Source organism: Geotrypetes seraphini, chromosome 8 (assembly GCF_902459505.1).
Source record: "Geotrypetes seraphini chromosome 8, aGeoSer1.1, whole genome shotgun sequence".
Lineage (NCBI taxonomy): Eukaryota > Metazoa > Chordata > Amphibia > Gymnophiona > Dermophiidae > Geotrypetes > Geotrypetes seraphini.
This window is the reverse complement of record NC_047091.1, coordinates 51,208,077-51,782,535: the sequence shown is the minus strand read 5'-3', so window position 1 is coordinate 51,782,535 and position 574,459 is coordinate 51,208,077. Positions and strand designations below refer to the sequence as shown.

Below are 574,459 nucleotides of genomic sequence, written 5' to 3'. Positions count from 1 at the left end.
CTTGCAATTTTTCCCAATCCTCTTACAATTTAACAACTTTGAACAATTTTGTGTCATCGGCAAATTTAATTATCTCACTAGTTATTCCCATCTCTAGATCACTGATAAATATGTTAAAAAGCAGCTGTCCCAGCATAGACCCCCCCACACACTCGTTACCCTTCTCCATTGAGAATACTGACCATGTAAACCTTCTCTCTATTTCTGTCTTTCAGCCAGTTCTTAATCCATAATAGGACATTACCTCCTATCCTATGACTTTCTAATTTCCTCAGAACTCTCATGAGGTACTTTATCAAATGCCTTTTGAAAATTCAAATAAACAATATCAACCAGCTCATCTTTATCCATGTTCATTCACCCCTTCAAAGAAATATAGCAGATTGGTGAGGCAAGATTTCTCTTGACTAAATCCATGTTGGCTTTTTCTCATTAATCCATGCTTATGCATATGTTCCTTAAAAGTCACAATACGAAATGGAAGGGCTTGCCAGGGGAAATGTATACCATATGGGAAAACAGTCACCAAAGTTCACGCAATAGGTAAATCTTGAAATAGTGAATGAGAGCCCTCAGTTGTGGGGTTGTAAGCTCTGAAGAGCTGTTCAACTGAGCCATTCTAATGCTCTTAAGCCAACAGAGCCGGCACCACTACACGCCGTAAATTAATTTAGTGAGAAATATTCATATTAAAAATAGTGACAAGAGGAGGAAGTGATGTCACCGATGTGGCAGGTCGGAAGAGGCTGAAGCTCTGTCGGGGCCGAGGCGAAATCGCATGATTGAGCAGTGATTTAAGCTTCAATTTTTCCTCCCTCACACTCCCGGTGTAGTGTGTAATGGCGACTGCTACTCGCAGCAAATTAGATCCCTCCAGAGCAGCGGCTGGCAAGTCGGGTCCGGGACAAAATAAATCACCGTTTTCCCCGAGTGGATCCAAGATGGCGGCGGACCCGCCTGCAGTGCAGATATCTGACATGGAGACTGCCAAAGGAGCGCTTGGACTCTCTGAGCAGGGAGGGTTTGCTGAACTGCTGGTGAGCCTTCGGGAGGGTATCCTTTCTATTCGCACGGATATAAAACAGGCGGTGGTGGATATAAAACAAGATCTGCACGATATCACCCATCGGCAGGAGGATTTGGAGAAGCGAGTGGATGCGCTGGCGGAGGATGTAATAGACACTCAAGGTGCGGTGGCGGCCCTTCAGAAAGACGGGGCGGACTTGTGTGAGAAGATGGAGGATTTAGAAAATCGTACACGGCAGTGTAATTTGAGGTTGCGAGGAGTGCCTGAGACAGATTCATATAAGGATGTGCATAACGTCGCTCAAGATATTTGTGACGATCTGTTGAACCTGGCGCAATGGGATGCTTCTGGAGGCCCTGCATTGCACATTGAAAGAGCACATCGTGCCTTGGGTTGGGCACAGGGGAATTTTCCCAGAGACATTGTGATCTGTTTGTCCTCCTATGGTGTTAAAGAGACCATTCTGCAGACCGCCAGGCGACGTAGTGATTATTAATGGAATGGGCTGTCGATTACTATCTTTCAAGACCTTGCTGCGGTTACCCTGAGGAAATGGAGAGATTTTCAGAGGGTGACCCGCTATTTGAGACAGGCTGTCTATAAATACAGGTGGCAGTTCCCCTTTGCGATGGTAATGACAGTCGGGACGGTACATAAGAGGTGAAAATATCAGAAGAGGCGTGGACTGCCCTGAAAGAGCTGTTGGGTGATAAGCTGCCTGCGGAGCTGTCTGGTGCGGCCGTTGGGAGAGCAGATGGGGATCGCCCTGCACGGTGGCAGTGAGTGAGACAGCAGGGTTCCAGGAGAGGAGAGCTGGAAACAGCCAGGAGGCGTCCGCCCTGAAGAAGATGAGTGGACTTTTGTTGGACTACTTGTTGGCTTCCAGTTTCTGGGTCTTAGTTTGGGAGAGCGTTTCGGGATCTCTCGGGGGGGGGGGGGGGGTTGCAGTTTAAAGGTAGTGGTGAGTGGTAAATGTGGTTGGGCGGCTGTTTGCATGGATGTGATGGGTTGTGTTGTTTGAGTGAGGGGGTTTGGGGGAGTGTGCGGGAGGTTGGAGCTGTATGAGTGGGGCTTGTCAGATTGAGCAATTGGTTGCGGCCCTGCCATTGGTGGGTCTTCCTTGTTTAGTTGGCTTCGGCCATCTATAGGGTTGGATAGGGAGGGGGTGGAGGGCAGGGTGGGTGGTTGGGGTTTGGGAAGGTTCTTTCTCATCCTGTGGGCTACACAAATGATTAGGGAGTGACTGCAGTTGGGGGCTGGGCCGGCTGCAGCCCAGATTGAAGTGATGGGGTTTTGGGAAGGGGGGTAGTGGTAATGTCATGATTAAGGTAGTCACAAAAAATTGCACCCTCCAAAATACAGGACAAAAAAGTCACTTTTCTTTACAAAAAGGGAGAAAAGACCTCAGTGTCTAATAGGGGCTCTTTAAGCTTCCCATATAGACAGGCTAGTTTTAAACAAAATTTAATCCTAGCAGACACATCCTTGGTCAGAAAAACTCCCAATTAGTAAGTGAACCTCTATTCTAATTTTCTAATAGTTTTATATATTTTCTTATAATTTTATATATTTTTTTAGACTTTTCTTCAAACAACAATTGTCAAAAATAGAAGTCACTTATCTGAGCACTTCGATATTCAGGTGTAGTCCTGGAGTAAAGCAAGCAGGAAAAACTGCTCTATGGAAAAAAGCTATCAGTCAAAACATTCTTCCAAAATATCCAACAGGGGCCCCTGTTTCGCAACAAAATGCTTTGTCAAGGATTTGAGCGATCACACACCCGCTTCCACTCCTGTCCAAGTTTTTCTGACCAAGGATGTGTCTGCTAGGATTAAATTTTGTTTAAAACTAGCCTGTCTATATGGGAAGCTTAAAGAGCCCCTATTAGACACTGAGGTCTTTTCTCCCTTTTTGTAAAGAAAGGTGACTTTTTTGTCCTATATTTTGGAGGGTGCAATTTTTTGTGATTTATTTTGGGCATCCTTTTCTTGATTTTTTGGATATTTATGATTAAGGTAGTGACATGGAATGTGGGGGGTATTAACTCACCTATCAAGCGCTCCAAGATTTTGCAACATCTCCAAAGACATAAGGTTGATGTGGCCCTGTTGCAGGAAACTTAGATGCGCAGGAACACAGTAAGTTGAAACGATGGTGGGTGGGGGATTATGTGGCGGCGGATGGGGTTGACAAGAAAAAAGGGGTACCGTATTTTCACGCAGATAACGCGCACCCGTGTAAAACGCGCACACGGGTATAGCGCGCAGAAACCACGATTTTATGTACAAAAACTTTTGTATACCGCGCTCACGGGTATATCGCGCATGCAGCCCGACTCTCCTTTCGCCCTCCCCGACTCTCCGTGCGCTGTCCCTACTATCCGTTCACCCTCCCTGACTTTCCGTGCACTGCCCCGACTCTCCGTGCGCGGCCTGAGGCACATGGTCGGGTTGGGCCCATGTGCCTCAGGCCGCGCCCCCAGGTGGGACCTAAGGCTCCAGGGCCTATTCTGATTGGCCCACGCGCCTTAGGCCCCACCAGTAGGCGGAGCTTTGGGACGGATGGGCCAATCCGGCCTCATTCCGTCGTTGGCTGCCTGCCGGACAGGCGGGTTTGGCTCCCGTCTGTCCGGCCAACTACCAAAGGTACGGGGAAGGGGGGTGGGGGTGTCGTGGGGGTCGGCCAGGGGGGTCGCGGGTCGGCTGGGGGGGGCGGTCGGAGGTTCTTGGGGGGGCGGTCGTTGGAGGGAGGGGGGTTTGCGTCGAGGGCAGGAGGGCCTGGGATCCCTCCTGCCCGTAATGTAGTGGGGGTAGGGGGTCGCCGTGGCCAAGAGGGTTTGGGCTCCCTCCTGGCCCAATATTGTCGGGGAGTTGGGGAGTCGGCCGGGCAAGAGGGCTTGGGCTCCCTCTTGCTCCGATCGTGGATGCGGGTGCGGGTGGGAGCGCGTGCGAGCGGTCGTTCGGGGTGGGGGTGCGAGCGGTCCTGCTGGGGGGGGTGAATCGGGTGTCGGGCGGGGTGGGAACTATGTAAAAAAAAATTTGTATACCACGCTCACGCGTATAACGCGCAAGGGGTATGCGCGGTAGGTAAAAACGCATATAACGCGCGCGTTATATGCGTGAAAATACGGTAATCATATTATTTTGAAAGGGGGTGGTGTCTAATTTGGAAGTGTTGGAAATTGACCCGGGAGGGCGCTATGTTCTTTGTAGAGAGGAGATTGCTAAAAAGAAATTAATCCATGGATGTTTGTATGCTCCCAACATATATGATCCCATGTTTCAGAAACGGGTGCTGGCTGCCTTAATGCCCTATCAGGGGGAACAGTTGCTCCTCTGGGGGGATTTTAATGTGGTTTCGGATTGTTTAGGGGAGGCCGGTAGGGGCCGGAACCCTGGGGCACAGGGGTTGAAGAGTTTGGGTCAACTGTTTGATCTGGTTGATGTATGGCAGGTGTTACACCCTGCTGAGAGGGATTTTACCCACTTATCGAGAGCGCCCAACACACAGTCCCGAATTGATTATCTCTTAGTGTCCGGGTCACTGTTTGGTAGGGCGCGTCAGGCTGAACTTGGGGTACCCGTTCTTTCTGTTCATGCTTGGGTGTGGTTGTAGTTGGAAGTGGACAGTGGCCGGGACCGACGGCGGTGTTGGGTGCTTCCTCTTTATCTTTATAAGGATGTTCGGTTTCAGGAGTTGTTGAACGAGCACTGGCGGAGTTATACCCAAAATAATGTGAAACATAAGGATCACCCGGTGCTCTATTGGGAGGCAGCAAAAGCGGTGTTACATGGGGCAATCATTAGTTATACTAGTCATGTGCGAAAGATGCGAGACGGGAGATTCTGTGTTTGGAAAAGGACTTACGTCAGGCGCGTAAGCTTTTCGGTAGCACCCATCGGGATGTGGACAGGGCCCGATATTTGAAAATACAAGCGACTCTTAATGAGTTGTTACATCAACGGACGTGTAAAACTCTGGAGTAGTACAGATATCAGCTGTACCAACACGGCCAGAAAGGTGGGAAATTGTTGGCGCGTTTGGTAGCGCTGGACCGGGGTTCGAAACCAACAGTAACGTTAAAAGATTCCAGGGGGAAGAAGGTCCATACTGATCAGGGCATCTGTGACATCTTTCAATAATATATGCATTTATATGGTGCCCCGGATGGAGGGGGTTTGAGAGGCTCCCTGTATCTTAAGAATATAACTCATCCGCGGATAAACTCACAGGAGCGAGCAACCTTGGAGGCTTTGGTTACGCCTGAGGAGGTATATGCAGTGATTGTACAGAGCCCTCTTATGAAGGCTTCAGGGGAATATGGGTTTCGGAATGAGTTGTATAAGATATTGGGAGTGGGTATAGTACAGCCATTAGCTCAAGCATTTAATGTTATGATACAGGCGGAGACATTACCCGAGCATTTGAATATAGCCTGTAATTTGGTTCTTTCTAAGCCAGGGAGGGACCCTACGGTGCCGGAGGCTTATCGACCTATCTCCTTGTTAAATGCGGAGGTTAAATTATTAGCAAAAATCATGGCCAATAGATTGGCAAGGGTCTTAGCCCACATTTTGCATGAGGCACAAGTTGGATTTGTGAAAGGACAGTCGATCACTTGGAGTATGCGTAAATTATTGCTATTTTTGGAAATGCGAGCTCACCGACAACAACGGTCGATATTGGTGAATTTTGATGTGGAAAAGGCTTTCGAACGGGTCCGATGGGATTTTTTGTTTGATACATTGGAAGTGTATAGGTTTGGCGGGTTTTTTTATTTCGGCAATGTGTGCACTTTATGCGTTGCCGCAGGCTCGTATTTTGGTAAACGGTTTGGAGTCTGGTCTTTTTCCCATTCTTTGTGGGACACGACAGGAATGTCCTATGTAGCCGCTCCTTTTTGCCTTGACTCTTGACCCCTTGATTAGGGATGTATGTGTGATGCCTACGGTGGGAGGGTTTCAGGTGGGGACCCATCAGTTTACGCTGGCGGCTTATGCTGATGACTTATTGGCGCATATAGTGGACCCTGAACATTCTTATTGGACCATTTGACAGAATATGGTGATTATGCCGGCCTGAGACTTAATTTGTCCAAGTCGGAAGTGCTGGCTTCCTCAGTGGATATTCAGGAGGGGTGGGGGCCTCAGTTTCCTTTATGGTGGGCTAAGGGGGTTTTTCGTTATCTTGGGGTGTGGATTAGAGGTCTGCATGGGGATCACTGGAATCCCATGGGTCCCGCGGGGGTCCCGCAGGAATCCCCCCTAACCCACGGGACTCCCACGGGGACACCCCTCTGGCCCACGGGACTCCCATGGGGACCCCCCTCTAGCCAACGGGACTCCCACAGGGATGGAAGGCTTTGGAAGCAGGGTTCGTCCATATAATATAATGGACACATCAGCCTTAGTAAAATAGGGGGTTTATAAGTTAATTACCTGAACAGAAAACAAAAAAAGGGTTCCACCAAAGAGATTCCACAAGGAAAACAGCAGCGCAAACACAAAAGAAACTGTGGAATTGATTATCCTGTCAGAAGTAATTGCTGCTTTTTATGGGGACTGGCGGGGATGGAGGTATTTCCTTGCGGGGACGGGTGGGGACGGAGAGGATCCTGATGGGGATGGGCGGGGATGGAGGTAATTCCTTACGGGGATGGGTGGGGACGGAGAGGATCCTGACGGGAACGGGTTGGGACGGAGAGGATCCTGGCAGGGACGGATGGGGATGGGTGGGATTTCTGTTCCCGCGCAACTCTCTAGTGTGGATAGCCATGGATGTCAAGGGCTTGTATAAATTGAATATCCCGCGTTCGATGCAGACTACGCGTAATTGGTTGGAGAGTTGGCACTCATTGCCCCTCTCGTTTTCAAGGAGGATTCAATTGATTCGGATGATAATTTTGCCGAGATGGCTTTTGTCAAGTGGCCCCCACAATATTAGGTGGTAGGGGTTAAGTGAAAGGCGTACTGACAAACGCCAGGTCCCAGGTTCAGTTCCCTCACAGATGACTCACCAGGAAGTAGAATAATAGACACAACCAGAGGTGATTGCATAAAGAATATATTATAGAAATAGGCTTACAGAAAAGTAATATTCATAAGCATTACAATTAAGCATTACAATTAAATAGAGAGCAGAGCAGTTTCCCTGCCATACAGTGTCCAGAAGGAAGCGTGAAGTTTCAGGGAAAGGCAGAGAGGGAGAGACAAGGGGGATGGTCTAAGCTTCGTTGTTCCATAGATAAAGAGAAGGATAGAAAAAGAGAGCGATATTGATAGCTGCATAGAAAAAGAGAGAGATAGCTGTGTGTTGCAGAGAGCAGGCTTTTATACCTTGGAATCTTATTCTGAATAGAGAAAATATTGTATCTCCCAGTATCTTTCTGTTTAGAACTTGCAAACTGTTTGAGACAATGGTTAATTTAATTAACAAAGGAGGGTGAGAAACCTGATGGGATTAAGTCTCTGGCTTGATCTGTGCACCATTGTCCTAAGCACCCTCTTAATCAGGCATTAACACCTTTTAGCTAGCCATGATTCACTCAGGGCTACTTGAAACTTCAAATATATCAATCAGGGCTACTTAAAACAGTTTCCCTGCACTAAGGGTCTATCTGCCTTCCCATGCCAGGGTCAGATTGATATAATCTCCCAGAGGCCTCTAGGCTGACATCTTTATTTGTTTCAGACTTTCCCACTGCGTCTTCTTAGGAGGGATTTGCAGAAAGTGCAAGGATTATGTTCTAAGTTTATATGTGCATGCAAGAAAGCTAAGTTGTCGTTGGTGTGCTTGCAGGGAGGGGGGGGCGGGGGGGGGTTAGGATTGCCCGACATGCAACGCTATAATTATGCTTGCCTATTACGGCATTTAGGGGATTGGCTGTTGGGGTCTTCTAAGTTTACCCCGGTGCAGATGGAGCGGGCTTATTATGCGTCAGCTCACCTATTTTCGTCGTTGCATTTTTCGTGTGGACAGCTACCGGTGCATTTGCGTTCCAGTTTGTTGGTGAAATCTTTGCAGGAGGCTTGGATCTGGCTGGTGCATCCCTTGGATGGTGATCCGGTGGTCACTGACCAGATCCCGCTGAGAGGCCATGCTCCTTTTTCTCCAGGGAATGATAATGTGGCTTTTGCTAATTGGGAACAGGAGGGGGTTTGGAAGTTGGAGCATGTGATGACACCAGAGGGTGATTTGATAGGGTATGATACGTTGCGGGGTCGGGTGGGGGATATATGGGGCAATAGATTTGCCTACTGTCAGTTGAAACATTTTTGGGCTACTTTAGATCACGACCACTTGGACACCCATATGGGCACTAGATTGCGGGATTTTTTCAATATGTAATCTGGGGAAGAACTTTCGGTTTCCACGATTTCCAAATGATTGGAGCAGGTGGAACCCTGTAAAGAGTTGGATAGTTATAGGAGGGGTTGGGAGACTGACTTACAGGTGTCTTTACGGGCTTGGGATATTTTGGCTCACCTTAAGGGAGTTCCCTCCTTGATACGAAGTGCGGTTTTGCGGGAGTGCTATTATAGGGTGCTCTATCGTGCATATTTAACGCCTAAACAATATTTTTACTGTGGGGGGGCTCTCACTATGATGTCTCCTAAATGTGGGGTGGGAGAAGGAACTTTTGGTCATATGTCCTGGGGGTGTAGTTTGGTTCAGTTGTATTGGCAGGAGGTCCTGCATTATATGCGTGAGGTGCTCCATCTTGCTCTGGATGGCTCCCCTGAGCAATTGGTATTGGATCTCCCCAGGGCCTTGGGGACGTTGGGAGGAGCGAGCAGACTTTTGTGTCGGAAGCTCAGTCTGGTGGCCAAGAAAGGCATTTTGAAATGTTGGACTTCTGACGCTCCTCCTGGGTTTTGACTTTGGAGAGCAGACGTGCATCAACTGGCCTGTTGGGAAGCCAGAGACGTGAAAGGGTCTCGGAAAAGGGGGCAGCACTTTCTGAAAGTCTGGGATCCGTATATTCGGCAGTTGCATCCTAAGGGTCGCAGTCTTCTTCTGAATGATTTGGGAGAGATGTGAGGAGGGAAGCAATGATTGGAGGTGGGGGGGTGGAGGCTGTGATGTTTTGGGGGCATGGTGGGATAGTGAGTGTTGCGGTAGGGGTGGGTTTGGTTCTTCTCCCAGTTCTGAGGGGTAGTCTGTAGATTGGGAGTTGTATATGGTTGAATGAATGATGGGAAGTTGGGGGGGTGGGCAGTCATTGAGGAAGGGGGAGCAGGGTGATGTTGGGGATGGGGGGGGGTTGGTTCTGGGACCTGTTCTTCTAGTGAGTGGGAATTCTCAATGTCCAGATTCCCAGTTTTCTTGGGTTTTGAGGGTCATGTGGGTCCAGGGCTAATCCTTCCAGATTGACTGCTGTGGAGGGTCCGGGGGGATAGGTTGGGGGGGATCTGGGGACATTGTTAGTGTTGTTCTTTCTGAATATATTTTTGCCTTGTGACTTTTCAATAAAAACCGTTTCAACATTAAAAATAGTGACAAGAAAATAATACCATATGGCATACAAGACCCCACTAGAGCCAAATCTGCAGACCCACAGGCAGTCAGATTACAAAAAGTTCAAGTACTTAGCTAGATTTAAAGCTGGTAACACCAAAATGGATTTAAATATTCACAGATGTTCAACCGAGCTGGATTTCAGGGCAGACAGCCCCTTCATCAGGAACCGGATAAGAAAAGCAGTGACGCAGTGGAGTCTGGGTGTGAGCGGGTCGGCAAGATCGCCTGTGGGTCTGCGAGTTTGACTCTAGTAGGGTCTTGTATGGTATTATTTTCTTGTCACTATTTTTGATATGAATGTTTCTCACTGAATTAATTTACGACGCTAATTGCACACTTGGAGTGGCCCAATGATGGTATGCGGCTGGCCCATGTAGTGGTGCCAGCTCTGTTGGCTTAAGAGTATTAGAATGGCTCAGTTGAGCAGTTTTTCAGAGCTTACAACCCACTGTGAAGGCTCTCCTTCACTATTTAAATATTTACCTATTGCTTGAACGTTGGTGACTGTTTTCCCATATGGCATACAATTCCCCAAGCAAGCCCTTCCATTTTGTATTGTGACTTTTAAGTATCTAGTTTTTCCTCTGGGGCTTATTGTTGTATGTATATGTTCTGTCATTTTGGGGTCCTTAGTTCTTTATAATAGTCACTACCATTTTGCCCGACACCAACATCAGACTCACAGGTCTATAATTTCCCAGATCATCCCTGGAACCCTTTTTAAAAATCGGCGTCGCATTGGCCACACTCCAGTCTTCTGGTACTATGCTATTGTAAAAAATTGGACATTTTCAGAAATTTTATAGTAGAAAAATTTCACCATCCTAGTGAGAAACAGAATTGTCTTGCCCTCCAAAGTTTTTTGGCAGTACTCGCATAAGAAGTAATGTGCCCAAGGTTTATGTTGATCCCCAACAGGCATACTGAAATATGCCTTGGAGGCATCACACACCTTAGCATAGGGGTCCCCAAAGTCCCTCCTTGAGGGCCAAATCCAGTCGGGTTTTCAGGATTTCCGCAATGAATATGCATGAGATCTATGTGCATGCACTGCTTTCAATGCATATTCATTGGGGAAATCCTGAAAACCCTACTGGATGAGGGACTTTGGGGACCCCTGCCTTAGCAGATGCTTCTATGGAGTACTTTTTCCCTCTTGTCTTGATAAATTGGCAGCATACATAGCAAAATGCATTTGTCAGATGTTTGCACCTTAGTAAAAGGTTCTCCACGATTACTCAGCTTGGAATCAGTCTGGAATGTTCTGCAAAAAAAAAAAGCTACATTTCAAAATATCAATGTCCTGGTTACAAAAGCAAGGTTTGAGAGGAATAATAGCCATTTTCTAAACTGTTGTGGCATAGACAATTGAAAAAGAACACATTACTCAGGAACAACAACAAAAAATGAGACAGCTGCCCTCTAAAACTAATACCATCCCTAAAAGATACAAATCCCATATAGTATATCATAATGAAACAATACCTGCGCCTCTATTTATTTGTTTGGGTAAAAAAAAAAAAAAAGGCAAATTTAATCACTACACTGAACTAGTTTTTCAGACAATAGCTGATTGTGTAACTATAATTGCACATACTGTACAGCAGTTTTATCCAGGGCAGCCTTATGGAGTTTCACCCAATCAGTGACTGTAGGGGCGGGGCGCCATGCTCCTTTTATGGGAGGTGGCTAAAACGGAAGCCGGCTTTTATCACACGGGGAGTTAGTTAAGTTGCAATAAATACGTTTACAGTACTTTGCATTGGGGGATTAGCCACACAACTCGGTCATTTTAGCGGCCAAACCAATTAAAACTGCATTTAAGTAAAAGGAGCGCTTGCCGAAAATGTTCCCCCCCCCCCATAATATTTTTTTTTTTCTTTCTGATCCTACTCTGGTAGTGTTCTTGATGGCAGACCAGGATAGTGTGACCATATGGCTCCAGAAAAAAGGGGACGGATGGAGACATCCGGGTTTTACTTCCATTGAAAGCAAGATGTCTCAATCTGTTCTTCTTACTTCCATTGCTTTCAATGGAAGTAAAACCCGGATGTCTCCATCCGTCCCCTTTTTTCTGGAGCCATATGGTCATACATGGGAGAGAACTGGGTAGGACAAAGAGAGAAAAATACAAAGTGAAAAATAAGAATGAAGAAAGGAGAACTAGGAAGAGGACCTAACGAGACAGCGGCGGGCTCAAATGATTTCTCGCTGAACTGGGGCGGGGGCGGGTATGGAAAGTGTGAGTGGGCGATTCTGCACACTCAAGTAAATAAACCCTTTTAAAATGGTGCAGCGACGGGCAGCATCCTCCTTTCCCCCTCTGCCCTGAAACCTGAGCTCAGGACTAGGGCTGTTTGTTTTTATGCGGTAGCACCCAATGACTCATATGCCTCCTCTTACCCCCCCCTCCGCCATCCTGTTATTGAGCCGTAGTCGGTGTACAGGAGATCAGCTTTGACATAAAGAAAGGAGACTTACTATTCCCTTTGCCCCTAATCAATAGTGGCTGAAGTCTATGAGTTGTGTAAGAGAGACCTGCCTTTCTCTGCCTGTGATCTATAATGAAGACCTGTCTTTCCCTCTGACAGACATTTAGCCTATCAGGAAGTAAAAGAAATTTAAAAAAAAGATAGGGGAATTATATCTTTCTTCTATCTGGGTTTGCTATGAAGTTTCCTTTTTTTTTTGTAAAAGTTTTGTTCTTGATCTAGGCCTGATGCAATTTTTATCTCTTGTTTCTGATATATTGGTTATGATACTGTTTCTTGACTTTTTTTTTTCATAGGTGTTGAATGTAGTTAATTTATTTGAAAAGCAACAAAAAAAAGGACAAGAAAATGTTTATTGATTTTATTTAAAAGCATAAATGTGCAAATTACTTAGGGCTCCTTTTACTAAACCATGGAAGAGCTTCTTACCGCAGGAGCATTTACCTTGCTGGCCCGGTTTATTAAAACCCAGCATAAATATGTTGTCAGGCTTTTAATTAATCCCCTTTTTGCTGCGCGACAAAAGCCCTAAAACTCTTTAAATCCCCATGGGCTTCGGGGCAGTTACCACAGTGGCAGCCACTTTGAATTGTTTTGGTGTGTAAATTTAATTTGTGGTCTAGTTGTTTGAAATGTTTTGCTTTCAATGTATTATTAATGTAATTTTGTAAATTGCCTAAGACCAAGGATAGTGGTATATAAATCCAAGCTTTTTCCAAGTTTTATTAGAATTTACTGTTCCACTCATTGTACAATAAAGTAACACCATAGAATGGTTCATAGTCATTTGCGCGCAAAACAAACGCACACAAGTCTTTATAGCGCAAGAAATTGTCTTGCGCTGAATTGTCATGTGTGCAATTGTCAGCGCGCATTTGACTTGCCACCCCACAGAATACATAGTAAAGGGCTTTTAACATGTAACCTGGGGGCTGACCGGAAACATTTTTGATCCAAGACATACATCAGAATCCATATTCTCGTGCATAAATATTCAAACGCATGCAGAACCGGCTTACCCATTGGACCAGATGAGGCTCTGGCACAGGACACAAAAATACTGAGCCTCTGACCTTACTAAGCCCCAATGCTCTAAGCCTAGCATTCCTTTATCATCACTAAACCTGATCTAACTGGTTTAGCATCAAAGTATTTCAGCTACCGATGCACAAAAATGGCTAATCTCAGTCTTCTCCATGGTTTATAGCAGCCTCTGATAATCATATGGAAATGTATTATAATGAGCTCATCGATATTAAAATGAGCACTCCGGGCAATGCCCAGACATTGCCTGATGATGCACAAAATAAAACGTCGGTCTTTAATGCTCCAAATTTAACTGCAGGTCTGGAGGTACTGTTAACGTTGATATGAAGAAACATAGAAACAGAAAGATGACGGCAGAAAAGGGCCATAGCCCATCAAGTCTACCCACTCCATTAACCCTCCCCAAACTACCCCCTAATGGGTCGGTCACAGGTGGCATCATGTATTAGAAGCACGCCTCATGCATGTGTGTCAAAGGCACGTCTCACGAGCATCCATTAGAGCAGGTCTGAGCTGCAGATTGTATGTGGATTAAAAAAATACCTTTATCATCATACCTGAGGACCATATAATATACGGGGTATGTGTGTCTCGTGCGCATTTTTTTAAAGTTTAAAACAAAACATGAGTCAAGGGTTCCATATATGACTTGCCGAAGCAATGAGAAAGAAAGCATATATATCTTGCATTCTGACAGTTGTAGGTAGGTAGTTCTCCACCCCTTCCTTTCCCTCTCCCCCCCCCAATGGGATTGACAAACGCACTACAATAAGTCACGCCTATGGATGACACTAATGCTTGCCTACGATGTAGCTTTTCCTGACATGCTCACATTTATGCCTCTTTCTGTGGACTATTCTGTGCAAGTGTCATTCGCTTTCTCAAATGACTGATCGGATGGGATTTATGCGGACCTCTGCAACCCTCATTTGCATGCATCACTTGTCATTTTGAAATTGGACATTTAACCAGAACTACAACAGTGCACAGGATTTAAATGTGGATCTTAGGTTAAGCCTTTTCTTCTTCCTTCCCCCCCCCCGGTCTCTCCATTTCACTCTTCCTCCTCCCCCCCCTCAGTCTGGTCTCTCCCCTTCTGTCTTCCCCATCCCCGGAGTCCGGCACTGTTCCCTTGCCTCTTTCACTCTTTTGTAACAGGAGCATGAGAGGCTGCCTTCAGCCAGCTCACCAAAGGGAGAGATGCTAAACCCTGGGGGGGGGGGGGGAGGAGAAGGAGGGAGTAGGCATCAGAAGCAATGCTATGAAGATAGGAGGTGCCGCAAAGCAAGTTAGCTTAGGGTACCACTATCCCATGAGCTGGCCCTGAAAACACAGAAATCAGGAACAATTTTATATTTTAATATACATATATGTACAGTTCCAGAGTTGGCTCAACCTATGGACCAGGTGAGGACCTGGTCCAGGGCGCCACTGATGAAGGGTGCCAAAATTCAAGTCTGGCATCTATATTTCTAGAAGTTTGAAGATAGACTGAAACATAGACTGAACTGGAATTTTGACACCCTGAACCAGTGTCTCTCCTGGTCCAGCAGAATGGGGGAGGGGGGAAGATTGTGAGAGAGAGGGAGATACCGGATCACAGGTATGTGTGGGGAAAGAGATACCAGATGGTGAGGGTGGGGGCACCAATGCAAAAGTTGTCTCAGGGCACTACAGTCCCTTCAGCCGGTGCTATGCTATTCTATTTATTGTTTCTGTATTGCACAGCTTTTGAAACATAGAAACATCATGGCAGATAAAGGCCAAATGGCCCATCTACCGTATTTTCACGCATATAACGCGCACGTTATACACAATTTTACAAACCGTGCATAACCATGCGCGTTATACGTGTGAGCGCGTTGTACAAATTTTTTTTTTCATTCTGATCCGGCATTCCCCCTGCAAACCGGCATCCTCCCCCCCCTCGCATCACCCCCCTCCCCCGCGATCCTACATCCCCCCCAGCACCGCAAAGACAACTCTTACCCGATTGGGCACCGGCACCAGCACCAGCACCAATGCACAGGATGTGCCAGTGCCCGAAGATTCTCCCTCGTTGGGTTGGGCTGGGCTGGGCGGTGCGAGAGAGATCCTCCTTCTTCCTGTGCTGGGTTGGACTAGGCTTTAAGCATTTGCGCATGCTCAAAGCCTTCTGGTCTCGCTCTCTCTGAGATAATCTCGGAGATAGCGAGACCAGAAGGCTTTGAGCATGCGCAAATGCTCAAAGCCTAGTCCAGCCCAGCACAGGAAGAAGGAGGATCTCTCTCACACCGCCCAGCCCAGCCCAGCCCAACGAGGGAGGATCTTCGGGCACTGGCACTGGCACATCCTGTGCATTGGTGCTGGTGCCAGTGCCGGTGCCCAATCGGGTAAGAGTTGTCTTTGCGGTGCTGGGGAGGATGTAGGATCGCGGGGGAAGGGGGGGTGACACGAGCGGGGGGAGGATGCCGGTTCGGAGTAGGCGGGAGGAGGTTTTAGCTTGCGCAGTGTACGCATGTGCGCGCTATATTAAAATTTTATTACATAAATGTCTGTTCCCCGCGCGCTATACCCGTGTGCGTGTTTTACACGGGTGCGCGGTATATGAGTGAAAATAAGGTAGTCTGCCCATCCGCAGTAACCATTATCTCTATTTCTCTCTCTAAGAGATCCCATGTGACTATCCCAGGCCCTTTTGAATTCAGACACATTCTCTGTCTCTACCACCTCTTCTTGGAGACTGTTTTACGCATCTACCACCCTTTCTGTAAAAAATTATTTCCTTAAGAACATAAGAATTGCTACTGCTGAGTCAGACCAGTGGTCCATCATGCCCAGCAGTCCGCTCACGCGGCGGCCCTCTGGTCCAAGACCAGCACCCTAACTGAGACTAGCCCCACCAGCGCACTTCAGCAGAAACTTCAGCAGAAACTTGTCTAACTTTTTCTTGAATCCTTGGAGGGTGTTTTCCCCTATAACAGCCTCTGGAAGAGCGTTCCAGCTTTCTACCACTCTCTGGGTGAAGAAGAACTTCCTTACGTTTGTACGGAATCTATCCCCTTTCAACTTTAGAGAGTGCCCTCTTGTTCTCCCTACCTTGGAGAGGGTGAACAACCTGTCCTTATCTACTAAGTCTATCCCCTTCAGTACCTTGAATGTTTCGATCATGTCCCCTCTCAATCTCCTCTGTTTGAGGGAGAAAAGGCCCAGTTTCTCTAATCTTTCGCTGTACGGCAGCTCCTCCAGCCCCTTAACCATCTTAGTCGCTCTTCTCTGGACCCTTTCGATTAGTACCGTGTCCTTCTTCATGTGCTGGAGTGGACGCAGTACTCCAGGTGAGGGCGTACCATGGCCCGGTACAGCGGCATGATAACTTTCTCCGATCTGTTCGTGATCCCCTTCTTTATCATTCCTAGCATTCTGTTTGCCCTTTTTGCTGCCGCTGCACATTGTGTGGATGGCTTCATCAACTTGTCGATCAGAACTCCCAAGTCCCTTTCCTGGGAGGTCTCTCCAAGTTCCGCCCCGGACATCCTGTATTCGTGTATGAGATTTTTGTTACCGACATGTATCACTTTACACTTATCCACGTTGAACCTCATCTGCCATGTCGATGCCCATTCCTCGAGCTTGATTATGTCACGTTGCAGATCTTCGCGTTTTTACTACTCTGAATAACTTCATATCATCTGCAAATTTAATCACCTCGCTCGTCGTACCTATGTGCAGATCATTTATAAAGATGTTAAAGAGCCTATCACCTCTTAACTTCATCCTATGCCCTCTCATTACAAAGTTTCCTTTCAAATGAAAGAGACTTTTTGACTCATGTGCATTTACATTACATAGGTATTTAAACGTCTCTATTATATCTCCGCTCTCCTGCCTTTCCTCCAAAGTATACAGATGGAGATCCTTAAGTCCATCCCCACATGCCTTATGATGAAGCCCACGCACCGTTTTAGTAGCCTTCCTCTGGACTGACTTCATCCTTTTTTTTTTTTTAAAATACAATTTTTCATTAAGCCTTGAGTCTTCCTGGATGGCAACTTAATCCAAGTCACAAAAGGAACAGCAAAATTACTAATTTTATTTTCCTGTCTTAAGAAACAATTTGTTTCCCAGAAATTTACAACGGTAACTATAGTTCCTAGAAAAATGCTGATAAAGTTGATTATCTTCCATCTCCAGAAAACATGCATATGCAAATATATATATTCCATTTTAGTTTTCTCCCCTCCCCACTTTTAAGGTGCTTGCTGAAACCAGGTGAACCGGTCATATGGCACAGTAGGCCACAGATCAGAAAAAGAGGGCCAGCTTTGCTGCTCCTTATGGTTCCAAGCTAGTCAGTTGCCTTATATAGCAACCATGAGAACCTTACACCCCCCTCGATTAACTTTCAGGCTTCTAGTATATAGCTTCCCCCCCTTCCATACTTGGGTGTGATTGTATATGATGATCTTAAGGTGGCCAAACAGGTTAAAAAGGTGACGGCGAAAGCTAGAAGGATTCTAGGTTGCATAGGGAAGAGGTATGGCTAGTAGGAAAAAGGAGATATTGATGCCCCTGTATAAGACTTTGGTGAGAACTCATTTAAAATATTGTGCACAATTCTGGAGACCATACCTTCAAAAAGATATAAAAAGGATGGAGTCGGTCCAGAGGAAGGCTAATAAAATGGTGTGTGGTCTTTGTGATAAGGCATATAGGGACAGATTTATAGAGGAAAGGCGGGAGAGGGTAGATATGATAGATGTTTAAATACCTATGTAATGTAAATGCGCATGAGTCGAGTTTCTTTAATTTGAAAGGAAACTCTGCAATGAGAGGGCATAGGATGAAGCTAAGAGGTGATAGGCTCCGGAGTAATCTAAGGAAATACTTTTTTTACAGAAAGGGTGGTAGATGCATGGAACAGTCTCCCAGAAGAGGTGGTGGAAACAGAGACTGTGTCTGAATTCAAAAGGGCCTGGGATAGGCACGTGGGATATCTCAGAGAGAGAAAAAGATAATGGTTACTGCGGATGGGCAGACTAGATGGGCCATTTGGCCTTTATCTGCCATCATATTTCTATGTTTCTATAGTTCTTTTACAATTAAACCATTCAAAAAGGTGATAAATAAATCCTAATAAATTCAGTTTTAAAAAAAGCAGGTTAAAATAGGTGCTGATGGTTCTTTGAATTACTGTACTGTGGCTGCCAGGATTCTGTATTTTTATTTGACTGTAGCTGCTCCAATAAGGTAAGTCATGGTTGGGCTGGTCCCTGAGCACCATAGGCAGTATACTGGAGGAGATTAAAATAATTATATTGCAAAATCCGTTCCCTCTAAAGCCTTTCATCTTAAACTGACGTGCAGAGAGAGGTTAAAGAAACTTTCCCTAGTGGATGAAGTGCATTCTCTGCCTTTCACAGCTCTGAGAGTTCCTAGAAATTAATATAATGACAAACACTTCTTGAAAATAGATCTTTACATAAACTAATCTAATCTGTCATTTGTGAATCACACTGTGCCTGTATAGGTTCTAGGTGATTTAGAGTTAAGAACCCACACAATACCTTTCTTTGTATGTATGTGAGATCTTTGTGCTTCTGAAAATATATTTCAGAGAGAAAATGTATTGGGGTTCTTGTCTGTGCACAGATGTTGGTATGCATGAGAACACTCTTGAGACACTGTGGAAAGAACTAAGGTAGGTGTGAGAGACAGGCTGGTCTTGGGCCACCCTGGGCCCTTACAATACATGGGGGGGCTTACAGTGAACAGACATCAACTGCAGAAAGTGAAATGTACTCCTAAGGGTGTTGACATTCTGGTGCTAACAATTACATACTATGTAGTGTAGAACAAATTATATATCAGTGTCTCAAACTTTTTTAGCTCTGGCACACTAAATGGAGTAAATGGGTTTTTTGCGACACATTATAAGAACATAAGAAGTTGCCTCCGCTGGGTCAGACCAAAAGGTCCATCGCGCCCAACAGTCCGCTCCCGCGGCGGCCCATCAGGTCCATGACCTGTAAGGTGATTCTTGTCTAAACCCTTCACTCCCCTTTCATAACCTATCTCTACCTCTATCTGTATCCCTCAATCCTCGTATCTTTCAGGAATTTGTCCAATCCTACTTTGAAACCCCGTATTGTACTCTGTCCTATCACATCCTCTGGAAGCGCATTCCAGGTGTCCACCACCCTCTGAGTGAAAAAGAATTTCCTAGCATTGGTTCTAAACCTGTCCCCTTTCAATTTCTCCGAGTGTCCCCTCGTTCTTGTGGTTTCCAGTAGGCTGAAGAATCTGTCCCTTTCTACCTTCTCTATGCCCTTCATGATCTTGAAAGTCTCTATCATGTCTCCTCTGTCTCCGCTTTTCCAGGGAGAATAGCCCTAGCCTTTCTAGCCTGTCACTGTATGAAAGGTTTTCCATACCTTTTACCAGTTTCGTCGCTCTTCTCTGAACCCTCTCAAGTATCGCCATGTCCTTTCTAAGGTACGGTGACCAATATTGGACACAGTACTCCAGGTGCGGGCGCACCATCGCACGATACAGCGGCATGATCACTTCCTTCATCCTTGTTGTAATATCCTTCTTAATAATACCCAACATTCTATTCGCTTTCTTTGAGGATGCTGCACATTGTGCCGCTGGTTTCATTGTTGTATCCACCAGCACACCCAAGTCTTTTTCAAGGCTACTTTCCCCTAGTACTGTTCCCCCCATTTGGTAACTGAACTTCGGGTTCTTTTTCCCTATATGCATGACCTTGCATTTCTCTGTGTTAAAGTTCATTTGCCATTTATTTGCCCACTCCTCCAGTTTCTTTAGGTCCCTTTGTAGGTCTTCACATTCTTCCACTGTTCTGACCCTGCTACAGAGTTTAGTGTCATCAGCAAATTTTATAATTTCACACTCTGTCCCCGTTTCTAGGTCGTTTATAAATACATTGAACAACAGCGGTCTGAGCACCGACCCCTGCAGAACACCGCTCGTGACCCTCCTCCAGTCTGAGTAGTGGCCCTTCACTCCAACCCTCTGCTTTCTGCCCGCCAACCAGTGTTTTATCCACCTGTGCATGTCCCCTTCCACCCCGTGGTTCCACAGCTTCCTAAGTAGCCGCTCATGGGGTACTTTGTCAAAGGCTTTTTGGAAGTCGAGATAGATGATGTCTAGGGGTTCCCATTTGTCAATGGTCTCCCCTTTGTCCATCTGGCTGTTAATACCTACAAAAAAGTGCAGTAAGTTCGTTTGACACGATCTTCCCTTGCAGAAGCCATGCTGGCTTGCCTTCAATTGTCCATTTTTTTCTATGTGTAATGTAATTTATTTCTTATATACCGCTACATCCGTTAGGTTCTAAGCGCTCACTAATGCTGTCTTTTATCAGCGCTTCTACTATCTTGCCTGGAACTGAAGTCAAGCTTACCGGCCTGTAGTTCCCCGGGTCGCCCCTCGATCCCTTTTTAAAGATAGGTGTGACATTTGCTATTTTCCAGTCCTCCGGGATCACCCCAGTTCTCAAAGATAGGTTGCAAACTTGGAGTGTTTCCGCTATTTCGTTTCTTAGTTTCTTTAGTACCCTTGGGTGGAATCCGTCCGGGCCTGGTGATTTGTCACTTTTTAGTCTATCTATCTGTTTGAGGACATCTTCCTGGCTTACCTCTATTTACGACAGTTTTTCTTCTTGGTTTCCATTTATGATCTCTTCGGGTTCTGATACATTTGATGTGTCCTCTCTTGTGAAGACTTACGAGAAGAACTTGTTTAACCTGTCAGCTACCTCTCTTTCCTCCTTTACCACACCCTTTCTGTCGCCATCATCTAACGGTCCTACTTCTTCTCTTGCCGGTTGTTTTCCTTTAACGTATCTGAAGAACGTTTTGAAGTTTCTTGCTTCCCCAGCCAGCCTCTCTTTGTATTCCCTTTTTGCTTTCCTAACCACTTGGTGACATTCCTTTTGGTGTTTTTTGTGTTCCTTCCAGTTCTCCCCAGTTTGGTCCTTTTTCCACTTTCGGAACGATTTTTTCTTGTTACTTATTGCTTTCTTCACTTCATTTGTTATCCATACTGGGTCTTTTGTTCGATTTTTTTTGCACCCTTTCCTAAACCTGGGGATGTACAGATTTTGTGCTTCTTGCACCGTGTTCTTGAATAGGGACCAGGCTTTCTCTACTGTCTCCATCCTTTTCAAGCTGTTTCTGAGTTTCTTTCTCACCATTGCTCTCATAGCATCGTAGTTCCCTTTCTTGAAGTTGAGCGTTGTTGCTGTGGTTCTGTTCACTTTTGATGTTCCTACTTCTAATTTGTACTGGATCATGTTGTGGTCACTGCTCCCTAGTGGTCCTACTACTTCTACTTCCTTCGCAGGTCCCCCTAGCCCTTTGAGGATTAGGTCGAGAGTGGCATCCCCTCTTGTTGATTCCTTGACAAGCTGTTCCATGAAGCAGTCTTCACAGCCTCTAGGAACTCTCCTTCCCTCGCACAGTTGAAGTTTCCAATACTCCAGTCTATCCCGGGGTAGTTAAAATCCCCCATTACCATCACACTTCCGTTTCTACATTCCCGCCTCAGTTCTGCTCCCAATTCTTTGTCGTCTGCTTCTGTTTGTCCAGGTTGGCGGTAGTATAGTCCCAATTTTATGTCAGCTCCATTTCTTCCTGGTAGTTTAACCAATAAGGATTCCAATCCTTCTGCCTTTGCTGCCGGGTCCACTCTGGTTGAGTGAATAGTGTCCCTTATATATAGTGCTATTCCTCCACCCTTCTTGTGAATCCTGTCTCTCCTATAGAGTTTGTACCCTGGCAGTACTACGTCCCATTTGTTTTCCTCTGTCCACCACGTTTCCGTGATTCCAATGATGTCTAGGTCCTCTTTTTTGGCCGTGATTTCCAGCTCTCCCATTTTGGTCCTTAGGCTCCTTGCATTTGCGTACAAGCAGTTTAAGTCCTGGTTATTTCGTTTCCCTGCTGTTTCTCCTTGTGATTTGCTCCTCTTGCCTTCCCCCTCTTGGTCTGTGAGTCCCTGATTTCCGTTTCGTTCTATCTCTTCCTGTGGTATGTCATTTTCGCCCTCAACCTGTTTCCTCATGTCCACCTGGTCTTCTAGTTCCTGCTGTTTGCTCTTCTTTTTGTTCTCTAGTTCCTCTTTATCCTTTGATCCCTGTAGTTTGTCTTTTGTTTCTTCCCAGCATTTTTCCCACTCAGTATCTACATTGGATACTCTTGATCGAACCATCAACATCAGGTCGACTGTCGGCTTTCCCTTTCTTCTCAGTTTAAAGTCTTCTCTATTTTCCCTTGACATTGTTCGCCAGCAGTCTCGTTCCTTCTGTGCTCAGATGTAGTCTGTCCCTCCTGAAGAGCTTGTTCTTTCCCAAAAAAGTTGTCCAGTTCCTCACAAAGTGAAAACCTTCTTCTTCGCACCATCTCCTCAGCCATGCGTTTATTGCTTGTAGTTCGGTCTGCCTCTTCACATCTGCCCTCAGTACTGGCAGGATCTCTGAGAATGTTATCTTTTGTGTCTTCAGCTTCAGCTTCCTTCCCAGGATCTTGAACTGCTCAGTTAGTGTAGTCCTGCTGTAATTTCTTCCGCTGACATCATTTGTTCCAACGTGGATTATCACTGCTGTCTCCTGTCTCTGCTCCTTCCAGGATCCTCTCTATTCTGTCAATGATGTCCTTCGTTCTTGCCCCTGGGAGACATGTCACTAGCCGATCTTCTCTCCCTCCTGCTACATGACTGTCCACTCCTCTCAGGATTGAGTCTCCCACTATGACTGCAGATTTCCCCTTCTTCAGCTTCCTCATTGGTCTCAAGTCTGTGTCCTCGTTGTGATTCAGTACTTCTCCGCCAGGGTTCTGGTGAGTCTTCGCCTCCTCTGTTTGTTCGATTCTTCCATAAGGTCCTTCATCCTTGGTGTCTGATGGTTCCCGTCTCCCGTCTTGTGTGGGCGTGGCTTCTTCATTCCAGCATTGCTGATGATCATGTTCCTCCACCCTCCTGTAGGCCTCCTTGATAAATCGCTCGAGCTCCCTTACTTGCTCCTCAATGTGGCTCTCTCTTGCGGGGTCCTCAGTTTTCCTGAACGGTTCTTCTGAGATGTGGAGTCCCTCCAGCTCCTGAACCCTGTCCTGTAGTCTACCGACTTCCTTCCTCAGGCTTTCCAGTTCCTGACACCGACCGCATATGTACGTCTGCCTTCCCGAGGGAAGGTAGTCGTACATATGACATTCTGTGCAGTACACTGGGAAGCTCCTCTGGGTTCCTGCTGCTTCCATTTCTCTTTCTAGAGTCTTGGTGTGTGGTGTGCGAAAGTGGTCCCTGCTGTGTAGCTAGCTGAAAGAAGAGAGAAGGAAAAAGGAAAGAAAGAATGAGAGAAGAAGGAAGTACCAGTGGATTATGTTTTAGGTTAATCTGCTGGGCGGCCTGGTCTCCTGGTTCCTTCTTAAAGGCTCCTTCGCAAAGGCAGCTCTCGCTAAGGTGAGCGCCTTTGCTGCTCGCCGAACGGCTGCGCGCTGTTAGCTCCACCCCTTTTAAGGGGAAGTTCAGGCTCTGACCTCGCTGATACGGTGGGGGTGGGCGGAGCTAACTCTCGCTGCCCCTAGCTCCAGTTCCCTCTTGCCTTCTGCCTCGCTGCCTGCCTCACTCCTGTAAGGCTTCCCCTTTGCATTCCGCTGCTCCTCACTCTCTGCTTGCTTTTACTGCCGGTGCTCCGATCAGCGTGTGCCTCGTGGCCGTTGGCTCCGCCCCTTTTAAGGGGGAGTTCGGGCTCTGACCTCGCTGATGCGGTGGGGGTGGGCGGAGCTAACTCTCGCTGCCCCTAGCTCCAGTTCCCTCTTGCCTTCTGCCTCGCTGCCTGCCTCGCTCCTGTAAGGCTTCCCCTTTGCCTTCCGCTGCTCCTCACCCTCTGCTTGCTCTTACTGCCGGTGCTCCGATCAGCGTGTGCATGCAAATCATAGTAACATAGTAAATGACGGCAAATAAAGACCCAAATGATCTATCCCAGGGGTGTACAAATCAACTGAATAAGGAAACTTAAAGAAATGTCCAATAAATATAAATACCAGATAATGAGGACAAAACTACATTAAGTGGATTTCTTGCTAGACCTCAAACACTCAAGGCACTACTTCTAATTTTATTTGTGCCCTTACTGGGGTGGTGTTTTCATCATTGATCTTAGAAAATGGCATGTGCAATAAATACTTTTATTAATTTTCAACAGGCTCTGCATAAATTATAAAGATGAGTGCCTTTCCTTTACAGCACTATATAGCACTTTACAGCACTCCATGCACCTTATAATGTATGCAGAGCCTGTTGAAAATTAATAAAAGTATTTATTGCACATGCCATTTGCTAAGACCAGTGATGAAAACACCACCCCAGTAAAGGCACGAATAAAATTAGAAGTAGTGCGTTAGGTGTTTGAGATCTAGTAAGAAATCCACTTAATGTAGTTTTGTCCTCATTATCTGCTATCCCAGGGGTGCCCACACTTTTTGGGCTTGCGAGCTACTTTTAAAATGACCAAGGTGATACGCTGGCCTCCAGCAACCATAACATGGTATGGCTTAACCTCAGGAAAGGTTTCTCTAGATCAAACACAGTAACGAAGGTCCTCAACTTTCGAGGCACTGACTTCGAACGCATGGGAGATTTCGTCCGTCAGGCGCTACAAAACCAAGCTGTAACCGATAATGTGGAGGCTATGTGGTCAACTCTGAAATCTACCCTACACGAAGCAACTAACCACTATATAAAAACAGTAAGCAAACAACGGAGAAACAACAGACCCCAGTGGTTCACTGCAGAGATTTCGGACCTCGTTAAAGAAAAGAAAATAGCATTTATTTCCTACAAACAATCAGGAAAAAGGAAGGCAAAAGAAGACTATCTGACCAGGTCTAAAGTTGTCAAAAGGGCAGTCAGAGAGGCCAAGCTACAAATAGAGGAGAATCTAGCGAAGAAAATTAAGAAGGGGGATAAATCCTTCTTCAGGTATATTAGTGACAGGAAAAGAAACACAGATGGGATAGTACGCCTTAGGCAACCGGACGGGAATTATGTAGAATCAGATTCCGATAAGGCTGAACTACTAAATGAATACTTCTGCTCAGTCTTCACCTGCGAGGCGCCGAGATCCGGTCCGCAGTTGCAGACAAGGGAAAGCGCGAAAGACCCGTTTCAAAATTTCAAGTTTACACCCATTAGCGTCTACTGCGAACTATCAAGACTCAAAGTAAACAAAGCCATGGGACCGGACAACCTACACCCCAGGGTGCTTAGAGAGTTAGGTGATGTCCTGGCGGAACCATTATCCGTGCTCTTCAATCTTTCCCTGCACACGGGAAGAGTCCCCTTGGACTGGAAAACAGTTAATGTTATTCCACTCCACAAAAAGGGCTGCAGGACAGAGACTGCGAATTACAGACCGGTGAGTCTCACATCCATAGTGAGCAAGCTCATGGAAACACTAATCAAACAGAAATTAGATACAATCCTGGACGAGGAGAATCTACGGGATCCCCACCAACACGGATTTACCAAGGGTAGGTCCTGCCAATCAAATCTGATTAGCTTCTTTGACTGGGTAACAAGAAAGCTGGATGCGGGGGAGTCCCTGGACATCGTGTACTTGGACTTCAGTAAAGCTTTTGATAGCGTCCCATACCGCAGGCTATTGAACAAGCTGAAATCGATGGGATTAGGGGAAACACTAACCGAATGGGTTAAGGATTGGCTAAGCGGTAAACTTCAGAGGGTGGTGGTAAACTAAACTAAACTAAATCTTGGGTTTATATACCGCATCATCTCCACAAGTGGAGCTCGACACGGTTTACATGGTTTGGGAAAGAACGGAACTCCAATGGAATTATATAAGTAAGTAAGAAGAGAAGTTAGGTCTAAGAGTACCAGGGGGGGGAAGGGGTTACATTTTGGAGAAGAGCCAGGTCTTCAGATGCTTACGGAATAGTAGAAGGGAGCTCAAGTTGCGGAGAGGGGAAGAGAGACTATTCCAGAGCTGAGCGATTCTGAAGGGGAGGGAGGACCCAAGTTTACCAACGAGGGAGATGCCTTTTAAGGAGGGGTAGGATAATTTTAGTTTTTGTGTGGATCTAGTGGAAATTGGATTTGAAGAATTCCAGGATAGAGGAATAAGAGGAGGAAGGATGCCGTGGAGGATCTTGAAGGTTAGGCAGGCACATTTAAAGTGGACCCTGGAGATAACAGGAAGCCAGTGGAGCTTGGACAGGAGCGGTGAGACATGGTCAAATTTACTTTTTGAGAAGATAAGCTTAGCCGCGGTGTTCTGGATTAGTTGGAGTCTATGGTGGTAAACGGTATTCCCTCCATAACGTCGGAGGTGACCAGTGGAGTACTGCAGGGCTCGGTCTTGGACCCGATCCTCTTCAACATATTCGTAGGAGACCTAACCCAAAGGCTTAAGGGTAAAATATTATTGTTCGCCGATGACGCCCTACTGTGTAACATGGTAGGTAAAAGCACTTTGCCAGACAGTATGACACGGGACCTACTTCTGTTGGAGCACTGGTCATCGACTTGGCAGTTAAGCTTCAATTCTAAAAAATGTAAAGTCATGCACTTGGGCAGCAGAAATCCGTGCAGAACTTGCACACTAAATGGTGAGACTTTAGCTAGGACTAAGGCAGAACATGATTTAGGAGTGATCATTAGCGACGACATGAAAACTGCCTATCAAGTGGAAAAGGCTTCATCCAAGGCAAGACAAATTATGGGTTGTATCCGTAGAGGTTTTGTCAGCAGGAAGCCCGAAGTCATAATGCCATTGTACAGATCCATGGTGAGACCTCATCTGGAATATTGTGTACAGTTCTGGAGACCACATTACCAGAAAGATGTGCTGAGAATTGAGTCGGTTCAACGAATGGCCACCAGGATGGTCTCGGGGCTCAAGGATCTCCCGTATGAAGAAAGGCTAAATAAATTGCAGCTGTACTCACTTGAGGAACGAAGAGAGAAAGGAGATATGATTGAGGCGTTTAAATATATCACAGGCCGTATCTAGGTGGAAGATGATATCTTCTTTCTTAAAGGACCCTCAGCCACAAGAGGGCATCCGCTGAAAATCAAGGGAGGGAAATTTCATGGCGACTCCAGAAAATATTTCTTCACCGAAAGGGTGGTTGATCGTTGGAATAAACTTCCACTGCAGGTGATTGAGGCCAGCAGCGTACCAGATTTTAAGAGTAAATGGGATTTACATGTGGGATCTCTAGGGGGGTAAAGTCAGGAGGGTGGGTCATTAGAGTGGGCAGACTTGATGGGCTTTGGCCCTTTTCTGCCGTCATTTTCTATGTTTCTATGTAACATAAAATAAAATAAAAAACCACAAAGCACACTGTCACAGAGAAAATGTTAATTATCATTTATATTCTAGGAGCTTTTCAAAGAGGTCAAGGCCAGTGGCATACCAAGGGGGGGGGGAGGGCGGGGGGTTGGCTGGCCCGGAACATTCTCTCCGAGGTCAGAATTGACGTCGGAAAGACTTCTTGTCGGCAGGGGGAGGTAGGATTGTAGCGGCGCCACCGGGGGAAAGGAAGGGGAGAGGTGCTTTTTTTTTTTCCGTGGCAGGGAGGGCAGGATGTAGGCAGGCAAGCTGGCTGGCTTTAGCATGGTAGGGAGGGAGGAAGATAGATAAGACAGGCAAGCTGGCTATGGGGGGTGGCCAAAATCTGGAAGGTAGTGGGGGTCATAAGAAGGAGGCACTGGGGGCACCATGGACACAGGACGGAGGCACTGGGGGCACCATGGACACAGGATGAAGGCACTGGGGGCACCATGGACACGGGAAGGAGGCACTTGGGGCACTAAGGACACAGGACAGGGCACTGGGGGAGCACTATGGACACAAGACAGAGGCACTGGGGGCACTATGGACAAAAGACAGAGGCACTGGGGGCACTATGGACACAGGATGGAGGCACTAAGGACATGAGAAAGAGGCACTGGGGGCACTAAGGACACAGGAAGGGGACACTGGGGGCATTATGGACACGGGAAGGAGGCACTGGGGGCACTAAGGACATGGTAAGGAAGGAGGGAATAGAAAGGGACAATTGTTGGGCCTGAAAGAAAGAAAAAGGATACACAGACAGAAGGAAACGCAACCAGAGACTCATGAAATCACCAGACAGCAAAGGTAGGAAAAATGATTTTATTTTCAATTTAGTGATCAAAACGTGTCAGTTTTGAGAATTTATATCTGCTGTCTATATTTTGCACTATATTTGTCTATTTTTCTATAGTTACTGAGGTGACCGAGCTCGCGGAGATGGGGCAGAAACAGGGTTTTTAAATTTTAGTCCTAGTAGTTTGCCGTTCCACAAAATAATTATTTTATTTCTGCCGGTCCACGGGTGTAAAAAGGTTGAAAAACACTGATTTAAATCATCCCAGCCATCGAAACCCTCCCCAGCCCATCCTCAACTGAATAGCCATATATGGGACATAGACCGTGCAAGTCTGCCTAGTACTTGCCTTAGTTCTTCAATATATACCATTATTTTCTGATTACAGATCCTCTGTGTTCATCCCATGCTTTTTTGAACTTGGTCACTGTTTTCCTCTCCCCCACCTGCCTCGGAAGCTCATTCCAGGCATCAACTACCCTCTTTGTAAAGAATTGAAATTATAAAATTGTAAAACCAACAAAATATTAAAATGTGAGAGTTATCTATTTAGAGTTATTTAAGCCAAGACTGGATAATTGTAACAAAGGTGAAACCAAAATAGATAGAATTGCTAATCAATGCAATGGGTGTGCTTGTTTTTTTAGTGCAAATTAACTCAAAACTGTCTCAAGCAAGCACACATCATCCACCATCTTATAGTCGTTTTCTTATGTTCAATTTTTAATTTCTTTTAGAGCTGAAAATCCAACTTTGCAAAGCCAAGAAGATTCAAGAGGTAACAAAGCTTTGTAACTACTGCGTAAAAAATAAAAATAAACTTACTTTGCCATTAGTTTTCAAGTACCAATCACATCAAGGAATGATGCTTATCATTACTCCTACTTGGATGTGCTCAATTTTAGGGGTTCTACGCATCCTCCCCAGCCACAGAGCTGCACTTATAGCCATAAGAGTCAACTTTTTTTAAATGACAGGGGGGTGCTACACCCAGTGGAAGAGAAGGGGTAAAACACGGACCTCGCGGATCTAAACCCGCACGTCCTTAAAAATCTGAGGTTAGTCTCTGGCTCTGACAGACCTCGATGACACTTTAGCGCTGACAGATCCGTCTCAGCATAGGGAGGGAAAAGTATTAGGATCCGTCAGCGCTAAAATGTCATCGAGGTCTGTCAGAGCTAGTGGAATTTGCTCCTTCCTGGATACAGTCGAGGAAACTGCTCATTAGTGGGGGGTGCTCAAATACCTAAACACCGGTGTAGGGGATTTGCTGGGGAGGGCGGTAGAAGCCCTGGCGCTGAGCCAAGGCCAGGGAGGTGAAGGTAACACCCCCCTTCCCCGCCCTTTCTCGGAAAACCCGCGCTACCTGGGAGCCGCCCAGACCTTCCACGCCACGCCCTCTCCCTGACGTCACTGGCGCCCCAGTTAAAGAGCTTCCTGGAGCGGCTCGCGGCCGCCAGAGATGTCGGATCCGCTGCACCTGTTGAACGTGAACAGCCTGCGGGAGCCCCTGTTGAAGCGGGTGGGCGAGCTGCTGGATCAGCCGAGCCAGAAGGGATGGCGGCGGCTGGCGGAGGTGGTGGCGACGACGGGCGGCCGCTTCAAGCTCAGCGCCCTGGAGCTGCAGCAGTGCTCGCTGAAGGCGATGGAGGCGGAGGGGAGCCCGAGCCGCACGCTGCTGAGGTTCCTGGGCGAGCGGGGCTGCACGGCCAAGGAGCTGCTGGACTTCCTGCAGGCCATGGGCCACGCCGAAGCCGCGCACTGCCTCAAGCCGCCGGCGCTCAAGATCGTGGCGCAGCCCGAGTCGGTGGCCGCCGGGGCCGGGCAGCTGCTCAAGCTCCGCTGCCTGGCCTCGGGCCACCCCGCCGTCCAGTACCAGTGGTTCAAAGTGAAGACCGAGGTGCCGCACGGGAACGCGCCCGAGCTGCTCTTCAACCCCCTGCGCGCCGCCGACGCCGGCTTTTACATCTGCCGCGTGAACAACGACTCGTCCTTCGAGTTCAGCCGCTGGGCGCAGCTGGACGTCTGCGAAGTGGACGCCACGTGCGGCCGCCTGGCCGCGGTGCCCGAGCGCGGCCTGCGGATCTGCAAGCACCCCCGGCCCCAGAGGCTGGACGTCGGGGCCACGCTGGTGCTCGAGTGCGGCGCCGTCGGCAAGCCGCCTCCTCGGTACCAGTGGTACAAAGATGGGGCCCTGTTGAAGGGGTGCACCAAGAAGCTCTGCGCCATCTCTGACGTGGCGCCGGAGCACCAGGGGATCTACTGGTGTCGGGTGTTTCACGACCAAGACTCGCAAATCAGCGAGGAGGCGAGCGTCGTTATAGGGCGCAGGAGCAACTTAGGGGCGGCGTTGGAGTTCACGGAGGAGGAGCTCAGTGGCTTCACGGATGCTGAACCTGACGGCCCGCGCCTCTTTGCCACCGATAAGGTGGCCCTGCTAATAGGGAACATGACCTACCGGCATCATTCTCAGCTTAAGGCCCCCATGGTGGACGTCTACGAGCTGACAAACTTGCTGAGGCAACTGGACTTCAAGGTGGTCTCCCTGCTGGACCTGGCGGAACCCGATATGAGGAACGCAGTGGAAGAATTTTTGCTTCTGCTGGACAAAGGAGTGTATGGCCTGCTCTATTACGCGGGCCACGGCTATGAAAACTACGGGAACAGCTTTATGGTCCCCATCAATGCCCCAAACCCATATCGGTCTGCAAATTGCCTCTGCGTACAGAGCATCTTAAAGCTAATGCAAGAAAAAGAAACCGGGCTCAATGTGTTTCTCTTGGATATGTGCCGGAAACGAAATGAATACGACGACACCATCCTGATCCCCGAAGCCCTAAGGGTCACTGCTAACATTGTGTTTGGTTACGCGACGTGCCAAGGTGCAGAAGCTTTTGAAATTCACCATTCGGGATTATCCAATGGGATTTTCGTGAAATTCCTGAAGGAACGCTTGCTTGAGGATAAAAAAATCACAGTGCTCCTGGACGGGGTGGCGGAAGACATGGGCAAATGTCATCTCACCAAAGGGAAGCAGGCACTTGAGATCCGCAGTAGTTTGTCTGAGAAAAGGGCACTGACTGACCCCATCCAGCAAGCCGCCTGCTCTGCTGAGTCCCTGGCACGGAACCTGCAATGGGCCAAAGCTCATGAACTCCCAGAGAGCATGTGTCTCGAGTTTGACTGCGGCGTTCAAATTAAGCTGGGCTTTGCGGCAGAATTCTCCAATGTCCTGATCATCTACACACGGATAGTACAAAAGCCCCCAGACATCATCGTGTGTGAGGCTTTTGTTACAGATTTCCCTCTGGACCTAGACATAGATCCCAAAGAGACGAACAAAGGAACCCCTGAGGAAACTGGCAGCTACTTAGTGTCCAAGCATCTTCCTAAGCACTGTCTGTACACTCGCCTGAGTGCGCTACAGAAATTAAAAGAACGCTTGACCTTCACCGTGTGCCTGCACTACCGGTACCAAGGAATGGACGACACGGTGGAGGAAAGGAAAAATGTGGATGCTGGGAAGCCTCTCATTGCCAAACTGGACATCTATCATGGATTTAGAAGAAACGGCTGCCTACAGACTTGTTCCATACCCCACAGCCCCTCGTATAGTCTCTGTGTAAGCCCAGGCCCCAACCGAGTAGTAGATGAACAATATCTGTCCCCGCAGAGCCACCACTGTTCAAATTCCCACATTGGTCTCTGTCATCCAGATCAACATTCTTCCGGCGGTGGCATGCAGCCAACCTCTTGCAAATATAGTTTGTATTCTAATGTCTTAACTTCAAGCCAAAGAACTCAATCTAATTTGATGCTTGCAAGTACACTTAATATCCCGGTAGAAACTACAGATGACACCAGTGAAGTGTTGTCCACAATGACAGATGAGCTTAGTGTGTCTAACAAATAATCGCCTCCTACGTGGAGGATATAGCGCTGCTTTTGCACCCAATAATAGCTGCAGGGTTAAAGATCCCCCCCTAATCTGTACCAGCTACAGATCATGTAGATAACATGGCCCCAGAAAGCTTCCAGGCCAAGTCTGAAACCCCAGCTGTGGTGTGGTTTCCTTAATCTTAAGTGCAGAGAGGGGCACTGCACTTACTGCTAAGAGAAACTCCCAGAAGCCTGCAGCTGACGTGATAAGTTTGAATCCACCACAGGTAACTCAATCATCATCTCTCGAATAAGCTTCAGTTAGAAAGACACATTTCCAGCTGAAGCGTAGTCCCTTAGGGGCTACCTGCAGACTTCTCTGTATTACAAAGGGCCATTGAAAAGTTCTCAGCCCAAGAAGAGAATGACGTGGAACTATAAAACTTACAAGTTATTCCATACCTTTGTCGACACTGTTATTTTCACTTCATATCACTGAAACAAAAAATATCAAGAAAAGTGTGGAATAACTTGTAAGTTTCATGGCTTTCAAACTCAAGCTCTTTGCAGGGCCACATTTTGGATTTGTAGGTACTTGGAGGGCTGCAGAAAAATAGTTAATGTCTTATTAAAGAAATTGCTTGAGGTAAAACTCATTATAGTTTATAAATCTTTCCTTAATTGCTTCTGATAATTTCAGCTATACACAGCTGAAAGCAGTGCAACATGCAGAAAGTGAAAAACTATCTAAACTTCACTTTCTGCATGTTGCACTGCTTTCAGCTGTGTATAGCTGAAATTATCAGAAGTAATTAAGGAAAGATTTATAAACTATAAAGAGTTTTACCTCATGCAAAATTGTGATTTAGATTCAGTATCAACTGCAAGAGACAAGATTTTGGAGTAGTCCTTTAGGCTTTTTTTGTAGAGGGGAGAATTAATATCTGACTTGTGCCTGGAAAACTTGTGCCTTAAGTGTCCAGTGGTCGCGTCCGCAACCACCTTCAGCTCTCACCTCTTCCAGCATTGGGACACAACCGCCATCTTACATCAAGCCCTTTGACCTTGATGGATAAGGCAGTATATCAAATTAAATATGCTGAAAAGTTCTCAGCCCAGATAAGAAGAGAATGACAATTAGAGTACCTGACAAAGAAAATGTGTGAACCCCTTTGACCTTGATTGATAAATTCGCGGGGGTTCCTTTCCAGGGGAGGGCAGCTGGAGCACCAGTGGGTGAAGAAAATCACTCGTAGTCTGCTCTGCCTCTTCCATGCAGCTCCTGATTGGTGTAGCCCGACTTTACTACAGGAAGAGGCGGTCGGAACGGACCGCAAATGAGCGAGTTCATGAATTCACAGGGGAATATTATATATCAAATGAAATAGGGGGTGCTGAAAAGTTCTTTGCCCAGCTAAGAAGAGAATGACATGGATATGGTTCAATCTGAAACAAAGTCAAAACAAGAGAATTTCATTTCTGAAAATTGGCACTTAATAAAATAAGTACTGTACACACTTTTCAGCTACAGTGGCAAAATAACACTCAGAATTTCCTTTTCAGCACCTCCTCATAAAACTATAAGAATGATCTTGTAACGCCTCAGATGAACACGTGTGTTCTTGTACCTTGTTAAAGAAGTGATAAAACTGGTTATATTGCATTGTCACACCTGGTTTGCTTAAGTTTTTTGGAAAGATCTTTATTGATAAAACTTTGCTGAATGTAAACAAACTTAATTTGGGACAATTAAAATTTTATAAAAAAATTGCACATGAAGCATTACATGATTTAAGATTTCTACCTCCATCCCAGAACAAAAGCACTAGGCACTTTTTAAGTGAACTGTGACACTCAAAGGGAGGGGAAGAGAGAGAGAGAGAAAAGAACACACATTCATGTCCCGCCAAATTACAAATTTAGAGTAAACAAATAACAACATAAAATTTGTCTATGAATTCAGTTTTGTAATCACACATTATACTTAATACTGCTCATACTAAAAAAAAAACCCAACAGTTTTTAATATAACACTATCTCGAGAGATGTCCACTTAATCATCCTATTTTAATGACCAAGTCCATTTTATTTCAATATGATTTGCCACAGTGCTTGAAGGGTTAAATTGGACGTGGAAGAGGTTTCTATCGCAGCCCGTGGCACTAAACGCTCAAAGGAATTCTATGATCGTTGGAGCATTTAGTGCTCTGGGCCACGATAGAAACCTCTATCAGGGCTTAGTAAAAGAGGGCTTAATTCTCTTTTATGGGCATAAGATAGGATATCCATGTTAAATTTAAATTAGACTGTGCTCACTGCTCTATGGGCCTAAACAGATTAAACTACTATCATGATCTGTGGGCCTCAGCAGGCCCTGATAGTAGCTCAAAGTACATATGGGACCCAAGTCTATATATATATATATATATATATATATATATATAGCACCCAAAAAACATGCTTAGTGCAATTCTATAAACCACATCTCAGGCACAGTTTATAGAATACACATAGCCCCCAATCCCCATTGACTAAAATTTACACCACTAAAATGCCCCATTACTTAAAGGTATTCCCACAAACTGCACCCCCCCGGCCACACCCCCTTTTGAAAGCCATGCGGTAAATTTACACACCAAAACAGGAAGAAGAAACTCACTCTGCACCAAATCACAAGCTTAATGAAGACAGCAGAGAAGACCACACCATCAAGCTGGACAATGTACTTTAATTGTGTAAACACAGAGTGGAACCAGAAACAGGACCCGCTGGTTCCACTCTGTTCGTTTACATGATTAAAGTACACTGTCCAGCTTGACAGCATCTCTGCTGTCTACCTTATCCTTGTACATTTACACGCACAATTTTATAGAATATGCTTAGCAAGTTGTAAATTCTAATTAGTGCTGATAATTGCTTATTAAATGGCAATTATCGGCGCTGATTGGCACAAGTCAGGCATGTGCACAGATTTGTACATAATTTTTTTTGGGGGGAGAGGGAGGGAATGTGCTTGGAGAAAGCATCTCGAACAGGCTGTTTAAAACTGTTGGCTATTAAATTATGCTTCTGTCATCAAGCAACCTGGAAAAAAGGTATAGCTATCATATACAAACCAACAATAGTTTTAACATATGGAAATTACAAGGCCACAAACTCAAGTTAGCAGTTCACAGAAATTTAAGTGTGGCATCCCTGCAACTTCTAAGAACTGATGCTATAGGTTAGGGGTAGGCAATTCTGGTCCTCGAGAGCTGGAGCCAGGTCAGGTTTTCTTGATATCCACAATGAATACGTACGAGATGGATTTGAATGCACTGCCTCCTTGAGATGCAAATCTATTTCATGCATATTTATTGTGGATATCCTGAAAACCTGACCTGGCTCCGGCTCTCGAGGACCGGAATTGCCTACCCCTGCTATAGGTGATCAAACAGGCAGAACTGTGGCAAACTTAGTGAGCACATCTAAGAGAGGGAAGAACAGAACAAAAGAGCTGGAAAAGACAAGAACCCAAAACTTTAAGCCTATTACCTGAGCTAAGAAGTGATAAGAAGATCATTTCCTACCCCTCCCTTTCCTGTTATTTAGCTAATGCAGGTTCAAATTGTGTTTCAGACTTCTTAAATAAAGTTCATTCATACTCTTGGTATGCTCACACACTATTTCTACTATAATTTCAGGTTTAATTATTTAATACATAACTCATTATCAACTAGAGTAATCCTAAATACCCGATATTAAATCTTTCACAGTTTATTTAACTGACCCCAGAGCTCATCATTCTTGGAGGGGAAAAAGCCCAGCCAACAGTCATTCATTAGGGAGAGTTAATGATAATGGGAACACAAGCTAAAACAATCACCCAAATCAAAATAAAAAGCACCATAAAATCCTTAAATTAGTATTATTATGTTTACAGAAATAAATTATATATCAAAATGTTAAATACTCTGACTGCTTCACCCAGTGTGACCTGTCCCAGCTGACTTTCAGCAGCAGTAAACAACATTGATAATTTAATGCAAGAAACAATATGTTCTTCAAAGCTTTGTGCTGCTGACAAGCCAACCCCAGCTTAATTTATTTGTTATTGGGATTTATTAATTGCCTTTTCCCCAGTATCCATTTGATTTATGCTTACTAGCAAGGTTGCAACTGCCAGTGCTGGTTCACCTGCTACATATATGAATGTTAATTCTTGCTTTTCTTAATGAAGCAACTATATTAGATGCACTGAATGTTGGGCCTTGCAGTCCCCCCCCCCCCTTTGGTTAAACAAAGTCCTATTTTACAAAGTCACAGTAGCGATTCTCCTGTGGCTAATTCACTAAAGTCCATAGAGGTTGAAAGGGCTCTGGTGCATTTGCTGCAGGGGAAGCTATGGTTTGTAAAAGGGGCCCCAAATGATGCATCCTTGCATGCAGAAGGAATAAAACCAGGACTGGCTTAGTAGGTGATTCAGTTCAGAGGAGACAGGCAGGATGTTCATAACCAGTTTGTCCCCTGGAGAAGGGAACAACCTTAGGCTGAAATGGTGAAAAGACTTCCACTGTAAACAGGCTGCCCTTAACACAGTAAAAACAATTTAAGTTTAGGGCAATCTCCACACAAGTGAGGTAGAATTTGCAACTTAAAACAGCTGTACACCTTGAGCCCATGCTGTTAGCCAGGGGATGTCCATCCTTAACCAATGCAAAAACTGCCAGGCAGAAGCAGCTATGATCCCACTCTGGAAATTATACATTTCTGCATGATGGTGACAGAGCTAAACAAACACCTTCTACACTCCTGTTGTTTCCTAGAAGCTGAAGACCACCAGCAGTGTGGCATAACCAAAAAGTTCACACTCAAAAGATGGTGTTGCGGAGGAGATCAGTACTAAAGGGGGAATTATTTAACACAATTTGAACTAACCCAACAGATGAGGTAATTTCTTAGCACAAAGTTCCTGCATGATTGTAAGAGCACTTTGTTCTAAGCACTGATGTTCCATTTCCTTTTTCATCAAATGAGGGCAAACTTTTGGAGAGGCACGATGATTTGCGAAGGGATGACGATATAATTTGAGGATCTAAGGGAGGCATTGGATAGATTCTTCTATACAAAGTATGGTAAATATCAATTACTGATATTCAATTCATTAAAATGCTATACCAAGAATAGCAAAACATAAAATTAAATGTTTAATTTATTAATTTCTTTAATTCAATTTATATCCTAAAAACTAACAAAATTTATTTCATCTACATTTAAAATCTACAATAAGTTTCCCAGCAGGAACGCTCAGCCGGAGATCTGTATCGGAAATAATTTCAGTACTTATATCTTTAACTTCCCTGAGGATGGCCTCAACTGAAACTCAGTTGGAATTGAAGGCTTATGCTGATTGAACAATATAAGTAACTAAAACTGGAAAACAATAAGGATTAAGAAGAGAGAACCTCAGAACTGATTAAACATTTCATATTAGATCATGAATATAAGGAACAAACTGGCTTGATCAAGTCTACGGATTACAACTCAAGGAGATATTGGGACTTTAATTGACTCATCATCAAGTTAAGTGAGCTTTATTGGGTCTGAATAGCTTCAATACTTAACATCATTAAGAGCCTTGAAGATTGATTGATGGACTCTATTTAAAAGCTTTAGACAGTACCTGTAGCTTTTCCTAGCCTATGATTTTGTCATTAGTAGCATTCTGCACTTTGTATTACTTGTTATTGTAGATTTAAATGTAGATGAAATACATTTTGTTAGTTTTTAGGATATGAATTGAATTAAAGAAATTAATAAATTAAACATTTAATTAATTTTATGTTTTGGTATTCTTGTATAGCATTGGATAGATTCTTAACGTGTAGAAAGCCATTCTTTTAATGGTTAAGAGTACCTCATCAGAAGTAAACATGTTTCTGCAAAGTAGCTTATTTCAATCAGGAAGGAGGCATCCATATTGCCATTCTGTCCAAAAGGACAATAAGTATTGGACACCCCAAGGGAAAATTGCACAGAAGCTCATAACTTTTCTAAAATCATTAATACTGTCTGGAACAACTGTGGGAAACTTTTTCCTTTCTATGTATCAACATAACATATTAAAACAGATATATGTCTTCATAGAAGATTGAATGAATGCAGGAACAGCCCCCTTCTGTCATTAATGCTAAAACTCACACCATGAAGCAATTTGATCTAGTCTGACTTAGTTTGAGCTTAAAACAGCTCAGTGGCCGAGCAGGAATGAAATCAAGCTCGGTGAATAGCCAGATTGATGAACTGCAACGGAATGGGAGCTTAAAAAGCTTCATTAGAACCATATTCTGATGCATAGGTCACCTTGGAGTCCACCACTGAAACAAGTGGTCGCATGATCCAATTCTGTGTAAACATTAGTCACTCAGTATTGCTGAAATCCTTAATGGAAGTTGGTTTTTTGATTCTGTAAAGCAGAAGATATTAAAGTCTGCCAAAATAAGTTATCAAGTCCCAACCAGAATCTCCATGATATTGTCTAATTCATTCAGATCCCTTCCACTTTGGTTGGATGCAAATGGCATCCAGTTGCATGAAGATTGGTAAGCCTAGGGGCCATCAGCTGTACAGGACAATGGCCAGCTGCTGGTCGCTGTTCCCGGCATGGAGGACTCTCGTTCAAAAACTGATGTATCAATGTCCAAGAAAAGGTCATCCACTGACAAGTCTCCGAGGTAATTAGAGCTCAAGAATTCAAAACTGCCCAGGAAGGGGGTTGTTGGCATCTCTTTCTCCAATGTCTGCTGTGCTACAACAGCTTCCTGCTGGGGTTCCTTATTTTCTGTGTCACTACTAAGGCCTTGGGAATCATTTACATCAATGAAAAACTGGTTGATCAGATCTATAACCTCAGATTCTACAATGCTGGTGGGGTCTTCTATAGCATTCTGGGAAAAGCCTGCCTGAAGAGAGGGCTCCTGCTCTGGCAAGCATCCAAGGCTATCAGATGAATCTGGCAATGATTTCTGTGAATTACAATCATCAAAGGCCAACTCTGTGTCTCTGTTTTCATTCTGGTGCGATGAAGCTGCAGGAGTATTTGGAGAAGACACTCCATCTAGGACCACATCCAGCTCTTTAATGATAGAAGATATCGCGGTCGACAAAGAAAAATCTTCTTCCGGAGAGAAGAGAATATTGTCCAGGTCATCAGTAGAGGTAGTAGACTGGTTCTCTAGTGCCAGACCAGTAGCTTGGGCTGGTGAGATGGCAACAGGAAGACTGTCATCCACCAGCAGCAAATCTGAAGTGGGAGAAGGGTTGCTGGTTCGCTGGATGTCTTCCTGGATCATACGCAGGGTGTTTTTGACAAGGACGTGCCGTCGCAGGCAACGCTTTACTAGACGACGACGACCCTGGTTAAATTTATCCACCGAGAGGTCCAGCAGAGACTGACGTAGGTGGAAATGATCATCTGTCTCAGAGGATGCCAGGACATCCTCTCCAACAAAAAGTTTGCGCTTCGTTCCACGTGGCTGCATCACTACCTGGAAAAAAAACCAACAGCACATAAAAATGTGAATGCTACCATCCTTATCTATTAGAAATCATGTTTCATATAAAGAGTGTGGCAGTGACGCTTGGGCTGAGCCAGAGTGACCCACCCAGGCCCCTGCCACAAGGAATAGATGTTTGTGACCTGTAACCTGCCAGTGGCTCCCATGCCCACTGGTGTGCTCAGGCTATGCTTTCTTAGCTGAGAGCACAAATAAAGTTCACCACACAAAGTTTTCAAAGCAACAATCAGTTCTCAGTTAAATTCAGGTGCGTTCATTAAACTTAGTTCAGGTCAGATGGCAAAATACACAATAAGCAACAAAAATCATTCTTGTGTAAGGTGACCATTTACTTTTTTCATCAAAAGGGGACATCTATTGTCAGTCACGCCCCCAATCCCACCCTAGCCCCGCCCCTAATTTCTTCCATTCATTTCTCATGTACACATATCTTCATATTAATTCATAATGGTAACCTTAAAATTAAAAAAAAACTACAAAGCACACTATACGCAGAGAAAAAGTTAATTATCATTTATATTTGGGGGGGTTTCAAAGATGTCAAGGCAAATGACTTTAAAATATGCAATGTCACCTCAGTAACTATAGAAAAATAGATAAATATAGTGCAAAATATAAACAGCAGATATAAATTCTCAAAACTGACACATTTTGATCACTAAATTAAAAATAAAATCATTTTTCCTACCTTTGCTATCTGGTGATTTCATGAGTCTCTGGTTGTGTTTCCTTCTGACTGTGTATCCTTTCTTTCTGCACTCAGGCCCAACAATTGTCCCTTTCTATTCCCTCCTTCCTTCCTATGTCCTTAGTGCCCCCCAGTGTCTCTGTTCTGTGTCCTTAGTGCCCCCAGTGCCTCCTTCCCATGTCCATAGTGCCCCCAATGCCTCTGTCCCTAGTGCCCCCAGTGCCTCCTTCCCATGTCCATAGTGCTCCCAGTGCCGCCTTCCTATGTCTTCCCTTGCCCTTCCCTCCCTCGAAGCCAGCCTGCTTGCCTACCTCCCTCCAGTGCCTGATTCAACCCCCCCACCCTCCGCGGATTCAAACCGCCCGCCCGTGTACCGCTGCTACCTGACAGTCTGCCTCCCTACTGTGCCGATTCAAACCCTGGGCCGGCGCGGCTGCTTCTTCCCGACAGTTCGGGCCAGCCAGGCAGCGATTGGCTGGCCCAGAACGTCCTCTCCGACGTCAAAATTGACATTGGGAAGAAGGCAAGAAGCAGTGGCGGCGGCCCAAGGTTTAAATCGATGCGGTAGGGAGGGAAAGTGATCGCCCGTCGGGACGCTATCCCTGAAAACGGGACATTTCGGTGTCCCAAAGCGGTGGGTCGGGACAACGGGACGGCTGGTCCGAAAACAGGACGTATGGTCACCTTATACTTGTGCCTTAATGCTCTCAATTGCTCAGATTCAAACATATTTTTCCAGGCTCTGGCCACATTACAAGCTTTGCCTCAAACAAACAAAAAAAACCCAAATCTGTGTGTGTGGGGGGGGAGGGGGAGTTCCCACTTCTAAAGCAGCAGCCCCGCCCTGGGCTTACAGGCTTGCCCTGCTCTCCAGGAGAAAAAAATAACATAGTACCAAAACAAAAATATTACTTCCCCTCTGCAAGGCTGCAATGGAGCAATTCTAAACCCCAGGAAAAAAAAAACAAAAAACCCCCAAACAAACTTTTCATCTTTCCTAGAACCCTCCCCTGAGTTCCAGTCTCAGCAGCATTTCACTTTGAAAGTCCAGTGCTGATTTTGTAGTCCCTTCCCTGGGTCACACAATTCCCAGGCAGTAAAACATCCAAAACAGAAGGCAAAAAAACCCCCCAAATCAGGCTTTCCTTTTCTTCCTGTTTCTCAGATGCTAGCACAGCACACTCACAAAACAAACTGTAATACTTTAAAAAGATAGGAAGCTTCCCACCTGCCTGCTATGGTTACAACTCCATGCTGTCCTCACCCTCCAGCTCCAAGGGTGAGCTGCTTTCCCACTGCAAGGTGGTGTCTGGAGAAGTTTCCTCTGCAGGACTCCCCAGCTCTGGGCTGAGGTCCTCCATTTCCCAGTCAGCCAGCTGGTGTGAGAGAGCCGTTAAGGGCTCCCTGCTGCTTCCTTCCTGCTTTCCCTGCTTCTGGCTGCTATCGGATTTGTCTTAACACGCCCCACCCCCTTAGCTATATCAGGAGAATTCTTAAAAGGAGCCCCCCCCCTGTATCAAGGGTTCCACACTGCTCTTTCTTACTGGCATAGGGATAAACCTAGAGGCTCTAGGGACTTGTAGTTTCTTGTACTGAAGTGTGTCTGGCTTAAACCTAGGTTCTGTGGAGGGAATAGGGACTGGCTGGGCACTTGGTACTGGGTTCCTATTGCGCTGCACGAGGTCACTGCCACAACAGCCTCCCTCAAAAGTAAGAGTTTTTAAGAAACAAGGAAAGAGAAAAATAAACATAGTAACATAGTAGATGACGGCAGATAAAGACCCGAATGGTCCATCCAGTCTGCCCAATCTGATTCAATTTAAATTATTATTATTATTTTTTTTTCTTCTTAGCTATTTCTGGGCGAGAATCCAAAGCTTTACCCGGTACTGTGCTTGGGTTCCAACTGCCAAAATATCTGTTAAGACTTACTCCAGCCCATCTACACCCTCCCAGCCATTGAAGCCCTCCCCTGCCCATCCTCCTCCAAACGGCCATGCACAGACACAGACCGTACAAGTCTGCCCAGTAACTGGTCTAGTTCAATCTTTAATATTATTTTCTGATTCTAAATCTTCTGTGTTCATCCCACGCTTCTTTGAACTCAGTCACAGTTTTACTCTCCACCACCTCTCTTGGGAGCGCATTCCAGGCATCCACCACCCTCTCCGTAAAGTACAATTTCCTAACATTGCCCCTGAATCTACCACCCCTCAACCTCAAATTATGTCCTCTGGTTTTACCATTTTCCTTTCTCTGGAAAAGATTTTGTTCTACGTTAATACCCTTTAAGTATTTGAACGTCTGAATCATATCTCCCCTGTCTCTCCTTTCCTCTAGGGTATACATATTCAGGGCTTCCAGTCTCTCCTCATATGTCTTCTGGCGCAAGCCTCCTATCATTTTCGTCGCCCTCCTCTGGACCGCCTCAAGTCTTCTTACGTCTTTCGCCAGATACGGTCTCCAAAACTGAACACAATACTCCAAGTGGGGCCTCACCAATGACCTGTACAGGGGCATCAACACCTTCTTCCTTCTACTGACTACGCCTCTCTTTATACAGCCCAGAATCCTTCTGGCAGCAGCCACTGCCTTGTCACACTGTTTTTTCGCCTTTAGATCATCGGACACTATCACCCCAAGGTCCCTCTCCCCGTCCGTGCATATCAGCTTCTCTCCTCCCAGCATATACGGTTCCTTCCTATTATTAATCCCCAAATGCATTACTCTGCATTTCTTTGCATTGAATTTTAGTTGCCAGGCATTAGACCATTCCTCTTACTTTTGCAGATCCTTTTTCATATTTTCCACTCCCTCTTCGGTGTCTACTCTGTTACAAATCTTGGTATCATCTGCAAAAAGGCACACTTTTCCTTCTAACCCTTCAACAATGTCACTTACATACATATTGAACAGGATTGGCCCCAGCACCGAACCCTGAGGGACTCCACTAGTCACCTTTCCTTCCTTCGAGCGACTTCCATTAACCACCACCCTCTGGCGTCTGTCCGACAGCCAGTTTCTGACCCAGTTCACCACTTTGGGTCCTAACTTCAGCCCTTCAAGTTTGTTCAACAGCCTCCTATGAGGAACTGTATCAAAGGCTTTGCTGAAATCCAAGTAAATTACATCTAGCATATGTCCTTGATCCAGCTCTCTGGTTACCCAATCAAAAAATTCAATCAGGTTCGTTTGGCACGATTTACCTTTTGTAAAGCCATGTTGCCTCAGATCCTGTAACCCATTAGATTCAAGGAAATACACTATCCTTTCTTTCAGCAAAACTTCCATTATTTTTCCAACAACTGAAGTGAGGCTCACCGGCCTGTAGTTTCTTGCTTCATCCCTGTGACCACTTTTATGAATAGGGACCACATCCTTTCTCCTCCAATCCCCAGGAATCACTCCCGTCTCCAGAGATTTGTTGAACATTGATTAAAACCTTCTTTCCTGTTAGGCCACTGCCCCCTGTGACTATCCCTGAAAGATATGCTTTCTGATTACAGAACATAGATGCTAACAATATTACCCCACCCTGGTCCCAATGAAGGAGAAGAGGGGGTATAGCACAGACCCTGCGGATCTCTACCACACACCCTTATAAATCTGCTTACTTCGGGGGTAAGTGGGATCCGTGAGGTTTAGAACAAGGATCCTTGCAGAGCTCACTCCATGGCCACTTTTCTTTTAAGGCTGTGCGCTTTAGCTCCACGGGGTCTATGGGGCCCCCAGGTAAAAGGCATTTGGGACATTGGGGTGCAGAAAAGCTGGGTTCAACAAAAGGAAGAGCTAGGAAGAGACAGCAGGAAACTCATGCAGTATTCAGCACCAGCAGTCTCAACCACAGAAACCAGCAAGGGTAGAAGATAAACCCAACAGAACCAAAAGCACATGGCCTTAAGAAAGCAGCCCTGGCAGGGTGTCACCAGGGATCTTCATGTTTTAACTCCCGCAGACTTAATGGACCTCACTCTATAGATCCTTGTTTTAACTTTTGCGGACTTCACGAATCCCGCTGGAAGGGATAACATGAGGATGCATGAGGTGAGGGGGATCCGTGAGGTCCACAGGAGTTAAAACAAGGATCCCTGTAGACCCCCATGGTAAAGCCGCTTTCTTTTTAAGGAAGTGTGGCCGACATCCACACGATCCGTGGGATCCTTGTTTAGAGGTCCGTCAGAGTTAAACTGAAATCATAAGATTTTTAAGGATGTGTTATTGAGATCCATGGGAGTCCATGTTTTACCCCCTCCCATGAAGGAGCTTAGTTAATTTTTTGTTGTTGTTGTTGGGTGGGGGGGAACCACAGTGGCTCAAGATCCACTGAGCTGGCTCTTATGTTATAGAGAAACCATAACTGACAGCTAGCTACCCTAGATCTATCAACTACATGGGGTAGGATTAAATATGAGAAAATCCAGGTTTTGGTGGGTTTTTTTTTGGGGGGGGGGGGTTAGTTAGCATATATTAGTTCTACATGCAGCCAAATCAGGTGTTGTGCTTCCTTGTTTGTCACATGCTCCTGTGTGCCTGTGGCATTGTGGATGCTCCGGGATCTCCTGGTTTGGGGGAAGCCTGGATCTCAGATAATATGGCTGTTACTTGCTATTCTGGTTTAAGTTTGTTTACAATTTTGTGTTTTTTCCTGTTCTAGTTCAGAAATTGATATACTGTATATTTGAGCTCATCCTAACGTTCATTTGGTCTGCAGACTGCTCTTATGACTATTGTATTTACTGTATGGGAACTTGGGGCCCAGAGTGGCATTGTTTTGTGATCTTTCACACCTTTGGGACCGCCTAGGGCGAACCTGAGGCTGTGACCACAACCATGCAATTGGGGAGAAGGTGGGGGGGGATGGGGTTCCAGGGGGAGGGGAGTCCTTGGCCTATGTGGTTGCTGCTGGTATTCTTTCGATTATTGGGAAGGGTGGGATCAGACCCTGCTGCGAGACTCCTGCACCTGACATTTACCATGGTACTGGTGCTGCTCGGGCAGGTCCTGAGCGTCATGTGGCTGCCCTGGGTATGGCTGGGAACCCGGGGTGGATTTTTTCCGCACTTAGCATTTTATATGTTTGTACTAGCCCCTTTTGTACCTGCTGGCTAACACTTTGAGAATAGTGTCCTGGAATGTTTCGGGCATTACCTCTCCCATAAAACGAACAAAAATTTTAATACAGCTCAAACGACATAAGATCGACATAGCCTGTCTGCAAGAAACCCGACTTACAGACTTGGAACATCAGAAATTGAGGAGGTCCTGGGTAGCCGCAGTGCATGCAGCATCTTCAACTCATAAGCGGGCAGGGGTGGCGATACTGATTAGTAAGACATTGCCTTACACTGCGAAAGTAGTAGCCTCGGACCCACAGGGCCGCTACCTCTTGCTGCAGTTGTCAGTAGGCACATATTCCTTTTACATGATGAATGTATATGCACCTAATACCTATGAACATTCCTTCTTTGAGGGTCTCACTGCCATGCTTCTTGGGCGGGTTACTGATCCGGTATACATTGCAGGGGATTTCAATCAGGTGTTTGACCCGACTTGTGATCGTTCTCAGCCGGGACCTGGTGCGAGTATATCTCATAACAGAGGCCTGCCCTATCTTTGCGCCACTTTAGATCTGGAGAATTCTCCATACCACTGAACGGGATTACACACACCGCTCCAGAGCACATAACCCACAATCTAGGATAGATTACATCCTTACCACGCGCAGAGCATTTCTAAATGTGGATGCAGCGGTAATAGGCCCGGCAGTGATTTCAGATCACGCGATGATCTGGCTAGATGTGAATGTGGGCTTCGGTTTACGCGGACCTGTACGTTGGCACTTCCCTAGTTATCTATTTTCTGATGACCATTTCAAAACATACCTAACGACTAAATGGGGTGAATTCCTAGACTTTAATGGTCAGCATAGCAATGATCCGACACTGTTTTGGAGCACGGCTAAGGTGGTGCTCAGAGGAGATTGTATAGCTTATGTAATAGCGCGTAATTGCCGTTTGTCCCGGGGAATACTGCGGTTGGAAAAAGAACTAGCAAGCACTAAGCGTCATTATACCCTGTTCCCGACCCGCCACACTAGGGAACATTTAGCTTCCGTGGAAACGACCCTCAACTCCTATATACATGAGCACACGGTGAAAATGCTCTTGTATCAAAAATTTCGCTACCATCGCTATGGAAATCGGGTAGGGAAGTTATTAGCCCGCTTGACTTCCCAGATGTGGGGTCACCGTTATGTTCTGGGATTGAGGGATAGTACGGGCCAATTTCAACACACTACTGAACACATTGCACAACTTTTTCAGTCCCACTTCGGGAAGATATATGGGCGCCGGGACTCAGGAGCTGAACCCCTTATTAAGGACTATTTCACGGATTCCGGTTTACAGCTGCTCTCTGACTCGGATGTTAGGTTTCTTAATGTACCCATCACCCCTAAAGAACTACTTAAAGCTAGCCGTAATCAACGAAATTTTTCGGCTCCAGGGCCGGATGGCTTTACGGCAGAATTTTATAAACTGCTCTCAGGGCAGCTTAGTCCTTTTTTGAGGGACTATTACTCCCAGGTAATCCAGGATGAACATTTCCCTGGAGAAGCGAATGAGACTTTAATCACGTTGATATTGAAGCCTGGCAAAGACAGTTCTGCTCCTGAGTCCTATCGCCCAATTTCTTTGCTGAATGTAGACATCAAAATTCTGTCCAAAATCTTAGCTGATAGATTAGCGACCCTTCTCCCCGATGTGATTGCATTCACACAAGTCGGCTTTGTACAGGGTAGACAAGCAGTACATAACTTACGTAAAGCATTGATAGCCTTAGTGCACACACAACTCCATCACACTCCTATGCTTCTACTCAGTTTGGATGCGGCACAGGCGTTCGACCAGGTCAATTGGACGTACCTCTTTGAAGTGTTAAATTGTATGGGGATATCTGGCTGGTTCGCCTCGGCATTACGCACTTTATATTCCACTCCAACAGCAAGACTACTTATCAATGACATTATTACTGACCCAATACCTATTGAGAGGGGAACTCGACAGGGCTGTCCCCTGTCACCCTTCCTATTTCTATTGTACCTCAAACCCTTTCTTCGCACAGTGTCTCAGGACCCTGACATAGTGGGTGTGGACTTCGGGATTCATTCACTCAAAGTGTTGGCCTTTGCAGATGATCTATTATTTTTGCTAACTGACCCCGCTCACTCTGTTCGATATTTATTGCAAGCGCTTAACGAATTCAAATTTTATTCGGGATTTACGTTGAACTACCAGAAATCTATGGCCCTAGGTAGCCCCATGACACAAAAACAGACATGGAGCGGTCACTTCCCATTTACGTGGGCTCAGACTTCAATTCGCTATTTGGGGGTACAGATCCCCCGAGACCTTACGACCCTGTACACCAGCAATATCACCCCATTGCTTCAAGACACCTCACAACATCTACAGAATTGGTCCACTTTTCCCTTATCGGTGGCGGGCCGGGTAGCCCTTTTTAATATGGTGCTCTTTCCCAAATGGTTATATCGCTTTCAGGTTTTACCTCTGCTGCTGTCCCGTGCCCATAACATTCGTTTAACGAAAGAGCTACAGTGTTTTCTATGGGGTGGTAAGCGACCACGTATGCCCTTGCTACGGATGTGTCTGCCCAGGGATAGGGGGGGCTATGGTTTATTAAATGTACATTGGTATGCTTTGGCTTGTCAGATGAGACATATTAATGATTGGTTTAGAGGAACATCTGATTTTTCTGCTACACCACTGGAGTTATCTTTGCTGGCTCCGTCCCATGTGAGCTATTTTCTACATGTGGTGGATCCGAGGATGCATCCTTTGGTGTCTCACTACCCCATTTTTACGGGATTGCCAACCAAGTATGAATCTGGATATGTTAGCGACAGCGTGGGCTGAGGACTTGCATTGCCAGTTGACTGCTCAACAGTTACAACGGGTCCTGAAGAACATTCAGGTGTCACCCAATATTACTCACTGGGAAATTACATTACATTAGTGATTTTTATTTCGCTTGTACCTTGCGGTTCAAAGCGGATTACATAAGAAGAGAACTGGACATTTCCAGGAGGGTACATGACATTGGAGAATACAGATTGAGGGTATAGACTTAATAACAGAATGAGTGTATAGACATAATAACATTGGAAGATAAATCAGGTTACATTACATTACATAGCAAATTGTCTGTTTCCATACGTTGGTAGGTAATCGGTTTCGGTAGGATGATTTAGGTTCCAGATAGCTTTGTTGGCTTTCTTTTTTTTCATTTTTTTATTGGTCAATTGAGGGTATGGTGCCAGGGAGTGCGCATAACCTGGTCGGTGTAAGTGGAAGAGGAGAGGGAGATTAGGAAGAAATGCAATTGAAAATTGTTCTTAGACTTTACATTCCACCGGAACGTGCAGCCCGGATGGGGATTACTGCGTCACATTCTTGCCCGAAATGCAATCAGGCTCACGCATCTTTGAGTCACATGATTTGGGCCTGCCCCGCAATCCAACAGTTTTGGAGACATCTTGGCCTATATACCACATCGCTTTGGGGAAGGCGATGGCTTCCGCAACCGAGGGCATTATTTGGATTTTATAATATAGCCTCGCCCAAACCCAGGGGAATGTCAGCATTTATCTCCAGAGTCCTTTTGATGGGAAAAAAAGCCATCCTCACCAACTGGCTCTCCCATGATCCCCCGTCATATGCACAATGGAGATCCCTAATGATAATGCACGCAACACTGGAGAGACACATGGTGGGAGACTTGACTCTTGGCCCGGGTCGCAAATTTTGTCAGGGTGGGAGCACTTCTGGCAGGACCTCACACCGCGTGCTCGCAGTAGACTTTTGAATCTTTATGATTTTATTCCCACTCTCAGTAGAGAGCTGCACGGGAACGGGGACGACGGGAATCCCGCGGGCATCCCGCAGGTTCCCCCTTCAGGTCACGGGGATCCCGTGGGGACGCCCCTAGGGTCGCGGGGATCCCGTGGGGACACCCCCTAGGGTCACGGGGATCCCATGGGGACGCCTCCGAGGGTCGCGGGGCTCCTGCGGGGCTGGATGTACTCAGTCGCGCGGCTCTTCTTCTCCCTACCTTCTCTGCTTGCAGCACAGAGCCGAACGGAAGTCTTCCCGACGTCAGCGCTGACGTTGGGAAGACTTCCGTTCGGCTCTGTGCTGCAGGCAGGGCAGGTAAGGAGAAGGAGAGTAGCCTCGCGGTTCGAGTGGCTACCAAGGGAGGGGGACGGTCCGCCCCGCCCCGGTTGCAGCACAGCCGGCCAGGTCCCTTTACTTTTGTGGCACTTCCCCGACCGACCGACAACAGCCCGGGTCCGACAATCCTCCCTGCCCTGTAGCCGCGAATCTAAATTACCTTCTTACAGCAGCTGTAAGAAGGTAATTTAGATTCGCGGTTAAGGGCAGGGAGGTTTGTCGGACCGGGGCTGTTGTCGATCGGTCGGGGAAGTGCCACAAAAGTAAGGGGACCTGGCTGGCTGTGCTGCAACCGGGGCGGTAGAGAAGGAGGGGGGAGAAGGACGCTGAAAGGCCATGGTGAAGACAGGAGGGGGGGGAAGGACTCTGAAAGCACTTGAAGACAGAGGAGGGAGAAGGACGCTGAAAGCACATGGGGGAATACAAAGGGGTGGAGAAGGACGCTGAAAGGCCATGGGAAGGGCGGGGGGGAAGGACTCTGAAAGCACTTGTGGAAGACAGAGGGGGAGAAGGATGCTGAAAGCACATGGGGAAGACAAAGGGGTGGAGAAAGACGCTGAAAGGCCATGGGGAAGACAGAGAGGGAGAAGGACACTGAAAGGACATGGGGAAGATGGGGGGGAGGACACTGAAAGGAAATGAGGAAGAGAGAGTAGGGAGAAGACGCTGGCAGGGAAGAAGACAGATGCCAGACTATGGGGGGAGCGGAGAGAAGAAGATGGGTGCCACACCAATTTGGAAGGGGGAAGAAAGGGAGAGGCACAGTAACAGAGCAAATGGAAGATGCAGAAGGAAGAGAGACAGTGGATGGAAGGAATTGAATGAGAACATGAGGAAAGCAGAAACCAGGCAACAAAGGTAGGAAAAGAATTCTATTTCTTTTTTTTTTTTTTTTTGCTTCAGAATAAAGTAGTATATTAGTTGTGTTGATAAAAATTTATAAACATTAGAGGCTCTGGTAGAAACCCGTTTACAAAGTATGTATTCTTCCCAATTAATATTTTCAAATTAATAAAGTCTTTTTGCTTATTTGTAAATGGGTTTCTACCAGAGCCTTTAATTCAGTAGCATAATTAAATGAAATAACTATTTCTGAAGTTTATAGGGACGGGCGGGGACGGAGGGGATTCCTCGCGGGGACGGGTGGGGACGGAGGGGATTCCTCACGGGGACGGGTGGGGACGGAGGGATTCCTCACGGGGACGGGTGGGATTCCTCGCGGGGACGGGTGGGACTTTGGCGGGGACGGGTGGGATTTCTGTCCCCGCGCAACTCTCTAACTCTCAGCTGTTGGACTGGCCATGGATTCTTGGGGAGGGGGGGGATGGGAGGGGAACTGATTATATTGTTGAAAATGTTATTTCCTGAATGGTACTACTGTTTGTATTTGCTTCTTACTGCTGGAATAATAAAAATCATTTAAACAAAAAGCTCTGCAGGGGACTCTTATCATATAATCTCTTGATCTGAGATGTGGACAGGGAAGGGCGGGGAAGAAGAGATTATTCTGACAATCAACAGGCAGCTTGAACCCTTCATCTCTTCACCAATGGAAAAGGTGGGGGAAGGGAAAAAAAAGATGGAGATTTCCTGCCGTAAAACTAGAGATATAAACTGCTGACAACCTTCTAGATATTTTTCTCTCCAAAATGTCCAAGTGCTGATATTTGAAGCTGACTTTCTGGACTTCTTGCTAGGCTTCTGTATGTCCAAAGTTCGGGGGGGGGGGGGGAGGCATTTATGGGCAGGCTCACAAGACAGAACTTAGACATCTGGAGTTATATGTTTTAAAAATGTCTAAGTGCCAAAAAAGGTAACCACTGGAGGGATTAAGTAATGACCCCTCACTTCCCCAGTAGTCACTAACCCACCTTGCAAAGATCTGAATTAAACAGTACATACCTGTTTCTGGAACAGCAGCACCTGGTATGGAAAGCCTAGTAGTGCTGCACACAGGTGTCTTAAGTAGCCTGGTGGGTGGGCTAGCCTACCGCCATTTCAAACACCCACCTCCAGTCCGCCGCCGCTCCCAATCGCTGCAAATAAAGCAAAGTAAGGGTCCAGGCGAGGGCCCACAAACCTTCTTCCCGATGTAAATTCTGATGTTGGACAGGAAGTTCTGGGCCGGCGCCTGGACCTTACTTTGCTTTAGTTGCAGTGGTCGGCAGACCGGGGGGGGGGGGGTGTTTGAAGTGGCGGTAGACAGCAGCAGTAACCAGCACGGGGGGCAAGCTTTGGCGCTGGAGGGAGGGAGGCAGGCTGGCTTTAGCACAGCAGTGAGGCAGTGGCGTACCTAGCATATGTAACACCCGGGGCCCATCATTTTTTGGCACCCCCCATCTGTACGAAAAACATGATTTTTAGTAATAAGCCACACGTCACATATGAGTACCTAGGAAAAGGCAGCATCTTACATATGCAGTGAGCAGTACAACATCAATACACCCATTGTAAAACTAAACAAGCCAGACTAGTACAGATCAATCCTACACCGTCAATCCTAACAGAAAACCATATCTTTCGAACACACAGAACACAGAAAACACCTTCACCTAGTATGGAATATGTCATCACAAACTAACCCTTCCCTCATTTACAAAACTGTAGTGTGGATTTTAGCCACGGTGGTAACAGCTCTGACGCTCATAGAATTCTGAGCATCAGAGCTGCTACCACACCGGCTGGCGCTAAAAACGCTCCACAGTTTTGTAAAAGGGGGGATAAAATAGAAATACATAGACAAAGGTTAAATCGAACCAGCAAGAAGCTGGACTTTGCATACAGTGCAACACGACAGAAACAGTGACACGTCTCCTAAAGCAATAAATAAATAGAAAATTTTTTCTACCTTTGTCTTCTCTGGTTTCTTTCATCTTCTTGTTACTCTCTTCCTTCCATCCACTGTCTGCCATCTCTCTGCCCCTATATGGCAACTTCTCTCCTTCGATACCCCTTCCAGAAACTGTATGCCTCCCCCTTCCATCTCTCCTTTCACCCCCATTGGTCTGGCATCTCTCTCTTCTCCTTCCCTCTCCCACACCTCTCTTCTGCAATCCCTTTCTTCCCTCATTTTCCTTTTTCAATTTATTTTCTGCATCCATTTAGATTATGTTCTTACTACCCTCTCATCAATTTTCTTTTTTACTGTCTACCTACAGCTCCCCATCTCTTTCCCTCACCCCCTCCAGTATTTCCCTAACTCAATCCTTTTCCCCCATCATGTGCCCTCCTTTTATTTATCCCCTCCTTCCATCATCTGCCCTTTCTCTCTCTTTCCCCCACTTCCATCATCTGCCCCTTCTCTCTCCCCGCTTCCATCATCTGCCCCTTCTCTCTCTTTCCCACCACTTCCATCAGCATCTGTCCCCTTTCTCTCCCTTCAACCCCAATTCCATGCAGTATCGTTCCCCCTTATTTCTCTTTCCCTGCAATTCCATCAGCATCTGCACCTTTCTCTCCCTTCACCATGCTTCCATACCACCCCCATACCATACCCTGACCCCCTTTCCCACCCTTCACCATGCTTCCATACAACCCTGACCCGCCTTTGTCGCCCTTCAGCATGATTCCCTACCACCCTGACCCCCCTTTGACACCCTTCAGCATGATTCCCTACCACCCTGACCCCCCTTTGACACCCTTCACCATGTTTCCATACCACCCTGACTCCCCTTTGACACGCTTCAGCATGATTCCATAGCACTCTGACCCCCCTTTGTCACCCTTCAGCATGATTCCATAGCACCCTGACCCCCCCTTTTGTCACTCTCCATACCCTTTCATGCCACCCTGACCTCCTTTCTGTCTCCATCCCAAAGATCCTGCGATGACTGCTTCTGCTCCCATGGAAGAGGTAAGTGACGTCGGAGGGGGCTGGACCGGCAGACACAGTTAGTTGCGGCAAGATCCCCCCCCCCCCCGACACTTACCTCTTCCGAAACAGGAGGGAAACGGTGCAGTCATCGCGGGACCTTCTTCACTTCAGCGCGGCTGCCAACTCTAAGTACAGCAGCCGCGCTGAAATGCCGGTTGAAGCAGCGCGGGAGGTACACCCCTTTGGAGCGTGCACCCGGGGCAGACCGCCCCCTCTCCCCCGCAGTATGCCACTGCAGGATGCACAGTCAGAAGGAAACTCAACCAGACTCATGAATTCACCAGACAGCAACGATAGGAAAAATGATTTTATTTTCAATTTAGTGATCAAAATGTGTCAGTTTTGAGAATTTATATCTGCTGTCTATATTTTGCATTATATTTGTCTATTTTTCTATAGTTACTGAGGTGACATGGCATATTTTAAAGTCATCTGCCTTGACATCTTTGAAAACCCCCCAAATATAAATGCATAGTGTGCTTTGTATTTTTTTTTTATTTTATGGTTACCATTATGAATTAATAAGATATGTGTACATGAAATGAATGGAAGAAATTGGGGGGGTGGGGCTAGGGCAGGATTGGGGCAGGGCTAGGGCGGGATTGACAATTAATAGATGTCCCATTTTGATTAAAAAAAAAAATAAATGGTCACGTTATATATGCTGCCTTTTTCTTATTTGGAAAGACCAACTCATATTTCAACCACAAAATTCCCATGCTCAAATTAAAACACTAGTTTCCACTCTGCACACAATCATAGTCATATCTCAGTAAGCTGATCAATATACCCCACCCCATGCTCCTTCCTTAGCTGAGATTCAACTTTCCTCTTTGCAGCTTTCTGCTTTCCTGATATGCAGGGTCTAAACTCTGGAATGACCTCCCTTTATACATCAAAAACCTTCCTATCCTTTCAGAATTCAATAAAAACATTAAAAACCCATCTGCTTATTCAGTCATTTGGCAGTTAGTCTGCATACTGGCACTTTGTTTTATGCTGACTTGATACAAGATATTCAAACTACATTACCAAGGATATTAGAACCTTTTTAATAAATTCATGGATTTAAAAGTAAATCCAATAAGAACTGCCATCACCAGATCAGACTTATAATCCATCAAGTTTGGCAATCCGCACACGCAGAAGCCCTGCCAGGTATGCACCCATATCCCTATATGCCTCTCGTAAGGAGATGTGCATCTAGTTTGCTTTTAAATCCTCCATGTTGGAAGAAACATTAAGTTCAGAGAAAATATGACAGGAGGAATTTCCTTTGTAACAGGCCTCAGAATGTTTTAATATATTTAGATATAACCAAAGCAGATAAATTGTACCCCTTAAATACAATACCTTTTATGGAAGAAATGGATATTGTTGAAGAACTGAAGAAAAACTTCTATCAAGCTGGAGCTGGAACTGCTGCTGCTGCTTCTTCTTCTTTTTCTTCAAAAAGAGTCTCTGCAACTACCTTCAATTCACTGTAGTTGCTGTCTCTGCAACTAGTTTCTCTTCATTCTAGTTGCTCTCAGGCTTACCAAGGGTTAGGCCAAAGACCAGCATTCCTCCCCTTGATGGTCACCTGTAGAAACTAGAACTCTAAGAAAATACTCAGAGAACAGTCTCAGAATAAAAAGGACCACACCAGCCAAAGGTCCTTCCTCAGGAGTCCTTTTCCTATCAGGGTGAGGGAATTTCCAAAACCCCAAAATGGAATCTATTTGTTCTCCTTATCAAGTCCAAAGGTTACTCCAACATTCACCAACATCCCAAGTCCCAAAAATTCCCAAACGGCACAAAAGATATCCTTTCAAATAGCAGTTCTCTCCATATGCAAATTACTATGCAAAGTAGCTCTTCTTCATTTAGAAGTAGAAATCACTCAGGTACATTAGATAGATTGTGAGCTCACTGGGACAGAGAAAAATGAATCAGCAGTAAAAGTCCTTCTCCCCTCTTACCATGTAGCCGGCCATTCTAAAGCAAGGGAAAATGTTAGCACGTTGTGACAGAATGCTGAGGCATTCCCCCCTCCCTTGTCACAAGACCCCAGTCACATATAAACCCTTACCTTAAGCTGTCCTTATTTGGAAAGAACATCAGCTGACAGGCATTGCATTGCATACTGCAAAGATTCAGGTTCTGTCCACGTGTTAATCAAGCCCTTGCCTAAGTGCAGAGTTGGAGGGTAATCACAAGGTAAAGCACGAGGCAAAGGGCAGGTGATCACGATGTAAAAGCATGTACCTGTGTTTCCACCAATGTAAAAGCATGTACCTCTGTATCCACCAATCATTAGATGTGTAAACGAGGGAGTTATTATGATGTCATGTGCATAGAAGCATAATAAAAGGGACTCGGAGCTAGCCATTTGCAGCACCTCTATCCTGACTCTTATCCTGTGTGTGTTTGTTTGCTGTGTTACATTCCTACAAGTTTGCTATGTTACATTCCTACAAGGCTTTTTAAGGTTTGCACTGGACATTTCTTCTTCATCTTAATGCATTTAATTCTAGGTTACTATGCCCGGCACTTCTGGGTATAGGGAAAGTAATCTTGAGGTTCTCTTATTTTAGGGACATTTAGGGATTTTTTGATATGCCTCACATATCTACTAGGGAACGCTAATTAATGGCAGACCTCTCAGCCTGGCTTAGGAAGATCTAGGGACTCACATTTTTTATTATAATATATGCACCTTATTAGTAATTATTGAATATGTGATGGATATGCGTGTGACATGTTTGGGGCCCCAGACTGTGTGTGAGAATGTGTTTGATTAGGTGCGTGAATTGTGGGTGTGTCGTTATATTTGAAATGCCTGACTTTGACTACCTCTTAATCGCCCTCACATGTATTGTTAATCATCTATTCTAGACCCTCAGAAATGCCACCAGAATACTCAAGTGAATTTCATAATATCTGGCTTTATGCATTAGATCTTCACTGGGTCTCTCAATTCAATTTTCCATGTTGTAAGTTGAATGTGATAAATATCTTTAAATTCATAAATACTTTATAAACATTTAATAAATAGTTTATAATTATTACTTAACTTAGGTGGTCAAATTCTAAGGGATAAATACACCAACATGTTTCACCCTGGGGGGTTTCTTCAGGGCTACAATCCCTAAAACGATAAAACCCACTTTATTAATAAAGTTAATTTAGCGTTATAAATCACCATATCCAAACACATTCAAATTTATATCAATAACGTTCTGATAGGTTCTCACCTTGTGTGAAACTAGTCACCCACAACACGACCACCAAATTCCTGTTACCAAGATGGCCGCGGCGTGCTCATTTTCATGTTACATACCTCCCGGTCAGCTGTTAGTGACATCACAAGGGCGGCACCAACCACTGACCAGGGGCCTTCAGCCGACTATTCAATATTGGAATTATAATTCAATGTTCAAACACTCCCCATTGTTACTAAATTAATCTCTTAATGAGTGCAGATGGGAAAATCCCCCCCCCAAAAGGAAACCTCATATTAAGGACAACCATTCTAGTTCTAAGTTGAGCCCAAAAGGAATAACTTTTTTGAGGCAGTAGATCCACCTCTGTTCTAAAAAGTTTAATTTTTCCTCCATATTGCCCTCCACCCCCTGGGTTGTCAATCCATCAGTAACTCTCCATTTAATCTGGTCCACTGAATGTTTCTCTGAAATCCAATGTTGGACAAGTGGGGCTGAAAGGGCTCCTGTGGTGATACGAGATTTATGCTCGTTCAATCTTAGCTGAACAGATCGCTTAGTACGGCCTATGTATACAAGGGGGCAGGGACACACTATAATGTATATCACCCAATCCGTCTTGCAGTTTGTGTTTTCACGGGCATGGAAAATTAAACTGGTCTGGGGGTCCTGCCACCGCCCCCCTTCAATGGTTTTGTCACACCATTGACAGTGTGAACATTTAGTGTGGGAGCCGTATTTCTGAGTTTGATCCCCCCTCCCCGTTTTTCTAACAACTGACCTATCGTCCTGCCTTTAGTATAGGCAATCATGGGGACTTCATCCAAGCCTCTTAAGGTGTTCAAAATGGGCCAATGCTGTCTAATATATCCCACCATAGCTCTTACTGCATCTGAATAGGGTAAGACACACACTAATCTCGATTCCTCAACATCTAGTTGGTTGACCCTACACTTATCTTGTAGTAATAAGTCCCATTGGGCATACTGTGCTCTTAAGTATGCCTGATGTATAGATTTCTCTGGATAGCCCCTCGTACGGAACCGTTGTCTAATGTCTCCTGCGACCCTCTTGAATTCTGCCAAATCAGAGCATGTTCTCCTAGCCCTTAAAAATTGATGCACAGGGAGGCTGTATTTAAGCTTATAAGGATGGAAACTCGAAAAATGCAACAGTATTCCGAGCTCCTGGTTTTCTATATAAAGTGGTGCTTAATTGGTTGCCCTCTCTGACGACTAGAACATACAAAAATTATATTTTGATGGTATTATATGTTGCTGTAAACTGTAGATTTTCATTTTTTTGTGTTGATCCAGGAGATGAACCCTTGTAGGTCTGCTACTGTTCCACTACAGAGGAAGAATATGTCGTCCAAGAATCGTTTCCACATTAAAATGTGTGTTCGATATTGTATAGAAGGATATATCACTTCTTCAAATTTGCCAACATACAGCGTAGCTAACGAGGGGGCCAACGTGGCCCCCATGGCTACCCCTTGAACCTGTTTGTAAAAAACTCCTTCATATATAAAATCATTTTCTTCAATAAGTCATTTGGCTAGGGTGAGGAGGAAGTCAGTGGTAATCCTCTGTTGGCCCTGCCTAGCCACTAGGGTGTCCCTGATAATGTCCAAAGCATTTTTCTGTGGAATCTTTGTGTACAAAGACACAACATCCAAGGTGACCATCAAATATTGTGTGGGTAAATTAGAAATTTGCATAAGTGTCCTTAAAAAGTGAGAGAAGTCTTTCAAATAAGATCAAACTAATTATTAAATATTTATAAAGTATTTATGAATTTAAAGATATTTATCACATTCAACTTACAACATGGAAAATTGAATTGAGAGACCCGGTGAAGATCTAATGCATAAAGCCAGATACTATGAAATTCACTTGAGTATTCTGGTGGCAATTCTGAGGGTTTAGATTAGAGAATGACACGGTGGCGGTTTACCCGCGGCTACTGCGTTTAGCCGCGGGTAACCCGCCAAAAACGGGGATTGAAAATTAGCAGCCTCTGCGGGGACGGGGACAAGGCCATCACCGCCCCGTGGAGCGGTGAATGGTCTTGTCACCGCAGTGAGGCATAAAGGATCGTGGTCCCCGCACCCCCATCCGCCCACCCGCACGCCAGCTCGATCGTTTAACCAGCTTCCTCTCTCCACCTCACCTTAGTTTGCCGGCTTTCTTTTTCGGCGACCGGAACGCTTTCAAAAGAGCCGCTCACGCGCGGCTGCTCAGTATTCAATCTTCTGCTCTGACCCAACCGGAAACAGGAAGTTGCAGCAGAGCAGAAGATTGAACTTTGAGCTGCCGCGCGTGCGCGGCTCTTTGAAAGCGTGCCGGTCGCCGAAAAAGAAAACCGGCAAACTAAGGAGAGCTGGAGAGCAGTAGCGTACCAAGGGGGGGCGGGAGGGGCGAAAAAGGTAATGGCGCCAGGACTTGGAGCACCGAGGCAGACCGCTTCTCCCCCCTCCCAGCCGAACCCCCGCTGACTCTCTTATCTCCCCCCCCAAGTGAACCTTTCCGACCCTCCCAGCGAAAGCAGCAAACCTCCCTCCAGTAGCGTCGACTTTCTCCTCCCTCTGCCGCATCACTGATGACGTCATCAGTGACGCGGCAGAGGGAGGAGAAAGCCGCGAAGGAGGTTTGCTGCTCTCGCTGGGAGGGTCGGAAAGGTTCACGGGGGGGGGGGGGGAGATAGGAGGGTCAGCGGGGATTCGGCTGGGAGGGGGGAGAAGCGGTCTGCCTCGGTGCTCCATTACCTTCTTCGGGCAGCAGCAGCGTTTACAATTCGCTGCTGTTGCCGGCTTCAGGCCTTGTTCTCTGCCGGGTCCTGCCTACTTCCTGTTTTCATGAAGACAGGACCCGACAGAGAGGAAGGCCTGAAGCGGGCAACATCAGTGAATTGTGAATGCTGCTGCTGCCCGATGAAGTTCAGGACATCGAGGAAGGAGCAGGGTGAAATCGGCTGCTGGCTTGGGGTGAGGGTAGGGAAAGAATCGTGGAAGTGGAGAAATTGGCACGATGGCTTTGTGGGGGCTAGGGGGAAAGAGAAAGAAAGGAAAAAATAAAGAGGGGGGGCAGGGGGAGAGAGAAAGAAAGGCAGAAAGAAAGAGGGGTCAGGGGGAGAGAGAAAGAAAGGCAGAAAGAAAGAGGGGGACCAAGGGGAGAGAGAAAGAAAGGCAGAAAGAAAGAGGGGGTCAAGAGGGAGAGAAAGAAAGGCAGAAAGAAAGAGGGGAGCCAGGGGGAGAGAGAAAGAAAGAGGGGGGGGCAGGAGAAGAAAGAAGAAGGATCAGAAGAAGGACCAGAGACTCATGAAATCACCAGACAAAAAGGTAGGAAAAATGATTTTATTTTCAACTTAGTGATCAAAATGTGTCCGTTTTGAGAATTTATATCTGCTGTCTATATTTTGCACTATGGCCCCCTTTTACTAAAACGCAATAGCGGTTTTTAGCGCAGGGAGCCTATGAGCGTCGAGAGCAGCGTGGGGCATTCAGCGCAGCTCCCTGCGCTAAAAACCGCTATCGCAGTTTAGTAAAAGGGAGGGGGAATATTTGTCTATTTTTGTATAGTTGTTACTGAGGTGACATTGCATAAAGTCATCTGCCTTGACTTCTTTGAAAACCCGCGGAATATAAATGATAATTAACATTTTCTCTGCGTACAGCGTGCTTTGTGTTTTTAAAATTTTATTGTTGGTAGATCATTTTGACTTGGCCACGAAGGTAAGGGGGAGGGAGGGAGGGGAGCTGCTGAAAGACATATAGTAATCCTTGCAGGCTTGACTGTGCAGGGAATTATTTTTGTAAAATCATGTTTTGTTATGTTACTGGCATTATCTAGACTTTAATTTCTATGAATGAATAGAATGAAAATGATATAAAATTACTTGCTTGCGGGGACCGCGTGTTCCGGCTCACACAAGGAAGGAGGGGGTGAAAGGGAAAAAGTTTCTCTTCCTTGGAAATAGATTCTGAAGTGACCTCATCAAAGAAGACCAGCACTAAATGTACAAGAAATCCCTTAAACAATGTCAAAAGAGCCCAAAATAGAAAACTGCTACTGCCTTGAGACTCCATTATTGAAGGAATCAACTTGAAATCACAGAAGAGACAGGAAAAGGTTAAATGCCTCATGGAATCCTCAGGTACAAAACACAAACCAAATTGTGAATGAAATCAGAGCAGACAGTAAGAATTATAAAATTGATGTCATTATCCATCAGGAAAAAAAGGCGTACTAGAAATAATGCCTCAGCAATACAATTTTCAGAAGTTCTATTTGCTCATGGTAAGGGAGAAGAGAGACTGCTAGTGATGGTGGGGGGACTGATAGAAGATATGAAAGAAGGGTGGTAGAAAGGAACAGATGGTAAAGGAGGGAGGGAAGGGTGGTGGTGGAAAGGAATAGAACAGACATTGAAAGAGGGTAGAGAGGAACAGACCCTGAAAGGAAATGTGGAAGGCAGAGTGGGGAGAAGACGCTGGAAGGGAAGAAGACAGATGCCAGACTATGGGGGAGCGGAGGGAAGAAAATGGGTGCTAGACGGGGACGGTGACGGGGCGGTGAATGGGATGGCAGTGACGGGGCGGTGAAAGGGATGGCGGTGACGGTGACGGGGCGGTGAAAGGAACGGCGGTGACGGGGCGGTGCAGAGGATGGTGGGCCGGGGACGGTGCAGTGACGGGGACAGATTTTTTCCCCGTGTCATTCTCTAGTTTAGATGATTAACAATACATGTGAGGGCGATTAAGAGGTAGTCAAAGTCAGACTATTCTCGAAACACTGGTGGATATATATTCTCTCACAAGCATTTTGAAACGCTGATTATCAAGTTATATTTAAAATGTGCATACAAAATCAAAAACATTACTACCAACACTTTAGATTTTGAAATTTCCAGAGGCACTATATGGAAATAGTTAAGTTAGCGCCAAGGGGAATAGGAAAGATTTCCCAACTTACAAATTTTATGACTGAAGATGAAGTATCATATACCATGTTTACATCATGGTGAAAAGTAGCCAGAAAATTACCCTGGGATGTCATGACCATTTATACCCCCAAAGTAGCAAATCATAAAAATCTGTCATGTTCTAGGGTACAAAATTGTACTAGAAATTGCATTAACAGTGGACTAGCTTTGTGGAACTGTTCACATTTTACAAATATTTCATATATGCTCCCCTTGTCCTGCCTACAGGATGTTCCTGCTAATTTAACACACAATACCCAATGCTGCCTAAGTAGATTAGTGCCAGCATTAGTAAATAACAATTGATTAATCCCAGGATTACTAAAGAAAGACGCTCTGTCTCTATAACCTCTGATACTTATGCCTTAACTGACCAGTGTTATAGTAATGTTAACTTGCTCTGAAAAGCTGAAATTATCTCTTTGCCTGTCTCCTTACCTGGGTTAGCATTATATAATCATTAGCTTGTGCATTGGCAAAAAACATTAATCATACCTCACACGCACTTAGCTTGCTAAATCAAGAACAACATGAAATACAGACAGCTGTGTTCGACAACTGAGCAGCCATAGATTACATGAATTGGCTTTTAATATGCATCAAGATAACTTACCAGAGTGGTGGAATGCTCTATGGTCTGGCCAATGGTTCCAGTCATTTTTCAGTCTACTCATTGGAATAGGTCTTTTGATTACTCTCTGTTGTCTTATTGAATGCCTGCCTTCCTTGTTTGCTTTATGCATCAGTCCATATCACAAATTATCCCGAGCAGATTTGCCTCACCTCTATACCCTTAAAAATAGTTAAGGGGAAATGTAGGGACGCCATTCTGCCATTCTGAAACAGAGCGAGATTGGCACACTGATTTCACCGCCCCTGTGTAAGAATTATGAATTACTCCCATTCCCTCTCCCCTCTTGCCATGTAGCCGGCCATTCTAAAGTAAGGGAAAATGTTAGCACCTTGTGACAGAATGCTGAGGCATTCCCTCCTCCCTTCTTGTCACAAGACCTCTGTCACATATTAACCCTTATCTTAAGCTGTCCTTATTGGAAAGGACATCAGCTCAGAGGCATTGCATTGCATACTGCAAAGACTCAGGTTCTGTCCACGTGTTAATCAGGCCCTTGTCTAATTGCTGAGTTGGAGGGTGATCACGAGGCAAAGGGCAGGTGATCACAATGTAAAAGCATGTACCTGTGTTTCCACCAATGTAAAAGCATGCACCTTTGTATCCACCAATCATTAGATGTGTAAACGAGGGAGTTACTATGATATCATGTGCATAGAAGCATAATAAAAGGGACTCAGAGCTAGCCATTGGCAGTGCCTCCATCCTGACTCTTATCCTGTGTGTATGTGTTTGCTGTGTTACATTCCTACAGAGGGGGACCAGCATGACTTTTTTTAATGGGTTCAGATATTTGTTTGAGGGTAACACATACATCTGTGTGCATTTAAAAAAAAAAAAAGGTTTCCTGCCCCGAACAGCTGAGTGGCAGGAGACTGCTTTGAGGCTTTCCCTGCCTCTCAGCTGTTCAGTCTTCATCTGCCGGCTCTGCACATATTACATTACATTATATTAGTGACTTTTATTCCGCCATTACCTTGCAGTTCAAGGTGGATATGTGAGAGATGCTCTCACAGCAACTCTTTGATGCGATCAGACGGTGATTACGACCTACCTCTGCTAAAATTATTTGTATGCAAACATGTTTGAGCATCAGTCACTTTTTTGGAATTGGCCAAAAATCGGACCGCAGCAGACCTACTCAGTCTTACTGACCCTGTTTAGTGCATCTAGGTCTTAGTTCTGCAGCATCAGGGGACAAATACATATAGGTTAGGACTACGAAACATGCTTAAGCCCCTCCTGCTGGGGGGGGGGGGGTTGCTTTATGGAAGTGGCGGGAGGGAATGGGCTTTCTTCCAGCTGCCTTGGGGGGTGTCTTGGGGGTTGCTGTATGCCAGCGGCAGAAGGAGTGGGAATCCCTTCCACTGCCGGGGGAGGAGGATTGCTTGATGTATTATGTATGGATTATTTTTGTATACTGTATTGTTATTTTATTATGTTTTAGATTGTAAGCCGCCCTGAGGGTTATCTCTAGGGCAGGATAGAAAATTTTAAATAAACTTGGAAATTTGGAAAACCTGGCATCCTTCCTGCCCATCTTCAGTTTGGGTTCTTTTTATTATTTGTGCATTTATTCTGCGCATGTGCTGATTGCTATCACCAACGATCGGCCCATGCAAATTTAGTGACCCTCCGCAATTCTCCATCAACTTCATTTGCACGCATGGTTTTTTAAAGAATGACTTGTCTTTATGAAATTGTTACAATAGCAGCCGCGACAGCTGCCCATTGGATTTTACTGCGAACATTGTCCCCTCAGTCCTCCGTTGCCCTGGGTACATTAAATAGATTTTGACAGATAGAGAAAATGCTTCAGTGCCTGATTGTAAACCACTTAGATAACCTTGATTGACAATATATAAATACCAAAAATAAATAAAAAATGAGAGGTTTAGGGAGGGGCAAAGGTGTATGGCAGATTATGAATATACTTATAGACATTAGATTTTGTATTGATAACTATTTTATTTTCATCTGATGCAAGATAATAGTATATACATTATATTATTTTGTTTCTCTACTTTATACAGAGCTTTGTGCATATTGAGAGAGGGGAAGGGAGTAAATTCTGTAGACGTTTGTTGGGTATTCGTATTTATGGTCATATTTGTTCTTATTGTATGTATTGGTTACTTCAGTGTTTCTCAACAGATGCTACGTACGTGAGCCACTTGTTGGGGGAACGCAGCACTGCACGGGTCTCCCACCCCCTTAATGGCTGCTGCCACTGCTGAGCATCCCATGCCCTCCTTATTGCCTGCCCACCCACCCCCATCTGCTGAAGCCTGTACCGCTGGTGGGGATCCCATGCCCTCCTTCCAGCCCGGCCCCCCCCCCCCCAGAAGGCTTCTTTCCGATGTCAGAGCTGATGTTGGAGGAAAGTCTTCCGGGTCAGTAGGGGATCCCAGTTACCCCCTTCCAAGTGGGCTGTTCTTCCCTGCCATTAACGGCACTTGTTGCAGGGACGCGTCGGAGGCTCTTTCACGCTGCACGTGGCTGACCCGGAAACCTTCTCTGACATCAGAGCTGATGTCAGAGGGAAGGCTTGTGGGTCAGCCATGTTCAGCATGTGAGCCACTGCCCGTGCATCCCTGCAACAAGTGCCACTGAAGGCAGAAGGAGCAGACCAGCTGGACGGCCCTGAAGGAAGTAAGTGCGGCCCTGGAGGAGCAAGTAAGGGAAAGAGGGGGACATGATCTGGGACAAAGGGAGAAAAGAGGGTGGGAAGGAGTGTTTGGGACATAGGAGGGGCACAATTTTGGGAAAAAAGCTGGAAGGCAGGGAGGGAGGCACGAACCTGAGACACACAAGGAAGGGAGGCACTAACTTAGGACATATGAGGGAGGGAATAGAAAGGGAGAATTGGGCATGAGTGTGTGAATGAGAGGGAAAGAGATGGTGCACATGGGGTGTAGGGATGAAACACAACACACACAGGATTCGGGTTGGGCGGAGACGTTCTCTTGTGGATAGCTCCGAGCCCTTTTATTGAGCTTCTATGCTAATTACATCAAGGTAACTCCCTTGTTCACATATCTAATGATTGGTGGATAAAAGTCACATGCATTTACATCATAACACCCTCAAGCTCTGCATGTAGTCAATGCCTGTTTCTGCACGTAGTCAATGCCTGTTTGCTGAAGTATCTTTCCGTATAAGGACTACTTAAATAAGATAAGGGTTAATTTGTGACAAGGAGGAGGGGAGAGGGAATGATTCAGCGTTCTGTCACAGGGGCTAGGAAGTCAGTGTGCCGACCTCGCCCTGTTTCAGAGCAGCATATAGGGAAAAAGAACCGGATGTTCAGCTACCAAATGGGGGGATTAGTATTAGAGGGAAGTAGCCTTGAAAGAGACTTGGGCATACTGGTGGACACAACAATGAAGTCAACGGCACAATGCGCAGCAGCCTCAAAGAAGGCAAACAGAATGTTGGGTATTATAAAGAAGGGTATTACAACCAGAACGAAAGAATTCATCCTGCCGTTGTATCAGGCAATGGTGCACCCGCACCTGGAGTACTGTGTCCAGTATTGGTCACCGTATCTTAAGAAGGATATGGCAATACTTGAGAGGGTTCAGAGGAGAGCGACACGAATGATTAAGGGCATGGATAACCTTTCATACACTGAAAGATTGGAGAGGCTGGGGCTCTTCTCCCTGGAAAAGCGGAGACTTAGAGGGGACATGATAGAAATCTACAAGATCATGAAGGGCATAGAGAGAGTAGAGAGGGACAGATTCTTCAAACTTTCAGAACATAGAAGAACAAGAGGGCATTCGGAAAAGCTGAAAGGGGACAGATTCAAAATGAATGCTAGGAAGTTTTTCTTTACCCAGCGTATTGTGGACATCTAGAATGCGCTTCCAGAGGGTGTAATAGGGCAGAGCACGGTATTGGAGTTTCAAGAAAGGATTGGACAATTTCCTACTGGAAAAAGGGATAGAGGGGTATAGATAGAGGGCTACTGCACAGGTCCTGGACCTGTTGGGCCACTGCGTGGGCGGACTGCTGGGCACGATGGACCTCTGGTCTGACCCAGTGGAGGCATTTCTTATGTTCTTATATTACTATTTTTAAGAGCCTTATAGAGGTAAGGCAAATCTGATTGGGATAATTTGTGATATTAACCATGACATGGACTTATGCATAAGGTAAACAGAGAAGGCAGGCATTGAACAAAACAACAGAAAATAATCAAGAGACCAATTCCAATGAGTAGATACTGCAAAATGACTCGGAACCATTGGCAGATGGTAGCAAGGACCATAAAGCATTCCACTACTCTGGTAAGATATCTTGAACATTAGAGGCCAGATCATGTAGTTAAGAACATAAGAACATAAGAAGTTGCCTCTGCCGGGTCAGACCAAAGGTCCATCGTGCCCAGCAGTCCGCACCTACTGCGACCCGTCAGGTCCATGACCTGTAAGGTGGTCCTTGTCTAAGCCCTTTAATCCCTCTCAATTTTTTATTTTTATTTTTTCTATCGATACTCTTTCTATAACCTGCCTCTACCTCTACCTGTATCCCGTCCATGACCTGTAAGGTGGTTCTTGTCTAAGCCCTTTAATCCCTCTCATTTTTATTTTTTTTTCTGTCGATACTCTTTCTATAACCTGCCTCTACCTCTATCTGTATCCCTCAATCCCCCTATCTATCTGTACCCTTTCTATAGCCTATCTCTACCTCTATCTGTATCCCTCAATCCCCTTATCCTTCAGGAATTTATCCAATCCTTCCTTGAAACCCCATAGTGTACTCTGTCCTATCATAACCTCCGGAAGCGCATTGCAGGTGTCCACCACCTTCTGAGTGAAAAAGAACTTCCTAGCATTGGTTTTAAACCTGTCCCCTTTCAGTTTCTCTGAGTGCCCCCTTGTACTTGTGGTTCCCAATAGTCTGAAGAATCTGTCCCTTTCTACCTTCTCTATGCCTTTCATGATCTTGAAGGTCTCTATCATGTCTCCTCTGAGTCTCCGCTTTTCCAGGGAGAAGAGCCCCAACCTCTCTAACCTGTCAGCGTATGAAAGGTTTTCCATACCTTTTATCATTTTCGTCGCTCTTCTCTGGACCCTCTCAAGCATTGCTATGTCCTTCTTGAGGTGTGGCGACCAATACTGGACACAGTACTCCAGATGCGAGCGCACCATCGCACGATACAGCGGCATGATAACTTCCCTCATCCTGGTTGCAATACCCCTCTTAATAATGCCCAGCATTCTGTTTGCCTTCTTGGAGGCTGCTGCACACTGTGCCGTTGATTTCATTGTTGTATCCACCAGCACACCCAAGTCTTTTTTGAGGTTACTCTCCCCTAGTACTAATCCCCCCATTTTGTAACTTAACATGGGGTTCTTTTTCCCTATATGCATGACCTTGCATTTCTCTACATTAAAGCGCATTTGCCATTTATTTGCCCACTCTTCCAGTTTAGTTAGGTCCCTTTGTAGGTCCTTACATTCTTCCGCAGTTTTGACCCTGCTGCAGAGTTTTATAACTTCGCACTTCGCCCCTGTTTCTAGGTCATTTATAAATACATTGAACAGCAGTGGTCCGAGCACCGACCGCTAGGGAACACCGCTCGTGACCTCCCTCCAGTTCGAGTAGTGGCCCTTCACCCCAACCCTTTGCTTCCTGCCTGCCAGCCAGTGCTTAATCCATCTGTGTACGTCCCCTTCCACTCCGTGGTTCCACAGCTTCCTTAGTAGCCGCTCATGGGATACCTTGTCAAAGGCCTTTTGGAAGTCAAGATAGATGATGTCTGTGGGTTCCCCTTTGTCCATATGGCTGTTTATCCCTTCAAAGAAGTGCAGTAAGTTTGATTGGCACGATCTTCCCTTGCAGAAGCCATGCTGGCTCGCTTTCAGTTGTCCATTTTTTTCTATGTGCTCACAGATGCTGTCCTTTTTCAGTGTTTCCATCATCTTACTCGGAACTGAAGTCAAGCTTACCGGCCTGTAGTTCCCCGGGTCACCCCTCGATCCCTTTTTAAAGATAGGTGTGACATTTGCTATCTTCCAGTCCTCCGGGATCTCCCCAGTTTTCAAGGAGAGGTTACAAATATGTCGGAGGGTTCCCACTATTTCATTTCTTAGTTCCCTTAGTACCCTTGGGTTGATTCCATCCAGGCCCGATGATTTGTCGCATTTCAACTATCTATCTGTTGGAGGACATCCTCATGGCTTACCTCTATTTGCGCCAGTTTTTCTTCTTGATCTCCACTTTTGATCTCCTCGAGTTCTGGTACATTGAATGTGTCCTCGCTCGTGAAGACCGACGAGAAGAACTTGTTTAACCTATCAGCTACTTCTTTATCCTCCTTTACCACACCCTTTCTGTGTCCATCATCCAACGGTCCTACTTCCTCCCTCGCCGGTTGCCTCCCCTTAACATATCTGAAGAACGCTTTGAAATTTTTCGCTTCTCCAGCTAGCCTCTCCTCGTACTCTCTTTTTGCTTTCCTAACCACTCGGTGACACTCTTTTTGGTGTTTTTTGTGTTCCTTCCGGTTTTCCTTGTTTTGGTCCTTTTTCCATTTTCGGAATGATTTTTTCTTGTCACCTATCGCCTTCTTCACTTCATTTGTTATCCATACCGGGTCTCTTTTTTGGTTGGTTTTTTTTTTGCACCCTTTCCTAAACCTGGGGATGTACAGGTTTTGTGCTTCTTGTACCATGTCTCTGAATAAGGACCAGGCTTTATCTACGGTCTCCATCCTTGAGCTGTTTTTGAGTTTCTTTCTTACCATTGCTCTCATAGCATCGTAGTTCCCTTTCTTGAACTTAAGCATTGTCGTTGTGGTTCTCTTTACTCTGGATGTTTCTACTTCCAATTTGTACCAGATCATGTTGTGATCGCTGTTTCCTAGTGGTCCTACTACTTCCACCTCCTTTGCAGGTCCCCCTAGCCCGTTGAGGATTAGGTCGAGTGGCATCCCCTCGGGTTGCTTCCTTGACAAGCTGTTCAATGAAGCAGTCCCTTGTAGTCTCTAGGAATTCTGCTTCCCTCACACAGTTGGAGTTTCCAATGCTCCAGTCTATCCCGGGGTAGTTAAAATCCCCCATCACCATCACACTACCACTTTTGCATTCCTGCCTCAATTCTGCTTCCAGTTCTTTGTCGTTTGCTTCTGTTTCTCCAGGTGGGCGATAGTACAGTCCCAATTTTATGTCAGCTCCATTTCTTCCTGGTAATTTTACCCATAATGATTCCAATCCTTCTGCCCCCGATGCCATATCCATTCTGGTCGAGTGAATGGTGTCCTTTATATACATTGCTATTCCTCCACCCTTCTTGTAAGTACTGTCTCTCCTATAGAGTTTGTATCCTGGCAGTACCATGTCCCATTTGTTGTCCTCAGTCCACCATGTTTCTGTGATTCCAATAATGTCTAGATCCTCTCTGATGGCCATGACTTCCAGTTCTCCCATTTTGGTCCTTAGGCTCCTTGCATTTGCGTATAAGCAGGTTAAGTCCTGTTTTTTTCTTTTCCCTGTAGTTGGTTCTTGTGATCTGTTCCTTATGCCGTCCCCCTCGCGGGCTGCCCGCCGCTGAATTCCGTTATGTTCTTCCTCTTCTTGTGGTGCGTCTTCTTTGTCCCTAGCATGCTTCCCCCTTTGCACCTGTTCCTCCAACTCCTGCTGTTTGCTCCTCTTGTTGTTTTCCAGTTCCACTTGATCCTTGGACCCCTGATTCTTGGACCCCTGTAGTTTGTACTTTGAATCTGTTGAATTTGTTTTTTTATACTGTTGCTGCTATCGGTTAGATTGAAGCAGCACATATTTTTAATGGTTTTGCAACCATGATGATGTAATAATAACAGATAATCTATGGCTGCTCTGTTGTCCAACACAGATGTACGTATTTTATCTTATTCTTGATTTAACAAGCTAAGTGCGTGTGAGGTATGACTGATGTTTTTTGCCAATGCATAAGCCAATCGAGCTAAAGTTTTATGATTATATAATGCTAACCCTGGTACTCCAACTAAAGAAACTGCCAAGGAGACATATTCAGCTTTTGATAGCAAGTCAACATTACTATCACACTGGTCATTTAAGATGTAACTATCAGAGGTTAAAGAAACAGAGCGTTTTTGTTTAGTAATCCTGGGATTAATCAATTGCTTTTTATTTACCAAGGCTGCTACTAATCTACTAAGGCAGCATTGTGTGTTGTGTAATAAATTAGCAGGAATATAATTCCATGTTCGCTTTCCACATGTCCAAAACCATCCCGAAGGAAGGACAAGATGAGCATTTATATATGTAACTAGTGTTTCAGCAGTTACATTAACGAGTGCTAGAATAGATTAGTCTGATCCAGTATGGCTATTCTTCTTATGCCTTACCCCCATATTCAGGCTCCAATTTCTCCTTTAACCTTCCCTATTTCCACCTTTTTTCCCAAATTTGTCCCCTTTCTCTGTCCTTCACCTCCATAGAACTCCCTCTCCATTCCCCCTTCACTTATTCTTCCAGCTCCTATCTTCAGCCCCTTTCTCTCACATGCCCCCTTTTTAGCCCCTAGCTTCAGTCTCAGTCCTTTTCTCTCAAATTCCCCCTTTTGTAGTCCCCTTCTCCCCCTTTTTTCATCCCCAGCTCCCTTCTTTCACACATTCCTTTATAATAATAATAATAATAATAACTTTATTTTTCTATACCGCCATAGTCAGACGACTTCTAGGCGGTTCACATCGAAAGAAGGCTGGACATTCAGCGAATTACAAATGCATGAGGGTGAATGTTACAGAAGAAAAGGGTAGAGTGGGAGGAAAAGTAAGAGGGGGGTAAGGGGAGGGAAGTGAGAGGGGTTGCCTGAGAGATTGCTTCGGGTTTGTAGGGGGAAAAGCGTGGTGAGCGAAGGTCGGTCTGTTTAGGTGATGAATTTGTCAAACAGAGTGGTTTTGATTGATTTTTGGAATGCGTTGTAGGTCTTGTCTGGTTTTATTTATGTAGTTTCCCAGCCAGGATTGTTGTTTGTTAGCTTGGAACATGAAGGTTCTGTTAAGGAAGGATTTGAATTTGCAGCCAGTGATTTTAGGCTAGGCGAAGATGTTTTTGTTTCTGGTTGTTCATGTGGGGTTGTGTAGAGTGAAGTGTGTTTGCAGGTAGGAAGGTACTAGGCCCCAGATTTGTTTGAAGCAGATGCATGCAAATTTGAACTGTATTCGCACTTCTTTTGGTAGCCAGTGCAGTTTTTTGCAGTATGGGCTAATGTGGTCTTTTTTTCTCAGTTCGAAGATTAAGCGAACTGAAGTGTTTTGCACTAATCTCAGTTTCTTTATTGTTTTTTTGTGGGATACCCAGGAAGATGATGTTGCAGTAGTCCAGGGTGGATAGGATCAGCGATTGTACCAGTAACCTGAAGGATGTTATGTCAAGTATTTTTTAATAGTCCTTAGCTTCCATAGTGTATAAAAACATTTCCTCACTGTTAAGTTTGTGTGGTCAGCCATGGTCAAGTGCGTGTCTAGTGTTTTTATGGTTTTAGAAATCGGATATTCATGGTCGTTTATTTTTAGTGATGTTCTCGTTATTTTGTCATTGGGGCTTGCCAAGAAGACTTTTGTTTTCTCTGTGTTTAGTTTCAGTTTGAAGTTGGTGGTCCATTTTCGATTTCTATCATAATGTGTGAGAGGTTGTCTATAATTTCAGTTGAGATGTCATTTAAGGGGATTAAGAGGGATATATCGTCTGCGTATATGTAGTGCTTTAAGTTTAAGTTTTGTAGTCGGTGACCTAAGGATGCTATGTAGATGTTGAATAATTTAGGTGATAGAGGGGAGCCTTGGGGTACCCCTGACGGGTTTTTCCATTGGTTGGAGTGATTTCCGTTGCTGGCTACTCGGTAGGATCTGTTTGTTAGGAATTATAGCCCCCAAACCTAACCCCCTTCTCATACTTTCTCTTCCAGCCCTCAGTTCTAGGCCCAGTCTCCTTATCACACCTGTCTTCCTTTTCAGCCCCTTCTCTCACAACTCACCTTTTGCAGTCCCAAGCTCCAGCCCTCTTCTCTGAACTGTCTTCTTTTAACAGCCTCCTATACCAGGTCTCTTTTCCCAAGAACCCCCCCTTTAAAGCCTCCTTCCCTCACATGTCCACTTTTTTCAGCCCCAGCTCCAAACCCATTTTTAGCCCCCCCAACCCCCAACCCCCTTCTCCCATATTTTCCCTTTCAGCTTCCAACCCCAGCCCCCTTTTCTCACATGTCCCTTTTGCAGCCTCCTTCTCAGACATGTCCCCTTTTCTGCCCCAGCCCCCTTCTCTTACACTTCCCCATTGTCAGCTTCCAGCAGGTCCGGCAAGTGGCACTGCTTCCCCCTCTGCTGCCTCCTCCTCCTCCCACCACCTGCCGCTATTAGTTTCTCCCGCCCTTGCAGCGAAGGGAAATGGGTCAAAACTCCCCAAAAGCAGCAGCACGTGCAGTAGCTTCCCTCATAATCTGGGAGAAAAAAAAGAAAATTTGTCGCCACGGGCTCCCTGCAGTCTAGTGCATCGACTTGTGCTTCTGACCCGGCATGCAGCTCTTGCTCTCCCTCCTCACGCAGTGGTTCTAACAGCTTAGGCGGCTCTGCGAGCCTCGGTCTGGCAGGTGGCACTTGGAGTGAGGAAGGAGCACGCCTACCCAACCCCCTTCTTCGATATCTGCTTGCTCTGCTCTGATTGGCTGGGTGGTTACACTTGCCCTGGTTGTCCCTTCCCTTCTCTTCTTCTATCCCTTTCTGATCTTTATTTTTTTTCTCTTACTCTTAAGTTTAAAGTTGCCGAGGCAGCTCCTCTCACGATCCCTGCCTGCGACGTGAGAGGAGCCGCTGCCGTGGCTTTTAAACTTTAAAATAAACTTCAGGCGGGTGAAAGGGAGCCGGCAAGACCACACATCACATTGGGGTCTGTGAGAGAGGGACCATTGTATGCGCGCATGTACACTCCTGCCGGCCACGGACCTACAGATCACGGATCACGCAGGTAACAGTGTGCATGCGCGCTTAGCGTTTTATTATAGTAGATATTTACAAAATGTGAACAGTTCCACAAAGCTAGTCCACTGTTAATGCAATTTCTAGTACAATTTTTTACCCTAACACATGACAGATTTTTATGATTTGCTACAATGGGGTATAAATGGTCATGGCATCCCAGGGTAATTTTCGGGCTACTTTTCCCCATGACGTAAAAATGGTATATGATACTTCATTGGTTAGTTGGGAAATATTTCCTATTCCCCCTGGCGCTTTACATACTGGAATTAAACAAGAACCTAACAAAGTGTTTTGTAAGTGTTCTGTTGTAAGCAGAAATTGTCGTTTCCTGAGATATCTGCTATTTTTTCCCAAATGTTATATTGCATTTTTTGCTCCCATGATTCCCCAGCAGAAGAAGGAGGAAGACTAAGAAAGGTTAACAAGCAGATAACAATCACACCTTAGGGTTAGTGGAGATGGGCGGACCCGCTATGCCTAAGGCCTGATTGGTCCAGGCTTCTAAAGCCTGGGCCAATCAGGCCTTAGACTTAGCGGGGATGGGCCGGGAAGGGGCGGGCCTGTCTCAACGAGGTGGGCCTCTCGGCTGGACGGCAGCAAGACCCATCCAGCCGACCCACATTTAAAGGTTAGTTAGGGGGAGATTAGTTGGGGGGAGGTTAGGGGAGTCATGGGGGTTAGGTCGCTAGCATGGAGGGTCCAGAGGGGTCCGGCTTTCCGGCAGGAGGGGTTGGGCACCCTCCTGCCGTTGATTATGAGTTTAGGGGGGCGGCGTTCCGGCAGGAGGGGTTGGGCACCCTCCAGCCGGCGATTGGGAGTTTGGGGAGGGCGGCGTTCCTGCAGGAGGGGTTCGGCACCCTCCTGCCGGTGATCGGATAGGCGGCTGCGGCCGCTATACTTATTGCGGCAGGGAGATCCCTTGCCACGATAAGTATAGCAGCTGCGTCTACTTACAATATAGGTCAGCATTTCTTCCTCTACTAGGGAGACGCGTAGGGCCGTCTAGGTTCGCTTAAGGCCCTTAGGCGAGCTTAGGCATCTTGTGGGCCTCCCTAGGCTCCCGGAGGCGCCTTCAATATAGGCGGCCTGCCTGGGGAGCATTTGGTTGATTAGACAGCTGTAGGACACCTACACCTACAGCTGCCTAAAATCGGGACGGCACTTTTCAGAATCAGGGCCTATATGTTTAGTATCCAATTGTTCTCGAACTAATTGATGTAAAGCTTCTAACTTTGGTTGTGTTAATGGCCATTGTTCCACCCATAGCGGAGTTTCAGTAAGCCACTTTAAGGGCAAGACCGTTTGATTCATTATTGTATGTGCAATACCGTATTGAATTGTGATAACAAATCCCTCCCCCAGAGATTTAGATGGACTGGTAATATATATGGTCTGACAGTTGCTGTCTGCTCTGTTCCTTCTACTGTAGCTATTAGCCAATACTTGCTTTGTTTAGCCTCTTGCTTTCCTCCAATTCCCCACACTTGCATTACTTGATCAATGGGCCATTCTGACGGCCATTGGCTCAGAGCTATTACAGTGACATCAGCTCCAGTATCTAATAACCCTTGAAATAAAATGTTATTGAAATATACATTCACCAAAGGACGACTATTACCTATTATTTGTGTAAGAGAATATATCTGCGTTGTAGTAGAACCAAATCCTTGATTCCCATAAACCACCTCTTTTCCTCCTGCAGGTGAGATGAATGGCAACAGAATTGTGCAAATGATTCTCCTAAACAAACAATTTGGGGAATGTTAGTCCAAATTTGTATCTTTATATTTCCTGTGTAATCAGCATCTATCACTCCAGGAATGATAAATATACCCTTAAGGGCAGCAGAAGATCTGGGTAATACCAACCCTACAGAGTTAGGAGGTAAAGGTCCCGAAAGCTGAGATTCCAATCGATATATTTCTCCTGCTATCTTCAATTCCTGTTCTGCTTGAATATATAAGTCTATGCCAGCACTTTGAGTTGTTTCAGATTTTGAATTTAACACAACTGGCTTTGTGCTTGAAATTTCAAGGAGCATGTTATTGTAGTCTCTGTACCGAGGTAAGAGACCTGCCCGATGGGAAGTTTCCTGAAGGGTTGTTTCCCGCTGTTCCTGAGCGACATTGGTTAGCCCAATGATATCCCTTCTTACATTTTGGACAAATACTAGGGGGTCACCCTCTGTTCAATACGGGCGGTTTATTAATATTTGCCTTGCAGTTTCGTTTGAAATGTCCTGGTTTCCCACAACCATAACAATTACCTTTTGGAGTGAAACTTTTTGCACTGCAGTGGCTAAAAGACCCATTTGATATGTCTGAGTGCCAATATCAGTGCAGGCTCGCAGCATATTACATTACATTACATTAGTGATTTTTATTCCGCTTGTGCCTTGCGGTTCAAAGCGGATTACATAAGAAGAGAGCTGGACATTTCCAGGAGGGTACATGACATTGGAGAATACAGATTGAGGGTATAGACTTAATGACAGAGTGAGGGTGTAGACATAATAACAATGGAAGATAAATCAGGTTACATTACTATACATATCAAATATTCTGTTTCCATACTTTGGTAGGTAATCGGTTTCGGTAGGGTGAATTAGGTTCCAGGTATTTTTTTTAATTTATTTATTTATTATTTTTTTATATGTATTTTTTGTCGATTGATGGTATGGTGCCAGGGAGTGAGCAAACCTGGTTGGTGGAAGAGGAGAGGGAGATTAGGTAGATTGTAAATACTTTTTGAAGAGCAGCGTTTTGATTTCTTTACGGAATGCTTTGAAGTCAGATGTTGAGGTTAACAATCTAGTGATGGAGGGTTCGAGTTTTGCTGCATGCGTTGCTATGAGGTTATCATAAAGCTTTTTACGATGAGTGCCATTGAGTGGTGGATATGAGAATGGTGTCAGTGTTCTTCTTATTCTGGGTGGAAGGTTACGGTTTAGGCGATCGTTTAGATAGGCAGGTGCAGTACCGTTGAAAACTTTGAAGATTAGACAGTACAGTTTGAATTGAATTCTGGCTTTAATCGGTAGCCAATGTGAGTCTAGGTAGGCGTTGGTGATGTGGTCATATTTTCCGAGGGAGTAGATTAGTCTGAGAGCTGTGTTCTGAACGGTCTGTAGTTTTTTGATCATGTTTGTAGGGCATGGTAGATATAGGATATTGCAGTAGTCCACAAGACCTAGTACCAGGGATTGTACAATGATCCTGTAGTGTTCTTTGTCAAAGAATTTCCTTATTTTTCTTAGGTTGCGCATTGTGAAGAATGCTTTTTGGGTAGTTTTGTTGATTTGAGTCTGCATAGTGCAGCATCTGTCTATCAGCACTCCCAGGATTTTGAGGGAGGTTTGGATTGGGTATTTGATTGCTTTAATTTCCAGGTCTGTTATGGATGGGTTTTTGTCTGTTTCGAGCATTAAGAATTTGGTTTTGTCCGAGTTTAGTTTTAATTTGTGGTTTGTCATCCATTTTTCTACTTCGTTCAGTATTGTTTCCAGGTGTCCTGTTGAGGTGTGGTCTTGGGTTTCGAAGGGGAGGAGAATAGTTATGTCGTCTGCGTAGCTGAATGATGTTACTTTTAGGTTGTCAAGAGTGGTACCAAGGGAGGAGATGTAGAGATTGAATAGAATGGGTGAAAGTGGAGATCCCTGCGGGACTCCGCATGGATTCGACCATGGGTTAGATTTCATATCATTTATCTTAACTCTGTAGGTTCTTGTTTTAAGGAATCCTTGGAACCAGTTGTAAACCACCCCTGAGATCCCTATTGCATCAAGTATCTGGAGTAGTATGGTATGATCAACTAGATCGAAGGCGGCGGAAAGATCTAGTTGGATAATTAGGATCCTGTGTCCTTTACTGAGGTGTTGTCGGGCTATGTCCAGTAGTGTTGCTAGTAGTGTTTCCGTGCTGTGGTGAGATCTAAATCCTGATTGAGATGAGTGAAGTATATTGTGGTCAGCTAGGTAGTTGGTGAGGTATTGAGCCACAAGTCCTTCAATCAGCTTGACATATAATGGGATCGAAGCGATAGGTCTATAGTTGGTAGGTGTGTCTACTGGACCTTTTTGGTCTTTCAGTAAGGGTGTGATTATGATCTCTCCAAGATCTTGTGGAAATTGGCCTTCTATGAGAGTGCTTTGTATCCACTGCGTGAGGCTGGTTTTGAATTTATGGGAGGCATTTGTGAATAGATACGATGGGCAGTAGTTCAAGTCGCATGAGGTGTGGCTGTATTTTTTATATAGTCGGTTCAAATCAGGCCATTGTAGAGTTGGGAAGGTGGTCCATGTTCTGTCTGCAGTTATGGCTTCTTCCATTGTGGGGGTTGTTATTAACTCGTCGAGTGTGGTAGTTAAGTTGTTGAAGGTTGTTCTGATTTTGATGATCTTGAGTTTGAAATGGTCTGCTAATTGGTGAGCTGTTGGTGTTTTATTGCCTTGAGTGGCAAGGAATGGGTTTGTGTCCGTAAGTTTTTTTACTAAGTTGAAGAGTGTTTTTGTGTCGGAGTTGTTTGTGCCAATTAGTTTAGTGTAGTATGTTTTGCGCTTTTCCTTAAGTTTGATGTTATATAGTTTGATTTGGGTTCTCCATGCGGATTTGGTTTGGTCATTTCTCTTTTTTCTCCAAGATCTTTCAAGTTGCCTGCAATGCCTTTTTAGTAGGTGGAGTTCGGAGTCGAACCACTTGTCTGAGGGTCTGCAGGTTCTGTGTTTGGTTTTTTCTGGGGCTAGCTCGTTCAAGGTTGCTTCACTTAGGGTGCGCCAGTGGTTTATGAAGTCCGTAGGGTCAGTGGGGTCGATTGCAGGGTCCACTTTTTCCCAGAATGTGGCTGGTTCAATTTTCTGTCTAGATTTGAAGGTTGTTTTTTGGGGCATAGGTTTTATGTTATTTTGAGGCCAGTTGATTGTGAAGGTGTATTTGTGGTGGTCTGACCAAAGAGAGGGATGCCAGGTACCATTGGTGATGTGAATATTTGGTGTGTGGAGGTTATGCGGCGTGAATGCTGCTATATCCAGTTGGTGGCCTTTTTCATGCGTGGGTTCCGGATTGAGGATCTGGTAGGATAAGGCGTCGAGGTATGAGAGTATTTCGTTTGCTTGTTTGGATGTGTGGTCTTCGAGGTGGAGATTGATGTCTCCTAGGAGCAAGTTGTATGTGGAGGATAGAGAGTTCTGGAATAAGAATTCTTCGAGATCAAGTCTTGAGGTGTTCCATTTTCCTGGAGTGATGTAGCATAGCAGACAGTTCAAGGTGCCTGTAAGTGTGTTGTCGGAGAGTTGGCATGCAAGAAGGTCTAAGTGAGGGGTTGATTGTTTGTGTAGCACTTTTAGGTTGAGATTGTTTTTTACTAGAATCGCTAGTCCTCCCCCTCGTTTGTTTTCTCGACATACCATCTCTAGTTTGTAACCTTTGGGGCAGAATTCGGTTATGCATGGGTCTGAGTTGGATGTTAGCCAGGTTTCGGCTAGGAAGAGACAGCTTAGTTGTTCTTTGATTATCCAGTCTTTGATTAGATTTGCTTTTGGGCCTATTGATCTTATATTCATGTAGGCACAGGCTAATGAGGTGTGTTTTGTGTTGGAGTTAAGGTTGCAATTGAGGTAGAGGATATTTTTTGCTGGTGTTTGTTGTTGTTGTGTGGTGGTCTTGTGCTTTGGTGGAGGTCGTTTTCCCCAGACGGTGGGAATGTGTTCTTGGCTGGTCAGTGGGCAGGATGTTAGGGTTCTGGTGGTGTGGATTTTTCTGGGTGGGTGTGGTTGTCTGAAGGTTGTTGTCAGAATTGGGATGGGTGATAGGTGATATCCTGTGGTTTGCCAGTTTGAAATGAGTAGTGAGAGTATTAGGAGGGCAAGTATGATTTTGTATGCGTGATTTTCCATTTTGTTTGTGGGGTGGAAGATTCTTTGGATCTGGTATCTCTTTGGTTAGAGTTGTGGCAATGGTGTTGGTGGTTTTGAGTGTATTTTTTTTTTTTTTGTAATAGTAATCAGGCACGGAAGAGGATGGAGAGAGATTCTAATCGCTCTCCTCTCTGGTGAGGTGATCGCCTATGTGTTTAGACTCTGGCTTGTGGTGGCGTAAGAGGAGTCTGGTCCCTCGCAGGTCGGGAGAGGGGCGGAGCAGGGCTCCCACGCTGCCTCTCCTCTGCTGGGCTCTGGGCTCTGTGGCAAAAGGCTGCGCTGCTGGGAAGAGGAGTCGGGTCCCTCGCAGGTCGGGGAGAGGGGCGGAGCAGGGCTCCCACGCTGCCTCTCCTCTGCTGGGCTGTGAGAAAAAAGATGTCCGCGCTGCTGGGAGTGGAGTCGGGTCCCTCGCAGGTCGGGGAGAGGGGCGGAGCAGGGCTCCCACGCTGCCTCTCCTCTGCTGGGCTCTGGGCTCTGTGGCAAAAGGCTGCGCTGCTGGGAAGAGGAGTCGGGTCCCTCGCAGGTCGGGGAGAGGGGCGGAGCAGGGCTCCCACGCTGCCTCTCCTCTGCTGGGCTGTGAGAAAAAAGATGTCCGCGCTGCTGGGAGTGGAGTCGGGTCCCTCGCAGGTCGGGGAGAGGGGCGGAGCAGGGCTCCCACGCTGCCTCTCCTCTGCTGGGCTCTGGGCTCTGTGGCAAAAGGCTGCGCTGCTGGGAAGAGGAGTCGGGTCCCTCGCAGGTCGGGGAGAGGGGCGGAGCAGGGCTCCCACGCTGCCTCTCCTCTGCTGGGCTGTGAGAAAAAAGATGTCCGCGCTGCTGGGAGTGGAGTCGGGTCCCTCGCAGGTCGGGGAGAGGGGCGGAGCAGGGCTCCCACGCTGCCTCTCCTCTGCTGGGCTCTGGGCTCTGCTAATGTAATATCTGCCTTGTTTTCTAAACCTTGTAATGCTTTACAACAATCTAAATTAGCATTGTCTTTTGCTAATTTCATCATTAAATCACTTTGAGCCTCATTATTATCTACTTGTCTTTGTATTGCTTCCTTTAACCTGTTTATGAAATCTATATAAGGCTCGGTGGCTCCCTGTTTGATGCTAGCATAACTTTTAACTGGTTTTCCTAATGCTGGTACTTTATGATATGCTCTGAATGCACACTGACTTCCTATCGTCAGTGTTTCTGTTGGAAGTACACTTTGTTGGGGAATAGTGGAGAAATTTCCTGTTCCATATAACTGATCTGGTGTATAAAGCTCTCCAGACCGAAAAGCTCTCCGTTGAGCTTCCCTTTGATATTCACTATCCCACATAACATATTGACCTGTAGTCAATACCATGCGCATAATATCTTTCCAATCTTGTGGTATTAAAGTATGTGCCCCAGCCAGGGTTTCAAATAAACTGGCTATGAAATAGATTTACGAATTTCTTGCAACATTGCAAAGGATAACGGTTGATACTGAGCTATTTGCCCTGGACCATTAGGATCTTGAGCATATGTGACTGGGTAGGCTTGAATTAAATCTTTCATATCCTCTGCTTCCAATTGCCCTTCCTCTCTGGCCTTTTTTTATCATTGCTTGAAATGCACTTAAAGGGTGTGCTAATGTTTCTTCTTTTTTTGAACTTAAAGGAACTGGAGGTAACTGCAGGAGGTATGATTTTTGGATATATATACCGGTAGTTAGGGGGGAACGGTTAATGAGACCGTTGACACCTTAAATGACGCCTCAATTCCTACCTTCTCCAAGGCACATTTACACTTCTGCCATAACATTAATATGGCTGCCGACGCCCTAGGCTTAACATACAAAATGTTCCCAACTCTTATCCAATCTTCTAATTTTAGGGATCCCTTTTCTGGATACCAGGGGCAATGCTCTCCTATTTCTTGTACTAAACAGTATAACTGTGAATCAGATACTTCTTTATCTGTATGTCTCAGAATATACTTCAATTCTTTTGCATGAGCACGCTGTAAATCGGACAGGGAATTTCCCATACTTACTCGATAGAATCCTGTAGGATGAGGTGCACCAAGTCTTATCGTCAGACAGAACAAGCAAGGTGAGGGTTCCTGTTTGAAGCTCCACTTGTAGGGATGAAACATAGCACACACAGGATTCGGGTTGGGCGGAGACGTTCTCTTGTGGATATTTCCGAGCCCTTTTATTGAGCTTCTATGCTAATTACATCAAGGTAACTCCCTTGTTCACATATCTAATGATAGTTGGATACAAAGTCACATGCATTTACATCATAACACCCTCAAACTCTGCACGTAGTGAATGCCTGTTTCTCAGCACATAGTGAATACCTGTTTGCTGAAGTATCTTTCCATATAAGGACTACTTAAATAAGATAAGGGTTAATTTGTGACAAGGAGGGGGGAGAGGGAATGAATCAGCATTCTATCACAGGGGCTAGGAAGTCAGTGTGCTGACCTCGCCCTGTTTCAGAACAGCGTTACTACAATGGGAAAAGGAAAAAAGAGGAAAATTGGGCATAGAGAGAGAGGAGTGAGGTAAAGATGAATGGTGAATAGAAAGATGAGAGGGATAAATGTTGGATATGGTGGTGGAGAGGGAACAGAGGGACAGATTGAAGGGGAGGAATGTTGGACATAGTGATGAAGGGAGAGATGTGGCATGGTGCTGCAGAGGGGTGATAGAAGGAGAAATGGGCATGGGGCTGGTGGGCAGTGGTGAAAAATGCTGCACATGATCTGGAGGATGAGAGAGGGAGAAATGTTGGATGTGGCAGTAGAGGAGTGGGAAATATGCACCCTGGAACTTTCTCGCTCTCCCTTTCTCTCTTTTTCTCTTTCCCCATTCCCTTTGCAGCAAGGAAGGGAATGAGAGAAAGACAGATGGACAGTGAGAGAGAAAGGGAAACATGTTGCCAATAGAGGTGGAGGAGAGAGGAAGAAAAGTTGGACTCATGGAGCAACAGAGGAGAGGAAGCATGCAGGAGGCAGAAAGAAAGAAATGTTGGATGCACATTCAGAAGGAAGTCCAACCAGAGACTAATAAAAGCACCAGACAACAAAGGTAGGGAAAATGATTTTATTTTCAATTTAGTGATCGAAATGTGTCAGTTTTGAGAATTTATATCTGCTATCTATATTTTGCACTATATTTGTCTATTTTTCTATAGTTGTTACTGAGGTGACATGGCATTTTTTAAAGTCATCTGCCTTGACCTCTTTGAAACCCATCCCCAAATATAAATTATAATTAACATTTTCTCTGTGTACAGTGTGCTTTGTGGGTTTTTTAAAAATTTTGTGGCTACTATTATGAATTAATAAGATTATATTGTGTGTATATGAAAAATTAATGGAAGAAATTGTATTACAATTAGTACTTTTATTATGGTGGTGGGATCGGGGTGGACCTTGGGAAGGTCTTGGGTGGAGCTTGGGTGGGTCTGGGGTGGAGCTTGGGCATGGGTACTCGGTTGATATTTGTTAGAGTAGAGGAGCAGTGAGGAGAAAGGCAGCGTTTCACTGCTCAGTGGGGAGGAAGACAGCGTCGGTGCCGAGCACCGAAGAAAGGAGGCAGTAGCAGGAACCAGGCTCGGGGAAGCGGCGAGAGTTCGCTCCGCCCCCCCCCCCCGCGTCAGAGGCAGCGCCGGACTAACCCTTAAAGGGGGAGGAGCCAGCGCGGCACACGCGGTGCCGAAGAGAGGAGTAGAGGAGCAGTGAGGAGAAAGGCAGCGTTTCACTGCTCAGTGGGGAGGAAGACAGCGTCGGTGCCAAGCGCCGAAGAAAGGAGGCAGTAGCAGGAACCAGGCTCGGGGAAGCAGCGAGAGTTCGCTCCGCCCCCCCCCCCCGCGTCAGAGGCAGCGCCGGACTAACCCTTAAAGGGGGAGGAGCCAACGGCGCGCCTTTGCGAAGGGCCTCAAGAAGGGCCAAGTTACTACACCCAGGAACACCAGGGAAAGACTGAAAGTTACGGAAGAAGCAGGTGCAGAAGGAACGACACACACAAACAACGGTAAGGTAAGGTAGAGCAAAGGCAGTACACACAAGAAGAAGGCAAGAAGCAGGCACAAAAAGAACAAACACAAACAAAGTATAGTAAGGTAGAGCGAAGGCAGCACACACAAGAAGAAAGCGCTGAAGAAAGCAGGCACACAAGGAGCACGTAATCTTAAGTGTTATCTTAAAGTAATCTTAAGTGTTATCTTAAAGTAGGAACGACTATGGAAGCAGAGGGAAACCAGAAGATGAGCTTTCCAGTGTTCTGCACCGGCTGTCATATGTATGACTACCTCCCCTCGGGGAGACAGTCATCTGTATGCGGTCGGTGTCAGGAACTGGAAAGTTTGAAGAAGGAAGTCAAGCGACTAGAGGACAAGATACAGGAACTAGAAGGACTTTACACCACGGAAGACCCAGTCAGGACAGCTGAAGATTTCACGAGCAAGAGACACATCGAGGAGGAAGTCAGGGAACTTGAGAAATTCATTGAAGAAGCATACAAGAGAAGGGTGGAAGAGAACGAGCTTCAGATGATAGAAGAAGCTACACCTACATCGAAGGGAGAACAAGAAGCAGAAGACCTCAAAGAAGACACCCACAAAGAGAAATTGACCAGTCGATGCCCAGAAGAAGAGAGAGCGAAGCACACCGAGGACATTGACCTGAGACCGAAGCGAACATTGAAGAAGGGAAAATCAGCGATCCTAGTGGGGGACTCGATCCTGAGGCATGTGGACAGCCACATAGCAGGAGGGAGGGAGGACCGACTGGTAACCTGCCTCCCAGGAGCGAGAACCAAGGACATCGTGGACAAAATTGGAAAGATCCTGGAAGGTGCGGAGACGGAAGAGACCGCAGTAATGATCCACATTGGGACGAATGATGTCAGCAGGAGAGAATACAAAAGAAGTTCGCTGATAGAACAGTTCAAGATTCTGGGAAGGAAGCTGAAGATGAGGACCCAGAAGATAGCATTCTCAGAGATCCTACCGGTACCGAGGGCAGATGTGAAAAGGCAGGATGAACTACAATCAATAAATGCGTGGATGAGGAGATGGTGTGAGGAAGAAGGATTCCACTTCGTGAGGAACTGGACGACGTTCTGGGGCAAGAGCAAGCTCTACAGGAGAGATGGATTGCACCTGAGCACAGCGGGAACTAGACTTCTAGCAAACAATGTCAAGAGAGGAATAGAACAGGCTTTAAACTAAGAAGAAAGGGAAAGCCGACAGTCGACCAAGCGTCGATGTTTCGGAAAAAGGTATCCCGTGAAGATACTGAGGGGAAAAAAGGCTGGGAAGAAACAATGGACAAATTACATGAGTCGACTAACCAAGAAGAGAAGGTTAGAAAGATTGTAGCCAAAGAGAAGTATCTAAAGACCGAAGCACAGGGAAAGGAATTAAAGGCAGCAAAATTCCAGGAGCTAAATTGCATATATACTAATGCAAGGAGCCTAAGAAACAAAATGGGGGAATTAGAAGCCATGATCATTGCGGAGGACATAGACATCATTGGAATCTCTGAAACATGGTGGAATGAGGAAAGCAAATGGGATACAGCACTGCCGGGGTACAAGCTCTATCGCCAGGACAGGTCAGGACAGAAAGGCGGTGGAATAGCACTATACATAAAAGAAAGCATACAATCGACAAGAATGGACACAGCGGAGACTGCCAACAAGCTAGAATCACTATGGGTTAAAATACCAGGAAGGAAAGGGCCTGAAATAAAGATAGGCCTATACTATCGTCCACCCGGACAAACCGGAGACATCGATGAAGAAATGGAAGCCGAGATGAAGCGAGAATGCAAAGGCGGTAACACGGTTATTATGGGAGACTTCAACTACCCTGGGATAGACTGGAGTCTCGGAAGCTCAAGATGCGCTAGGGAGACAGAATTTCTGAAGGCTGTACAAGATTGCTTCATGGAACAGCTTGTTAGAGAACCGACAAGAGGAAATGCCACTCTGGATCTAATCCTAAATGGGCTAAGGGGACCTGCAAAAGAAGTGGAAGTAGTGGGACCGTTGGGAAACAGCAATCATAATATGATCAAGTTCAAGATGGAAGTAGGAATACTGAAAGGAAAGAGAACCATAGCGACAACTTTTAACTTCAGGAAGGGTAACTACGAAGCAATGAGGGGAATGGTAAAGAAGAAACTTAGGAACACTTCCCAAAAATGGCAGACGGTAGAACATGCCTGGTCCTTTTTCAAGGACACGGTGAGCGAGGCACAAAATCTATATATCCCCAGATTCAGAAAAGGGTGCAACAAGAGTCGAATAAAAGACCCGGCGTGGATAACTAAAATAGTGAAGGAAGCGATAAGCAATAAGAAAAATTCATTCAGAAAATGGAAAAGGGACAAAACTGAGGTAAACTGGAGAGAGCACAGGAAGTATCAAAAAGAATGTCACCGTGTGGTTCGAAAAGCCAAAAGAGAGTATGAAGAGAGACTAGCCAGGGAAGCACGAAATTTCAAACCGTTCTTTAGATATGTTAAAGGGAAACAGCCGGCTAGGGAGGAGGTGGGACCACTGGATGATGGAGACAGGAAGGGAGCAGTGAAGGAAGAGAAAGAGGTCGCAGAAAGACTTAACATGTTCTTTTCATCTGTATTCACAAACGAAGACACAACCAACATACCGGAACCTGAGCAATTCTTCAATGGAAATCAAGCACAAAAGTTAACATCCATAGAAGTGAGCCTTGATGATGTGCGCAGACAGATAGAAAAACTAAAAACTGACAAATCCCCGGGTCCGGATGGAATCCATCCAAGGGTGCTGAAGGAACTAAAGGAGGAAATAGCGGAACTACTACAGCAAATTTGCAACCTATCTCTGAAAACAGGTGTGATTCCGGAGGATTGGAAGATAGCCAACGTTACGCCCATCTTTAAAAAGGGATCAAGAGGAGACCCGGGAAACTACAGACCGGTGAGTTTGACCTCTGTTCCGGGGAAAATGGCGGAAGCACTAATAAAATAAAAAATTGATGAACATTTTGAAAAACACGAACTTCTGATAACCAGCCAACATGGTTTCTGCAGGGGGAGATCGTGTCTGACCAACTTATTGCACTTCTTCGAGGGAATTAACAAACAGATGGACAAAGGAGACTCCATAGACATCATATACCTAGATTTCCAGAAAGCCTTTGACAAGGTGCCTCATGAACGTCTACTCCGGAAACTGAAGAACCATGGGGTGGACGGAGACGTGCATAGATGGATCAGAAACTGGTTAGCGGGTAGGAAACAGAGGGTAGGGGTGAAGGGACACTACTCAGACTGGAGGAAGGTCACGAGTGGTGTTCCGCAGGGCTCAGTGCTCGGGCCGCTGCTATTTAATATATTCATAAATGATCTAGAAACAGGAACAAAGAGTGAGATAATAAAATTTGCGGACGACACCAAACTATTTAGTGGAGCTCGGACAAAGGAGGACTGTGAAAAATTGCAAAGGGACTTGGACAAATTGGGAGAATGGGCAGAGAGATGGCAGATGAAGTTCAATGTTGAGAAATGTAAAGTACTGCATGTGGGAATCAGAAACCCGAGGCACGGCTATACGATGGGAGGGATGTTATTGAATGAGAGTACCCAAGAAAGGGACTTGGGGGTAATGGTGGACATGACAATGAAGCCGACGGCACAGTGCGCAGCGGCCGCCAAGAGAGCGAATAAAATGCTGGGGATAATCAAGAAAGGTATTACAACAAGAACGAAAGAAGTTATCCTGCCGCTGTACCGGGCAATGGTGCGTCCGCATCTTGAGTACTGCGTCCAATATTGGTCACCATACCTTAAGAAGGATATGGTGTTACTCGAGAGAGTTCAGAGGAGAGCGACACGACTGATAAAGGGGATGGAAAGCCTTTCATATGCTGAGAGATTGGAGAAACTGGGTCTCTTTTCCCTGGAGAAGAGAAGACTTAGAGGGGATATGATAGAGACTTACAAGATCATGAAGGGCATAGAGAGAGTAGAGAGGGACAGATTCTTCAAACTTTCAGAACATAAAAAAACAAGAGGGCATTCGGAAAAGTTGAAAGGGGACAGATTCAAAACGAATGCTAGGAAGTTCTTCTTTACCCAACGTGTGGTGGACACCTGGAATGCGCTTCCAGAGGACGTTATAGGGCAGCGAACGGTACTGGGGTTTAAAAAAGGATTGGACAATTTCCTGCCGGAAAAGGGGATAGAGGGGTATAGATAAAAGATTACTGCACAGGTCCTGGACCTGATGGGCCGCCGCGTGAGCGGACTGCTGGGCGCGATGGACCTCAGGTCTGACCCAGCGGAGGCATTTCTTATGTTCTTATGTTAGACTTAGGGGGTACTTGGCTTGAAAAAGTTGAGAAACACTGAGTTACTTGATTTCTTGTTTTATACTGGTTCCAAAAAAAAAAGATTTAAATATAAATTTCTCTGGAGGAGGAAAATTCATTTGCCAAAAGAAAGAGATATGGGCCTGCCAGATATTAGGAGATATAATATAGCCTATCTATTGAGGCAGGCACAAGACTGAGTAGGGGAGATGAGTAGTATTTGCACTGGGGATCGTGGGGTACTGAGGGAGGTGCTGGGGTGTTGCATAAGTATAGACAGCTCACCAGGTCGTGCAGGTGCAAGGCCGGAGGGTTAGGACATTGATGGGAAGATAGGACTTCGATGAGAAACCTAGGGGGCAAGGGGGCCCCTTCTGGTGATTAAGGCAGGTCATGACCTGTTGGGCCGCCGCGGGGGCGGACTGCTGGGCGGGATGGACCTCTGGTCTGACCCGGCAGAGGCACTGCTTATGTTCTTATGCAGTTTAGAGCGCCGGCAGTATTTCATGTCAATGGGGAAAACTTGCTGTCAGAGATGAGAGATAATCAGCTGGATTCAGTAAATGATGCTTAACATTTGGAGTCAAAGAAAATGATTGCTAAGCATGATTCTATAAAGAGCACGTGCCCTTTATAGAATCGTGCTTAGAGCAGATTCCCGCACCTAACTTTAGGTGCCAAACTCATGGCTTCTTAGGGTTACCAGATTTTCTAACGTAGAAACCCAGACACATGGCCCCATCCCATTCTGCTCCACACCCGCTTTGTTTTGCCTCCATCCCCACCCCCTGCCCCTACAAAGCTTCATCTTTCTTCTCCGACCTCTGGGCTATGTCTGGAAGGCCTTGTGAGTTATGTGCAATCATCTGACGTCATTCACGTATGCTCAGAGGCCTTTCAGACGCGACCGGAAGTTGGGGTTTTCCAAAACCCAGACAAACTACCGGGTTTTAGAAAGTCTGTTCAGGCACCCAGACAGTCCTCTACAAAGAGGACGTGTCCGGGTTTTCCTGGACATCTGGTAACCCTATGACTTCTGAAACCTGGTGTAAATGCTGGCACACAAATAAGGCACGTTGAGGCTGTATTCTATAATTCTGCACACAACTTCTTGGAATGCCACTGATGCACACGTGGCCACACCCCCTTTTAAGTTATGTGCTAGTAGAGTTGGGCGCCAAGCCTAATAGTGTTCCACCAGATGCATGTGGAAATTTTAATGAAGGCCAGTTAACATCAATAATTGGTTGTTAGCAATTCTGTTCTGTGTTCACAGAAGAAAATCCTGGAGAAGGACCGAGATTGTCTGGCAAAGTTACACGAGAAAATGGAGTAGATTCTGCGCCGTTAACGGAGGAGGGTGTTTATGAGCAACTTGAAAAACTGAAGGTGGACAAAGCGATGGGCCCAGACGGGATCCATCCCAGGATACTAAGGGAGCTCAGAGAAGTTCTGGCGAGTCCTATTAAAGACTTGTTCAACAAATCTCTGGAGGAGAGCGGATGTGGTCCCTATTCATAAAAGTGGTCACAGGGATGAAGCAGGAAACTACAGGCCGGTGAGCCTCACTTCAGTTGTTGGAAAAATAATGGAAGTGTTGCTGAAAGAAAGGATAGTGTACTTCCTTGAATCTAATGGGTTACAGGATCCGAGGCAACATGGCTTTACAAAAGGTAAATCATGCCAAATGAACCTGATTGAAATTTTGATTGGGTGACCAGAGAGCTGGATCGAGGACATATGCTAGATGTAATTTACTTGGATTTCAGCAAAGCCTTTGATACAGTTCCTCATAGGAGGCTGTTGAACAAACTTGAAGGGCTGAAGTTAGGACCCAAAGTGGTGAACTGAGTCAGAAGCTGGCTGTCGGACAGACGCCAGAGGGTGGTGGTTAATGGAAGTCACTCGAAGGAAGGAAAGGTGACTAGTGGAGTCTCTCAGGGTTTGGTGCTGGGGCCAATCGTGTTCAATATGTTTGTGAGTGACATTGCTGAAGGATTAGAAGGAAAAGTGTGCCTTTTTGCAGAAGATACCAAGATTTGTAACAGAGTAGACACCGAAGAGGGAGTGGAAAATATGAAAAAGGATCTGCAAAAGTTAGAGGAATGGTCTAATGCTTGGCAACTAAAATTCAATGCAAAGAAATGCAGAGTAATGCATTTGGGGATTAATAATAGGAAGGAACCGTATATGCTGGGAGGAGAGAAGCTGATATGCATGGACGGGGAGAGGGACCTTGGGGTTATAGTGTCCGAAGATCTAAAGGTGAAAAAACAGTGTGACAAGGCAGTGGCTGCTGCCAGAAGGATGCTGGGCTGTATAAAGAGAGGCGTAGTCAGTAGAAGGAAGAAGGTGTTGATGCCCCTGTACAGGTCATTGGTGAGGCCCCACTTGGAGTATTGTGTTCAGTTTTGGAGACCGTATCTGGCGAAAGACGTAAGAAGACTTGAGGCGGTCCAGAGGAGGGAGACAAAAATGATAGGAGGCTTGCGCCAGAAGACGTATGAGGAGAGACTGGAAACCCTGAATATGTATACCCTAGAGGAAAGGAGAGACAGGGGAGATATGATTCAGACGTTCAAATACTTGAAGGGTATTAACGTAGAACAAAATCTTTTCCAGAGAAAGGAAAATGGTAAAACCAGAGGACATAATTTGAGGTTGAGGGGTGGTAGATTCAGGGGCAATGTTAGAAAATTCTACTTTACGGAGAGGGTAGTTGATGCCTGGAATGTGCTCCCGAGAGAGGTGGTGGAGAGTAAAACTGTGACTGAGTTCAAAGAAGCATGGGATGAACACAGAAGATTTAGAATCAGAAAATAATATTAAATATTGAACTAGGCCAGTTACTGGGCAGACTTGCACGGTCTGTGTCTGTGTATGGCCGTTTGGTGGAGGATGGGCAGGGGAGGGCTTCAATGGCTGGGAGGGTGTAGATGGGCTGGAGTAAGTCTTAACAGAGATTTTGGCAGTTTGAACCCAAGCACAGTACCGGGTAAAGCTTTGGATTCTTGCCCAGAAATAGCTAAGAAGAAAAAAAAAAAAAAAAATTTAAATTGAATCAGGTTGGGCAGACTGGATGGACCATTCGGGTCGTTATCTGCCGTCATCTACTATGTTACTATGTAATTGGTTTTCTCTCAATTAATATGTGCATGCATCTTGGGAGTACAATTCTGTACACAATATATTGAATCTGGGAGAATTTTAAGTATTTTTTAAAAAAAATTTTGTTCTTTTTTCTTCCTTTCCTTATCTATTTTTGAATGGAGTTCTTTTCTAAATTGTTTTGAATTATAAACTGTAAACCGCTTGGATCCTATTTTGGCTATTATACGGTATATAAAGTTTTTAATAAACATACTCTCACAGCAATCAATGTGCACAAAGTCTCAAGATAAATCTCTTAATAGTACTTTAGTTCCCACCTTGGATATGTCTAGAGATTACCAACACCATGTTCCTCAGAAGCCACACCGAGTATATTTCATTCTTAATTACTTAGTGTGGTAGCCATCGTCATGGGAACCAATATACGGTGAAGGTTCACACTTGGACCTTATTATATTTATATAGATTAATTTATAATAAACTGCTAGTGCTTAATAAATATATCAATCGTCATAACTTAATAGTGTTCATATTAGTTTGCCACTTAACTTAGAACTGTCTAAATCCCCACTGACGCGTTTCAAACTTCTTCTTCAGGGTCGGGGGATGGAGATTACAGAACGATTCAAATTCTTAGGATATAACTAAATCCATAGCATTCACGCCGAAGTTATGATGATTGATATATTTATTAAGCACTGGCACTTTATTACAAATTAATCTATAATAATAAAATGTTAGTCGCGCATGCGCACTCTAAAGCCGTGTTCCCTGATCCGTTGCGGCCATGAGAGTGCGCATGCGCGCTTACACGCATCGGTCTTACCACTGCTGCAGCCAGCCGAGGTCTGCGCATCGGGCTTATGCTCAAGCCGCCGGCACGGCTCCTCTCTCGAACCGCACCAGGCGGGGATCGAGAGAGGAGCTGCGGCTTTGAACTTAAAAAATGAAGTTGTTAGAAGGGGAAGCCACGAGGCTGGGGGGAAGCCGCAAGGCTGCGGCGGCCTTCCTCACCCGGCTCTCACGGTGCGGCTGAGCGCTGGCGGCTGGCAAAACCCTAATGCTGACACTGAATCCAGGGTTGATGTTGGTTCCCCCACCTCAGATGCATCGCAGCCATGGGGCTGGGGGAGGAAGAGGCTGCTGCCGCCGAGCAAACAAGATGAAGCGGCCGCGCTTTCTTTGACTGCGCTCTGTGCATGGCCACCGGTCGTGCCTGCGGGCGGACCCCCGGGCAGGCGGGTTGAGCCTACCATCCAACCTTCCTACCGCGAGATGAACACAAACCTCCGGCCTGCAGCAGCTCCACAGCACTCTAAACATTCTGCTTCTCAGCCTTCTACTATCTTGATTTTCACTGCCGAGGAAATCAGGACAGTAGAAGGCCGCGAAGCAGAATGTTTAGAGTGCTGTGGAGCTGCTGCAGGCCGGAGGTTTGTGTTCGTCTCACGATGGGAGGGTCAGTGGGGTTGGTTGCATGGCAGCGGTAGTGGCGTGGGGGAGCATGGGGGGGTACATAGGAAACATGCTGCAAATGCCGAATTCTACTGTAAGGGAGAATGGGGGGGGGGTAGAAATTAAAGGTTCTACTGCACAGGGGGATGGGAGGCAGGCAGGCTGGCTTCGGGGGGAGGGTGTGGGTGGAACAAAGTCTAAAAGGCATTGAGGGGGGCATTGGAAGGAGGCCTGGGGAAGCAGGGAAGAGGAACCGGGGGAGCAGGGAAGAGGTGCTGCTGACCGGGGAAGCAGGGAAGAGGAACCGGGGGAGCAGGAAAGAGGTGCTGCTGACCGGAGAAGCAGGGAAGAGGAACCGGGGGAGCAGGGAAGGGGTGCTATTGGACCATGGTGGGAGGGAGGGGCGTAAAAATGGGAAAATGCTGCACAGGGAAGTGTGGAGGGGGAAATGCTGCTGCACAGGCAAATGGAGGGGGAGGGAATGCTGATATGGCTACTGTACAGGAAAGTGGAAAGGGGGAGATAAATGCTACATAGGGGGCAGGAAGAGAGACAGATAGAAAGAAAAACAAATAGTAGGAGGGAGGGAGACAGAAAGAAAGAAAAGAAGAAAGACACAAGAACAGGGAGAGAAACAGAAAGAAAGACAGACATATATATATTTTAGCACCCGTTAATATAACGGGCTTAAAGACTAGTATATATATATAAATATAATAAGGTCCAAGTGTGAACCTTCACCGTATATTGGTTCCCATGAGGATGGCTACTAGAGAATGACACAGTGACAAAATTTATCACCGTTCCCGTCCCCACGGATAACCGCGGGAAATAATCCCATGTCATTTTTTAGTGTCTATTTTAACCTCAGTCCTTCTATACCAGCATTCTTCAAAGCAAAGCTTGAGGGTCAGTGGTTGTGGCCATTCATATTCTCATTCTTCCCTCGCTCCTTAAAGAATGATATGAAGATGGTTTCCCATGGTTATCCGCGGGAACGGTGATGAATTTAGTCACCGTGTCATTCTCTAATGGCTACCACACAAAGTAATGTAAGAATGAAATATACTCGGTGTGGCTTCTGAGGAACATGGTGTTGGTAATCTCCGGACATATCCAAGGTGGGAACTAAAGTACTATTAAGAGATTTAATAAACATAAACATGAAATATGCTCATCAATTCAGTGAGGTGGGTGTGGAAAATGGGATACAAATGATACAGGGTAATGGATAGATGCTCCTCTTACTTGCTTCTAGTGGCTAATAGCAAAATTGCCTCCACAGTGCATGGCATGAAATTTAGAGTCTAGCAGAACAGAGGGATTCATTGGATGAAGCAACTGAAGGGAGAGGGACAACTTAAGTGGTGGCTTTGAGATTTTGAAAGCAACCTATGATCTGGATGAACATGATGACTATTAATAACTTCAGGTACGACATAATGTAACAAGTCTTACAACTCATAATCCTGACGCTTTAAAAATGCAGGTTTTGGTCATCTGGCCCAAGAAGGAAAGGGAAAAGGTCTAATAGGAAGATATTATAAGGAATATAAGCGAGGTCACGTGATGCCATGAGCGTGTGAGGACGTCTCCTTGCTCGCTCCGGGGCTGCCCTGCTTACTTTGCGAACAAGTGACGGTTATCCCAGCTAATTGTGGGGCCACGGAACGCCGGATTCTTTATCGTGCATGGAAAGATATCTTACCAGAGCGAGAGAGCATATGCCAGCGAAACCAGCGCGTAAAGACCGGGAGAGAGGACGGCCTAGTGATCCCAAGATGGCGGCGAGCCCCGCGTGCCCCGCGACGGCGGTCTCCAATCTAATGGAGGCAGCACTGAACGACATCAAGGAGGCACTCACACAGGTACTGGGGCCCAAATTGGAGTCACTCACGGCGCAAATCTCCAATATTGAAACCCTGCTTGCGGCGGCGGCGGCTCGCACTACTGAGTTGGAGCAGCGGGTCTCCACGTTGGAGGACACCTCTACGGCCCGGGGAGCTGATATTGGCGTGCTGCAGGCGCAGGTTCGAGCACAAGCTGAAAAGTTGGACGACTTGGAAAATCGTTCCAGACGCTCGAACCTGCGCCTGCTGGGGATCCCGGAGACAATCCCGGACCGCTGTTTGATAGAGACGCTGGAGAATTGGCTACGAGAGGAACTACCCTTATCCCCGGCCTTGGGGCCCCTACGCATTGAACGGGCTCACCGCCTGGGCCCTCGCCCTGGTATGGAAATGCGCCCAAGGGTGGTTATCCTAAAACTTCTAAATTACAGACACAAAGCGGAACTCTTGCAGGTTTACCGCACCAAGCGAGATACCTTGAAATACGATGGAGCCATGGTCCGCATCAGCCAAGATTTTTCTATGGCGCTGCAAGAACGGAGGCGGCCCTTTTACCCGCTTTGTGCTCTACTCTCGGCCAGTAAACAAAGATTTCAATTTAATTATCCAGCACAGCTGTGGATTCTCTCCAATGGAGTATGGAAGTCCTTTCAGTCCTCTGAGGCGGCTGCTGACTACATTAAACATCTTGAAAAACCCAGCGCGGGGGAGGATTGACGTGATGGAGTGGATCTCTTTGCTTAATCCTACTCAGAGGATTTGATGGTTGACATGGATTGATATTAGGGGATGATGTCATACTGGCTCTGTTGAGCTTTTCATGTCTGCGGGCCGGGGTAGCCCTGGAGAAGGTGTCTTTTGTGACCTGTTCCTATATGATGGGGGTTGTGAAGATTGTTGGGGGGTATGGGGGGGTGGGGTATTTCTGGGTGGCAGCGGCACTACTACAGGGGCTTTTTATGTTCCTTTTTTCTGGTTGTCTGGGATTTCTTTTCTCAGGGTTCTCTGCACTGTTTGGGGGGAATGTATCTGCGGAGTGTTGGGGCGAGGCTGGGCGCCCTGAGACTCCTTTCATTGGCTGGTTTCTTTGCTTTGCATGGATTGGCGGGGGACAATATGGGTGATAGGACACTGCACATACTTTCCTGGAATGTTTCAGGAATCACATCCCCTGCTAAACGTACAAAAATTCTATCCCAATTGAAACATCACTCAGCTGACATAGCCTGCCTACAGGAGACTAGGCTTACTGATGCAGAGCATCAAAAACTTCGGAGAGGGTGGGTGGGGGACTTACACTATGCATCCTCGACTGGGAGGAGGGCGGGGGTAGCCATATTGATTCGGAAGGGCTTACCCTGCACAGTCAATGTCCTCAGGCGTGATCCTCGGGGCCGTTATCTGTTGGTGAAGGTGATTGGACCGGGTGGGCCCTTTAGATTATTAGTGGGATATGGCCCCAATGGCTATCAACACTCCTTTTTCCAGAACTTGGTTAATATTTGCTTACAGGACTCTGCTTGCCCATTAATTTTGGTGGGAGACCTGAATCAGGTATTAAACTCTGGGATGGATCGTTCTGGGGGAGCGGGAACACAACCAGTGAGACAAACAAGGGGTGTTCCATACCTGTGTCGAGCCTTGGGGTTGGTGGACCCCTGGAGGTTGCTCCACCCCAATGAGCGGGACTATACACATCAGTCTAGAGCCCACGGTTCCTTTTCTAGAATCGACTACACCTTGCTCTCTGAAACCTTATTTGCGAGAGTCTCTGAGGCAACGATTGGCCCGCTGGAGGTATCTGATCACCATATGATTTGGCTAGATGTGGCAGTGGGTGGTCCTATGGGGCATGGGTCTGGATGGAGATTCCCTTCGTATCTACATGAGGACGCCCATTTTCGGGAGTTCTTAACTGGAAAATGGGAGGACTATTGTTTCTTTAATTCACAACACATAGAGCAACCAACATTATTCTGGGAAACTGCAAAAGCAGTGTTACGGGGGGAAGTCATTGCTTATGTGGCCTCTCGGACACGACGCATAGCAGGCCGTATAGTACACTTAGAGAAACAGTCAACCCAATTGAAACGTGAATTGCTAACCACTCCCTCTGTAGCTAATAATGAAGCGTACAAAACAGTTGTAGCTGAGCTAAATTCGCTTATACATGAACGTACTAAGAAATTGCTGTTTTATCGTAAATTCCAATTTTATAAATATGGTAACAAGGCCGGGAAGTTGCTGGCGTCGGTAGCCAAGAGCTGGTCGGGATCTAGATATATTGCTATGATACGAGGGGATTCAGGGAGGATGTTGACCTCTGTGGAAGATATATCGGCTAGCTTTAAGAATTATTTTGAGACTTTTTATGCCTCACCGGGGTTATATTCGGGCCCGGATATCAATGATTATTTGGAGGACGCGGGAATGCCTAGATTGACGACGGCTCAGGTCTCTCGGTTGGATAGACCCTTACAACTTCAGGAGGTGTTGCAGGCGATTAAGAAATTGAAGTCTTGCACAGCCCCGGGACCAGACGGGTACTCCCCGGAATTTTTTAAGATCTTATCTGCGTCTATAGGGAGTTCTCTTCTGAATTATTATACAGCGATTCAGGCACATGGATCATTTCCGAAATATGCAAATGATGCCTTGATTACTTTAATTCCAAAACCGGCTAAACAGCCTACGGAAATTGAATCTTATCGCCCAATATCTTTGTTAAATGTTGATGTGAAGATCATGGCTCGTGTGTTGGCGGATCGGCTAGCTCCGTTACTACCCACCATTATTGTGCCTGAGCAGGTGGGGTTTGTTCAGACACGCCATTCTGTATTAAATGTTCGCCGAGTGTTACTGGCCCTCTCTCGTGCTCAACTGAATAACACTCCTGGCTTAATAGTTGGGCTGGACGCGGCTAAAGCTTTTGATAAGGTCCATTGGCATTATTTGTTTCAGGTCTTACATTACATAGGGCTCCCGGATAGCTTCATGTCCCTGATCCACACACTATACTCTGGACCCACTGCATCAATATTGGTCAATGGGGTGAGATCCCTTGGGTTTTCAGTGGGTAGGGGGACCCGACAGGGTTGCCCATTGTCCCCCTTGCTTTTTCTGTTGTATCTGGACCCCTTGTTGCGCACACTTCAAAAAGATGATGAACTAGTGGGGTTGCCCGAGGGTTCCTCTCAGTTGCGGGTGTTGGCATTTGCGGATGATCTCCTACTGACCTTGGGCAATCCGCAACGTTCACTGTCTCGAGCTCTAGAAATTTTGGATGAATTTCATCTCTACTCTGGTCTAGTCCTTAATAGACAAAAGTCCTTGGCGATGCCAACTTCGCCTGAGGTGCGCCAGAATTGGGAGGGGGAGTTCCCATTGCAGTGGGCCTCTTCCCGGTTAACGTACTTGGGAGTGGTTATCCCTCAAAATTTGAATAGACTTTACTCCGACAACGTCTTACCCCTACTCTGTCGTACAGTGACCACATTTTCCAATTGGGGAAAACTTCCCTTGTCCCTCTCGGGCCGTATAGCCATCTACAATATGATGATCTTGCCTCAGTGGACCTATTTGTTGCAAATGTTGCCGATTATGATTACTACATCACACTTATCACAACATAACTCTCACCTCTCAACATTCCTGTGGCAGGGAAAACGAGCTAGGATAGCATTATCTAAGTTGATGTTAACTAGACGACAAGGGGGGTTGGGTCTGCTGAGTGTTTCTAGATTTAACCTGGCATGTCAACTACGCCATATACATGATTGGTTTTGTAATACTACTTGGTTTTCTTTGCCTGAGATTGAATGTTTTTCTTTTCGACCATATCATTTCAGTTATTTGTTACATGCTCGTCAATTACCGGACTTACCATCATTACAATCTAACCCCTTTTTACCTGCACTGCGTAAAGCTTGGAAGTTGTTATGTAAGTTGTTGAACATTTCTCCATATAACACCCCTTATATCCCAATTGCTGGAAATGGGGACTTCTTGCCTGGCCTGGACTCTGCAGCTTTCAGGCGCTGGGCTTCAATGGGCCTTCACTACATGTCTCAGGTGGTCCTTGATACGGGTCTTCCAGCCACTTTTGTGGATCTACAATCGCAGTTCCCTCTTTCTTCCATGGATTGGTTTGCTTACAGACAGCTTAAACATTACTTACTAACCTTACCTTCTGCAACATTGAACATAGATGTTCAACACGGATTACAGGAAGCTCTAAGCCTCACGGCCCAAGATCTAATACCATTGAGCTTTTATCGCAAGCATCTTCAAGAACTTTCTGGGGAACTGGACTTTCTTACCATTGCCTTGAAATGGACTTCTGATCTTCAAGTGCCGATCTCTGCTGATATGATCCGTAGAGGCATTCGCTTGGGGAACGATCCTACAATGTCTTCCGGGGAGAAGGAGCGGAACTACAAGTTTCTCATGCGAGCTTTTTATACACCCAAGAGAGCTCAGATAATGGGGCTTAGTCCGGGACATTGTTGTGGAAAGTGTGCGCAGCCTATGGCATCTTTTGGACACATGTTTTGGACTTGTCCATTGGTGTCTCAATTTTGGTTAAGTTTGGTGTCCAATGTGGCTCAAATTTGGGGGTGTTCCTGGAGGCTGCATCCCAGTTTTCTTTTTACACTACAACTACGCCTCCATCCACCAAAACCGGGATGTGCAAATTTCATTAGGAAAACTGTGCTTATGGGCCGGAAATGTATTCTTACTCGGTGGCTTTCACCTCAACCGCCGACTTTCCAGCAGTGGAGACTATTAATGATACAACAGATGCTATTGGAACGAAAGGCCATTACGGATCTGACCGCAAAAAAGGGTCGGTTGTTTCGTCTTTGCTGGTATCCTTTTAGCCTGACCCTAACTCCTTTTGTTCAACAACACCTTTGGATAGACTGATTTGAATATCATTCCCATACCACAGTGCTATCGTTGATTGTGTTTCTTGTGCTGCTGCTGCCCAGAAGGGGTGGGGGGGAGGGGGATGGGGGGGATATGGGTTTTGGAGTTGTGTTGTGATATACCCAACCTTACTTGATTGCTATATTATTGTGTTTATTATTGGTTGAATAAAAATTAATTTCCATAAGGAATATAAGCAAAAGTATAGGACTTCCCCATTCTAACACATAATACAAAAGTGGGCTAATCTAGACTGAAACTGAAGAATATATTGAAGCTGAGTTGGGTTGTTTTTTGTTTTCTTTAACGTGGAGGGACATTTGTAGATGTGCACAGTTGTAGAAGATACATTTTAAAATACTGCACAGAATGAATGTACACCCCAGATGGGTTAGTAAAGTATGTGTGGGACTTTCAAACCATTGTGCCGATTATGATAGGAGATAATTAGGCATAGTCTTGCCTGGAGATTAAAAGAAATATTGGAAGAACTTTGGGAACATTTGGAAAGGTTATTGGGACAATCACTTCCCAAAATAATGGTGTCTCCTGGATTTGAATGATGATCTGGAGTTAGAATCAGATAAGCAGAATTTATGTGTCCAGAAGGCCTGCTTGATAGCTAAATAATGCATATGGATACAACCAGACTCCCTACCACAATTCCCTCTAAGATGAGCAGGAATCCTCCAACTGTATTGCTGCCAGTGGGAGGTGGTGATTTAATATTGTGTTTTCAATCACAAGGGACAGACAGGTACCCTGGAGTCCCGCAGAGCTTATATGTCCCTCTCTATTGAACATATGGTACTGAAACAGCACCGCCCACTGGCAGGACTGTAGGTGGAGGACTCTCGCTCAGCTTAGAGGGAACAGTGCTCCCCAAGCTCACACTCTGGAGAAACCACATGCATGTTTAAATGTGGAATGGTTGTATTGCAAGCTAGGGAAAAATTATAACTCTATATATATGTACATAGGAGCGCTTCTTAGGCCCACTAACATCAAAATTGTGCAGCATACTGTTTAAAACACTCAAAGTTCATAAAATGGAATGAGGATGTCTGATTGTTCAAAGGGTGGCATGAAAGAGGAAGTTGCAATAAAGTTTATAGTTATAGAAGATAGAAAAGTTGTAGGATTATAGGGTGGTACTGGACCTGGGGAGGAGAGGAGGGAAAAAAAATATGAACTCTGAATGTGTTAAATCAATTCAAGAATGGAGATTGTTTGATTTTCTGCATGTTGAATTGAGAAAGTGTTAATGTGTCTCAATAAAGATGAGTTTTTCAATAAAACAACATGCCCAGCTTCCCTGGTTCTTAAACACTGCTCCAAAGCTTCCAAGTTAACCAGGTCTACTTTTGAATTTATATCTCAATTCATATAAGTGGTCAGTGACTGAGGGCTAGATTCTCAAAACTTCGCATTAAAAACCAAAGGGCCGCCGTCACAGCCGTTATTGTAGCAATTTAAAAAAGGCAAGTCATTCTCCAAAAAGTGCGCACACAAATGAGGTTGGTGGAAAGTAGCGAAGGTTTGCTAGATTTGCACGTGCCCATTGCTCATGATAGTGATGGGCAGATACACAGAATAAATGCACAAAAAACCCAAACCCAAATCAAAGATCAGTAGGAGGGATGTCCATTCCCTCCCACCACCAAAGTCAAGCAACCTCTCCCCCACCCCCACAGCAGTGGGAGAGATGCCCATTTCCTCCCACCACCAAGCAACGCCCCCCCCCCCCCCCAACAACCCCAGGTACTGTTAGGGATGCAACTCCCTTCTTCAGACACATCAACTCTGATTTCTTTTTTTTCTCCCTTGTGTAGATTTTCAGTCTGATACCAAGCCCACCCCATCTAGACAGACCTCCAATCCAAATTTTCATCCCCTTGTCCCAAGTGCGTGTAAGGTTTGGAACGCCAGGTCCCCCACAAGGTGAGGTGGTAGGGGGTTATGTTAGAGGCACCCTTACAAACGCCAGGTCCCAGGTTCAATTCCCTCACCAAAGATTCACCAGGAGTAGAATCAAATGAGAAGCACAGCCAGAGGTTGTTACAATTACAATTACAGAGACTGCTTCTGTGTTCTTGTGAATGAAAGAAAGAGTACACAAAGAAAGAGAGAGAGAAAAGGGGGGTGGGGAGGATGATGTCCCAAGCTTCAGGTAGAGAGCAGGACGAACAAGAAGAAGAAAGACCAGAGCCAAGAGAGAGGGGGGTGATGTTGCAAGGGGGCTTTTATAGTTTGGAAACTTATTCTAAAGTACAAACATAGTAAACTTGTGCTAGACAGCAAAAGAATAGGCTGCAGTCAAATGTAATTTCCAGTATGCCTCTGACAATAGTTTCTGATTAACCTTAATTATCTGTGCACCTGGACCCATTGTATATCCTAAGCATCAGACATTAACACCTTTTCGCACCTTATAGCTACAAGTTGGTTTGTAATCATGATTTAATCAGGGCTATTTGAAACCCATCTTTTAGGGCTATATGAAACCGTCTTCCTAGATGCTTTCTGTGAATAAGCACTCAGGATCTATCTGCAACACATGCCAGAGTCAGATTGATATAATTTCCCATAGGCCTTTGCTGACATTAGTTATGCCAACTGAAAATGTTGATTGCTAGCAATAGCTATGCTGACAGTGTGAATCTCCAATCTGATTCTTCCTCTTCGCCCCACCCAAAGGGCTTTTCAATTTTTTTCCTGAAATCCCTCACTTCATGGATCTCGGCACTCCAGCGGAGCAATCATCTTGAGCCAATGAACAGGAATGAAGTCAGCATTATAGAAACTTTGGAAGGGGGGGGGGGGACACTATAATGCCTGTGAACGAGGGGTCACAGGCTGCCTTTCTGCTCATGCTCACTGCCTTCTGGTGACAAAATCTTCCACCCTGGAGCCCCAGCCCTATGGTGGGAGGGAAGGAGACAGAAAATCAATGGGAAACTGAGTGTAGTGGGAGGGAAATAGGGGTCTGTGACAGAGGAGATCAGGAACTTTGCCACACTTAGAATTTTGCTAACTTAAGTTCAGGCTTTAGATAAATCTAGGCCTGTTTACTATTCAGACTGGAAAAATCAGTTCCGATTCTTGTGGCATCCTCCCTCCCCTCCAACCTTACCCAAATACTTTTCTGTTATTGAAATTTGATAGTTAAAAGATTTAGTTTGGGGATTTGGAGTGCCTCTAAGACCATTTTATTCAAGTAGCCTTCACTTTTCATTCAGCCATGAGTTTGCTTTTGGAAAAAAAGGCCTAATATTGCTATTTACACTAATACAAACATCAAAGACCAGCAGGCAAAATAAGTATCATCCTTGTTGCAATTCACTATGGTTTTTTTGTTACTATGTATTTTATTCATAAAGTTAAAAAATACTGTATAGTTCTAATTGTTACAGGTTTAACATAATGGATCATCTTATACTAGCTTCTTTTAAATTCTCTACACCGTGGCTATCCTCCTTCAGAAGTTTGTAGGAATTACTGTACACTTTGGAACATGGAGAAAATTAAAACAAACATTATTAATTGAGAGGCAGGGAGCTGTGCGTGAACATTTTGATATCACAAGCTGCAGGTTCCTGCGTTACGCTTTGGAGTATTTTCGGGAGATGGCAACACTCTTGTAGTCATAGTCTGACATGGTTAGGCATCGGAGGAAAAAAATGTGCCAGGTCATGGACAGAGATCACATCGCCACAATCAAATTCGGATAGCTTGTAGTCTTTGGTCAGTGGCTGAGCAGCTAAAGTGAGGGAGGCAGAGGAAGAGAAGGACCAGAGGTTAATGGGTTTAGTTTTATTATATTGTTAAACTTGCTATTTCATATATACAAACCTATATATGTTGTGCTTCCTATTCTTTATATGACTTGCCTTATTTTTGCAATAGAAAGGGGGCTTTGGAGGACTGAGTCCTCCCACTTCGAGCTCAGGCCATCCTCCAAACCAGCAGAACTTGTTAAATGACTGGTAGGGATGCCAAAGAGATTTTCTCCCTTCTTCCTCTTGATGCTGCAGTAAAGGAGGCCAGTGGTGTGCAAGGAGTCCTCTTTACTGCAGCAGCAGAAGGAGGCGGGGAGTGTCTGGCTGGCAGGGCTTCAGCATTTCTGCCAGTAAAGGTAAGATTTTTAACATGTCAGTGGAGGGGAGGAAGTGCATTGTCCTTCCAGTTCACACATGGGCCTCCCCCAAAATGGAGGTCTGGCTACACCCCTGATACATACTATCATATTAATATTGTTTCCTCAAATTTGATCACTCTGAACACCTTGCTACCTTGCACACAATAGTAGTACATATGACAATCAAAACCTTCTTTTGAAATGACTCCCTACCCAAATGTACTTCCCTTTTCCATTTTCCTCCTTTTATTTTTATTTTCTACCTTTATATATTTAATAATTTCCCTCTCCCCATTTTTTCCCTTTCGTATCAATGCGTAAGTGCTTCCCCCCTTTTAGCTAATATATGATTTTAGTTTTTTAATTTTTATATTCTATTTTATTGTTAACTATTTAGATACCCGTATGATAAACGGTATATCAAAAATAAAGAAACTTGAAACTTTATGTAAATCCCTCTGATGTTTATTCATTATGAACATCTTGAGAACTTGATCTACTGGCAGCTCTTGGGGAATGGGAGTGAATACTATGGACCTACCAGCCAGTCAGGTTTTCAGATGTCCATAATCAGTATGCGTGAGAGAGATTTTCATGCATTACCCACTTGGTATGCAAATTTCTCTCATGAATATTCATTGTGGGTATCCCAAAAATCTGACTGGCTGAGTGTGCCCCGAGGATTGAGTTGAGAGCTACCATACTAGACAGTTTATCTGGCCCCTGAACTTTCTCACTTTCATTAGTAAGTACTGAGCTCAGTGGCAGGGATAATGCTTTGAAAACAGAGCAGTGGTCTTCAGCAGTATAGCGAGGGAAGGAGGTGCCTGGGGTGGTGGCACCCAGCATCGCCAAGCCATGCGTTCTCCACACTCTTCCACACTGTGTGCCTCTCCACCCCGGTACCTCTTCAGAATCTTAAGAACATAAGAATTTGCCTCCGCTGGGTCAGACCAGAGGTCCATCCCGCCCAGCGGTCCGCTCCCGTGGCGGCCCCTCAGGCCTATCACCTGTGTAATGGTCCCTGACTATTCCTATAACCTAGCTCAACTCCTATCTATACCCCTCAATCCCCTTATCCTCTAGGAACCTATCCAAACCTTCTTTGAAGCTCTGTAACGTGCTTTGGCCTATCACGGCCTCCGGAAGCGCGTTCCATGTGTCCACCACCCTCTGGGTAAAAAAGAACTTCCTAGCGTTTGTTCTAAACCTGCCCCCTTTTAATTTCTCCGAGTGCCCCCTTGTACTTGTGGTTCCCCCACATTGTGAAGAATCTGTCCCTGTCTACCTTCTCTATGCCCTTCAGGATTTTGAAGGTTTCTATCATGTCTCCTCTAAGTCTCTGCTTTTCCAGGGAGAATAGCCCCAGCTTTTTCAATCTATCAGCATATGAGAAGTTTTCCATACCCTTTATCAGTTTAGTCGCTCTTCTCTGGACTCCCTCAAGTACTGCCATGTCCTTCTTGAGGTATGGCGACCAGTACTGGACACAGTACTCCAGATGCGGGTGCACCATTGCACGATACAGTGGCATGATGACTTCCTTCGTCCTGGCAGTGATACCCTTCTTAATGATACTCAACATTCGCTTTGCTTTCCTTGAGGCCGTCGCGCATTGTGCTGACGCCTTCATTGTTGTGTCTACCATCACCCCCAGGTCTCTTTCAAGGTTACTTACCCCTAGCAGCGATTCCCCCCATTTTGTAGCTGAACATCGGGTTCTTTTTCCCTACATGTATGACCTTGCATTTCTCTATGTTAAAGCTCATTTGCCACTTTTTTGCCCACTCTTCCAGTATCGTTAGGTCCCTTTGCAGGTCCTCGCAGTCTTCCGCGGTTCTAACCTTGCTGCAGAGTTTGGTGTCATCCGCAAATTTTATAACCTCACCTTTTGTTCCCGCCTCCAGGTCGTTAATAAATATATTGAACAGGAGCGTTCCCAGCACCGACCCCTGCGGAACTCCGCTCGTGACCCTTAGCCAGTCTGAGTCGTGGCCCTTTACTCCAACCCTCTGTTTCCTGCCTGCCAGCCAGTTTTTGATCCATCGGTGGACATCCCCTTGCACCCCATGGTTCCACAGCTTCTTAAGCAGCCGATCGTGGGGTACCTTGTCGAAGGCTTTTTGGAAGTCGAGGTAAATGATGTCCATGGATTCCCCTTTATCCATCTGGCTGTTTATTCCCTCAAAGAAGTACAGTAAGTTTGTGAGGCACAACCTTCCCTTGCAGAAGCCGTGCTGACTCGCCTTCAGCTGTCCATTGTTGTCTATGTGTTCACAGATGCTGTCCTTAACCAGTGCTTCCATCATCTTTCCCGGAACCGAGGTAAGCTCACCGGCCTGTAGTTTCCCGGTTCACCCCTTGAACCCTTTTTAAAGATGGGCGTAACATTTGCTATTTTCCAGTCCTCCGGTATCTCCCCAGTTTTTAAGGATAGGTTACAAATTTGGCAAAGTGGTTCCGCTATTTCGTTCCTAAGCTCTTTGAGAACCCTTGGGTGGATGCCGTCCGGCATCTTCTCCAGCAACAAGCAGCATCTCCATAGCTGCTGCTCATGCTGGCCTCAGCTCTCCCTCTGATGTCACTTCCTGGTCCCGTGGTCAGGAAGTGACATCAGAAGGAGGGCTGAGACTGGTGTGAGCAGCAGCTAGGAAATTCTGCTCACTGCCCTCAAAGATTTTGAAGAGGTACTAGTGGAGGTACCCTGTTCCCCCTCACTCCTGCCCCGAAAACCCGCTAGACCACCAGCTTTTCCACGTTTCTATCACCATAGGACATTCAGGGACCCCTGAGGAAGATTTTCTGTCGAAACGCGGATCGTGTTGGGTCCTGTGCCCCTAGCGGACTAGGTCCTTTTGGCTTTTTAAATGTGGCTTATCCTGTTCTAATGTGGATGATTTTATTTTATGCGGATGATTTTACTGTCCTTTTGGAACTTTGACATTCTTAATAAAGTCCATTTTAGGAACATCGTCACTCCACAGTTGTTTTTTTTTTTTTGTTTTTTCTGGATCTTCTTCTCTGTGGATATTTTGGGGTCAATTTGCTTTGGTTTTGGCCCCCTCACTATACTACAGGTAGCCTTGACTCCCAGCCCTTGAAGGCCACTAACAATTCAGATTTATAGGATATCCCCAATGCTGTGGTTCTCATCTCAACCTAGTTCTCAGGACACACTAATCAGTCAGATTTTCAGGATTTCCACCATGAATATGCATGAGATATATTTGCATGCAATGCCTCTATTGTATGCAGATCCATTTCATGCATATTCGTTGTGGAGATCCTGAAAACTTGATTGGCTGGGTATGTCCTGAGGACTGGCATAAGAACTAGAGAATGACAGGGTGACAAAATTCATCACCGTTCCCGTCCCCGCGGGAAACCATCTTCATGTCATTCTTTAAGGAGAGAAGAAAGAATCAGAGTATAATTGGGCACAACCACTGACCCGCAAGCTTTGCTTTGAAGAATGCTAGTGTAGAAGGATTGAGGTTGAAACAGACACTACAGAATGACAGTCTCTGGTATCCAGAGCAGATAGTGTGATGTCATAATGCCTCATTCCACCAGTGCCTAAGAGCCAATCACATCAGTGATGTCACAATGGCTTCATTATCCTTGGCTCACATAAGAATCAGAGTGTGAATGGCCACAGCCACTGACCCGCAAGCTTTTCTTTGAAGAATGCTGGTGTAGAAGGATTGAGGTTGAGATAGACACTACAGAATGACAGTCTCTGGTATCCAGAGCAGTTATTGTGATGTCATAATGCCTCATTCCACAAGTGCCTAAGAGCCAATCACATCAGTGATGTCACAATGGCTTCATTATCCTTGGCTCCCATAAGAATCAGAGTATGAATGGCCACAACCACTGACCCTCAAGCTTTGCTTTGAAGAATGCTGATGTAGAAGGACTGAGGCTGAAATAGACACTAAAAAATGACATGGGATTATTTCCCGCGGTTCCCGCGGTTAAATCCAAACTTAAGACTAGAGAATGACACGGGGAGCGATCCCCGCAGGGAGCTGTGGCATGGCTGCGGTTTGGCTGCGGGTTATGGAGACTCCAAAGCCAAATCGCCGCAGACACGGGGACAAAAGTTTTCACCGCCCGCAAAAACGGTGAAAAGATTTGTCCCCGCAGGCCAATGTACCCCCTTCTAGGAACCGCTATTTACCTGTGTTTCACCATGCTCCTCATTTGTCAGATCAACCCTTCCTGCCAATAGAACCCGCCCCCCCCCCGACGATCGCCGGCAGGAAGGTGCTTAGCCCTTCATGCCGACAGAACCAGCCCTCCCCAACGATCGCGGCAGGAGGGTACCCATCCCCTCCTGCCTACCCCAACAGCCCCCCCGACGATCGCAGCAGGAGGATATCCAACCCCTCCTGCCAGCTCCCCAACGGCCCCCCTATGATCACTGGTAGGAGGGTGCCCAACCCCTCCTGCCGGACCCTCCCCCAACAAACCCCGCCATCCCGAAACACCACCCTTAGTCTTACTTTCCAAGTTGGACCGGACAGCTCCTCGCTCGTCTGGCCAGCAGGCCTGCCTCCGTCCAAATGAGGCGGGCCCGCCCCTCCCCTCCCCTGCCTAACCCACAGGATCCTAGGGCCTGATTGGCCTAAGCACCTAAGGCCCCTCCTATAGCGGGAGTGGCTTTAGGTGCCTAGACCAATCAGGCCCTAGGATCCTGTGGGTTGGGCAGGGTAGGGGCGGGCCCGCCTCATTTGGACTGAGGCAAGCCTGCTGGCCATACGTGTGAGGAGCCGTCCGGTCCAACTTGGAAAGTAAGACTAAGGGGGTTCCGGGGTGGGAGGGTTCGTTGGGGGGGGGGGGTCCAGCAGGAGGGGTTGGGTACCCTCCTGCCGGCGATCTTAGGGGAGGCCATTGGGAGGACTGGCAGGAGGGGTTGGGTACCCTTCTGCTGCGATTGTCGGGAGGGCCGTTGGGGGGGTCTACAGGAGGGGTTGGGTGCCCTCCTGTCGTGATCGCTGGGGGGAGGGGAGACTTGCAGCCGTAGCCGCGGTCACTATGCTAATCACGGCAGGGAGATCTTTGCCGCGATTAGGTACAGCGGCCGCGTCTACTTACCATTTAGGCTAACATTGTAAGCATTTAAAGTACATGTCGTGTTTGTTTTTGTATAGTTATTAACTAATATTTAACTAAGTTTTAAAGTTTTAAAGAATGTTTCCTTTATACGTAAATAAAGAAAAGTATATAAAATCGTACCCATTTGAGGCTTTTATGTATGCAGCGGTGACGGTGAAGGGGCGGTGAATGGGGTTGCAGTGGCGGTGACGGGGCGGTGAATGGGGTGGCAGTGGCGGTGACGGGGCGGTGAAGGGAATGGCGGTGACGGGGCGGTGTAGAGGATGGTGAGACGGGGACGGGGCGGTGACGGGGACCAATTTTTTCACCGTGTCATTCTCTACTTAAGACCTTTCTTTTCAAAGATGCCTATAATCTCTGACCTAAACTCCTTCAAACAGATGCCATGTAGCTCCTCCATGGACTTCTCCAAAAACACTTCTCTTGAAGCGAGACATTCCTCATTGTATTTCCCCCTTCTACCACTTTCCTCCTTTTTATTTTCGATCTCGATGTATTTATTAATTTACCTCATCCCACCTCCCTTTTTTTCTAGTTTATCAGATTGTCATGTATTCAATTCCTCTTTTATTTATTTTTTTTTACTATTATTTTTATTAATATATTTTAATTTTAAAGTTTTTAGATTTATTCCATTGTAAACCATTTAGGTACTTGTTTGATAAAAGGTATATCAAAGAATAAAGAAACTTGCCTGGCCCCAATATGCCACAAACACATGGCCATATGTACTAAAGAGTGTGGCCCAGGGGTTCTCAAGCCAGTCCTTGGGCCCCACCCAGCCACTCAGTTTTCCAGGATATCCACAGTGAATATATGTGCTTGCAAATCTCTCATGTATATTCATTTTGGAGTGGCAGAGAGGGGAGAGAAGAGAAATGTAGAGCTTTGGTCTTCACTTCCAGTCCGAGGACTGCCAGCAGGTTATGTTTTCAGGACATCCCTAATGAATATGCTTGAGAGAGATATGCATAACCGATACTTCAATTGTACACAAATCTCACCCTTATTCATTAGGAATATTTTCAAAACCTGATCCCTTGGTGGCCTTCAAGGCCTGGGAGTGAAGACAAAGGACTTGAAGCATCCTTCACACTTGTTCTTTCAGATATTTGGTTCTAAAGGGAGACCTATCTTTTTTCTACTCAGATCTAACAGACCTGTGATGTATGGTGGCAATACAGCGATGTAATCAAGTCCAGATTCTTTCAGGACCTCGCGCATTCAAATGTGATCCTCAGTCACTGGGACAAACAGGGGAGGAACTTTGGAAATGTGCTTGAGCAGGCAGCCTGAAAGAGAAGTAGTATGTTAAAGGGACCAAGCTAACAGTCCTCTGGATCAGCTTTCAGAATTTGGAAAAATTATAAAATCTCTGGAGATTCAAGGCTTGTAAATTCTCAGCTGTGCTTAAGAAAGAAGGCGGCCAGGAAAGATCAAAATTATTTATTGAAAATTTTCAGACACTAGTGAAGATTCACCTAGGGCAGGGGTAGGCAATTCCGGACCTCAAGAGCCGGAGCCAGGTCAGGTTTTCAGGATCTCCACCATGAATATGTATGAGATGGATTTGCATGCATTGCCTCTTTGAGATGCAAATCTATCTCGTGCATATTTATTGTGGATATCCTGAAAACCTGACCTGGCTCCGGCTCTCAAGGACCGGAACTGCCTACCCCTGACCTAGGGGTCTAGAAGTTTATTTTTTAGCAGATAGATGCACCACTGCTGCCTAAGTGCATTTTATTTATAGAGGATGAAATAAACCTTTCCATTTCTTCCCATTTTCCAGACTTTTACACCACATTTACCACACTAGTTATAACTTCCCTGTAGTCATGATCACTGCTGAATGGGAACCTGCTTTCTGACTTCCAGACTGCCTCTGCCTACACATTATATCATGAGGTATCATTGATTTACCAGGCCAGTACAGCACTGACATTAAAAACAAAACAGTTTTCCTCATCACTGATGCTAGTTAAACAAGAGATGCAAGTCAAAGTGCAGTAGCTGGCAAATTGAAAACAAAAAGTTTTACCCAGAAAATAGACCTCTGTTTCTCCATTCTGGCCTGGAGAACTTTTTTTTTTAAGGGAAATGTGTCAGAGGTACTGTGAGTCCCCAGAAGGTAAGGGGGCAGTGTGGGCTTAAGAATTCAAGATAGTTTTCTTTCCTGCCTGGGCTGCTCCTGAGGGCAGTGATCTTATGTTTGCAGTGGAGGTGGGTCAGCCTATCTTGCTACACTGTAGGATTTGCTAACATCACTGAGTCCTGCTGCCAAATGACTGCTAGCAGTAGCAGTGCAGAGCCCTGTTTTAGGTCTGTTGGCAAAGAGACCATGGCTTGAGTCTTAAGGGGATGATATTCAGTGGGAGATAACCAGTTAGAAACATCATCTACTCAGTTATCTCCTGCTGACTGGGCGATTCCCAGATTTTCAGTGGCATATAACTGGACAATGTTGCTGAAAATCTGGGAAGTAGAGCTTGTTTGGACCTAGAGTGCCCCCCAGAGGACTAAAATGTTCTAGAGATGTTTTATAGCCCAAACACCTATCTCATATATATCCGGCACCAAAGAAACTTGCTCACCACTTTGCCCAGTCAGAACTTCCCCTTATTCTGGTTAGAGTACGCACTCACTCACAGAGTAAAAAATGTTATACAAAATATAGAGATAGTTATAATACAGTCCAGCCTAAAACATACAAGAATCTTATATAATAAAACCCTAAGCGCGCATGCGCACTCCTACCTGCGTGATCCATGACTGTAGGTCCATGGCAGGTAGGAGTGCGCATGCGTGCTTAGGGTTCTAACTAGGATAATATAACATACACACTTCTATATGAGGAGACAGAGCAGAACAGAGACTTACACACACAAAGAGAAGTTGGAAGTTTGTTCTGGGGAGAGAGGAAAAAAGATCTCTGACCTCCAGATTGGAGAAAAGTCTGTGTGCTGGATTTAGAGCTAGAATTTTTATAGGTTATTCTGAAACCTTGGCTGAATAGGAAAATGCATATTCATTAGCTCTGATAATTACCTTAGGTCAATATCTAATCAAAATATATAATTCTACCAGTGAGCTATACTGTCCCTTATTGCTTTACTTCAAAGCAAATCTAACAGAATTTAGTTAAGTTTTAATTTAATTTAGGGCTCCTTTTAGTTAAGTTTTAATTTAGTTAAGTTAGTTAAGTTTTAATTTAGTTAAGTTTTAATTTAATTTAATTTAGGGCTCCTTTTATTAAGCCGCGCTAGCGGGGTTAGCGTGCGTGACTTTTAATCACGTGCTAACCCCTGCGCTGGCCAAAAAACTACCGCCTGCTCAAGGCAGGTGTTAGCGGCTAGCACAGCCGGCGGTTTAACACGTGCTATTATGCATGTTAAACCGCTAGCGCGGCTTGATAAAAAGAGCCCTTAATCTAATCTAAAGGGACAAAGCTTCAGAATACAGAGCCTCCTGCGCAGTTGATCCGTGTCACATAATTCAGCAAAAATGCCAATTTTGGCTCATACATACAGTCATTGGCAAAAACCCCTTTTATTTATTTATTCATTTCGGAACTACTTAGTAGTCTCTTTAACTTACTTAAATTCCTTTAAAAATCTTTTCTTTTTTTAACATTTTTATTATTTTATTAAATTACAATAGTGTAATACATTTAATTTAAAATAACAAATTATTACAGAGAACACACTATTTCAAACAAATAATATATAGCAGAGGTAGGGAACTCTGGTCCTCGAGAGCCATATTCCAGTCGGGTTTTCAGGATTTCCCCAATGAATATGCATGAGATCTATTTGCATGCACTGCTTTCAATGCATATTCATTGGGGAAATCCTGAAAACCCAACTGGAATATGGCTCTCGAGGACCGGAGTTCCCTACCCCTGATATATAGAATCATAACTATACCCAACCCCCTTACATCAATTATTAATAATACTAAACATCTTTATTACTTTAATATGAAGATTTAATATCCATTTTCCAGTACCTTTCCCTACCTTACACCCCATCCCATATTTAGTTTTTGGAAGTCAATTTGAGGACAAATAAATATAGTCTTAGAATCGGATATTCCATTAACATACGAAGCAATAATTTGTGGTACTATTTTACATATTAAACCTCCCCTTGATAAATTTAAAAGCCGTCTTTTCTTGATTTTAACTGGAATTGCGGTTCAAATGATCACAAAAAAACTGGAAAAGCCATGACAGATTAAATTATACATTTTGATGGACAAATGTATGTAATACATATAGATATGAGAGAGTGAACGCAGAACTTTTAGGGTTCTTTTAAGGCATCGATAAAATAGAGCAGGAAAATAAATTATTTACATTGTCCAACACGACACGGACAAGAGGACATGGTTTGAAGCTAAGGGGGGACAAGTCCAGGACAAATGTCAGGAAGTTCTGTTTTACGCAGCGAGTGGTAGACGCCTGGAATGCTCTCCCAAAGGAGGTTATCAAGGAATCCACTGTGCTGGGATTCAAAGGCAAATTAGATGCACATCTCCTTATGAGAGGCATAGAGGGATATGGGTGACTAAAACTACATCAGGTGTATACCTGACTGGGCCTCCGCGTGTGCGGATCGCCGGACTTGATGGACCATGGGTCTGATCCGGAGATGGCAGTTCTTATGTTCTTAGTGTTTTATTTAACAAAATATGGAGTCCATTGGCTTTATTTGCTGCTTCACGTTAAAAGATAATGTATTACCTTCTGAGTTTTTTCATTATACATCTGGGATTTTAAAATAATTTTATTCTTATTTCTCCAAACTAAGGGCTCCTTTTACTAAGCTGCGCTAGTGGTTTAAGCGCATGCCAACCCCACGCTACACAAAAAATACTACCGCCAGCTCTATGGAGGCATTAGCATGTAGCGCGCAGGGCAATGTAGCGCACTAAAACCACTAGTGCAGCTTAGTAAAACTAAACTAAACCTTAAGTTTATATACCGCATCCTCTCCACGGAAGTGGAGCTCGGCACAGTTTACAAGAACTTAAAATATAAGAAGAGAAAGGAAAAGGTTTACATGAGCTTATATATAGAATGGAAGAGTAAGGGGGAAAATAGAATTACATGTTAGAGAAGAGCCAAGTTTTCAATTGCTTGCGGAATAGTTGGAGAGAGTCCAGGTTCCGCAATGGGATAGTAAGGTCGTTCCAGAGACCTGTGATTTTGAAGAGAAGAGATTTTCCCAGTTTACCTGCATAGAGAATACCGCGTAGAGAGGAGGATAGTAAAAGGAGCCCTAAGGTCAGCACTACTCATTTTACCAGCTACAATGTAACAATTCATGCAACAGTTCATCTGACAATTGCAATAAAGCAACTTATCTTATTGTTTGATGCTCCGGTCACTCCGTTTGAACACAGAAGTTTCACACTCATGCACATTTATAATATGTAGGCATTTAAACAACTCTATCATATCTCCCCTCTCCCGCCTTTCCTCCAAAGTATACAGATTGAGATCTTTAAGTCTTTCTCCATATGCCTTATCACGAAGACCACACACCATTTTGGTAGCCTTACTTTGGACCGACTCCATCCTTTTTATATCTTTTTGAAGGTGCGGCTTCCAGAATTATACACAATATTCTAAATGAGGCCTCACCAAAATCTTATACAGAGGCATCAATACCTCCTTTATCTTACTGGCCATACCTCTCCCTATGCAACCTAGCATCCTTCTAGCTTTTGCTGTCACCTTTTCAATCTGTTTGACCACCTTAAGATCATCACTTACAATCACACCCAAGTCCCACTCTTCCGTTGTGCACATAAGTTCTTCACCCCCTAAACTGTACTGTTCCCTCAGGTTTTTGCAGCCCAAATGCATGACCTTGCATTTCTTAGCATTAAATTTTAGCTGCCAAATTTCAGACCATTTTTTAAGCTTCGCCAGGTCTTTCTTCATGTTATTCACACCATCCGGTGTGTCTACTCTATTGCAGATTTTGGTATCATCCGCAAAGAGGCAAATCTTATCTGACAACCCTTCAGCGATATCATTTATAAAAATGTTAAAAAGAACAGGCCCAAGAACAAAACCTTGAGGCACCTCACTGGTAACATCCCTTTCCTCAGAGCGATCTCCATTGATCACTACCCTCTGTCGCCTTCCACTCAACCAGTTCCTGACTCAGCCCGTCACTTTGGGACCCATCCCTAGGTCACTCAGTTTATTTGTCAGACGTCTGTGTGGAACACTGTCAAAGGCTTTGCTAAAATCTAAATACACCACATCTAGCGCACATTCTCTATCCAATTCTCTGGTCACTTAGTCAAAGAAATGGATCAGATTTGTCTGACAAATCCTACCTCTAGTAAATCCATGTTGCCTCCAGTCCTGTAATCCACAGGATTCCAGAAACTTGACCATTCTTTGTTTTAAAAGTGTTTCCATGAATTTGCTTACCACAGAAGTCAATTTATCGGCCTGTAATTCCCTACTTCTTCTTTACTTCCACTTTTGTGGAGCGGGACCACATCCGCACTTCTCCAGTCCCACTCCCAACTCTAGAGATTCATTTAAAAGGTCAGTGAGCGGAGCTACCAGAACTTCCCTAAATTCCTTCAGCACCCTTGGAAGTACACCATCTGGCCCCATCGCTTTGTCTACCTCATGAACACAACTCTCTGAAAATCGATTAGGGTCTATTACTCCTCCATCCCTATTCATGTTTGTCTTCTGTGGTCCCGCTCCCGGCGCTTCAGCCTTGAACACAGAACAGAAATATTTGTTAAGCAATTTGGCCTTTTCTTTATCAGCTTCTACATATTCCTCCCCTTCACCTTTGAGTCTCACAATGCCACTTTTACACTTCTTCCTATCACTAATATATCTAAAAAATGTCTTGTCTCCCCGTTGTACTGTGTCAGCTATTTTTTCTTCCATTTGCATCTTTGCTTTCCTGACTACACGACCAGCCTCTCTTAACTTTTCCAGACATTTTTGCCTGTCTTCCTCTTTCTGCGAACTTTTGTAGTTTATAAAAGTTAACGTCTTATTCCTTACCTTCTCAGCTACTACTTTTGAGAACCAAAGCAGCCTTCTTTTCCTCTTGCTTTTACTTTCCTCACAAAAAGTTTTCTTGCCTTTACAATTACTCCTTTCAGTTTTGCCCACCGCATTTCCACTCCTTCCAGACGGTCCCACCAAGACAACAATTTCTTGACGTAAGCCCCCATCCAAAGTTAGTTTTTTTAAAATTCTAGAACCTTTGCTTTTGAATGAGCCCATCTTAATATTAAACTCTACCATGCAGTGATCTCTAGATGCCAGATGATCACCCACTGTAACATCAGAAACACTTTCCCCGTTTGTAAGCACTAAGTCCAGTATGACCCCATCCCTCATGGGCTCCATTACCAACTGCTAGAACAGTTCTCCTTGTAGAGAATCCAGGATCTCCCTACTTCTAGAAGACCCCGCAATAGGGATACCCAAATCAACATCCGGCATGTTAAAATCACCTATTAGCAAGACTTCCCCTTTTTTTAGATATATTCTGAATGTCTACTATTAAATCTCTATCTACTTCTTCCATCTGTGAAGGAGGCCTGTATATCACACCAATATAAATATATTCACCATTCCCTCTTTCCAAAATAATCCACAGTGCCTCTTCCTTGCCCTGCAGATCCTGCAATTGTGTGGCTTTAATATTATCTTTAACATATAACACTACTCCCCCTCCTTTTCTTCCTACCCTATCTTTCCTGAACAGCTTATAGCCCGGTATAACTACATCCCAGTCATTGTTCTCCGTGAACCATGTCTCCATGATCACCACTATATCCAACCCCTCTTCTTCCATCACAGCTTCTAGATCCAGAATCTTGTTTCCCATACTTCAAGCATTAGTATATACTGCTTTCCAGACATTGCCCCCTTTTCCCATCTGTGTAGAGGTATTCAGTTATTTACTTATCTGAGGGCTTATACTCACCCGGGAGCTTTGATCACCCTGCCCCATTGCTTCTAGTTTAAAGCCCTCTTCAGTAGATTAGCCAGCCTGCCGGCAAAGACACTTCTTCCCTTCTTTGATAGATGCACACCATCCCTGCTCAGCAGCCCTTGGAAAATCATCCCATGGTCCAGGAAGCCAAAACGCTCTCGAAGACACCATCCACGTAGCCACGCATTCATCTCCAGGATGCGAGCTTCTCTGTCTTGGCTTTTACCCTCGACAGGGAGGATGGATGAGAATCCCACCTTCGCACCTGACTGATTCACCTTCTCTCCCAGAGCCACAAAGTCACTTTTGACATGTTCGCAGGGGGTACCTGGCTGTATCATTAGTGCCAATGTGGATGAGCAGCATTGGATAGTAGTCATCAGGCTTGATGAGTCTCCATAACATCTTGGATTTTGGCACCAGGTAGACAGCATACATCTTGTGACAGAATGTCTGGTCTGCAGATGGACGCTTCTGTACCCCTCAGAAGGGAATCGCCAACTACCACTACCTTACGCCTCCTAGAGGTCATGGATCCAGTAATTTTGGGGATCTCAAGCCTTGGTCCATCTCCTTGGGATGCTCTCTAGATAGAGTTTGAGCCCGCTGGGACAGATGGGGAAGTATGATAAAGTACCGAAATATAAAAAAAATCCACTTAGGATATAAGTGGTATATAAATTAAATAAATAAATATCTTAAATCTTCTCCTCTTCCAGGACAGCATACCGGTTCTTCAGTTCAAGGGTGGGGAGAGTCACAGTACCGATCTTGCAGTGTTCCGTAATCCGAGTCCAGCTGCCTTCCCTGTTAGATTGTGAAAGGGAAAGATCACAGAAACACCGAAAGAAAATTAAATTTAAAGTAATAGAAAATAAATAAGATGCCTGGTTCATTATACCATTCTCTGAAGTCCATGCTGGTAGCCTGTATCTCACAGCAGGAACACACAGTCAGCCTCCCTTAAGTGGTCCAGTTTAATCACATTGGTTCTTCTTGTGTGCTGGAGATACATTTTCAGAAAAAGAAATTGTATGTCTTGAAATGCAGCTCAGCAAAAACCACTGTTTTCATAGTATTCACATCTCCATTCTTGTCAAGCTGCAGAAATAGCTTTTATAACTTGTCTGGATAGATATCCAGTACTGGCACCGAATATTGGAATAACTTCTGGTGTCCAGGCAAGACCCATATATTCAGTGAGAAATATTACATTACATTAGTGTCTTCTATCCTGCTAATACCTTTCAGTTCTAGGCGGTTCGCTGATCAAATTCTGCCTGTTGCTGTCAGTGCCTTTACAAATCGCTAACCATTCTGGGCTGAATACCAGACCCTAAATTGTAACTTATCTAGGCAAGTGCTTTCACCAGATAGGACAAAATTCCACCAGCAGTTACTGGTAGAGTTGTTTCCCCTTGCAACTAACTGGCAGGTTTTTAAAATCACTGCTCTTGAAATTGGCATTGCTATTTTCTCTAAACTCAAGGTTGCCAGATTTTTCAACCCCAGGACCGCCCAGTTCCACCCATCCCTGTCCAGTTCTGCCCTAAACCCGCCTCCAGTCCCACCCTAACCCTGCTCCCCATTGCCTGCTCTTATTCTTTTCTTTCCTCAAGCCCACTTATTGGGTAGAGAAGGGCGTGACTTGCACATTTCTTTATAAATGATGCTATAGTTCAACAGATGTTATCTGATATTGAGAGTTAATCAGTTGGTAACACTTACAACATCCTTGGTATCTAGAAGATAGACTCTTATGGCTCTGCAGTGAAGATCTTATCAAATTAGGCACCTAGATTGGCGCACCTAGCTGACCTAGCCGCCACTCCAAAATAGTGGGCCTTTCCCTTCTCGGTGCATCCTGGGATGCATGGGGAGGGGCCTAAGGTCCTGATTGACTCAGACATCTAAGGCCCCTCCCAGGGAAGAGACTGTAGGCATCTGAGCCAATCAGGGTCTTAGGCTCCTCTCTCTGTATCCCAGGATACACAAGGAAGATTCTAAGGCCCTGCCGATCTTCGATTTGGGGGTCTCTCTCTCTTTTTTTTTTTTTTTAATTAGTGCCTGCTCTTATAGGGCAGGGAGAAAGTCCACGTATGCATAGACTTCCTCTCTGCCTGACGTGATTTGAGGAGGCTTATCAAAACCCGGACAAAGCCAGGAAAATCCAGACATTTGGTAACCCCATTTAAACTCCCAATATGGCTTATGAAGTAGTGACCATTCCAGCTTACCTCAGATTCACATGACATGCAGGCAACCACCTTCTTCATGCTGTAGGCCTTCATCACTTCTACAATGTGTTTTGTGCCACTGACCATTTTGAATAGCACCTCCTTTTCTAGTGAATTTACCCTCATCACATGTCTAAAATAGGTCAGTTTCTGTCTGGTATTCTTACCTTCCAGGGACAATTCTGGACTTATATGATCAAGAACATCTTTGATGGTGATCCTAGCTGTCCATGGGATAGTTTTCTCCAGCACTACAGCTTGATTTTTCTTTTATCTGCTTTCATGAGTGTCCATGTCTCACAGCTATATGTCACGATTGGGAACACAATGGCTTGATGGTGACTGAGACGACCTTGCACTTCCATATTTGGTCCATGCTCAACATGGTCTATTTTTGAACTTACATCCCAATTCATATAGGCAGTCAGTGACACTGTTGTTTGGAGAGGCTAAAGTGGGGTAGGGCTAGGATGGGGTGTGTCAAAACAAGCTGCAATCCTTGGGGTGGTGGGATGACACTTATATCAGCAGTAAATGGACAGAGGGAGCACTTTTGAACACAGTAGAGAATAACCTCTTCATTGCATTGCTCTGGAAGATGTTGTCACCAGAAGGCAGTCTGAATAGTGAGCAGGCCTGGATACTTGGGGTGGGATAGCTGGTACTCACCCCCCAGTATCTCTGTGACTGATGGTAATGTGTGGGGAGGGGCTCACTGTCAGTGATAGATTTTGGCTTTTGCTGCTCCCAGGCATTGTTGCTGTCCCTGAAAAGGAGAGTTTCAGCCCCAACTCTGATTTCTTCTCCGTTGTGCAGATTTTCAATCTGATTCCCAGCCTACCCCATATGGGCAGACCTCAGATCCCAAGTATGACCCTCCAATGTGATTCTTCCTCTTTGCCCCCCCTCAAGAGGCTTTTTAATACCTTCCTGAAATCCCTCCCCTCCTGGATCTCAGCATTCTAGTAGTGCAGTCATCATGAATGAACGTCATGAAATCAGCTGCATAGAAACTTTGGAAGGGGGTGGGACCACTATGCCTATAAGCAAGGGGACACAGCCTGCCTTTCTGTTCATGCTTACTTCCTTCTGGTGACAGCATCTTCCAAGCTGGAGCCTGAGCCCTGTGGTGGGAGGAAAGAAAACAGAACCTCAGCGGGAAACTGGAATGCAGTGGGAGGGAAATAAAGGTCTGAGAGAGAGGTGATCAGACACTTTGTCACACCTAGAATATTGCTGACTTGGGTTCAGGCTTTGGGTAAATCTAGGCCTGTTCACCTCATCATTCAGGCAGGAAAATTTGTTCCAGTTCTTATAGCATCTTCTCTCCTTTTCCACTCTTGCTTCAGCCATGAGTTTACAATTGGAACAAAGGCCTAAGACTGACATTTGTATTATTATAAATAGCCAAAGACCAACAGGTAGAATAAGTTTCCTCCTTGTTTTTTGTTACTGTTTTATTCTCAAAGTTAAAAAATGTAGTTCTAATTGTTACAAGTCTAATATAAAGGATCATCTTATACTAAATAAAATGTTTGACGATGCTTCTCTTATTTCCCTATGCTGTGGCTATCTTCTTTCAGAAGGTTGTATGAATTACACAAAGGAATATAACTAAGGAGACAGGGGTTGTGTATGAACATTTTGACAGCAGCGGCTGTTATGTTCCTGTGCTAAACTTTGGAGTAGTCTCGAGAGAGGGTGACGCTCCTGCGGTTGTACTCTGATGTGGTCAGGCAGTGAAGGAAAAAATGTGCCAGGTCATGGACGGAAATCACGTTGCCACCACGAGCTTCGGACACCTTGTAATCTTTGGTCAGCGGCTGATCAGCTAAAGTAAGGGAGGCAGAGAAAGAGAGGGACCAGAGATAAGGAGGTCAGCAGGTGTAACTTTATTAAAGTTATACTTCCTATGTCATGTCTACAAATCTATATATGTTTGGATTTCCTATTCTTTATATGATTTATTTTACTTTTGCAACATGTACAAACTATACTAATAATTTTTCCTGAAATTTGATCTGTGCAAACACCTTGCCACATTGCACAAAACAGAAGTACTGTGTATGCAAACTGCTCTCATGTATATTCACTAGGGAACATCCTGAAAACCTGACCATTGAGGAATAGATGTGAACACCAAGGACCTACCAGCTAGTCAGGTTTTCAGACATCCATTGACTCCTTGATTTGCAAATCTCTCTCATACATATTCATTGGGCATATCCTGAAAACCTGACAGATGGGCGTGCCTCAAGGATTGAGTTGAGAACAACTGTATTCGAAAGTTTATTGGACCCCTGAATTTTCTGGTTATCCTCACTTTCACCAGCAACTAGAGCGCAGTGGCAGGGCTAAGGTTTAGAAGACAAAGCAATGGTCTTCCCTCCCAGTAGTGCCTGAAAATGTACCTCATGCATATTCATTTGGATATCCTGAAAACCTGACTGGTTGAGATTGAGGATTTGGTTAAGCATAGAGGTGTGGATGGGGACAATGGAGAATCTGTGATGTTGGTAATAAAACAGTTACTAATACTGCAGGGATGGAAGGGGGTGTATCGGAAGATGGGGGTCAAATTATGTCCCCGTGCACACTTAAAAAAACCTGAAACATCAACACCTGGGATCAAATTTAAAAAAAAAATTGAAAGAGGAATTAATGTTATTGTCTTTCTTACATATTTAACAAAGTAACGCCTATTGTTTCATGTTCAATTTTAACAAGTTATGAAATGCATTTTATATTTTGTTTGAATCTACAAATCTTTGAAATAAGGGTTGGGTACGGGCATGGGAAAGAAAATGGCGGGAATGGTGAGGGGACAGTAGCAATATGATGGGGATGTGATAGGAGGGGGGGAAGAGAAAGAATTGTCTGTGGACAGGTAGGGATGCCGATCAGATTATGTCCTATACATAGCTCTAGTTAAGAACTCCTGCCCTAGTGGATGTGCATGAGAGAATTTGCATACAATGGAGGAAGTATTTCTAGAAATACATATTTCACACATCTTTATTATGGGTATCCTAAAAACCTAACCTGTTGGTGGCCCTCAAGGATTGTGAATAGTGAGGAATTGGAGCAACAGTGTCTGCTTTGGTTTCCTAGTGCTCACTTGTAAAGGATGTGAAGATGAAACATTCTGAACCCAGATTCAAAGTACTTCCAGTCACTGGATACCTTGCTTGGCCTCAATATGCCACAAACACAGGGGCATATGTCCTAAAGAGTTTGGCCCAGGGTATCTCAACCCAGCCTTGGGTCACAGTTAGTCAGGTTTCTAGGATATCCAAAATGAATATATTTGCATGAATTATCTCCACTGTATGCATCTCTCTCATGCATATTCATTTTGGGTATCCTGAAAACCTGACTGGCTAGATGGGTCCTGAGAACTGTGTCATGGAACCACTGCTTCAGTCTATTTCACTTTGGGGTGGGGGAGAGCAAAAGATGGGAGAAGAGAGGAATGTAGAGCTTTGGCCTTCACTCCCAGTCCTTGAGGGCTACCAGAATGTCATGTTTTCAGGACATCCCTAATGAATACGCATGAGAGAGATATGCATGACTGATACTTCCATTGTACACAAATCTCACCCATATTCATTAGAGATTCCCTGAAAACTTGTTCCCTTGGTGGTGTTCAAGGACTGGGAGTGAAGACCAAGGACTTCAGGTATCCTTTCCATAGTGCATTATCACTTTATCAGAAACAATTCTTTCAGACCATGGATTTCAATGAGAGGCCTACCCCTCCTGTCTCCTCTTTTTCCCCCACCTATCCTGGCCAGATCTAACAGACCTGCAATGTGTGGTGGCAATACAGCGACGTAATCCAGTCCAGATTCTTTCAGGACCTGATGCATCCGGATGTGATCCTCAGTCACGGGGAGAAGACGGGGAGGAATTTTGGCAATGTCCCAGAGCAGGAAGGCTGAAAGAGAAGCAGGAGGTTAAAGGGAGTGAGCTAACAGTCATCTGGATCAGCTTTCAGAATCTGTAAAAATGATAACATCTCTAGAGATTCAAGAGCTAGAAAGTCTCAGCTTCTTTCTTAAGCAGGGGTCAAAAGCGATCAAAGAAAGTTATTGAAAAATTGCAAACACTGGTGCAGATTCCCCTTGAGCAGGGGGTTCTCAAACCAGTCCTTAGAAAGGGGGATTGGGACTTGTATACCGCCTTTTTGTAGTTTTACAACCACACTCAAAGCAGTTTACATACAGATACTTCAAGCATTTTCCCTATCTGTCCCGGTGGGCTCACAATCTAATGTACAGTTTGGGTCAGTAGAGGATTAAGTGACTTGCGCAGGGACACAGGGAGCAGCGCTGTAGCTCTAACCACTACGCCACACTCTCCTTCACCCAGCCAGTCAGGTTTTCAGGATAGCCACAATGAAAATGCATGAGATAAATTTGCATTCACTACCTCCTTCCTTTGCAAATATCTCTCATGTGTATTCATTGTGGGTATCCTGAAAATCTGACTGGCTGGGTGAAGGAGAGTGTGGCGTAGTGGTTAGAGCTACAGCGCTGCTCCCTGTGTCCCTGCGCAAGTCACTTAATCCTCTACTGACCCAGGTACATTAGATTGTGAGCCCACCGGGACAGATAGGGAAAATGCTTGAAGTATCTGTGTGTAAACTGCTTTGAGTGTCCTGAAGCTGGGCAGAAAACTTCTGCCCTAGGGGCACAGAAGCTCCGCTAAGCTCCAGGGCTGTGGAGTCGGTAGATAAATATTCCGACTCCGACTCCTCAGTTTTTTGTACTTCAGACTCCGACTCCAGGTACCCGAAATTTCCTCCGACTCCTCGACTCCGACTCAAACTCCACAGCACTGGTTAATTTTCAGATCGTTAAAATGGAATGTCAAGTTGAGAGAAATGAGCATCTTCTTTTTGCTTTTAATCAAGGTTCTAAGGCCGCAGAAGCTGCTCGCAACATTTGTGCTGTGTATATAGTGGGTGCTATAGCTGAAAGAATCGCTCGTGATTGGTATGCCAAGTTCAAAAATGGAGTCGGTAGATAAATGTTCCGACTCAGACTCCTCAGTTTTTTGTACTTCTGACTCCAACTCCAGGTACCCGAAATTTCCTCCAACTCCGACTCCTCGACTCCGACTCCACATCCCTGCTAAGCTCAACACCAGCATCTTGTCTAAAGGGAGCATTTTGTTACGAGATGTGTATCTGTGTGCACCTCGTTCTCACCTGTTAGCAAACAGATGCACCACTGCTGGATAAGTGCATTTAATTTATAGATGATGAAATAAGCCCTCCTAATTTCTTCCCATTTTCCAGACTTTCACACCACGTTTACCACACTAGTTCTAACTTTTTACTTCCCTTTTAGTTATGATTACTGCTGAGTGCGAAATTGTCTTCTGAAGCACAGAATATCTCTGCCGATACATATCATCAAGCATCAATGGTTTACCAGGCCAAGTACAGCACTGACATTTTTAAAAGTGTTTTTTTTCCCCATCATTGCTGCTAATTAAACAAGTTTAGGAGCAATAGCAGGTGGGCTGAAAATGCAGAACTTTATCCAGATAAAAAAAAAACCCTTTTCTCCATTCTGGTCTGTGGAAAACAATATTTATCGGTTCTATAATTAAAGCGCATGGGTCAATGGCATGCCGACCCAACATCTGTGCGCAGGATGATTGCGTGCCACCGTTTCCAGCACTTTTATGGCTTACCAGGAGCATTTTGAGGGAGGTGGAACCCCCCCAGTGCACTTGTAAGTGGTCGCGTTCCCGTTGGTGGGGAGGTTGGGAAGGGGAACCCCCCTAATTCACTGAAATCTTCCGTTCTCTTGCTGTTCAAGAGTTTTCAGTGTATTGGGGGTTCTCCCCCCCAAGTGGGAGCGCAAGCATTTATAAGTATAGTGGGGGGTTCCCCCCACTCCCCCCTCAAAACGCTCCCGGTAAGCCGTAAAAGTGCTTGAAACGATGGTGCGCAATTGTCCTGCACGCAGGTGTCGGCGTGCCACCTATTTATCAAATAAGACAGCACATAATCGGACAGTGCTGCTGAAAATTTGGGGAGGCCCCCACAGTACTATCCGATTAGTGTCAAACAGAGGTGGGTGGATCCTAAAGTTATCTAAGCACAAATGGTATTCAGCACTAGTGCCTGGATAATTATTTGGGCAAATAGAGCTGTGGAAACAGATGTCTTAACTTACCCAGATAGTATCCTGGTGCTGGCCAAATCAGCACCAGTACCAGATAACTTTCAGTGGCCAGGCAGGACCTGGATATTCAGTGACAGTGCCACGATTAGGCCCGACACATATCCAATCAAATTCTGCCTGCTGTGGTCAGTGCCTTTATAATCACTGACCATTGTGGGCTGAGTACTAGGCCCTAAATTGTAACTTATCTAGGCAGGTGCTTTTATTGGCCAGGAAAAGATTCCATCAGAAGTTACTGGCATCAGAGTTGTACCCTCTTGCAACTAACTGGAAGTTTTTTCAGCATTGTTCTTGAAAGTGGTTTTACCATTTTAACTAAGGGGTCCCTTTACTAAGGTGGGTTAGCCGTTTTAGCACACACTAAACGCTAATGCGTGCGAACGCGCCCATTATATCCTATAGATGCGTTAGTATTTAGCGCGTGCTAAAAACGGTTACCGCACCTTAGTAAAAGAACTACTAAATTTCCAACATGGCTTATGAAGTGTCTATTCCAGCTCATCTCAGGGACTTACATGACATGCAGGCAGCCACCTTCTTCACGCCGTGGGCCTTCATTGCTTCTACAATGTTTTTTGTGCCTTCTGACATCATGGTGGTGGCACCTGGAGAAGGGGCGAGAATTGGAGCAACTTTGTGAGGAGCAGAGTTTTCCAGAATATTCCAAGCTACTCAATTAAATCAAATTGAAGCATCATGCATAATTTACTACATTTGTAAGTTGGTCACGTTTCAGTCACCTGCAATATTTGCACTGTATTTTCAAAAACTTAGGGGCAGTGCTGGATTTAGATTTGGCAAGGCCCTAAGCTATAAAAAGCTTGGAGGCCCCTTGTTAATAAGTTACACCATATCGTATACCCTAGAAACAATACGTAAATGGAATTTTAGACAGTTTGGGGGGGGGGGGAATGCTATTGACTGAATATTAACCTGTGTTATTTAAATATGTACTTTGTTGTAAATGTATAATTCTCTTATGTGAACCGCATAGAACTGTAAGGGAATCAGTCCCTGAATTAGCTGCCCCCGAGAGATTACCTATACCCGTGCCAATTGCCTTATTAGATTTGCAATCTGGGGCTTCAGCTAAAGCGATGGATTCCGATATATCTTTAAAAGAAATTTGGTCTATTGTTTGTAGAACAGAAACCATGCTAAAGGACAATGTATCCCAATTATGTTCCTTTACCAAGGTAGCAGTTGAACTTTACTGAGTTAGACCTTAAATCAAAGAAATTAGAGGAACATCTTGTGGTTTAGAAATACAGATTAGGAATTTGAAAGCCACCAGTCAATCAGTTTTAAAAGATAGTTTATTAGTTCATAGGAAGCTTGAAATGATGGAAAATCAAATTAGAGTGAAATTTTATATATATAAATAATGGAACGCATTGCCAGAGGATGTGGTAAGAGTGGATAGCTTAGCTGGTTTTAAGGAAGGCTTGGACAAGTTCCTGGAGGAAAAATCCATAGTCTGTTATTGAGAAAGACACAGAGGAAGCTGCTGCTTGCCCTGGATCGGTAGCATGGGCTATTGCCACTCCTTGGGCTTTGGTCAAGTACTAGTGTCCTGGATTGGCCACCGTGAGAACGGGCTACTGGGCTTGATGGACCATTGGTCTGACCCAGTAAAACTAATCTTATGTTCTTATTTTACTGTAACCTGCCTAGTTAATAGGTGGGCTATAAATGAAAAATAAATAAAATATTTTTAAAAATATGATAATAAATGAATGATAAAGAATATTTGGCTTTTTGACCTTAGCTTACTTTTGGGCCCTTTAGCCAAACTGTGGTAAAAAAAAAAAGTGGCCTTATGGCCTCTTTTACAAAGCCGAGCTAACAGCTGCCGTGCGGCAACAGCCCCAAAGCCCTTTAAATCTCTATGGGCTTCGGGGTCATTAGCACAGTGCAGCCACTAGCGCGGCTTTGTAAAAGAGGCCGTTAGTGTGTTCTTACATAGGTCATTCCTACATGTTAAGGCCATTTTTGGAGCATAGGCAAAATGGCCACTTTGTCTGTTCTTTGAATTAAAGACCATGCACCAATTTTCCCATTAGTTTGTGGTCATTAGTGTATACAGTGGCATAGCAAGTGTGTGTGTGTGTGTGTGGGGGGGGGGGGGGGGCGGCCCGCCCCAGGCGCCATCTTGCTAGGGGCGCAGGCACCCCTCCTCTTCTCCACCCCCCTTCCCATTCCTCCTCCTGCCGCGTGCACACCCTTTCCATTCTCCCATACCTTTTAAAGTTTGGCGCGAGCAGCCACCAACTTGCTGCCCGCGTCAGCTTCAGCGCTCTCTACGACATCATGTCTGGGACCCAAAGCCGATGTGGGCAGTAAGTTGGTAGCTGCTCGCGCTTAAGTTAAAAAGGTACTGGGAAGGGGGTGGGGAAGAAAACAGGGGAGGGGCGCCACTCACTCTCGCTACGCCACTGAGTGTATAAACCCCTACCACCACCTATTTTGCAGACAGTAAGGAGTCACGTGCTAATTAGTTAATACACAATAATGTGGCGCTAACCAGACCCCCCCTCCCCCATGCTAAAAAATAAAATGGTAATTTTGTGCCATTCACAAAATTACCACAGATGCCTGAGCACTCCCCTTTTTTTTATTGCGCAACGTAGTGAAAGGGCCCCTAATGTAACACTTGCTACAACTTACCCAAATCATTCCTGGTTCCCAGGACAACAACGACCGCGTCCTGACCCTGCACAGCCTGGTTGACATCTGCCTTGTTCAAGACGTCACCCACAATTACTTTAGCTGGTTTGCTGTCAGGAGGGAGGCCGGCGGGATTACGCACCAGCACTGTCACATGATGACCTGTCAAAATCAGCAGGAATTCAAAGAGTGAAAGAAAGCTAATAGCCAAAGGAGAGGGGGGGATACTGAAAGCTAATGATCATCTAGGTCAGGGATCTCAAAGTCCCTCCTCGAGGGCTGCAATCCAGTCGGGTTTTCAGGATTTCCCCAATGAATATGCATTGAAAGCAGTGCATGCACATAGATCTCATGCATATTCATTGGGGAAACCCTGAAAACCCGACTGGATTGTGGCCCAGGACACGTGGCCCTGACCCATTCGGCCCCCAGCCCCACCCCCACACAAACCTCGTCTCTTCTTTCCTGAGCCAAGGTCAGGTCTGGAGGGCTTCCATACAAGCGTGGATGTAACACGATGATGTCACACGCATGCATGTGATGTCATCGCGTCACATCCACACATGCTCGGAAGCCCTCCAGATGCGGACCTTGTCTCCGGGAAGAAGAGACGAGGTTTGTGTGGGGGTGGGGCTGGGAGCCGAATGGGTCGGGGCCACGTGTCCTGGGCTGAAATCCAGTCAGGTTTTCAGGATTTCCCTAATGAATATGCATTGAAAGCAGTGCATGCACATAGATCTCGTGCATATTCATTGGGGAAATCCTGAAAACCCGACTGGATTGCGCCCCTCAAGGAGGGACTTTGAGACCCCTGATCTAGGTGATATTAGGACTTGGTCATCCTTCATTTGCAGCCATGTTGAAGCAGCATCAGCAGCAAAAAGGCAGTAGACCGATGCACTTTATATTTTATTTATTCTAATTTATAAACCACCTTTATCCAGAGACCCCAAACAGTGAACACATAGATAAATATAATAATTCCAAAAAATCAGTTCCCCTTCCCACACAAAAGCCCTATAACTTTCTTAAACCTGGGCTTAGGGATCCCCAGATAGTAACGCATGAGGCAGATTCGCAGGCTTGTCCCATCTATTATACGCAAATTTGCCTCTTACATATTCATATCAAATCATTCAACTGACCTACATTGATAACAAGATTCATGGAGAGTGATCAAAATAAAGTTTATAAAATTACTCAGAGATATGGAACTCTGTAAGGAAGGCTTGAAAACCTCCCTTGGGTGAAGAGTTCACCTTCCAGTCGTTGTTTTATAAAAAGTTTGATCACTGACTCCACAGAATATTGCTTAACTCTATTTCAAAAAACTTTTATACTTAAGAATTTGAATGTATTTGAGAGTCACTGTATGTTGTAGTATATACTAAAGTAGCACTTAGCTTAAGCAGGACTTGGGGGTCCCAACGTGGCCCCGTTTCGTTCCCTGCCTCAGGGGACCCGAGTGGTGTGATTCAAACAGGTTCCACTGCTGAACGAACGGTTGGTTTCTTCTTGAAGATTCAAAAACTCTTCATGAATCTTGTTATCAATGTAGGTCAGTTGAATGATTTGATATTATAGCCTGTTTCTGACCTCAGGTCTATAATCATTATCCCTGAACATCATAGTAATCTTACATATTCATATGACAGATATCTTGAAAACTTGACTAGCTATGGATCCCCCAGGACAGGTTTAGGAACCATTACTCAAAAGGAGATCGGGAGATTACAACTTATCCAAAAGACTGCAATAAAAATGATCTTTAATGCAAAAAAATTTGACCATGTTACGCCACTCTTGTAAAAAAAGCCCATTGGTTACCTATCACCCATAGAGTTACATTTAAAATTTTTCTCCTTGCTTTCAAAGTTCAATTTAATCACACCCCTTTGTTTTATTGACAGGCTTTTGATCCCGTATGAATCTTCGCGCTCACAACATCATCTTCTAACAGTCCCTTCTGTTCGACGGTTATCTTATGATACAACACGCAAGACTATCTATTCAGTAGTTGCACCCACACTATGGAATGCCCTCCCTCAGACAGGAAACTAACTCCAATAACTTCAAATCCAGCCTCAAAACCTCTCTTTAAAGATGCCTACAAGATTTAAACCTAGGATTAAATGCACATGAGATTCAGACAAAGGCCACATATCGGACATTCCCCTTCTCCCTTTTGTTTTTGCCATTCCCCTTTCTTTTTATATAATGTATCCCACCCATTTCACCTTTTGTAGCATGTCTCGTCAGTATGAGGAAAGTCTAAAATGGTTAGGGCTCTTCAGCTTGGAAAAGAGACGGCTGAGGGGGAGATATGAGTGAACGGGTACAAGTGGATCGATTATCACTCCGTCAAAAATGACAAAGACTAGGGGACATAAGAAACGCCCTCACCGGATCAGACCGACGTCCATCTAGTCCGGCGATCCGCACACGCGGCGGCCCATTTAGGTACTCCTTTTTGGAGACCCGGATTTACCGTATCCCTCAATATGATATGCAAGAAGGTGTGCATCCAACTTGCGTTTGAATCCCAGAACAGTAGTCTCCTCGACAACCTCCTCCGGGAGTGCATTCCAAGCACCCACCACGCGCTGTGTGAAACAGAATTTCCTGACATTTGTCCTAAACCTGCTGCCACTCAGTTTCAGTCTATGTCCTCTTGTCCATGTCACATCAGAATATTTCAGTAATGCTTCTTCTTGGTCTATTTTATCAAATCCTTTTAATATTTTAAAAGTCTCTATCAAATCCCCTCTCAGTCTTCTCTTCTCAAGGGTAAACAGCCCTAGCTTCCTCGATGAAGTTACAGGGAAATACTTTTAAAACCAATTGGAGGAAATTTTTTTTCACTTAGAGAATAGTTAAGCTCTGGAACACTTTGCCAGAGGATGTGGTAAGAGCGGATAGCGTAGCTGGTTTTAAGAAAGGTTTGGACAAGTTCCTGGAGGAAAAGTCCATAGTCTGTTATTGAGAAAGATACGAGGGAAGCCACCGCTTGCCCTGTATCGGTAGCATAGAATATTGCTGCACCTTGGGTTTTTGCCAGGTACTGGCGACCTGGATTGGCCACTGTGAGAACGGGCTACTGGGCTTGATGGACCATTGGTCTGACCCAGTAAGGCTATTCTTATGTTGTGCTTTTATTTCCCCATTTTTACTTATATTTTGTACAATGTAAACCGTTTTGGTAATTAAAGCGGTATATCAAGACTAAATAAGGCTTGACACTTGAAAATTAACCAATTTTGCAATCACTGTCCTCCTATTGGTCCAAAAAAAGCTGCATCTTCAACTTCTGACAAATGCCACAAAACACTGCAGTTATGAAGGTTTTCAGGCAACTCATTCCACTCCTAATGTGCATTCACAGACACAGCCTGCTGCCTAGTCACTACCAGGCAGGCTTCTTGGGGTTCCAACACCACCAAACCTCTCCAATTTTAGGGTAGCAAAGCTCCCATAGAGCATACTCACACACCCTCTCTTGCAAAATAGATTGGACTCAGGGCCAGATTTTCAAAACTTTACTGTAGCAATTTCAAAAAGGTGAATCATTCTAAAAAAACAAAACAAAAAAAAAAACCATGCATGCAAATGAGGTTGGCGGAGAGTAGTGAAGGTTCGCTAAATTTACACGAGTTGCTGGTGATAGTAATCAGCACATGTACAGAATACACCATGTACAGAATACACATGCATGCGTGTGCTAGGAAAAGCAACGCCGTAAGCGGTGTGTCAATCATAGGCGTGCCAGAGTTACTGGATGAAGGGAAGAAAGGACGATGCAACTTCGGCTTTCAACAAGCGCGCATAATACATGCCTTTTCTCCTCCCAAAACTGCAATAATTCATATAAATCTTATTTGTTTTTAATGTCAAGTTTTATCATGAACCACAGCCAGAAACACATAAGACACGGCTATAATACACGTGCTCAAGAGGCATGTTTTTATTTACACCCCCCTAAAAAGAATATAATTTATGCGAATCATGTAGTGTTTTTTTTCATGAGCGACAGTCAAAACACACGCCAGAGACACACTTTTCACAGTACCAGCACCCCTGGACCACCCACTGATTTTAGATCACCAAAAGCCAACGCCGCACCTCAAGAATCACTCGGTGATGTTGAAGAAACCACTGGAGTGTTCATTTAAATATTGATAAGCCCATTTGCATGGCAGAATCGCAGACGGCTAGGAAGCTTGGAAAAGACCACAGCACTAGAGAGTTGCACGGGGACAGAAATCCCACCTATCCCCGCCAGGATCCTCTCCATCCCCACCCGTTCCCGTCAGGATCCTCTCCATCCCCACCCGTCCCCGCAAGGATTTACCTCCATCCCCACCCGTCCCCCATAAAAAGCAGCAATTACTTCCGACAGTTTCATCAATTCCACAGTTTCTTTTGTGTTTGCGCTGCTGTTTTCCTTGTGGAATCTCTTTGGTGGAACCCTTTTTTTGTTTTCTGTTCAGGTAATTAACTTATAAACCCCCTCTTTTACTAAGGCTGACGTGTCCATTATATTATATGGATGAACCCTGCTTCCAAAGCCTTCCATCCCCATGGGAGTCCCGTTGGCCAGAGGAGGGTTCCCGTGGGAGTCCCGTGGGTTAGGAGGGGATTCCTGCGGGACCTCCGCGGGATTCCCGCGATCCCTGTTCCCGTGCAGACATCTACACAGTACTACTACTTATCACTTATATAGCGCTGAAAGGCGTACGCAGTGCTGTACATTTTGACATTTATAGACAGCTCGGAAGAGCTTACAATCCAACTTGAACAGGCATGACATATAGGATTGGGGACGCAGAACCTAAGCTGAGAGGAGTTAGGTGTTGAAAGCCATTTTGATAATCCGCCCCTAAAATACATGCATGCTAAACCGGCTGGAACCAGTTTAGCAACTGCATTAAAGGCAACCTTAAGCTTTGAGAATCTGGCTCTCAGTCCCTTTAAGGTTTTAAAATCCAATAATACAGTAGTAAGTTAAATCTGATTCTAAACACAACCGATACAGGCTGCTAATGCAATGAGAAAAAGGTGGTGGTGGTGGGGTAATGCTACCAAAACTAATCATGCAGCTGTATTCTGGACTAACTTTTAACTGGGGCAACCTCAAATACATCAGGTTGGTAAAAATAAGTGGAAAATGCACTGTTAGCATTAGGCTAACAAAATTACATTTGAGAGGTTTAATTTCAAATTCTTGTTTTACAGACTTTTGACAGTGTTCTTTAAATGTATAGTTCCCAAAAAATAAATAAACTTCAACACATTTGTTTTTAATTAATGCATAGAATTTTAGCAGTGAAGGTACACCGAGTAGTTTTACATTTCCAGTTTTGTACCGAGGCCCCAAACTCTTTATCTCAGCTAGCAGAAGCTGGGCAAAAGCTTTTTTACACTAGACTCTGGTGTTATCAGCAGTCAGTTGTATTCGGTTTCTCCTCGGTCAGAATACTGCAGTTTATCATACTTCGCACAGAAAACACGTGACATGCCATAAGTCAGCAAATTTGCTTCCACATGCATGACTCAGCAGAAACAGCAGCTCCCCGTAGATGCGCTGGCTTGCTGAAAGCGCCACCACTAAAGGTTAGGTTGCAGGTTCTAGTTCAAGCTCCCTTCCCTTGATCGAGTCAACCCTCTCACTGGACTTTATAAATATTACTTGGCATATACACTGAACGGCAGGCTTCTTCTGTTTGGAGGTATTGTAGAATAAACGTCACAAGCCTTCATGATCTCTTTGGCTTTTACACAAGTTTGCCCTGTTTTTTTTTTTGTAACAATGCACCCAAATAAAAATAGAGACAGCTTAAGGCTAGAAAGCGCACAGGAACAAGAGAACTAAGAAACGAGCCAATTGCTATTCAGAGCGCTGACTCTAGACACCGAGGCATCTCTCTGGATCCGGGCAATGTTGCTGTTGGCAGTTTCTGTTCCTATTCTTGCCTCTGCATCGCTGCGTCTCTCTCTCTCATGCCTCCGAGTACAACACTTTGCTGCCACTTCTATGGCAGGACTGCAGAGATGTGCAGCCCCTTTCCCTTTGCTCTTACGCCCGCACAAACAAAAGCCCTCCCTAAGATCAAAACCTACATAACCTCTCCTCACACCCCCCCCCCCCCCACCTCAGGGTTCTCAGCCTTCAGGGCTGCTCTTCTCCTCCTTACCTGCCTTGATGGCCTGTGCTAGAGCCACCAATCCTGTCATTCCCGTGGCCCCAAAGATAACAATGTTTTGGGGCGCTGACATGTTGAGCTGGAAGTTTGAAAGCCTGTCCAGGGAAGAATTAGACGCCTGTCTGGCTTCCTACATGCTGCCAGCTTCAGCTTTTGTTACCCACGTGTGTGGTCACTTCCGTACAGAGCTCCTCCCACAAAAGGGGCCGAGTCAGAAGGAAAGGCTGGGAGCCGAGTGCTTCTTCCATTACCTGCATTAACTTGCTCTTATTTTGCTTATGGCGTTATTGGTTAGCATCGTTGTTAACTGTGTTGTTTTGCCCGTTCATATTATTTGTGCTCAAGTTTCAAGTTTATTAACATTTATTTACCCGCTTATCAAATTTCTAAGCGGCATACATAAGAATACAAATTAAAATCTAGGTAATGTATGCCGTTTAATTCCAGCAGATAGGAAACAACTGACCCATTCTGCCTCACTGGCTTCCTCTTTTTTTTTTTTTTTAGTTTGGCTCTTTATCACTTTAGGTCAGTGGTTCCCAAACTTGTCCTGGGGGACCCCCAGCCAGTCAGGTTTTCAAGATATCCCTAATGAATATGCATGAGAAAGATTTGCATATAATGGAAGTGACAGGTATGCAAATCTCTCTCATTGGATGTATCTTCGTTGTATACTTCAATACCACAACAAGATGCGATTCAAGTTATCAAGGATGTGTTAGAAAGTCAACCTAAATCTCAAATAATTCCAACAAAATTTATTATTGCTCTTGCAACTTTAGCCATGTGTGAAAATTTCTTCAGTTTTGATGGCAACCTCTTCAAACAAATACAAGGGGTCGCCATGGGGGCTACATTTGCCCCCTCGATAGCAAATCTTTTTATGATTGCATTTGAAAAGACATGGGTAGAGCAATCCCCTTTTGTACATCTTATACATATTTGGTGGAGATACATTGACGATGTTTTCATGCTATGGAAGGGGTCAGATGAACAACTAAATTCTTCAATATACAGTTTACCTTCTCTCATTCAGCAACACGCATCCACTATCTAGACATTGAAATTACCACTGAACAACAATGTTTCACTACACGTACTTTTGAGAAACCCTTGGCAAAAAATACGTTTCTCGAATATTTAAGTTGTCATCCCAGGCATTTGAAGAATAGTTTGCCTTTCTCACAAATGTTGAGGTTACGACGGAACTGCTCCCTTCAGTCAGAATTCAAAGTTCAGGCCAAACACTTGAGTGGCAAGTTAAAAGCAAGAGGGTATCCGGCATATATTATAAAAAATGCTTACAGGAGAGCTAAATATATAATAACAGGGATCTTTTATTAAATGAATCAAAACAGCGGGATTCTTCTGTTAATGACCCTTGCTCAACCTGTGTCTTAAAACATTCGACATCTAGTTCACAATTGAAGAAAATTATCAGAAAACATTGGGCTATTATACAATCTTTACCTGAATTTGAAAAACATAGACTATGTTTTGCTTTCTCAAGGGGGAAAAACCTGAAAGAATTTCTAAGTACCAACCAAACTCAAGAGAGTGGTATTACATCTACATGTGTAGGGCATTTTAAATGTGGTCACTGCACTTATTGTGATTTTTCGATACAAACTAAGGATTTCGTCAATCCTATTAACAAAAATATATATAAATTCAATCATTTTAGTACATGCCAAACAGATCATGTTGTTTACATCATAATGTGTCCCTGTGCCAAGATTTATGTCGGTATGACCACCAGACCGTTTAAAACTCGTCTCGCTGAACATAAATCCAATATTAAAAGAGAACAAGTGAAAGAACCTATGGTTCAACATTGTATTCAAGCCTCCCACACATTTGACAACCTCAGAGGATGTGTTATTGATGTCATCAAGAAACGCAACATGGGAGGTGATAGAACTCTAGCTTTGAAAAGACGCGAAACCTTTTGGATCTTTACATTACAAACTCTTCATCCAACAGGGCTCAACGACAAGATTGATGGTCAAGTTACTATTAGACATTTCTGTTTTTGTTTATATATTTTTGATATAGTTTTGGCCGGTTTACAGGCTGAAGATAAAAATTTTTTTTTTGGCATGTCCCACGTTTACGTTCACCTTTCAATAGGTATCAAGTTACCCACGTTTGTCACGTGTGGAACGTAAGCATCAGCTGGTTTGCAGCAGGTAATTTAAATGGCTTGGCGTTCTTAATGTCCGTCGCCATTTTGGAGAAACATATGCCTAGGAGCTGGTCTTTCCCTGTTCCGTAAGTTGCTTTGTTAAACATCTAAGTTTAAATGCAATGTTTTATTGAATTTTGACTTTAATTTTAGTCACTATATTACAAAATGTAACACAGTATTTCTGTTACAGGCACTGTCTACGTTTTCCCCTGATGAAGCCATACCAGGTGAAACGGTGGCCCCGTTGGGTTTAAACAGTGCTGACAACTCACTCAGATAAGTGCTTTTTTTGAATGGATGCACTATCTTATTAAAGATTTTTGATATTTAAAAAATTTTATAAGAACAAATTTACAAAAGAAGTTTAAAAAGTTTAAAAATATAAAAAGTTCAAAATAAAAATTATGTATTGCAGTTAGCACATGCCAGTTGCCAATGATCGAGACTCTGACCGAAGAATGGCTCTAGTAAATTTTGCTGGATGACTCGGTCTCTGAGGCACGGCATAACATACAGTTTGTATGCTCAATATAGCGGTGTGTGCTTACTTTAGTGTAATATTGGAAGTAAGTTTGTGCTTTCACGGTTCAACAAGGTTCCACATAAACGACCACTTCAGAAAATTGCGAGCCATGGAATAGAGGGTGAAATACTTACATAGATTAAAAACTGGCTGGAGCATAGGAAACAGAGAGTGGGGGTAAATGGACAATACTCAGACTGGAAGAGCGTCACCAGCGGGGTTCCGCAGGGCTCGGTGCTTGGACCCATGCTCTTCAACATCTTCATAAACGATCTGGACATAGGTACGACGAGCGAGATGATAAAATTTGCAGACGATACGAAGTTATTCAGAGTAGTGAAGACGCAAGGGGATTGCAAAGATCTACAACGTGACATAATCAGGCTCGAAGAATGAGCTGCGACATGGCAGATGAGGTTCAATGTGGACAAGTATAAAGTGATGCATGTTTGTAACAAAAATCTCATGCATAAATACAGGATGTCCAGGGCGGTACTTGGAGAGACCTCCCAGGAAAGGTACTTGGGAGTTCTGATCGACAAGTCGATGAATCCATCTGCACAATTTGCGGCAGTGGCGAAAAGGGCGCACAGAATGCTAGGAATAATAAAGAAGGGGATCACAAACAGATCGGAGAGGTTATCATTCCACTGTACTGGGCCATGGTGTGCCCTCACCTGGAGTACTGCGTACAGCACTGGTCGCCATACATGAAGAAGGACAAGGTACTACTCGAAAGAGTCCAGAGAAGAGCAACTAAGATGCTTAAGAGGTTGGAGGAGCTGCCGTACAGCGAACGATTAGAGAAACTGGGCCTCTTCTCCCTCGAACAGAGGAGATTGAGAAGGGACATGATTGAAACATTCAAGGTACTGAAGGGGATAGACTTAGTAGATAAGGACAGGTTGTTCATCCTCTCCAAGGTAGGGAGAACGAGAGGGAACTATCAAAAAGTTGAAAGGGGACAGATTCCATACGAACATAAGGAAGTTCTTTTTCACCCAGAGAGTGGTGGTAAACTGGAATGCTCTTCTGGAGTCTGTCATAGGGGAAAACATCCTCCAGGGTTCAAGACAATGTTAGACAAGTTCCTGCTGAACCAGAACATACGTAGGTAGGGCTAGTCTGTCAGGGTGCTGGTCTTTGACCAGAGGGCCGCCGCATGAGCGGACTGCTGGGCAGGATGGACCACTGGTCTGACCCAGCAGCGGCAATTCTTATGTTCTTATGTTACACCTGAAGATGCAGTGGTTGGAAAGCACAGCATAGAAGAAAAAAATTAAGCTGGTGATAACTTTATACAGTTTTGCAAAATGAACCGTCAATCATGAATATGCATTTCCAATACCATAAACATCGCCATTACACATGCACCGGATGCAGGTGCCGCATTCAAAGCTGTCTCCTTCTCCTGTCTGCAAAACTGTTCAATAAGTACGTGTGTGGATATTAAGACATTATGTAGTGCATTTAAAATGCATAAGCATAATGAATGCAGTCATGTAACCTACGTTTGAAAAAATGTTATATATACATAATAAATTTGCAATCAGAATAATAGATAAAATCATATATTCATTATGTATGATTAATGCGTGTGCCATGTGTAAGGTAAGATACAGAGGGCAGGATGCACAAAGCTCCAATACTACGGTAAAAAATACCGTAGTGGGAGCAATTTTACAGGAACGGGTGATGCTCAGCACGAATAGCATGCAAATTATATGCACGCTATTCATGTGGAAACAGCATGGATAAAATGGGATGGAACTGTACCTGGTGTTTGCTCAGAGCAGGGCCTTAGCTGTCTGAGCCAATCAGAGCCTTAGGCCATTCCTGATGCATCCCAGGATATACTAGAAAGAGGTAAGCCCACCATTTTGAAGAGGTGGGTTTGCCTGCAGGAGGGAGTGAGCATTCCTTCTGCCAAACTAAAGGATACAGGGGTGAAGGGGAGGGGTGCTTGAGGGGGGACAGCCCACTAGACAAGTGTTTTTCAACTTCTTCAAGATAAGTACCCCCTAAGCCTAACAAATAGCAACCGAGAACCCCCACCCCAGACTCCATCCACATAATTGTAATGCAATTTCTTCCATCCATTTTTCATATACACACAATATAATCTTCTCGTAATACATAATGGTAACCACAAAATTTAAAAAAACACAAAGCACACTGTATGTAGAGAAAATGTTAATTATCATTTATATTCGGGTTTTTTCCCTAGAGTTCCAGACAGATGACTTTAAAATATTCAATGTCACCTCAGCAACAACTATAAAAAAACAGACAAATATACTGTAAAATATAGACAGCAGATATAAATTCTCTGACACATTTTGATCACTAAATTAAAAATAAAATCATTTTTCCTACCTTTGTTGTCTGGTTATTTCATGAGACTCTGGTTGCACTTCCTTCTGACTGTGCATCCAATATTTCTTTCTTTCTTCCTCCTGCACGCTTTCTCTCCTCTGGACCTCATTCCCTTCCCCAACCAACATCTCTCTCTGTCCCTCCAATGAGTCCAACTTTTCTTCCTCTCTCCTCCACCCTATTGGCAACAAATCTCCCTCTCTCACTGTCCATCTGTCTTGAGAGATCCAGGCATCTCTCCCACCCTCTCTACTGTCACATCCAACATTTCTCCCTCTCTCATCCCCTGGATCATGTGCAGCATTTTTCACCACTGCCCACCAGCCCTATGCCCATTTCTCCATCACCCCTCTGCAGCACCAAGCCACATCACTATGTCCAACATTTCTCCTCTCATCTTTCTCTCCCCATGCATCTCTACCTCTCTTCTCTTTCTATGCCCAATTTTCCTCTTTCTTTCCCTCTCACTCACACAAATGCCCAATAATTCTCCCTTTCTATTCCCTCCCTCCTGTCCCAAGTTAGTGCTCTCTTTCTGCCTTCTGTGTTCCATGTTCATGCACCCCCCCTTTCCTTCTGTGTCAAGTTCGTGCCCCCTCCCTGCCATCCAGCAGTTGTTCAAGAATTGTCTACAACGTGCTCCTTTCTCCCTTTGTCCTCTTACTTGTTCGAACCGCAATGCTCCTTCTGCTGTCAGCGGCTTGTTCGGGGGATGCATAGCAGGCAGCGATTTACATGCTACAAGTGCCTGACCCATAAGCCTTACCTCTGACGTCAGCCCTGATGTCGGAGAGGTTTCTGGGTCAGCTACGTGCAGCGTGTGAACAACTGCCTGCTGCACATCCCCCCCAAGAAGCCACTGAAGGCAGAATGAGTGAAAAGGTAATTGGGAACCCCCCTCCCCCGCTGACCCGGAAGGCTTTCCTGAAGTCAGCTGACATCAGAGGGAAGCCCTGTGGGTCGGTTTCAGGAGGGAGGAGCAGGGAACTCTGGCAGCGGCTGGAGCCGGAAGCAAGGAAGGATCGGCTTCGATGGACAGGTGGGCAGGGAGGGAGGGCGGATAGTGATCTCTGGCAACAGCTTCAGCAGGGCTGCAAGGAGGGATCCCCGGCAGTGGCTGCGGCTTCAACGGGCGGGCAAGGAATATCCTCTGCGACGGCCAGGCCATTGTACCCTAAATGGTATGCGTACCGCGTATTGAGAAACACTGCACTAGACTACTAGTTGTTTTTTTTCAGTGTCAAGGGATATTTGGGCATGGGGGAGGTATTGTATGACGAGCTCGATGAAAGGGGATTGGTCAAAGGGAGGAAATGGGGAGGCATCAGTGGATCATAGGGAGTTTTATCCCTGTGGCAGGAGGGAGTGGGCAAATTTGTTATTTTCTGATAGGCACAGCTGCTGTGTGTGTGTGGAAAATTTTGGTTGGTGCTGCGGAGGAGGGCTCCATTTAGTAAAGGGGTGCCCAAAACATTGATCGCGATCTACCGGTCGATTGCAAAGGCAACGCCGGTAGATCACAGAGCCAGTGTTCTCCCTAGCGTCGAGCGCCCGGCTGTTTTGCTCAAATGACACACTTCCCCCTCCGCGACCTCCGGATTCCCCTATGGTCACTGTCTCACCTTTAAAGTTAATTACGGCAGCCTGCAGAGTGAACCTAACAGGCTGCCATCAGCCCCCGGCAGCATGTTCCCTTTGCCACAGTCCCGCCCCTGATGTCAGAGGAGGTGCGAGACTGCGGCAGAGGGAATTTGCTTCAGAGGCTGACGGCAGCCTGCTAGGTTTGCTCTGCAGGCTGCCGCAATTAACTTTCATCTGTGGTGATTAGGCCCAGTGGGAAGAATGAAGGCGAGGATAGTTGCAATCAAGAGGTCTGAGGTCCTGACAGTCACTGTGTGCGGGAAGCAAGGCCCTGCATGTTTGGGTAAGGCTGTGCCCGTCACGAGAGCCCCAGCGGGATGGGGGTTGTCTTAGACACTGGATTTGGATGGGGGGAGACAAAAGGACCTTGAGGAGGGGCGGGAAAGCAGACTTGAATCAAAAGGGAGGGGTAAGACAGGGCAGATGCTGGACTACTAGAGGGTTTAGAGAGGGGAAACACCCTAAATCGAGGAGAGATGCCAGGCCCTGGGGAGGGGGAAGACAAAGAGAGTGAGAGAGACAGAAAGACCTGGATCAAAGGTGGGAGGACTCAAAAATGTTAGCAGAAGGGAGAAACCTGAAACAAAGGGGAGGCAGAAGAGAGGGGGGCCGATGCTGGACTTGGGGGTCTATAGAGGGAAGACAGAGAGAGAGAATGCAGAAAGGTGGAAAGATTCTGAACCAGGGAGGGAGGGAGGGAGGGAGGGAGAAAGGAAGGAGAGAGAGGCAGAGAAAGACCTGGAAGAAAGGAGAACACAAATACTGGACATTGGGTGGGGGAGAGGGAAGCAGAAGAAAGACAGAGAGAGAGAGAGAGGTCTGAACCAAAGGGGAAAGACAGGAGGCAGATGCTGGACTATGGGAGGTAGAGACAGAGGGGGGAGAGACCCTGGGGAAGAACAGAGAGATGCAAGATCATAACAGAAGAGGGAGACGTTGCCAATAGGGGTGGAGGAGAGAAGAAAAGTTGACTCCTGGAGGGACAGAGAGAGAGAGAAATGTTGGTTGGGGAATGAAACGAGGTCTGGAGGGCAGAAGAAGTGCACGCATTATATATATATATATATATAAATATGGGGGGTCTTTTACTAAGACACGCTAAATGCTAACATGTCCATAAAATATAATGGGTGCATTAGCACTTAACAGGCGCTAGGTTGGCTAGCGTGCCCTAGTAAAAGAGGGGGGTATATGTTTAGTATTTTTATTATTGGTAGATTATTTTGACCTAGTCATTTTAAAAGTAGCTCGCAAGCCAAAAAAGTGTGGGTACCCCTGCTTGTAATACATTCGCACCGGGTTCTTGGTGGCTGCTATGACGATCAGTAGCATAGGCAGGAGAATTTCGGAAACCTTTTGTGCATCGGGGCCCGAGAATCTCGCGACTCTTCGCGCGCTACCTGTCGCCACATAGGGCCCAAGCTACAGCGAAATGCAGACATCGTGGGAACGGAGCTCTGCGCAAGCACCCTAGTGTGCTCGGGTACCGCTAGATGTGGAGAAGTGTGGAGGAAGGAGTGTTTCAGCCCCCGTCTCACGTTACTCGGCATCGGCTGCTGGGAGGAGGAGGAAGCAGCAGCGGTGGCAGTTCCGTACAGGGACTGTTGGCTTTAGGTGAGAGAGAAGGGAAGGGGTTTCCGGGGGGGGGGGGGGGAGGGATGCAGAGCCCGGAGATTGGAAGGAGGGACTCTGAGGGTGGGGAGAGGATGCAGGTGCCGCAGCCAAAGCTGCCTCCCTGTCCTGTCTACAAAACCTGTACAATGAGCATTGTGGGTGGCTATTAGACATGATGCAGTGCATTTAAAATGGATAGGCACAACGAATGCAGTAGCCCCACGTTTGAAAAAAAATAAAAAATGTTATGGATAAATAATGTATTTATTTGCAATGGGGATAATAGATAAAATCATATACAGTATTCATTATGCATGGTGATACTCAGCACAAAAAGAGCAACGTTAAAAGGAGGAGCCTGCTCAGAAGAGCGGGCAATCATCGCTAGGCACAGCTCCTCTCCCCCTCCCAATCCTACTATCAAATTTTCTTCTGCCCTGCTGCTGTTCTCTCTGCAGGTTCAGCTGATCGGCCCCGATTACTTCCTCCCCGCGAACGATCCTCTCCCACCGACACCTAACCCCCCCCCCCCCCCCTGACGTCCACCTTCAACACCCTACGCACGCCCAAACATCGTGAAAAGCATCTGGTTGTCTAGCGGACCATACCTCCTCCCGTACCCTTCAGTAGAAGTTCGGCAGACGGCATGCCCACGCCCTCCTACCGGCAGTGGGAGAGGGCCGTAGGTCCTGATTGGCTCAGGCGTCTTCCCTGGGTGGGGACTTAGGCATCTGGGCCAATCAGGGCCTTAGGCTCCTCCCAGTGCATCCCAGGATGCACCTGGAAGGGGAAGGCCCGACATTTTGAAGAGGCGGGCCTGCCGGCAGGAGGGAGTGAGCATCACTCCTGCCAAACTAAAAGGTACGGGGGTGGGAGAGCGTTGGGCGGGGGGGACAGTCCATTAGACCAGCAGGTGTTTTTTTGGGTGGCGTGGGGATTGTCGGGATCGGCTCGGCCGGCGAGAGGGAAGAGGGGAGGGGGGCCACGGTCATTCCTCAGCTGCTTTCTTTTCTTTATATTTTTATTTTCTAATGGGTGCAGCTGCTGTGGTAAGAAACGCTAATTCACGCTTACCACAACTTAAAATGGCTTATGGTAGGATGCATTCAGGCATCCTGCAGTAAGTTCCAAAGCTGTGCTTGCTAACTGGGGCACTCGTAACATTTTATTCTTTTTGTTGGAGGGAGGCGTGTGCTAATCAGTGCGTCCACATGACTGTGCACTAACTAGTTAGCACAGGATTACTACATGAGCCCTTACTACCTACCAAATGGGTGGTATGTGCTCACGTGATGATTTTTTTTTTTTTTTTTTATAATGGCTGCATGAGCACATAACCAAAGAAGCTCGTTTGTGAGAGTCTCCTTATACGATATAACTTTGAACACTTAAATTCCAAAAGTGTTGCTCATGGTTATTAAAGAGAATTTCAGTAGTGGGAACTTACTGGGAGGTAAAGTATCTTTGCAGGACCACGTATCGGACACCTTGTGGCTAAATTTATATGGGTCCACACACACACACTAGTGTTTAAGCCCGTTACATTAACGGGTGTTAGTATAGATGTCTGCCTTTCTTTTTGTGTCTCTCTCTCTCTTTGGCCTCTGTCTGTCTTTTTTTCTTTCTGTCTTTCCTTGACCACTGTCTGTGTCTCTGTCTTTCTGTCTCTCTCCTTGGCCACCCTCTTTATGTCTCTCTCTCTCTCCTTGGCCACCCTCTTTATGTGTCTCTCTCTCTCTCCTTGGCCACCCTCTTGTCTCTCTCTCTCTCTCCTTTGCCGCTGTCTTTCTTTCTTTCTATCTCTCTCTCCTTGGCTGTTTGTGTGTCTGTCTTTCTGTCTCTTTCTCTTTCTCTCTCTCTCTCTCCTTGGCCGCCCTCTTTCTGTCTCTCTCTCCTTTGCCGCTGTCTTTCTTTCTTTCTTTCTTTCTATCTCTCTCTCCTTGGCTGTTTGTGTGTCTGTCTGTCTTTCTGTCTCTTTCTCTTTCTCTCTCTCTCTCCTTGGTCGCTATCTGTGTATCTTTCTGTCTCTCTCTCTCTCTCTCCTTGGTCGCTGTCTGTGTATCTTTCTGTCTATCTCTCTCTCTCTCTCTCCTTGGCCACTGTCTGTCTCTCTTTCGTTCTCTCCTTGGCCACTGTCTGTGAGTCTGTCTGTCTTTCTGTCTCTTTCTCTCCCTCTTGTTCTCCGCCTGCGCCCCACTCCCCTTCCTTTGCCCTCCCCTCAGCCCAGCCCACCCCCTCTCTGCGGCAGCGCCACTAACCTCCAGCGCCATGGCAGCGAATAAACAGATCCTCGACCTGCCTAATGAATTCAAATCCAGAGGTAAGGCGTGGTAGGTTTGTCGCTGGGCGGGCAGAGAGCGCAGCTCTTGTGAGCTGCAACGGTGCTCTGACCCAGAGGAGAGAGTGAAGACAGAGGAGAAGACCGGATGTGTATGACCAGGGAACGGCAGTGGTTGTGGCCTTCCCTCCTCTGGCTCTGTAGCTTGGTCGTCGCCGCCTCCTTCTCTCCCCGGTGTCAGCTGGCGGTGGTGGGCTTCAGGTCTCCTGGCCTCCGCTACGCCATTTTGAGAGTTCCGTGCCCCTTAGCTGCTGGAGCTGGTTCTCTACTGGTGCTCTGCAGCTGTCCTGTCTGTCTGGCATCAAACCATCATGCGTGCACGCGCCGAGCGTGCAGATACTGAGTGCGCCGAACTTTAACAGTCCTCTGCTGGCCATGGAGTTACGGATCACGGAGGCAGCGATTACGCAGGTAGGAGTGCGCATGCGCGCTTAGGGTTTTATTATTAGTGATATACACACAAAATGAAGAAATTAGGTATCAACTAATAAGTATTAACAATATCCATGGGAGAGTCACTTAGCTGTTTTGTTTCTAGTTTTTAAAAAAAAAATACGGCGTGGCTTGAAACTACCAGATAGAGTTTTCCATTTCGTCTCTTCATCAGAGATAGACGCCTTTTATTCTGTTAAAAGCCACTGACGTATTTCAAAATCAAAAACTCATCTCACCAACACATCTGAAATAGTTGCATGGGGACAGAAATCCCGCCCGTCCCCACCAGGATCCTCTCCATCCCCACCCATCCCCGCAAGGAATTACCTCCATCCCCGCCCATCCCCATAAAAAGCAGCAATTACTTCTGACAGGATCATCAATTCCACAGTTTCTTTTGTGTTTCCGCTGCTGTTTTCCTTGTGGAATCTCTTTGGTGGAACCCTTTTTTTGTTTTCTTTTCAGGTAATTAACTTATAAACCCCCTCTTTTACTAAGGCTGACGTGTCCATTATATTATATGGATGAACCCTGCTTCCAAAGCCTTCCATCCCCGTGGGAGTCCCATTGGCTAGAGGGGGGTCCCCGTGGGAGTCCTGTGGGTTGGGGGGATTCCCGCAATCCCCGTTCCCGTGCAGACCTCTAATCTGAAATTGAGCGATTGAACTGATAACAAAAAATTCTCAGAGAAAATACGATGTAGTGGTAGCCCTGTATAAATTTCACCTCAAGGCATTGGATACTTTACCTCGTGGTAAGTTCCTACTACTGAAATTTTCTTTGATAACCAAGAGGAACTCTTTGGCATTTAAGTGTTTAAAGTTATGTTGTATAAGGAGAGTCTCCCAAATGTTTAAGAGCTTTTGATAATCAACATTAGCACATAGCCATTAATTAAAAAAAAAAAAAAAATGACCTTAGCCAGTGGCTTAGCAAGACGGGGAGGGGGCAGCACCTCTTCTCTCCTCACCCCATCCCACCCACCTCCTCAAATCTTCACCAGCAGCGAACAGGTTTGCCTACCTGTGGCTCACGCTGGTTTCAGCTCTCACTTTATCACTTCCTGTTCACAGGACCAGGGCAGGCTCATCTGGTGCAAACAGCAGGTAGGAGGTTCTGCTCACTGCCAGTGAAGATTTGAAGAGGTAGAGGGTGCAAGGTGCAGTACACAAGGCTGGCTCCACAGGTTATGGCGCCCTGGACTAACTTTTTTTTTTCTCACACTCCCATCTCCCTCTTCTCACATTCTGCCCCACCTCCAACCTTGAGCTGCTCAATTAAACTATATATAAATCAGAAATAAAATGGGAATGTTTCACTAAGTTTGAAAAAAATATATAAAAGGAACCCTTGGCAATCTGGTTTTCTTGATATCCATCACAAAGGCACATGGGAGGTTTGCATATAACAAAGACAGTGCTTAAGCATGCAAACCGCTCATGTTTATTGTGGATATTCAGAAAACTGGATTGTTCAGTGTCCCAAGGAGTAGATGAGGAAACAAATCAAATACAAGAAGCAAATTCAAATGTTTCAAAATAGAAGCCAAGTCAATAAAATAAAATGTTTCAAAACAAAAGCCAAGCTAAATGCAATCCAATAACCATGTGGGAGGTTTGCATATATTGTATAGTAGAATCCCAATTATACAGGACTTAAGCAACAGGCACTCACGTATCCAAAGCATCAGCAGTCCTGACCTGCCAACCCCCCCCCCCCCACCTTACCAGAAGCAGCAATGTTTTCCTGCCAACTCCCCCCCCTCTCCCTCATTTTCCTGAAGGAGCAGTGGCAGCCAGTTAGCAGAGACAGCGCTGTAAATAGGGCAGAATAAAGACCCTACCAGGGCTGGCTGCAAGAAGCCTGTTTACAGTGCTGCTTCAAGTAGATGAAGTTGGAGGAGGGGGGGACGGTGGCGGGTCAGGACTGCAGGTAAATGAGGGGGGTCCAGGAGGCCAGACCCATGTGGAGGGAGGGCAGACCCAAGAGGGCAGGTTCTCCAGAAGTATGTGTGAAGGGAGGATCCAACAGGTTGAAGGGTAGATGGATGGATGTTGGATTCATAAGTAGGGGGGAGTAGAGAAAGTGACCCAGACAAGAAAGGAGGGTAGGACAGGAGGAACAGATGCTAGACCTACAAATGGAGGTGGGGGGATAATAGAGGAAGAGAGTGAGGTGGGAAGGAAGACAAAACTATTTTAGAGTAACCCTCAAGCAACCAGAAATTACAGTTGCCTGGCATCTGCCAATCCCCATAGGTATCGGATAACAAAGTTTACTGTAATAAGGGCAATGCATGCAAGCCAGCCTCTCATACTCACCACAGATATCCAGAAAACTGGAATTAGGTGAGGAAATATCAGAGTGGAATCATTGCTCCCACCACTAGACATAGCAGCATACATTCCTCTGACCTGTAAAAATCTCCCTACGTGATACAGGATCTTCTTCTACTTTAATGCCTGCCTAAAAAAATTCATTCTCTTTTCATAGCAACATTCTTTGTCTTGCCACCTTCCCTCTATTCAGCCCCTGCCCCAGAATATTTTCTTCTTTTTCAAGCTTTCCTTCCCCTTCTTACTCTGAAAAATTCCTCCTCTTAACCAGCTTTCCTTCTCCTCCTGACCCCTGACCCTGAATATTTTCTCCTGTCTGCCAGCTTTCCTCTTCCTCCTGCCCCCGAATATCTTCTCCTCCCTGCTAGCTTTCCTCCTTTTCTTGACCTTGAATATTTTCTCTATCCCCTCCTCCCAAAACATCAGCTTTCACTATCTCCCCCTTCCCCTCAAACAGCAATTTCCATTATCCTTCTCCCCAAACAGCAGTTTCCTCTACCCCCTTCCTGGGGCTTGGACCAAGAGACCAGGTCCGGCCCTCTTACCTAAAATTTGTAGAAGCAGTGGTCCCAGACCCGGGCAGCACGACATGGCAGACTTGAGCACCTTGTGGAGGCAGGGGCAGGAGCACCTCTGAGACCATGGTAGATGCTGAAGCACTTTAGGATTGGATCCGGGTAGAAGGCACGTTAGGATTGGATGTTGAGTGTCCAATTCCAACATGCCTTGCATTGCACCATCTGGCCAATCAGAGGGCTGCTTCAGGAAGGGGACAGGCCTAAGTGCTCTCATAGGCATGCTTCCTTGAAGGGGTAAGGCCTTGAAGACTGGAGGGAGAAGCTGTGAGTCACACCTGTTGGGAGCAGGGGATCACCGCTCTCAACAATAGTGCCGCGATGCCGCTGGGCAGCCAGCATCAGTTGGGTAAGAGGGTGGGTGTTTGGAGAGAGAGAAAGAGAGGGCGGACAGGAGGCAACAGCCACTGCCAGCCTATTGGCCAGGCGATGTTATGGTCCAGGAATCTGGCAAACTTTAGTGTTGCTGCTCTATACCAGAGCCTCACCTGGTCCATAGGTTGAGCTGGCCCCTGGAGGTGTGGTGATGCCGGGGGCATGTGGTGCACGGTGTGGTAATGCAGGGTACCTCCTCGGATGCAAACTTCCCTCACTATGCCACTAGCTTTAGCACATGGGCCAAACCCATATAAGGGCACATTAATGCCACTCTGTACCGCAGTTTAGTAAAAGGACCGCTTATTGCCTAAACGTAAGCGCCATTTGTGTGGTAAAATTATAGAGTACCAGAACTTATGCATGTGAATAAGTGCTATGTGCATGCACAGTGGTATTCTATCATGTGAGTGTACAAGTCGCGAATGGCCTAATTTTATAAATGATGCTAAAAATTGCATGTTGAAATCTGTGTGTGTTCCCAATTTCTGTAATCAACTTAATTGAATAAGCCCATTTGAGCAGATAATTGGCTGCTCTCAATCAATTATTGGTGCTAAAATCAAATGAAATTTATATGTGCATTTTTAGACACCAGGATCTATGTGTAAATTTTACACATGGTTCCAAAAAGGGGGCATTGCCATGGAGTGTCATGGGCAGATCAGGAGTGTTCCTGCAATTTATGCAAGCTGTTGTAGAATAAGGGGGGATTTGTGAACCAGGTACAGATCCTAGTGCTAAGTAGAGAATGACACGGTGGCGGTTTACCCGCGGCCACCGCATTTTAGCCGCGGGTCACCGCCGAAAACGGGGAAGAAAACTAGCAGTTGCTGCGGCGACGGGGACAAGGCCATTCACCGCCCGCGGGGCGGTGAATGGGTCTTGTCCCCGCAGTGAGGCATGAAGGATCGCACGGTCCCCGCAGCTCACACCCGCCTGCCCAATCGATTCTAGTGTTTAGCCAGCTCTCTCCCTTCTCCTCACCTTAGTTTGTAGATTTTCTTTTTCGGCGACCTGCACGCTATCAGAGAGCCGCGCACCCGCTGCTGCTCAGTTTCGATCTTCTGCTCTGACGCAACCGGAAACAGGAAGTTGCAGCAGAGCAGAAGATTGAACACTGAGCAGCCGCGCGTGTGCGGCTCTTTGGGAAAGCGTGCAGGTCGCTGAAAAAGAAAGCCTGCAAATTAAGGTGAGGAGAAGGGAGAGAGCTGGCTAAACACTAGGATCGATTGGGCAGGCGGGTGGGGGCTGCGAGGACCGTGCGATCGCTAGTGTTCCCGGCTCAGACTGTAAGGAGGGAGTGAAAGGGAAAAGGATTCTGGGCCAAGGTGATGAAAACGGAAAGAAAAACCCACAGCAGGAAAGAAAGGGAAGGACAGGCAGGTGAGCCAGATGCTAGAAGCAGGGGGGGGGGGGAAGAAAGAGGGAAAAAAGCTAGATGGGGTTGAAAAGAAGAGACACACTGGTATGGAAGAGGAAGATAGGGGAAATCTGGACACAGGAAGGTAACAGAAAGAGGGGAAATTATGTGCATTGGGGCATAGGGACAGAGACAAAAAGGGGACATGCCATGTGGATGGAATATGGACACAGGGGGGGGCAATGGCAGATACATAGGGGAGATATTAGAAAAGTATATAAAATCGTACCCGTTTGAGGCTTTTATGTATGCAGCAGTGACGGTGACGGGGCGGTGAATGGGATGGCAGTGGCGGTGAAGAGGATGGTGAGACGGGGACGGGGCGGTGACGGGGATGGTGAGACGGGGACGGGGCGGTGACGGGGACCAATTTTTTCACCGTGTCATTCTCTAGTGCTAAGCACTGTTCTATAAACAGTACCTAACTTGAGCACATTTATAGAATAGGGCTTTATTGTGGGGGTTTTTTTGTTGGTGCTAATTTTTTGGTGTCATTTTATAGAATTGAGACCTTGGTGCATAACTGCTAGGGGAGTATACAGGAGGAAGTTTATGAGTGGGGCATGGGTATGCCAAAGAATTACACATTTACTGGTAGGTTATAGAATACTGTCATTTATGTGCTAAAGTCCTGCATTTAGGCCTGCTCAATTACACCTGTCATAGACATGACATGAGTGGGCGTGGCCTAAATGTAGATGACAAATTACACTAGCATTCTGTAATGCCCAGATGCCACCATAGAATTTGCACTCAGTGCATGGGTGGGGATGGAGGTGGCAACCTGCCCAGGTGCGGGAAGTTGGAGGGTGCATGGAGCAGTCTTGGGACTGGTCCACATGTGCATGGCCTTAGCTCTGCTGGCACCTGCCTCCTCTGATGTCAACTTTCTGTTCTGAGGCAGGGAACTGGCAGAGCCGACTGCGGTCCATCGATTCCTCTGTGCACCTCCTCACTGCCTGGAGGAGGGGGCGCTCCATCTCGGGTGGTCACCAAGCCAGGTATGCCACTGGCTCAACATGTTGCATTTTGCCACCTAAGTTTTAGTGCATTTTATAAAATTGCTCTCATGGTCCTGAATTTTTAAAAAAAATATATTTTCACCTTATATTTTAGATATGACATAATATTTCCAAATTTGTGTAATAATGTTTAGATTTTAGTCCACTTTTCTAAAATGATGTTCAAGGAAGCTTATAGCATTGTTAGCATTCAGGGTATATTCATTTATGTTTCAAAATTTAGGGGCAGAGGTTTTGCCATCAGGGGGAGCAGACTTTTGTAAAATAGGGGTCAGTGCAAGGCTGAAGGGCTAGGAAAGCGGGGTGGTTCACAATCCACATAAGTATATGCGGTTAGTGATGCAGCTGTTTGGGGAGGCTAAGATGGGGTGGATTTGGGGCAGGGCTACTTAAAATCCTTAGGGTGGAGGCAACACTCAAGTTAGCAGTAAAGGGATAGTAGGGGCACTTTTGAACACAGCAGTAAAAGACCTCTTTACTGTGACTCTGGTACATATGCACCACTATTTCCCCCTAGTATCTCTATGACTGACAGTATTATGCACTCTAAACACTCCAGGGAATTATGTGCCAAAAACATCCAAGTAATGTACCACAATAATGCAAATTATTAAACTGAATAGTATTTGCAGTATTTGGAAATATATGCAAGTATTTTAACACTTAGCTTCCAATCAGCTCTAGCTCCCCAGTCCAGCATCTTCCTGTTGGCTACATGAACAGAAATGTTCAGCAGCACTGCAACAAAAACCATGTGATTTACCTATCAATTTTTGGGGGTAAGTTTCCAAATGGCTACTAGGCTTTAGATCTGCTGGTCTTTAGTTTACTGTAGAGTTATCAAACATGTTGGAAAAATTACTAGCTGTGTCTGATGATTAGAGAAGTGGGCTGAGAACTAATTAAGCCAGATATCAAATTCCACGACTTCTTGAGAGCTTGGGCGAGTCTTCTCCATTGCCTAAGGTACAGACTTAGACGGAAGCCTCCAGGGACAGGAAACGCAACTCACTTTCAGTTACTACTATGAGAGCTATCCAACATCCAGTACTAGGCATATTGTGGAGTACCCTATATACTCGAATATAAGTCGAGACCCCTATTTTCCCCTCAAAAGGCGGAAAATGGTTGACTGGAATATAAGTCGGGCGGCTTAATATTCAAGTGCCCTGCCCTGTCAGGCTCTGCACCCACCCCAGCTTTCGGCGCTCCTGCCCCGCTGCTAACCCAGTTGGTTGGTGGGTGGCTGCTGCGAATTCTGGTTTTCTTCAGCCGTTGAGTGGCACCGAGAAGAAGCGTGCTCTGGTGCTGTTGCTCGGCGGCGGTGCTGAGCGGCTTTCTGACTGGCTCCTGCAAATTCTTGTAGGTAGCGCAAACTTCTACAAATCGCACAAGAAGAGCCTACCTAGAAAAAGGCAGCACCATAAATATTGTAGTGGGTACTAGATCATCAATATACCTATTGAAAAAACTAAACAAGCCAGATTAGTACAAATTGATTCTACACGGAGTGGAGGAGTTGCCTAGTGGTTAGTGCAGTGGTCTGAGAACCTGGGGAACTGGGTTTGATTCCCACTGCAGCTCTGGCCAAGTCACTTAACCTTCCATTGCCTCAGGTACAAAGTAAGTACCTGTGTATAATATGTAAAACTACTTTGATTGTAGCTATAGAAAGTGATATATCAAATCCTATCACCTTTTCCTTTCAATGCTTAACATAATACCTGGCCTCTTTCACATACTCAGAACACACAGACCCTCATCAAGTACAGAATAAGTAACCGTAACCTAAAAATAGAAATATACAGTATAGACAAAAATTAATCTGAACCCCCAAGAAGCCAGGCTTGCTCAGGATCACAAGGAGCAGCGCTCGGCTTGACCTGCAACCTCGGGATGCTGAGGCTGCAACCTTAACCACTAGGCCACTCTGCTAAATATGTAATATTTATTTTTTGGAAGGAATGTGTCAGGGGTAGAGAATAGGCATGGATACACTATCCAGCATGTTATGTTCTGATTATTTTACGCTAACTGGCTAGCACATCCATTAATGTGTGAGCTGTTAGCACCTCCTAAATAGGATGCGGTAAGTGCTCCCCTGCCAGTTTTTTTTTCAGGTTACATGTGCTTATATGAACATTAGGCACTTATTTTAGTTTGCATTCTTTTAAAGTTAACAAATCATATGTAGATCGTGATGAATTAAACAAAAAATTATGTGAAGATATCTTTTTTGTAAATAAGTCTACAATAGTACATTAACTTTGTTTTGATATATCTTAAGTGTTACATTCCTTGTCATCAACAGCAGATGAATCCAGAGACTAGTGGGATTACGTCCATCAACCAGCAAGTGGAGATAGAGAGCACTGAGTTGTCCTCAAGTATATCTTGAATGCACAGCCTCATGGCCAACCAGTATACTCTTATCTCCAGCAGGTTGGTGGATGTTTCTCACAGCTCCTGGATTCTACAGGTGGATTTTGAGCCAGGAGTGGCTATTTGGAATGGAGGGGTGTTCTGGCACATGGTGCCAGCTTTGGAGATACACCTGGGCACCCCTCCTCAGTGTCCCTACCTCACCCTCTTTAGGGTAACACCTGGGTCCCCCCCAGGTCCCTTATCCGAACCGACATGATGCCTTCTGTAATAGTATCCTTTCCCACGAGGGAAGCAAGAGGAAGATTGAAGGTAAAGGAGTACTGGTTTTCACCAGCCGGTCACTCCATAACAGGCTGGATATTCTTAACTCATGGAGGTATGTTGTCTGGCTCCTTTTGTTGGCCGTCCCTACTCAGCTTGCGGGTGAGAATTTTTTATTTGCCTATTCTTCTTGTCGAGGGTTCCGGGTGAAAAATCATGGAGGGACACTGTAACTGTGAATTCCATAGCGTGGTGCTTTCAGGCGAGGATTGTTCCTGCTCACAAGTGCTATGGGGGTTACCTCTATGATTGTGGGATTCATACTCTCTGGAATTTCACGTTCACTTGTTTATTTCCCTCCCTACATTTGGACTGCTTTGGAACATCCCACTAGTCTCTGGATTCATCTGCTATTGATGACAAGGAAGGTAAAATTATGTCCTTACCTGATAATTTTCTTTCCTTCAGTAACAGCAGATGAATCCAGAGTTCCACACTGTTGCGGGGCATGCTTTTCGGCTGAAATTGCATTCTCGAGTTTTAAGCATCAGTTGTTCCGGTAGCGAGGGAAAGGAGTTGCGTATGTTTTTGGTTTTTTTTTTAATGTCTCATGCCCTTTATGTGCTTTATTTTAACTGCTTTGAGAAGACCTATATTGGTTGGCCAGGAGACTGTGCATCCAAGATATACCTGAGGACAACTCAGTGCTCTCTGTATCCACCTGCTGGTTGATGGTCGTAATCCCACTAGTCTCTGGAGTCATCTGCTGTTACTAAAGGAAAGAAAATTATCAAGTAAGGACATAATTTTACCTTTGTTATATAATTGCTATTTAAAAATATGGGTATGCCTATTTTCCAGATTGAAGATAGATCTCTGTATAGTATCTGGGTTTGTATTCTTAATCTTAAAATAACTTTTTTTTGGTGATTGGCACATTGCTTTTCAATATATTTTTTCACACTTCTTTTAAATTTATTAATTAATTTTCCTTGCGTTCTCATTTGCATAGATAAGATCCCTGATGCAGGCTTCAGTAGCTAAAATCCCATGTCGAGATTTTTTGTGTTTGTTCTATGGAATCTTCACTAAAACGATTTGAGATTTCACTTGTGGCTTTATTCTGGACATGAATACGAGTTCATCACCTTACTCCACTTGCTTGCTGGTCTGCTTGTTTCTTTAGTGGTTCCCAACCAGTTCTTTGGTTCATCAACAATAGTGTACAACCTGAAGGAGAAATTCTGGAAATTGCCCTATTTCTTGGGTGCACTAGAAATGGGCTTAGTGTGTGCTAATGCAGGACCTTCCCATGCACTAAGCCTATATTCTAATGCACTTTAGTAGACATATCTCTTAGTTAAATACTTTATTCAACGTGCCAGGTAACAAATATTTTTTTAGGGCCAGAGAACTTTGTACAGTATGAGGTTCATAATTGAAACGGAAATACGTCTAAAAACCCACCTAAATTGGTACTTGGATAGCCTAAAAGAAAGGTCGTCCAAGTGCCAATAATCAAAATGGGTTTTAGACATATCTAAAAGCAGCTTAGGCCTTTTGACTGCTGCTGTGCGCTCAGAGTGAAAAGGGGTGTTTTTCGAAGAGTGGTTAGGGCAGGAGGTAGGTGGGATGTGGGATGACCTAGACCAGGGGTAGGCAATTCCGGTCCTCGAGAGCCAGAGCCAGGTCAGGTTTTCAGGATATCCACAATGAATATGTACGAGATGGATTTGCATGCACTACCTCCTTGAGATGCAGATCTATCTCATGCATATTTATTGTGGATATCCTGAAAACTGACCTGGCTCCAGCTCTCGAGGACCAGAATTGCCTACCCCTGACCTAGACTTAGTCGTCTTGCAGCAATAATCTAAAGTTTAATGAGATTACCTAGACAGAACTTATACATTGTGACTTAGGTGATCTAAAAACAGGTCTAAGTGCCCAGAAGGTATGCAAAGTGACCAGATAACAACTGCAGGGACAAAGTACAGACCCCCACACACTCCCCCAGTGATCATTGACCCCCCCCATAAAAATTGGAATAAAAATGTGCATACCTGCCTCCAGAACATCAGCACCTAGCATTGGAAAGCTTAGTAGAGCTGCACAGAGGTGGCTTACGTAGTCTGGGGGGTGGGCTAGTAAATCATAGGGAGGAGGACCCAGGCTCATAAGCCACTCTTAACCATTGCATTTATGGTGAAAAATGTGAGGCCACCAAAACCTCCCCAAACCCAATTGTACTGCCATATAGATGCCACCTGCAGCCATAAGGGGTAATGGGGTAGTAAACAGGTGAGTATAGTAGGTTGTTTTTTTTTTTTGGGGGGGGGGGCTCACCATGACCTATAAGGGAGTTGTGGTGAGATGTTTGAAGTGGCACCCTTTTTGTGGAGTTCACAGCAGTGCCCTGTAAGGTGCCCCACTACTCCTGTTGCCATTTCTGGGTGGCCAGTCCATCACTTTGCTGGCCCCTCCTACATCCAAAAGGTCTTTTTCTAGGTGTTTGGGATGATTTTTTTGGACGAGAATGCGGTATAAAGATAGACAACTTAGACTTGGACAATCAAATGGCTGGATATAGGACATTTTTTCGAGAATGGGTTTTAGACGCTGCCAACTTTGGACGACTAGCACCCTAGGCCCAAAAAGGGCTTAAATGTTTTTGGGTTTTTTTATTATGCCGCTTCACGTTTTCTTTGCATATTTTGAATTTCTGAAGTTTACTGGAGAGCTGCTGCAATTTTTTTTCAGACTCATTAATACTAGATGAATTCTGCGGTGCTGAAAAAGCAGAATACGCTGGCTACAGTGCTGAAGACTTGGAGACTATTGATCATATCATTTTACATATTCCAGTACAATTTGTCTGATGTAATTCTGAATCAAGGGAGTCTCTTTTAATGATGCACACGCCTCTCTTCTGTAAAAGTCCTGGGTCATGCATTTGGGCAGCTGCCTGGAGATAATAAACCCAGTGTTTGTCCTTGTGCTACGGAAACGGAGACACTTGTCCAGAAGATTCACTCCAAGATGGGCAACAAAACAGCAGATTCATAAGAAAAGTCCAAAATAAAAATTTATTGATCATAGCAAAGCATAATACTAATAAATAACTGAAAGCCCAACACAATCATGTTTCACCCTTTCAAGGACTGTGTCAGAGGCTATTAAGAATTGTTAATAAATACATAAAAATATTAGTATTAAACAAAAATAATTTAAAACAAATAAACCACAGACTGAAAAATTATAAGCTTAGAGTGAGCATCAAAGAGACATTGGTGCATGCATAAAATCTTAATTTCTAGTGCAATAGGTATGTCATTCTGGATAATAGGGTATTCTCTCTATGCCTGCGGGCTGTGCAAAAGGAATCTACTACAGATTTTCAATTCCTCCTCCACCATAGGTCTCTGTTGCCTCCTTCAGTTTTTCCTTTTGCACACGAGTCAGAAGAAGTCTTTCTGACCTGCTCTGTATACTTTTTTAAAAATTATTTTCAGTGTTATTTTTGGTGCTCCAGAGCTCCCCAGGTTGAAGAGAAAGCTCTGCCTGTGTGGAGAAGAAGCAGATTGGAGATCTGCAACTGAAAGGTCAGTACCTGTTGGCCAGCCTGCAGACACTGTTGTGGAGGTCCAGATCCCTAGAAACTTTGCTCGTCTACTGGGTCACAGGGGCTTGAGTGCATGCTGTTAGGCACTCAAAGGGGGCTCTCAGGGCTCTTCAGGAATGATCTAATCTAATCTAAACCTTAAGTTTATATACCGCATCATCTCCATGAGAATGGAGCTCGACACGGTTTATAAGAACTTAAAATGATGCCAGCTGCATTTAATTTAATTTTTTTATTTCTTATATACCGCTATACCGTGAGGTTCAAAGCGGTTTACAATAAAGATGCATTAAAGATACAATAAAATGAAAATAAATAAAGATAGGTACTTGGAAGTTCTCTAACTGTCCCGAAGGCTCACAATCTAACTAAAGTACCCGAGAAAACAATTATTAAAAAAAATAAAATAAAATGGTAAAGATAGAAAAGATAAAAAGCAGAGATAGAGACAAGATATGAACATCCCAACAAGTATTCAGTGAATAAATTAAATTAGGATTAAAAAAAACAAAAAAAACAACAACAAATAAAATGTATAAAATTAAAGTAAATTCCAGTCAGACAATAGGATCTGATATTAGCCCTTCAGAAGCAGCTGCCCTAAGTGACTTCCTTTGTTTGCCTAATGGTTGGGCTAGCCTTGGATAGACAGATTTTTGCATTTCATCTCCCCCTTTTGCATGCTCGGGTTTGCAGGGGTCGAGGATCAGTCACACTTCGGACTGACTGGCAACCTAAAGATTTCAGCATTGGAGGACAGTTCCAGCGAGGCAGTGAATTTTTTCTCCAGGTCCAACTACTTTTAAAGAGAGCTGAGGCAAGCTGCAGTACATCCACAGCACAGGTCACAGCCTATGGGCAAAATGGGGGAGGGTGGGTCTGCAAATCCCGTTTTTGCAGGTTTCTGCCATTTCCTATAAAATCCTGTTGTGTTTTTATTTTCTGCTTTGCCGTTTTAGGACCATTTTATGGTGCTAAAACGCTGCTGCAGCAACTAGCTTGGATTTCCCAATATTTTTTCTCCCAAAGTTCTCCAGAACCTTCAAATCACCTTGTTTTGCCTCAAAAGCTCGTAGCGAAGGAGTACCTAGGCTCTTTTACCCCTAATTCATACCAAATTTGCACTGGATGTACACTGAAGGAGTGTTCTTGCACCACATGCTGCGTGGCATGTGAAGGGGGGGGGCAAAAGCTTCAGGCATAGACTCCCCTCAGTCTCTAGGGCTGAGGAAATATTGGAGGGCCTGTCTACCGGGAGAACATAAGAACATAAGAAATGCCTTCACCAGATCAGACCGAGGTCCATCAAGTCCGGCGATCCGCTCACGCGGTGGCCCAACTAGGTTCTCCATTGTGGAGACCTGAAATTACCGTATCCCCCAATATGATTTGCAAGAAGGTGTATATCCAACTTGCGCTTGAAACCCAGAAGAGTAGTCTCCGCCACAACATCTTCCGGAAGTGAATTCCAAGCGTCCACTACGCGTTGTGTGAAACAAAACTTCCTGACATTTATCCTGAACCTGCTGCCACACAGTTTCAGGCTGTGACCTCTTGTCCATGTCACACCAGAAAATGTTAGTAGTGCTGCTTCGTGGTCTATCTTATCAAATCCTTTTAATATTCTAAAAGTTTCTATCAAATCAGAGCCCCGGAACACTGGCTTACCTAAATGTAGGCGCGTGGAAGCCAAGGAGCCCAAGAGATACAAGATGGAGTCACCTAGAGAGTACTCAGCCCTGTCTAGTACAGCATTCTCTCCTGAATTTGTCAATATGATATGGAGGAGAGCTTATTTGGATGGCTGGGATTCCCATGAGAGTCTGGCAGTAAACCAGGTGGCACGCGAGGGGACTTGGGCTACCATGATGCACCTGTCTCTGTATCAGTGGCTGTCCAGGATCAAGTTGGACCTCTTGGACAGAGACTTGGAGGACAAAGGGTCTATCTCTATGCCTTTGCTGTCACAATGCGAGCCCTCCATGCAGGCGGAAACGGGGTTACAAGAAAGAGCGCAAGATATGGTGGTTGCTTTCGACCAAGGGGTTGACCCCCCACTGTACACCGGCTGTTCAAGCCCGCAGCTCTTGTGAAGCTTATTACTGACTCCCTGCGGGAGTTACAACTGGACTCCCAATAGTGAAGGCATATGCCAAGTAAGATGTGCGTGCTCATTGCTGGTAAAAGTACACAGTGATAGTTCTTTGAGTTCCTGTGGCTCTTAGGATCTATTGTTTTGCTGTGACTGCTGCTGTTCTTTGCCGCCCTTCAGAAGCAGCTGCCCTAAGTGACTTCCTTTGTTTGCCTAATGGTTGCGCCAGCCTTGGATAGACAGATTTTTGCAGATGGTAGTGGCTTTGACCTGCTAACATTCTTCTATTCTTACCAGGCAAAAATCTGCCAGCATGCCTGTTGGAAACTGCTGAATAAATCATTCAATACATGGTAAATAAATTATCGCAGTCTCTGAGTATTGGGAAACTGCTGAAAAAGCACATTTGACAGGCCTCCCCCTAAACATTTGGGGTTAATTCTATAAAGTGTTGCCTAGAGGCAGGCACCATAGGTGCATCAAGTACAACTGAACTGTTTCATGTAGTTAATATTTGTACATTTTGTTTATTTTGTAAAACTGTATTTTGAGATAATTCTAGTAGAATAATGGGGACTGTGTAAACAAGTCTGGTTTTATTATTATTTTGAAATGGGCTGTCTACAATTTTTCTTTTCATTTTCTTCTCCATTAAAACCTTGCAAAATGTTCCCCCAGTGTTCCCTTTGCACTGAAGGAAATGGTGAAAATGCTGAGAGGTATCCTAAGAGAGCATAAGCTGGCATCAGCTGCAGGCAGAGATGGGACACAAAACCATTTTTAAGTGGCCCCATCTCCCTAACACAATTAAGTTTTTGTTTACTTAGGAATTTACTACTCCTCATTTGTACACAGACATCAAGGTGGTTTACAGATTAATTATAATAGGTAGACAAAAACCAAGATAAGATAACTTTAACCAAACATATTATGGAGATGGCCAACTGCAAATACCCCCCTTAGGCAAGTGTGTGTACTATCAGTTCAGGTGTTTTATAGGCAAAAGGAGCTTTTGCCTCATTCAGTAGGGCAGTGGTTCCCAACCCTGTCCTGGAGGAACACCAGGCCAATTGGGTTTTCAGGCTAGCCCTAATGAATATGCATGAGAGAGATTTGCATATGATGGAAGTGATAGGCATGCAAATTTGCTTCATGCATATTCATTAGGGCTAGCCTGAAAACCTGATTGGCCTGGTGTTCCTCCAGGACAGGGTTGGGAATCACTGCAGTAGGGGTATGGCAGAGATCCGTACGATGTCTCCTTAAATCGTTTCCCTGCCTGTCCACCCACCTCCTTTTTCCAAGCCCTGCAAGACCTTGTTCCAGCTGCAGCTGGGGCAGCCAGCCAAGAGATTTATGCTGGATCTCTCATTGCACCCTGGGAAAGTATCCTTTGTAGGCATCATTCCTGAATTTCCTGCTGAGGATTTCCTGTGTCTTGGCTCTACCTGGGCAAATATAATTCAGCCCACCATCCCCTGGTTGGCCATTTCATCTCCTTGTCCTATAAGGTACTTTTCTCTTGTGAGACTGGCTCATTGTCCGGAATGCTCTCTGTATGCTAAGTCCAGAGGGGATTATTCAGGCTCTGATCAGTGTGTATTATTTAGTGTGTAATTGCTGTGTAAAAGGAGAGCCGTCTGTTCATAAGGTTGTGATCAATATGCAGCGTTAAAGGAGACCTGCCTGTTCTTTAGACTCTGATCAGTGCGTATTGTTTAGTGTGTAATTGCTGTATTAAAGGAGACACACCAGTTCTTCAGGCTTTGATCAATGTGTAGTTTAAAGGAGATCTGCCTTTTGTATATAATGTAGAGAAAACTCACCATTTGTTTAGTGTGTAGCTGTAGCATTAAAGGAGACCTGCCTATTCTTTAGACTCTAATGAGTGTGTATTGTTTAGTGTGTTGTTACCATGCTAAAGGAGACCTGCTATTTATATACAATGTAGACCCACCTTTTATGAAGTGTGTAGTTGCATATTAAAGGAGACCTGCCCATTCTTCATGCTTTGAGTGTGTAGTGTTGAAACGTCACTTGGGCAGCCACAAAAACCAGAGACGTGAAGAAAGTACAAAAGTACAGTGGAACCTTGGTTTACGAGCATAATTCGTTCCAGAAGCATGCTTGTAAACCAAATTACTTGTATATCAAAGCGAGTTTCCCCATAGGAAGTAAGGGAAACTCGCTTGATTCGTTCCACCTCCCTTCCCCCCAGTGACTGATGCTGCTCCACGCTGCCCCCCCCTCCCCAGAGAACCGGCATCACCCCCCCTCACGAACCAGCATCCCTTGCCTGCCCAAACTGAAGGCTCACCATCAACCCACAGGAGGTGCCAGTGCCCAAAGATCCTGCCTTTTCCCGGACTGGGCCTTGAGCATCTGCGCATGCTCAACGCCTTCTGGCTCCCATCTCTCTCCAAGATTCTCATAGAGAACAAGAGCCAGAAGGCCTTGAGCATGCGCAGATACTCAAGGCCCAGTCTGGGAAGAGGCAATATCTTCGGGCACCGGCACCTCCTGTGGGTTGGTGTTGTGTGCTGGTGCCACATTGGAGATAAGCCTTCATTTTGGGCGGGCGGGGGATGCCGGCGTTCGCGAGAGGGAGGTGATAACCGGTTCATGGGAGGGGGGACTTGCAAATCGAGTTATTGCTCATTTTGCGAGTCACGATTTGCAAAAATGTTTTGCTCATCTTGCAAAACACTTGCAAACCGCGTTACTCCCAAACTGAGGTTTGACTGTATCTTTATTCAGCATATGCGGGACTCCTGTGCAGTAAAGGTTTTGCCTCAGAAGTGTCCAAATGAAGAAAAGCAAGTTCTTTTATACCATTCTCATATACATGTCAGGATACTACAGGGGGCTTTCTATAGGTTAGTTACAGACAGTTTTACAACTCATGATTGGTCCTAATACAAAGCATACTATTGGTCATCTGGGTGTCCTTATGAGCCTATAGTAAATACACAACTTATCTAAGCATTGCAGTTTTGATACATGTCCAGAAGGGCGAAGTACATTATCACTTTCTTACAGCAGAAACAGAAATGTAACACGTGATTTTCCAGAAAAGGCACCAAACTAAGGAAATGAAACTTATCCTAAAATAATGAGCAAGGCCCACATTCCTTCAGACAAAATAATAATAGAGGTTGCTGACCCCTTCAGTGTTAAAGGAAACCTACTGTTTGTATATAGAGTAGAAGAGATCTACCTTTAGTGCGTAGTTAAGTTAAAGGAGACCTGCCTATTCTTCATGTTCTGAGTGTTAATAGAAGAGACCCACCTTTTGCTTAGTTTGTAATTACAGCACTGAAGGAGACCTGCTTTTTCCTCAGGCTGGAACTTTTCTATATAATGTGCAGGAGACCTGTCTGTTTAGTGTGTAGTGAGTGTAAACATAGAAATACAGAAAATAATGACCAATAAAGACAATATGGCCAACAAGTCTGCCTGTCTCTACAATCCCATAAAGGTTCTCTGTGCTTGTCCTATGCTTTCTTAAATTCAGATATAGTGCAGACCTGCCTTTTGCTCTTATGTTGTGACTGATCTTCTCCCCACATGAGTAACATTTTCTGCCTGTAGCTCTGAGACTCCCTCTGTCCTTTCAAGGGACTCACAGGCTGATGCCTAAAACACTGGCGCTGTATGAAACAGCATGGAAAAAAAAACTCCTCCCAAATCGCAACGTTAATAGTATGCAAAGCATATGTAAGCTATTAGCATTGAGAATTGGGACATTAAGGGGGAGGAACGTACATAGTGCATGCACATGAGATTTTTGCACTAAGTGTAGCACTTGTGCGCATGCTTAGGGGAAGAAATAATGTAGTTGACCTCCACCTGCTGCTGCCTCTTCGCTCTCTACCATAGTCATGCCGCTGTGTGCAAATTGAATTTTTCCAAGCAGAGGGGGTATTCTGTATTCTAGTGCAATAGTGTGTTATTCTGAACAGTAATGTATTCTCCCCATGCTCATGAGCTGTGCAGAAAGAATCCACTCCAGGTTTTCAACTCCTACTGAGGGCTCTGCTTCTCCCTTCATTTTTCCTTCTGCACACAAGCTAGAAGGTATCTTTCTGATCTGCTCTGCATATTTCTTTATTATTTCCAGTATTTTCACAGTTTTTGTGGCTTTAGGCGTACCAAAGTTTCCCAGTTTGGGGGAGAACTCTGCCTGCGTGAAGAAGAATCAGACTTGGGTCTGCAGCTGACAGGTTAATTCCTTTGGGGCCTGTTTGACCAGTCTGCAGAGCTCAGGGTCTTTACCCCAAGTACCTTAGCTCGCCCACTGAATCACAGGGGCTTGAGTGCAGGCTGTTAGGCATCCGCAGGGGGTTCAGTGGGGTTCTTCAGGGTGCTGGCTGTGATTTCACCTCTCCCCTTCACGTGCATGGTTCTGCGGGAGTTGAGGATCAGTCCAACCTTAGTCCGACTGGCAGCCCAATGATTTCAGCATTGGAGGAATGGCTTGAATGAGGCAGAGTTTCATCTCCCATATCCAGCTACTTCTTAGAGCTGAAGCAGGCTGCATGTGAGTAATGCAATTACAGCCTATAGGAAAATTGGGGAGGGGGGTGCTGAAAATCCTGTTTTTAAGGATTTCTGCCACTTTCTATAGTGTCCCCCACCTTTAAAATCCTGTTTTCTGGGAGAGGAAGTGGCATCATCTGGAAGAATGGCAGCTTAGTTTTTGAGCTCTGTTGGGGCACGCGCTTTGTAATAATAAAAATTCCTTCAGTAGCAGTTGGAACAGCTTACAAGGGGCTGTACAGTAGCAGAGTGCATGACGAGTAAGAAGAAACTGGAAAAGTTCCAGTTTCCAGGCACTGCGAGTGTTAAGACCCAATTGCAAGTGAGCAGTTCTCCGGTGGGCCCTCCTAAAATGGCGCAGCAGCCCTCGACAGTGTGGGCTGGAACTTCTTCACCTCCTCCATCCGAAGATGCGTTGCTGGCAGCGGGGAACGTGGAGCAATGGTTTCACGATTTAAAAGCTGAAATAGTAGGAGTGCGAGCGGATCTAAAGGTGGTTCTCGCTGAGATTGGAGCGGAGGTGGGCAAGTTAGGGGGGTCGAGTGGCGGCCTCTGAAGATCACATCAAGCACGTGGCGACGGCAATGCAGGAGACTAAGACGATGGTTGACTTGGCAGTGACGCAACCTGAGGACTTGCAGCGTCAAGTGGAGGACTTAGAGAACAGATCCAGACGCAATAACTTACGTTTCAAGGGTATTCCTGAAATTGACCGATATAAAGATGCCAGACAAGTAGTGCAAGAGAGGAGAGGAGGAACGGGTGGAGAGTTCCCACATACTACTACATCGGGCGCATAGAAGCTTGGGACCAGCTTGAGGAGCCGGTCATCGAGATATCATAGCCTGCTTTGGAGACTTTTTGTTGAAAGAAATGATTTTACAGGTGGCGAGACGCAACACATCATTCGTTTGGCAGGGGATTTCGGTTGGAGTTTACCAGAACTTGGCTTCTGTTACACTCCAAAAACGGAGAGCGTTCAGAGAAGGTACCCAAGTGCTTCGTTCTGAAGGTCACAGATACCGGTGGCTTTTCCCTTTCGGGCTTCTATTTACTCTTAATGGGAAACATCGTAAGGTGGAATCGGTGGCAGATGCATGGATGGCGCTGAAGGACATTGGATTGTCACCTTCCACCGGAACAAAATGTGTGACATTCGCCCAGCAAGAGTGCGGCGGTCGGAGGACAGTGGCAGTGAGTTCCTGGAAGGCCACCTCGCAACCGGCACCGGCTATCTAAACTGTTTTGCTTTCTTCATCTACTCTGTTGACTATATTGCTGTTTAGTTGTACTGGCGCTTTGGTGGAACGGGAGGGGGGGGCATGTGTGCTCTTCTTGTTTTTTCTATTTTCCGAGAGAGAGGGGTTGAGGGATGTGTGTGTTGCCTGATTATGAGAGTGGGGAGTTGGTGGGGGAATGGCTGGAGGAAGGCTTTGCTTAATGGGAACTGGCTTGTTCAGTATTGTGGAGTTCGTATTATGTTTCTGCATTTTACACTTTCTGTTTTCTCATTTCTTGGGTTTGATACGGTTTGGTCAGCAGGGCTGTTATGGGTGGGAGTAACAGTGCTGAATGTTGTGTGAGTGTGGGGCATGGTGAGTGTATGGAAACCCCTAAGTTAGGGGGTATAGGGTTGATAAATGACTGTGAAGAAGGAGACTATGGGGTTTGAGTCTCTTCGATTTGACATCATTTTCTTGACCTGGCTGATCCGAGCACGTCTGGATCAGCTTCTTGGAGGGGGGGGGGGGGGGAGGGGAAGACAGAGTTCTAGGAGACAGCAGAGGAGGGGGTTGGGGGGAACCAGAGGTAATCATTGGATCTTGGAATGTTAATGTGTTAAATAGTCCGGGCAAGCGGAGTATGGTTTTTCGAGATTTACAGTGTATGAAATGGGACATTTGTCTACTACAAGAGACACATTTGAGACTGTGGGATGTGGCTTTGCTACAAAAGCTGTAATTTGATCTGATTTGGACACATCAGGAGGAGGGGGCCACTAGAAGAGCCGGGGGGGTTGGCTATTCTGTTTTGTAAGGGATTGGGCTTACAGGTTGATCAGATCGGGATAAATTGGGAAGATGTTTAGCGCTAAGGGGTACCTTGCAGGGTCTCTCCCTTACTAGTGTAAAATGGCACAAGCAGCTTTTTTTCGGGGCCTCCAGGAGGAATTGGGAACCTTCGTGCAGGGTGCAGTATATTTGGGTTGGGATTTTAATGTTTCACCTGATCCCTCTTTGGATCATTCTGGGGGAGGGAGGAGTGCACACAAGAGCCATAGTAAGACTTTTAGGGCCCTGATGCTTTCATTGGGCTTGATTGATAGTTGGAGGTTGTTACATGGCTCCCAGTGGAATTACACCTTCTACTCTCATGCTCAGCAAATGTATACTCGATTGGATGGAATATGGATCCACAGGAACCAGGTGGGAGGGTTGAAAAGAGCAGAAATCGAGCCAATGCAAATATCCCAGTGTGGGTGGCGTGTCAGGGTTTGCTTGAGCAGGGAGTAGACGGTATTGGAGACTCAATGGGTTTTGAGTGCTCCGCCAATGGTTGAAGCTGTAGGAAAAGCTAAACAGGACTATTTAGACTTGAATGATAATGGGGAAGTTTCTGATGCTGTCTTGTAGGATGCTTTGAAAGTGGTCGTTCGGGGGGAACTTATTAAGTGGAGGGCTAGATTTAAGCGACAGAGAGTCAAAGCTTTCTTCAGTTATGTGAACGCTTGGTTCAATTGGAAACTGCCCACAAATCTTGGGTTCTGGTTCAATTGCAAAGAGTGCGGGATGAGTTGTACCAGCTTCAGGTGGAGAAGCAGACCGTATTAGGGACCGGTTTAAGTTGCATGTTGAGCACAGTAATAAAGCTAGTGCTTTTTTGGATAGATATATACGGATCAAACAATCCTGGGCCACTATTGCTCGGGTCTGAGATGATAGCGGTGGGGGGGAGGGGGAGGGGAGGGGTTGCAGGTTACAGACTTGGCTATTCAACAGGTTTTCCGAGTTTCTATACACGGTTAAATGGAGCATTGGATCCAGTAGATCCAGTGCTACAAACTAGGTTTTTAGATGTACTCCCTATTCCAGTCTTGTCAGACCAAGATAGAGAGTATTTACAGGAACCTTACCGGCAGTCTTAGGAGTGATTAAGTTGTTAAAGAACGGAAAATCCCCGGGTTTGGATGGTTATACCAGTCACTATTATAAACAATTTTCCAACAAATTGGGGCCCTTATTGGTAAGGGTAGCTAATGGAGAGGCTCAGGTTAGGTTCTTTGCCAAGCACCATGGGAGAAGCTGGGGTAGCGATTCTTTTGAAACCAGGGAGAGATCCCCTGCGATGTGGCTCCTATCGCCCCCATCTTGTTGTTGAACTTAGATGCTAAGATCCTGGCTAATGTTTTAGCCCTCGGTTGGGGAAGGTGCTCCCCACTTTGATCCACTTAGATTAGTGAGGGTTTATCCAGCGCAGGCAAGTGAGCGATAATATCAAGCGTACGTTACACCTATTATGGACTGCTCAGTCTCGCTCTGATAAGGCAGTCCTGATGGCTATTGACACAGAGAAAGCCTTCAACCAAGTCTTGTGGGGTTTTGGGGGGATATTATGGGGCATATGGGACTGGGGGGTACATTTAGTGGGTGGGTGCAAGCTCTGTATGAAAGGCCACGGGCCTGTCTTCGGGTGAATCAGCCCTATACAGACTTTTTTTCCATCTATTGGGAGATGCGTCAGGGGTGCCCGCTCTCCCCACTTTTGTTTGCTCTATCAGTTGAGCCGCTAGCTTTGTGTATACGTAAGTGGAGGGCTAGATTTAAGCAACAGAGAATCCAAAGCTTTTTTCAGTTACGTGAACGCTTGCTTCAATTGGAAACCGCCCACAAATCTAGACCGGACTCTTGGGTTGAATCCCTGAACTGGTTGGGATTTCGCAGCAAGGGGTAGACCATTGCATTATGCTATTTGCGGATGACATCTTATATGTGGGAGAGCTGGAGGTTTCCATTCCGCGGCTGTTACAGCTTTTCGAGGACTATGGGAGGGTGTCGGGGTTTAAAATAAATTAGGATAAGATGGAAATTATGAACCTGCAATTGAATGACTTGGAGGTTGCTGGGCTTCAGGGGCACTTTCCTTTTCGATGGTCCTCGCAGAGGATTAAATATTTGGCCATTCATATTCCTAAAGATCTTTTCAGCTATATACGGTGAATTACCCCCCCCCCCCTCCAATATATTAACGTATTCACGGGGACTTACAGCGGTGGCTTTCCTGGTGGGGGCAGATAGCTATAGTTAAGATAAACATGCTTCCCAGATTGCTATTTCTTTTCCAAACGCTGCTGGTACCAGTGCCTCCCGCAGACTTGGCTGGTTTGGGCGCGGAGTTGAGGAGATTTATTTGCTAGCGGAAGCCTCCCAGATTACCTCAAAAACTGATGTGGGCAGCTAGAGAGGTGGGAGGTAGAGGGATGCCTAATTTGTGGTGGCATTTCCAGTCTGCACAGCTTAGAATGCTCTTGGAATTGGGAGATAGGGGATTTAAAAAGTGGGGTGCAGTTGGAGCAAATGAGTGGAGGCCCCTCCTGGGTTGCTGAAAGATAAGCTTTGGGTCTCTGGTACGCTGTGCCCCTGGCTCCAGCGCATTGATAATAAGAACATAAGAATTGCCATCTCTGGATCAGACCCTGGGTCCATCAAGTCCAGTGATGCGCACACGTGGAGGCCCCGCCAGGTGTACCCTGGCATAGTTTTAGTCCTCATATCACTGTATGCTTCTCAAGGGAGATATGCATCTAATTTACCCTTACCCATATCACTTTATGCCACTGTTAAGGAGATGTACATCTAGTTTACCCTTAAATCCTAGAACAGTGGATTCTGCAATTACTTCCTCTGGGAGAGCATTCCAGGTGTCCACCACTTGCTGCGTGAAACAGAACTTCTTGATATTTGTCCTGGACCTGTCCCCCCTCAGCTTCAGTCTATGTCCTCTTGTCCGTGTCACATTGGACATTGTAAATAACTGCTTTCCCTGCTCCATTTTGTCGAATCCTTTCAGTATTTTGAAAGTCTCGATCAGATCCCCTTGCAGTCTCCTCTTCTCAAGGGAGAACAACCCCAGTCTCCTAAATCGTTCCTCATAGTCCAGGTTCTCCATATCTTTCACTAGCTTCATTGCTCGTCTCTGCACCCTCTCTAGCAGTTTTATATCCTTCTTTAGGTATGCCTTAGGCATCTTGTGTTGCTGTGGAACCGGGTATGGGCTAAATTGGGGAATGGGGTGTCAGTGTCCTCTCTGGCAGTTATAAAAGCTGAGCCTCAATTTCCAGCGGGACGAGATAATAGATTATTCCATCATTGGGCTCAGAAAGGTCTGCTCAAATTTCAAGACTTACTGGGACCTACCGGGGTACTATCTTTTGAACTGCTCCAGCAGAAGTATGGGTTGCCTGATGGGGACTATTTGGCTTATTATCAGATTCAACAATTTATGCATGCCCAAGGCTGGGGATCTAGATCACCTCTGGGGCAGGAACATTTTGAGAATTTGTGGTTGGTCTTGCAGAGGATCCCTCGACCTATCTCTGCGTTGTATCAGTATTGGAAGGTGCATACTATCACACATTTCTCCTACATGACACATTGGGAAGGGGATTTGGGACAGTTGCTTGCTTCTAAAGAATGGGGGGTTATATGTGGGGAGGTCTATAGGGTGTCTTCTTGTGCCTTAGTTCAGGAGAATGCCTATAAGGTGCTGACCTGTTGGTATTACACACCAGAGTGCTTGCATAGAATGTACCCTGAAGTGCTTGGTCAATGTTGGAGATGTGGCACTGCTGTGGGATCCTTTTTACATATTTGATGGGATTGTTTGGTTCTATGACCATTCTGGAGGAGAGTGGTTCATACTCTGACTGATCTTATTGGCGGGCCAGTGAGAGCTACACTTCAAGGCTGTTTGCTAGGCCTGAACAACCATAGGGAACATACATGGCAAACTAAGCTTCTTTGCTTAGGCCTGGCGGCAGCAAAATGTTTAATAGCAAATCATTGGAAGAATGAATTAGCTCCAACATATGATGAATGGCTTAATCATTTGCTGTCCTTGGGGAAGATGGAGATGGCCGTGGCTAAGTGCCGCTCTACTTATGTGTCTCAAGGTTATACCTGGAGGGGGAACGGGATAGGACATTTTCCATGCTCTTTAATTCTGCTCTATTGCACAGATGGATCTGGCGGACAAGAAACAGAGGGTAGGAGTAAAGGGACACTACTCTGACTGGAAAGGGGTCACAAGTGGTGTCCCACAGGGGTCAGTGTTGGGACTGCTGCTGTTCAATATATTCATAAATGACCTGGAAACAGGGACGAAGTGCGAAGTTATAAAATTTGCGTACGACACAAAACTCTCCAGTAGGGTCAGAACTGTTGAGGAATGCAAAAAGCTACAAAGAGACCTGAACAAACTGAACGAGTGGGCAGAAAGATGGCAGATGAACTTCAATGTAGAGAAATGTAAAGTCTTGCACATAGGGAAAGGGAACCCGATGTACAGCTATACGATGGGAGGGAGGGTACTGGGGAAGGCAACCTAGAAAAAGACTTGGGGGTATTGGTGGATAAAACAATGAAGCCAGCGGCGCAATGTGCAGCGGCCTCAAAGAAAGTGAACAGAATGTTGGGCATTATCAAAAAGGGTATCACTACCAGAACAAAGGAAGTTATCCTACCACTGTACCGAGCGATGGTGCACCTGCATCTGGAGTACTGCGTCCAATACTGGTCGCCGTACCTTAAGAAGGATATGGCGATCCTCAATAAGAGCGACTAGGATGATAAAGGGCATGGAAAACCTTTCGTATGCTGAAAGGCTGGAGAAGCTGGGACTCTTTACCCTGGAAAAGCGGAGACTTAGAGGGGACATGATAGAGACTTATAAAATCATGAAAGGCATAGAGAAGGTGGAGAGGGACAGATTCTTCAGACTAGTGGGCACAACAAAAACAAGAGGACATTCAGAAAAATTGAAAGGAGACAGTTTCAAAATGAATGCTAGGAAGTTCTTCACTCAGAGGGTGGTGGACACCTAGAATGCGCTCCCAGAAGAGGTGATAGGACAGAGTACAATTTTGGGTTTCAAAAAGGGATTGGATGACTTCCTGAAGGTGAAGGGGATTGAAGGATACAGATAGAGGGTAACTATACAGGACACAAAATGAATAAGGGAATACGTGATTTAGGTAAAGGATCACTTACCTGGGGTCCTGGGGGGCCACCGCGGGAGCAGACTGCTGGGCACGATGGACCTCTGGTCTGACCCGGCAGAGGCAATGCTTATGTTCTTAAATTCAAGTTTTCTGGAGTTTTTACTTTTAGATAAGTTATTTTTGAGCTGTTTTTTGGTGCTAAAATGCTGCCATGATGGCCATCTTGGATTCCCAATTTTTTTTTTCCCCCCAAAGTTTTCCAGAGCCTTCAAATCGCATTGTTTTGCCTCAAAACTGGCAGGGATGGAGTCCTCAGGCTCTTTTACCCCTAATTCATGGCAGAGTTGCACTGGATGGTTGCTTGAAGAGCACCCTTGTGCCATGTGCTGCACAGCATATGAAGGGGGGGGGGGGGACAGGAGCATCCAGCTTAGCCTCCCCTTTGATCTCTAGGGCTAAGGACCTTTGGGAGGCCTGTCTGTTGGGAGAAAATCCCTTCCAGATCTACGGAACAGTGGTGTACCTAAGTGTAAGTGCATGGAAGCTGCGGAGCCCAAGAGATAGAAGTAAGGCGGAGTTACCTAGAAGGGACTCACTGCCTTTTCTCTTGAATTCGTTAATTTGAAGGGAAGAGCTTTTATCCCAGGACAAGCAGGCAGCATATTCTTAACGCATGGGTGACGTCACCGACGGAGCCCCGGTACGGACCTTTTTAACTAGAAAGTTCTAGTTGGCCGCACCGCGCATGCGCGAGTGCCTTCCCGCCCGACGGAGGAGAGCATGGTCCCCAGTTTCTTCGTTTCCGCGGAGCGAAGAAGACGCATGTGTTTTCAACGGCCGTTGAAAAACTAATTTTTGCCTTCCCGCTCGCGTATTTTTTCACTTTTTTTCCTTTTTTCTTATCGGATTCCCTTTATTTTTGTTTTCAAAAAAAAAAAAAAACTCGTCGAGTTTTCCTTATTTTTTCAGGCCGGCCCCGGCGGGGCCTGTTGCCACCATACACGCCTCCGGGTTCAATTTTGCGGAGGCCGTGTTTCCATTCATGCCCCCTCAACCGGGTTTTAAGAAGTGCCAGCGGTGTGCACGCCCGATCTCCCTCACCGACCCACACAATTTGTGCCTCCAGTGCTTGGGTCCAGAGCATTGGGCTGACACCTGCACCCGCTGTGCTACGCTTAAAAAGCGTACTTTGAAAAATCGGCAGATCCAGCAAAATATTTTGTTTGGTACCGGATCTGCCATGGAACCGGCTGCGACATCGACGGCACCACAAAAGTCGGCACCGACGACATCAACACCACCGGACCCTTCCTCGGGGTCGTTTGGCCCAGGTAAGCCGGCTAAGAAGCCTCCCACTTCCCTTGAGCGCCCTCCCGGCACCGCACCGGCCCCGCAAACGCTCCGCTCCGATCTCGGTGAGTGCCTCATCATCGGCCTCCTCATCGCCGGAGCGTAGAGCGGCACCTATGGTACCGAAGAAGAAAAAAGCGGTACCGGTGCCTCCCCTGGACGACCGCATCGCGGCCATACTCCAAACACAGTTACAGGAGCAGCTGCAACAACAGCTCCAACAACTGTTGCCGGCGTTGCTGGCACCGCACCTTCCGGTACGGGACCGGTCCGAGCCTCACACTGTCCCATCGGTGTCGACCCCCTCGGTACCGATTAATACTTCCATGCCGGTGCTCTTGGCAGAAACACCTACAGTACATACCCGTGATGCTGCCGACCCTGTCCGGTCCCAGGAACGACATCGGTCTTCCTCACCCGGTACTGCCTCGGTGCGCTCAGGCAAATCTCTTTCAAAGACCCGCCATGCCGATCCCTCCACACCGATGTCCAAACGTACGCACCCCGACGTTAGGGACCCAGATTTGTGGGAAGACTCCCCTCACGGTACCGAGGAGGACGCTTCGTCAACCGACGAAGAACCCTCCATGACCGACACCGTCTCCAAACCAGAGCAATCCTCTTTCTCCAAATTCCTTAGGAAGATGTCAGCAGCTCTTTCCATTCCCTTAGAGTCCGACTCTAAAAAGTCTCAGGCTTTCCTCGATGCCCTAGACTTTGAGCAACCTCCCAAAGAATTTCTGAAGTTGCCCGTCCACGACATCTTACGGGAAACTTTCTATAAAAACTGGGAAGCTCCCCTCACGGTTCCTGGAGCCCCTCGTAAATTGGATAGCTTGTACCGGGTTATTCCAATCCCAGGGTTTGATAAACCTCAATTGCCCCACGAGTCCCTCCTGGTGGAATCTACTTTGAAAAAATCTCAGGGTTCCAGTGTATATGCCTCCACCCCTCCTGGCAGAAAGGGAAAGACCATGGATAAATTTGGTAAGCGCCTTTTCCAAAATGCCATGTTAGCCAATAGAGCCAACAACTACACCTTCCACTTCTCCTTCTACATGAAGCATCTGGTGCAACAGCTCTCCTCCTTACAGAAATACCTTCCTGAACGTAAGGTCCCTCTTTTCCAGCAACATATTTCCAGCCTCCTCCAACTCAGGAAATTCATGGTTCGCTCCATCTACGACTCATTTGAGCTGACCTCTCGCGCATCTGCCATGGCGGTGGCCATGCGACGTTTGGCATGGCTGAGAGTCTCTGACCTGGACATTAACCACCAGGACCGCCTGGCTAACGTACCTTGTCTTGGTGATGAACTCTTCGGAGAGTCCCTGGACTCAACAACCCAGAAACTCTCAGCACATGAGACCAGGTGGGACACTCTGATTAAACCTAAAAAGAAGACTCCACCTGCTCGCACCTACAGACAGCAGTCTTCATACCAGCGCAGGTTCTCGGCCAGACTCTCAACCCGCCTCAACAGCAGCCTCGCCGACCTCGTCAACAGCATCAATCTCAAGCTCGCTCACAGTCTCACCAACCTGCTAAGCCTCTCCCTCCGTCAAAACCATCTCAGCCCTTTTGACTTTTTCCTCCAGGGCATAGCCAGTCTCCCATCATCATTGCCTCTTCCTCAGCCTATCGGAGGTCGCCTCCAAATCTTCCTCAGCCGTTGGGACCAATGGGTCCTCAACATCATTCGCCACGGCTACTCTCTCAACTTCCAGACTCTTCCACCAGACAATCCTCCCGTAGAGTCTGCTTCTCACTCCTCCCAAACCCCCCTCCTCCTGAGGGAGGTCCAATCCCTCCTTCTTCTCAATGCCATCGAAGAGGTGCCTCCGGACCAAAGGGGTCAGGGATTCTACTCCCGCTACTTCCTGGTTCCCAAGAAGACAGGAGACCTTCGTCCCATCCTCGATCTCAGGGACCTCAACAAGTGTCTGGTCAAGGAGAAGTTCAGAATGCTCTCCCTTGCCACGCTTTACCCTCTTCTCTCTCAACACGACTGGCTATGTTCCCTGGACCTCAAAGAGGCCTACACTCACATCCCAATCAATCCGACTTCACGTTGCTACCTACGGTTTCAGATACAGCACCGTCACTATCAGTACAAAGTGCTACCTTTTGGCCTCGCTTCATCGCCCAGGGTGTTCACCAAGTGCCTTATTGTGGTTGCGGCCTTCCTCAGATCTCACAACCTCCAGGTGTTCCCCTACTTGGACGATTGGTTGGTGAAAGCACCTACGTCTCCACTTGTGCTACAAGCCACTCATCACACCATCTCTTTCCTCCATCTCCTGGGGTTCGAGATCAACTACCCCAAGTCGCATCTGCTTCCCACACAGCGACTTCAGTTCATTGGAGCAGTTCTCGACACCACACTAATGAGGGCGTTTCTCCCCTCCGACCGTCAACGGACCCTGCTCCACCTCTGTCGTCAGGTGCTCCTTCATCACTCCATTCCTGCCCGACAGATGATGGTTCTCCTGGGCCACATGGCCTCGATGGTCCATGTGCTTCCTCTGGCGCGACTCCACCTCAGGACACCTCAATGGACTCTTGCCAACCAATGGTCACAGACCACGGATCTTCTTTCTCATCCCATCTCTGTGACATCGTCTCTTCAGCAATCTCTTCAATGGTGGTTGAACTCCTCAAATCTTTCCAGGGGTCTACTCTTTCATCTACTCCCTCACTCCATGATCATAACCACGGATGCCTCCCCCTATGCGTGGGGAGCTCACCTGGGAGATCTACGCACCCAGGGACTCTGGACCCCTCAGGAGCGTCAACATCACATCAATTTCCTGGAACTCAGAGCCATGTTCTATGCTCTCAAGGCCTTCCAGCACCTTCTCTGCCCTCAGGTTCTTCTCCTTTGCACAGACAATCAAGTCGCCATGTACTACATAAACAAGCAAGGCGGCACCGGATCTCGCCTCCTTTGTCAGCTCTCAGCATCTGGACCTGGGCCACGGCCCGCAATCTCTTCCTCAAGGCTGTCTATATCCAGGGCGAACAGAACTCCCTGGCCGACAATCTCAGCCGCATCCTTCAACCTCACGAGTGGATTCTGGACCCTTCAACACTCCACTCCATCTTTGCTCGCTGGGGCACTCCGCAGGTGGACCTCTTTGCAGCGCCTCACAACCATCAGCTGCCCCAGTTCTGTTCCAGACTCTTCTCTCCTCATCGTCTGACCCCAGATGCATTCCTGCTCAACTGGACGGATCGGTTCCTCTATGCCTTTCCTCCACTACCTCTGATGTTACGGACGTTATCCAAACTCCGCAGGGACAGGGCCACCATGATTCTCATCGCTCCTCGGTGGCCTCGCCAACACTGGTTCTCCCTCCTGCTTCAGCTCAGCTCCAGGGAGCCCATTCCTCTTCCTGTGTTTCCTACTCTACTTACGCAGCAACGTCAGTCTCTACTGCATCCCAATCTGTCTTCACTCCACCTGACAGCTTTCTCTCGGGCTGACCTCTCCAGAGAATCTGTCTCAGCCTGTCCGTCGCATTTTGGCTGCCTCCAGGAAACCGGCCACCCTCCAATGTTACCATCAGAAGTGGACCAGGTTCTCCTCTTGGTGTCTACTGCATCATCACGATCCCACCTCATTAGCGGTGGAAACTGTACTGGACTATTTGCTCTCTGACCGATGCTGGCCTCAAGTCTACCTCAATCAGAGTCCATCTCAGTGCCATCACTGCGTTTCATGAGCCTATCCTCGGAAAACCTCTCACGGCTCATCCACTGGTTTCCCGGTTCATGAGAGGCCTCTTCAATGTCAAACCACCTCTGAAGCCTCCTCCTGTTGTCTGGGACCTGAATGTGGTTTTATCAGCCCTCATGAAACCCCCTTTTGAGCCTCTTGCCACAACTTCGCTCAAACTTCTAACATGGAAGGTGCTTTTCCTCATTGCCATCACCTCTGCCAGGAGGGTTAGTGAGATGCATGAACTGGTCGCCGATCCACCGTTCACTGTTTTTCACCATGACAAGGTGGTTCTGCGTACCCATCCTAAATTCCTTCCCAAGGTGGTCTCGGCTTTTCACCTCAACCAGTCCATTGTGTTGCCTGTCTTTTTCCCTAAACCCCATTCTCATCCTGGGGAACAGGCGTTGCACACGCTGGATTGTAAGCGTGCCCTTGCATACTACCTTGACCGTACCAGGGCTCACCGCTTGTCCCCTCAGCTCTTTCTGACCTTCGATCCTAACCGTCTAGGTCGTCCTGTCTTTAAACGGACGCTTTCCAACTGGCTTGCTGCCTGTATTGCGTTCTGTTATGCTCGGGCCGGTCTCTCACTGGAAGGTGCTGTCACGGCCCACAGGGTCAGAGCTATGGCTGCTTCTGTGGCTTTCCTCCGTTCCACGCCCATCGAGGAAATCTGCAAGGCTGCCACTTGGTCCTCAGTTCACACGTTCACTACTCACTACTTTCTGGATGCCTTCTCCAGACGGGATGGACACTTCGGCCAATCTGTGTTACAAAATTTATTTTCCTAATGGCCAACCATCCCTCCTCCCTTTCTGTTAGCTTGGAGGTCACCCATGCGTTAAGAATATGCTGCCTGCTTGTCCTGGGTTAAAGCACAGTTACTTACCGTAACAGGTGTTATCCAGGGACAGCAGGCAGATATTCTTACGTCCCACCCTCCTCCCCGGGTTGGCTTCTTAGCTGGCTTATCTTAACTGGGGACCACGCTCTCCTCCGTTGGGCGGGAAGGCACTCGCGCATGCGCGGTGCGGCCAACTAGAACTTTCTAGTTAAAAAGGTCCGTACCGGGGCTCCGTCGGTGACGTCACCCATGCGTTAAGAATATGCTGCCTGCTTGTCCTGGGATAACGGTTTACATGAGTTTATTTGGATAGCCAGGATACTCTTATGATGTCTGGCAATGAGCTAGTGGTCGCGTAGAGGGTCTCGGGCTCCTAGGGCACATCAGTGGCATTGTCAGAAGCTGCCAGAAAGAGAACAAGTGGGGAATGGGATGGAATATGTCAACCTTGAGACAATCTTTTATCTATAAACTTAAAATAAAATACATGTAGAAACACATGAATAAAAAAAAATCCTATAAACGTAATATCCTTATTGTGAAAGGATCCAGTTGATAACCCGACACGGTCTGTGTTTTGGCCTCCAGGTGAAGGCCTGCCTCAGGGGTGTGTTTAGGTCCACTAGGTGTCGCTCCAGTGCTGGGAATACGAACTTTAAAAATAAAGCTTGTAAACGCATGTAGGACTCGTAAAACAGCTCAAAGCTCAAAAAAGCCCCTAGCAATCCATGACTTGAGTAGGTTAGCTTCTGTAGAATCATTTGACAGTGCTTTTCTGCCTTGAAAGTGAAGGTTAAGAAAGCTTGGAGAAGGAAAATATTCCTGTGAAGCCTTTGCTTGGAGGCACAGATGTGGAACTCATACAGGAGGATCCAATGGTTAAGTGGCAGACAGACAAAGCCCTACACCTTCAGTAGCTCTAGGAATTGAAGTCCAGGAGAACAGACCAAAAAAATGATTGGACTAAAGGAAAACAAGGTCTTTCAGTTGGTGTTCCATTTCTTCAACATTTCTTTTGTTTCAGTTTGTAATCCACTGTCATAAGAACATAAGAACATAAGTCGTGCCTCTGCTGGTTCAGACCTGAGGTCCATCATGCCCAGCAGTCCGCTCACGCGACGGCCCATCAGGTCCATGACCTGTACTAGCCCTCTATCCATATCCTTCTATCCCCTCCAATCCCTTCTTGAAATCCAATACCATCCGCTCATGCAGCGGCCCATCAGGTCCAGGACCTGTATACTAGCCCTCTATCTATACCCTTCTATCCCCTTTTCCTTCAGAAAATTGTCCAATCCCTTCTTGAATTCCAATACCTTACCCTGTCCTATCACTCCCTCTGGAAGCGCGTTCCAGGTGTCCACCACCCGTTGGGTGAAGAAGAACTTCCTAGCATTGGTTCTGAATCTGTCCCTTTTAATTTTTCAGAATGCCCTCTCATTCTTGTAGTTGTCGAAAGTTTGAAGAATCTGTCTCTCTCCACTTTCTCTATGCCCTTTGTTATCTTATAAGTCTCTATCATATCCCCTCTGTCTTAGATCATTTGGTGGGACAGGTGGTATAAGTTGAATGAATAATATTAAAAAGGGCTTCGGTGAGATCTAGCGCTCATTGAAACCGTATGTATGGAAAACAAAGGCCAGTGCTTATTGCCACTGTCAGCACTGAAGGTGAAGGCCAGCACTTATCACTGCTGTTGATGCTGAAAACAAAGTCCTGTATCCACTGATGTTGGCTATGCTGATTTGAACAGTGATTATTGGGGAAGGTTTTGCAGGCTACAGAAAAGTGCTTGTCGGTGGTTAGTGGCAGTGCTGTTCAATGGCAACATTTGGGGTATATTTCTAGTCAAAGGAGAGCCTAGATAAGTGAGTAAGTTAAATAAATAAATAAATGCTTCTGAGCCATAACTGGTAGTCAGTCTCCTTTTGTGACCTTGCCATAGGACCATGAAATAGCTTTACAGATTTCTTAGACTCTACTTATTGTAGGGACAGTATTGGTTGCCTCTTCCTCATTTACACTTGCACTCACCATAGGAATATCCGCATTCTGTCACCTAGAGATCTGGCCCCTAGCATCTCTCAGCTCTGGCATAATTCTAGACCAGGGGTGGGCAACTGTGGTCCTTAAGGGCCACAAACCTGTCGGGTTTTCAGAATTTCTATAATGAATGTGCATGAGATCTATTTGCATACATTGAAAGAAGTACAGCAGACCCTCAATATTCACGGGAGTTAAGGGCAGAGCCGGTCCACGAATAATTTTTTGACCTGCTCTGACTCACCTCCGCCTCCCTCCTGCAACCCTGACCTTGCCTGGTGATCTAGCAGCGACGCGGGGCAGGAGTGATATTCCTATGCTCCTACCCCTGTGTGTTCCCGTTGTCTTGCGAGACTACAACGGAAACTCTCGTTACAGTCTTGAGACCATGGGAACACACAGCACGGTTCTGCACAGGGCAGGAGCGTAGGAAGATTGCTCTTGCCCTTCGTCGCCGCTAGACCACCAGGTAAGGTCTGGGGGATGTCCAGGGTAGCATTTCTCAATTAAAAATCAAGGCTAAAAGAAAAATTGCGAATAACCAAATTCGCGATTGGAGAAACCGCAAATCTGGATGGGGGACTGTACATGCATTTTCATTGTGGAAATCTTGAAAACCTCAGTGGATTGTGGTCCTCAAGGATCTTGGTTGCCCACCCTGCCCTAAACTCAGGAAAATAGGGGTCCTTAGAGATTCTGTAAACTTGGAGTGGGCTCCAGGAATTTGTACCTCTCTACTTTGGTAGGGGACAAGTAGTTTTAGCTGACCTCTGCTTCCTGGGCTAGGGCAGAAAGGAGAGAATCTTGCAGCTAGGGGGTCATCTTTCCAAATAAGGAATATTGCTTTCAGGGTCAGGCATTTTCTTGGGAGGTAGGGCTGCCAATCTGCAGGGGGTCTCAGTATTTGCAGGAGGGGATCCTGCCTACAGGGGTTATTAGAAACTCTTTGTGTGGGGGAGGAGGGAGGGAGAGATGGCATCGTAAACTGCAGGAAGGACATCAGAAGCTGTGGGGGAGGGGGTGGATCATGAACCTGTTGTATTACTACAGCCAGCAGCTCTCAGTTTCATAGTGCCAGGGCTACATTACATGCCTGGACTGATAGCATGGCCCTGCCATGCAATGCAGTGCCCCTATGTTAGCTTTCTGCTCAGTTCTATAAATGCAGAACAGACTCAAAGCATGCCCCCTGCATTAACTACACAACCTTTGCACTTAACACAGTATAATTTGGGTGTTAACCTTGTGGTAAGTGCTAAATTTACCATGGCTTAGTAAAATAGCCCCTAAATAATTTAAAACAACAAAATTAAAATAATCAATGAATACACTGCAAAAAGTTTGAATCTGGTGGACTCATGTCTGGACTGTAGGGAGCATGAGGTAATACCTCCCAGCCATATTTGTATAGTTTTTCAATGACGAGTGGAGAGCTCTTCCCCATGGCTAAAAGATTTTGACGAGCTCAATCAAAAGTCAAGCAAATTATGATTTTTGCTTATGATCATGAAGGCATCATCATTACAGACAAAGTTCCATGTGGAACAAGTGTCACAGCAGTGTATTATTGTGATTTTTTGCAAAAAAAATGCGTAGAAAAATGCACAAAACCCGACCTCAGTTGCTCTTGGCTGGGCTACTCATTGTTCACAACAATGCTCGCCCACATATAGGGAATGTCGTCATTGAAAAACTATGCAAGTACGGCTGGGATGTGTTACCTCATGCTCCCTACAGTCTAGACATGAGTCCACCAGACTTCGACCTTTTTCCAAAGTTGAAACAACCTATGTGTGGACATTGTTTTACTTCTCTGGAAGAGCTTTTTTCCGCTGGTACCAGAGCCATTCGGCAACTGAACAAAAACGGTGTTGGGACTCAGTCATTGCAAAGCAGGTAGACTATATTGAAGGATTGTAAAGAAATACTTGAAAAAAAAAAAGAAAATGTGTAAATTAAAAAAATAGTGTTTTTTGGGGGGGGGGTTCTGGTGGTGGTGGTGGTGGGGGTTGGTTTCTGTGGGTCTTCGTGAAGGAATAACACGAACGACCTGACTGTTACTGCTATTTCCTCTTGTTTGTATTGTTTGTTGATTGTATTGAAAAAAAACAACCAAAAACTTAATAAAAATGATGTTTATTAAAAAAAAAAAAAAAAAAGTGTGCATTATTTATGAATTACCCTGGTATATCGCTAAGGCTACCTCACAATGCCAGGAGCTGCTGGATACTGAAACCTTCATCCTCTAGCTTTCCAGCTGTCTACTGTACTACAGCTTTTCTCTATATCCACTTGTACTATAGTACTGTAGTCTTGTCAGACAAAGCAGAGCTAAGGCTTGTCAATAACCTGCCCTTCTCCCCTAAAAGCTACAAATACAGGCTTTCTCTCTCTTCGCCTCCTACTTCCCTCCAGCTAGTAACAGATTGGGATGCTTATCAGGGTAGAAAGAGGCTACAGATATATAAAATTTCCTTCTGGTGTTTGTAAATTATAATTATCCAAACAGGTTCAAGCTAAACTTCCGTGATATTATTATACTGGTTCCCAAATCTTTCTGTTTGTTTAATTAAGATCATTTGGGATATCACTGTTCACGGGTGATCATAACCGTTTCAAATATTATGTCAATGACAAATCACCCTTTACTGAATGATGAACTTAAGGGATGTATTCTTTCCTTCTTATATGTTTTTGTTTTTTCACTTTTTGAATCTTTAATACTTTAGAACTAGTCTTGTCGTACCAACCTCCCGCGGACATTCATTAGTCTCCTTTTTTTTCCCCCCGTATATCAATATTTTATTTATATTTAACAATCTTCATTTATGAAATTTTCAAGTTTTTAATTTTTCAAACATTTAAAATTTCATTTATATTGATAGTCATGTTGATGGTAAACTCATTTGTTCCAATCACAATGAAGCCTTGCTTATACTTAGCTTTGTTCCGAATGCACTGCCAGTACTTTCAATTCTCTGCTTCTGTGACTGGATCGGTTGTCAAATGATTTTGTTAAGATGATACTATTGCTCAACGGAGCTTCCCCATTTCACTCAATTAAGAGCTTTCTCAGGAGATATTCAAAACCATGTGTGATTCTACCCATCGGCACTATCTGGAAGAAAAACCTCTCATTAAGGAAAGAACCTTGGTTTATTCTGCTAGAATTTACTTTTTTACATTCTTAAAACCTTTATTTATAATTATATACAGTGTGTATATATATGTGTGTGTGTATATATATATATATATATATATATATATATATATATATATATATATATATATATATATATATATATATATATATATATATATATATATATATATACATACATATATATACACACACACATATATATACACAGTGGTGCCTCACACAACGAACTTAATTCGTTCCAGGAGCAAGTTTGTTATGCGAAAAGTTCGTTGTGTGAAACGCGTTTTCCCATAAGAATACATGTAAAACAAAATAATTCGTTCTGCAGCCCTGTTTTCCCATAAGAATACATGTAAAACAAAATAATTCGTTCTGCAGCCCTACATTTCCCTCCCTCCACCTCACCTTATATGCAGAGTTTGCCAGCTTTCTTTTTCACCCAGCCGCACGCTTTCAAAAAGCTGTGCACGCGCAGCTGCTGGAGTTGATCAATGTTCTCCTCTCCTGCAACTTCCGGTTTCCGGTTGCGTCAGAGGAGAAGATTGAACAACAGAGCATGCGCGCATGTGCTGCTCTTTGAAAGTGTGTGGCTGGCCGAAAAAGAAAGCCGGAAAACTCGGCATCTAAGGTAAGGTGGAGGGAGATGATGGAACACTGCATTCAGACAGGAGGGTGCTGCTGTTCCCGGCTCACATTAGGAAGCGGCGAGAGTAGTTCCGCCCCCCTCGGGCGACTTCGTTGTGTGAAACGAAGTTCGTTATAGGGAGCAAGACAAAAAGTTCGTTATGCGCAGCATTCGCTGTGCGAGGCGTCCGTTATGCGAGGCACCACTGTATATATATATATATATATATATATATATATATATATATATATATATATATATATCATACTGTTATTGATGAGTTGCTAATAAATTATCCTCTCTTGTATTCATTGACTGTTACTTTTGTGTCTGTGTTTTACAACATTTCTTCCATAGACTAAACTAATGTTACTAAAACACAAAAGGGGAGAGGAACGCCCTGGTGCCCTATCTAGCCAGCCATAATTAATAAGTCTGGGTAAAAACCCAGGTTTTCAGAGCAGCTCTAAATTTCTTCTCAGAGGGTTTCTGATGAAGCTATAGGAAGTGAGTTCCAAAGAATGCAGTGCATTAGGGCATAGACGGGTGGGTAAGCAGAGTGGGCAGACTTGATGGGCTGTAGCCCTTTTCTGCCGTCATCTTCTATGTTTCTATGTTTAACCGTAATTTATACGAGGATTGATTCATAAGTCATGACAACTATTTTTTTCTCATGAAAAGGTTCCAAGACTGGAAATCTAATATATACATTGGAAAGTGTGCAACATGTACTTCTTAATGTTGCTGTCGTATATGAGATGAGTGCAGTGGTCTGGAATTGATCACACCCCCAATGTCAATCTTTTGGTGACAGCGGTGCATAATGGAAGTAACTAAAGTCAAACAACGCTCTTACTTTAAATGCAGCTGATGGTATTCACCATCTTTCCCATTGATGGCATTGAACCGTTGTCAACCTGGGAGACTAATTTGAAGGATGTTAACAGTTGAACAGTTTGTTTATGCTGTATGCCATAATAAAATGATGATTTAAAATGTCATGTTTTATGCTTCTTCCGTACCATAGACCGCTGCACTCATCTCATCTGGTGGCAACATTAAGAAGTGCATGTTACATGCTTTAAAACATATTAAATTTCCAATGTTGGCAAATATTCAAGAGAAAAAAACTAGTTGCCATGACTTACGAATCAACCCATGTATTAATGATGGAATGACCAGCAAGTTAGTATATACTGAATGCAGAATGCAGGAAGGGGTTATGAAAAGGGCATAGATAAGATGTGGGCTGTTTGCCCTGTGTAAAAAGCTGTAAGAGTAAGAAGAATTTTAAATGGCTCAGGGCCTATTTCTGTGTTGTGAAAAGACAGCCCCTATAACCTTTGTACTTCTGTCATTAAAGCTGATCTGCTGCTGATTATAGAAATTTCTGTACTAGGTTCATGTCGCTTCAATGGCCAGTGTTGCAGTGGAGCTGGACAACATGGAGGTCCACCAGCCGCAGGTCAACAACAACAACCGCTGGGAGAATGTTGACCGTGCCTGGGACGAGGCCACAGCTACCGCCAAACTCTTTGAATGCTCCCGGATCAAAGCTCTTGCAGGTATCATCTCTTCTGAGTGCCTGAGATATCTTTTGTGTTGTATAATACTGTTCTTGTATTATGTTGTTTTCTGTTCTCATATTAAAGTTATTTTCTATTGTGTTTTATTTTGTTTTGCTATTCCATTGTACTCTTAAATAAGCATGCAAACTCTCTTTCAAACGCACTAAGCCTTCTTTTAAAAACAAGTGAGAAAGCATGTAGAATGTGGCGTATGAAGATCTTAATTAAACATGCATTAATATAGTAGCATCAGACATCTATAACAGAAAGAACCCCACACATACAGAGCTATACCATCCCAAAAAAGTGGAGCAAAGAGACCTCAGAAATTATCGCTCCTTATTTTCAGTGCATTAAAGTCCTGTAATAGAGCTAGCACAGTCATTGGTCTCTGAAAAAACTCCATCAAGTACTATTTAAATCTTTTTAATTTCACAGTTATAAATCCATTTGTGCAACAGGTTACTTATCTTCATAGTTGTCAGGACAGTTAAACCACTGGCATACATACACGCTCTGCTACTGAAATCCAATCTGCAAACGCTTCCAAAGGCTAAAGGAATGTAATTTTGTCTGTATGTCTAAACCAGACCCTGCTCTGCCTGCCAGAAACTATCTCTAGCAGAAGGTTCAAGCTTACAAAACTGTAGAACTTTAAAAGGCTATTATTCTATGGAGTATGGCTAAGTAAAGTTTACTCTTTTAGCTGTCTATAGAAGGGAACCTACAATTTAGCTTTCCTTCCCAAACCTATTAAAGCTCAGAGTAAAATAATGTATAGTACTTACCCAAAGATAAATCTTCTACTCTTCTCCTCTCAGAAAGAGAATGTCATCTTCCCTCTTTCTCTCCTCTCAGAAACAACTGTCACAATTGCAACCTATTGCATGCTTCAAAGAGAGCTGAAATCCACTATCTGCTCTAAAAGAAGAGGAACACTGTCAAAGGGCATTGTATTGTTGCACAACAATGCATTCCCTCACACTGCAGCCCACACATTGGAAACACTTAGAAAACTGAAGTGGGTAGTCATGGAACATCCAGCATACAGTCCAGATTTAGCCCCATCTGATTTCCACTGTCTTAGATCACTCAAAGAAGCTTTAAGAGGCAGATGATTTTCCTGCGACGTCGATGTGAAAGCGGCAGTGCTCCATGAGACAATCCGTCCCATACAGATGAACAAATATCTTTATATTGTTTCCACAACCTAGGTTAACCTCGTTTAGCATCCAAATAGACCATTTTCAACAATATAAACATTTTGTTTCTCCTTAAGGTGAGAGTGGGAGTTTCAGAATGTCTCCAATGCAAAAGAATACATTTTCTTGCTAATAAAGAAGCCTTATGCAGCAATTCATTTTCCCCATCTAGACAAGCCTAAAGATCGTGCTTGAGAAAATAGGATATCTGCAGGACTTGGGTGTGATTGTATGTGATGATCTTAAGGTGGCCAAACAGATTGAAAAGTGACAGTGAAAGCTAGAAGGATGCTGGGTTGCATAGGGAGAGGTATTGCCAGTAGGGAAAAAGAGACCTCATTTAGAATATTGTGTACAATTCTGGAGGCCGCACCTTCAAAAAGATATAAAAGTGATGGAGTCGGTCCAGAGGAAGGCTACTAAAATGGTATGTGGTCTTCATCATAAGGTGCATGGGTACAGACTTAAGATCTCAATCTGTATACCTTGGAGGAAAGGCGGGAGAGGGGAGATATGATAGAGACGTTTAAAACCTACGTAATGTAAAGGACCAGAAAGTTTGTAACCTCTCACAGAACCAGAACATATGGAGCAGACACTTTGCATGAGGATAAATACCAGAAATATATGCATGATAGGGTGACACATATAGATGAAGGAGAAACTTATACTGCATTTCCTGTGAAATAACTAATCGAGTCAAGTTCTTGAGATATTTCATAAGGAGATGCAGGCCATCCCCCGTAATCTGCTCCACGGGAGGAAGACTTCTGTTCCAGACCTCTGCTAAAGCAGCATAGTCCCACGGAGTACTGAAACTGCCCAGGCTATCCTGGTAGAAGGATAAACTGGCTTTAGTTTGTCAAGACAAAGTGAGGGTTTCTCGAACCATGTCAATCATATCTTTATTCAAAATATTAGGATCCAAGGATTAAATATAATGTGATATCTGTCGATAAAAGTGCCAGTCTTGCACCTGTAAGTGTCCTGCAAGTTGCAGATCCTGAAACGATATCACAGTACTATGGTCAGACTCCAGGTATCTCTCACTATTTGTAATTCCACCTACTTCCTTCTTCCATGCCCAGCCTTCATATCATTTTGCATACCCCTTCTCCCATCCCTGCTCCTCAGCATTTGCTTCCTTATCTTATCACCACCACCAGCACCTGCCTCTTTCTCCCATTCCCATTCCCCTTCCTCCATCCCCATATTTTAGCACCTGACCCTTCCACCATCCTCTGCTTCCTTCTTCTAGCTGACTGGCATTTCTATATCCCTTGCAGAGGTTGTATCAGATGATAGCCGGTCAACCTCAAATTATTTCCTATTGATGTTCATATCTTTCTTAAACTTCCAAGTATATACTTGATTTAATGCATAATCCTTTTGTCCCTTTTAAATTTCTTTATTTTTGTTTGCTTGACTGTTTCCCTATAGGCATCCAAATTTGTCTGAACATCTACTAACTGTTTTTCAAATTCCTCATTTTCACAAGATTATTTGAGTGTTGCCTCTAGGGATTTAATATTCTCCTTCAATTCTAATTCCACTTTTGTAATTTGTTCAGTGATTGATAGCATAAGATATATGCTACATTTATTCAAAATGCATTCCACTTCTCTCTAAAGTGAACATCATAATTGAATAACATAGAGCCCTTCTATATCTGAAGACCCCCTTGGTATCATCTTAAGGGAAATATATTGTGCTAATGTGTTTGCATGCAATTCCAGCTGTATAAGTGACTTACTTTGATTCTCCCAATCAGTCCTTGAATTCAAATCCCCGTTATTTTCAGCTACATAATTCAGCAAGGTTGGACGTTTTATTAAAATATTCCGTTGTTCACCAGAAAAACTAAGTTTTCTTGTTTGCTAGTGCTTGTGCCAAAAAATCTTTGTGTCAACCAAAACTTTGATAAGGCTCAACTACGACTGGTATTCATAATGCATACCAATATTAATTTAAACTACCAATTCCTTCATATATTCTAATTTTTTTATGGATCTTCAGACAGCTTTTCCATAAGGTTCCTCCAGGAATCAGCCTTTATCCTCCTTAATCCATGTCTATTTTTTATCGTGTTTCTTTTTAATTTATCATAAGCAATGTATAAACATAGCACTTATCTTTTGTGAATTTGGCTCCAGATCTCTTATAATTTTCTGTTGTTAATATATCTGAGTCACCTCTCCCGACATGAAATCTTGTTTCAAAATGTTCCTCAGGGTCGACGTACTGCATAGATGATTTCACTCAGAAAAATATTTTTACATATATAAATCTGAGTCCAAACTGTCCTTTAAACTGAATAAAGGCAGAGGAGAGGGATATGGAAGATAGATAGATAGAGAGAGAGACTGGTTGAAGGATGGGGAGATATATAAGAGAGAGAGAGAGCAAAAGACGGGGTAAAGTTTGGGGGAAGGGCTTATGTGAGAGAGACTGGGTGAAGGCTGGGGGGGGGGGGGTACATGAGAGAGAGAGAGACTGGGTGCAGGCTGGGGGCTACATGAAAGCGAGAGATTGGGTGAAGGCTGGGGGGTACATGAGAGAGAGAGATTGGGTGAAAGCTGGGGTGGGGTGCATGAGACAGAGAGAAAGAGACTGGGTAAAGTCTGGAAGGTACAAGAGAGAGCATGAGTATGTGTTTGCACCCGTGTGTGCACATGCATGTCTTGATCCTTCGAATGTTACAAAATATAAATTGTAGCCCTGATGGAAAAAGGTTAGATAAGTCTGCTATAAGGGGACATGTAAATACTATAGTATGCAGGGGCATACTTGTACATAAGGGAGGAGCACAGGTAGGGCTCCCTGTTTTGTGTGTAATTTACAGAATATTGTACGTTGTTTGGGTGTCTACTGTTGGTCTATGGCTGGTTTAACTGTGAATGCCTAAAATTTAGGTACTGCCAGGTTATGCTAGTATTCTATAATGAGAGAGAGCTAGAGAGACTGGGTGAAGGCTGGGGGTACATGAAAGAGAAAGAGATTGGGTGAAGGCTGGAGGGTATGTGCGAGAGACTGGTTGAAGGATAGGGGGTACATATATAGAGAGATTGGGTGGAGGCTGTACCCCCCAGCCTTCACCCAGTCTCTCTCTCTCTTGTATCTCCAGCCTTCACTCAGTCTGGACACCTCCTTCCTTCTCCCTCTCAGGGGCATGAGTGTTGCGTCCAAAGTATCCACCACCTCTACTGAATCTGAAATTAGAAGACTTGACTTGGGAATTGTATCCAGTCTTACAATGAACCATTTCTTAGAAAAATTTATCTTCATTTTTCCTTTAAATGTGCTGGATACATTTCCTTTCACAGCTGGACTTCTTCATACACAACTCTGTGTAATTTTACCGAATTATTGAACACTTACAACCACATGTAACTGACCAAGAGGTCTTTCTCTATCTCTGCCAGATGAACGAGATGCAGTGCAGAAGAAAACCTTTTCCAAATGGGTGAACTCCCACCTGGCTCGAGTGTCCTGCCGCATCGGTGACCTTTACAGTGACCTCCGAGATGGCTACATGCTGACCAAACTACTTGAGGTGCTATCAGGGGAACAGCTGGTAAGAACGCATAACAGTAACTTGTGTAAATACATGCGTCTGTATGATGTCAGAATTTATTTCTTTTAAACTATTTATTTATAAGTGTTTATACCTTTTTCATTGTGTAGGCCATTCAAAATGCAATATACATTCATGAAAAGAAGAAAAATAGAAAGAATGTTCCAGATCAATCGTACCATAACATAATACACTTACATAAAATATATGATGTGAGATATAAATCAGTCGGTGGCGATTAGCTGATTTCAACAGCTGTCTGGCTAAGGCTAATGGCTAAAGATAGACCAGTTTTTAAGGTGGGTCTATCTGGCTATGTGCCTTAGCTGACCAGCTGATAAAAATTGGTGATGACTCATCCTCCCCCCTTGGGGATACTGGACGGCAATCCGAAGAAACAAGCTGGTTTTCCTTTGTCAGGATTGTCTGAGGTAGAAACCTTCTCATATTTCTGACTGGAGGTTCTCTGTTACCAGCTCTCAGCATTGCACAGTGAGTAAGGCTGTTACAAACTGTGGGGAAAATCAGGTGGGGTCCTTAAAAGTTAATTTTAAAGGTTTATGAAGCTAGGGACAGGGATCCCTACTTCCAGGGACCCCTTCCCTGAATTTTTGGTGTTTAATTTTTGCCTTTATGGGCCATCTTAGACGCTAAATTCATTATCATGGGACGATCTTGGATTTCCCAATTTGGTTTTAAAAGTCTCTGCTTCAAAACCCCTTGTTTTTTATTAAAAAGGGCATAGATAGAAGAAGCCAAGATGGAGCCATGAGCACCGCTTTGCTCAAAGTTGCCTTAGTAAGCAATAGGGAAGCAAAAGGCAAAGCTTAATCCTTGCCTTCCAGCAGCAGCTGACCCTCCCCGGCTGAAACAGATTACTTTGAAGGATTGCAGTGTTCGGCGTCCTTCGATTGATACTGTGACATTGGGCGCTCCTGGAGGTTTGACATGAAGAAGCTTGGAAGTTTTGCAATTGATCCCCATACTGCCATCCCCTTCCCCGCGACCCGGAGGTGATTTGGGGTGACCTTCCTATGTGGATGAGGAGCATGGAAGAGTCGTCTACGAAGGGGATACCAATGGCAATGTCTCCGGCTCCACTAATAAGTGGAGCAGTAAGGACAAGTGAAAATCTTATGCTGTTTTTGTAGATGGCTAAAGTATATATGATATTGAGATTTCCCATTCTCCTTTTGGGATTTGCTTTCTGTACAAGCTCTTTATGTAATTCCTTATACTTGAATGGGCTTATTCTGATTTGGACTCCTGTGGAAGGCTTGGTAGCTGAAACACAGCTTGTGTTGAGTCCTATGGGAGAATTTTACCAATAAAGAGCTTTTTTGTTTGATAATTACATCGCTTCTCCATTGTGCTCTTTTTACTCTCACTCGTCTTGGACCTTTCAACAGCAAGGGGCACTAGAAGTGCTCACTTGCATTGGGAGGCCGGATGCTATTCCGGTTGGTGGAAGTGCACCTTCAGGCTCTCTCCATGGTGCATGTGGCTGGAGTGGAAAATGTGCAAGCTGACTTTTTCTCCGTCACCTAGCCCTGACCTGGAAGAGTGGTCTCTCTCGTAACGGGCATTCCGACTCATTGTGCTTCGTTGGGGCAGAGCAGCGATGGACTTGATGGCTTCAACCAAGAACTCGAAAGTCCAGCGCTTCGTAGTGGAAAAACAGAGCTAGGAAGCTTAGGCCTAGACACGTTGGTTCGGCCATTGCCAACTCAGGAACTCCTTTATGTCTTCCCACCTTGGCCCATGGTGGGTCAAATCAGCCGCAGGATCACAGCTCATCTGAGCTTGATGATTCTAGTGGCCCCGGACTGGCCTCACAGTCCATGGTATGCGAATCTTGTCCATTTTCAGTGTGATCACAACCTTCTCATTCACTGACCAGTTCCTATGGAAAACCCCCAGTGCTTTGGTCCTGAGGTATAGCTCTTGAGTGCAAAGCCTTGATTCGAAGGGACTTCTTTGAGGTAGTCATTGCCACTTTTGTGAGGTCCATAAAGCCCTGTACTATAGCAGCTTATGTCAAAGCTTGGCCTTCCTGCAAGACAGTCTATAAAATGGCCTAGTGGTGGCTTCCTTCAAAGTACAGGTGGCAGGCCTCTCCTGTTTTGGGGTGCACAATGGTTCCAGTTCACTTATGGCTCATCCAGTTGTGACCAGATTTCTAGGGGGGGGGGGCCTTGCAACATTCTTGCAACATTTGAGGCCTTGCAACATTCTTTTCCTATGTGGAGCCTTAATATTGTACTGAAGGGGCTTGCTGAAACTCCTTTTGAACCGCTTAAGGATGCATCCCTTCTGATCTGCCTTCTTTTCGTTTCCCAGGGTTGGAGAAGAAGGATGATATTGCTGAAACTGGACATGCAAAGTGTCTTCCTTCACAACTTAGAAAGAACCAATAAATTCTGTCTTGCTGACCATCTGTTTGTCCTGACTAGTCAATCCATGTGTTGCAGGCCAGTGTCCAGGGCCTCTATTGCTAGATGGATCCATATGGTCATTTTGTCGATTTATATTGTCTGTGGTAAGCAGCTGCCAGTTTTCTCTCTAGGCTCACTTGACCAGAAGTGTCGCAGCTTCATGGGTGGAGTCTTTAGTAGTTCCTCCAGCTCATATCTGTAGAGCAGTTACTTGGACATACCTTCACGAGAATTTACAGAGTGGATATGACAGCTCAAACTGATGCCACCTTTGGGGCCTCGGTATTACGGGCAGGCTCTTCTGTCCCACCTTAGACGCTGCCATTGCTTTGGTACGTCACCTGTCGTACAGACTCCAGAGTGGATGTAACAGAATGGAAGATTAGGTTCTTACCTTTGATGATCTTCTTTCTGTTAATTCACAGAGGAGTCTGTATGGCCCGCTCTCTGTCTACTCTGATTCTTTCTGTATCATCTGCATTTTCTGCCTCAGATGTTTCTTTTTTCAGGCCTGAGTATCTTTTGACTAGCAGACAGGCCCTGTGGAGACTCATCTGGTATATGTGAGTACATATCTTAGCCTCTGGCTACTTTCATGTTTGTGCTTGTTGCACTCAGCAGGTTCTTTTTGCTGCTATGTCCGTGTATATGGTTTTTTCCCCCCCTGTTTATTAATTGTTCAGAACAGAATTGTTATGTTTGTGGGGAAGTTTCCCGTATCCTCCTCCTGTGGTATGTTTTGTTCCGGTGATGTTCGATTGCTTGGGGACTAAACTGAAGGGGACTCTGTGTTCCTCTGCTAAATGGGAGGAGCAGAAAGCAATGAGTGTGGCTTTCTGCAAGACCTGGTTCATGGGTACAGATTGAACATCTATTGAACAGGCTCCTCCTCGGATTAACAGAAAGAACATAAGAAGTGCCTCTGCTGGGTCAGACCAGAGGTCCATCGTGCCCAGCAGTCCGCTTGTGCGGCGGCCCATCAGGTCTAGGACCTGTGTAGTAGTCCTCTATCTGTACCCCTCTATCCCTTCAATCCTTTTTTTTTTATCCTACCTTATCTATATCCTTCTAACTGTACCCTTATTCATCCTATATCTTCCCTATCTATATCCTTCAATAACTTCTTCTTCCAAGAATTTATCCAATTTCTCTTTGAAACCCTGTAAAGTACTCTGTCCTATCACACCCTCCGGAAGCGCATTCCAGGTTTCCACCACCCTCTGAGTGAAGAAGTACTTCCTGGCATTGGTTCTAAACCTGTCCCCTTTTAGTTTCTCTGAGTGCCCCCTTGTTCTTGTAGTTCCCCATAGGCTGAAGAATCTGTCCCTCTCCACATTCTCAGTGCCCTTCATGATCTTATATGTCTCTATCATGTCTCCTCTGAGTCTCCGCTTTTCCAGGGAGAAGAGCCTCAGTTTCTCTTGCCTGTCTGCGTATGAAAGGTTTTCCATACCCTTTATCATACGTGTAGCTCTTCTCTGGACCCTCTCAAGTATCGCCATATCCTTCTTCAGGTACGGCGACCAGTACTGAACACAGTACTCCAGATGTGGTTGCACCATTGCTCGATACAACGGCAGGATAACTTCCTTCGTTCTGGTCGTAATACCCTTCTTGATGATACCCAACATTCTGTTTGCTTTCCTTGAGGCTGCTGCGCATTGTGCTGATGGCTTCATTGTGGTGTCCACCAGCACTCCCAAGTCCCTTTCAAGGTTGCTTTCCCCCAGTACAACCCCCCCATTCTGTAGCAGAACCTCGGGTTCTTTTTCCCCACATGCATGACCTTGCATTTCTCCACATTGAAGCTCATCTGCCATTTATTAGCCCACTCCTCCAGCTTGTTCAGATCCCTTTGTAATTCTTTGCAGTCCTCTACTGTTCCTACCCTGCTACAGAGTTTCGTGTCATCCGCAAATTTTATAACTTCACACTTCGTCCCTTTTTCTAGGTCATTAATAAATACATTGAACAACAGTGGTCTGAGTACTGACCCCTGCCGAACACCGCTTGTGACCTCTCTCCAGTCTGAGTAGTGGCCCTTCACTCCCACCCTCTGCTTCCTGCCTGCCAACCAGTGCTTAACCCATCTGTGTACGTCGCCTTCCACCCCGTGGTTCCACAGCTTTCTAAGCAGCCGCTCGTGGGGTACCTTGTCAAAGGCTTTTTGGAAGTCCAGATAAATGATGTCTATGGAATCTCCTCTGTCCATCTGTCTATTTATCTCTTCAAAGAAGTGTAGTAAGTTCGTTTGACAAGACCTTCTTTTGCAGAAGCCGTATTGGGTCATTTTCAGTAGCTTATTTCTGTCTATGTGCTCACTGATGCTGTTTTTTATCAGTGCTTCCACCATCTTCCCCGGGACTGAAGTCAGACTTACCGGTCTGTAGTTTCCCGGGTCCCCTCTTGATCCTGTTTTGAAGATAGGTGTAACATTTGCTTCTCTCCAGTCCTCCGGGATCTCCCTGTTTTCAAGGATAGGTTGCAAACTAATTGGAGTAATTCTGCTGTTTCGTTTTTCAGTTCTTTTAATACCCTTGGGTGGATTCCATCTGGCCCGGGGATTTGTCTATTTTCAATCTATCTACCTGCTGTAGGACATCCTCGAGGCTTACTTCTATTGTCGATAGTTTTTCTTCTTGGTCTCCATTGAAGATTATCTCAGGTTCCGGTACGTTGGTTGTGTCCTCTCTCGTGAAGACTGACGAGAAGAACCTGTTTAACCTATCGGCCACCTCTTTTTCCTCCTTTACTATTCCCTTTCTATCTCCATCATCCAGTGGTCCTACTTCCTCCCTTGCCGGATGCTTCCCTTTAACATATCTGTAGAACGATTTGAAGTTTTTTGCTTCCCTGGCCAGTCTCTCTTTGTATTCTCTTTTTGCTCTCCTAACCACTCGGTGGCATTCTTTTTGGAGTTTCCTGTGCTCTTCCCAGTTATCCCCGGTTTTGTCCTTTTTCCACTTCTGGAATGATTTTTTCTTGTCTCCTATTGCTTTTTTCACTACATTTGTTATCCATACTGGGTCTTTTGTTTTATTCTTTTTGCACCCCTTTCTAAATCTAGGAATGTACAGATTTTGTGCTTCTAGCACCGTGTCCTTGAATAAGGACCAGGCTTGCTTCACGGTCTCTGTTTTTTTTTTTTAAGCTATTCCTAAGCTTCTTTTTCACCATTGCCCTCATTGCGTCATAGTTCCCTTTCTTGTAGTTGAGCGTTGTTGCTTCCCTTTGGCTGTTCCTACTTCTAATTTGTACTTGATCATGTTGTGGTCGCTGTTCTCTAGCGGTCCTAATACATCTACATCCTTTGCAGGCCCTCCCAGTCCGTTGAGGATTAGGTCAAGCGTAACATTCCCTCTCGTTGGCTCCTTGACGAGTTGTTCCAGGAAACAGTCCCGCATGGCCTCTAGGAATTCAGTTTCCCTAGCGCTGGTGGAGCTTCCAATACTCCAGTCTATCCCAGGGTAGTTAAAGTCCCCCATTACCATGACTTTTCCATTTCTGCATACCCGCCTCAATTCTGCTTCCAGTTCCATGTCATCTGCTTCTCTTTGTCCAGGTGGACGATAATATAGTCCTACTTTTAAGTCAGATCCATTTCTTCCTGGCAGTTTAACCCATAATGACTCCAATCCTTCCATTTTTGTTGCCATGTCCATTCCAGTCGGGTGGATGGTGTCTTTTATGTATAGTGCTATTTCTCCACCCTTCATGTGTGTTCTGTCTCTTCTGTAGAGTTTGTACCCTGGCAGTACTACGTCCCATTTTTTTTTGTTCATTCCACCAAGTTTCAGTGATTCCAATTAGAGAATGACACAGGGAAAAAATCTGTCCCCGTCTCTGCACCGTCCCGGCCCACCATCCTCTGCACCGCCCCATCACCGCCGTTCCTTTCACCGCCCCGTCACCGTCACTGCCATCCCTTTCACCGCCCCGTCACCGCCACTGCCATCCCATTCACCGCCCCATCACCGTCCCCGTCTAGCACCCATTTTCTTCCCTCCGCTCCCCCATAGTCTGGCATCTGTCTTCTTCCCTTCCAGCGTGTCTTCTCCCCACTCTGCCTTCCACATTTCCTTTCAGGGTCTGTTCCTCTCTACCCTCTTTCAATGTCTGTTCTATTCCTTTCCACCACCACCCTTCCCTCCCTTCTTTACCATCTGTTCCTTTCTACCACCCTTCTTTCATATCTTCTATCAGTCCCCCCACCATCACTAGCAGTCTCTCTTCTCCCTTACCATGAGCAAATAGAACTTCTGAAAATTGTATTGCTGAGGCATTATTTCTAGTACGCCTTTTTTTCCAGATGGATAATGACATCAATTTTATAATTCTTACTGTCTGCTCTGATTTCATTCACAATTTGGTTTGTGTTTTGTACCTGAGGATTCCATGAGGCATTTAACCTTTTCCTGTCTCTTCTGTGATTTCAAGTTGATTCCTTCAATAATGGAGTCTCAAGGCAGTAGCAGTTTTCTATTTTGGGCTCTTTTGACATTGTTTAAGGGATTTCTTGTACATTTAGTGCTGGTCTTCTTTGATGAGGTCACTTCAGAATCTATTTCCAAGGAAGATAAACTTTTTCCCTTTCACCCCCTCCTTCCTTGTGTGAGCCGGAACACGCGGTCCCCGCAAGCAAGTAATTTTATATCATTTTCATTCTATTCATTCATAGAAATTAAAGTCTAGATAATGCCAGTCACATAACAAAACATGATTTTACAAAAATAATTCCCTGCACAGTCAAGCCTGCAAGGATTACTAGATGTCTTCCAGCAGCTCCCCTCCCTCCCTCCCCCTTACCTTTGTGGCCAAGTCAAAATGATCTACCAACAATAAAATTTTAAAAACACAAAGCACGCTGTACGCAGAGAAAATGTTAATTATCATTTATATTCCGCGGGTTTTCAAAGAGGTCAAGGCAGATGACTTTATGCAATGTCACCTCAGTAACAACTATACAAAAATAGACAAATATTCCCCCTCCCTTTTTACTAAACTGCGATAGCGGTTTTTAGCGCAGGGAGCTGCGCTGAATGCCCCACGCTGCTCTCGACGCTCATAGGCTCCCTGCGCTAAAAACCGCTATTGCGTTTTAGTAAAAGGGGGCCATAGTGCAAAATATAGACAGCAGATATAAATTCTCAAAACGGACACATTTTGATCACTAAGTTGAAAATAAAATCATTTTTCCTACCTTTTTGTCTGGTGATTTCATGAGTCTCTAGTCCTTCTTCTGATCCTTCTTCTTTCTTCTCCTGCCCCCCCTCTTTCTTTCTCTCTCCCCCTGGCTCCCCTCTTTCTTTCTGCCTTTCTTTCTCTCTCCCCCTGACCCCTCTTTATTTCTGCCTTTCTTTCTCTCTCCCCCTGCCCCCCTCTTAATTTTTTTGCTTTCTTTCTCTCTCCCCCTAGCCCCCAAAAAGCCATCGTGCCAATTCTCCACTTCCATGATTCTTTCCCTACCCTCACCCCCAAGCAAGCAGCCGATTTCACCCTGCTCCTTCCTCGATGTCCTGAACTTCATCGGGCAGCAGCAGCATTCACAATTCACTGATGTTGCCCGCTTCAGGCCTTCCTCTCTGTCGGGTCCTGTCTTCATGAAAATAGGAAGTAGGCAGGACCCGGCAGAGAACAAGGCCTGAAGCCGGCAACAGCAGCGAATTGTAAACGCTGCTGCTGCCCGAAGAAGGTAATGGAGCACCGAGGCAGACCGCTTCTCCCCCCTCCCAGCCGAATCCCTGCTGACCCTCCTATCTCCCCCCCCCCCGTGAACCTTTCCGACCCTCCCAGCGAGAGCAGCAAACCTCCTTCGCGGCTTTCTCCTCCCTCTGCCGCGTCACTGATGACGTCATCAGTGATGCGGCAGAGGGAGGAGAAAGTCGACGCTACTGGAGGGAGGTTTGCTGCTTTCGCTGGGAGGGTCGGAAAGGTTCACTGGGGGGGGAGATAGGAGGGTCAGCGGGGGTTCGGCTGGGAGGGGGGAGAAGCGGTCTGCCTCGGTGCTCCAAGGCCTGGCGCCATTACCTTTTTCGCCCCTCCCGCCCCCCCCCCTTGGTATGCTACTGCTCTCCAGCTCTCCTTAGTTTGCCGGTTTTCTTTTTCGGCGACCGGCACGCTTTCAAAGAGCCGCGCACGCGCGGCAGCTCAAAGTTCAATCTTCTGCTCTGCTGCAACTTCCTGTTTCCGGTTGGGTCAGAGCAGAAGATTGAATACTGAGCAGCCGCGCGTGTGCGGCTCTTTTGAAAGCGTTCCGGTCGCTGAAAAAGAAAGCCGGCAAACTAAGGTGAGGTGGAGAGAGGAAGCTGGTTAAACGATCGAGCCGGCGTGCGGGTGGGCGGATGGGGGTGCGGGTACCGCACGATCCTTTATGCCTCACTGCGGTGACAAGACCATTCACCGCTCCACGGGGCGGTGATGGCCTTGTCCCTGTCCCCGCAGAGGCTGCTAATTTTCATTCCCCGTTTTTGGCGGGTTACCCGCGGCTAAACGCAGTAGCCGCGGGTAAACCGCCACCGTGTCATTCTCTAATTCCAATGATATCTAGGTCCTCTTTTTGGGCCGTGACTTCTAGTTCACCCATTTTGTTCTTCAGGCTCCTCGCATTTGCGTACAAGCAACTTATGTCCTGGTTTTTCTTTATCCCTGCTTTTATTCCTTGAGGATTTCTCCTCTTGTTGTCCTCTTCTGCCAGTCCCCATTTCCTGTTCATTTCTTCCTCATTCTTTGGTGCATCTTTTTCGTCCTCATCTTGAGTCCTCAATTTCTCTTGTTTTTCTAGCTCCCGCTGTTTGTCCTTCTTTTTGTCCTCCGGCTTCCCGTGTTTCTTTAACTCCTGTTGTTTGCCTTTTGTTATTTCCCAGCGTTTTTCCCTCTCAGTATCATCTCTGGATACTCTTGTCCGAACCGTTGACAACAGGTCAACTGTCGGCTTTCCCCTTCTTCTTAGTTTAAAGCCTGCTGTATTCCTCTCTCGACGTTGCCTGCTAGTAGCCTCATTCCTGCCGTGCTCAGGTGTAGTCCGTCCCTCCTGAAGAGCTTGTTCTTCCCCCAAAAGGTAGTCTAGTTCCTCACAAAGTGGAAACCCTCTTCATCACACCATCTCCTCAGCCATGCGTTTATTGCTTGTACTTCAGTCTGCCTCTTCATGTCTGCCCTCGGTATTGGCAGGATCTCTGAGAATGCTATCCTCTGTCCTCATTTTCAGTTTCCTTCCCAGGGTCTTGAATTGTTCAGTTAGTGCAGTCCTGCTGTAATTCCTCCTATTGACGTCATTTGTTCCAATGTGGATCATCACTGCTGTTTCTTCCGTTTCCGCTCCTTCCAAGATCCTCTCGATTCTGTCGGTGATGTCCTTCGTTCTTGCTCCCGGGTGACAGGTCACTAGTCGGTCATCCCTCCCTCCTGCTATGTGACTGCCCACTTCTCTCAGGATTGAGTCCCCCACTATGATTGCAGATTTCCCTTTTTTCATCTTCCTCTCTGGTCGCAAGTCTGTATCTTCAGTGTGGTTCAGAACTTCTCCTTCAGGGTACCGGTGAGGCTTTGACTCCTCTGCTTGCTCAATTCCACCATGAGCTCCATCATCCCTGGTGCCTGTTGGTTCCAGTCCTCCAACTTGCATGGGCTTCCTCGCTCCAAAGTTGCTGGTAACCCTGATCTTCCAGCTGCCTGTGGGCCTCCTCAATGAATTTCTCAAGTTTCCTTATTTGCTCCTCGATGCAGTTCTCTCTTGTGGGGTCTTCAGCCTCCTTGAACGGGTCTTCCAAGATGTGGAGTCTCTCCAGTTCCTGAACCCTGCACTGTAGTCGTCCGACCTCCTTCTTCAGGCTTTCTAGTTCCTGACACCGACTGCATATGTACGCCTGCCTTCCTGAGGGGAGGTAGTCGTACATATGACACTCTGTGCAGTATACTGGAAAGTTCTTCTGGGTTCTTGCTGCTTCCATTCTTCTCCTTTTTCCCCTTCAAATTACTAGGTGTATTCTGCTCCCTTTTTTAGTGTGTGTTTGTGTGCTCTCTCCTGTGTTGGCTCCTTCCTACCTCCTTATACTTCCTACTTCGCTTTCTTTTGCTTTTGAGTAAGTGCTGTCCTTTGTTGGGCCTACCTCTTCCTTGTCCCCGGAGCCTGCTGCCTCTCTATCCTTCTTGGTCTTGTGTGTGTGCTCTCCTTGTGCGTGTGTCCGCTTCCTCCTTACCTTCCTGTGCTTCTGTGATGTCCTGGAGTCCTCTTCTGTTATTTGCTCGGCCCTTCTCAAGGCCCTTCGCAAAGGCGCTCTCGCCTTCGCCACGCGCCGAATGGCTGCGCGCTGTTGACTTAAGGGGGAGTCCTCTTAAGGGGGAGTCTGGGATGAGCTGCTGACGCGGTGGCGGTGGGCAAATGTAAAATGACAAAAAAACAAATGTAATATGACATAACAGAAGAGAAAAATATGAAGAACGAAAAAGTCCTATACACAAATGCTAGGAGCCTAAGAACTAAAATGGGAGAGCTAGAGGTTATAGGCAGTAAGGAGGACCTAGACATAATTGGAATCACAGAAACAGGGTGGTCTGGAGACAACAAATGGAATGTGGTCCTACCTGTAGAAGGGACAGGACACACAAGAAAGGTGGAGGAATAGCGCTATATATAAAGGACTCCATTCAGTCAACCAGGATGGAAACAACAGTAAGGGCGGACGGCTTGGAATCACTATGGGTTAAGCTGACAGGAGAAAATGGAGCAGACATAAAATTGGGACTGTACTATCGCCCACCAGGGCAACCGGAAGCAAACGACCAGGACTTGGAGGCTAAATTGAGGCAGGCATGCAAAGGCGGAAATGTGGTGGTAATGGGGGATTTCAACTACCCTGGAATAGACTGGAGCATTGGACACTCAAGTTGCACGAGAGAAACAAAATTCCTGGAGGCAGTGAGAGACTGTTTCATGGAACAGCTAGTCATGGAACCAACGCGAGGAGATGCAACTCTTGACCTAATCCTCAATGGGCTAGGAGGACCCGCCAAGGAGGTGGTAGTACTAGCGCCACTAGGAAACAGCGATCACAACATGATCCAGTACAAGCTAAAAATAGGAACATCAAAGTGAAAAGAACCAAAACGACAGCACTCAATTTCAGAAAAGGAAATTACGAGGAAATGAGGAAAATGGTGTGAAAGAAGCTCAGAAACAGCTCAGGGAAAATGGAGACCATAGAGGAAGCCTGGGCCCTACTCAAGGGCAAGGTGCACGAAGCACAAAACCTGTATGTCCCCAGGTTTAGGAAAGGGTGCAAAAAAAATCGCACAAAAAACCCGGCGTGGATAACAAATGCAGTGAAAAAGGCGATAAGTAACAAGAAAACATCTTTCAGAAAATGGAAAAAGGACCAAACAAAAGAAAACCAGAAGGAGCACAAAAGGCACCAAAAAGAATGTCACCGAATGGTCAGGAATGCGAAAAGGGAATACGAGGAGAGACTGGCGGGGGAAGCAAGAAACTTCAAACCATTCTTCAGGTATGTGAAGGGGAAACAACCAGCCAGGGAGGAAGTGGGACCGTTGGATGATGGAGACAGGAAGGGAGTGGTAAAGGAGGAAAAAGAGATAGCTGACAGGTTAAACAAGTTCTTCTCGTCAGTCTTCACGAGAGAAGACACATCCAATATCCCAGAACCTGAGGAGATCATAAACGGAGTCCATGATGAAAAACTGGTCCAACTAGAGGTAAGCAAAGAGGATGTCCTCCGACAGATAGACAGGCTGAAGAGCGACAAATCACCAGGTCCGGACGGCATCCACCCAAGGGATGCCGTCCGGACCTGGTGATTTGTCGCTCTTCACCCAAGGGTACTAAAAGAGCTGAGAAACGAAATAGCGGAAATACTTCACCAAATATGTAACCTATCATTAAAAACTGGGGAGATCCCAGAGGACTGGAAAATAGCAAATGTCACGTCTATCTTTAAGAAGGGATCAAGGGGGGACCCGGGAAACTACAGGCCGGTGAGCTTGACCTTGGTCCCAGGAAAAATGATGGAAGCACTGGTCAAGGACACAATCTGCGAACACATAGAAAGCAAGGGACAACTGAAGACGAACCAACATGGCTTCTGCAAGGGAAGGTCGTGCCTCACGAACTTACTGTACTTCTTTGAAGGAATAAACAGACAGATGGATAAGGGGGAATCCATGGACATCATTTACCTCGACTTCCAAAAAGCCTTCGACAAGGTACCCCACGAACGGCTGCTTAAGAAGCTGTGGAACCACGGGGTGCAAGGGGATGTCCACCGATGGATCAAAAACTGGCTGGCAGGCAGGAAACAGAGGGTTGGAGTAAAGGGCCACGACTCAGACTGGCTAAGGGTCACGAGCGGAGTTCCGCAGGGGTCGGTGCTGGGAACGCTCCTGTTCAATATATTTATTAACGACCTGGAGGCGGGAACAAAATGTGAGGTTATAAAATTTGCGGATGACACCAAACTCTGCAGCAAGGTTAGAACCGCGGAAGACTGCGAGGACCTGCAAAGGGACCTAACGATACTGGAAGAGTGGGCAAAAAAGTGGCAAATGAGCTTTAACATAGAGAAATGCAAGGTCATACATGTAGGGAAAAAGAACCCGATGTTCAGCTACAAAATGGGGGGAATCGCTGCTAGGGGTAAGTAACCTTGAAAGAGACCTGGGGGTGATGGTAGACACAACAATGAAGGCGTCAGCACAATGCGCGACGGCCTCAAGGAAAGCAAAGCGAATGTTGGGTATCATTAAAAAGGGTATCACAACCAGGACGAAGGAAGTCATCATGCCGCTGTATCGTGCAATGGTGCGCCCACATCTGGAATACTGTGTTCAGTACTGGTCGCCACACCTCAAGAAGGACATGGCAGTACTTGAGGGGGTCCAGAGAAGAGTGACTAAACTGATAAAAGGTATGGAAAACTTTTCATACGCTGACAAATTGAAAATGCTGGGGCTGTTCTCCCTGGAAAAGCGGAGACTTAGAGGAGACATGATAGAAACCTTCAAGATCCTGAAGGGCATAGAGAAAGTAGACAGGGACAGATTCTTCAGACTGTGGGGAACCACAGGTACTAGGGGTCACTCAGAGAAAATGAAAGGAGACAAGTTTAAAACAAATGCTAGGAAGTTTCATTTTTACCCAGAGGGTGGTGGACACATGGAACGCGCTTCCGGAGGTTGTGATAGGCCAGAACACAGTACAGGGGTTCAAGGAAGGTTTAGATAGGTTCCTAAAGGTTAAGGGGATTGAGGGGTACAGATAGGAGTAGAGGTAGGTTATAAAAATGGTCAGGAGCTACTTCACAGGTCATAGACCTGATGGGCCGCCGCGGGAGCGGACCGCTGGGCGCGATGGACCTCTGGTCTGACCCAGTGGAGGCAACTTCTTATATTCTTCTTATGTTCTTATGATATACACAAAATAATAGACAAAATGAAATATAATTTCAGTTGGATCATACACACGCTTCCTGCAATAAATAATTACCTACAACCCTGGGTGTTCCCAGATTTTTAGCAAAAGATTTATGTGACCTTGTAGGCTGCTGGCTTAGCAGGTAAGTGGTCTTTGGAACATAATTCTGTTCTCAGTGTTCAGGATAGCAGAGGTGGGGGTAAGGAAAGGAAGATGAGATACTGGTCAAATGGAGGAGGACTAAAGTTAAAGGAGATATGTTAGCAACCTGGGAGGAGTAGAGAGAGGAAAGGGAGATGGTAGTAACCTGGAGTGAGAGTAGTGAGGGGAAGAAGAGATGCTAGCAAACTGGGAAGGAGTAGAAAAGGGAAGGGGAGATACTGTGGGGGTGGTGGGAGCAGAAATAGAGAGGAGAAAGGGAAATGCTGACAACCTGGAGGGGGGTGTAGGGAGAAGTGGATGATAGAGCAGAATATAAATACTGGCAATCCATCTATCTCTTCTCTGATTACCTTAAGAGTGTAAAAATATGCATATGGAAGTTAGAAGGTTAAATACACACCTAACAGTTACAAGATCAGTAGAAGTAAAGCAAAAGACTGTGGTTCATAATTGAGGAATATAACAAACTAACAAACAAAGAAAAAGCAAGTGAGATGTCATAAAATAACAAAAGGGTGCATTTATTAGTATAAAATAGAGAGTTGCGCGGGGACAGAAATCCCACCCGTCCCCGCCAAAGTCCCACCCGTCCCCGTGAGGAATCCCTCCATCCCCACCCGTTCCCGTGAGGAATCCCCTCCGTCCCCGCCCATCCCTATAAACTTCAGAAATAGTTTAATTATGCTACTGAATTAAAGGCTCTGGTAGAAACCCATTTACAAATAAGCAAAAACACTTTATTAATTTGGAAATATTAATTGGGAAGAATACATACTTTGTAAACGGGTTTCTACCAGAGCCTCTAATGTTTATAAATTTTTATCAACACAACTTAATATACTACTTTATCCTGAAGCAAAAAAAAAAAAAAAAAGAAATAGAATTCTTTTCCTACCTTTGTTTCCTGGTTTCTGCTTTCCTCATGTTCTCATTCAATTCCTTCCATCCACTGTCTCTCTTCCTTCTGCATCTTCCATTTGCTCTTTTACTGTGCCTCTCCCTTTCTTCCCCCTTCCAAATTGGTCTGGCACCCATCTTCTTCCCTCCGCTCCCCCCATAGTCTGGCATCTGTCTTCTTCCCTGCCAGCGTCTTCTCCCTACTCTCTCTTCCCCATTTTCTTTCAGCGTCCTTCTCCCCCTCATCTTCCCCATGTCCTGTCAGCGTCCTTCTCCCCCCTCTGTCTTCCCCATGTGCTTTCAGTGTCCTTCTCCCCCCTCTGTCTTCCCCATGTGCTTTCAGTGTCCTTCTCCCCCCTCTGTCTTCCACAAGTGCTTTCAGAGTCCTTCTCCACCCCTTCCCATGGCCTTTCAGCGTCCTTCTCCACCCCTTTGTCTTCCCCATGTGCTTTCAGTGTCCTTCTCCCTCCTCTGTCTTCCACAAGTGCTTTCAGAGTCCTTCCCCCCCCCTCCGGCCCGTCTTCCCCATGGCCTTTCAACGTCCTTCTCCACCCCTTTGTCTTCTCCAGTGCTTTCAACGTCCTTCTCCCGCCCCGGGTGCAGCACAGCCGGCCAGGTCCCCTTACTTTTGTGGCGCTTCCCCGACCGACCGACAACAGCCCCGGTCCGACAAACCTCCCTGCCCTTAACCGCGAATCTAAATTACCTTTTTACAGCTGCTGTAAGAAGATAATTTAGATTCGCGGCTACAGGGCAGGGAGGATTGTCAGACCGGGGCTGTTGTCGGTCGGGGAAGCGCCACAAAAGTAAGGGGACCTGGCCAGCTGTGCTGCATTCGGGGCGGACCGCCCCCTCCCTTGGTAGTCACTCGAACCGCGAGGCTACTCTCCGTCTCCTTACCTGCTCTGCCTGCAGCACAGAGCCGAACGGAAGTCTTCCCGACGTCAGCGCTGACGTCGGAGGGAGGGAGAGCTTTGTTTAAGCCCTCCCTCCTCTCCGACTTCAGCGCTGACGTCGGGAAGACTTCCGTTCGGCTCTGTGCTGCAAGCAGAGCAGGTAGAGAGAAGAAGAGCCGCGCGACTGAGTACATCCAGCCCCGCAGGATCCCTGCGACCCTCGGAGGCGTCTCCAAGGGATCCCCGCGACCCTAGGGGGCGTCCCCACGGGATTCCCGTGACCCTAGGGGGCATCCCCACAGGATCCCCGTGACCCGAAGGGGGAACCCGCGGGATGCCTGCGGGTCCCGCGGGATTCCCGTCGTCCCCGTTCCCGTTCCCGTGCAGCTCTCTAGTATAAAAGTCCTAGTACGTTTACTTGATCAAATCACAAGGTTAAAATCCTAACTAGGATCCCAGTTTCGGCTATCTGGAATGCCTACTTCGGGGACTAATGAAGTAAAAATAGGTGTGCTTCACTTTCACTGTGACTTTAAGGAGGTAATTCTATAAGTGGGTGCTTTGTTTAAGGTGCCCCAATGCCACATTGTTAGAGCCTATTGTATATCGGCACGTGAGCATTCAGATGCTAAATGTGGCAAGTGTGCGATATTCATAGTTTCATAGTTTATTAAAATTTGATAAAACACTTCTCCTGGAATACAAAGCGTTGTACATTAAAATTTTAAATATGGGTAGGGAACAAACAACAAATAATAAACATAGACCTTCCAAGACTGACATGGTTGAGGTTACAACATGAGAACAATAAAAATATAACACAGCTTATGGTGTGCCTAGTTTTAGAATGTGAGAAATTTATAGTCATCACTTTCTTAGATCCTCTTTTACTAAGCTACAGTAGAGGTTTCTACTGTGGCCTGGGGCGCTAAATGCTCCAATGCTCATAGGAATTCTATGAGTGTAAGAGCTGCATCTGAGCATCTAGAGCTCCAGGCCATGGTAGAAACTTCTACCACAGCTTAGTAAAAGAAGGGGTTAGTGAAGTACTATGAACTCATAAGTGAATTAAAATCACATGAAACTTTGTTTGACTGAACTGTTTATGAATTTCTGCTTGACCCATTAGCCAAAGCCCACTCGGGGCCGAATGAGGATCCATTCACTGGAGAATGTGGACAAAGCCCTGCAATTCCTGAAAGAGCAGCGTGTGCATTTGGAGAATGTGGGCTCCCATGACATTGTGGACGGCAATCACCGGCTGACCCTAGGGCTCATCTGGACCATCATTCTGAGATTCCAGGTGTGATTCTGGCATACTTTTGTGGGTAGGAATAGTCGGCTCAGTTTTTAAAAAATTTACTTCAAACTCAGAGAATTAGACTGATGATTTTTTGACTACTTGTCAGTTTTCTGTTTCAGCTCTGTTTTTTGTTCCAGCTCAGTTGCAAAATAATTAGAGCTGACCTATCTTGGGATCTGCTGGCATGAATCTTCATTCACAACTACTTTAGAATTTTACCCCTTTTTTTAAAATATTCTACCAAGTAGTTTTCCTCCTGTTAAGGTTATCATGTACTTTATGCCATGAGTTTTCGCACCCATATAAATTTAATCACACAGCACTTGATCAGCACTGTTGGGTAAACTCAAGCTGCAAGTACACTTCTAACTTCATTCTGAAATAATGGGATAGATATACAAATTTTTCTATAAATAAATAAATTTTAAATTTTTTAATCAATAATTAAGGGCTCCTTTTATCAAGCTGTGTTAACCCCCTAAAAACTACCGCCTGCTCAAGGGAGGCAGTAGTGGCTAGTGTGGCCGGTGGTTTAGTGCGTGGTTTTATGTGCGTTAAACCGCTAGCGCAGCTTGATAAAAGGAGCCCAAAATCTTGTACAGAAAAAAACTAGAAATGCAAAGAACACTAATGGAAAATCTAAAAGAAACAAGAAGTCTTAAACACATTTCATAAGGGGTTGTAATCCAAAAAAAAAATTACCAATATATCAATCTTATTAAAGGATATAACAAAAGGGAAATCAAGCAGAACAGAACTATGACTATAGGGATCCATGTATTAATTCAGAGACTTAATTAGCTTCACAGCAATAGTCTTCAGGAGACGAGGTAGCAGCTAGAGACTTTTTAGATGACAAAAACTAGTCAAATGGGCTGGATCAATGAACATAACATAACAATACTAGTGTTTAAGTCCGTTCTAGAATATATGTCTGTCTGTCTTTCTTTCTGTCTCTCTCCCTGCTCCTGTCTGTCTATCTGTCTCTCTCCCTGGCCCCCTTTGTCTGTCTGTGTTTCTGTCTCTCTTCCTGCTCCTTCTTACTTTATTTCTGTCTCTCTCCCTCCCTCCCTCTATCTTTCTTTCTTTCTCTTTCTCCCTCCCGCTGTCTGTCTGTCTGTCTCTGTTTTTCTTTCTTTCTGTCTGTCTCTCTTCCTGCCCTCTGTCTGTTTGTCTTTCTCTCCCCTTTGTCTGTCTTTCTTTCTCTCTGGCCCCTGTCTGTCTTTCTTTCTTTCTGTCTCTCTCCCTGCCCACTGTCTTTCGTTCTCGTGCACTGCCTGCCTGCCTATATTTCTGTCTCTCTTCATGGCCCCCTGCCTGCCTACCTTTCTTTGTCTTTCTCCGTGGTCCTCTTCTGTCTCCCCCCCCAAAGCAAACCAAGATTGCTCCCTGCCCCCAGCACACCGCTCCCCCCCCAAAGCAAAGCAAGTTTGCTCCCTGGTCCCCTTTCCCTCTCCCCCCTCACTTCACTGTGCAGTAGCAGCATCCCTTTCCCCCCTCACTTCCCTGTGCAGCAGCAGCATTTCCCTCCCACCCCACTTCCCAGTGCAGCAGCAGCATTCCCTTCCACCCCACTTCCCTGTACAGCAGCAGCATTTCTAGCCAGCTCTCTTACCCTTGCCAAAGTTATTTTTGAGTTTAAAGCTGCTGTGGCGGCTCCTCTCACGATTTGCGCCTGCGTTGGAAACCTTTTCTCTGACTTGACGTCAGAGGTGCGACTGCGGTTTTGAACTTAAAAATAACTTTGGCAAGGGTAAGGGAGCCGGCCAGACCGTAGGGCGCAGAACAGTACCTGGGGGGGCTGCAAGTTTGACACCGCTGTTAGATGGCGTGAGGGCAGGAGGGTGGAGTCACCTCCGTGCGTCCCTGCTTCACGTGCCTCCGCATGCGCAGAAGAAAGCACCACTGACTCCTTCTGCGCATGTGAATCCATGGAGCTACGGAGTACGGATGCATGGAGCCACCAGGTTTGAAGTGCACATGCGCGCTAAGGGAATTATAGCGGATGCTCTTTATACCGCAGCTACCTCTCAGTTCTGTGCGGTTAACAGAGTAAAGATACTGGACATTCACAGTGAATTACAATCCAAATTATGACACATAGAAATGTACGAAAGCATAAATGCTCCCAACTGGGTCACTTTAGGTTTTCAAAGAAGAAACTGATTTCTTTTCTGTGTTTCTTGCGATAGGTCTGGAAAGACATTAATTCTCAAGGTCCAAAATAATTTATCCCGATATTTGAAAAGCATCTTAGAAACCATTTTTTATCAGATAACAATGCAAAGATAACATAGTAGAAGAAGTAACATGTTCAGATTCAGAAATATTAGAGACATCAATTCCCAAATTCTATAAACGGTATGCAAATTTGGGCATGGATCACAGATCCGTGAGTAAACTTATTAGTTAATCAGGTTCTAACGTATTAATAATGGTGTTAATTGGCAGTATGGGTAAATTACAGAAAGATCTGCATTACGTCCTATTCTGTAAAGTGTGCACCTAAATTTTATGGCACACAACTCCAAAGGAGTGTGGCCATGGAAGGGACATGGGCGGGTCAGGAGTGTTCCAAGGATTTAGAAACGATGTCATTTACATGCCTAACTGCCTTTAGTTGGGCACCAGCATTTACAGCTTTTGGCAGGCATACATGTTTGTGCCCAAAATTAGGCATGAAGAGCCAAGTTCAGAAATGGCACTCAAAATTAGGTTCAAACTGACCAAAAAAACAGGAAACCAGGCAGCTGTTGAAAGTAGAAATCAAACACTGTTTCAATATTGCTCAGAAGTGTAATCGAGAGACCAAAACAAGGGTCAAGACCTCCACTATATGTCACTACTACTTCTCAATACACAAAGGAGATGGTATACTGTTAACCAACACCAGTCAATCCACTCAAATAAATTAGTCTTCAGACCCTCAGAAATGCCAACATCCACTCCATTGTAGTTTCAATAATGGTTGGATTTACACATTAGATCCTCACCGGGTCACTTATAATCTATTGTGAAGATAGAACTTTACTCTGACTATTTTGCCAACAATCTTCTTATAAAGCTAATACTTAGCTGAGGTGGTGCATTCAAAGGGATCTATTACCAACATGTTTCACCCTATACTGGGTTTCATCAGGGCTTCGATCCCTCTAAGTTTGAATTGGTTACCCACAACACGACCATTCAAAATTCATGAGTGGTCGTGTTGTGGGTAACCAATTCAAACTTAGAGGGATCGGAGCCCTGATGAAACCCAGTATAAGGTGAAACATGTTGGTGATAGATCCCTTTGAATGCACCACCTCAGCTAAGTATTAGCTTTATAAGAAGATTGTTGGCAAAATAGTCAGAGTAAAGTTCTATCTTCACAGTAGATTATAAATGACCCGGTGAGGATCTAATGTGTAAATCAAACCACTATTGAAACTACAATAGAGTGGATGGTGCATTTCTGAGGATCTGAAGACTAATTTATTTGAGTGGATTGACTGGTGTTGGTTAACAGTATACCATCTCCTTTGTGTATTGAACTGATATTATCCTCTCAAAAATATTTATTTATTATCCTTCCATCAACATACTTCTCAATCATAGCACATTTAATGGTCGCCCCAATTAAAAACTCCAAAACTTTTCACTATTCACACTGAACTGTATGTACTTATCTGTTTCACCAGTGCTGGGCTCTGATGTGTTTCGCCAAAGTTGCTTCAGAAAAACTTGTATTCAAAGTGGGTTTACAAAATCCATGGTCTCATTCATGGAAACATAATGATAGATAATATCCAAATGGTCCATCCACTCTGTCCATTCGCAGTAACCATTATCTATTCCTCTCTCTCACAAATCCCTCGTGCCTATCCCATGCTTTCTTGAATTCAGACATATTGTAGTCTTTGTCTCCACCACCTCTTCCGGGAGACTGTTCCATTCATCTACCATCCTTTCTGTAAAAAAGTATTTCCTTGGATTACTCCTGAACTTCATCTTATGCCTTCTCATTTCAGAGCTTCCTTTCAAATGAAAGGGACTCAACTCATGTGCCTTTATGCCATGTAGGTATTTAAACGTCTCTATCTTATCTCCCCTCCCGTCTTTCCTCTAAAGTATACATATTGAGATCTTTAAGATTGTCCCCATATGCCTTATGATGAAGACCACGCACCATCTGGACTAACTCCATCCTTTTTATATCTTTTTAAAGGTGTGATCTCCAGAATTGCACACAATATTCTAAATTAGGTCTCACCAGATTCTTATACAGGGGCATCAATATCTCCTTTTTCCTACTGGCCATACCTCTCCCTGTGAACCTTAGCATCCTTCTAGCTTTCACAGCCACCTTGAGATTATTACATACAATCACACCGAAGTCCCACTCTTCTGTCGTGCACATAAATTCATAACCCCCCTAAACTGTACCATTCCCTCGGGCTTTTGCAGCCCAAATGCGTGACCTTGTGTTTCTTAGCTTTAAATTTTTGCTGCCAAATCTAAGACCATTTTTCAAGCTTCACTAGGTCTTTCATCATGTTATTTACATCATCCGGGATGTCTACTCTATTGCAGATTTTGGTATCATCCATAAAAAGGCAAATCTTACCTGACTGCCCTTCAGCAATATCGCTTATAAAAAGTTAAAAAGAACAGGCCCAAGAACAGAACTTTGAGGCACATCACTGGTAACATCCTATTCCTCAGAGCGATCTCCATTGACCACTACTCTGTCGCCTTCCACTCAACCAGTTCCAGACCCAGCCCATCACTTTAGGGCCCATCCCAAGGGCACTCAGTTTATTTATTAGACACCTGTGTGGAACACTGTTAAAGGCTTTGCTAAAATCTAAATACACCACATCTAGCCCATTCTCTGTATCCAATTCTCTGGTCATCCAGTCAAAATTAAGTGGAGATAACCAGCTGTCTCCTGCTAAACATTAGCCCTTAGCCAGTCAAATACTATTTAACCTGCCAGGAACCGTTCCTGGTTGGTTAAATAGCGTTGAATTGGGAGATATGTTTCTATCTGTGCAGCACATTAGTGATTCACTTTCCAGAGTAGGCTGGCTTGAGAAGCTGCTGGAAGCAGGAGCTATGGAAGCTTCCCCTAAGCAAGACATCTCTTTCAACCTGAAATTGAGGCTTCTGCCACCACAGCTTTGTAGCAGTTGCAGGTGGTGGTTTCCCTACCAAAGCAATTGAGGCCCAAACACTGGGAGGTATCATGATCAGAAAGAAGGTATCGTGATCAGAAAGAAATTGATCAGATTTGTCTAACGAGACCTACCTCTAGTGAATCCATGTTGCCTCTGGTCCTGTAATCCACCGGATTCCAGAAGCGTCACCATTCTATGTTTGAAAAGTGTTTCCATTAATTTGCTTACTCGGAAGTCAGACTTACTGGCCTATAATTTCTTACTTCTTCCTTATTTCCACTTTTGAGTAGAGGGACTACATCCGCCCTTCTCCAGTCTTCTGGTGCCACTCCTGACTCTAGAGAAGCATTAAAAAGGTCAGTCAGCCTTTTCCTCACTCAAAATTAGATGCCAGAAAAAATGCACTAAGCGCTGTTCTATAAAAAGTGTTCCTGGCTAAATGCCCTTTATGGAATAGTTCATAACACGATTTCCTGTGCCCAAGACTTAAGCCTGCTGAAGTCTGGTGTAAATCCTGTGATCAAGTTTGGTGCATAACCCTTGTATTTTGTAGCACTGCACTGAAATTTGTGTAGGGCCCCTGACCCGCCCATGGCTATGTTCCCTTTTGAGTTCTACTGGCATAGATTTAGGCACAGATCAGATCTGTGTGCAAATCCTAATTATTGCCACAAGTTAGCCTTCACTCAACATATTTCAAATGTTAAGGCTGGTCTGGTTCTGCATTCTTTTACGCACCTTAAGAGATTTCTTGGATTTTGATTCTCTGTAAACAGCGATTCATGTTTTTCTTATTTGTAAACTGGATTATTGTACCTGTCTATGCTGGTCTTCCAGTCTCTCAGATTAAACGGCTTCAGACACTTCAAAACTGCTTCATGCTTCTCTTCAAAACATCAAGATATGATCATGTTTCACCACTTCTTTCTCCTTTACACTGGTAGCTTATTCATTGTAGAGTCAAGTTCAAGATTCTCATTCTTGCACACAAAGCTTTTCACTCAGGTGCTCCTCTGTATGTTTCATCTTCTTCTGTTCCTTATACTCCTTCCTGTGCTTTATGCTCTTTAGAGTCCTACAGGACGGTTCTCCCAAGGCAGTGACAGATGCACCTGGAGTCTAGGAATATGGCTTTAGTTTTGGCTCCTCTCTGAAATTCCCTTCTGGACTTCTTCCAATCAGAATACTCATTCTCTCGTTTCAAAATATTGTTTTAGACTCACTTTTTCTCTTTATCTTTTAGTGGGACCGACTGAGGTTTGTGGGTGGATGACGTGGGGAAAGCAGGCAGCTGGTTAACACAGCTTTTGTTTGTTGATTTATTTATTAAGGCATGTTTGTGTTGTATTTAATGTTATGTAAACTGCTTAAATCCTTGATTGATACAGGCAGTATAACAAATTAATAAATAATAATAAGTGACAATTATCACCAATTATTGATTAACAGCTCACTAGCTAGTTAATTTGTGTATGGATCTTAGATCCAAGCCTAAATAATCCAGGAGCAATTATATTCATTTCAGCAGATACTTCATCCTGATTTTGTTGACTTTTGTTTCCTCCCAGCTGGCAAATAATAAGTAGATACTATAGGTGGAATTAGATCTGAAGAAATTTGTGACACATCCCAAGTGTATATCTTGTAAACATTTCTCACAGTAACACTTGTTGCGGTTTTGTAAAGTTTAGAAATCTCAAATTAAATGAACATGATTTATTTTCCTAATTTTCCAGTTTCACTGTCAAATTCAGATATTCTTTTATTAAAGTAGTTTGCACTATATTTATTCGATCTAAATCCTTTTTGACTTTTTTAGCCATTGCTATTAAATGGTTTAAGTCAGGGGTGCCCACACTTTTTGGGCTTGCGAGCTACTTTTAAAATGACCAAGTCAAAATGATCTACCAACAATAAAATGTTAAAAAAACACAATGCACACTGTACGCTGTTAATTATCATTCCTATTCTGGGGGTTTTTCAAAGAGGTCAAAGCAGATGACACTATGCACTGTCACCTCAGTAACAACCATACAAAAATAGACAAATACCCACCCCCTCCCTCTTTACTAAACCACAATAGCAGTTTTTAGTGGAGGGAGCTGCGCTGAATGCCCAGCGCTGCTTTCGACGCTCATAGGCTCCCTGCGCTAAAAACCGCCATTGCGGTTTAGTAAAAGGGGACCATATTGTAAAATATAGACAGCAGATATAAATTCAGACACATTTTGATCACTAAATTTAAAATAAAATCATTTTTCCTACCTTCTCTGGTGATTTCATGAGTCTCTGGTTGCACTTTCTTCTTCTGACTGTGCATCCAATCTTTCTTCCCTTCTTTTAGCCTGTATGCTTCCTCTCCTCCTGACCTCATTCCCCCCCCAACGTTTTCTTCTTCTCTCCCTGCCCTCTCTTTCTTTCTCTCTTCATGCCCCCTTTCTTTTTTTCTGTTTCTCTTCTTTCCTTCTGTCTCTCTGCCTGCCCTCTTTCTCCCTCCCTGCCCTCCCCCAAGCCACTGCCGCTGCCATCGGATAACAGGCCCCCAAAGCCGCCCACCAAGCTCTCCCTGCTTTGGGCCCACCAGCATTCCTCTCCCCGACGTCAATTTTGCCGTCGGAGAGGAAGTTCCACTGGCCAGAACTTCCTCTCCGACGGCAGAATTGACGTCGGGGAGAGGAAGGCTGATCGGCCCAAGATCGACCTATTGGGAGAAATGCTGCCGGGTCCTGCCTTTGAGGAAACAGAAAGTAGGCAGGACCTGGCAGCAAGAAGAACAAATCGCAAGCTTCACTGACCTGTCTCCCGCAGCCCGCGAATGGGGCTCTAACATGTGCGTGCCGGCTTCCCTTCTCTCCCCCCCCCACAGACATAACTTCCGGTTTCAGAGGGAAGAGAAGGGAAGCCGGTACAAGCACACGTTAGCCCCCGGAGCATAAATTCTCCAAGCCGGGTTTTTTTTTTTTTTAAATGTTGAGCAGCAGAGGCAGCAGCAGAATTCAGGAGCAGGCCAGTCAGGAGAGGAAAAAAGAGAAGGGAAGAAGGGAACTCGCTCTGCGATCGACTGGGGTCGCCTGTCCAAAGCAGTTTTGTCCACTTTAGCATCAACATGCCTAATTTCCTGAACAAGACCATTCATCTGTGGAACAATGGCTTTACCCAGTTCTAATAGAGTCTCACAAATAACATTCAGGATAATGAGCAGGACAAAGAAACTGAAGTAAAAGCAAACCTGTGGTTGAAGATAAGTTTGTCAGCAACACTTTTGTCTCCTCTGAATCTCTAGTTGCCACCATTACACCTCCCTCTGGAGCCAACGAGGCTGTTTCTAATATGCCAGAGCTGCCTCTCACAATGACTTACTCCTGAGTCCTGCTCTGTTCATGATACTTCCCAGTGCTAGGGCCTCAATTGCTTTGGTAGGGAAGCCACCACCTGCAACTGCTACAAAGCTGTGGTGGCAGAAGCCTCAATTTCAGGTTGAAAGAAGATGTCTTGCCTAGGGGAGATTGCCATAGCTCCTGCTTCCAGCAGCTTCTCAAGCCGGCCTACTCTGGAAAGTGAATCACTAATGTGCTGCACAGATAGAAACATATCTCCCAATTCAACGCTATTTAACCAACCAGGAACAGTTCCTGGCCCGTTTATAGAATTTGGCTGGCTAAGTGCTAATGTTCAACGGGAGATAGCTGGTTATCTCCACTTAATTTTTGCAGTTAATGGCTAACTGCTTGCTGGCTATGTTGCATGAACTAACTGGCTAGCCGCGAATATTTAAGTGTTAGCTAGCTAAGTTTAGCAGCCAAATTGAAACAAATGGCCCATCCAGTCTGCCCATCCAAAGTAACCACATGCTTATCCCAGGCTTTCTTAAATTCAGACACTTTCTTAAATTCTTAAGTTAAGGCTTTCTTAAATTCAGACACTTTCTTAAATTCTTAAGTTAAGGCTTTCTTAAATTGGGCCACGTAAATAGCTGAATATTAACTTAGCCAGTTAAGTTAATAGTGGCCAAACCCCACCCTCCTTGATATTCACTTCTGGTCATTGGAAACGTCCTTGCATTGAATATTCAAGCTCACTGCCAATCATGGGACTTATCCAGCCTCCTGCGTCTGATATTCAGACACTGCCTCCTGTGTCTGAATATCGGCCCCATAGAAAATAATGGCAAATAAAGGCCATATGGCCCATCTAGTCTTCCCATCTGTAGCATCCACTATCTCTTCCCCCTAAGAGATTCTACATGCCTGCCCCACGCTTTCTTAAATTCAGATACAGTCCTTGTCTCCATCGCCTCCACCGAGAGGTCAAGTTTCAAGTTTAATTTTAATTTGATATACTGCCTATCTAATAGTCTAAGTGGTGTACATACAGAATAAAAATATATTAAGTTAAAAAAAAAGTGTTGACAAAGACAGGTACAAACAAACATTAAACTAATATTTGCTACAAGAGGGAAGAAGGGAAATTAATTACATTATATTTCTAAAAAAAATAAGAGGGCAACACAGTAGGGAAGAGATATTAGGAGTAAGCCTTAATGATTGGACTTATGCAGCGAAGGCATCTTTAAACAGAAATGTTTTAAGATTTGAATTTTGCTAAGCAGTTTTCTTGTCTTAGGTGATTAGGTAGGGCGTTCCATAGGGTTGGTGTAGTGACTGAGAAGATAGTTTTCCGGGTAGTATTATATACGATATGGTAAATTGAGGGGATTGAAAGGAGATTTTGTTGGGTCAAACAAAGTGAGCTAGAGGGGCAGTATGGTAATAGCAATCGGTCAATGAATGCCGGAGTATGTTCGAATCTTCTTTTAAAGTGAGGAGGGTATTTTCAGACATCCGGTGGGTTATAGGTAGCCAGTGAGCATTTTAAAGTAACAGCGTAACATGATCAAACTTTTTTTTTCTCGTATATAATTTAATGGTAGTGTTCGGGATGATTTGGAGTCTTCTGATTTCTTTGTTAGTGATCCCTTGGTATAGAGAGTTACAATAGTCTAAGAATATTGAGTGACTGAGGTTCAAGAAGAGTGGCAATAGAGCAATCATTCTTAATTTGAAAAAGCATTTTTTAATGACCAAACTAATTTTCTGAAGGAATCTAAGTTTGTCATCAAGAATAACCCGAAGACGTTTTATGGTAGTATTCATTTCAATTGGCGTTGATCTTATACAGACCGGGTTTACTAAAGTTTCTTTGTTGCTGCTAGGAAAAAAGAGAGTTTTTGTTTTGGCAAAATTAAGTGAGAGTATATTTTCAGTAAACCATTGACTTATTTTATCTAATTTTCGAGAGATGTCTTGAATGTCACTCGCTACATTTGGTTGAATTGGATAAATAAGTTGAATGTCGTCAATGTATGTAAAAACAGTGAAGCCTATAGATCAGTGTATCGCAAACTGTGTGCCGCGGCACATTAGTGTGCCTCCTGAGATTTCAAGTGTGCCACGGCACACTGGGCAGGAAGAGAGGCTCTGGTGCCAACGTCAGCTGACTTACAACTTCCTGTTGCCATTGCTGCTGCTTTCCGCATTTCCACCCCCCTTGGTAGCCCCACCTTCTTCTAGTAAAGCCTGTCAAACCCGATAGGTGGAAAAGCGTGGTCATTATGAGCTCCCTGCATTGATATGCCGGCTGCGGCCTCTCTGGCTTGATGTGAGGATAAGGCAGCCTTCACATATCTGCCAGGACTCCTGCCTTCGTCTTGTCTGTGCACCCCCCGGACCAGCAGCAGCAGCTCTGTGTGCTTTAAACTTCGCCACACAGCTGCCGCTAGCAGTAGTTTAGACACGGTTTCATGAGGAAGCCTTGGGGCCTTTGCTAGGCTGGCCCACTTCGATGATGCGAAGTGGGTCGGCCTAGCAAAGGCCCCGAGGCTGCCTCATGAAACCGCGTCTAAACTACTGCTAGCGGCAGCTGTGTGGCAAAGTTTAAAGTACACAGTGAACTGCTGCTAGGCTAGAGAGAGGAGAGGTATTGCTGGAAAGGGGACGAGGGAAGGGTGAAGGGGTACTGCTGGACAGGGGAGGAAGGGAAAAGGAAGGGTGGAGAGTTAATATGGACAGGGGGAGGAGGGAAGGGAGAAGGGGTACTGCTGGACATGGGGAGCAGGGAAGGGAGAAGGCGAACTGCTAGACATGGGGAGAGGTGCTGCTGGACAGGGGAAAAGGAAGGGAGAAGGGGGTACTGCTGGACAGGGGGGAGGGAAAGAGAAAGGAGAAGAGGTGCTGCTGGACCTGGCAGAAGGGGAGGGAAAAGAAAGGTGCTGCACACTGGAGAGGAGGGTGAGATGGTACATGGGAGAGAGCATGTTGGGTTGGGGGGTGAGAAGGAGGGATGCCACTTGAGGGAAGAGGCAAGGACAGAAAGAGAAAGCATGCATGAGGCATAAAGTGTTGAACTCATGGAAAGGATGAGATGGATGGGAAGGAGAAATGTCACACTCGAGGGAAGGGGGAGAGGGCAGAGAGTGAAAGAGAGAGAGATGTTGGTTAGGGGAGGGAAGGGGGACCAGAAGAGAAGCATGCAGGAGGAAGAGAGAAAGAAATGCTGGACTGGGAGGGGGGCCAGAAAGGAGGAAGGGAAGGGAGATGGACTGCAGGGGGCAGAAAAGAGGAAAGGAGAGAAATGTTTGTTACACTTGGGGGGAAGGAGAGATGACTAAAGGAAGGGAGAGATACCAGACCAGGGAATGGAAGGGAAAGAGGGGAGTCTGGTAGCACTATAGAAATAATAATAATAGTAGTAGTAGTAGAGAGGGATGCCAAATTATGGGAAGGACAGGAGAGAGATGCCAGACTGGGAAGGGGGAAAAGGAAGGAGAGAGATGTTGGACTACTGGGGGGAAGGAGAGAGATGTCAGACCATGGAAATGTGGAGGGATGGAGCAAGAGATAGGAAGGGAAGGTAAGACATGAAAAAGTACATAAGAACATAAGCAATGCCTCTGCTGGATCAGACCTGAGGTCCATCGTGCCCAGCAGTCCACTCACGCGGCGGCCCAACAGGTCCAGGACCTGTGCAGTAATCCTCTATCTATACCCCTCTATCCCCTTTTCCAGCAGGAAATTGTCCAATCCTTTCTTGAACCCCAGTACCGTACTCTGCCCTATTACGCTATCTGGAAGCGCATTCCAGGTGTCCACCACACGTTGGGTAAAGAAGAACTTCCTAGCATTCGTTTTGAATCTGTCCCCTTTCAACTTTTCTGAATTCCCTCTTGTTCTTTTATTATTCGAAAGTTTGAAGAATCTGTCCTTCTCTACTCTCTTTATGCCCTTCATGATCTTATAAGTCTCTATCATATCCCCTCTAAGTCTCCTCTTCTCTAGGGAAAAGAGACCTAGTTTCTCCAATCTCTCAGCATATAAAAGGTTTTCCATCCCCTTTATCAGACGCGTCGCTCTCCTCTGAACCCTCTCGAGTAACACCATGTCCTTCTTAAGGTATGGCGACCAATATTGGACGCAGTACTCCAGATGCGGATGCACCATCGCCCGATACAATGGCAGGATAACTTCTTTCGCCCTGATTGTAATACCCTTCTTGATTATACCTAGCATTCTATTTGCTTTCTTAGCAGCCGCTGCGCACTGTGCCGTCGGCTTCATTGTCATGTCCACCATTACCCCCAAGTCCCTTTCTTGGGTACTCTCATTTAATAACATCCCTCCCATCATATAGTTGTACCTTGGGTTTCTGTTTCCCTCATGTAATACTTTATATTTCTCAACGTTGAACTTCATCTGCTATCTCGTCGCCCATTCCCCTAGTTTGTTCAAGTCCCTTTGCAATTCTTCGCAGTCCTCTTTAGTCCGAGCTCCACTAAATAGTTTGGTGTCGTCTGCAAATTTTATTATTTCGCACTTCGTCCCTGTTTCTAGATCATTTATGAATATATTAAATAGCAGCAGCCCGAGCACCGAGCCCTGCAGGACCTCACTCGTGACCCTCCTCCAGTCCAAGTAGTGACCCTTCACTCCTACCCTCTGTTTCCTACCCGCCAACCAGTTTCTGATCCATCTATGTACATCTCCTTCCACCCCATGGTTCTTCAGTTTCCGGAGTAGGCGTTCATGGGGCACCTTGTCAAAGGCTTTTTGGAAATCTAGATATATGATGTCTATGGGGTCTCCTTTGTCCATCCGTTTGTTAATTCCTTCGAAGAAATGCAATAAGTTCGTTAGGCACGATCTCCCCTTGCAGAAACCATGTTGGCTCGTTATCAGAAGTTTGTTTCTTTCAAAATGTTCATTGATGTTTTCTTTTATCAGTGCTTCCGCCATTTTCCCCGGAACCGAGGTCAGACTCACCGGTCTGTAGTTTCCCAGGTCACCTCTTGATCCCTTTTTAAAGATGGGCGTAACGTTGGCTAACTTACAGTCCTCCGGGATCACGCCTGTTTTCAGGGATAGATTGCAAATTTGCTGCAGTAGTTCTGCTATCTCCTCCTTTAATTCCTTCAGAACCCTTGGATGGATTCCGTCCGGACCCGGGGATTTGTCGGTTTTTAGTTTTTATTTCTGCCTGCGTACATCTTCAAGGCTCACTTCATGGATGTTAATTTTTCTGCTTGATTTCCATTGAAGAATTGCTCAGGTTCCGGTATGTTGGATGTGTCTTCGTTTGTGAATACAGACGAAAAGAACACGTTAAGTCTTTCTGCCACTTCTTTCTCCTCCTTCACCACTCCCTTCCTGTCTCTGTCGTCCAGCGGTCCCACCTCCTCCCTAGCTGGTTGCTTCCCTTTAACATATCTAAAGAACGGTTTGAAATTTCGTGCTTCCCTGGCTAGCCTCTCTTCATGCTCTCTTTTGGCTTTTCGAACCACTCGGTGACATACTTTTTGATACTTCCTGTGCTCTTTCCAGTTCCCCTCAGTTTTGTCCTTTTTCCATTTCCTGAATGAATTTTTCTTATTTCCTATCGCTTCCTTCACTATTTTAGTTATCCACGCTGGGTCTTTTGTTCGACTCTTTTTGCACCCCTTTCTGAATCTGGGGATATACAGATTTTGCACCTCGCTCACCGTGTTCTTGAGAAAAGACCAGGCATGTTCTACCATTTGCCATTTTTTGGAAGTGTTCCTAAGTTTCTTCCTTACCATTTCCCTCATTGCTTCGTAGTTTCCTTTCCTGAAGTTGAAAGTTCTCGCTATGGTTCTCTTTCCTTTCGGTATTCCTACCTCAACCTTGAACTTGAGCATGTTATGATCGCTATTTCCCAACGGTCCCACTACCTCTACTTCCTTTGCAGGTCCCCTTAACCCATTTAGGATTAGATCCAGAGTGGCATTTCCTCTCGTTGGTTCTTTAACAAGCTGCTCCATGAAACAATCTTGAATAGCCTCCAGGAATTCTGTCTCCCTAGAGCATTTTGAGTTTCCAAGATTCCAGTCTATCCAGGGGTAGTTGAAGTCTCCCATAATAACCGTGTTACCGCTATTGCATTCTCGCTTCATCTCGGCTTCCATTTCTTCATCGATATCTCCAGTTTGCCCGGGTGGACGATAGTATAAGCCCATCTTTATTTCAGGCCCTTTCCATCCCATTTTTAACCCATAGCGATTCCAGCTTGTTGGTCGTCTCTGCTGTGTCCATTTTTGTCGATTGTATGCTTTCTTTTATGTATAGAGCTATTCCACCTCCTTTCTGTCCTGACCTGTCCTGGCGATAGAGCTTGTACCCCGGCAGTGCTGTATCCCATTTGTTTTCTTCATTCCACCACGTTTCAGAGACTCCAATGATGTCTATGTCCTCTGCATTGGCCATGGCTTCTAATTCCCCCATTTTGTTTCTTAGGCTCCTTGCATTAGTATATATGCAATTTAGATCCTGGTATTTTCTTGTCTTCATTTCCTTTCCCAGTGCTTTGGTCTTTAGTTTCTTCTCTTTTGTTACAATCCTTCTATCCTCCTCTTCTGGGTTAGTCGACTCCTGTAATTTGTTCATTGTTTCTTCCCAGCCTTTTTTCCTCTTGGTATCTTCATGGGATACCTTCTTCCGAATCATCGACGCTTGGTCGACTGTCGGCTTTCCCCTTCTTCTTAGTTTAAAGCCTGTTCTATTCCTCTCCTGACGTTGTTTGCTAGAAGTCTTGTTCCCGCCGCGCTCAGATGCAGTCCATCTCTCCTGTAGAGCTTGCTCTTGCCCCAGAACGTTGTCCAGTTCCTCACGAAGTGGAACCCTTCTTCCTCACACCATCTCCTCATCCACGCATTTATTGATTGTAGTTCCTCTTGCCTTTTCACATCTGCCTTGGTACTGGTAGGATCTCTGAGAAGTAGATTTTGAGAAGAAAGCAGAAAAATTGAATGTTAAGTTAATGCCAAAGATGGATGCAGGGCAGAAAATGAAGAAGGAGAGAAAAACAATGAATGAATAAGAAGGCCCTGGAAACAGTTAAAAGCACAGAAAAATAAAGTCACCAGACAACAAAGGTAGGAAAAATGATTTTATTTTCAATATAGTAATTAAAATGTGTCAGTTTTGAGACTTTATATCTCCTGTGTATATTGTGTATATATGAAAAATGAAAGGAAAAAATGACATTACAATTAGTAAAGGGGGTGGGATTTGGGGCAGTGCTTGGGTGGGTTTAGGGCAGAGCTTGGGAGGTCTGTGGTTGGGGATACTTAGCTAGTTGAGAAACACTGCTATAGGCAATCATCGGCGCTAGTACCTCTTCTCTCCCACCCTCTTCCCTGCTGGCACCCTCTACTGGCGTCTCGGGGCCCATCTGGCAGTCCTCTGCACATGGGTGGATGTTGATGTGATGATGTCATGTATGCGTGTGATGTCATCACGACAACATCTGTGCACTTCCGGGTGCCTCGAGCCATGGCCACTACCTTTAGTTTGCCCCGACTTGAGAAAGTTTGAGAGACACTGCTATAGATTGAGCAAGGGTTAGTTGAGGAACAAGTGGTAGTATTGATCCCTGTGGAATTCCGAACTGTTGAGTGTATGGTTCTAGACAGAGTTAGCATATTTCACCTGATAAGTGCAATCTGAGAAGTAGGAGTTGAACCATTCAAGGGCTTTTCCTGAGATTCCTGAAGATTGCAATCTTTTTAGTAGTATTGAGTGGTGTATAGTATTTAAAGCCATTGTAAGATCCAAGGAAATTAGGAGAACTGATTTCCGATAATCCAAGAAGTATTTGATTGAAGTTGTGAGACCTATTAATGAATGTTCAGTATAGTGGTGGGGTCTGAAACCTGTTTGGTTTGGATGGAAAGTATTTGTCTTTTCTAGGCATCTACCACTCTTTTTGTAATGAAGTATTTTCTTAGATTACTTCCGAGTCCTCTTTTAACTTCATTTTATACTCTCTCATTCCAGAACTTCCTTTGGTTTGAAAGACCTGCCTTCCATGCATGTCTCAATTATATCTCCTCTCTCATCTTTCTTCCAAAGTATACATATTGAAGTCTATGAGTCTGTCTCTATGTGCTTTACGATGACCACTGACCATTTTAGTAGCCATCCCACCAGAGCTGATACTCCAGGCTTGAAGGGAAAAACCTGGGTCTATCCTTTGTACATACCCTTTGTAATGATTAAAGAGGAAAAAAAAAACCTGCAAGTGTATCTCAAAGTAATGCAGCCATTGTGACTCCGCGCCTAGTCCTGCAGAATAGATTCTGTTGACCAGACATGAGAAAGTAAGAATTGCCATACTGGGACAGACTGAAGGTCCATTAAGCCCAGCATCCTGTTTCCAACAGTGGCCAACCCAGACAAAATTTGAATTCCTTTTATCAAGCAGCAGTAGAGCCTTTTACTGTGGGCCAGCACGGCAAATGCTCCAATGCCCTTTCAATTCCTATGAGCATTGGAGCATTTACCTCACCAGCCCCAGGTAAAAGGCTCTATCACTGTTTAATAAAAGGAGTCCTTTATGCAGTGAGTGGGGTGAGGAATTTTAAACAAGATTTACATGAAGATATCTGGCTAAATCTTTTGAATATCATCTTCATTGTTAAACAGTCACATAGTAGCATTGGGCCATTGTCTAAGATTTTAGCACAGAATATTTTAAGATTTGAGATTCTGGCAAAATGGGATAGCAAATCCCAGATACATAAAAGCAGGAGCAATTGGAAGACTAGCAGTGGGCTTGGGGACAGTGGAAAGACCTGGGCCTGCAAGATGGACATTATGTGACAGGAATACACACTAAATCACTTGCTTCTTTTCCCTGTCTCTCTTCAGATTCAGGGCATTAAGGTAGAAACAGAAGATAACCGGGAGACACGCTCTGCAAAGGATGCACTGCTGCTCTGGTGCCAGATGAAAACTGCAGGGTAAGAAGCTTTTTCTCTCACCCTGTACTATCAGCAAAGCACAAGCCTGTTTATGCTCTTTATCAGCTGTGAAGAGACAGTGGAAAATGGACAAAAAGGTCATTTCCTGACTTAAATGATACTTTTCTGACCTTGTCAAGGTTAAATTGTGAATTGTCTACTTTGCATCAATAATTAGTCTTTGATGGAGGTGGAGACCTAAGAAAGTGCTGATATTATATTGCCACAGCTTATTTGAATTAAAGATTTGATTACTAAAAGAACAATTGGACATTACGTAGAAAACAGCACAAACTTGAGAGATACATATGGGTCATTTCACACCAACTGTACAAATTTTCAGCATGATTCCCAACTTACCATCTCCAATTTCAATGAAACTTGGCACATAGATACTCTGGTTTGAAAAACTAAGTTCTGCAAAATTTCTACCTCAAACATGAAATTCATGTACAAGTTACAAGTTTATTAGAATTTGATGGATCGCTTAATCGGTTTGCAAAGCGATGTACAAAATTATTAAAAGAAAAGTGTGAATTACAAAAAGACAAACCAAATGACAAAATTCTTAGAGACAAGACAAACTTGAGTTGGGAGGAAGGGGGGGAAAAGTTACAATTCTATTTAGAAGAAAAAAAAGGAAAAGAACAAAAGGAAATGGGATAGTTAAAATTTAAAAATATTAAGCAAATCTAAAGTTCAAGTATTATAAGCATCTTTAAAAAGATAAGATTTTAAGGATTTTTTAAAGGCGGAGAGGTCTTTTTCATTTTTAATATAATGTAGTAAGAGGTGCCTAAGTAGAGGCCCTAAAATGCACCCCAAAGATGAAGCAAAAAATTTGCAAATTGAGTTTTTGGCCAACTTTGGCATTGAGGCATTAGAAGAGCACTTAACTGAGACTTTTGAAACTCTAAAAGCTTATTAAGTACAAAAGGTTGTATGTGTAGATTAAATTTCAGACTGATGTTAGCAATACTCTGTACAGGAGGTCCTTGAAGTTGCCCATTTGTTTCATACGACATGCACAAAAATTTTAAGGCCTCTACTTAGGCACCTCTTACTACATGAATTTCAGGATTTAGGGATTGAAACTTTGCATGGCTTAGTGCCATAAGGTAGGTTACCTATATACCAAGTTTCATTAAAATTGAAGATCTTAGCTATACATTCTGGTGGAATTCGTTGTGCCACATTTACAAAATGGAAAGAATAATTGCTATACAGAAAGGGAATTATAATAATTTTTAAAAGATCTGGGGGCCACTGACAAATTATTGTAATGATTAGACATCATTTTCCACTGACAGTATATTTATACATAGGGGGAGGGGGATGGTATAAAGTTCTATTTAAAGGTTTAATCAATAGATAAGAATACAATATTTATATGATACTTTTGATTGAAATATTTGTGGGAAGGGTGGGTGGGGAGGGAATAAATTTATGTATTTACGATGACAATAGAAAGAAATTCAAGTGATGTGTAAAAGTTTTAAATGATGTAATATTGTGTACTTGTTGAAAGATGAAAAAATGAATAAAGAATTTGAAAAAAAAAAAAAAAAAGAAGATGGTAAGGCGGGGACCACTTGTACAGTTGACATGGACTGACCTATATATAACAGTAACAGTCTCCTCTGAAATGTTCTTCCTGTCATCTACCAAGATTGCCAGCATATCTAAGTGCCTTTGAATATGGCATCCCCTGCACCATTTTTCACAGGAAAAGTAAATGAAAATGTCTGTAGATATTTTGTACCCATAGGGTAGAGTTTATATATTTGACAGTGCTTGATGTACCGCAAATGGAGCCAGTAAAGGTTCCCAAAGATACTTGCTAAGATAGTACTTTATAAAAGTAACTCTGCACAGAGCACCCTTTGCAGACTACTACCTCAGTGTGGATCTCGTGCTTAACATTGGGCACGGCTATTATATCTGCTGAAACCAGGTATAAGTGCTGGCACAATAGGGGCTGACTGAATTTGGCACTAAACTGACCCGAAATGCAGGTTGGGTTTCGGCTGAAAATGCCTGTGCATTTTTAGCGGAAACTGAAGCTGTAGCTCCGCTCCCCTATTGCAGCAAACCCATCCTGCTCCCAAGCCTGCCTCCCTTCTGACAGAAAACCCATTCCTCCCCCCTGGGCTGCCCACCAGCTCTGCCCTTCATAGGCACTTCCCAGGCCTACCTTTGGGGCAGGACTATCCTGAGCTGTTCCTGCCCTGTTGGCTGTGTTATGAAAATGGTGGCCACAGCTTCTTGAAGAGGCCACCAGACCACAAGGGCTTTTCAAAGGTAAGTCAGGGAGGGCCTATGGGAGGGTAGAGTTAGTGAGTGGCTTGGGGAGGGAATGGGTTTTCTGTTGGAGGGGTGGCTAGCTTGGAAGCAGCTTCGGGGGACAGGGCCACAGTTTTGGTTTCAGTTCCTGCCAAAATTGAATGGTGGATTTTAACCATGGATTTGGTTTTGGCTCGAACCAAAACCACTGTGTGTGAGGGCAGGCCACTTGACCAGGTAAGACAAGCTACACATACCCAGCAAGTTTCATAGTTTAATAGCACTGTCAGAGAATTGGGCGTGGCGTAGATCTGCATGTAGGTCCTAATTTTTTGCCAGTTAAGTGCCTATTAATTCCACCTAAACACCTAATTAACTAATTAGTTTATGCATGGATCTGGGCTCCATGTCCAACTCTGGGTGCTGTATATAGAATTTGCTAGGCAGTGATTTTCAGAGTAAAAGTAAACATATCCTTTTACTTTGAAAATTGATGTAAGACCATGATTAACTAGTACCCTGGGTTTTTACAAGGATATGACAGTGTTAAAATTGCTCCATAAGAGCTGTTTCACAGGCAGGAAAACTACTAGCTTTGCCAGCACCGGCAATCATGTCTTTGTGCCAGAGAGCTAAGCTCCCTGCTAATGTCTGTTATTGCTCTCCTCAGATATCCTGAGGTGAACATTCAGAATTTCAGCGCCAGTTGGCGAGATGGGCTTGCCTTCAATGCTTTAATCCACAAACACAGGTAAAATGATTCTTCTCCATGGATTCTGCATGCTTAAAGCTGGATTGTAGCAGATATAAAATCGGCAGGAAGGGTACAGATTAAGCTGTTGTGAAGATGTTTTTCTTCTTATTTCCTTTAAAAAATATTGGCATAGTCTTCCTTGATAAATTCAGGGCAAATTTTTGAACTAGAACAAAACATAGTAAATCCCAAGCTACAAGAATCTGCTGGATGATGCCTCTTAAATGTTGCATGATATTAATGCTGCTACATATAGGAGGGTGTATAGCAGGATTTCAAGTGTACCTCTCCACCTAGCAGTGGAAAGGGACAGGGTTCAATGGCTCAGTGGTACCGTGTGCAATGGGGCCAGGTAAGACAATCCACACATACTCAACAAGTTACTGTGAAACAATTAATATTTTATTAAAGGTGTATGGGAAAGCTCCTGTTCACAGGTGGGGAGAAAACAATATTCTAGCTAATTATGTAAACACAATAGAGTCCTTGGGGAGACTTACATGAAAGTCTCTTGGCTCAGCAGCAGTTCTTATGGGTTGTGGCCTGATCCCAGGGTTCAGAGTTACCAGCACAATCTCTAACAGATATACCAAGCTGGCCTGCAGCCGGCCATATCAAAAAACACAAACTCTCTCAAGGTTCCAAGTAGAAAATGACACGGGGGAAAAAATCTGTCCCCGTCACTGCACTGTCCCCGGCTCACCGTCCCCTTCACCGCCCCATCACCGCCATTCCCTTCACTGCCCCGTCACCGTCACTGCCATCCCATTCACCGCCCCGTCACCGTCCCCGCAGCATCCATATAAGCCTCAGTACTGTGAAACACCATGAAGAGAGAAGAGAGTCCTGTCACTACTACTACTGCACTGAGAATCTGTTTCAGTGCCTCTGCCCTGTAGTAAAAACAGAACATAAAATAAATCAATTGACTTGTCCTCCCTTGTAATGACGTGTCCCCCATGTTCACCTATAGCTCGAATCAGGTCAATTGTGCACACTAAAAATGCCCACCTGAGCACATAATCATACAGATGCTGCAGTACAATGAGCAACAGGAGGATCTGGAACGTGAGTGCAGGCAGGCAGTGATACAAAAACAGCAGACACCCGACCGATTGCAGCATTCCGCCATCTCCCTCACTCCACCTCACCTTAGATGTAGAGTATGCCGGCTTTCTTTTTCACCTAGCCGCATGCGTGGCTGCTCATTGTTCAATATTCTTCTCTGACGCAACCGGAAACAGGAAGTTGCAGGAGAGGAGAAGATTGATCAACTTGAGCAGCCGCGCGTGCGGCCGGGCGAAAAAGAAAGCCGTCATACTCTACATCAGTGTTTTTCAACCTTTTTACACCCATGGACCGGCAGAAATAAAATAATTATTTTGTGGACCGGCAAACTACTAGGACTAAAATTTAAAAACCCCGTTTCCGTCCCATCTCCGTGAGCTCGGTCACCTCAGTAACTATAGAAAAATAGACAAATATAGTGCAAAATATAGACAGCAGATATAAATTCTCAAAACTGACACATTTTGATCACTAAATTGAAAATAAAATCATTTTTCCTACCTTTGCTGTCTGGTGATTTCATGAGTCTCTGGTTGTGTTTCCTTCTGTCTGTGTATCCTTTCTTTCTTTCTGCACTCAGGCCCAAGAATTGTCCCTTTCTATTCTCTCCTTCTTTCCTTCCTATGTCCTTAGTGCCCCCGGTGCCTCCTTCCCATGTCTTTAGTGCCCCCAGTGCCTCCTTCCCATGTCTTTAGTGCCCCCAGTGCCTCCTTCCCTTGTCTTTAGTGCCCCCAGTGCCTCCTTCCCATATCCTTAGTGCCCCTTCCTGTCTTTAGTGCCCCCAGTGCATCCTTCCCATGTCTTTATTGCCCCTAGTGCCTCCTTCCTATGTTCCTCCCACTGCCTTCCACACTTTGTCCCACCCCCACCCCCGAAGCCTGCCTGCCTGTCTACCTCTCTCCCTCCCTCCCTAGCCATAGCCAGCCTGCTGCCTCCCTGACGCTCAAAAAAAAAAAAAAAGCCTCCCTCCTTCAGTGCTCCCTCTAAGCGGGCGGGTGTTGTGAGCAAAATGTTTTTCGCTGTGCGCTAAAAATATCGGGCGCCAGCAAGTTATGAGCCAACTCGCCCGATTCTCCTCTCGCCGCCCTGCCCGCCGTGCGCTGTGACGTGAAACTTGTGCGCTGGATGTAATATTTTGTGCGCCAGCGCACGCCAGTGCAGCTTAGAGGGAACACTGCGCCTCCTTCCTTTCCTCTGCTCTTACTGCCATGCTGCAGCTGCAGCTGCTAAAGCTGACAGGAAGTCTTTCCGACGTCAATTCTGAAGTCGGAGTGGATGTTCTGGGCCAGCCAGGCAACGATTGGCTGGCACAGAACGTCCTCTCCGACATCAGAATTGACTTCGGAAAGACTTCCTGTCGGCTTTAGCAACTGCAGCAGGGCGGTAAGAGCAGGGGAAAAGGAGGGAGGCTTTTTTTTTTTTTTTTTTTTTGCGCCTGTCCCTTAATCTTGCCAGCCCTGTGTGGACCGGCGGTTGAAGAACAGTGCTCTACATCTAAGGTGAGGTGGAGGGAGGGAGATGGCGGAACGCTGCGATCGGGCGGGTGGGGACCACGCGATCCTTGATTGCCTCACTGCGGAGACAAGTCCATTCACCGCTTCACGGGGAGGTGAATGTTCTTGTCCCCGTCCCCGCAGAGGCCACTATTTTTTCTTCCACGTTTCGGCGGGTTACCCGCGGCTAGCCGTGGGTAACAACCACCGTGTCATTCTCTAGTTCCAAGTTGAACTAGGTCTACCTGAATGTAGTAGTTGCAGTTTTTCAGCGTTGGGGGTTGAAACATATACATTGAGTCTTGCTGCCCCCTCCTTAACCTACGTAGCTCTGACCTGGCCTTTTATATTTCCTGGGTCATGCTACACCCCTCCCATGTCACTTTCCTCTTGGGCAGGACTAGGGTTTTAAGATGACCCTGACACTGTGAGGGAGTATTTTTAGGGGGAAGTGGCAGCATCCTATAAACGTCCTCATAGCCACATAGATGAAACTGTAGGAATTAAAGCCTTCTTCTTACCAGCTGGAGTTTTGGATGGTTTGGTCATGGTGAAACTGTGCTAACCCCACAGCACTGAGAGGCTGTTTTTAACATTGCATTCTATATGTCTGTCCATGACTTAATTCTTGCCTCCTCGTGGTGTTTTCATTCTCAGTGGAGCATATGAAATTAATACAGAGCAAGACAATTAGCCATAGTTTCATTCACAATTAAAAGCTATTATCAGAGGAAAGGCCACTCCTAGCATGACAGAATGTTGTAAAGTACAGCAGTATCCCCCCCCCAAAAAAAAAAAAAAAAAATCCTACCAGTGTTCTGCTATGGGCAGGAAGAGGAAACCACAAATTCCAGCCAACTATGAATGAAGTCATACTAGTATTTAGCAGCATCTACTTGTACATGAATCATCTCTGCTCCCCTTGAGAGGGAAGCTGACACGTTGTTTCTAATAGTATTCACTCCTTCTTCGATTACCCTTTCCAGGCCGGATCTCCTGGATTTCAACAAGCTGACCAAATCCAATGCTATGTACAACCTTCAACAGGCATTCAACACTGCAGAACAGTATCTGGGACTCACTAAGTTACTGGACCCTGAAGGTGGTTTGTGATCTTTGTTATGCTTAGTCACTGATTTTGGTGGTCAGTAATTAGGTAGATTGTTTTTGTTTTAGAGTTTTGGAATACCATCTGCTGCTTGATCTAAAATGTATTCTTTTAATTCCTCACCTTAGCTTTAGATCTGATCTCTTTTGTGCAGGAACCCCAAAATTCTGACGTTCTGTCTGTTCAGCACCATGGACAGTGTTGTGTGATTATACAGTATTTATTGTGAAGGGAAGGTGACCATGTTAAGGATACAAGACCTGGACTCAAAGCCTCATAGATTCTGATCTTGGCACTACATCTGATTCTATGTGCAGGGCTGGCCCAAACCACTAGATGGACTAGGCACCTGCCTAGGATGGGAGCATTTGGAGAACAGCATCTCCTTTTTCTTTTCTTATCCCCTGCCCCATGTGCAGCATCTATTCACTCAATCCTGCCATTGCTGCCCTACCACTTCCTGGATCTTGGCTGGCAATGCAAGCAGATTCAGCACTGGACTCGAGCACTGCTGCATCATACAGGAACTCCTGTGTTGGGGGTGGGGTATAGCTGCTCTTGTGTACAGGCCTGTGTTTAAAGGCTGCATAATGATGGTGAGACTTCTTGCAACCACCCCAGGCAGAATGGAGGCAGGGAGGAAGGGGAGATGCTGGACACTGAATAGAACTAGGGAAGGGAGAGGAGGATGCTGAATGGTGGTAGGTAGTACTAAGTGGGAATAAGGTAGGGTAGGGAGGGGAAGGGAGTAATGGCTAATTGAGAGGAGGGATAGAAAGAGAAGTCGATAATCTATGGGGGAGATTAGGAAAGGGGAGATGCTGTACTGCAGATGAGAAGGGCCTTGAGCCGCCCTGGGGAAGGGGTGCATGTCCCTGTTTAAAACCTGGGGACAAGTCACTTTCTGCCTGATATACTGAACTCCTTGGTGCTGTTGCAGAAAACTCTCCACACAGTTACTGTGGGTTTACCACTGTTTTAACACAGGATATAATGCAAAAAAATGTTTCAGTGCAAGTGATAACTCATGCAGAAACTCTAACCACATACTACGTTATAATGAATGCTGAAGCAGTGGATTTGCTATCCCATGGCATGCAAAAAAAAAAAAAAAAAAGTTTTGATGTGCAACTCCCACAAGAAACTTTTTGCCAAATCTGGGGCAGCATAGAAGGGATGATTAATATAGCATTTAATATTTTAGTATTTTTAAATACTCATCTCTTAGAAGCTGTCACTGAATTTTAGTATTTTTAAATACTCATCTCTTAGAAGCATAGCTTCAAAGAGATGAGTATTTAAAAATACTAAAATATTAAATGCTATATTAAAGAATACTAAAAAGAAAAAATACAATAGAATAGTTGACCAATGACGATTCTGGTGCTATTATATCTGTGTGCTTAATTTTTGCTACATAGCAGCACTGCTGAGGTCTATGAGTAGGAATATTTAAGGTATTTGCTCGTGAAGTAAATAATTGTGGTTATCCTAAGGAAACTATTATCAAGACTGCCTATACTATTTGAAGATTTAACAGGGCGGTAATTTATATGCTCATTGCTTATATTTTATGATCAGTAATTTTGCAGTAGAGCCAGTTTACCCAGAGTTTTTCTGCATTGGCCCCAGAATCAGACTTCTTATCTCTTTATGAGTCAGTTTTCATCCCCAGCTGTCACTGAATCTGTGGATTTGAGAAAGTTACTTTACCTCTGTGTTCTTCCACCAACCTAACCATGTATATAAAGGCTGCACTACTTACCTGTATTCCTATGTTCATTTATTGTCTCAAAACCCTCATGCTTGACTTTCTCTTTACCCCTCTTTCTGTATCTCATTGTCTCTCGCTTCTCTGTTACTGGCATTTCCCACATTCCCACGTCCCCTTCCTACCTTCTTTTCTACTCAGATGTAAACATGGAGAACCCAGATGAGAAATCTATAATTACATATGTGGTGTCCTTTTACCATTACTTCTCCAAAATGAAGGCGCTTGCTGTGGAAGGGAAGAGAATTGGGAAGGTACAGAAGCACGTATTTATTACATATTATTGTATCTTAAGATACATCTCCTTTGTAAAGCACATTGAGTGTGGTTTTGGCTTGAATTTACTTACAAAAACAAAGACAAACTCTCCCCCCTCACAAAAAGTCAAGAAATGACAAACTGCAAAAATGTGGAGTAAAATTATTATTAATCAAAAACCACAATCTCTTATTCATTTTTATAAAAGAAGGAGGTAAAACTGAACTTTCTCATTATTTTTCATATACACATTGTTGAACAGTGGTGAGACCTCAGATATTCTTAACCCAGCTCATTATAGAGCAGCAAAAGCTGGTCTACTGGGCGGGTATCTTTATAATCACTGATCTATCACCACCTCCAATCTAACGTTGGCTTCTTTTTTATGTTAAAATTATAAAAAAGAAGCCAACGTTAGATTGGAAGTGGTGATAGACCAGTGATTATAAAGATACCCGCTGAGTAGACCAGCTTTTGCTGCTCTATAATGAGCTGGGTTAAGAATATCTGAGGACTCACCACTGTTCAACAATGTGTATATGAAAAATAATAAGAAGTTTCAGTTTTACCTCCTTCTTTTATAAGAATGGATAAGATATTGTGATTTTTGATTAACAATAATTTTACTCCACATTTTTGTAGTTTGTCATTTCTTGAATTTACTTACTTCAGTTTTCTCTCTGTTTGTCACAATTTGTGTTCCCTTATGTTGGAAAAAGTGGGGAGAGCATTCAGAGCATGACTTGTGGAATTCTTTTTAACTCTTCTGCATATGTGCTTGTGTATGTTAGGGCAGCTGCAGAGGGTAGTTTTTGTGAGTGGGAGCAGTTTGCAGATGGTGGGGTAGATACAGGGGTTCATTTTTCAGAGTGGAGGCAATTTGCAAGGTAGTGGAGCAGTTGTGAAGGGTATGTTTTGGTGGTGGGGCAGCTGAGTTGGGTAGAAGCTGTAACTCCTTCCACAGAATTGCACTAGACCTTGGGGGGGGGGGGGGAACTTATTTCTATGGAACTCCTAATCTGATTGAGCTCATTTTTTAAATTCAATATGTATTTTTACCCTTTTTTTTTTTTTCTACATGCCAAGATTCATCCCATTCTGTCAAATTTCCATAGTTATTTTGTCCCCAGACAGACCAGCAGTCATTTCTCAAGCTCTTTGTATAATTCTTTCTAGCTTTCAGTGGATGGAAAAGAATATAAATGTAAGAATAACCTTTAGGAGGGCAAAAACTGGAGGAGCAGTTTAAAACTAGGAAACTGGATGATGTAACTCGGAAGAGGCATTCTGAAAAAGGGATAAGTTTCTTTGCTTAAACTTTGGGTGCTTAAGTGGATTACCACGTACCGTATATAATCGAATATAAACTGATTCAAAATAAACCGAAGTATCCTTTTCCCCCCTAAAAAGTGTGCGTGTGGGGGGAAAGATTGACTCACCATGACCACCCAAATTTCTAATCTCGGTCTATATTTGAGTTAATCTATAAAGACTGTTCACCTTCACTCCCCATCAGCTATCTCATAAGTCACTAAACATAATAAAAAGATCTTTGATGCCATATATCCCCAAGCTAACATATTCACAATTAGGTCCCTACATAGGAAAACACAACTACAGGCAAACACAAACTTAAATAAATGTAGACAAAAATTAAACCGAAACCTCAAGAAGCCATACACTGTATGCAGTGCAACACCAGAGAAAGAGACATACTATAGAAACAGCACTTTACACTATTGAAAATAAAAAGAAAGCAGTATAAATGTACTGTAAAACTGCATTTTCTGTTCATAAAATTAAAAATAAAATTATTTTTTCTACCTTTGTTGTCTGGCCTTTTTATTCATGTTTATCTCAGTTTCTTCTATCTTTTCTTAATTTTCTTTCCAGGGTCGCCACTCCAGCTGCCACTTCTCTCTCTTCCTGTCTTCTTTACTTCCTCTCCTATATCCATCTCTGACTTTAACCTTTTCCTTTCAGTTTGCCTCCATTTATTTTTCTGCACCTCGATCTGCTTCTACTTACAGCTTTCAAGCTTCCTCATCCTATTAAAGTCAATTCAATTTGTTACCTTTGCTTAATCTTCTGTAAACCGCATAGAACTTCACGGTGTTGCGGTATATAAGCTGTTATTATTATTATTCTCCAGTTTTTTTGCTAACTCTCCCCACTTCCCCCTTCCAGCATCTTCTTTCTCTCTCTTTCCTCCTCTATTTTCACTCTTCTAACCAGTACCTCTTCTCTTGCCCCCTTCACCCAGCAAATCCTCTCCCCTCTATCTTCCAACACCTTAACTTTCTCTATCTCCACCTCCATCCAAGATCTCTCTCCATCACCTTACGCCTCTATCGTTTGCAGCATCCCTGTGTTCCCCTTTCCTTCCTTCTGTGTCAGCGTCTTCTCTGCCTATTCCTCCAATGTCCAGAATACCCTTTGTCTTCTTACTGTCTCCAACCCATATTCAGCATCTCCCATCTGTCTTCTTACTCATCCCATGACTGTTTTTTTCCCTTCATCCTACAACCCCCATGTCCTGTATCCTCTTATGTCCCTTTTTTCTTCCTTATTTGATCTAGCAGCTCTTTCTCCCCCTTCCTAAACCAACCAGCCCACCATCTGATTCCAGTACCTCCTCTCTGTTCCCCATCTTAATCAAGCATCTCCTTTCTATTATCCTACTTCCTTCATGATCACTATTTTCCCTCCCCTTCAAGCAAACATCTCCAACTTTTTACCCTTTGCCTCTTCCAGTACTCAGCTGCCATCAGCCCTGCCTTTGGCTCTGGTCCCACTAAACTGGATGGTAATAATGAAGAAAGAAGCGACGGGACTTTCCCTTTTGCCTACATCACTACTGGCTCTGCCGATCTCGATCCCACCCCCCTCTGAAGTTACTTTTGTTTTTGAGGGGCAGGATCAAGACCAGCAGAGTCAAATAGCAATGTAGGCAAGAGGTAAAGCTCCGTGGCTACTATCTTCATTATTGCCAGCTGGTTTAGCCACAGGACCAGGACTGGTACCAAAGGCAGAGCTGATGGCAGCCATGTGAGATGCCTGGACAGCATTGGTGTCGGCTTCAGGAGTGAAGAAAAGTACCGGTAAGAGCAATGCCGGTTAGAGGGAGGCTGGGGAAGGAAAAGCTTGTTATCAGGGGCAGGATGTAACATTCAGGGAGGGGGGGAGGAAATAAGCAAGTAATCAAGCATAGACTTGAATATAAACTGAGACCCGCATTTTTTGGCCCCAAAATCTCAGTTTATATTAGAAAGTACTGTATATATTCAGTCTGCATTTGTATCTGTTCCTTTGTTGTTTCCTTGTCCTCCAGGTCCTGGATCAGGCCATTGAGATCGAGAGGGTCATTGAACGATATGAATCTCTGGCCAGCGAGCTCCTGCAGTGGATTGAAAGAACCATCAGCATCATCAGTAATCAGAAGTTTGCCAATTCTTTGCCAGGGGTGCAGCAGCAGCTACAGGCTTTTACCACATATTGTACTATGGAAAAACCAGCCAAGTATGTGGATCTTAACCAGTGCTTCATGGACAATTTTTTTTTCTTTCCTCCGTCTCTTTTTTAATCTTAGATTTTTTTTAATCAGTTTTTTTAATCATGGGGGGGGAATTGGAGGAACAAACATTTTGTCAGGTTGTTCTCTTGGCCTTCTACTGCAGGTTTGATTGATGGTGTGCTAAACTCATTATGCAGGTACAGACTCAGGAGAAGGGTGGAATTGGCACACAGGCCATTCAGGACCCTCATTGTATCTCTTCCATCTTGAAACATACTTCTGGGTAGAGGGTGACTAAAAATGAGGCTTTCAGTTTTGGCTGAAACTGAATTTGCTGCTGAAAATTTGCCACTCAGTTTCAGACAGAACCAAAGTTTAAATTTTCACCCCTCGCCACCACTGCTGCTGCAAGCCTGTCCCCTCAGGTTAGCCTCTCCCCCAGTGGAAAACCTAATCCCTTGGCCACCCACCAATTCCGCCTTTCCTCATCTCCTACTCATAGGACCTACCTTCAAAAAGCCTTGGTGGTCTAGTGGCCTCTTCAGGGCAGGAGTGATCCTAAGTCGCTCCTGCCCCCACCGGTTCCAATCTCAAAATGTCTGCCATGACCTCCTGTGGCAGTCTCGCAAGGCTGCTATGGGAATTTGCAACTGTGGTTTGTTTGTTTTTTTTATAATTTTTATTCATTTTACAACTTACATCAAGTGTATCAAAAAATAACATTTGATTTGAAAAAAAAAAAATCACTTGTATTACTATTACTATTATTATCATCAACTGACATTCATGAAAGTTAATCTCCCCTCCCATCCCTATCACATCAAAAATATTCATTTATATTATACAATATACATTCTATTAATTTATCAAGAGATCACAGAAACTGGCATGGGCAGGAGTAACTGGGAATTGCTTGTGCCCATGCCAGTTTCAATCTCAAAATGCCTTCTGGTACCTCTCTTGGCAGGCTTGTGAGGCTACTGTGGAAAGTTGTGGCAGCCATTATGATTTCAGAGCTGTCAGGGGCAGGGACAGGAACGACTCAGGTTTCCTCCTGCTCGGAAGAGATCACCAGGGCTTTGAAGGTAGGCCTTAGGAGGGCCTATAGGTGGATGGAGGGTGATGCAGAGTGGTTATAAGGGAGGGAGAGTTTTAGTTTTAGCTGAAAATGCACTTGCATTTTCTGCTGAGTGCCAAAACCAAAAACAGTATTTGGTCGGCCTCTACTTTGGTTATGTTATACTGTAGCTTTGCTCTCTGTTGTAGTATTGATTTTAATATATTGTCCTCACAGGCCTGCAGGAACATTTTGAAGAGAAAACTCCCTGTGAAATTTCTTTTTTGAAAACTGAGGGGTGGTTATACCATGGGTACATTATCCCAGGACAAGCAGGCATGATATTCTCACATGTGGGTGACGTCATCTATGGAGCCCCAGCACGGACAGCTTTTCAAGCAAACTTGATTGAAGTTTCAAGTTCGCTATGCTGCACCACGCATGTGCATGCCTTCTTGCCCACTAGAGGGCGCATCCCCACCTCGTGTTCAGTTTTTTCCGCGGAGCCAGAAGCCCTGTGGAAATTGTGCTCTCTTCGTTTTGCCTTCTGACACCGCGGCTGAGCGTTTTTTTCTCGGTCGCTGTGCTTGATTTGTTTTTTTATTTGTTCGTTGTTCAGTTTTTGTCAAAAAAAAAAAAAAAAAGTCTTTCGTTCGGCTCCGGGGGCTCCCGGTAGCCGCGGCCGCGGGACCTCGTTCGTTCCCGGCCGTTTTTTCAGTTCATGTCCCGTCCCTTGACGGGCTTTAAAAAGTGCACCCGGTGCGATCGGTTGCTTTCGATCACCGATCCCCACCGGTGGTGCTTGCTTTGTCTGGGTCCTGAGCACCCGACCGACTCCTGCACTCGATGCTCTACTTTTCAGCCGAGAGCTCTCCGCCGCCGTCGCGCTCAAATGGCGGAGCTCTTTGCTGTGGACCCCGCGGCGGGGAAGGCCTCGACGTCGGCCTCGGCTTCGGCCCCAGCCTTGACCTCGGCCTCGACTCCCTCGACCTCGCCCCGACAGCCTGCTTCGTCGAAGCCTGCGTCCTCGACCCCGAAGTCGACAGTGGGTAAGTCCTCACTTCCTTCTTCTGTTCCAGCCTCGAAGAAGCCATCCTCGGGCTCATCGACGGGGGCGGGCGGGTCGTCCTCGGCCCCGCCCCGAGCGTCGAAGTCGGGTGCCCCGCGGGAATACTCGAGACCGAGGTCGCCCTCGAGGGAGCACCCGCCGGCCCCGGATCTACCGGCTATGATGGGGGTTCCCGTTTTTCAGGACTTGCTTCGTGCACTCATTGCCTCGGAGCTGTCCGGCGCCCTCGCGCACCTACAGCTGGCTTCGGCCTCGTCTGCCCCGGCTTCGGCAGCCTCGGTCTCGGTACCCTCGACTTCGGCCCCCGGGGTGGCTTCGGCCTCGACCTCGACCTTGCCCTCGACCTCGGCTGACCAGCCTGAGCGGAGCGTGCGGCCTCGGGACAAGGTGCGAAGGGTTCGGAGGATCTCTTCCTCTTCTTCCTCGTCGAGGTCCTCCCGGGGCTCCTCGCCCTCGGGTCGGCCTCGGGCGAAGCGTCGGCCGAGGAAGCCCAAACGTCTTCGGGGCTCTCCTCGACGACGCGGTCGCTCCTCGCTGACCGGGGCTGAGACCCTGCGTGTCTCAGAGCTCCGCCTCGATAATCCAAGGCTTTTCCGTTCCTCCGAGGTGGAGTTATCTAGGGACTCCTCGCCGAGGCGGAAGGGGCATGCCTCGGTGCCTCATACCCCGGGGACTTCCCGCAGGGGTTCCTCGGGGCATGGGCGGTCCCCGACCCCGTTGAGGTCGCTGGGTGCAGCTTCTTGGGGTTCGGGGTCTGGCACGGGTAAGGAACTTCGTTACTCCCGTGAGGCTTCCCCTTCTTTCTTGGCGGCGCGGGCTTCTCGATCTCCCTCTCCGCCTTCGAAGCCCTCCTTTTCTAGATTTGTGCTTGATATGGGGAAGGCTTTGGACCTTGATCTTGGGTCAGGTTCTCAATATACGAAGGAATTTTTGGAGGAGCAGGATTTGCCTTCTCCCCCAAGGGAGACGCCTCGTCTGCCTCTCAACAAAGTTCTCCATCAGACCTTCCTGAGAAACTTGGACTCCCCTCTCACGGTTACGGCGGTTCCCTCGAAGATGGAGTCAAAGTACCGTACAGTCCCTTGCAAGGGCTTCGAAAAAGCGCAGCTGTCCCACCAGTCGTTGCTGGTGGAGTCGGCGTTGAAGAAGTCCCAACCGTCTCGGGTCTCTGCTGCGGTCCCCCCCGGACGGGAGGGACGGACCCTGGACAAGTTTGGTTGTCGCCTCTACTCCAATTCCATGATGGCTTCCAGGGTCCTTAATTATGCTTTCATATTTTCGTCCTATTTACGGCAGATGGTGAAGGCGTTGCCCCGTTATTATGGGGTCATGCCGGATTCCCATAAGGGGGACTTTGGTACCTTTATGGCCAATTTGTCACAGCTGCGTCTGTACCTCTTTCACGCAGTATACGACGCGTTTGAGTTGGCCTCTCGAGTCTCCGCCTTTGCGGTGGCGATGCGCCGTCTCGCATGGCTCCGTACCCTGGATATGGACCCGAACTTGCAAGAACGCCTGGCCAATCTTCCATGTGTTGGCTCAGAATTGTTCGATGAGTCCTTGGAGGCGGCGACCAAACGCCTGTCCGAACATGAGCGCTCCATCGCCTCATTGGTCCGTCCTAAACCCCTGGTCCCGCCGCAGAAGCCGTTTAGACCCCCTCCGCGGCGATACCCGCAGAAATCGACACCGGCTTTCTCGAGGCCTCCACCCCGGCGTCCCCCTCAGCAGGGCAGAGCGTCCCAACTGAAACCCCAGGCGCAAGGGGCGTCTAAACCAGCTCCGTCTTTTTGACGTGATGAGCGGATGGGGGCGGGCCCCCTCCGCACTGTCGACGGACCCCCTTCCCATCGGGGGCCGCTTGCAAGCCTTTTATCAGGCCTGGGCTGGGATCACGTCGGACGCTTGGGTGCTCCGGATCATCTCCGAGGGTTACTCCCTAAATTTCTCAGCCACGCTGCCGGAACATCCGCCGGGGGCTTCTTTTTGCTGTCGAGCCCAGCTTCCTCTTCTCCTTTCGGAAGCCAGGTCCTTGTTGAGCCTTCGGGCGGTGGAGCCAGTGCCCCCGAACCAAAGGGGACGGGGGTTTTACTCCCGTTACTTTTTGGTCCCGAAGAAAACAGGGGACTTTCGCCCCATTCTGGACCTCCGGAGGCTCAACAAGTTCCTTGTCCGGGAGAAGTTCCGTATGTTATCCCTTCCAGTCCTGTACCCTCTGTTAGAATCGGAGGACTGGATGTTCCGGTGCATCCCGCCTTCCGCAAGTTCCTCAGGTTCCAGGTGGGGGAGTTGCACCTCCAGTATCGGGTACTCCCCTTTGGGCTGGCTTCGTCCCCTCGAGTCTTTACGAAGTGTATGGTGGTGGTCGCGGCAGCCCTGAGATCTCGGGGGCTGCAGGTGTTTCCCTACCTGGACGATTGGCTGATCAAGGCGTCCTCCAAGGAAGGGGTTATTTCAGCGACCCGACAGACTATCATCTTCCTTCAACGTCCGGGGTTCGAAGTGAACTTCCCCAAGTCTCAGTTGTGCCCGGCTCAATCCCTTCAGTTTATCGGGGCCGTGCTGGACACGGTTCGCCTCCGTTCGTTCCTCCCCCCGCCACAGTTGGGGGCCCTGCTTTGATTGAGTTGCCAGGTTTCGCTGCTGCCTTCAGTTTCGGCGCAGCGCATGATGGTTCTGCTCGGCCACATGGCGTCGACGGTCCATGTCACTCCGTTCGCCCGTTTGCACCTGAGGCTTCCTCAGTGGACCTTGGCCTCTCAGTGGCGTCAGGATCGGGACCCAGTCTCCTCCCCTATAACAGTGACTCCTTCCTTGAGACGCTCGCTCCGTTGGTGGACCAACTCTTCCAATCTTTCCGGGGGCTTGCTCTTTCTCGTTCCTCCGCATTGCAAGGTCCTGACAACGGACTCCTCGGAGTACGCGTGGGGGGCTCATCTGGACGGTCTGCGGACTCAAGGTCTATGGTCGGCAGAGGACCGGCGTTGTCACATCAATGTTTTGGAGCTTCGGGCCATTTTTCTGGCTGCTCGAGCTTTCTGCCACCTGCTGCACGATCAGGTAGTCCTCGTGCAGACGGACAACCAGGTGGCAATGTATTATGTAAACAAGCAAGGGGGAACGGGCTCTTGGTCCCTGTGTCGGGAAGCAGTGCGCCTTTGGGAATGGGCGGTCTCCCAGAACATCTTCCTACGTGCGGTTTACATTCAGGGAGAGAGGAACTGTCTGGCAGACAAACTAAGTCGCCTCCTCCAGCCGCACGAGTGGTCGCTAAACTCCCGAGTTCTGCACGAGGTTTTCGACCGCTGGGGGACTCTTCAGGTGGATCTGTTTGCCTTCCCGGAGACTCACAAACTGCCCCTATATTGTTCTCGGGTGTACTCCCCGGACCGTCTCGAGGCCGATGCCTTTCTTCTCGACTGGGAAGGGAGGTTCCTTTATGCGTTTCCTCCTTTCCCTCTGATCTTGAGGACGCTGGTTCATCTCAAATCGTCCAGAGCAACTATGATTCTCATTGCGCCTCGTTGGCCTCGTCAACACTGGTTCTCCCTGCTCCTTCAACTCAGTGTCAGGGAGCCTCTGCTTCTGCCTGTCTTTCCCTCTCTGCTGTCTCAGAGTCGGGGTTCGCTGTTGCATCCCAATCTTCAGTCCTTACATCTGACGGCTTGGTTCCTTTCCCCTTGACTTCGGTTTCGGTTTCTCAGTCTGTCAGGGAGGTTTTGGAAGCCTCGCGCAAGGTCTCGACTTGGCTTTGTTATTCCCAGAAGTGGACCAGATTTTCATCCTGGTGTTCCTCGCACCATCTGGATCCGAGTTCGGCTCCGGTGTCTTCGGTTCTAGAATATTTGTTGCATTTGTCCAAGTCTGGGCTGAAGACGACTTCCATTCGAGCCCATCTTAGAGCTGTTGCTGCTTTCCATTGGCATCTTGAGGGTCGGTCTCTCTCTCTTCATCCTCTGGTGACTTGTTTCATGCGGGGTCTGGTGAATGTTCATCCCCCTCTGAAACCTCCTCCTGTAGTTTGGGATCTTAATGTGGTTTTTGGCTCAGTTGATGAAGCCTCCTTTTGAGCCTATTGACAAATCTCATCTTAAGTTTCTTACTTGGAAGGTGATTTTTCTGATTGCACTCACCTCAGCTAGGCGGGTTAGTGAGTTGCAGGCTTTGGTTGCGGACCCACCTTTTACTGTGTTTCATCATGACAAGGTGGTTCTTCGCACCCATCCTAAATTTTTGCCGAAGGTTGTGTCTTATTTCCACCTCAATCAGTCCATTGTTCTTCCGGTGTTCTTTCCGAAGCCCCACTCGCATCCTGGTGAGGTGGCGCTTCACACGCTTGACTGTAAGAGGGCGTTGGCTTTTTATCTTCAACGCACTCAGTTTCATCGGAAGGTTCCTCAATTGTTTTTGTCCTTCGACCCTAATCGGTTGGGACGTCCGGTTTCCAAGCGCACCTTGTCCAACTGGTTGGCTGCTTGTATTTCTTTTTGCTACGCTCAGGCTGGTCTCGCTCTGTATGGTCGGGTCACGGGACATAAAGTCCGAGCTATGGCAGCTTTTGTTGCTTTCCTCCGGTCTACTCCGGTGGAGGACATCTGCAAGGCTGCCACTTGGTCTTCGGTTCATACTTTCACCTCCCACTACTGTCTGGATACGTTGTCCAGAAGCGATGGCCGGTTTGGCCAGTCGGTTTTGCGTAACCTGTTTTCCTAAATTGCCATCCTCCCACCTGCCCTTTTTTTTTGGTTGGCTTGGAGGTCACCCACATGTGAGAATATCATGCCTGCTTGTCCTGGGATAAAGCACAGTTACTTACCGTAACAGGTGTTATCCAGGGACAGCAGGCATATATTCTCACAACCCGCCCTCCTCCCCGGGGATGGCTTCTTTGCTGGCTATGGAACTGAGGACCACGAGGTGGGGATGCGCCCTCTAGTGGGCAAGAAGGCATGCACATGCGTGGTGCAGCATAGCAAACTTGAAACTTCAATCAAGTTTGCTTGAAAAGCTGTCCGCGCTGGGGCTCCGTAGATGACGTCACCCACATGTGAGAATATATGCCTGTTGTCCCTGGATAACACCTGTTACGGTAAGCAACTGTGCTTTAGTGCCCATCGACTTCACACCTCCTTTGCAGCAGGGAAAAAGGTAGGGTTACCAGATTTCCACTTAAAAAAAACAATAGGACACTTTGCCCTGCTCTGTTCTGCCCCCATCCCCAAGAGTTGTAAATTTTAAAAATCGCTCGGACTGCCAACAGAGACCTCAAAAATAGGAAATCTGATAATCCAGGGAAATCTGGTAATCCTAGGAAAAGGCCAAGGCTTAAACCATGTGCAGAAATTTTAAAATGAAATCACCACATGCTGCTGGCTACTTCTAGGTCCACCCATTCTTGGTGCAAGTAAAAGTACCCACAGAGGGGATGTCATCATGTGACCGTGCCAAGCGGTATTCCCGTCAGATATCCACATCCCCAGATACCTTTGTTCTCTGTAAAAACATAAATACAGGGTTACACACACATTCCACATTCATTCTATTAAAATCACTGATCAGGTCTTCCTGACCTCCTGGTTGTCCCAAGGTACTCCCTGGACTTCTCGTCTCTCCAGAGTCCTTTCTGATCCTCCATTAGCTCTTCAGGTCTTCAGCAGCATCCGGTGCCATTACCGGATCCGCCACCAGTTGCCATGTCCCAGCCAGTTCCTCCGCCAGTCCACTCCTCAGTCCTTTGGCCAGTGCTCCCTGGGTCCTTGGATTCTCCCAGCTCTCTGTCGCTCGGTCATCTTATCTGGCACAAATGCACTGAGGGCTCTCCTAGCCCCTCAATCATCTCGCCAACGCATGCAACTGCCCTTATGTGGCACACACGCACCGAGGCCTCTCCCAGCCCCTCCGTCATCTTCTTGCCGACGCACACATTGAGGACTCTCCTGGATTCTTAAGCACATAAGCACATAAGCATGGCCTCTGCCGAGTCAGACCATAGGTCCATCGTGCCCAGCAGTCCGCTCCCGCGGCGGCCCCCCAGGTCAATGACCTGTATTGATCTATTACTCAAGAGCATTTTGTCTTGTATAGTGACCCTCTAATTGTACCCCTGGATTCCCTTACCCCTCAGGAATTCGTCCAATCCCTTTTTGAAACCCAAAACCGTACTCTGCTCAACCACCCCCTCTGGAAGCGCATTCCAGGTGTCCACCACCCTCTGGGTAAAGAAGAACTTCCTAGCATTTGTTCTAAAACTATCTCCCTTCAATTTTTTTGAGTGTCCTCTAGTTCTTGTTGCCCCCGCCAGTCTGAAAAATCTGTCTCTCTCTACCTTCACTATACCCTTCATGATCTTATAAGTTTCTATCATATCCCCTCTAAGTCTCCTCTTTTCTAGGGAAAAGAGCCCCAACTTCTCCAGCCTCTCAGCATACGAGAGGTTTTCCATGCCCTTTATCATTTTTGTCGCTCTTCTCTGGACCCTCTCGAGTATCGCCATATCTTTCTTTAGGTACGGCGACCAGTACTGGACGCAGTACTCCAGATGCGGTCGCACCATTGCCCTGTACAGCGGGAGGATAACTTCCTTGGTTCTGGTAGTGATACCTTTTTTGATAATGCCCAACATTCTGTTCGCCTTTTTTGAGGCCGCTGCGCATTGTGCTGCCGGTTTCATTGTTTTATCCACCAAAACCCCCAAGTCCTTTTCTAGGTTGCCTTTTCCCAATGTCATCCCCCCCATCATGTAGTTGTACATCAGGTTCCCTTTCCCTATGTGCATAACTTTACATTTCTCCACATTAAAACTCATCTGCCATTTATCTGCCCACTCACTCAGTTTGTCCAGATCCCTTTGGAGTTTTTTACATTCCTCTACAGATCTAACTTTACCGGAGAGTTTTGTGTCATCCGCAAATTTTATAACTTCACACTTTGTCCCTGTTTCCAAGTCATTAATAAATATATTGAATAGCAGCGGTCCCAGCACTGACCCTTGTGGGACGCCACTTGTGACCCCTTTCCAGTCAGAATAGTGTCCCTTTACTCCTACCCTCTGTTTCCTGTTTGCCAACCAGTTTTTGATCCATCTGTGTATGTCCCCTTCCACCCCGTGGTTCCACAGTTTCCTTAGAAGGCGCTCATGAGGTACCTTGTCGAAGGCTTTCTGGAAGTCTAGGTATACTATATCTATGGGGTCACCTTTGTCCAAATGTCCGCTTATCCCCTCGAAGAAGTGCAGTAGGTTCGTTTGGCAGGATCTTCCAGTACAGAAACCATGCTGGCTTGTTCTCATCAGCTTATTTTTCTCTATGTGCTCACTGATACTGTTCTTGATCAATGATTCGGCCATCTTCCCCGGAACCGAGGTCAAGCTGACCGGTCTATAATTCCCCGGGTCGCCTCTGGTTCCCTTCTTGAAGATAGGTGTAACATTTGCTATCCTCCAGTCTTCCGGTATTACCCCTGTTTTCAGGGATAGGTTACAAATCTGTTGCAGTAACTCCGCTATTTCGTTTCTAAGTTCTCTTAGTATTCTTGGGTGAATTCCGTCCGGGCCTGGCGATTTGTCAGTTTTTAGCCTATCTATCTGTTTGAGTACGTCTTCGAGGCTTACCTCCATGCACGATAATTTTTCCTCTTGGTCCCCCTTGAAGAATTTTTCCGGTTCCGGAACATTGGATGTGTCCTCTTTTGTGAAGACCGACGAGAAGAACGTGTTTAATCTGTCCGCCACTTCCTTTTCCTCCTTTACCACTCCTTTCCTATCCCCCTCATCCAGGGGTCCCACTTCCTCCCTCGCCGGCTGTTTCCCTTTCACATATCGAAAGAAAGGTTTAAAGTTCCGTGCCTCTTTTGCAAGTTTCTCTTCATATTCTCTCTTTGCTGTTCTGACTACGCGGTGGCATTCTTTTTGGTGCTTCCTGTGCTTTTTCCAATTTTCCTCAGTTTTATCCTTTTTCCATGTCCTGAAGGATTTTTTCTTATCTCCTACCACATTCTTAACTTCTCTTGTTAACCATGCTGGGTCCTTTGCTTGATTTTTTCTGTCCCCTTTTCTAAATCTGGGTATATATCGGCTTTGCGCCTCGTTCACTGTGTCCTTAAAAAGGGTCCAGGCTTGGTCCACCGTCAGTGCCTTTCTGGTGCTGTTCTTGAGTTTTCTCTTGTTCACTGGTCCCACCTCCAATTGTCAAGCCTAAGCCCCTTGACTCCAGGTTCTACCGGGACCCTGGCTATTTCTTCAGCTCTTTCCCTGCCAGTGTATAGGTCCCCACAGACCCTCTCACCACTGTGCTTTCTCTGCTGCACCAGTCCTCCATGTCAGGGCTGATCAGCCACACAGGGCCAGATCTCTCTCTCTGTCCCTACAGACCCTCCAACCACTGGACTTCCTTTCTCTGCTGCACTAGTACCTCCCCTCCTGTCAGGTCTGGTCAACCTGGTTACTCTACTTTTCTGAACTGGGCCCCCTATTAGCACTGGTCACAAGTGGCCTTTAGGGCTTACCAGGAGTTAAGCTAAAGCCAGTATTCCAGCTCCCAAAGGAGCTTCTTGCTTTCTGAGCTCTCTGTGCTGGGAGCTGTTCTTTTCAGCACCACAGTTCACTCAGAATGAGCAAACAGCTCCCAGCAGCACTAACAGCTCTTATGCAAATTAGCTCTCCTCTCAATGAGCTCCACTGCTTAGGCTCCTTCCACTGGCCAGTTACAGGTACTCCATCTACCCTGTCATACGGGAAGAGCAGTTTTTAGCTCCCACCTCCCTTTTTACCAAGTAACTGCTGAAATTGTCTAGACATGGTCTTCCTTATTGTAAAATTTTATATAACTAAAAGAAAATCATACACAAATGAGAAAACAAATATTAAATTTCATACAATGTATTTATTTCGATCTTCCCATTTTTTTCAGTATTTATGAAGCTGTGGACATTTACATGAGGGATTGCTGTACTTCCTAAGGTGACTTTATATTTTCATTTATTAATTATTATTATTTTATTATTATTAGGTTTCAAGAAAAGGGAAATTTAGAGGTTTTGCTGTTTACCATCCAAAGTGACATGAGAGCAAAGAACCGCAAACCATACATCCCACATGAGGGCAACAGCATTTCCGATATCAATAAGGTAAGATGTGCGGTGGTCAGCAAAATGTGTTCCTTTAAAATATTTCCAGAACAGCAAAAATTAATGCTTAAATTATTTTATTTGGATTTAACTTGCACCTTTTAATGATATCGCAAGGTGAATTAAGTAGGTATTTCCTTGTCTTCAGAAGACTTACAATCTAAGACTGTGGTTCCCAACTCAGTTCTCAGGACCCACCTAGCCAGTTGAGATTTCAGTATATCTACAGCTTCCATTGTATGCACATCTATCTCCAAAGCTTTACCCGGTACTGTGCTTGAGTTCCAACTGCCAAAATCTCTGTTAAGACTTACTCCAGCCCATCTACACCCTCCCAGCCATTGAAGCCCTCCCCAGCCCATCCTCCACCAAACGGCCATATACAGACACAGACCGTGCAAGTCTGCCCAGTAACTGGCCTAGTTCAATATTTAATATTATTTTTTTATTATTATTATTATCTCATGCATATTCATGATGGATATCCTGAAACCCTGACTTGGGGAATTCTGAAGACTGGATCGAGAACCCCTGTTCTGAGGGCTAGATCTAATAACGTGTTAAATGTATAATAATGTAAGATATGCTCCAAGTAAACAGGCTTCCAGTGACAATAAAGGGGCTTGTGTTAAACACCATTAATGCTTATAGATGCCCTGAGTTTATATCTGAGGCAACAGAGGGTTACTTACTTGCTCAAGATCACAAGTAATGGCAGTGAAATTTGGACCTTGGCTTCCCTGCTTCTCAGCCTGCTGCTCCAACCGCAAGGCTATTTCTCTACTCCAGATTAGATTTTTGGGTTACCTGCATATAACTATACCTTCCATATAGAGGGCCGACTAAATTTCATTTTTGGTTTCAAATTTGGCACCAAAACCAGACTCAAATCCAGGTTTGGGTTTTGGTTGAAAATGCTTGTGCACAGACAGGTGCTGGTTCCAATCACAAAATGGCTACCAGGACCTACTGCAATAGTTTTGTGAGACTGCTGTGGGAAGTTTCATCAGCCATTGCATTGGAGCACCAGCATGGGAATGAATTAGTTGGGTTTGTTCCTGCTCCCAAAGAGGCCATTAGACCACTAGGGCTTCCTAAGGTAGGCCCAGGGAGGGTCTACATGCGGTCGGGTGGGATGGGGAGGTGGAGAATGATCGTTGGGCAGTGCATGGGAAGAGAGGGTTTCAGCACTGGAGAGGTGGGTTCAGGAGAAGGAGCTTTTTGGTTGGGTGTTGGGGAGGGAGTGGTGGGGGGGGAAGTTTCATTTATGATTTTGGTTTCTACTGAAACATAAATTTTGGTTGCAGATTCAGTTTTGGTAGAAACTGAAGATCCTGAGTTCAGTTGGGCTGTGCTCTCATATCTGTATAGATTTCTAGGGAATCTTTGTATTCAGTGAGTTACCACATGGGAACATGAACAACAAAATTCAGGAAGTATATTTGTTGGTGGGGGATCTACAGGAATGTTTAAGACCATAGGAATTCCCATTCTTTTATTTGGAAGGAAGAGCCTAACTACAAAGTGAATAAGAAAGCTAACATACTGGATCATTGAAATAACATAGGGTCAGATATTGAGAGAGCTACTGAGTGGTGAAGTGAATAGCTTAACTTTCTACTGAATTTAAATGTAATTACACTTATGAGGACTAATCTAGCCAAATATCATGCTAACTGTATCAAAACTCCATCTGGGGCATAGCCCTACTTTGCCCCTTCTTTATCTGTCTAAATCTGTGCACAATGCATTTTTGTGCAGATATTTTAGCTGAATAGAAAAGGGAAGTTTTAACCAGTTAAGACCATTTGAATAACGTGAATCTTCTACATATCAAACTTATACCTCTTACTGGAGGTAATTTTTGAAAGTCATTTTTGCATGTATATCCCTCTTATAAAATGACCCACAGATGAAAGTACACATGCAGACATGTTCTAATTTAATCATAGTAACACAGTAAATGATGGCAGAAAAAGACCAATCTACCCAACAAGGCAACTAGAACCCCAATCACCACTCTGTAAAGGCATAGGTCATCCAAGTTTAAATCAGAGAGTTACACAGGGACAGACATCAAACCTAATCCTGCCCATCCCTTTTGGAATCAAATCTGTCCCCACAAGTAATCTCTTTTGTCCCCGCCTATCCCCATGAACTTCAGAAGTAGTTATTTGATATAATTATGCTACTGAATTAGAAGCTCTGGTAGAGACCCATTTACAAATAAGCAAAGACATTTTATTATTTTGAAATATTAATTGAAAATAACAAATTTTGTAAATGGGTCTCTGCCAGAGCCTCACATAAGAATTGCCATACTGGGACAGACTGAAGGTCCATCAAGCCCAGTATCCTGTTTCTAACAGTGGCCAACCCAGGTCCCAAGTACCTAGCTGGATCCCAAATAGTAAAACAGATTTTATGCTGCGCATTGTAGGACTAAGCAGCGGATTTCCCTAGGCCATCTCAATAATGACCTATGGATTTCTCTTTTAGGAAATTATCCAAACCTTTTTTAAACCCTGCTAAACTAACTGATTTAACCACATTCTTCATCAATGGATTCCTCCAGAGTTTAATTACACATTGTGTGAAGAAATATTTTCTCCAGTTTGTTTTAAATTTACTACATAGTAACTTCATCGCATGCCCCCTAGTTCTAGTATTTTTGGAAAGAATAAACACTTCTACCCTTCCACTTTCCTCAGTATTTTTTAGACCTCTATTGTATCACTCTTGAGCAGTCTCTTCTCCAAGCTGAAGAGCCCTAGCCATTTTAGTCTTTCTTCATAGATAAGGCCTCCCATCGCTTTTATCATTTTCTTCACCCTTCTCTGTACCTTTTCTAATTCTGCTATATCTTTTTTGAGATAGGGCGACCAGAATTGCACATGATATTTGAGGAGCAGCCTAGAGAATGACATGGGGGGGAAAAATCTGTCCCGGTCACTGAACCACCGTCCTCTTCACTGCCCCGTCCCCGCAGCATCCACCCTTCCCTCTTGCCACCTTACCACCCTTCAGCGGCCTGACAATCTCCCTCCCTCCCCCTTACCTTCATGGCGTAAAGAAACTTAAGGGAGGGAAGGTGCGCGGTCCCTTCCCTCCCTCCCTCCGGCCAAATCTCCCTCCCTCCCTCCCCCTCCCCTTACCTTCATGACTCTTTAGAAAATAAACTGAAGCCTGCCTGTGCCGCCCTGCAGTTGCGTGTGTGTGGGCGGAAGCTTCTCCTCTGATGCAACCGGAAGCAGCGTCATAGTGCACAAAGAGGTTCAGATGACTGGAGGCAGATTCTAGAACTCAAGGAGGTAAAGGGGATGATTGAAATCTACAAAATCCTGAGTGGAGTAGAACTGGTACAAGTGGATCGATTTTTCACTCCGTCAAAAATTATAAAGACTAGGGGACACTTGATGAAGTTACAGGGAAATACTTTTATTTGTTTTGTTTGATATTTGAATTTGTTTGATATTTGAATTTCTCTGTCATATGTGACTGTCTCTGGGAAAAGGTGATTGAAGTAGTAGATTCAAAATGTTGCAGCTGATCGATTTTCATATCAAGGGTCCATAAGTAGTCATAGTAACATAGTAGATGACGGCAGATAAAGACCTGAATGGTCCATCTAGTCTGCCCAACCTGATTCAGTTTAAATTTTTTAAATTTTTTCTTCTTAGCTATTTCTTGGCAAGAATCCAAAGCTCTACCCGGTACTGTGCTTGGGTTCCAACTGCCAAAATCTCTGTCAAAACCTACTCCAGCCTATCTACACCCTTCCAGCCATTGAAGCTCTCTCCAGCCCATCCTCCCCCAAACGGCCATATACAGACACAGACTGTGCAAGTCTGCCCAGTACTGGCCTTAGTTCAGTATTTAATATCCTCTGTGTTCATCCCACGCTTCTTTGAACTCAGTCACCATTTTCCTCTCCACCACCTTTCTCGGGAGCACATTCCAGGCATCCACTACCCTCTCCGTAAAGTAGAATTTCCTAACATTGCTCTTGAATCTACCACCCCTCAACCTCAGATTATGTCCTCTGGTTTTACCATTTTCCTTTCTCTGGAAAAGATTTTGTTCTACGTTAATACTCTTCAAGTATTTGAATGTCTGAATCGTATCTCCCCTGTTCCTCCTTTCCTCTAGGGTATACATATTCAGGGCTTCCAGTCTGAAAAAGTTACATGTTTGAACTTCTGTAACTTTTTAAAAGGATGGGGTTTGGACTCTTGTATTAACAAATTGTTTTCTCAAACAATTCATTAAAACCTCATCTTTTGTTTCTGGTGACTTCAGTCACATTTTCCCGGAGATGGTCACAGTTATTCCTCCTCTCTAGACTGTGTACATATTTAGATCTTTAAATATCATCTCATAGAGATTTTGGAAAAGACCCTACATATTTTGGTAGCTGTTCTCTGGACTGCTTCTACTCTGTGTTCTTTTGAAAGTAAAGTCTCTAGAATTGAATTAAGTAATCTAGATGAACCTGTTTCATTTGGGGAATGTATGGGCCCATGGGGGTTTTAGTTGCAGCCCCTAAGGAGGTCTCTAATGTTGAAATCTGGCAGTTAGTTTCCAAGATGGAAGGAACTTTGACTACTTGTTTGTCTCAACTTTGCATCTTTACTGGTGAAGCAGCTACCAAAGGGCCCCTTTTACAAAGCTGCAGTAGCGAGTCCTGGGGTGGCAAATGCGACGCAGCCTATAGGGACCGAATGGGCTCGTTGCATTTGCCACACAGGAATCTCTACCATCGCTTTGTAAAAGGGACCCAAAGTGTCTACATTGGAGTATATCAACTTGCACAGTGGAAGGTTAAATGAATAATCTGTGAAAATTAGAACAATGGAGGAAGTTAATTCTTCTTTGGTGAAGGGGAGTAATTTACTGGAAACTAGATTGGAAAGATTGGAGAACCAAGCAAGAGCTAACAATTTACTTTTTTAAAAAATTCCATGTAATATGATTGCCTTATGCCAGATGTTGAAACAGTACATGGTAGAAGTCTTGTCTTTTGACCCCTTCATCCTTCCCAATTGTTTCTAAAGCTTATTATATTTCCACTTCTATTAAAAATATTTCTAGTGGACAGATTGAAGAGTTGTTGGAAGTAGACCTAAGCACAATGCTGGAAACTTCTGTTTGGGAACCTTAATGGTTACCTTTGGAAGTAGTGATGATAGAAATAAGGTATTGATAAATTTCTTCAGGCAAAGATTAGCTCACTTTCATGATTCATGTTTTTCTGATGTCTCTTGTAGGATTGCAGAAGATCCAATAAGAGTTTCTTAAGTTGAGACCAAGAGCTTTATCTCTTGGTATGACTTTCTTCCTGAAGCTTTCCAGACTGTGTAAAGTGAAATTCCAGGGGAAAGAATATATCTTCTTGGATCTTCCCCAATTAGAGAAGCTACTACAGATTTGAGAAGCTAAGAGACTTAACATGACATCAGTATAGAGCTCAATATGTATTAGTTCTCATTGGATGGAAATATAAGTAGCAAATTTAGTCAGAGTATAGCTAAGATGAATAGTCTATAACTTAGTATTCTTTCCTTTAAATTTCTTTTGTAAATAGGATTTTGTGTTAGGTCTCTCCTCCCAATTTTTCTTTATAATTTTCAATGACTTGGAAGAGTTTGTTCTTTTAGGTTTTTTCTTCAGTATTATTAGATGTCTTTTCCTGTCAGAACATTTTTTGTTACTTATGTGAAAATTTATAAATCAAATTTTAAAATGTAATCCAAATGAAGCCTCAATAATGGCCTGTACATACAGATACATTATCACTTCTCTTCTTCTATTGGTCAAAGCACTCCCTACACGCTATAGCATTTTACTGGAAGTAGCTGTCACCTTATACTATTTGATTACCATAAGATCATCAGATATGATTACTTTGAAGTTTTTTTCCTATTTGATAAACAAAGATCCCTTGGATTTATACACTCCAGATGCTCAACTTTTCATTTTTTTTTACATTGTTCTTATTTGAGGTTTCTGCTGGAGTCTTCTGGCACACAAAACTGCTGCTTCATATAATCTGATATTTCTTATTAACTTAGACAGAAATCAATATGACTGAATCTTAGATAAATACTGTATAACTGAATATCTAACCCATAAAATGATACAGACAGCAATCAGAATTTCAGGGATGAAAGGTCATAAACTCTGGTGCATCTGTCATTTCCTGGGTGCTGGTGCGGTGGGAAGCATGTGACTTCTAATTCCTGCTGTATTTCTGACTCAGGCCTGGGAGAGGCTGGAGAAGGCAGAGCATGAGCGGGAGGTGGCACTACGGGAAGAGCTGATCCGCCAAGAGAAACTGGAACTGTTAGCTCAGCGTTTTGACCACAAGGCAGCAATGAGGGAGGCATGGCTGAGTGAGAACCAAAAGCTAGTGTCTCAGGTAAGTGAGATGTTTCAGCTCTCCCTACATAAGAAAAGTGAGCAGGCATATAGGGAAAGGAGAAGGCAGTAGCATATGTATTATACCTATGATCTATGGCTTAATATACTTGACATATTGACTTTTAATAACAGTGTCAAAGTGGTTTACAATTCAATAAAAACCAATAATGGGAATATAGAATACTTCAAAATACAATAAATCAGTCGAAACTTATACAAACATGAGCAATAAATCAAGACCTGAAAGGAGGTTACAATATGTTATTTCCAAAGAGAGGGAAACAGAAGGAATGCATGCACATTAAGGACATAGACAGTCCTCTACTCAGCTCAGGCCACAGTCTCCCTCTCTATTTGATTTTAACACTAAAATCAGAGAAAACATGTCTTAAAATTTCTTTAAAGTTAATAAAGGCATTCATTTATTAATAGTCATTCACCACCATCATTGTCAGCCATTCAACGATCATGGCTTATCATTTATTGCCAGTTAATATCTTCGTTCAGCACCATCATACATTAATCATCATGTCTCAGTTATTATTATCCATCGTTAGTTATCAATTATTGGTAATCATTTGTCAGCATCGTTATAATCCATGTATTTATTGATCCTCAATCAATAATCATCAGTTATAATTCACTGTCATCATTTTTTATGGCCACCATTATCCATCAATTATTATCTCTCATACCATGATCATAATACATCCATCCATTGGCCATCAAACACAATTCACTATCATTCATGATCATTACTTTCCATCAACTATCTGTCATACTATCATCATTATCCACCATCAGTTATAATTAATTATTATCATTAGTCATACTGTCATCATCTATCAGTTATCCATCTATCATCAGCCACTAGTGCCTTATCACTGACATAATGTTACTATCATCATCATTCTGCTGTTATAGAATATGAGCTTAGCACCCAGATTTTTAGTGTCTAACTTTTAGCAACCTATATCAGGACCGGTTCAAGGTACTGTGGCACTTTGATGTGCTTTGATGTGCCTCCCACCCCAATATGGTATCTCTCTCCTTCCCCTTTCTCCCACCTGTGATTCAGTATCACCCCCTGTCTCTCAGGTCTCCTCCTGCTGGACCAGGTGAGGTACTGGCTCAGGGCACTGATCATAAAAGTTACCAAAATCCCAGTCCAGTATCTATCCATTCAGGAATCTGAAGGTAGACTGGACTGGGATTTTGGCATCCTGGGCCAGGACTTCACCTGATCCTACACAGAGCTTACCTTAGTCATGGATTTGATAAACTTCTTTTCTGTGGTAAAGCCAAAGCAGTTTACATTTATTACATGCAGGTGCTTTCTCTGACCCTAGTGGGCTTTCAATCTAAGTTTGTTTTTTGTACCTGGGGCAATGGATGGTTGAGTAACTTGCCCAGAGTTACAAGGAGCCACAGTGGGAATTGAACTCAATTACCCAGTACACTAACAGTTGGGCTACTACTCCATTTACATGGATATTCGATTATGCTGGTATTCTTTAAAGAAAACCTCTTTATAAAATTGCCCTGTAATTGTTTTGGAGTTTCTTGCAGTTGTAAACAAGTGAGCATCTCAATCTTCTAAGCCACAAGATCTCTTATGTTGGTGAGAAACTGAAAAATAACACAGAAAGCTCTTCTGTTGGCCAGAAGCTGTAGGAGGGAGCACAGCCACTAGGAAGAGCTCTTATGTTTGACATTACCACTGGTCATGCACATTTTCTTGTTATGCAGGACAACTTTGGTTATGATTTACCAGCAGTGGAAGCGGCCATGAAGAAGCATGAGGCCATTGAAGCAGACATCTCTTCCTACCAGGAGCGGATCCAGGTTCTAGAGGAATTGGCTGTGGAAATGGAGAAAGAAAATTACTATGACATCAAGCGCATAAATGCACAGAAAGACAACATCTTGCGACAGTGGAACCTTCTGACTGAATTGGTGGAAGCTCGTCGCCAGCGCCTGGAACAGAATAGGTCCCTCCAGAAGATCTTCCAGGAAATGGTCCATATGATCGACTGGATGGAAGAGATGCAGGTAAGATGGCAACAGAAATTAATTAGCTAGGGTTCCTAATATGCACTACACTTCCCCCTCAATATTCGTGGGGGTTAGGGGCAAAGCCGGCCCACGAATATTAAAAAACCACAAATAACTTTTAGGGCTGACTCTAACCCACCCCCGCCTCCCTTCTGCCTCCTGGACCTCTATACCTGGTAGTCTACGCTCTTCCTACACTCCTGCCCTGTGCAGAGCCGTCCACAAAAATGGCTGCTGTGAGCTCCTGCTGTAGTCTCGTGAAACCATGGGAACTCACAGCGTCATTTTTGTGGACGTCTCTGCACGGGGCAGGAGCGTAGGAAGAGTGCTGCTGCTGCTGCCCCACTTCACCACTAGACCACAGATAAGCTGTATAGAGGTCCAGGAGGCGGGGGTGCTTCCGTGTTTAAAAAACACACAAATAACCAAAGTCACGAGTCTTAAATGTGCAAATCGGGAAGTGTAGCGTGTTAGTTCGTTCTAATGCTGTTAAAACGCATCATTTACTTCGTCCCATTTTATGCAGTGGGACTCGGATACTAATAATATAAATTAACAGTGTTAGCAAATATTCAGATAGTTATTAACGTGCTATTTCTGTAGGAGGCAATTTTATAATCACTTTTCAAAAAGTTATTGCATCTCTCCTCTTACGATACCATTGGCTGCTCATGCCTGTTTATAAACTTGCATAATTGCTCCGGGCTATCAAAGGTTGTAGTTTTATTGTCCATAGTAACTTTCATTAACGCCGGATAGAGCAATCCATACTTAGCCCCCATAGCTCTTAATTGGGGTCTGAATTCCAAGAAAGCCAAGATAGCAGTACTCCTGGCAAAATCTGGAAATATATGGATCTTGGCATTTTAAGTTCCTGTTCTTGCATCCAGTACTAGAACAAAAAAACTCAAGAAACTATATCAGAAACAAGAAATAAAAATAACACTGTCATTCTAGTTCAAGAGGAGCTGCAGGACCTTTACAAAAATAGAAAAGCAAAAATGATTAAAGGCAAACTCAGACAGAAGGAAGCAGTGGTGTAGTAAGTGGGGCAGGGCATTCCATCCTGGGCACATTCTTGGTGGGGGTGCTGCCACCTGTCCTCCTCTCCACCCCGTCTGCTACGGCATGCACACACCTCTTTCCTTCCTGTACCTCTTTAACATTCCAGGTGTAAGCAGCAATTCCAATCTGCTGCTCACACCAACGTCGGCTCTTTCTTTGACATCACTTCCTGGGCCTGCACCTAGGAAGTGATGTCAGTAGAAGAGCTGATGCTGGCGCGAGCAGCAGGTTGAGGTTGCTGCTCATGGTCAGGAACATTGAAGAGGCATGGGGGAAGGGAAGGGGCGTGTGCACCTGGCAGGAGGGGGCGGGGAAGGGGCAGATTGGGGTGGGTGTAGGGTGGAGAAGAGGGTGGGGGAGAGGCGCCACCTCCCCAGACGCCTCTCACCCTTGCTACGTCACTAGAAGGAAGATAAAATTCCCCCTCACCATTTAGACCCAAAATATAAAGGAAAGAAAACTATCCCTCTATTTCAGGGAGAAATAGAAGGCAGTTTTGAGTAGACACCTAGCAAAATACATGGGCTATTTTTTTTTTTTTTTTTTTTTTTTTTTTTTTTACTTTTTTTTTTTTTTTTTTTTTCATTATATTTTTATTTTCAAATTTCATAAAAAGTGTACATAATAATAAAATATATTTGATACATGTATGTTATCACTTTTATATCTATCACAATGTATATCTGAATTTGATTTTCCCCTTCACCCTCCCCCCACCCCTTCACCACTTTAATATAATATTTTCAAATTTTATAAAAGTATATAACATATTAGAATACAATTGATAATTATTCAATAATATATTTATATCTAATGCAATATATTCTGGATAAATTTTATTCATTTTCCCTCCCCCCACCCTTCTATTATCCCTTAATCATTTGTTACATTTTGTATCATATATTATAATATATTATATCTAAATTGTTTTCCTTACCCCCCCCTATATGTATGTCATAAGAAGATCTCTAAAAGAAGAAAGGAAGAAAAAGTATTCTATTATTTAATCATTACAGTATTTTGTCAATGGCCCCCATATTTTTATAAATTTATTATATGTCCCTTTTTGTATTGATATTGTTCTTTCCATTTTAAAAACATGGCATATTGTATTCCACCAAAATGTATAGTTTAGGTTGTTGTAATTTTTCCAATTGTTAGTTATATGTTGAATGGCAACCCCTGTCATAATTAATAAAAGTTTATTATTTTCTGGTGAAATTTGACTTTTTTTTCTCATCATTGTTCCAAATAAAATTGTATCATATGATATTGCAATATGATTTTCCATTAATTTATTAATTTGTGGCCAAATTGAATTCCAAAATATTTTAATATAAGGACAGTAATATAATAAATGATCTAATGTCCCTGGTTCTAGATTACAGTGCCAGCATCTATTAGACTTAGAACTGTCTAGTTTTTGTAAACGAGTAGGGGTCCAAAAAGCTCTATGTAATAAAAAGAACCATGTTTGTCTCATAGATGCTGACACTGTACATCCCATTCTCCAAGACCAAATCAGTGGCCATTGAGATGCATTAATTTGATGTCCAATCTCAATGCTCCAAATGTCTCTTAGACCATTTTTTGGTTTTTTATTCAAATATCCAGATATTAATTTATACCACAATGCGGCTTGATGTCCCAGGAAGTCTGCTTTAAAGCATAAGAACTTTAAACTATATTGATTGTTTAATGATTTCCATTCAGGGAACCCAACCTGAATGGCCTGCTTCAATTGCAACCATTTAAAACTTTGTGTTTTATTAAGACCAAATCTATGTTGCAATTGTGAAAAATCCAGCAGTTTACCTTCTGAAATAATATCATCTAGAGATCTAATTCCTGCAATAATCCAGTTCTTCCAAAGGATTTGGGTTCCGCCTACTTTGATCTTGGAGTTTATCCATATGGATTGATTAGTTGATTTATATATTGGGATGGGTGTTAATTTATCAATAAATCTCAATGTTTTCCAAGTATCCATTATTATTTTATTTTCTCTGTATCTTTTAGGTATATTAATACTTGGTAAATGTACTAAATTTAGGGGAAACATAAGGCGCCATTCCAAATATAACCAATCTGGTGCATTATCTATAAGTTCTGGGAGGATCCAATACATACCCTGACGTAGAATATAGGCTTGATGGTACCTATAGAAATTTGGAAAATTTACCCCTCCCTCCTTAATTGATTTTTGTAAGGTTACTAAAGCTATTCTAGGTGTTTTACCAAGCCAAAGAAATTTTGTTAAAATTCTATTAAGCTTCTTATAAAAGGACCCCTGAAAATAAATAGGTATCATACTCATTTGGTAGCAAACCACAGGCAAGATCATCATTTTAATAGTTTGAACTCTCCCCCACCAAGATATATGTAATGGGTTCCATTGTTCACATAACTCCGTTACTTTTTTTAATACATATTTTTCATTTTCTTTTACCGTATCTTCAATTGTTTTTTTAACTTGAATGCCTAGATATTTAAATCCTTCTTCTTTCCATATGAATGGAAAAATATCAAATAATCCTTTTACACAGTAAACATTCAAGGGTATAATTTCAGATTTATTCCAATTAATTTTATAACCTGAAAATTTGCCAAACTTATCAATTAATTCCAATAAAGAAGATAAGGTAGACTCTGGATTTCTCAAATAAAGCAAAATATCATCAGCATAAGCCGAAATTTTATATTCCATATCTGAATATGGAATTCCTTGTATCTCCCTCGTTTGCTGTATTGCTAACAATAAGGGTTCTAATACAATATCAAATAACAAAGGAGACAAAGGACAACCTTGTCTAACTCCCCTCTGCAATTGAAAACCATCAGATATCTTATTATTAATATTTAATCTTGCAATCGGGAAGCTATACAATGTTTTTACCATTTGTATAAATCCAGAACCTATACCAAACCATTCTAACGCCTGATACATAAAATTCCATTCTACCCTATCAAATGCTTTCTCAGCATCTAATGAAACTGTAAATGCCGGTTCATCCATTTTTTTTGACAAGTTTAGCATGTGAAATAATAGTCTAGAGTTATTGGAGGAATGTCTTTTAGCAACGAAACCCGTTTGATGCATATCTATAATATGTGGGAGAGCTTTGGCTAATCTCAAAGCCAAAATTTTAGCAAAAAGTTTATTATCAACATTTATCAGAGATATAGGCCTGTAGTTCGAAACCAAAGTAGGATCTTTATTTGGCTTAGGTAAAACAATTATTATTGATTCAGCCATAGTACCTTTTATATTACCTTTTATAAGTTGTGTCTGATATAATTTTAATAAATGTGGGGAGAGGATATTTTGAAATGTTTTATAAAATTCTACTGTGTAACCATCACCACCTGGAGCGGATCCAACTTTAAGAGATCTCAATGCTGTTTCTAATTCTTTTAATGATATAGGTTCTTCTAAACTTCGTTTTATATGATCAGGAATCTTAGGTCCATTTATTAAATCTAAAAATTTTTTTCCATCTTTTTGTTTCTCCAAATAAGGTTCGGAGGAATATAGATCCTTATAAAAATTTAAAAATTGTTTTAATATTATATTTGTTTGATTTGTTATTATACCATTATCATCTTTTATTCCATTAATATTAGTTCTCCTTTTTTTTGCCTTAAGATAATTTGCTAATAATTTTCCCGCCTTATTAGAATTTCCATAATACATCGTTTGTTTGGAAAACAAATCTTTTCTTATCATTTTTGAAGTTAATTCATTATATTTACCTTTTACTTTCAAAAGAGTTTGCAAAACTTCATATTCCCATTTGCTTATCAATTTAGCTTCTAATATTTTTATTTCTTTTTCTAATTCTATATGTTGTTTTTTAATTTGTTTCCTAATAAAAGCTGAATATGATATGATATTACCCCTCATAGTTGCTTTAAATGCATCCCATACATTCTCTATAGATGTATCTTCCACTAAATTTATTTGAAAAAATTCATTAATTTGTGTTTTAAAATTTTCCAAAAATTTGTCATCTACAAACAATGCATTATCAAATCTCCAAAGAGGTCTATTATTTTCTAATTGATCTAATTGTAATTCTATCCATATTCCTGCATGATCCGAAATGATAATAGGATCAATGGAGGCTTTACTCACTTGTTGCACTTTATTTGTTGAAACAAAAATATAATCTATTCTTGAAAATGATTTATGAACCTGTGAACAAAATGAATACCGTATTTTCACGCAAATAACACGCACCCGTATAAAACGCGCACACGTGTATAGCGCGCAGAAATCACGATGATAAGCACAAAAACTTTGGTATAACGCGCTCACGATTATACCGCGCATGCTGCCCGACTCTCCGTTCACCCCCCTGACTTCCGTGCACTGCCCCGCCTCTCCGTGCGCTGTCCCGACTCTCCGTTCACCCCCCTGACTTCCGTGCACTGCCCCGCCTCTCCGTGCGCTGTCCCGACTCTCCGTTCACCCCCCCCTGACTTCCATGCACTGCCCTGACTTTCCGTGCGCTGTCCCGACTCTCCGTTCACCCCCCCTGACTTCCGTGCACTGCCCTGACTTTCCGTGCGCTGTCCCGACTCTCCGTTCACCCCCCTGACTTCCGTGCACTGCCCCGCCTCTCCGTGCGCTGTCCCGACTCTCCGTTCACCCCCCCCCGACGTCCGATTCATCCCCCCCCCGGGCAGGACCATTCGCACCCCCACCCCGAAGGACCGCCGACTCCCCGACAATATCGGGCCAGGAGGGAGCCCAAACCCTCCTGGCCACGGCGACCCCCTACCCCCACCCCGCACTACATTACGGGCAGGAGGGATCCCAGGCCCTCCTGCCCTCGACGCAAACCCCCCTCCCCCCCAACGACCGCCCCCCCCAAGAACCTCCGACCGCTCCCCCAGCCGACCCGCGACCCCCCCTGGCGACCCCCACGACCCCCCCACCCCCCTTCCCCGTACCTTTGGTAGTTGGGCCAGAAGGGAGCCCAAACCCTCCTGGCCACGGCGACCCCCTAACCCCACCCCGCACTACATTACGGGCAGGAGGGATCCCAGGCCCTCCTGCCCTCGACGCAAACCCCCCTCCCCCCCAGCCGACCCGCGACCCCCCTGGCCGACCCCCACGACCCCCCCACCCCCCTTCCCCGTACCTTTGGAAGTTGGCCGGACAGACGGGAGCCAAACCCGCCTGTCCGGCAGGCAGCCAACGAAGGAATGAGGCCGGATTGGCCCATCCGTCCTAAAGCTCCGCCTACTGGTGGGGCCTAAGGCGCGTGGGCCAATCAGAATAGGCCCTGGAGCCTTAGGTCCCACCTGGGGGCGCGGCCTGAGGCACATGGGCCCAACCCGACCATGTGCCTCAGGCCGCGCCCCCAGGTGGGACCTAAGGCTCCAGGGCCTATTCTGATTGGCCCACGCGCCTTAGGCCCCACCAGTAGGCGGAGCTTTAGGACGGATGGGCCAATCCGGCCTCATTCCTTCGTTGGCTGCCTGCCGGACAGGCGGGTTTGGCTCCCGTCTGTCCGGCCAACTTCCAAAGGTACGGGGAAGGGGGGTGGGGGGGTCGTGGGGGTCGGCCAGGGGGGTCGCGGGTCGGCTGGGGGGGCGGTCGGAGGTTCTTGGGGGGGGACGGTCGTTGGGGGGGAGGGGGGTTTGCGTCGAGGGCAGGAGGGCCTGGGATCCCTCCTGCCCGTAATGTAGTGCGGGGTGGGGTTAGGGGGTCGCCGTGGCCAGGAGGGTTTGGGCTCCCTTCTGGCCCGATATTGTCGGGAAGTCGGCGGTCCTTCGGGGTGGGGGTGCGAGTGGTCCTGCCGGGGGGGGGGGATGTATCGGACGTCGGGGAGTCGGCCGGGCAAGAGGGCTTGGGCTCCCTCTTGCTCCGATCGTGGATGCGGGTGCGGGTGGGAGCGCGTGCGAGTGGTCGTTCGGGGTGGGGGTGCGAGTGGTCCTGCTGGGGGGTGAATCGGGCGTCGGGCGGGGTGGGAACTATGTTTGAAAACTTTCGTATACCGCGCTCACGCATATAACGCGCGAGGGGTATGCGCGGTAGGTAAAAACGCGTATAACGCGCGCGTTATATGCGTGAAAATACGGTACTCCTGATCATTAAAATGAAGAATACGCCATATATCTTTCAAATCACATGATCGAACTAAATTATCTAGACCTAAAGATTTAATATTTTTACCTGGTTTTTTATCCAATAATGGATCCATTACAGCATTAAAATCTCCAGCCACCACTAAATTAGAGGCAGCCAGTGGTAATAACATATTTTGTAGCTTTTTGAAAAATTCTGATTGATTCGAATTAGGGGCATATATATTAAATAACGTCAGGGTATCATTTCCCATACCTATATCGATATGTATCCATCTTCCATGTGGATCTGAATTTTTTACCTTTATATTGGCCATACATTTTTTATTTATAAGGATTGCAACCCCTGCTTTTTTACCCACTGCTGGAGCAAAAAAACATTCTTTTATCCATCCACCTGATAATTTCTGTGATTCCTTCATATTAAGATGGGTCTCTTGCAGACAATAAATATCTGCATTTTGTTTTTTTAAATATGTTAATATTTTTTCCCTTTTAATTACGTGATTCAGGCCATTGACATTAATAGAATATATTTTAAAAGACATTATATATTTTAATACTTTTCATTATCTTATTCCTCCTCTCCTCTTTCATATTTAATAACCAAAAAATTTTCTTCATGACACACATATTTAACCCTAATGTATCTCCCTTAATTATTCTAATAAATATTCTTCTTATCCCTCCCTTTCCCACCCAATACATTGGCTGCTTAAGGATACACATTGGAACTATAATCCTAACATTCTCCCCATTCCAGGCAATCAATATTCAATTGTTTAAATAAATTTCCCTTCTATCTATCTATATTGATCTTTTATATTTATTTAATCATTTTCCATAACATTTTATTAATGTATCATTTTCCATTTAACAATATGTTAATTTGTATTTCCTTAGTATTATGATTTCAACATATAATTATTTTAAACTTATATGCAGTGTATTATTTAATAATTTTCATATATTCTGTTCTTTCTTTCATATAATTATTATTGTCTTTTCTTTGTGTTGTTTTCCTCCATTTCTTCAAATATTTCGATATGTTGTATTTCCTAATTTTTCATAGAGTCTTCAAAACCTTTTTAATATATTTTGTTAATATATCATAGGTTCTGGTTTAGAAAGAAACTCTTTTAGTTTTTCGGGATCCTCAAAATATAAAGACTTGTCTCCAGATGACACTCTCATTTTCGCTGGATAGTATAGACCATATTTAAATCCTTTTTCTTTGAGTAGAGGTCTCATATCTAGTAGTCTTTTCCTTTTAGTTGCTGTGTTTTTGGCGAAATCTGGTAAAAACCATAATCTTGATCCTTTATAATTTAAGTTTTTATCTTTTTTTGCAGCATTTAGTATCTCTAGTGCTTGTTGGTATCTCAACATTTTGAAAATGATTGGTCTTGGTCTGTTTTTATTTTCTAAATTTTTTATTGGGATTCTATGCGCCCTTTCAATTTCAATTGTTTGTTTCAAGTCTAATTGTAGAATTTTTGGAATTAAATTTTCAAGGAAAAGGATAGTATTTTTTCCCTCTAAATTTTCTTGTATTCCAAAGAGTTTGATGTTCTTTCTTCTTCCTCTATTCTCGTAATCCTCCAGTTGATCTTTTAATTTATTTAATTCCAGGTTGTCGTTTTTACATCTTTTTGATTCACATTCTATAATTTCCATTTTTGATTCTAGTTCAGTTGTTCTTTTGTTGTTAACTTCCATTTGTCTATGTATATTTAAAATTTCTTCTTTCATTTCAGACATATTAGTAATAGTTTCTTTCAGCATTTGTTTGATTTGTTTTAATTCTTCCATGACTTCAGCTTTGCTTAATGTGTCTGATTCTTCGATAGGAAGTGGTATCTTGCTTGGTGTTATTTGTTCTTGTTTCTGTCTTTTTGCAGATGTACCTGTCTCATTTTTGTTTTGTCTGGTACTTGCCATGTTATTGTTCTCTTTTCCTTGGTTATTATTATTTCTTGTATTTAAATCTTTTAGATTTGGTATTCTTAGGTTTTTAATCTCTTTTCTTCCAAGATTTTGTTATCTCTTTGAATTAGAAATTTTTCTTTTTAAGCTCTTTTCTTTTTCCTTTACCAATATTAGTTTGAAAATTCTTTTCTCACTTTCACTTTTTCAATGATGTAGGGGAACTCTTTTTTTTTTTTTTTTTTCTCTCCTCTTACAAGCCCAATCGCAGCTCTGATTAAGGAGAGCAACACTTTTTTAGAGTTATTTTTTCTATTTTGACCAACTTTAAGCAATTTTCTTCTGTTTTTTCTCAGCGTCTCTCAAATTCCTCAATATCTTGCTATTTCAGTTTTTTAAAGTTCCGTTGAACCTTTTTTTCTGTCTCCTCTCTCACAAGCCCAATCGCAGCTTTGTCAGAGGAAATTGATATTCATTTCAGTATTTGTTTTTTATTAGTAAGCTGATATTTATTTGTCTTCAGTGCTTCAGCACCCAATTTCTAAGAGAAAATGCAAGTCCTCCTCTCTCTCAATTTTTTTTTTTAATCCTCTTTTTTATCAAAGAATAATCTTTTTTTTTCCAATATAACTGGTCAGAACACAAATTCCTTTTTTATAATTTTTCCAGTCAATATTGATCTTTCACTTGTACTTCGCGGTTTCAACGCTGCATTCAATTTCAATGAAACCGCCAAAATCACAAATGGTTCTCTGCCTTCCCGTTTCTTGTCTGCACTTATCTCACTTCAACTGCCGCAATTCAGGTTATATTTTTTTTTTTTTTTGGTTATATTTGATCAGATCTCAATCTGGTCTTTCACATTCATCAGCATCAGTACTGCTGCAAAGTCTCTCGAATCAGTTGAAATACAGACAGTTCTCAACTTTCCTGACTTTTAACAGCTTCCTTTTTTTCTGTTTCAGTATATATTGTTCAGAAAATAAACTTTTCTCCTCTTTTTTTCTATTTCGCCAAACTGTTCAATCACATATACCACGCGGTTACAGCGTTGCATTCAAACTTCAATAAACCGCCAGCACAAACGGTTCTATGTCTTCCCGACTTTCATCAGCACAAATCCCGCTTTAAATATAGCAATTCGGCTTTTTTTTTTTTCTTTAGTTATATTTTGTCAGAACATATCCATTCTTTACTTTTTCTCAATCTAACATATATCTCATAGTCTCTTAAAATCGCCGACACTGACAGCTCTCTGCTTACCGACTCCCTTCAGCTTTTTTTTTTTTTCAGTTTACGTTCGTCTCTCCGTCTCAGCACTGCTTTCAAGTCTCTCCAAACCTCCGAAAACACAGACTACTTTCCCGATTCCCCTCAGCTTCTTTGTTATATCTGATCAGAATATAAACATATACTTCAGCGCTGTATTCAATTCTATGTAACCGTCAGCTCAAACGGCTCTCCGCTTTTCCGTCTCCTGTCTGCACATACCCTTCTTCAAATACCGCAGTTTAGGATTTTGTTTTGTATCTTTTATTCAGCTTTCCGTATATATATTTTTATATTATTATTTTGAAGGAAAAATAATTTTTTCTTTATTTCATTGCCTGGATGGTGAGGAGCTTCAGGATCACACCTCCATCCGTGCTCGCGCTAAGCCACGCCCCCTAAAATACATGGGCTATTAAAAATCGTCTTTACCTGTGGTGGTCTGCTTTGAAAGTGATCAGGCTTCATGCTTTGCAACTGCTGTATGGGTAGCTGAGCTAGGTCAAAATAACACACCTACATTTGAAAATGTTAAATAAGCTTGCAGTTTTCCTCCCCTAGTCTAACACACCCACTTAAATGCCTCTTTTTAACTTGGCTGAAAAAAATGCATACTGTGGGCAGCCCACTGTTGTCTTTAACTGTGTAGATCAGGGGTGCCCAATAGGTCGATCGCAATCGACTGGTAGTTCACCAAGGCAAAGTGAGTCGATCCCGGGCTTCATGATAGACTCACTTTGCCTTGGCGATCTACCGGCTGATCAGCCTTCCTCTCCCCAACGTCAATTCTGCCGTCGGAGAGGAAGTTCAGGCCAGCCAATCGTTGTCTGGCTGGGCTGGAACTTCCTCTCCAATGACAAAATTGACGTCGGGGAGAGGAATGCTGGTCGGCCCGACGCAGGGAAGCAGGGAGAGCTTGGTGCTGCGGCAGCTTTGGGACCTGTTACCCGATGGCGGCGGCGGCGGCTTGGGGGCATGTTCCCCGATGGTGGCAGCAGTGGCTTGGTGGAGGGCAGGGAGAAAGAAAGAAAGGGGGCAGGCAGGCAGGGAGACAGAAGGAAAAAAGGGAAACAGAAAAAAAGAAAGGGGGCATGAAGAGAGAAAAAAAGAAAGGGAGGCAGGAAGAAAGAAAGGGCAGGGAGAGAGGAAGAAAAAGTTGGGGGAGGGAATGAGGTCTGGAGGAGAGGAAGCATACAGGCTGAAAGAAGGGAAGAAAGATTGGATGCACAATCAGAAGAAGAAAGTGCAACCAGAGACTCTTGAAATCATCAGACAACAAAGGTAGGAAAAATGATTTTATTTTCAATTTAGTGATCAAAATGTGTCCGTTTCGAGAATTTATATCTGCTGTCTATATTTTGCAGTATGACCCCCTTTTACTAAACCACAATAGTGGTTTTTAGCGCAGGGAGCCTATGAGCGTCGAGAGCAGCGCTGGGCATTCAGCGCAGCTCCCTGCGCTAAAAACTGCTATTGTGGTTTAGTAAAAAGGGAGGGGGGTATATTTGTATGGTTGTTACTGAGGTGACAGTGCATAGTCATCTGCCTTGACCTCTTTGAAAAAACCCTGGAATAGGAATGATAATTAACATTTTCTCAGCGTACAGTGTGCTTTGTGGGGTTTTTTAAATTTTATTTTATTGTTGGTAGTTCATTTTGACTTGGTCATTTTAAAAGTAGCTCGCAAGCCCAAAAAGTGTGGGCACCCCTGGTATAGATGATGATAGCCAGATTTTGACCATCGTAGATCCACTGAACCTACAAGACATTCTTTCAGGCAACACAGAACTAGCCACCAATGTCCCCTGGTTGAAAACCAAGATAACTGAATCCTGATAAAACAAAAGCCCTCCTATTTTCCAGGAAGTAAATTATAGCATGCTCAGGTGCCATTATTAGTACTGTCACCTACAGTAGTAGTTCCATTTTTTTTTTTTTTAATTTCTTTATTCATTTTACATCTTACAAGTGTATCATAAAATAACATTTAAACTTGCAATATCCGTGAAAAGTTTGGGAGTAACTCTGGATCCTGAATTAAATTTCCATCTCCATATTTCCTCCTTAGTGATTTTTCAAACATTTTGGATTTAAAAAAGCTTATGCACCCTTTTGAATGTTTTTTAGGGCCCATTTTACAAAAGCATGGTAATGCTTCTGCAGCAAATGCACCGAAGCCCATTCAATTCCTATGAGCTTTGGTACATTTGCCACGGGAGAAGCGCCACTGCAAATTTGTGAAAGGGGCCCTTAATTAACTTGGACTAATCTAATGCCTCATGAATCTTAGATGTGTGCAACTAATACAAAATGTTGCAGTTAAACCCATTTCAGGTGTTCAGAAATTTGATCATATCGTCTCACTCCTGGAAGCTGAGCATTGGTAACTTTAGAATACATTTTTATGTTCTAAAGTTAGTATTTTAAATTTGCAGCTCTTCTAGTCACAATTTATAATCCCTCATTCTTCTTTGCATGCACGCAAAACCCTTTCAACAGAACGATTTGGTAATCCCCTTTCATTACATTAAGTTGGATATAATTCATTACTTCATGTTCAGTGTTACCAGTTCCATTTTCTGGAATAATCTCCCATTACATTTAAGATTAGAAACTTTCCAGAAGTTTAAAAAAGGTCTCTAAACATACTTTTTTCTTAAGGTCATTGATTATTAGGGCTAGATTCACTAAGCCCACCGCTCAAGTCCTGACCTATTTGCGACCCCGACCCGATTCACTAGCCTTCCTCCCGATCCAATTCCGATTTGTGCATGAAAATGAGGGGAAGGGCATCCAAAAATAGGAAAACAGCGATTCACAAAAAAAATTAAGAAACACTGACTGGGCTGGCCGATCAAAAAAGAAGCGATTGCTGAAGACCAGTCGCTTACGTCCCTGCCGACTCTCCTGAGAATTCTCTCCTAAGGGTCCCATGAATTTCAAACAGCTGAGGCATCTCTCCTGCTGTCTGCCACCCGACTCTCCTGCTGTCTGCCGCCCTGACTCTCCTGTTCTCTACCGCCCTTCCCCACAATGAGAGCCTGTGTTTTTAAAGCAGGGCTGCACTGCGGGGAAGGGCGGTAGACAGCATGAGTCGGGGCAGTACGGACTTCATTTCAGTTACGTTCTTCTTTTAGGCAAGGGGTTTCACTACGGGGAAGGGTGGGAGAGAGCAGGAGAGTCGGGGCGGCATGGTCATTTCAGTCTTCTTGCTTTCGGTCTCCGCATAACGGGCAACTTGCATTAACCATGGGCTTGCAAAAGTTTCTTCGAAGGAGCACAGAGCGCATGCGCAAACCATCTACAGGCAAAGAAGATGGTCTGCGCATGCATTGGGATCGCTCAGTGTGGTCAGTGGGGGGCGTTCCTCTGATTGCCCCCATTTGAATATTGACCCGTAGTGAATTGGTCGGCCTGCCACAGATCACACACGGATTGGACACGATCAGGCAGGTTAGTGAATCTAGCCCTTAGACTCTTAATTTAGGGTCAAGGTACTGGTGTCCAAAGGAGCTACAGTAGCAAGGCCCTATTAGCTGGTCTTCCTTTCATCTGTGAATTGCATTTCTCCTTTCAACTCCATTTTCTTTTATTTCACTAGTATGCATTGTATCTGTAACTAGACACTATTGTAAACTGCCCGGATAACTTATCAATACTTTACAGTACTTCACATCCCCGCTCAGAGTTTCAAGTTCCCTCCAATCCTTCCGCAAACACCTGAAAACTTGGCTTTTTTCAAAAATCTAACACTTCCCGCTTTTTGATTCCCTGTCCCTCTTTATTTTCCTAGCTCCTTTCCTATAACCCTTCATTGTAGCTCCTTTTCAACCTAACCCTGTAAACCGTGCCGAGCTTTATGCTTGTGGAGATGGTGTGGTATACAAACCTAAGATTTAGTTTAGTTTAGTTTAGTTTACAGTACTTTGAAGTCTGTAGAGAGCCTAATTTACATATTGTTCTACTCCTTCTCCTCTCACTCTGGACTGTGCTGGATTTCCTCAATCTTGCATCATCAACATCTTTTCTCTTATCAAGCTGTATTATGGGGAAAAGATCTGGAACAATTACTTATGCATGCTAATAACTATGGGGTATTTAGGAAATACCTAAAAACATATCTGTTCCTGAAGTACTTAGGTAGCTGAACTGTACAATCTACCACAACAAATGATCTGTAGAACTGTTAGTCACTAATCTCTAACTTGTTAGTTATACTCAATTTGTAGCATTTTTAATCATTGTAAACCGCATAGTGCAGTATATAAACTGTTATTATTACAGCTAGAGAATGACACGGTGTCTGTTACACGTGGCTAGCCACGGGTAACCCGCCGAAACAGTGGGGGGGGAAGTGCTCACTGTGGGCATGGGGACAAGGCCATCCACCACCCCGTGGAGCGGTGAATGGCCCTGTCCCCTCAGTTAAGGGAAGGAATGCGTGCGGTCACCAATCGTGTGTGGCCCCCTCCCTCCTTCCTACCTACCAAATCTATCTCCCTCCCTCCCTCCCCCTTACCTTTGCGGCGCTCGTTAGTAAAGTAAGTTACTCAAGCCAGCCGAGCCTGCCTGCCTGCCTGCAGTCGCATGTGTGTGGGCGGAAGCTTCTCCTCTGACGCAACTTCCATCTTCACCCCCCCCAAGCACTCTGTCATAGTGCCCACAGGCAAAATTAAGATTCTAACTTGAGCTCCATATGGCCCTCATAGGAGGCCTCGCTCATGAACTTAACTGTCAAGACTGTATTTTTAGTGGCTGTAACTTCGGCCAGAAGGGTATTGGAATTTCAGACTCTGTCCTGCAGGGAACCCCTCCTCAAGATTTTGGAAACTGATGTCTTGCTTTGAACGGTACCTTCCTTCTTACGGAAGATAGTTTCCAGTTTTCACATAAACCAGAAGTTCATCTCCTGGCTTTTTTGGAAGTCAAGATCCTGAAATGCTTGGACATCTGAAGTGTTCGTCTTCATTATTTGGAGATGATGAACAGGTTTCACCTGTCGGATCATCTCTTTGTGCTCCTGGGTGCAGCACGACGGAAACAAGTCAGCATCAAAGTGTCAATTTCAAGATGAATTTCTTTGACCTATATCAGAAACGGAAAGCAGTCTCCCATGGGCATAAAGCACACTCCTCCACCATCTTGGTTGTGGCTAGAGCAGTCTAACCTAAGGAAATTTGTAGGGCAGCCAAGTGATTTCCTCTCTACACTTTTATCAAGTTTTATACAGGGTTGAAGTAGCAGTCAGAAGGGATGCAGAGTTTGTTTCTGTGGTGCTGGCAGGAGGCTCACTTGTCTCTCCCTAGGCACTGGGGACTGCTTTGGTGCATCCCTTTGGTCAAGACTGATATTCCTATTGCACTAGAATGAAAGATTACCTTGCTAATCTTTCTTTTAAACAGGAATATCAGTCTTGATGCCCACCCTGTCATAAGAACATAAGAACTTGCCTCCGCTGGGGCAGACCAGAGGTCCATCCTGCCCAGCGGTCCGCTCCCGCGGCGGCCCATCAGGCCCACTGCCTGAACAGTGGTCTCTGACTAATTTTATAATTTACCTCTAATCCTGTCCCTATAATCCTGTCATTTTGTTATCCTGCTTTCTGTCTCAGACATGTCTGGAAGGTCAGATGTCTTGTTTGCAAGAAATTTTATTGCAGTAGTGTCAGATTTGCAAATTTGGGAAACTTGAATTGTTGATGCTAGTTGCACGCAGGTTTTTGATTTCACTTCATTAGGCATTGCAAAATATTATAATTAATGTTTTTTGTTGAGCACCACAGACTTAGGTTGTCTCGGGGAGAATCCCCATATTCTCTCTCTCTTTGTACACACTCTAGATCAGTGTTCTTCAATCTTTTTACACCCGTGGACCGGCAGAAAAAAAAGAATTATTTTGTGGACCGGCAAACTACTAGGACTAAAATTTAAAAACCCCGTTTCCGCCCCTTCTCCACGAGCTCGGTCCCCACAAATCATCTGATCCCATCCACACAAGCCTCAGTTATGATTTTATATTGAATGTATTTTATTAAAGTATAAAAAGAAACAATATTCTGTACAATTGTCATTTTATAAATACAAATAATTCAGAGCAAGGATCAACAAAACCCCTGTCTCCCCTCCCCTTCACATATATCCCCTCTACTATCAAGAAAACTGAACAAGCCAAATTATTACAGAATGCTACACAGAAATATCATGCTAACAGAATACTGCAGTCACACATGACAGGAATAGTTTTAGGGGAGTGCAACTAGGGCAACTGCCCCCTGGTCAGAGAGCGCCCTAAGCCAGCTGGAAGCTAAAGAAGCACTTCCTGGGTTTTGCAGTCCCCAGTTATGTCTAACACCAGCTCTAGCAGGATATATATTTCAAATCTGATATATTCTAATCACAAAATAGAAATAAAATTATTTTTTTCTACCTTTTGTCGTCTCTGGTTTCTGCTTTTACTTTTCTTTTCACTCTCTTCCTTCCAGCGTCTGCCCTCTCTGTCTCTTCAATCCAGCATCTGCCCCTTCCATCCACTGTCTGTCCTCTCCCCCTTCTATCTGGTATCTGTCTTTTTTCTATGCCCCTCTCCCCTTTCCATCCAGCTTGTACCCGTCTCTCCTTTTTACATGATTCATTCCAGCTTCATTGCTCTCTTCATTTTTATCTCTCCTACACCAGATCTATCATCGTTGTCCCTCTCTGCTTATTTTTCTGCTGACCCCTTCCTATCATCAATCTCTCTACTTTCTCATACCTATGTCTCCCCTTCCCCTCCTCTAATCTCTCTGCCAGCTGTTTCCTTCCTTTTTTCATTCTCCCTTCCCTCCTCCTCCTGTCCAGCAGTAACTCTCTTCCCTTCCTCCCCTCCCCTCCCAGCAGCATCTCTCCTTCTCCTTCCCTCCAGGTCCAGTAGCAGCTGTCCCTTTTTCCCAGATTCCTTCCCCTCCTCCCCTCCCAGCAGCATCTCTCCTTCTCCCTCTCCAGTAGCAGCTGTCCCTTTTTTTCCTTGCTCAGCAGCTTCCCAGATTCCTTTCCCTCCTCCCCTCCCAGAAGCATCTCTCCTTCTCCTTCTCCCTCTCCAGTAGCAGCCCTTTTTTCCCTTGCCCAGCAGCTTCTGATAGTGGCTTTCTCCTCTCCCAGCAGCTCTTCTTACTTCCCAGCGCAGCGATTCAGGAAGGCAGCCTCAGGTCCTTTGTTGGGTCGCGTCGCCTCTGAGGAAAGAGGAAGTTGCATCATCAGAGGCAGCTGCGACTCAGCAAAAGCCCCGAGGCTGCCTTCGTGAATCGCTGCGCTGGGAAGTAAAGGAGAGCTGCAGAGAGGGGAGAAAGCCACTGTCGGAGGCTCCCCAAGATCTCTCCGGCCCAGCGCAGACTAGAGAGTTGCACGGGGACAGAAATCCCACCCGTCCCCGCCAAAGTCCCACCCGTCCCCACCCATCCCCGTGAGGAATCCCACCCGTCCCCATGAGGAATCCCTCCGTCCCCACCCGTCCCTATAAACTTCAGAAATAGTTATTTCATTTAATTATGCTACTGAATTAAAGGCTCTGGTAGAAACCCATTTACAAATAAGCAAAAAGACTTTATTAATTTGGAAATATTAATTGGGAAGAATACATACTTTGTAAACGGGTTTCTACCAGAGCTTCTAATGTTTATAAATTTTTATCAACACAACTAATATACTACTTTATCCTGAAGCTTTTTGCTTTCTTTTTGCTTTGCTTTCTTTTGCTTTGCTTTTTGCTTTGCTTTCTTTTCCTACCTTTGTTGCCTGGTTTCTGCTTTCCTCAAATTCTCATTCAATTCCTTCCGTCCACTGTCTCTCTTCCCTCTGCGTCTTCCATTTGCTCTGTTACTGTGCCTCTCCCTTTCTCCCCTCTTCCAAATTGGTCTGGCACCCATCTTCTTCCCTCCACTCCCCCCATAGACTGGCATCTCTGTCTTCTTCCCTGCCAGTGTCTTCTCCCCACTCTCTCTTCCCCATTTCCTTTCAGCGTCCTTCTCCCCCCCATCTTCCCCATGTCCTGTCAGTGTCCTTCTTCCCCCTCTGTCTTCCACATGTGCTTTCAGTGTCCTTCTCCCCTCCTCTGTCTTCCCCATGTCCTTTCAGCGTCCTTCTCCCACCCCCCACCCCGCCTTCCCCATGGCCTTTCAGCGTCCTTCTCCCCCCTCAGTTTTACCCATTTCCCTTAAGCGTCTTTTCTTCTCCACTCCACCTTTCCTCCCTTTCTCCCTCCCTACCCCTTACCTTTGTGGTGCTTCCCCACCCAACCGACAACAGAACAGGCCCGGTCAGACAAATCTCCCTGCCCTGTAGCCGCGGATCTAAATGACCTTCTTACAGCTGCTGTCGGGGATGTTGTTGGTCGGGTAAGCGCCACAAAAGTAAGGGGACCTGGCCGGCTGTGCTGCACCTGGGGCGGACCGCCCCCCTCCCTTGGTACGCCACTCGAGCCGCGAGGCTACTCTTCTTTTCCTTTCCTGCCCTGTCTGTAGCACAGAGCCGAACGTCGTTGTTTAAGCCCTCCCTCCCCTCCGACGTTAGCGCTGACGTGGGAAGACTTCCGTTCGACTCTGTGCTGCAAGCAGAGCGGGTAGGGAGAAGAGCCGCACGACTGAGTACATCCAGCCCAGCAGGAACCCCGCGACCCTCAGAGGCGTCCCCACGGGATCCCCGCGACCCTAGGGGGCGTCCCATGGGATTCCCGTCGTCCCCTTGCAGCTCTCTAGCGCAGACTTCAGATGTTGATCTTGCCGGCCCTGCGCGGACCGGCAGGAAGTTGAAGTAAGTCAATCTTGCCGGCCCTGCGCGGACCGGCAAAAATTTCTTGCGGACCGGCACCAGTCTGCGGACCGGCGGTTGAAGAACTGTGCTCTAGATGACTACTTACTTTGATACAGACTGAGGAAATCCAGCCCAGCCCAGAGTGAGAGGAGGAGGAGCAGAAAAATTAGGCTGTCTACAGACTTTGCAATAAAGGTGGGTAAATATCCATTGATATTCCTGTTTACAAGAGAGAAGATTTGCAAGGTAAGAACCTAATCTTCCATTATATCAAATAAATGTGAAACTTGAAACAAGCCATTTTACACAGCAAAATGGCTTTGAAAATTGTCCTTATAAAGCAATGGAATGTGTTTTCAATTTCCTCATACGTGAATTTTTTTGTGTCTCTTAAACTTTTGCTGATGTCATCGGTTGCATCCATTTCATTTGCCTTCATTGAAAACCCTATGGAACAGCAGTGTTTGTTTTGGTGCCTGTTAAAGACTCAAGGGTAATTTTTAAACTAGCAAAATCACCCACCTCTAAAATGTGTTGCTGTCCAAAGGAACTATTCTTGTTTCACTTTTATCTTGTTCTCGCCCTTGATTCAGGTGCTAGTGGCATCCAAGGACCTTGGGAAGCATCTGTTGGAGGTAGAGGACCTTCGGCAGAAGCACAGCCTGCTAGAAGCAGACATTGCTGCTCAGACAGAGAGAGTCAGTGCTCTCAATGAAGCTGCTCTGAAGTTTACACAAGTGCAAGGTGGGTGGCTTTTGAAGAATCTTAGGAGTTGTGAGACAAGAAAATAAATATCCTTCTTTTTCCATTCAGGCATATTGGGTACTTGTCTAATTTCCTGATGCATGATAAGCACAATACAATATCGCAATTATAGTTTGCCCAAATTTTTCCCTACCCACTCTCTCTTCCCCTCCCTATTTGCTTCTGTTCAAGATTTATACATCTGTCAGTAACTTATTTTCCCAATAAAGCATTATACTACCAATTATTTTGCAATTGTATATTTGTCTTCCCACCTTTCCCTCACCCCCACTCCCCTCTACTCACCAGCATCATCATTATCCCCCCTTTTATAGGACCTCTATGAGTGCTGGAAGCAGCGCAGAGCATTCTGTGTGCTGGCCTGCGCTAAAAACTGCTTTTGCGGTTTTGTAAAAGAGGGGCTACATTTGATATGTGGTCTTATTACATTTGCTAGAAACCATATTTTATCTAAATTCTGAGTACTTTGATTTCATCTTTGCCATATTATAGATACATATATACACTAGATTAATTTTTTAACTGACAATGTTTATTCAAAGCACATCACTTAATGATATAAACTGTCTTTAAACTTAGCATCAAAGGAAACTGTGAAACAAACTTCAAACATGGCATCATGATAAACAGTGAAACAGGTACACACGGTTTCTTCAGTGTACCCATTCCCAGACACCTCCAAGTTATATGACCCAAATCATGCCCCTCCTCCCCTCCCTCTCCTGTATATGTAATAGGTAACTCCAATTCTCCTCCTCTCCAACCCCTCCCAACCTTATATTGTCTATAAAGCTTTCACCCACAACTCGACACTCCTCCAAACCCGATCATAACCATGTCTCTTACCATGCTTAAAAGCAGTCATTTTATACATATTCCTCCATGTCAGTTATTTCTGCACCACCATTTTCCACTTTGGTGAGGCATACTGGTGCCTATTAGTAGCTATCACCAGTCTTGCAGCAGTAAATGTTAATTTGCAAAATCTAGATACCCCCTCCAGTGTTCCCGCTAAGCTGCGCTGGGGTGCGCTGACGCACAAAATATTACCTCGCAGCGCACAAGTTTCTCGTCACAGCGCACACAGTGTAGAGCACAGTTCTTCAACCGCCGGTCCGCAAACAAAATCTTGCCGGTCCGCGAAGGATTCGGTCCCCGCCGCAACGAAAGGCCGGCGTCAGCTGACTTGCAACTTCCTGTTGCAGTCGCTGTGCCGGGACTCCTGCCTTCGCCGGGACTCCTGCCTTCCACCGCGTTTGCCTCCTGCCTTGTCTCCGCACCTCCAGACCAGCAGCGGCAGCTGTGTATGCTTTTAACTTCGGCACAGAGCTGCCCCTAATCAATAGTTTAGCGCGGTTTCATAAGGCAGCCTCGGGGCCTTTGCTAGGCCGGCCCACATCGCATCATCGAAGCGGGCCGGCTATCAAAGGCCCCGAGGCTGCCTCATGAAACCGCGCTAAACTATTGATTAGGGGCAGCTCTGTGCCGAAGTTAAAAGCATACAGAGCTGCCGCTGCTGGTCTGAACTCTTGGGCCGCTGAAGGAGGGCAAAAAGCAGCTGTCCTGGAGGTTTCCCTTCCTCTCGCCTTTACAGGTTCCTTTTTTCCACCTTTTTTTTTTTCCTTCAAACGGCAACGGGCCCCAGCATCGACATCAATCAAGTAAGTTCCACTGTCAATCAAGCGGTTCTGCTCGGCCAAAGCTTCCCCTGTGACATGAGCCACCCTCAGGGGAAAGAAAGTGACCCACAAAGGTGAGGGGAAGGGGGGCAGATGATGGAAGTTGGGGGGGGGGGAGAGAGAGAGAGAGAGAAGGGGCAGATGATGGAATGGAGGAGATGAGAGAGAGAGAGAAGGGGACAGATGATGGAAGTGAGAAGAAGGGAGAGAGAGCAGAAGGCAGATGGATGTCAGTTGAGAAGGGAGAGCAGATGCTGAATGGAAATGGGGAAAGAACACACACTGGATGGAAGGAGGAGATAAATAAAGGGGGAAGAAAATAGTAAGATAATGGAGGGGTGAGGGAAAGGGGTGACAAGCTGTGTGTAGACACAGTGAAAAGAGGGAAACGGGACTAAATAGTAAGAAAGAATTTAATTTAGATGGAGGCAGAAAATAGAGAAGGAAGACCAGAGAAGAAAAGGGAAGAGAGAGCAGAGAATGATCAGATCTGAGTGGAGGAAATGAGAAGAGAGATATGCTAAAAACCACAGGGGGGAGGGAAGGATAGAGATGCCAGACCATGAGGGGAACAGAAGGAAGATGATGGATGCTAGACCAAATTGGGGGGTGGGGGGGGGCAGGAGGAGAGATGGCAGGGAAAGACAGACAGTGAATGGAAGGGGCAGATGCTGGACTGAAGAGACAGAGAAGGTTATCATGCTGCTGTACCGGGCCATGGTACGCCCTCACCTGGAGTACTGCGTCCAGCACTGGTACTTTAAGAAGGACACGGTACTACTCGAAAGGATCCAGAGAAGAGCAACTAAAATGGTTAAGGGGCTGGAGGAGTTGCCGTACAGCGAAAGATTAGAGAAACTGGGCCTCTTCTCCCTTGAGCAGAGGAGATTGAGAGGGGACATGATAGAAACATTCAAGGTACTGAAGGGAATAGACTTAGTAGCTAAGGCAGGAAGAACGAGAGGGCACTCTCTAAAGTTGAAAGGGGATAGATTCCATACAAACGTAAGGAAGTTCTGTGGTAGAAAGCAACATATTTATTTGGCTCATAACTTGCTGGCGCCCGATATTTTTAGCTCACAGTGAAAAAAGTTTGCTCACAACACCCGCCCGCTTAGAGGGAACACTGTATCTCACTCATGCCAATGTAGCAGTGCATGCTCCCAAGCATCGGGAATTTCTTCACCCAGGATCTCTGACAGCTCCCATAATACTAAATCCCAAATCCCACATGTGCAATCATACCACATATGCAAATATGTCTCTACTTCCCTACACCCTCTCCAACACTTCCCCTGTCCCCCTTTTTCCATCTGTGCTATAAGCACCTGGAGTGTAGTACCATCTCATAAGAACTTTATACTAGAGAGTTGCGAGGGGACAGAAATCCCACCCATCCCCGCTAGAATCCCCTCCATTCCCACCCGTCTTCGCGAGGAATCCGCTCTGTCCCCGCCCATCCCCACAAGAAATTCCCTCCATCCCCGCCCGCACTCCATAAGTTACCTGTCCCCATAAAAAGCACTAATTACTTCAGAAAGTTTGTTTTTTTTTGGTGGGAGGAGTCTCTGTACTAGAATAGCTATGCATTTCTAGTTTAATTTAATTTTAATTTAATTTAATTTAATTCTTATATACTGCTAATAACCGTGAGGTTTCTAAGCGGTTTACAAAAATGATGCATTAAAGATACAATAAATAAAAACTAAATAAATAAGATAGGTACTTGGAAATTCCCTAACTGTCCCAAAGGCTCACAACTAACTAAAGTACCTGAAGAAACAGTATGAAAAATAAAAATAAAAAGACAGAGGTAGAGATAGAGATAGAAATGAAATATTCCAACAAGTAATGAATAAATAATTTAAAGATAGAATTAAAATAATAATTAAAGTAAACAAAATAAAGATAAAAATAAGCATAGAGAGAAACAGAAACACACTCCAAAAAAGCATCAAGATCTTTGACTTGTAATTATTATGATCATTTAACACCAGATCTTAAATGCCTTAAATACATCATATCCCTATCCCTCTCCATACTCACCTCCATCTCCACCCCAATTCACTTCAACCACCATTCCCATTCTATTCTTTAACTGCCGTCAACCCCAGTTCTGATGGCTATCATCTGGGTCCCGAGTTTCCTCCAAGAACAGGCGACATCTCTGGCAAGGTAATCTCCACCGCTGCCGCACATGATGCGAGATCCTCAGAGGTAATAATAATAATAATAATAACTTTATTTTTATATACCGCAGTACCACAAACAGTTCAGAGCGGTTTACAGAGTAAGAGACTGTACATTTACAGCGATGATACAATGCGAACTGTACATATTCAGTATAGGTATTTTATACAGTAAAGAAACAGAGTAGGTTTATCATACAGGGGACAGTACATATACAGCAGAGTTAAGTATGTAGTGGTGAGGCAGTGCGAGAGGCCAACTAAAGAGGTAGTCTTTAGTTATTTGGTGATGGGGGAGGTTCAAGAAATTTGTCGTAGAGGAAAGATTTGAGAGATTTCCTGAAGGATAAGTAACATGGGGCAGATGAAATAAGGGTGGTCAGGCAGTTTGTCCATCTGCCAGCTTGGTATGAGAGAGTTCTGTTGAAGAATCTTTTGTAGGTGCATCCCTTTGGGGAAGGGTAGGTAAACAGGTTGGTATTACGTGTGCTTGTGGTTTCGGGGAACACGAAGTGGTGAGACAGATAAATCGGTGATAAGCCAGTTAAGGTTTTAAAGCAGAGACAGGCGAATTTGAAGATGACTCTCGCTTCTATTGGCAGCCAGTGTAGTTTTCTATAATAAGGGGTGATGTGGTCTGACTTTTTGAGGCCAAAGATTAGGCGGACTGCAGTGTTTTGGATAAGTCTCAGTCGCTGGATGGTTTTCTTGTAGGAGCCTATATAAATTATATTACAGTAATCCAGTGTGCTTAGGATTAGGGATTGAACCAGCAGTTTGAAGGAGGGGAAGTCAAAGTAATGTTTGATGGTGCAAAGTTTCCAGAGGGTATGAAAGCATTTTTTGACCTGGGTGTTGGTGTGGTCTTCGAAGGTCAGGCAGCGGTCTAGGATGACTCCCAGGATTTTGATGGTGGGGTTAATAGGATAAGTTAGGCCGTTGAGTTGTAAGGTGGTGGTCGTTAATTTGTGGTTGGGACTTGCTAGGAAGAGTTTGGTCTTTTCTGGATTTAGTTTCAGTTTGGACTGGGTGGTCCAGTGTTCGACCATTGTAAGTACTGATGAGATGAGTTGCTCTGTTTCTTGCGTGAATGAGTGGATGGGGATGACAATTGTGATGTCATCTGCATAGATGTAGGATTTCAATTTTTTGTCTGATAGCATGTGTCCCAGTGGAGTCATATAAACGTTGAATAGAGAAGGTGATAGGGGGGAGCCTTGTGGGACACCACAGGGGTTGGACCAGGTGTGAGAGTAGGTTCCCTCGCTGTGTACTTGGTAGGTGCGGTTTTTTAAGAAGCCTGTGAGCCAGGTTAGTACCTGTCCCGAGATGCCTATGGAATCGAGGTTGTTGAGTAGTATGTCATGGTCTACCAGGTCAAAGGCACTACTGAGGTCAAACTGAAGTATTAGGGCGCTGTTTCCCTGTGAGAATAGTTGGAGGAGGTAGTCTGTTAGAGATGCTAGAACGGTTTCAGTGCTGTAGTTTGTGCGGAATCCAGACTGGGAATCGTGAAGGATGTTAAATTTTTCGAGGTAGGACATGAGGTTCTGGTTTACGAGGCCTTCCATAATTTTCAGGAAGAAGGGTATGTTGGCGATAGGTCTGTAGTTGGTGGTTGTGGAGAGTGATTCTTTGGGGTTTTTGATGGTTGGAGATATGAGGATGTGGCCAAGTTCCTGTGGAAAATAGCCAATGGACAGGCAGAGGGTAATCCAGTTGAAGAGCTCTATTTTGAAAGGAGGGGGGGCTGTTTTCATGATGGAGGGAGGGCAATTGTCTAGAAGGCAGTTTGATTTGGCATATTTAGTGTATAGCTGTAGGAATAGGTTCCAGTCTGGGTTCTCGAAGCGATTCCATGTCATGTCTGCGGTAGTACCTTCATTGTTTGGGGTGGTCAGAAGGGTTGATGGGCTGGTGCTTGTTGTTGCGAGAGAGGTTTTTAAGTTGTGGATTTTGTTGGCGAAGTAGTCAGCATGGTTAGTTGGAGAGGGTGGAAGGTCTGTGGGGGAGGTTTTATATGAGTTGGTGTCAAATAATGAGTTGATAAGTCGAAAGTTTGTTGCTGTTCAGGGTTGGGGTGTTAATTGATTGGGCATAATATTTGGAGCGTTTCTCCTTGATTGTTTTTTTGTATTCTGTGACTTTGGTACGCCAGGCATGCCTGTCTGTATCCGTGCCGGATTTGCACCAGGTTCTTTCTAGTTTGCGCACTTCTCGTTTCAGAGCTAGTAGGTTGGCGTCAAACCAGTTGGCAGATGTGCGATGTTTTTTCTTATAAGGTTTTAGTGGGGCTATGTCATTTAGTATCTGGGTGCTGAAGTTGTTCCAGCCTGGGATGAAGTTGGGGTTTGGGTCTGTGGTGGATGTTGGGTTGTAGTGGGACCAGAATTTTTCATGATTTAGTTGACCTCTGGTCCATATTGTTTTTTCTTTGTAGGTAGTTCTAGGTGTCTTTAGGCTTTGTTTTTTGAGCCAGTGTAGGTTGAAGTTGCATCGGAGGTGATCGGACCAGGGGGTGGGGGTCCAGGTTACGTCTTTGAGGCTTATGCTGGGGGGGGTAGAGAGGGAGTTGGGGAGGAATGAGATCAGGTCTAATTGATGTCCTTTGGTATGAGTTTTGGTTGGGGATGGTTTGGAGTATCCTAGGGATGTTAGGAAGGAAAAAAGGTCTGAGACCCTTCGGAATGGGGGAGGAGTGAAGATGGTGTCGGGTACCCTGCTGGAAGGGGCTCCCTAACCGACCGTTGGTCTGAGCGTCTGACTGCAGCTCTCCTCTGTTGGCTCTCCCATGTTGGAACGGGGGAGGGGTGTAGATGATGCTAGGTACCCTGCTGGAAAGGGCTCCCGATCTGGCCGTTGGTGCCGAGCGCCGTCAGCGCTGCTCCTCCCGTAGTTCTCTCCCCTGCTGGAATGGGATGTATTCCAAAGTATACTGATGTATTCCAAAGTATAATGAATGAGAGAGAACTCAGAGGTATTAAACCATTTCTAAACTATACATGTGGGGATAATTGAATAAATGTATTTACACATACTGTAGAGAAAGCTGTTTTACATGCACAAAAGGGCTTTAAAAAAAATTTTTGCCCTCATTTGCACATAAAAAGTATGTGAACAGAAAGTGCATAACTTTCTTTTATGCAGTTTGCAAAAGAGTGTTGCTGTGTTGAGTTTGGTTGGCGTGGAAGAGGAGTTGTGATGTTGAATGAGGCAACCATTGGGAGAGAAGACACCAGGGATCATTCCTGCCCCCTTAACTAGACTCCCGGCGATCAAGTTCAGTCCGAGTCCGGCGCCACAGTGGGAATGTCTATGCTGAGCATGGAGCTCAGCTCGTAGGCTCAATACGTAGGCAGTGAGCTCAGCACGTAGGCACACAGAGTTCCCTCCCCTGGATGATGCATGCCTACGTGCTCAGCTCACTGCCTATGTGCTGAGCTTACATGATGAGCTCTATGCTCAGCATAGACGTTCCCGCCGTGGCGCTGGACCCGGTCTGAATTTGAAATTAGGTAGGCCTCCCCATGGAAGTCTTGTGGGCCTGGGAGGGGTCCCCATGGGAGTGCCGTGGGCCTGGGAGGGGTCCTTGTGGAAGTCCCGTGGGCCTGGGAGGGGTCCCTGTGGAAGTCCCGTGGGCCTGGGAGGGGTCCCCGTGGGAGTCCTGTAGACTGGGGGGATCCCCGTGGGACCTGTGGGATTCCCACGATCCCCGTTCCCGTGCAGACCTCTACTTTTATACCCATTCTCCAATATAAATGCTGCTTTCCCCAAAGAAAATACCTCCCACCATATTTTTCCCCATTGCCCAGTGGATAGTTCCTGTCCTAAATCCACCTCTCATGCACTCATGTAAGGTAAGGACACCCCTTTACAAGAGTTTAAACACCTAATTATAGCTGAGATGGCCCTCTTTTGGAGAGAGGGTCTATTAGCTTCTCAAACTGAATTTTCCCCTTGAGGAGCTCTTGCAAAAGCCCTGACATCTGTAAATAATGTTGGACCTGTAGATAGATAAAAAAAATCTTGAAATGTCATCTCATTTTTAACCTGGAGTTTGTGGAAGGGTAGCACCCTTCCCGGTGCCACACACTAATCCCTTTGACTCCCAGGAAGCAAATACTTCCTCGTCTCTACCTAGGACAAATTCTGGGTTAAATCTCAAGGGAGAAAACAAAAAATAGTGCTTCACTTCTAATAAAGACCCTTGTACCACCTGCCAAACCCGCATGGTTGTCTACTGATTGTAAGCTACCTTTCCCCTTGCCTCCCTGGAGTACCCTTGGCAAATGCATCAGAGGAATCCTTCCTTCTGCCTACTGCTCTATTTCCACCCACTGCTTCAGTTTCTGGGCTTGTCATTGAATAATTGTTTTTAACTAGGCAGCCTGGTAGTACTTCATCAAATTAGGTACTTCTAGTCCTCCCTCTCCTTTACTACTATTTATTATTTCTATAGCGTTATCAGACACACACAGAGCTGTACATTAAACACACAAGAGACAGTTCAAAATGTAGAGCCCTTCTCTCCACCCTAGGGTGCCTATTAGCCCAAATGAATCTCAAATTTACTCCTAATATTTTTGGGATTTGCTCAGGCCCAGATCACAGCTCTAAACTTAAACTCCCATCTGCTTTGGTAACATCATTTATCCCAGGACAAGCAGGCAGGTATTCTCACTAATGGGTGACGTGATCCAACAGAGCCCCTATGCGGACGCCTCACAAGCAGTCTTGCTTGATGAAACTCGAAGTTTCAAGTCGCCCGCACCGCGCATGCGCGAGTGCCCAGCACAGGGTGCATCTCCTCAGTTCTTACTTTTCCGCAGAGCCGAGAAGTCCGTCTTGGACTCTCTGCGTGAAGCATTTTCACTTGTGCCTTCTGAAGTCCGCGGTTTTGGGTTCTTTTTCTCTTAATCGCTGATTTTCGCCGTACTTTTATTGTTTTTCAAAAAAAAAAATTCTTCTATCCGTTCGACCGGGCAGGCCATGTGGCCGCAGCTTCGATCTTACGGCGGAGCTTTTCCGGCCTATGTTCCGGCCTGCTACCGGTTTTAAAAAGTGTTCCAAGTTCCAGCGTGCGATTTCACTGACGGACCCTCATCGACGCTGTCTTTGGTGTCTTGGACCTCAACACCTTCCGAAATCGTGCCGGCCTTGCTCAACACTTACAGCCCGTGCTTTCAAGCGTCATTGCATCTTGTGGGAGTCGCTGTTCAGCATGGAGTCTTCGAGGGAACTTTCATCATCGAAGGACCCTTCACCATTGGCCTCTCCCGAGGCTTCCCAGGCTTCCACATCTTCTGCTCCGAGCCTCATCAAACTGGCCTCGTTTGTTCCAGCTCTGTCTTCAACGCAGGCTGCGGTGCCTTCCTCTGTCTCTTCAGGTCAGATAGCGCAGCAGCCCATTCCCCCGGTGGTGCTTAAAGTGCCCAAGGCTTCTAAGACCAAGCACTCTCACACTGCCTCGAGGGAGCACGAAGTCCGTGCAGGTGGTCCCATTGGTGACGTGGATCCATCCTTGCCGGCTTCGTTCCAGACCTTACTTGAGAAGCAATTTATTCAGCTCTTTACCACGATGGGGCCAAAGTTTCTCTCTCAAATCCAACCTGGGCATGCGGAGGCCTCCCGCGAGGTTGAGCCGCCTCCAGTGCCTCAGCCGTACGCACACTCTCTACAGGGAGCAGAGTCTATGCGAGTGTCTGGTCTGGTATCGATGCATGCATCGCAAGGAGCAGAGTCTTTGCCCATGCCTCCATTGGAACCGATTCACTCGATGCAAGGAGTAGAGTCTTTGCGAGTGCCTCCATTGGAACCGATTCACTTGATGCAAGGGCTCGAGTCTTTGCGAGTGCCTCGTGGTTCTTCCAGTCAACTAAAGGAAGGAACTAAAACAAGAAATAGCGGGCACAATCCAGCATGTTTGCAACCTATCCTTGAAAACTGGAGAGGTACCAGAGGACTGGAAACTGGCGAATGTCACACCTATCTTCAAGAAGGGATCGAGGGGTGACCCCGGGAACTACAGGCCGGTCAGCCTGACTTCAATTATAGGGAAGATGGTGGAAGCTATGATCAAGGATGGTATTTGCGAGCACATCGAGAGAAATGGCCTACTGAGAACAAGCCAGCACGGATTCTGTAAGGGAAGGTCTTGCTTAACGAACCTTTTGTACTTCTTTGAGGGAATAAGCAGTCGGGTGGACAATGGGGAACCCATAGACATCATTTACCTCGATTTTCAAAAGGCTTTCGACAAGGTGCCACATGAAAGGCTGCTTAGGAAGCTGTGGAACCACGGGGTGGGAGGGGATGTGCACAGATGGATCAAGCACTGGTTGTCGGGTAGACTGCAGAGGGTCGGAGTAAAGGGACAATATTCTGACTGGCGGGGAGTCACGAGCAGTGTGCCACAGGGATCGGTGCTGGGGCCGTTACTCTTCAACATATTTATCAATGACCTGGAAAAGGAGGCAAAGTACGAGGTTATAAAATTTGCAGACGATACCAAACTGTGCGGCAGAGTTAGATCCAGGGAGGAGTGTGAGGACCTGCAAAGGGACCTGGACAAGCTGGAAGACTGGGAAAACAAATGGCAAATGCGCTTTAACGTGGAAAAATGCAAGGTCATGCATATAGGGAAAAAGAACCCGTTGTTCAACTACAAATTGGGGGGGGCATTGCTGGGAGACAGCAGTCTAGAGAGAGACTTGGGTGTGCTGGTGGATGCATCACTGAAGCCATCTGCGCAGTGCGCAGCAGCCTCGAAAAAAGCCAACAGGATGCTGGGCATCATAAAGAGGGGCATAACAACCAGGACGCGGGAAGTCATCATGCCATTGTATCGAGCGATGGTGCGTCCACATCTGGAATACTGCGTTCAATATTGGTCGCCGTACCTCAAGAAGGACATGGCAGTACTTGAGAGAGTCCAAAGGAGAGCAACGAAACTGGTAAGAGGGCTGGAACACTGCCCATACGCCGAGAGGTTGGATAGGCTGGGGCTCTTCTCTCTGGAAAAAAGGAGGCTCAGGGGAGATATGATAGAGACCTTCAGGATCATGAGGGGCATAGAGAGGGTGGATAGGGACAGATTCTTCAGGCTGAAGGGGACAACAGGTACGAGGGGGCATTCAGAGAAACTGAAGGGAGATAGGTTCAAAACAAATGCAAGGAAGTTTTTTTTCACCCAAAAGGGTCGTGGACACCTGGAATGTGCTACCGGAGGCAGAGTACGGTACAGGGATTCAAACAGGGATTGGACGGATTCCTGAGGGATAAAGGGATCGTGGGATACTGAGAGAGGTGCTGGGATGTAACACAGGTATAGAAAGCTAACCAGGTAATAAGTATAGAAACCCAACCAGGTCGTGCATGTGCAAGACCGGAGGGTTAGGACTTCGATGGGAAGATAGGACTCAATGGGAAACCAAGGTGGCAAGGGGGCCCCTTCTGGTGATTCAGACAGGTCGTGACCTGTTTGGGCCGCCGCGGGAGCGGACTGCTGGGCAGGATGGACCTATGGTCTGACCCGACGGAGGCACTGCTTATGTTCTTATGTTCTTAACCACCTCTGCTTCGATCCACCGCTTCCAGCCCCATCCACTCTCTGGGGTCCTCAGCAAAGACCCATTTGCCTTATTTGTCGAGGCCTGCTTCGAGGCACAGCTCGCATCATCGATCGAGGCATTCTTTGAAGCACTCCTCCAGGCATGTCTCGCCTCATCGGAAGCAGCCTTTTCTTCAGTTTTCTCCACCGTCTACTTCGCCTCCTCAAATGCCGGAGCTCGAGGACACAGTGGGGTCTTTTTCTCCAGCCCGATCCCTGTCCTCATTAGATCAGGAGGCCTCGATGTCCTCGAGTCCTTCTCGAGGCCCTGCTTTGGCTGACCAGCTGTCTTTTTCTTCTTTTCTCCGTCAGATGGCAGCTGATTTAGACATTCAGCTGGACACTGGGTCCAAATTCTCAAAGGAGTATCTCGAGACAATGCATCTCCCTCAACCTCTTGCTGAATCCCTCATTCCTCTTCATAAGCTGCTGGATCAGACCTTTGTCCGCTGTCTGGAGACTCCCTATTCCATCCCCGCTGTTCCGGGCAAATTGGATGCCAGATACTGCACGGTTCATCATAAGGGATTTGACGGTGCCCAGCTATCACATCAATCCCTTTTGGTGGAATCTTCATTGACGCGGTCTCACCCCTCCCAGATATATGCCACTGTTCCACCTGGCAGGGAGGGCAAGACGATGGACAGGTTTGGCAGGCGAATTTACCAGAACTCTATGATGACATCCAGAGTTCTCAACTACAATTTTCATTTTATTACATATTTTGAGTTTTTCCTGTCCGTCCTTCCCACGTTCATGGCCTATTTGGATCCTCGGGCCCATTTTGAGTTCCAAGAAGTCCTGGCCTCATTGTCCCAACTCCGTTTGCAGCTGATGCAGTCTTCATACAATGCCTTTGAGTTGTCTGCTCGGGCTACTGCTTGCTCGGTGGCCATGCGACGGCTAGCGTGGCTCCGGACCATCGACATGGATCCCAATCTGCAGGACAGGCTGGCTAATGTTCTGTGTGCTGGTACTGACCTCTTCGATGAGTCCATCGAGGCGGCGACCAAGAAGCTGTCGGACCACGAGAAGTCTTTCCAATCGATTCTCTGTCCGAAGCCCAAGCCAGCTCCTCCTCATCCTTCATGCCCGCCTTTAATCTACCAGCGGCGTTTCCCATCTAAACAGGCTCCTGCCATCCGTCAGCCTGTTAAGAGGCAGCATCCGCAGAAACAGCAACAAAAGCCTCAGCCATCTGCTTTCCCCAAGGCTCCTTAGCCTTTTTGACTGTCTCATGGAGAGCATAACGTCAGTTGTTCTGCCCTTCCCCGTTTTTCCCCCTATCGGAGGTCGTCTCCATCATTTTTACCATCGATGGACGACTATTACCACCGACCTCTGGGTCCTTTCCTCGTAAGGGAGGGATACTCTCTTCCATCAAGTTCCTCCGGAACATCCTCCAAGAGAGTATCCTTCCTCCTCTGCCCAGACCGCCCTTCTTCTTCAGGAAGCTCAGGCTTTGCTCCAGCTCCGGGCTGTCGAGCCGGTTCCTTTGGCTCAACAGAACAAGGGTTTTTACTCCCGGTACTTCCTTGTTCCGAAGAAGACGGGCGATCTGCATTCTATTTTGGATTTCAGAGTGCTCAACAAATATCTGGTCAAAGAAAAGTTTCGCATGCTGACCCTGGCGTCTCTGTATCCCCTCCTCGAGCAGCACGACTATTTATGCTCTCTGGATCTCAAGGAGGCCTACACTCACATTCCCATCCATCCGGTCTCCCGTCAATACCTCAGATTTCGGGCGGGACATCTTCATCTTCAATACCGAGTGCTCCCTTTCGGCCTGGCATTGTCACCCAGAGTCTTCACCAAGTGTCTGGTTGTGGTGGCCGCAGCGTTCAGGAACCATGGTCTTCAGGTGTTTCCCTACCTGAACGACTGGCTCATAAAGGATTCCACGGCTCAGGGAGTCGTCCTTGTGACTCAGCACACTATTTGGTTCCTGCAGAGTCTGGGGTTCGAGATCAATTTTCCGAAATCACATCTGCAACCTTCCCAGATTCTTCCCTTCATTGGAGCTGTTCTGGATACTATCCAACTCAGAGCGTTCCTCCCTCCACAGCGTCTGGAAGCTCTTCTCCATCTTTGTCATTCAGTGTCCTCTCGCCACTCCATCTCGGCGAGACTCATGATGGTTCTTTTGGGCCACATGGCCTCTACAGTACACGTGACTACTTTTGCCAGACTTCACCTCAGAATTCCTCAGTGGACCCTGGCATCTCAATGGTCGCAGGTTTCCGACCCTCTGACTCGACGCATCCAGGTCACTCCTGCTCTGACACAGTCTCTTCGCTGGTGGATGCTCTCTTCCAATCTATCCAGAGGCTTACTGTTTCACACGCCCCCCCATCAGAAGGTTCTCACGACCGACTCTTCGACTTACACTGTGGGGCTCATCTGGATGGTCTCTGCACTCAGGGCTATTGGAACAGTACAGACTGCCAGTGCCACATCAATCTCCTGGAACTCAGGGCGATTTTCAACGCTCTCAATGCTTTTCAACATCTGCTTCACGACCGTGTAGTCCTTATTCGCACAGACAACCAAGTCGCCATGTATTATGTCAACAAACAGGGAGGCACGGGATCAGCCTCCCTCTGTCAGGAAACTCTGAAAGTTTGAGATTGGGCAATTCGCCACAACACCTTCCTCAAAGCTGTCTACATTCAGGGGGCGGGCAGTGCCTTAGCAGACAACTTGAGTCATCTCCTTCAACCTCACGAATGGACTCTCCATTCCACACACCTTCATCACATTTTCTCTCTGTGGGGAACGCCTCAGATAGACCTTTTTGCAGCCCCCCACAGCATCAAGCTGCCTCAGTTCTGCTCCAGAATCTACACTCCTCATCGCCTCGAGGTGGATGCTTTTCTTCTGGACTGGACGAATCGCTTTTTGTATGCGTTTCCTCCATTTCCTCTCATTCAAAAGACTCTGGTAAAGCTGAGGTCCGACCATTCCACCATGATTCTGATTGCTCCTCAGTGGCTCAAGCAACCTTGGTACTCCCTTCTACTTCAAATCAGCAGCAGGGAGCCCTTCCTTCTACCAGTGTTTCCATCGCTGCTTACACAGCATCAGGGATCTCTGCTTCATCCCAACCTGCAGTCTCTCCACCTGATAGCTTGGTTCCTCTCAACGTAACTCCTCTCCAGTTTTCGCAAGCTGTGAGGGGTGTTTTGGAAGCTTCACAGAAGCCTACTACTAGACAATGCTATACCCAAAAATGGACTAGATTTTCTACTTGGTGTTTTTCTCATCATCAGGAGCCTCAACATTCCTCCTTATCTTCTGTTTTGGACTATCTTTTGCACTTTTCTCATTCTGGCCTCAAGTCTACATCGATACGAGTCCATCTGAGTGCAATTGCTGCTTTCCATCAGCCGCTTCAGGGGAAACCTCTCTGTGCTCATCCTGTGGTTTCCAGATTCATGAAAGGACTTTTCAATGTCAATCCTCCTCTCAAACTGCCTCCAGTGGTTTGGGACCTCAATATTGTTCTTTCTCAGCTTATGAAACCTCCATTTGAACCTATTGACAAGGCTCATCTGAAGTATCTCACTTGGAAAGTTGTGTTTCTCATTGGCCTCACTTTTGCTTGTCGAGTTAGTGAGCTTCAAGCATTGGTTGCGGATCCACCTTTTACAGTGTTCCATCATGACAAGGTGGTTCTTCGCACTCATCCAAAATTCCTTCCTAAAGTTGTCTCGGAATTTCATCTCAATCAATCCATTGTTCTTCCAGTGTTTTTTCCAAAGCCTCATTCTCATTCTGGAGAATCAGCTCTGCATGCTCTGGACTGTAAGCATGCTTTGGCTTTCTATCTAGAACGTACCAAACCGCATAGAACTGCTCATCAACTTTTCATCTCCTTTGATCCGAACAAATTGGGACGTCCTATCTCTAAGCATACCATCTCCAACTGGATGGCGGCTTGTATCTCTTTCTGCTATGCCCAGGCTGGATTACCCCTTCACAGTAAAGTCACAGCCCATAAGGTCAGAGCAATGGCAGCTTCTGTGGCTTTCCTCAGATCTATACCTATTGAGGAAATTTGTAAGGCTGCCACTTGGTCCTCAGTTCATACCTTCACTTCTCATTATTGTCTGGATACTTTCTCCAGACGAGATGGACAGTTTAGCTAAACAATATTGCAAAATTTATTCTCCTAAGTTGCCAACTCTCCCACTATCCCTCTTTGGTTAGCTTGGAGGTCACCCACTAGTGAGAATACCTGCCTGCTTGTCCTGGGATAAAGCACAGTTACTTACCATAACAGGTGTTATCCCGGGACAGCAGGCAGCTATTCTCACATCCCACCCACCTCCCCTGGGTTGGCTTCTCTGCTAGCTATCTGAACTGAGGAGACGCTGGGCAGGAAGGCACTCGTGCATGGGCGGTGCGGGCGACTCAAAACTTCGAGTTTTCCTACAAGCAAGTCTGCTTGTGAGGTGTCCGCATCGGGGCTCCTTTGGATCACGTCACCCACTAGTGAGAATAGCTGCCTGCTGTCCCTGGATAACACCTGTTAACGGTAAGTAACTGTGCTTTTTCAACAGACCAAATCCTTAACGCTCCCCACTTCCTCCTTAACGTTTCTTATCTCCACTTTAGAAAACAGATCAAAACTCTTCTTTGCAACAGACCAAATCCTTAATGCTCCCCATCTCCTCCTCAATGCTTCCCACCTCTTCTTTAACTTTTTCCACCTCTTCCTCCCACCCTTCTAAGATTGTTGCTCTCTCCACTCAACTAATATGCTTTGTTCCCTTCTCTTAAATTCAATGTATTCTCTTACCGTATACACTGCCTATGCTCTGTATATAGTCCTTCCCTCACCTAAATTGTAAATGTAAACTAGTTTGACTCTATGATTGCTTTGTTATGTTCTTCAATTTCAACCGCTCTGTATGTAATTCATCTATCTGTTGTGAACCACCTAGAACTCCCTGGGTACGGCGGTATACAAAAATAAATTATTATTATTATTATTATTATTATTATTATAAAGGTTGAACAGGTAAGGTTACAAGATGCATCCTTACCTGATGCCATGTTATATTGGAAACCAATCAGTGTTGCCATATTCTGTTCTCACTGCAGCTTCTTGATTTTATTTTAGACTTTAATATGAAGTATTTCCTTTCCTTTGCTTTCACAATCACACCTCCTAATAGTAACAATAGAGGAGGTGCACCTGGAAAGTTTTACAAAATTTTACTGTTTATCCATCTAGCTCAGGGATTTTAACTGATTTGACTTTTTGATAGCCCTTATAACTTCCATCGGGTGGATAGGGCTTCTTACCTCTCTCGCAGTTCATCCTCCAATGATGATGGCTTGACCTGCTGTAAATATTTCCCAGTCTCTTCCTGCATAGTCCACTTTCCTGAAGTATATAATTTGTGGTATAATTCAACAGATCTTTTACATATTTCCATTTGGTGAGAGAAATCATTGCTCTGTCCATCTTTTATTCCAAAGACAGCATTATAAAGGCCTTTAAAATCCATCTGTTTACACAATTGTTTGGAATAATCTCCATCTGAACAATTATCTCGCTCTTTTTTTTAAAATTGTAAACTGCTATGAAGCCTGATATAGGCCATTTAACAGTATCAAGTGTCAATAAAATAAATAAAGATAAGGGGGCCAATATTCAAAGCGATTTAAGTGGCCAGGAAAGATGCTTATGCCAGTTCTATGGCTTGTGCAACTGCAGGTGTATAAATATAAGGTGCGCTGATGTCAGGTTAAAGATAGTATTCTAGTATCCTCACACTCCAGAAAAACTGATTTTATTCCTGTCTAAGCATGATTAATTAATGTGCATGTGTTCATCCAATTTTAAAATGCCCTTCTCTAGATCCACAGATTGCCCAAAATTATAGGCCGATCTCTAACTTGTGCTTGTCAGTATTCAAGATGAGATCATACCATGGAGTGATATAGAGGCATTATAATATTCTCAGTCTTATTTACCATCCCTTTCCTAATGATTCCTAGCATCCTGTTTGCTTTCTTGGTTGCTGCCGATCGCTCTCTTTATGAAAGGTGAAATGCTAAAAATCAGCCAAACAGTAATTGAAAACTTGCATGACTGAGGAAGAAGAAAACAGAATTACTGGTTGATATTCTTTTCTTCCAGGTTATCAACCATGTGACCCTCAGGTGATTTGTAACCGGGTTAACCATGTGAAAACCTGTATGGAGGAGCTGTGTGATCTTGCCATGAGACGCCATGTAGAATTGGAGGAATCCAGCCAGCTTTGGGCTTTCTTGCAAGAGATGGAAGAGACAGAAAGTTGGGTACGAGAGAAGGAGCAGATACTCTCCTCTCAGAGCTATGGGAAGGACTTGAGTAGTGTTATGAGGCTTATGAGCAAACACAAGATTTTAACCGGGGAATTAGGCAGGAGGAGGACTCTACTGAACCAAACTATGAAGAAAGGAGAGAAGATCTTGGTCAAGAAACGTTTTGAAGTCACCAATATCTGTGAGAAAATCAAAGAAGTCAGGGTTCAGTGGACAAAGTTGGAGGAAATGACCACCGTCCATCAACAGAAACTCCAGGAAGCCTCTAATTTCCACCAATTCAGTGCGGACACAGATGACTTGGTGGCTTGGCTCCAGGACACTTACCGTCTTGTTTCTAGTGATGACTTTGGCCATGATGAGTATTCAACCCAGTCTCTTGTGAAAAAGCACAAAGGGGTAGTGGAAGAGATTGAGAAGCATCGGGCAGTGGTCTTGTCTTTGCGTAAACATCTTGCCGTTCTGGCACCAGAGTACCGTGACTTGGTGGATGTGCAGATCCGCATTGTGGAGGTGGAGCAGCTCTACAGTGAGGTGGCAGAAGTGGCAGTCCTGCGACGGCAGTGGCTTCAGGATGCTTTGGCTGTCTACAGGATGTTCAGTGAAGTGAATGCCTGTGAGGTCTGGATTGATGAGAAAGAACAGTGGCTAAATAAAATGGAGGTACCAGAAAAGCTGGAAGATGTTGAGGTGGTCCAGCACAGGTATGAAAAGCCAAACCTACAGGTGCTATCAGATTAAGCCCTTTTGACCAGTCTTTTTAACTGGAAAAGCCAGGTACAAACCTAAGAATAGAATCATTTTCACATTTGCATTGTACAGAGTTCTGCTAGCAGTACTGGCCTTGGAGAAAACATAATTCTTTGCAGACCGTTTGTTTTTTTTATTTTGTTGGACTAATGTAAGAATTATTGAAAGATAATGTTGTGCATGAGATTTGAGAGCACTTAGTCTTCTATGGGAGTGACTTCCACTTTTAAGTTGGCATTCACAGGATATTTTGTAAGGTGTTGCCATGCACTTATTTTTGTTCCCTGAAGGTTTCTTAAATTATATGGTTCACATGCATGCACACTGATGCATGATTTGCTCACTGTTGCTTTTTATTTTTATGCCCAAAACATAATTGGCTAACACCTTTTTTCTTTGGTGAGAATTTTGGTCTTTACTATATACTGAAAAAAATCAATATAAAGGACATCAGTATGGGCACAACTCACTGCTCACTGTATGGGCAACAGATTGTCTTTAGGATTCTAATTTTATAGCTTTTTATTTATGATATTAGCACTGTTAAGGGCCAATTTATATGTAATATCCCTTCAGAACCACATTTGCATGCAGTTAACTGTAAATAATTAAAACTTTGGCAGCTTTATAACTAAAGTTTTGAGCTTTGAGAAGTTGTATTATAGTCCTGCTGATGAAGTGTTTAACAAAGCCGATGCCTCCCTCTCTTCAGTTAATTTTCAGGCCTCTAGCCTACAGCCTCTCCAGTCATGATCATCATACAAATTTCCTGTAAAAAAGCAAGTTAAAGTAGATGCTGAGAGTTTTTTTTATTTAATGTGACCGGTAGGATCTGTCGTTTTGCTTTGACTGCAGCTACTCTTCACTGCCCCTCAGAACCTGCTGCCTTGGGTAACTACCTAGTCAGTTTATTCACTTGTTGGAACTTGTCACATCTGGCAGCTGTCAGGACTGCATTATGTAGCTGAGGGACAGGGCAGAGTGCTTTTGGAGATTGTAAATGTATACGAGTAGTTTTGTAAGGTAACATTATGTTGTGCAGTTATGATATACATTTTCTGCAGGTTTGAGAGTCTAGATCAGGAAATGAACAGTTTAATGGGACGTGTCCTAGACGTGAACCAGATTGTGCAACAACTGGTTGATGGAGGTCACCCCAGTGCTTCTGAAGTCAGAGCTTGTCAAGACCATTTGAATAGCAGGTAATGAGTTACTCAGTATCACACTCAAGACTAATAGTTCACTAGGGTGCATTCTTTGCTCTAAGCAAGCACGGTGGGGAAGCTGTTATCAATAACTAAGCACAGACCCAGTTGCCCATCATGGTGATGAGTTTGGCTGTTCCCCCTGAGCCATTACTGACTTAGTGTTTCCAGCATGGTGTTAAGGTGAAGGATGTTTTCTCTCTGAGCCATTAACCCAGTGTCCTAGAAATATTTTTTGGGGGGAGGGGGATGCTGTTCACTCTAAACCAGTTCTGGCCCAATGTCCCAGCATGGTGTTGATGAGGAAAGGCTTTTACCTCTCAGTATCTACTGAGTCTCAAGGCTGATTTTCAAAGTACACAAACTAAACTAAAGCACTTTGTCTAGGTAACTTTTGGAGTTATTGGTTAAAGTGCTTCCTTTTTTGTCTGGCTAAATCAGTCCAAATCAATGGGCCAGCAGAGGGAGATAGAGAAACACAAACAATTTCCAGTGATATCACCAGTATCATAACAGGTAAAGCCTAAAGCAGGGGTGCCCACACTTTTTTGGCTTGCGAGCTACTTTTAAAATGACCAAGTCAAAATGATCTACCAACAATAAAATGTTAAAAAACACAAAACACACTGTACGCAGAGAAAATATTAATTATCATTTCTATTCAAGGTTTTTTTCAGAGGTCAAGGCAGATGACTTTAAAATATGCAATGTCACTTCGGTAACAATTATACTTTTACTAAACCGCGATAGCAGTTTTTAGCGCAGGGAGCTGCGCTGAATGCCCCTCACAGCTCCCAACGCTCATGGGCTCCCTGCGTTAAAAACCACTATCACGGTTTAGTAAAAGGGGGCCATAGTGCAAAATATAGATAGCAGATATAAATTCTCAAAACAGACACATTTTGATCACTAAATTGAAAATAAAATCACTTTTCCTACCTTTTTGTCTGATGATTTCATGAGTCTCTGGTTGCACTTCCTTCTGCTGTAAATCCAATATTTCTTTCTGCCTTTCTTTCTTTCTGCCCCCTCCCCTTTTCTTTCTGTCTCTTTCTTTCTCTCCCCCCTGCCCCCTCTTTATTTCTGTCTTTCTTTCTTTCTCCCCCTGCCCCCCCAAGCCATCATGCAGATTTCTCCACTTCCCCGATTCTTTCTCTCTCCCTGCCCCCCCCCCCCCCCCAAAGCCACCACACCGATTTCTCCCTGCTGCTTCCCAGAGCCAGGCCTGGCATGTTTAAACGCCAGGCCCACAAGCCTTTACCCCCTGATGTCAATTTTGACGTCAGAGAAGGAAGTTCCAGGCCAGCCAGGCAGCGATTGGTTGGCACAGAACTTCCTCTCCAAAGTCAGAATTGACGTCGGAGGTGAAGGCTTGTGGATCCGGTGCTTGTATGTGCCTGGCTTGGCTCGGGGAAGCAGGAAGAACAAGATCACAAAGGCAACACGATCGACTCGCATTGCCTTTGCGAGCTACTGGTCGATTGCGATCGACCATTTGGACACCCCTGGCCTAAAGCTAGTCAGTTTTTCTCTACCTCCAGCAGATGGTGCAAGTTGGAATGATGAAGATGCTTTTTATGTTTTTCTGTGGTCTGACTCCTACAGACCCATATCACAGCTAATGGTCGAGTCCTAGATTTGTCTTGTTCTGGGGTTGCCTGGTTGAGTCAAGAAGGAGGTGTAAGTGCACCTTTAATTAGACAATTGACTAATTCAGTCTGTCTCATTGGAAGACTCTCAAGTGGATACATCTCAGGTGATCCGGCTGTTGGAGGACCTCGATTAGGTGATTAATTATGTTAAAAATCAGCTTGTGCCAACCTCGGATACAGGACAAGTATGTCTCATTCAAGAGAGGGTCTCCAAGTCCAGTGGTAGGAGATTAGAGTTTTGTGCCTAGGCAACTCCCAGAACATGAAATTATTTTCAGCTGCTGTGCCTGATGGTGGCTACCCTGGAGGTGGTACCTTGGGCGCAGGCTTATATGCATCCTGTTCAGAGACTGCTGTTCTCCCTTTGGAGTCCCAAGTTGCAGGATTTTGAAATCTGCCTACCCCTGTCATCTTCTGTCAGACAGGAAATGAGCCTCCTGGCAGTCCAAGTTTATTTAAAATTTGATATACCACACAGTCTTCTGAGCAGTTTACAATATCTAAAATGAGAGTAGGAAAAGAACTCTAAGTGCCAGAAAAGGATAGTAAAAAAGTGGATAGTTGTGACAACTGATGCGAGTCTCAAGAATTGGGGTGCCCATTGCTTAAACAGGATGATGCATTGTATGGAATCAGCAGAAGAAACCTCCTAGTCCTTCAACTGCATGGAGGGTGGACAGTTTACCTGATGCTGCAAAAAGGCTGTCCTAAATTTAGCACAAAGCTAACCAGGTACCAGTCTAAATATTGGCCAGTACCCACTTAACTCCTGGGTTGTGGCACCAACTTTCCTTCTGTTCCCTCACCACCCCCTCCAGTGACCCTGATCCGTTCTCCTTTCTACCATGGATGTATGTAACGGTTGACCAAGTGCTCACTCCCACCCTTGTAGACCCCTCAGGGCCTACCTTTTATTTTTTTCCCCAAAGTTTATGAAACAAAAATAAGATAGCAGAAATTATGCTGGTATACAAATATTTTGGAATAGCAATAAGCAATACATAGGTGCATACTATGTTAACCATAAATGAATTCCAGGGCCTACCTTTTATGGTTTAACGATTTTTATTGAAATTCAAAGTAAACAACACAATACAAACCCGAAAACTAAACTAAACTAAACCTTAAGTTTGTATACCGCATCATCTCCACAGAAGTAGAGCTTGGCACGGTTTACAGGAGTTGGTATAGAAAGGAACTACAATGAAAAGTAGAAGGACTTAGAAAGAGAAGTTTAGAGGGACTTCGTATATCAATGAGGGAGGGGTCATTGCATTTTAGAGAAAAGCCAAGTTTTCAAATGTTTTCGGAAGAGTTGGAGAGAGGTCAGGCTCCGAAGCGGGGTAGTAAAGCTGTTCCAGAGTTCGGTGATCCTGAAAAAGAGGGAAGTCCCTAATTTTCCTGCATGGGATATGCCTTTTAAAGAGGGGAAGGATAGTTTGAATTTTTGAGTGGATCTGGTGGTGTTGGGATTAGAGGAGTTCCAAGATATGGAAAAAGGGGAGGCAGGATACCATGTAGAGACTTGAAAATAGAATAGAACAGAACAAATCTTACTGTTGCCCCCCCCCCCACCCCCAGCAGCAAACTGCCCTCGACAACTGAAACCTATATCCAAATTTCCCCCAAAGGACTTGGACTCTTATAGTCCTAAGGGTATTCGAAAAAGTGAAAGCAAGAAAAAGAAGAAAGATAAAGAAAAAAAAAATTACATTTCCTGTACAACTGACTCCCCGCGCCCCCAATCAGCCCCACACTCAGAATTATTTCAAGGAATTCAAAATACCGCTACGGATCCACGAAGGTAGTGGTAGGGGTCCCAGATCTGAAGAAATTGTCTTTTATGCTTAGAGGTATGAATAGCCTCCCTACGTTCCAACAGCAGCAGTGTGTGTAGGTGATTCCTCCAACTCCAAAAGGAGGGTGTGACATCACTCACCCAGACTGAAAGAATTACCTTTTTCCCCACGATCTCAGTCTTTTGCAAAAGCTGGCGCTGGCCCCGTGTAGGAAGTCGAAAGGGCCTACCTTTTAAATGCCAGTGTTGTCTACTCACTCCTGCCCATCATGCGGAATGGCTGCTGTGACTACCAGCAGAAGCCTCATGGAAGCCTCGTGGGGGAGCCTATAGGGGTGAGGGTTGGTGGGAGGTGGTGGAAGGAGCTTGTTCGGTCCTTATGCATGTCTGGGGTGGGAGACAGGGGGAATCAGGGCTGCAGGAGAGGGAGGGGAGATTCAGAAGCATAGAGGTCACTATCCTATATACCTGTTGTGGTTTGCGGCCGATATTTTACTGGGGCCCTTATAAGCCCTAGTAGCTTCTTTATTCTGAATTAGCCCTGGATATTCAATACCAGTGCCCAGACACGGCCCAACGTTGAATATCCAGGAGTAATTCTGACTCTGGTGATTAAAATTTAAAAAACTGACTCCCATGGGGTGATATTGGCTGCTTAGATCCTTAAATTTGGCTGTGGGGTAATTTAGGGCAACAAGCATCAAAGTGAAACACTTACCCCCAAATTCTCTAACTGGGCCCCCACTACTTGCATGTGCCAGAATACTAGCACTTATGACTCCAAGGCGAATTAGCACCATAGATAAGGCACATGTAACTGGTATAGCACGTAACTGCTAGGGTGGTGTTCATATGAGTGGAGCATGAGACAAGCTGTTATTTACATGGTGCATTTTTAGAATACTGTCGGTTATGTGCATTCATGCTGCCTATTTATAGAATTGCCTCTGACCTTATTTTTCTAAGTTGACCCCTATATCTCAACATTGCATAACAGGCACTCCATTCTGAATTTTTTTCCTTTATTGTTGTTATTTATCTTCTTGCAGGTGGAACAAGATTGTTGAGCTTGTCGAACGGAAGAAGGATCACTTGAATTCCATCCTGCGCATCCAGAACTACCTTCTGGAATGTACTGAGCTGAAGTCCCAGATCTCAGAGAAGAGGAAAGCCATGGAGTGCACACAGCCCAGCAGCGGTGACCTAGGTGGAGTCCTTTCCCTTCAGCGGAAACTCTTCACCATGGAGGCTGCCCTGGTGGCGATAGAGCCTAAGCTGATTGAGCTGCAGCAGGACGCAGAAGTGCTGGCCACTGCCCACCCAGCCCAAGCCCTGGGTATTCTGATGCAGTTTGAGGAGATCAGTGAAGAGTGGGAGGCATTGAAGAAGACCATGCAGGGCTGTGAGGACTCGCTGACCGTGGCCACCAGGTTGCAGCAGTTCATTCAGGACTTGGACAATTTTCTCACCTGGCTTGTCAAGACCCAGGCAGCTGTTGCCACAGAGGAGCTGCCCAATAACCTCCAAGAGGCTGAGAAACTCCTAAATCAACATGCAACCCTCAAAGAGGAGATAAACCATTACGAAGAGGAGTATAATAAGATCCAGACTCTGAGTGAGCTGCTGTCTTTGGAGGAAGCGGACATTCCCTACCTGTCTCTACAACAGTGGCTCCAGAAGCTGGAGGCAGGCTGGACCAAGCTGCTGCTCATGTGGGAGAGCAGGCGGGAGGTCCTTGTGCAGTCTCACATCTTCCACCTCTTTTTGCGCGATGTCAAGCAGGCTGAGATGTGTCTGAACAACCAGGTAACCTGACCACAGAGGCTGTTTAGTAATGGCAGGGTGGACAGAAGCATAAACCTTCCATCTCATTCCTAGATACAGATGCATTGCAGCAGAATCCAAACCCAGACTATTTATTTATTTAATTTGTTTTATATCCTGTCCTCCCCAGAGAGCTTAGAACAGTTTGCACTGCTGAGTTATATCACAGAAACAAAGGATAATTTCTAGTGCAATGTATCTAGTGGTCCTGAAATAGGGTTCTGTATCTCAACTTGAAAATTATCAATCATATTTTCAACTCTACCTCCCTCCCAGGGAGTTGCTCCTGCTTCCTCAGTTTGTTTTCTGAAAGCAAGTTGCTCAGAAGTGCTTCTGATCTGCTCTGCGGTTTTATTATTTTGGGGTATTTTTCTCAGTGTTCATTTAGAGGCTCAGTGCCCAGAGGTTCCCACTTGTTGGGACCTCTGCCTGAGAGAAGACGCTTTGGGGACACCTAACTTGCCAGCCTGCTATTTTTTGAGCTCAGGAACCTTCCCCTGTGCAGCTGCATGCATCCCTGATTTACTCAGGAGCTTGAGCGCAGGCTGTTTGGCTCCTTCCCGGCTTTGACGGGTCTAAGAGTGGGCCAGCTACGTAGTCATCCTCCCTTTCTTTTTTTTTCATGTTATATTTTTAATTTTCAAAAACGCACACCTCTTCCCTTTCGAGGTGCAGTTTTTCAGGGGTTGAGGCTCAGTCTGACTTCAGTCCAACTGTCAACCAGAAGACGAGGTTCGCCAAGCGAATCTATGAAGCAGATTTTTCCTCCATTGATTCCATCTGAAATCCTATGCTGATGCAGGCAGGCACCACCACGTGGCACAGTGAGTAAGGTTAGTGTAGCCTATGGGGAAAATCGAGGGGCTCCCCAAAAGTTGAATTTAAAGGTTTATGACCAAAAAGCCCAGGGCCCCACCTCTAAAACACCTTTCCCTGTGTTTTTTTTTCCTTCAGGGAGGTCTCCACAGGCTGTTTTTGGCACAATTTTTCTGATGGTGGCCATCTGCTACAAAGCCTCTCGATTTTGCTTAAAAGCAACAGGGAAGGATGGAAAGTCTGATTCCATGCCACTTTTATCCCAGGATGAAGTTTCTCTGGCAGAGGACAGCGGTCAAGAGGTGGTAGCAACCCTAGAACAGGGGGAAGACCCCATGATACACTGGCTTTCAAGGCCTCTGCTTTTGAACATTTATTTCCACCTCACTGCAGGAGTTAAAGCTGGAAGTTCCTCCAGCTTCCTCTTCTCAATGCTTAGTTATGAGCAGTTCTAAAACTATGGCCAAGTTGTATACGATGGCGCCAGATTTCCAGCAGCTGTTTGTTCAGCCAAAAGTGGATTCACTGGTTGCACTGGTCACTAAATGAACTTCCCTGCCTAGTGGAGGAGGGGTGATGTTAAAGGATACTCAGGATCACAAAGTGGATTTGCTCCTCATGCGGCAATTTGAAACTTTGACCCTAGGGATTAAGGTGGCAGCCACCTCTTCTTTTGTAGCATGTGCTTGTCGCACTATCCTGTCTGGGTCCTACTACTACTATTAATTATTTCCAGAGTGCTACTAGACCTCAGACCTGAATGATGATGAGGATTCCTAAATTCTCCTCTCTGGGGTGAATTATATTGCATATGCTTTATATGATCTTATCAGAGTTATAAGAAGGTTTCGGCCTATGCTGTCTCTTCCCGATGGATGCTCTGGATTAGACAGTGAGTAGGAGATTCTACCTCTAAAGCTACATTGAGCAGTCTTCCTTTACAGGGGCAGATGCTGTTTGGCATGGGCCTAGATGACCTGATGGCCAGTGTGGCAAACCGTTGCCCCAAGGCCTTACCAAACAGAGACCCCCAAATGGCTCAGAGTTTGGGATAGAGTAATTTTTGAGGCTTCCAAAGATTCTATATGTATATGGAAGGCCAAACAATGCAGAAAGCCTTTCAAGGACTGTGTCAGAAATTCAGTGGGAGCAGGAGACAGCAAGCCTTGGGCTTTTGCTCCTCACCAGCCCCTAAGAAAGGACAGTGACTCCAGTACAGGGGCCGATCTTCCCCAGATAGGGTGCAGACTGTTGGCCTTTTGGTCGGTCTGGTCTCAGATTAGCACAAACCATTGAGTTACCACTGAGTTCTCGATGTTGTCTGAGAGGGGTACAAAATTGAGTTCTGTGTCCCCATACCAGACCACTTTGTAAAAGAGTCCTCAAAGTTCGGGCTATGGTACAAAGGCTACTGGCTCTGTTGGCAATAGAGCCAGTCCCGGACACAGATTCTATCTCGGACAGATTCTCCATATACTTCATCATGCTTATGCTTATGCCAAAGAAAGGCTCAGACAACTAGAGGCCGATTCTGGACATTGAGTCAGTCAATGGAGGCTGTGTAGACCGCATGGAGGCACTGGGGGAATTTCTTACCTCCCTTGATTTGATTGAGGCCTATCTTCACATTCACATCTTCATGGCTTACAGGAGATACATGCGATTTCATGTGCTGGAGCAGCATTTCCAGTTCTCCACGCCCTCCTTCAGCTAGCACAGCATCTCACACCTTTACCAAGGTGATGGTGGTGGTGGCGGCGGCAGTGTACCTCTACAAAACTGGGATTCATATTTGGACGATTGGCTCATGAGAGTTCTGTCCAAGGAGGAAGTTGAGCTGGTATTTTTGAGAGTGGTGCAACTCCTCTAAGTTTTGGGCTGGATGGTCAACTTGAAGAAGAGTCAGCTGGAACTGATTCAGCACCTGGAGTACCTGGGAGTCTTGATTGACATGGCCCTGGGCCAAATGTTTCATCCAGAGCCTTGTTTACTGAAGCTCCAGAAGCAGATTTCGGAGCTGCTACAAAGTCTGACTCCCATGGCATGACATTATCTGCAGCTCTTGGGATCGATGGTGGCGATCATAGAGTTGGTTCCTTGGGCCAGAGGGCACATGAGATTCCTCAAAGACTCTCACCTCTCTTGTTTGTCCCCTCAGATGGTGTCACTACAACAGCTGCTCCCCTGGCTACCTACAGTGAAGAGCAGCCTGTGGTGGTAACTGCAGACAGCTGCCCTTTCCAGGGACATGCCTCTTCGCATCTCCTCCTGGGTGATACTAACAACTGATACCGGTCTTTACAGTTAGCAGTTGGGAGGGAGGGATTATTGCAATGGACTCCCAATCTAGTCCATAAATTGCCTGGAACTCAGATCCATTCATCTAGCGCTTTTGGTGCTGGAGAAGTCTCTGGAAGGCAAGGCAGTCAAAGTCTTCTCGGACAATGCGACAGTGGTAGCATATGACAGCTGGCAAGGAGGCACCAAAAGAACACCATTGCACCTAGAAACTCAGCTCCTCTTCCGGTGGGCGGAAGCTCACTTGCAGGCTCTTTAAGCTGCACACAAGGCAGGAGTGGAAAATGTGCAGGCTGACTTTCTCATTCGGTGGACCCTCAAGCTGGGGGAATGGTCACTGTTTCCACAGGTGTTCAAGACCATCGTTCGGTGGTGGGGACCTCCACAGATGAATCTGATGGCCTCAGCATTGAATGCCAAGATGCCTTGCTTTTACATCTGCAGATACGAGCTTGGAAGTGAAGGTTTGAACATGTACGTGTTTCCCCATGGCCCATGCTTGGGCAGGTCATTTGCAGGATTATAATCCATCTCATATTGGTAGTCCTAGTGGTACCTAATTGGCCTCATAGACCATGGTATGTGTACCTAGTTCGTCTCCAGAAGGATGTAGGTCTCAGACTGCCAATCAAATGGATTTTCTTTCTCAAGAACTGGTTCGTATCGAGAATTTGGAACACTTTGGACTTAAGGCATGGCTTTTGAGCAGGCAGCCCTGACAAGCAAGGGTAATTCAGATGTGGTTGTCACTATGTTTCTCAGAGCTAAGAAGCCATCCATGGTGGCAGCTTGGAAGTCCTTTCAGCGCTGGTGTGTGGTGAAGGATACAGTATCCTTGCAAGTTCCAGTATCCAAAGTTCTGGACTTTTTGCATGGAAGGAGGAAAAAGAGGTGGCTGACAGACTAAACATGTTCTTCTCGTCAGTCTTTACAAGAGAAGACACATCCAACGTGCCGGAACTGGAAAAAATCTTCAGAGGAGTTCAAGAGGGAAAATTATCATGCATAGAGATAAACCTCGAAGACGTACTCACGCAGATAGATAGACTAAAAGCTGACAAATCTCTGGGCCCAGATGGAATCCACCCGAGAACACTGAAAGAGCTCAGAGACGAAACAGCGGAGTTACTGCAGCAGATTTGCAACCTAACCTTGAAAACAGGGGTAATCCCGGAGGACTGGAGGATAGCGAATGTAACACCTATCTTCAAAAAGGGATCGAGAGGCGACCCAGGAAACTACAGACCGGTAAGCTTAACCTCAGTTCCCGGGAAGATGGCCGAATCATTGATCAAGGAAGGTATCAGTGAGCACTTAGAAAAAAATAATCTGATGAGAACAAGCCAGCATGGTTTCTGTAAAGGAAGATCATGCCTAACGAACATACTGCATTTCTTTGAGGGGATAAGCGAGCAATTGGACAAGGGTGATCCCATAGACATCATATATCTCGATTTCCAAAAGGCCTTCGATAAGGTACCTCATGAGCGTCTACTGAGGAAACTGTGGAGCCACGGGGTGGTGGGAGACGTGCACAGATGGATCAGGAACTGGCTGACAGACAGGAAACAGAGGGTAGGAGCAAAAGGGCAATACTCAGACTGGATAGGGGTCACAAGTGGAGTCTCACAGGGATCAGTGTTGGGACCGCTGCTGTTCAATATATTCATAAATGACCTGGAAACAGGGACAAAGTGCGAAGTTATAAAATTCGCGGATGACACAAAACTCTCCAGTAGAGTCAGAACTGTTGAGGAATGCAAAGAATTACAAGGAGACCTGAACAAACTGAGTGAGTGGGCAAAAAGATGGCAGATGAGCTTCAATGTAGAGAAATGTAAAGTCTTGCATACGGGGAAGGGGAGGGTACTGGGAGAAGGCTGCCTAGAAAAAGATTTGGGGGTATTGGTGGATAAAACGATGAAGCCGGCGATGCAATGTGCAGCGGCCTCAAAGCGAACAGAATGTTGGGCATAATCAAAAAGGGTACGCCCACATCTGGAGTACTGTGTCCAATACTGGTCGCCCTACCTAAAGAAGGATATGGCGATACTCTAGAGGGTCCAGAGAAGAGCGACAAGGATGATTAAGAGCATGGAAAACCTTTCATATGCTGAAAGATTGGAGAGGCTGGGGCTCTTTACCCTGGAAAAGCAGAGACTTAGAGGGGACATGATAGAGACTTATAAAATCATGAAAGGCATAGAGAAGGTGGAGAAGGACAGATTCTTCAGGCTAACTGGGCCAACAAAAACAAGAGGGCATTCAGAAAAATTGAAAGGAGACAGATTCAAAACGAATGCTAGGAAGTTCTTCTTCACTCAGAGGGTGGTGGACACCTGGAATGCGCTCCCAGTGGAGATGATAGGGCAGAGTAGAATATTGGGCTTCAAAAAGGGATTGGATGACTTCCTGAAGGAGAAGGGGATTGAAGGGTACAGATAGAGGGTAACTATATGAATAAGGAATAAAGAATTTAGGTTAAGGACCACTTACATCTTACAGACCTGGGGGGCCGCTGTGGGAGCGGACTGCTGGGCACGATGGACCCCCTGGTCTGACCCGGCAGAGGCAATGCTTATGTTCTTATGAAGGACTTCAGAAGGGGCTTTTGGTAGGTTCTCTGAAAGTGCAGATAGCAAGCCTTTCCTGTTTCCAAGCTCAGGGGGAAAGAGGCTCTTTGGCCTCTCACCCAGATGTTGCCTAGTTCATTAAAGGGATTCTGCGGTTGCGCCCTTTGGTGTGTTCCCCTTTCTCTTCCTGGAACCTTAATATCGTGTTGCAGGGTCTCAGTACAGCTCCATATGAGCCCTAATGGAAAGCTTCCCTTTTGGATCTTACAGTCAAGACAGTGTTCCTGGTGGCGATTACGTCAGTGAGATGATTTTCTGAGTTACTAGCTCTTTTCTCCAGGGAGTCGTTCCTTAGGATCACGGAAACAAGGCTCTATTTATGCACGGTTCCGTCTTTCTTAACAAAAGTAAGTCCTGGCCTTCCATGTCAAGCAGGAACTACATTTGTCCTCTTTTCGCTCTATGGGATCTAAGAACAAGGATAAAGAATTGCATTTGCTGAATGCCAAGTGAGTGCTTCTTTGATACTTCGAAGTTACCAATTAATTTCACCTTTCAATCACATTTTTGTTCTGATCAGCCATGTCAAGAGGGGGAGGCCGGCGTCTAAAGCCTCGATTTCCAGATGGATTAAAATGATCATTTTCTCCACATATGTGGGCTGTGGTAAACAGCCACTAATCACATTGAAAGTGCACTCCACTAGAGGAGTTGCTGCTTCTTAGGCAAAGATTAGGGCTGTCTCGCTTGATATTTGTAGAGTGGCTACATGGTCTACCCTACATACCTTTACCAAGTTCTATAGGGTGGATGTAGCAGCTGGGAAGGATGCTGCTTTCGGGGCCTCTGTCTTAAAGGTGCAGCAGGTCCGCCCTAGATTCTGGGGATTGTTTTGGTACATCCCTATTGTTTCAGGACCACTAGACACATTGCACTAGAAAGAAAGATTAGGTTCTTACCTCAGTAATCTTCTATCTGGTCAGTTAAACACTTATCTTGTGAATATTGTACTTCAAATCCATTCTTGATAGGAATCTTGTTTCAATAAATCATTAACTAACACCAGTGAAGCCTTTCAGAATTTAGGTGATCGTTCTGTATCTTATTAGTGTTCTCTGCTCAGAATCTTCAGACTACTGTTAGGGTACATAATTTCCACACGGCCCAATTCTTCATTGATTCATGCAGATTTTTTTTTCAACATTTTCATATATCGGTTCTTTTTAAATATTCAAATATTTATGAAAACAAAAATCTTTTTATTTTTCAATTCAGTAGCACCCCTCACGACATGAATCCATGTTTCTTCCACTTTCATCAGGGTTGAGGTATATCGCCAGACAGTATTGCTTCTGACTGTTTCATACAATAAGATGGCCAGTCAGAAGCAATACCATTTGGTGATACACCTTGACCCTGATGAAAGTGGATGAAACATGCATTCAGGTCGGGAGGGATGCTACTGAACTAGAAAAAAGTTTATAATAAGTTTATTTTCATAAATATTTTATTTTGAAATTCTCAAAGCACTGGCTGCTACTAGATTTTCAAAGGAAAACTATTGGGGACATTTTTCTTTGAGAATCGGCTTGCAGGCCTATGGATGAAAGGGCTATGGGGAGACTGAAGACTGACCTCTATCTATCTATCTATCTTATCTATCTATATGGAATGGAGGAGCAGCTTAGTGGTTAGAGCAGCAGGTGAGAATCAGGGAAGTCAAGGTTTAAATTCTCCTGCTGCTTCTTCTGACCTTGGGCAAGTTACTTATGCCTCCATTGCTTCAGGTACAGTATACCTGAATATAACTCACCTTGAAATACAGCTGAAAAGATGTGAGAAAAATCTGAATATGGAAGGGGAGGAGAGATTCAGTTTTTACATTGTCCATGGAATATACCAGCAACCCTGAAAGTACAGTTTAAGAGAAATTTCTCATGATTTAGTGGCTGGGGTTAAATCAAGCAGAGTGGGAATGAAAAATGGAAAACAAATTCCATCAACACAGATGACCGGGGCAGGCTGAGCTAAACTCGTACTTGTGAGTTTACCTCCCTGCATTTATAGGTCTGATTAGGAAAACACACCCTCCCCATCATCCTAGTGCAGTCCATCTTGAACTTTGTCCTTGAAAGGACACTATTAAGGTGAGGTGGGAGATGAAATCAAGAGTGATCAGTTTTATATTATGATTTGAGGCAGAATACATTAGAATCTTGTAACCACTGTTTGAGCCAGAGCAAATCTCATGCTCTAGAATGGGACAGGATCAAGGGCCTCATTCCATGTCATTACATGCTTGATTTGGTTAAGGAAAGGACCTTTCTACCCTCTGTGCAGCAATTTTCAAAACTATGCAAGTGGCTGCAAAGTATCAAGACTTTGTAAGAATTCAAAGCATGTCCATTCTTTCCCTATGAAAGCTGCCTCAGGAAAAAGGACCTGTAGTTTTGAAACTGCCAGGGGAAGAGTTAGGAGCCTGCAAACAGGCCAATTGCCCTGGGCTCCCATGATACAGGGGGCCCCTAAGCATGCTTAAAGCTAGGGTTACCATATGGCTCCACACATAATAGGACATTTGTGTTTGCCTAACAGTAGGAATAAATAGGCATGCATAAATTCTTGGGGTAATTTTCAAAGCAGAAGTGCACACATTTTCATTATGAAAATTCACCAGTACCCACATAGGGAAAACTGTGTACTGTATGTATTATTTAAGCATTCACACAGTTATAAAATGAATCCTATATTGGTACCATTTCTACTAAAGTGTTGTTTTGGCTTTCATTTTGTCCCATAATTCTCTGTACTTGTAGAGTCAAAGGTGCTTTCTCTTTTTCACCGTACTCAGGAATCTACCTTGGCTCATATGGAATTGCCCGACACAGTGGAAGCAGTGGAAAAAAACATAAAAAAGCACAAAGATTTCTTGACCACCATGGAGCTAAATGTACAAAAGATCAAGGTGGCTGTTGATGCTGGGGAAGACCTCATCAAGTCAGGGAATATTTACGCCGACAGAGTCCAGGACAGGATCAATGCCCTGTGGAAGAGGTAGGAGGGATATGATTGGCATGGAGGGGAAGTGGGGTAACAGACAAAAACTAAAATAATTCAGTCAGTGGGGACACAAACATTCTGAGATGGTTCTGAGTCTTAAAGGGGCTGTCATTTATTTTATTTAATAAATTATTTATATTCCGCATATCCTACAATTCTTTGCGAATTACAAATTATTCAGGTACACAAGCATTTTTCCCTATCTGTCCTGGCAGGCTCACACTCTATCTAATGTACCTGGGGCACTGGGGGATTGAGTGATTTGCCCAGGGTCACAAGGAGCAGTGTGGAATTTGAACCCACAACCCCAGGGTGCTGGGACTGTAGCTCTAACCACTACACCACACACTCCCACAATCATTCTGCCCCATCAATGAAAACTGTAGAATTGGGCGGGCCACTGGAGGAGCAGCAGAACACATTTTTTGTTTGGATGGATCAAACATAACAATCTCCAGGCCTGCCTCTAAGCAGTGTTCCCTCTAAGCCAGGGGTGTCAAAGTCCCTTCCCGAGGCCGCAATCCAGTCGGGTTTTCAGGATTTCCCCAATGAATATGCATGAGATCTGTTAGCATATAACCCGACGGGATTGCGGCCCTCGAGGAGGGACTTTGACACCCCTGCTCTAAGCAGAGAAGGAGTCATCCTCCTGCAGTCCTTCCAGTAGGGGGTGCTGTTTCACTATCATGTTTCCAACAGTAGGACAGGCAAGCACTGCAGATTCCACACATAATACCCTTAATTGAAACATCTTGACAAATCTCTTGAAAATTTATTGAAAATTTTATCAAAATACAAAAAAAGGAGAGAAACAAACAATCAATATCAATACCATAATCGTGGAACAATAAATGAGTAAAAACAATTATTCAAGCACAACAGAAAATCGTTAGATACATATAATCAGAGGTAAAAATATTCTATGGTGTTGTGATAAGTAGCGGGAAGATATTCAAGGAAAGAAAAAAAAGTCAGGAGAGAAGAGGGAAAAGAAAGAAAAAGAAGGGTGATGACGGAGGGCGAAAGGTCTGCTGCCTGCTAACATCTTGACAAATCATCTGGGCTAATGCAAACAAGACAGGTGGAAGGGTGCAGCCCTGCCTCATCCCCCATCTTAGTTGAAACCTTTCTGAATAATTACCATTTACAGTCAAACCTCGGTTTGTGAGTAACCCGGTTTGCAAGTGTTTTGCAAGAAGAGCAAAACATTGTCGCAAAACTTGTCTCGCAAAACGAGTATTGACTCTATTTGCAAGCACCCCCCCCCCCGAGAACCAGCATCGTTCTCCCCCGCTCGCACCGGCACCCCCCCCCCGCCCCGCTTGCACTGACACCCCCTGCCTGAACAACTTGAAACTTGACCCCCGTCTGGCACCGGCTCGCAGCGCACAGGACATGCCGGTGCCGCTTGAAGAACTTCCTGCCTCTGCCGGGACTTGAGCATGCATCTGCGCATGCTCAAGGCCTTCTAATTCTCCCTCTCACTGAGATTCTCAGAGATCTCTGAGAATCTCGGTGAGAGGGAGAATTAGAAGGCCTTGAGCATGCTCAAGTCCCGGCAGAGACAGCAAGTTCTTCAAGCGGCACCGGCACATCCTGTGGTCTGCATGCTGGTGCCAGACCGTGGGGGGGGGGGGTAAGTTTCAAGTTGTTCAGGCAGGGGGTGCCAGTTCATGAGGGGAGTGGGGGGGGGGAACGTATCAAGCTAGTTTCCATTATTTCCTATGGGGAAAGTCGCTTTGATACGAGTATTTTGGTTTACGAGCATGCTTCTGGAACGAATTATGCTCGTAAACCAAGGTTCCACTGTATTTTAATACAAGCTAGGGGATCTGTATAAATAAGTTGGATTCACATCAAAAATGTATACCAGCCTAAGTTGCTCATTTGCCTGTAATTCCCACTCCATCTAAAAGCTGAAAAAGATAGGGCAAATAAACCCTGTCAATCTTGTAATCTTTTTATCATAATATTCGTAAATATTTTATAATCTTATACCTAAAAGCGATATAGACCGATATAGAGCCACAGCTTGTGGGAGTTTTCCCAGAATCCGGTAGGATCATAAGCTCTGCCAGTCTCCAAGAGTGAGGCAGAACCATTCCCTCCTCAAGACTGTTGATCAAATTGTCTAAAGCAGTGATTCCCAACCCTGTCCTGGAGGAACACCAGGCCAATCGGGTTTTCAGGCTAGCCCTAATGAATATGCATGAGAGAGATTTGCATATGATGGAAGTGATAGGCATGCAAATTTGCTTCATGCATATTCATTAGGGCTAGCCTGAAAACCCAATTGGCCTGGTGTTCCTCCAGGACAGGGTTGGGAACCACTGGTCTAAAGACTTCACTAAGTAGTGTTTAAAATCTTTATAACATTTGGCTAAATAGCCATCTAACCCAGGGGCTTTGCCAGTTGGCATGTCGTTGATGGCTCAAAGAATTTCCTCCTTCATAATAAGCATAGAAAGCTGGTCTACCTCCACCGAGAGGTTCACTTGGTCTAAGAATTTTTGTATATCATGGGGAGGGACTTCTTGTTCTGGAGCATACAGGGTGTGATAATATTGTGGATCTTTTCAGAGGAAGTACAGTGAATGCCCTCATTATCAACTATTTTCAAGATATAATTATGCAGTGTTTATTTGTGCATCTTGTGGGCCAAAAGCCTTCCTGCTTTATTGACCATTTCAAAGTAGAGAGTTGCGCGGGGACAGAAATCCCACCCGTCCCCGCCAAAATCCCACCCGTCCCCACCCATCCCCTTGAGGAATCCCTCCGTCCCCACCCGTCCCCGCGAGGAATCCCCACCCGTCCCCGCGAGAAATCCCCTCCGTCCCCACCCATCCCCGCGAGGAATCCCCTCCGTCACCATCCTTCCCTATAAACTTCAGAAATAGTTATTTTATTTAATTATGCTACTGAATTAAAGGCTCTGGTAGAGACCCATTTACAAATAAGCAAAGAGACTTTATTAATTTGGAAATACAGTGGTGCCTCGCATAACGGACGCCTCGCACAGCGAACGCTGCGCACAACGAACTTTATGTCTTGATTCGTACAACGAACTTCGTTTCACACAACGAAGTCGCCCGAGCTGCATCCTTCCGCGCAGGCACTGCGCTTAACTGCCCTCTCTCCGCCTGGCTCCCTCTTGCCCCCCCCCGACTCCCCGACACGATCGGGGCAAGAGGGAGCCCAAGCCCTCTTGCCCCCCCGACTCCCCGACACGATCGGGGCAAGAGGGAGCTCAAGCCCTCTTGCCACCCCGACTCCCCGACACGATCGGGGCAAGAGGGAGCCCAAGCCCTCTTGCCCCCCCCGACTCCCCGACACGATCGGGGCAAGAGGGAGCTCAAGCCCTCTTGCCCCCCCCGACTCCCCGACACGATCGGGGCAAGAGGGAGCCCAAGCCCTCTTGCCCCCCCGACTCCCCGACACGATCGGGCCAGGAGGGAGCCCAAGTCCTCCTGGCCACGGCGACCCCCTAACCCCACCCTGAACTACATTACGGGCAGGAGGGATCCCAGGCCCTCCTGCCCTCGACGCAAACCCCCCCTCCCCCCAACGACCGCCCCCCCCAAGAACCTCCGACCGCCCCCCAGCCGACCCGCGACCCCCCTGGCCGACCCCCACGACACCCCCAACCCCCTTCCCCGTACCTTTCTGTAGTTGGCCGGACAGACGGGAGCCAAACCCGCCTGTCCGGCAGGCAGCCAACGACGGAATGAGGCCGGATTGGCCCATCCGTCCCAAAGCTCCGCCTACTGGTGGGGCCTAAGGCGCCTGGGCCAATCAGAATAGGCCCGGGAGCCTTAGGTCCCTCCTGGGGGCGGGGCCTGAGGCACATGGGCCCAACCCGACCATGTGCCTCAGGCCCTGCCCCCAGGAGGGACCTAAGGCTCCCGGGCCTATTCTGATTGGCCCAGGCGCCTTAGGCCCCACCAGTAGGCGGAGCTTTGGGACGGATGGGCCAATCCGGCCTCATTCCGTCGTTGGCTGCCTGCCGGACAGGCGGGTTTGGCTCCCGTCTGTCCGGCCAACTACAGAAAGGTACGGGGAAGGGGGTTGGGGGTGTCGTGGGGGTCGGCCAGGGGGGTCGCGGGTCGGCTGGGGGGCGGTCGGAGGTTCTTGGGGGGGGGCGGTCATTGGGGGGGGGGGGGGTTTGCGTCGAGGGCAGGAGGGCCTGGGATCCCTCCTGCCCGTAATGTAGTGCAGGGTGGGGTTAGGGGGTCGCCGTGGCCAGGAGGACTTGGGCTCCCTCCTGGCCCGATATTGTCGGGGAGTTGGGGAATCGGCGGGGCAAGAGGGCTTGGGCTCCCTCTTGCCCCGATCGTGTCGGGGAGTCGGGGGGGCAAGAGGGCTTGGGCTCCCTCTTGCCCCGATCGTGTCGGGGAGTCGGGGGGGGCAAGAGGGCTTGGGCTCCCTCTTGCCCCGATCGTGTCGGGGAGTCGGGGGGCAAGAGGGCTTGGGCTCCCTCTTGCCCCGATCGTGTCGGGGAGTCGGGGGGGCAAGAGGGCTTGGGCTCCCTCTTGCCCCGATCGTGTCGGGGAGTCGGGGGGGCAAGAGGGCTTGAGCTCCCTCTTGCCCCGATCGTGTCGGGGGTGCCAGGGACCACACGGAGTCACCCACCGTACCACCCGATTCGGGTAAGCGCAGGTATCGGTGGGTGGCTTATTTGCGGGGGGGTGCCTTATTTTACATTTTTTTCTAAAAAGGGGGGGCTGTCTTATTTGATGGCCCTGCCTTATCATCGGGGAAACACGGTAGAAAAAAAAAAAAAATGTACAGTTAAGTCCCAGTTTTTGCCGCTGAGACTCTGCCCTCTCTCACTGTAAAATTAGACTCTACTTAGTCTGTCTTTAAATTTAAAAAATGTGTGTTGTTTTAAAAAACAATTATGTTTTTAGATGTATCTAAATAAAAATAATAACAAAAAATTTATCTTTTTTTATGTCATCTTAGCATATTTTATGCTGCAGAACGAATTATTTTTTTTTACATGTATTCTTATGGGAAAACGCGTTTCACATAACGAACGTTTCGCATAACAAACTTGCTCCTGGAACCAATTAAGTTCGTTGTGTGAGGCACCACTGTATTAATTGGGAAGAATACATACTTTGTAAATGGGTTTCTACCAGAACCTCTAATGTAAATATAAAATATAAATACTCAGCTGATGAGAACCCACAAACTGTCAGCTGAGGACTTCCTTTGCAGTTGGCCGGGGGTCCCTTTTGCCAAGCTTAGCAGGCAGCAGTAGCGTCCCTGAGTCACAGATGCTGGCACCTCAGTGGCTCATGGATGCTGCCAGCGACTGCTGCGTTTGGTGGAGGGGAGTTCTGGCCATCTCTAGAGGAGGTCCTCTGCTGGCGGTGCTTGGGGATCCCCACCAGTCACAGCAAGGGTCAACAAGTACTTCAACACTGTAGAAATAAAACCAGAAATGCATTTCCTTTTCTTTTGAACACAAAACAAAGACATCTGCCATATACATTTCCCAAAGCTAACATATTTTAGTCAATAAATTCCATTTTTTACCTTCGTTGTCTGGAGACTTATTTTTCCATAAAGTTGGTCCCAGTTTCTTTTTTCCGCTTTCCCATCTTCTCTAAATTCTTCTGTTGCTGTCCATTGATTTCCCCTACCATGGTCCAGCATTTATCTCTTTCTCATCTTTCATGCCTGCCCACCAGCCCCATGCCCAACATTTCTCCTTCTATCACCCCTCTCCAACACTATGCCACATCTCTCCCTCCATTCCCTTCACCACTGTCCAATATTTCTCCCTCTTGCATCCCTTTCAATCTGTCCCATTGTTCCCTTGCCACATTTCTCACTCTCATCTTTTTCTTCCCTATCACATTCTGTACCTTCCTCCCTACGACCAAAAATTCTCCTCTTTCTTCCATTTGCCGTGTGTGTGCCGTGAGGGAGGTCTGGTGCCCCAGAGTAAGAGCAGGGGTGCCCACACTTTATGGGCTTGCGAGCTACTTTATAAGGACTAAGTCAAAATGATCTACCAACAATAAAATTTAAAAAAAACACAAAGCACAATGAAAGGCAGAGAAAATGTTAATTATTCATATTCCGGGTTTTTTCAAGGAGGTCACGACAGATGACTCTATGCAATGTCACCTCGGTAACAAAATACAAAAATAGACAAATACACCCCCTTCCTTTTTACTAAACCACAATAGTAGGTTTTAGCACAGGGAGTTACGCTGAATGCCTCGCGCTGCTCTCAATGCTCATAGGCTTCCTGCGCTAAAAAACGATATTGCGGTTTAGTAAAAGGGAGCCATAGTGCAAAATATAGACAGCAGATATAAATTCTCAAAACAGACACATATTGATCACTAAATTGAAAATAAAATCATTTTTCCTACCTTTGCTGTTTGGTGATTTCATGAGTCTCTGGTTGCACTTTCTTCTTCTGACTGTGCATCCAATCTTTCTTCCTTTCTTTCAGCCTCCTGTATGTTTCCTCTCCTCCAGACCTCATTCTCTCCCCCAACTTTTTCTTTCTGTCTCCCTGTTCCCCCTTCTTTCTGTCTCCCTGTCTGCCCCCTTTCTTTCTTTCTCCGTGCCCTCCCCCAAGCCACTCGGTTTGCTGCCACCGCCATCGGGGAATAGCCCCCAAGCCACTGCTGTCCCAAGCTTTCCCTGCAGAAACGACGCGCTGACCAGCATTCCGCTCCCTGATGTCAATTCTGACGTAGGAGAGGAAGTTCTGGGCCAACAAGGCATTTCTCCTCATTCCATCCAGCCTGAGCCCCATCTCTCCTTGATCCAGCATTTCCCTTCTGTGTTTGTCAGAATTACCATTCCACCTATTTTCCAGCATCACCCTTCTTTGTGTCCATCTCACCTATATCCCTATCTCACCACTTTTTCAGAATCTTCATTTGTCTCTGTCCTTGTCTTTACCCCATGTTCACCATTTGCCCTTTCAATGTCTTTATCTCCCCCCCCACTTTTTCAGCATTACTTCTATGTCTCTATTTCACCTCCTCTTCATGTCCCCTCTGTATCTCTATCCTTATTCAGTAGGTCCTGCTTACTCTTTCTCTTCTTTGTGTCACTATCTTCATTTTCAGCTTCCCCCCTTTTTCCTTTGTTACTGCACCCGGTAGCCAGAATCTTTCCACCCTCCCTCCACTCCGGCCCAGCCCAGTATGAAATATTTCCTTTTGTTTTCCTCCCCTCTCTCTTTCTCTCTCTCTTCTCCTCCCTCACCCACGAGTCCTGCATCTGGCCCTCTCCCTTCTACCTGCACCTGGCAACACCCCCCTGCTCCGCGGCTCTCTTCAGCAACTCGTCAGCAGCGGTGATCAAGACAAGCTGCCGACATCGAGGCCTTCCCTCTACGAGTCCCGTCTTTGTGGAAAAAGGAAGTTGAAACAAGCGGGACTCGAAGAGGGTAGGCCCCGACATCAGAAGCTTGTGTCGATCGCTGCTGCTGAGTTGCCGAAGAGAGCCGCGGAGCAGGGGGTGTGGCCGGAAGCAGGTAGAAGGGAGAGGGAGATAGGAAGGCTGTAGAAGCTCCGGAGCATGACACCGACCCTGGCCAGGATGATTTCTTTTTCAGGCGTGCAGCTTACAAGTCCGGCGTCGTGGCGGGAAATAGCCATGCTGAGCAGTGAGCTCAGCACGTACACAGATGAAAGCCTTGCTTGCTGATTGTTCCGGCGGCGGGGCGGGGCCGCCGGACCAATCAGCAAGCAAGGCTTTCATCTGTGTACGTGCTGAGCTCACTGCTCAGCATGGCTATTTCCTGCCGCGACGCCGGACTTGTAAGCTGCACGCCTGCATCGCCAGAATTTAGGTAGGCTGTTTTCATCCCCGTGGGAGTCCCGTGGGTCAGGGGGGCGTCCCCGTGGGAGTCCCGTGGGTCAGGGGGGCATCCCCGTGGGAGTCCCGTGGGCCAGGGGGCGTCCCCGTGGGAGTCCCGTGGGCCAGGGGGGGAACCCGCGGGATCCCCGCGTTCCCCGTTCCCGTGCAGACCTCTATTTCAAAGTACTCCTGCTGTGAAAGTTGTAACATGGCACTAATATCCATCTAGGGATTACAATTGTAAGCATAGCTAGTGAATTTGCATTAATACTGTAGCATCACACTGGGCTTTTTGCTTAAGGGCCTATTCCAATTTATACAGCTATAGAAGTAGCAAAATATCAGCCTGCTGTTGTTCATTTGTGTTGTGTACATGGGCTCCTAAAGCTATCAAATTCCCCCTTAGCAGAGCCTTAAGGACTTCCCAGAAAGATACCGGAGATACCTCATCTGACGCATTAAATTCAAAATATTCTTTCAAATCCCATTCCACTTGCTGTATATTCTTAGGAGCTAGAAGAATGCTATCATTTAAGAGCTAGTACTGCTTACCAGATCTCTAGATAGTTTGCATAATAATGGGAGCATGATCTGACCAGACCCGGATTTCAATAGTGGCTGTCCTAACTATGTAGAGCAAATCTTTTCCTATTAACCACATATCTGTTCAAGTCTGGATCCATTTGGAACTATTTCTGAGGCAGAAAATCCTTTTCCTCCATTCTCATGCTGTTTAAAGCTGCTGACAATCTGACACTGCATAACTGTGAGTTAACATCCATTATCTCCTATGGGAACTTCAGGGGTGGCTTGTAAAACAATTTTAAAGTTGTTTTTCACAGTTTCTGAGGGTAGGGTTCAGGTCTCCCACCTCCCCAGACCCTCAAATCGCTACTGTTTATTTTTGCCGTTATTGGTGTAAATTCGTGATGACGGCCATCTTGGATTTTAAAACAATCTTTTAATCTAACTTTTATTTCTGCCTCAAAAACCTCTCAATTTGACTCAAAATTATTTGGGATGGACTCCCCAGCCCCTAATCTGTTGAATGTAGACATTGATTGTGTCAGATTGGCGCTGGATCAGCGATTGTGTACTGTTTGCCCTAGCGCGCTGGGAGAGGGGGCGGGAGCTTTGGACTTTGCCTCCACTGAGTAATCTTGGGCTGGGGAGCTGGCCTGAATCCATGCCTTCTGAAGAAAATCTCGCCCAGAGGCTGTCCTAGAGTTTGACGCAAAATGCCTGCGTTCAGAGACTGGAGACTCTATTGGCCCAGTGCATGTACCTCTACAGAGCCCTACCATGGTTGCAAAGTGGGCCTTTTCTCTAGATTATATTTGGCTCCTCTGAAAGGCATTTTCCTCAGATCCTGCTTGTTTGACACGGGCGCCTTGGGGCTTTTTGGGTCTATTGCACCTTGTGGCGAAGCTCCTGTTCGGGACCCCTCTCGTCTGGCTGTGCCAGACCTTGATTGCAGTATTTGCCATGCAGATATTATGATTCTTCTATATTTTGGATCCGGCTGATGCCTTTGCTGAGACTGGTCTTCTCATATCTAAGACAGTTAATCCCACGACACTTAGTCCTGTGACAGTTAATCAGATACTTAAACCTGTGTCACTTAATCCCATGTCTGTTGTTTGATTAATTTATTTTCTGCACATATATTATGTGATTTATTCTTTAAGTTTTCATATGCTTTTTGAAGTAGGCACTCATAAAGCACAGTTACTTACCGTAACAGGTGTTATCCAGGGACAGCAGGCAGATATTCTTGACTGATGGGTGACGGCACCGACGGAGCCCCGGTACGGACAATTTTAGAGTGATTGCACTCTAAGAACTTGGAAAGTTCTTGTAGGCCGCACCGCGCATGCGCGAGTGCCTTCCCGCCCGACAGAGGCGCGCGGTCCCCAGTTAGGATAAGCCAGCTAAGAAGCCAACCTGGGGAGGTGGGTAGGACGCAAGAATATCTGCCTGCTGTCCCTGGATAACACCTGTTACGGTAAGTAACTGTGCTTTATCCCAGGACAAGCAGGCAGCATATTCTTGACTGATGGGTGACCTCCAAGCTAACAAAAAGAGGGATGGAGGGAAGGTTGGCCATTAGGAAAACAAATTTTGTAAAACAGATTGGCCAAAGTGTCCATCCCGTCTGGAGAATGCATCCAGACAATAATGAGATGTAAAAGTATGAACTGAGGACCAAGTAGCAGCTTTGCAGATTTCCTCAATAGGAGTGGAACGGAGGAAAGCCACAGATGCTGCCATAGCTCGAACTCTATGGGCTGTGACAGAACCTTCCAGTGTCAGTCCGGACTGAGCATAACAAAATGAAATGCACGCTGCAAGCCAATTTGACAACGTACGTTTAGAAACAGGACGTCCCAATTTATTTGGATCAAAGGACAGAAAGAGTTGGGGAGATGATCTGTGGGGCTTAGTACGCTCTAAATAGTAAGCTAGAGCCCGCTTACAGTCCAAAGTATGCAGAGCCTGTTCTCCAGAATGAGAGTGAGGTTTCGGAAAGAAGACAGGCAGAACAATGGATTGGTTGAGATGGAATTCCGATACAACCTTAGGGAGAAACTTTGGATGTGTACGCAGAACCACCTTGTCATGATGAAAGACTGTAAAAGATGGATCCGCAACTAGTACATGTAGCTCACTGACCCTCCTGGCAGAGGTTAGAGCAATAAGGAAGACCACTTTCCAAGTGAGAAACTTGAAAGGAGTCGTAGCCAAAGGTTCAAACGGAAGCTTCATTAAGGCGGAGAGAACTACATTAAGATCCCAGACTACAGGGGGAGCTTTAAGAGGTGGTTTCACATTGAAAAGACCCCGCATGAATCTGGAAACCAAAGGATGAGCTGAAAGGAGTTTTCCATGAACTGGCTCATGAAAAGCAGCAATAGCACTGAGGTGGACTCTGATGGAAGTAGACTTGAGACCAGAGTCAGACAAGGAAAGAAGGTAATCCAACAAGGTCTCCACTGCAAGGGACGTAGGATTATGATGATGAAGAAGACACCAGGAAGAAAATCTTGTCCACTTCTGATGGTAACATTGCAGAGTGGCAGGTTTCCTGGAGGCAGCCAGAATAGAACGAACGGGCTGAGACAAAAGAGTATCATTCGAAGTCAGCCCGAGAGATACCAAGCTGTCAGGTGCAGAGACTGGAGGTTGGGATGCAGAAGGGTCCCCTGATGCTGTGTAAGCAGAGAAGGAAACAATGGAAGAAGAATAGGCTCCCTGGAACTGAGTTGAAGTAGAAGGGAGAACCAATGTTGCCTGGGCCATCATAGAGCGATGAGAATCATGGTGGCCTGTTCCCTCTTGAGCTTGAACAAGGTTCGCAACATGAGAGGTAGCAGAGGGAAAGCATACAGGAACAGATTGGACCAGTCCAGGAGAAATGCATCCGCTGCCAGACGGTGAGGAGAGTAGAGTCTGGAGCAGAAGAGGGGCAGCTGGTGATTGTGAGGAGCTGCAAAGAGGTCTATCTGAGGAGTGCCCCACTGAGCGAAGATGGACTGTAGAGTTAAAGGATCGAGAGTCCACTCGTGAGGTTGGAAAATTCTGCTGAGTTTGTCCGCTAAGGAATTCTGTTCTCCCTGAATGTAGATAGCTTTCAGGAATAATTGGTGATCTGTGGCCCAAGCCCAAATCTTCAGGGCTTCCTGGCACAAGAGGCGAGAGCCTGTCCCACCCTGCTTGTTGATGTAGTACATTGCAACTTGATTGTCTGTGCACAGCAGGAGGACTTGAGGAAAGAGAAGATGTTGGAAGGCCTTGAGGGCATAAAACATCGCTCTGAGTTCCAGGAAATTGATGTGATGCTTCATTTCCTGGGCTGTCCAAAGTCCTTGAGTTTGGAACTCGTTCAAATGAGCTCCCCAGGCATAAGGGGATGCGTCGGTGGTGATGACAAGTTGATGAGGAGGTAGATGGAACAGAAGACCTCTGGAGAGATTTGAGGACATCAACCACCATTGTAGAGACTGACGAAGAGATGATGTCACAAATATGTGTCATGAGCAAGGATCCGTCGCTTGGGACCACTGGGTAGCTAGGGTCCATTGAGGAGTGCGCAGGTGAAGACGTGCAAGAGGTGTGACATGAACTGTGGAGGCCATGTGACCCAAGAGTATCATCATTTGCTTGGCAGAGATGGAACGTTGTGGAAGCACCTGCTGACATAGAGATTGAAAAGTTTGAAGACGGTTGGACGGCAGGAACGCTCTCATGAGGACTGTGTCCAGCACCGCTCCAATAAATTGAAGTCTCTGAGTGGGGATGAGATGAGATTTGGGTAGATTGATCTCGAACCCCAGAAGTTGTAGAAACAGGATGGTTTGGTTGGTGGCCAGGAGTACTGTCTGAGATGAATTGGCCTTGATTAACCAATCGTCCAGGTAAGGAAAGACCTGAAGGTGGTGAGAGCATAGAAAGGCAGCCACCACAATCAGACATTTGGTGAACAATCTTGGAGAGGATGCAAGACCGAAGGGCAGCACCTTGTATTGGTAATGACAATGATTGATCATGAAGCGGAGGTACTGTCTGGAGGCCAGATTGACCGGTATGTGAGTATATGCCTCTTTGAGATCGAGCGAGCATAGCCAGTCGCCTTGATTGAGAAGAGGGTAAAGAGTGGCCAGAGAAAGCATCCTGAATTTCTCTTTGACCAAGCATTTGTTGAGATCGCGAAGATCTAGGATGGGTCTGAGATCTCCTGTTTTTTTGGGGACCAGAAAATAACGGGAGTAGAATCCCTGCCCCTTTTGATCTAGAGGAACCTCCTCTATGGCGTTCAGAAGGAGGAGGGATTGAACCTCTTGAAGAAGGAGGGAAGACTGAGGAGTGTTCAAAGCAGACTCTCTTGGTAGACTGTGGGTAGAAAGAGTCTGAAAGTTGAGAGAGTAGCCGTGGCGGATTATGTTGAGGACCCACTGATCCGAGGTGATGATTTCCCAATGGCTGATGTAAAAAGCAAGACGTCCTCCTATGGGTCGTGGGAGATGGGCAGATGGTAGAATACTGGCTATGCCCTGGAGAACCAAGCCAAAAGGGTTGGGTAGACTTTTGTGGTGGAGGTGGCTTGACCTGTTGTTGCTGTGCTGGTCTAGGATTTTGCCGTTGTTGTGGGCGCTGACGTCTAGGCTGTTGAGGAGCCGGTGGTAAAGGACAAGCCACATAGCGGCGTTGGTAGGCCGATTGCTGCCTAAAAGGCCTGGTAGGTGGGGGTCTTCTTTTTAGTTTTAAGGAGAGTATCCCACCGAGTCTCATGAGCAGAGCGTTTTTGTGTAGTGGAGTTCATGGATTCTCCAAAGAGCTCATCACCTAAACAAGGCGCATTGGCAAGTCGATCTTGATGGTTGACATCAAGTTCTGAGACTCTGAGCCATGCCAGACGACGCATGGCAACCGACATGGCCGTGGCTCGAGAAGTGAGTTCAAATGTGTCGTAGATCGTCCGTACCATGAATTTGCGAAGCTGTAGGAGAGATGAAGAAGTTTGGCGAAACGCAGATCTCTTGCGGTCAGGGAGGTACTTTTCAAAAGCAGTCAGGTTTTGAATGAGATGCTTTAGATAAAATGAAAAATGAAAAGCATAATTCCCTGACCTGTTAGCCAACATCGCATTCTGATACAACCTCTTGCCAAATTTATCCATGGCCTTACCTTCCCTGCCAGGAGGGACTGAGGCGTACACACTAGCTCCCGTAGATTTTTTTAATGTGGATTCCACCAAGAGAGACTCATGTGGAAGTTGTGGTTTGTCAAACCCAGGAATGGGGATGACTTTATATAAGGAGTCCAGTTTACGAGGGGCTCCTGGGATGGTTAGAGGCGTCTCCAGATTCTTGTAAAAAGTCTCTCTCAAGATATCGTGGAGTGGCAATTTCAGAAATTCCCTTGGAGGTTGGTCAAAATCCAGTGCATCAAGGAATGCTTTGGATTTTTTGGACTCAGCCTCCAAGGGAATAGAGAGAGAGTCACACATCTCTTTCAGAAATGAGGTGAAAGAGGTTGCATCTGGTCTAGAGGATGGATCTAAAGCAGAAGTATCCTCGTCACCAGATGAACACTCCCCCTCAGAGAGAAGAGGCTCTTCGGAGTCACCCCACAGATCAGGATCCCTAACTTGGAAGCTGCGGTCCCGGGACTCCGGTGTGGAGGGTTCCAGGTGTCGGGTTTTGTGTGTCGACTTATCCGACCTCTGAGAAACGGTACCGGGAGATGTTAAGGGCTGAATCGGTGCCGAAGTTTGCATAGCCTGGTGGAGAGATCTCAGTTCCGGTGCCAGGATCGGCATGGAGACCGAGGAAGCAGAATGTACCGGTACCGACAAAGTGGACGCGGACAATAGAGGCTGCTCCACTGTCGGTACCGGTGGCTCAGACCGGACCGGAACTGGAAGGCTCGGTGTATATAAAGCAGGAAGGAGCTGTTGTAACTGCTCCTTAAGTTGTACCTGCAGGACAGCAGCAATCCACTCGTCCAGCGAAGGCACCGGTACCACTTTTTTCTTCTGCGGTACCTGCGGTGCCACTCTACGCCCCGAGGATGAGGAACCCGAGGTCGAGGGGCTCACCTCAATCGGGGCGGAGCGCTTCCGCGGGCGCCTCGAGGTCGGCAGGACTGGGCTCGCTGCTACTGAGACCGGCGGATGCTCAAAGGGGAAGGCTTCTTAGCTGGCTTACCTGAAGGGTGCGACGCCGGCGCGGTGGGTTCCGACTGAGAAGGGGCCGATGTAGGTGCCGGTGCCGTAGAATCAGACATATCGGCACCAAATAATAACCGTTGTTGGATTTGACGGTTTTTCAAAGTTCTCTTTTTTAAAGTGGCACAGCGGGTGCAGGTGGACGCCCGATGGTCTGGACCCAGACACTGTAAGCACCAGTTGTGCGGGTCGGTGAGAGAAATGGGCCGTGCACATCGCTGGCACTTCTTAAACCCGGGTTGGGGGGCATGAACGTGAAGACGGCTTCTGCCAAATCGAAGGCCGAGGCCTCGATGGTGGCAACAGTCCCCGCCGGGGCGAAACCGAAAGAAACAAAAAAACAAAGGGTTTTTTTTTTTTTTTTAAATAAAGAAAAGAAAGAAAATGAAGGAAATATTATTCCCTCAGAGGTTTACGCGAGCGGGAAGGCGATATCATAAAAAACCTTTCAACAGCCGTTGAAAGAGACGCGTCTTCTTAGCTCCGCGGAAACTAAGAAACTGGGGACCGCGCGCCTCTGTCGGGCGGGAAGGCACTCGCGCGTGCGCGGTGCGGCCTACTAGAACTTTCCAAGTTCTTAGAGTGCAATCGCTCTAAAATTGTCCGTACCGGGGCTCCGTCGGTGCCGTCACCCATCAGTCAAGAATATGCTGCCTGCTTGTCCTGGGATAAACATAATATATATGCATGTATGTACCGTATTTTCACATAGATAACGCGCACCCGTGTAAAACGCGCACCCGGGTATAGCGCGCGAAAAACACAAATTTATGTACAGAAATTTTTATATACCGCGCACACCCGTATACCGCGCATGCTGCCCGACTCTCCCGTCGCCGCCTGACTCTCCTTTCGCCCGCCCCGACTCTCCTCTGGCCACCCCGACTCTCCTTTCGCCCGCCCGACTCTCCTCTCCCCCTTGAAGTCCTGTCCCCACCCTGAAAGCCTGATGCCCCCCCGACGTCCGATTCACCCCCCCCCAGGACCGCTCGCACCCCCACCCCGAAGGACCGCTCGCACGCACCCGCACCCCCACCCCGAAGGACCGCTCGCACGCACTCCCACCCGCACCCGCACCCCCACCCTGAAGAACCGCTCGCACCCCCACAGCCTCCCGACCCCCCCCCATCATGTAGAAGCTCCTACCGGTGTCCTGCTGCTTCCTCTTAGCGGTCCCAACTCCCCGACACGATCGGGGTAAGAGGGAGCTCAAGCACTCTTGCCCCCCCGACTCCCCGACACGATCGGGGCAAAAGGGAGCCCAAGCCCTCTTGCCCCGCCCGACTCCCCAACTCCCTGACAATATAACAGTGTTCCCTCTAAGCGGGCGGGTGTTGTGAGCAAACTTTTTTCACTGTGAGCTAAAAATATCGGGCGCCAGCAAGTTATGAGCCAAATAAATATGTTGCTTTCTACCACAGAACTTCCTTACATTTGTATGGAATCTATCCCCTTTCAATTTTAGAGAGTGCCCTCTCGTTCTCCCTGCCTTAGCTACTAAGTCTATTCCCTTCAGTACCTTGAATGTTTCTATCATGTCCCCTCTCAATCTCCTCTGCTCAAGGGAGAAGAGGCCCAGTTTCTCTAATCTTTCGCTGTACGGCAACTCCTCCAGCCCCTTAACCATTTTAGTTGCTCTTCTCTGGATCCTTTCGAGTAGTACCGTGTCCTTCTTAAAGTACCAGTGCTGGACGCAGTACTCCAGGTGAGGGCGTACCATGGCCCGGTACAGCAGCATGATAACCTTCTCTGTCTCTTCAGTCCAGCATCTGCCCCTTCCATTCACTGTCTGTCTTTCCCTGCCATCTCTCCTCCTGCCCCCCCCCACCCCCCAATTTGGTCTAGCATCCATCATCTTCCTTCTGTTCCCCTCATGGTCTGGCATCTCTATCCTTCCCTCCCCCCAGTGGTTTTTAGCATATCTCTCTTCTCATTTCCTCCACTCAGATCTGATCATTCTCTGCTCTCTCTTCCCTTTTCTTCTCTGGTCTTCCTTCTCTATTTTCTGCCTCCATCTAAATTAAATTCTTTCTTACTATTTAGTCCCGTTTCCCTCTTTTCACTGTGTCTACACACAGCTTGTCACCCCTTTCCCTCACCCCTCCATTATCTTACTATTTTCTTCCCCCTTTATTTATCTCCTCCTTCCATCCAGTATGTGTTCTTTCCCCACTTCCATTCAGCATCTGCTCTCCCTTCTCAACTGACATCCATCTGCCTTCTGCTCTCTCTCCCTTCTTCTCACTTCCATCATCTGTCCCCTTCTCTCTCTCTCTCATCTCCTCCATTCCATCATCTGCCCCTTCTCTCTCTCTCTCCCCCCCCCAACTTCCATCATCTGCCCCCCTTCCCCTCACCTTTGTGGGTCACTTTCTTTCCCCTGAGGGTGGCTCATGTCACAGGGGAAGCTTTGGCCGAGCAGAACCGCTTGATTGACAGTGGAACTTACTTGATTGATGTCGATGCTGGGGCCCGTTGCCGTTTGAAGGAAAAAAAAAAAGGTGGAAAAAAGGAACCTGTAAAGGCGAGAGGAAGGGAAACCTCCAGGACAGCTGCTTTTTGCCCTCCTTCAGCGGCCCAAGAGTTCAGACCAGCAGCGGCAGCTCTGTATGCTTTTAACTTCGGCACAGAGCTGCCCCTAATCAATAGTTTAGCGCGGTTTCATGAGGCAGCCTCGGGGCCTTTGATAGCCGGCCCGCTTCGATGATGCGATGTGGGCCGGCCTAGCAAAGGCCCCGAGGCTGCCTTATGAAACCGCGCTAAACTATTGATTAGGGGCAGCTCTGTGCCGAAGTTAAAAGCATACACAGCTGCCGCTGCTGGTCTGGAGGTGCGGAGACAAGGCAGGAGGCAAACGCGGTGGAAGGCAGGAGTCCCGGCGAAGGCAGGAGTCCCGGCACAGCGACTGCAACAGGAAGTTGCAAGTCAGCTGACGCCGGCCTTTCGTTGCGGCGGGGACCGAATCCTTAGCGGACCGGCAAGATTTTGTTTGCGGACCGGCGGTTGAAGAACTGTGCTCTACACTGTGTGCGCTGTGACGAGAAACTTGTGCGCTGCGAGGTAATATTTTGTGCGCCAGCGCACCCCAGCGCAGCTTAGCGGGAACACCAAGTCCTCCTGGCTCTGGCGACCCCCCCCCCCCCCGCTAGTTGTTCGGGCCAGGAGGGAGCCCAAACCCTCCTGGCCACGGCGACCCCTTACCCCCACCCCGCACTACATTACGGGCAGGAGGGATCCCAGGCCCTCCTGCCCTCGACGCAAACCCCCCTCCCCCCAACGACCGCCCCCCCCAAGAACCTCCGACCGCCCCCCCAGCCCACCCGTGACCCCCCCTGGCCGACACCCCCACCCCCCTTCCCCGTACCTTTGTATAGTTGGCCGGACAGACGGGAGCCAAACCCGCCTGTCCGGCAGGCAGCCAACAACGGAATGAGGCCGGATTGGCCCATCCGTCCCAAAGCTCCGCCTACTGGTGGGGCCTAAGGCGCCTGGGCCAATCAGAATAGGGAGCCTTAGGTTCCTCCTGGGGGCGGGGCCTTGGGCACATGGTCGGATTGAGCCCATGTGCCTCAGGCCCCGCCCCCAGGTGGGACCTAAGGCTCCCGGGCCTATTCTGATTGGCCCAGGCGCTTTAGGCCCCACCAGCAGGTGGAGCTTTGGGACGGATGGGCCAATCCGCCCTCATTCCGTCGTTGGCTGCCTGCCGGACAGGCGGGTTTGGCTCCCGTCTGTCCGGCCAACTATACAAAGGTACGGTGAAGGGGGGGGTGTCGTGGGGGTCGGCCAGGGGGGTCGCGGGTCGGCTGGGGGGGCGGTCGGAGGTTCTTGGGGGGGGCGGTCGTTGGGGGGAGGGGGGTTTGTGTCGAGGGCAGGAGGGCCTGGGATCCCTCCTGCCCATAATGTAGTGAGGGTGGGGGTAGGGGGTCACCGTGGCCAGGAGGGTTTGGGCTCCCTCCTGGCCCAAACAACTAGCGGGGGGGGGTGGGTCGCCAGGGCCAGGAGGACTTGGGCTCCCTCCTGGCCTGATATTGTCGGGGAGTTGGGGAGTCGGCGGGGAAAGAGGGCTTGGGCTCCCTCTTGCCCCGATCGTGTCGGGGAGTCAGGGGGGCAAGAGGGCTTGAGCTCCCTCTTGCCCCGATCGTGTCGGGGGTGCCGCGGTTGGCTGGGGCAAGAGGGCTGAGCTCCCTCTTGCCCCGATCGTGTCGGGACCGCCAAGAGGAAGCAGCAGGACACCGGTAGGAGCGTCTACCTGATGGGGGGGGTCGGGAGGCTCTGGGGGTGCGAGTGGTCCTTCAGGGTGGGGGTGCTGGTGCGGGTGGGAGTGCGTGCGAGCGGTCCTTCGGGGTGGGGGTGCGGGTGCGTGCGAGTGGTCCTTTGGGGTGGGGGTGCGAGCGGTCCTGCGGGGGGGGGGGGGTGAATCAGACGTGGGGGGGAACTATGTAAAAAAAATTTTGTACAACGCGCTCACGCGTATAACGCGCAAGGGTGTGCGCGGTACGTAAAAACCACGTATAACGCGCGCGTTATATGCGAGAAAATACGGTAAATCAGTATTAATATCGGAAATGCTTGTCCAAATAGACTCTAGTGTAATTTCAGCCTATTTTACCAAAGGAAGGACAGGCTGTGAGGTAATTTAGAGCATCAGGCATGTGCCAAAATACAGAATACTAGCACTTATGACACCAAGGCGAATTAGCACCATAGATAAGGCACATGTAAATGGCATAGCATGTAACTGCTAGAGTGGTGTTCATATGAGTGGAGCATGAGAGAAGCTGTTATTTACATGGTGCATTTACAGAATATTGTCAGTTATGTGCATTCATGCTGCCCATTTATAGAATTGCCTCTGACCTTATTTTTCTAAGTTGACCCTTCTGGTCCCTCCTGCCAGACACCATCGAACACCCCTGCAACCTTCCCTGGCAGTAGGGATGCCCAATCCATCCTGCCCGAACCTGCCGCGCTCCCTCACAACCTTCCCCGGCAGGAAGGATACCCAGACCCTCCTGCCTGACACCCCCAAACCCCCCCCCCCAAGTATCGCCAGCAGGAGGGATGCCCAGTCCCTCCTACCAGCACCACCTGTTAAGCAAGCTAAGTACATGGTTGCTAATTTTGAGTGTATTTAGCTGTTCTATCAAATAATTAAATAAGTATAAAGAAGACTGAACAAATGAACTGAAATACTATTTAATTAATTATTTATAAGTACACAAAACAAACCAATGGGACTAATGAGGAGTCCAGTCAGTTTGTGTCTGTTGACTCAACTGGCATTCTGAAGACCCAACGGTTGAACACTAGCAAGTTCATTTTTGTAAAAGGAACATTTTTGTATGATCAACTAGTTAAAGACAGGTGTGCATTAGGGAACTAAGGCCAGTGCCAGATGGATTCCTATGATCTGTGTCCCACAAAAACAGATGTGGATTAGGGAACTAAGGCCAGTGGCAAATGGAAATCTATGATCGGTGTCCTGCAACTGGCAAAAGACAGGTGTGGATTAGGTAAATAAGGTCAGTGCCGGACGCACATCTACGATCTGTGTACTGCAAATGGCAAAAATCAATGTGCATTAGAGAACTAAGGCCAGTGCCGGATGGATTCCTATGATCTGTGACCCGCAAAGACAAGTGTGGATTACGGAACTAAATTTAGTGCCGGACAGGTTTCTACAGTATGTATGCCTTCTCAATGAACTTACAAAAATAGGGCAAGGTTGATACTGGTTTGTATTGCTCACACTGGCCAACTAATATGTTTTAGGATTTCTGTATGTCAGAACAGTATGGCCGTAATCTTTCTGTCATTTTGAGAAAATGATGATAAACAAGGCCGATGAGATCCACAGAATCTACTTAGTTTAATTTCTGGAGAAGAGCTATTGATCCCAGTGGATCTCAAAACTTTTCTTCTCTTTGTATTAAATATTGAATGGCTCTCTAATATGTTTAGTAACATAGTAGATGACGGCAGATAAAGACCCGAATGGTCCATCCAGTCTGCCCAACCAGATTCAATTTAAATTTTTTTAATTTTTTCTTCTTAGCTATTTCTGGGCAAGAATCCAAGGCTTTACTCTGTACTGTGCTTGGGTTCCAACTGCTGAAATCTCTGTTAAGACTTACTCCAGCCCATCTACACTCTCCCAGCCATTGAAGCCCTCTCCAACCCATCTTTCAACAAATGGCCATACACAGACACAGACCGTGCAAGTCTGCCCAGTACTGGCCTAGTTCAATTTTTAATATTATTTTCTGATTCTAAATCTTCTGTGTTCATCCCACGCTTCTTTGAACTCAGTCACAGTTTTACTCTCCACCACCTCTCTCGGGAGCGCATTCCAGGCATCCATCACCCTCTCCGTAAAGTAGAATTTCCTAACATTGCTCTTGAATCTACCACCCCTCAACCTCAAATTATGTCCTCTGGTTTTACCATTTTCCTTTCTCTGAAAAAGATTTTGTTCTACGTTAATACCCTTCAAGTATTTGAACGGCTGAATCATATCTCCCCTGTCTCTCCTTTCCTCTAGGGTATACATATTCAGGGCTTCCAGTCTCTCCTCATACGTCTTCTGGCGCAAGCCTCCTATCATTTTCGTCGCCCTCCTCTGGACCGCCTCAAGTTTTCTTACGTCCTTCGCCAGATTCGGTCTCCAAAATTGACCCATTACATTTTTTTTTTTTTTTGGAAGTTCACAGTAAAATCGGTTTTATTGCACAGGTCCTTTGGTTCTTTCCACAGCCGTGGAAGGATAATGAAGAGCAGGGGTGGTCAGTGATTTTTCTTTTAGGTTTTCATTTGTGAGGCCACCAAGCTTGGTTTCAGTAGAAGTCCCAGCACATGCTTTGCTCCTTTAAAGACAAAATCGCAAACCAGAACTTTCCTAAGGGATATAGCAAGGTTATGTGAGGCAACAGAACCAACAGATATCACTTAAAACCTGTGTCTAGTTTATAGTCAACACATGGTCCCTGAGATAGCAAACAGACTGGCGTTTGGATTTATAGTTGTGAAATTTTGAGCCTGCAACAGATTTTGCCAGGGCTTGCTCAGAGGATTGTGGCACATAGTAAGCCAACGTTTGCGTCAGTGCTCCCCCACCGGAGATCAGTATTTCTCCCTCCAGCCCCTTGCCTACAGTCTGGTAGTTCTTCCTCTACTTCATCTCCTCCCCCATTAGTGATAAAAGTTGTCAAAATCCAAGTCCAGCTTCTCTTCCCTCCCTCAATCCTTTAGATATTGAATTGCAGGTGGAGATGTGGAGGGGAGTGCAGAGAAGAAAAGAGAGAGATGCTAGACCAGGGTTTTGGTGCCCTTTATCATTGTCACCCTGAGACAGTGCTTCATCTGGTCCATAGGTTGAGCTGGCTCTGGCTTTTGCCTAGGAGTAGATCTCTTTGGAAGGAAGGGGACAGATCAGAGCTGAATGCTTTGGATCTCTCTGACTATCTGTACAGTTTGAGCACAGAGATCTATATTTATAGAAGCAATATGCTTCCATCCACCTCTGGCTTGGAAAACGCTGATCTAGCAGGTCCTAATAATGAGATTTTAAATGAAACCCACCTCCTTCCACTTTCTGCAGAAGCCATGCTGTTTGTCCTAATGCTAACTGCATTATTGATGAAAAATAATATGAAACCTTTGGATACAGATGATCTTCTAACTCCTTTCCATCAAAGAGTCAGATGTTCATCAGCAGAGTTCCCTAAAGCATTTTGCAGTCCTGCAGTTGAGTTTTAGTTATTGTTGGAAATGTCGAGACTTGACTGTAACTAAGGTGCAAAATTGTAATGAATGCACAAAGCTCCAGCAACCCGGTAAAAAATACCGAGTCGGGGGCGTTTTTGTTTTACTGGGCTATGTTCAGCACAAATAGCATAAAAATTAAATGCCCAGTAAAAGTAGCCCAGTAGAAGGGAGAGGATCTGTGCGCAGAAGAGCTAAGCTGTAGGCTCAGCTCTTCTGTGCAGGCCCAGCACAGCTTCTGATCACCAGAGCTCATGAGCAGTTTATTTACTTATCATTTCTATAGTGCTGCCAGACATATGCAGTGCTGTATATTAAACATGTAAGAGACAATCCTCGCTCAATAGAGTTTACAATGTAATCAAAACTGAGACAAATGGAACAAATAGGGGTTAGAGAATTTCTAAAAGAGGGAATGATAAAACAAACATTGGTAAGAGTTAGGAGTTAAAAACAGCCTCGAAAAAGTGGGCTAACAGCTGCATTCTGACCATAGGCGCAGGAAATACACTTAGAGCTTCAGACCTGCTGGAAAATTTGACCCGGTAAGAGATGGATGTTCCCTTCTAAGCATTACAGGGAGTGCTCATTTTAATACGAATGAGCTCCTTGTCATGCATTTACATAGGGTTACAACCAGTCTTACTTGCATAGCAAGCTTTTGAACATCCCCCCCTCAGTGCCATAGATTGGCTTTGGAGGTGAGAGAGGAATGCTGAATGGTTTGCTAGACTATGCATTGGCTACCAGTTGTATTTAGAATCCAATACAAAGCAATCATGCTATGTCATCAATTTTTATATAAATTAGACTCAAAGGCACCCAACTCATATAACTTCTTAAAGTAAAAGGCAATAGTAATTCACAGCCTCAATATAGAAGGGATTACAAACCTTATATACTTAAACCTTTTTCAATTGCAAAATCTCTCACATGATCCTCAGCGAGGCCACCTCCCCACTCAATAAATCTTCATAGTAGGTGGCTTTACACCTCCTCTCGTCATCGGATCCTTATAAGTACATAAGTACATAAGTAGTCGCCTCCGCCGGGGCAGACCAGAGGTCCATCCAGCCCAGCGGTCCGCTCACGCGGCGGCCCATCAGGCATATTGCCTGGTCAGCGGTCCCTGACTAATTTTATTGCCTACCTCTACACTTATCTCTAAACCTTCCACTGCTCTTATCTGTACCCCTCAATCCCTTTGTCTTCCAGGAACCTATCCAGGTCATCCTTGAAACCCTGTACTGTGCTATTTCTTATCACGGCCTCCGGAAGGGTGTTCCATGTGTCCACCACCCTCTGTGTGAAAAAGTACTTCCTTGCGTTTGTTTTAAACCTGTCCCCCTTCAATTTCATCGAGTGACCCCTTGTTCTTGTGGTTTCTTTCAAATTGAAAAATCTGTCTTTGTCAACCTTTTCGATGCCCCTCAGGATCTTGAAGGTCTCTATCATATCTCCTCTGAGTCTCCGCTTTTCCAGGGAGAACAGCCCCAGCTTCTTCATTCTGTCAGTGTATGTAAGGTTTTCCATACCCTTAATCAGTTTAGTTGCTCTTCTCTGGACTCCCTCAAGCATTGCCATGTCCTTTTTGAGGTACGGTGACCAGTACTGTACACAGTATTCCAGATGCGGGCGCACCATAGCCCGGTACAGTGGCAGGATGACTTCCTTCGTTCTGGTCGAGATACCCTTCTTAATGATACCTAACATTTGGTTTGCTTTCCTCGAGGCTGTGGCGCATTGTGCCGACGCCTTCAATGTCGTGTCTACCATCACTCCCAAGTCTCTTTCCAGATTACTGACCCCTAGCATTGATCCCCCCATTTTGTACGTGAACATCGGGTTCCTTCTCCCTATATGCATGACCTTGCATTTCCCTACATTGAAGCTCATTTGCCACTTATTCGCCCATTCTTCCAATGTCGTAAGATCCCTTTGGTGATTCTCGCAGTCAACCGTGGTTTCAACCTTGCTGAATAGTTTGGTGTCATCTGCGAATTTGATGACCTCGCATTTTGTTCCCGCCTCCAGGTCGTCAATGAATATGTTAAACAGGAGCGGTCCCAGCACCGATCCTTGAGGAACCCCGCTCGTGACCCCTTGCCAGTCCGAGTAATGGCCCTTTACACCAACCCTCTGCTTCCTGTCTGCCAGCCAGTTTTTGATCCATCGGTGGACCTCCCCGTGCACTCCATGATTCCATAGCTGTGCTTGTATTCTTGATGTTTTACCCAGGGCTGTGGAGTCGGAGTCGAGGAGTCGGAGACAATTTTGGGTACTGGAGTCAGAGTCGTGGATACCAGAAACTGAGGAACTAGAGTCGAAGGATTTATCTACCAACTCCACAGCCCTAGTTTTACCATATGTTAGTTTCCATGAGATTCACTAAGCTGTGTTACTTCAGTACAGCAGTTCACTGATTCCGATGGGGGCACCAGAAAAATGCCATGGTGGCGCACTGTATGTTCCTGATGCTATTACCATGTATGCGAAGAAGCAGTAAACCTTTAGTGCAGGGGTGTCAAACTCAAATCACATAAGGGGCCGAAATCTAAAATGCAGGCTAAGTTGTGGGCCGAACTTTTTATTAAGACGCGCAGTGTGGGTCCCAGTGCCGGTGGCGGCTCCGACTGTGAGCTTCGGATTAATCGCCGGCACCAAAACCCATGCTGTGCGCCAGCAAAGGAGGGGGTTAGTCTTTGTAGAAGTATAGGGATGCAACCTCTCCAACCCCATGCCGGCTACAAAATAAATAAAAAGACTTTTCCTCTCTTTTAGGTCCTAGTTCACGCTCACTGTCTAACACCAGCTCTGGCAGGATACACATTTCAAATTTGACATATTGTAATCACAAAATAGAAAATAAAATTATTTTTTCTACCTTTTGTTATCTGGTTATTTTGCTTTTGGTCCCAGTTTCTGTTTCTGATTTTGTCTATCTTCTAATTCTCTTTCCAGTGTCTGCTGTCCATTTTTTTTTCTCCTCTTCTCTCTTGCTCCAGTCCCTGTCTCCAACATATTGATTTTTTCCTTTCTGCCTCTGTCCACTCAATTCTTGCCCTCTTTCTCATCCTTCTCCTTTTTAAATTTTCAGCTACCTATCAATTTTCCATCTTCTCTTATTCTGTAGCTCTCCCATTTCTCATCTCACTCCTTTCCCAGTCTTCTATTTCCATCTGTCTCTCCTCCTCTCTTCTCTTGGTCCAACATTTTGCTCCATCTCTTTTCTGTTCTTCTCCTTCCCTCCCCCCTTGAGATGAGATGGAAGTAAAAAAAAAAAAATAAAAAAAGAGATGCTGATTCTCTCTCTCCCTTCCACACCCAGGCCTAACATTTCTCCATCCCCTTCTATCTCCAGATTCAACTTCTCTACCTTTCTCTTCCCAACTGCCTCCCAACCCATCTCTCCCCCTGTCTGCCTGCCTCCTTCCCCCCAGGTCCACCATTTCTCTCTTTTTCTTCCCAATAGTTCTCCCTCTTTCTCCACACTACCCCAGGTCCAACCTCGCTCTCTTCACAGCCCGTCGTGCCTTTCCCTCTGGCACTGGTCCGATGTCGCTGCCGGGCCGGGGAATCTGCTGGCCTTGGCGCTTGAGGAGTGCTGTGTGTGGCTCCTCCTCCTGCTTTTTGCCTGCCGCGGTCTGTCTCCAATGACACTCAACTTCCTATTTCCGCCTGGGTAGACCGCAGCGGATGGAGGGCAGGAGGGGGAGCCACGAACAGCACTGCTGAGTCGCTGCCGAGGCCGGTGGACTTTCCGGCATGTTGGCGTCAGACACGCTGGGCTCGGACGGGAAAGATAGGAAACGTTGCGGCAGGCCTCATAAAAAGGCCGGATTCGGCCTGCGGGCCTTTTGTTTGACACACATATTCTAGTAAGAAGTTTAGATCTATTAAATATGTGGTTTTTTGTTTTCATTCTGCAAGTTTAACAACGTTTTGGCTGCTAATAATAGGCCAGTGGGAACCTTTGGTCATAAAGGCTAGTGTTGTTTGTGTTTAAGAAAATATTGTACAAGCCATCTTCTTTTTCTTTTGTTTCAGCTTTTGGCTTATTTTTTCCTTAACCCTTTATTTGGCATTGTTGCTCAGAAGCAACATGTGTTTTCTTTGGCTCTTATGGAAGATCTGCATCTCCAAATGCCTGTTAACTTGGCAATGTTGCTCTCGTTCAACATCAAGTTACGTAAAGCAGCCATTTCATCATCTACCAATTAAAGGGTTAATGCTAGCGTTAGTACACCCACCCCCCAAATCTTGTTTTGTGGATTTTAGTGCATACTATTTTTTCTTTAAATTTACTTTGTATGTATTATATTATTGCTATCATGTATCTTTGCTGTCTAAGTGATTTATTGTATCTTGAACAATATTTCAAATGATAAAAGAACAAGAAGCATCCGCCCAGTACTCTGTAGGACAGGGGTGTCCAATGTCGGTCCTCGAGGGCCGCAATCCAGTCGGGTTTTCAGGATTTCCCCAATGAATATGCATGAGATCTATGTGCATGCACTGCTTTCAATGCATATTCATTGGGGAAATCCTGAAAACCCGACTGGATTGCGGCCCTCGAGGATCGACATTGGACACCCCTGCTGTAGGACCTTGTTCAATTCTAATCCCTTCCCTTCCAGTATACCAAATGCTTCCTGGCACAGCCTTATTCAGCACAAGAATATAGTGAAGCCTGTTCCCTTCAACTTCACGTAACCTATCCTTTTACATCTCCAGTTGAGCCCCTCATATCCCTTGTCCCCTATTGCAGGGCCAGTTTAACCATTGGAACAAGTGAGGCTCTGGTCCAGCATGCCAAAATACCTAGCCTCTGACCTCATCTGGTCTAGAAGTTAAGCCTTTTATTCCCCTTGTCTCTGCACAGTCTGGTCTCTCCCTTTCTCTGTGCCCCCTCCATGCAGGTCCAGTGCTGTTCCCTCATCTCTCTCGCTCCTCTGTGGTCCTGTAAAGTTTGCATTGGTCACTGGCAGCATTAGTAGCCAGTCCTTGGGTCTTCCCTCTGCCACATTCCACCCCAAGAAATAGCATCAGAGGAGGCAGCATGCAGCAGAGAAAGATTCAAGGGCTGGCCGTAGGCAGCCTGTCATGCTGCTGCCACTGGTGACTAATGTAAACTTTACAGAACCATGAGGGAGTAAGAGGTGACAGAGTGGTTCCAGACCTGTGGGAAACGGTAAAGAGCATTTGGACTAGAAAGAAAGAGATGCCAGAACTGTGGCGAGGAGGCACTGAAAGCGATGCAGTGGGGGTGGGGGGGGGGGGGGCACTGTCAAAGCATTTGGTTCAAGACACCACCATCCCTTAAGCCACCTGGACACATCTGGAAGAGCAGCAAGTGAACTAGCACCTCTGCGCGCTCGAAAACACAAAAGGCCTGCAACTGGAACTTTCAGGGAAGCCACTGACAGAATTTTGTCTAATCCTTCCTGAAAGAAAGCCAGGAATATCGAACTGGGAGCCTTCTCAGGTTCCACCTAATTTCTAGCACTCCATTGTGGGAAAGCCTTCCAGGCTTTGGCAGAAGAAGCCATAGGAGAGGGTTACTTTGTGTGCAAAGGAGCCACAATAACTACCTCCGATAACCGTGCATCATCAAGGCTGAGCGCTCGAGAGCCATACTGTAAAACCCAAACGCCATGGGTTCTCCATGGACACCGGTCCCTGACTGAGAAGATATAAATGAAAAGGGAGCCAGAGCATCTTGTCCCACTGAAGACATATGAGAACCACATACCATGGGTGGTGAGGTCCATCCGGAACCACTAGAGACACCACGTCGGGATGTATCACTGTCCGGCAGATGACCGACCGACCAGAGGCCACAGAGGGAACATCATACAGGCACTCGTGAGCCAGCCAGAGCCAAACCAAGCCCCAGCTTCCTCATTGGTCATTGACTGAAAAGGCGCCCAGCCTTTGAAATCTCTGCCGAATCCAACAAGACCCTCTGGGACAAACCCCAGCTCATGTAAGATCAGACGGAACGCCTCCTGCAAGAGGGACCATGCTTCTGAGACCAGGAACTGTTGGCCAAGGAAGACTGCGGAACACTATTGACTCCGGACCCATGGGCCGCTGAGAAAGACAGAAGATGCACTTCTGCCTAGTGGAATGCCACAGATCTTTCTGGCCTGAGAGAGAGAGAACACTAGAGCTCTCTCGTGATGTACATGTGCCACTGCTGTGGCAATGAAGAAACATGCACCACTGGTGTGAACTTCACATAAAGAGTGCCAGAAGTACATCTCAGCATAACCCTCTTCTACTGTATGGTGAGCCCTCCAAAACTCCCCCAAAATCTACTATATCTGTCTACCACCCCAGTAGCCCTTATGGCTGCCGGTGGCACCTATATAGCAGTATAGGAGGATTTGGGTGGGTTTTGGTGGGCTCGTACTTTCCACCATAAATGTAATGGGTAGAGTGGTTATGGGCCTGAATTCTCCTCTTTGTGGTTCACTAGGCCACTCACCAGGTTGCTTAAGACACCTGTGTGATGCTCTACTACAGGGGTAGGGAACTCCGGTCTTCGAGAGCCGTATTCCAGTCAGGTTATCAGGATTTCCCCAATGAATATGCATGAGATCTATTTGCATGCACTGCTTTTAATGCATATTCATTGGGGAAATCCTGAAAATCCGACTGGAATATGGCTCTCGAGGACCGGAGTTCTCTACCCCTCCTCTACTAGGATTTCCCATACTAGGTGCTGCTGTTCTACAGACAGGTATGTATTGTTTCATTCTGACCAACACTGCTATTTTCCACCCCTCCCAATGTCTGGCACTGCTATCTCCCCCACCGTTATCCACCCCTCAATGACTAACATTGCTAACCCCCCCTCCCCCCCGATGATTGACATTGCTATCTCTCCCCCCACCCCCCAACCGATGACGGGCACTCTTATTCTCCACTACCTGCTCCCCCTGCCCCAGATTAACATTGCATTTACAGTCCCAATTATCTGGACTGACACTGCTTTGGGCTGAAGGGTCTTGAGCGTCTGTACATACTCAAGGCCTGCTGGCTCCCGCCCTCTCTGGGATTCTCAAAGGGAATCCAGCAAGCCTTGAGCATGTGCAGATGCTCAAGGTCCTTCAGCCCAGCAAAGAGCATTGGTGTCGGCTTCCAAAGCATCGGAATTGTAAGTGCGATGTCGGTCTAGGGCAGGGGAGAGCAGGTAGTAGAGGATAGGAGTGCCTAAGCCACTGTTTGATTCTCCAGCACTGCCGGTGGCCTCTTCTGTACTTTTCTTTTGCCACAGTCCACCCACCTCTGAAGCAACTTCCTGTTTCTGCTTGATCACAGCAAATGAACAGTGCAGAGAAGGCTATGGGCAGTGCAAGAGAATCACTCCTGCACCACTGACTTCTTTGTAGTTTTCTTGATGAGGGGGGCTTCGGAATCGGGTGGGGAGAACATTTGGTGGAACGGGGGGAGGGAGGGAGGAAGGGAGAGATGCTGAATAGGAGGGGCAGAGAGAAAAGGAATGGGGGCAAATGGATGGAGGGGAGAGGAGAGGAAGGAGTTGGTGGCACATGGATAGAGGGAAGGTGAAGAGATGGTGCATATGGATGCAGGGAACTAGAAGAGGAGGGAAGAGATGGTGCACATGGACGGAGGGAAGGGGAAGAGCTGGAAAAATAGATTTGAGATGGAAGCAGAAAAATGGAAGAACTGAATATGAAAATCAAAGATGGATGTAGTGCAAGAGGTGAAAAAGGAGAAGAAAGAAACAGTAAATGCATAAGGAGGCCTTGGAAACAGAGTTAAGAGCACAGAGGGTACAAGATGATCAGAAAAATAAAATTGCTAGATAACAAAGGTAGGAAAAATGTTTTTAATTTTCAATTTAGTGATTAAAAGATGTAAATTTTGAAAATTTAAATCTGTTTTTATATTTTGGATTGTTCAGGAAGAAATGCATTTCTTTCTCTTGTGGTGTACTGTGTGCAGAGTCTGGCATATTAGGGTTTTGTTTGTGTACAATAGTACTTTTAGTTTGTGGGTTTGTATTTGTAAAGGTTTTTTTTCTGTTTTCTGCATGTGTGACTGAGGCCAGGTGTTCTGGTAGGGATAAAAGTCCAGAAACTTTGGTTGGTGGTGTGGCCCCCAAGTAGGAAAACATTTGTCGGCCCTCCTTCAACTTTTTTGAACTCAAAACAGTCCTAACTGAAAAATTATGATTACTTATGGCATGATCCCTGACAAATGACACTCACATAACCCAAATTTCTAACCTTAGTTTATGTTAGTCTGCCCTTTTTAAAAAAACATTATTAAACCCCTCCTTTACAAAGCTGTGCTAGCATTTTTAGCTCCGGCAGTAACTGCTCGAATGCTTCTAGGAATTCTGTGAGCGTTGGAGCTGTTATCGCCGCAGCACATGGCTTTGTAAAGGAGGGGATAAATGTTTATTTTAAAATTTTTGATTTTTGCAGTTACAAAGAAACAATGTACAATTTACAGAACCATTACACTTAACACATACTAATTTTTTTTTGAGTCAACCTTTTTTCCTCCTTTTTTGGGGAAAAAAGTTACTTCAGCTTATATTCAGATTGGTTTATATTTGAGCATATATGGTAGATGCTTTTAAAACAGGTATAACTCATTTCTATGTTCCATCCTGAACCTCATGGGAAAAGTTCAATTATTACCGCAAGATGTTCAAGTCTATGCACATCCAAAGACCACTCAGAACACGTCTCTAAAATGCCCCCTTTTGTTTTGGATGCACAGTGGCTAGGACGCCTCAAAAGACATCCATAAAGATGGTTTTGAAAATCAGCATTTGAACGTTTTGGAATGAAAAAGTATCAATTTATGCCATTTTTTGGACATCCTAGTTTTTTGAAAATGCTCCTCATTATGTCCAATTTGATCTCTGTTTTTGGAAAGGTGTGAGATGAACTATATTTAGTTACGCAGTCCTGTAATGTCATATTGTTACAGCAGAATAATCTTATATGGGACTTTTTCTTTGTCTGGTACATAGTGTTGAGCTGAAACCTTTGTGGTGTTCTGTTCTCCTATGTATTTCAACACAAACCTTCAACAAAAAGTTTAAAGTTCAAAAAAATTACTGCCAGACTCAACTTACAAAAAAGAGTTTGCAATAAACATAAAAATACTGTCAGACTCAACACAGATCTGTTTCAGCAGTAAATGCCTGTAATTCCCTAACCAAATTGTCCTGTTTGTCTGATTAGATTGTATGCTCTGTCAAACATGGATTGTCTCTTACTTGGTTAATGTAATGTACTACTACTACTATTAATTATTTCTATAGCGCTACCAGACGCACGCAGCGCTGCACAGTGACAAAGAGTAAGAAAACAGTCCCTGCTCGAAAGAGCTTACAATCTAAACAGGCAAGACAGACAAACAGGATGTCATGGATACAGTTAAGGGGAACGGTGAATCAGCGGGTTGGAGGACAGAGGAATGTGTTAAGGATTGAAAGCTATATCAAAAAGGTGGGTTTTCAGTCTGCTTTTAAACAAGGGAAGGGGAGGGGCTTGGCGGACAAACTCAGGTAATTTATTCCAGGCATAGGGGGCAGCAAGATGAAAGGAACGAAGTCTGGAATTGGCAGTGGAGGAGAAGGGTAACGCTAAGAGTGACTTATCTGAGGAATGGAGTTCTCTGGAAGGAGTATGAGGAGTATAAGGAGGGAGAAGCGAGGAGAGATATTGAGGGGCAGCAAAATGAACACACTTGTAGGTCAGCAATAAGATCTTGAATTTTATGCGATAGCAGATAGGGAGTCAGTGAAGTGACTTAAGGAGAGAGGTGACATGAGCGTAGCGAGGTTGGTAGAAGATGAGTTGCGCGGCAGAGTTTTGCACAGATTGCAAGGGGGAGAGGTGACACAGGGATACCAGTTAGGAGTAAATTGCAGTAATCTAAGTGTGAGGTTACAAGAGCTTGGACAAGGGTAGTGTGCTCAGAGAGGAAGGGGTGAATTTTGGTGATATTGAAGAGATAGAAGCGACAAGTCTTAGCAGCTTGTTGGATATATGTAGAAAATGAGAGGTTAGAATCGAAGACCACTCCAAGGTTGCGAGCAGAGGAGACTGGAACAATGACCGTATTATTTACAGAGATGGAGAAAGGAGGAGGAGGAGCAGAGGGCTTAGGAGGAAAGAGGAACATCTCAGTCTTGGACATATTTAGTTTCAGATGACGGCAGGACATCCAGGCAGCAATGTCAGCCAAACAAGCAGAGGCTTTTTCTTGGACTTTAGGTAAACTTTCAAGTGTAGAGAGGTAGATCTGGAAGTCATCAGCATATAGGTGATACTGGAAGCCATGGGAGGAGATCAGGGCACCGAGGGAAGAGGTATAGAGAGAGAAGAGAAGAGGTCCTAAAACACAACCTTGGGGTACACCAACTGCTAGCGGGGTAGCAGCAGAAGAAGACCCACCAACACATACACTAAAGGTGCATTGGGAAAGGTAGGAGGCAAGCCAGGAGAGGACAGATTCATGGAATGCAAACGAGGAAAGCATATTGTAGCGTGGCCGTCCCTTAGGATATGGCAGGGTTCGGCACACAACCACACTATAGCCCTGGCATGCTTCCCCAATAGAGAGGAAGGTCCCTGTTGTAGAGAGCTTACCTCGTGTGTAATGGTCAGGATGGCACAACACAGGTAAGTATTCAAAAAAATGAAATCAAGTTTATTTATCATTCAATCTTGGTACAGAATGCAAAGAAAAAAGAGTTAAAAGGTATCAACAACAATTGTAGAAAAAAACCCCCCCAAAAAACAATGCTGCACTCACCAGCCTGGTCTGGTCAACTCCCGAGTGTCCAGTTCATGTCCCAGGTAAGTCCTGTTACTTTGTCAATAGCAACAATAGTATAGAACACAAAATTAGTACTATTCAGTCCTTTTAGCACAACAAAAAAAAACCATATTATCACTACTGAGGCTCTTCACTCCTCATGTGCCAAGGAACACCAGGTTGGTGGATTCACCAAAACAGTACCTCGCCAATGCAAAAGTAACCCGCAAAACCCTCCACATAGATGACAGGCAAATCCTGCCCCCAACCTTCAGGTCTTTAAGCTTCAGAAAAGGACAAACCAACTGTTCAGTTAATCACAGACTCAGCTCTGCTCGACTGCAGCAAAGCCTCTGTTTGCAGCGGCAGCCATCTTGGAACAAAAAAAACAACTTTCCAAACCCCCCCCTCCCTCAATTTACTAGCAGTTTTTCCTTTTCCACAATCACAGTCCATTCACCACCCCAAATAGTGGCACTTTCAGCCAAAAACTTCTCTGGAGGCAAGTAGTTACCCCAAGAGCCAAAAACAAAACTCATGCAAAGAAAAAGAAAACTTTGGCAAAACAAACAGCCAACTTAAACTTATTTCCATAGTTTCTGCCAATGGAAGCGCGGGCAGGACATTCCACTCCATGGCTTCAGGTCCATTGTTCTCCTGGAAATCCTCCTCTGCCTCAGGGGTCTGCATTTCTACATCCTCCGACTGTTGAGATGATGGAGGTTCCTCCAACATAGGAGCTTCCCTGGGCTGCCTCCTCCTCTGTGATAACCAGCTCTCTAAATGCTGCAGAGATGTGGTGTCACGCCCAGCCCTACGCAGGGGAAGGGCTTTGATCAACTCAGGCTGCCTTTCAGCCTGTTTGGTCAGCAATTTCATCCTGGGAGTTCTTAAAGTGGCCAAACCTGATTTCTCTAGGTATGATCAAAGTTCTGTCTGGTCTCAGCCTGAACTTCATAATCCTGTTCCTGGCCTGCAGGGACATATTGGTCAGCCCTAACCAGCTTCACCGTTCTTAACTTCATGTGGTTCTTAACTAGCACAAAGCTGGTATGGGAGCCGGGCTTGTGACAATATCAAGGAGTAAGCTGTGATTTACAGTATCAAAGGCAGCAGACAGGTCAAGAAAGATAAGGATAGAGTACAGCACTGCATTCATCTGGCAGCACTATAGAAATTATAAGTAGTAATAGTCGTAGCCAAGAAACGTGTATAAGCAAATGTTTTCAATCGGATGTGTTGAGCAAAAATAGGCAGACCAATTTGCAAGTACTTCAAGGGTACTCCACTCCTCTCTATTATAACCCAGTCACTCATTTGGTCCAGATTTCATGGTATCTTATTGTCAACAGAAAGGGACTGGTATTTTTCAAACAAAGGGCACATTTGCACTCAAAAGCTAGTCATAAACATGTGAAGATAGTATAAAGATATCATCCACAATCTGTTTGTGGACTGTTTTTTTCCTTATACACATTGAAAAGCGTTCATCACTTATTTTACCAACATCATTTTGCAGTATTGGTCCAGCCCATTATTCTGGCGCAACTAGATTATTGTACACTTCCCCCTCCCCATTCGCGGTTTCTGCACTCGCGATTTCACATAATCGCAATTTTTTTCTGGGGAGGGGGGAAAATTAAAAACCCCATATTTTTTTACCTCCCTGACGCCTTCCCGGCCTTACCTGGTGGTCTAGCGGGCTTTCGGGGCAGGAGCGATCTTCCTACGCTCCTGCCCCATGCAGATCGCCATGAGGAAATGGCTGTAGGGAGTTCCCGTCGTAGTCTCGAGAGACTATGGGAACTCACAGCAGCCATTTCCTCATGGCGATCTGCAAGGGGCAGGAGCGTAGGAAGATTGCTCCTGCCCCGAAAGCCCTCTAGACCACCAGGTAAGGCCGGGAAGATGAAAGGGAGGTGGGGGTGGGTCAGAGCCAGATAATCGTGATTTTTCGCCATTCGCGGTCCAGCTCTGCATGTATCCCCTGCGAATAACGAGGGAGAAGTGTAACTCCATTTACACCAGTTTAAGTAAAAGTAACAAGAAAAGACTCCAGCTAATTCAAAATACTGCTGCAAGGCTGATCTTTGGAAAAACAAAGTTTGAACATGTCACCTTTACTGAGGAGTTTACATTGGCTTCCTTTTCGACTGAGAATTCAGTTTAAATGTGCCTTCATACTTTTTAAGATTATACATGGACTCAGATTTTTAAAATTATACATCACCTCAGATTTTTCAAAAAATTTTGAAAACCATTTTGTTTCAGTGTTCCTTAAGTAAGAGTTTCTGATGAATGTAAATATGCTTACAATTTAATTACTGTTAACCGAATCAAGCTCTATTTTTCAGGGATGATTCGATATATAAGTTCAAGATTTAGTTTAGATATCCACATAAATGACTGGTACAGTTTGACTTTTTCTGTTTACATTTTAGGAGCCAACAGAACTTTGACATGGCACAGCAGTGGCTGCAGAATCTGAATGGTCATTTGGAGCTGCAGCGATTCCTGCAGGACTGCAGCGAGGTAAGTTTCCTTAGTGTCTTCTGCCTTCAGGTCTGATAGATTACCGGGTCCTTAATTGTTAGTGAGTGCAAACAGGAAACCTTGCCCAGCCTTAAACTGGAGATTGACAGTAGTTTTCTCTATCATTTTTTTTTTCTTTCTTTGATTAAGGGGAGTGGGAATTATGAGTTGGAGGAGTGAGTGGATGGAAGATTCCTTGCACTTGCACATCTTAACAGGTCACATTTGCAGCTTGGCCTGGATTGGTAGCATGGAATAGTGCTACTCCTTGGGTTTTGGCCAGTACTAGTGACCTGGACTGGCCACCATGAGAACAGACTACTGGGCTTGATGGACCATTGTTCTGACCCAGTAAGGTTATTCTTATGTTCTTATGTTAATGCCACTGAAAATAACCAGTTAGTGCCAAACTGAAAACTGTCCTTTATGTTATGGGGCTTTCCAGAGGTGGAGTCGGCATTAGGTCAATTAAGTGCCAATATTCAACACAACTGGTGAGGCTAATCATAAATAGGACCAAATAAAAATTCAAGCCTATCTTTATGTGGTGCCCCATTGTTGAACATTGCTGTGATTGCACGCACAACTGGAAGGACTGGACGCCTCATAAAATACAAACAGCGGGTAATGAAATGGTCAAAAGGAAAACTTTATTTCTCCAGAGACAAGCAGAGGGGGACGCAGGCGCACATGTTGGTAAAGAGCTAGATTAATCCTGTGTGTTGGTGCTCTCCCTTAGTTATAGTAAGCTTTTGGCTTACTGGTCATGTGCAGGGACACACACACACACGGAAACAGAGAGAGAGATCATTTTTTCTTCATAGGCTTAAAAGAAAAGGGAAATATAAAACCACCACCAATTTTCAACATAAAGAAAAGAAGAATTTCAAAGCACTTGCTACCTCAAAAGCAGTGGCATAGTGAGGGAGATTAAAACCTGGGGCAGTGGCGCCTGGCATCATTGCACTGTATGCCCCCCCCAGCTCTTTCCCATTGTTTGGGTGTCCTCCCCGTGTTACTCTTGAAAGGTTCACTGGTGCAAGCAGCATCTTCCACCTGCTGCTCGCACTGACCATGGCTCCCTTCTGACATCACTTTCTGGTTGTAGTACCAGGATGTGACATCAGAAGGGATCCGAGGCCAGCATGAGCAGCAGGTGGAAGATCCTACTTGTGCTAGTGAACATTTCAAGAGATATTTGGTAAGACAGAGAGGAGGAGAGGCTCTGGCGCTTCCTGCAAGGACAGTGCCTGGAGCGGTCCACCCCCCCCCCCTTACTACGCCACTGCTCAGAAGAGTCAAAAAATCAAGGATACGAAACCCAACACAAACCTGCAGCTTCCACCAGCAAAACTGACACTGACACTTTATGAACTGGCTTTCCTTCGCTGTGGCGCAGCTCTTTGACAATGACATGACATTATCACCACCGCCATCCACCGCAGTTACTCCAGTCCCCCAGGGCCCTGTTTTGGCACCACTGGAGGAGGTGATCTAGTGTTCCCTGATGTTCTCAGGAACACAGCAGGACCATGATCTGAAGGAGGATGCCAAATGCTCCACCTCATTTACTCTAGCCAGCACAACAGCAACATCAGAGGCACACCCTCTTCTTCTTGGAGTCATCAAAGCTTGGGAACAGCTCCCTGGGGCCCAGTTTCAGCTTCACGTCCCTTTCCTACCATGAAGCAATCTACATCACAAAGCTTTCTTCTTGCAGCCGGCTGCCTCTATCACTCCCTCCCCTCCAAGTGCCCTGTTTTGGCATCACTGGGGGAGGTGAATTGAAGCTCTCTGATGGCCTTCAAAGAGGATTGTATCATGGATACTGGAGGATGCTCCATCAGCCAGCATGGTGCCGACGACAACGATAGCACCGAGACCTATTGCTTCTTTGCATCACCTCCAGAGCATTGGGAAGGCTGCATTTTGGATTTGTATGCCTTCCCCCTCTGACAAAGACTCAGAGTGGCTTACCACATAGCAGAAATAACAAGATGTGAAGGTATGAATAGCAGGAAGTTAAGATTTTCCTGTTTATTTTACTTCCAAAGTCAGACATTGTTTGATTTTACCCCAGCTCAGCAGCTTGCATTGTAACTGGTGCTTGCAAGGTGATGCACCAGTTTTTTTTTTTGCTGATGGAATGGTATCTGATTGATTTCAGAATCACAGAGTGCTCTGGAGATGAATTAGACTTAAAAGCAATCAGAAATACTCAGGGCAGGATTAACCAATAGGCCAAGTGCCTAGGGCCCGAAATGGTCAGGGGCCCGATGAAGGAGGGCATCAACATTGTTTTTTTCAAACGGTGATGGCCTCCCCCCCCGGATCGCCAACCCGGGCCCCACCCTGATCGGCAATGTGCCCCCCCCCATCGATGGAAAGTAAGACAAGCAAGCAACGCGGGTAAGAAAGGCAACGGGAACTGTAATTGTGCAAGCGATGCTGCTTGTCCAAAACTTCCCTCTGACACAGCTTCCTGTTTCCGCCTGGGTGCATGGTGGGGTGGGGCAGGGCAGGGGGCCCAGTGTACTTGGGTGCCTAGGGGCCCTCGACAAATTAATCCTGCCCTGGAAATACTACACCCTATTGTATATAGCACTGGAGGGACAGATTGTAGAGTGTAAAAGAAAAAAAAGAGATTCCAGCTTCAATTGCCTTTGAAACAGCTGAGTGGCTTTTCCAGGATATGATGGGCCCCTAGGAAACCTAATCACTCACCATACTTTAACTAGCTTGTAGTTCCCAACCTTCTCTTTACTTCTGCTTTTATGAAGAGCAGTAGAGCCAAACTCCGGAACTTGGAGGCGAGGAGGATGGAAGTTTGAGTGCAGAGCTCCTCTCCCTGGACAATCTGCCTGCTTTTAAATATCAGCAGCAGTGGGAGATCAATTGCTTTTACACCTAAGCAGCAACGGGACCAACCCACCAAAAACCCACAGTCCCGATCCTGCAAAAATATGAGCTCCACCCTCCCTGCAGTCCGCTAGGAAAATCAACTGCTTTTACACCTAAGCAGCAGCAGGACCAGCCACCACTACCAAGAGCCCTTTGCCCCGATCCAGCCAGGCATGTGAGCTCCTCCCTCTGCAGTCCATTGGAGAGATCAATCTACCTGCTTTTAAATATCAGCAACAGTGGGAAATCAACTGCTTTTACACCTCAGCAGCAGCTGGACCAGCCACCACTACCAAGAGCCCTTTGCCCCGATCCAGCCAGGCATGTGAGCTCCTCCCTCTGCAGTCCATTGGAGAGATCAATCTACCTGCTTTTAAATATCAGCAGCAGTGGGAGAACAACTGCTTTTACACCTAAGCAGCATTGGGACCAACCGCAACTACCAAGAGCCCATAGACCAGATCATGACAGGAGTGTGAGCTCCACACCTCCTGCAGTCCACTAGGAAGATCAACTGCTTTAACACCTAAGTAGCAGCAAGACCAGCTGCCTATAATAGGAGCCCTTGCCCCGATCCAGCCAGGCATGTGAGCTCCTCCCCCTATATCCCATTTAAGAGATCAATCTACCTGCTTTAAATATCAGCAGCAGTAGAAAAACAACTGCTTTTACATACAAGCAGCAGCGAGACCTACCGCAACCACCAAGAGCCCACAGACCCGATCCTGCCAGGAGTGTGAACTCCTCCCCCTGCAGTCCATTGGAGAGATCAATCTGCCTGCTTTTAAATATCAGCAGCAGTGGAGATCAACTGCTTTTACACCTAAGCAGCAACGAGACCAGCCACAACCACCGAGAGCACACAGACCCGATCCTACCAAGAGTGTTAACTCTTCCCCCCCTGCAATCCGCTAAGAAGATCGACTGTCGGCTCCGGGCCACTTTCCCGCAGAGGAGAGAATCCTGCATTCACCGTGGGCCTCATCTGGGGCAGCCTCCTTGGAGCGGCCGGGGCACGGGCAGTGTGTCTGGGAGGGAATGCATGAATGGGAGAACATCTCAGGGGAGGAGACATAGGCATCCTGGGACTGTCGGCCAAGTCTCTTCCCTGAAGAAGCCCTTTCTGGAAACGTCAATCGCTCCTACTAAACTTACTTGCTCCACTTCATCACTTCATCATGCTTCTATTCCTTTCTCTCCTCTCTTCTACCTTCCAAAGTATTTAGATCAATGCTGTCTTGTTAAAATGTTTATTTTATTTTTATTTTTCCTCTAACTCTACTTTTCACTTCTCTATTACCCTCCAGGTACTTTAGTTAGATTGTGAGCCTTCGGGACAGTAAGGGAATTTTTCAAGTACCTTTCTTATTTCTAATCTTAATGTATATTTTCTGTAAACCGCTTAGAACCTAACGGATGTAGCGGTATATAAGAAATAAATTACATTACATTAATTTTTGTAGAGCCAATTCTTAACATAGTTGGGCACTAAGCTCTCCATTTCCTCCCTCGCTCAAAAATAATAAATTAAAAGTACCTTAGCAGATGGAAATCCCCTGCTGCGACAGTTTGAAAGCATCTGGAGTCTGTTCCCAGTCAGAAAAGTGTGGCAGTCAGCAACAGTTGGCAGTGTGAGCATGCTCAGTTCTCATGGTACTGGCATTAGCAGCTCAAAGTGTTGCTTCAGCCAGCAGGCCTGCCTCTTCAAAATGGCAAACCTTCCCCTCCCCGTGCATCCTGGGATGAGCTGGGGAGGACCTAAGGCTCTGATTGGCCTTAAGCATCCTGGGCCAGTCAGAGCCTTAGGCCCCTCCCAGGCGCATCCCAGGATGCACCAGGGAGAGGAAGGCCCACCATTATGAAGAGGTGGACCTGCTGGTCGGAGGTAGGAGGCATCCCTCTAGTTGGCCTTCGTAAATAAGTTAAGGAGGGGGGTCATCGGAGGCATGGGGGGTTGTGGCGGGGGTACTGCAGCAGTGGGAGGGAGTGGGCATCCCTCCTGCTGCCAAGGGGTTGCTTGGTGGCAGGAGTGAGTGGGCATCTCTCCTGTTGCCAGGAAGGTTGCTTAACGGCAGTGGTGGGGAGTGAGTGGGCATTTCTTCTTCTGTCAGGGGGGATTGCTTAATGGCAGTGGTGGGAGGAAGTGGGCATCCCTCCCGCTGCTGGTTGGTATATAGCGATATGGTATATAGGCAAGATGTCTCCAAAACTGTTGGATTGCGGGGCAGGCCCAAAACATGTGACTCAAAGATGCGTGAGCCTGATTGCATTTCGGGCAAGAATGTGATGCAGTAATCCCCATCCGGGCTGCACGTTCCGGTGGAATGTAAAGTCTAAGAACAATTTTCAATTGCATTTCCCAGTGAGTAATATTGGGTGACACCTTCTGAAAGTTCTTCAGGACCCGTTGTAACTGTTGAGCAGTCAACTGGCAATGCAAGTCCTCAGCCCACGCTGTCGCTAATATATCCAGATTCGTACTTGGTTGGCAATCCCGGATCCCCACAATATGAAATCGTAGAGGAATCCTCTGTTGGGCTGAAAGGCTGAAGAGTTCCGAAAGCGCCTCCCTGCAGACTTCAGTAAGGGCAGCCACTGGGAGGGACTGAACATAGTGACGGATCTGGTAATAGGCGAAGAGATCATTAGCCTGTAGGTCAAAAGTCCGTTGCAGCTCGGCAAATGTGACCAGGCTCCCCTCCTCCGAAAACAGGTGAAAAAGATATTGTAGACCTTGTGCTTGCCACCTAAGAAAGGTGGCATTTTACATGCCCGGCTGGAAAGCTCCATTGCCCTGTATAGGCAAATATAAAGACACCCTAGAAGACAATTTGGCAGTTTTACAGACCTATCTCCATGTCCTTCTGGCCGGTGTAAAAATGGGGTAGTGAGACACCAAAGGACGCATCCTCGGATCCGCCACATGTAGAAAATAGCTCACATGGAACGGAGCCAGCAAAGATAACTCCAGTGGTGTAGCAGAAAAATCAGATGTTCCTCTAAACCAATCATTAGTATGTCTCATCTGACAAGCCATAGCATACCAACGTACATTTAATAAACCATAGCCCCCCTATCCCCAGGCAGACACATCCGTAGCAAGGGCATACGTGGTCGCTTACCACCCCATAGAAAACGCTGTAGCTCTTTCGTTAAACGAATGTTATGGGCCATTTGGGAAAGAGCACCATATTAAAAAGGGCTACCCGGCCCGCCACCGATAAGGGAAAAGTGGACCAATTCTGTAGATGTTGTGAGGTGTCTTGAAGCAATGGGGTGATATTGCTGGTGTACAGGGTCGTAAGGTCTCGGGGGATCTGTACCCCCAAATAGCGAATTGAAGTCTGAGTCCACGTAAATGGGAAGTGACCACTCCATGTCTGTTGTAGTGTCATGGGGCTAGCTAGGGCCATAGATTTCTGGTAGTTCAACGTAAATCCCGAATAAAATTTGAATTCATCAAGCGCTTGCAATAAATATCAAACAGAGTGAGCGGGGTCAGTTAGCAAAAATAATAGGTCATCTGCAAAGGCCAACACTTTGAGTGAATGAATCCCGAAGTCCACACCCACTATGTCGGGGTCCTGAGACACTGTGCGAAGAAAGGGTTCGAGGTACAATAGAAATAAGAGGGGTGACAGGGGACAGCCCTGTCGAGTTCCCCTCTCAATAGGTATTGGGTCAGTAATAATGTCATTGACAAGTAGTCTTGCTGTTAGAGTGGAATATAAAGTGCATAATGCCGAGGCGAACCAGCCAGATATCCCCATACAATTTAACACTTCAAAGAGGTACGTCCAATTGACCTGGTCGAACGCCTGTGCCACATCCAAACTGAGTAGAAGCATAGGAGTGTGATGGAGTTGCGTGTGCGCTAAGGCTATCAATGCTTTACGTACATTATGTACTGCTTGTCTACCCTGTATAAAGCCGACTTGTATGGATGCAATCACATCGGGGAGAAGGGTCGCTAATCTATCAGCTAAGATTTTGGACAGAATTTTGATGTCTACATTCAGCAAAGAAATTTATAGTCTGAATATTAATAAAGCCATTATCTTATACTGACCTTATCCGCTTCCATGATTTCTTTCCTGTTGGATGTAGTAGCTCACCTGCCAGTTTGTTTTCTGGGACACCCCAGCTCACAACTCTTGCATACCCCCTCAGGTTTTATCCCTACATATATGTTTCGGCATACGCAAATACATGGATAAATACGGTGGTCAGGTGAACAGAAAAAAAACTCTTCACAACAGGACCTCTTGCTTTTGTGAAACTTGTCTAAAAATAGCTATCTATATACTGTAAGCATATATGTGTACATATATGTGTTGAATCTACTATTTCTCTACCACCTAGTACAGTCAACTTTTGATTTACCGTATTTTTCCGCTCCATAAGACGCACCTGACCATAAAACACACTCTAGATTTAGAGGAGGAAAACAAGAAAATAAACATTCTGAACCAAATTCTCCCTGCCAGGCTCTGCACCCTGTCCTCCCTCCCTCCCTGTCAGGCTCTGTACCCTGTCCCCCCCTCTGTTGGTCTAGTGGTAGGCCAGGACAGGGCAGGCAGGCCTAGTGGCAGGTCCAATGCTGTATCGACATCGCTCCTAGCTGGAAGCTTTTCAAAACCTGGACAAAGTGCCAGGTTTTGAAAAGCCGTTCAGGTGCCAGGACATGGCTGGTAAGTCTACCCCCACCCTCACAGTTTTCAGCCTTAACTGTTCTTGATGGTATAGCCAGCTTCTGGAGTGCAATATAGGGGAGATACACATTCAGTCAGATATTGTGGGCCATGTGATTACTATGTAACAACTGTAGGATAAATGACCATAAATAAACACAACAGACACTCCATGAAAGCAGCTGCCAAAGCAATATTTTTTCGTCTTTTTAGTAACTTCTGTGCTTCTCACATTTCTTCTCTCTCCATGTCCACCATCTTCCTCCTGGAGCCTTATCTGTCCTGTGTAACAAACATCTCTCTTCTATATCCTGTTCCTTTCCTTCCTCCTGTTTCTACATCTGCCCTCTCATATTCAGCATTTTCCTTCTGTGTGTGTCTTGTCCTGTATTTCATCCTCTTTCTCTCTGTCCCTCCCTCTGCTCCTGTGAACAGCATTGCCCCTCTGTATCTCTATCCCTTCTTCCATTCTGATCATCTCTTATGTCTCCCTGTCCCCCCTTCTTTCCCCCCTCCGGGATTAGTATATTGCACTTTTGCTTCCCACCCCTAACTCCTTCATAGTTCAGTATGACTTTCTGCCGGGTCTCCAGCGTCTTTCCCCTTCTCTTCTATTCAGCACAGAAGGAAGGAGCAGGCTCGAGGGAGCCACAGTCCAGCAGCCCATGCACTGTTCCGCAGCATGCCTACTGCCCTTGTCGTCCAGCCATCCCCCTCTCTGAGCAGCGCGCGCTAGGCAAAATCCCGGGATGGCTGCGCACCACTTCCGCCCAGGTCTCACTCAGTCACTGCCATCGCTCGCCAATGCCTTAGAGCCAAAGATATTTCCCAAGACCATCAGGGTCAGTCATGCGTGCACAGGGGAGGCAGCAGATGAGGACTGGATGGCGAGGGTTACCGAGAAGAGAAAGGCCTGGGCGAAGAGCCGGGACTTGTGGCAGGTGTCGCTTGAGGTGGAAACGGCTCCGCCAGTGGGCAGGCTGGTGGAGCTGGCTGCAAAGACAGGGGCTGTTCCGAATGAAAAGATCGCGATCTGGCTCAATTGCAGTTCTTCTAACCTCTGAGCAACCAATCAAAATGGGGGTGGTCCTCCTATGCGCTCAGCACTGTGGGAGTGTGGAAGGCTGCCGGTGGAAGCGCTGGATTACAAAAAGGTACCGGGGGGGGGGGGGAGCATTCGCTCCATAAGTTGCACCCTTATTTCCGCCCACTTTTTTGGGGGAAAAAATTGTGTCTTATGGAGCGAAAAATACGGTAATTGACTAATTGTTCATCAAATTGAAATGTCAAAAAAATATAAAATTTTATATATATTGAAATTCAGTGCTATCAGTTTTCATATTCAAACCCACAATTTAGCTATATGCAAGAACATTACATATCATGTATCAAGAAATGTATGCACTATGCATACAGTACATCTAAATAAATTTTAATTGTTTTGATTTGAAATACTGCTGCTTCTGAATTCTGTTGAATAACTAGTTAGCATTGTCGTTATAATACACACATAGCCACAGCCAATTTGTCCATTAAGTCCAAAATCCGTTAAATCATAGTCTGTTAAATTGAGGATTGACTGTATTTATTTGACTTACGGTGTCTATCTTCCTTTCTCTGTACTAGTCTCCCTCTTCCCATAGTGTATAGATACCTGTCCTTGTTAAAAAAAGGGGCTGAGAGGCAGGCCTTTTTTGCTCATTGGCTAGGGTTGGCTGGCTTCCCCCTCCCTTTCCCTGTCTTGGTGAAAGATTGCTGCTTTTTTGTCTGCCTTCCACAGAAAACCAGGCGCTGTCCTTTCCCCTGCTGCTTGTAATAGTTACCCACTGCAGCAGACAAGGAAAGGACTATTTCAGGAATTCAACAAATTTCTCTTTTTTACCCCCATTCCGTGGCTCAGACTTGCTGTTTGTAAGCTCTGGGAAAAAGAGCCTTTCTGTAATGTGCCGCACTTCCCTCCCCCCCTTCCCTCCCCCTGCTATGGCTCAGTCACTGGTACACTGCAGAGAATATAGCAGGAGCAGAGGAGGAGACAGAATAAGCCTGGCTGCTGCTTTTAGCCCTCCCCCAGTGCATCTGTGAGCTGACTGCAGCTTCAGTCAGGCTGTTGAGGCAGAAAAGAGAAGACAGGGCAGATTAGGTTCCTTTTCATTTACCCCCAAGTATACGGGGGTGTCAGCGCTAGGTAGACTGCTGGCTGAAATCGGGCTGCCGTTTGTTCAAAGGAGCCTCCGAGCTAGCTCGGGTTTTGGAACAATCTGTGATCAATGGTTCCTCCTTTATACTGCGGGAGGATTTTTGGTCCAAAGATGTGGTGATCTCTTATGGTTTTGGTGCAAAAATCTCATGGTTTTGGTGAAAGAATCAAGTGATTTCTCTATTTTTTTGGGTACAGTCTGGTTTTTGATCTTGGGATTCTGTGATCTCTCCAGTATTTGCTTTGGGGATTCAGTGAACTCTGTGGGATTTTGTACAGGGACCTGGTATTCTTTCCAGTTTTTTAGGGCAGGAACCTGGTGGTCTTGCATCTTTGGCACGAGAACCCAATGATCTGCATTTTGGGTACAAGGATCCAGTCATTTCTTGTGTTTTCCAGTGCAAGGACAAGAGTTACAATTTATGTGGTGTGGAAGTCTCTCCTCCAACCTTAGTGGGGAGTTTTCATTATACTCTTAAGTGCAGGATGCTTGAGGAGGACTTTCCTCTTATTTTCGCCTCTCTCTTCTCCAGCTGGATGACTGGGTCAGCCAGAAGATGCTGATGGCCCACGAGACTTGCAGGGACCAGACGCAGAAGCCCCACAAGAAATGGCTCAGGCACCAGGCCTTCATAGCTGAGCTGGCTCAGAATAAAGAGTGGCTGGAAAAGATACACAAGGTAAGCATGTAGTCGGCTTCGTAGCAACTTTTTCCAACCCAACAATTACATTCCAGTGGTCCTGGCATGGGGGGAAGAAGGTAAGGTTTTCTTTCTGTTCCCCAGAACAGGAAGGACCCTCCTTGCTTTTACATTAATGTGACCCTTTTTCTTTCTAAGTCATTGTAATAAAAATGAACCCTTCAGGTGTATGCAGTGCGAGAATAAAGTGTCATAATGAAGTCTTTCGTAGGGTTGAGGGACTTGGAGGCCTGTCAGAACAGCAGGTAAAGACCCCATCAGTGTCCCATTCTAGAACTACTGACATCAATAGAACTCAAATAGTATACTGCCACTATCTACAAACAAACACATTCCAGGCATTGGGAGCTGTGTTTAGTTAGTAATCACAAAAAAAAAGAAATTATTTTAATTATTATTATTTTAACCCCCCTACCCCTTTCTTTTACAAAACCATAGTGCGGTTTTTCATGCCGGCCGCAGTGGCGTCTGCTCCAACGCTCATATGAATTCTATGAGCATCGTAATTGTTACTACCGTGGCCAGTGCTAAAAATCGCGCTACAGTTTTGTAAAAGGGGAGGTTACTTAGTAAACTTAGCCATATAGACAAGCAACTTGGGTCTTTCCTTTCACATGGTTACTTATCAGAAAGCATATGTAAAATATATATATATATACCGTATGATAAGATCTTTTTACTTTATTGAATTGGAGTTCCAGGCTATGCATACTAGAAATACTCTAGATGGTGGGAGAAGAACATAACTTTGTTGGAAAATAAATCCCTCCCAAATGACCAGCAGAAGATGAAACATGACAAAAAACATTTATCTCTTTGATTCACAGATGGAACAAACTCTTCAAGTGAACCAGATTTTTAAAGCCTTAATATGGCCTGCTAGTGCAGAGGTGGTAGGAAGTAGTGGGAACTGAGAACCTTTATTTTACTCAGAGTCATCTTAATCCAACCCTTCCCCCTCCTCCTAGATAAATTCTCCCCCAAAACCTCTACTCAAATAATCTCTTCCTCCCCAAAACACCAACCAAGTATTCAGTTCCCTGAAATGTAACATAATCTTATTTGTACTCTAACTGTAATCTATTTGTTATGTCACACAGTAAAGTACAGTCAATTTAATATCCAGTTTGCAAGTTCTTCCGGAATTAATCCAGTATCTCTCCTCCCTTGTAACCAAAAAAAACCAACAAAAAAACCCCAAACTGTTGTAACTTCACTAGAAATGTCCAGTTAGCTCTTTTGTAATCCGCCTTGAACTGCAAGGTATAGGCAGAACAGAAGTCCCTAATGTAATGTAATGTAAAGTCAGAATGCAGAAACATAAACCTGGGAATGTGGATGGTGTGATAGAAGGGACACTTTACCATTTTGGTGTCCCTCAGCTATGTATTATGGGAAATGAGGCCATGGAAGGGACTGTAACAGTATTATGAGGTCTACAGTTGCCTCTGCTTGAATATAGGTGAAATAAAGTTAAAATATAGCATTAAGAGGCTGATGCAGAAAGCTACCTTGAGCCCTAACCATGCGGTTACTGCGAGCAGTAAATGCATATTACTGGTCGAGCAATGTTCAGAGGGGTTCAGCACAGAAGACATGGTGGCACTTTGCATTAAAATGCAAGGTAAAGAATCCATTAAATATTCCGTAGCAATGCACTGAAGGAAATGGTGGCTTTTGAGGCGCACATAATGCAAGACATTTTTCGTCGGGTCCAGGGCAGCATAGAAGGGCTCCTCAAGAAAATTTCATGCCCTTTTTTGCAATTTTAAATGCCTCATTTCTCTTTTTTTCTCAGCCAGAACAGCATCTGCAACTTTAAAATACACGCAGGAAGTAATAGTGATAATGTGTGCTTGTGCAAATGAAAATGATAGTGTCAGCACACATCTTTGGTGGTGGTTCTATACATAAATATTAGCCTTGCAAAAAAATTATGTGCAAAAAGTTTTTGAGAAGCTAATATTTACTAGCACTACAAGAACTGCAGATGTGTGCTGGCACTTCCTTTGTCCTCAGACATGCGCACAAAAAGCTGCTTTTACCACTGAACCTTTGTGCGCATGTGTCTAGCAGGCATTTCCCATTACCGCTCAAGTTCTGTTCATATAAAATTTCATGTTGTGATCTTTCTCCTTGGTGCAGGTTTAAGCTCCATGAGCAGCTTTACTGTAAGCTTTTCTGCATCAACCCCTAAATGTTGATAGGGGAGACCTGAGCCCTCTGGTCCTAGGTTTGAGAGGCTCTGTATCTCTGTGCTTTCAACTATACCCTCAAGGTGAAAGGCTCTATATCATTGTGTACCAACTTCTGGCTCTGTTTTCCTCTGTCTGTCTCCTTAGCCCTTCCATCCTTGAGGTGACAGTCTCTATAAATCTGTACCCAGCCACGAGCTTTCCAATCGTAACGGTGACAGGCTCTGAATCCCTGTAAGATCAACTGTGCTCTCAATTTGTAGAGATGACAGTCTTTCTATCCCTTTGCCAGTTCCCTGAACCTCCAGTCCTTGGGTTTATAGGCTCTGTAAACCTGTGCCCAACTATGAGTTTTCCAGTCCCCCCTCCCCCCCAAAAAAATATGAGAAATTATCACATACAACCACATAGATACTGTATCTCTGTGCCTATCTTCTGAGCTTTCCATCCTAGAGGTAACTAACTCTGTATCCCTCTATTATCCACTTTGTCTTCCAGTCCTAGATGTGACAGGCCCCTCTTTCTCCTGAACCCTCCAGTCCTAAAGGTGACCTGCTTCATATCCCTTTACTCAACCATGAGCTTCCAGTCCTAGAGTTGACTGGTCCTCTATCCTTGTTCCCATCCCCAAAGCCTTTTAGTCCTAGAGGTGACAGGCTCTGTACCCCTGTGTCTCTCTCCTGAAGTTTCCAGTCCTAAAGGTGACAGGCTCTGTATCCTTGTGACTTTCTTCAGTCTTCCAGATCTAGAGGGATACGTTCTGTGCATCTATGCTCTCTCTATCAGTGATCTAATACTGAGGTGAAAAGGTCTGTATTCCTGTGCTCTTCCACTGAATCCTGAATACAGAGTGATTTCTGTATTCCTGTCCCCGTCTCTTGGATACTTAGAAAGAAGTAATAGGCTCCTTGTGCCTATCACATGAGCTGTCCAGTCATACACATGATAAGCTGTGTTTCTTAGCACCTGATTTCTGTTCTGTTTAGTCCTAGATGTGATAAGCTTTGCGTCCTTGCACATATTCTTTCAGTGAAGCAATTATGCGTTATACGAGGACTTGCAATCCACCTATACTTTTAACAGTTCAAGAATGAATTCCGCATTACAAGAATGGATCAAACCATCCACGAATTACAAAAATTATCTGAATAGCTAAGCCAATTAATTCTCTAGTAGATCAAATTTACAGAAAAGTTTTCAGATTCCATCTAAACCAGAAATAATTATCACATGATCTCAGAAAAAATGGAATTTGATTCCACAACTCTTTCATAAGGTACTGAATGGAAGAGGAAAGCTGTCTAATCGATTTTCCAGTGCAATAGGTGAGACATTCTAGACAGTAGGATTATTTTCCCATAGCCGCGTGCTGCTGCAGAAGGAATCCACTCCGGATTTTTTCCAGTGCAATAGGTGAGACATTCTAGACAGTAGGATTATTTTCCCATAGCCGTGTGCTGCTGCAGAAGGAATCCACTCCGGATTTTTTCCAGTGCAATAGGTGAGACATTCTAGACAGTAGGATTATTTTCCCATAGCCGTGTGCTGCTGCAGAAGGAATCCACTCCGGATTTTTCACTCTGCCTCTGTTGTACTTCACTGGGCTTCACGTGAGCTTTCCAGTCCTAGCTCTAGCTCCACCTCCAGTTCTTTCCTTCTGCATGCGTGCCTGTAGAATGTTTATTCTGCTCTCCCCATTTTATTATTTTTTATTCAATGTAATTTCGTCCCTTTCAGGTAATTTGGTACTTTGAGCGATTTTGAATCTCTGCCTGCTTGAAAATTCACAGACTTCGGTCTGTAGCTGACAGGCCAATCCCACTGGGTACCTGTTAGCCAGCCTGCATAATTTTCTCTGGAGCTCAGGGCCATCTCGCCTACTGTTAAGCAAGAGTCGAGCACAGGCTGTTAAGCGCTCTTAGGAAGCTCGGCAGTGTCTCACAGGATGCTGGCTGTGTCTTTGTGCCTCTGCCCATCCGTTGGTCTGCAGGGGTGGAGGTGTAGTCAGACATAGGAGTCTGACTGGCAGCCCGAAGATCAGATTTGCAGAAGCATTCCCAGTATTGTGGCAGTGAATTTTCTCATCCAGCTACTGTGAGAGAGCTGAAAGCATGTTGCAGCACAGATCCTGTTAGGTCACAGAGAGCACACAGACTGACAGCTTGAGAGAGACATCGGGGGAGTAACATAACATAGTAATATAGTAGATGACGGCAGATAAAGAACCGAGTGGTCCATCCAATCTGCCCAACCTGATTCAGTCTAAAAATTTGTTGGATTTTTTTTCTACTTCTTAGCTATTTCTGGACAAGAATCCAAAGCTCTGCCTGGTACTGTTCTTAGGTTCCAACTACTGAAGTTTCCGTCAAAGCTTACTCCAGTCCATCTACCCCTCCCAGCCATTGAAACGCCCTCCCCAGCCCATCCTCCACCAAACGGCCATATACAGACACATACTATGCAAGTCTGCCCAGTACTGGCCTTAGTTCTTCAATATTTACTATTGTTTTCTGATTCTAGATCCTCTGTATTCACCCCACGCTTTTTTGAACTCTGTCATCGTTTTCATCTCCACCACCTCTCTCGGGAGCGCATTCCAGGCATCCACCACACTCTCTGTAAAGAAGAATTTCTATATATTGCTCTTGAGTCTACCACCCCTCAACCTGAAATTATGTCCTCTGGTTTTACCATTTTCCAAAAGATTTTGTTCTACGTTAATACCTTTCAAGTATTTGAACGTCTGATTCATATCTCCCCTGTCTCTCCTTTCCTCAAAGGTATACATATCCAGGGCTTCCAGTCTCTCCTCATACGACTTTTGGCGCAAACCTCCTATTATATTTGTCGCCCTCCTCTGGACCGCTTCAAGCCTTTTTGTGTCCTTCACCATATACGGTCTCCAAAACTGAACACAATATTCCAAATGGGGCCTCACCAATGACCTGTACAGGGGCATCAACACCTTCGTTCTTCTACACCTCTCTTTATACAGCCCAGCATTCTTCTGGCAGCAGCCACCGCCTTATCGCACTGTTGAAAAAGTAGGGTTTTAAGTGTTTCTGGATGTTCCCCTTTGTTCCCCCCTCCTGAAAAATCCTAAAATCACCATTTATAGAGTTTGAGAAGTGCGAAAAATATCACGATTTTGGCGTGAATTTTTTGACGGTGGCTATCTTGGATATTTAGCAATCTTTTTTTTTTTTTTTTTCTAAAACTCCCTGTTCCTTCAAAACTGCAAATTTTTACTGGAAACCTAATGGAATGGAGTCCTTGGGCTCTCCTCATGTGGATTCTTGCTAAGATTGCACAAATTTAGCGATTTGATAGTGTCCTTACGTCACATGGCACAACTGGGGGGCTGCAGCGTCCAGCTTAGCTTCTCCCTTGCTGAAGCAGGTGACCAAATGCTCAGCTAGCCTGGGGGGGTGGCCGTCTTTACTTTCGGGGCTTGACACGGCTGGTATTTCAGTTAGAAACGCAAATGCAAGTCATCTAAGGGTGACTCTACGCCCCAGGAGCCAGACACTTTTGCCAAATTTATGAAATTTTTGTGGTCTGAGTTTCAGAACAACTGCTCTCCCCCTGAACAGTCCCAATCTCTCTTAGTGCCTTTGGGCACGTCCTTGGCTCAGCCTGCTGTGGCTTTTATGCTACCTGATCCTGATCTGGGGGACCCGGATGCTGATGTTTCCCTTTCTAAACTAAACCTTAGGTTTGTATACTGCACCATCTCCACAAGCGTAGAGCTCGGCACGGTTTACAGGGTTAGGTTGAAAAGGAGCTACAATGAAGGGTTATAGGAAAGGAGCTAGGAAGATAAAGAGGGACAGGGTACCAAAGAGCGGGATGTGTTAGATTTTTGAAAAGAGCCAAGTTTTCAGGTGTTTGCGGAAGGATTGGAGGGAGCTTGAAATTCTGAGTGGGGATGTGAGGTTGTTCCAGAGTTCTGTGGTTCTAAAGGGGGAGGGATGTTCCTAGTTTTCCTACGCGGGATATACCTTTTGCAGAGGGGAATGATAGTTTCAGTTTTTGGGAGGATCTAGTGGAATTAGGGTTAGAGGAGTTCCAGAAGAGTGGGATAACGTGAGGGAGGATGCCATGTAGGATCTTGAAAGCTAAACAGGCACATCCTTGTTTACAGGAACAGCACTTCCCTGGTCGGGGAATTAGGGACTTTGTGCTCGATCTGCAGATGCCTCATGAGTCTTGAATCCTGGGGATAAACCTATGGTCCTGCGCTTATTTAAGTTTTTGGCTCTGCTGGACCTGATTGCTGAGTCTTTGCAGAAATTGAACTTAGTCACTCAGCAGGCTCTGTCCACTTCTTCCTCCTGGCTTTGTGGTGTGCGCTTGCAGTCTGCTATCATTCCCTGGTACCCTGATAAGAGGGTTCTGGTCTTGGAGCACTTTGACTTTCCAGAGGGAATTCTGAAGATCGCTAGAGCTATGTCCCGCTTGTATCTTCTGTCACAGGAGTGTCAGCAGCTTTTGGGTCAGCCCAGGGTAGATTCTTTGGTGGCACAGGTGGCTAAGCGCACCTCTCACCCCAGTGAGGGTCATATTGTGTTAAAGGATATGCAGGACCACCGTGTGGATGTGGTCCTCAGGAAACATTTTGATGCAGCTACTTTAGGCATCAAGGCTGCTTTGGCAGCATCATTTGTGGCATTCGCCTGCCTTTCTCGACTGTGCACTTTGGAGGGTGAGGCAGTGGATCCCCCCTCCTCAACTTCTGATGGATGGGACAGATTATATGGCTGATGCCTTGTATAATCTCATGAGAGTGTTGGCAAAGGTGTCAGCGTACTCCATCTCTGCTCGCCAAATGCTTTGGGTCAAACTGTGGGCTGGTGATTCCACTTCCAAGGCTACTTTGGCTTGGCTGCCTTAAGGGACAGTTATTGTTTGGCAAAGGTCTGGTCAACCTCATGGATTCTGTGATGGACAGTCACCCTAAGACTCTGCCTGATAGTAGACCCAGACCCTCCAGGGGTTCTGGTTGTTCTAATTTTCAGGCTCATGGTGCTCCAGACCGTATACAAATGCCACATCGCAGAGATTTTCTCAGGGCTCCTGATAACCGAATGCTGGCTACTGGTGTTCCCAGCTTTCCACCTCCCATACTGCACCTTCTGCCAGAAAGGCTCAATGACACCAGGCTGAGGGATGCCCCTCTGCGGATAGGGGGGCCGGCTCTCAGTATTTCTTCCTGCCTGGATACACATTACATCCGACCAGTGGGTCTTGGATGTTATTTGGTTGGGCTACAAGCTGGAATTTGCTCAGCCTCTGGCAGATTGGTTCTTGGACTCTCCTTCAGGTCACTCGGACAAAGCGCTCAGGGTTCAGGCCACCATTCAGCGCTTACTGGATATTCAAGCTATAGAGTCGGTACTGCCCGCCCTCTCGTACTCAGGCAGATGTTCTATTTACTTTATCATGCCAAAGAAAGGCTCATAAGATTGAAGATCTATTTTGGATCTTCAGCACATGAATAGGGCTCTCAAGATTCCCCGCTTCCAAATGGAGACTGTGCATTCAGTCATTGCAGCACTGGCCCCAGGAGAGTTTCTTGCCTCTCTGGATCTCACAAAGGCGTACTTGCACATTCCCATTTTTCTGGCACACTGCAAATTTTTGTGATTTCATGTTCTGGAACAGCATTACCAGTCCTTGGCCTTACTATTTGGGCTGGTGACAATGCACCGGACCTTCACCAAGGTGATGGTGGTAATGGCAGCTCAAAAAACAGGGGAAACAAATCCACAAAATACAAAGGAACAAATCAAAGTGGAAATGTCCAATCAGAAAGGTGCACAAAAAAGTGTCTTTCAACTCATCTGATTGATCCAAAATCTTTATTCATCCAAAGTAACTCAACGACCCGACATGTACATGTTTCGGCCTCACGGCCTGCATCAGGAGTCTTGGAAGTCTTTGGGTGTATAAAAAGTTATAAAAACTGATGTAAACCACTTGAAGTGCCGTTTCTATCAAATCGCTGTCACACTGCGGCCTTGCAGCAAACGAAAAGCTAGCATTTCATTTGCTGCAAGGCCGTGGTGTGACGGCGATTTGATAGAAACTAAAAATATGTAATAACATATATTACATTTCCAAGATCAAAAATCAAAGAGATAGAAAATGGAAATAATAAAAGAAGATAAAAAATTAAATAAAACAAATTTAAGATATAGCCTTTGGGGAGCCCGTTGCAATTATTGTCCTGTTCAAGGTGTTGGATATCCTCTCAGCAAAAATGGTCAATCAGCCGATTGGAGCTCAGAGCCATTTGACTTGCTCTGACAAGATTACAGAAGACTCTGGAGAGCCAAGCAGTCTCTGACAATGCAACAGCAGTAGCCTATGTCAATTACCAGGGAGGGACCAAGAGCACTCCTCTGGCTCAGGAAGCCCGCGTGAACTGATATGGCAGGAGGGATGCCCACTCTCTCCTGCCATCGGCCCCCCCCCCCCCCCCACGTGAACTGATAGGGCATCCCTCCTGCCATATCAGTTTGCGCAGGGGAGGTGATGGCAGGATGGAGTGGGCATTCCTACTGCCATTTTTTTGGGTTCAGGGAGGGAATGAGGGGATGCTTTGTCAGGGGAGAGGAGCTTGTTTTTCTTTTTTAAATTTTATTTGGCAGATATTTTGCGTGTGTAATACATGCAAAATATCCATGCCATTTAAAAAAAAAAAATTTTTTTAAACCCGGCAGAAGCCCTGACAGCAGTGACAGGAGGCTGCTTCTCCTGTCACTACTGTCAGGGCTCTGCACTGACTCAATTGTGATTGATTCGGTGAGTTTGCATGAAAATGAATTGCATCTCCGTGCAAATCATTTGCATGCAAACTTGATAGTGAATCAATCACTGTTTGAAAATCAGCCAACAGTGATTGAGTCGCTATCTTTAGTAAATCTGGGCCTATGTACTTACCCTGGTAAGCTCTTTTCCAGTAGATAGGTGAGACATTCTAGACTCTGCTCTGTCCTTTCTGCACCAGCGTACAGTTTTCAGTCTGTTTATGCTTCTCCAAGCTGGATTCCTGGATGCCTGTTAGCCTTTGAGGGCTGGGAAGAATCTGTATATATGTTTCAATTTATTGGGGAGTAGTTTCTGAGTTCCTTTGAAGCCTGTGTTGGTGGTTAACAGTACTGATCATTTACTTTTTGAGCAGAACAATTTATTTAAGCCTGTTCTACAGGTGCCTCTACTTTATGTGTATTGGGTGGCTCTACCTGCTTGGGTACTAACTGAAGGTGGAGCTAGAGAGCCCAGTGAAGTTCAGCAAAGGCAGAGTGAAAAATCTGGAGTGGATTCCTTCTGTAGCAGCACGCGGCTATGGGGAAATAACCCTACAGTCTAGATCAGTGTATCGGTGCTGCGACACTCTGGCAAGGAAGAAAGTCATCCATGCCGGCTGCCTGCCTACAGGACGTGCCTCTCCCGGCTAGAGGCACATCCTGTAGGAAGTCAGCTGGCGCAGATGATTCTCCTCCTGACAGGCGTGTCTCCTCTTCTCCCCGTATCTGCCGGATCCCTCCACTGGCGGGGTCGCAGCCAGATGGGCCTCCGCACATGTGCGGATGTCGACGCGATGACATCATGCACGCGCATCTTCCAGCTGGGGCTCTGAATTTAGTGTGCCGCCGGCTGGAAAGTTTGCGAGACACTCGTCTAGAATGTCTCACCTATCTACTGGAAAAGAGCTTACCAGTGTAAGTACATAATCTCTTTTTAAATGTTAAATTTCTTACTTTAGCAGAATTCAAGAAATCACTTAAAACCCATTTGTTCAAGCAGTCCTTTATGTGTTAGGTTTGTTTGTTTTTTTACATTATTGTTGTTATTGTATTATGTATTACTGAAAGGAGGAAGATGAAAAATGGAATTGCTAAACTAAAAGATGCTGGGAACTGATATGTGGAGAGTGATGATGAAAAAGCAAACGTGCTAAACAAATACTTCTGTTCTATGTTCCCGGAAGAAAATCCTGGAGAAGGACTGAGATTGTCTGGCAAAGTAACACGAGAAAATAGAGTAGATTCTGCGCTGTTCACAGAGGAAACTGTTTATGAGCAACTTGAAAAAATGAAGGTGGACAAAGCGATGGGACTGAACGGGATCCATTCCAGGAAACTGAGGGAGCTCAGAGAGGTTCTGGCGAGTCCTATTAAAGACTTGTTCAACAAATCTCTGGAGACGGGAGTGGTTCCTGGGGATTGGAGAAAAGCGGATGTGGTCCCTATTCACAAAAGTGGTCACAGGGATAAAGTGGGAAACTACAGGCCGGTAAGCCTCACTTCGGTTGTTGGAAAAATAATGGTAGTGCTGCTGAAAGAAAGGAGAGTGAACTTCCTAGAATCTAATGGGTTACAGGATCTGAGGCAACATGGCTTTACTAAAGGTAAATCTTGTCAAACGAACCTGATTGAATTTTTTGATTGGGTGACCAGAGAGCTGGATCGAGGACAGATGCTAGATGTAATTTACTTAGATTTCAGAAAAGCCTTTGATACGGTGCCTCATAGGAGGCTGTTGAACAAACTTGAAGGGCTGAAGTTAGGACCCAAAGTGGTGAACTGGGTTAGAAACTGGCTGTCGGACGGATGCCAGAGGGTGGTGGTTAATGGAAGTCGCTCGGAGGAAGGAAAGGTGAGTAGTGGAGTCCCTCAGGGTTCGATGCTGGGGCCGATCCTGTTCAATATGTTTGTGACTGACATTGCTGAAGGGTTAGAAGAAAAAGTGTGCCTTTTTGCAGATGATACCAAGATTTGTAACACCAAAGAGGGAGTGGAACATATGAAAAAGGACCTGCAAAAGTTAGAGGAATGGTCTAATGCCTGGCAACTAAAATTCAATGCAAAGAAATGCAGAGTAATGCATTTGGGGATTAATAATCGGAAGGTGGGAGGTGAGAAGCTGATATGCATGGACGGGAAGAGGGACCTTGGGGTGATAATGTCCTAAGATCTAAAGGTGAAAAAACAGTGTGACAAGGCGGTGGCTGCTGCCAGAAGGATGCTGGGTTGTATAAAGAGAGGTGTAGCCAGTAGAAGGAAGAAGGTGTTGTTGCCTGTACAGGTCGTTGGTTAGACCCCACTTGGAGTATTGTGTTCAGTTTTGGAGACCGTATCTGGCGAAGGACGTAAGAAGACTTGAAGCGGTCCAGAGGAGGGTGCCGAAAATGATAGGAGGTTTGCGTCAGAAGAAGTATGAGCAGAGACTGGAAGCCCTGAATATGTATACTCTAGAGGAAAGGAGGGACAGGGCAGATATGATTTAGACGTTGAAATTCTTGAAGGGTATTAACGTAGAACAAAATCTTTTCCAGAGAAAGGAAAATGGTAAAACCAGAGGACATAATTTGAGGTTGAGGGTTCGTAGATTCAAGAGCAATGTTAAGAAATTCTACTTTACGGAGAGGGTGGTAGATGCTTGCAATGCCTGAGAGAGGTGGTGGAGAGGAAGCATGGATGAACACAGAGGATCTAGAATCAGAAAATAATAGTAAATATTGAACTAAGGCCAGACTTTCACAGTAAGTGACTGTATATGGCCTTTTGGTTGAGGATGGGCTGGGAAGGGCTTTTGAATGACTGGGAGGGTGTAGAGGGGCTGGAGTGAGATTTGATGGAGACTTCGGCAGTTGGAACCCAAGCACAGTACCAGGTAGAACTTTGGATTCTTGCCCAGAAATAGCTAAAAAGAAATAATTTAAATTTTTAAAATTTAAATTGAATCTGGTTGGGCAGACTGGATGGACCATTCGGGTCTTTATCTGCCGTCATCTACTATGTTACTATGTATAATGTATTTTATCTTTTTTAAATTGTTGTATTAAGATGTAAAGTGCTGGTTAGTTATTTTGAACCCTCAGCAGTATGTCAAATTTTATAGATAAAGATTTGGGGTATTATATCTCACAGATGAGCCTTATAACAAGATCTCCATGTCTAGCAAATCTAGAGGAATTTCACTGGTTGCGATTTTAAAAATTGTAACATGCAATTTAAATTGTATTTGAGCAGCTACAAGGAACCAATGAAGTTTAGGGTAAAAAGGTTTTAATGTATAAAATTTAGATAACCCAAAAATTAATCCAACGGCTGCATTTTGGAGTAGGTGTAAGTAATCAAAGACTTAGTTTACAGTATATTATAAGAATAAGATTACAATAATTCAGTCTTGCTAGTATTAAAGACTGTACCATAATTCTAAACACCTCAGTTTTAAAATATTTTCTGATGGTTCTTAATTTCATCAATATATGGAAATAATTTTTAATAACTGATGGAACGTGGTTGTGTAAAGTTAATAAATTGTTTACTTCTACCCCCAGGATTTTAGATTTTAGATTGAGAGGTAAAAGATATCAATCAAAGATATATTCTCAGTGTATCTTAGATCAGTAGAAGGGCCAAGCCATAGAAACTTGGTTTAAGGTTTATTGAGTTTGAAATGATGAGTAAAGATACACTTTCTATCATGTTAACACAATTTTGAATATTAGATAATTTTATGGAACATGCTTGGGATACTGGTAAAATGACAGTGATATTATATGCATATATATAATATTTGATCCCAATCTTATGAAGAATATCTTCCAAAGATTGCAGACTGGTCCATGACTTATATGACATTCAATCTCACACAAACCCAACAGAAGATTCCACAGTGACAGCCGACAACCTGGCGGACTTCTTCAACACTAAAGTAAATAATTTTAAGACACTCTCTAACGGATTCTCCAGACTCCCACTGGGATTACTCCATTCCACACGACCTTGTCGCCTCCAAAACAGACATGAGCTGGTCCAACTTTAGTGAGACCGATTGGCAAACATTTAACAAGTTCTACAACAAATACGTCAAATCATACTGCAGATTGGACACTTGCCCCCCAGATGTAATGAAAGCAGCCCCAATCATCTTCAAAGCCAAACTACTCACCTGGGTCAACCTATAACTAACCACAGGAATGTTCCCGAAAAACTTAGGTCAAATTGTAATAACACCCATTAAAAAGAACAACAAAAAACCATCCAACAACTTATCCAATTTCAGACCTATCGCCAACATCCCTCTCGCAGTTAAAATAATGGAAGGGATGGTAAACGCTGAACTAAATGCATATTTAGACAAATTCAACATACTGCACAACAACCAGTCAGGCTTCAGACCTGGTCACAGCACAGAAACAATAATGGCCTCGCTACTAAACCACCTACACTCCCTTCTCACCCAAGGTACCAGCGCCATGATCCTGCAACTGGACCTAAGTAGCGCCTTTGACCTAGTAGATCACACTATTCTTTTGAACTGCCTAGAAGCCATAGGCATCACAGGAAACGCTTACAATTGGTTCCAGGGATTCCTCAGGAACAGAACCTACCAGGTATTCAAAGACGACAAACTTTCCCATAGCTGGAATAACAACTGCGGATTACCCCAGGGTTCCCCCCTATCCCTGACCCTCTTTAATATCTACCTAAGTTCTTTAGGAAATCTGCTACAAAGCCTAAGGATCATCTTCTACATTTACGCAGATGACATTACGGTAGTGATCCCTCTAACCTCACTAACGTCGCAATACATCGACTCCTTAACCAACATCCTACATCAGATAGAGCACTAGATGATGGCCTTCAAACTAAAACGCAACACAGAAAAAACCAAATTCTTGCTGGCATCCCCCAATGAAAAGATAAATGAAAATACAATTCACTTACAGTCGAGAATACAAAATTGACCAAACCATAAAGATACTGGGGGTAACCCTTGACAAACACCTAACCCTGGAAAATCACACAAACCTATTGTTTAAAAAAAATATTTTGGTTCTATGGAAACTTCGCACTATTAAAAAATTCTTCCGTTTACTAGTACAATTATCCATCTTAAGCACTCTAGATTACTGTAATATCATATACCTAGGTGCTTATAAAAAGAACCTCAACAAACTGAGATTAATTCAGAACACCGCGATCCGACTAATCCACGGTTTAAAAAAATGGGAACACATTACCCTTTACTATCAGAAACTCCACTGGTTACCCGTAGAATCCAGAATCATCTTCAAGTTTGCTTGTATCTGTTACAAAGCTCTCTTTGGGATGCTTCCAACTTACCTAATCTCCCAGTTCTTTCTCAACGGTTTGAACAAGAGCACTCGCAGAACAAACCTGTTTAATTACCCCTCCCTGAAATCTTACCAATACAAAAAGTTTCTAGATAGAATGTTATCTTTCCAGGCAGCCAGGCTGAACACATGGCTTGGAAAACCCATACTTGATGCCACTACATACGCAGACTTTAGAAAATCCCTGAAAACTCAATTGTTTAACAAATTCTAAATTCTCAACCCACCTCTTCCTCGCTACGGCACTCCTCTCTACCTCGCTACTACCCCAACTCTAGATTTGAGACTAACTCTTACCCTCTCTCCCCTTGTATCCCATGTCCTGACAAAATGTATTTTTATCGTAAATCACTTGTATGACTTGTATCCCATGTACTGACAAAATGTATCTTTATTGTTAACCGTTTGTATCCCATGTACTGTCAAAATGTATCTTTACTGTAAACCACTTTGAACTTCACGGTATAGCGGTATATAAGAAATAAATTATTATTATTATAAGGAGATTGAAAAGATAGGGGGAGAGAGAGAGGGATAACCCTGTGGAACACCGCTGAGTAGTCTCCATTCCTCTGATAAATTACCTCTTTTTTTATTATGTAATGTCAATCCATCAGAAAACCAAACCAAGGTAGTACCTGTCCCTAAATTCCAAAATAGCCAAGAATATCATCAGTTTAAAGTTGTATGCCTGGATTAATCCACTGATCCATCTGGACCAAGATATGAAAGGCTTTGTATCCTTGTCTCCATTCTGTCAGCCTTCTTCTGTATCCTTATGTCTATCTCTTGAAACCTCTAGTTCTAGAGTTGACAGGCTCCCTATCCCTGTTCTCATTCCTTAAGCCCCCCAGTCCTAAAGATGACAAGCTCTGTATCTCCTCATTCATTACTTGAGTCCTCCAGTCCTAGAGTTGACAAAATCTGTATCCCTGCGCCCCTCCTCTGTCCTCCATGCCTACAGGTGACAGATTCTGTATCCCTGGTCCCCTCTGAACTCTCCAGTCCTAGAGATAACGGAGTGAGGCATGACCTATGACCTAGTGGTAGAGCTTCTGCCTCTGCAACCAGAGATTGTGGGTCAAACCCCAGCACTGTTCAAATCCCAGCTCTGCATCCCTGTGCCTATCCCGTGAGCCCTCTAGTCCTAGAGGTGACAGGCTCTTTGTCCCTGTGCCCATTCTCTGAATCCTCCAGTCGTAAATGGAATAGATCTGTATTCATATGGTTAAAAGTTATGACTCTTCATTTTTATTTTTAAATTATTTATATTATTTTTTAAAATTTATGTATTGCCTAATATCTAAGCGATTTCCAATATCAAACATTCATAAGAAATTTTCATAACACATAGACATAAAATCAAAGACTATTATTGGTCAATACTGGTTATTTTGTCTGTTATATTGTTTCTTTTTGGGTTTTATTGTGTTTTATTCTATTGTTGATTGTTCTTCACTGTATGTTTCTTTGGATTAGCAGAATATAATCAATTTAAATTAATTAATTACTGGGCCAGCAAATGCTTTAAGAACTAACATCTGTCTGAGGTATGGGCCTTGCTAATGTTAAGCTCTTTCATCTTAATTCATGTAGAGGCTAACTAAATTTCAGTTTCAGTACCAAAACCAGCCTGAAATCTGAATTTGGTTTTGTTTTACTTTTCACTGAAAATGCTGATTGAAACAACCCCAACTCCCAACTAAAAGCAGACCCCACTCTTGCCTCATTCTGTTCACCAAACAAAAATGGGCCCCATTCCACCCCCTCAAACAAAAATGAGCCCCCACATCTAGTCCCCTTACAAAACTTGGTGGTTTAGTGACCTTGTTGCGGCAGAAGTGATCCCCAGTTGTTTCGCCTGTGCTGGCTCCACAGTCAAAATGGCTGCCACAACTTCTCATCGCAGTGACAGCTATTTTGAGATTTAAGCCTGCATGGGCAGAAGCGACTTGGAGCTGAATGCAGCCTGCTTTTGTTCAAGGGGTGGGGGAGCAAAATGGGACAATCAATAAAAGTAGGGATAAAGAGATGCTTCCACTTGGAATCTTTATTCATCAAACTGTTGCTGGACAGACTTTATGGTATGTATCAGCAAGCAACGAGATGGTTGGATGGGCTAGAGCTAGCTTTGACAGCAACTTCAGAAGTTGGGACCTATGGACGGACTTTACGGTCATATGACCCAGAAATATCAAAGAAAATGGGACAGTTTAATTAAATTATGAATTTATAATACACGTTACTAATGGGCAGACTGGATGGACCGTTCAGGTTTTTATCTGCTGTCATTTACTATGTAAACTGTGTAACAGACAAACTGACTCAATCTGCCCAGTGTTTTGGCACCTAAAGAGGTACCATATTTTTCAGACCATAAGAAGCACTTTTGCCACCCCCAAAAAGGGGGTGGAAATAAGGGTGCATTTATGGAATGAATACCCAAACCCCCTCCCCGGTTGCCTTATCTCAATTCCATTGTCCTCCCTTGCTGGACGCGGCTCCCCCGTTGCCTTATCTCAATTCCACTGCCCTCCCTCGCTGGACATGTATACCTCTCTGATAGCAGAGCGGAGCATAGGGCTGCCTGCCTGGTCGGCTGACGCGGCTGCCTCCTCTTCTCTAGCGGCAGAGCGGTGCGCAGGGCTGCCTGCCTGGTCCAGCGCCACTTCGGGAGGTGGCCCGGGACCGGGCAGGCGGCCTTGTATGCCGCTGGAGAGGAGGATATTGCCGCATCTTGTCCCTACCTACAAGCCAGCCACTAGAATACCAGAGGGGGGACAAGGTGCAGAGCTTGGCAAGGAGTGTGGGGTTGGGTGCAGAGCCTGGCAGGGAGAGTTTGGTTCAGAATGGTTTTTTTCTCTTATTTTCCTCCTCTGAATCTAGGGTGCATCTTATGGTCAGGTGCGTCTTATGGTCCGAAAAATGCGGTACATGGCTTCCTCCCTTGTGGAGATTTATTTTTATCTGAAGCTTTCCTGTGCCTTTCCTCCCATGCTGGCTCCTCATTGAGGATTTCTCTGCCTGACTAGCCATGTTTCTTGCTATTCCTCCTTCACATGCGTGATTCTGCAGGGGTTGAGGATCAGTCTTGGTTAGATCTAACTGGCAGTCCAATAATCTCAGTGTTTGATTGAGGCAGGGATTTTTCTCCCAGATCCAGCTACTTCTTAGAGCTGAGGCAGGCTGCAGAACCTTCAGAGCACAAAGCACAGCATCATTACATTAGTGATTTCTATTCCGCCTGTGCCTTGCGGTTCTAGGCGGATTACAAATTAGAAGAGATCTGGACATTACCGAGAGAATTACGTAACAATGATTACCGAGAGAATTACTTAACAGTGATTCATGTACTTTACATGGTGTGGTAGAGGATTATAAATTATGAGAGATCTAGATTTTTTCGAAAGAATTTCATAGTAGGGAATCAAGTGATAACAGGGTACAGTGGAGAATATCAGTATATACTGGTTACAGAAGAAAAATTACCTAATAATGGAGGAGGAAGTTTGTTGGATACTGAAGGTAGATGCTTATTTAGGCATCAGAATAATTTTTGGAAGGTAAGGTTCTAGGAGTTGACTAATGTGTTATTCACATGAGGGAGAGCTTGTGCGAATGGGGAGGAGATTAGTTAGTGGGGACGTGTTTTTTAAATAGTAATGTTTTGATTTCTTTTCAAAACACTTTGATGTCTGTTATTTTGATCATCAGTTTGGTGATGGTGGGGTCAATTTTCGCCTATGGGCAAAATGGGGGGGGGGGGGTGTTCCTGGAAAACCTATTTTTGAAGGTTTCTGTCACACCTTCTAGGGTTCCCCACCTCTAAAATCCTGTTTTCTGAGGGTTTTTTTTTAAACTTTTAGTTAAGGCATTTTAAGCTGTTTGTTTGGTGCCAAAATTTTGCCATGGAAATCCATCTTGGATTTCCTGATTTTTTTTCAAAGTGTTCCAAATCCTTCAAATTACCTCATTTTGCCTCAAAACTGGCAGGGATGGAATCCTCATGCTCTTTTACTCCTAATTCATTCTAGTTTTGCACTGGATGGATGCTGGAAGAGTACCCTTGCATCATGTCGATGAAGCCGTCCGCGCAATGCATGGTGGTGGCGAAAAGGGCGAACAGAATGCTAGGAATGGAGGGGGGAGTGGCAAGATGGTGGCGGTGTGAGGAGTCGGGAAGGAGGCTGTAAGGGCTCACCGTGTTTGCTTTCCTCAAAATATACCTCGTTTTTCCGATGCCACATACAAAAAGGAAAGGGGTGGTCAGGGCCATTTCCTCACCGGCCCTGGAGTCCACCCCAGTTCAGCAGACAATGGACCGTTTTTTTCTCGGCTCCTCCAGGAACTGCTCAATCTAGAGTGGAGAGCCCGGCGCTGGGCGGAGACGAGAAAGAGTCGTTCACCCTTTCGGGCATGGAAATATCTCTATCTCCTCCAGCTTCCCTTCACCCTCCGTGTCCAGCAATCGTTGAGGCAGGAGGCACGCGATCCTGGAAGTGGAGACGTGGGGTCTCCTGGCAGGGGCGACATCCTCGGTAGAACGACTGATGTCTGCAAGCAAGAATGAGGAATTTTCACCCTCTTCCACGGAGGTATCCTTGAACAGCATCTAGCTTCTTTAGCGGATGGAGAGCAAATTGGGAAAATCAACAGAAGAGGTAACCAAAATAACAGATAAACTAGACTCCTTAACAAAAACTGTGGAACTAATGAAATTGGAAGTTACAGCTCAAGCTAAGCAAATGCAGGATGATATACAGCATTTGCAACAGTTTAAGATAGCCTCAGTTAAAGATAACACTTCAATACATAGAAAACTGGAACAATTTGAAAATTTCAACAGACGATTAAACATCCGTATTTTAAATTTTCCACAAATTCCGGGAACGTTACCTGTAGATATACTGAAAAGATATTTGATTGAAAATTTACAAATTTCTTCAAATTGCATTCCTCCAATAAATAAGATTTATTATTTACCAAACAAAAAGATTCTCGGAACAGAAGGAGAAAAAGGAAAAGAAAGGGGAAAAAAGAACAATGAAATAGACTTTGCCAATGTAACCGCTCTTCTTGAACAAACAATAACAGTAGACACTGATAGAGCAACACTCCTAGTATCGTTTGTATTTGAGCAAGATGTTAACATGATTTTGAAATTGTACTTCAAAAATTCCCCAAAATTATTTGGACAACAGAAAATATGGATTTATCCAGATGTCGCTAAGACCACTCAAGAACGAAGGAAAGAATTTCTTTCTATGCGTCAAGAGACTATTAAATTAGGAGCCACGTTTCTTTTGGCATATCCCTGAAAATGTTTAGTTAGGTATTTAGGAGTCAAATACACCTTTTTCTCTCCAAATCATCTGAGGGAGTTTTTAGATGTTAAGAAGATCGTCAAGGAATGTTGAAAGAGGGATAGTAGAAGTTAAAGCAGTTGTTTAGAAGCACTTTTACACCTCAGCAGCAGCGGAACTATCCGCAACTACCAAGAGCCCACAGACCCGATCCAGCCAAGAGTGTGAGCTCCACCTCCCCCTGCAGTCCACTAGGAAGATCAACTGTTTTTTTACACCTAAGCAGCAACAGGACCAGCCACCACTACCGAGAGCCCTTTGCCCTGATCCAGCCAGATAAGTAAGCTCTTCCCCCAGCATTCCGTTGGAAAAATCAATATGCTTGCTTTTAAATATTATCAGAAGTAGGAGATCAACTGCTTTTACACCTAAGCAGCACCAAGACCAGCCGCCACTATCGAGAGCTTTTGTCCCAATCCAGCCAGACGTGTATGCTCTTCACCATACAATTTGTTGGAGAGATCATTCTGCCTGCTTTTAAATATCAGCAGCATTGGGAAAACAACTGCTTTTACACCTAAGCAGCAGCGGGTCCATCCGCAACCACCAAGAACCCACAGACCCGAACCTGCCAGGAATGTGAGATCCGCCCCCCCTACAATTCGATAAGAAGATCAACTGTTTTTACACCTAAGCAGCAATAGGACCAGCCGCCACTACCGGGAACCCTTTGCCACGATCCAGCCAGATATATAAGATCTTCCCCCAGCATTCCATTGGATAGATCAATCTACCTGCTTTTAAATATCAGCAGCAGTGGGAGAACAACTGCTTTTACACCTAAGCAGTATTGGGACCAACCGCAACTACCAAGAGCCCATAGACCAGATCATGACAGGAGTGTGAGCTCCACACCTCCTGCAGTCCGCTAGGAAGATCAACTGCTTTAACACCTAAGTAGCAGCAAGACCAGCTGTCTATAATAGGAGCCCTTGCCCCGATCCAACCAGGCATGTGAGCTCCTCCCCCTATATCCCGTTTAAGAGATCAATCTACCTGCTTTAAATATCAGCAGCAGTAGAAAAACAACTGCTTTTACATACAAGCAGCAGCGAGACCTACCGCAACCACCAAGAGCCCACAGACCCGATCCTGCCAGGAGTGTGAACTCCTCCCCCTGCAGTCCATTGGAGAGATCAATCTGCCTGCTTTTAAATATCAGCAGCAGTGGAGATCAACTGCTCTTACACCTAAGCAGCAACGAGACCAGCCACAACCACCGAGAGCACACAGACCCGATCCTACCAAGAGTGTGAACTCTTCCCCCCATGCAATCCGCTAAGAAGATCGACTGTCTGCTCCGGGCGGCTTTCACGCAGAGGAGAGAATCCTGCATTCACCGTGGGCCTCATCTGGGGCAGCCTCCTTGGAGCGGCTGGGGCACGGGCAGTGTGTCTGGGAGGGAATGCATGGATGGGAGAACATCACAGGGGAGGAGACATAGGCATCCTGGGACTGTCTGCCAAGTCTCTTCCCTGAAGAAGCCCTTTCTGGAAACGTCAATCGCTCCTCCTAAACTTACTTGCTCCACTTCATCACTGACGCTGAAACCGTGGATTGAAGACAAAGTTTTATTTTATTTTTCTTTCCAGCTTATGATTTATCTTTAATCTTATCTATTGTTTTGCCTTTTGTCTTTGTTTTGTTCTATTTCTATCATTTAAATTTCTCCAGAATTCTACTGTTCAACGGCTCCCCCTTCTGCTTCTATTCCTTTCTCTCCTCTCTTCTACATTCCAAAGTATTTAGATCAATGCTGTCTTGTTAAAATGTTTATTTTATTTTTATTTTTCCTCTAACTCTACTTTTCACTTCTCTATTACCCTCCAGGTACTTTAGTTAGATTGTGAGCCTTCGGGACAGTAAGGGAATTTTTCAAGTACCTTTCTTATTTCTAATCTTAATGTATATTTTCTGTAAACCGCTTAGAACCTAACGGATGTAGCGGTATATAAGAAATAAATTACATTACATTACATTACACTAAGTCTTTTATTTAATCAATTTCCTCTTTTTTCCCTCGTTTTATGTAACTGCTTATCACTCTCCCCATTATAGCGGTCTAAGAAGGGGAATAAGATTGTTTGTATCCTTGATTACCTTGATTTGTTCTTTCTTCCCTGTGTTTAATGGAGCAAGATGTATTCTTGTAAATTTTGATTTATAATTAGAAATGAATAATATAAAAAATAAAAAAAAAGAATGCTAGGAATGATTAAGAAGGGGATCACAAACAGATCGGAGAAGGTTATCATGCCACTGTACTGGGCCATGATACACCCTCACCTGGAATACTGCGTCCAGCACTGGTTGCCGTACATGAAGAAAGACACGGTACTACTCGAAAGGGTCCAGAGAAGGGCGTCTAAAATGGTTAAGGGGCTGGAGAAGTTGCCGTACTGCAAAAGGTTAGAGAAACTAGACTTCTTCTCCCTTGAAAAAAAGAGACTGAGAGGGGACATGATCGAAACATTCAAGATAATGAAGGGAATAGTCTTAGTAGATAAAGACAGGTTGTTCACCCTCTCCAAGGTAGGGAGCACGAGAGGGCACTCTCTAAAGTTAAAAGGGGATAGATTCTGTACAAATGTAAGGAAGTTCATAGAACATGATGGCAGAAAAGGGCCACGGCCCATCTAGTCTGCCCACACTAATGGCCCACCCCCTAACTACTTCCACGAAGAGATCCCACATGCCAATCCCATCTTTTCTTAAAATCTGGCATGCTGCTGGCCTCAATTATCTGTTGTGGAAGATTATTCCAGCGATCAACCACCCTTTCGGTGAAGAAATATTTTCTGGTGTCGCCATGAAATTTCCCACCCCTGATTTTCAACGGATGCCCTCTTGTTGCCGTGGGTCCTTTAAGGAAAAAGAGATCCTCTTCCACCTCGATACGGCCTGTGACGTATTTGAACGTCTCGATCATGTCTCCCCTCTCTCTGCGTTCCTTGAGTGAATACAGCTGCAACTTACCCAGTCGTTCCTCTTACGGGAGATCCTTGAGACCTGAGACCATCCTGGTGGCCATTCGCTGAACTGACTCAACTCTCCGCACATCTTTTTGATAATGCGGCCTCCAGAATTGTACACAGTATTCCAGATGGGGTCTCGCCATAGATATATACAAAGGCATTATGACCTCGGGCTTACGGCTGACGAAACTTCTATGGATACAGCCCATGATTTGTCTAGCCCTGGATGAAGCTTTCTCCACTTGATTGGCAGTCTTCATGTCTTCGCTAATGATCACCCCCAAGTCACATTCTGCTACAGTCCTTGCTAGGATCTCACCATTTAGGGTGTAAGTCTTGCATGGATTTTTGCCGCCAAGGTGCATGACCTTGCATTTTTTGGCATTGAAACTTAGTTGCCAAGTCTTTGACCAATGCTCCAGCAGGAGTAGGTCCTGCGTCATACTGTCGGGCATTGAGCTTTTGTCGGGTACTGTGTTTTCATCTGTTGTGCGGTTGCCTACTATGTTGCATAGTTTGGCGTCATTGGCGAATAATGTAATTTTACCTCAAAGCCCCTCAGCCAAGTCTCTTACGAAGATGTTAAATAGGATCGTGCCCAAGACCGAGCCCTGCGGCACTCCGCTGATCACCTCCGTCGTATCGGAGAGGGTACCATTTACCACTACCCTCTGAAGTCTACCTCTAAGCCAGTCCCTAACTCATGAGGTTAATGTTTCACCCAGTCCCATCGAACACATCTTGCTCAATAACCTGCGGTAAGGGACGCTATCAAACGCTTTGCTGAAGTCCAAGTACACAACGTCCAGGACTCCCCTATATCCAGATTTCTTGTTACCCAATCAAAGAAGCTGACCAGATTTGATTGGCAGGACCTTCCCTTCGTAAAACCATGTTGATGGGGATCTTGTAGATTCTCCTCGTTCAGGATCATATCCAATTGGTGTTTGATTAGTGTTTCCATAAGTTTACTCACTATCAATGTGAGACTCACCGGTCTGTAATTCTCAGCCTCCGTCCTGCATCCCTTTTTGTGGAGTGGAATGACGTTAGCCATTTTCCAATCCAACGGGACTCTTCCTGTACTTAGGGAAAGATTGAAGAGCGCGGATAACTGTTCCACCAGGATGTCACTCAACTCCCTGAGCACCCTGGGGTGTAGTTTGTCCGGTCCCATAGTTCTTCTTCACCCAGAGAGTGGTAGAAAACTGGAACGCTCTTCCGGAGTTTGTTATAAGGGAAAACACCATCCAGGGATTCAAGACAAAGTTAGACAAGTTCCTGCTGGAACAGAACATACGCAGGTAAGGCTAGACTCAAATAGGGCACTGGTCTTTGACCTAAGGGCCTCCGTGTGAGCGGAGTGTTGGACACGATGGACCACTGTTCTGACCTAGCAGCAGCAAATCTTATGTTCTTATTAGAGCTTATTACAGTTAGATTCTCAGCAGGCCCCTTCCACTCAGTGTTCTATCCTCAGTGGAGTGAGAACGCAGCCCATATCTTTTCCCTGGCATCCTGATATGAGTGTCAACAGATGTTCGCTCAGCCTAGATGGATTCCTTGGTTGTTCAGGTAACCAAGTGCACGTCCCTGCCAAGTGAGGGAGACGTAGAATTAAAGGATACACTGGATTGTAGAGTGGATGTGGTCCTAAAAAAGGCTGTTTGAAGCTTTGGCCTTAGGGATCAAAGCAGCTGCAGCAGCCTCTTTTGTGGCATACGTTTGTCATACTAAGATACGTGGGCTCATCCTGGCAGAGGACGAGCCTTTGCCACAACTTATGCTTGCAGTGGTGGATTATGTAGCCGATGCTCTCTACAACATTATCAGAGTCATGAGCAAAGTCTCAGCTTATTCCATTTAAAACCTGCAGAATATTCTGGATCAGACAGTGGGCAGAAGATTCCACCTACAAAGCTACTCTCAGCAAACTCCCTTTCAAGGGACAGATGTTGTTCAGAAAGGGTCATGATGATCTGATGGCCAGCATGGCAGATCACTGGTCTGAATCTCTGCCAGGCAGCAGACCGTGAACCTCTAGAGGTTCTGGGTGGTACTCTGGAGTAGCCTCATCTCAGAGATCCTATCAGGGATCAAGATAGAGATTTACAGGGCCTAGGAGCCAAATCTACGGTTCTTATCCCTCTTCATCCTCCAAGAAGGCACAATGATGCCAGGGTCAAAGTCTTCCACATGAGGATAGAAGGAAGGCTTTCAGTATATGTGGAGGTCTGGGAGTTCATCAGGGTACAAGCTTGAGTTTGTCTATCCCATAACAGACTGGTTTATAGACTCCCTGGTGGGGCGCCCAGAGAGTCATGCAGGGTTTTAACAACAGTACAGAGACTTGTAGAAATTCAGGCCATAGAGTCAGTGCCCCCAGAAGAATCGGCCTCTGGCAATAGGCCTGATGGGCCGCCGCGGGAGCGGACCGCTGGGCAGGATGGACCTCTGGTCTGTCTCAGCGGAGGCACCTTTTTATGTTCTTATGTTCTTAGATACTACTATTAATTATTTCTACAGTGCTACCAGACATATGCAACACTGAACAGAGTCACAAAGAAGACAGTCCCTGCTCGAAGGAGCTTACAATCTAAACAGACAAGACAGACAAACAGGATACCAGGGTTGGGATACAGTTAGGGGGAATGTCTAGGTTGGCAGGCAGTGGGGAGTATGGTTATGGATTTGAAGGCTATATAAAAAAGTGGGTTTTCAGGCTGCTTTTAAACAAAGTAATGGAAGAATCCTTATTTCATAATGCCCAATAAAGGCTCAGACAACTAGTGAGCCAGTTGATATTGTGTATTTGAATTTTCAAAAGGCATTTAATAAAATACCTCATGAAAGACTTCTGAGAAAATTAGAAAGTCATGGGATAGGAGGTAATGTGCTATTATGGACTATGAACTGGTCGAAAGACAGAAAACATAGAGTAGGTTTTAATGGTCAATTTTCTCAATGGAGAAGGGTAAATAGTGGGGTTCAAGCACCCCAAAAATAAGCAGATAGAGACTAATCAAACACCACAAACACTCTCAAAAAATATATATTTATCAAAAGGGAGGTTCATTTAAGTGAAGAAGAAAAAGCCTAGATCTCCCGTTTGCTGCCTGATATTTTCATGCAAAACAGACTTGAAAGGGAAACCACCTCATTGGCAGAAAAACCTCCTTCCTTCCTTATTTAATTTTAGATGCAATTATCACTTTTGAACAATAAAAAAATGAATATTCAACTTATTCACTTGTTCATATCGTATTTCCACTCATTCAGTGATCAAGAGAATGACCTATCTTCTCAGTTGAACTTCTTAACTGTTCTTCTGTTGTTAATTGCTTCTTTGCAATCCAGATGTTATGCTGTCTTTGCTGTCCAACCTTTTACGATGGTCAGCCAGCATTTCGCTGTGTGTTGCGTCGGGATAAGGGACCAGTTAATCTAAAAAATGGACAAGTTTCAAGTTTTATTAATGGTTGATAAATCGCTTATTTAATTTCCTAAGCGATGTACAAATCAAAAAAAAGGCCAACAAATACAATAACATAAATTAGACAAACTAAATAGGACAGTACATGAGTCGGGAGGGGAAGGGGAAAAAGTTACAATTTCTTTGCAAGAATTGAAAAACATAGAGGGGAAGATAACACAAGGGGAGGTAAAGATTTAAAATAATAAGTCTGGTAGTTAAAAATTTTTAGATCAGAGAATCATAGATTAAACGCATTTTTGAAAAGGTAAGTTTTTAAAGATTTTTTAAAGGAAACAAGGTCTTTTTCATCTCTTATAAATTGAGGTATGGAGTTCCAAAGAAGAGGGGCTGTAACTGAAAACATATCCTGTCTTCTGGTTCCAATTATTTTCAAGGATGGAACTGTTAATAGGTTATTAGTGGTTGACCGGAGAGTCCGGGAAGCGTTGTATGGAATAAGCATCCTGGTAATGAACTGTGGCTCCTTATATGTTAAAGTTTTGAAAACTAGAAGTAATATTTTAAATGTGATTCGATGGCTTATGGGGAGCCAATGTGAATCTATCATCAGAGGTATAACATGATCAAATTTTTTTGCACTATATATCAGTTTAATCGCCGTATTCTGGATAATTTGTAGTCTCCTTTTTTCTTTTTGTGGAATATTAATGAAGAGAGAATTACAGTAATCAATTTTGGAGATGATCAGGGAGTGAATCAGTATATTAATGGACTTAAGCTCAAGAAACTTAGCTATAGAGCGTATCATACGTAATTTAAAAAAGCAAGATTTAATTGTATGCCCTATATTTTCATGAAATGAAGCTTGTCATCGACAATGATGCCTAAGATTTTTAACGAAGGAACAATATCTAATGGGGTATTGTTTAAGGTAAAGGAGGAGCTTAAAGTAATCCTTTTTTCAAGTAAATAGCATTGTTTTGGGGTTTTTTATGTTTAATGCAAAAAACTTTTAAAAAGTCAATAATAACCTCTATGAACTTTCCCTTCTGCACTTAAAAAAGAACTTACTAATACCAGCACATAAACTCTGAGCACAAACTTAATGCAAAGATGGCCGCTAAGTCACTAAACTAGGTGGATCACGTCACATAGGATGTAACTACTAAATTAAATGCACTCCAGGACGTGCCTAAACTGTATTGTTAAATCAATTACTGTTGGTCTCAGGACTCCATTAAAAAGATATTTCAATGAAAAAAGTAATTTTAATGGGAAAAAGTAATTTCAATGAAAAATGATGAAAATTACCAAATGAAAACTCAAAGACAGCATAACATTTGAATTGTAAAGAAGCGATTAACAGAACAATTTTCTCCCCATTTCAAGACACTATTAAAAACACACTTTTTCCCCCCAACTGAATAAACTTGATTGAGGGACAAGGACAGGTGCCCTGGAGAGACACATTAAGATATTAATTCTATTTGGTTTTAGTGACCAGTTATTTATTTGTACGTATATACTCTGTATTTAATTGTATAAAACTGTTTTGTTTTGTCCCCTATTTTTAAAATGTTATACACATAGAAGTATCTGACATTGCGTATACAACAAACCTTAAGAAACTTGAAAGATTGAATGATTGATATGTGTTATCTCTGGAACTTTTCTTTTGATATTGGCGTTCCTTTCCTTTCTGTGGACTGTTTTTAGTAATTATGCTCACTGCTTAAGTCCTTAATTGGTAAAGGCAGTTTATCAAATCAAATTAAAAAAAAAATACTTTTAAGATCTTTGCACAAGGGTTATAGCAAGCTATAATTGCCCTCTACAACTGCACACCAAGGCAGTGTACTCTCCTTCCCTTGCAGGACAGAGTGTCTCTCTGCTAGAGAATGACATGGTAGCTGTTACCCACGGCTAGCCATTGGTATCCGTGGATAACCTGTTGAAACGGTGGGGGAAAAAGAAAGTGCTCACTGCGGGTACGGGGACAAGGCCATCCACCGCCCCATGGAGTGGTGAATGGCCTTGTCTCCGATCACTGCTGTATCTATCTCCCTTCCTACCTACTGATCGCAGCCGCCTCTATCTCCCTCCCTTCCTTCCCCTTACCTTCGGGGTGCATTTTAATTTAATTTGTTCAAGCAGCCCGAGCCTGAAGTCGTATATCTGCGGAAGCTTCTCCTCTGACGCAACTTCTGGTTCTGTCAGAGGAGAAGCTTTCGCAGACACACGTGACTTCAGGTTCGGGCTGCTTGAACAAATTAAATTAAAACATGCCCCGAAGGTAAGGGGAAGGGAGGTAGATGCATGGACTGCGCGAGAGGTGCTGAAGGGAGGTGGAGAGAGGGAAGGGGTGAAAATGAGCAGATGCTAGAGGGAGTGGAAAGGAATAGTCGCTGAAGGGAAATGGGGAACAGAGAGTGGGGAGAAGACGCTGGAAGGGAAATGGGGAACAGAGAGTGGGGAGAAGATGCTGGAAGGGAAATGGGGAACAGAAAGTGGGGAGAAGACGCTGGAAGGGAAATGGGAAAGAGAGTGGGGAGAAGATGCTGGAAGAGAAGAAGACAGAGATGCCAGACCAATGAGGGGGAAGGGAGAGGCACAATAACAGAGCAAATGGAAGAGGCAGAGAGAAGGCAGACAGTGGATGGAAGGAATTGAATGAGGAAAGCAGAAACCAGACAACAAAGGTAGAAAAAAAAATTATATTTCTTTTTTTTTCTTTTTTTTGCTTTAGGATAAAGTAGTATATTAGTTGTGCTGCTAAAAATTTATAAACAAAGCCCTGCCAGCTGAACATCTTTCTCTAGTTCAGCAACCAGAACTTTGATTTATAAAATGACAATTGTACAGAATATTGTTTCTTTTTATACTTTAAGAAAATAAGTTCAGTCTAAAACTATTCAAGACATGTGTGGATGGGATCATATGGTTTGCGGGGACGGGACGGGGACAGAGCTCGCAGGAACGGGAAGGGGACAAAATTTTTCCCCATGTCATTCTCTACTCTCTGCATCTCTCTTGCCTCCCCAACACACAATGCAGCATCTCCTTCTGTCTTTTTCCAACCCTCCCCTCCCCCCCCCCCCCCCCCACCAAGATTCCCCATCTCTTCAAAGCTTCCAGTGGAGGTTCAAACATCATGTTAAGCAAGCACAGTAATGCTCCACAGAACCTCCTCCTCAAGCGTGTTCCAAGCATTGCTGGGTTTGGCCCTCTATGGTGCTCACTTCTTTTGCTATGTGGGAAGGATCCAGCAGTGCCTGGAAAGTGCTTGAGTTAGAGGCTCCGCGAAGCATCACTATGCTTGTTGAACATGATATTTTATCTGTGATGGAAAGTTTTGAAGAGAAGAGGATTCCAGAAGGGTTGGATAGGAAAGAAACAGGTGGAGATTCTGTACTTTGTGTTTGAAGGAGGGGGTGGGGGTAGAAGGGATGCAGAGAGGCTCTCTGTGCTATAGCCTACACCCTTGAAAGGATGCAGTTTTAGCTCCCAGCCTCTCTTGTGCCTTATGCAGTTGTACCTTTCTAAGGCCCTGCTTTACACCTACTTTTCCAGCAAAAAGTGTGAGCGTGAGTGACTGTGTACTCTGTACCTTCATCAAGCTTCAGAACAGCATCAGGTCTTCACTCAGTGCTATTAATTGTATTTCTGTAATATGAATTGACTGCTGTTTGATTTTTAGGAAGCCTTTTTTTTTTTTTTTTTTTTTTTCGTTGGACACTGTATAACTAAACCTGTATACTTTTGTAGCATGTGAATGGAATCTTGTTAATTGTTTTTTCATATTTTGTTCTTGCTTTTAATTTGGGTAGTATATTTTAACCTTTGTTTTACACCACATTGAGCAGCTTGTTTCAGGCCCAGCAGTGCCTTTTATAAATCAATAAAATATAAATTAAATTATTTTGCTTTGGTATTTATTTTGTACAGGAAGGTTATCAGCTGATTCAAGAAAGGCCAGAGCTGGAAAGTGTGGTGAAGGGCAAACTAGAGGAGATTCAGCAATACTGGGCTGAACTGGAGAACACGACCCAAGCCAGGGCCAGGCAACTGTGCGAGGCCAATAAGGCCGAACACCTAGCGCAGAACTACCTGGACTTGGACAAGAGACTGGCACACCTGGAAGGGCAACTTCATTATGTGGAATCTGGCAGCGACATAACCAGTGTCAACAATCAGTTGAAGAAGCTACAGGTGGGAAACCAGCATTCTTTAACCTTCTCCCTCCGGATGCTTACCTATGAGCTGAAGTTCTTAGTATACAGTGGCAAGCTGATTTAATGGCATAGTGAGGATGAGTGATGCTCAGAGCGGTGTTGCCCCTCCCCTGCCCTCTTCCCCACCCCCTGCTGCGTATCCGTGCCCCTTCCCCATAGTTTTTTAAACTTCGGCGTGAGCAGCTACCAACTTACTTCCCACATTGGCTTCAGCACTCTCTCTGACATCACTTCCTAGGTGTGGGTCCCAGAAGTGACGATAAAGAAAGTGCTGAAGCCGACATGGGCAGAAAGTTGGTGACTGCTCGTGCCAAAGTTTAAAAAGTACGGGGAAGGGGCGACCGTGGGGGGGGGAGGAGAGGAGGAGGACTGCTGGTGCCCTGGGGCGGATCGCCCTGTCCCCATTACTACGCCACTGAGCTGATTGCATTCCATAGGACCTAGCATGAAGACCCAAGTAGGTCCAAAGAATTAGGGGAGGCCAAAGATGTCATGATGCTGGGGTTGCTCCATTTTCTGAAACAATCTGTTCGGGTTGTGTTTTAAAAGAGTACCCAGGGAGGACAGTTATGAAAGGCATTTCCAGTATTTTTACCTGTAGAATTGGGCCCTTTGATTATTGTTTCCGTCTATGAAAGAAAGTATTCTCATTCCTGATTTTGCCCCTCTACATGCTGGAACATTTAGTTCTGAGCTCTCTGAGAAAAGCAAGAAAGCCATGTATGAACTGGAGCAAAGCCAGGATCTGATGCTATCCCATTTTCCTAACTATTAAACCAAAATGTTCTGCAGTGTTGTAGAAAGTATTAGTAATAATATCCCAGACCTGCTTCCTCCTGCAAAGACTATTTGGTGAGGAGGACAGAATGTGATGGTATATATTGGGGATATATAGGACAGATCTCTCTCTCTCTCTCTCTCTCTCTCAATATATAGATATAGTAGTATATATAGGGCAGACCTGCTGATCTGAGCCTAGAGGCCATATGCAAGTGGAGGGGAGATGGGATAGGTGTACTTGACTAGAAGCATCAGAAGCCAAATGTCAAGAGAAAATATCCATTTAATAGCTCTGGCATTAAATGCTGAAGTTCTGGAAAGTTCAATGGTATATGCTATAACAGATTTTCTGGTATTAGCAATGGAAATAAGAAGCAATGGAAGTCATGTGTTTTGTTCCCTGTTCTATATCCTCTGCTTCCTTGTCATTAAGGATTCTTCTGATGTGAAGTACAGCGTGTGCCAAGTGAGCTCCTGAAGTCTGTGTGCCAGTGTTGCCACTAATCCAAGTTGTTAAAACCATCCTTCTCTGGTCACCTACTGGTGTTTCCCCATTAAGACTACTGGGAAGATCCAATTCTTCTCTGATTTCTCTTATGATGCATATTTTTGAACTAGTGAGTGCCATGTGTCTTTCCTGCATGGTCTGTCTGTCTTGCTTCTTTCAACTTGTGTGCAACAAGTAGTCATATTGAAATGCTTTCCAAACTTATCCTGAGGGATCTTAAAGCCAGTCTTGTTTTCAGGAAATCTTCAATGATTATGCATAAATTGGCATACAGTGGAAACCCAATATATGCTATTTATGCCATTGTAGTGTTAGCTCATAGAGTCATCTACACTAGCAGCCTCTTTACTTGGCCTCAGCCAATACACCTTATTCGTCTTCCTGCTTCCTTCAGTCATCAAATATGTTGTGACAGTTCTCTCACCATCTTCTTTATTTATTTTACTTAATTTTTATTCAATTAAAGATTATCTTACAAGCATCCACTTGACATGGAAATACAATACATCAGAGGTATACCATAATTATAAATCATGAAACAACAAAAGTAACATGAGCAATATTACCTCAGATGTATTCATTAGACCACAAATAAATTGGGGGTAGGGAGAAAAAGAAAACAAAAGGTGGCTTCAACTACATAAATATCATTCCATGTTTAGATGAATTCTCAGTTTGATTCTCCTCCAATGCCATATTGGAAACTCAACAACAGGGGTTGCTAGTTGTCTCAACTCCATCTGGACCGACTTCTACTCCTCCAAGTCCAAGAGACACAGCAACATGTATCAGCATCAAATGCTTTTGAGGTCAGAGAGACACCTCACCCCTCAAGTGGCTCAACATTTCCACCCATACTGTCCATATTAGATGTCTGATCTTCACAAACTTCACTCATCAAAGGCTGGGCAAGAAAATCGTCAATCCTTGGCTAAGACTGTAAAGGCACAAAAGACATTGGGTTTGACTGCAATTGTGCTTTCATCTTCCCCTTCCATTTGTGGGATACAGAAACAAAGATAAGAACATAAGAATTGCCACTGCTGGGTCAGACCAGAGGTCCATCGTGCCCAGCAGTCCGCTCATGCGGAGGCCTTTAGGTCAAAGACCAGTGCCCTATCTGAGACTAGCCTTACCTGCATATGTTCTGGTTCAGCAGGAACTTGTCTAACTTTGTCTTGAATCCCTGAAGGGTGTTTTCCCCTATAACATCTTCCGGAAGAGCATTCCAGTTTTCTACCACCCTCTGGGTGAAGAAGAACTTCCTTACGTTTGTACAGAATCTATCCCCTTTTAACTTTAGAGAGTGCCCTCTCGTTCTCTTACTTTGGAGAGGGTGAACAACCTGTCTTTATCTATTAAGTCTATTCCCTTCATTATCTTGAATGTTTCGATCATATCCCCTCTCAGTCTCCTCTTTTCAAGGGAGAAGAGGCCTAGTTTCTCTAATCTCTCACTGTACGACAACTCCTCCAGCCCCTTAACCATTTTAGTCACTGTTCTCTGGAACCTCTCGAGTAGCACTGTGTCCTTCTTCATGTACGGCGACCAGTGCTGGACTCAGCATTCCAGGTGAGGGTGTACCATGGCCCGGTACAGGGGCATGATAACCTTCTCTGATCTGTTCGTGATCCCCTTCTTAATCATTTCTAGCATTCTGTTTGCCCTTTTCGCTGCTGCTGCCGCACATTGCGCAGACGGCTTCATCGACTTGTTGACCAGTACTTCCAAATCTCTTTCCTGGGGGGGGTGTCTCTCCAAGTACCGCACCAGACATCCTGTATTCATGTATAAGATTTTTTATTACTGACATGCATCACCTTACACTTATCCACGTTAAACCTCATTTACCATGTCGCAGCCCATTTCTTGAGCATGTTTATATCAGGTACAAGGAAAAACATTTTGATGAAGCCAGTGCCTCTCCTCTCCTGCCTTGTTCCTTGCTGGCATGCCCTACTGGCGTTTCAGGTCCCGTCTGGAAGGCCTCTGTGTCTGCACGGATGTCAACATGATGTCACGCCTGCATGTGATGTCATCACAGCAACATCCACGCACTTCCAGGTGCCTCGAGCCTGGCCACTACCTGCTGCCCTCGCTACATTTTCCGAGTTCGTTTTGGCCCCGGATCATTTTTGAGTTGTGCATGCCTGGTCTAGTTGGAGCCTGTGCTCTAAAGAAAAATATACTCCTTCGTTTTTCTACAGAATGCTAATGCAGCAAGTCAAATATGCTAGGTGCGTAGCTAGACCTCAAATTTGGGGATTGGTAGATGCCAGAATGCAAGATGGGAGAGCACAAAATTTTGTCTCCCATGGCCTACACATAAAAATATAAGAATAGCCTTCCTGGGTTAAACCAATGGCCCATCTAGCCTAGTATTCTGTCTTCATGATGGCCAATCCAGGTCACAAGTACCTGGTAAAACCCAAATAGTAGCAACATTGCATGCTACCAATCTAGAGCAAGCAGTGACATTCCCCATATCTATCCCAATAACAGACTATAGACTTTTCCTCCAGGAACTTGTCCAAACCTTTTTTTAAAACCAGCTATGTAAACTGCTCTTACCACATCCTCTGGCAATGCATTCTAGAGCTTAACTACAGTATTCTCTGATTGAAAAAAATATTTCCTCCTATTGGTTTTAAAAGTATTTCCCTGTAACTTCATTGAGTGTCCCTAGTCTTTGTAATTTTTGATGCAGTAAAAAAATAGATCCACTTGTACCCGTTCTATGCCACTCAGGATTTTGTAGACTTCAATCACATCTCCCCTCAGCTGTCTCTTTTCCAAGCTGAAGAACCTTAATCTCTTTGGTCTTACTCATATGAGAGGAATTCCATCCCCTTTATCATCTTGGTCGCTCTTCTTTGAACCTTTTCTAGTTCTTCTATATCTTTTTTGAGATAAGGCAACCAGAAATAAATGTAGTACTGTACTCAAGGTGAGGTCACACCATGAAGCAATACAGAGACATTATAACATTCTTAGTCTTGCTTACCATTCCATTTCTAATAATTTCTTGCATCTTGTTAGCTTTTTGAGCCGCCACTGCAATTAAGTGAAAGTTTTCAGCATATTGTCTACAATGACACCCAGATCTTTTTCTTGGACGCTGACTCCCAAGGTGAGCCCTAGAATCTGGTAACTATGATTTGGGTTATTCTTCCCAATGTGCATCACTTTGCATTTGTCTACATTAAATTTCATCTGCCATTTGGATTCCCAATCTTTCAGTTTCTTAAGATCTGTTTGCAGTTTTTCACAGTCTGCATGCATTTTAGCAACTTTGTACAGTTTAGTATCATCTGCAGATTTAATCACCTCACTCATCATTCCAAACTCCAGATCATTTATAAATAAGTTAAATAGCACTAGTCCCAGTATAGATCCCTGTGGCACTCCACTATATACTCTCCTGCATTGAGAAAAATGGCTATTTAACCCTATCATCTGTTTTCTGTCTGATAACCAATTCCTAATCCACAACTGAACACTGCCTCCTGTCCCATGACTCTAATTTTTTCAGGATCCTCTCATGAAACAAAGAAACATAGAAATAGACGGCAGATAAGGGCCACGGCCCATCTAGTCTGCCCATCCTAGTGTCCCTCCCCTACCTTTGCCCTGTGAATAGATCCCATGTGCCGATCCCATTTGGCTTTAAAATCAGGCACGCTGCTGGCCTCAATCACCTGTAGTGGAAGACTATTCCAGCGATCAACCACCCTTTCAGTGAAAAAGAGGAACTTTGTTAAAAGCTATCTGAAAATCACTACATCAACTGGCCCATCTTTATCCACATGTTTGTCTATGTGTTCCACAATTTTATTGTTTATAATTATTTCTATATACCTGAGCTGGTGATGGTCTCCAATCCTCCAGCAGAGCTGCTTCTCACACCTGCAGCCACTGCCACCTCTGTGCCAGGCCTTCCCCCATCACATGCTTGGTTTCATGAAAACTGTGCATGTGTGGTGGGGGACAGAGGCCCGACAGGACAGGAGCAGTGGTTGTCAGTGGAAGAGTACTTCTGCCTACTGGGCATAGGGACCCTTACCTGCCAGGCTCCAGAACATAAATTGGGGGGCCCAGACCCCCAAGGTCCCTCCATGGCTATGCCCCTGAAATACCTATATTTTAATCGCAAGCACTTACACCCAAACTGCAAAGAACACACCATTGACTATTGGCATGTCCTTACAAATTAGTGCATAGCTGAGAGCTGCTGATTTTCACGCAGATGTGTTCACATATGGTTGTAAATGATTGGGATACTGGCATTTACATGCATACTTGTGGCCTAAATCTAGCGGCTTTTGTAGAATTATCCCCACAGAGCGCACGTAGACATGTACAAATACTTCAGAGCACCTAAAAATTCATGCAAGAACATTTGTATGTTACTTGGGGATCATTGGAGGAGCCTTATTTATAAAAGCACCTGACTACCTGTTTTGCCTTTATCATATCACAAAAATAAAACTGTAAACATTAAAAATTTGCATAAACTGAAAATCAGGGGACTGTGCCTTTATAAAACAGTATGAACTAAGTGCCCTGTTGTTAATTATTTCCCTGCCTTTCAACACTGCCTCCATCTATTATCCCAAAGCTGTAAATGCCACTTCCAGTCATGGTCAGCAAGGAATGGAACTCGATGCTTGTGCAATAGACTTATCATTATTATTCCTTGTCCTTGAGCCAGCCTTTCCTTGCAAAGGTATATTGCATTTCATATGAGAAGGCCTTCCTCTAGAAAGTGTCAGGGTATCGTGTGCTGGAGCTACCACTTGGTTTCCTGAAGCATCACTGCCAATTTAATACACATTAATTAGATTTCTGTGATTAAAGAACAGCCCATCCATTTTGACTGTAATCAGTGGGGCTATAAGAGATGAAATCAATGTGCTGTACAGTCAGAGTATATAGGGTTCTATTTTCAAGGTTTAAGACACTAACATGCAAATCTGTTGGCATGGAGGAAGCCATTTTTTGATCAATATTCATCTACTGTAGTCAGCATTATTTTTATAACACCCACTGGCACAGTTAAAATATTTCTAGATATTCAGTGGCACTGTCCAGATAGCAGCCAATGCTGAATTTCCAGATAAGGCAAACAGGATCTCAGCTTACCTGGGTAGAGGCGGTCAGACAATGCCTCTGAGTATCCTGATCAGCAGTGCTTTTCCAGGTAGTGGGTTCTATTCTCTGGATAAGTGCTTTTGAGCACTGACCCATTTATTTATTATTAATGCTACTACTTATAAATAAGTAAATCAAATGGACGTGTCTTATTTTAGTAAAACACTAGCATTTCAAGTTTCATTTCTATTTTCACTGCCTCCGTTGAACTGCAGATGTACAGCAAACATACGAGCTTCACAAAGACTTGATCCATGTGCACTGGATTGTCTGAGTGATAGATCAGATCTTCAATGGAAGCAGTCACCTGACCATTAGAATACTGCTTACATATGTTGTAAGGCATGAGGTGGAAAGCTGAGTGACTCAGGCACCCAGGGAGTAAGGCATTCTATGGCCTAAATACTGTCGTCCTAGAGATCACTTTCATAGATGCTTCATCACTGCAGTTATAGTTAAATGAAAGTGTAGGTCCTCTCTGTACATTGCATTGCATAACCATTGGAACTGCCCATCCCTGCATCAGACGTATGCCATCCTGTTAAACTGTGGCAGAAGGTCAAATGAAGGACCCCCAAACAAAGCATCAGAAAATGCTGTCAGGGAGTGTGAGTGTGTGTGCGCCTAGGGAGAGGGAGGATTCTGCCTCAGAAGATACAGGAATGGCTACAAGAAATGGGGGGGGGGGGGCGCTCTCTCCTTCCCTGTGCCCCCCTGCAGTACAGGATCTTAGATGGAATTTATACTATTGCTCTCAAATCATTATTTTTCTGACTGACTTGCAGCCAAACATGAAGCCATCTCTGCTATAAGACCAACTATTTTAGCAGAACTGTGCTAAGGAATAGCTCTGAGCAGTGAGAACACTGTATTAATTACAGTTTTTATATTTCATGTCACATTTATATAAATGTAAATTATATGTCAGGAGGGGCGTGGCAGGGTAGATATGAGTACATAGGGAATTTTTCAGTGTTTTGAATGTACTTTGAGTTCCAATTCTATGCAGTATGTTAACCATCAGAATTATGCTGTCAATTGATGTTGCTAATCAAATGCTTGTCTAAGGCTCAGAAATATGTCCTCCAGTGGGATAAATCATTTTTCCATTCAACTGTTTGCAACCTATTACTAATATATGCTTCCTTTCTTTGAAAGAAATCTGCGGTAACTGTACACTCCTACACTGCTGTTTCAGAAACGTGCCACTCTCCATTACTGCTCCCTCATGGACCTTGTTTCCTCCATAGACTGTGAGGATTGCAACAGCCACACTAATGGATGACATCATCAAGACAGAAACAATCAGAACAGCTACCCTAGAAGCAGAAAGCTCTGTGGAAAATCTTTCTCAGGCTGCGCAGGAGTTCTCACGCTAGCTACTATAACTGAAACCACCAGCCTTTTTTCATCTGTGTTTGTAGCTGGTTATGTACTATTTCCATCCGTCAGCCAGTACTTCACAAAGATGTCTGATTGAAAACAGGGTGTTAAGCGCTGCCTGGACTGTGACCACAAGATGTCAAAAATAGACACTCGTGAGCACTGTATATGTTATGGGCCAAATTCTGAATTTGTTGCCTGAAAAAAGGGCCACAAAGGGCGGCGCTTAATATGATTCTATAAACTGCCTCCAGAATTAGATGCCATTTATAGAATCAAAACATAACACTCATCTGCATGACTTGCCATTTAGATGCAGCCATTTATGCCAATAAATCCAGGCGTAAATAACTGTACCTAAGTTGTGCAAAAATCTGGCATATTCTATAATAGTGCACCTAAATTTTAGGAATGCCCATAACCCACCCATATTCCTCCCCTGGCCATGCCCCCTTTTTGAGATTTGCGCACTAGAATTTACATGAACCACTTCATAGAATACGCTTAGAAAGTTCTAGGCAGTCGGAGCATACTGCGAGTGATTTTCTTCATTCACCGGTGCTCCAGCTGCCCTCTCCTGCTTCCCCGTTGCGGTCGGAAAATACCACGAATAACTGGGACAGCGGACCGTGAATTCGCGGAGGAACACTGTATTTCTTTACAGTCCTTCAATATAGTCTCCCTGCTTTGCAATGACTTGAGTCCTAATGTCCGGAAAGCTTCATTATTCCATCCAAGACTCCATTTTTGTTCAGTAGCCAAATGGCTCAGTTACCAGCAGAAGAAGTCTGGTGGACTCATATCTGGACTGTAGGGAGCATGAGGTAACACCTCCCAGCTGTATTCGCGTAGATTTTCAATGACAACATTCCTTATGTGCGGGCGGGCGTTGTCGTGAAGAATGAGTTTCCCAGCCAAGAACAACTGAGGTCGGGTTTTGTGCATTTTTCTGTGTATTTTTTGCAAAAAATCACAATAATACACTGCTGTGACACTTCTTCCACATGGAACTTTGTCTGTGATGATGATGATGATGCCTTCATGATCATAAGCAAAAATCATCATTTGTTCGACTTTTGAGCTTGTCGAAAATTTTTTGGTCATGGAGAAGATGTAGCTCTCCTCTCGTCATTGAAAAACTACACGAATACGGCCGGGAGGTGTTACCTCATGCTCCCTACAATCCAGATATGAGTCTATCAGACTTCGACCTTTTTCCAAAGTTGAAACAACTTACGCGTGGACATCATTTTGCATCTCTGGAAGAGCTTTCTTCTGCCGGTACCCGAGCCATTCGGCAACTGAACAAAAACAGTGTTTTGGATGGAATAATGAAGCTTCCCGGATGTTGGGACTCAATCATTGCAAAGCAGGGAGACTATATTGAAAGATTGTAAAGAAATACTTGGAAAAACAAACAAACATGTAAATTTAAAAACATATGTGTGCATTATTTATGAAATGACCCTCGTACTATAGAAAACAACTTACACAGCTATACAGAAAGAACAAATTAGTGTAAAAAATGTGGATAAAGAGACCTCAGAAATCATAGTTCCATTAATTCAGTCCAGCAGTCCTGACAAAGGATGCAATTCAGTCATAGGTCTTTCAAAAACACCACTCAAAAAAAATCAAATAATTTCAAAATTCAATAGATGTATCAGTGTACTTATCTTAATAGCTGTGACTTGGGATTCCTTGAAAATATAGTCCAAAACGGTCACACATATACAAAAAATGCTGAAAAAAGTTCCATTCCTAAATCAGCAGCATTTAAGTAGACAGTACATTGGTGAGTCTACTTGCTGGGATTTTCTTCAACTGTTAATGTCTGGTCGTATGGAGTGGTTTGACTAGCCCTTGAGAGATAGCACATTGCGAAACAGGGCCGCAGTCAGGCTTGGGAGTTGACTACATTAATGTTGCTGATTTGGGAATGGAACTTTGTTCAGCATTTTTTATATATGTGTGACCATTTTGGACTGTATTTTCAAGGAATCCCAAATCACAGGAATCCCAGGTCACAGCTATTAAGATAAGTACACTGATACATCTATTGAATTTTGAAATTATTTGATTTTTTCCAAATGGAGTTTTCTGAGAGACCTATGACTGTGTTGTATTCCTTGTCAGGACTGCTGGACTGAATTAATGGGACTATGATTTCTGAGGTCTCTTTTTCTCCACATTTTTTACACTAATTTGTAGTAGCTGTTCTTTCGCAAATGATAGCTGTGTAGAGTTGTTTTTTCTACTGATTTTGATCTGATTTGTAGAATTCTAGTTCGTTTGTTTTGCTTTATATGTAAGAAACGCTGCCACTCTTCCTCCCCTTGCTCACTCGAACACAAGAGAGGGAGGGTAGATTTAAAACCAGAGCGTTCAGCTCTAAAGAAATAGCTGAATCAAAAGAAACTTGCTTTGAGGGTTCTCTCCTGCAGGTGCCATTAGTTCCACCCTGAACACATCTCCAGCATCCAAAAAGGAGAGGAGTTTCCCCGACATGGTGTTGTATGAGAAAACTGCTCTCCTCTGGTTCTGATAGGAGCAGTATCAGGAGGGCAGAGCCTAGCATTGGGCCTCCTTCCCCAATTTCATCCCCAGTTTCTGCACTCACAAGACACAGGGAAAAGGAAATGTGTCACTCTAAACAGCACACACTAGGAGTCCCAGCAGGCATTCTTCCTTGTACAAATCTCATAAAGAAAAGTGAGCCCTTTGCCACCCTCCTTTGTCCACTTACTGTTGAGATGGCTTTTTAAAAAGAAACAAAAAACAATTGGAGAAATGATGTTCCTGAGATGGACTTTATTAATATTAAAAATTGGCAAACCATAGAAAAACCTCTAGGACGCAGTCTGCTGAAAAGCTTTGGACCCTGAACCCAATACAGTCCGTGTTTCGACAGAATGTCTTCTTTAGGGATCCCTATGAAGTCCTATGGTAAAGATACGTGGATAAAAATGCCAGTTGGAAATAAACTGATCTGTAAAAGCCGTGTGGGGTTGGCTGGATTACTGTTCAATGAAAAACTGTTTTTGTTTTTGTTTTTAATCTTTATTCATTTATTTTAAAACCAGCATAAAGTGCAACATATTATCAATCAATTAACTCAATAGGCAGCACTCAATTCCTTCTAATGATACAATAAATACATAACCCCCTCCCCATCCCCACCCATCCTTCCTAAAAGTGTAAAAACATTGAATATAATGCAAATGAACAAGATAAATAACTTTGCAATCCAATAATAAATTAATTACATACCTCCCTCCCACCCACCCATCCTGGATGCATATAATCAAAGGGCTAAATCAAATAATCAATCTTTACAAAATTTTGTCAATAGGTCCCAAACATCCTTAAATTTTTTTATAATGTCCCAATTGTATTGCTCTCATATGTTCAAATTTATAAGTTTGGCACAAGGATTCCCACCAAAAACTATTGTTTAATCTATCCCAATTTTTCAGAATAAGTTGTATAGCGACTCCCGTCATGATGAAAAGTAATTTTTTGTTATGGGAAACTTTTTTTTTTAAAAAAAGAAGAGGTACTTTAAGCAGTTGGTTTTAAGTTAGGGTGTAATCGTTTATTGTTATTTATGTTGCTGTTTTGTTTGGAAATATTAACTTAAAGAAAGTTTGTAATATTTTAATTATTTCATGATGGGTTGTGTATTGTTGTTGTTCTATCAGTAAAGACCTCTTTAAAATAAACTAAAAAAAAAGTATCAGGAATCAGAGAAGATATGCAAAGTGCATAGAAGATGCTTCTTGCAAAGCAGAAAACCTTTTGGAGAAAAAATTAGGAAGATTGCATTCGTTGAAGCATGCCTTTAACTTGGACTGGTAGTTATAGTTATGGTAGCTAGTGCGAGAATTCCATGCAGCCTCCGAAAGCTTTTCTACTAAAGGTGTTCCCAGCCACCTCCGCCCCAATGCCATCACCCATTAATATAGCTGTTGGATCCTCACTGTCCTTGGAGAATACCCATTACAGGTATGCAACTTTGTTTTCCAATGCTTTGTCACAAACTTCTTCTCACCCCACAATTGGCTGATTAATCTTCAATAGCGGTGTTGTCATAAATGGTGTCTGCTAAGAACCAATCATATCACATTCTGTGTTGATATAATGTTGGAGGCCATTCCAAAGATGAATGATTGACTGTTTCCATAGCACTGTAGAGACAAATTAATAATAATGAGAATATCGTGGAAGCAGATTTAAAGAAAATGGGTCAATTACAATAACAAAAACAAAAGGATTGGATTTTCAGAGTTAGCAGCAAGCAGCTTAATTTAAACGCAGACACCAGTATTTAAATTAATATGTATTTTCAGCGCCACTTTATGTATAGTAAGCATCACTGAAAATATGTAGATTATCTGGATGGTGGCTGAAAATTGATTCTATCAGGATAATATTGCACCTGTGTTCTTGCTTAGTCTTCCCTTATTCCTTCACAGTACGGGGAGGGGCCCTGTATCCATAGATAGTAGGTTCCAAGACCTACTGCATATTTGTGAAACTGTGGATAATAGCGAACACGATTTACAGTGGCCTAAGCACTTCCCATATACTCTATCCCATTGTGCCCCCAGTGTACCTCCTCAAATCTTCACTGGCAGCAAGCAGCATCTCCTGCCTGCTGTTTGCGCCTGCCTGAGCTCCTTCCTTCTGAGGGCACATCCGGGTCGTGACCCAAAGGAAGGAGCAGGAGGCTGGCGCGAGCAGCAGGCAGGAGATGCTCGCTGCTGGTGAAGATTTGAGGAGGTACATTGGGGGGCCTTGGGCACAGTGGAGTAGAGTACAGGAGGGCCCCCAGTAAACCACAGTTAAGTGAAACTGGATACAGAATCCGCAGATACGGGGGACCCCTGTATTCACAGTGTCAAGTCAGTAAAAGTGACTTTCAGCCCAACACTGTCCATAGAGCATATGTGAATCCACAGATAATGTTTGTCAGTGGCCGGTAGACATATAAATCCAATAAGTCTCTTTGAAACATCTGTAATTGACATGGGCCTTGGCTGTTTATACTGCACTTGACATGTTGGTTTTTGAAACCTTTCACAATGCAAGAGAAGAATGTTTAAAATGCTGTTAGTGCTGTCCACTATCTCCCACCTAGAAACATAGAACACCTAAGCATGGGGCATCATGAGACAGGAAGGATCCAACCTTAGCGCATAATATAGGATTATCATTCAGCAAAGCGTAGTTTTAGAAAGAAAAATAATTCCCTGTTTGAGCTACCAAGGGCTGTAAGTCACACTACAGCTGCACATAATCAGACACCTTAGAAGTGCTGCCTCTCCTCCTCCTTATTTTTTTTTTTATTACCCTTATGTACAAGATCCTCCTGTCACAGGTTCTGCTTTCCCTTGACCTTCCCTCTGCTTGAGCCTTAATGGCTCAAGCAGAAACATTCTTCAAGAGTTGGTGGACTGCCTTACATACTCTAAACTTTCCAGTTCTGTCCTGGGGTCCTCACAGTCAGTTAGAATTTCAGGGTCACTACAATGCCTATGAGTTACAGTTGCATACATTGGAAATTCACGATGTGGTAATTTTATAAAGGAAATTTTGCATGTAAGAAAAGGCTTTATACACTGACAAGAAGGTGCCCACTTTTACATAAACAAAAAACAAAAGGAATTGACCCCAAAATATCCACAAAGAAGAAAATCCAGAGAAAACCAAAAATACTCTGTGGAGTGACGATGTTCCCAAATGGACTTTATTTAAAAGTATCAAAGTTCCAAAGGTACACTAAAATCATCCACATAAAATAATTCCATCCACATAAAAGTAAATCATCCACATAAGAGCCTTAAAGGACCTAGTCCGCTAGGGATACAGGACCCAACACGGTCCGCGTTTCGACAAAAAGTCTTCTTCAGGGGTCCCTGGGGGTCCTATAAAGGTGAGTACGTGAGAAACAATTGTGTGGTGAGCCAGAAGTGAGACACTGCTTGCTTTATAGAACCCCCAGGGACCCCTGAAGAAGACTTTTTGTCGAAACGCGGACCGTGTTGAGTCCTGTATCCCTAGCGGACTAGGTCCTTTAAGGCTCTTATGTGGATGATTTACTTTTATGTGGATGGAATTATTTTATGTGGATGATTTTAGTGTACCTTTGGAACTTTGATACTTTCAAATAAAGTCCATTTGGGAACATCGTCACTCCACAGAGTTTTTTTGGTTTACACTTTTACATAACCCATATGTTTGCATGGGTGGAGTTTGAGTGGCGCGTGAGCAGAATCATGATTTATATACATTGTTTATAAAATTTGTGCGTATGTATTCACCTCCCCGATTAAACGCCATATAGTGAATACCATGTGTATTTAGCACCATAGTTTGTGCTTACAAATCAGTGCACATTGCCATTTTGTGCATACAATTTGTTTAACAAGACTAGTCGGTGACGGTAATTGGCACTAATTAGAAGTTACACAACTTGATCAGCACATTCTATAAAGTGGTGCACGTCAGTTCTAGTGTGTGAATCTCAAAAGGGGGTGTGGTTAGGGGAGGAGCATGGGCAAACATTAGCGTTCTTAAAAATTAAGCATACTGTTATAGAATTCACCCGACCCACACACAGGTGCAGGTATTTAATAATAATAATAATTTATTCTTATATACTGCCTAGCCAAAAAAGTTCAAGGCGGTTTCCAATAAGAAGTACTGGACAATCGGTAGAAAATGACAAATCGTCAGAAATACAATTAAGATTAAAATAAAACAATAAACCCTTAAGTTATGAATCGATTGAACAGCTGGGTTTTTACTAGTTTTCTAAAACTAAGGTAAGAAGAAGCATGCATAGGAATTTTACCAATCCAAGCGAGAGTTCTATCCAGATATCTCTTGTACCTACAAGCTTTTACTGTTGGATAGGTAAACAAATAAATTTGACATGTAGATATATTAGAACAATCTAAAGAAAACAGTGAGACCAAATAAGCAGGAACCATATCAGATATTGATTTGAAATATATGCAAGTAAATTTAAATAGAACTCTTGCCTCTATTGGCAACCAATACAATTTTTTAAAATAAGGACTAATATGCTCCTATTTTTCAAACCAAAAATCAATTGAACTGCTGAATTTTGAATAACTCGAAGTCTTCTAAGGGTTTTCTTGCAAGTTCCCAAATAAATAATATAACCTTGTTTTTCTTGGTGTAAATGGGTACACCTAAATTATAGTGATGCATATGGCTGCTGTATATGGCGTGTGCCTTTTTAAGAATCATGCTAAGCGCCATTATGATCAGCATTGATTTTTTTTTAGACATTCTATATAATAAAAGCTTACTGGCGCATGCGCTGTTAAAACAGCGTGATCCCTGCCGCCGTGGTGTATGATCCGTGGCCGTGTTCCATTTTAGAACCCAGCGGCAGGGAACATTCTGGCCACTCCCCTCCTCCTGCCCTCACTCACCAACCGGAAGCGCAGGTAAGCTCTCTCCCTGCACGTGTCCTCGGCAGGGAACACACCTCCCGCCCTCGCTCACCGCTGCTGCTGCTGCCGCCACTGATGATCCTCCTCTTCAGAGCAGCCTGCGATCGTGGCCGGCTTTAAAGAACCTCACAGGCAGCTCTCCAACCTCAGTAGCACGTTCCCTATGACGCACGGGATCGCGTCAGAGGGAACGTGCTACCGAGTTGGAGAGCGGCCTGCGAGGTTCGCTAAAGCCGGCCACCACGATCGCAGGCTGCTTTGAAGAGGAGCAGGCCAGAAGATGCCGGGATGGAGGGAGGGTAAGAAGGGGATCAATACAGGGGGCCGGGGGAGAGGGAAAGGGGGCTGCTTTGGGGGGGAGGGGTGTTCTGGGGGAGACAGAAGGGGCCATGGAGAGATAGAGAGAGGGAAAGGGGGCTGCTTTGGGGGGAGGGGTGTGCTTGGGCAAACAGCTTTGCTCTGGGGGAAGACAGAAGGGACCATGGAGAGATAGGGATAGGGAAAGGGGGCTTCTTTGGGGGGAGGGGTGTGCTGTGGGGAGACAGAAGGGGATAGGGAGAGGGAAAGGGGGCTGTTGTGGGGGGATGTGTGCTGGGGACAGACTGCTTTGCTTGGGGGAGGGGGGGAAGACAGAAGGACACAGACAGCAGCCAAGGAGAGAGAGATAAAGAAACACAGACAGACACATCTATTCTAGCACCCGTTAATGTAACGGGCTTAAAGACTAGTTATATATAAAATCAGGCCCTTTATGGGGTAGTTTCAGTAAATGGTGTCTAAAAATGGGTCCTAAGAAACAGTGCTAAGCAAGACTTCAGTAAGGGAGGTGCCCTTATAGAGTACTAACTTAACTATGCATTCTCATGTCTAACTTTAGGCACAAGTATTTATGTCAGCCAAAGGCTGGTATAAATGCTTGCACCTACCTACTTTATTCTGAATGAAGAGTTCAGACCTCAGCGGTGTAGCTGTATGAATAAACTTTCACGATCGACTTATATTTGAGTATATACAGCATGTCTTTTTAGATCCAGTCCAGTTAGAAGGTTTTCTAAAAGATAAACGGGTTCAAACAATATCCTAGATTTAATTGGTTATCTTTGATAGGCTGATATCTTAATGCATTCTGCTTCATTTTTTTCAATCAAGTTCCTTATATTCAACTTGATGTATTTTATCTGTTTTATGTATTACTTCTTTCCCTGCCATGCTGGTATTTTCTGCATAATATTGTAAATGCTTTCTGTCTTTATCTGTTTTTAAATCCATTATTCTAATTTGTATTTTATCTGTATCCCATGTATTAGCTCACCTTGTTGTGAACCACCTAGAACTTTTTTGGTATGGCGGTATATAAGAATAAAATTATTATTATTACAGACTTATCGTACCTTTTTCGTCATCGGTCTCAAACTTTCAGTTGTATACTCTTGTCTCACTATACATATCTAAAGCAAGAACGGTGCAGGCAGCAAACTAAGGGGAATATCCTTGAGAAAGCTACAGTGAAACATAGTTCTGTGTTGGAATGAGTCTTCCCTAGCCGTTTTCCTCTTTAAAGATGAGCAATGAAAATTAAATAATAATATGTAAAAAAAAATTTTGATGAAAAAAAATATTAGATATGTATAGTGAGACAAGTACAGATAGAGTATACAACTGAAAGTTTATTGAGACCGATGCCGGAAAAGGTGCCATAAGTCTGTATGTGAAAGTTTGTTCATACAGCTACACCACCGAGGTCTGAACTCTCAATTCAGAGTAAAGTTGTGTGTGAATGCTTAGAAAATATACTCTGAATAAGTGACTTGAAATAAGAATGCGGATATAGCCTGCACTTCCCTACTGGCATTTATGCTCATAGGTGAAAGCATTTTATAAAACCATTCCAAAATGCTGGGCCCACTCCTGACCCGCCTGTGCCCCTCCCATAGCCATGTCACCTTAGGAGATATGCACTACAGAAATTAGATATGCTGTTATACAATAGGAATGTAGAATAGTTATGCATATAACTTCTAATTATTGCCAATTAGCATTTGTTAAGGACAATTATTGAAAGCTATTGCCAACCAAACACCAATTGAGCCAATAAGTTTAGGTGCATAAATGACCCTATTCTGTGACCACATGTGCAATTGCACGCCAGTTATAGAATCTGGAGGTACGTGAATATTTATGCCTCCTAAGCAGGTGCAAATGTCCATGGGTCTGCCTCTTTGTCCCTAGCATTTTATAAAGACACATAGGCACCCATGTGTCTTTATAAAATAGGCTAGAAATAGGCACCTTTTTGCTCTTCACACACAGGCGACATTATAACATTGCCCTCCACATGTTACATTGACTTTATGCATAGTTGCTGCAAACCTGAGTGGCTGTGGGGTGCTCAGGATAAGTGTGGGAAGCTCTGCTCTTCAAGAATGCTGTTCAAATAGTAGATTAGCAAAAGGTGCTGACAAATCTGACCCCGACCTGATCCAGTTAAGTATTTAGTGCAGGACCAGTCTAATAATAATAATAATAACTTTGGGGAAATTCTGTATAGGGCGCCCAAAGTTATGCGCTGGGATGATGCTCGTTAAGCCTGAATTATCCCAGGACAAGCAGGCAGCATATTCTTAACGCATGGGTGACGTCACCGACGGAGCCCCGGTACGGACCTTTTTAACTAGAAAGTTCTAGTTGGCCGCACCGCGCATGCGCGAGTGCCTTCCCGCCCGACGGAGGAGAGCGTGGTCCCCAGTTTCTTCGTTTCCGCGGAGCGAAGAAGACGCATGTGTTTTCAACGGCCGTTGAAAAACTAATTTTTGCCTTCCCGCTCGCGTATTTTTTCACTTTTTTTCCTTTTTTCTTATCGGATTCCCTTTATTTTTGTTTAAAAAAAAAAAACTCGTCGAGTTTTCCTTATTTTTTCAGGCCGGCCCCGGCGGGGCCTGTTGCCACCATACACGCCTCCGGGTTCAATTTTGCGGAGGCCGTGTTTCCATTCATGCCCCCTCAACCGGGTTTTAAGAAGTGCCAGCGGTGTGCACACCCGATCTCCCTCACCGACCCACACAATTGGTGCCTCCAGTGCTTGGGTCCAGAGCATCGGGCTGACACCTGCACCCGCTGTGCTACGCTTAAAAAGCGTACTTTGAAAAATCGGCAGATCCAGCAAAATATTTTGTTTGGTACCGGATCTGCCATGGAACCGGCTGCGACGTCGACGGCACCACAAAAGTCGGCACCGACGACATCAACACCACCGGATCCTTCCTCGGGGTCGTTGGGCCTAGGTAAGCCGGCTAAGAAGCCTCCCACTTCCCTTGAGTGCCCTCCTGCCACGGTTGCGACACCGGCCCTCCCGGCACCGCACCGGCCCCACAAACGCTCCGCTCCGATCTCGATGAGTGCCTCATCATCGGCCTCCTCATCACCGGAGCGTAGAGCGGCACCTATGGTACCAAAGAAGAAAAAAGCGGTACCGGTGCCTCCCCTGGACGACCGCATCGCGGCCATACTCCAAACACAGTTACAGGAACAGCTGCAACAACAGCTCCAACAACTGTTGCCGGCGTTGCTGGCACCGCACCTTCCGGTACGGGACCGGTCCGAGCCTCACACTGTCCCATCGGTGTCGACCCCCTCGGTACCGATTAATACTTCCATGCCGGTGCTCTTGGCAGAAACACCTACAGTACATACCCGTGATGCTGCCGATCTTGTCCGGTCCCAGGAACGACATCGGTCTTCCTCACCCAGTACCGTCTCGGTGCGCTCAGGCAAATCTCTTTCAAAGACCCGCCATGCCGAGCCCTCCACACCGATGTCCAAAGTACGCACCCCGACGTTAGGGACCCAGATTTGTGGGAAGACTCCCCTCACGGTACCGAGGAGGACGCTTCGTCAACCGACGAAGAACCCTCCATGACCGACACCGTCTCCAAACCAGAGCAATCCTCTTTCTCCAAATTCCTTAGGGAGATGTCAGCAGCTCTTTCCATTCCCTTAGAGTCTGACTCTAAAAAGTCTCAGGCTTTCCTCGATGCCCTAGACTTTGAGCAACCTCCCAAAGAATTTCTGAAGTTGCCCGTCCACGACATCTTACGGGAAACTTTCTATAAAAACTGGGAAGCTCCCCTCACGGTTCCTGGAGCCCCTCGTAAATTGGATAGCTTGTACCGGGTTATTCCAATCCCAGGGTTTGATAAACCTCAATTGCCCCACGAGTCCCTCCTGGTGGAATCTACTTTGAAAAAATCTCAGGGTTCCAGTGTATATGCCTCCACCCCTCCTGGCAGAGAGGGAAAAACCATGGATAAATTTGGTAAGCGCCTTTTCCAAAATGCCATGTTAGCCAATAGAGCCAACAACTACACCTTCCACTTCTCCTTCTACATGAAGCATCTGGTGCAACAGCTCTCCTCCTTACAGAAATACCTTCCTGAACGTAAGGTCCCTCTTTTCCAGCAACATATTTCCAGCCTCCTCCAACTCAGGAAATTCATGGTTTTCTCCATCTACGACTCATTTGAGCTGACCTCTCGCGCATCTGCCATGGCGGTGGCCATGTGACGTTTGGCATGGCTGAGAGTCTCTGACCTGGACATTAACCACCAGGACCGCCTGGCTAACGCACCTTGTCTGGGTGATGAACTCTTCGGAGAGTCCCTGGACTCAACAACCCAGAAACTCTTAGCACATGAGACCAGGTGGGACACTCTGATTAAACCTAAAAAGAAGACTCCACCTGCTCGCACCTACAGACAGCAGTCTTCATACCAGCGCAGGTTCTCGGCCAGACCTCTCAACCCGCCTCAACAGCAGCCCTGCCGACCTTGTCAACAGCATCAATCTCAGGCTCGCTCACAGTCTCACCAACCTGCCAAGCATCTCCCTCCGTCAAAACCATCTCAGCCCTTTTGACTTTTTCCTCCAGGGCATAGCCAGTCTCCCATCATCATTGCCTCTTCCTCAGCCTATCGGGGGTCGCCTCCAAATCTTCCTCAGCCGTTGGGAGGTCATCACATCAGACCAATGGGTCCTCAACATCATTCGCCACGGCTACTCTCTCAACTTCCAGACTCTTCCACCAGACAATCCTCCCGTAGAGTCTGCTTCTCACTCCTCCCAAACCCCCCTCCTCCTGAGGGAGGTCCAATCCCTCCTTCTTCTCAATGCCATCGAAGAGGTGCCTCCGGACCAAAGGGGTCAGGGATTCTACTCCCGCTACTTCCTGGTTCCCAAGAAGACAGGAGACCTTCGTCCCATCCTCGATCTCAGGGACCTCAACAAGTGTCTGGTCAAGGAGAAGTTCAGAATGCTCTCCCTTGCCACACTTTACCCTCTTCTCTCTCAACACGACTGGCTATGTTCCCTGGACCTCAAAGAGGCCTACACTCGCATCCCAATCAATCCGATTTCACGTGGCTACCTACGGTTTCAGATACAGCACCGTCACTATCAGTACAAGGTGCTACCTTTTGGCCTCGCTTCATCGCCCAGGGTGTTCACCAAGTGCCTTATTGTGGTGGCGGCCTTCCTCAGGTCTCACAACATCCAGGTGTTCCCCTACTTGGACGATTGGTTGGTGAAAGCACCTACGTCTCCACTTGTGCTACAAGCCACTCATCACACCATCTCTTTCCTCCATCTCCTGGGGTTCGAGATCAACTACCCCAAGTCGCATCTGCTTCCCACACAGCGACTTCAGTTCATTGGAGCAGTTCTCGACACCACACTAATGAGGGCGTTTCTCCCCTCCGACCGTCAACGGACCCTGCTCCACCTCTGTCGTCAGGTGCTCCTTCATCACTCCATTCCTGCCCGACAGATGATGGTTCTCCTGGGCCACATGGCCTCGACGGTCCATGTGCTTCCTCTGGCGCGACTCCACCTCAGGACACCTCAATGGACTCTTGCCAACCAATGGTCACAGACCACGGATCTTCTTTCTCATCCCATCTCTGTGACATCGTCTCTTCAGCAATCTCTTCAATGGTGGTTGAACTCCTCAAATCTTTCCAGAGGTCTACTCTTTCATCTACCCCCTCACTCCATGATCATAACCACGGATGCCTCCCCCTATGCGTGGGGAGCTCACCTGGGAGATCTATGCACCCAGGGACTCTGGACCCCTCAGGAGCGTCAACATCACATCAATTTCCTGGAACTCAGAGCCATGTTCTATGCTCTCAAGGCCTTCCAGCACCTTCTCTGCCCTCAGGTTCTTCTCCTGTGTACAGACAATCAAGTCGCCATGTACTACATAAACAAGCAAGATGGCACCAGATCTCGCCTCCTTTGTCAGGAGGCTCTCAGCATCTGGACCTGGGCCACGGCCCGCAATCTCTTCCTCAAGGCTGTCTATATCCAGGGCGAACAGAACTCCCTGGCCGACAATCTCAGCCGCATCCTTCAACCTCACGAGTGGACTCTGGACCCTTCAACACTCCACTCCATCTTTGCTCGCTGGGGCACTCCGCAGGTGGACCTCTTTGCAGCGCCTCACAACCATCAGCTGCCCCAGTTCTGTTCCAGACTCTTCTCTCCTCATCGTCTGACCCCAGATGCATTCCTGCTCGACTGGACGGATCGGTTCCTCTATGCCTTTCCTCCACTACCTCTGATGTTGCGGATGTTATCCAAACTCCGCAGGGACAGGGCCACCATGATTCTCATCGCTCCTCGGTGGCCTCGCCAACACTGGTTCTCCCTCCTGCTTCAGCTCAGCTCCAGGGAGCCCATTCCTCTTCCTGTGTTTCCTACTCTACTTACGCAGCAACGTCAATCTCTACTGCATCCCAATCTGTCTTCGTTCCACCTGACAGCTTGGTTTCTCTCGGGCTGACCTCTCCAGAGAATCTGTCTCAGCCTGTCCGTCGCATTCTGGATGCCTCCAGGAAACCGGCTACCCTCCAATGTTACCATCAGAAGTGGACCAGGTTCTCCTCTTGGTGTCTACTGCATCATCACGATCCCACATCATTAGCGGTGGAAACTGTACTGGACTATTTGCTCTCTCTGTCCGATGCTGGCCTCAAGTCTACCTCAATCAGAGTCCACCTCAGTGCCATCACTGCGTTTCATGAGCCTATCCTCGAAAACCTCTCACGGCTCATCCACTGGTTTCCCGGTTCATGAGAGGCCTCTTCAATGTCAAACCACCTCTGAAGCCTCCTCCTGTCGTCTGGGACCTGAATGTGGTTTTATCAGCCCTCATGAAACCCCCTTTTGAGCCTCTTGCCACAACTTCGCTCAAACTTCTAACATGGAAGGTGCTTTTCCTCATTGCCATCACCTCTGCCAGGAGGGTTAGTGAGATGCATGCACTGGTCGCTGATCCACCGTTCACTGTTTTTCACCATGACAAGGTGGTTCTGCGTACCCATCCTAAATTCCTTCCCAAGGTGGTCTCGGCTTTTCACCTCAACCAGTCCATTGTGTTGCCTGTCTTTTTCCCTAAACCCCATTCTCATCCTGGGGAACAGGCGTTGCACACGCTGGATTGTAAGCGTGCCCTTGCATACTACCTTGACAGTACCAGGGCTCACCGCTCCTCCCCTCAGCTCTTTCTGACCTTCGATCCTAACCGTCTAGGTCGTCCTGTCTCTAAATGGACGCTTTCCAACTGGCTTGCTGCCTGTATTGCGTTCTGTTATGCTCGGGCCGGTCTCTCACTGGAAGGTGCTGTCACGGCCCACAGGGTCAGAGCTATGGCTGCTTCTGTGGCTTTCCTCCGTTCCACGCCCATCGAGGAAATCTGCAAGGCTGCCACTTGGTCCTCAGTTCACACGTTCACTACTCACTACTGTCTGGATGCCTTCTCCAGACGGGATGGACACTTCGGCCAATCTGTATTACAAAATTTATTTTCCTAATGGCCAACCATCCCTCCTCCCTCTCTGTTAGCTTGGAGGTCACCCATGCGTTAAGAATATGCTGCCTGCTTGTCCTGGGATAAAGCACAGTTACTTACCGTAACAGGTGTTATCCAGGGACAGCAGGCAGATATTCTTACGTCCCACCCTCCTCCCCGGGTTGTCTTCTTAGCTGGCTTATCTTAACTGGGGACCACACTCTCCTCCGTCGGGCGGGAAAGCACTCGCGCATGCGCGGTGCGGCCAACTAGAACTTTCTAGTTAAAAAGGTCCGTACCGGGGCTCCGTCGGTGACGTCACCCATGCGTTAAGAATATCTGCCTGCTGTCCCTGGATAACACCTGTTACGGTAAGTAACTGTGCTTTCTATAAAGGCAGTTCCACGTGGAACCATTTTTATAGAATACTAACTTAAATCATTTTGCACCTAGCTTTTATATCTCACATAGACTGGTATAAATTCTGGTGTGTAAATGAAAGTATTCTATAATTCTGCACCTAAATCCTGGCAATGCCCATGTCTCTGTTCCCCCCCTCCCCCCCATGTTACTCCCTTGGCCATGCCCTCTTTGGAGTTCCATGGGAGATGAATTAGGTATGCAGATTATAGAATAGGCAAAGGTTCAAGAGAGGGGTCGCTCAGAGGGATTGTAATACCCTACCACTCTAAACAACAAAATATTTTGTAAATGTAAGGAGCCCTCAGTGTCACACTGAGGGCTCCTTACATTTACAAAATATTTTGTTGTTTAGAGTGGTAGGGTATTACAATCCCTCTGAGCGACCCCTCTCTTGAACCTTTGACTATTCTGCCTTTTTGTAGGATGTTGTTTAGGTTGTGGCAGTTTTTTGTGGAGTGTATTTTGTTTTGATTATAGAATAGGGGCACAGAGCAGATTACATGCGTAACCAGTAATTAGTGCCAATTAGCTCTTGTTAAGGTTAATTATTGTTTGTTATCACCAATTTGGCCAGTTCCTTTATGCGCATAACTGCGATCTGCACCAAAATAATACACCTAATTTTGGGTGAACTAGGTAGAATTTGGAGGGAAAATGTTCTTAATATTGGAGCACTGCATGAAAAATATTACAAGACAGCATAATCTGAAAAACAAGCTGAAAACAGACAATTTATAAATACCAAAATAGCAAAAAGGTTGTCTCCCTCTCTCTTGTTCAAACTCCCCACCCTGGCCAGATTTCTCACATATTACCTGCACCCCTTTAGTCCTCTAATGGTGATAGGTGCATGGTCATCTATTCTCACAGCACCAAAAAGTGTCTCACAGGGTGCTCATCTCTTCTTGGATGAGAATCTCTGCCGCCACAGTCAGCCAAGAGGCCTCAGTTGTTTTGTACTGCTTTTCATTTCAGCATTTTTTCCATTTTCTTTTTGACAGCACGTTGCCGTTCCTCACCGTCATCCTAGTGTGGTTTGTATCACAGTGCCACACAACACAACTGCATTGGGGTACAGTAGCTTCCTATTATTCATCTTTGTTGCACTGTAAATTCTATTTTCTTTTCATTTACATTCCTCCTTTTCTCATTTCTCAGTTTGCTGTGGCTTGGCTGCCTCTTCTTCTTGACATGCTTTGGTTGCTTGGCTTTTTCGTGCATTTTTTTTCTGTTAATCATCTGCTAATTCTTATACCAGAGAGCTTATAGTGTCTGTTTAATGGTGCAGATCCTTTTTCCAAATTCTCTGTGTGTGTCAGTTTTTGTCTTGTGGAATGAGAAAGGTGTTAAATTTAAAGAAGGAAGAACCAAGAGCATAGCCAGAAGTCCATTTTGAGGGGGGCATATATTTCTTCTCTTTTCTTCCCCCTCTCCCCATTTAACTTTTATCTTTGCTGGTGGGGATGCTCAAACCTTGTCAGCCTAAGAGGCGTCCCTATAAAAGTCAGTAGCGTGCTTCAGCCACTGATAGTGGCATTCCCATGCATGCCCATTTCAATGAGAGTGCTGGCGTCAGTGGCTGAAGCATACTGCTGACTTCCATGCTGCTGAGGCAGCATGGGCAGTGGACTTCTATGGCTGGTGAAGCTTGAGCATTAAACTGCAGTTTTGGAGAGCTTTGTAGCCCAAAGTTTTAATAATTGACTAAAGGAGTCATTTACTAATTCCATTAATACACATTATTTGCTGTAGGACTCGCTGCATAAAATGGACCCTGCAGTAAATAACCTGGGTTAATATGCACTAACTGTTAGAAAATGATCCCATGCATTAATTTAGTTCTTACCAGTAGACTTGAGACCTCGAACAGGCTGAGCCTGACCTAAAACAGGAAATGAATGAAAAAAATTATTTCTGGTTGGCAAATAATCCTTTGAGGAAGAGGTACCTGCTGTGAGGGGTCAAGAATTTACAGGTTGAATTCTCTGGTTTATGTCATCCTAAGGAACTGTTGAGCCCAGTCCTAATCCCCTACTCTGTCCCTAGTGATAATTTACTAATGGTTAGTGTGCGCTAACAACAATTACGGGTACGATCTGTCGCAGGATCTATTGGAACAAAATGGGCCATGTCAGCACAATACATACTTACTATTACTGATAACCCCCCTCTATGCAAGATGATTTTAACTTCCGTTGGTCATAAGTAGAGTTCTCCTTGTCAGCTTCTCAGAGGCTGGTGTCTTATTGCCACCTTGATGTGCGCCCCAGAAGTGGCTGCATGCAAGTGGCAATATATCAAATAAAAATAACCATAACTATAAATTTTATGCAAACTAGAACAAAGTTCCATAAGGGGTTCACCAACTCTGCACAGAGTTGTCTGCATGTGTTTGGAAAGAGCGAGTGTATTTTGAAAGGACATGGACATCACAGTGTGTGTGTGTATATATATGTGTGTGTGTGTATATATATGTGTGTGTGTGTATATATGTGTGTGTGTGTGTGTATATATATATATATATATATATATATATATATATATATATATATATATATATATATATATAATATATATATTATAATATATATATAATGTGGGCATATAAAGGAAGCTGAGGCTGCTGCTATAGTCCTGTGTATGATATGAAGCTTGAGCATGCATGTATCACGGTGTCTAGAACATCCGCTCCATACATTTCCTACCCGTCACCATCTCTATCCCATTTCCAGAGTGAGACACTGGGGCAGGGCAAGGGAGAACCCCACAGCAAGACCAAGGTTATTAAAGATACAGTATTGAGCATTTCAGTATTCTAATCGGAACTATTTTTGCCACTTCCAAAATATGTATCTAATTGAAAAGCAGACCCTCCCTCTCTATTCCAACACAAAAGTCCTAATTTCAACAATGGAAAATACCAATACTGATTCTTTAATACTGCTACTGTACCTCCAAAAGATGCAGAATGGCAGTTTAAACTTAAAATATTTTTGCATTTAGGTACTCTGCCAATCGGAGCACTATACTTGGGGTGACATTGTAACCTTCTATTATCTTCTGTGGAATTATTCTGTCCCACACTGGCCAAAGCCTTTTTCTAGTTATTTAATTGTCTTATTTCTAAATGGGGGAGGATAGTTGGCTGTATGTGTGTTTAAAAAAAAATTGAGTTGGAAAGCATATGGGAAAAGAGTGCTGTTTTGACAAATAGTCCTCCAATAATGGAAATTGTTATTAACGCAGTAAATGACATCAGAAAAAGACCCTCATGGTCCATCCATTCTGCCTAATAAGGTGACCAGAGACCAGCTCATGTAGACCCAGGTCACCCATATTTAAATGCTAGTTGTGAAGTGGCCACCATCTCAACCATATAGACAGCCAAATGTGATGGGGATGATATGTGTGTCCTGCTGACAGTATTCAACTTATCAGCCAAGATGCCTTCCCCTCCTTCCTAAGCTGCACAGTCCCCCCACTCACGGTATGTGACAATAAAATGATCAACACACAGACCATTTTCCCCTGAATTTCCCCATGAACAGAATTATTAGATTAATTGGAAATGATTACACAGCCCAAGTGTAACTCGGCTGAATCTGACTGTATTAGAGTGATTTTAACCCCCTCTTAAGTCAGCACTGCTCAGGCTGCTTCAGACTTTTCCTACAAAGGAAGAGAGAACCTTATTAGCCTAGTGTAATATCTAGCCAGGTATATATAGACAAGACCATGGTTGGCCATCAGGAATAGAAGTCCCTCCTCTTCTACACTTCCCCTGGAGATAAGGAGGCATACCCAAATTTAATTCAGTGCAACCAGCTGTCTTTACCAACCTGGCCAGAACACACCACAAAGAGTCCCTACGGACCATAGGATAGCAAGTAATGCTGCTGTTTCATACCATCTGGAGTTCTTTTAAGAAATGGGTGATTTATTAAAGAAAAGGAATACTAAACATTTATATAGCACCATGCTGATACACATAAGAGGTCCCTTTCGTGTGGAGCTTTCAGTCTAGTGAAGACAAAAAGACAAATAAGAATTTGAAGAGAATCTGAAAGTTGAGTTAACAGGTGAAGGGGGGACCAATTAATCTAATTAGATAAAGCTTTCAGAATTAAATCTTTGTTCCACAAAACAATCTGTTATATGGAAAATAAGAAATGGAGAAGGAGAGAGGGATTACAGGTGGAATAAATGATTAAAGTTCACTTTGATTCCACTACAATTGCAGCTATGTCCTTTACCCAAAAATCAGAGGAAATATTCAAATACCAAACTCAGGAATCAGAACTCTGAAAAAAGGCACCCAGTTGTTCGTGTAATTTAAAGCTAGTCATTGGAAGATGGATAATAATAATAACTTTATTTATATCCTGTCATACCTTTTCAGTTCAAGGCGGTGTTCAATAATAGCAGGGTATATTGAGCTTACAGCGCGAATAGGTAGGCATAAATATTACAGCATTAGATTAGAATAGGAACATACAAGCAGAGGTGAAACCAGTATGAAGTGAAATCAATAATTCCTGCAGTCAAATGTAGTCAAATTGGCAAGTACTGGTTACCTGAAACAGTAGCTAAGTTTTGGTTCATGGAAAAAAGCAAGAGATCTTAAACACTATTTTCAATCCTATTGGGAGGCTGATAAAGAGCCATATGGCAGAGAAATGGCTGGTTAGGCTGTATGTGCTTAGGTATTGGCAGATGACTCCGGAGCAAGGCCCATAACTTTAGGTGCCCACTTTCTCCTGGCTTCCATTTATTTTAATAATTTGTGATAGGTGGTTAGGGGCATATGACCCTTAGGCCCTGATTCTATAAATGGTGCCTAGCTCCTAGGTGCTATTGAGTGAGGTTGTCAATCGTCCTATAAGTGCCATTTATAGAATTGCACCTAATGGTGCCTAAGCATTCTTAGGTGCTGGTAGTTGTTAAACCTTAGACGCACTGCCATTTAGGCCAGGGTTTTCTTAGCCTAAATGATTGCACCTATGGTAGATGCCAACTAGCGCTTAAGTGAAACCATGCCCCAAATCTGCCCTGAATCCATGCCTAACCATGCCAATTTTGAGAACTCTATACAAGAATATGGGGGCTAATGCAGTGAAAAAGATGATGTCCAAGGCATGGTGCATGGTCCCCCTATGATGAAATGGTACACAATTGGAACTCATAATGGAGAAAGATAAAGGTGGTTACTGCCATTAAAAAAAAAAAAGAAAAAAAGAATTGAGAGATAGTGAAGTACAAGTGGCAGTTCGTGTTTGGGCTATTTTTCCTGTAGAGCAAGGGTGTCCAACCCTGTGAAGTATTTTGTGCTGCCCCTGTCGAGGGCAATGCAGTGTTTTCCTCTGCTGCTCACGGGTGTTTACCGTCTTGCCGGCGCCCTCCTCTGTCTTGCTGCAGCGTTTTCGCGGCCCCAGAAAATTTTTTTTTGTCCAATGCGGCCCAGGAAAGCCTAAAGGTTGGACACCCCTGATGTAGAGTGTTACCAAATATAGGATTAATACTGTAATAGAAGGGCATACTGCTCTAATCAAGACTATAAAAGGAGGATGCCTAGCTGGGACAAGGAGAAAAGAGGACTCGAATGCCCACCCCTGAGATGGCAGCAAGTCTCAGAAGGAGGGAGAAGATTGTAGCACCAGTTCCTGATGTGACCTCAGCAATAGTGTGGTGACTAAGTGTGGTGCACACAGTATCTCTGTGTGCTGTTGTCAATAGAGGCTAGATTCTCTGGCTATGGACACTGGACTCCTATATGGAAAAATTAGACAATTAAACAGGATTGTAATTTAACAGCAGTGTGAAAGATTGGTGAAGATGGGAGTGCGAATTCAGGGACTTGGGTGGGGGTAGGGAAGGAAGGTGAATGGGAGGGGGAGAGGGCAGGCCTAACAGGGTAATTCAAAGAGAAAATCGTGGGTAGTAAGGTGAGATCCATGGTGATAAGGAGAATAACAGGTGATAAAGCATAAGGGAACTAACAGGAAAATATTTGGGGGCACTTGTAAGTGGATGTGAGAGTGTGAGTGAATGACAAGGGATGAATGGGATGGAAAGGAGGGAGAGGAGGTGATGGGAGGTTTGGGGGCAAGAGAAGGAAGGGCATGGGGGGATGATATGTAATTAAAAGGGATGTACCAAATTAACAGTTTTTAAGTACGGAGAATTTTGCCATTTGCAACTCTATCATACCTCAAGTAAGATCAGATCTTAGGTTAATAGGGTATAGGGAGTTCTACAAAGGACCCCAGATGGGAACAGATAAGGTTATTACATAGAATATAGGAGAGATAGGGTCCTCAATTAAATGAAAGAAAATTTTCAAAGCTTTGAAATATCAACATATGGAGCTGGTACTTCTACAAAAGATGGACCTTATTAATATGGAACATGATAAATTAATATGGTAAGGGATGAATAAATGCTTTTATTAATCCTGGCAATTTAAATTGCCTGTCCAGGGCTAACCAGTCATTTTCAGTGGCACTTAACTGGGTAGTACCAGTTAAACAGGTGGGCAGGAGTTGCTGTTTTGATTCATAGGGCAATCCCATTTGTGGAACATAAAGTGTTGGATCAAAAGGGATGATGGTTGAAGGTGGAGCTTAATCAAAATGGCTTGCCTGAATGCTTTTCTGCAGAACACCATAATTTTTTAAATTTTACCTGATTGTGAAAAGGAAATCTAAAACCCAGGTTTATCCTTCTGAACCTGGGTCTACAGCTCAGTTACCTGGACCGATGGATGCTTTTGTTGAACAAGGACCTAGGATATCTCGGGAGGATCAGTCCTTGGCTGGAGGTGGGAGGCGGGCCGAAGATTTCTTGACCTCCCTTGAGGCAGTCAGCCAGAGATGCAAAATTTGCCGACACAGCCATAGCCTCTAGTCACATCATTAGATGCGACAGGAGAAGCGAGTGAGGCGGCCCTGCTTCTTCTCCACGGGGCAAGAGAAGATCCCATAGGGGAAGGGTTGCAGGAGAGTTCATCGCTTGTGCCAGCATTAGGAGGCACTCTGCAGTTGGAAGATGAAGCTCAGGGTTACGTTGCTTCTAAAACACTTCCAGGTACTGTGAATTTGGGATCTCAGTCTACAATGCTTTTTTTGATTAGAATAACATATAACTAGATTGGAAACTTTAGAAACACAAGGTCAATTTTGGATGAAAGGCAGTGGGATTTTTTGCTTTAAGTTGAAACCTTGGAAAATGCAGTGAGGTGACAAAACCTCAGGATAATTAATTTTCCTATAGTTTATTTTATATCTGTTATTGATATGTTTTAAAAATATTTAACTGAAATATTGAAAGTTCCAGAGTCCTCCTACCGCCTGTCTCTAAGATTTATTAACTCCTTCAAGGAATGAAGAAAACTGTTGATAACCAACAAGGTCTCTCAGCATATAGTTTGGATTTGACCAATCTTTTTGAGAGATTGGATATAGACGTAATGGCTTTGGCCACATTACTTGTTCAATGAGCATTGGACTCTGACAGAGATTGGTTGCTTCAAATTTTTTTTAAGCACCAAGATAATTTGGTTATGAATCATAAAATTCAAATGTATCTGGATGTATCTAGGGCGAGAATGGGATAATTCAGAGTGGCCAGTTCAGCACAGCCCTTTCAGAGCAGTCCTTTCAACAAGGGACAGTTCATCACAGCTCTTTCAGCGTGGGCTGTTTCATATCTTAATATTAAGATGCCCTCTCAAAGTCAAGCTTTTACCTCGGAAGTCTTCCCTCTGGACAACTTTCTGTTCCAATATAAGAACATAAGAAATGCCTCTGCTGGGTCAGACCCGAGGTCCATCGTGCCCAGCAGTCCGCTCACGCGGCGGCCCAACAGGTCCAGGACCTGTGCAGTAATCTTCTATCTATACCCCTCTATCCCCATTTCCAGTAGGAATTTGTCTAATCCTTTCTTGAACCCCAGTACCGTACTCTGCCTTATAACGTCCTCTGGAAGCGCATTCCAGGTGTCCACCACACGTTGGGTAAAGAAGAACTTCCTAGCATTTGTTTTGAATCTGTCCCCTTTCAACTTTTCCGAATGCCCTCTTGTTCTCTTATTTTTCGAAAGTTCGAAGAATCTGTCCCTCTCTACTCTCTCTATGCCCTTCATGATCTTGTAAGTCTCTATCATATCCCCTCTAAGTCTCCTCTTCTCCAGGGAAAAGAGACCCAGCTTCTCCAATCTCTCAGAATATGACAGGTTTTCCATACCTATTATCAGACGTGTTGCTCTCCTTTGAACCCTCTCGACTAACGCCATATCCTTCTTAAGATACGGCGACCAATATTGGACGCAGTACTCCAAATGCGGGCGCACCATCGCCCGATACAACGGCAGGATAACTTCTTTCGTTCTGGCTGTAATACCCTTTTTGATTATACCAAGCATTCTATTCGCTCTCTTAGCGGCCGCTGCACACTGTGCCGACGGCTTCATTGTCATGTCCACCATTACCCCCAAGTCCCTTTCCTGGGTACTCTTATTCAATAACATCCCTCCCATTGTATAGTTGTACCTCGAGTTTCTGCTCCCCACATGTAATACTTTACATTTTTCAATGTTGAACTTCATCTGCCATTTCGCTGCCCATTCTTCTAATTTGTTCAAGTCCCTTTGCAACTTTTCGCAGTCCTCTGTAGTCCGAGCTCCATTAAATAGTTTGGTGTCGTCCGCAAATTTTATTATCTCGCACTTCGTTCCTGTTTCTAGATCATTTATGAAGATATTAAATAGCAGCGGCCCGAGCACCGAGCCCTGCGGGACACCACTCGTGACCCTCCTCCAGTCGGAGTAGTGGCCCTTCACTTCTACCCTTTGTTTTCTATCCTCCAACCAGTTTCTGATCCATCTATGTACGTCTCCTTCCACCCCATGGTTCTTCAGTTTCCGGAGTAGACGTTCATGGGGCACCTTGTCAAAGGCTTTTTGGAAATCTAGATATATGATGTCTATGGGGTCTCCTTTGTCCATCCGTTTGTTGATCCCTTCGGGAAACCTTACAATGCGCCTGATTGATGTGTGATGATGCCCCCCTCCTCTTTCAGACCTCGAAGTTACCAGATGAAGAAGACCATGGATGGGTGAAGGGAAAGGAAAGAAGCAGCAGTGGGGCTATGCCCTCTTCTTTCAAATCTTGAAGTCACCAGATGATGCGGAAGCAGGAGAAGAAGACCATGGGTGGGTGAAAGGAAAGGAAAGAAGCACCAGTGGGACAAGGGGGGCTATTCTCCCTCTCTCTTTCAAACCTCGCAGTTTCAGCAAGGTAAGCGCTCGCTATTACAACGGCTGCAATGAAATAGCTGTGGTTAAATGGCCATGCTGAAGAGGGCTGCCTGAAACAGCCATATTGAAATAGCCATGCTGAATTTTCCTAGATCCTCTAGGGCAGCGGTCTCAAACACGTGGCTCCCTCCCCCCCCCCCCCCCCCGGGACTATTTTGTGGCCTGCAATCTGTCCTCTCCACTTCACAAGTTTTCCGATTATGGAGAGGACAATCGCGTACAGACCGCGACTGTGGCTCTCCTAAAGCAGGGGTCCCCAATCTGCTTCCCTTCCCTTCTTACTGCCCTCCCTCAAGCCACTGCAATCAGGGAACAGGCCAGCGCCGAGGTCTTAGCTCTCCCTGCTTATTTTCCCCAGCTCGGAGCCGACCAATTCTCGCCACCTGACGTCAATTCTAACGTTAGCGAGGAAGTTCCGGGCCAGCCAATCGCTGTTAAAGGAAAGATTTATAAACTATAAAGAGTTTTACCTCATGCAAAGTTGTCATTAACTATTTTTTCTGCGGCCCTCCAAGTACCTACAAATCCAAAATGTGGCCCCACTAAGGGTTTGAGTTTGAGACCACTGCTCTAGGGCTACCCAGAAGAAAAGAAAGCAGTTTTTACTTTTACAATCTCAGGTCTTACAATTAAGAGCAACATTTGTACTTGGATACTCATGTAAATGTGTGATTAACCTTTATGGTATTAGATATGTTTTCTTTGTATCTTCACGATTAAATAGATTTATCACTGGTAAAGCAACAGCTTCCTCTAGTACGCCTCTTAAGACAGCTGCCATAAATTTGCATAAAATAATGAATCCATCCTCAGATTCTGTCTGTTTCCCTGATTGAATATTGTGATGTAATTAATAACTAATTTCCGCCTTTTTGTAACTTCTCCCTTACTAATTGTGGGCTAACTAATAGTGCATGAAATTTTTCTTTTCTTTGATTTAAATTTTGTAATTGGAGACTATTATTCTTCTTTTTCATATGAACTATTTTTTAATGATTGTATCATTTATATTCAAACTTCAATAAATAATGAAAAAAAGAAGATGATGGTTGATGGTGCAAGGAGAATTAGGAATGTCAAGGAAAGAATAATTATTGGAGTAGGTTTTAATGGTGTAGCAGACCCTTATGTGGATAGAGAAAATCAAGCGATGAGTGCAAGTGGGAAGGCAGTGTGGAGGGCATGTAATGTGCTTTGGGACGGCACTCCTCAATGCATAGAGGGTTTCACACTTGACCGATAAAGCATACACCTGTGTCCAAGGCTGAATTAGATATTATTGACACAGAGTCTTTTTGGCAAGGTAGTCTTTATAGATACTGAATATTGTGGCATTTCAGATCATGCAGTAGTGATCCTACACTTCATCTTAGATAGGAAGGCATATATGTAACCTACTGTGGAGAATGCCTCACTACTTAATTGGCTGAACTTACACATATAGGTTTGTAAAACAGGGCAGCTACACGTGGAAATTGTGGTATCAACATGTCCATGTGTAAGTGCCGACATCTCCATGTGGAAGCTGCCAGATTTGTGCTATTATTTTTTTCAGCAGGTATATTTGGAACATGGCTGTTCAGTTGCATGCACTGGCAAATTCATGTGCGCTCCTGCAGTTATTTTAGAAAAGGTTCAGCATTGCCAGATCTTTTTCTAAATCACTTGAATTGAGCACATCCTGACCTGGATATCTCAGTTCCGATCTATGTAAAATGGGTCTTCACATTTGCACACCTTTGAGTTTGAAAATCAGGTTAATATGCATAATTTAGTTACCATGCAAACTGCTCCTGTTCAGGTGGGCATTTGGGATTAGTTTGAGAATTTCTAGGGCAGTGCTTCCCAATCTTTTTGTGCCCATGACCCCATGATTGTGGCAAAATAAAATTGTGTGACCCCCGGAGGTGCAAAATAATAATGCATCCATAGAGAGTCCGTCTAGGTCAGGGGTGAACAACCATGGTCCTCAAAGGCCACAGTCCAGCCAGTTTTTTAAAATTTTCATAATGAACATGCATGAGATTGATTTGCATGTACTTCTTCCATTGCATGCAAATAGAACTCATGCATATTCATTATGCTAATCTTAAAAACCTGACTGGATTGTGGTCAATGCACCCTCTAACAAGTAGCCAGGTATGTGCAAAATCTTTTTTGGTGTGAGCAGCAAGTTCTAAAAACCAACAATTTTTGATCCCAGTATTTGCAATGCATTTCTGTATATAGCACAAAAAAAAATCACACATATGGTAATTTAATTAATTTTGTTTGAAAGTGGGGATGGGTCAGTATTTTTGCATATATGAGCAATTGCACACATGCCCCGCATAGAGGAAACATAGGTTGTGGCCACCCACTTCTGACCTAGGTCATGATCCCAAAACGTAAATGGCTAGAGCTAGAATGACGGAATACTGTACAAGATAGCATGGTTAATGATCGGACTTGTCCCTGACACTATGGCAGGCTGGTGGTCTTTAGATATAACTGCTATGCATTTTGCAGACAATGGAGAACCAGATGGAAGAGTGGTGCAAGGAAGCTGGCCAGCTGCAAGCACATGTGTCTTCTCTTCCATTGGAGACTTCCAGCCAAGAAGCAGTGGAGGAGAAACAGAATGCAGTGGGCACCAGAATTGTACGTCTTATTGAGCCCTTGAAAGAAAGGAGAAGAATCCTACTGGCCTTCAAAGAGGTCCATCAAGTCAGCCATGATCTAGAGGATGAAATTGTGAGTCTGGCAACACATTGCATTGATTTATATGTCTTTTGGTTGCTTTGAGAATATCTTAAGATGCTATACGACAGATTAATAGAAAATTAGTGGAATTAAGCAATGGCTCAACTCTAATATGTTAGCTCTAAACATTCAGAAAACTAAAACTTTATTTTTCCCATGGAAAAAAGACATAACTCTGACTACCCCATTCATCCTAGATAACATCCATCTAAAGTTAGTAAAATCTTTGAAGATATTGGGCGTCACTATTGATGAAAGGCTTTCATACCATGAACATGTAAGCAACACCGTTAAATCTTGCTTCTATAGGCTTCGAATGATTCGCTCAATTTCTAAGTTTCTTGAGCCAAAATCACTCAACATACTAATTCATTCCCTAGTTATCACTAAACTTGACTACTGTATCTCTTTATTAATAAATATTACTCTAAAAGAAAAGAGGTGTCTTCAGATAGTCCAAAATACCGCCATTAAATTGATTCATAATGGCAAAAAATATAATCACGTTACTCCCTTTCTGATCAAATCCCACTGGCTTCCAGTTAATCACCGCATTACTTTCAAAATCTTACTTCTAGCATTTAAAACTTTGTCTTCTAATGAACCTCAATTTAGTAATAAACTACTCATTCCTCATAATACATCATGCTCTCTTAGATCTACCAATCAAAAACTTATAACAGTTCCCTCATTGAAAGTAATTGGAACTCGTTGTCATGTAATGGCCCCGCAAATATGGAATACCCTACCTCAGTATATAAGAGAAGAAAATGACTTAAATCGCATTAAAGGCAATCTGAAGAGTCATCTTTTTAAAGATGCTTTTAATCTTTAGTCATGTTCAAAGTTTATTTTAGTCCTTCTTTATTTTCTACTTTACCTCCCTCCCTATTCTTTCCATTTATGTCTTCTCTTATATTCTAATATCAACAATTGTAGTTCTGCCCTTCTTACCTTATGTATCTGTTAGTCTGTAAGTCTGTCAGTTAAACCCATTATATTTAAAGATTAAATTGGTATATGCTTATAGCTTTTAAATTTGTAAATCGCTTAGTAATGTAAATAAGCGATTCATCAAGTCAAAATAAAATCTTGAAAAATCTTGACCCAAAGACGTAACATTGAAGTTCTGTATGTGATCACAGCAGATATTGTTTCAAGGAGAGAAGTTACATTTTTTGGGTGGTTTAGTAAGGATTATCAGAAATTCCATGCAGCTTGGTCGAGCTCTGCTGCTTTAGGATGGTGTTAACAGTTAGTACTGAAAGCTTCCATCCCAGTTGACTATGCTATTGAACTTTTTTCTGACTTATACAGTCTAGAAATGAACATTTTATAGGGGCAGGGAGGAGGGGAGCAAAATGGTCCAGACTAGTCCAAAGGTAGCTGACACTAGTCAGACCTTCAGTCATGCCCCCCATCTACCACCCCAGGAGCTGCTTAAGGCCTTACACCTCACCCCTCCAGCATCTCCCATTACCCCTTTCCTAGACCCCAACAGTCCAGCATCTCCATTTTCCTTTCTTATCCCACCCCCAGCCTAGCATCTCCTCCTCATATCCAGCATTCAATATTTCCCAATATTTCCTTCCTCCTAGCAGGTCTACTGCTACCTTGCCTCTGCCAGTGTTGAATGGTTCAGCACTAGGGTAGGGCAGTGGCATTTCACGTCAGCCTTTCTGAAGTTGGATTTCATCTTGAAGGGAGTGAAACTAGACACAACAGCATTTGAACATGGATTTGTATTTCAAAGTCCCACACCAGCACTGAATCCTCTTTCCTCTTCAGCACCTGTTGAGGGAGGATAGTGGCAGTGGAAGCAGCGCTGGCAGAAGGAAGGGAAAAGGGGGAAGATGAGTACACTCTTGTTGCACCAACGCTGCTTCCCATCTGCTGCAACTCTAGTTTATCTGCCATAAATCTGGGCTATTCAACATTTACTCTGTCTTCATTAGCTCCCTACCCTTCAGTTGATTAGGAATAGAGCAGTGGTCTCAAACTTGAGGCCTGGGGACCACATGCAGCCCACCAGGAACTATTTTGAGGCCCTCTGTATGTTTATCATAATCACAAAAGTAAAATAAAACAGTTTCTTGATCATATGTCTCTTTAGCTATAAATTACAATATTATTAAGACTAGCCAAATGGAAAGATTTATAAACTATAAAGTTTTACCCCATGCAAAATTGTAATTTCTTTAATAAGACATTAACTGTTTTTTTCTGAGGCCCTCCAAGTACCTACAAATCCAAAATGTGGCCCTGCAAAGGGTTTGAGTTTGTACCCAGGGCAGATGAGAAGAGGCAGATGGAGCTGCAAGCAGTCAACGAATGGATGCGGCGCTAGTGTGAGGAAGAAGGATTCCACTTCGTGCGCAATTGGACAACGTTCTGGGGGAAGAGCAAGCTCTACAGGAAGGATGGACTCCATCTCAGCAGAGACAGAATGAGGCTACTTGCAAGCAACATCAAGGGAGAAGTGGACAAGTTTTTAAACTAGGAAGAAGGGGAAAGCCGACAGTCGACAGAGAGAGAGAGTCAATGGTTCAGGAACCGGTATACCCAGAGGATTCCGTGCAAGAAGATAGAGGGAAAGACTCACCGGATTACAGGCAAGAGAGATGGAAAAGGACACGAGGGAAGGAAATGCAAGAAAGGAAAAAGCTGCAAACTCAAGTGTATGTACACAAACGCAAGGAGCCTTACAAATAAGATGGGTGAATTAGAAGCCATAGCACAAAAAGACAACGTTGACATCATAGGCATCACGGAAACATGGTGGACTGAGGAAAACGTCTGGGACACTGTGCAACCGGGATACAAACTATACCGCAGAGACAGAGTGGCTCAAAAAGTTAGGGGCGTTGCCATATACGTCAAAGAGGAAATTGAATCTGCTGGAGAGAACGCGCCACAACTGACGGATAAGTTAGAGTCTCTATGGGTCAAAATTCCAGGAACAAATGGCCTGGAAACGAAGATCGGCATCTACTACCGACCCCCAGGGCAGTCCAAAGAAATTGATGGAGAAATGACAGACGAGATTAAACGCAACTGCAAGGGAGGCAACACAGTTATCATGGGTGACTTCAACTATCCGGGAATAGACTGGAACCTAGGCATCTCCGGCTGCATTAGAGAGACCAAATTCTTGGATGCTGTAGGCGATTGCTTCCTGGAACAACTTGTCAAGGAAAATACTAGAGGAAATGCAATTCTGGACTTAATTCTAAATGGCCTGCGAGGACCAGCAAAAGATGTAGAAGTAGAAGGGACGCTGGGAAGCAGTGATCACAATATGATCCGCTTTGATCTGGACGCAGGGGAGAAACATCGGTCTAAAACGACAGCCACGGCACTGAACTTCCGAAAAGGGAATTACGAAGGGATGAGACTCATGGTAGGGAAGAAGATTAAGAAGAGGATAAGCACTGTAAAAACACTAGAGCAAGTTTGGTCCCTTTTTAAGGACACAGTCACCGAGGCGCAAAAATATATATACCGTATATCAACAAGGGATCCAAGAGAAAAAAGAACAAAGAACCGGTGTGGCTCACTGTAGAGGTGAAGGAAGCAATCAGAGACAAGAAAACTTCATTTAAGGAATGGAAAAGGTCAAAAACGGATGAAAACTGGAACAAGCACAAACAACATCAACGCAGGTGCCATAAGGCGGTAAAAGGGGCCAAAAGAGACTACGAGGAAAAAATAGCCAAGGAGGCGAAGAACTTCAAGCCGTTCTTTCGATATATTAAGGGGAAACGACCCGCAAAGGAAGTGGTGTGGGACCTTTGGATGACCATGGAATAAAGGGAGCACTAAAGGAGGACAAAGCAATCGCTGACAAACTGAACACATTTTTTGCATCTGTATTTACCGAAGAAGATGTACACAGCATACTGGAACCCATCAGGCTATATCCTGGAAACGAAGACGGAAAGCTGACAGGATTGACGGTCAGTCTAGAGGAGGTATATAGGCAGATTGATAGGCTTAAGAGCGATAAATCCCCGGGACCAGATGGCATCCATCCGAGGGTCATCAAGGAACTGAAAGGGACCATAGCTGAACTGCTTCAACTAATAGCCAATCTGTCGATCAAATCGGGAAAGATTCCGGAAGACTGGAAGGTAGTGAATGTTACACCGATCTTCAAGAAAGGTTCGAGGGGAGATCCGGGGAACTACAGACCGGTGAGTCTGACCTCGGTACCGGGAAAGATGGTAGAGTCACTGATAAAGGACAGCATCATTGATCACCTAGACGGACACAGGCTGATGAGGACCAGTCAGCACAGTTTTAGCAAAGGCAGATCGTGTTTGACGAACTTGCTGCACTTCTTTGAGGGAGTAAACAGATAGATAGACAAGGGCGATCCGGTCGACATTGTATATCTGGATTTTCAGAAGGCGTTCGACAAGGTTCCGCATGAACGACTACTTCGCAAAATTACAAGCCATGGAATTGAGGGTGAAATACTCACGTGGATTAAAAACTGGCTGGAGCATAGGAAACAGAGAGTGGGGGTAAATGGACAATACTCGGACTGGAAGAGCATCACCAGTGGGGTGCCGCAGGGCTCGGTGCTTGGACCCGTGCTCTTTAACATCTTTATAAATGATCTGGAAATAGGTATGACGAGCGAGGTGATTAAATTTGCAGATGATACGAAATTATTCAGAGTAGTAAAGACACAGGGGGATTGCGAAGATCTGCAACGTGACATAATCAAGCTCGAGGAATGGGCATCAACATGGCAGATGAGGTTCAACGTGGATAAGTGTAAAGTGATGCATGTCGGTAACAAAAATCTCATGCACGAATACAGGATGTCCGGGGCGGTACTTGGAGAGACCTCCCAGGAAAGGGACTTGGGAGTTCTGATCAATAAGTCGATGAAGCCGTCCACACAATGTGCGGCGGCAGCAAAAAGGGCAAACAGAATGCTAGGAATGATAAAGAAGGGGATCACGAACAGATCAGAGAAGGTTATCATGCTGCTGTACCGGGCCATGGTATGCCCTCACCTGGAGTACTGCGTCCAGCACTGGTTGCCGTACCTGAAGAAGGACACGGTACTACTCGAAAGGGTCCAGAGAAGAGCGACTAAAATGGTTAAGAGGCTGGAGGATCTGCCGTACAGCAAAAGATTAGAAAAACTGGGCCTCTTCTCTCTCGACCAGAGGAGAATGAGAGGGGACATGATCGAAACATTCAAGGTACTGAAGGGGATAGAATTAGTAGATAAGGACAGGTTGTTCACCCTCTCCAAGGTAGGGAGAACAAGAGGGCACACTCTAAAGTTGAAAGGGGATAGATTCCGTACAAACGTAAGGAAGTTCTTCTTCAGCCAGAGAGTGGTAGAAAGCTGGAACGCCCTTCCAGAGGCTGTTATAGGGGAAAACACCCTCCAAGGATTCAAGACAAAGTTAGACAAGTTTCTGTTGAACAAGAACGTGCGCTGGTAGGGCTAGTCTCAGTTAGGGTGCTGGTCTTAGACCAGAGGGCCGCCGCGTGAGCGGACTGCTGGACCTGATGGACCACTGGTCTGACTCAGCAGTGGCAATTCTTATGTTCTTAGACCACTGGAATAGAGGAAACTGCTGTTTGGTGAGCTGTTGACAGTTTTAGATTACTACTATTATTACTATTTATCATTTCTATAGCACTGAAAGGCATATGCAGCGCTGCACATTTAACATGTAATAGACAGTCTCTGCTTAGAAGAGCTTACAGTCTAATTTGGACAGACAGACAAAACATATAGAGGTTGGGAAGTCACTCGCAGAGAGACTGATAAGATGGATAAAGATAGTTTTATGGTGAGTGGAGTTAGGAGTTGCTAATAGGCTGGATTTCTCACTAGGTGGAATAGGCAGCTGCCTATGAGTGCTGTGCTGAAAAGAATGCCTCCTCCTCTGTCCTGGCAGCGTTTTTCTTATAAGCCCTGTTCAGTGAGTGACAGCTCTCATCGGATCCATTGTCCTTAAAGGTACAGGGGTTTGCTGGCTGGTAGCATTTGGCACACTATAAAATAGTCACTGCCCATAGAGAATGACACGGGGAGAAATTTGTGCTTCTGCAGATGAGGACAAAGCTTGTAGGAATGGGACAGGGTCAGAACTCATGGGGATGGAAATAGATCCTGCAGGGATGGGGATAAATTTGTCCCAATGTCATTCTCTAGCTGGCCTGCCTCATACTTTGGTGAGTCTGATGTGATGCTGCCACTGTGGTTGAGCAGTGTTTGTGAGAAAGCACCTATATAACAACGTAGAAGGTGCCCTTGGGTTCAATATTCAGCCAGCAGTGATCAGCGTTATGCAAACTGCCACTGGCATATCATCTGGAAATTGAATGACAGGTCATATTTGGTCTCTGGCATTGAATTTCTGGATAATTGGAAAGGAACAAGTGTTGGTACAGTGATGGTTCCTGTGAGTCCTGCGTTTTAATCATGCAGGTGGTATATAGGCACTGAGCACATCACATTATTTATTTTTAGTTGATTTGTTAGGTTAAGAACCCTGTGAATAATTAGTGGTTTATTGAATTTCTGGATATATGGTACAAAAACATAGCAGTTAAGGGTGATGTTTGGTATGTAACCAGCTATGAAGGACTGTGTTTTATGCAGTCCTACATATGTGGTTATCTTAGCTAATTAAGTACTGAAACTCAGCACTTAACTGACTAAATTCTGACTTTGCCTCTGGAAAGCTCCCAAAATAACTGGTTTCAGCTTGAGAACTAACTGGTCATTTTCTTTTTTTAATGTCCATCATTATTAGCCGAGAGAAATTAATTTTGTTTATTGATTCTTAATTTAATCTTGTGAGCCTCTTGAACAATGGTTCAATTAATTTTAATATTGTAACCCACAATGAGCTATTTTGGGGGGTATTTTCAGGCTATAAGCTCTGTATAATGTAATGTAAATCTAGCCTTGAGTTTGAAAGCATGATACAGTAAAGAAAAGTCTGAAATGAAAGGACTGAAATACCAATACTGCAGCCTGAGTTTTGTTAAACACTTTTTATTTTGTTGCCCTTTTTCATTTTCTGCCAGTCCTGGGTCCAAGAAAGGCTCCCCCTTGCCATGATGAAAGAACATGGAAACAACCTGCAGAAAGTCCAGCAGTTTATAAAGAAAAACCAGGTGAGCCTCTCACATGTGTACAATACAGGACACCTCAGGGTAGCTTGGGATTTGTGGTTTTGCTTCATGTTTGATTTTAAGGCACATTGTAGATTTATTACATTTTCTTTTTTTATTTGATTTCCTGCTATTTCCCATAGGTATTAAAGCGATGTACAGAATATGCCTAATATGCAGTTACTCAATAGCGAGAATACACAACATAGTAGTCTTGGCAACTAGCAACTCACAACATGCAGTGGGGCAATTCTATAACTTGGCACCTAATTTTAAGCATCCACTGCTCTGAACTGAGGTTCTGATACTACAAATGGTGCCTCCTAGGCGCCAAGGAGTGAAATTGTCAATCATCTGCTAGGTGCTATTTATAAAATGCGCCTAGTGGCACCTAAGCAGTCTTAAATGCCAGTGGGCTTTGAAACCTTAGACACTTCATTTATGTCAGGATGTCTGCTACTAGGGTTTTCTTGGCCTAAACGAGTGTGCCTAAGTTAGGCGCCAAATCTGCCCAGAATCCATCATTAATCACACCTACTTTCTGATAGACAGCTTGGAGTAGACACCTACCTCGAAGTGGTAGGCGTCTACCGAGTTAGGCACCTACTAGCTAAATAATTGCTTTTTAATGGTGCTTTTCAATTAACAGCTCTGATTAAGCCTAATTGAATAATTAAGTTAGGTGCCTATATCAACTAGGCACACTGATCTAGGCGCCTAACTACAAGTGCTATTTATAGAATATGGACCTAAGTGCCAGTTATATAACGGCATCTGGGCAGCGAAATGCCATTATGGGACATTAGTATAAATTGGCATTGGCACACCTAAATGAAGGCACCAACAGTTGCACCATGACTGTGGCACCAAGTGATGGATATAACATACATTCTGTTACATCTACTCAGGAGTCCGTACGTTAGGTATTCAGTCCCTTCCTGTGAACCAAGTTTTGCAGAATTATGTTACTTACAGCTTTCAGCACCTCCCATATTGCCAGTGGAGTATAGTGCCCCCTCCAATTTTAAATTCTGTAAGTGAACTGTACAGAGGTGTCGCTGATCTGCTTAGTTTTTCTTATTTTAAGTTATAAATTCATTTTTATCTGAGGCTTTGGTGTCCTGAGATCCCATATTTGGGAATTCTCTGCCTGAAAAAGGACACAGGTTCCACGGAGCCGGACTGAGGCTTGCAGGGCAGACCTTCAGGTGAACCTGTGAAGCCAGCCTGCTTTGTGCCACTTCCGGGCTTGGAGTCTGTTACCCTGAAGCTAGCTTGCCTTCTTAATTTTTCAAAGTCTTTCCTGCAGGCTGTGGGCGCCCTAAGAACCCTTGGGGTATCAGGGAGCCAGCTGGTTATCCCCCTCCCTCCACCCCCCTCCCCGTTGCACTTCAACGTTCTGCATGTGAGAGATTTGCATACCTGTTACTTCCATTATATGCCTATCTCTCTCATGCATAGTCATTAGGGATATCTTGAAAACCTGACTGGCTGAGGGTCCCCCTGGACAGGGTTGTGAACCACTGGCCTAAGCTATTAGGTGAGGCTCTACACCAGTGTGACGTATCATAACCCAAATCTGCTAGAGAAAAAGCCATGCCAACCTCCAGGAGGGAGTAGAGGTAATTTTCATTCCTCCCACCATTGTCGCCAGTACAATCCAAGTTCCTCCACCCAGAGATCTTTCCAGGGTTACAGACAGCGATATAACAACTCCAGATTCCAGCAGCCCTCAGGGTCTCGTGTCAATCCACCCTCCAAAAGTCCCAATGATGCCATGTTGGCAGCTGTACCCCCACACATTAGAGGTTAGCCTTTCGGAAGAGTGGGAGAAAATTTTCTCACATCAATGGGTGCTGGACATCATCTGAATGGTCATAAAATCAAGTTTTATCATTCTCCTATGGATTTTTTTTCCTCGATTCTCCAGCAGGATGGTCAGAAAAGGAGGCCAAGGTTTGAGCCATACTTCAAAAGCTCTTTGATGTTTGGGCCACAGCCTCTTAGCTACACAGGCAGCAAAAATTGACACTACCATTTCCAATCTACTGATCAATTCAATAGACATAAAGGAATTCCGAAAAGAAATCAAAACTCATCTCTTCAAAAAATACTTTCCATCATCTTAACCTCTACATAGCACTAGAAAATACACACACGAACACCACCATCATAACTATACCTAAACATTGTACAACTCACTTCAACAACCTACTATTTATCTACTATATGCTCTAAATGCTTCCTGGAAACGTCCAGACTAATCAATTGTAACTTGATACTTTCCTGATTCTATATACTGTATTATTCCTGAAATTATACAGTCTCTTAATTTGTAATCCGCTTAGAACCGCAAGGCACAAGCGGAATAGAAATCTGTAATGTAATGTAATGTAATGTAATGTAACCTGTCCCTGCCGACAAATTGGCAGATATTCCATATACTACATTGTGCCCAAGTAAGGCATAGAAGCCTGGAGGCCCATCTTGGATCTCAAGACCGTTAATGCATTTCTCAGAATCCTGCATTTCCACATGGAAACAACCTGTTTGGTCATTGCAGTGGTAGCTTCAGGGGAATTTATGGCCTCTTTGGATCTGACAGAAACATATCTGCATATTCCCATCTTTCCGGGCTACAGGAAATTTCTGAGGTTTCATGTTTTTCAGGAACATTTCCAATTTGCAGCTCTCCCTTGTGGATTGGCAACACCCTCCCCCACACACTTTCATCAAGGTAATGGTGGTGATTGTGGCTCATCTTTGAAAGATGGGGATCCCCTCTCTGGATGATTGGCTAATCAGAACTCCATCTAAACCGGAGAGCAAGCAAGCAGAGACAGGTTAATCTTTCTGTTAATCTTCTCAGGAGTCTATATCGCCCGCCTTCAGTATATCCTGATTGGATCTACTCCAGAGGTTGGATCTACTCCAGAGGTTAGGCTGGATAGTTAACTTCAAGAAGAGCTATCTAGAACTGACCCAAACATGGCTCAGAGCCGTGTTTTTCGTTCCAAGCCACACAAACAGAAACTCAAGCAACAGATCTTGGATCTCTTAGCGATGCCAATTCCTACAAAACACAGCTGCAAGACTAATTTTCAAAAAGAATAGGTATAAGAGGGCAAGTCCACTATTAGAACAACTACACTGGTTGCCCATGAAAAAGTGAATCCAATTTAAAATAGCCTGCATAGTTCACAAAGCGATCTATGGGGAAAACTCAGAGGGATTAACTTCTGATATTAAAGTCCCACACTCCTTCTTCAATGGACAAGCATCACAACACTACAAACTATCTTTCTCAACAAAATTGGTGGAAGAAGATGCTTGTAACTGCCTTTGATTACCAATGACCTCTTATCTGGAACAAACTGCCAACATACCTAAGACAGCCCACCATTTACCTTGACTTTAGGAAGAAACTCAAGACATATCTCTTCTCTCTATAATCAACATCCCATTCTTCATCCTTCCCCCTAACAATCACAAGATCAAATTAGAAATGTAACATCAAGACCTTGAGTTAATTCTTATTGTAAACCTTGTAGATTCCTTGTTGAGAATTGCAGTATATAAGACACTGTATTGTATTGTACTTCTTGGCATTACCTTCAGGTCTTGGGTTCCATGGCATCCTTCCTGGAGGTGGCTCTCTGGGCCCCTCCAGGACCAGTGGTCTCAGCGTCATTCTCTTCAGATGCAGCTCTCATGGATAGGAACAGCGAGGAACAGCTTAAGTTGGTGGCTTCAAAGAGATTCTTTGTTAAAGGGAATGCCTCTTTGACTCACGGAATGGGTGATTCTCACAGCCGATGCCAGCCTATTTGGCTGGGAAGCCCATTGTAGGGAAAGCTTAGTTCAGGGCCCATGGATTCACCATCAGAAGGGGGTGGTCCATAAACTGTCTGGAACTTTGAGCCATTCGGCTAATGTTGAGAACTCTGGAAAAGGTCCTAGAGGGAAAGGCAGTAAGAGTGTTCTCCAACAATGCCACAATGGTAGAATATGTGAACAGCCAAGGCTTCCTTCCCATCATGGTATCTTAACACAATTCTAAAGGGCCTCACTAAAGCCCCATATGAACTGCTCAAAGACTCATTCCTTTTGGACCTCATGGTCAAGACAGTGTTCCTAGTCGTGATCAATTGCAAGCTGTCTCTTGTAGAGAGCCCTTTCACAGGATCACAGAGGCAAGTGTAGCTCTCTGGACTGCTCCTTTCTTCCTTTCAAAAGTTGTATCTTATTTTCACATCAACCAGGAGGTTTGTCTGCCAGCCTTTCAACCCACAGCCTCTGACATGTAGCATAGGATATTGCGGAAACTGGATATGCGAAGAGTTTTACTTCACTACTTGGAAAAGACCAATGACTTTTTGTCTTTCTGACTATCTGTTTGTGCTAACCAGCCAGTCCAGGTGATGTAGACCAGCGTCCTAGGCCTCTATAAACAGATAGCTTTGCATGGCCATTTCATCATCTGTGACAAGCAGCCGCTGGTTTCTCTCAAGGCGCACTCGACCAGTAGTGTTGCATCTTCATGGGCAAAGTCTCGGGCAGTTCCTTCTGCTGAGATTTGCAGATCAGCTACTTGTCTAACCCTTCATACTTTTACAAGGTTTTACAGAGTGAATGTAGTGGCTCGAGAGGACGCCACCGTTGGGTCCTCGTTCTTGTAGACAGCTTCTTCTGTCCCACCCTAGATGTCAGCCATTGTTTTGGTACATCACCTAACATATGAACTCCTGAGTAGATGTAACAAAATGAAAGATTAGATTCTTACCTGAATAATCTTATTTCTGTTAATCTTCTCAGGAGTCCCTGTGGCCTGCCTTCATTATATCCTGATTCGCCTGCTTCTGCCTCAGATATTTCTAGATTCTAGGCCTGGAGTTCTTCTCCTCTCAGCCAGATACTAGGCATAAAAGAAATTCTGTATAAGTAAGTGAATTACTCATCCTCTGGCTCCTTTGATGTTAGTGCTTATTGCACAGGAGGTTGATTCACTATTGCTGCTATGTTATAAATTTCTGTTGATAATTGTTCTTCTTTTTCTAAATTGCAGAGCAGAACAGAATTGTGTGATGTCTGCAGGGAAGTTCCCTGTACCCCTCCTTCTTTGTTTTTTATTCCACTGAAGATCAATTGCTTTGGAGCGTACTGAAGGGGGCACTAAACTCCATTGGCAATATAGGAGGTGCTGAAAGTTATGGGTGACACACTTCTGCAAAACCCGTTTCGTGGAAATGGATTGAATACCTAATGTACAGACTCCTGAGAAGATTAACAGAAAGAAGATTATCCAGGTAAGAACCTAATCTTTCAGTAATGATCCCAGGAAGCAGACAGGCAGGCCATATTGACAGGAAGAATGATCAAGCTAATGAAACAGATGTCAGGAAGCTTAAACTGTAATCCAAACAATGTATTAATAATAACAGCAGCGAAACAGATAAACAGTGCCTGACTTGGCCAATTTTCACCCAAAAGGGCTCCATCAGGGGCCTATAAGACTATAAAACAGAATGGCCCTGATTCAATAATATCTGTCTAAAGTTAGGCGCCGATATCGGCACCTAATTTAATTGAGCAATAGGCTTAATCAGTGCCTATGTTTGCACTTAACACTTTACAATCAGCTTTAATTGCACTTAATTGAAAGTTAGGCAACTAATTCAAAAAACTCAATTCTATAAAAAGTATGTGCCTAGCCCAAGCGCCTACACTAAAAGTGGGCATGATTAGGGGCAGATCATGGGCGTGTTTTTGAGTTAGATGACTCGTGAATCAGGTGCCGTTAGACTCTGATATCAGTGCTTAGCTTTAGGCATAGAAAACCCTGACATAAATTCAGGGACACCTAAATGTTAGGTTGCCGAGTGCCAACTAAGCATGCTTAGGTAAAGCTAAGCATGATTCTATAATGTGCACCTAAGTTTTATAGAATTTGTGTCTATATGGGCAGTGGGGGACTTTATAGAATCGGGGCCAATGCATATATAAATTCCACATTCAAAGCTAAAATCAATGGAGAGCATAAACAACTGAGAAATTAATAGATAAATTATTAAATACTTAAATCAGGGGTGCCCAAATGGTCGATCGCAAAGGCAACGCGAGTCGATCGCGTTGCCTTTGCAATCTTGTTCTTCCTGCTTCCCCGAGCCAGGGCGGGTGCGTACAAGTGCTGGACCCACAAGCCTTCACCTCCAACGTCAATTCTGACGTCAGAGAGGAAGTTCTGGGCCAGCCAATCGCTGCCTGGCTGGTCTGGAACTTCCCTCTCCGACGTCAGAATTGACATGGGGGGGTGGGGGGAAGGCTTGTGGGCCCTTGTACGTGCCAAGCCTGGCTCGGGGAAGCAGGGAGAAATCAGCGTGGTGACTTAGAAGGGGGGAGCAAGGAGAGAGAAAGAATCGGGGAAGTGGAGAAATCGGTGCGATGGCTTGGGGGGGGCAGGGGGAGAGAGAAAGAAAGACAGAAAAAAAGAGGGGAGGACAGGGGGAGAGAGAAAGAAAGACAGACAGAAAGAAAAGGGAAGGGGGCAGAAAGAAAGAAATATTGGATTTACAGAAGAAGGAAGTGCAACCAGAGACTCATGAAATCACCAGACAAAAAGGTAGGTAAAATGATTTTATATTCAATGTAGTGATCAAAATGTGTCCGTTTTGAGAATTTATATCTGCTATTTATATTTTGCACTATGGCCCCCTTTTACTAAACCGTGATAGTGGTTTTTAGCGCAGGGAGCCTATGAGTGTCAGGAGCTGCGAGGGGCATTCAGCGCAGCTCCCAGCTCTAAAAAACGCTATTGCGGTTTTGTAAAAGGGGAGGGGTTATATTTGTCTATTTTTGTATAGTTGTTACTGAGGTGACATTGCATATTTTAAAGTCATCTGCCTTGAACTCTTTGAAAAAACCCAGGAATATAAATGATAATTAACATTTTCTCTGTGTACAGTGTGCTTTGTGTTTTTTAAATTTTTATTGTTGGTAGATCATTTTGGCTTGGTCATTTTAAAGTAGCTTGCAAGCCAAAAAAGTGACTTAAATACTTAAAACCAGAAATAGACATAATAACTGGAGTACCAACAGATAAATGAATACAGAAATATAAAAGGATGCAGAAACAACCTTTTAAAACCCATATATAAAAACAAATATAAACTAGTAAAACTTAAATGTCAGATAAAAAATTAATTAAACAAAGTTCTACTGCAATATGTCTAGTACCCTGAAATGATAGAGTTCTGTATTAGAGAATGACAAGGGGACAAATTTGTCCCCGCAGGAACTCAATTTCTCTGTCCTGTCCCCGTGAGTTTGTCGCTCTTCCTGTCCCCTGCCCATTCCTGTAAGCTCTGCCTTAACTGCACAAGCCTCGAACACTTGTGATTTTAAAGTGTTTGAGCCTTGTGCAGATGAGGACAGGAGCTTGCAGGAAAAGAAACTCGTGGGAATAGGAAAAAATTTGCCCCCGTGTCATTCCCTATTCTGTATCTCAAGTTGCAAGTTGCTTGCAGAAAACTGTCAATCATGTTTTCAACTCTGCCTCCTTCTCAGGGAGCTGCTCCTGCCCCCTCAGTTTGTATTCTGTGATCAAGTTGCTCAGAAGTGCTTCTGATCTGCTCTGTGGTTTTATTATTTTGGGGTATTTTTCTCAGTGTTCATTTGGAGGCTTGGTGCCCAGAGGTTTACATTTGTTGAGACCTCTGCCTGGGAGAAGACACAGACCTGCACGTCAGAGGTCTACTGCTAGCAGGATCAGCCCTTAAGGAGGACCTAACTAGCCAGCCTGCTTTTATATTTTTGAGCTCAGGGGCCATGCCCTGCATAGCTGCCCACATCCCATAATTTACTCAGGAGCTGGAGCACAGTCTATTGGTTCTTTCCTAGCTCAGCCAGGACTAACAGTGGGTCAGCTGCATAGTCCTCCCTCCTTTCGCAGCATAATTTTTTGGGGATTGAGGCTCAGTTCGACCTTGGTCCAACTGGCAGCCAGAAGACCAGGTTCATCCAGTGAATCTAAAAGGCAGATTTCTTCTCAATTGATTCCAGCTGAAATCCTATGTTGAACAGGTAGGCACTATTGGAAGATCAAGGGGTCCCCAAAAGTAGAATTTAAAGGTTTCTAACCACAGAACCTAAGCCCCCCACCTCTAAAACCCCTTTTCCTGTGGGTTTTTTCCTTTAGGGAGGTCTCTACCAGCTGTTTGTGACGTGATTTTTCTGGCAGCAACCATCTTGGATTTTAAATAGTCTTTTTTTCTGTAGCTTTCATCTGCCTCAAAACCCCTCGATTTTTCTTAACATCAACAGGGATGGACTCCTCAGACTTTCTTACCTCATATCATCCTAGGTTTGTGCTGGATGGCTGGCTGAGGGGTGTCCATGTCCCTTGTGTGACGGAGTGTGCAGGATGGGGGTGGTAGCCTCAGGCTCAACCTCTACTGAGTCCTCCAGGGCTGGGGATCCACAGGAAGTGTGTTCCCAGGGGAAGAGACCCTTTCCGAGACTCTCTGAAAATGTATTGGCTAAGTGCAGTCGTATGAGTGCACTGAGCCCAGGAGGACTGGCAGGGAGTCCCTGCCAGGTTTGGAGAGACCCCCAGTACAAGGCTTCACCCTGGATTATGTGAGCCTTATGTGGAATGCCTATTTCAACTGCCATGGGTCCTCAGCATCTGTTACCAGCGGACCAGTTGTGGGGGCGCAGGGATTTTCTCTTCAGCATCCAGACGAGGATGGAGACCTGAATGTCAACACAATGACGTTGAACACATGAATGCATACGCATGATGTCATCACATTGATGTCCACGCATGCATGGAGGCCCTCCAGACACTACCCTGAGCTCAGGGAAAACAAGATGAGGTTCGTGTTGGAGCGGAGAGGAGGAGAGATGCTGACGCCAGAAGTGACACTCATGTGTCCTTCAATCTCCGGTAGCACACCCGGAATCTCGCCATGGCACACAATTTGTGATTCACTGCTTTAGGATGACAAAGCAGGCCTCTCCTTATGCACAGTTCCATCCTTTTTACTGAAAGTAGTATTGGCTTTCCACGTTAATCAGGAAGTATGCTTTTCACTCTACAGGGTCTAAGAAAAAGAATAAATCATTGCATTTGCTGGATGTCAAATGAGTGCTTCTTTGGTACCTCGAAGTTACCAATGAGTTTCATCTTCAGGTCACCTTTTTGTTCTGACCAATCATGCCAAGGAAGGGAGGCCAATGTCTAAAGCCTCAATTTCCAAATTGATTAAAATGGCCATTTTTTTCTCATAGGTGGGCTGTGGTAAACAGCCACCAATCTCATTGAAAGCATACTCCACTAGAGGGGTTGCTGCCTCTTGGGCGGAGACTAGGGCTGTTTCACCTGACGAGATTTGTAGAGCGGCTACAGGGTCTACCATACATACCTTCACTAGGTTCTATAGGGTGGACGTAGCAGCCGGGAAGGACACCGCTTTTGAGGCTTCTGTTTTGAAAGCAGGCACAACGGGCCCACCCTAGACTCTAGAGACTGCTTTGGTATGTCCCCATCATTTCAGGACTACCACGAGAACTGACGGCAGTCATTGAGGGGAGCGGCACAGGCCCAGGCTGGAGCGTGAAAAGTTTGCTCCTGCCTTGTGTGCCACTGGCCGCTAAAATCTGAGGCAGCTATCCAGCGAGGGAGGGGCTCAGCGTGGGGCAGGAGTGCAGAAAGCTTGCTCCTACTGATATCACTAGACCATCAGCCACTACACATCATGGTCTTTGCAATATTCATTCCATTTCCGCCCATTTTGGGAGGAAAAAAAGTACATCTTATGGAGCGAAAAATATGGTAGATACATTGCACTAAAAAGAAAGATTAGGCTCTTACCTCGGTAATCTTCTTTTTTTGTAGATATGTCTAGTGGTCCTGAAGCCCTGCCCTGTGAATGGGTTTTGCCTGCTTTCTCTGTCTCTCAGAGGAGCTGAGAGGATAAAATAAAAGAGATAATGCATAAGACAATCCTCAAGACCATACAGTCTGGTTTAAGTCTGTGCTTGATAGTAAGACACACAAGTAGCTACGAGCTCTATATATGGTTAGTGCTGGTTGCACAAGTTTGGATGTTATAATGTTGATTACTCAGAACAGAATTGTAGTGTCAGGGAGTTTTCTCCATGTCCCTCCTTCCAGTTATGTATTTTATTACAGTGCTACTTGATTGCTTTTGTACCAACTGAGGGAGCAAGAGCAGCTCCCTGGAAGGAGACAGAGTTGAAAACATGATTGACAGTTTTCTGCAAGCAACTTGAAAGTTGAGATACAGAACTCTATCATTTCAGGTCCATTAGACACATCTACAAGAAAGACTAAGATATCAATTGCTATGTACACTCAGATAGGTTGAGGAATGATTTGAGCCCAGTCTGGTTAAAACCTAAGTACAAAAAAACAAAAAGATAGGATTGGAAAAAAACTTCTCTATATAGTGGCTCAGCTACACTATGGAATGAATTATATATATATTGTGCCTAAAATCTTGGTGCTGAAAAAGTGCTATTCTATAAACCAAGGCTGCCCAAGTCCGGTCCTCGAGATGTACTGGCAGGCCAGGTTTTCAGGAAATCCACTATGAACTTGCATGAGAGAGATTTGTATACCAAGAAGGTGCTGGCAAATCTCTCTCATGCATATTCATTGTAGATATCCTGAAAACCTGGCCTGCCAGTAGATCTCGAGGACCGGACTTGGATAGCCCTGCTAAACCATGCTTAAAATTATTAGACACAGTTTATAGAATAGTGCTTGTACCCAGGAACTGCAACTAAATTTAGACATGGAGGTCCTAATTCTGTAATTACATATCATTTAAAGGAATGCCCCTGATCCGTCTATGACCTGTCCATTGCCGCACCCTCTTTTTTGACTCGTACTTAAAATATAGGTGCAGATCCCATGCCTAAATTTATGCACATAGCCTGAAATTGATTCTAATTAATGTCAATAATTGCTTGTTAAAATGCCAATTGTTGGTGCTAATTATCTTGTTATTGCTATCTTGTTTGGGTATGCAACTAAAACTGCATGCAAGCTTTGGTGCTTTTTATAGAATTAGGGGTATATGAATTTAAAAGAAAGCCAGCATCTTACTATTTCTCTCCCTTTCAGACAGCAATCTGCTGTTAGAATAGTCTGCTCAGACTTCCGTAGCAATTTTAAGAACTATTACTTGGTCACGTGATCATTGGCTAAGCTTGTGCATTTGGGAGCGTTCCAGGAGGGAGCAAAAAGCCGTATAATTATTTATTAAATGATGTCCATAATTGGCCATGGGTACAACAATATGTCTTTAAATTTATAGTAAATGGCCACAAGAAAACAATTCTAGTTCTAAAAATGTTAAAACACTGAAAATTGGATCAACTCCAAAACTCGCATTAAAAACCTCAAAACATCTATAAGTGTGAATTTAACCATTTAGTACTTAACTGTCTAGGTTTATTGGTCAAATTGGACCACATGATAGTCAGTTCTATCTTACCCCCTCTTTTACGAAGCCGCATTAGGTTTTTATCATTGCCTGCAACGGTATTAGCGCCGACCCCCCCCATAGGAATTCTATGAGCGTCAGAGCAAATACCACTGTGGCCGGTGATAAAAAGGCCTAACGTGGCTTTGTAAAAGGGGGGTTTTATTTGGTGTCACTTTGGCACAGGGTGGATTTGATTTAATTAAATCAATTTAAATCACTAGTCGGAAAAACGTGATTTAAATCATGCCTGTGACATTAAGAAAAGATTAACGAAATTTATTTACCCAAAAATTTAAGCATTAGCCCCCCTTTTTATTAAGACGTGGTGAAGGTTTCTCCCGTGGCCCGGAGCTTTAAGGGCCTGTTTTACAAAGCCACATGGCAGCGGCCCCGAAGCCCTTTAAATCTCTACGGGCTTTGGGGCCGTTATCGTGCTGCAGCCGCTAATGCAGCTTTGTAAAACAGGCCCTAAATGTTAGAAGATGACTACAATTTTTGTTGAACAATATAAACAAGGCTGATGGGTTTTTAGCATTTTTACTATGTAAGTGTTGTAATGTAACATAGTAAATGATGGCAGATAAAGACCGGAGTGGTCATAGAAACATAGAAATAGATGGCAGATAAGGGCCACGGCCCATCCAGTCTGCCCACCCTAATGACCCTCCCCTACCTTTGCCTTGTGAATAGATCCCATGTTTCGATCCCATTTGACCTTAAAATCAGGCACGCTGCTGGCCTCAATCACCTCCAGAGGAAGACTATTCCAGCGATCAACCACCCTTTCAGTGAAAAAGAATTTCCTGGTGTCACCTCGTAGTTTCCCGCCCCTGATTTTCCACGGATGCCATCTTATTGCCGCGGATCCCTTGAAAAAGAAGATATCCTCCTCCGCCTCGATGCGGCCCGTGAGATACTTGAACGTCTCAATCATGTCCCCCCTCTCTCTGCGCTCCTCGAGCGAGTATAGCTGTAATTTGTCTAAACGTTCTTTGTACGGGAGATCCTTGAGTCCCGAGACCATCCAGGTGGCCATTCTCTGAACCGACTCCAGTCTCAGCACATCCTTGCGATAATGCGGCCTCCAGAATTGCACACAGTATTCCAGGTGGGGCCTCACCATGGATCTATACAATGGCATAATGACTTCCGGCTTACGGCTGACGAAACCCCTGCGTATGCAACCTATGATCTGTCTTGCCTTGGATGAAGCATGCTCTACCTGACTGGCAGCCTTCATTTCCTCACTGACGATCACTCCCAAGTCTCGTTCTGCTATCGTACCATCCAGTCTGCCCAACCATACATGCTCCATAAATTAATTTAGTTTATATGGTCTTTTTTCTTAGATATTTTTGGGCCAGAAACCCAGAGCTCTGCCCAGTAGTGTGCTCAGGTGCCATCTACTGGAGTCTCGATCAGAGCTCATTCCAGCCCAGCTTAACCATCCCAGCCATCGAAACCCTCCCCAGCCCGTCCTCAAATGAATATCCATATACGGGACACAGGCCGTGCCCAGTACTGACCTTAGTTCCTTCAATGTATACCCATTATTTTCTGATTAGAGATCCTCTGTGTCCATCCCACGCTTGTTTGAACTCTGTCATCGTTTTCTTCTCCACCACCTCCCTCGGGAGCGCATTCCATGCATCAACCACCTTCTCCATGAAGAAGAATTTCCTAATATTGCTCTTGAATCTACCACCCCTCAACCTCAAATTATGCCCTCTGACCTTTTCTGTGTATGTTTGCTTGTAAGCTGCTTAGGATATACTGTAAGTGGATAATATGTGTTTTAAATAAATAAATGTTCCGATGCTGCTCCTACGCTCATAAAATTCCTTTGAGCGTCAGAGCAGTGTTGGAACATTTAGCATTCCAGTCCATGGTAGAAACTTCCACTGCGGCTTGGTAAAAGAGGGTCTATATGAATATACAGCCTCATGCTACTTAATTAAAAACTAATCCTTATTTCATGATGAGTAACTTTTGTATTATAATGTATCTTAAATAGAAAATTATCTTTATATAGATTTTAATCAAAAAAGCATTTTATTTTTTAAAAAATCCAATTTAAAAAATTGATTTAAATCAAAAAAGTCCGATTTAAATTGTAAAAATTTCAATTAAAAGAAAAATCTTTTTTTTTTTAATCCACCCTACGTGGTTAAATGCTGAATATCACACTTAGTGTTTTTAGCGCCAGTCGCAGCGGTAACAGCTCGGACTATGAGCAGACTATGAGGAATTCTATGAGCGGCAGAGCTGTTACTGTGGTGGCTGGAGCTAAAAACACTAGCGCAGCTTTGTAAAGGAGGGGGTTAATCACATCTGAGATAGCCAGATAGACATGGGCTGGCACTGAATATCCGGGAATAATGCAGGTAGTGGCTAAAAAATATGGTCACCACTGCTGGCTGCATATCACCCTCTATGTTTCTGACAGTTGAAATTGCTATTAGGAAGCGTTTAGACATTGTCTTCCCCTGCTTTGTTGAGTGAATTATCTTAATTTTCAAATGCTCAGACAGCTGCTTCATGGAGACCATGGATATAGAAAATAGAAGAGCAGTCACAGCCTGAGAGGTTAGAAGGGTCAAAGTACTGTATGTGCTCAGCTGCAGAATTATCTCTGTCTAATTGAAGGCCTAATAAGTTTGTGTTTTATTATTAGGATTTGCTTACCTCCTTTTTGAAGAATTTCATCCAAAGGGGTGCGTAACAAGAACAACTTAGACACAGGCAATAGGCAATACATTCCAACTCTTGCCAAGTAACGCCAACAATTGATAGCACCCAATTATCAGTACTAATTGGCTCATTAAGCAATTAAATTGAGCACACAATTTGGGTGAATTCGCAAAAGTGTACATACAATTTCGAGCACTATATATAGAATTAGGGGGTTAGGGCCTGATTCTGTACGTGGTGCCTGATGTGGCAGGTGCCTGTAAAATGGGCACTTGCCGTGGCTAGCAAGGACCTTAGGCGCCTGAAATGTAGGTCAGGGTTTTACCAGCCTGCATTTTCTGCACCTAGAGTCCTTGTAGAATCGTGGCCAGCGGCACCTAATTATGCCTAATTCTGGTTCCACCCCCGAAATACACCCACTTCCGGGCTTCAGTGTCATTAGGCACTATGGACTCAGGTGCCAGTCCCGGAGGGCATCAGTTTTTTAAAGTATGTTTTTAATTGGTTTTTAATGTTGTGAACAATTATCATGCCACCTAAACCCAATTAAAACACTTAAGTTAGGTGCCAGTGCCTAACTTTCAGTGACCTTTGCAGAATCAGGCCCCAGCACTAACCCAGGTATTTTCAGACCATACCCAGATAATGACCTGGGTAACGTTGGGACAGCTTTTTCAATGACTTCACTTTAGCTGGGCAGCTACCTGGTTAGCAGCTTGAAAATTGCACTAACTGGTGTCTTCCGGCTCTGCCCCTGGACCTTGGCGTGAAGGAGGTAGCCTAGAGGTTAGAGCTGCTGCCTCAGCACCCTGAGGTTGTGAGCTCAATCCCAGCCTGCTCCTTGTAACTCTGGGCAAGTCACTTAACATTCCATTGCCTGAGGTACCACAGTTAGATTGTGAGTCTGCTAAGACAGGTAGGGAAAATACTTACTATTCAGTGTATTGTAAACCGCTTTGGGTGAATCTCTTCATGAAAAAGGCAGTTAATAAATCTAAAATAATAATAAATATTGACACTGCCCAGATAGTACTGAGGTGATGTGACCAGATGTTCAGCAGCACTATCTGGGTAGGTGCCACTGAAACTCCAGGTATGACCCAGTCAGCAGGACTTATCTGAGTAAGAACCACTCCATAAGTCCTTTTGGATTGTCCCTTCTAAGATTTCATCAAATCTGTTTTATAATAGCACAGCAAGAGAGCTCACCTGGGACTATCCTTTTTTTTTTTTTTTTTTTCCCATTATTTTTTATTTTCAAATTTTTCATAAAGTGAACAAAATATTAAAATACAATTTATGAATACCTGGGACTATCCTTTCGTTGTACCTTTTTTTTACGAGTATAACTGCAGAACTTAAAATTGTTGAACAAAGGTGATGTTTCAGTTGAAAAAAAACCCCGGATTTGCGGTTTCCCTACTCGCGAATTTGGTTATTCCGTGATTTTCTACAATCAGACTACCGTTTATATTTGATTTTTGAAGTTTACAGCATGATACATTAAGAATGTCAAGAGATCCAGAGCCTTGATATATACCTTGGCTATGATCCCTTATATCTAGCAATACTGCAGTCATCTGCCCGAACCTCCCCTGACTTTACCTGGTGGTCTAGCGGGTACGCGGGGCAGGAGTAATCTTCCTATGCTCCTGCCCCGTGCAGAGCCATCATCAAAATGGCTGCCGTGAGTTCCTGTTGTAGTCTTGAGACTACAATGGAACTCATGGCAGCCATTTTGATGACGGCTTTGCACGGGGCAGGAGCATAGCAAGATCACTTCTGCCCTGCATCACCGCTAGACCACCAGGTAAGGTCGGGGATGCAGGAGGGAGTGGGTGGGTCAGAGCCAGCCCAAAAACTTATTCATGATTTTTCCCTATTTGCAGGCCGGCTCTGCACCTAACCCCCGCGAATACGGAGGGAGAAGTGTAATAAGACACAGAAACTCTTCACCACCTTCTCTCTCCATCAATTGTTTCTTCTAAAGTAGCAATAGCTAATTCTGGTCTCAAAAAGCCAAAACCAGATCAGGTTTTCAAGAGCTTTGTGATGAATGTGTACATGTCATATTTGCATGTCCATTTGGATGTTTTGGTTTTTTTGAAGGCCCAGCCTGCATGTGGCCCTCTGGGATGGGAATTTGTCTTCCTGGTAAACCTAAACCTTACCTTCTGCTGACAGAACCTTCGCAGGGAAGTACAGGTGCACAGATCTCGTATGGATGATGTGCTGGAGCGGGCGGCGGCCATTGCTTCAATTAAGAGTCCTGAAGCTGAAGAAGTGCGACTAAGCCTAGAGAAGCTAAGGCAACTATGGGACACTCTAAGGGAGGAGGTGGAGAGGAGGCAGCAGCTACTGGATGCCACCTACCAGGTCCAACAGTATTACTTTGACGTGGCTGAGGTGGAGACATGGCTCAGTGAACAGGAGTTACTCATGATGAATGATGAGAAAGGAAAGGTGAGTCAGGCCGAGCAGGGTCATAAAAGCCTTCTTGTGTGGTGGAACAGTCACTGATGATCACCAAATGAATGGAGTTTGGTTTAGAAAGCTCATTGGCTATGTGGCTAGCTAGTTCTGAAAATCAGTAGCCAATCAATTTTATTGGTAATTGCTGAATTTCTACAGCTTGAAGGCCATGCGATCGATTGCTGTTTAAAATGAGCAATGTTTAAAGCTAGTGGTCATCATTGGTCATTAAAATTCTGCCATAGTATCTTTGAAGCTTGGTGGCCATATGGCTGCATATTTGAAAACCCTGACCAGAAGCAGTTCCAGCGCTCTAGGAGGCCTGCTGAAAAAAGAGGGAGAAGTGAAGATCTGTGGGGGAAAATTATTTATTAATAACATTTTTTATACTGTTTCACCAAATGATTGTGTGCTTAAAGCAGTGAAAGTTATCCATCTGACTTACACAGGTGCTTAGTATTTGGTTAGTTTGCCTGTGCCCATTGCCAGCTGTAAACCTGGTGGTCAAATTATCTCTTTATAGTTAAAGCAATCTACCTAGCTTATACACAAACAATCATGAATTTTATCAAGTATCAAATATTTTAGAGTATCTTGGAATTTCAGAGGTGACACTTGACTACACTTTGAATGCACTTTAAAAAAAATGTTGAAAATGAAAAAAATCCACGGTGGAAGACCACTCATAACCTATTGGGTGCTATGAGTGTTACCTCTGAAATTCCAAGATGCTCTAAAATACTCGATACTTGATGAAATTCATGGTTGTATGTGTATAAGCTAGGTAGATTACTTTATCTTAAACTTTAGCTTATTTGAAAGTGAATTGAAAGTTTTGTGCCTTCAAGCTCTTTTTATAGTTGCCATAAACCACTGGATTTCATTCCCCTAAAGCTTGGAAGCTAAGAGGCTTACTACTATTGGAAAATGGTAACCAGAACATATTGGTGGTCATTGGATAATGAATGTATGATCCAGTGTCTACATTGATAAACGTTTAGTCAAAGCTCAGGAAAGATTAGAAAATGAGGAAGGAAGTTTACGTTCTTATCATTTTTTAATGCTTCCAAATGACACAGTAAAGGGCTTGTTACTTATAAATAACATAACAAATCATTTCTGTACCGCAGCTTCCTTGCAGTTCTGTGCGGTTTACAATTCTAAGATACTACACATTCATAGCAAGGTACAAGTCAACTTATTTAAAAACTTTTTTGAATAAATAAGTTTTTTTAACGATTTCCTAAAACTTATGTGAGAAACAGATCTTAGAATCAAAAAAACTGAGCCTGGAAAAATGGTTATTGAATATAGAGCCACCTACTGACCAAAATCACAGCTTCAGATATTCACTGCAGCTTTTCCAGCAGCCGAGCTAGGAAAAACAGGGGGTAACTAAAGCTCAGGGTTGCTCAGGAAGCAAAGAGAAAAATTGTGAAGGGAAAAATTTAAGAGTAAAAACATATTTCAGTGTTGAAAAGTACTTAAGCAGATGGTGTTTTAATAAAAGTCTTTCATAAATAAAAAGAAAAAAAAATTCAACTTTTAAAATAGCTAATCTAACTGTTTAAATTGGAGCAGGGATGGCATTATTACACTACTTGCTGCGTATATTTTAAACTAAAGCAACCAGGGTACTATTACTGGAGATCAGTAAAGTATACTAAATGTATGTAAATTTAGACTGATGATATACTATCATTTAGCCTCAGAGATTGATCTTATGATCTAGCGCTATAACTGGACGGTGAACTCCGTGAGGGGGGTGTTATCACTCCCCATTAGAGTTTCATATCTCTTAGCATATAGGAAAGTATTTGATCAGTCTACTGAGACTCTAGAACTCTTGACTGTATAGGAGTCAGTCTAAATTTACATGCATATATTTTAAAGGCAACTTCAAATCGTACACAAATAGCAAAATATGAGGCCCTTTTAATAAGCATCACTAAAAAGTGCCCAACGCTATCCCTAGTGCGTGTCTTTCCCACATGCTGAGGCTACTTTTAGAATGCCAGTAAAATGGTCCCATTTTCCATTTTTTTCTATTAATGGCCATGTGCTAATTTCCCCATTAGTGCCAGCCATTATTTAATTATTTATTGATTTAATTCTTTATATACCACTTATATCCTAAGTGGTTTACATTCAGGTACTTTATTATATTTCCCTAATCTGTCCCGGTGGGCTCAAACACTAGTGTACCTGGAGCAATGAAGGGATTAAGTGACTTGCCCAGGGTCACAAGGAGCAGCGAGGGATTTGAACCCATAGCCTCAGGGTGCTGAGGCTGTAGCTCTAACCCTTTACTGTCACCTGTTTTGTAGGTGGTAAGGGCTCATTTGCTAAACACACACTAATTTGTTAGCATGTGGCGAAGTGGCTGCATTAACTAATTAGTGCAGAGCATGCCTATTCTCTACCCCCATACAAGTCCCCGGTGCTAAAAAAAAATAAATTCTATATCTTAGCACATGGGAAGTGTGTGCCAATCCCAAAACTACCACAGGATGCCTGATCATGCCCTGTGGTAGTGGTACAAGTTAGGGGGGAATTCTGTAAACGGTGCCTACATGAGCAGGTGCCAAGCAAAATGGCATCAGCTTCATGTCAGTCAAATGTAGGCACCAAGTAGGCGTGTTTGAGGTAGGCACCGGTATATTATGCCAGGGTTTTCCTGGCCTACCATACTGGTGCCTAACTCAGATGCCTACTGGCACCTACCTCATACCATGCCTAAACTCTGCCACTAACTACATCTATGTGCTTTGTGGGTAGGTATAGGCAGGTGCCACTAGGTGCCAAGCGCAACTTAATGTTTTGGTGGGGGTTTGTTTTTTTTTTTATTAGGTTTTGTAAAATGCACCCCAATGCCTCTGTAATAAAGTAAATGGAACAAAATATAAGGAAAAAGAAATTAAGCATGTATTTTTATGTTTTGTTACCAAAATTTCATAAAAAATTTTCATGAACTTAAAATTAGGTTTTGAAGGTATTTTCAATTAAAAATGCCAGTTTAATTTTAAAGAATTAATTTGAGTGTGAAAATCGGCTGAAGTAGCGGCATAGCAGCGCCTAATCTAGGCACAGTTTATAGAATTCCTTCCCGGTATTTACCACAGCTTAGTAAAAGGACCCCTATCTGTTTAAAGTTATATGCGGATTTTTAACAATTCTGCTTTTACATTTAGGATCACAAGAAATCTACCTAACTTTAAAAGAATAAGTGTATCATTATTCTGTGATTGTGACATCTTAAAAGTGGTCAATTCCATGCTTATAGGATGAACAAAGTACGTTACAGCTGCTGAAGAAGCATCTTATGCTGGAGCAGACGATTGAGAATTATGAAGAGACTATTACTCAGCTGTCGCGTCAGTGCCGGTCCCTTCTGGAACTGGACCATCCTGACAGGTGAGCAGTCAGCAGAGAGCCTCTAGACACAGGGATTCTGAATCTAAGTGCGTGTTTTTATGTTTCTACAATCAGGGCACCTGGTCTACCACAATTCCATGGTCATAGGAAGAGCCATAAAATCTGCCCTTGAAGTTAGTGATCCTTTGTAAAATTACCATAGAGCCCAGTCCATTAGGGTTGACTCTTAAAGAGACAGCTGTGCTATGGTGGTAGTGCATTCAGACACTTTACCTTCCCTTCCCCTAAGGCTAATCGGGCAGCAAAAGGAGGAGAAGAGTTGCAAACTGGGCCATCCCATCCCTGACTGCTGATTTGAGCTGCTTGTGATAACAAACAGCCACATAGTTCAAATCAGCAGTTTAGCATGGGATGGCAGTGGAGGAGGATATGACCCAACATGCAGCCATTCTCTTCTTCCTCATCTTATTTTCTTCCTTTATCCATTTCAACCTTCCTATTACTTACGTGAGATACAGTAAAAACACATTTAAAACATGCAAAATCATATAACACAACAAAACCAAAACATTGAAATGCCTCCTAATTAGCCAAACAGAAATACTACTCCACCAGAAAGGTATAATAGCATAACCTGTCTCAAATGAAAAGCCTGAGGAAAAAAATATATCTTAAGCTGTTTCTTAAATTCAGGAAGCGGGTGCCACAACCAATCTGGCAGTTGGTTCCATAAAAAGGGACTAATAACCGAAAAGGCAGCTTCCGTTGTGACTGCATAATTTGTTTTAGAATAACATACTACAAATAACAATCTGCGCTCATCAGAGTGGTAAAATTCCTCTTACTCTGTAATCAGTGTTATCCCAGGACAAGCAGGCAGCATATTCTTGACTGATGGGTGACGGCACCGACGGAGCCCCGGTACGGACAATTTTAGAGTGATTGCACTCTAAGAACTTGGAAAGTTCTAGTAGGCCGCACCGCGCACGCGCGAGTGCCTTCCTGCCCGACAGAGGCGCGCGGTCCCCAGTTTCTTAGTTTCCGCGGAGCTAAGAAGACGCGTTTTTCAACAGCCGTTGAAAAAATTTTCTCTACGCCTTCCCGCTCGCATAAACCCTTTTGGCTCTATTGCCTTTTTTTCTTTTATTTTCTTTTTGTTAAAAAAAAAAAAAAAACCTTAATTTTTTCTTCAATTTGGTTTTTCCCCGGCGGGGCCTACTGCCACCATCGAGGCCTCGGCCTTCGATTTGGCGGAAGCCGTTTTTACTTTCATGCCCCCTCAGCCAGGTTTTAAAAAGTGCCAGCGGTGTGCTCGGCCTATATCTCTCACGGACCCGCACAACTGGTGCCTACAGTGTTTGGGTCCTGAGCATCAGGCCTCCACCTGCACCCGCTGTGCCACGTTGAAAAAACGTACTTTGAAAAATCGCCAGATACAACAGCGATTACTTTTCGGTGCCGATATGTCCGATCCCGTACCATCGACACCGGCATCGGCACCTTCACAGTCGGCACCTACTTCTTCGACGCCGCACGATACCACACCGGCATCGCACCCAGGTAAGCCGGCTAAGAAGCCTTCCCCGCTGGAGCGCCCTCCGGTCTCAGTGGCAGCGAGCCCAATCCTGCCGACCTCGAGGCGCCCACGGAAGCGCTCCGCTCCGATTGAGGTTAGCCCTTCGACCTCGGGTTCCTCTTCGGAGTGTAGAGCGGCACCAAAGGTACCGCAGAAGAAAAAAGCAGTACCGGTGCCTTCGCTGGACGAGCGAATTGCTGCCGTCTTGCAAGTTCAGCTTAAAGAGCAATTGCAGCAGCTCCTGCCTGCTCTTCTGACACCAAGCCTTCCAGTCCCGGTCCGGTCTGACCTACCGGTACCGGCAGTGGAGCAGCCTCTTTTATCGGCATCCACTTTGTCGGTACCGGTACAAACAGCTTCCTCGGTATCCATGCCAGTTTTAGCGCCGGAACCGAGATCTTTACACCAGGCGGTGCAAACCTCGGCACCGGCACACCCGATAACATCTCCCGGTACCGGTTCACAGAGGTCTGGTAAGTCGACTCACAAAACTCGACACCTAGAACCCTCCACACCGGAGTCTCGGGACCGTAGTTTTCAGGTGAGGGACCCTGATCTGTGGGGTGATTCAGAGGAGCCGCTTCTCTCTGAGGGAGAGTGTTCGTCAGGGGACGAGGACCCTTCTGTATTAGATCCGTCCTCTAAGCCTGATGCATCTTCTTTTACCTCTTTTCTCAAAGAAATGTGCGACTCTCTCTCTATTCCCTTGGAGGCTGAATCCAAAAAATCCAAGGCATTCCTCGATGCACTGGACTTTGACCAGCCTCCAAGGGAATTCTTGAAATTGCCTCTCCATGATATTTTGCGAGAGACTTTCTATAAAAATCTAGAGACACCCTTGACCATTCCAGGAGCTCCTCGCAAACTGGACTCCTTGTATAAGATCATAGCTATTCCTGGCTTTGACAAACCGCAACTCCCCCATGAATCTTTACTAGTGGAATCTACTTTAAAGAAATCCACGGGGGCTAGTGTATACGCCTCTGTCCCTCCTGGCAGAGAAGGTAAGGCCATGGATAAGTTTGGCAAGAGGTTGTATCAGAATGCGATGCTGGCTAATAGAGCTGGGAACTATGCTTTTCATTTTTCGTTCTACCTTAAGCATCTCATTCAGAATTTGTCATCTTTTGAAAAATACCTCCCTGTAAAAGATCTGCTTTTCGCCAAACTTCTTCATCGCTCTTACAACTCCGTAAGTTCATGGTCAGATCGATCTATGACACCTTTGAGCTGACCTCTCGGGCCACGGCTATGTCGGTGGCCATGCGTCGCCTGGCCTGCCTCAGAGTTTCAGAACTTGATATCAATCATCAAGATCGACTGGGATGAGCTGTTTGGAGAATCCATGGACTCTACTACACAAAAGCTCTCAGCTCATGAGACCAGGTGGGATACTCTTCTCAAAACTAAAAAGAAGACCCCCCCTACCAGGCCTTTTCGCCAGCAGTCGGCCTACCAGCGTAGATTTGTGGCTCGTCCTTTACCACAGGCCCCGCAACAACAAGTGAAGCCTCCCCCTTCACAAAAATCCACTCAACCCTTTTGACTTGGTTCTCCAGGACATAGCCAGTCACCATCCTGCTACCCACCTTCCGCAGCCCATAGGAGGACGCCTTACTCTTTTCATAAGCCGTTGGGAAACCATCACCTCGGATCAGTGGGTCCTCAACATCATCCGCCACGGCTACTCTCTCAACTTTCAGACACTTCCTGCCCAAAGTCTGCCAAGAGAGTCTGCTTCGAACACTCCTCAGGTTTCACTCCTGCTTCAGGAGGTTCAATCCCTCCTCCTTCTGAACGCCATAGAGGAAGTTCCTCTAGATCAAAAGGGGCAGGGATTCTACTCCCGTTATTTCCTAGTTCCCAAAAAAACAGGAGATCTCAGACCCATCCTAGATCTTCGCGATCTCAACAAATGCTTAGTCAAAGAGAAATTCAGAATGCTCTCTTTAGCCACTCTTTACCCTCTTCTCAATCAAGGCGACTGGCTATGTTCCTTCGATCTCAAAGAGGCATACACTCATATACCGATCAATCTGGCCTCCAGACAGTACCTACACTTCATGATCAATCGTTGTCATTACCAGTACAAGGTACTACCCTTCGGTCTTGCCTCCTCTCCAAGAGTGTTCACCAAATGTCTGATTGTGGTGGCTGCTTTTCTGCGTTCCCACCACCTTCAGGTGTTTCCTTATCTGGACGATTGGTTGATAAAAGCCAATTCATCTCAAACAGTACTTCAGGCCACCAACCAGACCATCCTATTTCTACGTTTGCTGGGGTTCGAGATCAATCTACCCAAATCTCATCTCATCCCCACGCAGAGACTTCAATTCATTGGAGCAGTCTTGGACACAGTCCTCATGAGAGCGTTCCTGCCGTCCAACCGTCTTCAAATGCTTCAATCTCTATGTCAGCAGGTGCTTCCACAACGTTCCATCTCTGCCAAGCAAATGATGATACTCTTGGGTCACATGGCCTCTATAGTTCATGTCACACCACTTGCACGTCTTCACCTGCGCACTCCTCAATGGACCCTAGCTACCCAGTGGTCCCAAGCGATGGATCCTTGCTCACGTCACATATCTGTAACATCATCTCTTCGTCAGTCTCTACAATGGTGGTTGATATCCTCAAATCTCTCCAGAGGTCTTCTGTTCCATCTACCTCCTCATCAACTTATCACCACCGACGCCTCCCCTTATGCCTGGGGGGCTCATTTGAACGAGTTCCAAACTCAAGGACTTTGGACAGTTCAGGAAATGAAGCATCACATCAATTTCCTGGAACTCAGAGCAATGTTTTATGCCCTCAAGGCCTTCCAACATCTTCTCTTTCCTCAAGTCCTCCTGCTGTGCACAGACAATCAAGTTGCAATGTACTACATCAACAAGCAGGGTGGGACGGGCTCTCGCCTCTTGTGCCAAGAAGCCCAGAAGATTTGGGCTTGGGCCACAGATCACAATCTATTCCTGAAAGCTATCTACATTCAGGGAGAACAGAATTCCTTGGCGGACAAGCTCAGCAGAATTCTCCAGCCTCACGAGTGGACACTCGATCCTTTAACTCTGAGTCCATCTTCGCTCAGTGGGGCACTCCTCAGATAGACCTCTTTGCAGCTCCTCACAATCACCAGCTGCCCCTATGTTGCTCCAGACTCTACTCTCCTCACCGTCTGGCAGCGGATGCATTTCTTCTCGATTGGTCCAATCGGTTCCTGTACGCTTTCCCTCCTCTACCTCTCATGTTACGAACCTTGTTCAAGCTCAAGAGGGAACGAGCCACCATGATTCTGATTGCTCCAAGGTGGCCCAGGCAACATTGGTTCTCCCTTCTACTTCAACTCAGTTCCAGGGAGCCTTTTCTTCTTCCTTTGTTTCCTTCACTACTTACCCAACATCAGGAGACCCTTCTGCATCCCAACCTTCAGTCTCTGCACCTGACAGCTTGGTTTCTCTCGGGCTGACTTCTCATGATACTTTTTTGTCTCAGCCTGTTCGTTCAATTCTGGATGCCTCCAGGAAACCGGCCACTCTGCAATGTTACCATCAGAAGTGGACACGTTTTTCTTCCTGGTGTTTTCTTCATCATCATGATCCCACTTCCCTTGCAGTGGAGACCTTGTTGGATTATCTTCTTTCTTTGTCTGACTCTGGCCTCAAGTCTACTTCAATCAGAGTCCACCTTAGTGCTATTGTGGCTTTTCATGAGCCAGTCCATGGAAAACTCCTCTCAGCTCATCCCTTGGTGTCCAGGTTCATGCGGGGTCTTTTTAATGTGAAACCACCTCTTAAAGCCCCTCCTGTTATCTGGGATCTCAATGTAGTTCTTTCCGCCTTAATGAAGCCTCCATTTGAACCTTTGGCTACCGCTTCTTTCAAGTTTCTCACTTGGAAGGTGCTTTTCCTTATTGCTCTTACCTCTGCCAGGAGGGTCAGTGAGCTACATGCACTAGTTGCGGATCCACCTTTTACAGTCTTCCATCATGACAAGGTGGTTCTGCGTACACATCCAAAATTTCTCCCTAAGATTGTCTCTGAATTCCATCTCAACCAATCCATTGTTCTGCCTGTCTTCTTTCCGAAACCTCACTCGCATTCTGGAGAACAGGCTCTGCATACTTTGGACTGTAAGCGGGCTCTGGCTTACTATTTAGACCGAACTAAGCCCCACAGATCGTCTCCCCAACTCTTTCTGTCCTTTGATCCGAATAAATTGGGACGTCCTGTTTTTAAACGTACGTTGTCTAATTGGCTGGCAGCGTGCATTTCATTCTGTTATGCTCAGACCGGACTGACACTGGAAGGTTCTGTCACGGCCCATAGAATCCGGGCTATGGCAGCATCTGTAGCTTTCCTCCGTTCCACTCCTATTGAGGAAATCTGCAAGGCTGCTACTTGGTCCTCAGTTCATACTTTTACATCTCATTATTGTCTGGATGCATTCTCCAGACGGGATGGACACTTCGGCCAATCTGTTTTGCAAAATTTGTTTTCCTAATGGCCAACCTTCCCTCCATCCCTCTTTTTGTTAGCTTGGAGGTCACCCATCAGTCAAGAATATGCTGCCTGCTTGTTCTGGGATAAAGCACAGTTACTTACCGTAACAGGTGTTATTCAGGGACAGCAGGCAGATATTCTTGCGTCCCACCCACCTCCCCGGGTTGGCTTCTTAGCTGGCTTATCCTAACTGGGGACCGCGCGCCTCTGTCGGGCGGGAAGGCACTCGCGCGTGCGCGGTGCGGCCTACTAGAACTTTCCAAGTTCTTAGAGTGCAATCACTCTAAAATTGTCTGTACCGGGGCTCCGTCGGTGCCGTCACCCATCAGTCAAGAATATCTGCCTGCTGTCCCTGGATAACACCTGTTACGGTAAGTAACTGTGCTTTATAGCTAGATAGGGGGACTGAGCAGAGAGAACCGCTTCACTGTGCCTTCATGTATATCAAATACATTAAACCATAAATCATAATTGGTAGGGAGATTTATCCTTGGACAAGCAGGCAGCATATTCTCACATGTGGATGACATCATCCACGGAGCCTGGTACAGAGAGTGAATAGTGTACCTTCACTTTAAGCTTTGGAAAGCTTTGAGACTGCCCGCACTGCTCACATGCAAGTGCCTTCCTGCCCGATGACAGCTTGCGATTCCTTGTGTCTTCGTTTTCTGCGAAGCAAAGAAGTTGTATTTTGGGGGGATTTTGTCCAAAATCGCATTGCCGTCCTGTCAACATTTCTTTTGGCCTTTCGGCTTTGTTAATTTCTTGTTTTATTAATAACATTCTCCAGTCTGTAAAAAAAAAATATTTCTTTTCCATTTTGTTCCCTCAAGTCGGGCCTTTAGGCCCCTTTTTTTGTTTTGCTGTATTGCGTATTTGGTGTCAGCAATTGAGTCTTTTGACTTCGCCTCCAAGATTTTTGCTTCCATGTCGAAGCCTTCGAGCAGCTTTAAGAAGTGCTGTCGGTGCCAATGCCCTATTTCCATCACTGACCTGCATAGCTGGTATATACAGAGTTTGGGGCCTGAGCATTGAGTAGACACTTGTGCTCGTTGTTCTACACTACAAAAGCACTCTTTAAAGGCTTGTCGTATCCAACAAGAAAAGCTCTTTGGATTGACCATGGACTCCAGCAATAAATCTGAGCCATCGGTACAGGCGGCATCAGCATCGACGCCTCTATAGACATCAAATGATGTTCCTCCATTGAGTAAACCAGCTATGAAGCCATCCTGTTCTCAGCAAGCATCGCAGGCCTCTACAGCAGTGTTCTTCAACCTTTTGACACCTATGGACCGGTGAAAATAAAATAATTATTTTGTGGACCGGCAGTTGAAGAACACTGGACTAAGTTGTGCCCATCGCCACACAATCTCCACCCCAGACCCCGCCTCCATAATAGTACTAATTGTAACACTATTTTTTCCATTCATTTTTCATATACTGTTTACACACACACAATATAATCGTATTAACAACACATAATTGTTAACCACAAAATTAAAATACACAAAGCACACTGTATGATTTTCAACATTCATTCCTACCAGAAAATAGATAACCCCATGCAAATGCAGGACCAAAAACTAAAAGTACTAATATTTACAAACCAACCCTAAGATGCAAGACTACAAGCAGTACAACCCCAGAGGAAAACAAACAAATGCATTTCTTCCTGAACAGACAGCAGATGTAAATCAATCATTAAATAAAAAAAAAAATAAAAGCATTCTCCCTACCGCTGTTGTCTCTCTCCCTCCATGCTGTGCCTTGCCTTCTGGCCTGCCTCCTCGGTGTTATCTTTGGGCCGGTCCACAACGCGATCAACGCGGTGTCTTTGGGTCGGCTTCCTGAGTGCTGCATTGCACAAAGCTGTGGGCAGCGGTTCCTCACGCGCAACCCACGCCTCATCTGGAAGCCTTCCCTCTGACGTTGCGACGTCAGAGAGAAGGCTTCCAGTTCAGGTTCAGGACGTCCATAGGAGCCTTTTCCTACGGCTTTGTGTACTGCAGCACTCAGGGAGCCGGCTCGAAGACACCGCGTTGATTGCACTGTGAACCGGTGGCTGAAGAACACTGTCTTGGGCACAATGGAGGTGCCGGTCCTATGGACCGGCAGAAAATTTCTGCAGACCGGCACCTGTCCACGGACCGGTGGTTGAAGAACACTGCTCTACAGCATTGAGTCCCTTGATGCAGACCAAGCATTGACACCATCGATCTCCTTTTGTGTCTCCTCCAGAGCGTGCATCCTCATCGAAATCATCCACCCCCTGACACCCTGCAGCATCGATGGTACCTGCTGTTGAGCCAAGGGTACTGGTGCAACTCTTCCGAGAACAACTGAAGGAGTTCTTCAAAGGGAGCTCGGTGACCTATTTAAGTTGCTTATGGCACCAGTGCATACATCGACTCCCTCAGTACCAGCCCAGCTTGAGCTTAGCACATCGAGGCCACACAGTACCAGCTTTAGATCTGTATTGACATAGTGATGCTCTGCAAAGAAGCATTGGCACTCTGCATCGAAGCATTGATAGACGTCGACATCCCTTGGTACCGATGCCTGCTCTTCTAGATCCAAGCGAACATTGCAAGGTACCATCTCTCCTTTCTCTTGACATTGCTCAAGATCTACTCATTCTTAACATCATTCTTCATACATCATCGGATCGGTACTGATGTCGTCAAAAGAGCTTCTCTTAATATTCTCATAGTCATCGAACTTCTCAATCCAGAAAATAGCCTTCCTCTCCATCCTACAGAGAATCTCCTGCAATGCCAGATGTTGATACTGACCTATCTCAACACAATACTGATGCTGACAATGAACCCACATTATCTCCTCCAGTCTTATGGCATCCTTTCAGATCCATCTCCTCCTCCTCCCAGATGAAGATCTTCTCCAGAGGGACTTTCATTTACCAAATACATCAGGCAGATGGGAAAAGTTTGGCCTGTAAAATTGGTGTCAGACAATGAGCCCAGTGCAGAGCTCCTTGATGCTTTAGATCAGGGATGTCCAACCTTTTGGCTTCCCTGGGCCGCATTGGCCAAAAAAAATTTTTCTGGGGCTGCACAAACGCTGCAGCAAGACAGAGGGAGGGAGCTGGAAAAACATTAAACACCCAGGGCAGGCAGCGAAAACAATGCATCGCCCTCGAAGCCGGGTGCCGCACAAAATACTTCACGGGGCCCGCATACCAGCCCTTGGCTGCAAGTTGGACAGGGCCTGAAAGCTTTAGATTTTGGATGAACCCTCCTAAAGGATCTTCTTAAGGAGCTCTTCTTCACAATCTGTCTTAAGGACGTTCTTTTTAAGAACTGGGAGATACCTCACTCTACTACTATAGCTCCTAGAAAAATTGACTCTCTTTACTGAAAAACGGTCCTTGTCCTGGATATTGATAAACCACAATGTCACTTACAGTCTTTGCTGGTTGAATCCCTCTTAAGAAATCCACTCAGCTCCAGGTCTGTCACTGCACCACCAAGATGTGAGGGCCGTATTATGGATAAGTTTAGATGTCCTCTTTAACAAGATCTCTATGTTAGCCAACAGGAGTTCTCAATTACAGACTTCTATATGTCCTTTTAATCTCAAACAGCTCATAAAGAAGTTGGCTGATTCAAGCAGTATATTCCATCCGACCGCCTGCCAGAGTTTACAGAGACTGCTCATGCTCATGCTATTGAGACGTCTTGCATGGCTGAGAGTCTCAGACATGGACATAAATGTTCAAGATCATAGAAACATGATGGCAGATAAAAGCCAAATGGCCCATCCGCAGTAACCATTTTCTCTTTCTCTCTTCGAGAGATCCCACGTGCCTTTCCAAGGCCCTTTTGAATTCAGACATAGTCTCTGTTTCCACCACCTCTTCTGGGAGAGTGTTCCATGCATCTACCACTCTTTCTATAAAAAAAAGTATTTCCTTAGATTACTCCCTTTTGAATTCAGACACTACCTCTTCTGGGAGACAGGCTCCAGAGTGGCGGTAGTTGCATGAACAATCATCTCTTAACTTCATCCTAGTGCCCTCTCATTGAAGAGTTTCCTTTCAAATGAAAGAGACTCGACTCATGCGCATTTACATTACATTTTGTAGGTATTTAAATGTCCCTTGTCTTGGTGAAAAATTCTTTGGAGACAAGGTTGAGGATGCCACTCAAAGACCTACCTGGCATGAACAGAGTTGAACCACTTTAACTGAATCTAAGGTTAAGGCTCAATCATCTAAGTCTTCTCAAAGACCTACTTCTTTTTCATACAAGAGGCGTTATCCAACAACATCCTCCTCTTCTAAACCTCCACTACAGAAGAAGCAGAAACAGAAACCTCAGAAGCATCAGACTTTGGCTCCTCAGAAACCAGTTTAATCTTTTTGATGTGCTTTTAGAGAGCATAGCCAAAATGCCCCCATCTCAGCCTCCTCCCCAACCCATCAGAGGCCATTTCTGTTGTATCATCAGTGCTGGAGTCTCATCACCATATTCTCAAAGTCATATGGAAGGTTACTATCTCCATTTTATCACCATTCTTCTAGACAACCCTCTTCCAGATAATCCTCCTTCAGACAACCCTCCAAGACAGTCCTCTTTCATATCTCAAGCAGACTCCCTTCTTCTCAGGAAATTGAAAGCTCGTACTACAGTTAAATGCTATAGAAGTAGTTCCCCCATCTCAGAAAAAATCAGTTCACTCCAGGTATTTTCTAATTCTAAAGAAAAGTGGGGAGGTCTTTTCCAATTCTCGACCCCGACACCTCAACAAATATTTAGTGAGAGAAAATTTTCCCATGCTATCTCTGGGAACCCTATACCTACTTCTAGAATGAAATGATTGGTTGTGCTCTCTAGACCTCACAGAAGCCTACACATGCATATCCATACATCCCGATCACAGAAAGTTTCTGCGTTTTTGGATAGCTCATCAATACTTCCACTACAAAGTTTTGCCATTTGGCCTGGCTTCCTTTCCAAAAGTATTCACCAAGTGCCTGATAGTGGTGGCAGCAACCTCTGTGTACTAACGGGTTTCAAGTGTTTCCATAACTGAAACAGATTGACTGATAAAAGCTACATCTCCTCAAGCAGTGCACTCGGCAACACCAGTGACAATAGCTTTCCTCCAGCTTCTAGAGTTCAACGTCAACTTTCCCAAGTCTCAACTTCAACCCTCTCAAGTGTTAGAATTCATAGGAGCCCTACTCAACACCGCTCTTCTACAAGCTTTCCTATCCCAACAAAGACAAAACACCTTGCTTCAACTTTACAATTGTGTGTCCACTCTTCTGCAAACCATCTCGGTAAGACAAATGACGTGTTCATGGGGTCACATGGCATCCACAGTTCATGCCACCCCTTTCGTACGACTTCATCTTTGATCAACTCAGTGGACCCTAGCATCTCAGTGGTCTCAGGTCACGGATCCCTTCTCTCAAAGGATCGAAGTCATCTCATCTCTTCGTCAGTCTCTTCAGTTGTGGTTGAATCCAACAGATCTCTCCAGAGGATTGCTATTTCACATCCCTCCACATCACAAAGCACTTATGATGGACACATCCATGTATGCTTGGGGAGTGCATCTAGATGTTCTCAGGACTCGGGGCATGTGGTCTGTTCAAGAGAAGAAGTTCCACATCAACCTCTTAGAGCTGCAGGAGATTCGCAATGTTCTCAAAACATTTCAGGATTGTCTATTCAACCAAGACCTCCTTGTTTGGACAGACAATCAAGTGGCAATGTACTACATCAACAAGCAGGGAGGAATGGGCTCTCTTTCTCTGTGTCAAGAAGCCAAGCAAATTTGGAACTGGGCAGTTCCTCACAATATCTTTCTCAAAGCCATATATATGCAAGGCAAGCTGAATGCCCTAGCCCAGTGGTTCCCAACCCTGTCCTGGAGGACCACCAGGCCAATCAGGTTTTCAGGCTAGCCCTAATGAATATGCATGAGTGAAATTTGCATATAATAGAAGTGACAGGCATGCAAATCTGTTCCACGCATATTCACTAGGGCTAGCCTGAAAACCCGATTGGCCTGGCGGTCCTTCAGGACAAGGCTGGGAACCACTGCCCTAGCTGACAAGTTAAGCTCATTTCTCTGACCACACCACACCAACTCCACAGCCTTGTGCCACATCTTCTCTCTTTGGGGGACTCCACTGGACTTAATGCGAGGCCTGTTTGCGTCTCCCCACAATCACAAGTTGCCTCAATTCTGCTCCAGACAGTACTTCCCTTATCATCTCAAAGCAGATGCATTTCTTCTAGATTGGCCAAATAAGTTCCTCTATGCATTTCTGCCAATCCCTCTCATTCTGAAGACTTTAGTCAAGCTCAAGCAAGTGTCAGCCACCATAATCCTGATAGCTTCTCGCAGAGGACAACCTTAGTTCTCCCTTCTACTCCAACTGAATACCAAGGATCCAATTCCACTACAGATCTTCCATCTCTACTCACTCAGAGTTAAGGTTCTCTTTTGCATCCCAATCTGCACCTAACAGCTTGGTCTGACTTCAGCAGATTTTAATCTTTCTGGCTCAGTACAAGTCATTATAGCTCTTTCCAGAAAGCCTTCTACTCAGCAATGCTGTCTACATAAGTGGACATGCTTCATTTCATGGTATAATCTCCATGACCTGGATGCTTCTTCCTCCTCTTCCCTTCCTTCAGTGTTGGACTACCTTCTTCATTTATTCAACACTGGACTTAAGCCAGGGTTCACCTCAGTGCTGTTAGTGTTTTCCATGCTCCTTGCAACAATAAACCTCTGACCATTCATCTGCTTGTTTCTTGGTTTATGAAAGGACTTTTTAACTCCAAACCTACTATTACTATTTATCACTTATATAGCGTTGAAAGGCGTACGCATTGCTGTACATTTTCTGCTCAAGCTACCTCCAGTTGTCTAGGATCTTAATGTAGTCCTAGCCAGTTTGATGAAGTGCCATTTGAACAACTGGCAACTACTCTTATTAAGTTTTTTGCTTGGAAAGTGCTCTTCTTGATCTCTGTCACTCCTGCTCGTCGAGTGATCAAACTTTACTTTGTGACCCACCTTTTACAGTATTTCATCATGACAAGGTGGTTCTCAGGACTCATCCTAAATTCCTCCCTAAAGTAGTCGTGGAATTTCACCTGAATCAATCCATTGTTCTTCCTGTATTTTTCCTAAAGCCTCATTCTCACCCTGAGGAAACAGCTCATTACACTTTATTTATTCATTTATTTTATTATTTTATTTAAGTACAGAATTGTGCTTAGCAAGTAATATAATGATATTAGTTCATCCAATCACCTATTGGGTTAAACAGAGATAAACCGAAAAGCAATATTAACTTAAACATAGTCCTCAAATTAAGAAAGGAGGAGAAAAACAAGAAAGAAATTCTTCAGGAAAGAGAACGTATTGCCATAATAAAAAGAAATTAAAGTGAAAACATTGGCATTAATAACAGACTTGAATTATTCCAAAAATCACTGGGGTGCGAGTGAAACTCCTTTCCCTTCTAAAAAGAAACGTAATTGATCTGGGTCATAGCTCTTTACACTTTAGACTGTAAGCATGCATTGACTTACTACATACAAAGAACTAAGCCACCCAGGTCTTCACTTCAACTCTTCATCTCCTTTGACCCTAACAGATTGGGCCTATATGTAACCAAATGAACTATTTCCACATGGTTAGCATCCTGCATTTCCTTCTGCTATGCTCAGGCAGGGCTGCAGTTCAAGGGATGTGTTACAGCACAGAAGGTCCGAGCTATGGCAGCATCAGTAGCTTTCTTACATTCCACTCCCATTGAAGATATTTGCAAGGCATCTACTTGGTCCTCAATTCATACATTCACATCTCACTACTGTCTAGAATCTTATTCCAGACAAGATGGTTGTTTTGGCCAAGCAGTATTACAGAATTTAAATTTTTTCCTAGTAGCAAACTTTCCCACCATCCTGTTCAGTAAGCTAGGGAGTTCCACATGTGAGAATATGCTGCCTGCTTATCAGTTACTTACCGTAAGAGGTGTTATCTGGGAACAACAGGCAGATATTCTCACATCCCTCCCACCTCCCCAGGTTGGCTTCTTAGCTTGTTTATGGAACTGAGGAACCGCGAGCTGACATTAGGCAGGACGGCATGCGAGTGGAGATAATCAAAAAATTCCCAGTGCTATACTAGATCCAGTGCAACAGCACCGAGTGATTTCTTTCACTGTGCTGCAGTGATCTTACCTACACCAGAGGACAGAAAGATATCATTAAAAGATAAGTGCAGGTCTTATATTTGAAAAAAATTTTGGAAATATGTTTTTGTGATAATATAACCTAACTGCTGGCCTACATTGTAAGTAGATGTGGCCACTAAGCTTATCACAGCAAGGGATCTTTCTATTGTGATAAGTTTAGCAGCTGTGGCCGCCAGTCCCCTCCGCCCCGAACAAACGCAGCAGAAAGGATGCCCAATCCCTCCTGCCTGAAACTCCCCACCCGCCCCAAACGAACGTGGCAGGAGCGATACCCAATCCCTCCTCCCTGAAACACCCCCACCTGTACCTGAATATCGCTGGCAGGAGGGTGCCCAATCCCTCCTGCCGGGACACTCCCAACCCCCCTTAAAGATTGCCGGCAGGAGGGTGCCCAATCCCTTCTGCCACCCCATGAGTGCTCTGAGCAGGTCAGGAGGGGATGTTCAGTGGGACTTACTTAGGCAACTGAGGCACTCCCTGAATAGTGTCAGGGTGGAGTCTGGGCGGAGTTATGCGGCACTGGCAATATTCAGTATTGGTGTCCACAGAACTAACCAAGCAAGTAGGACTGCTTAAATAGCATTCCTAACTTTGCCCTATTAGCTATGGGCCAGATTCTGTATAGGATGCTTATCTTAGGCATCCTAATCAAGGACGCCTGACAACACCTAACTTTGGAATCCACACACAACTTTTTTTATAATTGGCATGGTAATTGCACCAGTTTTCAGCCAATCAGAAAATTTAAGTTTGGTGCCGAACTCTTAGGATGCCTAGTAATACCGAAATTGACCTAGCTGAAAAGTAGGCATAGTTAGGGGCGGAGAATAGGCGTGGTTGACTTAGGCATCGCTAGACGTCTGACTTAGGTACTGGTAAATTAGGCCAAGTAAAACCTTGCCTAATATACCAGTGCCTGCATACAGGATGCCTAGCGATGTCTAAGTACACCTAGGCACTACTAGGCAGAATTTTATAAGCAGCGCCTAGTGCTTGATTGTCAACCAAGCCGGGTAACACTGTTTATAGAATCCGGCTCTACTAAATATTGGTTGTACCTGTATAACTTCTGGTCTCCACCAAAGATCTGGATATTCAGTGCCAGTCCTCAGACACTGAATAACTGGGTCTATTTACTCAAGAGATTTTAAGTGGTAGATATGTCCCTATCTCCTGCATGCAGTGGCTCCAGCTGCATTGCTTAACACATTCATTCACTTTGACAGAGAATACCATTGTTGTGAGACTGGGAGATATCCTTGGGTTTACTACTTGGGTATTACAATCTTTGTCTTTGTTGATGCAATTGATTATGTTGCTAATGCAGCATCCTGCAGGCTTGTGGCCCATGCACTGACTAGGGTGTGTCCTTGCATAGCGAGCAGATAAGTAAGCGCCAGTCTCAGATTGACCGGCTGTACGTGTCTCTGAAGGACCTGGTGGAAGAACGTCGAGGAAGGCTCGAGCAGCAGTACTGGCTCTTCCAGCTCAACCGAGAAGTGGATGAACTGGAACACTGGATTGCCGAGAAGGAGGTGGTGGCAGGGTCTCCAGAGCTTGGACAGGACTATGAACATGTCACGGTGAGTTTTGGCATAGCACAAGGCGAAGCAGTGCCAGAGTAGAATTGCTGTACTATAGAGTCATACCAGATTCTGGGAGCCAATATTTAGACCATGGGATATAACCAGGTTGACTCCCGTAATCAGCGCTGAGCCCAGATATTCAATGCCAGGCCATTTCTGATGTCCAGCATTGAATATCTAGTTTATTTTTGGCTGCTATAAACTTAGCTGGTTAAATTAACATGATGATGTCATCAGTAACGTGGCACAGGGAATAAAGTGAAGTCCAGCTTTTTCCACTGTTATGTGATGTTGCAAGAGATTGCTGTCACAGATATCTTTGCACAGGTGTGCAGCAGTCTGACTGTAGTTCATTATATTAAGGGTTAGTTCATTATATTAAGGGTCTGGTAGAGAACCTTTTGTCTCAGTGCCAATAGGACTTAGCCAATTTTTGCAGGTCGTTAGACAAGATAAGGTAAGCTTACTAAGCAGAGTTTGACCACTTGGAATCTTTATAACTAGAGAAGGATCAGATAGAAAGGGAGTGGATTCCTACTATAACAATTTAACTGGATGTGCCTTTCTGGCTGTAGACGCATGGGTACAAGCTAGTTGCTGGGCAGAGTTTTAGTTGATGCTGGAAACTGTAAAAGGGTTGTTTTTCTAGATATCAAGAACTTCAGACCAACATTGGAAAAGCAAGTTCACAGGTAGCAGTGTTAGTAGAGAAAATTCATTGTATATCTGATGCCTGCCAAGAGTTGGAACAATGTATTTCTAGCAATGCTGTGTATGGTGAGCAATTTTGAGACCTGCTTCAGATATATGGAGATATGTCAATTTAATTGCTGAAGTGGAAACTGTTTACACCCATGAAAGTAAAAACATTTTGTCCCGGAGAGAATCATGGCAGCAAACCGGTCTGAGACTGATAATTTCCACAGGTTAACCAAATTGTGTGAAACAGTACCACCTAGCTACCAAAACATGAGTGAGTTTTTCTGTGTGTTATTCAGGTGTCAGAACAGAATACAAGATATAGAATTGTATGAATCTCTGTTGGCACTACAATACCCTAGTATCTATTTGCAGACCTAGTTAATTCTGGTATTTAACAGTATGGCCGCAAGTCAGAAATTATGCAAAATGATAGAAGCAATACCTTCTAATGCAGGCAGCACAAAGCAATAGCCATCAGAGGCAGTTTCTCTTTCCACTGTGAACAAGGGGGAAGTTGGGAACCTTTACGTTCTAGTCAAAAGCATGTAGGTTCAGTTCAGAAATTGAAGTAAGAAATGTACAAACACAAAACCTGCTTGCAGAAATTCTGCTAGGCAATCGCCTACATGGGAAAAACTTGTGAGTGAGGAGGAAAAAGCTCTGAAGATGAGCATTACTTTATGTGTATTTACTCCGCTTCTGATAATAGTATTGTCCCTACTTGGGTAGTAAAGCCATGTCATGAACCAAGCAGAGATAAGAGTTTTAGGGGTTCTCCTATGCCAAGCAAGTACACTTGTCTGGAGCCCTTTGGAATATAATAAAGATCCACAATTAAATTATCCATTTGTGGATATAACAATATTTCTTTCAAATATGTTAAAAATAATTCCGAGGAAGCCAGATGGTGAGTTTTAGGAAAATTTATAACATATACATTTCTAGACTGCATTGAATTCTCAATCCATTGTAACCTTTTGTGTATCACCAGAGTCCTTTAAAGAAGAAGCAACACGCTGTAACGACTTTTATCCCAGGACAAGCAGGCAGCATATTCTTGAGTGATGGGTGACGGCACCGACGGAGCCCCGGTACGGACAATTTTAGAGTGATTGCACTCTAAGAACTTGGAAAGTTCTAGCAGGCCGCACCGCGCACGCGCGAGTGCCTTCCCGCCCGACGGAGGTGCGCGGTCCCCAGTTTCTTAGTTTCCGCGGAGCTAAGAAGTCGCACTTTTCAACGGCTGTTGAAAAGATTTTTTCCTGACGCCTTCCCGCTCGCGAAATCTGTTAGGAAATTGTATTTCCTTTTTTTCTTTTATTATTTTCTTGTTAAAAAAAAAAAATTCTTACTTTCTTTTTTCTTTTCTTTAGTCGGTTTTGCCCCGGCGGGGCCTGCTGCCACCATCGAGGCCTCGGCCTTCGATTTGGCAGAAGCCGTTTTTACTTTCATGCCCCCCCAACCAGGGTTTAAAAAGTGCCAGCGGTGTGCACGGCCTATCTCTCTTACGGACCCGCAGAACTGGTGCTTACAGTGCCTAGGTCCAGAGCATCAGGCTTCCACCTGCACCCGCTGTGCCACTTTGAAAAAACGTACATTAAAAAAACCGACAAATCCAGCAAAGGTTGCTTTTCGGTGCCGACATGTCTGACCCGGCGGCATTGACACCGGCATCGGCCCCAACTCAATCGGCACCCACTTTGTTGACGCCGCGCAACACTGCGCCGGCGTCGCAACACCCAGGTAAGCCGGCTAAGAAGCCATCCCCGCTGGAGCGTCCTCCGGTCTCAATAGCAGCGAGCCCAGTCCTGCCGACCGCGAGGCGCCCGCGGAAGCGCTCCGCCCCTATTGAGGTGAGTCCCTCGACCTCGGGCTCCTCATCTTCGGGGCGTCGAGTGGCACCGCAGGTACCGCAGAAGAAAAAGGCGGTACCGGTGCCTTCTCTGGACGAACGCATTGCAGCCGTCCTGCAGGTGCAGCTAAAGGAGCAGTTACAGCAGCTCCTTCCTGCTCTCTTGGCACCGAGCCTTCCAGTCTCGGTCCGGTCTGAGCCACCAGTACCGGCAGTGGAGCAGCCTCTTTTGTCTGCGTCCACTTTGTCGGTACCGGTCCACTCCGCTTCATCGGTCTCGATGCCAGTCCTCGCACCGGAACCGAGAGCGCAACACCAGGCTGTTCAGACTTCGGCACCCATGCAGCCTGTAACATCTCCCGGTACCGGGTCTATGAGGTCAGGTAAGTCGGCACGCAAAACCCGACACCTGGAACCCTCCACTCCGGAGTCTCGAGACCGTAGCTCCCATATTAGGGACCCTGATCTGTGGGGTGACTCCGAAGAGCCTTTTCTTTCTGAGGGTGAGTGTTCCTCGGATGAGGATGATCCTGCTGCCCCAGATCCATCCTCAAAACAAGATTCTACATCTTTCACTTCCTTCCTGAAAGAGATGTGCGAATCTCTGTCTATTCCTTTGGAGGCTGAGTCTAAAAAATCCAAAGCCTTCCTTGATACATTGGATTTTGACCAGCCTCCAAAGGAATTTCTCAAACTACTCCTCCATGACATCTTGAGGGAAACCTTTTATAAAAACCTGGAGAATCCCCTTGACCATCCCAGGAGCTCCTCGTAAATTGGATTCTTTATACAAAGTGATTCCTATCCCTGGATTTGATAAGCCGCAGCTTCCACATGAATCCCTTCTTGTGGAATCTACGCTCAAAAAGTCTGCCGGAGCTAGTGTATACGCCTCTGTCCCTCCTGGCAGGGAAGGTAAAGCCATGGATAAGTTTGGTAAACGGTTATACCAGAACGCAATGCTAGCTAACAGATCTGGTAATTATGCTTTTCATTTTTCTTTCTATCTTAAGCATCTTCTTACCACCATGGCTTCATTTGAAAAGTACCTTCTTGAACGAAAAGGACAGGCTTTTCACCACTACTTGTCATCTCTCTTCCAACTCCGTAAGTTTATGGTTCGCTCAATATATGACACCTTCGAACTTACTACCAGAGCAACGGCCTTGTCTGTCGCTATGCGCCGCCTTGCTTGGCTCAGAGTGTTGGAGCTTGATGTCAACCATCAAGATCGGTTGGCCAATGCACCATGCCTGGGGGATTAACTCTTTGGGGAATCCATGGACTCTACCACCCAAAAGCTCTCCGCCCATGAGACTAGATGGGATACTTTGCTAAAAACAAAAAAGAAGACTCCACCAGCGCGGCCTTTCAGACAGCAGTCGGCCTATCAACGCCGTTATGTGGCATGTCCCTTGCCATCAGCTGCCCAACAACCTAGGCACCAACGTCAGCAACAACGACAGACCCCTAGGCCACCACAGCAGCAACCTGCGAAGCCACCTCCACAGCAAAAGTCCACACAGCCCTTTTGACTTAGTTCTCCAGGGCATAGCCAGTTACCTACCATCTGCCCACCTACCTCAACCTATAGGTGGCCGTCTTACTTCTTTCCTCAGCCGTTGGGAGATCATCACCTCGGATCAATGGGTCCTCAACATCATCCGCCACGGCTACTCTCTCAACTTTCAGACACTTCCTGCACAAAGTCTGCCAAGAGAGTCTGCTTTGAACACTCCTCAGTCTTCCCTCCTTCTTCAGGAGGTTCAATCCCTCCTCCTTCTGAACGCCATAGAGGAAGTTCCTCTAGATCAAAAGGGGCAGAGATTCTACTCCCGTTACTTTCTAGTCCCCAAAAAAACAGGAGATCTCAGTCCCATTTTAGATCTTCGCGATCTCAACAAATGCTTGGTCAAAGAAAAATTCAGGATGCTTTCTCTGGCCACTCTCTACCCTCTTCTCCATCAGGGTGACTGGCTATGCTCGCTCGATCTCAAAGAGGCATATACTCACATACCGGTCAATTTGGCCTCCAGACAGTACCTCCGCTTCATGATCAATCATTTTCATTACCAATACAAGGTGCTGCCCTTCGGTCTTGCCTCCTCTCCAAGAGTGTTCACCAAATGTCTGATTGTGGTGGCTGCCTTTCTACGCTCTCAGGTCTTTCCTTACCTGGACGATTGGTTAATCAAGGCCAATTCATCTCAGACAGTACTCCTGGCCACCAACCAAACCATCCTATTTCTGCAACTTCTGGGGTTCGAGATCAATCTACCCAAATCTCATCTCATCCCCACTCAGAGACTTCAATTCATTGGAGCGGTACTGGACACAGTTCTCATGAGGGCATTCCTGCCGTCCAACCGTCTCCAAACTCTTCAATCTCTATGTCAGCAGCTACTTCTGCAAAGTTCCATCTCTGCCAAGCAAATGATGATACTCTTGGGTCACATGGCCTCCACAGTTCATGTCACACCCTTCGCACGTCTTCACCTGCGCACTCCTCAATGGACCCTGGCTACCCAGTGGTCCCAAGCGACGGATCCGTGCTCACGACACATATCTGTGACATCATCTCTTCGTCAGTCTCTACAATGGTGGTTGATATCCTCAAATCTCTCCAGAGGTCTTCTGTTCCATCTACCTCCTCATCAACTTGTCATCACCACCGACGCCTCCCCTTATGCCTGGGGAGCTCATTTGAACGAATTCCAAACTCAAGGTCTTTGGACAGCCCAGGAAATGAAGCATCACATCAATTTCCTGGAACTCAGAGCGATGTTTTATGCCCTCAAGACCTTCCAACATCTTCTCTTTCCTCAAGTCCTCCTGCTGTGCACAGACAATCAAGTTGCAATGTACTACATCAACAAACAGGGTGGGACAGGATCTCGCCTCTTGTGCCAGGAAGCCCAGAAGATTTGGGCTTGGGCCACAGATCACCAACTATTCCTGAAAGCTATCTACATTCAGGGGGAACAGAATTCCTTAGCGGACAAGCTCAGCAGAATTCTCCAGCCTCACGAGTGGACACTCGATCCTTTAACTCTACAGTCCATCTTCGCTCGGTGGGGCACTCCTCAGATAGACCTCTTTGCAGCTCCTCACAATCACCAGCTGCCCCTCTTCTGCTCCAGACTCTACTCTCCTCACCGGCTGGCAGCGGATGCATTTCTCCTGGATTGGTCCAATCTGTTCCTGTATGCTTTCCCTCCGCTTCCTCTCATGTTGCGAACCTTGTTCAAGCTCAAGAGGGAACAAGCCACCATGATTCTCATCGCTCCACAGTGGCCCAGGCAACATTGGTTCTCCCTTCTACTTCAACTCAGTTCCAGGGAGCCTATTCTTCTTCCATTGTTTCCTTCTCTTCTTACACAGCATCAGGAGACCCTTCTACATCCCAACCTCCAGTCTCTACACCTGACAGCTTGGTATCTCTCGGGCTGACTTCAAGTGATACTCTGTTGTCTCAGCCAGTTTGTTCTATTCTGGATGCCTCCAGGAAACCGGCCACTCTGCAATGTTACCATCAGAAGTGGACACGATTTTCTTCCTGGTGTCTTCTCCATCATCATAATCCTACGTCCCTGGCAGTGGAGACCTTGTTGGATTACCTTCTTTCTTTGTCTGACTCTGGTCTCAAGTCTACTTCCATCAGAGTCCACCTCAGTGCTATTGCTGCTTTTCATGAGCCAGTTCATGGGAAACTTCTCTCAGCTCATCCTTTGGTTTCCAGATTTATGCGGGGTCTTTTCAATGTGAAACCACCTCTTAAGGCTGGGATCTCAATGTGGTTCTCTCCGCCTTAATGAAGCCTCTGTTTGAACCTACAACTCTAGCTACAACTCCTTTCAAGTTCCTCACTTGGAAAGTGCTCTTCCTTATTGCCCTTACCTCTGCCAGGAGGGTCAGTGAGCTACATGCACTAGTTGCGGATCCACCTTTTACAGTCTTTCATCATGACAAGGTGGTTCTGCGTACACATCCAAAGTTTCTCCCTAAGGTTGTCTCGGAATTCCATCTCAACCAATCCATTGTTCTGCCTGTCTTCTTTCCGAAACCTCACTCTCATTCTGGAGAACAGGCTCTGCATACTTTGGACTGTAAGCGGGCTCTAGCTTACTATTTAGAGCGTACTAAGCCCCACAGATCATCTCCCCAACTCTTTCTATCCTTTGATCCGAATAAATTGGGGCGTCCTGTTTCTAAACATACGTTGTCTAATTGGCTGGCAGCGTGCATTTCATTCTGTTATGCTCAGACCGGACTATCACTGGAAGGTTCTGTCACGGCCCATAAAGTTCGAGCTATGGCAGCATCTGTAGCTTTCCTCCGTTCCACGCCTATTGAGGAAATCTGCAAGGCTGCTACTTGGTCCTCAGTTCATACTTTTACATCTCATTATTGTCTGGATGCATTCTCCAGACGGGATGGACACTTCGGCCAATCTGTTTTGCAAAATTTGTTTTCTTAATGGCCAACCTTCCCTCCATCCCTCTTTTTGTTAGCTTGGAGGTCACCCATCAGTCAAGAATATGCTGCCTGCTTGTCCTGGGATAAAGCACAGTTACTTACCGTAACAGGTGTTATCCAGGGACAGCAGGCAGATATTCTTGCGTCCCACCCACCTCCCCGGGTTGGCTTCTTAGCTGGCTTATCCTAACTGGGGATCGCGCACCTCCGTCGGGCGGGAAGGCACTCGCGCGTGCGCGGTGCGGCCTGCTAAAACTTTCCAAGTTCTTAGAGTGCAATCACTCTAAAATTGTCCGTACCGGGGCTCCGTCGGTGCCGTCACCCATCAGTCAAGAATATCTGCCTGCTGTCCCTGGATAACACCTGTTACGGTAAGTAACTGTGCTATTTTGCAGTTCTATTTTAAGACATCCTGAATCCTTCTATCATCATCACAGTCTCCAGACTCCTCCAGAACTGCCCAAAGGCTTAAACTAGCCTTCCCCTCTCCACGCGGCATCCACTATTCAGGCAAACTGGGAAAATCCCTTCTCTTCAAAATCACAGGTCTTTGGAACGACCTCACCACCCCGCTGCGGAACCTGAGCTTCCTTCAGTTATTCCGCAAAAAACTGAAAACCTGGCTTTTCAGCAAATTGTAACTCTATCCTTCCCCCCTTTCTCTCCCCCCTTCTACACATAAGTTCATGTAATCCTTTTTCTTCTTCTCTACCCACTATTTTAAGTTCTTGTAATCCGTGTCGAGCTCCATTCTCATGGAGATGATGCGGTATATAAACTTAAGGTTTAGATTAGATTAGATTAGATCATCATTTAGTTTGTTAACAGCATCATTATAAAAGTCACATACAGTAATTGGTTTAGAGTCTCTTGTAACTGCCTATAGTTTATTTCAGAGTCTTGAGAAGTTCTTGAAGAATGATTATCTGAATCCAATGCAGCCAGAAAGTTCACAGCTGAGTGCCTAGCTACTAGATAATCTGTTTTGCTTTCTATGCCTACACTCTTACCAGGCTGTCCAACCATAGTTGCCTCAAACTGTAGCAATTGTTTTCCCACCAATGGGGACATGTGGAATGAAATTAAACCAGAAGGTTGATGGGGAGGAGTTCTTACCCCTATACTAAGAGAAGCATTTACAAAAGAATAATTACTCACAGAGTTATGAGGGGAAGTCAGCTGAATAAGGAACATGTGCTGATCTATAGGTCTTCTTACGGGTACTGAGGTAGATTGTATTGTAGCAGATCTTTTTACTCTTTTCCTCTTCCCTATGAAGACAAATAGTCGATAGTTTCCTTCTGCTCTTAAGTGCTCCTGAGGGGTTCCAAAGGGGTGTGACATGCCCCTTTGGACATGCCCCTATAGGCACTCACCCTCAGCCATATGCCTGTGACTAATTTTCAAAGAAAGTATTTTCTGTTAGAGCAATGAAAGCTGCCACTGATATCAGTCCAGTCTTCTCACTCTCTGACTGCAGCAATGCCTGCTAGAAGATGACAACCCAAGCGTTCAACAGCAGTCCAAAGCAACATGTACCCTGCACTTTTTGAAAGAGTAATTGAAGATGCTTTTAACTCATAATTTCTAATCACATGTTCAGTACCACTGTTTGTCTTAATCATTCCCATAATAAATAACTCCCTAATCCCTTATTTGTCCTTTTATTTCTTACGAATAGATAGTTAGCTCTGTTGGACAGGGACTGTCTCTTATATATGTAGAGCTCAATTACATAAATGGGCTCAAAATTAAGCATAAAAAATAAATTGGCTCTGAACAGTATTCTATAATGGGAGTTCTGGGATAAGCACCCTTTAAAGAATAGCAAATAACACCGGGATCCTCAATTAACTATGTGTGCAAGGCATTACACCAACTGAAACCAGGTGTAAATCCCAGCACATAAGTTGGGCACAAATCTGCATTATTCTTTAGCGCTATGCACATTTTAAGGGAATGCCTCTGACCTGCCTATGCCCTTCCCATGGCCATGCCCCCTTTGCAGAGCCACATAAGAACATAAGAATTGCCGCTGCTGGGTCAGACCAGTGGTCCATCGTGCCCAGAAGTCTGCTCACGCGGCGGCCCCTAAGTCAAGGACCTGAGCCCTAACTGAGTCTAGCCTTACCTGCGTACGTTCTGGTCTAGCAGGAACTTGTGTAACTTTATCTTGAATCCTTGGAGGGTGTTTTCCCCTATAACAGACTCCGGAAGAGCGTTCCAGTTTTCCACCACTCTCTGGGTGAAAAAGAACTTCCTTATGGTTGTACGGAATCTATCCCCTTTTAACTTTAGAGAGTGCCCTCTCATTCTCCCTACCTTAGAGAGGGTAAACAACCCGTCTTTATCTACTAAGTCTATTCCCTTCATTATCTTGAACGTTTCAATCATGTTCCCTCTCAGTCTCCTCTTTTCAAGGGAGAAGAGGCCAAGTTTCTCTAATCTCTCGCTGTATGAAATTCCTCCAGCCCCTTAACCCTATTAGTCGCTCTTCTCTGGACCCTTTCGAGTAGTACCGTGTCCTCCTTCAAGTACGGCGACCAGTGCTGGACGCAGTATTCCAGGTGGGATCGCACCATTGCCCGGTACAGTGGCATGATAACCTTCTCCAATCTGTTCGTGATCCCCTTCTTAATCATTCCAAGCATTCTGTTCACTCTTTTCGCTGCCACCGTGCATGGAAACACATGGAAATTCTGAGAGTGGGTTTAATAAAGGCACATAGGTGCCTGTGTTCTTTTATAGAAAAGGCATTTTTTTAGAAGTAGTTTAGGAAATTACCCTCAAAGATTCGCCATGATAAGAAAACACCTCTAGCTTCACCTCTTTTTTTTTTTTTTTTTAGAATGCTACGTAGTCAAAATTTAGAGCGATTTAACTGGCCAGGAAAATCTCCAGGCCAGTTCAATCACTTCTTTGGGGCTATCCATTGATATTCAGCGGCACACAACCAGTTACTGCTGCTCGTGGGACCATCAGTTCTTTGTTTTCCATGGATTGGAGACACTCTAAGTGCACCTTTTTTATACGCATATTTAATGTGTATATTTTATGCATACGTTTTGTGCCTTTCTGTCTTTTAGTCATAATTTTTTATTTTTTTTTTATCTCTTTCGTTTGATACCAGAATTTTTTATTTTTGACTAAACTTTTATTTTTGGGCCTACTGGCTCTTTTTCAGCCTGTTCTAAAGCGAGGAGCATCATCCTATTGTTGGTATATCTTTTACTCGATCTCCCTTTTGACTTCATATCGATGGTTTTCCCGTCCATGTCCAAGGTTTTAAGTGGTTCAAATGGTGCACTCAGTGTCAAAGGACCATTTCAGGTAGGACCCACACAACTGGTGTGTTCAATGCCTAGATCCTGATCACCAAGATATTTCTTGCATGCTCTGCTCTAAGCTTCAGAAGAGGTCACTTAAAGCCAGAAAGTTGAAGTACAAGATATTTTTCGGGTCAAATTTGAGGGCATCAAATTCAGACCCCAATGCAAAGTGTCAAACATCTGTTTTTTTGATGCTGCCCTCCTCAGGGGAACCTGATAAAGCTAAAAAGCCTATTTCTCCCTCTATTTCTGTACCCACACATCACCATCAAAGTGCTCTAAGTGTTAATATACTGAGACTGAATCATCTATGAAGTGTGCCTCGTAGTCACAAATGCTTCAACGCAGCCCACATCCATGGTACCTTTGCAAGTATCGGTACTGGCACCATCATTGCACAATTGGTTCAGAGAACTGTTTCAGAAAGAACTAGTTGGGCTGCTGCAGGCGCACACTTTGCGAATTCCTGCCTCAACATTCCAAGCCTCTGCTCAGTCCAAGCATCGAGCATAGACATCATTGACACATGACATCGGCGCACGTCATGGAAGTTCATTATTGACTCATGAAGTCAGCACACGTCAGATGCGTCAAAGCACATCACTGCTGTCAATTGATGCATGAAGCCAAGGCACATCGTCGTTGTCCAAAGTACAACACCGTCAGCCACCAACACACAATACAGATGCACATCATGTTCATTCATCATCAACGTACAATGTCAGTGCATGTCATAGACGTCCATAATCGAGGCAATGGAGTTCATCATATCATATCTTTCAGTGTTCCCCTATACGATCTGACTCTCCAAGACCTGGTGTCCAGAGATATGACTCATATTTATCTATCTGCTCTTCCAGCAGCTGTCCAGTCCTGTCAGTGGAAGATTCTTACAGTACACAGTCAAATTTTATTTATTTATTTTGATTTCTATCCCGTCTTCCCAGGAGCTTAGAATGGGTTACAAAATTACAAAGACATTCATGGTAGCATAAGGACATGATTGGTTGCAAAAGACATTCACAGTGAATTACAAAAGAAGATTACAGTAAATTAAGGATAAGACTGGATACAAAACAAAGCATTCATAGGAATAAGGGAATATGGAGGAGTCTGTCTGCTGGAGGCCATTCAGTTGAAGAGGAAAGTCTTCACTTCTCTTCGGAAGGCCATCAGAGAGTCTTGAGATCTTATCTGTGCAGGCAGTTGGTTCCATAGCCAAGGGATAAAATGTCTCTTCGATTGCAGAAAGACCCCTGAATCATCCTCCAAGAGTCTCTTTTCAACTCCCAGCAAAAGACCCTCCTTCTCCAGAAGCTCGCGGCCCTACTCCAGCTCAATATCATAGAAGAAGTTCCCTTGCAGGAGAGGGGCCGAGGGTTCTATTCAAAATATTTTCTTATACCAAAAAAGACTGGAGGTCTCCTTCCAATTTTGGACCTCGGTGCCCTCAACAAATACTTGGTGAAGGAGAAATTTCAAATGATTTCTCTAGAAATCCTATTACCTCTAATGGAGAAGAACAACTGGCTCTGTTTTCTAGACCTCAAGGAAGCCTATACACATATACCCATCCCCCCCAACCCACAGGAAATATCTTCATTTTCAACTGAGAGCACAAGGTGCTCCCTTTTGTATTGGTATCTGCACCCAGAGTATTCATGAAATGCCTGTAGTCATGGCTGCAACGCTCACACAGTTTTCATGTGTTCCCTTAACTAGATGACTGGTTCACCAGTCCATAAATGCAACAGTTCATCTGCTCGAATTTCTAAGATTCGTAGTCAACTACAAGAAATCACATCTAGAACCCACACAGACACTTGAGTTTATCGGAGCCCTCTTAGATAATGACCCAAACTTGAGCCTACCTGCCTCAACAAAGACTCAATACTCTACTTCAGATATAGTAGCATAGTAGATGACGGCAGATAAAGACCCGAAGGGTCCATCCAGTCTGCCCAACCTGATTCAATTTAAATTTTAAAAAAAAAATTTTTCTTAGCTTTTTCTGGGCAAGAATCCAAAGCTCTACTCGGTACTGTGCTTGGGTTCCAACTGCTAAAATCTCTGTCAAAATCTACTCCAACCCATCTACACCCTCCCAGCCATTGAAGCCCTCTCCAGCCCATCCTCCCCCAAACGACCATACACAGACACAGACCGTGCAAGTCTGCCCAGTACTGGCCTAGTTCAATTTTTAATATTATTTTCTGATTCTAAATCTTCTGTGTTCATCCCACGCTTCTTTGAACTCAGTCACCGTTTTCCTTTTCACCACCTCTCTCGGGAGCGCATTCCAGGCATCCACCACCCTCTCCGTAAAGTAGAACTTCCTAACATTGCTCTTAAATCTACCACCCCTTAAATTATGCCCTCTAGTTTTACCATTTTCCTTTCTCTGGAAAAGATTTTGTTCTACGTTAATACCCTTCAAGTATTTGAACGTCTAAATCATATCTCCCCTGTCCCTCCTTTCCTCTAGGGTATACATATTCAGGGCTTCCAGTCTTTCCATACATCTTTTGGTGCAAGCCTCCTATCATTTTCGTTGCCCTCCTCTGGACCGCTTCAAGTCCTCTTACGTCCTTCGCCAAATACGGTCTCCAAAACTGAACACAATACTCCAAGTGGGGCCTCACCAATGACCTGTACAGGGGCATCAGCACCTTCTTCCTTCTACTTGCTACACCTTTCTTTATACAGCCCAGCATCCTTCTGGCAGCAGCCACCGCCTTGTCACACTGTTTTTTCATCTTTAGATCTTCAGACACTATCACCCCAAGGTCCCTCTCCCCGTCCATGCATATCAGCTTCTCACCTCCCAGCATATACAGTTCCTTTCGATTATTAATCTCCAAATGCATTTCTGCATTTCTTTGCATTGAATTTTAGTTGCCAGGTATTAGACCATTCCTCTACCTTTTGCAGATCCTTTTTCATATTTCCACTCTCTCTTCGGTGTGTAATCTGTTACAAATCTTGATATTATCTGCAAAAAGGCACACTTTTCCTTCTAATCCTTAAGCAATGTCACTCACAAACATATTGAACAGGATCGGCCCCAGCACCGAACCCTGAGGGATTCTACTACTCACCTTTCCTTCCTCTGAACGACTTCCATTAACCACCAGCCAGTTTCTAACCCAGTTCACCACTTTGGGTCCTAACTTCAGCCCTTCAAGATTGTTCAACAGCCTCCTATGAGGAACTGTATAAAAGGCTTTGCTGAAATCTCAGTAAATTACATCTAGCATATGTCCTTGATCCAGCTTTCTGGTCACCCAATCAAAAAATTCAATTAGGTTCATTTGGCACGATTTACCTTTTGTAAAGCCATGTTGCCTCGGATCCTGTAACCCATTAGATTCAAGGAAGTACCCTATCCTTTCTTTCAGCAACACTTCCATTATTTTTCCAACAACCGAAGTGAGGCTCACCGGCCTGTAGTTTCCCGCTTTATCCCTGTGACCACTTTTGTGAATAGGGACCACATCCGCTCTCCTCCAATCCCCGGGAACCACTCCCATCTCCAGAGATTTGTTGAATAAGTCTTTAATAGAAACATAGAAACATAGAAATAGACGGCAGATAAGGGCCACGGCCCATCAAGTCTGCCCACTCCAATGACCCTCCCTATCTATCTTTGCGGATAGATCCCACATGTTTGTCCCATTTGGCCTTAAAATCTGGCACGCTTCTGGCCTCAATAACCTGAAGTGGAAGACTATTCCAGTGATCAACCACCCTTTCGGTGAAGAAGAACTTCCTAGTGTCACCGTGCAGTTTCCCGCCCCTGATTTTCCACTGATGCCCCCTTGTTGCCGCGGGACCCTTGAAAAAGAAGATATCCTCTTCCACCTCGATGCGACCTGTGAGGTACTTGAATGTCTCGATCATATCTCCCCTCTCTCTACGTTCCTCTAGTGAGTAGAGCTGCAACTTCCCTAACCGCTCTTCGTATGGGAGCTCCTTGAGTCCCGAGACCATCCTGGTGGCCATTCTCTGGACCGATTCCAGTATCAGCACATCCTTGCGGTAATGCGGCTTCCAAAATTGCACACAGTACTCCAGGTGCGGTCTCACCATACAGTGGCATAATGACTTCAGGTTTACGGCTGACGAAACTCCTGCGTATGCAACCTATGATTTGCCTTGCTTTGGATGAAGCTTGCTCAACTTGATTTGCAGACTTCATGTCTTCCCTGACAATCACCCCTAAGTCTCTTTCTGCTTCAGTTTTTGTCAAGATCTCGCCATTTAGGGTGTAAATCTTGCATGGATTTCAGCTTCCCAGGTGCATGACTTTGCATTTTTTGGCATTGAAACTGAGTTGCCAGGACCTAGACCAGTGCTCCAGTAGAAGTAGGTCATGCATCATATCATCTGCCATTGAATTATTATCTGTTGTGCTCTTGTTCACTACATTGCTTAGCTTGGCATCATCGGCGAATACTGTTATTCTTCCTCGGAGCCCTTCTGTCAAGTCTCTTATGTAGATGTTGAACAAGATCGGGCCCAGGACGGAGCCCTGTGGCACTCCACTTATCACCTCTGACATTTCGGAGGGGGTGCCATTCACCACTACCCTCTGAAGCCTACCTCCAAGCCAGTTCCCAACCCAATTTGTCAATGTGTCGCCCAAACCTAAAGAACTCATCTTGCTTAGCAACCTGCGGTGTGGTACGCTATCAAATGCTTTGCTGAAATCCAGGTAGACGATGTCCAGGGACTCACCAGCATCCAGCTTCCTCGTCACCCAGTCAAAGAAGCTGATCAGGTTGGATTGGCAGGATCTCCCCTTAGTAAATCCATGTTGGTGGGGATCCCGTAGTTTCTCCTCGTCCATGATTCTATCCAATTGGTGTTTGATTAGGGTTTCCATTAGTTTGCTCACTATCGATGTGAGACTCACTGGTCTGTAATTTGCCATCTCCATCTTGGAGCCTTTCTTGTGGAGTGGGATGACGTTAGCTGTCTTCCAGTCCATCGGGACGTTACCTGTACTAAGGGAGAGATTGAAGAGCGCGGATAGCGGTTCCGCTAGGACATCACCCAACTCCCTGAGCACCCTAGGGTGTAGGTTGTCAGGCCCCATTGCCTTGTTGACCTTGATTTTTGACAGCTCGCAATAGACGCTGCTGGGTGTAAACTTGAAATTACTAAACGGGTCAACTGATTTAACCCTTGTCTGTGGCTGAGGGCCGATTCCCAGCGCCTCGCGGGTGAAGACTGAGCAGAAGTATTTATTTAACAGTTGGGCTTTTTCCGAGTCCGTTTCTACAAAGTCTCTGTCTGGTTTTCTGAGAAGTACTATCCCGCCCGAGTTCTTATTTCTGTCACTGATATACCTGAAGAAAGATTTATCTCCTTTCTGGATGTTCTTTGCTAGAGACTCCTCCATGCGGAATTTGGCCTCCCTAACTGCTGCTTTGACGGCCCTTGACTTGGCCAGATATTTTACTCTAGAGTCCTGTGTCCCTGATTGTTTGTAAGAGATGAATGCTTTTTTCTTCTCTTTGATGATGTCCGAGATCTCCTTAGAGAACCACTGTGGCTTGTTGTTCCTACTCCATTTGCTTACTGATTTAACATAGCGGTTTGTTGCTTCCTGTATGGTGGCTTTCAGAGTTGACCACATTTCTTCCACACTGACGGTATCTGCTTGGCTTTGTAGCGCCTGGTGAACGAAGTCTCCCATGTCTTGGAAGTTTGTGTCTTTGAATTTGAGAACCTTGGTCATTGTGGTAGATTTCGTGAAACCTTTCCTGAGATTGAACCATATCATATTGTGGTCACTGGAGGCCAAAGTTTCACCCACCGAGACCTCTGTGATACTTTCCCCGTTGGTAAGTACTAGGTCCAGTATTGCCTGATCCCTTGTTGATTCAGATACCAGTTGCCTGAGTCTTGCTCCATTCAAAGAGTTTAATAGCTTCCTGCTGTTGCCGGAAGCAGAGGAAAGTGTGACCCAATCCACATCAGGCATGTTGAAGTCACCTACCAATACTGTATCACCCCGCAAGGTGATATTCTCTATATCTCCGATTAATTCCTTATCTAGGTCATCTTGATGTCTTGGGGGTCTGTATACTACGCCAAGATACAGGCATTTGTCCTTCCCTCTGGCCAAATTTACCCAAAGGGATTCCCCAGTGTACTGTACATCTGTGATTCTGGTGACCTTAATGTCCTCTCTAGTATATAATGCTACACCACCTCCCATTTTACCCTCCCTGTCCCGGCGAAGCAAGTTGTAACCTGGTATGACCATGTCCCACCCGTGGGAGTCTGTGAGCCAGGTCTCAGATATCGCCACTTCATCCAGGTCGGCATTCCTCATTTCTGTTTCCAAGTCTAGGATCTTATTTCCCAGACTGTGGGCGTTGATGTACATAGCCCTCCACGTTGTGTGTTTGTTGTATCTCAATGGGAACAATCCCTCTTTATCAACTAGGACCCCATTAGCATTATTCGCATGTCTCTTGCACTCCCTAGCATTATTCGCCTGTCTCTTACACTCCATAGACCCAGAGCTAAAGCTTGAACCTGTCTCGGACTCCCCATGACTATAGTGTGCTCCTATCTCAGACTCGGTAATGTGTGTACCCTGTGGGGGTATTCCCGTTTGGGCTACTCGAGCTCCTTTAGTGCAATTTGCAACGTGTGCACTCTCTCTGGTCCCAGAATTATAATGTGTACTCCCTCTAGACCCAGAATTGCTATGTATCCTCCCCCTAGACCCAAAATTGTAATGTGTCCCAGAAATATAGTATTTACTTAGCTCAGTCTCAAAAGAGCATTGGTAGCTTAGCTCGTCAGGTGGGTTGTTTGTGCCCGTACCCTCCCCCAACTTACCTAGTTTAAAGCCCTGTGTAGTAGGCGGGCTAGACGGTGTCCAAGGACGTTCTTCCCCCTCCTGGTCAGGTGTAACCCGTCTGGTCCCAGCAGTCCTTGCAGTGCCTCTCCGTGGTTTAGGAACCCAAAGTTCATCTCCTTGCACCATCCCTGCAGCCAGTCCGTTCGCTCCCTCCGAACTCGATCCTCCCTGGCACTGCCCTTGCCCCTCACTGGGGAAGATCGATGAGAAGACCACCTGCGCATCCATCCTCCTCAGCTTCACTCCAGGGCTCTGAAGTCATTCGGGTATGCTCTCCGGGTGCACCTGGCAGTGTCGTGGTTCCGACGTGGATGAGGATCATAGGGAAGTGATCCTGCGGTTTGATGAGTCTGTCCAGGCTATCGGTTACATCCCGGATCCTGTCCCCCGGCAAACAGCAGACCTCTCTTGATTGCAGATCAGGTCTACAAATTGGTCCCTCAGTGCCCCTTAGCAGCGAATCCCCGATGACCACAACTCTGCGCTTTCTAGGGCGGGCCGACCTGTTGACTCTGGAACCGGAACCGTCTGCTCAACCACTTCTTGTACCTCGTTGTCAGGATCCTCCTGTAGGCAGCTGGTATCTGTTCTTAAGGGGGATATGTGGTGTCGATGTAGAGCTGCCCTGTATGTGAGAGAGAGAAACAGAATGAGGTTTCTGCGTTTTCCTGTGGAGGAAGTCACCACTGCCAGGAATCAGGGTCTCCAGTGACTTCCTGAATTCCGACGGTTGGATTCAAGCCTGAAGTTTTGGAAGCTTTGGGAGTCTCAAGGATGGTCTTGTCAGGCTCTCGTTCGGCGATCTGAGACAGCTCCTGAATTATTCCGTCAATGAAGGTCTCGTCATCACGGATGCTCCTTAAGCGTTGAATCTCCTCTCTCAGGCTCATCAGCTCTAGCAGAAGGCTTTCATCTGGCTGTTCAATTGGTTCCGTCTGAGTGGAGACTGAAGACATCTTTGAGGGGATGGCCTCGGTCTGTACAGAGACCTCTGCCCTCTGTCCAGGCTCCCCCTCTGTCTGTACGAAGACCGTAGCCATCCCCTGGGTACTTTCGGCGACTGAGCTGCCTGTCTTGACTGAAGTCTTGCTGCCTCTAGTTCTGCCTGCCATATATAAAGGTTTTTTATTATTATTATTTATTTATTTATTTTATTTTATTTTTTTTAGATTTTTGTCAGAATGGGGACTGTTAGGAGTTGGTGTCTGCCTGTCAGAATAGAGTGGTTGGTGTGGTCCGCCTGTTAAGTGTGCTTGTTGGTTAGGTAGGAGTAGAGAGTTGAAAGACCTGGAAGAGGGAAAGATTGAAGAAAGGTTGAAGTTGATTGGTAATTTAGCTAGTTGTAGGATTTTAGAGACCAGCTGAAATTGATAGCCCGCCAGAACCTCTCTGAGCTCCCTCAGTATCCTGGGATGGATCCCGTCTGGTCCCATCGCTTTGTCCACCTTCAGTTTTTCAAGTTGCTCATAAACACTCTCCTCCATGAACAGCGTAGAATCTACTCCATTTTCTCGTGTAACTTTGCCAGACAATCTCAGTCCTTCTCCAGGATTTTCTTCTGTGAGCACAGAACAGAAGTATTTGTTTAGCACATTGCTTTTTCCTCATCACTCTCCACATATCAGTTCCCAGCATCTTTTAGTTTAGTAATTCCATTTTTCATCTTCCTCCTTTCACTAATATATCTGAAAAAATTTTTGTCTCCCTTTTTTACATTTTTAGCCATTTATTCTTCCGCCTGTGCTTTCGCCAGACGTATCTCTCTCTTGGCTTCTTTCAGTTTCACCCAGTAGTTCTTTCTGTACTCCTCTTCTTGAGTTTCTTTATATTTCACAAACGCCAACTCTTTTGCCTTTATTTTCTCCACCACTAGTTTGGAGAACCATATTGGCTTCCTTTTTCTCTTGTTTTTATTTATTTTCTTCACATAAAGGTCCATAGCCATTTTTATCGCTCCTTTCAGCTTAGACCACTGTTTTTCCACTTCTCTTATGTCCTCCCATCCTAACAGCTCTTTCTTCAGGTACTCTCACATTTCATTAAAGTCCGTACTTTTGAAATCTAGGACTTTAACTATGTCAGAGGATCTCCTCACTTCGTAGTATAACAGCATGACAAATGCTTCAACTTCTAGACCATATGGCCTCTACAGTACATGTAATTCCATTTGCCCATTTACATCTCAGGGAGACTCAGGAACCCGTCAGACTTCAAATCTTTCCTACCTCACTGACACAGAGAAAGGGACTCTACTCTATGCTCATTGGCTCTCGCAGCATGGTATCTCTCTCTCTCTCAGCCATTAAATGTCTTAGCAACATCTGTTCCAGTGTCAGCCATCATTGAAGCCTCTAGAAAGCCATCTAATCAGTGTTGCTATCATGTCAAATGGACACGTTTCATAGTCTGATGCAATAACAAATCACTAAATCCAATCTCCTGTCCTGTTCCATTGATTCTGGACTACCTTCTACATCTCTGACTCTTGTCTAAAAACTTCAGTCAGAGTTCATCTGTGTCATTAGTACTTTTCACATTCAAATAGACATTGTCAGTGCATCTTTTGATTTCAAGATTCATGAAAGGCCTTCTCCATGCCAGACTTCCAATTAAACCTCCTCCAATGGCTTGGGATCTTAATGTTGTACTTTTAACTCTGATGAAGCCTCTTTCAACTTCATCTCTGAAAGTGATATTCCTTGTAGTTATCACGTCTGCATGTCAAGTTAGTGAACTTCAAGGACTTGAATCAGATCCACAAGATTCTACCATGACAAGGTAGTTCTTCATACTCATCTGAAATTCCTCCCAAAGATTGTCTCAGAATTTAAACCAATCTGTAGTTCTCCTTGTCTTTTTTTCAAAACCATATTCTCACCCTGGTAAAGCTGCACTCCACAGATTAGACTGTAAACATGCTCTTGCTTATTACTTGGATCTCACAGGACTTCAACTCAATTGTTCCTGTCATTCAATCCTAACAGACTAGGAGCTCCTGTCACCAAGAGAACCATCTCTACATGGTTGGAGGACTGTATCTCCTTTTGCTATGTTCGAACTAGGCTGATGTTTGAAGGCCATGTTATGGCACATAAAGCTTGAACAATGGCAACTTCAGTAGCTCATACACATTCCACTCACATTGAGGACATCTGTAAAGCAGCCACCTGGTCCTCAGTTCATACCTTCACATCCCACTATTGCCTGGACATTCGTTCCAGAAGGGATAGTCGGTTCGGCCAAACAGGTTTACAAAATTTATTTTCCACTTAGAAGCCATTTTCTCTTCAACCCGTTGTTTACACCAGACTCATGGTAATTATTAATAATCCTCTTCTCAGAGGCATGATCCTGGCTGCTAGAGAGTCCCACATGTGAGAATATGCTGCCTGCTTGTCGGATAAAGTGAAATTACTTACCTGTAGCAGGTATTATCTGAGGATAACAGACAGGTATTCTCACAACCAGTTCAACTCCCTTTTTTGGCTTCTTAGCTTTGTAACTGAACTGATGGTCCCACGAGATGGCAGTAGGCAGAAGGCACTCGCGCTTATGCAATATGGGCAGTTTGAGATTTTTCCATTTTAAAAGTGACAGTATACTTTTGCATTGTCCATACTGGGCTCCGTGGATGATGTCACCCTCATGAGAATATCTCTGCTGTCCTCGGATAACACCTGCTACAGGTAAATAACTTCGCTGAAATAATAGAGTTATCAATCCTTGCTTAAATTCTTTCACATTCTACAGTATTCTAAACTAATGAGGTAAAGTATTCCAAATCTTTGGCACTGCAGTAAAAAAAAAAAAAAAATGGCAGACCAATATTGTTCCAGCCTCACTACCTGAAATGAAGGGACATCCAGTTTAGCCAGATTCTCAGATCTCAATAATCTGGCCAGTTGGTATAATCTTAAACCAGCTGCAACAATAACAGAAACAGTATTACTCAATGCTTTGAACACCAGTAATATGATCTTGAATTCAATCCTCTGCTGAATTGGTAACCTTGAACTTCTGGCTTAATTTTCTTTTTGCAGCTGCTGCAGGATAAATTCACTGAATTTGCCAGTGAGACAGGAAATGTTGGACATGAACGGATCTCTACGGTGAATCAGATGGTGGATGAGCTAATAGACTATGGACATACAGATGCTGCGACCATCGCAGAATGGAAAGATGGTGTAAACGAAGCTTGGGCTGAGCTACTGGAACTGATGGAAACTCGGGCGCAGATGCTGGCAGCCTCTCATGAACTCCATAAATTTTTCAGTGACTGCAAGGATGCTCTGTTCCAAATTGAGGAGAAGAAGCAACGACTTCCAGTTGTGACTGCTCAAGAGCCCAAAACTTGTGCCAGGAGTCTCCAGAGGTCACTGAGCTCCTTTGAGCAGGATGTTCAGAACTTGGTTTCCCAGGTAAGAAGTTGAAGAAAAGTAGGAGTGGGGCTGAAGTCAGCTCCTATGATATGTTAATACAATGATTCTCAACTAGTATGTCATGCCACACTAGTGTGTCATGGGGCTGGCACACAAAAACAGCAGCTGCAGTGGCATACCATCACTGTTTGTTTTCTCTCTTTTTTTTCTGTTCTGCACTTCCACCCATATCCAAATGAGTCCAGCACCTCTTCCTTTGTCCTCCCTCTGTGCCCCTTCTCTTCTGCATTTCTTTCAAATTTCTTCTTCGCCGGCAGCAACAGCTGCAACTGTAGCTTGCTGCTTGGGCTAACTTGGAGCTTTTCCTCAGCCAGGTCCCACTTCTCTGATGTAACTTCTTGTTTATGTGCATGACCTGGCTAAGGTAAGACTCCAGGTCAGCCCAGGCAGCTGAAGGTGAGAGGAGGGGAGCTGAGTGAGAACAAGTAGTGCTAGATTTGCAAGAGAGAAGAAGGCTGAGAAAAAAGGTGCTGGACTGAAGAGGAGCAGAGGCTGAGCAAGGGGTGCTGAATGAGGGTTCAAAGGGAAAGGTGTTGGACTAAGGGGTGTAGAGATTGAAGAAGAGGTGCTGGATGAAGGATCAGAGACTGAGGAAGAGGTGCTGGACTGAGAGGAGCAGAGACTGAGGAGATGCTGGATGAGGGATCAGAGGGAGAGGTGCTGGACTAATGGGAGGAAAGCTAAGGGATAGGTGTACCAGATGTCCAGATTTACCTGGACCTATCCTCTTTTTAGACTGGGTGTCCAGATGGCTTTCTTCCCTGTCCCTCACCTACCTCTGGCAACACTGAAATTTAATTTTCAGGCTGGCCGACAACAGCCCCGAGGTGGCCTGCCCCGAATGTCTTCTCTCTGGAGTGACTTCCTGTTCTTGTATACGGACAGGCCAACAGCAGCTGGCTCATCTTGCTGCTGCTGCCAGCCAGCTCGAAGATTTAATTTCTGTGAGGGGGTAGGTGGAGGGCAGGGGAGAGCTATAGGGAGAGAGAAGCACCATCCTGTGGGGGGGGGGGGTTGGAGAGAGAGAGAAAATAACCCATGGGGGGATGGAGGGAGGGAGAGATAGAGAAGCCCCCATGGAGGGGATGGAGGAAGAGAGAGACAGAAGAAATATTTTTTTCACTCAAACAATAGAGACCATGGGGGGATGCCAATGGGATATCTGAGAGGATGGTGACTCAGAAGGTAGAAATGTATTAATGGAGAGTGGGTGAAAGAGAAGGCAAGGGAAGAAGTGAGACAGGAGAGCTAGGGGGTGAGATGGTTGAAAGGTAGATGGAGGTCTGAAGAGTGAGAGGGTGAAATCTAAGTGGGCAGACAGAAGAGATAGAGAGGACATACATCAGAGATGAATGTAGTGAGGGAATAGTAAAAGATAGGAGGACATAGAAGAAGTATAAATAGACAACACCCACGTCAGCATTAGTGTGATCCTGGGAATGCCACTGCATGCAGATTAGATGACTCCTAAAGACCAGTTGAGTTAGGAGTTTTTGCCTAGTACTTGGGAATATCCTCAAGTCCTGGACTTTCAAAAGATATGATAAAGACAGGTGCTTGGGTGTCCCGGCCAACCTGACTCTGAGCACTATTTTTTTTTTTTTTTTTTAAAGAGTCACACCTCCAATTAAGGGCCATTGTTTCAAACAAACTCCAAATTGTGACATAGACAGATACTGGAACAGAGAATTCAAGTCTTCCCTTTCCCCCTTTTCTCTTCCTCTCTGCCTCTTAACACCTATACACCCACCATTCAGACACACACATCATTCGAGCAGAATGTACTCTCTACAGCTCTGTAACCAAATATCCTTTCTGTATATTTATAATAATCCTATTTATACAAAATATACTTTTTCTACACCATCTATATATTGTTGTTATTTTACTCTGAGGCCTGAACCCTGGACCTGAAAAAGGCTAGACAAAACACAATTGCTTATAACCCACAGAAAGAGAGCAGAAGTAAAATAGAAAAGCAGAAAAAGAAACTGGAGCCAGTATGCATGGAAAAATAAAATGCCCAGAAACCCAAGTTAGAAAAAATGTTTTATTTTGAATTTATTAGTTGGAATATATTAGCTTTGGGAAATATGCAACATGGATGTTTTTATGTTTTGTTCAGTATAAGAAGAAATGTATTTTTGTTTTTATTTCTCTCATGTTGTGTACATGCTTAGTTTAACACTGGGGTTCGCAGTTCAGTTTTTCTCTTTGTATTTGTATTTCTAAATTGTGATCCCTTGTTCAATATTTGGTGAGGGCCTGTCTGTGTTTTATATGTGACTGAGATGCAGTATTCCATTTGCATCTGCATTGAGATCTAAAGCAATCCCACTTATTGGTGTTCTAGGGCCCTGTGTAATATTTGTAGTGCTGCCTATTCTTTGGTAGTTTTCATGTTTAAATAATAGGAATTGGTGCTATGATGAGTGCAAATTCATTTTGCTTTATCTATATTAGGAGTTTTTCAAGATTTTTTTTTTAACATAAGCCGTGCCTCTGCTGGGTCAGACCACAGGTCCATCATGTCCAGCAGTCCGCTAACATGACGGCCCATCAGGTCCAGGACCTGTATAGTAACCCTCTATCTATCCCTTTCTATCCCTTTTCCTTCAGAAAATTGTCCAATCTCTTCTTGAACTCCAATACCGTACCCTGTCCTTATCACGCCCTCTAGAAGCGCATTCCAGGTGTCCACCACCCGTTGGGTGAAGAAGAACTTCCTAACATTAGTTCTGAATCTGTCCCCTTTTAATTTTTCTGAATGCCTTCTCGTTCTTGTGGTTGTTGAAAGTTTGAAGAATCTGTCCCTCTCCACTTTCTCTATGCCCTTCGTGATCTTGTAAGTCTCTATCATATCCCCTCTACGTCTCCGCTTCTCCAGCGAAATAGCCCCAGTCTCTCTAATCTTTCAGCGTATGAAAGGTTTTCCATACCTTTAATCAAATGTGTCACTCTCTTCTGAACCTTCTCGAGTATCACCATATCTTTCTTTAGGTACAGCGACCAATATTGAACGCAGTACTCCAGATGGGGGCGCACCATCGCCTGATACAACAGCAGGATAACTTCTTTCGTTCTGCTTGTAATACCCTTCTTGATCATTTCTCTACATTGAACTTTATCTGCCATCTCGTCGCCCACTCCCCTAGTTCAGTGGTTCCCAACCCTGTCCTGGGGGACCACCAGGCCAATCTGGTTTTCAGGCTAGCCCTAATGAATATGCATGAGAGAGATTTGTATATAATGGAAGTGAGAGGCTTGCAAATCTGCTCCATGCATATTCATTAGGGTTAGCCTGAAAACCAGATTGGCCTGGTGGTCCTCCAGGACAGGGTTGGAAACCACTGCCCTAGTTTGTTCATGTCCCTTTGTAAATTTTCACAGTCCTCTTTAGTCCTAGCGCCATTAAATAGCTTGGTGTCATCTGCGAATTTTATTACTTCACTCTTGTTCCTGTTTCTAGATCGTTTATAAATACATTGAATAGCAGCGGTCCAAGCACCGACCCCTGCGGAACACCACTTGTGACCCTTCTCCAGTCCGAATAGTGGCCCTTCACTCCTACCCTCTGCTTCCTGCCCGCCAACCAATTCCTGATCCATCTGTGTACGTCTCCTACCACCCCATGGTTCTTCAGTTTCCAAAGTAGGCATTCATGGGGTACCTTGTCAAAGGCTTTTTGGAAGTCTAAGTATACAATGTCTATGGGGTCCCCTTTGTCCATCCGTTTGTTAATTCCTTCGAAGAAGTGCAATAAGTTCATCAGGCACAATCTTCCCTTGCAGAAGCCATGTTGGCTTGTTATCATAAGTTTATGCCTTTCCAGATGCTCCTCGATGCTATCTTTTATCAGCACTTCCGCCATTTTCCCCGGAACCGAGGTCAGACTTACCGGTCTGTAGTTCCCCAGGTCACCTCTTGATCCCTTTTTGAAGATGGGTGTAACATTGGCTATCTTCCAAACCTCCGGGATCACGCCTGTTTTCAGGGATAGATTACAAACCTGCTGAAGTAGTTCCGCTATTTCCTCATTTAGTTCTTTCCATACCCTAGGGTAGATTCCGTCCGGGCCCGGTGATTTGTCATTTTTTAATTTTTCTATTTGCCTGTGTACGTCCTCAAGGCTTACTTCAATGGATGTTAATTTTTCTGCTTGGTCTCCTTTGAAGATTTGTTCAGGTTCCGGTATATTGGATGTGTCTTCTTTTGTAAATACTGACAAAAAGAACACTTCTTTCTCCTCCTTCACCACTCCCTTCCTATCTCTGTCATCCAGCGGTCCCACCTCCTCCCTAGCCGGCTGTTTCCATTTAACATATCTGAAGAACGGTTTGAAATTTTGTGCTTCCCTGGCTAGCCTCTCTTCATATTCTCTTTTTGCTTTTCTAACTACAAGGTGACATTCTTTTTGCTACTTCCTGTGTTCTTTCCAGTTCTCCTCAGTTTTGCCCTTTTTCCATTTCTTTAATTAATTCTTCTTATCACCTATCGCTTTCTTCACATCTTTAGTTATCCATGCTGGGTCTTTTGTTCGGCTCTTTTTGCTCCCTTTTCTGAATCTGGGGATATACAGATTTTGCGCCTCGCTCACCATGCCCTTGAATAAAGACCAGGCTTGCTCTACAATCTGCCATTTCTTTGTGCGGTTCCTAAGTTTCTTCCTTACCAATACCCTCATCTCTTCATAGTTTTCTTTCTTGAAGTTAAAAGTTGTTGCTGTGGTTCTCTTTCCCTTCAGTATTCCTACTTCAGTTGTCAGATTAAAATTACATCAGGATTTTCTTTATTGCTGTGGCTGTTGACCATGAAGGACTACTTCATGAGTTTCAGGACTCCAGTACAGCTAAGCAAAGTGTCTTATAATTTTTGCCCTTTGCTCCCTGTACCTCAGTTCTGATTTTACCTCTGTCACTGACTCTAAGGTGCTCATTTTTGAAGCAGCAGGACATCTTAAAATGGCCAAAAAAAGTCTATCTGCCAAAAATGTCCAAATCACAATTTTTGAAAGGCAGAATTTGAACATCACACTATATCTGGCCAAAGGTCTGTGAGAGTCATGTAGGCCATGTGTCACATATGTGAACCTCATCCACGTGGTGTGTTCCAGCTGAAAAAGGATGAGAACTACTGTGTTAATATGAATACTTGGGCAGAATTTGAATATCCAGCTAACAAGGAGGTGTATTTTGGCGGGACTAAGGAGGGCTCAAAATTAGAACATCTTTCAGCGATAATGGAACAGGAAGAAACTTTCAAGGCAAAAAGGACATTATCCCAGGACAAGCAGGCAGGTATTCTCACTAGTGAGTGATGTCATCCGACAGAGCCCCGATGCAGACGTCTCACAAGCATACTTGCTTGAAGAAACTTCAGAAGTTTCGAGATGCCCGCATCACACATGCGCGAGTGCCTTCCCGCCCGATGCACCGGGCGTGTCTCCTCAGTTCTTACTTTTCCGCGGAGCCGAGAAGTCCGTCTTCGACTCTCTGCGCGAAGTTCCTTCACTTGTGCCTTCTAGATCCGCGGTTTTGGGTTCTTTTACTCATCATCGTTGGTTTTTCATCGCCTTACTCCATTCCGGCTGTGCCCGGGAAGTTGGATGCCAGGTACTGCACGGTGCACCATAAGGGCTTCGATGGTGCCCAGTTATCTAATCAGTCGTTCTTGGTTGAGTCCTCCTTGAAGCGGTCTCACCCCTCCCAGGTCTATGCTACTGTTCCACCTGGCCGGGAGGGCAAGACCATGGACAGATTTGGTAGGCGCATCTACCAGAACTCGATGATGGCCTCTTGAGTCCTGAATTATAGCTTTCATTTTGCTACTTACTTATGTGGACTCTCAGGCTCGCTTCGAGTACCAGGAGGTCCTCGCCTCGTTGTCCCAGCTGCGTCTTCAATTGATGCAATCTTCATATGATGCGTTTGAGCTCTCGGCACGGGCTGCCGCCTGTTCCGTGACCAAGCGCCACTTGGCATGGCTTCGGACCATTGATATGGACCCGAACCGCCAGGACAGGCTTGCCAACGTCCTGTGTGCAGGTGCGGATTTGTTTGATGAGTCCATCGAGACGGTGACGAAGAAGCTGTCGGAACATGAGAAGTCATTCCAGTCCATCCTTCGTCCAAAGCCTAAACCTACTCAGTCTCGACCTTCTCGACCACCCTTGATATACCAATGGCGTTACACTCCCAGGCAGGCTCCTGCTGCGAGGCAACCAGCAAAGAGACAGCCTCCGCAGAAGTCTCAACAAAAACCTCAGCCTTCTGCTGTTCCCAAGGCTCCTCAGCCTTTTTGACTCTCTTGTCGGAAGCATAACCAATACCATTCTGCTATCCCCTGTCTTTCCAATTGGGGGTCGCCTCCATCATTTTTACCATCGATGGATGGCTATAACCACCGACCTTTGGGTCCTTACCATTATCAGGGAAGGATATTCTCTTCAGTTCCATCGGGTCCTCCCGGACCATCCTCCAAGAGAGTATCCTTCCAAATTGACCCCCTTCTTCAGGAAGCTCAGGCTTTGCTCTGGCTTCGGGCCGTCGAGCCGGTCCCTGTGGACCAGCACAACCGGGGGTTCTACTCCCAGTACTTCCTTGTTCCGAAGAAGATGGGCGACCTGCGTCCTATTCTGGACCTCAGGGTGCTCAACAAGTTCCTGGTCAAGGAGAGGTTTCACATGCTGACCCTAGCTTCTCTCTACCCCCTCCTCGAGCAGACCGACTGGATATGCTCTCTGGATCTAAAAGAGGCCTACACTCACATTCCCATTCATCCAGCCTCTCGCAAATTCCTCAGATTTCGGGTGGGACATCTTCATCTGCAGTATCGAGTGCTCCCAGAGTTTTCACCAAGTGTCTGGTGGTGGTGGCCGCTGCACTCCGGAACCATGGTCTTCAGGTGTTTCCCTACCTCGACGACTGGCTCATCAAAGCTGCCTCGGCTCCGGGGGTCATCTCGGCGACCCGAAGGACTATTTGGTTCCTGCAGGGTTGGGGGTTCGAGATCAACTTCCCAAAATCTCACCTGCAACTGACCCAGTCTCTTCCCTTCATCGGGGCGGTTCTGGATACTATCCAACTCAGAGCATTCCTTCCTCCACAGCGCCTGGAAGCTCTTCTTCATCTCTGTCAGTCAGTGTCTTCTCACCAGTCCATCTCAGCGAGACACATGATGGTTCTCCTGGGCCACATGGCCTCTACGGTTCATGTGACTCCTTTTGCCAGACTTCACCTCAGAATTCCTCAGTGGACCCTGGCTTCTCAATGGACACAGGTGTCAGATCCTTTGACTCGTCGCATCCTGGTCACTCCTGCTCTTCAGCAGTCTCTACATTGGTGGATGATCTCTTCAAATCTATCCTAAGGTTTGCTGTTTCACACTCCTCCCCACCAGAAGGTTCTCACGACCGATTCCTCGACCTATGCATGGGGGGCTCATCTGGATGGTCTTCGCACTCAAGGTTTCTGGACCAGTGCGGACCGGCTGTGCCATATCAATCTTCTGGAACTCAGGGCGATTTTCAATACTCTTCAAGCTTTTCAATATCTGCTTCACGACCTGGTGGTCCTCATTCGCACGGACAACCAGGTCACCTTGTATTATGTCAACAAACAGGGGGGCACGGGATCGGCCTCCCTCTGCCAGGAAGCTCTCAGAGTCTGGGATTGGGCGATTCACCACAACACCTTCTTCAAAGCTGTCTACATTCAGGGGGCGGACAATGCCTTGGCGGACAACTTAAGTCGTCTCCTCCAGCCTCACGAATGGACCCTCCATTCCAAGCCCCTTCATCAGATCTTCTCTCAGTGGGGGACGCCTCAGATAGACCTCTTTGCGGCTCCCCACAACTTCAAACTGCCTCAATTCTGCTCCAGGATCTACACTCCTCATCGCCTCGAGGCAGATGCCTTTCTTCTGGACTGGAGGAATCTCTTTCTATATGCGTTTCCTCCGTTTCCTCTCATTCAAAAGACTCTGGTCAAGCTGAAGTCCGACCATGCCACCATGATTCTGATAGCTCCTCGGTGGCCCAGACAGCCTTGGTACTCCCTTCTACTTCAACTCAGCAGCAGGGAGCCATTCCTTCTTCCAGTGTTTCCTTCACTGCTTACTCAGCATCAAGGATCTCTGCTCCATCCCAACCTGCAGTCTCTCCACCTGACAGCTTGGTTCCTCTCAACGTAACTCCTCTCCAGTTTTCCAAAGCGGTGAGGGATGTGTTGGAGGCTTCCCGGAAGCCTGCTACTAGACAATGCTACTCCCAAAAATGGACTAGATTTTCTGCCTGGTGTGTTTCTAATCGTAAGGAGCCTCAACGAGCCTCCCTATCTTCTGTGTTGGACTATCTTCTGCACCTATCTCATTCTGGCCTCAAGTCTACATCGATACGAGTCCATCTGAGTGCAATTGCGGCTTTCCATCAGCCTCTGCAAGGGAAACCTCTTTCTGCTCATCCTGTGGTTTCCAGATTTATGAAAGGACTTTTCCATGTCAATCCTCCTCTCAAACCTCCTCCAGTGGTTTGGGACTTCAATGTTGTCCTTTCTCAACTTATGAAACCTCCTTTTGAGCCTCTCAACAAGGCTCCGCTGAAGTTTCTCACTTGGAAAGTGGTTTTTCTTGTTGCCCTCACTTCTGCCTGCCGAGTCAGTGAGCTTCAGGCCTTGGTGGCGGATCCACCTTTCACAGTATTCCATCATGACAAGGTGGTCCTCCGCACTCATCCAAAATTCCTGCCTAAGGTGGTCTCTGAATTTCATCTCAACCAATCCATAGTTCTTCCTGTGTTTTTTCCAAAGCCTCATTCTCACCCTGGAGAATCAGCTCTTCACACTCTGGACTGTAAACGTGCTTTGGCTTTCTACCTGGATCACACCAAACCACACAGAACTGCTCCTCAACTTTTCGTCTCCTTTGATCCGAACAAGTTGGGACGCCCTGTCTTGAAGCGTACCATCTCCAACTGGATGGCGGCTTGCATCTCTTTCTGCTATGCCCAGGCTGGATTACCCCTTCCCTGTAAAGTCACAGCCCATAAGGTCAGAGCAATGGCGGCCTCTGTAGCCTTCCTTAGATCGACACCGATTGAGGAGATTTGTAAGGCTGCCACTTGGTCCTCAGTTCATACCTTCACTTCTCATTATTGTCTGGATACTTTCTCCAGACGAGATGGACAGTTTGGCCAAACAGTATTACAAAATTTATTCTCCTAAGTTGCCATCTCTCCCACCATCCCATTGAGGTTAGCTTGGAGGTCACCCATTAGTGAGAATACCTGCCTGCTTGTCCTGGGATAAAGCAATGTTACTTACCGTAACAGTTGTTATCCAGGGACAGCAGGCAGCTATTCTCACGTCCCACCCACCTCCCCTGGGTTGGCTTCTCTGCTAGCTACCTGAACTGAGGAGACACGCCCGGTGCATCGGGCAGGAAGGCACTCGCGCATGCGTGGTGCGGGCATCTCGAAACTTCTGAAGTTTCTTCAAGCAAGTATGCTTGTGAGACGTCTGCATCGGGGCTCTGTCGAATGACATCACCCACTAGTGAGAATAGCTGCCTGCTGTCCCTGGATAACAACTGTTACGGTAAGTAACATTGCTTTTTTTATCTAGACCTGTTTCAGTTACATCCAGGATAGAGAATGACATAGGGACAAATTTGTCCGGGTCTCCTCAGGAACTCAGTTTCCCTTTCCCATCTCTGTGAGTTTTGTCACTGTCCCTGTCCCATTCCAATAAGCTCTGCCTTAACCACACAAGCCTCGAACAGTTATTTTCATTACCTGCTGTAAAGGGATGTAAATATAAGAAATTTCAGGAATGATTGCTATCTTTTCAGTCAGCCTTATGGACTAGGGATTTAACTCATATATTCATATTCCCAAATTCATATCAACAATTTCGACGTGCCTTAAAAATGTATCTTTTTAGGGAATCTTTCGGAAGTTAGATATTGGATGTTTATTCATTTGTATTAATGGTATTTGAGGTATACAAGTGAGTTTTATGTTATGTATGTTAGGAGGACAGAGCTTGCAGGAAATGGGGTAGGGACAGAAAAAGAACTTGCCGGGACAGGACGGGAAAATGAGTTCCCTCAGGGACAGGGAAAAATTTGTCCCCGTGTCATTCTCTAATCCAGGGTACAAAAAGGTGCCCTGAATGAGCAGTGACCACTGGAGGGATGAAGGCATGACCCCTCCGTCCTCTCCTACTAGTCCCCTCCTACCCCCCTAAGAAGTGAAAATGACAGTGGATACCAGGTTCCATGACAGCTTCAGGTATTATGGGCATTCCTAATAAAGCACATGCAAATACAGTATAAGGAGTAGCCTAGTGGTCTGTGCAGTGGAATTTCAACAACAGGACCCAAGTATAACTCCCACTTTAATTCTTTTATTTCTGTACAAGCCCTCATGAAATACCTACTGTACCTGAATTTATAACACACTTGCAAGCTTGATGTTATTGCAATGGTGTGGCTTTAGGTACAGTAGATTTTAATCTGTTCCTGGAGGGCTTACAATAACCTATAATGGAATTAAGGTGAGATTTGTACCTGGGTCCTGTTGTTTAAACTTCACTACACTGACCATTAGGTTGCTCCTCTGCTCTGCAGGGATTTCTGTGTGATGACCATTTTTGTTCAAATGTTGCTAAACAGTCATTTTTGTGCCTGCTTTTTGGCATTCATATTTTGGATGGTTCATTTTGGAAAATGGCATGTCCATTTTGAACATTTTCAGTGCAAAAATGTTCAGTTCTAAGCCCTATAGTACATGATTAAAATAACAAGGCAAACTTAGAAATAGCAAATTAAATAGTAGTAGTAACAATAGGATATAATGTCAACACAGTACAGATTAAAACAGTACAGTAGAACATTCATATAATAAAGGCAGAATACAATGTCAACACAAATACACATGAAAGCATCTTACTAGTCAGTGAAGGGGACCACTGGATGTGATACATACAGACAGACAGACATTTAATGCATTAATTTTCTGCACAATTAGAAATTGTAATTGTACCTCCAGCCTCTCCCTCTTTGCCCTGCCCCCACTAGTGGTCTGACAGTTCGCTCTCTCCCCCTTTCTTCCTTTCCTCTCTGGCTGTTTTTTTTTTTTAACTTACCCAAGTCACAAGCAGTGCCTGTAATGCAAGCACTCTCCTCTACTGAGCCTTCCTGTAGCTGGGTCCCACTCTCAAAGGGACAGAAAGTTGTATCAGAGGAGGCAAGATGTGACTGCAGGAAAGATCTTGAGGCCAACAGGGAAAGCCTGTTTGAATTGCAGGCGCTACCTGCAACACTGGCATGTTTTAAAAATTGCTGGAGGTGCAGGGGGAAGGAAGGGAGAGAACTGCCGGACCACCTAGGTAAGGATGGAAAATTTGGTGGTACAGTTAAAGATTAATTAATGTAAGCCTCATTATTGTCAATGGGTCTCTTTAATAACAATATGCATTAATGTATTAATATAGCTTAGTAGATGAAGCCCTGAATTTGTACCTGAGGCAATGGAGGGTAAAGTGATTTTTTCCAAATTTGCAGGGAACATAAGTGGGAGAAATGGGATTTCAACCTTGACTTCCCTGCTGCAACCATTAAGCTCCTCCTTGTTGAAAATATACACTGAGCATTTCCCATGTACTCACCTAGGTGCAGCAGCTACAGGAAACTGCAGCCCAGTTGAGGATGGTGTATGCTGGACCCAATGCTGAGGCCATTGCCTTGAAGGAGCAGGAGGTGGCACGGTCTTGGAAAGAGCTTCTGACATCCTGTGAGGACTGCCGATTGCAGATTAGCACCACCACGGATAAGATGCGCTTCCTTGGTATGGCACGTGACCTCATCTCCTGGATGGAGAGTATTATCTGCCAGATTGGCACTGGAGAGAAACCCAGGTACGCTCTCCAGGATTTTTCAGTTACCTAAAGCTTTGTTACCTTCACTGATACAGGTGATCGGGGCCTTCTGTAGTGTGCGCAGATAACTCCAGGCCATTAAAGGCAGGCTGAGCCAGTTCTGGCTTTATTCCCATTGCCTCTGTGAGTTTCTGATTTCAGTGGCTCTAAGAAAAGCAGGAACTATGACTGCATAGATTAATCGCAGGTAAAACCAGAATCAGCTTATTTTGCCCTTCCATTATGAAGTGCTCTTCCAGGAAGGGCAAGTATATTTACAAATACTGTATTTATTTAGTATTTATTAAAAGTTCATGATATACCGCCCATCACAAGGCAATGCTACTAGACAGTTTACAAATTGTAATTAGATAGTGGAGAGAGATAGGAAAAGGGGAGAGCCTGTGATACCAAAAAGAGAGGCTTAATGTGCTTAAAATGTACTCGAGAGGAAAGAGAAAAGGAGAAAATGATAGAAACATTCCAGTATTTAGCAATTCACCTACAGTACAGGTGGTGGAAAACGGTACTGTGTTTTGAAGAGAGCAGTGGTAAAAACAGGAGCGAGAGGCTGAGTAACAGGTAGCAAGTGAGAGCTTATGGTTACTGCTTTAAATATGAGAACTTGTATGCTGATGGCCAAAAATACCTAGTTTTTAACTTGTGCTGGGGAGACACTTACAGAAATAAAGCCTTCATTGTGAGCCACTGTCCTTGTGCATACCTCTGTCCCCCACCTTTCTGATCCACCCAGTGCCATGTTCTGCTCCCGTAGGGACACATCTTCTGTGGAGGTGCTCATGTGTTATCACCAGGGCCTGAAGGGTGAGATTGAGGCTCGTAACCAGGACATCGTGACCTGCGTAGACCTGGGGAAGACGCTGGTGCTGAACAAGAGCCCAGCCACTGAGGAGGTACAGAAAGCAGCTTGCTTCACTTTTTACCCTTTCATTACCCTTCTCTCAGCCCAATGTCAGCCAGCAGAAACATAGAAAGAGTGAAATTTATGGTAAATAAAGACCATATTTGCCTAACCATACAATCTTCTATCCTTTCTTCTCTCTTAGAAATCTTATGTACTTGTCACAGGTTTTCTTAAATTGAGATAGTCTTCATTTCCACTAGTAGGCATCCATCACCCTTTCAGTAAATAAATATTTCCTTAGATTATTCCTGAACCTTTCCCCTTCATCCTATGTCCCCTTTTTCTAGAGCTTCCTTTCAATTGAAAGAGACTCACCTCCTGTGCATGTATGCCTTGGAGATATAAAAAGGTTTTATCATATCTCCCCTCTTCAAAAATATGCATATTGGGAATGATATTCAAAGCAATTTAACTAGCCAGAAATGGCTCCAGACCAGTTAATTCACTTGTTTGGGGCTGTCCACTGATATGCAGTGACACTTAACCAGTTAATATTACTGAATATTACGACAAATGCTAAACTTAAAGCTGGCAGTCTGGGGGTGGAGTTGGCATTTATATGGTTAAGTGCCAGTATTTAGCACTAGAGCTGGCTTAACCTACGGACCAGGTGAGGCTCTGGCCCAGGGCACCATCGCTAAAGGGCACTAAAAGTCCAAGACCTTGACATTCCAAGTTAAGGTACCATGCGGCTTGAACATTTCCTTTCTCCTTCTCCTCCCTCTTCTGATGCTGTTGCCTGGTCTGGATAGGGTGTAACTTCATAGGCCAGGGCCAGCATCAATATCGGAAGAGGACAGTGTAGTACTTTTCTCCTCCCTTCTCTGACGCTGGCCTTCCCTCCTCGTGGTAGCTGGCCTATGAAACTGCATCTTGCCTGGGCCAGAAGAGGAGGGAAGAGGGAACTGGCTGGGGGTGGGGCATGTATTAGGGAGGGACATGGGCTGGAGGTGGGGCATGGGCCAGGAGTGCCGTAATCTCTTTAGATGACCCTGTTCAGCATTTAACCGCTTAAGTTTAGTGGCCAAACTGGACCACATATTAGTCAGTCCTAACTATGCAGTGTCGCTTATGTAGTTAAGCACTGACTATTACATTTACTGTAGCTGTAAGAAATAACTGGCTGCATAAACCCGGATATTCAATGCTAGTGTCTGGATATGGCCTGGCACTGAATATTTGATAATAAATCTGGAAGTAGCTTAAATAAACTACCACTGCTGGCTGAATATCAACCCTTTTCAGATCTCTAAGTCTGTCCCATAGGCTTTACAACAAAGAACACTGTGTATGTGAACAAACTTAAAGATCGCAGTATGAATATTTTGGAAGAAAGGGGGAAGAGGGGAAACATGATAGAGACATTCAAATACCCCCATGGCATAAATTCACAGCTTCAGCTGACATCTGGCTCTAAGCAGAAAGGCAGCACAGCCAATCAGTGGTGAAAGAGTTTCTTCTTAATTTCCAGCAGATTTTCCTTGTTATCAGGGACAGGCTGGTCTGGTCTCTGTTTACCCACAGGGCATCTGTGAACTTATAATAACTGCCTTCCTTAGAGAGACTGCAAGAAGCAAGTGCATAGATGCAATATGGTAAAACCAGGACTGTCTCAGCCTAATCCTGATGAACTGGAGCCCAATGGCAGTCCTGCAGTCTGGAACACCATTTTGTGTGTTCCACTTAACTACTTAATGTAGTAAGGATTTTAGCACACAATACTTTAAGCTTAGCAACTGCATGGACAAAAGATGTACATGGACCTACTTGCAATGCAGGAAAGTACAACTAAACTAAAAGTATATTTTTACTTTCCCTCTTAACTCTGTATTTTTAACTTCAGCTTTAGAAGTGAAACAGAGTTCTCACTTCTATTTAATTCCCTGGAAGTAAATGAAAATTTTAAAAAAAATCTGTGACCTAGGCTTCCTAAGTTGGGTATCCTCAATTAGGGACCCCAAGTTCAAGGAGACTCAAGTTCAGGACCCATGAACCAGAGACTCCCTGATCCAGGAGGACTAATTCAGAGACTCACTGACTTGGAGTCCATGAGCTATAGACCTTCTGACCCAAGATTGCTAAGCTAAAGCCTTGAAACCACAGGAGATTGTTCCAAGACCCTTTGTGCAACCCACTAGTGGCTGTCTTCCCATATCCAACCCCATGTGAGAGATCCCCTCTTCTAGAAGAGGTCTGGAATTTCATGAAGGACTCTTGGCCAACTAATGCATTCCCCAGCCCCTCTCTAGGGTTGAAAAGTGTAAAATAATGACCCCGCCCCCTTTTGCACTCATGCTTTATGACATCAGATTTTCTGCAAATCCCAAAACTCTCATGTCCAATGTACTCCAGAGTTAGGCACTGTGCAAGTCTGTTTCTGGGGCTGGGTCAGCATCCTCTCCTTCATGTGGGACTATAACAGAAAATCTGTAGAGCTCAGCTTCTTTCCTCTGCTTTTCAGATCAAGGCAAGCCTGGAAAAATTAATGGTGAAGAAGAATGAGATGACTGGGAAATGGGACCAGCACTGGGAGTGGCTGCAGCAGAGTAAGTGTCATACCCAGTGAGCCCCCTTCCAACTCTGTTCCTCTGGTTGCATCTCTTTCCCTGTCTAGACAATTTTAATAAAAAGAATCAAACATCAAAATGAGGCGTTCCTGGCCCCCATGAAGTATGAAAAAGTACACAAAAGTAGAGGAGTACCAAGAACTTTTCTGCACAGAAGAGTAGAATAGAAAACACTTTTTTATTGGCAAAGCACCAACAGATAAAAAGACCCAACACGGCCATATTTTGGCAGATAACTGCCTGCTTCAGGAGTCAAAAATAATCTATCAGATGTGTTAAGTCAGAAGATGTCAAATAGCAAAGTCTGCATCCGATAGCACTCACAAGGTGCTAAAGAAGCAAAAAAAAAAAAAAAAAGTGTCCCTCTCAAGGCTAGTGCTGAAAAAGCATAGGAAAACAGTAAACCAGCTGCTACAGCACTAGCCATGAGACAGAAAGTTTGTTTTTTGTGCCTTACTCCAGAGACAAGCAGGGGAGATGCAGGCACACTTGTTGGTGAAGTCCTCAGACTGATCCTGTGTGTTGGTGCTCTCCCCTAGCAGTAGTAAGCTTTTGGCTTACTGGGGTATATGCAGGGATTCCTGCCTTTAATGGCTCCATCTCTCACCAGTTCAATTTTTTCTTCAGCCACTCCTGACAGGTCGCAGCTGCCCCCTCTGTCTGACATACACACACACAAAAGAATCTTTTCTTCACAGGGAACTTTTAAAAAAAAAAAACCTCTTGGAAGAATATCATCCAAGCAGTTAAAAAAAAACCAAACCACAAAAAACACAGGAAACCCATCAAAAAGCCTCTGACAGAACAAGCAGGGCTTTAGGACCACCGCAGATTCCCAGATGATTACCTCCAGGTACTGCTGAGCTCACAAGTGTCTCCTCTGCTCGCAGCTCAGCCGTGCAGTCAGCTGATGTCTTCTTTTGCCACAGTCACCAGCCACCTCAGATACTTCCCCCCGGGCCCTGTTTAGGCACTGCTGGGAACGGTGAACCATTGCTCCCAATGAGGACAAGTGGCAGAAACCTCAGGACCACTCAAAGGACAGAAATCAAAGGAAGAAGCCAGCGTAACACTGATGCCAGAGGCAAACCTGAGACCTGCCTCTACCTCATTATGCCTTCAGAACATTGGGAAGGCTCCTGGGACCCAGCTTTGGCCTTGCAACCCTCTCCTCCTACTGTCAAAGGGTATTATTGTCAGTAGTTATAACTCCTCTCACCTTGGGTTCTGCATCCCTTACCCTCTATGTCATGTCTTTTCTGTCCAAGTTAGATTGTAAGGTCTTCCAAGCAGGGACCATCTATAAATGACAAAATGTACAGCGCTGCATACGCCTTTCACTGCTATATAAGTGAAAAGTAGTAGTAGTAGAAGTTTAGACCCTCTGGGCCTTGCTCATGGTACCATGATCCTCAAGGCATATGCCTATACTTCTGCTTTTCAGATAAAATCTCGCTATACTTCAGGTAAGATTTCTGTTAAAATTTGTGATCTGCCTCACTCACATAGACAGGATAGCGGGTACTCTTTAATTCTTTACTAGCGAATTTCTTCCAGCTTGATTATATGAAAAGCTATATTTCTACATGCAATACGCTGATAACAACTGCTGGAGCCACAAATAAGCTAGAGAGAACCACAGCTAAGGGTTCTTTTGCCTTCCTCACATGTGCTGAGCAAATATTTTCACTCAGACACCCCAAGGAATGTTAGTCTTACCTACCTCACTTAGCATCAGATGGGAATCACCATACGCAGGTGCTCGGGTAAATCAGGAATCACAGCATAAAAGTGGATACATCTGCTTTGTAGGTATCACAACTGGTGATACCCTAATAGAAAGCCAGAAGTAGTAGGAGTTGCAGAAAACAGACACAGAGGAGGGCTCTTCAGTTATCTGTTCTGCTCCTGGGTATCTTGGAGCAAGTCATATTATAGACCAGCTCTACAATCAAAGGCTGTGCCCATTGCATTTTTTAATAAAGACTGATTTCCTTGTCTGATTGAACTCCTTCTTTGCCTCTCTTGCTGTACTGTCAGAAAAGTTCTCACAGTCCCTGAATATTTTATTACAGACAGCCTTTGACAGAGTTGCTACAGTGAAGTCCTGATGAAGAGTCCCCCTGACTCACTAGATTTTACTTTATAATTTATTTAGTGCCCCAAGAGGTGGGTGGTTTTAGCTAAGCAGAAATAGAGACAAATGTTAAAAAAATAACTTGTTTATAGCAGATGGCTGGGCTTTGCTGAGTGCTAAAGCTGTACCTTGTTATGTCTTGTACAACTGATAAAGTATTCAGGCGCCCAGCATGTATGCTCCTAGTTGAGAAACTTGGCAGGGGAGGTTCTCCCTCTTAAAACAAATATGCTCTTGTTAGCTGGAGCAGAAAAATATGCTGGTTTTATAAGTGGTTTAAAGAGATAGTCCTAGCAATCGGATAGGCTTTAGAATAATGATTCATGCCATGACAATATGGCAGAAGGTTTCTAACATACATTACTATAGTAAACAATATTGTTAATAATATAGCCAAAAAAACATGAACCACTGCTCCAGAGATGTGAGAGAGTCTGAGGCGTAGCCTCACATAGAGTTCTCATTAGCTGTAATGTATCGGTCATGCCTCTCCTCACACTTGTCAGTCTTAGAGAAAAGAAGAGAGAAGTATATCGCATGTGTAATATTTTTCTCTACTATTTCAAAATTGGTTGAGATTACCCTGCTCTCAAATCTACCCTACTTTTTGACAATTTACTAGTGGGAAGCTGGCTCAGTCACTTCCTTCCTACTTGACAGGCCATCATGATGGAGAAATGGGTTTTGGATATTATCTCACAAGGCTATCATCTCAGTTTCCTTTCAAAAGTCCAGATTTTCCAGATGCCTCTCATCATATCAGAACTAACCCAGTACAGAAAGTACTCAAACAACAAGAAAACATGGGCCACTATTCAAAATTTCTTCTTTAACCCCAAGAATGCTCAAGGCTTTCATCCCATTCTAGATATCCTCTCATGCAATGCCTACCTCAGGCAGGAGAAGTTCAGAATGATCTCACTCTCAACCACACTGTCTCTGAAACTTAACAACTGGCTGACTGTGCTAGATCTCAAAGATGCCTGTACTCACTTCCCCATTCATCCCACTCACTGGCAATTTCTCCGCTTCACACCCTCAACTGCCCTCAATTTCCTGCTGGAAAAGGGGATAGAGGGGATAGATAGAGGATTACTGCACAGGTCCTGGACCTGTTGGGCTGCCGCGTGAGCGGACTGCTGGGCACGATGGACCTCAGGTCTGACCCAGCGGAGGCATTGCTTATGTTACCTTATGTTATGTTATGTTATGTTACCAGTACAAGGTTCTATCTTTTGGTCTTCGGCACCACAAGTCTTCCCCAAATACTTAGCACTAGTAGCAGTGTACTTATACAAGCAATAGCACTTTGTTTTTCCATACCTCGATGACTGGCTCCTCATGGCTCTTTCCAGGGATCACTTGCTTCTCACCATCCAGGACACTGTGGCAGATTGAGGGATCTTTCCCTCTCTAGGACTGCTATTATGCCACTGGGCAGCAGAGGGCATCATGCATTTAGGAAAGACTACAATTCCCAGAGGGACCTGCATTCCACGGCTCAGTGCTGAGTCAAAGGGGCAGGGCTCAGAGAGGACTATTTCTTGCCAGACTTGAGTCAATTGGGAGAGGTCCCAAAGAGAGAGATCCTAGAGAAAGAGGTCCTGTGCAGAGGCAGCATTTGGTTGAGGTAAGCCAAACTTATTTGTAATGTGTGAGGCAAACTTAAAAGAAATAAAAAGCATTTACTCATATGCCAGTGTGTTCTTTTATCTGCTGATCTCTCCAGGAAATCCAGGCCAATGCCATACCAGGCTTTCTGTTACATATGGTGTTTCTGCCTGGTTTTTTTTAAGTTTTTGCCACACAGAAGCTGACCAGGTAACTCCAGAGGGAGTGGGACCTCAGTACAATAGTGCAGGAGTTTTCTTTTTGAACTGGCAAAGGAGATAAGCTCCACTGCACAGAGGAACCTGTACAAAGTCTAGTTTGCACTGGATAAGCAGGCTCTTTATTTTCCTTTCTTTTTGAGAGTTTACAAGAAAAGAAAGTTAAAAGTAAATTGTGCCTTTCAGCAGGGCTGTAGAGTGCTACTAGACTTCAAGTGCTGAGTACATCTGTGCAAGGTTGCTGCTGAGAGCAGAGCAGCTGGAAATGGGAATCCGGGAATGTGAGTGGCAAGGTACATGGCTAGCTATGCAGAAAAATTCTCCTCGGAGAGAGAACTGCTAGCCTTGAAGGAAAGGCACACTGAGAAACTCACCTGGTATAGACAGAAAGGCTCCAGAGAAAAAGAAGTCTCCACAAGGGAGCAAGCCGCGTGTTCTGCCAAAAGAATTTAAGGACCCAGAAACAGAGTGCAACGAATTGAGAGCCCTGCTTGAGGGAGCTCGTCTTCATAATGAGGACCTCAGGTGGGAAGAACTGAGAGAGGCTCAGCGTGAAAACCAGAAGCTGCAGAATCAAAGCCTAAGCCAAGGAGGGAAAACGAGGGCATCCATACAGAACTACAAAACAGAGATATTGAGGAGGTGTACAGGCTGAAAGCTGCTTTATTTGATGAACCAGGAGTTAGCAGCTAACTTGCTAGAGAGGAGTTCTTGGCAGTTCAGTTTCTTTTGTATACATATTTCTAATACTGGGTGAGAGTGTATCTATGCTTTATGTATTTAAAAAAGACATGGTCTTCTATTAGAAGTGTCTGTGCAGGATTGATCTGTACCAATTTGGCTTGTTTAGTTTTACAATATTCTAGTGCTCACTGTATTGTTTAAGATGTTATCCATAAGGATAGGTAAATTTTTAGTAGGAATTCCATCCAGTCAAAGGAACAACTAGTCATTAAAGGCTTGTGCAAAATAATAGGCTTTTAATTAGGCTTTGAGTCATGAAAAGGAACTTTCAATATGGAGATAAAAAGGGAGAGAGTTCCATAAGGTTGGGGCCATAATTGAGAAGGATGAATTTCTGTGAATGTCAAGAAATAACTGTTGGAGGGAAAAAACGATTAACAGATGCTGCTGTGAGGAATGTAGAATTCTCTGAGGGAATATTGATCCAAAAGACTAAACAAGAAAGCAGGAAGACCAGATGACTGAATCTAAAAGTAACAAATATTATACTTGAAGGGAATGCGATAAGCAACCGAAAGAATATGTTCAGCTTTCAAGAGTGGGTTAAGTGATCAAATTTCGAGCAGCGGTAAATTAGTTTTACTGTGGTATTTTGTACTAACTGACACCCCCCTCCCCCTCCCCTTTTACAAAGCCATGCTAGCGCTGCCATGCGGCAAAAGCCCCAAAGCCCTTTGGGGCAGTTACTGCAGTGGCTCACGTTATTGGGCTTTGTAAAACAGGGGGTGTATCTGGTTGTTTTGGGAGCAATAGCCAAAGCAACATTGTTCCATATCTGGTAGTGGTCTCACTTTGCTGTCAGTTCATTCTTCACCCGGTGTACTTGTGCTTTGAACACTGGTGCAGTCAAACTCAGGTAAAAGAATTCCTGCAGAGTTTCTACCATGGTGCTCCATTTTGATTATTTACTCTGTTGAAAAGCTGAACATACTTCTTTGGCAAAAAAACAAATGACAGCCTGTGATTTCTAATCATTTTTTTCTTCATCTTTTTTTTTTTATTATAAATTGTGTTCTTCTCCCTGTGCAGCTCACATGCTGACGCAGGTGCCTCCTCCGCTTAGCTCCTGTTGAGTATAATTTTGAAAGCAAATGATTTAACACGAAGGCAGTGAAGAAAGATCTGAAAGGGAGAAATTCCCACAGATGCCTTTCAGATGATTCTATACCTATTTTAAATACATTAATGACTGCCTTGGTATTCAGGGCTTATGTTCTTATAGTTTCTACTGAAGGCATTACTTGCTTTGTGCTGGGATTGAAATGAACCAGCTTGACATTCAGCCTGAAGGTGGCTGCTTTTGTGTTCTAAAGTATTAATGTTTGATGTGATGTTAGGTCTTGGTTTAAATGTTAAGTGTTTTACAACAGGTCAAAATCGTTTCAGTATTGGAGAAAAGGTTTAATGTTTATAGGTTCAGCAAATCAGCTTTAATCTGTAGGAGGGAGGTGTGGTGAACTGCACAGTACATGGAGTCCTCTTTTACTGTGTCAGGGCAAGATTAAGGCATTGGCAAACTAGGCACCTGCCTAAGGTCCAAATATTTAGAAGGAGCGTGCTCAGAATTTTTGATTAAATGGTTCTTAATGCAGAATTTTGCTTTGGTAAATCAGCTATTAGCAGAAAGAAGAGGAGGAGGAGGCCAAGTTGCCCATTTCCAGACTGGGGATTTTGGGACAGTCCTAGATTTTTGACCAATCCCCATCCTAGTGCATTATGGGACTTGCAGCACTGATTTCAATGGGCAGGATCAGGACTACAAATTCCATATTGCTTTGGGATGTAAGTTGAAAACCAGGACTGGCCAAAAAGTCTCCAGCCTGGAACTGGGTAACTTAGCATCTCTGAGGAGAGGACCAGAGCCTCCATCTGCCTGCAAAGGTCTATCTATTCTCCCCACCACTGTCAATTGTGAGGGGTCAGACCAGTGGTCCATTGTACCCAGCAGTCTGCTCCCGCAGCAACCCTTAGGTCAAAGCCCAGTGCCCTACGAGTCTAGCCTTACCTGCCTGCGTTCTGGTTCAACAGGAACTTGTCTAACTTTGTCTTGAATCCCTGGAGGGTGTTTTCCCATATAACAGTCTCCAGAAGAGCATTCCAGATTTCTTTCCCCTATAAGAGCCTCCCCTGTTACTTCCTCCTCTGCTGGTTTCCTCTGCATTCAGAAACACAAAGGATTCCAAGTGAGGGAGTTTAAAAAAGTATTTATATTACGATGGGTTTCCAATATACCTGTTTGCCTAGGGCCTATTAAAAGATTCATCCTGCCTTTGTCATTATCTGTGTGTTCTTTTCTCTTCAGTGCTGGAAGTCCATCAGTTTGCCCAAGAAGCTGTGGTAGCTGATGCTTGGCTAACGGCCCAAGAGCCCATATTGAAGAGCCGAGAGCTAGGCAATAGTGTGGATGAGGTGGAACAACTGATCCGTCGGCATGAGGCTTTCCGTAGAACGGCAGCAGCCTGGGAAGAGCGGTTCAGCTCCTTGCGACGCCTCACCACGGTGTGTAACTGGCAGAAGGGTCCTGTAATATAACATTGTCCCCTCTTCCCTCCGTTAAACAACTTGTTCATTATGTCTGTTGTTCGGGCAACAGCAAAGAGCAGCTGCGGTCAATCAATTGATCCTAAAAGCTCAAAGAAACAGCAGTAGATACTTTTACCACCAAGGACAGTGAGCAATTTTTAAATAGTCCAGTTACTAAGATTGATTTGGGATGGGCAGTGTTGTGATCATGGTTGTTGGAAGGGCTAGGGGCCTGAAATTTGATGGGGGGGGATGTTTGTGTGGAAGGCTGAAGGTTTGCCTGGGGTGCCTAATATCCTTGCAGCAGCCCTGGTTGATATGTCTGGTTTGTATATTTGACTTGTAATCTACATACTGTTGCAGATGATATAGCAAGGTTAAACTTAACCTTGGTTCAGTCCACTGCTAAAGAAAATGAACAGTTAACTAATGGTGAGACCAAATTTCTTCTAACACAAGAACCCACCAGAAAGCCTATATATATATATTTTTTTAATATTGTCTTTATTAGCAATTGCAAAGGGAACACACCACCAGGATCAGAACAAGCAGAACAAACAGATCGGGCAATGAAGCCAACACTAGAAATTCAGGACAGCAAATGAGTCATAAAACAGGAACCCAATGGCTGGATGCCCAACACAAACCCCCCCCCGAATCAAACACTCACAAACCCCAAGCACTCGGCCTCAAACCACAACAAGCAGATTGCAAACACTCCACAATCATACCCCCAAACAACCAAACACCCAAATACACATACACTCACACGTGCGACCACCCGGTTAGGAAACAAAAGAAAGAAAGCAAGCACCAGCCCCACCAAAAGGAAGACTCAAGGAAGTGGGCCCAAGTCCTCTGGCTCCGAGCTGGAACAGACAGTTAACGCCCACTGCCATAAATCGTGATAACCGCGGAGGGCCAGAGTCCCAACTCTAGAAACACGGAGAAGCTCATACCGCCCCACCTCAGCAAAACGAGTAAGCCATTGCGGGAAATAGGCCACCGAGTCAGCCACCCAATGCTGCAACAGGAGCTTTTTAACCACCAAGACAGCCATGTAAAGGACCCTGCGCTGAGGAAGCGTAAGCCCTCCCGCAATCAAATCACGTTGATCACCCAACAGCAGGAAACCATAAGACCAGGGCACAGCTTGCTGAAGAATGCGTTCCAAAAAGGGAAGAACTCTCAGCCATAAGGCCGTAGAAGGACATTCCAAAAAATGGTGCGTAAGGGTACCCAGATAATGATTACATTTAGTACAAATTGCTCCCTCCCAGAGGCCCATGGGAGCCCCCTAAGCCCTAGAAATATAAGCCCGATGTAGAATTTTAAATTGCATTTCCTGAAAATCCGTGGAACCCCCCCCAAGGCATGCACAGCGGCAAAAAGATCCAAAACCGCCCTACGATCCAGGGTAGTGTCAAGCTCTGATTGCCACCGGGAAGCCAAGCAATCAATAGATCCCATGTCCGCTGCATTCTTCAGAATCCGATACCAAGTAGCTAATTTATTAAAAGCAGGAGATACCTGAAAAAACTGAACATCCAAGGGACCACAGAGCCAAACAGCCCCCCATTTACGACCCAAGGGATAAATAATAATGCCGCACTTGAAGGTAAGCCCAAAAGTGGGTCTTGGGCAGTTGCCAGTGAGCTTGTAGCTGAGCAAATGTCGGAAATTGACCCTCCCCCACTGTGAGGAAGTCCTGAAGAGTTCTACCCCCTCTCTGCTCCCACTGCCGAAACCAGGAATGGCCCACTTCTGGGGGAAAGTCAACATTTCCATACAATTGTAACAAAAGGGAAGCTGCCGGAGTTTTACCCTGCCTACTCCTCCACCACCGCCACGCACGCCGCAGGGGAAGAAGATACGCAAACTTAGCCCCACCCCCTGGTATAACAGACATCGGAGCGTGAAGAAGAGACAAAACCGAGTGAGGGGCACACCACGATTCTACCCAACCCTGGGGAGAGAATTTATAACAACCCGACCAGCCTTCATGGATAAAACGAAACAGGGCCGCGACATTGTAATACCGAAGATCAGGAAGGTTCAACCCACCCCTATATTTATCCAAAGCCAAAGTGGCATACCGAATCCGGGCTCGCTTATGACGCCAGATGAAGGAGGAAATGATCGATCTAAATAGACGCACATCTTTATCAGTAACCCAAAGAGGTACTGCCTGCAAGGGATAGAGAATCTTAGGAAGAAGTACCATCTTAGTCAAAGCCACACAACCCCAAACACCCAACGGAAGATCTCTCCATTTATCACACAAACGCTGTATCGCCTCCAGATGATGGGTCACATTAGATTGGTACAGAAGTTTGGGGTCCGGACTTAGATATACAACAAGATAACGCATCGGCCCCTTCACCGGCGGAATCTCTAGGCTCGCATGCCATGTCTCCACCTTAGTTGACCGTAATGGGAGCAGGTCAGATTTTTCACAATTAACACGCAAACCAGAAAGATCTCCAAAGGACCGAACCAAAGCGAGGGCTCGCGCCAGATCCCGGCGGGGCTGATCAAGATAAAGGAGAATGTCATCAGCAAAGAGATTAATGCGACTTTCCTTGTCCCCTAGCCGAATGCCCTGAAAAGTCGGATCGCCACGAAGCCTAGCAGCCAATGGCTCGATAGCTAACACGAAAAGTAGCGGGGACAACGGGCATCCCTGGCGCATCCCCCTCCCCAAAGCAAACGGTGCAGTAAACTACCATTGACTAAAAGTCTGGCCTGCGGCCATATATATAAGCTACTAATCCATCGATGAATAGAACCCTCAATGCCAAACTGACGCAAAACCCAGAAAATATATTGCCAGGAGATACTATCAAATGCTTTCTCCATGTCCAAGCCTACAATGGCTGAGTCTCCCTCCTGTCCACGCTTGGAATGAAGGGCCATCAAAGCTCGGACGAGATTCATCGACGCATATCGGCCTGGCACAAATCCTGCCTGGTCCTCATGTATCAACAACGGCAAAAAGGCATTCAATCTATGGGCCAAAAGTGCGGCAAAAAGTTTAGCATCCTGATTAAGAAGGGAAATAGGTCGATAAGATCCCACCAGGGCCGGATCCTTGCCAGGCTTAGGCAAAAGCACAATGTGGGCCATATTAGGGGTCCCCAAACCCCGCTCTTCGGAGAGCACATTGAACGCCACCGCCAATGCAGGGGAGATCTGATCCGACAATATCTTGTAATACTCAGAGCCATACCCATCAGGGCCAGGTGCTTTAGTTAACTTGAGTTTCTTAATACCAAGCTGCACCTCCTCAGGAATAATAGGCACTTTCAACTGCTCCACCTGAGCAACCGTCAACCGAGGAAGCTGGATCCCCCGGAAGAAAGCATCCCTATCAGATTCCAAGAATGGGCAGTTAGCATATAAGGATTCATAAAATTGGACAAATTGTTGATGAATCTGCGGCGCCTGGGTGAAACACTTACCAGCCAGGTCCCGAATAGACAAGATAACCTGCCGCTAGCGAGGGGGACGGACCAGAGCAGCCAACAGACGTCCTGTCTTACCCCTCCAAGAATATAATTTATACCGTTGAAAATAAATATCCCGGGAAGCCCTCTGCGTCAAAATGGCATCAATCTGGCGACGTACAGTCCGCAGACGAAGTCTATCCGCCTCAAAAAGGAAAATACTATGACGCACCCTCAATTGTCGAAGCTCTCCTGATAAAGCCAATAATTCAGCATCCAACTTTTTCCGCTTGCGAGAAAGATAGGCAATAATAAACCCCCGCAAAACCACCTTAGAGGCCTCCCAAAATGTCACCGGGTGTATGTCATCAGTATGATTGTGAGAACTGTACTCCAACCACTGCTCCCGAATAAATTTATGAAAATCTAGATCTCTATAAAGGGAACACGGAAATTTCCAGTGCTTTTCACCCGGTTCCGGCGTAAACTGGAGGTCCATGACAACTGGGGAATGATCCGAGAAAGGAGCTTCCTCAATATAAATCCCAGACACTCTGTGGAACAGAGAGGGGGAGATCAACAGGTAGTCTAACCGAGAATAAACATTATGGGGATGGGAGTAAAAAGTATAAGTGCGTTCAGATGGATGCAAAATCCTCCAAGTATCCAACAGCTGCAACTGGCTAAGCAAAAAAATTTACCCCCTTGGCTCCATGGTCCCTCGTCCCCTCCTTTGCCGAACTACAGTCCGAAGCAGGATCTACAGTAATATTAAAATCTCCTCCCACCACTGGTTGGTAATTAGGATACATGGCTATCTTGGCAAGCAGAGCTTAAAAAAATTTGTGGTTATACACATTATCCCAGGACAAGCAGGCAGCATATTCTTGACTGATGGGTGACGGCACCGACAATTTTAGAGTGATTGCACTCTAAGAACTTGGAAAGTTCTAGCAGGCCGCACCGCGCACGCGCGAGTGCCTTCCCGCCCGACGGAGGCGCGCGGTCCCCAGTTTCTTAGTTTCCGCGGAGCTAAGAAGACGCACGTTTCAACGGCTGTTGAAAACTTTTGTTCCTTATCGCCTTCCCGCTCGCGTAAACTTGTTCGGAAATATTATTTCCTTCTTTTTGCTTTCTTTTCTTTGTTTAAAAAAAAAAATAATAATAATTTTGTTTTCTTTTTCGTTTTTTCGGTTTCGCCCCGGCGGGGCCTGTTGCCACTATCGAGGCCTCGGCCTTCGATTTGGCAGAAGCCGTTTTTACCTACATGCCCCCTCAACCCGGGTTTAAGAAGTGCCAGCGGTGCGCTCGACCAATTTCACTCACAGACCCGCACAACTGGTGTCTGCAGTGTCTTGGTCCTGACCACCGAGCGTCCACCTGCACCCACTGTGCGACTTTAAAAAAGAGAACTCTAAAAAACCGCCAGATCCAACAGCGGTTGTTATTTGGCGCCGAGATGTCTGATTCCGCAGCACCGGCACCAACATCGGCCACATCTCAGTCGGCACCTACTTCATCGACACCGCGCGATACCGCGCCGGCGTCGCATCCCGCAGGTAAGCCGGCTAAGAAGCCTTCCCCGTTGGAGCGTCCTCCGGTCTCAGTAGCAGCGAGTCCAGTCCTGCCGACCTCGAGGCGCCCACGGAAGCGCTCCGCCCCTATTGAGGTGAGCCCCTCGACATCGGGTTCCTCATCCTCGGGGCGTAGAGCGGCACCGCAGGTACCGCAGAAGAAAAAGGCGGTACCGGTGCCTTCGCTGGACGAGCGGATTGCTGCTGTCCTGCAAGTGCAACTTAAGGAGCAGTTACAACAACTCCTTCCCGCACTTTTGACACCGAGCCTTCCAGTCCCGGTCCGGTCTGAGCCACCGGTACCGACAGTGGAGCGCCCTTTTTTATCGGCATCCACTTTGTCGGTACCGGTCCACACTGCTTCATCGACTTCGATGCCAATCTTAGCACCGGAACCGAGAGCACAACACCAGGCGGTCCAGACTTCGGTGCCGACGCAGCATGTAACATCTCCCGGTACCGTGTCTATGAGGTCGGGTAAGTCGGTGCGCAAATCCTGACACCTGGAACCCTCCACTCCGGAGTCTCGAGACCGTAGCTCTCATATTAGGGACTCTGATTTGTGGGGTGACTCCGAAGAGCCTTTTCTGTCTGAGGGTGAGTGTTCCTCTGATGAAGAGGATCAACTTGTTGCAGATCCCTCTTCTAAACAGGATTCCACATCCTTTACCTCTTTCTTAAAAGAGATGTGTGAATCTCTTTCTATTCCCTTGGAGGCTGAGTCTAAGAAATCCAAGGCATTCCTTGATGCTCTGGACTTTGACCAGCCTCCAAGGGAATTTCTCAAACTTCCTCTCCATGACATCTTACGGGAGACCTTTTATAAAAATCTGGAGACTCCCCTGACTGTACCAGGAGCTCATCGTAAATAGTTGTTCGATGCCCATCTTTACAAATTGGTATGGATGAACAAGAGATCCAAATTTATAATAATGTGGGCCCAGGGCTAGGTGCATAAGCTTATCAAAATCTGAATTGTTCCTTTTGTATTTCCCTAGACCCCAGTGAATCAGTATGTCAATAGCCCATTTGCACCATTCATTTATGTTAAAAGGCATAGGGCCCACTTTCTCCACTATTCTTTCAATGTCACTGTCCTTCATATGTCCCTGCAGCACTACAGTTACTGGAGCTGTGTCACTTATAGGGGTACTATTGGTATTGCTCTGGCCTGGCAATGAATTTTCCTCACTTTCGTTTGTCTGTTCTTCTTCCTGTTCTACATCTGTAGCTAGTTTACCCTTTCTCTGACCTGCTACAAAAATGGTTTTCTGTTTCTCTATAAACTGACTACATGGATTATATGGTGATGGTGGCACAGGTGCAGACGGCAGAATAGCCTGTCCCTGTGAGGCACATTTTGACTTTAAATACTTTAATTCTGCCTTGGCCTCTTCTAATTGTTCATTTACAGTTAAAAAGGAATTTGTGGCCTGAACAATTTGGGTTCTTAGCATGGATATATTAATTTGTGCCTCATCTAAGTCTTTGGACAGCTGATGGCACTGAGTGTTCAAGTCAGTATTATCTTGTCTTAGGCTAATAAGTCCTCTACAGAGGCCTTGAATGAAAAGGCATTTTCTTTTATCTGTTTTCTTTCTAAACTCCTGAGAAAGAGAAACCATTTGTTTCTGAATATCGTGCCATGTGTTTTCTGGAAAATTACCCTCATATGGACCTCCTTTCTTGTCAAAATATTTGTGTACAATATCTGTGAGTTCTTGAAAATCAAAAGGGTTCATATTTGAGACTGTAAAAGTCTGCCTTGGTTCGTGGGCCTTGCTCATATATTTCATGAGAGAGAATGGGTTTCTAAATGCCCCTGTCTGTGTGTAGCCTTTGAGATTGAAATGCTCCCACTTATGAAGGAGGGAGACTTTAGTTAATAGGTAGAAAAGCGAGGTAAAGCGTGTTAGGCAAGAGTCATTGGCATAAAATAATACACTTATGCCTACACTTGCCCCCACTGGTTACTACCTGAAATTTACAGGCAGAAGTTTAGCAGGAAAAAATATAAGAAGTCTGTTAGAAGAGCAGAGGTGTCAGCTGCCAGTTCCAGTCCAGTGTGCACTGGGCCTTTCACCAGGGCAGAGACTGACAAGAAATAGAATTAAAAGCACAAGGTAAAAAAAAGTTAAAGTTATTAGTACAGATGTGGCGTGTCTTAATTGAGTGACTGTTTTCACTTTGAACCCTGCTTTTCTTCAGAGCAGCTCAAATATTCTTACATGCAACACCCTAGCAAGCATATAATAGCAAATCATACAATGCAAACTGGCACAGGTAAACTACAAAGACTTTTGATAGTAAAATCTCACCAAATATAAAACCCAAAATATTACTGAAACTTTTCACAATTGTGTCATCCAGTCTAAAACAATTTAAGGGTTCCAAAAGGACTTTTGATGTCTATCAATCAAAAATAGAAATAAAATCTCACTAAGTATAAAACCCCACAATATTACTGGAACTTTTCAACAGTGTGTCATCCAGTCTAATGTATAATCAATCTAAGGGTTTTCCAAGGACTTTTGATTTCTATATCACTCTGTCTATACATAATCCTATTGCACAGTGCATAAAAGGAGGAAAAAAAAACAAAAAACTTGAATTCTACTTACCCAAATGAAATCATCAGGAAGGACCGAGACAAAGCCCCCAAAATGTCAGTTTCATAAAATGTAAGGATGGTCGCACCCCCACAATGTTAGGTTGGAGGGGTTATGTTTGACACGGCCTTACAATCCGTGGTCCCGAGTTCAATACCTTCACAGAAGTTTCATTAGGGATAGAATCAAATAAGAAGCACAGCCAGGGGTGATTATATAAAGAATATATTATAGAAATAGTCTTACAGAAAAGTAATATTTATAAGCATTACAATTAAGCAGAGAGCATTACACTTAAGCAGAGAGCATTACACTTAAGCAGAGAGCAAAGCAGTCTCACTGCCTTACAGAGTCCAGAAGGAAGCATGAAGTTGCAGGGAAAGGCAGAGAGAAAGAGAAAAGGGGGATGGTCTAAGCTTTGTGTTCCATAGATAAAGGGAAGGATAGACAGAGAGAGGGAGAGCCAGAGTGCCGAGCCAAGAGATAGCTAGATAGAAAGAGAGAGAGAGGGCCAAGACCCCTCTCCTGATAGCTTGATAGAAGAAGAGAGAGATTGATAGCTCCATAGAAAAAGAGAGATAACTTGATAGAGCAGAGAGCAGGCTTTTATACCTTGGAATCTTATTCTGACTAGAGAAAATATTGTATCTCCCAGTATCTTTCTGTTTAGAACTTGCAAACTGTTTGAAACAATGGTCAATTTAATTGACAAAGGAGAGTGTGACATCTGCAAGCATGGTGATGGGATTAAGTCTCTGGCTTGATCTGTGAACCATTGTCCTAAGCACCCTCTTAATCAGACATTAACACCTTTTAGCTAGTCATGATTCAATCAGGGAAACTTAAAACAGTTTCCCTGCACTAAGGGTCTATCTGCCTTCCCATGCCAGAGCCAGATTGATATAATCTCCCATAGGCCTCTTGGCTGACAGTTTTGACAAACCTCAGCTCCCGCATGAGTCTCTTTTGGTAGAATCCACTCTTAAGAAATCAGCGGGAGCTAGTGTGTATGCCTCAGTCCCTCCTGGCAGAGAAGGAAAAGCCATGGACAAATTTGGCAAACGTTTATATCAAAATGCCATGTTAGCCAATAGGTCAGGGAATTATGCTTTTCATTTTTCCTTTTATTTAAAGCACCTCATACAAAACATGGCTGTGTTTGAAAAGTATCTCCCTGACCGCAAAAAATCTGCTTTTCATGCCTGTTCTTCCTCTCTTCTCCAGTTACGAAAATTCCTAGTTAGGTCAATTTATGACACTTTTGAATTGACATCTAGAGCCACGGCTATGTCTGTTGCCATGCGTCGGTTGGCATGGCTCAGAGTCTCGGAGCTCAATGTAAATCATCAAGACCGCCTAGCAAATGCTCCCTGTTTAGGTGATGAGCTCTTTGGAGAGTCCATGGATTCCACTACACAAAAACTGTCTGCCCATGAGACTCGGTGGGATACTCTCCTGAAGACTAAGAAAAAGACTCCACCTGTTCAGCCTTTTCGCCAACAATCCGCCTACCAGCGCCGCTATGCTGCTCGTCCCTTGCCACCGGCTACTCAACAGCCTAGACGTCAGCGACAACAACAGCGACAACCTGCTAGGCCAGCCCAGCAGCAACAGGTGAAGCCTCCTCCACCACAAAAGTCTACCCAACCCTTTTGACGTGGTTCTCTAAAGCATAGCCAGTATTCCACCATCTACCCATCTCCCTCGACCCATAGGAGGACGTCTTTCTTGTTACATCAGCCGTTGGGAGAACATCACATCGGATCAGTGGGTCCTCAACATCATCCGCCACGGCTACTCTCTCAACTTTCAGACACTTCCTGCACAAAGTCTGCCAAGAGAGTCTGCTTTGAACACCTCTCAGTCTTCTCTCCTTCTTCAGGAAGTTCAATCCCTCCTCCTTCTGAACGCCATAGAGGAAGTTCCTCTAGATCAGAAGGGGCAGGGGTTCTACTCCCGTTATTTTCTGGTTCCCAAAAAAACAGGGGATCTCAGACCCATACTAGATCTTCGCAATCTCAACAAATGCTTGGTCAAGGAGAAATTCAAGATGCTTTCTCTGGCAACTCTTTATCCTCTTCTCCATCAAGGCGACTGGCTATGCTCCCTCGATCTCAAAGAGGCATACACTCATGTACCCGTCAATCTGGCCTCCAGACAGTACTTCCGCTTCATGATCAATCATTGTCATTACCAATACAAGGTGCTGCCCTTCGGTCTTGCCTCCTCTCCGAGAGTGTTCACCAAATGTCTGATTGTGGTGGCTGCCTTTCTACGTTCCCACCACCTTCAGGTGTTTCCTTACCTGGACGATTGGTTGATAAAGACCAATTCATCTCAGACAGTACTCCTGGCCACCAACCAAACCATCCTGTTTCTACAACTTCTGGGGTTCGAGATCAATCTACCCAAGTCTCATCTCATCCCCACTCAGAGACTTCAATTCATTGGAGCGGTGCTGGACACAGTCCTCATGAGAGCGTTCCTGCCGTCCAACCGTCTTCAAACTCTTCAGTCTCTATGTCAGCAGGTGCTTCCACAACGTTCCATCTCTGCCAAGCAAATGATGATACTCTTGGGTCACATGGCCTCCACAGTTCATGTCACACCCTTCGCACGTCTTCACCTGCGCATTCCTCAGTGGACCCTAGCTACCCAGTGGTCCCAAGCAACGGATCCTTGCTCACGACACATATCTGTGACATCATCTCTTCGTCAGTCTCTACAATGGTGGTTGATATCCTCGAATCTCTCCAGAGGTCTTCTGTTCCATCTACCTCCTCATCAACTTATCATCACCACCGACGCCTCCCCTTATGCCTGGGGAGCTCATTTGAACGAGTTCCAAACTCAAGGACTTTGGACAGCCCAGGAAATGAAGCATCACATCAATTTCCTGGAACTCAGAGCGATGTTTTATGCCCTCAAGGCCTTCCAACATCTTCTCTTTCCTCAAGTCCTCCTGCTGTGCACAGACAATCAAGTTGCGATGTACTACATCAACAAGCAGGGTGGTACAGGCTCTCGCCTCTTGTGCCAGGAAGCCCAGAAAATTTGGACTTGGGCCATAGATCACCAACTATTCCTGAAAGCTATCTACATTCAGGGAGAACAGAATTCCTTAGTGGACAAGCTCAGCAGAATTCTCCAACCTCACGAGTGGACACTCGATCCTTTAACTCTACAGTCCATCTTCGCTCAGTGGGGCATCCCTCAGATAGACCTCTTTGCAGCTCCCCACAATCACCAGCTGCCCCTATTCTGCTCCAGACTCTACTCTCCTCACCGTCTGGCAGCGGATGCATTTCTCCTCGATTGGTCCAATCTGTTCCTGTACGCTTTCCCTCCTCTGCCTCTCTTGTTAAGAACCTTGTTCAAGCTCAAGAGGGAACGAGCCACCATGATTCTGATTGCTCCACGGTGGCCCAGGCAACATTGGTTCTCCCTTCTACTTCAACTCAGTTCCAGGGAGCCTTTTCTTCTTCCACTGTTTCCTTCTCTGCTTACACAACATCAGGAGACCCTTCTGCATCCCAACCTTCAGTCTCTGCACCTGACAGCTTGGTTTCTCTCGGGCTGACCTCTCATGATGCTTTTTTGTCTCAGCCCGTTCGTTCCATTCTGGATGCCTCCAGGAAACCGGCCACTCTGCAATGTTACCATCAGAAGTGGACACGGTTTTCTTCCTGGTGTCTTCTTCGTTATCATGATCCCACTTCCCTTGCAGTGGAGACCTTGTTGGATTATCTTCTTTCTTTGTCTGACTCTGGCCTCAAGTCTACTTCATCAGAGTCCACCTCAGCGCTATTGCTGCTTTTCATGAGCCAGTTCATGGAAAACTTCTCTCGGCTCATCCCTTGGTGTCCAGATTCATGCGGGGTCTTTTCAATGTGAAACCGCCTCTCAAAGCCCCTCCTGTAATCTGGGATCTTAATGTGGTTCTTTCCGCCTTAATGAAACCTCCATTTGAACCTTTGGCTACCACTCCTTTCAAGTTTCTCACTTGGAAGGTACTTTTCCTTATTGCTCTTATCTCTGCCAGGAGGGTCAGTGAGCTACATGCACTAGTTGCTGATCCACCTTTTACAGTCTTTCATCATGACAAGGTGGTTCTGCGTACACATCCAAAGTTTCTCCCTAAGGTTGTCTCTGAATTTCATCTCAACCAATCTATTGTTCTGCCTGTCTTCTTTCCAAAACCTCACTCTCATTCTGGAGAACAGGCTCTGCATACTTTGGACTGTAAGCAGGCTTTGGCTTACTATTTAGACCGTACTAAGCCCCACAGATCATTCCCTCAACTCTTTCTGTCCTTTGATCCGAATAAATTGGGACGTCCTGTTTCTAAACGTACGCTGTCAAATTGGCTTGCAGCGTGCATTTCATTCTGTTATGCTCAGGCCGGACTGACACTGGAAGGTTCTGTCACGGCCCATAGAGTTCGAGCTATGGCAGCATCTGTAGCTTTCCTCCGTTCAACTCCTATTGAGAAAATCTGCAAGGCTGCTACTTTTTCCAGACAAGATGGACACTTCGGCCAATCTGTTTTGCAAAATTTGTTTTCCTAATGGCCAACCTTCCCTCCATCCCTCTTTTTGTTAGCTTGGAGGTCACCCATCAGTCAAGAATATGCTGCCTGCTTGTCCTGGGATAAAGCACAGTTACTTACCGTAACAGGTGTTATCCAGGGACAGCAGGCAGATATTCTTGCGTCCCACCCACCTCCCCGGGTTGGCTTTTTAGCTAGCTTATCCTAACTGGGGACCGTGCGCCTCCGTCGGGCGGGAAGGCACTCGCGCGTGCGCGGTGCGGCCTGCTAGAACTTTCCAAGTTCTTAGAGTGCAATCACTCTAAAATTGTCCGTACCGGGGCTCCGTCGGTGCCGTCACCCATCAGTCAAGAATATCTGCCTGCTGTCCCTGGATAACACCTGTTACGGTAAGTAACTGTGCTTTAAGAGCATACAGATTACAGAATAACCATTGGTGTCCCCATAACTCCCCCAACACTATAACATAGCGTCTCTCTGGGTCCTGGAGGACTTTGTGAAGGTGGAAGGGCAGTTGTTTATGAATCAGTATTGCAACCCCTCTTTTCCGGGTGCCAAAGGAGGAATGATAGACCTCACCCACCCACTCCCTGCGAATCTTAAGGTGTTCAACCGGGGACAGATGGGTCTCTTGCATGAAAGCAATATCCGTTCCCCTTTTCCGGAACCAGGACAAAACCTTTTCCCTCTTGACAGGAGAATGGATCCCATCCACATTGAAAGTGGCTATAGTCAGCTTAGTCATGGAGGAAAAAGGCTGCCAGACACAAGAACAGAGAGCAACCCACGGAAGAGATGGAAGGCCCCCCAGCTAGGCCTCCCACCCAGAGTACCCGGGACAGCAGCGCCCCAGAAGATTCCCAGGGGCTCCAGAACAGAACAGGTCCCCCCCAAGGAGGTCACAGCACATACATATCCGACCCTCTCCCCACATCCCATGCACACCCCCCATACATACCAACATGCACGCAGAACACGCAGCACTCCCCTACCCCCCTCCCAAACCCCACCCCACCCCCACAGTCCCAACCAGCTCCACCCCTTCCCCCACAGAAAATCATCTCCGAAGACCCCCCAAAAAACCCCTCCCCCCCACATAACCGAAAAAACTAAGAACAAAAAACTGCACTCCCAAAAACAGGTGCAACCTAAAGGCCAAGTCCAAGCTCTCATAGACCCACCGCCTCCCACATAGACAGCTGGTACAGGTGCGGCAGATAGAGCAACCGGGGCTGAAGTCCAAGAGCCTCTCATCAGCAGTCGAACCCAGTGGAAGTCCAACAAGGCAATAAGCGGAGAAAATGGGAGCGAAAAACACTGCATCCAGGAGCAGACAGGCCAACCCACAGAACCAGGAGCACAGCCACGGCACAATCTGGAACACCAAGTCCGGAACCATTCAAGCAGGGCATCACACCTCCATGTTGGGCGACAGAAGCCAGGCGAGGGGCCCCCAACCGCCCAGGGCAACCAAAAGCTGACTTAAACAGGCAAAGTCCTCCAAGGAAGCCGCACGGCTAGTGTCAAGTAGTATTTAACCGCCGGATCCACCGCCGGGGCACCACCAGCCACTATCACAAGCATAGAGTCCATAAAATGTTGTGCAGCCGCTCTGTCCGTGAAGGTGTGTGGTTTCCCATCTCGCCAAATGCACAGAGACGCCGGATACACAAGCGCAAACCGCACTCCTGGCGGTGAAGCATGGAGCAGAGCGGCGCCATCGCCTTACGAAGGGAGGCCACGTGTAAGGAGTAGTCATTGAATAGTAACAGTTTTTGTCCTTCATATTCAAGCCGACCAGATTTCCGAAAGGCCTGCATGATGAGCTCCTTTTCTTTCCAATTGATGTATCTAGCAATCGCTGCTTGTGAGCGGTTGTTATCCCCCATACGCTGGCCCTTGCGGTGTGCTCGCTCGCATATAAAACCAGCCACTGGGGTCGCCAGGCCAAGCTGCTTGGGGAGCCAAACCTGAAAAAAATGGTAAAGGTCTTGGTCAGCCAGGCAGCCCCACAACTCGTAGATTATTTCAACGCTGACGGTTCTCCTGATCATCCAGCCGTCCCGTCAATGCTGCCACCTGAGCCTGCAGAGCAACCACACTCTCGCGATCCTGCAGCACCGCATCCTCACCGTCAGACACCCTCTGCTCCACTGCTGCGATACGTCCAGCCTGCGCCTCAAAACGCCCATTAATACAGTCCACAGCCGACTGTAACTTGTGAAGTCTATCTTCCAGGGCCGCGGTGACCATTCGCTAAATTTCCTGGGCCCATTCACCCCAGTGCGCCGGGGCAGGAGCGGGAGTCGGCGACACCGCCATTTTGAGCACGGAACAGGCAGACTTGTGCTTCGGCGTTTTCGCCGATCTTACCGGCATGCCGGGCTGATGCGCACTATCCAGAGGCCCCACACACACACACCCGTCGGCAAAAAACCCCGGGTGAGGCAGAAGCGATCCGAGCAGTCTTGTGCATTAGTTAGGCAGGCGTTTGAAGGCCGTGGGCTAGAGAGCTCGGAGACACGCGTCTGCTCAGGTCAGCCACATCACGTGACCCCCCCCAGAAAGCCTATATTTTATAGGATTCCTAAAATTCATAAATCCACCACTGTTCCTCTAGGCCGCCCCATAGTTTCCCTACAGAATACGGTGCTTGAGTCTCTTTCAAAATTTGTTGACCACTTCCTAAAACCATTCGTCAGGCAAAATCTTACGTCTTCTGGTTGAAAATTCAACTGGCCACCTCCTCCATTCTGGTTGCACTTTTATCACACTTTTGCAACCCTTAGCTTGAGAATCTCTATATGTATGGCTGTTGTCTATCCTGGAGAAAGCAAATGTTGCACACCTGTAACGGGTGTTCTCCGTAGATGGCAGGATACAACAGTCATACAATTTCGGCCTACCCGTCCCTTGGTTGATTTTTACTTGGGCATCTATATAGCTTTATTATATTAATGAAAGGGGATGGTTTATTCAAATGGGTTCATTTAGGCAGGAACCTACTATGCATGCTCAGATACCTTTGTAAAGGTCAATCTGAACTACTTGACAAGGGCCGCTCTGCGCCTCTTCCAGCCCCACCCCTACAAAGCCTCCTCTCTTCTCCTACGAGCTCTGGCCGTGTCTGGAGGGCCTGGAGCATGCGCGAATGTATGCGCATGCTCAGAGGCCCTTCAGATGCAGCTGGAGCTCGTTGAGACTTTCTAAAACCCGGACAAACTGCCAGGTTTTGGAAAGTCCGTCCGGGCACCTGGAGAGTCCTGTAAAAAGAGGACATGTCTGGGTTTTCACAGACGTCTGGTAACCCTAAATAAAGCAGTAAATTTGAAGGATAGGAAACAAAGTAGGAATAAATGGCCACTGTTCTCGATGGAGGAGGTAAATAGTGGAGTGCTTCAGGGACCGGTGCTTAACTTCTTCATTAATGACCCAGAAAAAGGAGCAACTGGTGAGGTGAAAGAATCTGCAGATGACTCGGAATTCAAAGTAGTTAAACATGTGCAGATATTGAAGAATTACAGAAGGTCCTGGCAACACTGAAGGTATTGGGCATGTAAATGGCAAATGAAATTTGATGTGGATAAATGTAAAATAAACCCAACTACAGGTCAAAATGCTGAATGTTGTATTAGGAGTGTGTGGCGCAGTGGTTGAATCTACAGCCTCAGCACCCTGGGGTTTTGGGTTCAAACCCCGCGCTGCTCCTTGTGACCCTGGGCAAGTCACTCAATCCTCCATAGCCCCAGGTACGTTAGATAGATTGTGAGCCCACCAGGACAGAGAGGGAAAATGCTTGAGTACCTGATTGTAAAAACCGCTTAGATAACCTTGATAGGCGGTATATAAAATCCTAATAAACTTGAACTTGAAACTTGAGTTACCACCCAAGAAAAAGATTTGGGGAGTCATTGTGGGTACAGGTTGACTATCTTTTATGCAAAATTCTAAAAACCAACATTTTTTTGGTAAAGCTGATACGTTACTAATCAATACCAAAAAAAAGCTCACTTTTAGCATCAAAACTTAGCCCCAATGTCACCTTAAAGAATTCATGCTACACTAATATTAGTTCAGATGTTCATCTTGCCTCACATTGGTGTACCTCTGAAGTTTACAGATTTATTTACTTTTTTAATTAGTAGTCCTCAAAAGAACATTGCCTCTTGCCTTGTGACCTTTAAGGGCTAGATTCACTAAGTCCACCTTACCTTTCCGGTCTATGTCCGGGCGCCCGATTCACAATGAGTCCTCATGCTAATTAAGCTGATGGGAGGCACACCCCAAACCGACCACACGGATGGCGGAAAAGCGATCCTGACGCATGCGCAGACCATCTTTTTTGCTTGTAGATGGTCTGTGCATGCGCTTGCCCTCCGTAGCAACTTTTCTTTTTTAACTGGAACTCTCCTGCAATTGCCACCCCGACTTCAGTGCAAGCCCGGTTTTAACCCACGGGTTTAAAGCGTGGCTGTACTGCGGCGTGAACACCCCGTAGTGCAGCCCCGCTTTAAACCTGCAGGTTAAAACCCTGACCAAAGAAACAAGCGGATCTTGGCGGGAAGATTTCTGCTTAGCAATGCAAACGCCCATTTGCTTTGCTTTCATGTCCTTACGCTACTCTCTCTCTCACAAGGGCTCACGGTTCGCTCCAATTTTAAAACAATTTCAGCCAAACCTGCCCCACTCGATTTCATAAGAACATAAGAAGTGCCATCTCCGGATCAGACCTACGGTCCATCAAGTCCAGCAATCCGCACAAGCGGAGGCCCTGCCAGGTGTACACCTGGCGTAATTTTTAGTCACCCATATCCTTCTATGCCCCTCATAAGGAGATGTGCATCTAGTTTGCTTTTAAATCCTAGGACGGTCGATTCTGCAATAACCTTGTCGGGGAGAGCATTCCAGGTGTCCACCACTCTCTGCGTGAAGCAGAACTTCCTGATATTCGTCCTGAACTTGTCTCCCCTCAGCTTCATTCCGTGTCCTCTTGTCCGTGTCAAATCGGTCAATGTAAATAGTTTTTTTCTGCTCTATTTTGTCGATTCCTTTCAGTATTTTGAAGGTCTCGATCATATCCCCTCGCAGTCTCCTCTTCAGCAACCAGAAAGAAGCCTCACTTACCCCACCGGGAACCAAAACAGCGTATGTGTCCCACCCCCCCTTCCCTGCTGCTATTTCCACTGCTGCCGTATCCAGTTGCACTCGTCACATGGCAATAACATTACTCCTTATACACAGGAGCAGGAGGCATCCCACTGGTAATGGCACGGAACAGTATCAACTGTGCAGGGTGGTTGCTTTGGTGGAAGTATGGGATTTCATGGCTGCAGAGCAGAGAGGCACAGAGCAGGGCGGTATGTATGGGGAAATTGATTGCAGGGCTGCAGGACAGTCGGCAAGGATGTGAGCAACTGGTCCTCAGTAGTCACTTGGTTTTGGATCAGCCAGCCCAATCGGTGTGCCTGAATAAGTTTAGTGAATCAATGCCCTTTCTATGTTGCATGCCATTTCCCCTCATTTGCACGCGTGGATCGGATCGGGTGCAGATACGCCCGGGAGGAAAGTTAATGAATCGAGTTGAGGTTGCAAAGGGGTCGCTAAGTGGTTGGGACATGATCGGTGGGCTTAGTGAATCTAGCCCTTAGTTTTCTGTGGCAAAGTGCTCAGAACTCCAGGACTATAGTGAACAGTGCCCGGGAATAGCGCAGGAATAGTGCAGCAAAATAGCTCCCCAATGCTCAACACTAATTGTATGCAAATAATATGCATGCTGTGAGACTGAAAGTAAGGGGTAGGAGCGTGCCTGGCTTATTCGCACTAGAGTTTTATGGTAAGTGCGGCTCTTGAAAACATGCCCACATGAACCTGAAAGTGAAGCATATATTAGCACCATTCCTCTGTGCCTTTAAATATAAGCCTTTCATATTTTTTTCACGGAAGGCTTTTAAGCACAGAAAACAGGTACCAATGTGTGCTTTCGTTTTCAGCCTTGTTTGGACTCACACTCATTTCTCTCTCCCAGCACGTAGAGGCTTGCAGGGGCTTCCTTCTACTTACAAATTAAATTAAAACTGACAGATTTAAAGAAATCTCTGTTGAAACACCTCAATGCCAGCTCAGAGCTGGTGTTAGGTTTCCAGTTGTAAGGACGGCTCTTTGTTTTTTGCGCTGTTCTCTGAGCATTGGGGAGAAAATAGGAAATGACCTTATTAACATAAGAACACCCATACTGGGTCAGACCAATGGTCCATCTAGCCCAGTCTTCTGTTTTCCAACAATGGCCAATCCAGGTCACAGTATCTGGCAGAAACCCAAATAGTAACAACATTTCATGCTACCAATCAAAGGCAAGCAGTGGTTTCCCCCACGCCTGTCTCAATAGCATGCTATGAACTTTTCCTCCTGGAACTTGTCCATTAACATCCGTGTGACTACATTTAAATATTATTTGTGCTAATGTTTGGTGTGCATGTTTCCTGTGCTAGAGCCCTCTAAACATTCTGTGCATAATCTGCACTAGTTCAGCACTAATCAATTCTAGTGCTAGAATGCCCACTCCCTCCTGCCACTGCATTGCCCCTCCCCTTCCCACCCAGCCCTGGTGTCCCCATACCTTTTGCGTTGGGAGCAGGAGGAACCGCAAACTGCTCCTGCTCCCGGCCTGCTACGCTACTGGGCCTTAGGCCCCTCCCCAAGAGGGACCTGAGGCATCTGAGCCAAGCAGGGACTTCCTTGGGAAGGAGCCTAAGGAAGTCCCTGATTAGTCATTGGTCATGGCAGGAGAGAGTGGGCATCCCTCCTGTCATTTGTGTGTCGCCACATGTCAGAGGGGTGGGCCGTTGAGAGCGGTAGGGGATTTTTTTCATTTTTTTTATGGGGCAGATATTTTGTATGTGTAATACACGCAAAATATATGTGCCATGGGAAAAAAAAATGAAAAATATCCCAGGCAGACCTGTCAGTAACACAGTTACCAACAGGTCGACAGCATAGCCAAACAAATGTAAGTGAATCAATCGCTTGGCTGTTTTGTTTGGGATTTTACTAATTTGCATGGCCGGATTGGAAAATGGGGAAAAACACGTGGTGGGCCATTTTGTGAATCAGGTTGGTTAACAGCGATCATCGCTAAACCTGTGAAAACAGGTTTAGCAACAATTGCTGACTTTAGTGAATCGGGGCCTAAGCTCTGAAGTTGAAGGTAAATTTAAAAATAGTGTAAACTTGGTATCCTGATTGTTTTATTTTTATTTAGTTGGAAAAATTGAAAGCAGAGCAGAACAAACAGCCAGCCACACCCCTGCTGGGACGTAAATTTGCTGGGGACCCACCAGAAGGCACAGTCAAAACACCCCAATTACTCCATTCAACACTATATGCAAAGTCTGAGGCTAGACTTGAAAAGCCAGAGTCGCAGCCTGTCCTGAATGGCATTCTTCTAGAGCCAAAGGAAACAAAACCTGAAGGGCCAGAGCCAACAGTCGCCTATGTGCAGCAAGAAATCAAACCAGAGCGGCTGCAACCAAAAATAGACCATGTGCAGAACAATATGGAACCCTCCCTAGACATCAAGTCCCCAGACCTTCAGGAAAAGTCAGACATCAAAGCACCAGCCAAGGAAAGGTTCAAACCTGACAAGCTAGAGCCCAAGCTGCTAACCCAAGAAACGCCCGGCACAAAGAGTGCTGAGAGTTCAGAAACCAGGCATGGAGAGCGCCGGCGTGAGAGATATGAAAAAAGACTGGAGAGGCAGGAATCCAGTGAGCAGGAGACTCCACGGCAGGAGCAAATGGAAAGGAGACGAGAGCGTCACGAACGGAGGTTGGAAAGACAGGAGTCCAGTGAGCAGGAGACTCCCAGACATGACCAATCTGAAAAAAAAGGGTAAGGAGAAAAAATGGTTAACTATTCACTCAGAGGCTATGAAGCCAGCTTGGTGATCTCTTGACAACCCTTCCAGCTCTGTCTGGATTGGCCTCAGTGATTCCTAAATTCTGATGTATAGTATTTGAACCTACTGAATGATACCTCTTGCATGTTTCTTGTGGGTTTATCTAAGGACAGGTCTATCTTCCTATGATTTTTTGATAACTGCAATAAACAGAATTGAGTATTGTAAACAGAAACATCTGACCTTTATACCTTGAAGATTTTGTGCTTTTAATGAGTTTTATTAGTTTTACAGAAGCATTTCACACAAAAACCTGAGCACATTGTGTAAGATCCATCTATCCATAACTATCTGTTTATGAATACAGTTAGGGTTCCCATATGGCTCCAGATAAAGGAGGACGGATTGAGACATCAGGGTTTTACTTCAATTGAAAGTAAGGAAGACAGATTGAGATGTCTACATGTTACTTCCACTGAAAGCAATGGAAGTAAAACCCAGATGTCTCACTCCGTCCTACTTTTTCTGGAACTGTATGGTAACCCTATACAGACAAATAGATAAGGACAGAGTGAAAGGGAGGATATAAGGGCTCATGACCAGTGGGGAGATTCCTTCCCACCCTCCTGTCACATGAAGATCAGCAAAGATTACCATGGTAGCACAAAATTCAGGTGCCAGCAGAGGTTCCCATCTCTCCATTGGTTGAAGACTAGCCTAAATCCATGGCAGTGATATATAGGGCCCTCTAGCTCTGCTGGCAGAAGTGGTGACTCCTAAAGTGATGCAGCTACTTGATGCTGGTGGAGAGGGGGATCTTCAATCCCTGCCAGCTCAGGACAGTAGGGAATGTTTCTTGCTGCCTTGCAATCTTGCTTTGAGGCCCCTATCTAGGCCGTTAGCAAGAGAAGTACTTAAGCATATATAATCTCTGATAAAAAAGTTGTACAATTTTATGACTCATACTGTGAGACTGGTCTTCTGGCAGTAGAAAATGATGTGCACTTAAGATGGGGGGTGGAGGGGTTCCAAAGTAAAGACTGGAAGGCAAAAGGCCTATTCTTTTTTATGCCAGTAGGGATTGAGGAACCTCGGCAGCAACCAGGTATTTTTGTAGCTATCAGAGCTACACTAGATGTGTGGCATGAAAATAGGGGGAAAGGTGGTAAGGGAGAGGAGTGGGGTGGCAAAGGGGTGTCGGTGACATTGCCCCATACTTCTTTGCCCTGCACCCTCCACATCTCTACAATCCTTTTGTCTCTCTGCGCACACTGTCCCCTAACATCCTTCCTTCCAGACACCCTTCCAGCACAGACACACACTTAAACACTCTCCATTGAGAGAAATGTCCACACTGCAACATATACACACACTTCAGCAGCCTATCAACCCAAATTTTACTTTACCATCATGTTCCCCATAGACATGTCTGACTGTACCTTTGGAGGAAGGAGAATCACATTATTGTGGTACACTATAAGTGTACAATTTCCATCATCTCTTTGTTTTATTTTGCCTGTTCCTTTTGGGTTCTGACTCAGGCCTAGATGCACTAAAGTCTCCAGTCGTCTAACGGTCGTCGCTAAATCGGTTTGACTGGTTTAGCGACCAATTGTATTTACTGACCCGATGTACAAAATGGCTTACCATGTGTTTTTCCCTGCGATCACTAATTTTCCTATCTAGCCAAGCAAATAGGTCATTAATATTAAAATGCCATGCAAACTAGCCAACTGATCGATGCTTTGACCATCGCTTCGCCATTCACAAAATATAGTGATCACTTTGACCCAAAAAAAACAACACTAGACCTGTCGGTAATTGACAGGTCTGCCTGTTTTTTAAATTTTTTTTTAGTGGCACAGATGTTATGCCAGTGTTACACATGCACAATATCTGCCCCATTAAAAAAAAAAAAGTGAACCCACTCCCTCCTACCTCAACAACCCTGTTGTGCTTCCGAGCAACCTGGACCTCCCCGATTCTTCCCCCCAATACCCCCCACCCTACACGAAGATCCACCCCTCCTATCACCCCACCAGCAAAACATGAAAAGATAGCCCTAGTGGGATCTGCTCAGAACCCCCTCAGCCACTCCACCTTACCTCATTGTAGAAGCTGGCAAGAGGGATGCCCACTTCTTCTTGCCAGCAAGCCTGCCTCTTCAAAATGGCGGGCCTTCCCCTTCCCGGTACATCCTGGGATGCACCGGAGAGGGGCCTAAGTGCTTGATTGGCCTGGATACCTTAAGCCCCTCCTATGGGAGGGGTCTTAGGTACCCAGGCCAATCGGAGTCTTAGGCCTCTCTATGGGCTTACCCCCCCCAGCCCATCAGGGCTGTCTTTTGGGGTCTTGTTGTTGGGGTGGGGGGAGTGCCAGGGAGAAGTATCGTCAGGGGGTTCATGTGGCCATGATGCACAACCAAGTTGCTGATGCAGGAGGGACTGGGAATCCCTCCAGTCTCTTGATGCATCGCTGTCATGGGGGTGGCTGTATCGGGGACCCGCGGCTGTTGGGGGTGGGGATGTGGTGGCTGTGGTCGAGAGGGGGGCCGGCACAACTCTTCTTTTTTAAAATGGGGACAGATATTGTGCGTGGTTAACACTATGCACAGCATCTGTGCACATAAAAAAATAAATAAGATAAAAATGGTTTCCTGCCCCAAACAGCTGAAGTAGGAGGCTGCTTTGGGGCTTCCCCAGCCTCTCACCTATTTGGACTTCCCCTGCCCTGCCAGTTCAGTGCATATGTGAAAGTTGCTTTTTCAACGATTGGTGTGGTGGGATTATGGCAGACCTCCGCAAAACTAAGCACCTACAACGGTTTTTACGTTTAATGTTTAATATAAATCTTATGTTAATGTTGTAATTGTTTAATAATAATAATAATAACAGCTTATATACCGCATTACCGTGAAGTTCTATGCGGTTTACAAAAGACTAAAAGAGGTACAAGTTGATTGAATTAAAAGGGGTTAAGGAAAGAAAGTGGTAATAGGACAAAAGAACCGTTAAGGAGAAAGAGATGAGTGGGTCAGTTGTCTAGATACTTTAGGAACAAATAAGTTTTTAGGCGCTTTCTGAATTCCTCGTAAGTAGTGGGCGAGAGTAATTGTTCTAGATCTTTACCCCATAATGCTGCTTGATGTGAGAGAAGGTGATCATGGTGTTTTTTCAGTTTACATCCTCTAACTGGGGGGGACACGAAGTTCGAATGTGAGCTTCTCTTGTGTCTGTTGGCTGAGAAGGAGAAAAGGTTAGTTATGTATTTAGGGGCTAGTCCGTATAGTACTTTAAAGCAAAAGCAGGCGAACCTAAACTTTACGCGTGCTTCCATTGGTAGCCAGTGCAACTGCCGGTAGTAAGGTGTCACGTGATCAAATTTCTTTAGCCCATAGATTAGTCTGACCGCTGCATTTTGCATTAATTGTAAACGTTGCATATTCTTTTGGGAGATTGCTAAATAGGTGTTGTTACAGTAATCAAATTGGCTTAGTACGAGGGATTGTACCAGGATTCTGAATGCTGACATATCAAAATATGGTTTGATGGATCTAAGTTTCCAGAGAGTGAAAAAATCCTTCCTAATTAAGGAGTCCACCTGATCTTTCATGGTTAGGCATTGATCCAGAGTTATATCCAGTATCTTCATGGTAGATTGAATAGGGTAACTAAGGTTATTGATGCATAGTGGATTTTTGTTGTTAAGCGGATGTGGCGAAGCAATGAAGAATTTCGTTTTTTCTGAATTAAGTTTGAGTTTGAAGTCAGTCATCCATTGCTCCATCAAATTTATAGCTTCTGATGCTTTGGGAATGGTTTCTGAGATAGAGTTAGCAAATGGGATGATGATCGTAAAGTCATCAGCGTAACTGAATAATTTTATTCCCAGCTGGGTTAATTGCGCACCCAGTGAGGACATGTAGACATTGAAGAGCAATGGGGACAGAGGTGAACCCTGCGGCACACCGGAAGAATTGCTCCAGGTATCGGAGAGATCATAATTGAAGCGTACCTGATAGGTATGGGACACAAGGAAGCCACAAAACCAGTTCAACACCTCATCCCTGATACCAATAGCGTCTAAACATTGTAGCCTTTTCCCATGGTCTACTAGATCAAAGGCAGAGCTCATGTCAAATTGCATGATCAGAGCATTGAGGCCCTTGCTAAATAATAGACACAAATTATCTAAGATAGCCGCAATTACTGTCTCCGTACTGAATAAAGGTCTAAAACCAGATTGAGTTTCATGTAGGAGAGAGAACTAGTTAAGATATTCCATCAGTTGGATGTGTACCAATCACTCCATGTTTAATTACAGGAAATATTTAATTACAGGAAAGTCCTTTGTACATCAGTTGCTGTCTTAAAATCGCTCAGTGAATTGGCTAACAGCGACCCACTAAGCTAGAGCAACAATTTTTAGTGCATCTAGCCCTCAGAATCAGCCTCTCTTAGGCTAAACATAATGACTCTTCTGATGTATCCTCCTGCTCCCCCCACCCCCTCTAATGCCATCTAGCTTATTTACTGAAGCAGAAATCTTTGAGTGGGGGATGCGCACTAGATCTGCTCCAGTAACCTTGTGATTAAGGATACTAAATCCAACCACTAGACGTCACCATTGTGCAATAACCATGACTTTCTCCCAGTGGCGTAGCGAGGGTGATATGCGCCCCTTCCCCACCCTCATCTCCATCCCCCCACTCCTTCCCTGATCCCACCTGTCGCATGCGCCCCCTTTTCCCTTCCCCTGTACCTCTAAATGAAGTTGTTGCTTGCGGTGGTCAACAACATGCTCCTCCCGTCGGCTCTCCCTCTGATGTCACTTCCAGTGCATGGCACCCGCATCAGCAGGAGAGCCAACAGGGTTGAGAAGAGCACATTATTAACCGCTGCGAGCAACAACTTCAGCTAGACTAGGTATGGGGGAAGGGAAAGGGGCGCGCGTGGAGGGGAGGAATGGGAAGAGGCAAAGAAGAGGAGGGGTGCTGGCGGATCACCCCCTCGCTCCCCTCCTTTTCTATGCCATTGCTTTCTCCCATCCTCAAAGGCTATCAACGTTGCCTCCATACCCTCCCGAGCTTTGGCCAACACAGGGAGCGGAAGATCTGAACTGGAACTGAAATCGAGGTCATCCACCATTGTGTTACCAAGTCAGACCTAGCCTTTTCCTCCTATGTCATAAGAACATAAGAAGTTGCCTCCACTGGGTCAGACCAGAGGTCCATCTCGCCCAGCGGCCCGCTCCCGCGGCGGCCCACCAGGTCCTTGACCTGTGAAGTGAATTCTTGACCTTTATAATCTACCTCTACTTCTATAACCTACCTCTGCTGCTATCTGTACCCCTCAATCCCTTTATCCTTTAGGTACCTATCCAAACCTTCCTTAAACCCCTTTACTGTGTCTTTGGGCTTCCAGTTCATTTGGAACCAATATTGGGATCTAGATCCCTGAACCTGCATTAGCAGCTACATGGGGATTTTTCCTCTATTTTGTTTCTTCACCTAGCTTACTTTAGTCCAGGGGTGTCAAAGTCCCTCCTCGAGACCTGCAATCCAGTTGGGTTTTCAGGATTTCCACAATGAATATGCATGAGATCTATTTGCATACACTGCTTTCATTGTATGCTAATCAATCTCATACATAGCCATTGGGGAAATCCTAAAAACCTGACTGGATTGTGGCCCTCAAGGAGGGACTTTAACACCCCTGCTTTAGACTAATCATTGTTGTGGCAGTCTTTTGCTGTGGCCATGAGCCACACCACCAGGGAGGGGTAATTTTATAAAGAAAGTGTTAACATATATGTGCCAAATATGCATATAAATGATTATTGTTTTAGCCATTTACGTTTTGCCTATCCTATATCAATTGTAGTTCTTCCCCATCCGCCCCTTTGTTGCCGTATGTCTGTGCAAGTCACTTGTTTTCCCTGTTTTAATATACGTCTCAATGTAACTGTTTAACTTGTTTTTATGTAATTTTATTATGTTAACCGCTTAGAAATTAGATTAAGCGATCAAATAAATATTTTAATAAACTTGAAACTTGATTAGAATATGTGCACATATTGCAAATGCAAGAATCCTGCTATGTGCTTTTCTGTAAACATGTACATATCTTACATAGCATCTATTTTGTGCATGGATGGAGTCTGGGTGAGATTCACAGTCACATGCCTAACTTATAGAGTGCTATCAGTTTTGCATTTATCTCTGGCATTTAGGCACAAGCATTTCCACCAGCTCTATGGCTGGCCCAATTGCTCATGCTTAACTGCATACACGAACATATCGTATTCTATAAAGAAAAGTAAGAGCTTACTTTCTATTATAGAATAGAATGCTAATGGGCACCAAGTTATAGAATTACCCTCTAGGTGTCGTATAGAAACATGATGCAGATAAAGGTCAAATGGCCCATCTAGTCTGCCCATCCGCAGCATCCATGATCTCCTCCTCTCCCTAAGACATCCCACATGCCTGTCCCACGCTTTCTTGAATTCAGACACAGTCTTTGTTTCCACCACCTCTACCAAGAGACTATTCCACGCATCTACCATCCTTTTTGTAAAAAAGTATTTTCTTAGATTACTCCTGAACCTATCACCTCTTAACTTTATTCCAGAGCTTCCTTTCAAATGAAAAATGTTTAAATACCTACGTGGCATAAATGCGCATGAAGCAAGTCTCTGATATATCATATCTCCCCTCTCCCGCCTTTCCTGCAAAGTATATGTATTGAGATCTTTTAAGTCTATTCCCTTATTGCCTTATGATGAAGACCACCGACCATTTTAATAGCCTACCTCTAGACCAGGGGTGTCAAAGTCCCTCCTCGAGGGCTGCAATCCATTCAGGTTTTCAGGATTTCCCCAATGAAGATACATGAGATCTATTTGCATACACTGCTTTCATTGTATGCTAATAGGTCTCATGCTTATTCATTGGGGAAAACCCGACTGGATTGCGGCCCTCGAGGAGGGACTTTGACACCCCTGCTCTAGACCAACTCCATCCTGTTTATATCTTTTTGAAGGTGTGGTCTCCAGAATTGTACACAATATTCTAAATGAGGTCTCACCAGAGTCTTATATGGGGCATCAATACCTTCTTTTGCCTATTGGCCATACATCTCCCTTTGCACCTTAGGATCCTTCTAGATTTCACCATCGTCTTTTCAACCTGTAAGGCCACCTTAAGATCATCACATACTATCGTACCCAAGTCCCGCTCCTTATTAGGGCACAAAAGTTCTTCACTCCCTAAACTGTACCATTCCCTTGGGTTGTTGCAGCACAAATGCATTTTGTAGTATTAAATCTTATTTGCCAAATTTCAGACCATTCTTCAAGCTTCACTAGGTCTTGCCTCATGTTATTCACACCATCAGGGGTGTCTACTCTATTGCAGATTTTGATATCATCCGCAGAGGCAAATCATACCTGATAGCCCTTCAGCAGTATCGCTTACAAAAAATGTTAAAAAGAACAGGCCCAAGAACAGAACCTTGAGACACACCACTGGTAACATCCCTTTCCTCAGAACGATCTCCACTGACCACTACCCTCTGCTGCCTTCCACTCAACCAGTTCCTGACCCAGTCCGTCACTTTGGGACCCTCACCGAGGGCACTCAGTTTATTTATTAGATGCCTGTGTGGAACACTGTCAAAAGCTTTGCTAAAATCTAAATACACCACATCTAGCGCACTCCGTCTATCCAGTTCTCTGGTCACCCAGTCAAAAAAATTGATCAGATTTGTCTGACAAGACCTGCCTTTAGTGAATCTATGTTGCCTGGGTCCTGTAGGATTACAGAAAATTCATTATTCTCTGTTTTAAAAGCGTTTCCATTAATTTACTTACCACAGAAGTCAGACTTACTGGCCCGTAGTTCCCTACTTTTTCCTTCCACTTTTGTGTAGAGGGACCACATCCACCCTTCTCCAGTCCTCTGGTACCACTCCTGATTCTAGAGAAGCATTGAAAAGTTCAGCCAGTGGAGCCGTCTGAACTTCCCTAAGTTCCTTCAGTACCAATGGATGTACACCATCCAGCCCTTCGCTTTGTCCACCTTTAATTTAGTTAGCTCCTCATGAACACAATCTTCTGAAAGTTGATCAGGGTCTACCACACCACCACCATCCCTATTTGCACTGTGAGCACTGCCTCTGCAACATTGTCCCTAACCTAGCTGACAAAGAGAATGACAGACCTCAGCTAGCACCGGAATTGAATATTTCTTCACTCTGGAATTTGTTGTCAGAGAATGTGGTGAAAACAGCTTAGCAAGGTTTTAAAAAGGTCTGGATAATTTCCTAAAAGAAAAGTCCATAAGCCATTATTAAGATGGACTTGGGAAAATCCACTGCTTATTTCTAGGATAAGCAACATAAAATCTGTTTTACTCTTTGGGATTTTTTCAGGTACTTGTGACCTGGATTGGCCACTGTTGTAAACAGGATACTGAGCTGGTGTCAGGTCAAAAGCGCGCCGGGACAAAGGCGCGAGCAGACAATTGAGCGCAGCGCGGAGGCGCACGCTGAAGAAAATTACTGTTTTTAGGGCTCCTACGGGGGGGCATGGCGGGGAACCCCCCCCCCCCCACTTTACTTAATACAGATCGCGCCGCGTTGTGGGGGGGTTTGGGGGGTTGTAACCCCCCACATTTTACTAAAAACTTCACTTTTTCCCTGACACGATTTGTATTAAGTAAACTGGGGGTGCTCCCCAACAAAACCCCCCGTCGGAGCCCCTAAAAACAGTAATTTTCTTCAGCGCGCACCTCCGTCTTGCGCTCAGTTGTCGGCGCGCGTTGTTGTCTATGAACCAACTGAGCTTGATGGACCTTTGGTCTGTCTCAGTATGGCAACTTTTAGGTTCTTATGAATGCAGGTCCCTTTGCAAAGCATTGTGAAGGACTGCCCCTGGGATATGAGATTGGCCTTGTTTGGATGTTTCTTAGAATTCTTTGAACTGTGTGAAGAGTTGAGAATAAAAACATGTAGAGACTGATTATTTTGTTAATGAGAAGTAGAGCTCTCTCTCCCCTCCCCTCAGAGCCAGATTTATGCATATTTTGGTCCCTAAGCTGCAATATTTAAGAGGCTCCCTGTGATTAAGTAAATTTTAGGTTTAATAATTTTCCATGCTAGTGAATCATGAGGCCTCTTGTAACATGAGGCTCTGAGCTGTAGTTTGACTAGCTTTACATAAATCTAGCCCTGTCTCTCCTGCTTATTTGGAAAGAGCTGCAAACATTCTCTTTTCTGTGTATTGGCAGGAAGGCGACCTTGGCAGACATTGTGGAACAGCTTCAGGAGAAAGAAGCAGCCCAGGTGAGGAGCTGGAAATCTCCACAGCTTTTGCATTAATATTTAGGCTGGTTTGAGATATCAGAAATCTACCCCCCCCCCACCCACCCACACACTTTGCTCTTCCTCCATTTTCTTCCTATCTAGATACCTAGTGTTTGAACTAGAGAGAAGGCTTGTGTGCAATACATTCTGTTTACTTTCAGGTATCTGAACTAAGACACCCAGAACAGAGTCTAGTGCTCTTTCCTTTCATTCACAAATGATATTTGAGGATTAGAGCATGTCCAGTTTTACTACCTTTATGGTAATTATCTCAGTTACTTCCAGTAGTTAACTGTTGGAAAAATTAATATTTCATTGATATCTATTCTGTAATACTTTTCAACACAAGGTACACAAGTGCTATAGCAATGATGTGGCGGGCCATTTTTTGATATGACGTCTGAACCCGAGTTTAGAAGTTTTCAGAAGTGCTTCCAAAATTGGGAAGAGAAAATGGCTATTTTCAAAACAGGAAAATGTCTTTCTTTTTGTTTGTGTGAATGACCATTTCTAGATGTTTTTTTTTCCCTTGGTGCGCCTATCATTTTGACAAAAAATCCCTCCAAATGCAAAGCACACAAAACAATGGGATGTAAGAGGGGCCAGCATTTGTAGTAGACTGGCCACACAGACATCCCAGCAGAGCAGTAGGGCACCTTAGGGGGCACTACAGTGAACTTCACATAAAAAGTTCCAATACACATCTCACCATAACCCCCTTATATTGTGTGCTGAGCCCTGCAAAACCTACTTACCCAACTGTACACCACAATGGCCCTTATGCCTGCAGGTGGCATCTATATGATCCAATAGGTTTTGGGAGAGTTTTGGTGGGCTTACATAATCCTCATGAGTATATTAGTTAAGAGTAGGATATAGGCCTGAGTGCCCATCTCTCTAGTTGACCCACTAGGCTACTCCAGAGACCTTCTTGCTGCTCTACTAGGACTGGCCATAACATCTGCAACTATCATACAGGCAGGTATGTACTGTTTCATTCACATCTTTGGGGGTTGGGACCACTGGGGAAGTGTGGGGAGGTAATGTTTACATCCCTCCAGTGGTTATCTGGTCGGTTAAGTCAACATTTTGGTACTTGTAAGATGAGGGACAGTACTCATCTGTTATTTAAAACAAGTCTAGCCCCCAAATGTCCAAATTGTGCCTTTTGACATATTCTTAAATGTTTGATTATGGCAGAAAAACATCCAAGTCGTAAGCCTGCCCACAACTCACCTCTAACGTGCACCCTTGCGATTTAGACAAACTACTGATCTGTCTAGAAAATAGATTTTGAAGATATCAAATTGGAAGGGTTTGGGAGAAAATGTCCATCTGTTCCTTCATGACACTTTTTGAACATTTTTCTCTTTGGAAAATGAGCCCCGTAAGCTGTTCCTCTGTCCAGAGAATTATCTTACATTTGTGACCATCTCTGGGAAAAGGTGACTACCCCCTCCCCCCTTTACGAAGCTGCTTTAGGCTTTTTTTTATTGCCGGTCGTGGCAGTATTAGTTCCAACGCTCATAGGAATTCAATGAGCGTCAGAGTTAATACTGCTGCAGCCAGCAATAAAAAAGCCTAACACAGCTTCATAAAAGGGGTGGTGGTGGTAAAGTAGCAGATCCAAAATGTTGAGAATGACTGATTTTTCATGTTACGGGTCCACAAGCAGTCTACTAAAGTTACATGTTTGAACTTTTGCAACATTTTGTATTTTTTCACTTAAAAGGATGGGGTTTGTATTGTGTTACAAATTGTTTGCTCTAGTATAATTAATTAAAACCTCTTTTTTTGTTTTGTTTCTGGTAACTTTAGTCTCCTTTTCCCAGAAATGGTCACATTTCATTCCACCAAGTAAGGCAAAATGGGAGGGAGGGAACTGTCCGCCATTGTGATAAATATTCTCCAAGAACAAATAGGATACAAGGCCTCACAGCGTAGATGATGCTACCCATAGGAATATAATGGGTGTCTTAGCAGTTAGCGCTTACTAAATCAATTAGCACCCCTTGATGAATTCCCCCCTTAGTATGAGTACAAATCCTTCACGCTATAATTTACATCCTTTCTAACAAGCATTAATATCCTTTCAATAAGTAATCCTTAATCTTTCTCAAATGAAGATAGTTACCCATCTGCCTCACATTTAATGGAAGACTGTTCTATACAGTGACTACTTGATAAGAACAAGATGTTAGCAATACTCTTATACTCATAAAAAACCAAATTCTTCCTGGCATCATCCAACGAAAAGATAAAAGAAAATTCAATTCACCTACAGAGCCGAGAATACAAAATTGACCAAACCATAAAGATTCTGGGGGTAACACTTGACAAACACCTAACCCTGGAAAACCACACAAACCTACTGTTTAAAAAATGTATTTCGGTCCTCTGGAAACTTTGCACTATTAAAAAATTCTTTAATGAAAAATCCTTCCGTTTACTAGTACAATCATCCATCTTAAGCACCCTAGATTACTGTAACATCATATACCTAGGAGCTTATAAAAAGAACCTCAACAAGCTGAGATTAATTCAGAACACCGCGATCCGACTAATCCACGGTTTTAAAAAATGGGAACACATTTCCCCTTATTATCAGAAACTCCACTGGTTACCCGCAGAATCCAGAGTCCTCTTCAAGTTTGCTTGTTTTTGCTACAAAGCTGTCTTTGGGATTCTTCCAGCTTGCCTAATCTCCCAGTTCTCCCCCAACGAGTCCAACAAGAGCACTCGCAGAACAAACCTATTTAATTACCCCTCCTTGAAATCTTACCAATACAAAAAGTTTCTAGATAGAATATTATCATTCCAGGCAGCTAGGCTGAACACATGGCTTGGAAAGCCCATACTTGAGGCCACTACATACGCAGACTTTAGAAAATCCCTGAAAACTCAATTGTTTAACAAATTCTAAATTCCCATACCCAACTCTTCCTCGCCATGACCCTTCCACCTCGCCCCTTAATTCCAAGGCCCGAAACTAATTATACTTTCCACCTTGAATCTCATGTACTGACAAAACGTATCTTTATTGTAACCCATGTACTGACTAAATGTATTTTTATGGTAACCCACCTGTATCCCATACACTGACAAAATGCACCTTGATAGTAAACCACTTGTATTGTAACCCACTTGCATCCCATGTCCTGACAAAATATATCTTTACTGTAACCCACTTGTATCCCATGTACTGACAAAATGAATCTTTAATGTAAACCACTTGCATCCCATGTACTGACTAAACGTATCTTTATTGTAAACTGCTTCTATCCCATGTACTGTCAAATGTATCTTTATTGTAAACCGCTTCAAACTTCACGGTATAGCGGTATATAAGAAATAAATTATTATTATTATTATAATCTCTTTAACAGATGGATAATAATAAGAAAAGCAATTACTACCGAATATTTTATCCCCAATTGTTTTCCCAGCCCAGAAAAGAAATAAAGCCTCATTCTCTAAGTATTATGATGCTCCAACATAAGAAAATTTTCCAGATGCAAAGGTTCTATAAATAGATATCTGGTGTTTTCCAGAGTGACTAGGCACTTACAAGGAAACTTTAAGAATAACAGTACTTCCAACTCTAAAACATGAGGCCTCAGAGCCAGGAACATCTTTCTGCATAAATGAGTCTGCCTAGTCACATTGGGAAAGCATGTCCATGACTTCTACCTGCTGATCGGATATGCATCACTGGAGCTGATCTCAATATGTGATTCTCATTTTAAAGAGAGTTTTATTCTATAAGTTTCTTAGTAGTCCTGTCACTGTTGTATGGTATTTTGTCCATTTCTCAAGTTTCCTTTATATTTTCATGCTCAGCTCAATGTAGACCTCGGTTTAGGACCTCAGGCATCTGGGTAATTTTGGTAAAAATAAAGTTGTTTGATTCACAGTGGCTGGTTTTGCCAAAACCAACCTGTGCCAGAAAAATGACCCCAGCAGCTTTAAGAAATGCAGCCAATGCAATAGAAAAACACAAGTGCACTTGTTTATTCCAGAACTCTGCTTTATTTGTATGGTGGTTTGAGTAAGGACAACTTCTCAAAGGACACTGGTTCTCTCTTAATGCAGAGTTTATAGAGCAGGAGGAAACAGGAACTTTCTCCTTTGGTAAGAACTTGTGCTGTACCCCCAGGCACTGCTGCTGGAGTCTCCAACTGAAGCCTTTCCATTTAAGTTAGAAATAAAGAAGGAAACCAGGAGAGAAATACGGGTCATCCTCCAATTATTCAATCCTCACTTCCACTCATTTCAAGGAAGCTCTGACAGTGACTGTTCACAGAACCCTCAAATATGTAAAGATAAGAATATCCCTCCTGTAGTACCTATGCATAAGTTGGTTGTCTCTTTGTATACACTCAAGAGGGCTCTCAAATTTGTGAAGCAGCAAAACTTAACCACTCCATCTCCAACCTGTTGACGGCAACAGGCGACTTCAAAACTTTTCGAAAAGAAATTAAAACTCTACTTTTCAAAAAATTTATCCAGATATCTTAACCCAACCCTTCCCCCTCCTCCTAGATAAATTCTCCCCCAAAACCTCCACTTAAATAATCTCTTCCTCCCCAAAACACCAACCAAATATTCATATCCCTGAAATGTTACGTAATCTTATTTGTACTCTAACTGTAATCTATTTGTTATATCACACAGTAACATACAGTCAATTTAATATCCAATTTGCAAGTTCTTCCGGAATTAATCCAGGTATCTCTCCTCCCTTGTAACCAAAAAAAAAAAAAAAAACCAACCAATACTGTTGTAACTTCACTGGAAATGTCCAGTTAGCTCTTTTGTAATCCGCCTTGAACTGCAAGGTATAGGCGGAATAGAAGTCCCTAATGTAATGTAATGTTCACCCTCTCCAAGGTAGAGAGAACGAAAGGGCACTCTCTCTAAAGTTAAAAGGGGATAGATTCCGTACAAACGTAAGGAAGTTCTTCTTCACCCAGAGAGTGATAGAAATCTGGAATGCTCTTCTGGAGGCTGTTATAGGGGAAAACACCCTCCAGGGATTCAAGACAAAGTTAGACAAGTTCCTACTGAACCAGGTACACAGGTAAGGCTAGTCTCAGTTAGGGCACTGGTCTTTGACCTAAGGGCCGCCGCGTGAGCGGACTGCTGGGCACAATGGACCACTGGTCTGACCCAGCAGCGGCAATTCTTATGTTCTTATGTCTGAAGAGAACATCTTTAAAGTGAGCAATTTGGTTTTAATCTGTTGAAGATGATTGAAGATGAGGAGGTCCAGGCCATGTTCACTTGGGTAAAGGGCTAGAAAAATGATATTCAGACATGCTTCCTGCCTCTGAGGGACTATGGCATCATTAACTTTGTTTGTAATTCCTGTTGTTTAACTCCCCCCCCCCCCCACCCATTTGGAGTCCCTTCCCAACTTTAACTCAGCCTTTACAGCATTGGAATTGTATACATGCGGATCCCCTATCCAACCACTAGAGGCCATAGCTGAGTGCTAACTGGGGCTATTCTGCTTCACACTTCTGTCAGGCAAGAAAGCAGATGTTGAAGTTAGGAATCAAACCCAGGATCTCCTTGATTTTAAATTATAGAAGTGAAAGAATGGGAATGGGACTTGTACCCTGCCTTTTTGGGGTTACATACTCAAAGTGGTTTACATATACAGTATACAAGTACTTATTTTGTACCTGGGGTAATGGAGGATTGGGTGACTTGCCCAGGGTCACAGGGAGCAGTGCTGGGATTTGATCCCACAACCTCTGGATACAGAGGCAGCAGCTCTACCAGTAGGCCACTTCCACCTCCTAATGGTTAGAGCAGCAGGATGCTTCACATTTCACTGATGTTCCTTGTGATCTTGGGCAAGTCGCTTAAACATCCATTACCTCTGATGCAAACATAGATTAAAGCTCTCCAGATACAGGGGAGTACCTAGTATACCTGAGTGTAAATCACCTTGAGTTACAACTGAAAAGGCATAAGTTATATCCCAATAAATAAATATAGATGCATGAATATTTATTTATTTAATAGCAGTTTTATATCAAAGCGGCTTACAACTTAAAATCAAAGCAGCTTTAATTTCTATTTCAAAATTAATTCTGTAAAACAATCCCATCTAAAACCTTTCCTGTCATTTAGATGTAATATGGGTTTTCTTCAGCTGATTCTGCTTCCATATCCTCATTTACTACTAAAATTACCAAGACTTCAGTGCCTATCTAAAATCATTCATCCTTTTCCCTTCCAAACCTGGGATAATATGGTTCATTGATTCCATCTATAAATCTCCTAATGGAGTACAAGATCACAACAATCTGAGTCCATACCTCAGGGCACACCAGAGCTGACGCGAGTATCCCACAGCCAGCTGAGTTTTCAGGATATCCACAAAAAATATGCATGAAAGAAATGGAATATACTGTGTATTCACCATATGTAAATTTAGCATGAATATTCATAGATGATATTCTAAATACCTAACTGGCTGTGGGGTCTCCAGGATAGCTTCTAGAAACCTTGCTATACCTAGTCCCCTGATTTCAGAATTTAAAGTTTAGTTTAATTTATTAAAATCTGATATACTGCTCTTTGTTGTAACACACCAGAACAGAAATAAGCTGACTCTCACTCCTTTTTGATAGTTTCGTGAAAGGGAGTCTCCAGCTCGCCTACTCAATGGCATTGACAAGCTTCCTGAGAGAACACCAAGGCCGGACAGGCCCCGAGCCAGGGATAGACCAAAGCCCAGGAGAAGGCCTCGTCCCAAGGATCCTAACCAGCCCCCAGGAGAAGCACGACGCTCTCGCTCAGCTCCAGCACAGAGCAGCGCCCCACCAGCCCCACCACCGACCCACACTGTTCAGCAAGAAGGCTTCCTGTTTCGCAAGCATGAACTGGAAGGGCCAAATAAAAAGGCCTCAAACAGGTACTGCAGCTGTCTGTTTAATAAGCAGGGCCTGAACACATCTGTGAAAGATAAAAGTATTTATTGTAGGGAGATGGTCTGATGTAGGGTTACCATATATCTGGATTTACTCGGACATGTCCTCTTTTTAGAGGACTGTCTGGATGGTTTTCTAAAACCTGGCAGTTTGTCCGGGTTTTGGACTCTTTGAGTCCAGCCTAAATTTTTTTCTTCGTATGGGCAGCGGGGGTCACTTGCGGGTAGGAACTGCGTCAGTTGCGGTCCCGCTGTGGGTACCAGAGTTCTAGGGGTAGGTTGCGAACTGTTGGGAGGCTTGTTTGGCGCAGGCTGGAAGTAGCAGGAAAGGTCCCGGCTCTGCCTGAGCTCGGGGCTGCATCTGTAGGGCATCTGCACATGTGTGTGATGTCATTGCATGCTTGGAGGCCCTTCAAACATGGCCACGAGCTCAGGCAGAGATGGGGCCTTTCCTGCCACCTCCAGCGGCTCGCAACCTACTACTACTACTGCTTATCACTCATATAGCGCTGAAAGGCATATGCAGCACTGTACATTTTAACATTTATAGACAGTCCTTGCTTGGAAGAGCTTACAATCTAACTTGGACAGACAGACATAACTTCAAGTTTAATATGTATTTGATTAATCGCTTATCTTTTTTTTACTAAGCGATATACAATATAAATTAATAAAAACAAATACAAAAATTCAAAAAACACACAATGACAAAAGACAAGAGGGATGAGGGGAGAACTACAAAAGGGGGAAATAAAAGGGAAGGGGATTCTTCTGTTTGGAGCCATTTCTTTGAAGGACAGAACTCAATCCTTGAAGGCATATAGGGTTGAGAATGCAGAACCCAAGGTTCTCACCTTGGGTTCTGCATCCCCAACCATATATGCCTTTGAGTTAGGAGTCAAAAGCACTCTCAAAGAGGTGGGCTTTTAACTAGGCCTTGAACACTGCCAGAGACAGAGCCCGCCGTAGGGATTTGGGCAGCTTGTTCCAAGCATACGGCGCAGAAGGGACAGAGTGTGGAGTTGGCAGCCGAAGAGAAGGGCACAGAAAGGAGAAACTTAATAGCTGAGCAGAGCTCACGGGGTGGGGGGTGGGGGGAAATCATAGGGGGAGATAAGTGAAGAGAAATAGTGAGGGGCAGCTGAGTGAGTTCATTTGTAGGTCAGTAAGAGGAGTGTGGATTGTATTTGGAAACGGATGGGAAACCAATTAAGTGACTTTATGAGAGGGGTAACGTGAGTAAAGCAGCTTTCCTGGTATACGAGTCGAGCAGCTGAATTCTGGATTGATTGGAGGGGAGCGAGATGGCTAAGCGGAAGGCCTGAGAGTAGCGAGTTGCAGTAGTTTAAGCGCAAGGTGATGAGGGCGATGATAAATGTTTTGGTAGTGTGCTCGGAGAGGAAAGGTCAGATTTTTGTAATATTATAGAGAAAGAAGTGGCAGATTTTATCGATATGTTGTATCTGTGTGGTGGAGAGAGAGAAGTCAATGACGATCCCAAGATTATGAGCAGATAAAACAGGAAGGTTGAGAGTGTTGTCCACAGAGACAGAAAATGAGGGAAGCAGAAAAGGTGGGCTTAGGTAGGAAGATGAGCAATTCAGTTTTAGCCATGTTCAATTTTAAATGGCTGTGAGACATCCAGATGGCAATGTCGAGCAGGCAGTCTGAGACTCTAGTCTGGATTTCAGTAGAGATATTTGGTGCAGAGAGGTAGATCTGGGAGTCATCAGCATAGAGGTGATACTGGAAGCCATGGGAGGAGATCAGCGCTCCAAGTAAGCAAGTGTAGATCGAGAAAAGGAGCGGTCCCAGGACCGAGCCTTGAGGTACAGTAATCGATAGTGGGAAGGCTGTGGAGGAGGAACTACCATTGCATACACTGAAGGTGCAAAGGGAGAGATAGGAAGTAGAGAATGACACGGTGGCGGTTTACCCGCAGCTACCACGTTTAGCCGCGGGTAACCCGCCAAAAATGGGGAATGAAAATTAGCAGCCTCTGCGGGGATGGGGACAAGGCCATCACCGCCCCGTGGAGCGGTGAATGGTCTTGTCACCGCAGTGAGGCATAAAGGATCATGTGGTCCCCGCATCCCCCACCCGCACGCCGGCTCGATCGTTTAACCAGCTTCCTCTCTCCACCTCACCTTAGTTTGCCGGCTTTCTTTTTCGGCGACCGGAACGCTTTCAAAAGAGCCGCTCAAGCGCGGCTGCTCAGTATTCAATCTTCTGCTCTGACCCAACCGGAAACAGGAAGTTGCAGCAGAGCAGAAGATTGAACTTTGAGCAGCCGCGCATGCGCGGCTCTTTGAAAGCGTGCCGGTCGCCGAAAAAGAAAACCGGCAAACTAAGGAGAGCTGGACAGCAGTAGCATACCAAGGGGGGGTGCGGGAGGGGCGAAAAAGGTAATGGTGCCAGGCCTTGGAGAACCGAGGCAGACCGCTTCTCCCCCCTCCCAGCCCAACCCCCGCTGACCCTCCTATCTCTCCCCCCCCCCCCAAGTGAACCTTTCCGACCCTCCCAGCAGAAAGCAGCAAACCTCCCTCCAGTAGCGTCGGCTTTCTCCTCCCTCTGCCGCATCACTGATGATGTCATCAGTGACGCGGCAGAGGGAGGAGAAAGCCGCGAAGGAGGTTTGCTGCTCTCGCTGGGAGGGTCAGATAGGTTCACGGGGGGGGGGGAGATAGGAGGGTCAGCGGGAGTTCGGCTGGGAGGGGGGAGAAGCGGTCTGCCTCGGTGCTCCATTACCTTCTTCGGGCAGCAGCAGCGTTTACAATTCGCTGCTGTTGCCGGCTTCAGGCCTTGTTCTCTGCCGGGTCCTGCCTACTTCCTGTTTTCATGAAGACAGGACCCGACAGAGAGGAAGGCCTGAAGCGGGCAACAGCAATGAATTGTGAATGCTGCTGCTGCCCGATGAAGTTCAGGACATCAGGACATTGGGGAAGGAGCAGGGAGAAATTGGCTGCTGGCTTGGGGGTGAGGGTAGGGAAAGAATCGTGGAAGTGGAGAAATTGGCACAATGGCTTTGTGGGGGCTAGGGGGAGAGAGAAAGAAAGGAAAAAATAAAGAGGGAGGCCAGGGGGAGAGAGAAAGAAAGGCAGAAATAAAGAGGGGTCAGGGGAGAGAGAAAGAAAGGCAGAAAGAAAGAGGGGGACCAAGGGGAGAGAGAAAGAAAGGCAGAAATAAAGAGGGGGTCAAGAGGGAGAGAAAGAAAGGCAGAAAGAAAGAGGAGGGCCAGGGGGAGAGAGAAATAAAGAGGGAGGCCAGGGGGAGAGAGAAAGAAAGGCAGAAATAAAGAGGGGAGCCAGGGGGAGAGAGAAAGAAAGAGGGGGGGGCAGGAGAAGAAAGAAGAAGGACCAGAGACTCATGAAATCACCAGACAAAAAGGTAAGAAAAATGATTTTATTTTCAACTTAGTGATCAAAATATGTCCGTTTTGAGAATTTATATCTGCTCTCTATATTTTGCACTATGGCCCCCTTTTACTAAAACGCAATAGCGGTTTTTAGCGCAGGGAGCCTATGAGCATCGAGAGCAGCATGGGGCATTCAGCGCAGCTCCCTGCGCTAAAAACCGCTATCGCAGTTTAGTAAAAAGGGAGGGGGAATATTTGTCTATTTTTGTATAGTTGTTACTGAGGTGACATTGCATAAAGTCATCTGCCTTGACCTCTTTGAAAACCCGCGGAATATAAATGATAATTAACATTTTCTCTGCATACAGCGTGCTTTGTGTTTTTAAAATTTTATTGTTGGTAGATCATTTTGACTTGGCCACAAAGGTAAGGGGGAGGGAGGGAGGGGAGCTGCTGGAAGACATCTAGTAATCCTTGCAGGCTTGACTGTGCAGGGAATTATTTTTGTAAAATCATGTTTTGTTATGTGACTGGCATTATCTAGACTTTAATTTCTATGAATGAATAGAATGAAAATGATATAAAATTACTTGCTTGCGGGGACCGCGTGTTCCGGCTCACACAAGGAAGGAGGGGGTGAAAGGGAAAAAGTTTCTCTTCCTTGGAAATAGATTCTGAAGTGACCTCATCAAAGAAGACCAGCACCAAATGTACAAGAAATCCCTTAAACAATGTCAAAAGAGCCCAAAATAGAAAACTGCTACTGCCTTGAGAATCAACTTGAAATCACTGAAGAGACAGGAAAAGGTTAAATGCCTCATGGAATCCTCAGGTACAAAACACAAACCAAATTGTGAATGAAATCAGAGCAGACAGTAAGAATTATAAAATTGATGTCATTATCCATCTGGAAAAAAAGGCGTACTAGAAATAATGCCTCAGCAATACAATTTTCAGAAGTTCTATTTGCTCATGGTAAGGGAGAAGAGAGACTGCTAGTGATGGTGGGGGGACTGATAGAAGATATGAAAGAAGGGTGGTAGAAAGGAACAGATGGTAAAGGAGGGAGGGAAGGGTGGTGGTGGAAAGGAATAGAACAGACATTGAAAGAGGTTAGAGAGGAACAGACCCTGAAAGGAAATGTGGAAGGCAGAATGGGGAGAAGACGCTGGAAGGGAAGAAGACAGATGCCAGACTATCGGGGAGCGGAGGGAAGAAGATAGGTGCTAGACGGGGACGGGGCGGTGAATGGGATGGCAGTGGCGGTGACGGGGCGGTGAAAGGGATGGCGGTGATGGTGACGGGGCGGTGCAGAGGATGGTGGGCCGGGGACGGTGCAGTGACGGGGACAGATTTTTTCCCCGTGTCATTCTCTAATAGGAAGAAAACCAAGAGAGGACAGAACTCTGGAATCCCAACAAGGACAACGAATCAAGGATTAGGTGATGAATCAACAGTATCAAATGCAGCAGACAGATTGAGAAGGATGCTTATAGAGTGGAGGCCTTTGGATCTGGCCAAGAACAGGACATTGGAAACTTTAGTAAGGGCAGATTCCGTGAAATGCAGTGGACCAAAGCCTGACTGAAGCAGATCCAGAATATCATGGGATGAGAGTAAGTCCAGTGAACAGCACTTCCAAGTAACTAGGACCACTGTTATCCACAATGGAACCACAATTGATGTGCCTCCCACCTGCGGGTGACCCCCACTGACATTAAAGGTACACATTCTGTGAGGGGAAAAAGAGAGGAGATGAGGTGGTTCAGGTTGTGTGGGGGCAAGCTGAGGGGGAGGGACAAGGCAGAGTTAGGGGTGTGACTGGGCAGTTCCATGTGTCCTCTTTTTTAACTTGAAAAATATGGTAACCTAGTCTGACGATAGAGCCTACAAGGGTAAATTCTTGGAATGTTATTGTGACTCTCCTAATGGCTGACTTTCTTTTATCTTTGTATGTCTTTGGAGGATTTTTTTGGATCCATCACTTTTCTTCTACTCTTTTTTACTTTCTGTTGAATAAGAGCTATAGTTAAGATCTGGTGGTTTGAGACTTCATTCACAACTACCTGGCGAATTTTCCCCTAATTCATGCTCCTCTTCTTCCCCATCATAACTAGTCTGGTCATTGCAATGACAAGGCATGGCCAGGGCAGGGGCCATGCAATAGAACACTTTCTGGAGCCTGAAATCTTAGTTCCCAAATCTGGCCCTAGGTGTCACCTTTTAACTATTTCCCCCCCCCCCCAGAAGATGCATATGCTGTAATCCCAACCTCTGTCATCCCAGTGAGTGGAAAATACAACTCAAGGACTGAACCCAAATTCTCTTCCTGACAGTTCACAACACTGCCACCAAACCACCAGGCCTGTGCCTCACTTCTAAACCTGGGCTCCGCCAGACTGCCTGTGACCTTTGCCTGAGTCACTTTAACTATGTTTGTCTGCATTTATTCCTCTGAAATTGCACAATAATTGTTAAGATTCTGTTCCCCCTTCCTCATTTTGGAATTTGCCATGCATATTGAGCTCTAGAAGCACTCTGCCAGAACACAGATATCTAGGCTACATGCCTGTTCTGAAGTGCACTGTTTGACTAAATGGCACCACTGAATCTCACATTGGTTTCACATCTCGGGTTCTTTCCACAGATCTTGGGTAAACCTTTACTGCGTCGTTAGCAAAGGTGATTTAGGAACTTACAAGGATGCAAAGAGTCACAGCTCTGGCAGCACATATGGCGGGGAACCCTTACTGAACCTGAACAATGCCACATGTGATGTTGCCAGTGACTACAAAAAAAAGAAACATGTCTTCAAACTGAGGTAAAATGATGTACCTTTATTTTTTCAATTTAATATAGTTCTCACATATTAAAACATATCTAAGTGGTTCACAGCTCAGGGAATCTAAAACGCAAACCATTCAACAAGCCCTGTTTAGAAAATATGGCACCTAATTTCTAGATTCTTCTACCCAATTTGATCACAAAGCCTCCTGGCATTTGTTTGGTAAGGTGAGAGAGTGATTGCTAGTAGAGAATGACATGGTGGCTGTTACCCGTGGGTAACCCGCCGAAACAGGGGGGGGAGTGCACACTGCGGGTATGGGGACAAGGCCATCCACCGCCCCGTGGAGCGGTGAATGGCCTTGTCTCCGCAGTTAAGGGAGGGAACGCGCGGTCCGAGCATCTCCAGAAGTTGCGTCAGAGGAGAAGCTTCTGCCCGCAGACGCACATGACTTCAAACAGGCTCCTGCCGGCAATCTGCACAGATTACACTAACGCACCACGAAGGTAAGGGGGAGTGAGGGAGATGCTCGGACTGCACGAGGGGTGCTGAAAGAGGGTGGTGAGAGGGAAGGGTGGTGGTGGAAAGGAATGGAACAGATGCTGAAAGGGGGTGGAGAGGAACAGACGCTGAAGGGAAATGTGGAAGACAAAGTGGGGAGAAGATGCTGAAGGGACATGGGGAACAGAGAGTGGGGAGAAGACACTGAAGGGGAATGGAGAAGACAGAGTGGGGAGAAGATGCTGAAGGAAAATGGGGAACAGAGAGTGGGGAGAAGACAGAAATGCCAATGGGGGGAGAGAAGGGAAGAAGATGGGTGCCAGACCAATTGGAGAGGTGAAGGGAGAGGCACAGTAACAGAGAAAAGACAGACAGTGGATGGAAGGAATTGAATGAGGAAAGCAGAAACCAGAGAGAGGTCTAAAAAAAATTTTCTATTTCTTTTCTTTTTTTTTTTTTTTTGCTTTAGGATAAAGTAGTATATTAGTTATTTTGATAAAAATTTATAAACAAAGCCCTGCCAGCTGATCATCTCTTTCTCTAATTCAGCAGCCAGAACTTTGATTTATAAGGAAGGAATAAGCTAAATATTGCAATACTGAGGCTTGTATGGATGCTGCGGGGACAGTAGTGACATGGACGGGGTGGGGACAGTGGTCAAGGGGATGGGGCGAGGACAGTGGTCGCAGGGACGGGTCGGTGACAGGGACGGAGCAGTGATGGAGACAAATTTTTTCCTTATTAACTCAAAACAAGCCCCACACGGCCAAACGATACACACACCCAGCAACACTACAAGGCCTTAAACTTACAACCAACAGCATTCACACTCCCCACAGAGAAAGGGAAAAAGAAAAAGAAAAGAAGTGGAGAAAAAGGCCTCAGTTAAGCTTCATCTGGCAAAAAAAACTCCACTCCTACAAAAGCTGTTTATCTATTTATGTGTAAATGCTGAGAAATAGTCCAAAAACCAGGCAACCAAAGTAGCCTGCCAGGTGGTACCAAACACCACGCCTAATACAGATGAAAATCAGTGGGTGAATGTAACAAAAGGCAGTATAGTCCAGCTCATAACATCCACAGCAAAAGCAAGAAAAAATAACTTAGCTGCTAATGGCTTCCAAATCCAGGCCATTTCGCATAAAATCGCTGCGTCAGGGGTGTTCATGTCATTGCTTCACATCCAGAAATTCCAGACCCACCATACTCCTCAAACATCCTCACCACTTCATCAATTGAAACTGGCAAATTTTTTTCCCCATGTCATTTTCTAATTGCTAGCTTAACAAAAGAACTTAGGGGCAGATTCTCAAAACTAATATCTGCCTTTAACGTGCTCACTAAACCGGTACCAGCTGGTTTAGCGTCCATGTATTTTAGCGGCAGATTATCAAAATGGCTTACCAAGGTCTTTTCTGAGTTTTCTAGCAGTCTTTGATACTATCATGTAAATGTAGTACATTGAGGTCATTAATATTAAAATGATCAATTTGAGTGATTTTCTAACCTCATTGTGCCATATTTGCGGCCAAAATTTGCAGGCAGATCCGAGCTGTCTTTGCCTTACTTTCTGATTAGTGCCTGTGACTCCGATGACCCCCCCGCCACTCCCTTATTTATGATGGCTGGCTGGAGAGATGCCTACTCCCTTCAGGCCCCGGTGCATTCTCTGATTAGCCCAAGTTGTTTAGAAGGGGCCTTAGCATCTGAGCCAATCAGAGCCTCAGGCCCTTCTCCGGTGCATCCCAGGATGCACTGGGGAGGGGAGAGCCCACCATTTTGAAGAGGCAGGCATGCTGGCCGGAGGGAGTAGGCATCCCTCCAGCCAGCTTTCGTAAGGGGGAGGGGTCAGGGGGGTCGTCAGAGGCACAGGGAGGGTGTTGGCAGCAGGAGAGAGTGGGCATCACTCCCGTTGCCGGGGGAGGTGTTGGGGGTAATGCTTTGCGGTGGGAGGGAGTGGGCATCTCTCCCGCTTTGGAGGGGGAGTGCTTGACTTTGGTGGCTCGATTTGTTGTTTGGAGGTTTTTTTGCATTTATTCTGTGCATGTGCCCATCACTATCACGATGGGATCATGCAAATTTATTAAGCCTTCGTTACTCTCCTCTAATCTTATTTGCATGAGCGTTTTTTAGGGAATGACTCGCTTTTTTAAAATCACTACAATAATGGCTGCGACAGCAGCCCATTTGTTTTTAATATGAATTTTTGAGAATCTAGCCCTTAGCCTTGGAAGAGACTTGATCTCATGCAAGAAAAGGAATTGAAGCAGAGAGCTACATATAGATCCTTTATAATAACTGAAGAAGATTAAATGCAAAAGAGGTACCCATGTATATAACACTGGGGCCTTCAGTATTTCCTAGGAAGGATATGGCATCTCTGTCACTGGAGATTTTAACACATCTTGCTGGGTTGAGTTTAGGTACAAGAGATTATGCCTAGAGGTAGGGGGCGTGGACTAGATATACTCATGAGATCTCACCTTGATGTACTCCTCTAAGATTTTAAGTGACTCCCAAGGTCCCTCCCTGCTCTACCTCATATAGGCTGCCCTTCTTTGTATGTAGCTTTCTAGTATCCCTCCCTCCCCTCTACTCTTCCCCTCTCCTGATTCAGAGTGACTATTTCAGATTCCTCCCTGCCCTATTTTTTAAAGAATCTAGATGACATCTCCTGATTCAGAGTAGAGAGTTGCGCGGGGACAGAAATCCCACCCGTCCCCACCCGTCCCCGCCAAAGTCCCACCCGTCCCCACCCGTCCCCGTGAGGAATCCCTCCGTCCCCACCCGTCCCCGCGAGGAATCCCTCCGTCCCCACCCGTCCCCGCGAGGAATCCCCTCCGTCACCACCCGTCCCCGCGAGGAATCCCCTCCGTCCCCGCCCGTCCCCGCGAGGAATCCCCCTACATCCCCACCTGTCCCTATAAACTACAGAAATAGTTATTTCATTTAATTATGCTACTGAATTAAAGGCTCTGGTAGAAACCCATTTAAAAATAAGCAAAATGACTTTATTAATTTGGAAATATTAATTGGGAAGAATACATACTTTGTAAACGGGTTTCTACCAGAGCCTCTAATGTTTATAAATTTTTATCAACACAACTAATATACTACTTTATCCTTAAGCAAAAAAAAAAAAAAAAAAAAATTTTTTTCCTACCTTTATTGCCTGGTTTCTGCTTTCCTCATGTTCTCATTCAGTTCCTTCCATCCACTGTCTCTCTTCCTTCTGCGTCTTCCATTTGCTCTGTTACTGTGCCTCTCCCTTTCTCCCCCCTCCCAAATTGGTCTGGCACCCATCTTTTTCCCTCCACTCCCCCCATAGTCTGGCACCTCTGTCTTCTTCCCTGCCAGCGTCTTCTTCCCATTCCCTCTTCCCCATTTCCTTTCAGTGTCCTTCTCCCCCACCATCTTTCCCATGTCCTTTCAGGCAGCATCCTTCTCCCCTCTCTGCCTTCCCCATGTCCTTTCAGCGGCCTTCTCCCCCCTCTGTCTTCCCCATGTCCTTTCAGTGGCATTCTCCACCCCTTTGTCTTCCCCAGTGCTTTCAGGGTCCTTCCCCCCCCCCCCTTCCTCCCGTTTACCCCATGTCCTTTCAGCGTTCTTTTCCACCCCTTTGTCTTCCCCAGTACTTTCAGCGGCCTTCTCCCCCCTTAAGCGTCTTTTCTTTTCCACTCCACCTTTCCTCCCTCCCTGCCTCCACCTTTGTGGCGCTTTTGCACCCGACCGACAACAGAACAGGCCCGGTCGGACAAATCTCCCTGTCCTGTAGCCGCGATCTAAATTACCTTCTTACAGCAGCTGGAGTAGTGAAGCTGCTGTAAGAGGTAATTTAGATTCGCGGCTACAGGGCAGGGAGGTTTGTCGGCCGGGCCTGTTGTCGGTCGATTGGGGGACCTGACCGGCTGTGCACATTCTTTGGGGCGGACCGCCCCCTCCCCCCTCTTTCGTTCGCCATTGCCTTCTTCCTACCTGCCCTGCCGCAGCCGCACACAGCCGACCGGAAGTCTTCCTGATGTCAGCGCTGACGTCGGAGGAAGGGAGGGCTTTGCTTAAGCCCTCCCTCCGACGTCAGCGCTGACATCGGGAAGATTTCCGTTCGGATGTGTGCTGCGACAGGGCAGGTAAGGAGAAGGAGACTACCCTCGCGGCTCGACCAACCCCGCTGCGATCCAACCCCGCAGGAACCCCGCTACCCTCGGAGGCGTCCCCACGGGATCCCCGCGACCCTAGGGGGCGTCCCCACGGGATCCCCGCGACCCTAGGGGGCGTCCCCACGGGATCCCCGTGACCCAAAGGGGGAACCCGCGGGATTCCCGTCATCCCCGTTCCCGTGCAGCTCTCTAATTCAGAGTGACCACCTGAGATTCCTCTCTAGGATTCTAGGTGGCCTCTGGAGATCCATGTGTCATTCTAGATGACCTCTAGATTCATCTATCCTTTCCTTCTCTTCCTCTGATTCCAGGTGATTTGGCGGGCTTTGGGGGGGGAACCTCTTTCTGCCCTGTCTCTCTAGAATTCCATATAACTTCTCAAGGTCCCTCCTTATTCAAATCTCTCTCTGATACTCTGACATATTTTCCACAGGACACAGGATGGCAATGAATTTCTCTTCCAAGCAAAGGATGAGGTAAGAGGTCTTTTTCAAGAGTTCTTTATTCAGAGGTATATCTACATTACTGTTTTCTAATGTACAGTAATTCTTATTCACAAGAGAACAAAGACAGAAGTTGTAAAGTCACTAACATAGTCAATCCTAACAAGGGAATGAATCATATCTGGCATTGCGGGCAAGCATTAGGGGATTTTGCCTGACCAATTTAGCTGTAATGGACCTCCAGTTTCAGGTAAAGCCATAACAAGGGATGAGTGCAAGGTCAGCAGGACTTAGACCTTGGGCACATTTGCGGGTGAGGAGGAAGGAGCAGCAGCAGCAGGGTGAGTGCTGGGGTCTATCATTCTAGTCTCCTCCCTCATTTGATGCTTCTCCCACTTGCGGTAGTTTTTGCCAGCTGGAGGAAAGAGCATATAATTTTCCATGTAAATGAAGGGCTGCAGTAGGAATGGTGCAGCACCCATAGATCTTGTGCTGGTCTCACTGAACATGCCAGAACTGCACAGTGCCTCCTGCAGCAGAACTGGAACCTTGTGGTTGAAGAGTAGGCACCTTTTCCTCTAGTCAGTAGGAAACACGAAAGAGGGATGAGTACAAATGGAGGAGTGAGTGGAGACAGTGACCTCCTTGGTCCTTTCTCCGCAGTAAGTGGATGCCTTCCATAAGATTGATACGATTATGGGCCTGGATTGAACAGCTTCTTCAAGTGGTGGTATGCCTTTCTCTATCAAAGTATCACATGAAATTTATCACACTAGTGGGGTAACCTCATCTGATAACATCAATACAGACAAGATCTCTTAGAGCCCAGAAAAAAACAAGGTTCTACCAAGCATGTATGGAAGTTACTATTCAGTCACCGCCTTGCCTGGTCCATTTTAGCACACACTGTTGCAAAAAGCCATCTGCAGCTCAGTGTTTTTCTTACAGTCGTTGGCTAACTTTTGTTCTCCTGCAAGTTCCTGCCCCACTTTCTTCCTCCTTTGACCCTTCACAAAAGTAAATGTAGGGAAAACATCCTCACCTCAAAAATTGGGATGGTGTGTGGTCCCCAGGACTTTCCAAAACCATGAGAAAGTTCAGTAATTCAGGGAAAAGAGGTGAGAACTGACAGAGGGACAAAGGTCACTTCATCTTTCAGAGTGAATTTTTTTTCTCCGAAAGATAGAAAGTCACACCAAAGGAAGAGGCATCGTGGGGTTTGAGACCTTCAGATAGAGAAGGCTGGATACTAGTGTACTGCCTAAACCAACATTGAAGCTCAAACTGATGGCTCAGAAAGCAGTTTCTAAATCAGTACTAAAGACTTTGAAGACTTGTGCGTCAGCTATTCTTGACACCATCATGCCTGGAACCTACATACTTAGTGCAGTCAACCACTTTTACACCTTCAGCCTGGTAATCACCAAAGGTTTTGGAGCAGGGATTTTCCATACTGGTTCTGAAGGCAGAAGACTTACAACCAGGTTCCTCCTCAATACAGCAGGATGCTACAGCCCTCAAGCCTTCATGCAGATAAACAAGATCTTTAGTCTGTTGAATCTTCAACATTTCTCAACCCTCACCCCTTGATTCCTTGTGTGATCAACTTCTGGCCTGGGCAGAGTCTCTATCTTTGGTTTTTAGACTCTATTGTAGCCTTTATATCCACTTTGTGCTTCTTCTACCTATCATAGCTCTTGGTTCAACCCAGACTTGTGCCTCCTCAAGTATCAGGCACATCATTCTGAGTGCCTCTGACACAAGTTTTCTCTCCAGCCTTTCTGTTCTGAGTGCCGCCGCTAAACTCTTGAACAGTGAATCACACTCAGTTTTTGCAAGCAATGTGTCCCCTGAGGAAGGCGTCTTTGATACGCCAAAACTTGGATCTTTCTTGGGACTATTGTTTTAAAAACTTAATCATTGGTTGAAAAGATGCTTTTTGTTAGACTACCTGTAAAGAGAATGGCATGCCTTGTACCAGAAAGGTGTTCACAAGGCTAGGAAATCCTACACATATAACTTTATGGATTCTTCTTCTAACAAGTCCTAAAAGCTCTTCCATCTTCTTGATCAAATGTTTTCCCCAACCTCAAGAAGCCCTTTATGCCTCCTCAGCCAAAAAGTTTGCTGTCTTTCAAGTTCTCATCAGTCTTGTGGTTACTACCAGTCCTTCTGAACTCATCCCTGTTCCTTTGATTGCTCTTACTACTATTCCTACTTCCCCTGAGTTCATTTCCATCTGCTTTGTAGGCCAGCTGCTGCGAGGAGGAAAGGCCAGTGTTAGTATCAAGCAGGGACCTCCCTCCTTTGAGGCTGACTCTAACCCTCCCCTCTCACAGCAAATGGCAAATTAAGCAGCATCCTGTTGGGATCAGGCAGCAGCATCGGAAGAGGGAGGAGTTGGAGAGTGTTCAGTCAATCTCATAGCTTAACTTATGGGTCGGTAATATCATGGCCCTGGCGTTTGGTACCCTTTAGTGCCAGCACCCTGGACCTGAGTCTCACCAGGTCCATAGATTAAACAGGCCTTGTAGAAAAGCAACAGACATAATCTAGACATAAATTGACATCTATGCGCCTTCAGTTAGGTGCACCCAGTAATGTCATGTCAATAGCATAAATGTATACTCCTAAATATGGCATTTTAGTGTAGAACTTACATTATTCAGGAGCCCTGTCCATGCTCTGCTCACATATTTACCCCCTTGCATTTATGTGCTAACCCCCAAATTCTGTATATGGTACCTTACGTGCTACGCACAGCTGATTTGCACGCACAACTTAATTGTTTAATAGGCCTAATTGGTGCAGATAATTGGCAATTAACACCATGTAACTGGCATTTATTTGCCACTAATTTAAAGTTACGTGCACAATTTGGTAAGAATATTCTATAAAGTGCTGTGTGCCAGTTCTAGTGTGTGAATCTGAAAAGGGGGAGTGGCCAGGGGAGGAGCATGGGCCTTCCTAGAATTATGCATACTGTTATAGAATATACCCGATGCGAGTACAAATTAAGGGCAGGGATTTAGACCTGGATTTAGACCTGGTTTTTCAAGGCCTAAATGGGGGTGCCTAAAAGTTGTGACACTTAGGGCTCCTTTTACGAAGGTGCGCTAGGGCCTTAACGCACGGAATAGCGCGTGCTAAATTGCCACGTGCGCTAGCCGCTACCGCCTCCTTTTGAGCAGGCGGTAGATTTTTGGCTAGCGCACGCTAATCCGGTGTGTGCACTAAAACCGCTAGCGCACCTTCGTAAAAGGAGCCCCTAATGTAAATCTATAAGGTGTGTATACCTTTTAGCCACTGTTCTAGTCAATGCCAATTTTTTAGGCTTATACAGTATATAGAATCAGGCCCTAAGCGAATTATGCACCTAAATTATGGAATAGCATGGACTGCTCAGCTAACACACACTAAAGATACATAGATAATAGTATTCTATAATTGTAGAGTACAAATGACACTTCTATTTATGGTGTCAGGTCAACAGCGCGCCGGAACAAAGGCGCGCCAGATAATTGAGCGCAGCACGGAGGCGCGCACCGCTCTAAATTACTGTTTTTAGGGCTCCGATGGGGGTGTGTGGGGGGGAAACCCCCCTCACTTTACTTAATAGACATTGTGCCGCATTGTGGGGGCGTTCTGGGGGGTTTGGGGGGTTGTAACCCCCCACATTTTACTGAAAACTTCACTTTTTCCCTGTTTTTAGGGAAAAAGTTAAGTTTACAGTAAAATGTGGAGGGTTACAACCCCCCAAACCCCCCATAACGCCGGTGCGATGTCTATTAAGTAAAGTGGGGGGGGGTTCCCCAACAAAACCCCCCGTCGGAGCCCCTAAAAACAGTAATTTTGAGCGGCGCGCACCTCCACACTGCGCTCAATTGTCCGGGCGCGCCTTTGTCTTTCGCGCCGTTTTCTATGAACCTCTATTTACATGCTAAAGAGTAAAGATTCAGCTAGCAGCAGTGTGTGTTTTATTGACTGCTGCTGGTGTTATTCAGTGCCAGGCCATGTTCAGGCTTCAGCATTGAATATCCAGTTTATATGGCACTGGTTAAGTCAATATTCAGAACTTAACTGGCCGTGGACTGCCGCATAAAGATAGGACTGTGTTTTGGGAGGTCCCATATATACAGTTATATTGACTGGTTAAGTGCTGAATATTGGCACTTAACTGTCCAGGTGCTGACTCACCCCCAAAATAGCCGGTTTTCATTTAGGCATTAACTGCTAATTTTCAGCGGTGATAACTAGTTAAGTACTGCTGAAAATTTAGTGTGTAGCTCCTAAACAAGTGATTTGACCAGTCAGCGGTTGTTTCTAGCCAGTTAAATCATTTTGAATATCAACCAGTAAATTTATAGATTGAAGAGGATTAGGCCTGATAGGGAATGTTGTGTATGTATTCTTCTTAATGCTGTAGCATGTAGAAAGATATCGATACATTTAGAGTTCTGTAATGTCTCAAAACTGTTCCTGTTGGAACGATATCACCCTTGGTTATCTTGGTTGCTGAAGATGCTCACAAGTTCTCCATCACTTTTTCCTTCTCTTACAGGATGAGATGAAGACCTGGATCCAGGCCATTTCAAGTGCCGTCTCAGAGCATGCTGAGATTGCTAGGTGGGGTCAGGCGCTCCTCACCACCTCTTCCACCGATGAGGGCAACCTGAAACGAGACCCTGATCGCAGGCCCAGTGCTTCCAGCAGGAAGAAATAAATGAAGCCCAAAAAGAGCAGGCACCCTCATTTATTCCCCCATCCTTCCCCAACACAGAACCTACAGGAAACAGGAAGCCCTGCACAGACATGTTGAGGTTCTTCTGCCTAAACAACCTAGCAAACACATTTTGTTTTCTGGTTTGATAAGCAAGAAGGGTGCAGGTGTCATGTTCTGGGTTGTTTGTGTTCTGTTCCTCAGCCTCTTGCGGATGCTGTGATATACAGTTTATTTCTGAGGCTTCTGGGCCCCTGCAGTCTCCGTCAGATCTGAGAGGTTGAGCTGCTCCACATTTTACCCCTGTTGCATTAATGGACTTGGAATTTCTGCTTTTTTTAGAGAAACTGTATGGAATGAGGGAAAAGCAGAAAAGGACTCAGCCCAAGAAAGTTGAGCAGGGTTTGACTATAAGGCTGGCTGCAGTTCAGGCGGTCTGAGATGCTTCCACCCAAGTCAGCTGTCTCCAGTGTTTCTGTAGGGTCCTAGAATTGGGCTAGACACACAGCCCATTTTAACTGTTCTGTTCTGAGACATATACACTGTCCTAGTTTCCCACAATTCGCCATTCAGATGTAGGAGTGTGTCAGAGTAGTGCTGTTTGTTTCAAGGAGGACTCCTGTACTGGATTTCTCTGCTGAGACCCTCCCAGAAACATTCTTGTAGAATGGCGTTCTTTCCAGCAGAACTCAGACCCAATATACTTTCATCTTCTCACTGCCGGTGTGGTCAGTACTGATCATGTAACTTTCCTGCCGAACATGTTAATTCAAGATAATGACTTTTAAAACATAGATTTGGTTTGCTCTTTTAACAAGAGTTCTTGTAAAAGTAGACAAATGAGGTCTTAGAGAGTAGAAAAAGTGTCTTTTCCAAACTGCTCAGTGCACAAGCTATAAACTTATGCGAATACATCTTGTATATGTATGCCTTTCTCTGACCTCAACGGTGGCATTCCTCAGACTGGGTTTAGCATTTACATGCATACTGTATAATATACACTTGTATGGGTGTAAAATAAACCTGTAAATTTGTGCATGCCTCAGAGAAACTGTGAATATGTGCGTGTTTCTCCTATGAATGAAATATGGGCATACTTTCTCTCTTTTAAAACTTATGCACACCTGCCATCTGACCAGGGTCCTAGGCCCTTCAACCTCTCACTCATCCCTCAGTTAGAAAGCAATTCTATAACTAGGCACATCCCTGATATTGCATGGTGTACAGATCCTAATCTATAATGAAAACTGGGCACCTAGGTTCCATTATAGAATTTTAAGGTAACTCTGTATTAGAGAATGACACAGTGACAAAATTCGTCACCGCTCCCATCCCTTCGCATAACCGCGGGAAACCATTTCCATGTCATTGTTTAAGGAGAGAATGAATGAATTCATTCATTCAATCAATCAATTTTCTATACCATTCTCCCAGGGCAGCTCAGAATGGTTTGCATTAATTTATTCAGGTACCAGCGTATGAATGGGCACAACCACTGATCCTCAAGCCTTGCATTGAAGAATGCTGGTGTAGAAGCCTGAGGTTATATAGAAACATAGAAGATGACGGCAGATAAGGGCCATAGCCCATCAGGTCTGCCCACTCTACTGACCCACCCCCAAGTCTACTATCCTAGGGATCCCACTCCTGGTGACAGGTTCCCTTGGCTTAACCCTCTAAGGGATCCCACATGGGCATCCCATTTGCTCTTAAATTCTTGCACGCTGTTTGCCTCGATCACCTGCACCGGGAGCTCGTTCCAAGGATCAACCACTCTCTCGGTGAAGAAATATTTCCTGGTGTCGCCATGAAAGAATGACAGTAAAGAATGACATGGGATAGTTTCCCACGGTTATCCGTGGGGATGGGAACGGTGATGAATTTTATCACCATGTCATTCTCTACGAGTCGGTATTAGCAGTCAAATAGCTGGTGTGGAAGGGGCACACAGGGGCTGCATTCAGTAAATGGTGCCCAAATTTAGGCACTGAAAAAGTGAGCGCCGAGTGCTATTCTAAAAATGGCGCTCCAAGATGGGCAACATTATAGAACAGCACTTAGCGGCAGGATCCGCGCCCAGAGGATTTACACCAGCAGAAACTTGGTGTAAATTCTCATGCTTAAACTAGGCGCGGATTTCCCATATTCTGTAATATTGTGCGCATCTCAAGTGAACGCCCCTGACCCACCACAGCCCTTTTCAGTTGCACACAAAAAACTTTACCCCATCATCTTTATAGAATAGCATCCATTCAAATTGTTGCCAATTAGCACAAATAACTTAGGGCTCCTTTTACGAAGCTGCGTTAGGGCATTAACGCGTGGAATAGCGCATGCTATATTGCCGCATGCGCTAGACGCTAACGCCAGCATGGCGTTAGTTCTATCCATGTAGCGTGCGGTAATATCCTGCGTGCGCTAAAAACGGTAGCGCACCTTAGTTAAAGGAGCCCTTAGTTTATTAAAATTTGGATTAAACCCTTAACATAGAATTTAAAGCGTTGCACATTAAAATAAATAGGGGGAATTTATATTAAAACAAACATGACTTAGTACAGAACTACTAACATATTGGGATGGGATATAAAACAAGAGGAAAGGGGGGAGAACTCCATTAATTAAAGAAAAGAGATCAAAAAAGGAAATAACATCAAGGAGGGTGGGTAAGCTAAAAATAATAAAATATCCAAATGGTGAATTACTCATAAGCATCTTTAAAAAGAAAGCTTTTTAAATTGCCCTTAAATTTATCTAAATTTTGTTCTGCTCTAATGTGTAATGGAAGGGAATTCCAAATAGTAGGAGCTGCGACAGAAAAAATGAAAGCGCGGCGTGTCCCAATAATTTTTAATGAGGGGACATGAAGAGTATGTTGCGAAGCAGATTTTAGAGTTCTAGAAGGCTCATATGGAATCGGCAGTCTATTAATAAATGCCGGCTCATTGGACTTTGAGATTTGAAAGTAAGAAGAGCAATTTTTTACGTAATTCGATGAGCGATGGGAAGCTAGTGCATCTTCTTAAGCAAGGGAGAGATGTGATCGTATTTTCTTGAGTTTGTGATAATTTTAACAGCTATTTTCTGGATCAATTGGAGACGTCTAATATCCTTTTGACTTAACCCTTTATATAACGAATTGCAATAATCAATTTTAGAAATAACAAGAGAGTGGATCAGAATGTTGAGACTAGGAGTATCTAGGATTGTTGACACCCATTTATTGGTGCTAATTGCCTTGTTACTCAATTAAATTATATGCGCAAATTGGTGTGCACCCTAATTTGTGCGTCATTTATAGAATTTAGGGGATAATGTACATTATTCTATTAGTTATAAGCAAACCCCCCAAAAAGTAGAATAAATGTGTAAACACTTTAATCAACAACATTACTTAGAATCAAGCAAAACCTAGTGTTCATCATTGTACAAATACAGCCACCAACGATGAAAATGAGGAGGCAGAAGCCTCAGAACCCCACTGCCTTTGTGAAGAGCTTCTGACATTGGCACGATAAATGTTCAGTCAGAATGGATCTTTCCTGTTGCACCTTGAGACAGCTACAATAACGAAACGCTGTCCAAAGGTGATGTGTCAAATCTCTAAGCTAATCTTTGGTTTTTATATACCGATTCATCCCAACAAGAGGGCTCGACTCGGTTAACAAAATATTAATAAATTATACAAGAGATTAGAACAGAAGCTATATCTTTTAGGCCCAAATTTTATCTTTTGTATTATTATTTCTCAGCCACTTAAAATATATAAGCGAAGGGGTTTTTTTAAGCCAATGATTACCCCTTAAACTGCCCACCATAATTTGGGAGGCAGTGGGGTTCTGAGGCTTTTTCCTTCTCACTTTCGTCATTGGTGGCTGTATTTGTACAATGGTGAACACCAGTTTTGCTTGATTCTAAGTGGTATTAACTCATTAGAGTGTTCACACATTATTCTATTAGTTATATCCTTAAGTGGAAGGCTCCCCCATGTACCACCTATGTGTATGCCCTTCTTCCAAATACACACCATGCATGTTGTATGGGTATTTATAGACCAGCACCCGGGAAAGCCGCTTTACTCAGTTACTCCTCTCCTAAAGTCACTTCATTGATTTTCCATGTGTTTCCAAATACAATTCAAACTCCTCTTACTGACTTACAAATGCACTCACTCAGCTGCCCCTCACTATCTCTCTTCACTTATCTCCCCCTATGATCCCCCCTGTGAGCTCCGCTCAGCTGATAAGTCTCCTTTCTGTGCCCTTCTCTTCAGCTGCCAACTCCAGACTCTGTCCCTTCTGCCTTGCTGCGCCATATGCTTGAAACAAGCTGCCCAAATCTCTACAGCAGGTTCTGTCTCTGGCAATGTTCAAGGCCTGTTTAAAAGTCCACCTCTTTGAGAGTGCTTTCAATTCCTAACTCATCTCATCTTGGGTCCTGCATCCCCTACCCTCTATGTCATGTCTGTCCAAGTTAGATTGTAAGCTCTTCCGATCAAGGACCGTCTATAAATGTCAAAATGCACAGCACTGCGTATGACTTTCTTCAGCACTATATAAGTGATAAGTAGTAGTAGCAGCATTTACACAGGTATGTGCACACGTGTGTAAGTGCTAGTAATCCACATAGTTGGACATTGACCCCCAAATTCTGTATATGACACCTTACGTTGTTTGCGCAAATATGTGTGCACAGCCGATTTGCATGCACAACTTAATAGGCCTAGTCGGCACCCAGTAGCATAGTAAGGGGGGATGGGGTGGTAGTCTACCTCGGGTGCCATTTTGCTCGGGGTGCCAGCACCACTTCCCACTCCTCCCCCTTCCCCAATTCCTTTTTTTACTTTGGCGTAAGCAGCCACCAACTTACTGCCCACGTCAACTTCGGTGCTCTCTCTGATGTCACTTCTGGGACCAGCGCTTAGGAAGTGACATCAGAGAGAGCGCCGAAGGCAATGTGGACAGCAGATTGGTGGCTGCTTGCGTCGAAGTTAAAAAGGTACGGGGAAGGGGCACGCGTGGTGGGGGAGATGCCACTGCCCTGGGCGCCACTCACCCTCACTACCCTCGCAATTAACAGCTCGTAATTGACTCTAATGGCACTAATTAAAAGGTACCTGCACAACTTAGAAAGCGTGATTCTAAGTTGTGCAGGTAATTTTATAAAAATGATGTTAAAAAAAAGAAAGAAAGCGTGATTCTATAAAATGTATGCACCAGTTCTACTGCATGAATTTGAAAACGGGATGTGGTCAGGGGAAGGGCATAGGCAGATCATGGGTGTTCCTACAAGTTAGACGCACTGTTAGAAAATACTTCCAATGCACAGGAATTCAGGCCTGGTTTTCCTTATACAACTATCACCTGTTATTTATTATTGATAAATGCCAAACTCAAATCATTCATTCATTCAAAAGGCATCATCATATCATCCATTAGATAAAGATATATCCATTTCATGAAAACCCAATGTGGTGTTTGTAAGATCTTTTGATGTGCTTTTATAAACTAAATTCTGTGCCCTATAAAGTTTTGCACTTCATCAGATCAAGCATTCTTTTTATATTTGATATGTATATTTTTTTCTTAATTTACAGCCCACTCGGTGAATTCAAAAATGTTGCTCCAACATGTTTTGCCTCACGGCTTTTTCAAGGAAGTCCCCTACAAAAAAGCTCATAGTAGCTCATAGTTAGGACCGTGTTTCAAACAAATAGTAAAACCTTTACTATCTTTGTTAAAACCCTGCATAGTTTACTTATAAATGCTCAAGGACACAGTGACACAAGTTATTTTAATCACACTGCTTCCCCCAACTTGTTATGCACTGCCATCCCGACTTGCGTTACATTACATTACATTAGGGATTTCTATTCCACCTGTGCCTTGCGGTTCTAGGCGGATTACAATATAGAAGATATCTGGGCATTTCTAGTAGAATTACATTACAGGATAAGAGTAAGTTACAGGAACCGTAAAGAATTATGATACTTCAATTTCACGGAAGATAATACATATAAATTTCCTGCTGCTGGCCAGCTATTCAGACTTAGCCAATCCTCTATCATAGCAAAGACATCCACTCAATTTCTTGATTCAGCCCAAATGGAACTACTGCATTAAGCTTAAAGCTCCATTTCGGCTTTTTTAAATTCAACATTTTGTCATGTTGTCCACCCGCCCACCCTTCAATCACAACATCAGTCACTCGCCAGCGTTTAATCATCAATCTTATGATTAAAATCCTTCCAGTGCTGAGCTAGAGGAGCTTGAAATATCTCATTTATAATTCTTGATTTGTATTCGTTTAGACGTATATGTATTGGTCTGTGGCTTCGTCCAACATACACTAGTTGGCACGGACATGTATATTATATAAACCATGTTTTTTTATTTACCCTCAATCTTATAGTGGTACCATCTGGTGCTATCCACACTGGTCCTTCAGTTATTTTGTAGCACCACTGGCAATTATCACATCTCTGATGTTGGCCCTCCATCGCTTGTTCCTTTTTCATTTCATATCAATGTTTTGCTAATAATTCTCCTATGTTCCTATCCCTTTGATAGGCAATCATAGGAAACTCATTAAATAATTCAGAGTTCAACTGTAAGACGTGCCAGTGTTTTTTCATACTGCTCACCAATGGTACATACATAATAAGGTAGTACACACACCAATTTTTCTTCCTGCAACTGTGTTTGTTCTTAAAGAAGCAGATCGCGATTCGCAAACTTGGCTCTTAAAAATGCTTTACGAACTGATGACCAAGGATATCCTCTTTCTAGTAACCTTGTGGTTAGAATTCTAGACTGTTTAAAAAAATCTTCTTCTTTGGTGCAAATTCTCCAAAGTCTCAAAAACTGACTCACCAGAAGATTATATTGTAAACTGTAAGGATGATGACTATGAAACTGTAATAAAGTGTTTCTTTCCACTGGTTTTTGATATAAGGTGGTGATCAAAGAACCTCATGCTTTTACAACAAGAAGATCTTAAGAATTCTATCTGCTGTAAACTGTAATTTGCTGTAAATTGTAAATGATGGTTCAAAGAGATTATCCATTAGACAAATTCTAACAATAAATCTTCAGTTTCATCCCAAATGAAAAATATGTCACAAAGGAACCTCTTCCACAGGATAACCGGAGAAAATCGTTCTGAAGAATAAATACATTCAGATCAAATTTGGCCACATGCAATGTGGCCACCGAAGGAGCTGAAGTAGCCCCCATTGCCATACCTTGAGTTTGCAAATAATATTCCTCAGCAAACCAAAAATAATTATTTTTGATAACTAAATCTGCCAATTGCACCAGAAAGGTAGTAGAAATTCTGGGGGCAACCCTATTTAGACACTGTCCAACCACCTGCAGTGCTTCATGTTGGGGTATCATAGTATATACAGGGAAGTAACATCTAATGTCACCAATTCTGTTTCTGAAATGTTATGGAGCTGTCCCAAAATACAAACGAAGTGAGAAGAATCCTGTAAAAAATGATCAATAGATTGAGAAAGTGGTTCCAAAACAGATTATTTTGTAGACACTATTGGGCGCCCAGGGGGGTTATTTACACTTTTATACAATTTAGGCAAAAAATTAATTTTTGGAGTACACTTCTCCCTCCGTATTCGCAGTTTCAGCATTCGCGGTTTCGATTATTCACGGTTTTTAGCTTGCTGGCTCTTCCCCCAAAATTACATCAGCTTGCATAGAGAAATCACCCATTCCAAGCATTTACAGAGAAAATCGCTGATTCCCAGCACTTTCTTCACTGTGTTTTGCTTCTCCTTCAGGAACAGCCCAGGTCTCCCACCATGTTATTCGTGGTTTCACCATATTCACGATGGTTTTTAATAGAAAACAGCAAATAACATATGAAAAAGTTATTTGCGGTTCTGTTAATCCCCGGAGGGAGAAGTGTAATGGGATTCTGTTCCAATAAAAACATCATTTCCTTATGAGTAATCATCCCCCCATTGGAGAGCAGGTTGGACCACCTGTTTAATCTCAATTTGAAGATCTTTTAAATGGTCGACCATCAATTTTTTAGAAGCTTTGGCATCAGCTAGCTGAATCAGAGGTTCATTGTTATATTGGGTATGCGATTGATGTGATTGACAGTATGATAAAATGCTGAATTTCAAAGAGCAGAAATGGAGCTTTAAGCTCAATACGGTCGTTCCATTTGGGCTGACTCAAGAAATTGAGAGAATGTCTTTGCTATGATGGAGGATTGGCTAAGTCTGACCAGCAGCAGGAAATGAAAACCGCCGCGGCCATCTTAATGCTCTAACCCAGGTCAGGATGGCAGTGCATAACAAGTTGGGGGAAGCAGTATGAATCAAATAACTTTTGTCACTGTTTCCTTGAGCATTTATAAGTAAACTTTGCAGGGTTTTAACAAGAATAGTAAAGGTTTTACTATTTGTTTGAAACACGGTGCTATGAGCTTTTTTACTCTTAATGTTCCCTCTTTAAAAATTATCGGAACACGCCGTGCTCCTTTCTTTTCTGTAACTGCCCCAACGATTTGGAACTCTCTTCCTTTATACTTAAGACTCGAACAGGATTTGCAAAAATTTAAGAAAAGTTTAAAGTGCCTTCTTTTTAAAGAAGCCTTTAGCTGAAAGTTCATTTCCACGGTAAAATCTTATAGTTTCCAACCTCCCTTAAATCAAGACTACTAATAGCTCTCTCATTTGGTCTTTCTTCTGTCACCAATCCTTTTCCTCATACCCCCCTAATGTACTTACCTTTTATGTACTTTTTCTTTAAAAAATTGTATTTCTTCCCCACTTTCCTATTGTTTCTAGTGGTTTTTAAAAGTAGTTACCCTTGTATGTTTGATTAATATACTATGTATAAGTGATTTCTTTAAATCTTATTTTATCTTTTGTACAACGCTTTGTAATGTGGAAAAGCGTTCAATCAAATAATATGAATAAACTTGAAACTTTTGTAGGAGACTTCCTTGAAAAAGCCATGAGGCAAAACATGTTGGAGCAACATGTCCCTACCCGACAGCATTTTCAAGACTTTCTAAAGCTAAGTGTTGTACTAAAAGCTTATTTTAGATTTTTGAATTCACTGAGTGGGTTGTAAATAAAAAAAAAAAATATACATATAAAATATAAAAAGAATGCTTGATCTGATTAAGTGCAAAACTTTATAGGGCACAGAATGTAGCTTATAAAAGCACATCAGAAGATCTTGCAAACACCACATTGGGTTTTCATGAAATGGATATCTTTATCTAATGGATGATATGATGATGCCTTTTGAATGAATAAAAGTTATACAAAGCACTGGCACTCAGCGCGATTCTATAAAAAGTACACGCACCTTGTAGAATCATGCTAAATGCCATTATAGTTGGCACCATTTTTTGGGACGTTATATACCGAATCGGGCCCGTAATGCATGTGTAAATGTGGGCTCCTAGATTATAGAATTGTCCCTTTAACCCTTGGCCCCCACTCTCCTCAATACCTCCCCTCTCAGATTAATATCAGCAAATGGACTGTTTGAAAGTAGCCTTCTTCCCCTCCTCGTCCTGCTGGTAAAAGTACTTCTTTCTTTGAGTTTTTGTGGGTTTATCATGTCCTATGGTTTTACTTTAACTGCAACTGCTCTTTAATGTCCCCAGAAACTGCTGACCTAGGTGACTGCCTAGTCTTGTCTAATGGTTGGGCCCAGGTTAGGTGGCCTTTATACAATTATGTTGCACATGATGAGGGGGGTTTTCCCCCCTTACAAAATGTGAATCTCCATCCCTGGCATTCAATGTACATAACTTAAGTTTAGAAAATTAGATAGCGGTCATTTCTCAAGAGTTTATTTTTCCTCACCTGTAGGAAATGCTGTCCATAAACCCAGGTTTCCCAAGACTGTTAAGCCACCACATTCTTACTTTTGCAGATAGATTTTCGTGTTAGCCAGCACAACCCATTCAAGTAAGAGCGTTCAATGAATAGCCGAGCCTAATCCATTTTGAACATCACTCTCCCTGAAAGCATCAAAATTAATCTCAGACCCCTAAATACTCAGTGCTATTTGGCAGGACAGGAATGGCTTTTGGCCAGCTAAATAGCGCTAAGCAAGCTAACCAGTGGTAATCAACAGGAGATAGCCAGATATTTCCTGCTGAATACCTCTTGTCAGCAGCTAGTCTAGTCACCCGCTAGGTCATGCTACATAGCTGGTCAGCACCAATATCATTGGCTGACTGGCTAAGTTTAATAGCCAGATGGACCTGCCTAAATAGCAGGTGTATCTTTGGCCACTGTGAGCTAGCCAATTCGGCTGATTATGTCAAATGCAGGTGAACATAAACCTGGATACGGCCCCTGCCTTGAATTTCAGGGTTTGCCACTGACCACAGGAGGTAGTCAAGTTGCCTCCTGTGGTCTGAAAATCGGCCTTAGGATATATAGGAGCCAAAATTTCAAAATTATCGGGGGCTGCTAAACCAAATGGAAATTACCGATCCCTGAACACTGCCAAGGAGTTTCGGAGGTGCTCAAACACCAACAGCACCCTCAGAGCCGGCTCCTATGTCCGAATTCAGTGGGCTCAGACTGAAGGATTAGATGAAGGCACGAGCAGAAAAGTGCAGGCAGGTTAGAAAGCAATCTGCTTGCAATGTTAAATAAAGCTACTCGGGCTCTGAGCTTTACTTTTCTGAAAGGAAAAAAAAAAAATGGTTCAGAAGCCATTCTAGGTCTTTAACCAGATGCTTAAACTGGGTCTGATGGGGTAACCAACAGCATTTCCCACTCACTGGATCGTGAGACCATTTGATATTTGCACACGAACAGTCTCTGCTATGGCAAAAAAAAAATATTTTCTGTTCAACTGCCGGTGCTGCCACCTCTCCAGTTACACCTGTCAGATATATGCAGTCACTAATAAACATATGCATTAATATATAATGGATGCGTATGGAGGTTACATGTCCTAAGCCTTACACAATACACATGGTTACAGCTATTTATTTATTTATTTATAGACTTATAGCCTAAGCTAGCTTAAAGCAAGTCCATTGTATCCAGTGCACATAGCTACACCTTCAAATAGTGGCATTAATCCCAATCCTCAAGGGGCTACCATTGGGTCAGGGTCTTAGGATATCCCTAATAAATACGCATGCGAGAGATTTGCATACTTCTTGTATCTACAGATCTCTTGAGTTATACATTAGGGATATCCTGAAAATCTGACACTGGACTGGAAGTGAAGACTACTGAAATAAAGGCAGGTCTCCTTTACAGACTGTACTGAGGCAAAAGACAGGTCTTCTTTATAGATGCCAAGTACCGACGCAAAAGCCAAGTGGCCTTTCATTTTTGCATTGTCCATCCAGTAGCCTCTACCTCCTGACTTTGCTGCTGGTTAATGCCCCACATTTTCAAAGCTTAAATAAATGATATACTTAAAAATACTCAAGTTATTTTTCCAAAATAAATCAAAAAACGTCAATGCTTTTTTTTTTGTTTGTTTTGTTTTATTTTGCTGCAAATCATTCTGCAATTAGGTTTTGCAGAAGCAAAAATAAAAACAGAACAAGATAAAGAACTATTTGTAAAGGTTTTAAAATAATTGCATGAAAATGAAAGAAACCCCTTGAATTGCTTAAGCACGCACGTGCAAGATTACAAATGGCTCTCAGCAAGGCTGGAATGTGTTTTTGTTGCAAGAGGTGAGGATATAAAAGAAAGACATAAATTATCTGACTCTAGTATGGAAAACAGTGTAGAAATTATGTGGTACCTATAGACTGCTGTAGCCAATACTTGCCAATTGCCTTCTAAAAACACAATGGGGGCAGAATGTGCTAATTTCTTATCACCTTTGTATGCAATAAAATGACAAAGGTCTGGTATTACCTGTTTCTTTCTTCTTTAATGGTCAGGCGTATGTTGTGAATTTTGAGCAAATCACTCAGGGGCCCTTGTGCTAAAATGTGGCCTGTGCTATTTTTAGTGCAAGGGTTACCCATGCGCTGAGGCCACTTTTTAGTGTGTGTCTAAAATGGCCACGCGCTAATTTTGAAATTAGTGCATGGCCATTAGCGCATGATCCCTTATCACCTATTTTGTACGCAGTAAGGGTCCAATTCTATATATGTTGCCTAAAAAAAAATCGGTGCTGACTAGTGCGGCACTAAGCACAATTCTACAAAAGTTATGCACCCATTATAGAATCATGCTTAATGCTGCCTAAGCTTGCTTAGGCAGTGCTGAGTGTTGTAACATTTTGCACCCTATTTATACCACGGTTTTCTTAACCTAAAAGCCTATGCTTAAGTTAGGCACCCAATGGCTCCTAAATCAAAAACACGTCCATGATCTGTCCTTAACCACACCCACTTTTTCGCATTGCATTAGGTGCCTATTGTGCACAATCGCACCTACCAAGTTATGTGTCTAACTTTCAATTAACCCCACTTACTTCCAATTAAGAGGTATTGAGTGCCTACTATCAGCGCAAATTTAGTCTATTACTCAATTAAATTAGGTGCCTACATCGGCTAGGTGAACCGATATAGGCACCTAACTTTAGGTACACTTTAGAGAATTTGAGGGTAAAGGCTCTCATGCTAATTCTACACTAATCAATTGCACTCCATTGCCCATACATTAACTCATTAGGGCAGGGCACACCTACATTCTGACCCAAACATGCTCCCTCCGCTAAAGAATAAAATGAATTTTTAAGTGCATGAGTGGTGCATACAGAGCCCACAGTTAGTGCATGACTCCTGAGTATGGCCCACTAGCGTCATTTGTAAGTGGCGATAAGCATGTATTAGTAATTACCACCATTGAGTTAAAGGGCCCCTCATTTTCTATTGGCATATTTGTATGCCTAGAAAATACCGACCTGTACTTACACCAGCTATTTCTGAACAATGACTTCTATGGGGAAAAAGTAAGCATGCATATCAGAAGGTCTAGTATTCAGTTACCCTCAGCATACCCTTAAGCACACCTAAGAGACGATGCTCAAATGTTCACGTCAAACCCACAGCGCAGAAAAATAGCTAACCAATGCTCAAAGTTGTGGCATATCCGCTTTAGGCTCAGGCCTAGCCAAAATTCTCATGCCCTTTTTATGGCAGGTGGGGATCCTCAAGAGTCCAATGATAGCAAGAACTCCACCCTCTCTCACTTGCTCCAGGCCGCAGCACTGTCCAAGCGCTAGAGCATCATGCTGGCCGCTCCCCCCTGCTGTCAGTTTCTTATCACTTACCCCATGGCAGCCATTTGCAGTGTGCTAGCTTTCTGCCAGTATTCTCACATCATGACAGGTAACAAGACAATCAGCACCCGCTGCTGCTTGGCCTTTTGTGGTTGGAAAGATCAGGTCCTATCCAATATCTCCTGCAAGTACTGCTGCCAGCAGTTCTTGTGATACAGGACTGCGCTACAAGTTTCAAGTTCAAGTTTTTAAAATTTTAGATTAATCGCCTATCGCAATTTCTAGGCAATGTACAGTACAATAAAAAAGGGGATACATGTAATCCACAATAAAACATAGCATTAATTGTCATGAGCATTAACAGACACAACTCTAAACAAAGTGGGATGAGTTAGAGGTACAATAATTCAAGAAAAGCAGACATAAAAGGTAAAAACCAATAAGTTTCAGCTGTTAATCAAGAATGAATAAGAGCTAGAAAACTGGAAAGGCTGAAAAAAGCCTAAGACTTGAAAGCTTCTTTAAAAGAAAACTTTTCAATGCCCCTTTGAATTTGTCTAGGTTTTTTCCAACCCTTAAGTGAACGGGCAAAGAATTCCATATAAGAGGAGCTGTTACCGAAAAAATGGTTGTG

The 574,459-nt window shown here is 45.0% G+C and overlaps 4 protein-coding genes across 7 annotated transcripts; 2 read left to right on the top strand and 2 right to left on the bottom strand.

Moving 5' to 3' along the window:
* Positions 1 to 29,595: 29,595 nt before the first annotated feature.
* MALT1 (MALT1 paracaspase) lies at positions 29,596 to 32,731 on the top strand. The gene has a single exon (XM_033957493.1). It carries the CDS (start codon positions 29,704 to 29,706, stop codon positions 32,152 to 32,154), a length of 2,451 nt encoding a protein of 816 aa, XP_033813384.1. The 5' UTR covers positions 29,596 to 29,703; the 3' UTR covers positions 32,155 to 32,731.
* Positions 32,732 to 35,440: 2,709 nt separating this feature from the next.
* On the bottom strand, positions 35,441 to 41,796 carry SERTAD3 (SERTA domain containing 3). Its single transcript, XM_033957375.1, has 2 exons — positions 41,593 to 41,796; positions 35,441 to 39,646 (listed from the first exon to the last, which is right to left on the bottom strand). Exon 2 carries the CDS (start codon positions 39,638 to 39,640, stop codon positions 38,708 to 38,710), a length of 933 nt encoding a protein of 310 aa, XP_033813266.1. The 5' UTR covers positions 39,641 to 39,646; positions 41,593 to 41,796; the 3' UTR covers positions 35,441 to 38,707.
* Positions 41,797 to 119,781: 77,985 nt separating this feature from the next.
* Positions 119,782 to 142,456, bottom strand: BLVRB (biliverdin reductase B). 2 transcript variants are annotated; one of them, XM_033954099.1, is made up of 5 exons: positions 142,372 to 142,456; positions 127,222 to 127,383; positions 125,070 to 125,159; positions 122,160 to 122,291; positions 119,782 to 120,185 (listed from the first exon to the last, which is right to left on the bottom strand). In XM_033954099.1, exons 1-5 carry the CDS (start codon positions 142,409 to 142,411, stop codon positions 120,028 to 120,030), a joined length of 582 nt encoding a protein of 193 aa, XP_033809990.1. In that variant the 5' UTR covers positions 142,412 to 142,456; the 3' UTR covers positions 119,782 to 120,027. The 2 variants fall into 2 exon arrangements, with proteins under 2 accessions (XP_033809990.1, XP_033809988.1); XM_033954097.1 differs by lacking the exon at positions 142,372 to 142,456 and adding an exon at positions 133,413 to 133,595.
* Positions 141,600 to 562,123, top strand: SPTBN4 (spectrin beta, non-erythrocytic 4). Of its 3 annotated transcripts, XM_033954095.1 has the most exons (37): positions 142,607 to 142,624; positions 150,150 to 150,246; positions 183,531 to 183,696; positions 188,324 to 188,475; positions 205,420 to 205,593; positions 222,971 to 223,062; positions 226,016 to 226,096; positions 229,647 to 229,762; positions 231,681 to 231,793; positions 235,129 to 235,316; positions 246,443 to 246,560; positions 252,820 to 252,978; positions 254,730 to 255,032; positions 274,768 to 274,918; positions 292,568 to 293,438; positions 294,549 to 294,686; positions 299,189 to 299,945; positions 308,502 to 308,704; positions 344,288 to 344,378; positions 354,701 to 354,847; positions 384,937 to 385,200; positions 420,619 to 420,843; positions 427,921 to 428,010; positions 444,396 to 444,674; positions 447,967 to 448,097; positions 463,760 to 463,964; positions 485,247 to 485,624; positions 497,313 to 497,557; positions 498,333 to 498,471; positions 500,944 to 501,028; positions 508,062 to 508,258; positions 527,719 to 528,347; positions 537,644 to 537,698; positions 544,364 to 544,647; positions 550,665 to 550,838; positions 555,894 to 555,936; positions 560,465 to 562,123. In XM_033954095.1, the coding sequence occupies exons 3-37, from the start codon at positions 183,546 to 183,548 to the stop codon at positions 560,624 to 560,626; spliced, it is 7,590 nt and encodes a 2,529-aa protein (XP_033809986.1). In that variant the 5' UTR covers positions 142,607 to 142,624; positions 150,150 to 150,246; positions 183,531 to 183,545; the 3' UTR covers positions 560,627 to 562,123. The 3 variants fall into 3 exon arrangements, with proteins under 3 accessions (XP_033809987.1, XP_033809986.1, XP_033809985.1); XM_033954096.1 differs by lacking the exons at positions 142,607 to 142,624; positions 150,150 to 150,246 and adding an exon at positions 141,600 to 141,763; XM_033954094.1 differs by lacking the exons at positions 142,607 to 142,624; positions 150,150 to 150,246 and adding an exon at positions 142,710 to 142,812.
* The last annotated feature ends 12,336 nt before the right edge of the window (positions 562,124 to 574,459 follow it).

What these genes read in the sequence shown, in the direction of transcription:
- SERTAD3 (XM_033957375.1), bottom strand. Translation starts at nt 39,640, where the DNA reads ATGCAGCCACGTGGAACGAAGCGCAAACTTTTTGTTGGAGAGGATGTC.
- MALT1 (XM_033957493.1), top strand. Translation starts at nt 29,704, where the DNA reads ATGTCGGATCCGCTGCACCTGTTGAACGTGAACAGCCTGCGGGAGCCC.
- BLVRB (XM_033954097.1), bottom strand. Translation starts at nt 133,494, where the DNA reads ATGTCAGCGCCCCAAAACATTGTTATCTTTGGGGCCACGGGAATGACA. An exon ending in GGGAACCAGGAATGATTTGG is followed by an intron (nt 125,160 to 127,221) that starts GTAAGTTGTAGC and finishes CCCCTTCTCCAG; the next exon opens with GTGCCACCACCATGATGTCA. An exon ending in GGTGGCTGCCTGCATGTCAT is followed by an intron (nt 122,292 to 125,069) that starts GTAAGTCCCTGA and finishes CTTCTCTTTCAG; the next exon opens with CCTTCCTGCTCTGGGACATT.
- SPTBN4 (XM_033954094.1), top strand. An exon ending in GAAGTTTACACAAGTGCAAG is followed by an intron (nt 274,919 to 292,567) that starts GTGGGTGGCTTT and finishes CTTTTCTTCCAG; the next exon opens with GTTATCAACCATGTGACCCT. An exon ending in AGAGCCCAGCCACTGAGGAG is followed by an intron (nt 498,472 to 500,943) that starts GTACAGAAAGCA and finishes TCTGCTTTTCAG; the next exon opens with ATCAAGGCAAGCCTGGAAAA.